The sequence below is a fragment of the Anabrus simplex genome, chromosome 3 (assembly GCF_040414725.1).
Source record: "Anabrus simplex isolate iqAnaSimp1 chromosome 3, ASM4041472v1, whole genome shotgun sequence".
NCBI classification, from domain to species: Eukaryota; Metazoa; Arthropoda; class Insecta; order Orthoptera; family Tettigoniidae; genus Anabrus; species Anabrus simplex.
Genome location: NC_090267.1, coordinates 77,326,237 through 77,902,952, shown reverse-complemented (window position 1 = coordinate 77,902,952; position 576,716 = coordinate 77,326,237). Strand labels below are relative to the sequence as shown.

Here is a 576,716-nt window from a genome sequence, read left to right as displayed (position 1 = left end):
GTCATATTCAAACCTTGGAATCTCCCAACCGTTCTTACCGCCTACACATCCTTTAAAAACCAGCAAGATGTGCCCTATTATTCTGTCTCTTCTTCTAGAGAAATTTAGTCAAATCTATCTCCTGTCAGCAATTCGATTTGGTATCTCTTCATTCGTGATTCGATCTATCCACCTTACCTTCAGCATTCTTATGTACGACCACATTTCAAAAGCTTATAATCTCTTACTTTCTGCGATAGTTATTGTTGTAAACAAGATAAGGTTTACAAGAACACAACTTATTTATTTGCTTCACACAGAATTCTACAGTATGTACAGGAATAAAACATAAAATTGTCTTGAAGCAAAGTAGATGATTAATCTTGAGAGAGTTTCTGTTTCTATACACTATGTACACTCTGAATGTATTTACACTCACTGCTATCTTGAAAAGATAGTTCTTGGGAAAGATATAGTTCGTGATAGTTGAAAACTATCATTTGCACTAGCATAGATTAGCTAAGAGAGTTCCTTCTAACTTGAAGTGTCTGAGTTCATAAGCTTGTACTAAATGAAAGCTATGTTCACAATTAGAGAATCTAATGTGTGTGTCGGAGCTTGGGTGAGCTTGGGGATGTGTGGCATACAACATCGGGGCTCGACATGAATGAAGGAACGGGAAAGTGGAGTAGTGACCTGAGGTGAAACCTCATACTACCAGAATTCCGTCCACCTGGTCGAGACACATTTTTAAGAGGAGTAGCCTCCGTGTTCGACGTTCAGTGTATTCTGGAGCAGGACACTGGGGAGAATCCTCATGAGTGACAGACAGTAGCGCTGTGAAGAGGAGGCGGACCTCCTGTTGATTGAATCGGATAATACGATTACAGCGCTCCTCCGGAGACCTCCGGTAGTCCTCCGATTGAATTCACTGGCGGAAAATTCAAATGCTTAGATGTGGGCAATGTTGCAACGGTGATCTTAGGAGGAATTACAATTTAGATTTTAGTACTAATTCCACAGATGCATGTGTTCCCCTACGTTTGTCATTCAAATGATGTAGTCGTTTCAAGATCGCCGCATTATTTGTTACGTTATGAATAACAGATTTTGATCTGCTGACGTTCAGTTTGCAATAGGTGCAGGTGGATAGAATACTGTAGATTGAATATTGGCATATATTTTACTGTTGCAAATGCGTTAACAATATTATTAATACTGGTAGTAAAATAGTTTAAGTGGTAATTATATTCCATTGCATGTAAACATGTATTATATACGATGTTCTTACATTAATTATACTCGTAGCTCATTTATTACGGAACAGTACATCCGGCTCCATGGCTAAATGGTTAGCGTGCTGGCCTTTGGTCACTGGGGTCCCGGGTTCGATTCCCGGCAGGTTCGGGAATTTTGACCTTAATTGGCTAATTTCGCTGGCGCTGGAACTGGGTGTATGTGTCGTCTTCATCATCATTTCATCCACATCACAACGCGCAGATCGCCTAAAGACGTCAAATCAAAGGACCTGCATCTAGTGAGCCGAACTTGTCCTCAGACACTCTCGGCACTAAAAGTCATACGCCATTTCAGTTTTTACTGAAGAGTACGAACTGATTGAAACTGGTTATATGCTGTACCGGGCTGAGTAGTTCAGACGGTAAAGCGCTGGCCTTCTGAGCTCAAGCTTGCGGTTTCAATTCCGACTTTGCTCGGCGGTACCTGAAGGTGGTCAGGTGTACCGGCAGTAGCGGCGATTGGGAATTAGAAGTAGGGGGGAAAAATGTAAAGACAACAAAGTACCCCAGTTTGTGGGATATAGCGGGGGGGGGGGTATATACGTTATACATTAAAACTGAAAAAAAGCTACTAAATGGAATTTCGACAGAGAGGTAAAGATTCTCAGCCTACCAACTTACCTGTGTTGATAATATTTATTTGAGATTTTGATTCAATACTATACAATAAAACTTTCACGAGAGGAACAAATTTACACATGTATTACAATTAAATAGACGTACGGCGTGATTATATAATTAAAATCATTTAGTATTTGACTACAAACTAAAAAAAAAAAACTAACTGACACTAAATAGACTGCCAGACTAACGAATTCACGCGTACCCTTCCTCACAGCACATACAAAGTCTCCACTACAGTACTCGCTGTGGCGCTATACAAATCGGTTAACCGCATGAACGACTTTGTTGCGTATTTCCGCTAATAATTTCGTTATTAATTACAGCAAATAATTAGCTGATAAGACAACAGGGCTTGTACAAATTGCTTGTTTTAATAATTCCTATAATACCTTGTTTCATCCAGCTAAAATGGAATACAAATGCAAAGTTTTCTCCACAAAGTAGGGGGGGCGACTGTCCCCTCTCGCCCCCCCCTAATTGCCGCTACTGTACCGGCACATGAAAGAACTCCTGTGGGACAAAATGTCGGCACCTTAACGTCACAGAAAACCACAGAAGTGGTTATGGGAGTACAATAATAATAATAATAATAATAATAATAATAATAATAATAATAATAATAATAATCCTTATCCTTCCATCAATTTACCCTCCCGGGTTGGGTGTTCCCTCGGACCTATACCGCCTCAAGGACAGTGTCCTGGAGCGTGAGACTTTGGGTTTTGTTTTATGTCGCACGGACACAGATAAGTCTTATGGCGACGATGGGATAGGGAAGGTTTGGGAGTGGGAACGAAGCGGCCGTGGCCTTCAGTTAGGTACCATCCCGGCATTTTCCTGGAGGGGAAGTGGGAAACCACGGAAAACCATCTTCAAGGCTGCCGACAGTGGGATTCGATCCCACTATCTTCCGGATGAAAATGGGTTCGAACCCCACTGTCGGCAGCTCTGAAGATGGTTTTACGTCGTTTTCCATTTTCACGCCTAGAAATTACTCTCCTTAGCCGTTCCTATCACATCGTCGTCATAAGACGGCATGACGTAAAGCAAATTTTTACAAAAGTAATCGACAAATGAAACACGAACGATAAATGAGAATGTATATATTTCCTATATTCTCCTTCGTCATACTTATAAAGCAGTATTTACTATGTCGCCAGCACATCCGTTGCGCACCACGGATGGAACGGCAAGCGAGGCACACATTCAGTACTGTTGCTCCGTCCTCCGCTCGCCCTCCGCTCGCGTGCCGAAGCACCGATTGGTATCCCAGCAACAGTTTACTACCGGAGAATACCGGAGGGAGCGCTCACTCGCACTACCGATTGCAATCATAGGAGCAACTGCTCCGTTCCCAGCTCTATTCGCAACAGTAGCTCCGAGTGTAAGGACTTAGTGGGCTGTAATTTCAAACTTACGTCCATGAATGTAGGCGCCCTATAAAAATCGTTACCTACATAAACAAAAATTGATCTATATCACCGATATTTCATACAATACCCCTTAACAAAGAACGTATAGTCATTCAGAATAATTAATGCATCCTCTCATTTGTTATCAAGAAAATGCAATTATATCGACATATAATACATACCCCATATACCTGTAGGTATAAACCCTGTAGATACAACAAACAATATATCTTAATAGGTTCAGTTGTTCCTCAGAAAAGTACAGGCCCTACCTGTGCAGAACTTACACAGTGGTTCGTTCATTATTATTATCATTATTATGGAAATATTCCCATTATATTGGCGCTAGAATACAGTAATTTCAAGTTAAATTTGAATTCGTTTTTAATTTCTGGACATATGTAAAACACGTGAAAGACGTGGCAGAAGTAAGGGATGATTATTTACGAGCGGAGGGAGGAGTTCAAGTGGTTCAAATCTGTAAATGCTCCTGTGTAAAACATGGCACAAACGACTCCTAACCATTGGTCTTGCGGTGTAGATGGCAACGCGTCCGCCTGTCACCCGGCTGCCCCGGGTTCGATTCCCGGCCAGGTCAGTTTTTTAATTGTAAATTATTAATATCCCTGGCCTGGGGACTGGGTGTTTGTGTCATCCTTAACGTTCCTTTCCTCGCATTCAACACTTTACCCTACCGCCATTTACATAATACACGCAGGTTTCCTCATATATGGTGCAAATAGGGGCAAAGGATCTTCATAGGTCGACGCCCCGAACAAATAGCATTAAATAAAAGTTAAAGAAGGAGTGTAGTTTCGCGCAAAAACAGCGACGTCATGAATTCCTGTGAAAATGCTCGTTCATTCCTCCCGTATGAAGTTCACACTACGCGCTTGTCATTCAATGTTTTTTTTTTCTTTGCTACTTGTTTTACGTCGCACCGACACAGATAGGTCTTATGCGACGATGGGATAGGAAAGGTCTAGGAAGTGGAAGGAAGCGGCCGTGGCTTTAATTAAGGTACAGTCGCGGCATTTGCCTGGAGTGAAAATGGGAAACCACGGAGAACCATCGTCAGGGCTGCCGACAGTGGGGCTCGAACCCATCATCTCCCGAATACCATCTTCAGGGTTGCCGGCAGTGGGGTTCGAATCCACTATCTCCCGGATGCAATCTCACAGCTGCGCGCCCCTAACCACACGGCCAACTCGCTTGGTCGTACCGACTGTAACAGCCTGCCTGTATATTGGTGGGAAGTAGCTGGGGTGTAAGATAACTTTCTTCTTTAGCATGCCGTTCCTCTGGTTCATACATTTTCTGATATATCTGGTACGTAACACACTGGTTCATCATTGTATTCGAGCTATAAAATCCCTACTCTGAGCCACTGATTGGAATGAGTAGTGTGCATATTTAAAGAAATAATGACAGAGGAGTGGTCACGGCAATCTGCGACCTGGTTATTCCAGTTCTGGAACTTTGGACTCTTAGATCGGCACCGTAGTACTGTTCGTTGAAAGTGAGAAAGTGTGCGATTTTTCATTTGATCGAGTATTTTATATGATAAATTGCTTTCAATCGCTACATTCCTATTGACGTTTTTGTAATGACCTATGTTGAATTCAGTTAGGAAAACCACCAAGTCAGTCTTTCTGAGAATCCCGTAGCGAAGCACGGGTACATCAGCTAGTAATAATAATAATAATAATAATAATAATAATAATAATAATAATAATAATAATAATAAAATAATACTAATAATAATAATAATAATGGCTTTACGTCCCACTAACTACTTATAAGGTTTTCGGAGACGCCGTGATGCCAGAATTTGGTTACGCGGGAGTTCTTTTACGTGTAATTAAATCTACCAACACGAGGCAGACGAATTTGAGCATCTTCAAATATCACCGGACTGAGCCAGAATCGAACCTGCGAAGTTGGGGTCAGAAAGCCAATGCCTCAAACGTCCGAGCCACTCAGCCCGGCATGCAATGATAATAGTATTAATTATTTCATAACGAAGTAATTTACAGTCACGGACAAGGCCTAAATTATAACATGTTTATATTTAAGAAAATACATAATTATGTTTGTACGTAAGAATGCTATGTGTAATATCGATAAATAGTTAAGGTATTAACTGAGGGGCCTAGTTTCGCACAATAGTAGCGGCAAGTTTTAAATTCCTGAGAAAATGCTCTTCCATTTCTCCCGTACCAAGTTCACACTACGCGCTTGTCATTCAATCGGAGGTTCTGTTACATAATTATTATGTCTGTACGTAAGAATGCTAGGCCTATTCGTAATATCGCCAAATAACTGAAGTATTAACGGAGGGGCGTAGTTTTTTACATTAATAGCGACAAGTTATAAATTCCTGTACAAATGCTCGTTCATTGCTCCCGTGCCAAGTTCAAACTACGCGCTTGCAATTCAATCGGAGGTTCTCCGGAGGCAAACGATTGAAAGCGCCCGGAGCCTCCACTCCGTAAACAACCGCTCCGTTAACAGCGCTAACAGACAGGGAGCTCCTTATATACTGCACACGACGTAACAGACACGCGCACTGAAGACTGCGCGTCGAGTCTCGAATGATCCACTCTTGCGTGCGTGCGGCTGGCTGGCTGGCGCTGAGCGAAGAGAGCGGAGGACATACAACAGTTATCGTCCATGTTTCACTTCTATGCAATACCACGAAAGTCTTCAAAAACATCTTTCTAATTCCCATATCAATGTTCGAAGTGAGCAAATTTCTTTTCTCAAGAACGGCCCTTTTTCTTTGTGGTAGTCGTCATTTTATGTCCTTACTTCTGCCATAGTTATTCTGCTACCCAAGTAACAATATTCATCTACTTCCTTTAAGACTCCATTTCCTAATCTAATACTTCCTGAATCATCTGACTTCGTTTGTCTGCACTCCATTACTTTTGTTTTTGACTTATTTATTTTTATCTTGTACTCCTTCTCCAATACTCTGTCCATACCATTCGGCAATTTCTCCAGATCTTCTGCACACTCAAATGAAATAAAAATAACATCGTCAAAACTGGATTTTAATTTCCTCTCCTTGGATTGTTATTCCCTGTCTAAATTCCTCTTTGATTTCCTTTACCGCCTCCAGCCTTGCCTCACTCCTTTCTGGATTGCTTCTTCTTTTTTGAAAGCCCTAGATTCTTATTAATGTAAACAAATATTGCACAATAATAATAATAATAATAATAATAATAATAATAATAATAATAATATTAATAATCACTTCCTCAGGACCTCTTTACCATTTCCTCAATGGACGAGTTACCAAACGAAGTGTACCATGCTGACCTAAGTGTAATCTCTTCACATTGCTACCTAGACGCCGTTTGTCTGGCTATTGCTGCGCATAAAGCGCAACTGCCTGTTGCTCATTCCGATGTCACTCTACAAATACAAGCAACATATCTACATATTCGTCATTCGAATAATGTGGCCTTTGACTAGGGCACAGAGGCACATAGCCTCGCGTCACGTTTCAGCAAAATGGGTTCCCGTTTGGTCTATCGCCCCTACGCACTCGGCAACTGCTCCGACATTACGTTGTTGCGTGTAGCCGTTTCGAATATGACGAACGTTCTACAGCGGACCAGCTACCAGCTAGACATCGCGAAGTACGAATCTGTGCCACCGATACAGTGAGGCGGCCATGAATGGATGTAAAGAAGTTATGGAAGAGATAAAATGATTAGGTTCACTCATGATATTGCAATCACTGAAGAAAGTGAAGAATTACTACAGAAATCCTTCGAGAATATGGGCTTAATCTTGATTATTAATGTTACGGTGTATTGGTGGATCAGCAGAGGTGAAAGAAGGTGCTGGGATTAACAGGTCTCAACTTACGAAATTAAAGTTAACTTAAAATTTAACAAAGGTTATATTTTCGTTTCAAGGTCAAGAAATAACAAGTATAACAGGAACTCATTTGCATATCATCAAGTTAAGAAAGTACAATTACAGTTTATTAATGGATTTTGGGCTTCGATCCCCAGATTCACAATTCTTGAGCAATTAGCCCAACTTTACCCCAAACACAAGGTTTGACAAAGGGGCAGAAAACCCCAATCATGCCCAGGAGCACTTGCTCCCTATTACTCAGTAAAGCCTGCTCGAGGCACACAGAAACCAACTTTAAGAAAGAGCAACCCGCTCTCAAAGTTCAAGCCTATCAAAGGCCACACCAAACTCCACCTTCAAGCTGACCTCCAAGCACATGAAAACAGGGGTAAAAATACCCAACCTACTGAGGCCTATTCCATAAAGAAACAGGACAATTACATGGCCTCCAAAATACCAACTTGAGAGGAGGCGAAACTGCACTCCTAATACATTTCTTTAAAACCTATTTGGCACTAGGCCGTTTATGCAAGTGCTAATCCCATACTACGGAGGTGACACGATTGAAAAATTTTATGACATTACGAGTAGAAGGGAAATTGTTATAAAAACGTAGTCACCTCAAAACAAAATGAATAGGAGCTCGAGAGGGTTAGGCACTCTCTATCCCAATTTGTAGATAAAGAGACAGAATTTATACCAAGTGCCTTTTACATTTTAAATATAGGTTACATGAGGAAAATTTCGAACCCGCCCTGAGGGTTAAACTGCTGAGCTAGCAAGCAAAGAAGTTATAAAAAGGCCATTACCTGATGGATGAACTGCCGCCTGAAGAAAGGGGCGCTTCCCGCCCCCTGCTATATAATCACACTAGGAAAGATGTTACTGAAGTGGCCAGGAGACCAAAAAATCAGCAGTTTATATACCCTCACGGAAAATTCGAGACGTTTCATGAATGATTACAACCCACCCACAAAATTTTATTGGATAACAGCAAAAACTAATACACCAGACGAAGAAGAAACACCTTATTGATGGAAAATTAATTACAGAAATTCCTGATTGGCTACATTCAAAACAGGCGGAAAGAAAGGATTATATTGCCAACTCTCAAACCACAGAACAAAATTTAGCAAAAACAAAACTTATGAATGTTAAATTTCTTCCGGACAGTTCATTCCTTTACACCAGAGAGCGTTATCAGTTTTGGTAGAGACATCTGTTAGAGAATGTTCAAAGTTCTTGCTATGGAGCAGACAAACACGAATCGAAATTGACATAGTTCAGAACACTTCAAAATTTACAGTAGAGACATCTTCTGAGAAACTTTAGAATTAACATGGTTGTTAAAGTTCAGGATTCCTCCAGTAGAGGAGTTTCAACTGGCGCAATGTTTGAATTAGCGGAGCGGAGGTGTACCGCCCGGTACAATTAAATTCAACATGAAGATAATTTCTAAAAAAATTAGTAATGGTGTTCAATCACAAGCTAAATAGAAGTGAAAACTTTTTCACATCAAGAACATCAAATTAATGCATTTGGGGTTCAACTAATATAAAGAATAGAACTGCACAAGCCAAGGTGGAGTCCAACAAGAAAAAATCTAACCACTGGAAACCTACTGAAAAACGTGGAAATAAAATGTATATAATTGTATATCTGAATTTTGCCCTTTATGGCTCGAAAATATGGACGTTGGCACAAATGAAGAGAGAAGGAGGCATAGGAACCGCGGTGTATCAAACGAATGGAAGGAATCCCTTAGCCGGCAAGAATGCGCTTTCCAGGCCTGGAAAAAAAGAAGTTTGGAAGAAGTTATTGAAACGAAGGACGCTAGTACAAGCACAATGCCTTCATGGTGAATGTTTTAGACCAGAGGTGCTCACGCTGGGCATTCCGTCCCGCGGGCGCCCAGCACTGTAAGCAGGCGATGAGCGTACGCTAATGATCCACAGTGACGTGGGTACGTTACAGGCCGTGAAGTTTGGGCGAAGTTCTCCCAGTCAACCTCGATCACTGCGGCGATACCCGAGTTTGAAATGGAGGTGGAAAACAATGAAAGAAAGAGGGCAGAAATCCGCGTCATTGTCAATTTACGTTGTCAGAAATAAGTTGTTTACGTTCATTGCAGTTCATGTATTTTGACCGGATACAATAAAGAATTAGGCCTACAATCTCAAATATTTTTATTATGGACGTAATGAATTGCAATTTTCACTATTACATTTCAAGAGGTGCTTTAGAAATATATATATAAAATAACATGTCCTAACTGACTGATTCATCATCGCCGAGCCGAAACTACTCGACATAAAGAAGTGAAACTTTGGGAATACATTTATATTACAGTGTAGATGCTCATTAAGGGAGTATTTTAGGGTATTCCTTCGCTAAAGGGGTGAAATTTTTACATGAGTATATCTATATTACAACAAATTAACAGTTTACAGACGTGAAAATTGGTATTTGAAATCTCTTTAAAAATAAAGAAACACGTATTTTTTGTTTTCGGAAAATCCCATTAATGGGGGTGAAAGAGGTGAAAAAGGGTTTGAGTACCTTTTATGAGGATACTTATATCTCAGACTGAACATGTTACAGACATGAAAATTGGCATTTGGATTCTCCTTTAAAAATGAAGAAACACGTCTTTTGTTTTGTTTTGTGACAAAGTGGGTGAAATGTTAAAAAAATTATATTTACAGTAGGCCTATATCTCAGAAATGTAACATGTTGCAGGCATGAAAACTGGTCCCCCTGTGGGTGGGAGCGGTAGAATAACACCCACGGTATCCCCTGCCTGTCGTAAGAGGCGACTAAAATGGGCCTCAGGGGCTCAGAACTTTGGAGCGTGGGTTGGCGATCACGGGGCCCTCAGCTGAGTCCTGGTATTGCTTCCATTTACTTGTGCCAGGCTCCTCGCTTTCATCTATTCTATCCGACCTCTCTTGGTCAAATCTTGTTCTTTTCCGACCCCGACGCTATTAGGTTTGCGAGGGCTAGGGAGTCTTTCATTTTCACGCCCTTCGTGGCCCTTGTCTTCCTTTGGCTGATACCTTCATTTTTCGAAGTGTCGGACCCCTTCCATTTTTTCACTCTGATTAGTGTTATATAGAGGATGGTTGCCTAGTTGTACTTCCTCTTAAAACAATAATCACCACCACCACCACCATGAAAACTGGTAATAGGAATCTCCTGCAAAAGTAAAGAAACGCAGATAATTTGTTTTCAAAATTCCACTTAAGGGGAGCTGAAAAAGGAGTTGATGTTTTTTAAATGAGCATATTTACAGTATATCCCAAAACCTTTACATTTACAGAAGTGAAAATTGGTATTTTAAGCTCTTTTAAAAATAAAGAAACATTGTATTTTTTTGTTCGTGGAAAACACTTAAGGGGGGATAAAAAGAACTGAAAGGGGGATTGAATTCTTTTTATTAGGATACTTATATCTCAAACACTTAAGATGTTACAGACGTGAAAATTGGTATTTGGAGTCTCCTTTAAAAATAAAGGAAACGTATGTTTGTGTGTGAAGGAATTGAAAAGTTAGTTGAATTATTTGTATTAGGATACTTATATCTCAAAAACGAAAGATATTACAGGGGTGAAAATTGGTCTTTGAAATCTCCATTAAAAATAAAGATACACGCATTTTGGGAGGGAAAATCAATTTGGGGGGGCGGGGTTGAAAAAAGGAGTTGAATTCATTTTATTAAGATACATACATCTCAAAATCTGAATATGTTACAGTCGTGACAATTTGTATTTGGAATCTCCTTTATAAATAAACACATATTTTTCTGTTTTCGGAAAACTGAGTTGGAGGGGGTGAAAGGAAGTGAAAAAATGGTATTCTTTTTATGGTGTTACTTATATCTCAAAACTGAAGATTACAGTCGTGAAAATTGGTATTTCGAATCCTTTAAAGATAAGGATACACGCATTTTTCGGGGGTGACTGAACTTACAGGCAGAGGGTGAAGAAGAAGTTGAAATTTTTTTATGAGGATATCTCAAAAAATTGAAGATGTTACATTAAAATTTATATTTGGAATCTCCTTTCGAAGTAAAGAAACACGTACTCTTTTGTTTTCGGAAAGTCCACTTAAGGGGGTTGAATGAATTGAAAAATTAGTTGAATTATTTGTATGACGGTACTTATATCTCAAAAACTAAAGATGTTACAGACGTGAAAATTGGTATTTGGAATCTTCTTTAAATAATAAAGAAACACGATTCTATTTTTTCGAAAAATCCACTAAAGTGAGTTAAGGAATTGAAAAAATTAGTTGAATTATTTGTATGAGGATACTTACGTCTAAAAAGAATAAAGATGTTACAGACGTGAAAATTGGTATTTGGTATCTCCTTTAAAAATAAGGAAAGATGTATTTTTTGTTTACGAAAAGTCGACTTAAGGGGGAGGGGTGGGTGAAAATAAGTAAGGAAGCAGTTGAATTCTGTTTATGAGGATACTTACATCTCAAAAACTAAATAAGTTACAGTCGTGAGAGTTGGTGTTTTGAATCTTCTTTAAAAATAAAGAAACACGTATACTTTTCGGAAAATCCACTTAAGTAGGGGAGGAGAATGGAATGAAGTGGAGATGAGGATACTTACATCTCAAAAACTGAAGATGTTACAGACGTGAAAACTGGTATTTGGTATCTCCTTTAAAAATAAAGAAACATGTATTCTTTCGTTTTCGGAAAAGACACTTAACGGGGGGGGGGGGGGGTGAAAAAAGAGTTGAATTATTTTTTAAGAGGGTACTTATATCTCATAAACTGAATATGGTACAGAAGTGGAAATAGGTATTTGGAATCTCCTTTAAAAATAAAGAAACATGTTTTTTTCTCGACTCGAGAGAAGACTGTTTCTCACATGTACAGTTCTATGCCCCAAAAGGCAATACTACAAACGTGGATTACATAGATTTTTCGGGGTAAATGAAACTCAATTTTTCGGTGAGTTTTATACTTTAGTAGGGATTTTCTGATAATGTCTTAGTACAGTACCGAGGAACGATTACTTTTATCAAATTACGAAATCCACGCGAGTGAAGCCGCGGGTAACTGCTAGTTTCTAATACTGTATAATACAGAGTTACGATGGATAAGCTGTGGCTTGTGGTTGTTTGGGTTTAAATTATCTGATAAACTCACCAACAATCCAATCATGCTTACCGGGAATAACATCAGTTAGGTTATTTGAAGGGATAGCCTGCTGTATTATCTGTCTGGTAGATATATTTACATTGTTCTTGTACTTTAATCTTGGATAGTAAATATCGACGTCCTCACTCGTGATGAAACTTCCTCTCCCCATTTGAAGGCTAGCTATAATCATCGGACGTATCCGACTCAATGGCTAAATGGTTAGCGTACTGGCCTTTGGCCACAGGGTCCTGGATTCGATTCCCGGCAGGGTCGGGCATTTTAACAATCATTGATTAATTTCACTGGCACGGAGGCTGGGTGTATGTGTTGTCTTCATCATCATTTCATCCTCATCACGAAGCGCAGGTCGCCTATGGGAGTTAAATCAAAAGACCTTCACCTAGCGAGCCGAACATGTCCTCGGACACTCCCGGCACTAAAAGCCATACGCTATTTCATTTCATCATCGGATGCCTGTTAAATTTTAAGTACAATTTTCAGATATTCAGTGAACAGTGAAAGTCATACAAAACAACAACACTGTACAAAATCAAGCAGTAAACTTGTTGAATTATGTAATTACATTATTTTTTGCTTAATGAAGAACAGGAACTGTACCTTTGTAGATTGTAACAAACAAATTGTAACGTGTCAGTTTTCTTTGAATGAATAAATATAAGAAAATAAAACTGGCCGTTTATATCGAGCGCAGTACAAATCAATCCGGAATATCTTGAAAAGGTTAGGTTTTTCTTTGGTTGCGATTATAGCGCTTTATTTTAAATATTGTATCCCAATCAGCATTTCTCTGAGTAGTGGAGGAGAGCTCCGTAATGGCAAGTGAACGTCAACGTGTCTCTGCAAAGTGTGTCTGCTCTCTCGCTTCACTGTGACGTATGCTTGTTACGTAAGCTGCTCGCATTTACGCACTGGGCTAGCCTCAATGAGTGGCCAGCTGAGCACCTCTATTTTAGAGGGAGAAGTGGTGTGGAAAATATGCAGAGGCAGCCGCCTGTGGCCACGGTCGTTAAGGCATAAATTATATATGGTCTGGGGCTGTGGTTCACCGGTTCGAGCCCCATTAGTGAAAAAATTCACCACCAGAATATTAGCTAGCAGAGTAGGAGAGGTGCTGGTAAGCAATTCTTAAATCACTAGATGGTGTACCAAAAGCCAGGATTCAACTCCAAACCTCTATGCAGTGTTCATATGGAGTGAGGGATATGAATGACGCTGTTGATGGTCTGTCGAAAGGAGACGTTAAGCCTTGAGCGGACCTCTTGGTATTATTCGACAGGAGTAGGCCATGTGCCGACGCCGGGTTTTCCTTCTCCCTGCCTCATTATCATAATCATCATCATCATATGCAGTTTCCAGCTGTTGGCCAGGTCGGCTCGGAACATTAGCCTTTCCATCTTCTCTTGTCATCCCATCACTTCCCAGTCCTCTCCTCTTCTCTGCACACACTCTTCCACTCCTTTTATCCACTCGTCTCTTGGTCTTCCTCTTGGTCTTTTTCCTGTTATCTCCATTTCGTGCATCCTCTTGGTATCCTTTCCTCTGTCATTATCTTCGTGTGTCCATACCATCTAAGTCCAGATGCCTATATCATGTTCTGTAGTCGCTCATCTTGTACTATACCTCTAACACTCTCATTTCTCATGTCATCCATCACTCCTGTCCTGCTTCTCAGAAATGTAATTTCACTTGCCTGTATCCTAGGCACGTTGCCCAAGTTTCTGTTGCATACGATAGAATAGGTATCTAGTACATCCTATTTATCAGTCCTTTGCTTCTCTGGGGGACATCCTTGCTCCAAACCAAGCTTCTGACACTTTTCAGGAACACCTCTGCTTGTCTTCCACGCTCAATTATTTCCTTATAATTCATTTTACTTTCCTCTATGATACTTCCCAGGTACAGTACTTGAAACTCTCTACCTTCCTAAGCTGTTCCCCTCCAAGCATTATCCCTCTCGTAGGTCTCTTCTTCTTCCTAGTTGTGATCACTATCTCACTCTTTTTGGCACTAAATTTCATTCCATATTGTTCCACCTCGTCTTCCCATACATTTAACTCTTCCTTTTCTCTCCCACTTTCAGTTTTCCTTCCCCAAATTTCCTTTCCACTTTTGTCATTAATTCATCCATTACTACAATGAAGAGCAAAGGTGACAGAGCACTTCCTTGTCTTAATCCACTTTTTTGCTCAAACCAATCTGTTCTCTCTCCTCCTACTTTCACACAACTGACATTCCCATGGTACATCTCCCTCACTCTTTCTATCGTCTGCTTCTCGACACCTTTTTTCTGTAAGGCTTCTAATATCTTGTTTCTGTACACACTATCATATCCTTTCTCAAAGTCCAAGTAGGCCATGTGTTGAACTTTACCGCAGTCGTCTATGTGCAAATATAAGGTCTACTGAGGACTAAAAGCCATACGTTAAATAAATAACACGTCAAACTATCGTGGCCTGATAGTTGAAAGGAGGTATTGGAAAAAACTTTTTTTTACAATTGGTTTTACGTCGCACTGACAGAGATACAGTCATGGCCAAATTATTATGGATTACAAGTAAATTTTGTTAATTTCGGTTTCAAAGTTATTCTAATAAAAATCCAGAAGGATTTATTCAAATTTATTGTTAGAAAATGAATGCTTACAATTTGTTTTGCTATGGGCTTTACGTCGCACCGACACAGATAGGTCTTATGGCGACGATGGGATAGGAAAGGCCTAGGAGTTGGAAGGAAGCGGCCGTGGCCTTAATTAACGTACAGCCCCAGCATTTGCCTGGTGTGAAAATGGGAAACCACGGAAAACCATTTTCAGGGCTGCCGATAGTGGGATTCGAACCTACTATCTACCGGATGCAAGCTCACAGCCGCGCGCCTTTACGCGCACGGCCAACTCGCCCGGTAAGCTTACAAATTAGGGGTGTAATAAATGTGTCATGAATATTATCTAATACTTAGTTTGGCCACCTCTGGCTTTCAACAAAGCCTCAACTCTTCTTGGCATGCTTTCAATGAAGTGAAAACAGTGGTCCTGCAACTCCTTATCTTGCTTCCAAATCTCTGTTAGCCTCTCTTTGAGAACTGAAGTGTTTGCAACATCTTTCTCATGTATTTTGTTCTTCAAAATGCCCAAAATGCCCTCAATGGGGTTCATATCGAAACTGTTTCCAGGCCATGGAAGGACGTTCAAACTTTCATGTTCAAAAAATGCCTTAACCACTTTAGCTGTATGGCAAGGGGTATTGTCCTGCTGGAAAAATATATCGCCATTAGGAAACCACTCTGCAATCTGTAGTTTAAGGCATCTTTGAAGGACGTCAATGTATTTCTTCCCATTCATCATGCCGTCTACAATTTCAAGGCGACCCGTTCCAGCAGCCAAAATACAGCTCCATACCATCATTGATTTTGGATGTTTGACAGTTGAGACGATGCATTCCTTCTTGAATTCTTCTCCAGGTCTGAAAACATCACCTGTAGAAATAAACAAAATTTTTGAAAATTTTCGTAAAACTAAAATAACAAGAAATAATGAATAAATTAGCCTGAGAACAATATAGTAAGACAAATGTATCATTTAATATGATAATTTATTATAATCACCTTCTTCCAGTCTTCTGCAGTCCAATCTTTGAATAAGTTCGCCCATTCCAGTCTCTTTTGTAACATATTTGGAGTCAACATGGGTTCTTACGTGGACGTCTTGCTTTCAGGCCTGCTTCAAAGAGGCGTCTCCTTACTGTTCGAGTACTAGCTTTGATTCCAACATATTCCCAATATTGCCGCAATTTGGTTGATGAAGGTTTACTATTTTTTGATGTATTTATTAGTACACGATCTTCTCGTGGCGTTGACTTCTTATTGCGTCCACATATATCAAATCTACATGGTGACAGTGTTATTTTATTATCAAGTTTTTCTTTATTAGGCTCACTGCTTGTGGGGAGACACCCATTTTTTTTTTAGCAATATCGCGTTGTAGTAAGCTAGTGTTGTTTAGTAACAACTCAATTTGACTTTTCCTTGGACTCAAATCTTTAGACTTCCCCATTCGAAATTTAAGGTTAAATTTCAGAGTTGCATAAAATTACAGTAATTCGCTGAGAAAGCACAGTTAATGTACTACAATTCTGATTGAAACACACACTATAAGGATAAGTGAGCACTAAATAATTTATAAATCACTTCTCAATTCACAAAAGCCATAAAACAATTCACTTCAGTTTCAACTTGAGTTTCAGTGTTCATGAGCTAGTGGCCATATTGTCCAGGAAAGCACATTTGAGCCAGCAGTGCCATCTGTTGGTAGCTAAAAGTAACACAGAGTTTGTAAAGATGACAATAGGGCATATTTTACAGCTGAATTTAACTAATATCATTGAATAAATCACAGATAAAGTAAGGCCTTACTTAAGGCACTTTCACATTTGCCTGGTGTGAAAATGGGAAACCACGGAAAACCACCTTCAGGGCTGCCGACAGTGGGGTTCGAACCCACTATCTTCCGGATGCGAGCTCACAGCTGCGCACTCCTAACCACACAGCCAACTCGCCCGGTGGTTGAGTTTTGACCACTCGTGTCGAGGAAGATGGAAACCTGGGAAGTGAATATGGTGAGAGGATCACCTCAACATACACTGACTGACAGTGACAATGCAACACCAAGGAGGAGTGGTTCGAAAGGGATGAAAAATGGGAAAAAAACAGAGACGGCACGGACGAATAATTGATGTTTATTTCAAACCGATATGCAGGTTACACAATGCGCACGGCATCGACTCAGTAGGATGTAGGACCACCGCGAGCGGCGATGCACGCAGAAACACGTCGAGGTACAGAGTCAATAAGAGTGCGGATGGTGTCCTGAGGGATGGTTCTCCATTCTCTGTCAACCATTTGCCACAGTTGGTCGTCCGTACGAGGCTGGGGTAGAGTTTGCAAACGGCGTCCAATGAGATCCCACACGTGTTCGATTGGTGAGAGAACCGGAGAGTACGCTGGCCACGGAAGCATCTGTACACCTCGTAGAGCCTGTTCGGAGATGCGAGCAGTGTGTGGGCGGGCAGTATCCTGCTGAAACAGAGCATTGGGCAGCCCCTGAAGGTACGGGAGTGCCAACGGCCGCAGCACATGCTGCACGTAGCGGTGGGCATTTAACGTGCCTTGAATACGCACTAGAGGTGACGTGGAATCATACGCAATAGCGCCCCAAACCATGATGCCGCGTTGTCTAGCGGTAGGGTGCTCCACAGTTACTGCCGGATTTGACCTTTCTCCACGCCGACGCCACACTCGTCTGCGGTGACTATCACTGACAGAACAGAAGCGTGACTCATCGGAGAACACGACGTTCCGCCATTCCCTCATCTAAGTCGCTCTAGCCCGGCACCATGCCAGGCGTGCACGTCTATGCTGTGGAGTCAATGGTAGTCTTCTGAGCGGACGCCGGGAGTGCAGGCCTCCTTCAACCAATCGACGGGAAATTGTTCTGGTCGATATTGGAACAGACAGCGTGTCTTGCACATGCTGAAGAATGGCGGTTGACGTGGCGTGCGGGGCTGCCACCGCTTGGCGGCGGATGCGCCGATCCTCGCGTGCTGACGTCACTCGGGCTGCGCCTGGACCCCTCGCACGTGCCACATGTCCCAGCGCCAACCATCTTCGCCACAGGCGCTGCACCGTGGACACATCCCTATGGGTATCGGCTGCGATTTGACGAAGCGACCAACCTGCCCTTCTCAGCCCGATCACCATACCCCTCGTAAAGTCGTCTGTCTGCTGGAAATGCCTCCGTTGACGGCGGCCTGGCATTCTTAGCTATACACGTGTCCTGTGGCACACGACAACACGTTCTACAATGACTGTCGGCTGAGAAATCACGGTACGAAGTGGGCCATTCGCCAACGCCGTGTCCCATTTATCGTTCGCTACGTGCGCAGCACAGCGGCGCATTTCACATCATGAGCATACCTCAGTGACGTCAGTCTACCCTGCAATTGGCATAAAGTTCTGACCACTCCTTCTTGGTGTTGCATTTGCTCTGTCAGTCAGTGTACATTCTAAACTAGTTGTCAGAAATCACCCAAAAAATCGTGCAGCTTTCCTTGCCATGTTTTCCAGGTCTCGTATCAAGTAGTCCAGGTGTGCGCCCTATACCCTGGAACAATAATCTAATTGGGGTCTTACCATACCCTTGCATCATTAGGAAACGTTTTTACGAATTTTTCTTGGTCATTTCGTAGCCACAACCCTTCTTTTCTCGTTGTAACAAATTTTTGAACCTAGTATCCTTTCTTGCACAGGCAATAATTACATCCTCTTCAATCGGATTCATGTCTCCAAGTTGTGAACACAGAGGCATTGAACAAAGACCACATGAACACAGCACAGTCCCACATGTGAAGGCAGGCCTTTAAAGGGTAATGTGGCTACGACCCCAGAATCCACACCCCACAAAAAGGACGAGCAAATGACCCATAAAGCTGCATTACTCGGCATACACTCTGCCACGGCAAAAACCCGATGTGCCGTCCGCAGGGTAGAATATTATTTGAACACCTCCGTTCGTTTGCGGGCGGAGCAAATTTTGAGGCATGCCAGGGGCCGCGATACAGGTTTCAGTCTGTCATTGTACGCATGTCTGTTTTGTTAGTTGGTACTCTTACACGGTACACTTTACCTTGTTCCGCGATGGATATCAGTGACCGGAATGTAGCCAATCTCATTTCAGCTTATTAAAGTAGAACGAATAACCACAGTTTTTCCAACAATTCTTCCCTCCTCCAATTTCCTGGTGTTCGAACTGATAGAAGAGTTGTCCTGTGATGGCGAACTTATGAATCACCCAGCCCATTTGAATAGCTTTACATTAAGTACTGATGTCATAAAATGTGTTTCACTTCCCTGTGAAATTGGTATTTTTCAAAGTAAACTGCATTTATCTCCCGAAGTATTATTACTCGTACGTACGAACCTAGCCGGGCTGAGTGGCTCGGACGTGGCTTTCTGAACCAAGTTTGGAAGGTTCGATCCTGGCTTAGTCCGGTGGTATTTGAATGTGCTCAAACATGTCAGCCTCGAGTGGATATATTTACAGGCACGCAAAGTAACTCCTGTGGGGAAAGAACAAACAAACAAACAAACAAACAAACATACATACATACATACATACATACATACATACATACATACATACATACATACATACATACATACATACATACATACTGCCCCCATCATGCCGGGCTCAGCTCGCCGGTGAGCGAGAGTCTCAAAGGTAGACCATTCGCTTATCGGCTGTGCAGAAAATTTTAAATGCAGGAATAGATGAAGGACTAGCGACAAATGAAAAGAAGCTAAAATAGGTTTATACATTTATTAAAAACTATCACTCTTCCAATAAACAATTAAATTTACAAAATCTGGGACTAATTCTTGAAAATCTCTTCTCCTCGTGCTATCGTCTATAAGGAATCTTGATCAAATTAAAGCTCAACGAATGTTCTTGCCTGTAATAATAATAATAATAGGGATCATTAATTTACTGTAAACTGGATTGAAAATCAAAATACTAACTGGTATCACTCTCTCCAATAATGATAATTAAATTGCTTAAATTAAAATATCCCTTCTGGATCTCACTTAATTCTACAAGAAAATGATCATTTTCTTTCCCTTATTAAAATCATTGAAAAATGTTTAATTCAATAAATTGTGGTTAATAAGTCTTCCTTAGACTTTCCCTTCATCAATCAATTCATTTTTATAATTATTAAGTGACTTAACTTCTCATAATTAATTCTTATTTGATCTCATACCAACCTAAACGTTACTCGTTGTCATGCAATAAGTGACTGTACAATAACTAAAATTCAGCCTCGTGACATCAATCCACGGACGTTGCCTTCTCTTATTCAATTTATTTTAGTGAATTAGACCCTAATCTACCTTAAATTATAATAAAATCTTGTAAAGATTCAAAATTCATCAAATCACGGACACGCGAAAATAACGTAAATCGGTCAAAATTTGACGCGCGCAGTGGAGAACATCATCATAAAACCATTCAAGAAAATTCACAAAACACAGAATATAATCAAACCACACATCACACATTCACACATAGGTACATGACAATATTACAATATTATTTACACGAACACTAACCCATTATTATTAAATTTTGGATTTATTCCAAATTAGGGAAATCATTCTCTAGATGACAATATCATGTATGTTCCAGGTATCGATCTAGAACGTGATAGAGTTGAGGTTATTACTTTTATGCAGAAATTAATTATACAACGATGTTCAAGGGAATCCTTTAAACAGAAATCATTCAAAATAAGCAAGTAAAATACCTACAGCACAGGTCAAAATATTAGAATACGCGCTTACGGTACATGAGTTACGGCATTTATTCTTATTCTCCTACTATATCGTGGCTCTCGATTAATCTGCACTCAAGCTCGAAGAAATCATGTCCAGTGACACATTTCTTCCAAAAATGACTCTAATGGATGCATAAATTATCACACGAAATATAATGTCCATCTGCAAGTCATAATCAAATTAATAGCACAGTAAAATATACGTATAATTCATCATTACTCCGTCCGAAGAATGCCATGTTCCAGGCCTACTTTACATAAAGTGAGCACACGATAATTCTCTCCAAGAACAAACCAACATTAAACCCATGACCTTATTCAAATTTTAGCCCGTAATTAGGTTTAATTATTTTTACTCATTATTATTATTATATTTATTGACCGTGCCTAATCACACTTGCAAAGCTATCGTACGAAATTATTCAGATGACTCTAAACGAACTAAAGTCCAAAGAAATGTCGTATAATCGTAGAATGAAATTTGACACTTAGAAAAACACTAGAACACTCTCCTAATCTGTCTCAATTAATTTTCAAACTATTTCAAAATCTTTCAAGATTAACGCGGAGGTCATTTACTTTTATTTCTCCTGCCGTCTTAAATTTTTAGGACAGTTGAGGTCTCTCTCGATGACATTAACTCTTATCTCTAACTAATAGAACCGAATACACAATCATTCCAGAGCACAAACTACCTCCCACCGAGTAAAGAAGAATGAAAAGTCAAACTACTGCTAAACTAATAGAAAATCTAAATGAATAAGGTAAGGCTACGTTTTACAGACATTTTACAGAAAGATAGAAAGATGAATTCTTAAAGAATACTCATGTGGCTGGTGTTAACTGGATTCTGCCTGATGACCTAGTACGTGGTCACATCACCTTCCATCGAACAAAGTCTTGCCCATGTCCGACGCCTTACATAATTAGTGACTCATGGAGGAGATGAAGGTGCACAGGAAACAGTAGGATTCATCTCGAAAAGGAATAGCCATCTTGAAGCGAGCTCGAACCAACGACCTTCCTTCTTCTGAGTTCTCGTAGAAAAGCTGAAACTAATAAAAGTCTTAGCAATAGTCCAGGATACACACGCGATGTTTAATAATTTGGAGATGGACACTTATATTATGACAGTCAAAAATAAATCCTAGAGAAGTTTTTCAAATGCCTGAATTGCAGTTTATTCAGTCCTCAGTGCCTTCTCTAATGCAAAGTCTCCCAGTAAAGCAAACGACGTCCAGTCTCGACCGTAGCTGCATTCAGAGTAACGCTCAAATCAAGTGTTTAGAAGTAAAAACCCTCTATAAAATTTCCTTTGCAATTACCATAAATTCACTGTCTTAAGACGGAGGTGTGCCTCTTGATTATATCTGATTGGTGGATCTGTTGCATTCCTGTGAAGGTTGTCATTTTTATTGGCTGCCCTAGTTTCACGTCACACGACCCTGCAATTATTGATCGATTATAATCACGCTGCCCGCCCGATCACGTGGCACACACACACACATGTGTCTGAATGACACCTAACAGGAATTTCACCCTGCTTCCTCGTTCTCTTGGTAGGTCGGGAAAACCGGTTCGCAGGCGGCTTGTTCACGCTAGCACGGGAGTGTAAAATGTCACCCTCCTGGCGATCGAAATAATGTTTCAACTCACTGATGAAATAAATCATTCTCCCTTAATAAATTATTTCCACTTTTGAAGGGGACAATACATACATACATACTGAACCCATGCCCTAAGGGTTCAATACATACATAAATCGTTATAAAATGTAAACTTTCGGCGTTCAGTCTGTGAGTCTCTGTGAATTAAATTCACGCCTCCACAATCCCCTATTTTCAATTAGCTCCGTGGCCTCGTTCAGTTCCAATACATCATCCGTCTCCATGACTAAATGGTTAGTATGCTGAGTTTCGGTTCAAGGAATCCCTGGTTTGATTCATTGGTTGATTCCGCTGGCTCAGAGGTGAGTGTTTGTGTCGTCTTCAACATTAGAATTCCTCTTAGGTAGGGTACCAACCTCACAGACGTGCTGACCACTTATAGGGTCTCAACTCCACAAAGGCCACATGGCATAAATAAATAAATAAATAAATAAATAAATAAATAAATAAATAAATAAATAAATACATCCCTGTGAAGAACCTCTCTGAAGTGTTTCTTAACCTGTCTTTGCATTATTTTTATTTGTATTTTCAGATGGATTGCTGAGGTATATACTGCATAGTCCGCCTCTGTGGTGTAGTGGTTAGTGTGATTAGCTGTCACCCCGGAAGCCGGGGTTCGATTCCCGGCTCTGCCACGAAATTTGAAAAGTGATACGAAGACTGGAACGGGGTCCACTCAGCATCGGGAGGTCACTGAATAAAGGGGGCTCCATTCCCGACTCAGCCATCGTCGAAGTGGTTTTCCGTGGTTTCCCACTTCTTCTACAGGCAAATGCCGGGATGGTACCTAACTTTAGGCCACGGCCGCTTCCTTCCCTCTTCCTTGCCTGTCCCTTCCATTCCTATCTTCTACAAGGCCCCTGTTCGGCAAAGAGATACTGGTCTTCCTTCCCGGTTGTATCCACGACCAAATGTCTCACGCTACAGGACACTGTCCTTGAAGTGGTAGAGGTGGGATCCCTCGCTGAGTCGAAGGAAAACACCATCTCTGGTGGGTAAACGGATAAAGAAAGAAAGAAAGAAAGAAAGAAAGAAAAAATGAATAATAATAATAATAATAATAATGAAGCAAAGTGATTACCGTACAGGGCATGAAGGTACTGGGAGGGCCACTATCCGTATCCTCAACACGTGGTGAGGTACAGTGTTAAGCTCTACGCACGGCCGTCTTTTTTGGCCCCTGAAAATTAATCTGCTACTCATTTTTACTGTAGGCAGAGTGAACCTCAGGACCAAGTGCACCTCCGGAAGTGGAAATTCTCGCTTCTACATTTTTCGCATTCCTGACGGCGAATCGAACCTACGTCCTTCCGGGTGACTTGTGCACGTATTTACAGCTTCGGCCAAGTAACCAATTAATAATAATAATAATAATAATAATAATAATAATAATAATAATAATAATGTCTACCTCTGTGGTGTAGTGGTTAGTGCGATTAGGTACCACCCCCGGAGGCCCAGTTTCGATTCCCGACTCTGCCACGAAATTTAAAAAATGGCACGAGGGCTGGAACGGGGTCAGCTCAGCCTCCGCAGGTCAACTGAGTAGACGAGGATTCCATTCGCACCTCAGCAATCCTCGAAGTGGTTTTCCGTGGTTTCCCACTTCTCTTCCAGGCAAGTGCCGAAATGGTACCTAATTTTAGGCCACGGCCGCTTCCTTCTCTCTTACTTGCCTATCCCTTCCGATCTTCCCATTTCACTGTTCATAGGAGGTGATGCCACCTGGGCGACGTACTGGTCCTACTCTCCAGTTGTATCCTCCCGCCCAAAGTCTCACGCACCGGGACACTGCCCTTGAGGCGGTAGAGGTGGGATCCCTCGCAGAGTCCGAGGGAAAACCAACCTTGGACGGTAAACGTATTAACGTTAGAACGGTTATCTGTGAGCGGATAGGTTATTTTCGAAGGAGCGATATCTTTTTTTTTTTTTTTGCCAGACAGAGAACTTTTTAAGATACATGGTCTTCACTATTTCTAGTGCAGCTAGGTTATTCTCCGATAGGTGTTCCCAGATAATGTCTAAGGTGTTTGTCATGATAGGATCTGTTTGTACTGCAACCGTCCACCTCCCGAGTCCCAGACTAGCATTAATCTCAGGGGTGTCGGTTCACTATTTAAGTCCACAAATATATAAATATAGAGGCATAATAGAACACGGGAATGAACGGAGCAATTTAAAATTAAAATGGGGAAAGCTCGATTGTAAACTTGAATTTAAGGGCTCCATGATAGGACTAGGAAGTCACTGTTAACTTTAAAGAGGGTATCATCTAACTACAATAAAAAGATTATGAGAATTGTTTCCTTTGAAATAATTGCCAGAAGGAGCAGTTTATTACGCCATCCAACGTACGAAACTTTGATACATTTGGCAATGATAGTTAATTTTCCACACATGTTACATAAATAAATCACTTGCTATACCGCAAGTGGTATCAATATGTTGCTGGGTTGCTTCTGGAAGAATTTACAATTGGAGTATAACTTATGGGTCGATTCCATTTGAATCGAACCGTTGTTCAAGGATATAGCTTCCTTCCATCGGGAGCCCGAGCATAACCCATGTTACGGTCGGCTTCTCGATTTAACTAAGATGACGTACCCCGGCTATATACATTTTTCCGAGACCGGTACTCGGACTGGGTAATGTTTCTCGTGAATTACGAAAAATGGATTACACGGACAGTTCCTATCTTACGATGTCCAGCTGATGCCATACCACTGAATTAGCATTTATATTTTATTTACACATGATCTGAAATGTTACAACGTAGCCTCAGTAGACTACTGCCACAGATGAGATAACGAGAAGCGATGGGAAATACCGTGCCGATGACCTCCCCTCGCATCGCAAGCGAAGTAAACACACACACTAGGTATTACTGTAACTCGTCCCGTGCGGAAACCGTATGATAACGAGGTAACAAATGACTATAATATTTATCATTCTTATTATTCAAACATACGAGTAGAGGGATGTTGTCACCAATTAATTAATTCACTATCGTCAGAATATTCATTTATCCATGAAATTATCGTCCTCGAAATTATTATTATTATTATTATTATTATTATTATTATTATTATTATTATTATTATTATTATTATTATTATTATTATTATTATTATACTCAACGGTTCCTGGCACTGTCACGTTTGATTAATATCGTCATTATTATGCGGGACGCAAACACAAATGGTTATTACTGTTATTATTATTAGTATATCCCTCTTGTGGTTATTATTATTATTAATGAATAGGTGACCCAAGATATTATTAATATTATTATTATTATTATTATTATTATTATTATTATTATTATTATTATTATTATTATTATTATTATTATTAATATTAACGTCACTCAAGATGTTATTATTATTATTAATGCCACTCAAGATTACTATTATTATTAATGAACCGGTCACTTCCGCCAAAAATGCATTAGGATATCGGTCGCAATTACAATTATTTCACTGATCAACCAACGACATCATTACTGTTATTATTATGACAATTATTATTAATCTGACCGCGACGATTTGACATCGTCCTAACATTGTTACTATGATTATCGGTTGCATATTCTCATTTAGATTCCCGTTTAACATCTTTATCAACGCTCAATTAATTAAGGCGGTCCAATCCTTTATCTGCAATATTTATTATTATCATCACGCCATCATGATTGTCATCACTCGTCATTACAATGATTACAATATCCGATCATTTATGTGGAATCTGAACTCTCATTATCCTTAGATCCGTAGTATCTCGACGAATAGCGGTGCAGTCTATTTATTTCGTACATGCTGTCACGGGTTCGAATTCTACCCGCTACGTAACTCAGTATTTCTCTGTGACACTGCCCGTACATTTTACACTCATTTCAATATCCTAAGTGTCTCTCGTACGGAATTTATATCCCTTTCTATCTCAATATTCCTTGATTCATTTATTTCTCACAGAATTATCAACTGACGTATTTATTCCACTTCTGACATCGTACGACCTTTTATTATCTGACTGCAGATCCTTTAACATTTTCTATCTCATTTTGATCTACGCCTTAGTTCGTTCTCCACAAATAATCGTAACATTTTGAAATTATATTTACCAAAATTTGACAATCATGGTTTCGTAATATTAGTCCTACGTGTTCCGACTACTGAATTGCAAATTTAAGACACGACATTTATTCGTAAAAAAATATTGGACCGTAATTTAAACCACACGTTCATTAACATGTACGGATTATTAGCACCGGTCTTAAATTTCAATATTATTAATTTATCAAGTTAAATTACCACACACTTTAATTCCGAATTAAAAACGACATCTCGTCATTAAATGATTCCCGATAAACTCAACACCTGATCACTTAAATTTTATTATTACGCACGGCTCACTAAAATTCCCAATATCTCATGAATTATTATTATTATTATTATTATTATTATTATTATTATTAATATCGCTTCTCACAAATTTAACAACTTCACTTTGAAAATATGAACACACTAATCAACAACAAAACCCCACTGGTATGACAAGGCTGGACTTTCCTTCAATGTCATTACATAGCTCGTTAAAATGACAAACAGAAAAGCACATATCGGGTCTATTTGACTATGATAACAAAATCAAATGTAAAGAAAATTATTCTTGACTACAAAGAAAATATGAATGCATGCATGACTTAACGTACTACCCTATATCTACAAAATTTACACCTACAACAAACTGAATACATAAAAAGACCCGATTATTTACATTGTTATTATTTAATGCTGTCCGTGCTACAAATTTAGGATGGGGTCGTTAAGCGACTCATCTTGTTACAGAAGGTAACCAAGTCTAATCAAATTATTCCCATTTTCCAATCACGCTAACATTTCCCAAATATTATCTACATTTTAGTACTCATCTTAGTTATCGGTAATCCATTGCAGCTTGGCAGATGAGAGGCTCCTTTCGGCCCCTCTCCGCCGTATTACTCCTCCATTCTTGATGGCGTAGTTCCACAAATGATTTCCTGGCACATTACCATTTTTACACTAATACCTTAATTATCACAATACTTCACCATTGACAATGTTAACACTGAAAACTTTACTTTTATAAAACAAATGAATACCCTAGACCCAAAAATTTAATATTTTACACTGTTTTAATCTTCGTCCAATTACCGCACATATGGACATGGACACGTACGACGGTGTGTCGAATTTTACGCCCGTCGCGATTTATGTCGTCCGACGCAATACGCCTGTTTCATACGGCCCTCTTGAAGTGTTCATGATAGCGGTTCGATATTCCAAAGTACAGGCTATTATTCCCTCAAAGTACTGTTCGTCACACAGTATGTTATTTACGTACTTATTGCGGTGCAATTTATATTACTCACTCTTACAATGCAATTAATTGACTTCACTATGATATTTATAACTGGCAAACACTGTCCTAAGTTAACTACTTCCAGTTCATGTTGCTTGAGCGCGATCACATTTTATAAGTACTGGCGGATGATCGCGCCATTAAATGTTGAATTACTGTACGCCCGACGGATTTGAAGTCAGCTGCGAACGACGGTTCAGCTCCAGAGATTCATTTCAAGTGTGGTTTCGAGTATCCCTTGCGCCCGTATATATGGATGAAGCTTTCCCTCGCGGATTCATTGACGTCATACCCATGAAGGAGGGGGTGGATTTTTAATATCGCCACTTGCACTCCGAATTGGACGTTAAAATTTATATCAAATTAATCCGCTCCGCTAGCATATTTGCTGGATTAAATATGAACTCCTAACGATCATAGATTTAGGAGATACGGGTGGATTTAGCTCCTCACATTTCGCGCCTTTGGAAGCGTCCCTTACAACGTGGTTTTCGTCCAGCCAATGACATTAAAGCTGTCTGGTTTCCAAGAAATCCAGCCTTCAATTTATTTAATTTGCCAATAATTATTGATTATTTTTCCATGCGTGACATCTAATAAATTCATTACATTGCTCCGTGTACTCACAATAATTTATTACTGATTACTTTTGAAGTTACGAGAATATCTCATCCATCATCTCTTAAGATGGTATCCCTGAGTCTCCATCTAAATTTTCGTGATTGGCCTGCAATTGGTCACGTGATTTAAGTTTCCACCTGCGATAACCTAGGCTAGCGAATGTCCTCGCAACCACTGTACTTTTCCATGACGTCACGGAAATTTCCGTCCGCCAAAAATATCCCAGCGCACTACTCATGTTGCAAGCTTCCTTTGTGTCAAACTACCCCCTTCTCTTTCTGACCAAGACTTATTTGTGGACTTGTATTTTTCCTGGTCGCCAACTAATGGGATCCCCTGCTGTGAAGTAGCTAAATGTTGTTGTGTCGAGCTAATCCGTCAGGCTCCAGTCTGTCGTGTTCCTCAGCTCATATTTCAACACTACACAGATGAAATATTTTCAACTACACTTCTGTATTTCAATAAATGTACTATTTCCCTTCATAAATCAAATCATGATTGACTTTGGGCCTAAGTCACTCGGGTTCATCACGTAGACTTTTTTCCCTTAGCAGCATGTACTGTAAGTAATTAGTAACGCTCTGCCATCTGTTGAGTATATTTGGATGCTGGGAAAGGTTAAAGAATCAAAGAGTATCTAGTAGAGACTAGTATTATTCCGTGATCAGAGGAAGTGTATACTCTCTGGTTTGACAGGTAGTAATCAAACATGGCTGCATGCAATGACATTACTAAGGATAAAAAAACTCAAACATCTTAATACTAATGAAAGATTTAGTCGCTTAGCAACCTGCTAAGTACAGAATGCATTGCGGGTTAGGGCAAGCCTTTGGTGGTAGTGGTGGTGGTGGTGATTATTGTTTTAAGAGGAAGTACAACTAGGCAACCATCCTCTATTTAACATTAATCAGAGGGAAAATATGGAAGGGGTCCGACACTTCGAAATATGAAGTTATCGGCCAAAGAAAGACAAGGGCCACGAAGGGCGTGAAAATGAAAGACTCCCTAGCCCTCGCAAACCGAATAGCGTCGGGGTCGGAAAAGAACAAGAGTTGACCATGAGAGGTCGGATAGGATAGATGAAAGTGAGGAGCCTGGCACAAGTAAGTGGAAGCAATGCCAGGACTCAGCTAATGGCCCCGTGGTCGCCAACCCACGCTCCAAAGCTCAGAGCCCCTGGGGCCCCTTTTAGTCGCCTCTTACGACAGGCAGGGGATACCGTGGGTGTTATTCTGCCGCCCCCACCCACAGGGGGAGGCAAGCCTTTGCCTGCAATTATTGGAGTGATCATTTCATGATTTAATTTTATGATTACTCAAAGTTGGTTGGACTTAGAGACTTATGAATGTCTCATGATTTACCGGCAGATCCTTCCGGAGAGGATAAAACAAAAATGAATCAAATCGGTCCAGTAGAACGGACGGAAGGATTTGCCAAAACGGTTTTTTAGTAAACTCTTAAGCGATTATTATTATTATTATTATTATTATTATTATTATTATTATTATTATTATTATTATTATTATTATTATTATTATTATTTAATCTGTTTACCCTCCAGGGTTGGTTATTCCCTCAGACTCAGCGAGGGATCCCACCTCTACCACCTCAAGGACAGTGTCCTGGAGAGTGAGAAATTTGGTCAGGGATACAACTGGGATGGAGGACCAGTACCTCGCCCGCTATGCTGAACAGGTGCCTTATGGGGGAATGGGAAGATTGTAAGGGATAGGAAAGGAAGAGAGAAGGAAGTGGCCGTGGACTTGAGTTAGGTACCATCCCGGCATTTGTCTGGAGAAGTGGGAAATCACGGAAAACCACTTCGAGGATGGCTGAGGTGGGAATGGAGCCCGGGCCTCCAGGGGTGGCAGCTAATCACACTAACCACTACACCACAGAGGCGGACAGTGGATACAAGCATATTGAAATAAGAGTTTCTTCTTTTCTAGCCAGAAGCCTGTTACTCCCATCGGTAGCTAGGCCAAAAAACCTCTTCGTGCACTTTGAAAGCACGAACTCTCAGAGAGTTCGCGAACGTGTGCCGTATCGAATGATGGCGGGAATTTCTCAATACCTCCCCTTGAGGACAGGCACCCAGGACATGGGCAAGCGTTTCGTGCTCTCCATGGCAACGGCGATAGTGTTCAGTTCGATCTTCCTCAGATCAATTTGGAGCTACAGAAAAACCCACATTATAATACAACAGTATGGCTATTTATTTTACAAGTGACTTTACGTCGCACCGACAAAAAAAGGTCTTATGGCGACGATGGGATAGGAAAAGCCTAGGAGTTGGAAGGAAGCGGCCGTGGCCTTAGTTAAGGTACAGCCCTAGCATTTGCCTGGTGTGAAAATGGGAAACCGCGGAAAACCATCTTCAGGGCTGCCGACAGTGAGATTCGAACCAATTATCTCCCGGATGCAAGCACACAGCCGCGCGCCCCTAACCGCACGGCCAACTCGCCCGGTAGAGGACACATTGGGCCAACGTTCTTTCACAATCACCAGTCTTTGGGTAAACAGGTGGTGGCGGTTAATATTGTTTTCGTAGGAAGTACAACTAGATAACAGTCTTATCTTCACCCTTCTCAGAAGAGACAACCCTTCAAACAATGAAGGCATCAACATAACAGAGTCCAAAGAGGGAGAGAAAACGTGACTTCTTGTGGCAGCCAGCACGTGCCTGGCACTTGCTCGTGGAGACACAGTGCTTCTAGCTACGCAGTTGCCATGTTCGCAAAAATGAAGTGTCTGCGTTGTGTAATAATAAGGGAAATTTATTTTATTATGTTTTAGTAACTATTTATAATAAGGTGTACAAGTGCCCCATGCTACCCCCTCCCCTACCTCCCTTACCTACGGCACTCTGTTTTACCTCCCACTAACTACTATGTTAGCAGTTTTCAGAGACGCCGAGTTGCCGAAATTTTCTACCACAGTTCCTTTTCGTGTTGGTAAATCTGCCGACATGAGTCTGTCGTATTGGAGCACTTTCAAATTACAAGACCGGACCCGTCAACCTCGGCTCAGAAGACTGGCACTACTGTCTTAGCTAGTCAGCCTGGCTATTAGCACGGATGTGCCATACAAGAAATATTGTATACAGAATGTCATGGACATGGCATAGCATGACAAGTGCTCGATTCGAATCAATCAATCATTGATCTGCATTTACCGAGGGAGCTGGCCGTGCGGTTAAGGGCGCATAGCTGTGAGCTTGCATTCGGGAGATCGTGGGTTCGAACCCCACTGTCGGCAGCTCTGACGATGGTTTTCCGTGGTTTCCCATTCTTCACACGAGGCAAATGCTAGGGCTGTACTTTAATTAAGGCCACATTTGCTTCCTTCCCACTCCTAGCCTTTTCTTATCCCGTCGTCGCCATAAGACCTATCTGTGTCGGTGCGACGTGAATCCAATTCACGGAAGAAAAATTTGCATTTAGGACTGTCGCAGATGTGTCAAATTATTTAGCGAGACCTAGTTTTTTCGTTACATGGCTCTGAATATTTTCCTTGAAATTTCCCTTGATAAATTATTCCAATCCCTAACTCCTCTTCCTATACATGAATGTTTGCCCTAATTTGTCATCTTGAATTCCAACTTTATCTTCACATCATAATCTTTCCAACTTTTTAAAGCATCACCAAACCATTTCGTCTACTAATGTCATTCCACGCCAGCTCTCTGCTGACAGCTCAGAACATACCGCTTAGTCGAGCAGCTCGTCTCCTTACTCCCAAGTCTTCCCAGCTCAAAGTTAGCAACATTTTTGTAACACTGCTCTTTTGTGGAAAATCACCTAGAACAAATCGTACTGCTTTCCTTTGGATCTTTCGCAGTTCTCGTATGAAGTGGTCCTGGTGAGGGTCCCATACACTGGAACCACAAACTAATTAGGGTCTTACCAGAGATTTATACGCCCTCATCTTTACATCCTTACTATAACCCCTTCTCAAGGAAGATCCTTCTTTATATAAACACCTACAGTAAGTACTTTTTTTTTAAAGTTCATTTATTGTCGCGACATTCATAATTATACATAAAATTTTATTACATTGATTACATAGAGTTACAATTGCAAAAATAACAACAGTACATATTGATCAGATAGTGATCACATGTCATTGAATAGATTTGTTTGTCTAAAAAAACTTAATGATGTTTTTACACTGAGTGTCTTTGTTCAAGATGTCACATACACTATTATTCTGGTTTAAATTACACAATTGTCTTTGTTGATCGTATAGATGACATTCTAGTAAAATGTGGTCAACAGTTTTTCTTTTTTGACAGGTGTCACATATTGGTGGAGGTTTCTTAGAGAAGATATGTGCATGAGTCAGTTTGCTATGGCCTATACGTATTCTAGTAATGAGCACTTGTTCTCGACGCTGAAGGAATGAAACATCAAATTTATCTGTAGATCCACGCCTGATATCATGGAGTCTTGTGGGTTGTTCCCGTGTCCACTCAGTTAACCATTGTTTTCGGATCTTTATAGTAAGAAAAGGAACGACATCGGAGTGCGGAATTAGAAAGTTTGGATCATGTACAGGAAGACGAGTTGCTTCTTTAGCTGATATGTCAGCTTGTTCATTGCCTTTTATTCCCTTACTAGCTGACCCGACAGACGTCGTTCTGTCAAAAATAAATGACAATGGAACGAACTCAGATTCAGTCCGTACTGCACGCAAAAATCAGAATAAAGCAAATGACTATATTATCAACATCGAATGAGTTAATTTTCTACTGCTACCAAAAGTTAATAACAAACTACTGGAAAAACGTGTTTCCATTACCTGCAATATTAATATCTTGGTTGTGAATAAGGACATGCTGAAATAGTTCAGCATATCACTACCCAGAAATAACCCTGATAGACTGTAACATAGATGGGAACTGTTCAGCAGGTCTTCAAATCCCTCACAGAGCCATAATTATCTCCCGCTGCAAATCAAGTAATTTGATACGTTGATGGCGTGAAAATAATATGGCAAAACTTACTCCTCTTTCTTCGTAGGAAATAAATATCATAGAAAACACTGATTCCAATCAATACTATGAAGATACACGATTTTCTTGTTTGATTACCTGGCGCGAAAACAAGCAAATTGATGGTTTTCCAACACGGGAACAGGCAACATACGGGTTTTCAAGATTAATGCCACAAACACTCAATGACTGCCCCTGGGATTTATTTATGGTCATAGCAAAAGCGAGTTGCACTGGAAACTGCAGTCGTTTAAATTCAAATGGTATGTCAGTCGGAATCATCGGGATGCGTGGTATCAAAAGTCTTCTTCTTTATACTTCCCCGTTAGAATGATTACTTCGATCACGTTGTTCAGTAATGTTTTCACCGCTAGCTGTGTGCCATTACAAAGACGCGGTTGGTTGATATTTCGCAAACATTATGACCACTGATCAGACCTTTAATTGAAGAATGTGAGGCAGCAATCCTGGCAAATCCAGCGAGTTCAAAATTTCGGATGGATAGTTCTGATTACAATTTTGTGATTAGGCCTATAAGATGGCATGAGATCCAGGGCAGTTCTGAACAATGTAATCAACTAATTGTGTTGATGAAAAAAGTTTGTAATTGTTCTACAATAGACCTCTTCACTGAACTGTTATGAGCACAACGCAGATCAATTTCTTGTATCGAATTGCCCACGAAATAAATTTGCAGTCGCCATCTAACACCGACAACAGTGAACCTGCTCTGTGATATATTTGGCCTTGTATCTGTAAATTAAGAAGGATAAATTTATTATTTTTGTCACAAAAACTATATAGAAAGTAAACAACGCAACATGGGGATAAGTCTGCTTGTTATATGTTATATTGAAAGGTGGCATGAAATTGTCCCGAAGTACATTTGTTGCCCCAAATGAAGTTGTTTGAAAGCAGTTGTTATATTTTTGGATATTTGTAAGGACATGTACGGAATCTATTCCTATTCCTGAAACCAATGGGCACAATGGATCTGGTGGTGGAATCAATGGCACTAATTTCACTTTGCCATTTGCGCAACACACTCCAGCGGCTTCATTTTTGTACTTCAATGCCTTCCAATATTGGCAAACTGAGTTCATAGATCCAATAGCAACGCATTGATAGGCACTGTAGTCAATTGAAACATCGTAACTGAAAGCAGCTCGATTCAAAGTTGCAAGATTATTAGCTGAACAACGCGCTGCACGGGTTTGTGATATCCGAATCCTTTCAGTTTCATTTCGCTCTTCACGTTGTTGTGCAGTTCGATTAGACTGAAAATTAGCTTGGCTTGTAGCATTTCGAGTTCTTCGATCGAAGTTGCTCCACCCGCGTCTTATAGGCGGCATGAGTCTTGAAATGAGTATACTGTGTATGGAAGCACATACAAAATAAATAAATCAACCAAAGAAATCGATGAACTTGTTTGTTGAGAAGCGAAGATTTAAAAACAATCGGGGTAGACAAATGTCTCCAACTATAAGAAAACACGACACTGCATGCGACTGTCTGGAGAGCGTATGTTAGGGAGATCCGTACCGGCAGTCGAGGCAGCGAGACAGCCATCGAGTCACGCGCGGAACCAAAACCCAAGGAGACATTCTTCCTGTCACAAACTGAGAACTAAGCGAGATAGGAACTTGGAGTTTGTTTTAATAACTTCCACATCCGAAGACCATTTGCCTCGCTTTGACCACCCATGCAAATTCAATAGCAAAGAAGTTGGCCAGCGACTGACTTTTTCGTGCCTGCACATAGAAATCTCTGAACATAACTGAAAAGAAACACAAACAGTACATGTTCTTATCATTTTAATTTAAAAACAAACTTATCTACGTCGAGCTGAAATGTTCCTTTACCAGCAATGAAAAAACTACAAATATAGTGAATATAAAATAGGAGTTATGACATGATAAGTTCTATGCAATGAAGATTTTGCGTTTGAGGTAACATTCCATTATATTAACATTTTCACACTCAATTATTTTGTAAACCGTTTTTTTTAACGGCATCAAATGCAGCTTAAAATTTTGTACATAATCCGATATTCACCCATTTTAATCGATAACATTCAGATTTACGGAAATTTGGCAAACGCGCTGGATTAGAGGACAGCGCTAAACGCAAACGTGGGAGAAGGAAAGAGAGACGAACAGTTTGAAAAGAAAAAGAGAAATGGGGCTTTTACGTTTTTCCTGGCATTTTTTTGCAATTTTTCTCTTCGTAAAAACCTTACTCGGACTTCGACGAATATTTGAAAAAAAAGAATTAGCCGAATTGGTCCAGCCGTTCCCGAGTTTTGCGCTTAGCAACACATTTAGCGATTCATTTTTATTTATATAGATGCGAGGGAATCCATATTATGGTAACTTGCTGTCCTTTATTTTTCACAGTATTGTAGGTCTGCAGTACGTCTTGGGCTTATGTATTTGAGCATGATGCATTTTGAATGAGTTTTACTGTTGATAAAAAATCACTGAGGATTAAAAAAAAGGTTCTTTTTGGGGGGGGAACTCATTATTGATTCCGTAGCTTTTAGGATAGCATACAGTTCACATGTGAATATGGAGCATGTAGCTGGTAGTGCATACTTCATTGTGTGATCGAGGTGGACAACAGCACAGCCGCTACCATATTCAGTTTTTGAGCCATCAATGTATATAGGAGTGTGTCTGGACAGACTTTCACACTTTTCAGATAGTATTTGTTTAAATACGGCACTGTCTGTTGTTTCTTTATTGAATTCACTTCAATCTAATGTTATTGGTGGTGGTTCAGCTTTCCATGGAGGGAATATGGTGTCTTTTAAATTCTTGAAGCAATCGGGGGAACTGAAGAATTAATTTCCTGTAAGTATTGCGTAAAACTAATGTGGAAGGGTATATGTCTCTTTTGTTGCGAGGAATAGCGTTGAGGCTGATAGCGTGGGAAAACATAAGCATGTGCTCTGGAGTGAGGAGAGGCTGCTATCTTTACTGCGTAGTTGATAGTTGTTTTCTGCGAGTCCGAAGCGGGGGTTCATTAGCTTCTATTAATAAACTTGAGATCGGGCTAGTTTTGAATGCTCCCAAGGCAATCCTGAGAGACGTGTTTTGAATCGGGTAAAGCATTTTCAGTGAGGATGCTGTAGCTTAATTATATATAATAGAACCATAATCCAGTTTGGTGCGAATTCAGTGGCGTATGCTGGTATCAAGACGTGGGCTACCACTAGACTTAGGCTACCCCTTTTGATAGTTGGTTTAGGGAACATCAAGCCTTAAGCATTATGAGCTGCAGCCAACAGCCAACGGAGTTGCCTGCTATGTTGTCAAGGCTGCTTCACAAGCTACTGCCCTGGCCTCTGCCACCGTCAATACTCAACACCTGGGGCCTGTTCCACGAACGAACTTTGCAACTTTTCAACTTTGCACTTTTCACTTTTCAATTCTTGCAAAGTGCAAAGTCTTTCTGTTCCACCATGAACTAGGCTGTACTTTTCAATTTCTTCGCAAAGTGAAAAGTCTTTGCGAATGAGTGATCCGATCGAGTTTATTCTATGAGCAAACTGTATATGATTTTAATGCTTTACTTTTCGCGGCGAACTTGGCGGTATAATTGTCGTACCGTTTAAGTTTTTATCGTGGGAAAGAAAGGTTATTATAAGAAGCTGGCTGTGCTGGAAGTTGTCAAGGAGAAACGTGACATCCTTTTTTGACAACTTTAAAGATAACCTCTCAAATGATGACACACATCAATTAACGAGAGTACCGTCAACACATATACACACAGAAAGACATTCACCCTTCATTAGAAATCCGTCGCTATATTAAGTGGATTATCAGGCCAACGTACTGTTAGGAAATATTACATTTACTATAATATCTACGACTTTGGTAACAGTTCTGCAAATAATTGATTTTGATGTCCCATGCATTGCTGCTACACCGTGCAGCTGGGCACCATTTACTAACCAATGTAAACATAAGAATTTGTTCTTTTTTGGAAAGGAATTTACTTCTTTATCTTTCAATAAATGACCGATCATTTCAAGAATATAGTCAGCCTCTTGGGATAATACGAAATCACTCGCGATATTACGTCGAAGTGAGGTTATGAAAATTAATCCTGTCTTTGTACGTTCCATTATTGGATTCTTCATCACTGTCCTCACTTGATGCTAACAAAAGCTCACGTCGTGACGTGTTTATATCACTAAACCAAATTCTACGCCGAGAAACTAATGTACATACTTGTTAATTAACATATGAAAAGGGAATCATCTCTTTGCAAGATTTATGAAAACTTTTCACTTCATTTCTTTGCACTTTGCATTTCTGTACCAATAGAGGAACATAACAGGCTTGAAAAGTGAAAAGATTTCTAACTTTTCACTTTTCACTTTTCACTTTGCAAGCTAAATCTGAAAAGCGATGGTGGAACAAAATCTGAACTGAAAAGTGCAAAGTGCAAAGTGAAAAGTTGCAAAGTTCGTTCGTGGAATAGGCCCCTGATCAATCGAGATGGTAGCCTAAGGTTTAGCAAATTGAAATCCAGCTTTGAGGCTAAATAAATAGAATGCTTTGTCTTTGGTCCGACGGCCCCGGTTCAACTTTCAGAATCAACCCCCTCATAGTGTTAATTCCCCTGACTTGGGAACTGGGTGTTTATGACGTCTTCGCCATTCATTTTATCCTTATTAGGTCACCACCAAGTCTATGTACATGCCATGCACCATTATTATTATTATTATTATTATTATTATTATTATTATTATTATTATTATTATTATTATTATTATTATTATTATTATTATTAAATAACAATGTTGAATTTTACAGCGGTCGTACCCATCGTTCAATGGTTAATTATCTTCCTCGGAAGATCAGTGGTGGTGTCCGACCCATGATCACGGGTTCGATTCCAACCAACAAAAGAGAACACTAAACCTGAAAGATTGCGTTTCATTTTAGCAGATCTACCAATAAAAAGAAAACTATAATACTCCTATAACAGAAGCCCTACCGTGTCTTCCTACAAGGATGTAGAAGTAAACGGGAGCGAAATACCAGCACTCCGTCATCTATCTTATTTAAGGCAGAAGGATGAGGTGAGGAAGTATATACGATGAGTAACGCATGGTGATAGCAGTGGCGATCTGACGGACCGAAGCCTAGCACAGCTATCGCCCGGTGATTGGACAAAAAGAATCGCTGTATATAACTGACCGACACACAAGTAATGACAACTAAATGACGACAGTGAAAATAAACATTGGTATAGCTGATGACTGGCGAGTTAATTAGTGACCTCTCGGACTTCGTGGACTGCGATTCCGATGTGTTGGTGACGAATCAAGTGCCTATTTCGCCTCAGACAAAGAATTACCACCGGGGAATGTGACTGTACATAACCAAGCAAGAAAATTATGTTGATGATAATAGTGACTGGGAAGAAAAGGTATGTTGATCAGGACAATCCTGCATAGCCTGGCACTTTTAGACCTCACCTTTACATTTTCGCCTGGCACTAAAAAGGTTAAAGTGTTCAAATCAGTTGCTTCCCTTTCTACCAAGGCATGAAGACTGTCAGCCTCCATATAGATATGGCCTTTTCGTAAAACCTTCAGAGTTATGGTCTGTTGAAATACCAATTCCTAATAATTTAGGTTATGCTTACAACCGTAATAAATATTCACTAATATAAGGACTGTAGAAAACAATAACTCACCTATTACAGCCTTGAAATAATAATGTTACATTCGTGTGAGTTTGGATTCGTTCTTCAAACACCTTCCATACACACTCTGCTGATAAAGACGTTAAATCGCATGATGCGGACTAGGTCGCACATGTGGATATGGCTCTGTTTTATGGCTGGATGCCCTTCTTGACGCAACCCTATACGGAGGGATGTAATCACTATTGCGTGTTTCTGTGGTGGTTGGTAGTGTGTTGTGTTGTGTTGTGTTGTGTGAATATGAAGAGGAGAGTGTTGGGACATACACAAACACCCAGTCCCCGAGTCAAAAGAATTAATCAGAAGCGATTAAAATCCTCGACCCGGCCGGGAATAGAACCCGGGACTCTCTGAACCGAAGGGCAGTACGCTGACCATTCATCCAACGAGTCGGACTCGTTAAATCGCATGTAAAACTGAAAAATACACCAGATTGTACAGAAGTACACTAACTGAGCAAATGTCAAGCGATAGCGGAGCACTGATGCGCAGGTGTGTTGTCTGCGCACCACAAGCCCCCTGTATCAGCGGCAGTTGTATAGGAGACCTTGTGAGCAGTGGCTGTGCACGTGACAGGTGTAACATGGAACGTCGTCGTGAGCTTACACCGTTCGAACGGGTATGGTGATCGGTGCCCGACGGATGGGAAGTGCGATTTCTGAAGTGGTGCTGAAATTCGGCTTCACACGATCGACCGTGTCCAGGGTGTATCGTGAATGGTTGAATGCGGGTGTCACCGTCCACAACAGACGAACGACCGGCCGTCCAGCCACCCTCGATGACCGTGACCGGCGACATCTGAGACGGATTGTCAATAGTGACAGACGGGCAACCGTGCAACAAATCACGGCTCAATTAAACACAGGCCGTGCTAGACACGTCTCCCGGTGGACAATCCGTAGGAACATGGGTTCTATGGGGTATGGAAGCCGGCGCCGCATACGGGTGCCACTGTTAACCCAACGTCATCGGCCACAACGACGCGCATTTGTCGCCAGTCACCAGGGATGGACACTGGAACAATGGCGTAACGTGATATGGTCGGACGAATCACGATTTCAACTGCACCATGACGATGGGAGGCACAGTGTATGGCGCAGACCACATGAAGCGATGGATCCCGCCTGCCTCGAAGGTGTGGTCCAGGGCGCTGGTGTCTCTGTTATGGTCTGGGGTGCATTTTACTGGTATGTAATGGCCCCCCCTAGTTGTTCTGGAAGAGACTTTGAATGGTACGCGGTATGTTGAGCTGCTCGGAGACCATCTCCACCCATTTTTGGCCTTCCAGCGCCCAGACGGTTCTGCAGTGTTTCAAGATTATAACGCGCCGCCACATAGCTCCCACGTCGCCCGGGCATGGTTCCAGGAACATGCAGCGGAGGTCCAACGACTGCCATGGCCACCCAGGAGTCCCGATATGAACTCTATCGAGCATATCTGGGATGTCCTGGAACGCAGGCTCCGTGCCATGGATCCTGCACCCACGAACAGATCAGCATTGGCGGCCGCTCTGCAAACGATTTGGTGACAGCTGCGTCCAGAGGACTACCAGGGACTTGTCGACTCGCTTCCACGGCGTCTCACTGCAGTTAGCAGGGCCAGAGGAGGCCCCACACGCTATTAGGTGACTATCCCATGACATTTGTTAAATCAGTGTATACAACACTATTTTCACATGGTGTTGTATTCCTCTAAGTAAAACTGAATTTGGTGTTTCTTTGAAAGCATGTAATTCCCCCTATACTTGATGTATGACATAGTGGTGTATACCTCTGGGTAGAGGACAAGAAATTCATATTGGTGTGCCAATAATCCCATTTTCGCTAAAAATGAACATAGTGCCCTATATATCCGAGGTACAGTCAATAACTTCTTGGACTGGCGCCTACAGTGCAGGCAACATGGCAACACGGCGTACACTCGTGTACTACAGTCGTGGATTTGCGCTAACAGTTCCAGGACACAGTCGTTTGACCTGCTTTTTCGAGACTCCCATCTAGCTGCGAGGATAGGAATTGTGCCGGCTGCCGAAGCCTGTCGCACTCCTCTGGGGCAATGATAAATGAATGGCAGATGAAATGAAATTATACTGGAGAGTGTTGCTGGAACGAATTATGACAGGGAAAACCGGAGTACCCGGAGAAAAACCTGTCCAGCCTTCGCTTTGTCCAGCGGTGAGAGACTGGCGCGCTGCCGCCTGAGCCACGGAGGCTCCTTATTGTATAGTATTGAATTGTTGTTGAGTCATCAGTCCATAGACTGGTTTGATGCAGCTCTCCATGCCACCCTATCTTGTGCTAACCTTTTCATTTCTACGTAACTACTGCATCCTACATCTGCTTGTCATATTCATACCTTGGTCTACCCCTACCGTTCTTACCACCTACACTTCCTTCAAAAACCAACTGAACGAGTCCTGTGTGTCTTAAGATGTGCCCTATCATTCTATCTCTTCTTCTCGTCAAATTTAGCCAAATCGATCTCCTCTCGCCAATTCGATTCAGTATCTCTTCATTTGTGATTCGATCTATCCATCTCACCTTCAGCAATCCTCTGTAACACCACATTTCAAAAGCTTCTATTCTCTTTCTTTCTGAATTAGTTGTCGTCCATGTTTCACTTCCATACAATGCCACGCTCCACACGAAAGTCTTCAAAAACATTTTTCAAATTCCTATATCAATGTTTGAAGTGAGCAAACTCCTTTTTTTTTTAAAAGAAAGGTCTTCCTTGCTTGTGCTTATCTGCATTTTATGTCCTCCTTACTTCTGCCACCGTTAGTTATTTTACTACCGAAGTAACAATATTCATCTACTTCCTTTAAGACTTCATTTCCTAATTTAATATTTCCTGCATCACCTGCCTTCGTTCGACTGCACTCCATTACTTTTGTTTTGGACTTATTTATTTTCATCTTGTACTCCTTACCCATGACTTCGTCCATACCATTCAGCAACCTCTCGACATCTTCTGCAGTCTCAGATAAAATGACAATACCACCAGCAAATCTCAGGGTTCTGATTTCCTCTCCTTGGATTGTGATTCCCTTTCCAAATTCCTCTTTGATTTCTTTTACTGCCTGTTCTGTGTAACTATTGAAAAGGAGGGGGGACAAACTGCAGCCTTGCCTCACTCCTTTCTGGATTGCTGCTTCTTTTTCAAAGCCCTCGATTCTTATCACTGCAGAATGATTTTTATACAGATTGTAGATAATTCTTCGTTCTCGGTATCTGATCCCAATCACCTTCAGAATCTTAAATAGCTTGGTCTAATCAACATTATCGAATGCCTTTTCTAGATCTACGAATGCCATGTACGTGGGCTTGTCCTTCTTGATTCTTTACCTCTCTGTCGAAATTCGCTCAGAAAGCATCAGAAAACTTACGATTTTGTAAGGTTCGTCGCAGCTAACAGATTTGTATAGTACCACAGCAAGTAGTGGAAACTTTGCACGTACTGTGAGGAAGGGTAGTAGGGGATATTTTAGCCAAGGTCATGGACACAGGTATGATTCCCCCGCTTGCCGCGCGCATTCGTCAGTCTGGCAGTCTCTTTAGTTTCTCTTTAGTGCCACGCTGCTGTATCCCCACAAACCCGGGTACATTTTGTTGTCTATACATAATTTTGCTCCCTCTGTCCGACTCGTTGGCTGAACGGTCAGCGTACTGGCCTTCGGTTCAGAGGGTCCCGGGTTCGATTCCCGGCCGGATCGGAGATTTTAACCTTAATTGGTTAATTCCAATGGCACGGGAGCTGGGTGTATGTGTTGTCTTCATCATCATTTCATCCTCATCACGACGAGCAGGTCACCTACAGGAGTCAAATAGAAAGACCTGCACCTGGCGAGTCGAACCCGTCCTGGGATATCCCGGCACTAAAAGCCATACGACATTATATTACATTTTGCCCCCCCCCCCAAAACACACACACACACACACACTTCTAATTCCCAAACTTGCTACTGGTTAAGACCACAATTATTGAAAGTCTGGGCTTATTGCGTCATTTATTAATGTTGTACTGAAGGATAGGATACGCGAGTAATTAAGTTCCTGTTCTGAGATTTCCCCATGTCACTTGTCTCTTATCTCCGCACAGTAGCCTAACCGACCGTTCTGCTATATATTTCCAGACAATAGGAAACTGCAAACCTTGACATTACAGAGTTCATTCAGACAACAACACCTGCGAAGAAAAATATTGGCTCACAATGTTTGTGTCACGTCAGCGGAGTTTCTTTTTGTGTCAACTTTCTTCAATGGAGTTTCAATGTCAACAATATGAGCTGACGCCGACTATTTGCTCTGACGCGCTGATGTTTGCACTGCATCGCTCAGCAGAGAGAACGAGGTTTAACTCTCTGTCCATGCACTTTTAACATACAACCAAGGATAACGAGACGTAGAAAAATAAAATATTTAAAAAGAATTTCGCCCTGAATGTGATCGCATATCGATATCCTGTCAAAAATCTGCATATGTACACATGTAAATTCAAAACGTGTTTGGAATTGCATTATTACACAGATAATTACTACATCGATTTGCTGTTGCTGTTTGAGTCATCAGTCCATAGACTGGTTTGATGCAGCTCCATGCCACCCTATCCTGTGCTAACCTTTTCATTTCCACGTAACTATTTCATCCTATATCTGCTCTGATCTGCTTATCATATTCATACCTTGGTCTACCCCTACCGTTCTTACCGCCTACACTTCCTTCAGAAACCAACTGAACAAGTCCTGGGTGTCGTAAGACGTTTCTTATCATTCTATCACTTCTTCTAGTCAAATTTACCTCTCACTAATTCGATTCAGTATCTCTTCATTCGTGACTCAATCTATCCATCTCACCTTCAGCATTCTCCTGTAACACCACATTTCAAAAGCTTCTATTCTCTTTCTTCCTTTCTGAGCTAGTTATCGTCCATGTTTCACTTCCATACAATGGAAACATCTTTCTAATTCCTATATCAATGTTTGAAGTGAGCAAATTTCTTTTCTTAAGAAAGCTCTTCCTTCCTTGTGCTAGTCTGCATTTTATGTCCTCCTTATTTCCGCCATCGTTCGTTATTTTACTACCCAAGTAACAATATTCATTTACTTCCTTTAAGACTTAATTTCTAATCTAATATTAGGGTACCTGCATCACCTGCCTTCGTTCGACTGCACTCCATTACTTTTGTTTTGGACTTATTTATTTTCATCTTGTACTCCTTACCCAAGACTTCGCCGATACCATTCAGCAACTTCTTCAGATCTTCTGCAGTCTCATATAAAATAACAATATCATCGGCAAATCTCAGGGTTTTGGATTGTGATTTCCTTTCTATGTAAACACTGCAAAGCAGGGTGGACAGATACATCGATTTACAAAATATTTTCTTCAAGGCTCCTTGGACAGTACCTTATTTGTACCATATGTTTGGGAACATTCCTCGAAACCATTCAGATTTCTTATCACTAACCCAGTACTTAATTTCGGCTGGAACGGCGTTCCGGCACCTCCCAAGGTTTTTTCAGTGTTTTTAAGGTGATTTCTCAATAAAACGTTACTGGAACATATTATGAAAACCTGAATTTCAGAAAAGTATTTTGTAAAAACTGATTTTTCTTTGTAAAGTTTTATCACAAGTTTTCAAATATCGAAATTTGTGACATTTATGGGAGGAGGGGGAGCGGAATGTGTGGGTATGTGTTACGGCACCTAACAGTTTGATATATCACTCCCCCCTCGCCCCCCAGCCAAAAGGGGGCTGAAATTGAACTTGGAAAAATTCCAGAGTATCACTATTCATCTCAGTGAATCCGAAAACGATGGATTCGACACTATTTTCGTATATGTTTATATGTGACCCCCCTCGCCCCCACCCAAAAGGGGGCTAAATTTGGACTTGAAAACATTCCGGTGTATCACTATTCATCGCAGGGAATCCGAAAACGATGGATTCGAAACCATTTTCATATATTTTATATGTGACCCCTCTCGCCCCCTGCCCATATTAGTGCATGGGGTGTCTTACCCCCACACATTTTGTCAAAAGTAATCCGGAGTGTCACTATTCATCCCAGCGACCCTGAAAAGGATGGATTCGATATGATTTCCTATTACTTTGATATATCACTTCCCCCTGGCCCCCACCCAAAAGGGGGCTGAATTTGGACTTGGAAAAATTCCAGAGTATCACTATTCATCTCAGCGAATCCGAAAACGATGGATTCGACACTATTTTCGTATATTTTTATATGTGACCCTCCCTCGCCCCCCGCCTCTAAGGGTACTTGGGGTGTCTTACCCGCACGCGGTTTGTCTCCTGATACTAAGTCGTAAGTGTACCAAGTTTGGTGTAAATCGCTCCAGTGGTTTAGGAGGAGATGTAATACATACATACATACATACATACATACATACATACATACATACATACATACATACATACATACATACATACATACATACATACATACATACATATCCATTAGACAAGCCTGCATGGTGGCCATGATTGTTAAGGCGCCGTGAAGTCTACAGGGTGGTCAGAAACAACGTGAATCGGGCATATAAACGTTAGAGGGTTGGTCATACTGATATATAATTTGAAAAAAAATCGTTATCACGCGCCGTTGTCATTTTATCAGCTGCTGAAATTAGCCAATCAGATCGCTTCGCAGGCGAGTTGAAATGGACTTTGCAGGGCGGTAAAAAACGAAATGTCGTATGGCTTTTAGTGCCGGGAGGTCCGAGGACAAGTTCGGCTCACCAGGTGCAGGTATTTTTATTTGACTCCCGTAGGCGACCTGCTCGTCGTGATGAGGATGAAATCATTATGAAGACGACACATACACCCAGCCCCCGAGTCAGTGAAAGTAACCAATGATGGTTAAAATTCCGACCTTGTCGGGAATCGAACCCGGGAGCCCTGTGACCAAAGGCCAGCGCGCTAACCATTTAGCCATACAGCCGGACTTTGCAAGGCGGTGTTGTTGCTAGATGTGCACGTAATTTCGCCAGGAAAGAGATTTGAACATGGACCACCGAGATTGAAGGATCGCGCCATAGCAAGTACGCTACGGTGACAGTGAATGAAATCTATGGTGAGTTTGTGTTTGTTGCTTATTTGTTCGTCGGATGGTGACGTTAAGCCTGAGCAGACCCCTTGCTCTCATTCGACAGGAGTGTCGACACTGGGTTTCACCTTCTCTCTACCTCATCGTCATCGTCATCATCATCATCCCATATCCAGACGCAGTTCGCGCATGGGTGTCAATTAGAAAGAACATGTTCTCGGACACTCCCGGCACTAAAAGCCATATGATACATAAATTATAGATTTTTGTGCCTTTCAGTGTACCGCGATCACTGCGAGCTTTCAATCGAGAGACAGTAGGTTCGAAAACCCACTGTCTCAAGTCCTGAATATGTTTTTGTTTTTTTTGTCTTTTGCTAGGGGCTTTACGTCGCACCGACACAGATAGGTCTTATGGCGACGATGGGATAGGATAGGCATAGGAGTTGGAAGGAAGCGGCCGTAGCCTTAATTAAGGTACAGCCCCAGCATTTGCCTGGTGTGAGAATGGGAAACCACAGAAAACCATCTTCAGGGCTGCTGACAGTGGGATTCGAACCCACTATCTCCCGGATGCAAGCCCACAGCCGCGTGCTCTACGCGCACTGCCAACTCGCCCGGTGAATATGGTTTCAAGTGGTCTGTATTCTCCCAAATCAGAGCTGCCATGATCTCGTTCCATCATTCTGTCGCCGAAAACTTTCGATGTATTTGTGCGACTTAACCTTTCAGCGTTCAATCTGCAAGCCCCTGTGAATTAACTAAAACGCCTCCACAATCTTCTAATTGCAACTACCTCTGCGACCTGGTTTAGTTCTCCACTTGTCATAATTAAATCATTAAAAACCCGCGTGTAACCATTGTGGCCATGGACTCCCTCTACTTTTCTTACCCTCCATGGTTGAGTCCATTATTCTCTTAGGTAACCTATTCTCCTCCATTCACCTTACATGACCCTACCTCCGAAGTCGGTTTATACATTGAGTTTATTCCTAGCTTAGCCTTTATCTCATCATTCGATGTATCCTTCAGCCATTGCTCCCACTTGTTTGTACTACCAATCATTCTCGCTACTTTCATGTCTGTTATTTCCAACTTATGAACATCCTAAGTCCATCCTCCCTTCAATGCGCGACAGCAGAGTGCTGTGGAAAGGTATGGTGGTGGTGATGATTATTGTTTTATGAGAAAGTACAACTAGGCAACCATCCTCTATATAACACTAATCAGAGAGAAAAATTGAAGGGATTCGACATTTTGAAAAATGAAGGTATCGGCCAAAGGAAGACAAGGGACACGAAGGGCGTGAAAATTAAAGACTTCCTAGCCCTCGCAAACCTAGTAGCGTTGGGATCAGAAAACAAGAGTTGACCAAGGATGGTTGGATAGAATTGATGAATAAGGAGCCTGGCACAAGTAAGTGGAAGCAATGTCGGGACTCAGCTAAGGGCCTCGTGGTTGCCAACCCTCGCTCCAACGTTCAGAGCCCCTGGGGCCCCATTTAAAAAAATGCTATTTGCTCGTGGCGTCAACCTCTAAAGATCTTTTGCCACTACTTGCACCATATGTGATGAACCTGCGTGTAATTGTAATGCAGAAGTGTAGAGTGTTGAATGTGAGGAAAGGAACGTTAAGGACGACACAAACACCCAATCCCCAGGCCAGGGATATTAATAATTTACAATTAAAAACCCCTGACCCTACTGGGAATCGAACCCGGGGCTGCCGGGTGATAGGCAGACGCGTTGCCTCCTACACCATGGGGCTGGACTGGGGCCCTTTTTAGTCACCTCTTATGACAGGCAGGGGATACCATGGGTGTTATTCTACCACCCCCACCCACAGGGGGATGCTCTGAAAACAGACCGATGCAAAGATAATTTCGTCCATCTTACTGCGCCTTGATTCCATCTCACTTACTATACTACCTTTCCGGGAGAACACGCATCCTAAATAGTAATTCCAGTTCTGTATTCCCTGTCTGGCATTCAGTTCTCTTACTTACTGATAGAACTTTAGTCTTGAAAATGCAAATATGTGTATCACACTTGCTCCAAAAACATGCCAGGACTGTGTAACGAATGATGACATCAGAATGGAATTGGGAATGGACTCGATATAAAAGACTTCAAGACTAACAAGTTATGGACATGTAAAGCAAAAGCCCGGCACAAGAACACCATGTGCATGCTTAGTAAGAAGGGTTGAAAGAAGATGACCAGTGGGAAGACCTATGAAGAGATGGCTACACCGGATAAGGCCATTCGCGGATGATGTTATACTGTATAGAGTAGTAAAGGAGTTGTAGGATTGTGAGTGATTGCAGGGGGACCTACACAATTTTGTGAGATAGACAGCAGACAATGGTATGAATGTAAATGGGATGAAAAGTCAAGTTGTAAGTTTCACCAAAAGGAAAAGTCCTCTCAGTTTCAGTTATTGTCTTGATGGGGTAAATTTTCCTCATGGGGAACACTGCAAGTACCTAGGTGTTAATGTAAGGAATGATCTTCATAAGGGTAATGATATTGACGAGGTTGTTATGGAAGGTTACAGGTCTCTTCAAATGGTTATGAAAGTATTTCGGGGATGTAATAAGGATGTAAACGAGAGAGCGTATAAGTCTCTGGTAAGCTCCCAGTCAGAGTATGGTTCCATTGTATGGGACCCTCATCAGGACTACTTGATATGAGAACCAAAAAAATTAAAAGGAAAGCAGCATGATTTGTTCTGGGTGATTTCCAACAAAGGAGCAGAGCAGTGTTGCAAAAATGTAGCAAATTTGGGCTGGAAGACTTGGGAGTAAGGAGACAAGATGATTGACTATGTAGTATGTTCCATGCTGTCAATGAAGAGATGGCGAGGAATGACATTAGTAGACGAATAAGCTTGAGTGGAGCTTTTAAAAGTAGGAAAGATCATAATATGAAGATAAAGTAGGAATTCAAGAGGAAAAATTGGGACAGGTATTCATTTATAGGATGAGGAGTAAGGAATTGGAGTAAATTATCAGTGGAAATGATCAATAAATTTCCAAGTTCTTTGAAAATGTTTAAGGAAAAGCTAGGTAAACGACTGCCAACTGGGCGATGGCCCTAAATGCAGAACATTGATTGATTGATTGATTGATTGATTCATTGATTGATTGATTGATTGATTGATTGATTGATTGATTGATTGATTGATTGATTGATTGATTGATTGATTGATTGATTGATTGATTGATTGATTGATTGATTGAAGAGAATACGAGGGAATTGGGAGTCAGTGGTCAGAGAGGAGGCATTTCTGGACAGACAATGATGGTGAAGACTCGTTCAACACAATCCTGCCCAGCCTGCTGGAAGGGTTCTATAATGATGACTCACTATACCTATTTTTAAGCTCCAGGGTGTTAGACTGGAGCCTTTCAGAACATTCTGCCATTCAGCGTCACTGTTATTCAGCTTGAAACTCATGTCGCTTTCACTGTCTGAAAGGAAGAGTTGTTTCCTGGCCTTTTTTGCTTTAATTTTTCTAACTTTATTTCCTTTTCAGTTCTTTTATTAAAAGATATGCTTGTAGCTACAGTTGGAGTACCACAGAAGCTCTTGTGCCTACCATCAAGACCAATGTCATTTATCTCATCTTCATGAGGAATGGGTAGAATGTTGTGAGGTAGAACACATATTGTCATGTGAGGTATCTTTACTGACAGAGTTGACGTGGAAGGTGCCCCAATTTGATGCTCATTTCCTGGCACTTTTTCTTTTGGCAGCTGGGAAGTAATCCTTTGGAAAACCCTTTTCAAATGGTTATATACCAGTCTTCTTGAAGCCAGAAATTGCGTTCTGCAGCGTGGCTTCCTCTGAGTGTGCATCCCCAAAAAGAGCTACAACCTCGTGAATTGTGACTAGTTTGTCGGGGTGCTCTCTCAGCCTGCTCATAGTATGCTGAGAGTGTTGCATGAAGGCAACATCAAGTGAAGTAGTCGATGTGTGCTGTGTGGAAGCAACACCAAAATATCTACATGAATTTTTTCTGCCAACAGCATCACTTCTAGTTTGCTGATGTGTGTAGCATTTCCATCAAAACACACTTTGAAGAAATTAAGAAATGTTTTAACCATTCTACAAAAATATCAGACTGCATCCATTCGGATGGATGTGCAAAAACCTTTGTGTTTGGAGGAATGTCCTTTTCAAGCACTGGATTCATATGGACCCTAGAAAAATAAATGCTGGAACTAGCTTTTTCTTAAACTTGGGAATTTATTAACATTTCCCTTGATAATGTATTCCAATCACATACTCCCCATCCTATAAATGAATATTTGGCCCAATTTGTCCTCTTTAATTCCAACTTTAACTTCATATCATGATCTTTCCTCGTCCGGCCCCGTGGTGTAGGGGGCAACACGTCCGCCTGTCGCCCAGTGGCCCCAGGTTTGATTCTTGGCTAGGTCAGGGGTTTTTAATTGTAAATGATTAATATCCCTGGCCTGGGGACTGGGTGTTTGTGTCGTCCCTAACGTTCCTTTCCTCACATTCAACACTTTCCACTTCCGCAATTTCCAAATATACGCAGGTTCCTAACATATGGTGCAATTAGGGGCAAAAGATCTTTCTAGGTCGACACCCTGAACAAATAGCATTTTAAAAAAATATCTTTCCTACTTTTAAAGACTTAAAAACTTACAACTTGACTTTTCATCCCATTTATCATCATACCATTATCTGCTATCCATCTCACAACATTGTCTAGGTACTCTGCAATCACTCACAATCCTGCAACTCCTTTACTACTCTATGCAGTATAACATCACCCACAAATAGCCTTATCTGTGAGTCCAGTGTTTTACTTTACTTTATTGAACAAATGAGGGATTTAGTTTCATTCAGCATTTTGAAAAATGAAATACTTGGGATCTGATATTGTCAGACAAAAGAGTAGTGATTCCATTTCACATTGATACTCAACCAGGTCATTTTCCTGAATACTGGCTGAAATCACCCCAAACCTTTTACTGTACCTTCTTCCACAGGCCTCTTCCGTCTTCAAAATAACATTGCAACCAGAATGTTGTATTGCCTTGGAGCTGCATTTATTCCTGTCCCTAACCATTTTTTACCTGAAATCAAATAGCAATAAACATAAAGCATTGTTAATTGCAGGCAAAGTGGAATGCTATTTCAAATTGTCTGCTGTAGCAAATTTCACTTTGCATGCTGTGATGAGACAGGAACCAGTAGTGTACACAGTAGCTTCCACTATATACAGTAGCCATGCGTCTTGGTAGGTGTGCTAGTTACCAACACTGGCAACCAAGAATGAGTTAGCTGGAAAATTTATAATGTCCAATAAGAGACCATTCATTAGGAACCAATGAGACGTAATTATTTCCAACAAGATGAGAATGGGATGTTAATCAGACAATAACTGGTTCGATAGAAGGCAATTCGGTTTTAGGAAAGGTTATTCCACTGAAGCTCAACTTGTAGGATTCCAGCAAGATATAGCAGATATCTTGGATTCTGGAGGTCAAATGGACTGTATCGCGATTGACCTGTGTAAAGCATTTCATAGGGTGGATCATGGGAGACTACTGGCAAAAATGAGTGCAATTGAACTAGACAAAAGAGTGACTGAATGGGTTGCTATATTTCTAGAAAATAGATCTCAGAGAGTTAGAGTAGGTGAAGCTTTGTCTGACCCTGTAATAGTTGAGAGGGGAGTTCCTCAGGGCAGTGTTATCGGACCTTTATGTTTTCTTATATATATAAATGATATGAGTAAAGGAGTGGAATCGGAGGTAAGGCTTTTTGCGGATGATGTTATTCTCTATAGAGTGATAAATAAGTTACAAGATTGTGAGCAACTGCAACGTGACCTCGAAAATATTGTGAGATGGACAGCAGGCAATGGTATGTTAATAAACGGGGCTAAAAGTCAGGTTGTGAGTTTTACAAATAGGAAAAGTCCTCTCAGTTTTAATTACTGCGTTGATGGGGTGAAAGTTCCTTTTGGGGATCATTGTATCTAGGTGTTAATATAAGGAAAGATCTTCACTGGGGTAATCACATAAATGGGATTGTAAATAAAGGGTACCGATCTCTGCACATGGTTATGAGGGTGTTTAGGGGTTGTAGTAAGGATGTAAAGGAGAGTGCATATAAGTCTCTGGTAAGACCCCAACTAGAGTATGGTTCCAGTGTATGGGACCCTCACCAGGATTACCTGATTCAAGAACTGGAAAAAATCCAAAGAAAAGCAGCTCGATTTGTTCTGGGTGATTTCCGACAAAAGAGTAGCGTTACAAAAATGTTGCAATGTTTGGGTTGGGAAGAATTGAGAGAAAGAAGAAGAGCTGCTCGACTAAGTGGTATGTTCCGAGCTGTCAGCGGAGAGATGGCGTGGAATGACATTAGTAGACGAATAGGTTTGAATGGCGTCTATAAAAGTAGGAAAGATCACAATATGAAGATAAAGTTGGAATTCAAGGGGACAAACTGGGGCAAATATTCATTTATAGGAAGGGGAGTTAGGGATTGGAATAACTTACCAAGGGAGATGTTCAATAAATTTCCAATTTCTTTGAAATCATTTCGGAAAAGGCTAGGAAAGCAACAGATAGGGAATCTGCCACCTGGGCGACTGCCCTAAATGCAGATCAGTATTGATTGATTGATTGATTGATTGATTGATTGATTGATTGATTGATTGATTGATTGATTGATTGATTGATTGATTGATTGATTGATTGATTGATTGATTGATTGATTGATTGATATATTCTCAAGAACTTATTTCATTATAACCCAAACAGAAAAGCAAGAAAATGTTTAACAATATAATGAGAGGGATTGCAGAAACAATCATTCTGTGGTTAAGTGTAAGAGAGGGTCATGAGCCCTAACTTCATCACATACAAAGGCACAAAATAAATAAATAAATAAATAAATAAATAAATAAATAAATAAATAAATAAATAAATAAATAAATAAATAAATAAATAAATAAATAAATAAATAAATAAATAAATAAAACACTGAAAGCTGAAGAGTAACTCAATAGGTTGAAGCCAAGCAGCCGAACTGTTACCCAGGAGTGCCAATTGTATAACAATATGAATACCTGCCCACATATGGAATGCCCGCCAAATCAGAGATAAATTGGGGAGCAGGGGGAGGGTGAAGGATCATAGGGCTTAACTACAAGTGTTTATTTCAGACAGTACCCAGAGGGTAGGGGGGAGTATATAATTCCCCTGTAAGTAAATTTCTGCTCCCCAAGAAAAATGTAAATTTTAAATCTCTTTATTTGAATTTTGTTGTTATAACAAGAATGATAACAATTCAAAGATATTCCTTAGTTTTAGATGGACTTGCATAGTGAAACATGAAAAATAGACTGCTTGTGCAGAGTTGCCATAGCTATGTAACTTTATTGCTCAAGGTCTCGCAGTCATTCTATTATTTCTATATTATGTGTATTATTACTGATGTTTCTATAAAAATATGCACAGTTTAAAACATTAATTTCTGTAATATATGTGTTCTAGATTTTTCTCATTATTTTATAATGAAAGAATTCTCCCCCTCCCCCCGGGGGCAATTTTAGTGGGGAAGAGCCTTTGAGATAAAATCATAGGTGGGGGGATAAAACCATAGGTGGGTGTGATCCCTCCACACACACACACACACACACACACACACACACACACACACACACACACACACACACACACACACACACACACACACACACACACACACACACACACACACACACACACACACACACACACACACGTACGTGATTTTACATCCTCCGCCAAACAACAAATCTTTTAAATCGAAATTTAAGTTTGGCTGTCTATTCCACTTTGCCCACCCCTGGGCAAAATATAAATAAATATTCTTGTGACATTTGTCCAAAACAGCATTCCAGATGGATTTTCATTTGCTGCTTTCCACTCTTCACACTACAGTAGATAGTCTGCTGTTACGGCTGACTTTGATGTACCGGTATTCAAAAAGAAACTTCACTTTAAGTAATTTCTCATCATCAGCACAGGACAAAGCATTTGTGGACAGTAGGATGTCAAGACGATTGATGACTGAAACGCTCTATTTTCTATTGTCAAACTAAAGTTGACCTCCTGGAACTTTGCCTTCCATATGTCAAGTCTTGTCTGCATCTCATCTCCTGTTTCTTCTCATATCAAGAGATTATCAGCAAATGAAACTGTGTTGAGTTCACATGATGTTTGCTTAATGCTCTTTATTGTATCATTCACAACCAGGGAATGGATTTCTATGTAAATACATAGCTTTTTATATAGCAATTGAGGCTTTCACGGCCGGCGCTACAAATCATGTCATTGTTTTCCGGGCTTGTAGGCCATGGTCCAGGAGAATTTAATGGTCTCGATGTTACACTGAAGACTGCGTTCGGCATTATCAAGGGTTCCAACTGACTTCAATAACAGTGAAGCTCTCAGTGGCACTAAGTGGTGTTGTAATTTCACCTCATTATATAATACAGGCTACGGTATGCTGCTCGCCTATTGATCCACCATGCTGGGGGGCGGTCGCTGATTGGCTGTTCTTCAGCCAATGGTTGAAGCAGTAAGGAGCATGGGTAAACAAAGCCTAGTTTCTAGTCCTGAAAGCCCTAAATCCTGAAGGACATGAAGGCCGAGGCAGAACAGATAAAGCAACGGGTGATCAGTGGCCTGTCTCCGCCAAGGCAGGTCAATGTACAACGGGCTCTTTAATGCTTCAACCATTGGCTGAAGATCAGCCAATCAGTGACAACCCCCAGCTTGGCAGACTAATAGACGAGCAGCGTACCATAGCTTGCACTAAATAATGAGGTGGAATTACAGCACCACTTCATTCCACTGTAAGTTTCGCTGCTATCGAAGTCAGTCGGAACCCTTGACAATGTCAAACGCATTCTTCGGTGAAACATCGGGACCATCACATGCTCCTGGACCAAGGCTTACAAACCCAGAAAACAATGGCATGATTCATATCATTTAAGGAAATTAAAATCAACTATATTTTGTATTATTTTTACGAATCATGACGTGTGCAGTAAAAAAATGCTGTGTTTATTTTTCATATTTTTTCATATTTTGTAGTTTATCACATATGTTCCATATTCTTAGTATATAATTAAAAATCAATATAGACCACATTTCCTCTAAAAATATTAAATTATATTAAATTAACAGTCCTCTAACTCCGCCATTGTCCGGTCCCAAGTCCGGAATGAGAAAGGAGGAGGGTTTGCTGGTCTGGCACCCAGCTGTAAAATTGCCAACGCCGAGTGTTGGGCGGCGGGAAATAACCTGACTCCCTAAGGGGGCCAACGGCTTCGGGCGAATGAGCCCCTTTGGGTGGGGTGATGGTCCCCACAGTGGAGGAAATGCCACTGGAATCCATTATGCAGCGTCTGTTCTCCAGGTTAGGGGCGGCTGCACAAGGCGTCTGTACTCCAGAGGAGCGGCCTCATTATCACCTCACTGGATCACATCCAGAGTTGTAATTCGGGACCTAGTCCCACACAGGTGACACCTTGACAGTCAACCATGGAAGGTCTTTTAAGGAATACTCCACCGGCTGAACCAAGAGTTCAGAGAAGGCAGCATTCGGATACGGTGGGCTGCCACCTGAAAGATACCGTGAAGTCGGAGGCACGGAAATACCCCAGTACTACATACACGAATGAGACAAAATCAAGAATCAAACCAAAGCAGATAACATACTTCTCTACACACAACATAAACTCACTCATGCAAACCGGTAAACTAAAAGTGATCACCGACATAATGGACCAACACAAAATTCTTATCATGGGATTACAGGAAATTAGAAACACTGACCAGGATGCCTTGGAATCTCAAGGGTACAGACTTTATAAAGGTATACCCGGGAAGAGAGTGATGAAGAATGTCCCACAATTTGGAACAGGATTTTTGGTCAGCCTTAAAATAATAAACTCAGTTCAAGAATTCAGATCACAGTCTCCACGACTCTCAACGCTCACCTTAAAGGCATCTAATAAAATCTATACTATAATAAATGCCCATGCTCCCACTAATGATAAAAACAACTCCTCAAAAGACCAGGAGGAAACAGGAGAATTTTGGGACCTATTGGACCAGACCATAGATAACATCCCCAAACACCATATAAAATTATTAATAGGCGACTTCAACGCTCAACTAGGCAGAGAAAGAAAATACCGTGACATCATCGGAAAATGGCCAGCACACAAGAAAACAAATAAAAATGGAGAGAGACTAGTTGACCTGTGTAGAAACCATAATTTAATCTCAAAATCTACATGTTTTAAGAGGAAACCTCAAAAACTTAAAACATGGAAACACCCTGACTACACTAAAGGAGAATGGCAACTGGACCACGTCTGCATGGACAAATACCACCACAAAGAGATCTATAACGTCAAAGTCCTCCGAGGAATAGACACAGGTTCAGATCACTACGTAGTTAAAATTAAAATTAAACTCACTCCCCAGAGGAGACAACAAAAGCAAGCCCTTAAAACTAAAAGAAAAATAGATCCTACCCAGCTAATCAACAACAAAAATTACCAGAAAGCAACTGAAAAAATAAAAATCACAGACAAACTTGAAGACTTAGTACACAACCTTAAACAAATTGCAGAAGACCTAGCTCCAATTAAACCACGTAAAAAACACCAATGGTGGAACAGTGAATGTGATGAAACAGTGGAGAAAAGACATCAGGCATGGCTATTACATCAGTCCCAAAAGACAGAAATATCCTATCAAAAGCTAGTAAAACAGAGAAAAGAAACTACCCAAGTCTTAAGAAGAATAAAAAGACAACATCATAAGGACACCCTGCAGTTAATTGAAGAACAGTTCAGTAAAACTAAATCAAGGGACTACTACAAAACCTTCAGAAAGCAGCTCCAAAAATATGAACCCCCGACCCTACTGATGAAGGATGAAGATGGTAAGCTGGCCCATAACAATAAAGACAATGCAGAAATTCTGGCTAAACATTTCAACAAGCTTTTAAATTGTGAGGAACCTACAGAACTCCTTCATTTGGACACCAACACCCCGATAAAAACATCACCAGAAAACATCAATCCCCCCACAATAAAGGAAGTCTACCAGGCTCTGAATAAATTAAAAAACTACAAAGCGCCAGGAGAAGATCAGACCTTTGCGGAAATCTGGAAATATGCAGGAAACTCAGCAAAAGTTGCCCTCCATCAACAACTTGTCTCTATCTGGATTAAAGAAGAACTACCAGAACACTGGACAACAGCCCTCATTCATCCTCTGCACAAAAAAGGGGACAAAACCGACCCTAATAACTACAGGGGAATCTCTCTCCTAGATATAACATACAAAATATTTTCAATAATCATCCTTAATAGGATAAGTTTACAACTTGAGAAAGAACTAGGAGAATATCAAGGAGGTTTCAGACCCTGGAGGAGCTGTCCTGATCAGATCATGAGTCTTAAGTTGATAATGGACTATAACAGGAGAAGAAACAGAGATATGGTGATAACATTTGTAGATTTCAAGAAAGCTTATGATTGCATCCATAGAGAATCTCTGTTTAAAATTTTAAGACACCTTGGACTACACCCCAAATTAATAAACATGATAAAATTGACTCTCACCAATACCAAGTCAAAAGTGAAGTTTAGGGGTGAAACATCAGAGACATTTGAAATTAAAACTGGACTACGGCAGGGAGATGGGCTCTCACCACTATTATTTAACTGTGCTCTAGAAATGGTAATGAGGGAATGGTTTAGAAAATGTCCCCCCAAAATAAAGATTGGCCGAAAAATCAAAACAAATTGCCTGGGTTTTGCTGACGATTTAGCATTACTAGCAGTGGACATAAAAGAAGCAAAAACCCAGATATCAGAACTTCAAAACATTGCAAATAAAATTGGCCTCAAAATATCATTTGAAAAAACAGAAATTATGCCCCAAAAACCAACACAGCTAAAAGAAGTCACCATAAATGGTAATAAAATCAAAATAGTAACTCAGTTTAAATATCTTGGAGAAGTAATAACACATAACTTAAATGAAAAAATCTCAATCCAAGTAAGAACAAATAGATTAGCTAAAGCACAAAAATTAACATGGGATATCTACAAAAAGAAATGTCTATCAATAAATACAAAAATAAAACACTACAACACAGTTATAAAACCGGAAGCTACATATGCAGCAGAAACACTCTTTTACCTGAATAAACAATCAAAGACTGACAGACTTCAGAAAATTGAAAGGAGGATTGGAAGAACCTGTATCAACAAAAAATATCAGAAAGATGGACAGTGGCGGTTAATACCTAACAAAGTCGTGTACAAAGAGCTAGAACCCATTACAGATACTATGCGTAAGAGGAGACTGGGATTCTTTGGACATATCATGAGGATGCAGGACTCGAGACTTCTGAAACAACTAGTACAACACAATCTCGTCTCAAAAAATACCACAACAGGATGTAAATGGATCAGAGAAGTAAGAGAGGATCTGAAGGAAATAGGCCTTACAACAGAAGACACCAAAAATAAGATAAAATTGAATACAAAACTCAAGAATACAAACCTCCGCTTTACCCTTACACAAAACAAACCAACAACACGCACATTTTCAACTGAGGAAAGGGCACGAAGATCGGAGCGTCTGAAGAAGTACTGGAAGGACCGCAAAGCCCGAACAATCCCTTCAAAGAGACCTGAACGACGGACTGACTAAAGTGATCCTATGTGGTCATAAAAGAAGAAGAAGAAGAAGAAGAAGAACAGTCCTCTCAATTTATTTAAAAAAATGCTGTGTTTATTTTTCATATTTTTTCATATTTTGTAGTTTATCACATATGTTCCATATTCTTAGTATATAATTAAAAATCAATATAGACCATATTTCCTCTAAAAATATTAAATTATATTAAATTAACAGTCCTCTCAATTTATTTATTTATTTTACATTTTATGGCCTTCATTGTTCCACTTTAGTCAATCATACAATAGATTATTCAATTTTCTCTCAGCCGAGTACTTCATTCTCTCGGATCTTGACTTTCTCTCCACGTCTGAAATCACTCTTCCCATGGTTTGTCTGTTGATTTTGGTGCAGTCTGGTGTCTATGTTTTTGAGTGTCTTGATCCTGTGTGTCTTATTTTTTAAATCCTCTACTGTGATTTGTAGTTCCTTCATATCTTCTTTGATTTCTGTAATCCACTTAATATTACTCTTACTGTTTCTATTATTATCCTGTGCTGATTCTATTTTCAGGTGCTCTAATTAGGTGACCAAAGAATGAGATTCTTTTTTTTCTGATAGTGCTCATCACCAGTTCTATTTCTTTGTAGACTGTTTTGTTAGAAACTAGTCTCCAGTGTCCATTTTCTTGGTATTTTTTGTTTAAACATGTTCTGATTATTCTTCTTTTTATTTTGAGTATTCTGTCTATTGCTGCAGTATTAGTTGTTTTGGAAATGGTTTCACTTCATAAGTTACGAATTTCATTATGGTCCGTATTGACAATTGGTACCATATGGTATTGAAGAGGTGGACTCTTCCTACCTTTTTATAGTGATAATGGTTTCACTAGCTTATGTTATTTCTGGTTGTATGACTGTTTTATAATTCTTTAATTTTGTGGCTATTGAGTGGCCTTTTTTGTTGTACGTGTCCTTGGTGACATATTGAATTTTGGTTAATTTGTTTGTTCTGTTATGCCATGTTTGCTTTTCGTTAAGGTTGTATGCTATAATTTTACCTAAGTATTTAAATTTATGTACGATTTTGACTTCCTGTTCTCCTACTTCGATTTTCTTTGCGAGTGGTGGGTCAGTTAACATGATTTCTGTTTTATTTACTTCTTTTTCCCGGTTGAACCACTTGAATCACTTTAACTTTTTAATCTTTAAAGCAATCGCTGCTGCCTGGGAGACTGATCAACTCAGATAGGATAGAAGTATTTCAGTAGCCTTGACAAAGAATACTGCAACGTATTCGGAATGTCGGCAAACTGTGCGGTTTGTACAGAAGACAACAGCAAGGTTCAACCCGTAAAAAGAACTAAATAGTTCTACACACCGTGGAAGCTTCAATTCTAAGATGTGATTTCTGTTTACTCAGAGGATATTTTGAGGCCTATTTTTTGTGCTATTTCCTGTAGTGATTTAATTTGTTGTCAAGTTTCCCGAACATTGTTAGATAGGAGAGCAAGGTCGTCAGCAAATCCCAGATAATTTAAGGTTACGTTGTCTTTTGCTCTTCCAACTTTGATGTATTTTGGTTTATCCCCATACCACTCATTATATATTCCAAAGCACAGTTGAATAGCAGTGGTGACAAACAATCTCCCTCTCTTAAATCAGTTTTTATGAGGAATGGCTTAGAAAATTTCCCTCTGAACTTGGTTTTTGATTGTGTGTTGGTTAAGGTGAGTTCAATCAGTATGATTAGTTTTGGGTGCAGTCCAAACTTTTTCAGTGACGGTAAAACAATATTGAAGGTCTATGAATACAGTCATATGCCTCATTAAAGTACACAAACATTATTGCAAGAGGTTTGTTTTGTTTTCTGTAATATGCCATAACTAATTTCAATGTGATGTTTTGTTTTGCACAGCTTCTCCAAGGTCTGAAGCCTCTTTGGTATTCACCTAATTCCCGCTCTAATTGTTCTTTAATTCTGCCATACATGATTCTAGCAAATATTTTGTACGTACAGTCCGAGATAAACCTCTGTACTTATCTGGATTCCTCTTATCTCCTTTTATGTGAAGCGGATGCATGATAGCTGTTGTCCAATGTTCAGGAAAATGTTCTGTTGTCCATATTTTCGATAGATTTGGGGAGATTCAAACTGTGTCACTGCTATATTTCCGCATTTCTGCAAAAACTTGATCTTCTCCACATGCCTTGCATTTTTTCATCTCTTCGACTGCTGTTTCCACCTCTTAGAATGTTGTGGGGTTTAGGTATTCAGGTTTGGTTTTACTGTGGTGTCTGTCTTAATTTTTAAAAGTTCTTTGGGCTCTTCACAGTTCAAAAGTTTATTGAATGCTTTTGCCATAATTTTGGCGTTTTCCTCATTACTATGTGCCATTTTTCCAGCTTCACTTTTAAACATTAACCCTCGACTGGCATTGTGGGGTCTTTAAAGATACCAGTGAATATGTACAACCCTGGCGCTCCCTCCGTATTCCGTTCTCGCTATCGCCGTTCAGTGTAGCTGTTACTTAGTGCAAGGTTAACAGCTATCTAGAGTTGTTACATTTAGGAAATATTGGTTTTCTCAGGAACTTGATTTAAATATTGTGTGCCGTTTACGACCCCACAACGGCGTTTGTGTTACGAACTTTGTCGTGACTTAAAATTTTGTAAGTGTTCATATTTCATTCAAAGTGCGTGTTTGATATTTTTTCTTAGTGTAAGCCTTGCTATGGCTTCCACATCTCGCCCTGGCATGTCAGTGTGTGATCCTAGGATCGTAGGGTTTTAGAGGAAGATGGCAAAGGAAGTGACGACAACGATCTCTCAGATGAAAATGATCCATTACAATTCCGAGCACGACACGGATTCGGAACAAAAAGAAGGTGAGGAAGACGAAGAGGGAAGTTTCACGGACAACCTAGGTGTCCATAACCAGCCGTCATCTTTCTCTGGTAGGAACAGATAGAAGTGGTCAGCTACTGAACCCGACAGGCAAGTGAGACGTCAAAGTCAGAACATTATTGTCAAACTTCCAACCCTTAAGTAGTTGTGAAAATTATGTAAATGACTGTGTAATTCAAAAGTTTTATGAGTTTTGTATATTATAATATTTAAATGTACCTTTGAATTTGCTTTGGAGCAATGAAAATTTAAAATTTGTCTTCATGTAAGTACTCCCATGAGAGTGCGATTTTCTTTTGAAATCAGTGACGGTAAAACAATTGTGCATTATCTAACAATCTGTAATCAGTAAAGATATTAATTTGTTGTAGGTAATGCAAAAGGTATAAGGAAATATAATTGACATTTATTTCTGTTTGAAACTTAGTTAAAGGGCGTTTGAGGTCATCCATTCTACAGTATCATTTTCGACCCCTCAACGCCATTTACGAACCAAAGTTTTCACAATGAGAGTCGGGGGTTAATGAGGGGGTGGGGAGATTTCTTTAATTGTCTACCAAAGATTTTATAGTAATCCCTAGAATTGGTTTTTTGGTTTTATGGTAGTTTTCTTCTATTGGGGTGATTAGGCCTATATCTTCCTGAAATTGTTTCTTAATTTTTCTAATAGTTTGGGTGAATTTTTTTCCTAATATTTTTGAGGTTGGTGACATTTTCTTCTGTTTTGTGAGTTTGAAATTTTAATCATGCCTGGCATCATTCTTCATGACATTTGTTACATTCTGGTGTCCACCAAGCATGTCTTTTCCGTGGATTGAAGGGGGCTAAATTTTCAGCCTGTTGTTTCAGAATTGGTATAAGTTTTTCTAAACCATCTGTTAATGGTCCATGTGACTTCTTGATATTTGTCATTTCTGATTAATTGGTGTGGATCGTATATCCCCTTTCCTTTTTTAAAAAAATTTCTTCTTTAATGGTGTGAATTTAATTTTGATTTTGACTGTGTAGTGGTCTGAACCATTGTCTATTCCTCTCAGCACTTAAACATTGTAAATTTCTCTGTGACAGGATTTGTCCATACACACATGATCCAGCTGCCATTCCCCTTTTCTCCAGTCAGGGTGTTTCCAAGTTTTAAATTTGTTTGGTCTCCTTTTGAAGAACACAAGAACCTCATTTATCCAGATTAAGTGGGGCTGGAACTGATCCGGTTTGTCGAAAATCTGGATAATCTGGAAAAACTAAAAAACAAATAACAGTACATGTTATAAGTTGTACAGTAATACCTTTTTTCAATTATACAAAAATATAAGATGACTCTGTTTTTATGCACTAAAATAATGTGTGAGCTTTTTCTGTTTTACATTTGTATAGCATTTATATGCAGCACAATCACAAAGACGTTTTACTAATATCAGTTCTGCCAGTGTGGTTACAGCCTGGGATTATGAATGGGCCATCAGTTTGTCCAGCTGCATTGTTGCATCTCCATGAATCATTGTTTCTTGTGATGGAGTGCCAATTTATTTATCGAATTCACCATCATTACCTGCTGCGGAACAAGAGGCAATAATGTATCCACTGTCGTTATGCCGTAGCCTGAATTACAGTAATTTTTCAACCAGTCATTTACGTCATTCACATCTACGGCTGAGCATCTGGGAATGCGTGCGAATGTATCAAGGAACTCAGAAGAGTCCATGGTTTCCCATTCCCAATTCCACGCGACTGCCGGCTGATAGACCGCGACCGACTGACTTCCAATTCCTGTCTTTAACTATCCTTAGCGGAAAAGACATTCAAGAAGAATCGACCCCGTAAAAGAAATATACTGTACAAGTAAAAATAAATTTTTATTACTTTGATCCGGATAAACCGGAGGTGTGGATTAGTGAGGGTCGGATAAATGAGGTTCTTGTGTATGTGGATTTGGAAATGAGGTTATGTTCTCTGCATAATTCAACAAGTCTTTCACCATTCTTATTTGTAAATTTGAGTGGAGCCCATTATCCAGTTGGTACTGTTTTTCCTTTCCCAGTTGGGCATTGAAATCCCCTAATAGAATCTGAATATTGTCTTTATTTATTTGATTTATTGTCTGTTCTAGGAGATGGATTGTTGCATCTCCATGAGCCATTGTTTCTTGTGATGGAGCGCCGGTTTATTTTTCAAATTCACCATCACTCTCGTCATTACCTGCCGAGGAACAAGAGACAATAATTATTTGTTGTTTTTAAAGTTAAAATTGCAATTCTTGGTGAGATGGCTTGAAATGATATGGTAATAAATGGGAGAGATCTAAATTTGCCTGAAGTTGAATGGAATGGAGCTGCAAGTGAAGCCCATGAACAGAAACTGGCAAATAAGTTAATTTGGGAGGGAGGATTTACACAAGTAGTACAAGAACCGACTCGTCTCAATAACTTACTAGATGTATTCTTGGTTAAACCATGGGAAATTGTTGATAAAACTGAGGTAATTGAAGGAATAGGTGACCATAAGGTTGTAATAATGGATGTAGGACTCGTACCAAAAAGGCTTAATAAGAGGGTTACACAAGACAAGAAATTGTACAGAAAACTAAAGTTGATGAATTTGGAACTTACCTTAAATCACAATTCAGTTGTTGGATAAGTGAAGGGAGTAATGTGGATACACTTTGGGCTAAATTTAAAGGAATCATTAGGGAAGGAGAGAAGAGATTTGTACCTGTTAAGAAGGGTAAAATGACCTCAGACCCTGTTTATTATACAAGGGAAATAAGAAAATTAAACAAAAAATATAGAATAGTAAACAGGAAAATCCAAGAGGGTAGGGAGAGAAGAGAAACTAGAAAACAGCTAATGAGGAAACTGAATAGAGTGAAAAAAGCAAAAGAGAATTATATGAATGGCATACTTCAAGAGGGTAATGACCACAAAGGGAAATGGAAAAATCTGTATTCATATATCAGGAATCAAAAAGGAAAAGGAATCCAAATTCCTACAATGGTGAGAGAAGGGGGTGAACAGTATTTAACAGATACTGAAAAAGCAAACCTATTTAGTAGGGAATTCAGAGATTCAGTAGATGATTGTCAGGAGTTGGAAACCAAAACAGAAGATAGAGAGGGAGAGACACAGAGGGAAACAAGAAGCTTCTCATTCACAAATGAAGATATTTTCAGAGAAATCCAACTGCTTCAGCAAGGAAAAGCAGCAGGAAGTAATCAAATTACTGGGGAGGTGATAAAGACAATGGGGTGGTATATAGTGCCTTATTTAAAATTTCTCTTTGACTATGTCATAAATAATAGTGTAATACCAAAGGAATGGAAGGAATCTATAATAATACCAATTTATAAAGGAAAGGGTGATAAAAGGAAACCAGAGAACTACAGACCAATCAGCCTGACCAGTATAGTTTGTAAAATACTGGAGAGTTTAATATCAAAGTACATCAGAGGGATATGTGATGATAAAAATTGGTTCATGAGGAGCCAGTATGGATTTAGAAAGAAATATTCTTGTGAGGCACAACTGGTAGGATTTCAGCAGGACATATCAGATCAATTGGATTCAGGAGGTCAGTTAGATTGCATAGCCATGCATCTTTCCAAAGCTTTTGATAGAGTGGAACATGGAATATTATTAAAGAAATTGGAGGGAATAGCATTGGACGTAAGGGTTACACGTTGGATAAAATCATTTCTAAATTCAAGGGTTCAGAAAGTCAAAGTAGGAAATAATGTATCGCAGGAAGAGAAAGTTTGGAAGGGAATTGCACAGGGTAGTATAATCGGTCCGTTACTTTTCTTAATATACGCAAATGATTTAGGGAACAATATAACATCAAAAATAAGATTGTATGCAGATGACATAATTGTTTATAGGGAAATAAATAACATTGAGGATTGTTCAGAATTACAAAGAGACCTTGAAAGTATCCAACAATGGGTTGAAGAAAGTAATATGAAGGTTAATGGAGGCAAATCAACTGTTACTACTTTTACAAACAGGAGTTTTAAAACAGAATTTGAATATACTTTGGATGAGGTAGTTATCCCAAAAGATGGCAAGTGCAAATACTTAGGTGTGAGATTTGAAAGTAATTTGCATTGGAAGGATCATGTTGATGACATTGTTGGGAAAGCATACAGATTGTTACATGTCATAATGAGGCAACTTAAAGGATGCAATAAAGAATTAAAAGAAAAACGTTACTTAAGTATGGTTCGTCCATTATTGGAATATGCAAACAGTGTTTGGGATCCTCACCAAGAATACCTAATAAAAGAAATAGATAGTGTGCAGAGGAAAGCAGCAAGATTTGTAACAGGGGATTTCAGGAGAAAGAGTAGTGTATCAGAAATGTTAAAGGAACTTGGGTGGGAAACTTTAAGTAAGAGAAGGGAGAAAACTAGACTTATAGGATTATATACTGCCTATACAAGAGAAGAAGCATGGGGAGATATCCGTGAGAGGCTTCAGTTGGAAAATAATTATATCGGCAGGACAGACCACAAATATAAAATTAGAAGGAATTTTAGCAGAAGCAATTGGGGTAAATTTTCATTCATTGGGAAGGGTGTGAAGGAGTGGAACAGTTTACCAGGGGTAGTGTTTGATCCTTTTCCAAAATCTGTACAGATATTCAAAAAGAGAATAAACAGCAGCAGAGAAAAAAATGAAGTGTTAGAGGGCATTTGACCAGTGCAGGTAATTGTAAATAAAAAATGTGTGTGAATAAATTAATTCCATCCCCTGGTCTAAGGAGTTGGACAGCCAAAGTAGGGGACTGCCTGTAGGGGTGAAGTACAGTGGGGACTTCGAGGGCCCTGGGACCGCTACGGTAGCTGTGAAGGCCCTTCAGGAACTCTGACGCAGCAGGTCGTCATGCTACTTAGGTTCCAGAATGGGTAAAAGAAAAAAAAAGTAAATTAATGCAATGTAAAGTTTAATCTTATACCAGTTGTACAGTATAATTTGTAGTAATTCCACATACTGTATATCAGTTGACTATATTTGTAAGTAGTACAGGAGACATTGTAAGTAGAATTTTTTAAACAATATAAATTTATTAAGGAAGAGCTGTGTGTTTAATAGAAAAAATTGTTAGCGTAAATTGTATAATGTTGTATTATAGGAAAATGTTCTCTTGTTAATTTAATATTTAGTGCTTGACAATAATGTATTTTAGTGTACCATTTGCCACCGAGGTAGACACCTCATTTGCAAATAAAGAAATTTTGTTTTTTTGAAGTCCATGATAGGGTCTATGATGTTAATATTTACTATAAACCCTGTTCCAAATTGTAGGCATTGTTATATAGTCTTTTATCCAGGCTTCCTGTTGTAAATTCTGTATCCTTGAGATTTGAAGAGTTCTTATATTGTGTTTCGCATCAGTTCACACTCATTTAATTTCCTAACAGAATGCAGACACTGAAAGTTCCCAAACTATTTAAACAAACAGATGTGGAGCTTCTTCCAATGGCAACAATGTCTTCTCATTGTCTTTATAAAAAGTCAATGTGTGAATACTCCACCATTCTTCACCATAGTGCTTTCCCCGAAGAGCATTGACATCACGTTTCTTTTCCATACTTAGACTGTTGGATTTCCAAATTCCTGGTGTATTCATTTTGACAACAGCCTTAGGTGGTTTCAATACGGAAGAATATCCCTGTAGTCGTAAAGTGTAACAGCTCTCGCCCTGTACTACAGCTGTTGTGCTACGCTTTTTGACAAAGTTGCATTTACTTGCCTGCACACAAAATTGCCATTTATTTGGAGGCTTTGTAAAGAGGTCCTTTTCACTTTTCCAGTCACAATTTTGACAGTCTTCTTCTCCAAGTGTTACCACTGTTGCATAATTTCCTATCATACATGTGTATTCCTGTGGACTAAACAGTTTTTCATGCTTGCATGCCTCCTTTTTAATATTACCACAGACATGGTCAGGGGTGGGGGGTGAAACTGTGTCCAATAACATGGAATACTAGTTGGACGTCTTTGATATTTTTGGGGAGAAATTTACAAGCCAGTAGCTGACCATGGATACTACAATGGCGTTCTTGTTCTGTCCCCCACAACTGCCACACAATAAACAGCATTTGTTAAGGGTTCTGACAATTCGGTATTGCATAAGGCATGAAATAAACATGACTACACTTCGTTTGCCCGTTTTCTGAACTCATTGTCAAGCCAAATATAAGATGTAACATTTTCTCTGGTCAATACGCTTTTGGAGTGACATTTTATAACTGTAAAACTGTACAAATAGATCTGTCTGCTCTAGTACGTTGATTGGGCAGGTAATTTTGCAAGGGTTAAGTTTCTTTGACAATCAAAACTTAATACAGTATTAGAAGGTTTGGATGATCTTTTTCTTGAAGAAGTCTATAGAACACCTCAGATCTTCTCTTATGGATGGTTTTCTCAGCCATCAATGTATGCTTTGTCCAGGATCGGAAACCATTTTTATTTTTGCAGTTAACTGTAAACAAGCTGAGCATACATCCACTTGTGGAGTTCCAAACCCAAGATTGTATTTCTTGTTGAAAATTTCTCTTAAAAAACACTGATTCACTTTTAGACGGTGTGCAGAACAGTTGTTGTACATCTGCCACAATTTCTTGATATTGAGCTTGGATGAGAGGTAACACCTTCCTGAACACCCAGAACAGTAATGCATCTCTGAACGTGTCAACAAATTCAGAAACTTCATAACATTATTCCTTCTTGCTGTATACTTAAAACTTATGCGGTCAACTTTTTGACTTTTTTAGCCAAGCAGCCAGTATCTCTAACATGTTTTTAACATTGTGTTAATACAAAATCTGTCCGGCTCCATGGCTAAATGGTTTTGGTCTCAGGGGTCCTGGGATCGATTCCCGGCAGGGTCGGGAATTTTAAGTACCATTGGTTAATTTCTCTGGCACGGGGACTGGGTGTATGTGTTGTCTTCACCATCATTTCATCCTCATCATGACGTGCAGGTCGCCTAATTCCGTCAAATCAAAAGGCCTGCACCTTACATGTAACTAATCTCATGATTAGACCCGTATTGAACTATGCTATGATATACTAACAATTTGTTGGTTGTTTTGATCCACCTTTTCAATACAAATTAGTTTGTGTTGCTAGGTCGTAATGTTACAACACTAATTTACCGGGACATGTTTCGCTTTATTCACAAGCATCATCAGCCTATACAATTGTCTCAAGGTTTGTCATATTTGGATTGTTGTTACAAATTTCATTACATTGAATGTAAATCTAATTTCAGTGATAACAATATTTAAAACATAGGAATAATATACACATTAAAAATTATGACAATATGATTTGCAATGTTAAAATGGAGTAACTCTTAATTCTAAAACACATTGACATCCAAAACACAATTTTTACAATTTGAAAATTTGGCTAAAAATTGTTTGCAATGTTAAAATAAAATTGATTCAACTATAATTTGGCATTAAAATTTGAGTCATAAATATAAATATTGGATGTTAATATATAGGAGTCATAGTTTCTAAAGTGTGTTGGTTTCTAGAATACAGTAACATTTCAGTATTGAGAATTTTAGTTAAGAATTGTGCTCTCTAAAGAATGTTATTTAAAAAGACTGTAATTTTGCATCATGCGTGATTAGAGTCATGATGATAATCTAGAATTGAAGTCTTGGGTACGTTGGAGGATGGCTTCTAGAATTGATGAGGCTTGCTGCTGCAGTTTGGCAGTTTGATTAGAGGAAGTATTGACATATTTAATTCTTGTTTGTAGCGACCAGACTCTCCGTTGGAAGTTGATTGTTTTAATGTAAGTTATGGTTAAAAGGGGCTGCAATCCAAATTATGAGTATCTGATTTTGTTTCTTTCAAAATATAGAATGGAAGAAGCATCCCTTTGCCTGCTGCTACAGAATCTTGTGGACCTTATTGCGTTACTGTGACTGTTGTCTGTTGTGGTTCTACTCCTTGTATAGGCTGATGATGCTTGTGAATAAAGCGAAACATGTCCCGGTAAATTAGTGTTGTAAGATTACGACCTAGCAACACAAACAAATTTGTATCGAAAAAGTGGATCAAAACAACCAACAAATTGTTAGTATATCAAGGCCTGCACCTGGCGAGCCGAACATGTCCTTGGACACTCCTGGCACTAAAAGCCATACGCCATTTCATTTCAATACAAATTCTTAAAATGTTTATCACATCCATAAAAAGGCTCTCTGTCTGTGATTGCATTGTGGCAACTTTGGTAACCTCTTTGAAGAATATCTGGAAGGAAACAAATTCAAAACATGTAAACACAGAAACTTGGAATAGTGAAACGTCCTCTTCATAGTCCACCTCCAGACTAAGAATGTGCACATCCAACTTACCTCATTTGTTTAGCCTTGTTTCTTTTACAGTTAGATGGATTTCTACTCCTCTTCTGACCTCTTTCCTCTGGAGAACATCATTTCATACTTTCTTCCATTTATAACACTTATTTTGGGGAACTATTTATCTTAATCCAACAACTGACGTGCTGCTGAAGCCTTTACCTAACAATATGACATAACCTGTAATCTAATGTACACATGGGACACCCACAATGCACCTGGAAACAAGTGTAGCAACATGATTGGGGGAACTGGAGAGTGTGACATTTGCTTCGTGCTGGGAAGTGGATAATGTGAGTTTTGCAACTAAACCTAAATTTCAGAATGATTTTATACAGGTAAATGTTAGTATTGCTACAAGAGTTTCATTCAAAATGATGCCCATGCCTTCACACATAACTCAATATGGAAAAAAAGTGGAGAATGTGAGTTTTGGTTCTACACCTGTCACATATTCTATGTCAAAAATACAAGTATTGTTATGAACAGAATATATGTGTAACAAGGTTTGTTCTGACGTATAAAGGTGGTGATGAAAGCGACTTGAACAAATGGAGGCCTATTACTATCACTCCTGCTATATCTAAAACCTTTGATTCAATCATGAATTTCATTAACAGGCCTTATAGGGATGTTCCACCTGATCAACACTGTAAAAATTATGTTGGTTTTTCTTTTTTTTGCTAGTTGTTTTACGTCGCACCGACACAGATAGGTCTTATGGCGACGATGGGACAGGAAAGGGCTAGGAGTGGGAAGGAAGTGACTGTGGCCTTAATTAAGGTACAGCCTGGTGTGAAAATGGGAAACAACGGAAAACCATTTTCAGGGCTGCCGACAGTGGGGTTCGAACCCACTATCTCTCGAATACTGGATACTGGCCGCACTTAAGCGACTGCAGCTATCGAGCTCGGTAAAATTATGTTCAAACTCCTATTTTATTATATTAGCAGATAAGACAACAGGGCGTGTACAATTTGCTGTTTTTAATTCCTAGTTTCATGTGGCTAAAATGGAAAAATTTGTACAGCGTTGATTAGGTGGAACATCCCTGTAAGGTCTGTTATTGAAATTAGGAAATCAAATCAAATCAAATCAAATCAAAATCTCTTTATTTGCAAATGAGGTGTTTACCTCGGTGGCAAATGGTACACTAAAATACATTATTGTCAAGCACTAAATATTAAATTAACAAGAGAATAAAATTTTCCTATAATACAATATTACATAATTTACGCTAACGATTTTTTCTATTAAACACACAGCTCATCCTTAATAAATTTACATTGTTTACAAAATTCTACTTATAATATCTCCTGTACTACACACAAATATAGTCATCTGATATACAGTATGTGGAATTACTTCAAATGATACTGTACAACTGGTATAAGATTAAAATTTACATTGCATTTATTTACCTTTTCTTTTCTTTACCCATTCTGGAACCTAAGTAGCATAACGACCTGCTGCGTCTTAACCAGAGCCCCTTTTACCACCACTTTTCAGAGTTCCTGAAGGGCCTTCACAGCTACCGTAGCGGTCCCAGGGCCCTCGAAGTCCCCACTGTACTTCACCCCTACAGGCAGTCCCCTACTTTGGCTGTCCAAACTCCTTAGACCAGGGGATGGAATTAATTTATTTACACACATTTTTAATTTACAATAACCTGCACTGGTCGAATGCCCTCTAACACTTCATTTATTTTCTCTGTTGCTGTTTATTCTCTTTTTGAATATCTGTACAGATTTTGGAAAAGGATCAAACACTACCCCTGGTAAACTGTTCCACTCCTTCACACCCTTCCCAATGAATGAAAATTTACCCCAATTGCTTCTGCTAAAATTCCTTCTAATTTTATATTTGTGGTCAGTCCTGCCGATATAATTATTTTCCAACTGAAGCCTCTCACGGATATCTCCCCATGCTGCTTCTCCTGTATAGGCTCTATATAAACCTACAAGTCTAGTTTTCTCCCTTCTCTTACTTAAAGTTTCCCACCCTAGTTTCTTTAACATTTCTGATACACTACTCTTTCTCCTGAAATCCCCTGTTACAAATCTTGCTGCTTTCCTCTGCACACTATCTATTTCTTTTATTAGGTATTCTTGGTGAGGATCCCAAACACTGTTTGCATATTCCAATAATGGATGAACCATACTTAAGTAACTTTTCTCTTTTAATTCTTTGTTGCATCCTTTAAGTAGCCTCATTATGACATGTAACGATCTGTATGCTTTCCCAACAATGTCATCCACATGACCCTTCCAATGCAAATTACTTTCAAATCTTACACCTAAGTATTTGCACTTGCCATCTTTTGGGATAACTACCCCATCCAAAGTATATTCAAATTCTGTTTTAAAACTCCTGTTTGTAAATGTTGTAACAGTTGACTTGCCTCCATTAACTTTCATGTTATTCTCTTTAACCCATTGTTGGATACTCCCAAGGTCCCTTTGTAATTCTGAACAATCCTCAATGGTATTTATTTCCCTGTAAACAATTATGTCATCTGCATACAATCTTATTTTTGATGTTATATTGTTCCCTAAATCATTTACGTATATTAAGAAAAGTAACGGACCGATTAGACTACCCTGTGCAATTCCCTTCCAAACTTTCTCTTCCTGCGATACGTTAATTCCTACTTTGACTTTCTGAACCCTTGAATTTAGAAATGTTTTTACCCAACGTGTAACCCTTACGTCCAATCCTATTCCCTCCAATTTCTTTAATAATATTCCATGTTCCACTCTATCAAAGGCTTTGGAAAGATCTATGGCTATGCAATCTAACTGGCCTCCTGAATCCAATTGAACTGATATGTCCTGCTGAAATCCCACCAGTTGTGCCTCACAAGAATATTTCTTTCTAAATCCATACTGGCTCCTCATGAACCAATTTTTATCATCACATATCCCTCTGATGTACTTTGATATTAAACTCTCCAGTATTTTACAAACTATACTGGTCAGGCTGATTGGTCTGTAGTTCTCTGGTTTCCTTTTATCACCCTTTCCTTTATAAATTGGTATTATTATAGATTCCTTCCATTCATTTGGTATTACACTATTATTTATGACATAGTCAAAGAGGAATTTTAAATAAGGCACTATGTACCACCCCATTGTCTTTATCACCTCCCCAGTAATTTGATCACTTCCTGCTGTTTTTCCTTGCTGAAGCAGTTGGATTTCTCTGAAAATATCTTCATTTGTGAACGAGAAGCTTCTTGTTTCCCTCTGTGTCTGTCCCTCTGTAATTTCTGTTTCGGTGTCCAACTCCTGACAATCATCAACTGAATCTCTAAATTCCCTACTAAAGAGGTTTGCTTTCTCAGTATCTGTTAAATAGTGTTCACCCCCTTCTCCCACCATTATAGGTATTTGGATTCCACTTCCTTTTTGATTCCTGATATATGAATACAGATTTTTCCATTTCCCTTTGTGGTCATTACGCTCTTGAAGAATGCCATTCATATAATTCTCTTTTGCTTCCTTTTTTACTCTATTCAGTTCCCTCATTAGCTGTTTTCTACTTTCTCTACTCTCCCTACCTTCTTTGATTTTCCTGTTTACTATTCTACATTTTCTTTTTAATTTTCTTATTTCCCTTGTATAATAAACAGGGTCTGAGGTCATTTTACCCTTCTTAACAGGTACAAATCTCTTCTCTCCTTCCCAAACGATTCCTTTGAATTTAGCCCAAAGTGTATCCACATTACTCCCTTCACTTATCCAACAACTGAACTGTGATTTAAGGTAAGTCCCAAATTCATCAACTTTAGTTTTTCTGTACAATTTCTTGTCTTGTGTAACCCTCTTATTAAGCCTTTTTGGTACCAGTCCTACATCCATTATTACAGCCTTATGGTCACCTATTCCTTCAATTACCTCAGTTTTATCAACAATTTCCCGTGGTTTAACCAAGAATACATCTAGTAAGTTATTGAGACGAGTTGGTTCTTGTACTACTTGTGTAAATCCTCCCTCCCAAATTAACTTATTTGCCAGTTTCTGTTCATGGGCTTCACTTGCAGCTCCATTCCATTCAACCTCAGGCAAGTTTAGATCTCCCCCAATTATTACCACATCATTATTATTGTTTTTATGAGTATAATCTATTATTTTCTCAAATATTTCCATGTCTCTTTCCTCTCTTCCTGGCCTGTATGTTCCTATAATTCCCACCTCCTTCATATTGTAACAGGAACGCCCGTACTTCAGTTTATCGGAGAGCATGAGGAACGACAAGGCGTGTACGGCCCATGCTAAGAGAGTAAGAGAGAAGGGTAGTGAAAGAAAAATTCATGATTAAGTGGATCCTTCAGTTTATTCAATAAATAGGCAAATAATTATGTCACCTTTTATAGCTGAATTGTAGATTTGTCCCTGAGGGCGTGAAGAGGACGTTGTCCCGCGGCGGCTGCGTCGTCTTGCGGTCGGCGTCGGCGTCGTCTTCCGTCGTTGGTGTTTGTATTAGTGTTGATGACTCGAACCAGAGGCAGGAACGGGGAAATGTGGAGCTTCCACATTTGACGTCATGGGGTACTGGTGTGACACTTCCCTATGGCGAAGCACGCCGAAATAGTTCCCACAGCAGCAAGGATAAAGTTAGAGTCACAGTTCGTATTTGGAATAATACGCAAATGAAACAATCTAGAACCTTCCGAGGTGCGGTGATCAAGCACTTCATAAAGAAAATTAAATTTATCGAGTACAGTCTCTGCACTGTACTCCACCAGCATAATACATTTGTTGAAATAAATGACAGTCCAAGTTCTAGTACGTCGTGATTTTCAGATTATCACTGGCACTTAAGATCATAATGCAACACAGTTCAACGGATAGACACAGTCTTTAAATGAAATTGAGGCTGGCTAGAAATACTACCGCTGCTTTCACACAGTCTTTGAACGAAATCAATGCTGGCACAGTTAATGCAAGAACACAGTCTTTAAATGAAATAGAGCTGACACAATTAATGCGAGAACACAGTTTTTAAACGAATTCAAAGCTGGCACCGTTTATGTGAGAACACAGTCTTTAAATGAATTCAAGCTGGCGAGAACACTGTCTTTAAACGAATTCAAAGCTGACATAATTAATGCAAGAACACAGTCTTTAAACGAATTCAAAGCTGGCACAGTTTATGTGAGAACACAGTCTTTAAATGAATTCAAGCTGGCGAGAACACAGTCTTTAAACGAATTCAAAGCTGACACAATTAATGCAAGAACACAGTCTTTAAACGAATTCAAAGCTGGCATCGTTTATGTGAGAACACAGTCTTTAAATGAATTCAAGCTGGCGAGAACACAGTCTTTAAACGAATTCAAAGCTGACACAATTAATGCGAGAACACAGTCTTTAAACGAATTCAAAGCTGGCACAGTTTATGTGAGAACACAGTCTTTAAATGAATTCAAGCTGGCGAGAACACAGTCTTTAAACGAATTCAAAGCTGAATGCAAGAACACAGTCTTTAAACGAATTCAAAGCTGGCACAGTTTATGTGAGAACACAGTCTTTAAATGAATTCAAGCTGGCGAGAACACAGTCTTTAAACGAATTCAAAGCTGAATGCAAGAACACAGTCTTTAAACGAATTCAAAGCTGGCACAGTTTATGTGAGAACACAGTCTTTAAATGAATTCAAGCTGGCGAGAACACAGTCTTTAAACGAATTCAAAGCTGGCACAATTAATGCAAGAACACAGTCTTTAAACGAATTCAAATATACAGCCGGACCGAGAGACGAATTATGTCGCGACGTGCTTACTTGCACACACTCGCTGACTCACGGCTTACTGCCGACTCACTCCACTCTCTGCCTTCAGCACACTGCCGTCGCATACCGCACACTCTCTCTGCTTTACTGCAGGCTCTCTGCTTACATTCTGCCTTACCCCAGGCTGGCGACTCGCTTATATTTCGTTCATGCAGCAATGGAACACGAAGGAACCTTCTGCGTGACGTCGCTTGTCCTTGGCCGGTGTTCTGGAACGTCGCGAACTTGCTCGCAGTTCCCATTATGCCTGTGCGCTCGGCGCAAGTTTTAAAGGCTTACGGCCGGGTGTTAGCGAGCTTCTCTTAATAAAAAAATGAAACGTGAATGCTCGTAGGGTGTTACCGTTTCATCTCCCCCCCTGCTCGGGAAAAAGAAAATTGCTGGGCGATTTTCTTTTCGCTCATCTCCTAGTAAAGTATTTCTTGAGATTGGCCGAGTTGAAGATTCCCTCAACGTCGCTATCTGCCCTTCCTACTTCGTAGGCACCATTATCTAGTGCGGTAAGTATCCTGAAGGGTCCTATGAACAAGGGACAAAATTTGGCGTAAATTCCCTGGTCAGGGTGCGAAACTGCAGGCTTGCGTATTAATACTAGGTCATCCACTTGTAAGGGTTGTCGAAACTTGTGATGTCGTAACTTCTTTTCTCGGATTTGAGCAGCATGTCGTAATTGCCGAAGTGCCTTGGTAATGCGAGCTTGTTGGCTCACTGCTGCGTCAGGTTGATCAGGCAAAACTCGATCCCAAGGTCTGTCAGGGGTGAGGCCTTTATGTACACTCAAAGGGATGTCCTGAATAGACTCATGCATGGTGGTATTGACGATCCTTTGCATAATGGGCAGAACTTCAACCCACTTCCAATGCTGTTGTCCACAATACAATCTACAGAATCTGGCAATTTCGCGCATAACCCGTTCGGCTGGGTTGGCTTCCGGGTGTCGGATGGAGTTCATGATATGCCTTATCCCAAGTTCTTCCAGTGCAACTTGGAATTCCATGGAGGTAAACTGACTTCCATGGTCTGTTAAGAGAAATTCCGGCTTGCCCATCTCGGGAATTATGTTTCGACGAATCCTGCGGAGAATGTTCCCGGTATTTGCCTTCTGAATTGGAAGCAACATAGTGTATTTAGAAAATGCATCTATGGTGACAATGTATCTGTTGGCACGTAACGCCTTGGGCAAAGGTCCATATAGGTCCATTGCGAAGATCTGGCCAGGTTTTTCAGGTATTAAAGGTCGTGGATATTCCCGGAGGAGCCTGTTATTGGGCTTGATCCTTTGACAAATATCACAAGTCCTAATGGTGTTACGGATGTCACGGCGTAAGTATTCCCACGTAAACCTTTCTCTAATCAGGTTTAGGACCTTGTCCGTACCGGCGTGTCCAGAAATGGAATGGCAATGCCATATAATAGCAGTCCTTATTCGAGGAGGGGCATAAATACGATCTGTTGTTCTAGCGAGGTCGACGTACTTGTGAAGTAGGCCATCATGGTAGCAAAAATTTTGAGCTATCCTAGATATACGAGGATACTCGTCGTCGTCTTGAGGGATAAATCCTTTTAAAAAACGAATCAGCTTATGGCTTAGAGGATCTCTTCCTTGAGCTTGCGCTAGATACTTTTGTCGTCGCAAGAACTCTTCGTCTTCCTCATTCATGACTTCAATCGCATGGATCGAAACCTCATCTGTCGGATTCCGACTTAATGCGTCGGCTAGGATATTTTTCCTTCCGGGCCTGTGAACAACAGTGATATCAAATTGCTGTACAAACAGCGCCCATCGGGTTATCCGTTCGCTTGTAATGTCTGACTTGAGAATGAACGTCAGTGCTTGATGATCTGTGCAAATGATCACCGGATATCCAGTAAACGAGAGAATGTACTACGGCAAGGGCTTCTAACTCTGTTATCGTATAAGTCTTTTCATGGGGTCTCAACTTGCGGCTCATGAACGAGAGAAAGATGCGAACTTCAGGTTCCCTTGGATCAATTTGGAAAAGAGCTGCACCGATCCCTACGTGGCTGGCGTCACATTCAATATAAAAGGGTAGCTCGTAATTAGGATAGGCGAGTTGAACATTGTCTTTCAACATCTGTTTTGTCGCCACAAATGCTTTATCGCAGACATCAGTCCACTTCCACCTGTTGTTCTTCCTCAACAACTGCTGCAGGGGTGCTACCGTTTCAGTAAAATTAGGGCAATGCTGCGCGAAGAACTGGCAGAGGCCTAAGAATTGCCTGATGTGTTTCATTCTTGTGGGTTTAGGAAATTCTAGAATACATTGAATCTTAGCCGGATTGGGCTTGATCCCATTCCCTCCAATAAGATGGCCTAAAAACAAAACTTCAGTTTTGAAAAACTGGCTTTTCTTGGCGTTAATTTTAAAGTTCTTGGTCTGTAATTCCTCCAACACCTTATGAACATCTCGTACATGTTGTTCCAGGGACTCGGACGCGATGATGATATCGTCCACATAAATGGTGGTGATTGCCTTTACTTCATCGGAGAGTTGTTCCTCTAAGGCTCTGATAAGAACTGCACCAGAGTTCTTAATGCCAAAAGGGAGTCTGTTAAAGGCATAAGTGACATTATCAAAGATGAATCCGGTAAATTTCCGACTATCTTCATCCAATGAAATGTGAAAATATGAAGAAGCCATGTCCATAGCAGAAAATACTTTCATGTTATGAAATCTCCTAATTACATCCCGGAGTAGGGGAGGGTGGTCATATTCTAGCACAAGCCTATCGTTCAAAGCCCTCGCATCGAGGCATATGCGCAGATTACCATTTGGTTTTCTTACTATAGCCAGAGGATTAATGTAAGGTGTGACGCATTTTGATATGATTCCATCATTCTCCATCTGTTTAATGATGACCCGTGCTTCTTCCAAGTACTTCATGGGTATCGGATAAGGCCGTTTCTTATAAGGTGATGTGTCAGTAACATCTAAGTGGTGCTTGAAACCCTTAATGACTCCAGGTTTCTCAGAAAATACATCTGGAAACTTCTTAAAAAGCTCTTGGATTGCCTTTATTACTTTATCATCATCGTAATCTGGGCTTTCAGCTACATTGGCGTAAAGCGTGAAGTTGTAGTGGTCCTCGTTAAACTCATCATCGATAATGGACGCCATCTGGTCCTCTACGGGTCCCACTTCCTCGGGTCGCCCCTCTTCGTGGACGCTTTCTTCGACAGGCGGAGCCTCGCTCATCTTGCCTTCTACTATGCCCACCGGGGTCTCACATTCCGGATTCTTCACGTCATTATAAGTAACCAACTGTAGCCCTACAGATTCGACGTGGAAAAATTTAATCACATTAGCGGGATAATCAATGATTCCCCCATGTTGAATGAGAAAGTCTGATCCAAGAATTAAGTCAAATTTCATTTGCGTCAAAATCAAAAACAGATGTTGGAACTTAACACCACCAATTTCTAACTCAAGAAACGCTTGGAATTTGCATTTAATAGCTTTGTCAGGAACTATGCCTTTAACCTTAACTTGAGCAACCGGCAAGATGGAGATGTAGGTCGTCTCCTGCGCCACATCTATTAATTTCTGCGAAATTAGTGAGGCTTGCGATCCCGAGTCTACTAGAGAGTGGACAATCATATTGCCTAACTTAATGATAATGATCGGTAAGCCGCGTTGTATCTGAGGCTGTCGCGGTGTTGAATCCTCATCTAGTAAATCTGCATCCTCTAAATACCAATGGTTAATGAGTGCGCTACATGCTACTTCTCCTCCCTCCGGGTTTTCAGGCAGTCTCTTTATTGCTTCGACAAAGTTTTTTTTTTGTACCCGTAGCTCTCGGATCCATTTCCGTTCTCTCATTTCTTCTCTGTATCTCTGCCTGGTATTCCAAAGAAGCTGCTCCAGGTAAACCCTCTTCCCTGTTCTTATTCCTTACATATTCCGTAGTCTCTCTCCAACGTTTCTCTAATTCTTCCCGCTGGGAGTTCCTATTATCATTGGGTTGATTAGCTGCCTGCCTCCATGAAGGTCCAGGTTGAAACTTAGCCCTCCCTTCGTAGGGGCGATTCCTAGATCTTCTATACCGAAACGGAATATCTCGGCGAGTTTCTCTTTCTTCTCGCGGTTCTGGATTTACTTGAACTGGAGTTTTCATTTCCGTAAAGTTGGTTGTAGTTTCTTTGGTTCGACCTGCTTTTGCTGCGCTCTGAGTGTGCGCAGTATCGAGTTTCCTCAGGACATCATCGAGCTGCTCCAAGTCCTGGACGTTTGCTGCCACCAATATTTCCTGAACATTTGGTGGAAATTGCAGCGTTATGACCTGAATAAGTTCTTGCTCCGGTAAAGGAGGGTCGAAAAACTGCATCTTTTTAAGCTGAGATATGAGATAATCTGAATATCGCGAGGAATTGACGGACGTGTTATACTTTCTAGAGTATAATTGAAGTTTTATCAGGTGCTGAGCCTCAGCACTCCAAAATCGTCTAAGTAAGGCTTCCTTAAATTCTTCGTAAGTGTTAATACTGAATTTAAAAGCGGTAAACCACATTAACGCCTTGCCTTCTAACAATCGAGATGCTATTCGTAAACGACGGTCAGTCTTAACGTGATTTTCTTGAAAGAATTCTTCGAGGTTGAGGAGAAACTCCTTAGCAGTATACTCCTCCTTCCCCGAAAATTTGGCTGGTTTTTCCTCAGTTATTTTAAAAACTGTGGAAACATTCATGGATTCTCCACTAGTGTTGTGAAGGCTAGATGATGAAACATCCTGTTCGATTTGCGATACTTTGCTGTTGAGAGCTTCTATATCTCCTTGGAGTTCAAGTTTTAGGGTTTTAATTTTCCCCTGTACGGAATTCTCAATTTCCTTGACCTCCTTCTCTATGTCGGTCTTGACTTCTGCTACATCGCGACAGATACGAGTAATCTGCGTGTGAGCATTATCTAACTGAGTCTTGACACGTTTATCGGCCTCCTCTTGCTGACTTTTCAGAAGAGTAATTTCGTTTCCCAACTTCATGAAATTATTTTTAACAGATTCATGAAGTTTGTCTTGAATAGACGCGATTTTAGTTTGCGCAAGAGATAATTGAGCATGGGACTCTTGAAATTCTTCCTTTAAGCTTTCTACTTCTTTAAGGACTTCCTGAGAAGAAGACGGGAAAGCAAGTTTTAAGTCCTCCGCCACTTGTGATTTTATGTCTTGCTTAATGGTTTCTAAGTCACGTGTTAATCTTTCATTTATTTCCGTAAACTTAGAATCCATTCTTTTGTTAGATTCTTTAAATCGTTTTTCAATTTCGGCACCTGCACTATTGAGCCTACGTTCCAAATTACTATTAACTTCTGCAAACTTTTGATCAACAGATTCTGTCAATTTTACAATGTTGGCATCATTAGCCTCCCTAAGTTGACCTATACTAGCCTTAGTGTCTTCCATACGACTTTCCAAGGCCGCGTTAGATTCAGCAATCCTACGCCCTAGATTAGTGTTACTTTCCGTAATCCTGTCATTTAGACTGATTTTTAAAGCCTCAATGGCAGCTAGTATATTTTCCATATTAATGTAGTTATTTTCACAAAATGCAGAAAATACAATCATTCACCTCATACGTAAAATCACCATTATTGTCCAATGGTAAAGTTCAAAATTTCACCAACACAAAATATCAAACACTTGTGCATAAAATTAAATATCACCATTATTGTCCAATGGTAAAGTTCAAAATTTCACCAACATAAATATCAAAATTTATATAAGCCTGTGCATGAATATTATGCCTGAAATGTTTTACATAGCAAGAGAAAGAGAAAAATAATCACTTGTGCCATAAACTTGATCAGAGTTCTGTGCCAAAAGTTTAAAATTTCGTCAAAGTCATTGAATTGAACTTCGTAAAATTTTAACACATTCACTGAACTGGAATTAACGTACGTACTATGCACTTTTATTTGAATTGGTAAGTTAAGATATCACTGATTTCAAAGTTAATTTTTATCACTTTACTCTCTTTAATCTGGCCCCAACGTCACGGGTGCCACTATTCACTACCTTCTCTCTGTAACAGGAACGCCCGTACTTCAGTTTATCGGAGAGCATGAGGAACGACAAGGCGTGTACGGCCCATGCTAAGAGAGTAAGAGAGAAGGGTAGTGAAAGAAAAATTCATGATTAAGTGGATCCTTCAGTTTATTCAATAAATAGGCAAATAATTATGTCACCTTTTATAGCTGAATTGTAGATTTGTCCCTGAGGGCGTGAAGAGGACGTTGTCCCGCGGCGGCTGCGTCGTCTTGCGGTCGGCGTCGGCGTCGTCTTCCGTCGTTGGTGTTTGTATTAGTGTTGATGACTCGAACCAGAGGCAGGAACGGGGAAATGTGGAGCTTCCACATTTGACGTCATGGGGTACTGGTGTGACACTTCCCTATGGCGAAGCACGCCGAAATAGTTCCCACAGCAGCAAGGATAAAGTTAGAGTCACAGTTCGTATTTGGAATAATACGCAAATGAAACAATCTAGAACCTTCCGAGGTGCGGTGATCAAGCACTTCATAAAGAAAATTAAATTTATCGAGTACAGTCTCTGCACTGTACTCCACCAGCATAATACATTTGTTGAAATAAATGACAGTCCAAGTTCTAGTACGTCGTGATTTTCAGATTATCACTGGCACTTAAGATCATAATGCAACACAGTTCAACGGATAGACACAGTCTTTAAATGAAATTGAGGCTGGCTAGAAATACTACCGCTGCTTTCACACAGTCTTTGAACGAAATCAATGCTGGCACAGTTAATGCAAGAACACAGTCTTTAAATGAAATAGAGCTGACACAATTAATGCGAGAACACAGTTTTTAAACGAATTCAAAGCTGGCACCGTTTATGTGAGAACACAGTCTTTAAATGAATTCAAGCTGGCGAGAACACTGTCTTTAAATGAATTCAAAGCTGACATAATTAATGCAAGAACACAGTCTTTAAACGAATTCAAAGCTGGCACAGTTTATGTGAGAACACAGTCTTTAAATGAATTCAAGCTGGCGAGAACACAGTCTTTAAACGAATTCAAAGCTGACACAATTAATGCAAGAACACAGTCTTTAAACGAATTCAAAGCTGGCATCGTTTATGTGAGAACACAGTCTTTAAATGAATTCAAGCTGGCGAGAACACAGTCTTTAAACGAATTCAAAGCTGACACAATTAATGCGAGAACACAGTCTTTAAACGAATTCAAAGCTGGCACAGTTTATGTGAGAACACAGTCTTTAAATGAATTCAAGCTGGCGAGAACACAGTCTTTAAACGAATTCAAAGCTGAATGCAAGAACACAGTCTTTAAACGAATTCAAAGCTGGCACAGTTTATGTGAGAACACAGTCTTTAAATGAATTCAAGCTGGCGAGAACACAGTCTTTAAACGAATTCAAAGCTGAATGCAAGAACACAGTCTTTAAACGAATTCAAAGCTGGCACAGTTTATGTGAGAACACAGTCTTTAAATGAATTCAAGCTGGCGAGAACACAGTCTTTAAACGAATTCAAAGCTGGCACAATTAATGCAAGAACACAGTCTTTAAACGAATTCAAATATACAGCCGGACCGAGAGACGAATTATGTCGCGACGTGCTTACTTGCACACACTCGCTGACTCACGGCTTACTGCCGACTCACTCCACTCTCTGCCTTCAGCACACTGCCGTCGCATACCGCACACTCTCTCTGCTTTACTGCAGGCTCTCTGCTTACATTCTGCCTTACCCCAGGCTGGCGACTCGCTTATATTTCGTTCATGCAGCAATGGAACACGAAGGAACCTTCTGCGTGACGTCGCTTGTCCTTGGCCGGTGTTCTGGAACGTCGCGAACTTGCTCGCAGTTCCCATTATGCCTGTGCGCTCGGCGCAAGTTTTAAAGGCTTACGGCCGGGTGTTAGCGAGCTTCTCTTAATAAAAAAATGAAACGTGAATGCTCGTAGGGTGTTACCGTTTCAATATTATCACAAATTAATTTTATCCCTAATATTTCATCCCTTTCATCGGTAAACCATTCATGTGAACAATATGTTTCCTTCACCAGAATAAACAGCCCCCCTCCCTTTTTATCTCCTTGGTCTCTACGATAGACTGTGTACCCTTCTGGAACTACTTCTCTATTACCCACCCCTTCTCTCAACCACGATCATCAACACAGAACTTGAAGATTATAAATTACGATCAATCATTATAGATGTTATTGACTTGAAAACGATTCAGAGAGGATTCATCATGAACCAGAGGTGTTTCTGAATATAAACATAATTGACGGTATAGCTGCCTCTGTGGATCAGCGGTAGAGTGTCGGCCTCCGGATCCCAAGATAGCGGGTTCAAACCCGGCAGAGGTAGTCGGATTTTTGAAGGGCAGAAAAAAGTCCATTCGACACTCCATGTCGTACGATGTCAGCATGTAAAAGATCTCTGGTGACACATTTGGTGTTTACCCGACAAAATTCATTAAAAATCTCAGCCATAGACGCCCAAGAGAGTTTCGGTTTACTCGGTCTGCCATCTAGTGGTGGCCTAGAGTAAAACGGAACGTCGAAATTGACGAGCAGACAGCCAGATGGCGTCAAATTGAAATGTCTGCACACGGTAGCTGAGGCCATACGATTATTATTATTATTATTATTGACGGTATGAAGCTCACTGCTTCTATTCATGAGAGTTCATCTTGTCTTGTACTCTTAGACATCAGTAAGGCTTTTGAGAGCGTGGATCATGATCCATCTATCTGTGTCTATTGAACATTATCAACTGATTTTCAAAGTTAAATTTTTATTAATCAAACTCCTGAGAAATAATGTAACAAAAATTCAAACAAGAGGTAAACTCACCAGGAACTTTGAAATTAAATGAGGTGTTTCACCTCCCGTATTCAATCTGAGTTCATTCAGGTGCATCAGCCGTGTGGCTGGTTTGCTCCTCCAATAACAGATCTCCAGTTTTCACGGCACTGGGCCTTCTCTTTTATTGCCCAAAAGTGCAAACTCCTACTTCTTGTTTGATAAACAATTTATTTTGTTCAGTATCTAAGGATTTATTAATTAAGAGCTGCTTCTTTTCCTCAAAGGCTTTCTTACACAGGGAAATTCTTCTTTTTATTTCCACAGTGCATCTCTTGTCATCAGTAATAACTGATCCTAAGTAGCAGAACTTGTGCACCTGTTTATTACAATATTTCCAATTCTGAGATGTGCCTCTAAAAAGCAATTTGTACAAGCCCTGTTGCCTTATCAGCTAATTCTTTCCCTTATTTTCCTTAATTATTAATAAAATTATTAGCAGAAATACGCACAAAATGTCGTTCGTCACAGCTAACAAATTTGTATAGCACAACAGCAAGTAGTGTAGACTTTGCATGAGCTGTGAGGAAGGGTAGTAGGGTATATTTTTATGCCAAGGTCATGGACACTCAGGTATGTTTCACATGCTTGCTTCACGCATTCGTCAGTCTGGCAGTCTCTTTAGTGTCTGTTAGTTTCTTAGTGTGTAGTCAAATCCTAAATGATTTTTAATTGTATGATCATGCCACACTTCTATTTAATTGTAATACATGCATAATATTGTTCCTTTGGTGAAAGTATTCTTGTATTGCATTGTATTGTATTGTATTGTATTGTATTGTATTGTATTGTATTGTATTGCATCAAAATTTCAAAAAGCTATTATTACCACATTCAGGTGGTAAACTGTCAACCTTTACCTCTCTGTCAAAATTCACTCACCTTACCATTTTGTAGTTTTTTTTAAAATGTATATAACACCCCACCTGCTATATCCCACAAACCCGAATACGTTTGTTATCTGTACATTGCTTTTTTACTGTGGGGCATGCAGTGAGCCATGAAGTGAACTGTTGTGGAACAAGGCTGCACTACAAGAGGCCTGTTGGAGAGCAGGAATTTGACATGGCTGTTTTGAGAGAGAGAGAGAGAGAAAGAGAGAGAGAGATTTAATTTACAACAAAATGTCTGAAAGTTGGGATGATGGTGATGACCATGCTTCGTCAACATGGGGTTATGAAAAGTGAGAATTAGGTTCCATTTACAAACAATGCTTGGTTAATCATATGCTTCATTGACTTCAAGAAGGCATTCGGCAGAGTTCGGTATGAAATCATGATGACTATACTGAAGGAGACAGGCGTAGATGACAAAGATAGCCACATAATTAAAAACCTATATTGGAAACAGAAGGCCAGTGTTCGAGTGGGACACCAACTCGTGAATGAAGTCACATTCAAACGAGGTGTGAGGCAAGGCTGTATTCTCTCCCTGCTCCTGTTCATCCTATACTCAGAGACCTGCTTCAAGTAGGCTTTGTATGATACAAAGACATCAAAATGAATGGACTGATGATTAACAACATCAGATATGCTGATGATACTGTCTTTATGGCCAACAGCACAGACAACCAGCAGCAGATCTTGTCTAAAGTGGTGGAGACATGCAAAAACCTTGGTTTAAACTTGAACTTAAAGAAGATCAAATATGTGAATGTGAGCAAGGGCCCTGATGTAGATCCTAGTCTGTGGGTCAATGAAGTTCCGATACAGATGGTCCAGAAAATTATGTACCTAGGCAGAGTCATCAACGAGCACTGGGACCATTCCCTGAGAAGGTCAGGGCAGCATTTACAAGCCTCCATGAATTGCTCTGTGACAGAGAACTACCATTACAGTTTCAGGTTAGGACAGCATTGTGCTATGTGTTCTCCATTATGGTGTACGGTGTCGAGTCCTGACTATGACTAAAGCCACTATGAGAAGTTTAGAAGCATTTAAAATGTGCGTCTTCCGTCACAGGTGGTGGTGGTGGTGGTGGTGGTGGTGGTGGTGGTGGTGGTGGTGGTGGTGGTGGTGGTGGTGGTGATGATTACTGTTTTAAGAGGAAGTACAACTAGGCAATCATCCTCTATTAACAGAGAGAAGGGATCCAACACTTTGCAAACTGAAGGTATCGGCCAAAGAAAGAAAAAGGTCACATAGGGCGTAAAAATTAAAGACTCCTTATGCCTCATTACCTAATACTGTCGGGGTCAGAAAAGAACAAGAGTTGACCGAAAAAGGTCGGATAGGATAGATGAAAGTGAGAAGCCTCGCACAAGTAAGTGGAAACATTGCCAGAATTATGCTAAAGGCTCCGTGGCGGCCAACCCAGACTCCCAAGTTAAGAGCCCCTGGGGCCCCTTATAGCTGCCTCTTATGGCAGACAGGTGATGCCGCGGATGTTATTCTACTGCACGCACTCATTGAGGGAATCTATCGTCACATCTTCGTATCAGTTGGGTAGAGAAAATAAGAATTCTGTATGCAATGAGAAGGTATTGAGCAAGATATATAAATAAAAGGAACTGCGTATGGCTGTTAAGATCAAGATCTCCTACTTTAGCCATATCATAAGGTACCCATGAAGTTACACCCTCCTCCAAATAATTATATGAGGGAAGATTGAGGGGAAAAGAGATCCTGGGAGACCCCACACATCTTGGCTGGGGAACCTGAGACAGTGGTTCGGACAAACAAACATTTTGCTATTCTGTGCAGTCACTAACAAAACTACCATAGCTAAAATGAATGCCAACGTCCGATGACAGATGTGGCACTTGAAGAAGAAGAAGAGAGAAGAAAAAAATTTTTTCCTTAATTAAAATGACCTTGTTAATCTTGTTCCAGTGAATTTCAGAATGAAACATTGTGTGTGTTCACTGCCCATTTCATCACAGAGTATGGAAAATAACCTGGTATTTAACAGTCAACATACATACATTACATTATCATTATGGACTGTTATGCCTTTCAGCGTTCAGTCTGCAAGCCTCTGTGAATTTACTAAACGTTGCCACAATCCTCTATTTGCAACTAGTGCTGTGGCCTCATTTAATTCTATACCTCTTAACTTTAAATCGTCAGAAACTGAGTTTAACCATCGCCGTCTTGGTCTTCCTCTACTTCTCTTACCCTCCATAGCAGAGTCCATTATTTTCCTAGGTAACCTATCCTCCTCCATTCGCCTCACATGACCTCACCACCAAAGCCACTTTATGCGTACAGCTTCATACATTGAGTTCATTCCTAAATTAGCCTTTATTTCGTCATTCCAAGTACCCTCCTGCCATTTTTCAGCAATCATTCTCGCTACTTTCATGTCTTGAGTCCACCCAGCTTTCGCTCCCGTAAAGCAAAGTTGGTCTGAAAACAGACCGATGTAAAGATAGTTTGGTCTGGGAGCTGACTTCCTACTTACAGAATATTGTTGATCGCAACTGCGAGCTCACTGCATTAGCTTTACTACACCTTGATTCAATCTCACTTACTATATTACCATCCTGGGAGAACACAAAACCTAAATACTTGAAATTATCAACCTGACATTCAATTCTGTTGAATTTCTTACCTACTGACATCAATTTAGTCTTCGAAAGGCTAATTTCCATACCATACTCATTGCACCTATTTTCAAGTTCCAAGATATTACAATGCAGGCTTTCGGCACAATCTGCCATTAAGACCAAGTCGTCAGCATAGGCCAGACAGCTTACTACATTTCCACCTAACTGAATCCCTCTCTGCCAATTTATACCTTTCAGCAGATGATCCATGTAAACTACAAACAGCAAAGGTGAAAGATTACAGCCTTGTCTAACCCCTGTAAGTACCCTGAACCAAGAACTCATCCTACCACCAATTCTCACTGAAGCCCAATTGTCAACATAAATGCCTTTGATTATTTTTAATAATCTACCTTTAATTCCATAGCCCCCAGTATGGCGACCATCTTTTCCTTTGGTACCCTGTCATATGCTTTCTCTAGATCTACGAAACATAAACACAACTGCCTATTCCTCTCGTAGCATTTTTCAATTACCTGGCGCATACTGAAAATCTGATCCTGACAGCCTCTCTGTGGTCTGAAACCACACTGGTCTTCATCCAACTTCCTCTCAACTACTGATCGCACCCTCCCTTCCAAGATGCCAGTGAATACTTTGCCTGGTATACTAATCAATGGGATACCTCGATAGTTGTTGCAATCCTTCCTGTTCCCTTGCTTATAGATAGGTGCAATTACTGCTTTTGTCCAATCTGGAGGTACCTTACCAACACTCCACGCTAATCTTACTACTCTATGAAGCCATTTCATCCGCGCCTTACCAGTATACTTCACAATTTCAGGTCTAATTTCATCTATTCCTGCTACTTTATGACAATGGAGTTTATTTACCATCCTTTACACTTCCTCGAGTGTAATTTCACCAACATCATTTTCGTCCTCCTCATGAGCTTGGCTGTTCGCAACATGACCAGGAAGATTTGCTTTTACGTTGAGATGATGTTCAAAATATTCCCTCTACCTCTCCAGGGATTCCCTTGGATCTATTATGAGTTCACCTGAATTACTCAGAACACTGTTCATTTCCTTTTTCCCTCCCTTCCTAAGATTCTTTATTACTGTCCAGAAAGGTTTCCCTGCTGCTTGACCTAGCCTTTCTAAGTTATAACCAAAATCTTCCCACAAATTCCTTTTGGATTCAACAACTATTTGTTTTCACTCTGTTTCTTTCATCTACGTACAATTCCCTGTCTGCCTCGGCCCTTGTTTGGAGCCATTTCTGATAAGCCCACCCATTCTCTTTCTATATCCTGAACCTGCTTACTGTCTACTGTTTGAAACTTCTCACTAATCATATCCATGTACTTCTGTCTAATTTCCTTGTCATGGAGATTTTCTACCCTTATTCGTTTGCAGGCAGATTTACTTTCTCTATCCTAAGCCTAGAGATACTTAGTTCACTACAGATCAGATAGTGGTCTGTATCATCGAAAAATCCCTAGAAAGCGTACATTCCTAACAGATTTCCTGAATTCGAAGTCGGTTAAGATACAGTCTATTATGGAACTGGTACCCCTAGCCTCCCATGTGTAGCGGTGAATAGCCTTATGCTTGAAGAATGTATTTGTAACAGCTAAACCCATACTAGCACAGAAGTCCAGCAAACGTTTCCCATTCCCATTAGCTTCCATATCTTCCCCACATTTACCAATCACCCTTTCGAATCCTTCAGTTCTATTTCCAACTCTCGCATTGAAATCGCCCATTAGCACTATCCTATCCTTGCTGTTGACCCTGACCACGATGTTACTAAATGCTTCATAAAACTTGTCAACTTCATCCTCATCTGCACCCTCACATGGTGAATACACGGAGACAATTCTCGTCCTAATTCCTCCAACTGACAAATCTACCCACACCATTCGCTCATTTACGTGCCTAACAGAAACTATGTTGCGTGCAATGGTATTCCTGGTAAAGAGCCCTTCCCCACACTCTGCCCTTCCCTTTCTAACACCCGTCAAGTACACTTTATAATCTCCTATCTCTTCCTCGTTATCTCCCCTTACCCGGATATCACTTACTCCTAGCACATCCAAATGCATCCTCTTTGCTGACTCAGCTAGTTCTACTTTCTTTCTTCCATAAGCCCCATTAATATTGATAGCTCCCCATTGAATTCCATTTCGTTCGCCAAGTTGTTTCCAAGGAGTCCCTCGCCTGTCAAATGGGAGTGGGACTCCGTTACTCCCATAGGTCTGAGGCTTGCTTAAAGTGTTCTGAGCTCGGTAGATTCATGAAGCAGGATGCTACCTTACTTACACATAGTCCAAGTGAGGATCTCTCCTCTAACGGGTTATGGACCACTGACGGATTGTATAGTCCTAGCCGCCTGAGCACAAGGAGGGCAATGACTCAGAATATGTACGAGATGCCCACTCCTATTCCATAGTAACTGGTAACCTGACTCTCAGGACCACTTACTAGGCCACTCAGCCATTGCCCATGGTTCACGAACTAGGACGTGACTACAGTAATCCACACCATGAACAGTCAAGCCTCAGTAAAATTAACTAGCTTCACAACATTGTGAAGCACAGGTTTAAAGTTTGCAGCATTCCTTTGGACACCGGTGCTTCTGTATTATGTATGAAACAATGTATTACTCGCACACTTCTTAGTGATAGATGGGCACCCTAGTGCTGAATCGGTTGACCTCGACAATCTGCGAGATTCGTATTGGCAACCTTTGAAACACAAACTATGAATTGCTTATGCATCACTGTGCACCACCTGGCGTACACTTTACATACTAGTACTGTTGTTGTTTACACAGCAAAGCCAAACTATAGAATTCATGCTAGGAACAAGATTTGCATTGAGAAATATTATATAATGTTATCTAATGTCTGTGTAGTACAGTTGTTGGCTTAAGATAATAAAGGTTTAGAAAATTCATATCGATCATATTATTGATTCAATTCAGATTTCATTTCCATACAGTTGGCAGTATTACCAGAACTGGGAGAGCTCCCTCCTTACTCCTCACCCCCGTACTCAAATCTATCACTAAAAAGTGTGTGAGTAATACCCAATTTATATCTGGAGCTACTTCTGTGACCTTAGAAACAATCCCAACATGCTTGCCTTAAGGGTGCAAGCCCCACTGTGGATAAGAGTAGAATACATCCATGGTATCCCCTGACCGTCATAAGAGGCAACTCCAAGGGCTCTCAACATGGGAACTTAGGTTGGCGAGCGTTGGGTCCCTTAGCGAATCTAACATTTACTCCTCACTTTCATACACTAACGTTTATGAAAACTGCAGCACCAAGAAGGAAATATGTGACTGAAATGAAGTTGATACCACAGACTATGTACATGACAATACACAAATGATTAAGATGATAGATCTGTACATGGCTTTTGAACTTGAGTATTTAGTATTTCGTGTAGCCTCCAATTTGACCCTCTACACATCATGGCATGGTATCAAAGAGGTTCTGGATTTATTCCTGGGGAATTTACTTCCATGCAGTTTGTATCTTCTTCTTCTTCTTCTGTGAATCTGTCTTGAAACTGGTATCAACTAGACAGCCTCTATGATTCTCTGTCCTGAGCATCTTGCTTCTATAGTTCATAGCTTCTCCCTTGTTTGACATCTGTTAACATTCCAAACCTTCTTTTTCCTCTTCTTCCATCTATTTTTCTCTCCATCACCCTCTGTTGAAGACAATTTCTATGTAGTATTTGACACAACCAGGATATTTTCCTCTTCCTTATCATTTTCACCAGGTGTCTCTTCTCTCCTACTTTTCTTAGCACTTCATCATTTCTCACTTTATCTGTCCACTTCACTTTTTCCATTCTTCTCCACAACCATAATTCAAAACTTTCCAAATACTTTGTATTTTTCTCAATGCCCATGTTTCAGCTCCATATGACACTACACTCCAAACAAAACACTTTGCGAACCTCTTTCTTAACCCGCCAGTGCACGGGTCACAAAAAGTTACATGAGTAAACGGGTTGGGTCTCACAGACCCATCATCATATTTCTTTTTTATAGTATGCTAATATATTTTTATTTTCAGTATTCATTTCCTCCTATTCCGATAACATTATAAACACATTGCTGTCACAAAACCGTTGATGATTAACACTTACTTAACATTTTACAAAGCAATTCTCTAACCACTGCAAATTTACACACAATATTTTACTTGATCACAAAATTCAGAACTTATCAAGTCAAAATTTAGGAAATCGTCATAACCTAATCTTCACGATCCAGAATGTTCACTGGAACATTCACATTTCAGATTTACATTCACTGCACACAAATACGGAGAGTTCAAGATACATTAACTTTCTGTACAAACAGCATGAGTAGCGGGTCTTTTCTGACTCTACAGTATGCACGATGTCCTCTTTTATTTTCTGTATTTTCACGTCCTGCTTCTGCCGTCAACCCACATATCGTTCTTGCAGTATCACGAATGCTCTTAGGAAGATATCTTGAGACAGCTCTTTCTCTTATTTGTTCTTCAGTTAGAAGAAACAAGAGTTTCTTCAAAAAAATTATTCTGTTCCTTGCATCTTGAGCCGAAGTAGGGAAAAATTTTCTTGCCATTAGTGGGCGACTACCTTTTTCCTGAATCGAACGCTTAGTCCCGCGGCGTCTTTCTCCTTTCGAGCTCTACGAGTGGGTAACAATTTTTTTTTCTTGCACTGTTCTTATGGGTGACTATTTATCTAGAGCCGTGCTACAGTGCCTATACCACCTTTCGGTCCTACTCAGCAATCAAGAAAATTCAATGTTCGAACAATATCTCAGGGAATAAGTTACATCAGCATTCTTTTTTTTTTACCGTGAATCCGACTGGGATTACCCTCTCTACCTTTCATCATATGCGAACATCGATTGGAATATTTGGTCATGAAGACTCGGTTTCAAACTCAATTACCATCATCAGGTAAGATATTACCTTAAATTAATCTTATAATCTATAAATAATATAAAATCACTTAAATTCTAAATTATTAATATTTATTCAAAATTATATCATATTTTCAGATGAGCTAAATGTTTTTTAAATATTTTGTATGTACATTGGTATTTCATCCAAACAAAAAAAAAATCTTGAACTAGTCCTTGAAGTCCATGATAATTAATCAAAAAAAATGCCTCATTATTGCCTATGGTCTCATCCTAGCAAATAATTCTTCTCCTAAAATTTTTCATGGATTACGATTGTTTGATGAATTCATCCTGACTTTTCATGAATTACAATCTATCTTCATATTCTCATTCTCTTATTGAAAAAAAATTATAATTGTATAGTTCTTTATATTGACATTTAGAAATTAATTAGATTAATGAATTAGCTTGAAATTGTGTAAATGACACAACAAGAGTAAAATAAAAGTGGAACTTTCATGAATAAAGTCAAATTCTCGTGAAATATAAGATTCTACTGTTAAGCTCCAGCAGAATGTCGAGTTCTGCCATACATCCACTTTCGGTTATTGATATTTTACAAAGTTTCAAACTTAAGAATCCGAGAATATTTTTTTCCTGGTTTTTTTTTAACTTTTGGTAAGTAAGCTTAATTATCTGTCTGGGCTCTTCAACTAACTTTATCTTTCAGAAAACACACGCAGAATAAGAAATGTTTCATGATTGTAGCTCGTAATAGCTACCTACGTTAATATATATATATATATATATATATATATATATATATATATATATATATATATATATATATATATATATAAACACACATATATATATATATATATATATATATATATATATATATATATATATATATATATATATCATTATTCATGACTAGATGTGATCAAAATATTCCTATGAAACCTGTAAAGTCTTCAAGATAGACTCAACACATTTGCATTCAGGTTATAATATGTCGCACCGCTTAATAAATTCAATTATATGTTTGCAATAAGTCAAGGAATACCTTAGATGACAGTTCCTAAGCCATTAATAGTGATTAGCTAACATTACGATGACACTAATTTCATACCTGCCGACACTAATCTAGTGTTTCAGCTTAAATCAACTTAAATATCAAATAGGATGTGGAAATTTTCTTTGAGGTTGCCATAATAGCCTGAGTTGTAGGTTAATTGAGATTAATTTCCGATGACCATACTTCATTAACATCCTGTAAACCCATCTTCAATTTGCCAATACGTCACATATAGATTATTCGAGGTTACGTCGCTTTAAGCATTAAATAAAACCTTAATTCTACACTACGTTACATACACTCTCATTAATTACTTATACGTGAGATTCTTTCCTCAAACGACCTTCCATTTATTATCATTCCCCAAACAAATATTCAAGGATATCTATTATTTATTATTCGCACTCCCTATCTCATATTTCCATCATATCCTTACATCACGGCATACATAAACTTCATTTGATCTATTCAATGTAACGCTCGATTTGAATAATTCCATATCCCAATGAAATTACAATATTATGGATGGACAACATCTATTTCTGACAATATGCACTTGATTTGTCAAAAAAAATATATATATATATATATATATATATATATATATATATATATATATATATATATAACCCATATTTATTCACGTTTGGCAATAAGTTGGTATTAATGATGATCTAGGTAACCTACGATTCGATCTGCATTACCGGTATTTACTTACTCCAAGTACATTTGAACGGCTTGATTATGGCATAACTCTTTGAAAATCGACTGAAAAGACGTTATTATAGAGCATCATTGGCGAATGCGACATTTCCTACATATGGAAGTTCTTATCTGCTTTTGAAGATTACCAAACACCTTCATCTGAACAGCATTATCAATACGTTCGCGATGAAACTATCTTTATAAGTCATCTCTCGAAGATACATCGATCCATTCCTTACATCAACACAACCAACAAATTACTACATGATACTACACAAATATCTACTTTTGAAAAGAAAAAAAAATACAGTTTTTAAACTTATCTTATTCTGCCTGTGTTTTGGGCTGGGACTGCTGTAATTTCGTCCTCTTATGTGGCGATCATCTCTGGTTTATATCTGCGGCATCTCCGAGTCTTGATCGCTGGACTTGTGTTGTCGGGCAGGGCCGGTTCGGTTCCCGTCTGTCGCCAATCCCATCTCCATTTAGCAGGCCATCACAGCGTTTTCACGTACATGCATGAAAAACATAGATAAATATAACATTAATTCCACGGTCTCCATAGTTATAAAGCCTTCTTATATTCTTTAGGATCTTATGAGGAGAATATGATGACGTAAATTCAACTATTGCAGTTTTAACAACACGAATTGCAGTGTAATTTGCCTATGACCCTATATCTTTACGAGAAATATAACATTTGGACTTCGTATTTTTGTTAATTCTTCCGGTAATGTTAGTATCTTCTCTCTAAAATCTGCTATTTCTTTATACAGTAGCTTCTTGAAATCTTCTGTGTATATTCTTCCTTTTTACGATCTTCGAATGTTCCTACTGTTGTAGTGATGGGTAGTTCGCGAACGAACTAGTTCTCGTGAACTACTTCACTCCCACGAACTGTGAAGTGTTTACTCGTCTCTCGAGAACCACTTCTCGAACTGTAGAACTTCACGAGTGTGAAGGGAATGGGAAAGAACTTGTTCGCGGACGAACTACTTCAGCGGTTGCAGATTACTCTAGCGGGAAAGTTAAACATTTTGAAGTAGTTGGTGAAGTAGTTCATGAAGTAGTTCTTTCTTGGGAGCGAGAGTAAATGAACTAGTTCCCATAGGTGAACTGCTCCTTCCCATTACTATACTGTTGGTTTATAGTGAACTTTTCTTATATCACGGTTACCTGGATTCCGTTTGCCTGTATATTTTCCCTTATGTTAGCGGCCACATGGATTCCATTAGTCTGTATTTCATTACTTCGAACTTTCTGCCGCACGATTTACGGAACTTTACCGCTATTCTCGGCAAATGACGATTTCAATGTCGCGATTCTAAATGACCAGGGCAATGAAATGGTACAATCTGGAGAGTTAGGGTTGTTGGCTCTGAATATTAAGTTTGCATTAAAGCCTGTAATATTCAGCAACGCATAGAAGACCACCATTGTCCAACGTCTGGTGTTCTGAGCCGTCCTTTCGTCTACACAGCCTACACCACCCTTAGCTGAATTATAGAATGTGCCTATTACAGGCTTCCTCTTTCCTCCTTTACTTTCCTCAGATTTATCATCGCTGTGCATCGATGAGAGGAAAACCACAGTCAATTTCATCATCTGATAATGGATCCTCCAATAATGCGGCAACTCGTACCATATCACGTGGATTGCTGACATCAAAACACTCCTTTTTCTTAGACCTACGAAGAAACAAACTCATCAGCCCAGTTCAACCCATTTTCAGTCTCACTTGTGTTCTTAAAACCCAAGGAACTAAGGTGAAAGACGGCCAGGCTAGCCAAACCACGGATTTGGTAAGATATAATCACCCTATAATCTTCTTTATATACACGGTTAAAATTGAAAGACAAAAATGCTTATGATAAAAACCTTACACGACTGCACGGGTTGGGTCTCACAGGCCCACAGAGCACTTTAACTTACCACTGCTCACGTACTAAAGCAATCACTTCCATGTTCGTCTGCAGGAATACTACACTGGTGATAAAAGGAAGGTAGCAGAAGCCGGAAGTATGCAGCTATCACTGTCTATCAGAAAATGTTGGAAATACCAGCGCATGGGTCTCACAGACCCAACCCGTGCATTGGCGGGTTAAATCAATAGGGATTGCCTTAGATGTCAAAAGCCCTCTCACCTTTCCTAAAGTTTCTTTTACCATAGATATTCTGCTGTTTATTTCTTCTGTACAGCTTCCATTCCATGTCCATTTCCAAATATCTGAATAACTTTACTTGTTCCAATTTCTTTCCCTCTAGTGTTATATTAACAGCAATCTCCCCCTTTTCTATTCTCATAACCTTTTTTTATTTTTTGTTTTACAAGGTGCTTTACGTCACACCGACACAGATAGGTCTTACGGTGATGATGGGATAAGAAGGGCTAGGAGTGGGAAGGAAGTGGCCATGGCCTTAATTAAGGTACAGCCCCAGCATTTGCGTGGTGTGAAAATGGGAAACCACAGAAAACCATCTTCAGGACTGCCGACAGTGGAATTTGAACCCATTATCTCCCGAATACTGGATACTGGCTGCACTTAAGCGACTGCAGCTATCGAGCTCGGTTCTCATAACCTTAGTCGTCCCAATGTTTATCCTCATTCCAAACTCTTTGCCCACTCTCTCAGTATTTTCCAACATGACTTGCAGAGGTTTTTCTGATTCCACTAATACTGCCACATCATCTGCATGTTTCATGGTCTTTATTGGTTCTCCTCCTACTACAACGCCTCTTGCTTTTTCCAGGGCCTTCTGTAACAGTTTTTCGGCATATATATTGAACAGAGCCGGTGACGTGCGACATCCCTGTCTCACTCCTCTTCCGATACCCACTTCTTCTGTTTCATATTCATCTACTCTAACCATCACCTTTGTATGCGAGTCCAAAAACCATCGACACTGGTTACCGGAGGACCGTGACGAACAAGTTGCCGACCAACCATGTCCCAGACATGTTCGATGGGTGACATATCAGACGAATGTGCAGAGCAGGGAAACAATGGTACTCGTCATTCTTCAAAGTAGGTTTGCACATTCCTCGCCACGTGTGGCCAGGCACTGTTCTATTGAAATGTGGCATGTGGAGTTGCCTGAAGGGGAGGGAGTACCTCAGGCTCTAAAACCTTCCTCATGTACTGGTTGCTGTTCAGATTGCCCTCAATACATAGGAAGTGAGATCGGTTATTTCCAAACTATCGCACTAGCTGTTTGTCCATCATGTCACGCAATAAAATAACGCAGGCTGCCAGATAGGGGTCACCACAGCAGCGTCAAACACATATGTGGCCATCACTGTTGACAGGTTGAAGCGGAACTCATCTGAAAACACTACATTTTGCAACTCAGCACACCAGTGATGGCGATCACGTGCCCATTGTAGTCTTTTGTGGTCTCTGAACAATGGAAGCCGAAGTAATGGCATGTAAGCAACCAGTCCAAATTGCAGCAGACATCATCGAACCATTGTTGCAGACAAGTTCACACCTGTTGCATTGCTCCAGCATCGAGCCAAAACTGTTGATGAAGCAGTACATTATGGCCATGCGGACAAGATGGCGGTCATCCTGTGCTGTGGTCATGTACCCATTTGTCACTGCATACAACCTTCTTCTATCCATAGCTTCCACACATGCTTCACTGTCATAGCAGCATGCCCTGTAGGAACTGAAAGGTCACGGTACGACAAACCAGCTTCCTGGAGACGGATCATTTTGCCCCGTTCAAACTCGCTCACATGCTGATATTGCATCCTTTGATGTCGATGAGGCATATTGGCACTTTTATGTTTCCTCCTTGTTTGACAGCTCTTCACAGACTACACTCACTGCAACACTGACCCTGTCAATCACACACTGTTATTTCTAGTCAAATCATCACCAATATTGTAAAACTATGTTAAGTATTTTAAACCTTATTCCTTGTAAAATTGAGATTTTATTATATACTGGAAAAATTATTTTCTTTCTCATCAGTTTTATTCATATGTATGTATTGTTTTTTATGTGTAAATTCTATCTCCTGCATCATAAGCTGAAGTTGACCTTAATATAGGTCGAAACATGTCCCTTAGACAACATGTTTGTACAAGCCATTTTAATTTAAGTGATGTATATTTTACTGTATTGAATAGGTGGACAAATATATGTAAGAATTTTTAACTATATTTAAGCTGATACAGAATCAAAGATGAAATTTATGACATGTGTATTTTTTATCTGACCTCCCCAAGTCAATTCTTTTCTGACCCGGACGGTATTAGATTTGCAAGGCTTAGAGGACCTTTAATTTCCAACCTTGTCTTTCTTTTTCACTTTACTCACTTTTTGGAGGGTTGAATTTCTTCCTTTTAATGTTAATATCAGACAAAGTGGGGGTCCCCATTCTGTGAAAAACGTAAAATTAAGCAATTTCTTCAATTGTGCTAAAAGTTGAAAGGCTAAAGGGCTCAGGAATGTTTCAAATTGTGAGTCTTGATTAGCTCTATCAAACTAAGAAAACAAATTTCAAAAATCACTTCTGACCTAAGTACAGTTCCAGAAAAACAGCCTAAAACTGCTTGTTTCTTTACTGGTTTTCTTTTTTATACAAATCCTAGCCAAATTAACTTATTTACATAATTCTTTCTGTGACCTGTTCCTTGCTTCAATACCCTTAGGTGTTTTTTTATTTTTTGAAAAATTACCACACCGATTGTAGTGAAACTCTACATTGACTCACATTAGCGCTCGTAGTGGTGCTTAAGTGAAACAATGCATTGACTCACATTAGCATTTGTAGTGGTAGAAAAAGCAAACTGCTAATCTAATCGACCGGATAACAATGATTAAGAAAAGGATTGTAATTTTTAGGAGTAAATAAAGAACATATTCTCATACTTTTATTATATTTTATTTACCCAAAATTTGTAGCTTATGTCCCTAGGATGTTTTTAACAATGAGTTGCTTGCTTGAAGGGCTAGTCCTGTGGATTCTTCCTCTGCTTTGTGATAAGAGAGGATGATTGTCCAGCTGTACATCCTCTTGAAACAGTAATCAAGCCCACACACGTAAGGATGCAAGCTCTATCCAAACAGAAGCCCACACCAGTGGCGGTTTCTGGTATAGTGCAATGGAGCAATGAACCTCCAGTTTATATCAAATTGTACTCAACTACATAATTTTCACAACTCCCTTGTCCATCTCGAAGCTCTTGCTAAGTCCATCTGTCCATAATACATTTAAAGTTAAAAACTTCATGATCGTTCCGTATTGAATAGAGAAATAAGAAGATGTACAATATTAGAAGGATCCACCTTTCAATACTCCGTTGTAAGTTGAACTAAAAGGAAGTCACAACTTGTTTATTGGGACCGGTTTCGACACATTACAAGATCTTAAAACAACTAAGATCTTTATATCTTGCCCTATTACCGGGCGAGTTGGCCGTGCGTGTAGAGGCGCGCGGCTGTGAGCTTGCATCCGGGAGATAGTAGGTTCGAATCCCACTATCGGCGGCCCTGAAAATGGTTTTCCGTGGTTTCCCATTTTCACACCAGGCAAATGCTGGGGCTGTACCTTAATTAAGGCCACGGCCGCTTCCTTCCAACTCCTAGGCCTTTCCTATCCCATCGTCGCCATAAGACCTATCTGTGTCGGTGCAACGTAAAGCCCCTAGCAAAAAAAAAAAAAATCTTGCCCTATTTTACTAGTTGGCTGATGATGACACTTGTAATGTGTCAAAACCGGTCCCAATAAACAAGTTGTGACTTCTTTTTAGTTCAACCTACAACGGAGTATTGAAAGGTGGATCCTTCTAATATTGTACATCTTCTTATTGTCCATAATACACTCGTACTGGCTTTCAATTCATGTGAGCTGCGCAAGATCCGTGGCTGGATACTCGTCTGGAATGAACCCCCTTGCAAGGCGATCTCTCCATCCGTACATAGGCGAAGAGGCAAGCGAGGTGTGGTGGGATGTCAGCCAGCACTAAAGCAAGACCAGGATGTTGCAGAAACAGATATCTGTGCTTTACGCATGCACAATATGCCACTCTCTCAAGTCTCTCGCAAGTCGTGTTGTTGGGGTATGTGCCTGCCATCTGTTGCCCTTAAGGGAATTTAACTATGCAGCAGAGAATAGTGCACGTAACTAGTGCTAGTGTTGAAAAACATCATTACTACCAAAAGTCACATTAAACTGCCAAATTCCAATTGACATCTTGTCCCAAATATATCAATACCTACTAAACATCTATTCATTTGCCTTCTTTGGAATAATTACATTTTAGAGAGAAAAAAGTAATTGAGGCAAAGAATAGCGGCAAGGTAATACCAAAGAAAACGTTTAAATATAGTTATTACTATTCCCATGACGACATCGGAAGCAGAAAGGTGCTTCTCAACCCTGAAGAGAATAAAGACTTTCTTGCACAGCACAATGACCGACGGTAGACTTAATGCTCTTGCTATGTTGTCAATTGAAAGGGACTTGGTTCAAAACTCTGTGGACTTCAATGATGCAGTTATAGATAAGTTTGCGTCCTTCAAGGAGCGCAGAATGGATTTTTTGTATAAGCTGTCTGCATAGGGTACGTTGATTGTGAAACATTTCTTATTTTGCATGTGGTAAATTCTGGCATGTATTGTCTGTTTCCCTCATATTTGATCACATTTCAAAAACTTCCGTCATCATATTTTAGAAGGTTACGGCCCACAATGGAAGATGTGGTGGGGGAAAGGAGAGGTTGGGGAGGGGCAACTTTCTTTTTTTCTTCTGTTGAACCCCAGTGATGAAAGTCACGCGCCACCACTGGCCCACACATTTACCCCAGTAGATCCCTTTGTCTCTTATATACATGAACAGTGAGAAATATTTCTTCTCCATTTCTTCAGGCTGGTTAAGTTCTAGAGAAGAGACTATTGTCATGAATGTTATTGTGTGCATATCTAGCATAGTAAATTTTGAATTCACAAATGGATACTGAATATACTTTTTATTTTATCCATTATTCTTACCTGGACTCGGCTAAACTTCCATTAAATAGTTCACTTCGTGACAACACAATATGTAAAACAAATTGCCTTAAATACTTAGGAGAGTGAATAACGAATGACACAAAAGAAAAAACAGCTAGAGAAACTAGAGTGCACAAAATGGAATGGATGTTTCACATAACAAAAAATGTACACTACTGTTTGTAGAAAGTGAAACACCAAGACTGAGCGCTGTGATCACAATGCAATTTATTCCACATATTAGGGACATGAAAAGATGCAAATAATTAAAAATGACCGTGGAAATTCAGTACAGTGTAGCGCCACCACGCACTGCAATCAGAGACACTAAACGTCGTGGCATGGAATCAAAGAGCGCCTGAATATGCTGCTGGGGAATACTCTGCCATGCGGTTTGTAGGCGCGTCTATAAATCATCAACAGTGGCTGCAGGAGGACCTGAACGAACAAGGTGCCGACCGACCATATCGCAGACATGTTCAATTGGTGACATATCCGGCGAACGGGCAGGCCAGGGAAGCAGTGGTATCAATTGTTCTTCGAAGAAGGCTTGCACATTCCTTGCCACATGCGGCCGGGCATTGTCCTGCTGGAATATGGCATCTGGAACAGCCTGCAGGAGGGGCAGTGCCTCGGGCTGTAAAACAACCTCCCTGATGTAGCGGTAGCTGTTCAAATTACCCTCAAGACGTAGGAGGCGAGATTGCATGTTATAGGCAATTGCGCCCCAAACTATCACACTTGGCATTTGTCCTCTATGCCACTCAACAATACAGTCTTCCCGATGGCGTTAACCACGGCGGTGTCTAACGCGTATGCGGCCATCACTGTAGGACAAGTTGAAGCGGGACTCATCCAAAAACACTACATTTTGCCACTCAACACACCAGTCTTGGTGTTCACGTGCCCATTGCAATCTACGGCGTTGGTGGGTGCTGGTCCATGGAAGCCGGCGCAATGGCATGCCTGCCACCAGTCCGGCCCTCAGAAGACGGCATCGAACCATCGATGCAGATATCCCACACCCGTTACAGTGCTCCAACATTGAGCCAACACTGTGGACGACGCTGCTCTGTCCGTTATGGCCAAGCGGACAAGATGGTGGTCATCTCGCGCTGTGGTCACATTGTGTCGTCCAGTACCCTGTCGGCGCTGTGTACGGCCCTCTTCTGTCCATTGGTTCCACATATGCCTCACTGTTGAAGCAGCGTACCCTATACGAGCCACAATGTCACAGAACGACAGACCCATCTCCCGGAGCCCTATCATTCTGCCCCGTTCGAATGCATTCAAATGCTGATATTCCCTCCTGTGATGTTGGCGAGGCATAGTGGCACTGAGGTACACGTTTCCACTTCATATGATGGTTCTGCACTGACTGAGTGTTCCATAACACTGCCCTGGCCGGTCACACACATAAGGGCACTGCTGGACCTACGTGTATGGCATCTCTCTGCAATTTAAATCACTTATTATGGTTCCATTGTTCTACACGTCCTCTGATTTTGGCGTGTTTCAGACCATTGCTTCTGAGTGTCTCACTTTCTACAAACAGCAGTGTATATAACAAAAAATCCTTATCCTGGAACACAAAATTGAGACCAAACAGTAGTCAGACCTGAAAATTTATATGCGGCAGAAACACTTAAACTAACAAGAACTGGAGATCTCGAGAAACTAGAGAAGGTTGAAAGAAGAATTTTGAGAAAAATACTGGGAGCTAAATGAAATAATAATGCAGAATATAGGTTAAAACCAAACAGAGAGCTATATTTGAAAAATGAAAAACTAACTGACGTAATGAGGAAAAGAAGACTACAATTTTTTGGACACGTTTACAGAATGAATGACAACAGACTAACCAAGTGCATCTTCAACCTTCTGAATAGTTACGAATCTAAACCCACATGGTTCATTGAAATTGAAAAAGACATGAAAAATGCTGGAATTAAAACAGATACAATCAAAAACAGAACATTTTTTTGAGAAGCAGTTCAAAAGGCAGCATTTCAAGAGCGGAAGAAACCAACAACTAGAAGAAAGTGGACTCAAGAAGAGGGAACGACACTCTCGAAGGAAATTTGGAAGCAAAGAAAATCGAAAACAATGAAAAGTAACCAAAGTTGATTCATCGTACCCTCAAAATGCTCGAAAGAAGAAGAAGAATGAAGCTAAACTAGGTAAGTCCTGGTGATATCTACACCTTAACCACTCACATGATTTTTGCCCTCCTCACAATCCCTAGATCATGAGATATGTCTTCTATTAACAGTGCCCTTCTAACGTCTCCCAGGACAGACAGCATTACACACTCAGTTTAAAATATTCAGTTTTGAACTTTTGTCTCAAAATATGCACAGTATTAATGCTGTTCCCATATTTGAATAATAGCATTGAAAATGTACATATTTATAGGATATGAAACTCTGTATGATGAAATCAAAAATCTCGCCTAACCTTCAAGCATATTAACTATTTCTTTCCTTCAAGCATATTAACTATTTCTTTCCTGATCTATTTCCAGTTACTTAAATGTCATTGTTTGATATGTATTTGCCTCAGTTTTGGACTCAGATGCCCTTCCTGACATTAACCTTACGTGGAGAGATGTATCCCTGAGATGGCTGATAGTATGGAGTGTTGTTGTATGTATACGAAAAGGAGTGAATTATGACAAACATCAACACCTAGTTCCCAAGCCAGAGATGGTTAAAATCCTCAGACCAAACAGGATTTAACCAGAACCATATGAATCAAAAGCCCCAATGCTGACTATTCAGCCTAGGAGTTGAACAATTTCAAGGACTTCAACCAACACTTAAAATTCCTACCTCGATTAATCTACTACTCAATTGTAAATATACAGTAGGCCCTATTTTTGTTTTCTAAAAAAATCTTCTATTTTCTTTTGTTTCTACTTTTCCCATAGTTAGCTAGTCACTATGTCATGCCACCGCTTCACTGGCAGAAATAACATAACAATAATAATGTTTCTTTAATTTGTTTTTGTAATTCAACAAAAAAAAAATCATATCCTCTGAGATACCGTAACAGAGGTTCTACTGTACTTCAAAATTTTAATAATACTGGTATTATCAATGTTCTGCTCCAGGGGCTTTTACAACTTAGGAGCATGGGTTGGCGACCACAGAGCCATTAGCTGAGTCCTGACATTGCTTCTACTTACCGTCCCCATCAATTTTGAGCCTAATGAGTGTTTAATTATGTGCCCGCAATAACAAGCATCATTTATTCATTGTGAGTGCGATGTAAAGCTTTTTTCGGTCATTCAATCAGCTGTTTGACAGGTTTTGGGAAGTGCAGAGTATTGATTTTTCCGTCTCGCCTCATCGATCGATTTTTTCAAGGTTAGACCCACTTGCCTACTTCCTTGTGTGTCTGCTCACTTGAGTAACTTCCAGAACGATCTAAACCAATTACAGAATGTATTTACAAACCAACAATAATTAGAGAAGGAGTGACACAACTCCAAGTGAGAGGCTATATAACATCAGGATTTCCATTAATCAAACCCTTATTGCTTCAGTTCTACAAGAGTCCACAACACAAGATAAGTTTCGTCTGCACTTAAATGATTCAGAATGGTTTATCACGGACGTGAACTAAAATCTTTTGTATCAGTTTCAGCCTACTCTAACTTGAAAAAAGAAGAGGACCACAACTAATGCCAAACCTACATCTACTTCAGGATGTCAACCCTGCTGTCAAGAGGAGCAATTCATCCAACTATGGATTTGGACTCTGCTGTCACCATGTGCTGCTAAAATGTAGGCATCTCTAGCAGCAGAAGGAGAATGTGTCATGACAAACTTCAACATAGGGACATAACAGACTGTCCCATGAATTGAGTTCCATCATAAAATATGAGTACACTTTTATGATATTTTTCTGTCCATCTGTGTAGAAAATTAAATGATCTTCTTCATTCTAGTTGAGATTTCTATTAGATTTATGTAACTTAACAATATTTTTCAACTTTCATCTCACCTGGTTAAGGTAGTTTTGGAAATGAATGAATGTGAGTTGTGATCTATTAGTTTAGATTAGTTGTAGCTTGTCTTCCGAGAACATCTGAATCTTTATGCAATTATTTAAAATGATATTTAATAATAACTGACCCCTTGGATAAATGAGAACATAAATAATGATTTAAGATTTGAAGGGTCCTTGGGAAGAACATGCTAAGTCCATTTTTTCAATTTTTTGTTTGATGTTACTACCATTTTGTGGCTCTAAGAATGTAGTTTCAGTCCTCTGTCCAATAAAGGGAAGAAACCTGTTCAGTTTGTGCATATGAGCGATTTTAAAAACCATACAGAGGGAAAGAACAGGGTGTTTTAAAGTTTTAATAATGCTCTCCTGTAAAATTATTAAACTGTGACTTAGTATTTTCTTCCCCTGGACCCTTCATTTGTGAAACAATGTGGGACAAGATTTGGGTTATGTCTCACATAGTAAATTTTTATATTGTTTCATCTAATGCATTACCCTACTATTATGCAGGATTGTGTCATCTAATTTACAGATAAATTCGGAGACAGATGGTAGATTTAAAAATTACTAATAATAATAATAAAAAAATTTATAATAATTTAATAGAGCACACAATTTGTGTATATAAAGCGATTACATGTCATTTTAAGCATAAGCCTATCATAGGCCTATTTCGCTTAGAGCATTCCGCAACATGATAATGAGGACAAGTCAAATCACACAGTGCACACACACAACTATCGTCAGGTTCATGAAAGATCTTAATTTTGCAGAGTTTATAGTGGTATCCCTGAATTGCCATAGAACTGACAAAATGTTGGAGATCCTGGTTTGTATTGGTCCAAGTTCTATTCGTCATTGCTTCAGTCGAATAGAATTTAGTACAAATATCATTCCTTTTGGCCAATCTTTCATCCAAGAGTTTCTTCCAGTGGTCGGTATAAGGTAAAGCGAGCTTGAATCTCAAATCTTCAGTTTAAAAAGGCTCCTTTGCAAGTTCATAAACCAGTCTTGATCTAGTAAATCTGGATACACAGAGGGTTGTCTTTAAGAATCGGGCTTTGATTTTTTCTAGAGTGTGTAGGTCATTCTTTGTTAGCTTATCCCAAATGATTTCCAGTCCATATGTTAAAATAGGAATTATTTTTGTATCAAACAAGATCATGGCCATCTTAAGAGATTATCTATTTAAATTATTGATGTAAAATATTGCTTTCATAGCTGCTGCAGCACGTAGCCTAATATGAAGCCTAAAGGAGTTTACTGTCGTCTGCATCGTCAAGCCCAGTAATTTAAAACTGTCTACGTTGTTTAATGTTTCCATTTTATAAGTCACTTTGTCACTTGAGGGTATTTGTCCTCCCTTCCTGAAAATCATGTAGTCAGTCTTTTCAATGTTCACTTGCAATTCATTTGTATCTGTCCAATTCTCCAGTGCATCCAGTGCTTTTTGTAGCTCTTTAACATCGTGTGATCTTAGAACCATATCATCAGCATACAAATACATGGTTACTTCGTTTGACACCTCTTTTATCTCTTGAACCACATCATAGATAGCTACATTAAACAATAAAGGGCTGAGAAGGTCGCCCTGTAGAATGCCATTTGCCTGCGTTAAATAAGAATTTAATGGTCATGAGTGATAAATGATATTAGATTGTTTCTTGTGGAATATTAATGTGTGCTCTATTATTGCATAATTTGCCAGGAATATGGTAGTCCTGTGGGATATTTGTTGAATTTTGGGAGCACGTGTTGCTTACCGTGCCTTCGGAGAGAAAATGTGGAGCACGTACTGAGTTATATTTCATGTATTTTAGGGATAATAATAATTATCGGTGCTCAAAGACCACATGTTCGATGACAGTAATTCTAACCCATGTGATGTGCATGATTATTAATATTCTGCCAAATCTTCTGAATAAAATCTGGAAATTTTAAAATACATCGTTGTTGCAATGCCTACATAATGTTCGTTAAAGTGGCCGTTCCAATTCAGTCACAAGCCACATAACTTGTTAAAGATATTTGACTTAAGGAAGGTTCATCTGTTTAATCCATTCGATCACATTTTATGATAATAATCATGAAATAAAAAGAAAAACCCTAGGATCCAGTTTTTAAATCTTGTAAATAATATCTGTGTATCATATGTGTGTGTGCATGAGTGGTGTGTGTGACATAGTTTTGATGATTTTGAAGTGTTATATATTGAATTTGTGTTTTAATATGACCGCTTGTTCGTCACGGTGGGTCAGGTTATCCCAGTGTCGTCTGTGTTTGGCTCATTTCTTTGACTGTTATTTGATAATATTTCTTGCAAACTTAAGGATAGATTCAATGCTATAATGACACGATTTTGAAAGTAAATAAGATTGTATAATTTCGAAGTAAACATACACATGTTTAAAATTTAAGAAAATTTTGTAACGTTAATTAATCTACAACATGAATAATCACATTTCAGTTATTTAATAATTTTCAAGAGAAGAATTATTGTTCTAAAGACCAATATTAATTATAAAGTCATACCACAACAGAATTAATGTTAATGAAATTAATTCATAATTTTCAGTAGTATTAATTATTCAAATAATCAGTTTAATAATATTAGCGTGTTATTAAAGATATTATCCGCACGTGAAAAAATGAGACTAATGTGGATTTGGTAGATATTGTGCAGTAATAACTCAGAAAGGAAACCATGGTTATCCGTCACTTAATCTAGTGGAAATTCAGCATTTCAGTTTATTTAAAGTAAGACAAGTGACGTTAAGCTTTCAATTACATTTGAAATCAAGAATGATTTAGGATGAGGTTCATCCTCTAATTTTAAACTGTAAAGTCAATGGAAGGCTAATATTGATTTATTTTTATTCTTTCAGGATAACCCTTTGTCAATGAGATTCAAGAGTTGAATAACTTAATTTTTGTAAACATAGTCTACAATCTTAGCTCCGTGAGGACCACAATAAACAGAAGCAATAGATGTTTGTTATTATTATTATCACAATAAATGTCAAGCCTATGTTTGAAATTGTTCTTTTCTTTATTGTCGTCAAACCTTATCCTTTAAATACCTCAAAAAATTAGGTCAGCCCACTAACGAACGGTCGGCTTCTGGACCTCTCATGTGCTGGCTGAGCTTAGCCGGGAAATTAGGGGGCATTACTTGTGGCAGGCTCTTCACTTTCATCTATCCCTTCCGACTTCCCTTGGTCAACTCTTGTTCTTTTTTGACCCTGACAGTATCAGAGCACGATATAGATGTTGATTCCCACAGGGAACCTGAAATATCCATCTCGAATGAGTAATTTAGCATTTGAGATCTCGGGAGTCTTTCATTTTTATGCCCTTTGTCACTCCTGCCTTTCATGTCTTTCTTTGGCTAATACCTTCATTTTTTGAAGTGTTGGACCCCTGTGAACTTTTCCTTCTCATTGGTATTAATAAAGGATGGTTATGTTCTTGATGTTAGACAAATCTGATGAACGATAACATAATTATTGCTGAGGCAGGATAACAGAGAAGGTGACAAGAAAATAAAAACATTGAGCCGCTTTAGATAAACCTGTATATATAATAATAATATAACTTTGTATAATTTTGCATGAAACTTAATACAGAACAAATACAAAACGCAATGTTGTACAATTTACATCAAGGACAAAGAAATACAAACTGAGCATCACACATATAAGGAGGGGTTTAATTTGGCAAGACATACACAGTTGCTAGACAAGACTCTCTCCACCTATAATATCGTACAACATTGCATAAAAATGTACAAGAATTTGTGGAGACTTGGAAGAAGGAACACAAATCATCTTCACAATAAAACACATCTAAAGTGTTTCACAAATTTTTGGTGCTTCCATGTTGCATTATCTAGAAGTGTTTGAATGACGATGGTACAATCAAGGCGGTCAACACTCCACATGTGTTCTCTTTGTCATGCCAAAGGAAAGATGAACTACACAACATCTGAACTGCCAATAAACACTCATTCTTCAACAAGTTCTCACCACCAAGCATTCCAGTCTGACAATACACAATGAAAAGATAAATGCAAGAAAACTGTGGACTACAAACAATAGATTATATAACAAGAAGCTTAGATTAAATGTTAACCATCTGAATTTCAATGAAAGTATTCAAATTTTAGTAACCTCTCAGAGCAGCAAATCATACAACTCTCCCTAATATTAAAAAATAAAAAATAAAAAATAAAATCAGAGGAAGGCTGTGGTCCTTTCATGAACATAAAGCTCCATGGTTCTACCTTAAAGTGGGGAATATTGTATTGACTCATGTACTGACCCCGTCTCTGTATTACACTGATTGAATGTGACCATTATCTCAATGGTTCATGTAAAACATAAACAATGTATGGATTCTCATTGTAATCAAAGAAGTACTGCGATGTTACTGTCATTAAATTTGAATGTGGTGGTTCACAATAGCTAGGGTTTGGATTTCTGTGAGCTCATTCTGTGGCAATATGCATGCACTTATGCCTTAAAAATATCAAAATATGACACTTGGAAATATGACACAAAAGAAATTAAATATTGTCCAAAATTTGCTTAGGAGTCCAGCAGCAAACTGGTACATTCCTAACTTTCTTTTGTCCTTTCTATTTTGACCCAGAAGGACGTAGGTTCGAATCTCCGTCAGGAAGTCATAAAATTTAAGAAACAAGATTTCCACTTCTGGAGGTGCATATGGCCCTGAGGTTCACTTAGCCTACACTAAAAATGAGTACCAGGTTAATTCCTGGGGGCAAAGGCGGCCGGGCGTAGAGCTAACCACCCTACTACTTCACGTGCTGAGGTTAACAATGGTGGAAGCCTTTACCTTCCACTCCTCCAAGGGCCTTCATGGACTGTACGGCGGTGACTTTGCTTTGCTATTTCGACAAAATATTGCTTGCAGAACTTGTTTTAATCACAAAATATTTCTAAGGAATAGAAATCCAATACAGCAAAAGAATTACATGGTATTATGGGCACAAAATCTGCCTCTGTGGATCAATCGTAGAGTGTCGGCCTCCGGATTCCAAGATAGCGGGTTCAAACCCGGCAGAGGTACTCGGATTTTTAAAGGGCAGAAAAAAGTCCATTCGACACTCCATGTCGTACAATGTCAGCATGTAAAAGATCTCTGGTGACACATTTGGTGTTTACCCGACAAAATTCATTAAATCTCAGCCACAGACGCCCAAGAGAGTTTCGGTATACTCTGTCTGCTATCTAGCAGGCCTAGAGTAAAACAGAACGTCGAAATTGACGAGCAGACAGTCAGTTGGCATCAAATCTAAATGTCTGCATACGGTAGCTGAGGCCAAACGATTATTGTTGTTGTTATTATTATTATTATTATTATTATTATTATTATTATTATTATTATTATTATTATTATTATTATCATCATCGACACAAAACGTGTGAATAATGCTTGGAGAAAACTATGAAAAATATGCCCGAAAGTATGTTTTTATGCCATTTGGGGGAGGGGCAATACCGGTATATGACTTGATGGATGTCAATATAACATCTCCTTATAGAGACATTCAGTAGCGTGGGAGGAACTTGTTGCATGCTCTACACAAGGGGCCAGACAAATGCTGGTGGAGAAGGGGAACGCTGACTGTGAGGCACTCTACCGGAGGAAACTCTCCGCTGACACTCGTGATAATCAGGGGGAATGTGGAGCTCGTCAAAGCACTACTAGAAACAAGAAAGGCAAACCCCAACCAACAGCTGACGTCAAAAGTTGCAGTGCCATTAGGTGTACTGATGACTCAGTCAGGCACGGACAAGCTACCACCAAACGACGTCATGGAAATGGTTTAACATTGGAACATCGTGTCTGAAGAAGGAGGGTGGAATGACAGAACAAAGTGGAGAGGAATCATATTTGCTCCCACCCGGAGTCAGCTGGAAATGGGAAAATGAGGATGATGATGATGACGAGTTCGAGTTCCATACTGTGTATGAGTGGAAAATTCCTTTTACTCGATAATTTTGGCCAGAAGGATTTTAGTAGTGTTTTAGATTCATTTTTACCCTTCTTTGAAGAGGAGGTTATAAATATAGTAGAGGAGGTGAGCAAATATGGAGAGCATTGCTTCCAGGCTAGTGTCTGGAAGTTAAGGTCACCTGTTAGAAACTGGAAGCCCATGATAGGAGACGAAATGTATGTGGTGCTTGAAATATGTTGTTGGGTATAGCGCAGAACACCACTCTGAAAAGTTATTTCAGCAGAGATACACTTCTGGAATCCCCATCTTTCTGGAAACTATGAAACAGGACTGGTTTGACTCATAATGTGATTCCTGCATTTCTTTAATGGAACTGCTCCAAAATTACTCAAGATCCAAAAGATTCTCCTAGTAATGAACCCAAAATTTCAGTCTGCCTATCCTCCATCACAAAACATTGCAATCAACTTTGTGTAAAGGTCAGTTAGGTCTAAAGCAGTATACACCCTCTGAAGGCTGCAAAGTTTGGAATAAAAATGTATGAACTTTGCCTATCATCTTCAGGTGTCCATTATTCATACCTAAGGACATTCACTATTGGTAAGTCACCCTGAAAACTTTATGTTAAAAGCCCTGAAATATGCAGCATTTTGTGAAGTGCTATAAAATCTCACCCTACTCGTCAATTTAAATACTGCCTAGAATACAGAGTCTAGGCCACTTAAATGCCCGCCTGAGAGGTTAACAGCTGCAGAAGATGTGAGATCAATTTAAGAGTAAATGCCATATTTTTTCCTAATAATAAGGCTAATATCAAAGTTCACTTGTTTTTTTTATTTTTTTTATTGCAGTAAGACAGGAAGGAGAGGAAGGAAATTTAAAGAATAGAGTACATACTGAGAAAAAATTACAAATTACTTTTGGCAAGAAAGAGAGGATATCGACTCTTGTTCTTCCAAACTGAATGCTTGAAAAGTAATTTAGAAGTTTGGGAGGTTTAAAGGTATAAGTTCAATTAAAAAACAGAAAATATACAATCAGTATCTACAATCCAAAATGACTACAGTCTTCCTGGAAGAGTAAGGTAAATTCACAGGTATCAGGTGTAATTGGGAGTATATGGCAGTCATCAATCGCACCTTCTTTGCAGTCACTTTATGACTAACTGCAACTGAAAGTTCTACATCAAAGAAGTGCCCTGAAAATGTAGTAATATCATGTCTGATAAATCAAGATCAAAACATCCAACTGAAATAAAAGTTTGGGTGCACATACAAGGCAACTTACTCATTCAATCACAGAGTTAAAATTTGTTAAATCAGTAAATTAATGCATATAAACTTGTTAATGCATTATTTAGTTCCAGTCACAAAAACTTGTGAGCTTGACTGTACCATCTCATTTCACCTCAGTGCCAGCACCTACAAGTACCAGCCAAATGATCAGCTCCTGCAGCTGATCACATATGAACAAAACATTTCAAAAAAAGTTTCTTATATATTATATAAATTGGAATGGTCTCCATTCTTACCGAAGCCAAATGTTGGTCTTTGCACTTCAAGTAAATATCAACACTCTAAATCATTAATATCAACAATCTTTCATTTTTAATATATACATTAATATTATATAAGTATATATATTTATTTATATTCATATGATCTTTAAATCAATGTCTTGTCAACCACTAATTACAAGCACATAAAATAAATTGCAGGAAAAAAAATTAATAACAAAAATACTGATTCCGTTTTGTCAGTTCACAATGCTAATTGATTTGATCCCGTGCGTGCCATGTGGTCCCGCGGCCACCCAGTTGAGGTTACTATCGACACACAGTTTCCTTGGCCACTTCAACTTTAGAATGCGTGTAGGGTTGATCTTTCATCTGATTGGTAACAAAACAGGGTCTATTTCTTTAACACATGTGAGGTAGATTTCACTGTTAAGATTGCACTTTCACCATAAAACTTTCTCATTAATGGGTGCAAACTCAGCATGTGTGTATGAGAAAAGACTACACACTACCAACTACTGTCAAAGAAAATATCTGTCATCAAAAATAGATTACAAAACAAGATGCCGATCACACCCATTAACGATCTTCCTATTACTGACACTTATTTATAAAAACATCCATACAATCTCTCAAGAAAATATATGTGTTCATATCCCCACCAGCAGTGACTTGTATTTCAAAATGTGGCACCACTGTACAATTGTTATACACTGTTTGGTTGACGTGCAAACCCCTAATCCTAATCGAAGCTTCATAGGGCATCAACAAAATTACATGAAAACAAATATAATCAGTTGAAGTTACCCTTAAAGGCCTGTCATTAAAGGATCTGTACAGAAAATGTCACCAGCTGTAACAAATACCTTCATGTGCAGAAGTTTAAAAATAATCCATACTGGCCACTCTATTTCACATTGGTGTCTGAAGTCCAAGTACTTACCACTGCACTAAGAACCTTAAAAATGCTCAGTTCTCAAGTAATACAAGTTCTTTCAGCAGCAACAAACAAATACAATTGCTCCTGACAGACCAGTGACAATGCTTCCTTGCTCTATGAATATATAAACGGTGCCCAACATCAATCAAAAATGTGGAGTATATTAGCAAGTGTGGTACCTCTTACCGAGTTGGTAATAAGAAGAAACATTCTGGATTCCAGGATTCATAGAAATTCTATATGCAGAGGCAAGTCTTCAATCCTACGATCTTATTAAACAAAGAATAATTTAATAATGCTGGTTGCTGGATGAATTACACTTAGAGTGTGAAAAAACTCGTATAAAATTCTACAAATGTTTCACAACTGAACTGCCACATACTCAGCCCGATGAACAGTTCTCTGACTGACAAGTTACAAGGAGCAGCAAGTTTGCGTAAAGAGTCCTGATAACATGAACTCTGAGATCCCACTCTCCTAACTTTATAGCCATTACTTGTGTAAGTTGTGTGAACTGAGAAAGAAAATGTTTTCTTGTGGGCTAGAAAACTTAGCTATTTTTTGTAAATTAATAATTTATAAGATTGTTTTACCAACAAGTCTCTTCATTATTTCATACAAGTTCAAGAATTTTGTTTAATAAGGAAGAAAAACTAACAGAAATTTGTCCTCAGAAATCTCGGTCACTGCGCCATGTTGTTTTTTCCATTACTTCCTAATGAAATTATGAAAATCAGGACAAACACACAGATCCTTTGAATGTGAAAAATGAGAAGCCTTCTCATTTTTAAATCAATGATTTGAACATAGAGTAGAATGATTTGTCACAACCCCATTTTCATCACTCTTGAGACAAAAGAATAACAAAGCTAAAGACTAGATGAGAGCCTGAATGTGTTACAGAAAATGGGAGTCCAACTGCCAAAAAACGTCATACAGCATCGGCTTTTCATGGTGTTACATTTAACCATGTCTAGAGCTAATGCAACCTAACTGTCAAAACAGCAGCATGGCATTCCAAAGACTGAAGATGAATTTCCAGTGAGCAATATGATGACATTAAAACAAGATGACTTAAGTAGACACAAATTTTTTCACATTCATGAACATTCTGCCCTGATTGTAAAACAATTGAGTGATTCATTAGGATAGCCAATCACTCTATGAGGATTGTAGAGCCATAAAATAGGTTATTTTTAAGTTTTTCCAAGTGTTGCTGCTTTGTAATCTGCCCAATCCAAAAACAGTTCATCTGAACAGACAGTCAACATTTGCAACCTATGTCCTTGTATTTGCTGCAGTCATTTCACAACCAATACAGTTTAATATAGTTAAATCTCTCTTCACACTTTTTTTATTTTTTTTATTTAGTTCTATAACTTGATAGATCTAATAAAATGATATGCTTGGAAATATTCACAACCTGGCTACTGAACTACAAGCTCTTAAGACATCCATTATTTCACCCCATTTTCCCTTTTGTATTAACTAGCATCTGCAGATAACCTGCAAACCCATATTATAAAAACCAGTTGTACAATTTTTAAAAATTCATTGAAAATAATTATATTTCTTCACATTTTGTTTCTCTACAACTTTCTGTGTATAATTCTAAGCACATTAATCATGAAATTACTAAGGTTATTCTGAAACTGAGCTAGAAAAACTCTAATGTTCCAATGGTCAAGCAAACACCTTGGAAGTGTCCTTATTTTTTATGCTCCTTTTATTTTCCCTTGGGTTATTTATTTTTTGCCAGCTTTTTTCTCTAGTATCACTTCCAATTTATAAACACTCAAAAGGAGTGCAATCCTCTCCCTGCTGCTTGGCCTTTAAGGGTATCTTCACTGCTAAACAAGACGGGAACTGACAGAAAGCACTAACCATGGACATCAATATCATCATTAGAAACTTCCCACTTTATTTAAATGGTGTGATCTTGTGGTGTGTTTCATTAGTCAGGAAAATGATATGTATTTTACAGATTAAGCTGTTGTCTTTAACTTTCTACAGCTTAGAAATACATAATATCCTGCAAATTAGAGTGATAAAAGGAAACACATGCCTGCCATGACTGAGAGTTTCAGCTCTCTCAGTTTGTCTTCACATTAATGTTCAATAGTGGCAGCAATTCTGGAAAACCTGCTTCAAGGATTCCAACAAAAATTTTAATGAAATTAATTTTGAACAACACATAATCCAGGATATTCATTGAAAAGAATTATATTTCTTCACATTTTGTTTCTCTACAACTTTCTGTGTGTATTCTAAGCACATTAATCATGAAATTACTAAGGTTATTTTGAAACTGAGCATATGGATACCATTTTTCAGAATGTAATTCCTTATTCCTAGAGAGCAAGGAAATCTATTTACTCAGACACTTGATCTTTGAAAAGACCTGTTTGCTCATCTTTCTGCATACATTGTCTTTATACAACTTCTTAATTTACAAAAATATATTTTTTCTGTAATAAGTGACAAAGACTTCTTCCTTTATGAATGGTAAGTTATTTGAAACTAAATTCTTCTTCTGAACCTCTCTAAACTTTCAACACTTGGTTAATAATACTCTAAAGATATTTACAACTTACTTTTAAGTTCACACATTACTGCATCTCCTCCTGGTACCTGAGCACTGAACAAAACACAAAGCTGAAAAAAGTATTTAAACCAAAAATGGCTAATTATAAAGAATATTTGTACGTTTTTAGGGGCTGCCTGGCCGAGGCGGTAAAGGCGTGCTCGGTTCGCCCGGAAGAACGTGGGTTCGAATCCCCGTCAGGAAGTCGTAAAAATTTAAGAAATGAGATTTCCACTTCCGGAGGTGCATATGGCCCTGAGGTTCAGTCAGCCTACACAAAAAAAGAGTACCAGGTTAATTCCTGGGGGCAAAGACGGCCGGGCGTAGAGCTAACCACTCTACCCCATCTAGTGCCGAGGTTACGGATAGTGAAAGCCTTTACCTTCTACCCCTCCAAGGGCCTTCATGGCCTGTATGGAGATGACTTTGCTTTTTTTGTAAGTTAAGCAACAAGTTAAAAAATTATGTGTGCTAGACAGGTTTTCTCAACTGCTCTCCAAGATCAAGGACGTTTCTCTTCATAAGAAAGTTAAATATACTCTTCTATTAGGAAATCACTTCAAAATTGTAATATTTGTGTCCTTGGCTCACACCAAATGATTTAGTATAACTCTTTATTTTAAAGTTTTCCCCACTTTGTAAATTAAAAATCCAGTTATTTTCACCAGAAATATCTTATTGCATTTCAGTGAGAATATGCAAAGCTATAATGGAAGTGATGACCATTTGCAACACTGTAAGGACAGAACAGCATGACAGTGAATGAGACGGTAATGAAAAAAATACTGTATTTACCTGTGTAATTTTTCCACCCTTAATACTCAAATAGAAATTTTGGGGAAATTTTAAATTCACATAATATTTCCACTATGATGATATAGAAGTTTTACATCATCAATGTGTTTTATATTTTTGTGAAATATGCAGTCGTGAAAACATTAAGGCTGCACCTAAACAGGCGTTTATAAACATAACATTTACCTGTTGAATAACACAAGAAATGTTCATATGGTGATGACCAAACACTACAGAAGTTATCGACATACAAAGTTGCTCTCAAGGTCACAATACAGACAAATGTGTTGCAGCCCAGAATCTGCATGTCAAGGACACAACCTTTTTGAAGCTACACGTACAGTGTAATATAGTTTCTTACAAAATTGTACAAAAACTATTTTAATCCTCCTAGTCAATATAAGAAGTTCAACCATCAATACGGATTCGACAATAAGATTCATAGTCTGTAAGAGTGTAATATAGTGTATGAGCGACCAGGCCTATCAGTAATTATTTGATCTGTCCCCCACTTTCTGTGCTATTTCTATTCACGACATCATCTGACAATTGATAATAAAATAATCTCTTTTCATGTTATGCTTCATTCTGTTAAGACTTTTCAAAAGACTTTCTTTGATAATGCACAATGATCTACAACGAGGCCCTACAATGGAGGCAACTACATTACAAATACACTGTATAGCCGGTGCATTCCAAAACCTGCATTATTTAATGCATAGATAACTGTGTTACTTAACATGTGGTCTAGCTGGGGTGAACGGAATAAAAGGTTACAACAGTGATAACTTGCAAGATTATGTCAGTTGACAGTACCATCATTCCCTTGCATGAGCTCTGAACAAACACATTACTGGTCTGTTGCTGGAAATTTTTCAGTGTAAAGTTTACCTGTATTAACTCAAATTCAAATACTTTTCCAGATAAAACTGCTGACTTGAAGTAAATACATGACAATTATGTAAGTCATTTTCAGAAGAGTGTTATATTACTGATTGCTTTTTCCATAATAACTGACAATGTTTAAGCTGAACTAGTGACAAGGAACCAGGTGTAAAGTTAAAGTTCCAGTAAATATCCTGACAATGATCAAGTGCCAGTGGAAACCTTCAATCTTGGGATCTGCTGTAGAATGTAACCCAGACTAACTTCACAGTCAATGACCAACATTAGATAAATTTACTTGATAATTCAAATACTGCCAGCTGTTTGGAGCTGCCTTGAGTTATGTTATATCATTTTATTCTGTGTCACATTGCTAAGATAATCTACTGTAGTTTTAGCCTTCTCTAGCTATTTTTATAAATTTGTTAATACGGTAATAGACATTGTTTCTAAGACCCTTAAGGCAAACTTCATAAGCTCTTTTATTCGTTTAACACCATGCTGATATTTATTTTGTCCAGAACACAAAATTCTAAAATATTTCAAAATTTACCTCAGATGTTAATGCACAGAGGAAGAGGAAGAAAAAGAAGTTAAAGCTAAACCTACTTGTACACATGCCTTTGTATTCAAATATAGATACAGTCTTTTGACTACATTGACTTTGTTGATGGTGAACAAATGATTTGAAGTATCTGGAAGCTCTTAGTGTATGTGGTGATGTAACTTTTAGATTTGGGGGAGGGGGGTGTAACAGTAAAAACTACTGTCCTTTACGGAAAATAGAAAACAAAGTACAATGGCTGCATCAGACTATAAAAAGATCCCCTAGGGAAATAAAGAAGGAAAACACACAAGAAGAAGACCGTCCTAGAGTGGAATCACAGCAGCCACTTAAAAAAAATATTCTAATTGCTGATGTCATCTCTAAAGGGTTCACTTTAAGTGCCCTATATGCAAGAGGAAACACAGGATACATTTAACAGAATTTTTTAACAATTAAAGTGTTAAAGAAGTAAGATTATCAGAAATTGTAAGACATATACCTTATGCTGCATATTTTATGATACTTTTCAACATCATGTTACTACATATTCACTCACTTTTTTCTGCATGCCTGGAATATTTTCAATTTACTTCAAACACAGGCTCAGGTGAATGCATGTTCCAGCATCCTTAGATGTTCACCAACTTCAAAATATTTTGTACAAAACACTTAGGAAGGAGAGGTTCTAGGTTCTTCCTCCTCCTCTCTGATTTTATCTCATTTTTATTTTTATTAGACGCCATCTTTAACTATGCATGATGCTTGTTCTGGAAAGGAGGCAACCATTAAATAAAGCATTGGTTTGTAAATCTGCATTATTGGCCCTAATCACAAGTCCATGTCTGACAGAGATAGCGTAAATATCTTTGGCTGACGTTTGAATATTAAGATATCCATTACAACTCTACTTATATCATAAATATCAACAAAAGGGCTTGGAATCCACCATAGGAATAACGCCTGCCTGTATTTAGGGACAATGAGTTCGTCTACAACTCAAGTCTTCAGAAGGGCTGACAAGAAATTGTTTCCTTTTATCACAAGAACAAGCTCGACTCCTCCAAATGACAAGCACACATCCAAGCATTAACTCAACTGGAGGTGAACTTAAGAACCACAACTTATCACTGTTACTGCCAACACAATATAACTTTTAAAACTAAGAGATCAATGAATGGCAATCGAACCAATTGCTAGATAAAATCCTGATCTGTTGCTGGCCACAAGACGCAGATCATGAATTGAAGATGCAATCGTAACAGAGAGCTTGTGTCAACAAGTAACAAACACTGGAATGTTCTGATGGACTGGCTCGTTAAACTTTGTTGTATTACAAATAACCAATAGTGATTTAATAACACAATATCAACAGATGCTGCCAGGCCTCATCTACTTAAACAAAACAAAATTCCAACAGATTTTTATTCCTTTGTCTTTCAACATTCTAACTGCAAAAAGTGTTCCAACTCTCTGTTTTATACCAAAGATTTGATGTAAAAATTAGTTCATACCTAATCACTTTATCACTCGCTACATCTGTCATCTTGCTGTTGGTAACTATACTACAGGGCCAGACCCTGTTTATCGACTATCACTCTTATTGAAGAATATCCTGAAGATTAAATGATGAAGCCGAGTCCAAGGAATTGAGCAATTCCTGTGCAGCTGCCGAAAAGTGACTCGAGTCTCCCGAAGGTAAGTGTTCCAAAAATTCGAGACTGAAGTCGGGAGTAGCCTGCGAGGCGACGGTTGAGGCCGGGGCCTGTTGTGACGCGTGAGGGGGACCAGGGTTGCCTCCTCCCGCACCGCCAGGGCTGCCACTGTAGCCCGTCTGCTGCTGCTGTTGCATGTGGCTGTGATGTGGATGGTGATGAGGCGATCCTCCACCTGCCCCACTGTTTACAGACATGGACTGCGACATCTGCAGACTCAGCGGCATCTACACAAAGAACAGATCAAGATAAAACATCACTACTTAAGTAACACACACTATGTAATACAAGGAAATGAAATCATTAAGTAGAGGAATTTTGATACCTCTGCAATAAATCAACCAAGGTCACATTCTGAGACATGCAGGCCTTGTTGATTTAGCACTGGAGGGAGGTGTATGGGATAAAGATGGCCAAGATAGCAAAGGATCAGTATGACAAACAGATTAGGATTGATATAGGATGTGATAGTCATGTCATGTGTCCAACTCGTTGGCTGAATGGTCAGCGTACTGGCCTTCGGTTCAGAGGGTCCCGGGGTCAATTCCCGGCCAGGTCGGGGATTTTAATCGCTTCTAATTAAGTCTTCCGGCTTGGGGACTGGGTGTTTGTGTCCGTCCCAACACTCTCCTTTTCATATTCACACAACACACTACCAACCACCACAGAAACACACAATAGTGATTACATCCCTCCACATTGTGTTGGCGTCAGGAAGGGCATCGGGCCGTAAAACAGGGCTAAATCCCCATTTGCGACACAGTTCGCACCCACGACCCGACAGGTGTGGAAAAATCGGTAGGCAAAGAAGAGAAGAAGGGGTGATAGTCATGTCATGTAACAATGAAGAGATTGGTCCAGGTTAGAATGGTGTGGCGATCGGCATCACACCAGGCCAACCCAGCACAATAATTAAAAGTTCACAGAATCTCCTCAGGAGGTCAAGGAGTGAGATACCGTATTTACGCGAGTAATCCCCGCATATTTTTTTAAAATTTTGAGGCACGAAATTGGGGTGTGGTTTTTATTTGTGTCAAGGTTGCCAACACGCTCCTGCCTCATCTAGTTTTTGATGCTGAGTGTACAGTATTGCTTTGTGCAACCGTATATGGAAGAAAACTGTCCCCATATGTTAAATTTAAATGGAAAACAATTCAGACTTTTAATTCTACACTGACTTTACATTTTTTTAATAGTACCGTATTTTACAGAGTAATTTAAATTCAAAACTTCTCCGCGTCATGATAGAATGCGATAGAACGTGCAGGGGTAGCTCTCTGCATTTTCACTCACTTCGGTGTATCTATAGTGTGTTTCACAGTTGAAAATAGAGTGAAATCGTAATTCTTTTGTATTCAGCGTTTTAAGGAACGCCACAATATCACGTAGCACGCAGTACGCAGAAAAGCAGAATCCGCAAAAACTGGCAAGGGTTGGCATTTCTGAATTACAAGATGGCTGTTAATTCGGAAATCATGTAATTGGAAGTATTTCTGTATTACAAAGACTTCGAATTAACGAGGTTTTACTGTATTGCAAAACTAACATCAGATTTCGCCAGTGTGTCTATTTCAAGTGTTTACATTGCACGAAAAAAATTATCCATCACCGTTCGTGTTACTGTCCAGTAAAAAGAGACCACGTGTGAGAAGTGTTTTAGACGTGGAGTGTGACAAACTTGTAAGTAATTTAGGAGAGGATTCTAGTGATGCAAGAGACAAGGAATCCTCCCATCTACAGGGAATCAAGCCTGTTGCAAGTTCAGTCACATAAGTAGGCCTACTTGCTCATTTTCATGGAAAATATATTTCATAGCAGTGATAATGTATTTTTAACATCTCAGGCAAAGCAGCTATATCCGTAAATTTACGTGTTCATATTTGCGTAAAGACAACGTGGACCTCGCGGAGTGATACAAAATGTTTATTTATGCCTATGTTACTCTTTCGATGGAAGGAATTTTAGTTCATTTCATTTTCTTTTCCAAATTGGGCTTTCCTAAAATGAGGGTGCGGGCATTATTCAACGGCGGGGATTATTCGGGTAAATATGGTATATGGGAGTCTACCTAAGGCACAGCAAGGTGATATGTATGATGATCTAGGTCAGCATGGAGTACTGCAGTATATAGATTAACTGGAAGACTGGAGTGGATAGAGTAAGGTGAGATGGATCAGAGAATTGTTTCAGACCAGCCCAAGGACCAGAAGAAGGGAAGAAACAAACTGAAGTGTTGTGACAAGGCTCCCTACTGGAGGTGGGGGCAGGCAGGCAGGCAGTGTCACCAACTTCTCAGCAAAGTGTTTTGGTGGTACTTCTGTACCCAGTGGGGATACGTAGGAAAGAGAAAAAACATATGAAAATGATATGCAGCAATATCTTAAGCAGCAGAAAGGGGAGATGCTTCCTTTATACTTTTCAGGGACTGATAAGAAGTAGTTTTACTTATACAGAAGAATTAAAACCGAGACTGTGTAACTCCTCTGAATGCAACCATTTGCAGTGTACTTATTGGCCGGCAAGGGTCACAAATGAACCATTTGCTAGATAATGAAGAACGCTGTACATATGAACCAATGACGTGATTAAATACGGAACCTAAAAATGAAATTTTTGACACTAGGTTATGTAAACTTGGTAGTCAGAAAGTGGGTTACAGTGTGGCAAAAGATTTTCAATGTAATGATGTCATGAAAGTTATCTTTTTTAATTTAAAAAAATCATAAGAAGTATCATAAAACCATTAAATTCCAAAATATAGTTTTAAGAAATGTACCTGGCCACCAGGACCAGAAGGCTGCATGCCAAGCGACTGCTGCTGGGACATCATCTGCATCTGGTTCACAGGGGAGTTCCGTACCATCGGCAACCCTCCTTGGGGAAATGAGCCTGAAAACATAATACAGGCTTACAAAGTATCTTAAAATGATTTGGTACAACACCGAGAAAAATAACAGATCAGAATACAATAACATAAAACAACAATCAATATCATCAGTACGGCATCTAAGTGTATTCACTTTAGGCCACTCTACCCATTACCGCTGCGCAGTCCTGCTTTCTGAAGAATTTGTACCACCCCAAATTGCTGCCTGTTTCTGAATACCAGACTAATATTCTTGTTCTGATGTATCTTTTAAAGAAAAAGTTGTATGAAAAATGCTAACATAATTTTCACAGAAATTATCCAGAGGCCGCTTGGCCATCGAAAAGTACTGTGGTACAGTGGTTTATGAAGTGGTGAGAAACAGGATACATTTCTAATGAGATGTCCAAAAAGAGCTCTGGCTAATGAGATGCTTAAAAACATTCAAGTCAGAATGGAAATTAGTCCGAAAAAATCGACTCGGTGGCTTGCACAAGAACGCCGCTTTTCTCAATGTTCTGTTGCGAGAGGTCTTAAAACACTCAAGTTTCGTTCATATAATGTGCTAGCGGCTAATAAAATTAATTCCCACTAATCTGAATGCACACTAATTTCTGTAGGTAGATTTTACAATCCGTATGCAAAGGAATTGTGAATCGAACACTTCTTTCAATGAGCGAAGAAGGTTGGTTTCATCTTGGGGATCCCAGAATGCATACAGTAGTTATAATTGGACCAGTGAAAATCCACATGCAATTCGCAAAGTCCTATTATATGAGAAAATACTGGGGTATGGTACGTGATTATTGCAAGATGGATAATTAAATTCTTCCTATATCTTTTAAATGACACAGTGAATTCAGAGCACTATGTGAGTTATATTTTGCAAACCATTCACTGAAATGCTAATGGAAGAAGAACAACAAAGATCAAAACTTTCAATATCATAAATACCCGTAGTCAGTTAAATATATTTCTCCAACGCATCACTTTACAGTTCTGCTCGGTGAGGCCACCTATGCTGTCAGTCAAACAGGACCTGCTCCAGTGATGCTTAAAAACATTCAAGTTAGAATGGAAATGAATCAGAAAAAATCGACTCGGTGACTTGCACAAGAACGCCGCTTTTCTCAATGTTCTGTTGTGAGAGGTCTTAAAAAACTCAAGCTTCATTCATTTAGTGTGCTAGCGGCTAATAAAATTAATTCCTACTAATCCGAATGCACACTAATTTTTGTAGGTAGATTTTACAATCCGTATGCAAGGGAATTGTGAATTGGACACTTCTTTTAATGAGCGAAGAAGGTTGGTTTCATCTTGAGGGTCCCAGAATGCACAGTTATAATTGGACTAGTGAAAATCCACATGCAATTCGCAAAGTCCAATTATATGAGAAAATATTGGCGTATGGTACGTGATCATTGTATTAGGTTTATCTCCCCTGTAATTTCAGTGTAAGATTTTAATATCCAATAAGCTTACAGATACTACATTTAGCATTATTTCAGCACTGAACCTGAGGCAGAACCACTACCAATACATTATTTGCAGAAAGGTGGTTGTAAGTGCAAAATAAGTGAAGATTTAACAATTACAATTCAGGCATTGTTTTGGAAATAATAAATTCCAATGATTACACAGCTGAATACTGTTGATGACCTACAACGGCAGTCCATGATGCAGTTTGAGATACATTTTGCAATCTGCTCCCTCAACAGGGCAGCTTGTTTACCAAGTAGTGTACATCAACATATCTTGTTCTGAGAAAAATGGAATTTCACCTTGACTGCCAAGAGGTGCAAGTCATGATATACAATTTTGAGAAAAAACATTTCTTATTTCTTATAGTTCAACACTGTATGAACCATGTCTACTAATGAGATTAAAATATTAAGTAAAATAATGAAGAGCAATATGATGTTCTGAATAATTTCTCACACATTTAGAACTCTTCATAGTCGTTGAGGTGTCTTCTGTTCACATCATTTACAAATAATCTCACTAATATACGTGAAGCCTGACTGTCAATTATGCATCAGTAAAACAGAACTGATAATCTATAGTACTTCACCAGGCACAGAACATGCAGTAGAAAACGATTTCATACTAAAAAGTTAGAAAAGCAGACTTATGTACTGCAGATTTACTTCACTTGTCATATCAATATGTTATGGTGTGAAGAATATTATGCCTGTGTTCCCAAACTTTTCAGTCCGCAGACACATTAAAAATTAAAATTGCATGGACTTCCTGTGTAACATACTTACTGTTCTGTTTCAAAATTCAAACTCTTGTATTTTAATTCAAATGGTATTAAACACAGCTTAATGTGAATAATGAACCTGCTTTTGTAAAATTAGCGCTGCAATATTTGGTTTAATGTCTGATATTTTTTAACATTAAGTCACACTCAACTTGAAGTTTATTTCTTAACTTTGATTTCAAGTACATGAGGTGGGAGAATGCAGTTTCACACAAATAAATAGTTGGCTATACAGTTCAACATATAACCAAAAATCAGCTTGTTGTAACTGTGAAAACTGTCATTTTAATGTACTTTCGACTGAAAGTTCTGCCAAAGAATTTTCTTCTTGTAATGTAAGAGAGACGGGTTGGTTGATTGCCCATCAGCAAATGAATTTCATATCCGCATGTCCCTTTCACCCGACGTCAGAACACAGCTTAATGTGAATAATGAAGTCACCTTTGTACAATTAACTCTGCAATATTGGGTTTAATTTAATTAGCTGGAAGTGCAGTGGTTCCAAATGTGACCTAGTAACATCAAAGATCTTCTTTGGAACATTTTCTCCGGGCATCTGGATGAAATCTCTCATGAAAGGGAATTGCTCAAAGATTCAGTCTAATCTCTAAATTCACATCTTCAGTTTACTATTCCTACAGTTTTTATCTCTAACATTAAAAAACTGAGAAACAGATGATTTACTCTATCTTTCTTAAGTGCCTGCAGACCCCATTATGGGAACTTCTGTTCAGTGCTATGCCACTAAAGTAAATTTGATAATGTGACAATCAAGCAATGCAACTAGTAACTGCAGTACTGACACTTACCTTGAGGGAAAGTAGGTCGGTTGAAGACTGCACTCTGTTGCTGGGACATGAGCAAATGGCGCCACTCGGCACCTCCTCTGCCCCCAATGTTGAGTCCCTCGGGTCCGATGCTGACGTTAGGAGAGCGCTGCTGCGGAGTTCGTACCCCGCCCGTACCGTAGGAGCCCGTAGGGTTCACCATGCGGTGCTGCGCCGTCAGATGGTGCTGGTGAGGCTGTACTGGGCCCATGTACATGCTGCCTCCTCCACCATGCAGAGCTGCCTGCTGTTGTTGCTGCTGCTGTGGTCGCATCATCGGCCCTACAATATTGAACCATACTCAATGAAAATCCACAAAACAGCAAAGTAGTACAATGCAGATATTGGAGTGGATCAAAAAGTAATGCACATATTTTGTGCAATATTTAATGTTTTAACAAAAAACTAGGCCTACAGGTTTTATCTATTTCTCAACATATGAACCAAATATCTCGAGACATGTCTCTTACTGTGACACTTCATTTGTGGAATCCATACCTTGGGAGCATACCCACTTGCACATGACCAACTTCATTTCTTCACATGAACCAAAACATTGATCCATCAGGAATTTCTTCAGTGGTCTAAAGAGGTGAAATTCATGCAGGGGGAGGTCTGGACTGTATGGTGGTTGATGGAGTACTGCACAGTCATACTTCCCAATTTTTGCATGAACAGAAGCTGAAAGGTTGGAACGAGCATTGTCACCTTTTTTTTTTTTTGTCAATTGGGTGGCCTTGAATTTCTACAGAGAGTCTAAATATTTCCAGATCATACTGTCTGCTTTGTTTCAGGCATGAAGTGGTATGCCAATCGCCACACTTTTCAGAAAGTCATGACTTATATCAGCGGTTTGGGCACCCAGTGTGCAGTGACTATACAAAATCCCAATCTGTCATGCCGTATAAATTGTTGAATTGTTGTACCAAGGTTCACAAAAACACTCACTGATCATTTCGAATTGCTACCTCAAAGCCTCTGACAGTCTGTGCTGGTAAAACAATCACAAGTCAGTCAGAGCAAGATTCATTAGCAAGGTTTATTTGATCCTATTTCAAAAAATCAGTGGCGCTTTCGTACCCGACGGGCATACTTTGGAAAAAGATTGCATAAATATTATGTAGTAGAAAGGAGAGATCCTCCTTTTATGATTGCTAGTGACCTGCCAACCTGCCCCTAGAAGTATCCTTACTTGCATAGAAGAATTAAAACTGAGACTGTGTAAATCAGCTGAAACCATTTGCTGTGTTCCTATAGGCCGACCAAGTTTCGTGCTGTGTTCCTATTCACCAGCCAAGTTTCGTAGTGTCACCGATAGAGCTCACATCGTGTCCAGGTATAGGCCTGCTGTATTTGGTAAAAGTAAGAGGACCACCATTTTGGAAATTGTTATGGTATGTACCGGATGCCACGAACCTACTACGCTGGCATAGCAGGGGAAGAGGTGATACACCCACATGGCACATCCCAGGTGGCAGATAGGGCGGTCCTAACTGGCTTGCCGGCGGACTTGAGAGAAATAAAATAGCTCTCGCAGACCAAACACACAATCCCTGTGGGTGGGGAAGGCGGACAAAGAATTCACCCACGGCATCCCCTGGCTGTCGTAAAAAGCGACTAAAATGAACGACCAAGGGATGATCTAATTAGGACCATGAGACTACTTGTAATTAGTACCACCATGCAAGGAACACCATAGGTCGCCTTTATTTGCAAGTCACAATGTTAAAAAGAGAGTTAAGAGGTTCCACCTATTCAAAACACTGATATACAGTTGCACAAACTTATGTTACAATATGTTTCATTCGGAGCCAGTTTTGACACATATTTGGTGCTATCATCAACCGATTGAAAAAGCAGGGCGAAAGGTATACAATTATCAACACACATAACTCAAATATATGACAATGTTCACACTCTAAAGGATATACTATATGTAAAAATGTAACACTTTCATGAAGATAAAATAATCAATTGAAGTTTTTTTTGTTGCAATTTGCTTTACGTCGCACCGACACAGATAGGTCTTATGGCAACGATGAGACAGGAAGGGGCTAGGAGTGGGAAGGAAGCGGCCGTGGCCTTAATTAAGGTACAGCCCCAGCATTTACCTGGTGTGAAAATGGGAAACCACAGAAAACCATCTTCAGGGCTGCCGACAGTGGGGTTCGAACCTACTATCTCCCGAATACTCAACTGAAGTTCATAAGCAATGTGACAGTCTTGTACACTCCTGCTGTGAGTGTTGAAATCACATATAATGATGTTGAATTAATGGATAGGAACTAAAGGATACATGTAAAAATGTAACATTTTTCACGAAGATAAAATTTTTAATTGAAGTTCATAAGCAATGTGACCGTCTTGTACACTACACTTGCGAGTAGTAGCACTATGTTAGGTACATAATAGGTTTGTGATTAGTAGCGGCAGAGTGTGAATCAGGATGGGTTTTACAGTACCCGTGATTAGTACCGCTACATGCGGAACACCACGGGCTTATGTTGCCTGTAATTAGTAACACTATATGAGTGACACAGTGGGACAGCGTTGCCTATGATTAGAACCCACTATGTGAGGAACACCAAGGGATAGTATGAGTCCCTGTGATTAGTACACCTATGTGCCTTTAAGTTTTGCCGCAATGTGAGAAACACCATAGGTCTGCGTTACATGTGCGTATTACATTACTCTTGAGTGGTACCATAATGTGTGGAATACCACGAGTCTACGCTACTTTTGATTAGTACCGCAACATGACAAATGCCATGGTTCTACTTTAGTGGTGATAAGTACCATTATGAGGGGTCGATGACCTGGATTTTGGACCCCTTTAGACAACAAGCATCATCGATTCAGGATTGTGCTTTAGAAGCAGTCCCTTGGTCAGTAATACCATTGTTTTACGCTAATTTCTGGGAATGTAGGACATTGCGGGTCGGATCCACTGATTGTTTTACATTCATTTTCATCATCACATTTTGAATTCTGGTCAGTGGATGATTTTGGATTTTTAAATTGTCATTACATTTCATCTCACTTCGTACCATTAGGGGCCGATCACCTAGATGTTGGGCCCCTTTAAACAACAAGCATCATCATCATCATTATCATCATCATGTACTGGATGCAAGTGCTCTACCCAATGGTTTTACCACTAGCCGGACTTAACCAGTGGTCTTGACACTATCCAGACCTCACCAATGGTCTTGTCACTCCCTAGACCTAACAGTCCAGAAGTCGGCAAGCCTGCTGAGTGTTATGTGATGTTGTCCGAGCTGCACCATGTTGGATCTCTAACCTAACTTTCACCCGCCAGGTACGGAAGTTTTACTAAAGAATCTGCGCCAACTGAAGATGTTGCTATGCTACAGACAATCAGCACCATACACGTCCAAAATTTCTCTGTGAATTTCGTTTAGTTTTTTTCCTACTGCTCACAAAAACTGCACTATCATCTCACTGGTCCTCACAACTGGAAAATGCTAACACATGCGCCCTCACTAGTTACCGCTCGCTCTGCCAGGGCAGCACCTGATTGAGCCACTGCTGTCTGTAGCATAAGATTCAAACTTCCTATGTGCCACCTTTGGACCTCCACATCCAAACAGTTTCTCGTAAAAAACATAGTTGTCCATTAATTTTCGATCTACTCTCATACACTGACCAAAGAGCACTTTAATAACCTCAGAGGGCTAACACAAGAAAGACAGACTGACTGCTACCATCAATCCTGGAAGAAGATACCTGACTTATACCAGAACAGGCGGCTTCATCATCGTGAATTCCTTCCAGCAAGCCCACTAGGATGTTTTAGAACGATGTGTCTCCATTTGTTACAGTCTTGGTACCCTATGCTGCTTCTCTCTCTAGAGCACCTCATGTTTCTCCTCTCTTCTCTAAGTCTTCTCTTACCACCTTTTTTCTAGGGTGTCCAATCAGTCTTCGTCTTGGAACAATCTACTCAAAATACCTCCTTTGAATTTGAGTCGGCTGCATCCGCTTAACATGTCCTGGTCACTTCAACCTAGCAACACTCGGCCTTTCTTCCATGGTCACACTGCCCTGCAGGTCGCTTAGTATCTGATCATTCCTAATTCTGTCTTTCCTTGTTTTCTGTACAGCTGATCTAAGGAACTTCATTTCTCAAGCTTGCAGTTGACTTTCTTATTTTTTATGTATGACACATCTCTTCAGACAATATGTCATGATGGGTAGGCAGCTTATCTCTCTAAAATATCTCGTATTGTGAACATTTGAAAAACTTTTGAATTTGCTCTTAGCTTTTGTCGCATCAGAAATGATATTTACATTATAATGGAAGTAAGAATTTTTAGACAAAAGTATTTAGTATTTATCTCAGCAGACACAACCAGCAAGCAGGTCAACTTAAAAGCCATTTGTACCTTATTTTCATAGAGGATGGTTGCCTAGTTGTACTTCCTCTTAAAACAATAATCACTACCACCTTATTTTCATATACACAACATTGTTGAAATGTGTACTTCAAAGAGATATAGGAAACATTTAGTCAGGAAATAAATAATTTTTTGACTAAATTGGAATGAGAAAGGGAAGAGAGAGAGTGGGAGATATTTAAAATGCAATCGGAGAGTTAACATATGTATACTGTACAAGGTATCGGGGAAGAACAAAGAATATAATAAGTTATTTTCTTTTTTTAGATACATTACAGACAGACTGAAATTAGAGTAGCAAATAAGATGAAAAAAAGCTTTAGAAAAGCTACATGGTGACCAAAATCAAGAATGTGTTTGAAATGTCTTAACCCATTCTGCTACAGTGAAGGGTACAACCGTCACAGTGTACTCAAGTTGGAAATACGTCTGTCTGACCATTGATTTCTTTCGATTGTGATGTACTTTAGAATTACGTTCCTAGATAGTGCTGTCATGTCATGCTATCACATGCCAATGTTAGTATCCGAAGGCCTTTCTGTCAATCTACATTTTTTTCTAAAGTTGATTATCTTGTTCATGAAATGAATGCTACTGAGCAAGATGTTGTGTAAACATCGTGAGGAGGAAGAAGAAAGAATTTCTTCTTGATAGTGGTGATGGAGGTAACTCAGAATTATCTGATAGTAGTTTTAGCAGTGATAGTGTGTCTGAGAATTGTGACTCCGCTCATGAAAACGATAGTGAGGAGGAAAATAACTCCGTACATAACCTCACCAGATCGAACAATTAGAACTGGAATTTGGCCAGTAATGTTCCGAAAGGCAATGTAGGTATGTAAAAGGGTACAAAAAATTGTACTTTTACTTGCTGGATGTGACACTGTAGATTTCTAGCTACATACATCAAGGAGATATAAAGTCTGTTTCCAGCATGAATCAGGAAGGAATCGTGCTTCGAGTGCAACAAATGTAAAGTTTCCCTCCACGTGAATGGATATTTCAGGTGTAGCATACCTTAAAAGACTTCAATTAATTGTAGGAAGTTAAACTGTAACCCAAAATGTTGTCCGTTTGATGCAGTATGCTTTTGTAAACACTTTAACATCCGTAACTTAAAATGTAAAAAAATAATTGCATTCTAAGGTACATTTTTCAAGAAAAATAATTGCATGGGAATGGGTTAATTACAATTAGGAAGCACTATAACAGAAAACAAGTAGTAATAAAACAGAGTTTTATGTGACATGCAAGTCCAAAATTACTGGTATTATTTAAAAACAAATAAAGAAATATCAATAACAAATACATATGAAATGATTCTGTGTATGAACAGAAATAAGCTGGACAAACAAAGTGTATTATTTACTCTGAGGAACATATTTTGTCAGGTATGGAGAAAATTCCAATTAATAACCATATCCGAAGACCACCAGTCTGCCAGGTCCAGGCCATTAATGGGCTGTATAGATGATGAAATGAATTGTCGTATGGCTTTTAGTGCCGGGAAATCCCAGGACGGGTTCGACTCGCCAGGTGCAGGTCTTTCTATTTGACACCTGTAGGTGACCTGCGCGTCGTGATCAGGATGAAATGATGGTGAAGACTACACATACACCCAGCCACTGGAATTAACCAATTAAGGTTAAAATCTCCGACCCAGCCGGGAATAGAACCCGGGACCCTCTGAACCGAACGCCAGTACGCTGACCGTTCAGCCAACGAGTCAGACTTGTATAGATGATGTTATGATGGGTCTCTGTGTTTAATACATGGGATAGCAAACCACAGAGAAATAACAAGCGATACATTTCCAAAAGCAGGGAGAGACATAGAGGTGGGGTCGTGAACAACATTGTTTCGTGGCAGCCCTTAATTAGCGCCTTTCGGTACTTCCTGGAAGGGGTTTGTGGATCAGATGACCGGGGATCTCCCAGCTGAGCTGCATGATGAGGCTGGCCTTTCCGTGTATTGTTCTCGTTGGCTGGTTTACCTGTGAGTTTCTGGGAAATGCAATGAGAATATTCCGTCTCTAGCCACAATGTTAATATTCTGATACATGTCATCCGAGCTATAAAAAGGGAGGCTAGCCACGGAGAGTCAGTCGGTATTGGACTCCGCGGTGGAGTGAGTGCTAGAGTTACTGTGAGACTCGGTGTTGGAGTCAGACTGAGACTCAGTGTGTTGCGACTTGGTGGCTGGGCAGAGGGCAATTGAATTTTTGGCTGTCACCGGTGTCCCACCGAGGTTTGAACGAGGAGTTGTTGTTGCGTCTGAATGTGGAGTGAGTAGTTGGACTGAAGACAGAAGACTGTGTACTGCCCTAAAAGTTCGGTGTGCGTGTGTGTATTTCTGTGGACTGAGGATCGCCATGAGCCAGTGACTACAGCAGCCATCATGAGTGTAATTGGAACAGTGTTAATACTCATTTTGTGAGGAGTGCTGCCCTGCTGTTTAGCATTGTTGAACTGTTGCTGTTCAGGTTTTCACTGCATGTGAGTGTGTAAATCATTAGAATCGAGTACCTACCTGCCATTGTTCCCACTTGTTTATACTAGTAATCATTCTCACTACTTTCATGTCTATTATTCCCAACTTATGAAATAGATATCAGAGGACCACCTAGCTTTCACTCCTACACAGCAAAGTCGGTCTGAAAACAGAATGAAGATAGTTTTGTCTGAGAGCTGACTGCTTTCTTACACAATACTACTGATTGCAACTGTTAGCTCACTGCATTAGCTATGCAGCACATTCATTCAATTTTGCTTAGTATACAACCATCCTGGAAGAATACACTTACCGGAAATGATCTACCTGTTCCAGTTTCATACTCCTTATCTGGCATTCAGTTCTCTTACGTTTCTTTGCTACTGACATCACTTAAGTCTTTTCTCTTAAAGCAGGATTATTTCCCTTGTGTAGTACAGTTAATTTGAAAGGCTTTTATTACATTCCCATCTGACTTCTTGGCTGATTGGTTATGTGTTCATCTTAACACATATCTCTTCATCTGCACACAATACAACACGCTACCAACCAACACAGAAACACGCAATACTGAATACATCCCTCCACATAAGGTAGTTGTCAGAAAGGGCATCTGGCTGTAAAACTGAGCCAAACCCGTATCAAATGCTGATCCCAATAAAGTTGAAAAAGGGCCAAATATAAGAAAAAGGTGTATAATATTTGCAACAGTTCCCAGCTCTCCATAGTAAAATCCTCGTACATGAAGTTTGTTGTTTTGTTTGATAAACAACAATAATAACTATAATAATAATAATAATAATAATAATAACGCCATTAGCTTTATGCCCCACTAACTACTTTTTCGGTTTTCGGACGCCGAGGTGCCGGAATTTTGTCCCGTAGCAGTTCTTTTACGTGCCAGTAAATCTACCAACACAAGGCTGATGTGTCTCAGAATCGAACCTGCCAAGTTGAGGTCAGAAGCCCAGCGCCTCAACCATCTGAGCCACTCAATCTGGCTAATAATAATAAAAAACACAATATAGTATTAAAGGAAGGCTCAACCTCACATGTGGATGGCAGAAAATATATGCTTTCATTCTAGCCAATTATTCTATTACAGAAGAGATGCAAAGAAATGGAAGTTCAACATGAGGTACAACAACCTGAATGTTACATGTTAAACCAGCTTGAAGGCCACAATTAGCATGCTGCCAATACACAACAGTACCATCCTCACACATAAACAGATGGATGGCTATACTCCAGGACGCCATTCGCGCCTTATACGCGTTGATGTCATCACGCATGTAACAAGTTATCAGTGCCCATGGAGGACCAAGTGCTTACTAGGCAACAGGACACATGCTGAATCTAGGTGACTGAAATGCTTATCATTTCTTCAGAACATACTAATGCACATGTCCTGTGAATATGAACTTCCTATCTCTAATCTTTCAAGGTGTTCTGGTTTTTATGAACATGGGTGTGACAGAAAGAAAAATTCACAAAGAGAGACTATTAGTATCAAAAGTATGGTAAAGAGACAATTATGAGACCCACCTGAGGGAGGCATAGGTTGCTGGCCAACACGGCGCATGTTGGCTCCTGGGAAGCGCTGTTGAGGACCCATCATACCGGGTAACAGCTGTGGGTTTGCCTTGTACTCAGGTGGAGGAGGTCTGGGGCCCAACCCAGCCATATGCTGCTGTTGTTGCTGCTGCTGCTGTTGCTGTTGTTGCTGTTGCTGCATACGCAGAATCTGCTGTTGTAGCAACTTTTGGTCCATAGCTTGTCGCCCACCCGTCGTGTCGACCATTGCCCTCGGACCTGGCCTTTGCCTGAGGCTCTGCTGTGTGAAGTTGATGGTCTGCGACTGAGAAACAGAGTAGCTCTCGCTGGAGGGCACTGTCTGTGAGCCCGCCTGAGGTTGACTGAAGTACATCCCTTGCTGAGCTGCCACCGAAACGCCCGGCTTCAGGTCCCCACTCATCTGGAGATGCTGACCAGCTGTAACCTAGAACAGTCAATATGATTATGATAAATGGTGACACGCAGATAATCCAAGCAAATCTAGTTTCTAGACCACATTTTCGTATCACATATACCACAATTTACCCCCAACATCCAACTCCTTCTGAAAGCCTTAACCCAGGGCACACTGTAACATTTGAGTGGAATCCCTGGGTATTCATGTAATCGTTTCAGTTTATCAAGCATCGTAGGATGAGCACAAGATCTGACAGCCGCTCACCAAGTGAATTACAATTAATTAATGCTGCTTGCTTTACGTCTCACTACTACTCTTTTACAGTTTTCGGAGACGCCGAGGTGCCGGAATTTAGTCCCGCGGGAGTTCTTTTACGTGCCAGTAAATCTACCGACACGAGGCTGACGTATTTGAGCACCTTCAAATACCACCGGACTGAGCCAGGATCGAACCTGCCAAGTTGGGGTCAGAAGGCCAGCGCCTCAACCGTCTGTGCCACTCAGCCCGGCAGTGAATTACAGCAACAACACTGTCTATCATTCACAGTTTTGATATGCTACCCATCCATACTGCTCCGAAGGAACCTTATAACGTTATGTATGTTCTAGGGATCAAGTACCATCTGGAACCATCTCATGGTGTCCTCGTATTTTAGGAGATGCAACATTATATAAGAATGTATTGTATTTTAGACTTTATTACGAACTACCATGTTGGAAAAGAGTCGTCAATCTCCACAAGCCCTGAAACCCAATCATGAATTATACCTGAAAATGATACCTGTTTCTTTTTTTCCAGGTATAGTTCTGTTATTAAATCCTTTATTTTTCAGGTAGTTTCAAAATTGCATTTATTCATGAATTCGTTTCAACAGATTGAAGAACCTAACAGTTTTACTTTTTTTTTTAAATTACTTTAGTATATCATGAGAGCACTTGATAACAGAGTTGGTGGTATCTTGATCAGTGGAAGAAAAATTCACAACCCTCTCTTTACTGATGACACTATTGCTAGCACTGATGATGACTCACAAGAATAAAACAGACTGGAGATACATAGGAGGAAGATCAGACTTATGATAATTGAGAAGAACTCAAATTCAACTCAAAGTTAATTTAAGGGAACTAGAGGAGGTTAATGATTTTTATTTCAGCCAACAGTGACAACAGAAACGACAGGAAAGAGATAAAGAGGTATACTACAATGTTACTTAAGACCACAGAGAACAGCAAAAAACTAAAACTGCAAGATTTGTTGGATTGGAGCAGTCGTATTCTCCAAAGCTGTGGAACCTGGACCATCAAGGCTAACAACGATGCCTTTGAAATCTGGTGCTGGCGCAGAATTGTACGTGTAGATTGTACTGGAAAAAAGAAAAGAATCTGTCCATCATTGAAGTACTCAATATAGTGAACCGTCTTTCTTCCTATGTCATGGAAAGAATCTTTCCTTTCCTTGGGCACATTTTAAGCAGGAATGGGCAAAATTTAGAGAAATCTACCATCATATAAGGGAAGGAAGAACAGCAAGTACTGTTAATGTAGGCCTACAAATTAGCCTACCAAGTCATGGAATTCCTGTACTGCAACAAAGCGCATTTTGAAAGGCTTGTTAACGCATGTATTAAACAATGTGAACAAACAGAAAATGATGTCAGGTCCAAAGATTTTTGTCTGAGTTACGTGAATTGATCTGTGCAGGCTCGTGTATCTGTAGCTTGAAACATTTAAGAAGACATACATCGTGGCTTACGAGAAAAGTCTAATTCAAAAAGTTCTTTTTTTAAAACTAGGAACCCACGGAAGACTACAGTACTCCGAGGAACTGAACTCGGTCCACTTTCGGAATCGATAAATAATGTACACTGCGACCGGCATTTAAAAACAATTACCTATTTTGGTCGACAATAGTGTTACCCAGTGAACTATATATAAACATACCGTACTGAGCATATTGGTATTTAAAAATAAAAAAATAAAAAACAGAAACTTGCGAGATGAAAATATTTCCGCATACTTCCGCGTGAGTTGCTGGTCATTCTTCAGGGGGTGAACCTGCCGGATAAAGAGGAATGCGTCATCATTAGAGTATCCATCATGGGAAGAAGCAACATGCTAAAGTGCAGAAACCATGTTGAATGTGGTGGTACGCAATGGCGTGATGCAAACAGAGAAAGCGGCGAATGAGCCCTGAGGCGCTCGGCCGGCTTCCATTGCGACCTTGCTGCCGCTGCGAGCAAGCTCCCACACAATCGATTGACGAGCAGTCCTCAGCAGACCTGCGTGAAAACTGAGGGCACGTGGCGGTGTTGCAGGAAAAACACTAATAACGTCTAACCAGCCAGTTCTTGGTAATCTTCTGAAAGTTCACTGATTGGTAGAAATCATGAAAAGAAAACACCAGAAAATGAAATAGCATACCTATGTTTTAGTGTTCCCCTAACCGGAGCAAATTTAGAGACGATGGACTGCCAGAATAAAAATGCACTTTTTAACTCATTGGCACCAACTTACGAAACCGTCCCGTGCAAGCTGTCGTGGACCAGAATTTGTACGTACGGTATTGCCTACTTTTAAAAGCTCCATTCAAGTTTATTCGTCTACTAACGTCATTCCCCGCAGGTCGGAACATACCACTTGATCGAGCAGCTCATCTCATTACTCTTAAGTGTTCCCAGTCCAAAGTTTGCAACATTTTCGTAACTACCCTTTTGTCGGAAATCACAAAGAAATCGTGTTGCTTTCCTTTGGACCTTTTTTAGTTCTCGAATAAAGTAATCTTGGTGAGGGTCCCATACACTGAAACAGTACTCTAACTGGGCTCTTGCAGGAGACTTGTACGCCTTCTCCTTCACGTCCTTACTATAACCCCGAAATACACTCATAACTACAGTCTATGAAGAGACCTGGAACCTTAATTTTTTAATAATGGCTTTACGTCCCACTAAACTACCTTTCCGGTTTTCGATGACGCCGAGGTGCCGGAATTTTGTCATGCAAGAGTTCTTTTACGTGCCAGTAAATCTATCGACACGAGGCTGACGAGCACCTTCAAATACCACCGGACTGAACCTGTCAAGTTTAGGTCAGAAGGCCAGCGCTTCAACCGACTGAGCCACTCAGCCCGGCAAGCTTTATTTAGAACCCCGTTAATGTGATTACCCCAATGAAGATCTTTCCTTATGCTAACACTTAGATACTCACAGTGATCTGCATGAGACACTTCCACCCCATCAACACAGTAATTAAGCCGAGACAATTTCCCTTTTGGTGAAACTTACAATCTGACTTTCACCCCATTTACCATTATACCATCGTCTGCTGTCTATCTCACAACATTGTCGAGGATATTTTGCAGTCGCTCACAATCCTGTAATTTATTTATTGCTCTGCTCAGTACAATACCATCCGCAAAATGCCTTATTTTTACTCATATACTTTATATATACCAGAAAACATAAAGGTCTAATATTATACTGCCTTGCGGATCAGATAATGAATGCTTCACCCATTCTAATTCTCTAAGATCTATTTTCTAGAAATTTAGCCACCCATTCAATCACTCTTTTGTCAGTGGTCTCCCATGATCTATCCAATCAAAAGCTTTGGATAAGTCAGTAGCGATACAGTCCATTTGACATCCTGTATCAAAAATATCTGCTTTATCTTGCTGGAATCCTACAAGCTGAGCCTCACTGGAATAACCTTTCCCAAACCCGAATCGGCTTTTATGTGTTTCGCAAACGTGTCTAATAAATAATCAGAAAGAATTCACGCCTACTGGCCTGTAATTACCTGCTTTGTATCCATCACCCTTTCCTTTGTACACAGGGGCTACTATAGCAACTCCCCATTCATTCCGTATAGCTCCTTCATGCAAGGAGTAATCATATACGGTACTACTATATCTAGAGTTGAGAAGTAATCGAGTAAAAGTAATCGAATGACTTGTAACGGATATCTTTTTCGTATTTTTTACTTGTAATGGTTTTATATTTTTAACAAAATGTAATTTCTAACGTCCGAGAGCAACAGCCGAAAAGGCCTTGAATAGAAACGGCATTCCAGTGGCAGAGACATCCAACCGTAGGGAGTACTCTCTAAGGATCAGAAGAGCCGACCCTGAGTGACACTTGGGGAGTGTTCATTGTGGGCACACATACAGCCAGGAAAGAAGAAGAAGGAGAAGAAGAAGAAATTTCTACTCGTAATTTACTTCTTGAAATAAAAATGCAATCGTTGCATGGAAGCAATTAATTGATGATGAAGGTCTGCTACAGCAAAATCAATAACTCTCACCAGTGCTAGATGAGATACTTGCTGATCTCTCCAGTACTTCCAAAAACATCAAACTTACCCTACAATATCCATCACTGCTAAGGAGTTCTTAAAATCAGACACAGGTATTAATTGAAATGAAATTAAATGAAATACCGTGTGGCCTCCGAAGAGGTCTGGTGCAGGTCTTTTTATTTGACTCCCGTGGGCGACCTGCGCGTCGTGATGGGGGTGAAATGGTGATGAAGTCCCCGTATCAGAGGAATTATGGTTTAAATTCCCAACCCTGTCGGGAATCGAACCTGGGACCCCTCTGACCAAGGGCTAGCACGCTAACCACTTAGCCACGGAGCCGGACAGGTATTAATTGAAGTACCCCTGTAAATCGTCTTTTCAGCAAGTGCAAAGATGTACTTTTTCCCAAAAGGTCGAGGCTAAGCCATGGAAATTTTAAGAACCAATTTGTTACTCAAAGAAAATGGCAACTTATCTGAAATGCTACAAGTCACTAACTAAAATAAAAATTATGGAAAAACAATCTTGAAGTTCGAAGTTAACGTGTTTAGTCTCGCTTAGTGATGACACCAACTTAATGCTGTCATGCGAAAAGAAGCCGCACAAAAATAATACATTTTTCCTTGCAAACTTTGGTGTCATTCCAGCCCCCCTGTGAAAAAAGTGATTTCCTTAAGACTGACGCTCTGTAAAGTAATAGTAATTTTAGTGATTACTTCTTGAAAAAGTAATTTGTAATTGTAACTGAGTAAAATATTTCTCAGGTAAACGCAATTCTGTCCATTTATCTTTTGCTTGTACTTTTCCCATCACTGACTCTATCCCAACCCACTGCCTTTAGTATATCCCCAGAAATCTTATCAATTCCAGCTGCTTTTCCAGTTTTCATCTTGTGTATCTATTTGTAAATATCTTTGTTATAACAGGAAAATTCCCCAGTATTAGCCACCGCCTCTACCTATACATTATCCGTACATCGAACAATCTTTACATACTACTGACTACATACTTCTGCCTTCTGTAAATCCTCACATGTACATTTCCCTTGTTCATTTATGATTGCTGGAATGTCCTTCCTGGGACCTGTTTGTACCTTAAAGTACATACACATACCCTTCCATTTCAAATTAAAATTCATATGTCCGCCAATTATGCTTGCCATCATGCTATCATTAGCTGACTTCTACGCAAAATTCAGTTTCCTTGTACTGTAAGATCCTTCAATTTCTCCTTATTTTCACAACCATTACTCATTTAATCTTTCTCTGTTATAATATAGTGGGTCTTTACCATTCATTACCACCCTTTCAGATACATATCTATTTTCACACTCCTCAATAGTTACTTTAAACCCATTCCATAGACTGTTTACATTTTTGTTTACCATTTTCAATCATACATAATTACGTTTTTTTTGTTTTTGTTTTTTCTCCGTCATGTCTTTCTACTGAACCACGTGATATTGCTCTACAGTTTTACTCTTTCAACCTTCCTTTCTATCCTTTTTTTTTTTTTTCAAGTTGTTTTACGTCGCACCGACACTTATAGGTCGTATGGCGACGATGGGACAGGAGAGGGACAGGAGTTTGAAGGAAGCGTCCGCGGCCTTAATTAAGGTACAGCCCCAGCATTTGCTTGGTGTGAAAATGGGAAACCACAGAAAACCATCTTCAGGGCTGCCGACAGTGGGGTTCGAACCCACTATTTCCCGAATACTGGATACTGGCCGCACTTAAGCGACTGCAGCTATCGAGCTCGGTCACATTTATTTTTAACTACGGCTAAAACAGCTTCATGATCACTCATAACATTTATCAGTTTCTCTATAAAGCTCATTTGGTTTCCACAACACTACGTCTAGAATATTCTTCCTCTAGTTAGTCCCGTCCACTTTCTGATTTAGCTGTCCTTCCCAGATTAACTGATTTACCATTTGTTAGTCATTCTGTCTGTTATTCCCATTACCTTCCCCGTTAACATTTGATAAGCTGAGATCACTCACTACAATCACATTCCTTTCCGTATCGTTTCCCACATAACTGATCATCTTGCCAAATAATTCCGAATCAGCGTCTGCGACACCCGGTTCAGTCCGGTGGTATTCAAAGTGCTCAAATATGTCAGCTTCATGTCGGCAGATTTATCGGCAACTAAAATAACTCCCACCGAGCGAGTTGGCCGTGCGGTTAGGGTCGCGCAGCTCTGGGTTTGCATTCGAGAGGTAGAGGATTCGAACACCACTGTTGGGAGCCCTAAAGATGGTTTTCCATATTTACACCAGGCAAATTCTGGGGCTGTAGCTTAATTAAGGCCACAGTCGCTTCCTTCCCACTCCTAACCCTGTCCTATCCCATCGTCGCCATAAAATCTCTCTGTCTCGGTGCGACTTAAAGCAACATTGTAAAAATTAAAACTTCTGTGGAACAACGTTCTGGCACCTCGCTGTCTCCAAAAATTAACCCTTTAATTGGCAGTCACCTACATTTTAAATAAAACAATTACAAAGGACATTTCTTACACCAAATTGACACTCTGAATGTCTTGATGTACTGTATCGACAAACATTTATTTACATCCTGTACAGAAATTAGGGAATGTTGCTTGAGAGTAGCACTGCCGAAAAGTAACAGTAATTTGCTTTAGAGCAACACTGTCTAGAGCAGCACTGCCTATTAAAGGGTTTTAAAACCGGGCGAGTTGGACGTGCGCGTAGAGACGCGCGGCTGTGAGCTTGCATCCGGAAGATAGTGGGTTCGAATCCCACTGTCGGCAGCCCTGAAGATGGTTTTACGTGGTTTCCCATTTCCACACCAGGCAAATGCGTACCTAATTTGGGCCACGGCCGCTTCCTTCCAACTCCTAGGCCTTTCCTATCCCATCGTCGCCATAAGACCTATCTGTGTCGGTGCGACGTAAAGCCCCTAGCAAAAAATGGGTTTTAAAAGTAGTTTAGTGATAAGTAATAACAATTATAATAATGATTTTATAGTGAAGACTGAGAGCCTCCGTGGCTCAGGCGGCAGCGCGCCGGCCTCTCACCGCTGGGTTCCGTGGTTCAAATCCCGGTCACTCCATGTGAGATTTGTGCTGGACAAAGCGGAGCGGGGACAGGTTTTTCTCCGGGTACTCTGGTTTTCCCTGTCATCTTTCATTCCAGCAACACTCTCCACTATCATTTCATTATATCTGTCTTTCATTAATCATTGCCCCAGAGGAGTGCGACAGGCTTCGGCAGCCGGCACAATTCCTATCCTCGCCGCTAGATGGGGGCTTCATTCATTCCATTCCTGACCCGGTCGAATGACTGGAAACAGGCTCTGGATTTTCATTTCATTTTATAGTGAAGACTGAAAGAGTTTGATTACATTATGAGAATGGAATCTATAACAACGCCCACGGCTGACTTTGAGAGAAAGATTACAGGAAAACGACCCCGAGGCAGATCTAGAGATGGCTGGACGAAGCAGGCAGAGAAAGATCTCAGATCTCATCAAGAGGAGCCCAAAATGAGAGAAGATACCGGAAGAGATATAATGATAAGATAAAAGTTTATGGAGGAGACTTGCTCATTCCCTCCCCGGCCTACTGGTGGGCTGGGCTGAGTGACTCAGACGGTTGAGGAGCTGGTCTTCTGATGCCAACTTGGAAGGTTCGATCCTGGCTCAGTCCGGTGGTATTTGAAGGTCAGCCTCGTGTCGGGAGATTTACTGGCAAGTAAAGGAACTCCCGCGGGACAAAATTCCGGCATCTCGGCTTCTCCGAAAACCTTTAGAAGTAGTTAGGTGGTGGTGGTGATTATTGTTTTAAGATGAAGTACACATAGGAAACCATCCTCTATATAACACTAATCAGAGAGAGAAAATGGAAGGGATCCGGCATTTCAAAAAATGAGGGTATCGGTCAAAGGAAAACAAGGGCCACGAAGGGCGTGAAAATGAAAGACTCCCCAGCCCTCGAGTGCTCTCATACCGTCGGGGTCGGAAAAGAACAAGAGTATGACTTTTAGTGCCGGGAGTGTCCAAGGACATGTTCGGCTGACAAGGTGCAGGTATTTTGATTTGACACCCGTAGGCGACCTGCCCGTCGTGATGAGGATGAAATTATAAAGAAGACGACACATGCACGCATCCCCCATGCCAGCGAAATTAATCAATGATGGTTAAAATTCCTGACCCTGCCGGGAATCGAACCCGGGACCCCTGTGACCAAAAGCCAGCACGCTAACCATTTAGCCATGCAGCCGGACATCCACAGGGGTATTAGACGTAGGTAGTGGGACATAAAAACAATAACATTATTATTATTATTATTATTATTATTATTATTATTATTATTATTATTATTATTATTATTATTATTATTATTATACAGTGAAGCTGCATGAACATTAGTTCTTGTTGGCTTGCTTTTACATTGTGATCTACAGTGTTTACTTGCTGTGTTGAACGTGGGGAAATGTTATTAGGACCTTCCAGACATTTAACTCTCAGAGTTGCCAGCACTGACTACACGCCGCTCAGTTGTCAAATTTCTTGGGATTCGCCGTTGCGGTGATGGAACGCCCAGCAACGTTTTACTGGTGTGTTACTCAGATCGAGGGATGGGAGTTACCATCGCAGCATTTTATGAGCTAAAAGACACGCTCATGATGGCTTGGCTTTTGTAGCTCACCGTCCTAAGTTTTACTCGGGGTATAATTGTCCCAAACAGTAAGACAGAACATCTCAGAGTACCTCACAACTCGTTTGAAATGTGAGGGCACTGTGACACACTTCTAGAGCGCGAAAGGTCATAATGAGCCTAACTTGCACAACGACACAAAAACAGCTGCCACTGCACATCCGGCCGCACAAGTCTATAAATAGCTCAAGCAACAGGTTCACCTGTCTCTCTCCGCCGCAGAAGAATCCACCCACACAATACCTGGCGAGCATTTAACAGTGGCGTAACAAACACTTGGCCACTGCAAGGTCGTGTTGTCCTCTGACCTGTATTACTACAATGTTAGCAGTTTACACGGTCTTAGTTCGTTGTTGTTCAGTCTTCAGCCTGAAGACTGGGCTGGGTACATCCTCAACAGCTCCGCCATAAGCTGTCATAGATAGCCTAGGCATCACTGAAGAGGCGTACTAGGGAAATGAGGAGTGAGGTAGTTTCCCGTTGCTTTCCTCACTAAGCCAGAAGTTGCTATTACATATCAGCCTGCCATGCCCATTGAAATGCATGCACCAACCGACCCTATGAGCAACATTTTCACACCATTCATAGCAGGGACTGGCTGCAGAAGGAATGCCATTACTAGCATCGCTCACACCTCAGTCACTTTCATATTGTCAAAGCCAAGTATAAGACAGAGAGAGATCAATGAAAGTAACAAAATTGCTCTAGCCCATACCAGAAGACATAGTGCACTGTAAACACTAGGTCCTGCCAGCAAAGGCAACTCGGTCTTAGAGATATATTTCAGATTGAAAGCGTGGAAAAATTTCGTTAAGGTAACACAGTCATAGCAAACGGTGATCCGGTGAGACCTCCGAATTAAGATACATCAGGCGTGTTCCGCACTTGCATGGGTAAACCGGGTGCTGTTGGCTGGAGGAAGTGCAGAAAGAACTAGCCACATTCCCTGTTACGTGATTGGTGCCCTCTGCCCTACTGAGAACACCGTTTAGGTACGGATAAGGCAATCTTCTATAGCAATATAACAAGAGCTCTAGAATGTATCTAGAGACAATCTGGAGCTCCCGTTACATTGATTGTGACCGAATAACTTCTTCATCTTCTTCTTCTTCTGCTTAATCTGTTTACCCTCCAGGGTTGGTTTTTCCCTCGGACTCAGCGAAAGATCCCACCTCCACCGCCTCAAGGGCAGTGTCCTGGAGCGTGAGACATTGGGTCGGGGATACAACTGGGGAGAATGACCAGTACCTCGCCAAGGCGGCCTCACCTGCTATGCTGAACAGGGGCCTTGTGGGGGGATGGGAAGACTGGAAGGGATAGACAAGGAAGAGGGAAGGAAGCGGCCGTGGCCTTAAGTTAGGTACCATCCCGGCAACTGCCTGGAGGAGAAGTGGGAAACCACGGAAAACCACTTCCAGCATGGCTGAGGTGGGAATCGAACCCACCTCTACTCATTTGACCTCCCGAGGCTGAGTAACCCCGTTCCAGCCCTCGTATCACTTTTCAAATTTCGTGGCAGAGCCGGGAATCGAACCCGGGCCTCCGGGGGTGGCAGCTGATCACACTAACCACTACACCACAGAGGCGGACTTAACCGAATAACTACAAAATTAAATAAGTAGTGATGATTAAAGTGCATGGATATAAAACATATGCAAATGACTTTACGTCGCACCGACACTGACAGGTCTTATGACGACGATGGTATAGGAAAGGGCTAGGAGTGGAAAGGAAGCGGTTGTGGCCTTAATTGAGGTACAGGTCCAGCATTTGCCTGGTGTGAAAATGGAAAACCACGGAAAACAATCAGGGCTGCAGGTAGTGGGGTTCGAACCCACTATCTCCCGAATGCAAGCTCACAGCTGCGCGCCCTTAACCGCACGGCCAACTCGCTCGGTGAATATAAAACAAATCAAATTCATGGGTATTCATAAATAACCTCTACACAGAATAAAATTTTGAGGACGGAAATATTCCGTTTTATTTTTGCATTTAAACGCTTTGGGCTGCAGTCTCCCAGTGTGTAGGCTGTCGGCTTCATCAGAATTGATTGCGAGATCTGTAATCTAATGTATTACTGAAAATGTTTTAGTGCGCTATTTGTTCTGGTCTTTGGTCTTGGGGTTCCCGGGTTGTTCGATTCCCGGCCGGACCGGGGATTTTAACCCTAATGGATTAATTCGTCCGGCTCGGTGTGTGTGTGTGTGTGTGTGTGTGTGTGTGTCTGTGTCTGTGTGTGTGTGTGTGTGTGTGTGTGTGTGTGTGTGTGTGTGTGTGTGTGTGTGTGTGTGTGTGTGTGTCTCTCTCGTCTTCATCATTAGAGATCATCTGAGGAAGGGCCCCATCCTCAGAGACATGCAGGTCGCCTACAGACAGTCTACTAGGAAAAGACCTGCACCAGGCTTCTCCGGAGGCCATACCCCATTATTTGTGCGCTATTCCGTCTGGCTCCATGGCTAAATGGTTAGCACAGGAGTCCTGGGTTCGATCCCCGGCGGGGTCGGAAATTTTAACCTTAACCCTAAAGCGGGCGCGCCTATAAATGTTCAATTGCCGGGCGCGTGGTGAATTTCGTTCACCATTCATTTTTCTTAGTCTTAGCAACTGGTTAACAAGTTCTAACTCTTACACGACTGATATTGTTACTCCTTATGTGCTTTATAATCCTTAGACATAATAATTACAACACTAGCAGCGCCACGGCTGTAGCTCTTAGGAACTAAAAACTAAAGATGAAATACGAAGGTTGGTGAACGAAATTCACCAGCGCGCCCGGTTTAGAGTTAATTGGTTAATTTCGCTGACACGGGGGCTGGGTGTATGTGTCGTCTTCATCATCAATTCATCCTCATCACGACGCGCAGGTCGCCTACGGGAGTCAAATCAAAACGACCTGCATCTGGCGAGCCGAACTTGTCCTCGGACACTCCCGGCACTAAAAGCCATACGCCAATATATTTCATTTCAGTGCGCTAGTGCGATTAATTTATAAATAAACAAGTGTGCGTAGCTACGAAAAATTAACACGAAAATGATACAATTTATGGAGATAGTTGTTGACTGGCGCCTACCTGATGGCTATGATCATTAAGGTGTGAAGTCGATGTGGCCTGACGCCGTGGTTAAACGGTTCGAATCCCGTTCGTGGAAAAAATAACTACCATCAGAATGTTGACCACCACGGCAGGAGAGGTGGTGGTATACAAATTCTAATCACTAGATCGCGTGCCAAACCTCTCCGCAGTGTTCATGTGGAGTGAGGGCATTTGACACTGTAGATGGCGATCCGTATGTCGGATGGAGACGTTAAGCCCTGAGCATTCCCTGGTGATATTCGACAGGAGTAGGCTAAGTATCGGCACCAGATTTCACCCTCTCCCTACCTCGTTATCATTGTCATCCCACACGCCCACGCGCAGGTCGCTCATGGCGTCAAATAGAAATACCTTCACAAGGCGAACGAACATGTCCTCGGACATTCCCGGCACTAAAAGTTATACGCTAAATAAATGACTTGGTTGAAGTTCTTGATATTCTTGTAGCGGATAGGACACTGGGGTCGTTAGCTGAACAGTCCAACGAACACAGGGAAAATTTGGGCTCGGATTTCAGACATTTTATTATCCGGGCCTCTTTCCACAAACTTACGTTATATTTAGCATATTTCTAGCTTTTGAGACTATATTAACAAAGTTTTTATGCATATTCATTTGTATAAGAGCTGACTTTTGATCTATTATAATTATTTTAGCCACTCCCCAAGTATTATTCACATGTTCTGTGTCGATATTGCCAAGTGATTTTGTTTGTGTTGATTATTTGCGGTTAAATGAATTTTGAAGGTAACGGTTTTCGTAACTTGTCAAAATAGAAAAGACAAACGAATGTTACGAATATGGCCAGTTTGCTGCTAGTCAGCCTCACCTACACCCCCTTCAACCCTCCCAAACATTCTCGGTTAAGAAATGACAACCTCGATGTTGCCCGGTACTCATTCAGAGCCCCTATGGGTGGGGGACGCAGACGAATAATACACCCACGGTATCCTCTGCCTGTCGTAACAGGCGACTAAAAGGGGCGACTAAGGGATGATTGAATTAAAACCATAAAACTACTTGTGATTAGTACCATCACGCGGGGAAAGCCGTGGATCGCCTTCACTTGCGCGTAGTACCACTATGTTAGGTACATGATAGGTTTGTGATTAGTAGCAGCAGAGAGCGGTTCACTGTGAGTTTCCAGTACCTCTGATTAGTACCATTATATGCGGAACATCGCGGGCTTACGTTGCCTGTGATTTGTACCATTATGTGAGAAACACCACGGATCTGGGCGTTACCTGTGATTAGTACCACTATATGAGCGACACTGTTGGTCTGCGTTGCCTGTGATTTGTACCTACTTTGTGAGGAACATCACGGGATCGTACAAGTCCTTGTGGTTAGTACACCTGTGTGAGATGCACCATGAGTTTGCGTTGTCTATGAGTGGCGCCATCATATGGGAAACACCATAGATCTGCGTTACCTCTACGACGTACAATACTTGTTAGTACCATAATGTCTGGAACACTGTGAGTTTACACTACCTTTGATTAGTACCGCAACTTGAGAAATATAGGCTCTACTTTACTAGCGATAAGTGCCATTTTGAGGGACCATTGACCTGGATATTGATCTCCTTTAGACAACAAGCATCACCGATTCGGGATTGTGCTTTGGAAGCAGTCCCTTGGTCTGTCATATAGTTCATGGGAAGGTGAGGCATTCGCGTCGGATCCAATGATTGTTTTAAATTCATATTCATCCATTCATTCTTCATCATGTTTTGAATTCTGGTCAGTGGATGTCATTGCATTTCGTCTCATTTCGTATCATTAGGGACCGATGACCTAGATGTTAGGCCCCTTTAACCAACAAACACCATCATCATCACTAATTCAGAGCAGTCAGTGATGATATGAAAGCATTAGTTGCGCAGAGCTCAGGCGTTGGATATACCGTATTTCTCTTTCTTTCTCAGAACAGTTTCGTCTTCTCTACAGTGAAGTGTGAATTCAATTAAATGCATTTGTTTTCGCAGGAAATTTAATTCAGTTTATCTTTTTTTATCGGTCACTCCATGTGAAATTTGTGCTGGACAAAGTGGAGGCGGGGCAGGTTTTTCTACGGGTACTCCGGTTTTCCCCTGTCATCTTTCATTCCAGAAAAGTCTCCAATATCATTTCATTTCATCTGTCATCCATTAGCCTAATCATTGTGGCCCAGAGGAGTGCGGCAGGCTTTGGCAGCCGCCACAGTCCCTACCCTCACCGCTAGATGGGGTATCCATTCATTCCATTCCTGACCCGATTGAAATGGAAACATGCTATAGATTTTCATTTTTTACTCCTATTTTTATATAGGGCGAACAGTCTGCTGTATCCAATAACAAGAAGTTAATATTCACCTCTTCTTGTAGAATGGTGAATAAAAATGATCTTCTAAGTTATTTTTGCACATCTTGCGTCATATTTCCTAGTTTTATGCCATATTTTGGCATTGTAAGCGCAGAAGTGTATGCATATTTCCAGAGTTTCTAGGTCACAGGAATTCGAGCCTTAGTCATTCATAACCATGGTCAGTGTTAGGCGCTCGAGCAATAGAAGATGCCAGCAAATAAACCTTGGGAACTCCGGAACGTGAGACTCTCTGGCACAAGCGTGACCTCATACTGTTACAGAGCGGAGAAAGGACGGGGGTCACTCTCTTACTTACTATTGTCCGGACCCCTCGGTTAAGGGACAACGCGTTCACCTGTCATCCGGCGGCCCCGTGTTCGATTCCCTGCCGGGTCAGGGGTTTTTAATTGTAAATGATTAATACCCCTGGCCAGGGGACTGGGTGTTTACGTTCCTTTCCTCACATTCAACACTCTATACTTCCGCAATTACAATTACACGCAGATTCATATCATATGGTGCAAGTAGTGGCAACAGATCTACAGAGGTCGACGCCACGAACAAATATCCAGGGACTGCGTGTGGCACTAGACCATAAGTCATTGTGGACTTCACCATGGAATAACTGAACATAATAACTGTACAGTAGGATGCTAGGCAGACAGATGCTCCTCGGAGAGGCTTGGCAACAATCCAATGGGTTGGCCGCTATCTCCAGAAGCCGTGAATCATGGCCCCCGTCACTCCGTCACCAGACACGGCCAACTGGAACGCTTTGAGTGCTCAATAGCACTCTTAATCGGTTGTGCATGCGTATATCCAAAACAACAACAAATGAATTCTCCATCTTATTAACCTGATAATCAATTATCGGTTCCTTTTTTTTTAGGTTTTCCATAATTTCCTTGTGTTCAGCGATATTTCTTCTTAAACTGCATCATCAACCTCGTAAATCGCTCTAACATCTACAAATTGTTATTACAGACTAGCAGTTTTAAAAATGCTCGGCGCAACGCCTTTGGATGAACACACGTCGCGGCGAATGAAAATGAAAGAAATACCGTACATATGTTTAGCCAACGGTCGGATGATAAGGGAAGGCGATGGAAGAATGATTTATTTACTGTTTCGGAGAACTCAATGCCAAGGAACACGTCATGGTATGAAGTTAGGAAACCTCTGATACAGGCGGTAAATAATTTACATGCATCCGGGAGATAGTAGGTTCGAATCCCACTATCGGCAGCCCTGAAGATGGTTTTCCGTGGTTTCCCATTTTCACACCAGGCAAATGCTGGGGCTGTACCTTAATTAAGGCCACGGCCGCTTCCTTCCAACTCCTAGGCCTTTCCCGTCCCATCGTCGCCATAAGACCTATCTGTGTCGGTGCGACGTAAAGCCTCTAGCAAAAAAAAAAAAAATAATAATTTACAATTAACTATTTGCTTTACGTCGCTCCGACACAGACAGGTCTTATTGGCGTCGATGGGATAGGAACGGACTAAGAGTGACAAAGCGTGCCCTTAATGAAGGTACAGTCTCAGCATTTGCCTGGCGTGAAAATGGGGAAAATAGTTAACAGCGATCCCTTTGATGGTCCCCGAAAAGACAAAATAGAGGCAAGGTTCGGTTGAGGTGAAGGCGATTGTTTGACTCCCAACTCTGCTTATATAATTTTACAAGATTCGAACTCTTAAATCATGAAATACTCGGGGATCACACCTGGGACAGCAACTCAAGCCGCATTACTTGAGTCGCGAAATATTTCTGACTTGGTAATTTCCTTCTGCTCGGACTGCTATAAGGTATTATTAATGTAAAACTACAGTTAGGTAGGTATAAAATAAAGATTACTAAGGATTATATGCTTTATCCCGTTCAAAAATGCTTTCACTTTTCAATGGCACTTAGCGCAATACCTATTTCAATTCTGCAGTTAAACAACAAACACGTAAAATTTGTTTTCTTCTTCCGCTTTTTCCACATCTGTGGGGTCGCGCATGTGAACCGCGTAGCATATGTGGATTTGGCACTGTTTTACAGCCGGATGCCCTTCCTGACGCCAACCATATATGGAGGGATGCAGGTACACAGGATGAACCGAAATTCGCGCACTCGGGCGTCCCAGCGCTACTCCTCACATGCCAGCAATAAAAAGAAAAGTCTCACAAAAGTTCGTCCCGCGACAATATCCGGCAGAAAAAGGACGTTGAAGAGTGGCAATCTGGCAACAGTGTAACCACATGTAGGGTAACTACCTCTGTCAGCACATACCAGTCGTGCTGCATAGTTGGTGCAGTGTATAGAGTTTTGGGTTACCATGCAGGAGGTCGAGGGGTCGATCTTGGGTTGAGGCGTATGTTTTTTATTTCGTAAGTGTAGTCCAGGTGGTATGGTATCTGGCATCGTAATCATCAACAGCGAATAAATTCACGCCCACGACGTGGAGAGGGCATCTTTCAAAGCTGACCAATGAAAACGATTGTTCGTCCATTTCTAGGATCGTAGTATGTAAGTGCAAATGGTTTCTAGAGGACCCGCTGCAATCGCTGTTCACGATTAAGATGCCAGATACCACACCACCTGGACTACACTTCTTTCTTTCTTTCTTTCTTTCTTTCTTTCTTTCTTTCTTAATCTGCTTACCCTCCAGGGTTGGTTTTTCCCTCGGACTCAGCGAGGGATCCCACCTCTATCGCCTCAAGGGCAGTGTCCTGAAGCGTGGAACATTGGGGCGGGAGATACAACTGGGGAGAATGACCAGTACCTCGCCAAGGCGGCTCACCTGCTATTCTGAACAGGGGTCTTGGTGGGGGGTGGGAAGATCGGAAGGGATAGACAAGGAAGAGGGAAAGAAGCGGCCGTGGCCTTAAGTTAGGTACTATCGCGGCATTTGCCTGGAGAAGTGGGAAACCACGGAAAACCAATTCCAGGATGGCTGAGGTGGGAATCGAACCCACCTCTACTCAGTTGACCTCCCGAGGCTGAGTGGACCCCGTTCCAGCCCTCGTACCACTTTTCAAATTTCGTGGCAGAGCCGGGAATCGAACCCGGGCCTCCGGGGGAGGCAGCTAATCACACTAATCACTACATCACAGAGGAGGACTGGACTACATTTACGAAATAAAAAACGTAGGCTCAACCGAGGATCGACCCCTCGAGCTCCTGCATGCTAACCCAAAACTCTATCCACTGCACCAACTGTACAGCACGACTAATACGTGCTGACAGAGGTAGTTACCCTACATGTGGTTACAGTGTTGCCAGATTGCCACTCCTCAACGTCCTTTTTCTGCCGGATATACTCGCAGGACGAACTTTTGTGAGATACATTTTTTATTGCTGGCATGTGAGGAGTCGCGCTGCAACGCCCGAGTACACGAATTTCGGTTCACCCTGTATATGGTGGTTGGTGGCTTAGTGTGTTGTCTGAATATGAAGAAGAAAGTGTTGGGACAAACATAAACACCCAGTCCCCGGGTCAGAAGAATTAATCTGACATGATTAAAATCCCCGACCCGGCCGCATATCGAATCCGGGACCCTCTGAACCGAAGGCCTCAACGCTGACCATTCAGCCAATGAGTCAAACTGGTTGACTATACGTTCGAATTACTCTCGTGGTTTCTTGAAATAGTGGCTTCAGCTTAGAGACAGAAGGTTGTTCTGGTGTTCTGTACAATTTGGGTCAGCCATCAGCGTCGTTTTCAATTCCTATATGGAATCAAATAAAATTCATCAAATCATCATTTTTGGAGAATACTTTTCTCTCATATTTACAACTGGATATAAAATAGAGAATTTTTTCTTTCATATTTACATCATCATCATCATCATCATCTGTTTACCCTCCAGGTTCGGCTTTTCCCTCGGACTCAGCGAGGGATCCCACCTCTACCGCCTCAAGGGCAGTGTCCTGGAGCTTCAGACTCTTGGTCGGGGGATACAACTGGGGAGTATGACCAGTACCTCGCCCAGGCGGCCTCGCCTGCTATGGTGAACAGGGGCCTTGTAGGGGGATGGGAAGATTGGAAGGGATAGGCAAGGATGAGGGAAGGAAGCGGCCGTGGCCTTAAGTTAGGTACCATCCCGGCATTCGCCTGGAGGTGAAGTGGGAAACCACGGAAAACCACTTCGAGGATGGCTGAGGTGGGAATCGAACCCACCTCTACTCAGTTGACCTCCCGAGGCTGAGTGTACCCCGTTCCAGCCCTCGTACCACTTTTCAAATTTCGTGGCAGAGCCGGGAATCGAACCCGGACCTCCGGGGGTGGCAGCTAATCACGCTAACCACTACACCACAGAGGCGGCTCATATTTACAAACTGGATTATATTTACACATAATGAGTGTCCGAAAGCAGAAATGGTACCTACCGTACGTGAACCAGAAAAAACATTACGTTAAGAGCAATCGTTGCTTCTTCACACGAAGGCCTGTTTAAGTCCAGTATTCCGAGCTGTGAAAGTATGAACCACACTGGTACAATTATGTTCGTCGTCAATATGCCATACGGAATATATATTCGTATTACGTGCAAAATAAAACAGAAAGACGAATATTAAGGCGCTCGGATTCAAGGAGCATGGGCCAGAATAATGCTCATTGCCGGGCTGAGTGGCTCAGACGGTTAAGGCGCTGGCCTTCTAACCCCAACTTGGCAGGTTCGATCCTGGCTCAGTCCGGTGGTATTTGAAGGTGCTCAAATACGACAGCCCCGTGTCGGTAGATTTACTGGCACGTAAAAGAACTCCTGCGGGACTAAATTCCGGCACCTCGGCGTCTCCGAAGACCTTAAAGAGTAGTTAGTGGGACGTAAAACAAATAACATTGTTATTATTATTATAATAATGCTCATTTGTATATCAGAGGAAAGGTGACGGATATTAATTTTAATCAGCGAGGTAAAGCAGCCAGAAAAAAGAAAGTCCGCGTTATAAGTGGCAACTACTGTATGGTGAGGAAGATCTCGATAGCAGAATATTCATGACGAGAATGATGGATGTATCCGGGGTTCGACTCCATACGCTCCCACGCTGTCATTGACCGCGTGCAGCCGGTGGCGCCCCAGCGGCCGTCCTACAAACTGAATGTACCCACAACGAGAGAGCAGAATCGTGTGTTATAGAAAGTAGACAAGAGGCATGCGACCAATTAATTGAGACACTTTCTGGCGAAACTCGGGAAGAACAACAATGAACAAGAACTCGATTCACTTCTCAGTCTAGACAGGAGGAAAATATTTAATTCACACACAGAGTATTCGATAATCGAGGGAGACGTGCGTCTCCCATTGCCTCTACTTACTTGCGCCAGACTCCTCACTTTCATCTTTCCTATCTGACCTCTCTTGGTCAACTTCAGCTCTCTTCCGATCCGGACGGCATTAGGTTAGCGAGTTTGAGGAAATCTCTCATTTTCACGTCCTTCATTCTTCGAAGGGTCGGACATCATCTGTTATATGCGCCTTCCCCCATATCGAGATGGGGCGGTAGAACACATCTACGGTATATCCTGCCTGTTGTAAGAGGCCACTAGGAGGGGAATTCCCTGGGACTCTCGTCTCGAAAACGGGGGTTGGCGACCGTGGGACTGGTTAGTGACTTTCTTGTGTCAGACTCCTCGCTTTCATAGTTCCTATCCGACCTCCCTTGGTCAACACTCGTTGTCTTCCGACCCCGACTGTATTAGGTTTTTCGAAGCTTAGGGGAGTTTTTCATGAGTAGGTAGTATTCACGCTCTTCGTTCCCTTTCTTTTGCCGATATCTTCCTGCTCCGATGGTTACCTCCCCCCTCCCCCCCCCCCCTCTGATTAGAGTAAAGAGATTAGTGTTGCCAAGTTGTTTTACTTACTCTTAAAACAATAATCACCACCACCAGTTTCTCAAAACAGGCCTGGGAAGTTCCCGTGGAGATTGAGTTCGATTGTTAGCATGCATCTCCTCTCGTTTGCTATTACGGAAGTTCCTGTTTTTGTTTGTTGGGCAGAAATGACCAAGAGCTTCTTCATCTTTAGATTCCTGCAAAATGGAACGAATCCAGGCAGAATTAGCTTCATCCGTTGTTACACAGAAGAAAAAGTGTACTAAACAAACAATGCGCAGTTTGACAACAAAGACCAACGTTAACAGTCGCACCGGGTCCGCGAGACGCTGAACAGCCTGTACGCGCAGTTTCCAAAGCAACTTTAGTTTCGTGTGGCTATTTCTAGCAGAGTGCAGCCCTTGTAAGGCAGACCCTCCGATGAGGGTGGGCGGCATCTGCCATGTGTAGGTAACTGCGTGTTGTTGTGGTGGAGGATAGTGTTGTGTGTGGTGTGTGAGTTGCAGGGATGTTGGGGACAGCACAAACACCCAGCTCCCGGGCCATTGGAATTAACCAATGATGGTTAAAATCCCCGACCTGGCCGGGAATCGAACCTGGGACCCTCTGAACCGAAGGCCAGTACGCTGACCATTCAGCCAACGAGTCGGACTCAAAGGCAACTGAGAGCGGGCTACTGTGTTCGGTTGAAGGTCGGGAGCCAAGAAGCTACCAGAGATGGGGAAGCTCTCGGTGCATTCCAACAACAGGAACACCAATAAGTATGTCCGCCCGGGTCTCGTAGACCCATCGCACGGAGACAAAAACAGAGTATAAACTTCTAGCGCATCTGCTGAAAGATCATTCAATTAGCTCTAGGGGCATGTGATTTTAGTTTCAAAACGAGAAGCGCTTGCGGACTATTCTTTGTTTTAAGTCAAGCACAATAACAATATTACCTCATTGAAGACAATACACAGCACAAGATCTAGAATACTATCACAGAATAGATTAAATCCTATGTTAAATCTAATGACATATGTAAAACCCTTCAAAAATTCCAGGATTAGCACTACAAAGGTAGGGAATTAAACCACTTCACCGCAGGTCACTGTCACTGTCCTCAAGCTGTTAACGGTTAGCACATTGAGAATAAGGTTAGGTGAGATTCATTAAAAGTATAGATTATTAGGTTATTTCTGAAAAAGAAATACGTATAATGTGAAACAAATTAATTAGAATGGCATTTGCAAAAATTTGGAATATATAAAACCGAGTTACTCTCTCCCTCTTTCCTAGCATTTTCCCACCACATAGGTTCCGCTGATAAAAGCAAGTTACTAAGCAATGAAAATATTTATCAGAGCACAAACGTATGAAGCCACAATGTCCATGAGCCTATGAGTCTGACCCTTCGGAAAATCGGGGTAAATACTATCTTCAGCGTATCACAGGCAAATCATCTGGGGTCGCTGGAGACCACCTCGCTCGTTTTGTGTTTTGCACAGATGCCCTTCTTGACGCCTCTACTCTAGGAACGGCAGGATTCTTGGACGCCTGGGTAGAAAACCAACAGCGAAGTCAGTGCGCTTATCAAGCCCATTCTGAATATACGTATCGGCTAAAACAAGGGAAGGCCTATGGAAGAAGAAGCTTCACAAAACTAATTCGTCGAGGTCGGAAAAGAACACAAGTTGATATGGGAAAGCCGAATATCAAAGATAAAAATGAGATATCTGATATACGAATGTGGAAGCAATGCAGGGCTCAGGTAAGATCCCTGGGGGAGGCGAAAGAGTCAACAGTTCATTAATGTATACGCTCAACGTGTAGCATTGCCTCATACATTCTCCTAGGGCTGTGAAGCAGTCGACTCAATCTCTGAACTGATGTGCTTATACCGTATTAGCATTTTCAAGAGTACTCTCACAGAGCTCTCTACATCCCTCCGAGCAGGCCATCACACTGCAATCGATAACGTTTACAAACCGCCACACACGGTAAAATTGTTCAAAGGACAGCTTGAATACTTATACGTTGAGTGGTGGTAGTGATTGTTGTCGTAAGATGAAGTACAACTGGGCAACCATCCTCTCTTAACACTAAAAGAAGGAAAAATAGTTTTGATCTTTCGAAGAATGATGTCGGCAAAAGGAAAAGGATCATGAAGTCTGAGAAAACGAGATACTCGCTAGGCTTCTCCACCCTAATACCGCCGGGGTAGAAAGAGAACAAGCACTGACCAAGTGAGGTCGGACAGAACGTGGCAGCAATTCTAGATTGAGCTAGAGGCTCTATGGTCACCAGACTACACTACCTAGATAACAGACCCTGGGGTAGCCCTTTCAGTCGCCTCTTAAGACAGGCAGGAGATACCCTGGATGTATTCTACTGTCCCCACCCGCAAGATGGTTAGTTTGTAATAATAATAATAATAATAATAATAATAATAATAATAATAATAATAATAATAATAATAATAATAATAATAATAATAATGTTATTTTGCATTACGTACCACTAGCTACTTTTACAGTTTTTGGAGACGCCGAGGTGCCGGAATTTAGTCCATCAAGAGTTCTTTTACGTGCCAGTAAATCTACCGACACGAGGCTGACGTATTTCAGCTCCTTCAAATACCACCGGACAGAGCCAGGATCGAACCTGCCAAGTTGGGGTCAGAATGCCAGCACCTTAACCGTCTGAGTCACTCAGCCTGGCAATAATAATAATAATAATAATAATAATAATAATAATAATAATAATAATATCTTCTTTCTGTCCCATTTGCTAATTTATTGCGGTTAATATATGATGTGAATTTGGTCCAGTTTTACGACCGGATGTCCTCACTGACGCCAATCTTAAATGGAGCGTTGCATTCACTACTGTGTATTCCTGTGGTGGTTTAGTAGTGCGATGTGTGTGATATGTAAATGAAGATGTGTATACAGACGAACACAAACACCCAGCCCCGAGCCAAAGGAATTAATCATACGCAGTTAAAATCCGCGGTCCGACCGGACATAAAACTTTTGAACCGAAGGCTGGTACATGGTGTGTCTCATTTCACGGATGTTACTGAACGTCAACAGAGAAATCTGCATGCTCTACTCATCCCACTGCACGACTGAGGATGGAGAAAATAAGAACCAAGCCTGTACTTGTTCGCGTTTATTGATATCGTGATTATAGCCACGTGACTTCCAGTTCTACGTGGAACCCGAAACAATGGGACGTGACTTTTCATTTTCTAAAAACTCAAGTGCAGGGGCCGCGATTCGAACTGAGACTACTTTGGTGAGAAACCAATAACACTGGCGCTCAGTTCTCACGCCTCCGCAACTTAAGTCTGCCACAGGATGTCTTGATAGAGACCTCTGGGCGGTCGTCAACGTCCACCTTCGGATAAGTTACTTCTTTAAAACCAAGCTTACCACTCTATATCTATTACCCTAATTATAATCAGGAGTGAAAAAGGAACAGGCCCGATGCTTAAAAGAATTACAGTATCGGAAATAAAAAGGGAAGACCTAATTGGTTACAGTCTGGTTGTTCGTGCATTGTACGGTGAAACTTCTCCAGAAGACCACCCCTTTAAGCCAACCACCCCTATTCCCGGCCACTTTTACCAGGCATGGATGATATTCTCACAACACCAATTATTTTGAACCTCTTCAAGACGAGACCCCTTTACCCAACTGATGATCACTACTTTTAAACTTTAGTTGCAAATCATTTGCACAGCAAAAATTCTGTTTTCTCAGAAATACGGTGAATTGCCTGAACAAGTACACGATAGACACAATGGTTTTTTGTGCACCACCCTGCGATTCCATCCATTCAACCTAACGGTACTGTAGTTTCACCCCCTCGTCTGCCGTATACAGATTCAGGGGCGCTAGAAAACCTCTACTGCCATTGAACACTGACTATAGGTAACGTGCTCTTCTCTTGTAAGAGTGTGGGATAACCTACTGTATTTAGTGTCAACATCTTACGAAAAGCGCTATAGTGATTTTTTTAAATATATATATAATTTGCTTTACGTCGCACTGACACAGATAGGTCTTATGCCGACGATGGGATAGGAAAGGTCTAGGAGTGGAAAGGAAGTGGACGTGGCATTAATTAAGGTACAGCCCCAGCATCTGCCTGAGTTTGAAAATGGGGAAACCACGGGAAACCATCTTCAGGGCTGCCGACAGTGGGGTTCGAACCTACTATCTCCCGGATGCAAGCTCACAGCTGCGCGCCCGGTGCTATAATGATTGTTCTGCCTTCAAAGTGAAGGCAAGTCGTTATGCCAAAGAGAAAAAAAGCATGTTCTTACCCTAGAAGAAAGAACTTCCGTGATTTAAGAGAGAGAAAAGGACAAATGCAACGTGATTTAACGAATCGATGTAATTATGGGAAAAGCCAAATACAAAATATAGTTTCAAGTCATGATCGTTATTTGAAGGAGTTGGAGAAAAACCCAAATACAGACACAAAGAAAAGCCGTCACCAACCACATGACGATGTGTTCGGGTGGTTTAACTGCACTCGTGCCAAGACATTTTAATAATGGAATACGCGAGGAAGGAGATTTCTTGAACTACTGCTCCTGTACATGTACTGTAGATTACATCTGATATAATTAGTAAATAAAGTTTATTGCACCGTACTGTTCATTTAAGTACTGTATAGCAACCTAATGTAGTTTTAAATATTCGCAATGCTCGTAATTAAACACAGTATATTGTTATGCGCATTGTACTGTAGTAGTAGTTCGACATTTCCCTCTAAATGACCAATTTTGTGGATATTTTTCTTCTAGTCTCCTTAACGGGATTCCATTGTTTCTCACAATGCAATCTGCATAATAATGGATATTCTCAATTCCCTCTTGACTTTAAAAACTAAACTAAACTTTTAATTTTAGTTTGATCGTTTTATATTAATATGAATTCCTCCGAGAAGAGTTGACTACACAGTTTGAGTCACATAGCTGTTAGCTTTCGTCGGGAGATAGTTGGATCGAACTCGACTGTCAGCAGCGCTGAAGGTAGTTTTCGGGGATTTCCCCATTTAAAACCACACAAATGCTGAGGCGATATCTTAATTAAGGCCAGTTCCTTCCCAGCCCCAGCCCTTTCTTATCCCATTGTCGTCATTAGACCTGCCTGTGTCGGCACGACGTAAAACTAAGAGAAAGATTAAATATCGAAGAAGCTTAATTTCATACAATTTCAATAGGTGCAATCGTTTTTGGTACAACTTTCAAGTTAACCAAGGATTAAATACAATGTAGCACAAGATATGTGTTAATGTTTCCAGAAGATAAGTTTCGATCTCGACATCGCGTGAGGTTACAGCTGCAAACAAATGGATGCGGTTGACAGCGATATCTTCTGGAGGGTTCCGCTGAGGATCTGCCTTACAATAGCTAAACTGGGATAACGCGGATTTCTCTGAAGGACTGCTTAAAATTTTCACAATTTCACCTATAGTTCCACTCTGATGGCAATTTTGGTATTATATATTAAGTACATATTTTGAGGTGTTTCGTCACATACTCATCAATCAATGAATCAAGCAATCAAACAATCACCTCTGATCTGAATTTAGTGCAGTAGCCCAGGTGGCAGATTGCCTATCCAATCTATACCTAGTCTTTTAAATAATTCCACAGAATTTGGAAAGTTATTGAACATCTCCCTTGGTAAATTACTCCAATCCCTAACTCCTCTTCCTATACACGAATATTTGCCCCAATTTGTCCTCTTGAATTCCAACTTCATCTTCATATTGTGATCTTTCCTACTTTAAGAGACACCACTCAAACTTATTCGTCTACTAATGTCATTCCACGCCATCTCTCCACAGACAGCTCGGATCATACCACTCTTCGTCCCCTCACTGCCACATCTTCCCAGGCCAAACTGCATGTTCGTAACGCTACTCTTTAGTCGGAAATCATCCAGAACAAATCAAGCTGCTTTTCTTTGGATTGTTTTTTCCAGTTCTCGAATCAAGTAAACCTGGTGAGGATTCCATACACTCGAACCATACTGTAATTGGGGGCTTACCAGATATTTATATCCCCCTCCTTTACATCCTTACTACAACCCCTAAATACCCTCATAACCATGTGCAGAGATCTGTAGCCTTTATTCACAATCCCGTTTATATGATTACCCCAATTAACACTTACGTACTAACAATGATCCCCTACGAAAAATTCATCCCATCAACGCTGTAATTAAACGTGAGGGGACCTTTCCTATTAGTGAAACTCACAACCTGACTTTTAACCCCTTTTATCATATCACTGCCTGCTGTCCATCTCACAACTTAAAAGTAGTCTGTAGATTTCCAGAATATTACACATAAGTCCAGACTCTAGTAATGACATCCAGAGCTCAACTAATGCCTCACGATGGTATTAAATGCGCTTCTCTTGGGGCCATTCGTGCTGTAATAATGATAATTTCTGGCCGTGCAGAAAGCAATGGCAAACTACCTCACCCCTCATCTTGGCCAGTAGGTCTAATTAACGTGCCGCTATCGGTTTTTGCTGTTTTCTTAAAACTACATAATCTTTGGTGGTGCTATTTGAGGAGCTAACCAGCCCCTGGGTCATAATACACAATACAAATTCGTGTGTCCCCATCCCAACTCGTTGCCTTGGGGATGCGAGAGATGCTTCCTTTCCCATGAAAAAGAATCCGCAATCGCTGGCAGCATTTTGATGTCCTAATGCCATTGCATCATTTATAATATTCTGCTATGCTTGGCTGTGGAGGTCGGTGTCCTGTCCAGTTATTGATTCTGCTGCTGTGGATGTCGTGGTGTATACAAGAAAACAAAGAGTACTCTCTCAAGTCTGAAACTTGGGCTAACATGCAATGAATGCGCGTATCGATTCGACGGCACAGAAATACGCTCGCACGAACCTGTCTTCGAGCCTGTTACCACCACCAAGGAGGGACACTTGAAAAACGAGAGAAATTATGTATTTTAATTGGCTTTACACTTCTTTTCGTGTTTGGTCACTGTGGACAGTGTAATAAACATTCTCTTCAAAACATTTAGATTTGTCAATATGATTTGCTTCGTTGATTGTAGTAAATCTGTGCTGCATAACAACAGGCGTGACGAAGTTACAATAAGAAAGACAACATGCCAAGTCTCAATACGCTTTACAGTCGCGACTGCTCTGTTGTGCAACTGTAATAAATAAAAATCGGCGTTTAATTTGACAGTGTTGTTATAATTACCACTGAATTTACAGTAGTGGCACTTTTCTGAACTATGCTCTAAAGGCAAGGCCAAAAATCTGTATCCGTATCTTTCTCTCTAGCCTCTCTTCAGTGTTTCAACATACTTTGGTGCCCAAGTCTTCTTCTTCTTCTTCTTCTTATTATTATTATTATTATTATTATTATTATTATTATTAATGATGGGGAAATAAGATAATAAAGTGCAACACACGAATATTCGCCTGATGAAGCTGCACACCCGCTGTACAGCCGAGGTAGAGAAGTTATCGAGAATACCACAACCAAGGGTACAGCTATTCGTTCGGCTGCACAGCGGTTGTGCAGCATGAACCAACTTCTTTCCCACCCAAATACCTGCATTAGGTCTCCCCAGAGAACATAGTTATCATCATCACCATCATTGCCACCGAACGGAGTACGGCTGTGGAGATGAGTGGGTTCGAACCCCACAGTCGGCTGTCCTGTGGCTTTCTAGGGTCAGTTCCTATTCACAGGCCACAGCCGATTCCTTCCACCTACTTACCCAATTTCGTTCACCATCATTCATTTCATCTTCTTTGGCTCCTCAAGCGGATGGTGTCAGGAACGGCAACCTGTCGTTAAAACATTTTATTTTTCCATATTTTGGGGTAATTTACATATGTTTTATTTCATACTATGACGTAATTGCCTTCGGAAAATGACACTGTAATTCCTTCCCGCACTGCTTTATTACAAATCGTCTCTGGTTGGTTGAACATGATGTAATCACGGATAGTCAGAGAGATCAGGAATCGGCGAACACCAAACTTAACCTTGTTGATTTGTTTATCCGCACAATTGCAGCACTGTGGTTCCGTACCCCTCTACCCCATAAATGGAGTCTCTGCATAACCATCTCAAGTGAACTACCGCCATCACTATGTTCACTAATTAATAGGTTAAACAATTTCCGACAGATAAATATTGCATATATCACAGTATATCTTAAAAGTTCGTCGTATAACCTTCGTATTACCTTCATTAATTCAGGACCGAAGGAACATGTTTACGACTCTGGTAGCTTAGTGGACTGTTCACTGCTTCAAATAACATTAATTTTGATGTTTTATTACCACGTAACTCCATGAACTCACTTCTAATATTTTTCATAGCAACACAACAAAACAAAAGTCACTGCATGAGTGAAACATGGATAACTAGCGTGGCGCCGCCCCACCATCTCACTCGTACCATCAAATATCACTTTCTGTGGTTGATGCGTAAATAGGAAAACTCGCATATATTTACATAATTTAACATTTTAAGTATGATCCTTAGTTATATTTGTCAGAATATCGTTTAAAATGTAATTTTGCATCATTATCGTTATTATTACCAACTTAAGAGACAATTTCTTTTTTTTAACACCGCACCGACATTGATAGCTCCTACGGTGACGATGGGATAAGAAAGGGTTAAAAGTAGAAAGGAAGCGGCCGTGACCTTAATTAACACTTCCCTGGGGTGAAAACGAGAAACCACGGAAAACCATCTCCAGGGCTGCCGACAGTGAAATTCGAACCCACTATCAATCACTACTGATCTGCATTTAGGGCAGTAGCCCAGGTGGCAAATTCCCTACATGTTATTTTCCTAGCCTTTTCTTAAATGACTGCAAAGAAATTGGAAATGTATTGAACATCCCCCGTGGTAAGTTATTCCAATCCCTAACTCCCCTTCCTATAAACGAATATTTACCCCAATTTGTCCCTTGAATTCCAACTTTATTTTCATATTATGATCTTTCCTACTTTTAAAACACCACTGAAAATTATTCGTCTACTAATGTCATTCCACACCATCTCTCCTCTGACAGCTCGGAACATATCACTTAGTTGAGCAGCTCGTCTTCTTTCTCCCAAGTTTTCCCAGCCCAAACTTTGCAAAACATTTGTAACGCTACTCTTTTGTCGTAAATCGTCCAGAACAAGTCGAGCTGCTTTTCTGTGAGGGGTTTTCCAGTTCCTGAACCAAGTAATCCTGGAATCATACTCTACTTGGGGTCTTACCAGAGACTTATATGCCCTCTCCTTTACATCCTTACTACAACCCCTAAATACCCCCATAACTATGTGCAGAAGTCTGAACCCTTTATTTACAATCATATTTATGTGATGAACCCAATAAAGATCTTTCCTTATATTAACACCCAGGTGCTTACAATGATCGCCAAAAGGAACATTCATCCCATCAACGCAATAATTAAAATTGAGAGGACTTTTCCTATTTGTGAAACTCACAACCTGACTTTTAACCCCGTTTATCATCATACCATTGCACACCGTCCATCTCACAACACTATCGAGGTCATTTTGCAGTTTCTCACAATCTTGGAACTTATTTATTACTCTATACAGAATAACATCATCCGCAAAAAGCCTTATCTCTGATTCCACTTCTTTACTCATATCATATATATAAATTAACATGTCCTGACAGACTGACTGACTCATCACCGCCGAGCCAAAACCACTGAACACAAAGAAATGAAATTTTGAGGATACATTTATATTACAGTGTAGGTGCTCACTAAGAGAGGATTTTTGGATATTCCGTCGCTAAGGGGGTGGAAAGGGGGGCGAAGTTTTAAAATTAGTATTTCTATATATAAAAAACTTAACAGTTTATAGACGTGAAAATTGGTATTACGAGTCTCCTTCAAAATATAAAGAAACACGTATATATTTGTTTTCGAAAAATCCACTTATGGGGGGTAAAAAAAAGTGAAAAAGGCGTTGAAAATTTTTTAAGAAGATACTTTTATCTCAAATGCTGAAGAAGTAACTGGTACATGGAATCTCCTTTTAAAATAAAGAAACGCGTATTTTTTGTTTTCGAAAAATCCACTAAAGGGGGAGTGAAAAGAAGTGAAAAACGGGGTGAATTTTTGAAACGAGTATACCTCAAAAAACTTAACATGGTACAGAGGTGATACAATTGATATTTGGAATCTCCTTTAAAAATACAGAAACACGTCTATATTTTTTTCGAAAAATCTACTTAACGAGGGGAGGGGGTGAAAAGACTGGAAGAGGGATTGAATCTTTTAATGGGGATACATACGTCTCAAAAAATGAATGTTACATATGTGAAAACTGGTATCTGGAACCTCCTTTAAAAATAAAGGAACAAGTATTTGTTTGTTTTCGGAAAATTCATTAAGCGGGGGGGGGGGGTGCATAAAAAGACGGAGAAGGTGGTTGAATTCTTTTTACGAGAATACTTACATCTCAAAAACTTAACATGCAGGCTACCAGATGTGAAAATTGGTATCTGGAATATCCTTTAAACATAAAGAAACCTGTATTTTTGTTTTCGGAAAATCCCCTTAAGGGGGTAGGGGATAAAAGTAGTGAAGAAGGAATTGAACTCTTTTCATGAAGATACTTATCTCAAAAGCTGAACATGTTACAGACGTGAAGATTGGTATCTGATTTTTTAAAACCAAAGAAACAAGTACTTTAGTTTTCGGAGAGTCCATTTAATTGGGGAGGTGATGGAAAAGAAATGAAGGTGTTTATTTTTATGAAGATACGAATATCTCAAAACTGAATAAGTTACAGACGCGAAAATTGGTACTTCGGATCTCCTTTAAAAATAAAGAAACTTTTTTTTTGAAAATCCGCGTAAGGGTGTGAAAATAATTGGAAAATGAGTACCTACAGTATATCTAAAAAAACTTGTTACAGACGTGAAAATTGGTATTTGGAATTTCCTTTAACAATTAAAAACACTTTTTTGTGGACCGGAAAATCCACTTAAGGGAGTGCACAGAACTGAAAAAGCGGGTGAATTTTTAAAATAAGTATATCTACAGTATATGTCAAAAACTTAACACCGCCGGGCTGAGTGGCTCAGACGGTTAAGGTGCTGGCCTTCTAACCCCAACTTGGCAGGTTCGATCCTGGCTCAGTCCGGTGGTATTTGAAGGTGCTCAAATACGACAGCCCCGTGTCGGTAGATTTACTGGCACGTAAAAGAACTTCTGCGGGACTAAATTCCGGCACCTCGGCGTCTCCGAAGACCTTAAAAAGTAGTTAGTGGGACGTAGAGCACATAACATTATTATTATTATTATTATTATTATTATTATTATTAAAAACTTAACATGTTACAGACGTGAAACTGGTATTTGAAAATTCCTTTAAAAATACAGGAATATGTATTTTTTGTTTTCGGAAAAGCCACTTAACAGGGGTGAAAAGAAGTGAAAAAGGAGCTGAATTCTTTTCATGAGGATACTTATATCTCAAGATGTTACAGACGTAAAAAATGGTACTTGAAATCTCTTTCAAAAATAAAGAAAAACGTGTATATTTTCTTTAGGAAATCCACTTAGAAGGGGGAGAGGGGGTGGAAGGACTGACATAGGGGTTGAATTTTTTATGGGGGTACTTATATCTCAAAAAACGAAGATGTTACAGACGTGGAAATAGGTATTTGGAGTCTACTTTAAAAATAAAGAAACACACTTTTTTTTCGACTTGAGAGAGGACTGTTTCTCACATATTATCTGCGCACGTTTTAGCGATAGATTTACACCCTAGTGCTGAATCGGTCGACCTCGGCAATCTTCGAGATTCGTACTGGCGACCTTTGAAACACAAACTATGAATCGCTTATGCATCGCTGTGCGACATCTGGCGTACACTTTACGTACTAGTACTGTTGTTATCACGGCCGACTTGATGCGTCGCTCTAGCTAGCGCAGCGAGGGATCCAGTCGGCCGTGGTTGTTATTTACACAGCAAAGCCAAACTATAGAATTCACTCTAGGAATCGAGAAATGGTATATAATGTGTGTGTGACACAGTTGTTGGCTTAAGATAACAAAGGTTTAGAAAATTCTTATCGATTGATCATATTATCGATTCAATTCAGGTTTAATTTCCATTCAGTTGGTAGTACTAACGGAACCGTGAGAGCTCCCTTTACTCCTCAAACCCGTACACAAATCTATCGCTGAAAAGTGCGCAGATAATACAGATTTCTACAGTACGTCGCATTGTCATCTTAGCCCCAAAAGGCGTGTTTTACAAATAGATTCTGGGGTAAATGAAGACGAATTGTTTTGTGAGTTTTTATAATTTCTGGTTATTCAGATATATGTCTAAGAAAACATAAAGGTCCAATAATACTGCCTTGAGGAATTCCCCACTGAATTATTACAGGGTCAGATAAAAATTCGCCTCCTCTAATTGCATGAAATCTATTTTCTAGAAATAAAGCAACCCATTCAGTCAATCTCTTGTCTAGTCCATTTGCACTCACTATCTTCCGAATGCAAGCTGACAGTTAAGTAACCCAAATCGCTCCGTTAACAGAAAACTAGGCGTAAATTACTGATAACTGAGCGGGTTTCGTTCACACTTCCTTCAGAGATATTAAGAGTTTGCTCTGTAGACACCGTCTGTCAAACGACCGAACAAGTTGGTCGCAACACTACTGTAGACATGGTTGGTTGCTCGTGTTCACAGTAACGTGGATCAGTGGTACAGTGTCGGCCTCTGGATCCCAAGATCGCGGGTTCAAACCCGGAAAAGATAATCGGATTTTTGAAGGACGAAATGAATGTCCATTCGGCATTCCATGGTATACGATAAAAATGAAATGGCGTATGGCTTTTAGCGCCGGGAGTGTCCGAGGGTATGTTCGGCTCGCCAGGTGCAGGTCTTTTGATTTGACTCCCGTAGGCGACCTGCGTGTCGTGATGAGGATGAGATGATAATGAAGACGACACATACACCCAGCCCCCTTGCCAGCAGAATTCCCGACCCTGCCGGGAATCGAACCCGGGACCCTGTGACCAAAGGCCTGCACGTTAACCATTTAGTCATGGAGCCGGACATGCCATACGATGCCGGCATGTAAAAGATCTCTGGTGATACATTTGGTGTTTATCGAAAAAAATAAGTAAAAACTCAACCACAGATCGCTCAGCAGAGATCCGATTTTCTCCGGTGTTAAACCGAGTCCGCCTCTGTGGTGTAGTGGTTAGTGTGACTAGCTGCCACCCCCGGAGGCGCGGGTTCAATTCCCGGCTCTGTCACGAAATCTGAAAAGTGGTACGAGGGCTGGAACGGGGTCCACTCAGCCTCGGGAGGTCAACTGAGTAGAGGTGGGTTCGATTCCCACTCAGCCATCCCGGAAGTGGTTTTCCGTGCTTTCCCACTTCTCCTCCAGGCAAATGCCGGGATGGTACTTAACTTAAGGCCACGGACGCTCCTTCCCTCTTCCTTGTCTATCCCTCCCAATCTTTCCATCCTCCCGCACGGCCCCGGTTCAGCATAGCAGATGAGGCCGCCTGGGCGAGGTACTGGTCATCCTCCCCACATGTATCCCACGAACAAGCGTCTGAAGCTCCAGCACACTGCCCTTGAGGCGGTAGAGGTGGGATCCCTCGCTGAGTCCGAAGAAGAAATAACCGTGGAGGGTAAACAAGAAGAAGAAGAAGTTAAACGGAACGGAGGAACTGACATGCAGGCAGCCTAGATAGCATTAAACAAAAATAGCCTGCAAAACAAAGCTGAGGTCACACGAGTAGTAACGTACAATGAGGAGTGAAAAAGTAGACAAGTACGATGAATGTTGTAGAAACACAAACAAACAAATGTTTACTCGTACAGTCAATATAATATGCATATGTCTCCCAGAAACGTGAAGCTTTTTTAAAAAGAAGGAAACTCACAATGGTACAAAGGAGTAAGTGAGGAAGGAAACTAAGTTATTGTTCTGGTTGCTGCCTTTTGCAATCCACGTGTGAGTACGCAAAAGAATGCACACATTGGTGAAAGAAAGCTTTTCTTCTGAACGGTGCGAACCGTAGTTTCAAGACACAATATTGCTTGTATACGTTCTGTCGACAGTGAACGCAAATGCCTTACGTGAGACGAATGCATTGCAATCTACCCAACATATTACTTCAATGCATTGTACTTTTAACATATACCAGACGACATAAAGTGGTAAGGGGAGCTGTTGCTATGATAATGTTTTATCATGCATGGTTTGATACGTTTGTATGACTTGGCTTATTCTTCATTTCCTGAGGATCTAACGCGACGGAGGTCCTGTATTCTCATCACAGCCGACGATGGGGTTCGAACCCACTCGTCTCCCGAATGCAAAGCTTGGCTTCATAGCCGTAGCGCGTTAAATAAGCGCGACAACTCCGCTCGAAGGTAATAATAATAATAATAATAATAATAATAATAATAATAATAATAATGATAATAATAATAATAATAATAATAATAATAATAATAATAATAATAATAATGATGTCCGTGTGGGGATTTACCGGTTACCTCCATCGGGCGCGTCCCATTGGAATTGGGGAAGCTCGCTGGCTCAAGGCCAACTAGATATACAGGCCATAAGACTCCCCCTCCACTTCGGGCGCTACGTCACACGAGCCGCCAGCCGCTTCACTTCTCGCCAGTGACTTGTAGGCTGATCTGAACCTCGTAGCAGTGAGGCTATCGATGGTGTTGAATGATTTAAACGCGTGTGAACATTGTGAATTAAGGCCACGTCGTATTGTACACCTGGTTGTAGAATCAACTACAGTTCAAAACAGCCTAATATTTCAGTGTTTAAATTTCCTACTGGCTTGTTTCGGAAACAAAAGTGGATCATAGCCATCCATCGAACAGAATTCATCCCTTCATCAAGCTCAGTTGTGTGCATAAAACACTTCGACGAAGTTTCGTAATTAGGGACGATTCTGTTAAAAGATCTGATGAGTCTCTTTTAACTGTAAAACCTAACCATTTAAAACTCTCAAACGATGCTATATTCCCAAGTTTGAAAATGTGCCTGCCTATCTGTCTAAAAATCTTCCAACACCGAGCAAAAATCCTATTCAAAGACAAGAAGAAATTGAAAAACGGGAAGAGGAAGGAAAGAAAGAAAGCTGAGGAAAAATATGACCGGATCAAGGACTTCGATGACGTTCAGGGTAATTTCAGTATTAAACGCAAATTAGATTTGGACAAAGTTTCCGTCAACTTTGATGATAATGATGATGCTTGTTGTTTTAAGGGGCCTAACATCGAAGGTCATCGGCCCCTCCGTCAACTTTAACAGCCGAAGTCTGTATTTTCAAAATGTATATGACTGAGGAAAATATTCCGAAAATTGGTACTTCCTTAACATTAAACGAGGCTCTTGATTTTAAATCCATTAAACATGATATTTTCATGAGTGATAACCCTGATATACGTGCATTAGGTGACGGGGGCAAGATATTAAAATGGTCAAATTAGAAAAGTATTTGTAACTTCCTGTTTAGACCTGCTTGTAACTCAAAAGTTACTGTCCACGACAAAGTAGAATCTGTACACAAAATAATCGATGAAATTGAAAGTGAAGTTGATGAGTGTATCATTACTGATAAATTATAATTTTGTAAGGAACAGTTAAATATAGCCTTTGCAAAGAAAGTATTTTACTCCTGTATTCTAATAACATGGTTCACTTCAATATTTTTCGCATTTCCTGGGGCGTAAAAGAAGATAAGACAGTCAACGTTTCTTACAATGCCTCACCCGGTTATTCACAGTCTTTTACTGCAAAACTAGGCACGGGAAATTCGGGTATTGATGATTCACATTGGAATTACTTGAAAAAGAAACTAAAATTGTTAAAGGAGCATGAAATATTTTGTAACTTGTTGGATGGAATCTACATAAAACGTGAGCTGAACTATAAAGGACGAAAGGTTTTATTTTTGTTTTTGCTAGTGGCTTTACGTCGCACCGACACAGATGTCTTATGGCGACGATGGGATAGGAGAGGCCTAACAGCTGGAAGGAAGCGGCCGTGGCCTTAATTAAGGTACAGCCTCAGCATTTGCCTGGTGTGAAAATGGGAAACTACGGAAAACCATCTTCAGGGCTGCCGACAGTGGAATTCGAACCCACTATCTCCCGATGCACGTTCACAGCCGCACGCCCCTAACCGCACGGCCAGATCGCCCGCTAGGAGGAAAGGTAGAGATAGTTGCTTTTAGTAGTTAAAGCGGAGAAAATAACACTACATTAGCTACAACTGCACAAACTTTTATGTTGTCATCCAGTTTAAAAAAAGTAAAGACGTTGTTGATTTGTTTCCATGTAAGAACCTAACGTGACATTTCTTAGAAGAACTAACTTTGCAAGTCTTTAAAGTATTAACAGATAGGCCTATAGCTTATAAGGTAGCATGCATAATTTCTAATAATAACAGTGTTAGTAGGAAAATGTTTGAAAAGCTGCGCAAAAGCAATTTACAAACCACTTTTCAAAATCCATTTGACGAAACACACACACAAAAAGTTGTTTGATACTGGTCATTTATTTAATAAATAACTGGCTTAATCAAGCTGACAACTTATCCTGACTTTGACAACTCTGAGTCAGACAAAAAAATGTCTATCTGAGTCTATCTAGTGCGGCCTTGGCTTGCTGCTGCCCTGGACCAAAAGGTGTTGTACCAGACACTTTTAGAGCTACAAAATGTAAACCTGTACACTAATGTTTTTACATGAGGATTCTCAGAGAAAAATTCTGATTTCGCTTGTCAACAATGTTCTGGAAAACGAAAACATGTTTAAACATGCAGTGATTAAATAAATAATTTTAAACATTTCGTTGACAAATGTATATAAATCTTTTGTAATATATTATTGAATAACAATAGAAAAGTTACCGTAGACAAACTCATGGCTGAGAAGAAGAAATCCTCAGGAAAATAAAAATGTATAAACTTAAACCTTAGGAATTGTTAGGTAAGTTTTAAATTGCAGCTTAATTTCTAAGAAAGGTTTCAGACTATTGTTGTGAATTGCCATCATGCATTTTCCTAGTAAGATTAAAACTTTTTGTATACGTATTACGCGTTCTGATCTTTTACAAGATACCGTGTTGAGTTACAAGTGACAGATGTCAGCATAATTTTACGCAAAGAAATGTACATATACTGCCCTGCCAGTTTTCTCCCCGCATAAAACTCGTGTAGTATACAAGCCTAAGTAAAGCCACAATTGAAGGAATGTTCAATTTTATCATTAAGGTTGAATACATGAACAATATCATGGTGAAAGTGAGAGCGGGCCCTACACTGCCATGCTGAACGCCAGCCACTGGCGTGACGTCACGGTCCGAGCCTTGTGGCCTGTCTATCTAGTGCGGCCTTGGCTGGCTCTGCCGCCAGCAGAGTCAGAGGGTAGTAGGGAAATAAAATACCACCGTGAAAAAAAAAACTGGTCCCTTGCCAGGGTTACGGCGAAGACTGGTAAATGACCAGAAGCCAGAAAACATCTTGAGGCAACCTCTAGAGCTAACAACCCTAGTTGTAAAAGGATGGGTACCCGTCCAATGCAAAGTCAAGTCAACAAGCATGATGGCACAACGTTTCAAGAAATATACCCCAGGGGGTAAATCTTCGGATAAATCCCTCGTCGTGAACGCCACGGCGCACGAGTCTCGTTCGGATTCTGGGGGAGACTCGACATCATGCAAGAGACGAGTCGGAGCGTCTCGGTGTACCCCGAAGAGTCAAAAACTCAGGCCAAAATCTAAAACCTTTCTAGCAACTTTCAACATAAATTCACTTACACAAACTGGCAAGCTGAAAACCCTCACCAAAGCTCTTCACGAAAATCAGATATCCATAATGGCCCTACAGGAAACAAGGTACCCAGATGAAGAGATTTTCGAATCCGAAGGCTACCGATTTTTCAAGAGCAAAGCGCAAAGAGGAATCCTCAATGGAGCTGTGATGCTTGGAACCGCGTTTGCTGTTAGAACCAAGATCCTTAAATCGGTTGCAAATTTCGAACCTGTGAATGACAGATTGTCTGTACTCACAATTAAATGCGCGAACAAAACCTACGCCCTAGTTAACGCACATGCTCCTACAAACGATAAGAACAAGTCTGATCCAGACGAAGTTGATAATTTCTGGGACCTACTGGATGAAAAATTAAACAAAATCCCCAAACACCATGTCAAGCTTCTTTTGAGTGACTTCAATGCCCAACTAGGTCGCGAACAGAAGTACAAGAGAGTTATAGGAAATTACCCTGCTCACAAAAGAACCAATCCCAACGGCAAAAGACTGGTGTCCATTTGCGAAAATCACAACCTGCAGGTCATGTCGACCCACTTTCGCCATCTACCCAGAAAGCAAATGACTTGGCGTTCTCCCGTCCAAGCTCTCGGAGAGTTCCAAATTGATCATGTTGCAATCTCCAGGAGAAACAGCCCTGAGATTATGAATGTCAAGGTAAAGAAAGGCATCAATGTGGCCTCAGATCATTATATGTCTCTTATCAAATTCAAACCAATTCCCGCAAACACAAGGAAGACAACCAAACAGATCACACGCTTCGACAATGATAAACTTCGGCAAAGGGTCGAGGAGTTCCAGGATAAGGCTAGACCAAATGATACTGACTTTAACAACGCCAAAAGTCTCCTTGTTGAGGCCGCCAAAGACGTTGCAGAAATCAAGAGAGGCAAAAAGCATGCCTGGTGGAATGGTACCTGCGAATCAGTCCTCCAAGAAAGACTCAATGCGTGGAAACAGTACTACTCTACGAAATCAGAAAATGATTGGGAAACCTACAAAACCCAACGTGCCCAAGCAGCTAGGGTGTTCAGAACTGAGAAACGTAAATACGAAAAATCTCTCATTGAAAAGATAGAACAAAACTTTAGGAAGAATGAAAGCAGACAGTACTACAGAGCCTTCAAACGCAAACTCACTGGCTATAAACCACCATCTCTATGCTTTGAACGAACGGACGGCACACTGGCGACATCAAATGAAGAAAATTGCAGCATTCTGGCAGATTAGTTCAAGAATTTACTTAATTGCTCTAAACCTCAAAGCGCCATTGAGACCAAGGAACCCTTACTCAGGTACCCAGATTCCAGACCACCCGACAGAGATGAAATCAAGCGCCACATTGCCCGTCTCAAAAATAACAAAGCGCCGGGGGAAGACTCAGTAGTAGCAGAACTATGGAAATATGCCCCAGAGGAATCACTTGATATCTTGCAAAAGCAAATAGAAGAAATTTGGAACAAGGAGACCCTACCCGAAGATTGGAAAATAGCTTTGATCCATCCATTACACAAAAAAGGCAGCATGAAGAACATCAACAACTACAGAGGAATATCTTTGCTACCCGTGACTTACAAAATTCTATCACTTGCCATCCTGGAGCGTTTGGAAGCACAAGTCGAACATCAAATAGGTGAATACCAAGCAGGGTTCAGAAAAGGTCGCTCAACTGCTGAACAGATCCAAAATTTCAAAACGATCATCAGATATTGTACACTAAGGTCCAAGCAGTATGTGTCTGTCTTTGTAGACTTTAAGAAAGCGTACGACTCCATTGACCGGGAAGTCCTGCTAAACATCTTAAATGAATTTGGAGTTGATTTGAAACTGCTGGCATTAATTAGAGCTACCCTGACCGATACAAAATCCAAGGTGAAGTTCCACGGATGTCTCTCGCATTCCTTTGACATCAAAACAGGAGTCCGATAAGGTGATGGGCTATCCCCGATACTCTTCAACTGTGTTCTTGAAAAGATCATCAGAACCTGGCGGGTGAGATTACAGGAAACCAACTACAGTCCATTGAGAATAGGAACCAAATCCAAGGGAATCGCAACAGACTGCTTAGCATTTCCCGATGATATTGCTGTTCTCTCAAACGACATAGAAACCGCTAGAGCTCAAGTTGAAATTTTAAAGGAAATTGCCGAACAAACTGGTTTGCAGATATCGTTTGAGAAAACAGAAGTAATGACTAACATCAAAGAGGCTCCACCAAAACTCCATACAAAATACGGGGACATCACCCGAGTAGACAAATTCAAATACCTGGGTGAGATCATCATGAAATATGGACTGGACAAAGAAGCACTTCAGGAGCGAGTACGCAAACTGGAAATAGCCTACCAAACATCCTGCACAATCTACAACAAAAAATGCCTTTCCCAAAACACCAAGATACGTCACTATGAAACAGTTCTGAAGCCAGTAGTTCTATATGTAGCCGAAACCCTGTCTCTAAATGCCAACAAAGGACTTCTTGAGTAACTGGAGAAAAGAGAACGCAAAATTGTGAGAGGAATCTTGGGATCAAAGTACAGAAATGGAATTCATCAAAAGAGATCCAACAAGGAAGTCTACAGCAAAATAGAGAAAATTACCGACACGATCAGAAAAAGACGGGCACGATTTTACGGTCATCTGAAAAGAATGGACGGAAGAAAGTTAACTAAAGAAATCTTTCACTTTTTTTATTCAAACTCCAAAACCACAATTCCCTGGTTTAGAAATACCAAAGAAGACCTGCAAATGCTACATATCTCAGCTGAAGACGCCCTTAACAGAGATCTCTTCCGCAAGAAAATATTGACGAACGGGCTAAACCGAGACGAGCAGCCGAAGAGAAGACATGGTGCCTCTTGGACAGTGGAGCGTAAGCAGGCCCACTCGCAAAGAATGGGGGAAATTTGGGCTCTAAAGAAGGCCAAGTTCAGTGTCAAATGCAACAAGACTTAACGTGGTCCTTGATGGCCCCAGCGAATTATATATATATATAATAATGTATGACCTCAGGAGGTCTCACGGAATCAGATATTTCAGTATAGCTACACCATTGTCTCCGGAATTTATAAACAATCTCTAATATTTCTGAAAGCAAGCAGAGTTGAAAAAAATATGTTTTCACTTGGGACCCTCACTAGGACCAGGATTACTTGATTTAAGAACTGGAAAACATCCAAAGTAAAGCAGCTCGATTTGTTCTGGGTGATTTCCGACAAAAAAGTAGCGTTACAAAAATGTTTGGGCTGGGAAAACTTGGGAGAAAGAAGACGAGCTGCTTCTTTGTTCCGAGCTGTCAGCGGAGAGATGGCGTGGAATGACATTAGTAGACGAATAATTTTGCGTGGTGTCTTTAAAAGTAGGAAAGATCACAATATGAAGATAAAGTTCGAATTCAAGAGGACAAATTGGGGCAAATATTTATTTATAGGAAGGGGAGTTAGGGACTGGAATAACTTACCAAGGGAGATGTTCAATAAATTTCCAATTTCTTTGAAATCATTTAAGAAAAGGGTAGGAAAACTACAGATAGGGAATCTGCCACCTGGGCGACTGCGCTAAATGCAGATCAGTATTGATTGATTGATTGATTAATAATAGTATTGGCTTTTCGTCCCACTAACTACTACTATTATTGTTTTTGGAGACGCCGAGGTGCTAGAATTTAGTCCCGCAGGAGTTCTTTTACATGCCAGTAAATCTACCGACATGAGGCTGGCGTATTGCGTACCTTCAAATACCACCAGACAGAGCCAGGATCGTACCTGCCAAGATGGGTTCAGAAGCCAGCACTTCAACCGTCTGAGCCACTCAGCCCTGCAGCTAACGAGAAAACAAACATGTATTTACATAGTAGGCTAATCCCAGTCCCGATAATCAAGATCACTACCGCACTCTCTGTTGAAGAAGTTATATTGGCAATGAGTATTACACGATATGAATATTGCAGAGAAAATTATATGAAAGAAGTGTTAACGCTTTATGATCAAAATTTTACTTCTAGCACCTATGTCAAGAAATTTCATCCGTACATAAACGTAATAGGGGCTGCCTGGCCAAGGCGGTAAAGGCGTGATCGGTTCGCCCGGAAGGACATGGGTTCTATTCCCAGTCAGGGAGTCGTAAAATTTAAGAAACGAGATTTCCACTTCCGGAGGTGCACATGGCCCTGAGGTTCACTCAGCCTACACCAAAAATGAGTACCAGGTTAATTCCTGGGGGAAAAGGCAGCCGAGCGTAGAACTAAGCACTCCACCCCATCAAGTGCCGAGGTTACGGATAGTGGAAGCCTTTACTTTCCACTCCTCCAAGGGCCTTCATGGCCTGTACGGAAATGACGTTGCTTTTACATAAACGCAATAGTTCTATGCGACTGTTGATAACGTGACCATCAATTTTACATAAAATCCGAACCTTAGGGATGTTACTTTTCATTTTTTTTAAACTGATCATCCATTGGCTTGGATTCGAACGACGGCCACGTTGGTGCGAAACCAGGTGTATCACTAAGATACTCCGCCCTTTCTTTGATGGACCCTTTAATGAAAAAGGTGCTGACAGCACGAAGACTGACAATAACGTAAAACAAATACGAAGGGCTATGAAAGATGGGAAACTGAGAAATCCTTGGGCCTCACAATCCTAATACAACTGAGGAGTGATAGACGCGCCCATCATTTAAGTCCGTTGATGTTAATTCGAAAATACCACAAAACAAGAATCTACGCGATGAATTATGCTATTCGCGATTATTTCTGTATGGTTTGTACTTAACCGAGCCCATCCTTCGCGCCGTTGTCAAACGTGCATGTCAGTACTGTGCAAGTATCACTCAGGAGTTCTATATTCGAGTTCTAATTCCCTCACCTCGACGCTGGAGTGTTCTTTTGCTCTCCAGAGATACCCATGCTGATTTGGCTTCGCAGTTGTCTGAGAGAGTAACCTCACAGGTCTTCTTCAATTCTAATCCTTCCTCTCATTCTAAGAATATTTCATTTAACTAGCTGGTGTTGTACCTTCGTTGACGAACTAGTTTTTGCACACCTGCAGAAGTAATACCATCTAGCAGAAATGAGAGGTACCAGGAGAAACAGAGCACACTTCAATATTAACAACAGGAAATGTATTTATTTTATTTACAAGACTCCCCAAGTACTGAGGCTACCCTGATGGAAGAAATATACCAAAAACACTGGTACCGGTACATAAATTAAAATTCCGTTTCAAAAAATAATTATACCTACAGCCTTATTACAAATGAACATCCTTATTAAAATATACTGTATATCAAATTGATGATACATGATAGCTGAATTATTCATGAACACGTGTCACAATCGAAACAAGAGGATGGTTATGGAACCCTTCATAGTGCTGTCACCAACGTCCTTTATTAGGCTCTTATCTAGGCCAAACTGTCGGCAGAACTAGACAAAATGATGGGTGATGGTTCCCCTAGATCCTACCATGAGGCCAATTACCAAGATATATGGCAGCTGGTACTTGTCTTTGTAGTGGGAAATTGTAGCGTTGTAGATGCTACACTCATCGTTGTGGTCTTCAGACGGTTGTTCTGTGTGGATCTCGATTCTTACTGTAGGGTCGATTATCCATCCCATGCTGTTGTTTCGGAAGGCTATCATATCTATTCTCCAAGAGCTGCAATCTTCGGAGATACCGTGAACCTCTTCATACCCGGAATAGTTCCTCCGCAGGGCTTCTGTAATTAGCGATGTCTGGCGTTGCATAGGGTTTCGTGCGGACAAGCCGCGAAGAAGTGATCAAGGGTTTCTTTTTCGTTGACAAAGGTGGTGGTTGCGATTATTGTTTTAAGAGGAAGTACAACTAGGCAACTATTCTCTATTAAGACTGATCAGAGGAAAAAATGAAAGAAATCCGACACTTCGAAAAATGAAGGTATCGGGAAAAGAAAGACAAGGGCCACGAAGTGCGCGAAAATGAACGACTCCCTAGGCCTCGATACCTAATACCGTCGGAGTCGGAAATGAACAAGAATTGACCAAGGAAGGTCGGATAGGATCGATGAAAGTGAGGAGCCTGGCACAAGTAAGTGGAAGTAATGCCAGAACTCAGCTAAGGGCCCCGTGGTCGCCAACCCACGCTCCCAAGTTAAGAGCATCTCACTGAGACAGTGTCTGCAGAGAGTACGACACTGAGATCTGCCCGGAACAGTTCTTAAGGCGCTTACATATTCTGACGTCTAGATATGTTACTGTTGCTTTATCCTGCCATATATTTCCTGTCGGCCTCGCTCAATCAAAATTTGACTTCTTCCGGTTCGACAATCTTAGGGCATCACTCATTTCAATCTTCGATTTAATGTTCTTTCATGTTTTGTTTTGTTTTCTAATTTAGACAATGATCTTCATTATCTAGCAATCAATATGTGCTGATGTTCACACGTTTTTCACCTTGTATAACGGTCATGGCAACATCACCATTTAATTCGTAGCCATGACGCCAGAACATAGATAAAATAGTTATATTCGTCTGACTATATATATAGCTAACATGGGCCCAGAATAGCTACAAAATTATTACAATTTTTAATAAAAATCTGATATAATAACGGCAAATCAATTCCAAACATGTGAAACATTCTCTACTAGTTAAAAATATGGAAGATGTTGCTAAATGTTCAGAAAATCCCTTACCACAAGATGGTATTACTCAGGAGGGTTGCAGAGAAATCCAGAATATACAACCTAGTGAACAACTCCATTATCTCTGAACTTAAATCTGAATTTCGCAAAATTCTGCTAAGTTATTTTCCCGGGATATATCAAATAGATTGACGAAAATTGAACTAAACCCACTTCCGACCGCTGTTTAGCTAATCGCAGATAAGAACCAAATACAGTGGACGCTACTTTAATCGGACATCCGATTAACCGGCCGATCCGATGAACAATTAATTTGAATTATTATCAAAATATAATTCACCTCCCGTGTAGATACCCACAACAAACAGAAGTATACCTGTGAGGAACTTGTACAATACAATCAGCGACTGAAAGATGTTACCAGGCAATTGAACTCATTCATGCTTACAGACAACTGTTGGAACGCGATGGAACTCGACTATAGACGAAAAATCAAAGAAACAGAAACGCTCCAGTGAATAGGTAAATGGATAAGAGTGTAGGGGTCGAGTTCAATACATACAAATATCTTGAAAACTAAGATCTAATAAAAGTGTTCGATGTCATATTCATGTTCCTTGGCCCCTATTTACTTGAAATTGACTATTTTTGTAAAGGTAACAGACAACTTTTATTTCTTTGTTGACCAGTGTAATCTAATGGTGAGAAGGATGCATAAAGGCCAGTTATTTCGAAATATTCCCACTAACTCAAAAAACAAGAGGATTTTTTTAAGAATTGGCTTTACGTCGCGCCGACACGGATAGGTCTCATGGCGACTATGGGATAGGAAAGGGTTAGGAGTGGGAAGCAAGCAGCCGTGGCCTTAATTAAGGTACAGCACTTGCCTGGTGTGAAAATGGAAAACCACAGAAAACCATCTTAAGGGCAACCGGCAGTGGGGTTCGAATACACTATCTCCCGAATGCAAGCTCACAGCTGCACGACCCTAACCGCACAGCCAACTCACTCGGATAACCAAAAGAGTACAGTTAGTGTTCTAAATAAATTGCATATTTTAAGTGATATATAAATTGCATGTGAATACCGATGTAAAAGTTTGTTTATTCTTTTCTCCTTTAAATCAATCTGTGAGACATTCCTATTCGCCGGACTCTTTTTTACCACCGTCCAGCCTCTTCTTCTCTCCCAGCCCTTCGCGCCTTTCATGGCCCTTACCTTTATACTTGGAGGGGCCAGATCCCTTCCTCTTTCCTCAATGATTGGTGCTTGAAAAGGCTGGTAATTCGTTTGCCCCCTTACAAGTAACAATCATTACTTCCTGTACCAGGTCAAGTGTGTGTTCATCACCCCGTGTTATTGCGTGTAACAGAAACCCTGGAACTTTGAACTAGGTACTTGTGTTAAGTGAGGATAGCCCCGCTACAGTCGGCTGTGTCGCAAATAAAATAAAGAAATGCCAGGAGAGGGAAGTGACAGCAGAGCTCAATCAGGTCCAATAGCGCGGGTCAGCCGGGTTTCGGGTGATTACTGCCAACCAAATAATGAGACGCATGATCGAATTACCAGTACACGTCCGGAGGAGCGCATGCGCGGAACGGGGCGATGACCGGGGACGTGAGCTTCCGACTGAGGACAACAGGTGGAGCGCACGACGACGTTTCGCACCGAACAAAGAGAATCAAACGTTCTTGTCAATAGATGGTGGTATGCTGGCGTACGTTCATTGTTGTGCCGCAAATATAGAAAATACGTCCAAATGTTCTCCACAAACTGGAAATCGACAACACGGTTATTAAGTAACTATTTTTGGATTGTCTTATTTGCATAAAGTTATTTTTTTAATTAAGTAAACCCCTGTATTTCAGCTGTGTTGAGCTTATTTCCAATACACCTTTTAAAATAGGGTACGGCTCGGTCGGGGGAGGAGGGGGGGAGGGGGAATGCGGGTATCAGGCCTTTAACTTAGACTACTACTTTCGTCCCGACAATGGCTGCAAAAATCAGTGTTGAAACACCTCCACCGTCCAATTTAGAGATTCGGATACCTGTATGTCTGTGAGGATGGGGCTCTACCTAATATTATTTCTAATGCTAAAGATATCACTAACACCCATTCCCCGAGCCAGATGAATTAACCAATTTAAGTTAAAATCTCAGAGTCACCCAGGAATCGAACTCGGGAACCCCTAAGCCAAAGGCGAGCGGTCATAACTGAGGTGATATGAGATCCATATGCAACGCAATTCTGTCAGCGATTTGGACAAGATTGAACTTAAACATGAAGTATAACACCAACCTAGCGAGAGAGATCTCGTGTAGTATTCTTACAGAACACATCGATGTGTCAACCTGAACAATCCCAAGCTCTAAAACGGAATTTGAAAATATCAACATGAAAATGTGCAAGTAAACTTTTACCTTTACATAACTACCGACAGCTGGGTAGAGAGAATACTGAAACAATGTTCAATTATGTGTGTTGAGAGTCCGTGGAATCCTACTTGACAGAGGCTGAAAGTCAGTGCAAGCAAACAACTGGTCACCTAGTAACAGTTTGGAGTGAAGACTTCCTCCACATTTTGCAGGAGGTGTACCGAAAAGGCCCTTCGAAGAATGAGAGTGGAAACCATTTAATAATTAACATATATGTTGCAAGGGCGTCAGTGAGCTTTTGTACATGTGTTGAAATGTTTACTTCGGCATTTCGAAACGATTACGTGAAATACTTTGCACCCGTGTAACGTACAATATATTATTTTTACTTATTTACTTTATAACTTCCCTAATTTTAGGGTTACCGCTGGGACTAAGTATACTTCACTTGCCAATACACAACTTACCATCACTGTTTAACAGGTAATAAAAAATACTATTTAATAAATCATATCAGCATGGAATATGAAAAATATATATTTTACATACAATACAAAAAGGAACTAAGAAGCAAAGAGTTCGCAACACATGACACTGTCGAATGTATAAATTTCTCAAAATTAATATTGAACTGTGGGTGGCAGCTATCAGTACGTTTGTCAACAGATGTTTTTCTATGCCTAAAGAAATCCAAGACTGGGATACGTATTTAGGAAATATCCTTCGGGCACCCACCATTAACCCTGTGACTGATAATAACGATAAATGCGACATGAAAACTTTTTGAGATACCTTAACGAAACGTATGACTCAGGTTAAGAAAACTCTAATTTGACTTTTGCACATTAAAGTGATAAGGCCATTTTAAGGCGAAATTTATTTTGCGAGAAGTGTGAAACTTCACCGGAATTCATAGAAAGTAACGAGCCTGAAACGGTATTCAAAAACTACGTGTGTCACGGAAGAGAAAACAAGAATTTCTATGTTTGACAGAACTACAGATCTAGGGAACATTTTATATGTACATGGGGGCTCACCTCTTTGTCTAGACCTTGCATATTTCTGAACAGAAGTGTGGTAAAAATTTTTTAAAAAATTAATAGATGTTCAATTTAACATTCTAAGAAATCTCTTAATTCCATGACCATATAGGGTGAAAGGATTAGGATGGGGTCCTTTCTAAGTAACGCAGACACATTGCCCATTGTATGCCCTTGCCCTCTAGCCAAGTAAAGTGTTTGGAATGTTGTACCTGTCATAAATTTCATGTGTCACTTCACCCCAAAAATGTTTAAATTCTCGGAAATCCATAATGACATCTATTACCAGATGTACTTCTGTCTTTTGATATTGTTCCACTGATTGTGTATACGAAAGATTAGTGGATTTATTACGTCATTCTGGTTCAGGTAAAATAAATAGTGACCATATAATAATAATAATAATAATAATAATAATAATAATAATAATAATAATAATAATAATAATAATAATAATAATGTTTGCTTTACGTCCCACTGACTACTTTTTTCGGTTTTCGGAGACACCGAGGTGTCGGAATTTTGTCCCGCAGGAGCCACTGAGCCCGGCGACCATAGAATCAAAGTGAAGAATGAATACGAAGGCGTAGTCGTTATCACGTAATTTATTATGTACCTCATGCTAATTATTATTATTATAAAGGAATAATTATTATCAATATTGTTGGTATTTATATATCTACCTTTCATATAAGTAATTCACAAATCACACTAATGAAGCAAAATTTTTGAAAATTAGTAAAGCGAAATTGAAACGACTGTGCAAGTTATATTTCGCGAATTAGAGGGAAAATATGTATTCTTTTCGCGAAATCGTACATAAATTAATGCAAATATATCATGTTTGTACACAGTTCAGGGCCACCATTCAAGTCCACGTTATCCATGAAAGAATCGATATCATTGAATAATCAGTCGAAACAGGTATTGATCGCCCATATGACGCAGTATAGCCATCTGGTAAGTATCTTAGTAACCGTTTTACATACACCAAACAAAGGTTTCTGATGGTACCGTATGTTTTCTGTTACCGGTAAGCAATTACTTTTTACTTTTCACATTTTGAAGGGCGTAAACATATAAAGTATGACAAAAGATAGTAGACTACGAAATAACATGATTTACCGATCGGATTGTCCCGAAATACCTAGAGTCGCGGTGACCAACACGTGGAACGCACCCACCTCGCCAGGAAAACACAGTAGATGGTCAATGCAAAACGACGATGTACTCATTCATAACCTAAAATGTGAGGTTTAAAACGCTGTTATAAAACATCCTACAGCTGCTAGCTACACGAGAAAAATGTTAAAACGACAGAAGAATGTAAAAGAGTAATGTTCATGTTTGAACACGAGTTGAGGAAGTTCCGCTCCAGAGCCACACACGTACATTGATACTGATCCTTACGTAAGAGCAGCACACACGGTGTAGCAGTTAACCAGCTGGTCGCTACGTGGCGCTCGCCGCTCCAACCTGTTGCCGTTGGTTCGCCTCCCGCGGCGCGCGACTCCACTCAACAAGTACCGCTATTTCAAATCCTCCGTGGCCTCCAAATTCACTTAGGATGTCATCAATGTAGACCTCTTTATATCGCAGCACACGCCCCTGTGCTCGTGATGCCTACCAAATATCTGACCAATATCCACAGACACATTCGTCCAGGAAGTGCTTTCCCCTCTGCGTTTGATAGCACCACCATGCTAGCTCGTGACACCGAGCAGAGTCAGTAGCCTTATAGCTCTGCGTTCGGGAGGTGGAGGGGCTTCTCCACACCGTGGATTGCCCTGAGAATGGGTTTCCGTGGTTTTCCATTCTCCTGTACAAGGCAAATGCCGGGACAGATCCTTTTATAGGCCACGGCCGTCACCCCCTCACATTCTGCGTACCTACAATTATTCAAATCTCCTCGGCCTGAGAGAGGGCGTAAACCTCTAGGAGGTCCGCCGCACCCCTTCAGGGAAGTAGTAAAAAAAAAGTAAACTCATGCCCTCATTCTGAGGTGGCGCAGCTCCTTTCACGTACAACCCCAATGGAGGTGAGCAGCATGTACCACTTTAACTACATACCAGTCCTCCTGTCATTCTTAAATCTCCGTCAGTACCGGGAATCGAACCCAGACCCCCGAGGACAGCAACTAACAGCGCTAACCGTTACACTACAAAGACGGACATTTCGTAGTAGCTCGTCAGAGTTCACCAGCCTGGGGTAGACACTTCCTGTCTGACTTCTTCTACTTATCCTAACTGAACTTCAGTTAGAATTAACCGATTAGTGTTACGATTCAGATCTAACAATGGTGAATCGTAAATGTAGACTGGAAGTTACTAAAGGAGTGACCAAATCAGGAACGAGTCGAGATAATAACAATTGCTATGAGAAAGAGACTAGCTTCCTATGAACACATCAAGAGAATGAACCCGGAAGGCTGGTTTTCGAGATACTCGCCCTGCAAGTAAAGGGTACGTCTCAAAACTCACGAGTTTTAAAATTCATGGGCTAAAATTAGTTTCAAATAGTTTCAAAATTCACGACTACAAACTGGTTGCTAAAGTAAACATTCTAATGAGTCTCAAAATTCATGACTCCGGACAGCAGGTGCTTGCGATGACCGCATGAAGGATGAGGTGCCCGGTGACTCACGCTTCTCTTACGACAGGCTGGGGATACTGTGGATGTCATTCTGCCACCCCAACCCACAGGGGAAGAATAATGACTGGTGAATGAAAGAGACCGAGGCGCATTATTATTATTATTATTATTATTATTATTATTATTATTATTATTATTATTATTATTATTAATGGTTCATGTTTGTGGGTTACTGTAGTCACGTCCTAGTTCGTGAACCATGGGAAACGGCTGAGTGGCCTAGTAAGTGGTCCTGAGAGTCGGGATACCAGTTGCTATGGAATGGGAGTGGGCATCTCGGACATATTCTGAGTCGTGGCCCTCCTTGTGCTCAGGCGGCTAGGACTACACAATTCACCGGTGGTCCATAACCCGTTAGAGGAGAGATCCTCACTTGGACTATGTGCAAGTAGGGCAGCATCCTGCTTCATGAATTTACCGAGCTCAGAACACTTTAAGCAAGCCTCGGACCTATGGGAGTAATGGAGTCCCACTCCCATTTGACAGGCGAGGGACTCCTTGGAAACAACTTGGCGAACGAAATGGAATTCGATGGGGAGCTATCAATATTAATGGGGCTTATGGAAGAAAGAAGGTAGAACTTGCTGAGTCAGCAAAGAGGATGCATCTGGATGTGCTAGGAGTAAGTGATATTCGGGTAAGGGGAGATAACGAGGAAGAGATAGGAGATTATAAAGTGTACTTGACGGGTGTTAGAAAGGGAAGGGCAGAGTCTGGGGTAGGGCTCTTTATCAGGAATACCATTGCACGCAACATAGTTTCTGTTAGGCACGTAAGTGAGCGAATGATGTGGGTAGATTTGTCAGTGGGAGGAATTAGGACAAGAATTGTGTCCGTGTATTCACCATGTGAGGGTGCAGATGAGGATGAAGTTGACAAGTTTTATGAAGCATTGAGTGACATCGTGGTCAGGGTCAACAGCAAGGATAGAATAGTGCTAATGGGCGATTTCAATGCGAGAATTGGGAATAGAACTGAAGGATACGAAAGGGTGATTGGTAAATGTGGGGAAGATATGGAAGCTAATGGGAATGGGAAGCGTTTGCTGGACTTCTGTGCTAGTATGGGTTTAGCTGTTACGAATACATTCTTCAAGCATAAGGCTATTCACCGCTACACATGGGAGGCTAGGGGTACCAGATCCATAATAGACTATATCTTAACAGACTTTGAATTCAGGAAATCTGTTAGGAATGTACGAGTTTTTCGCGGATTTTTCGATGATACAGACCATTATCTGATCTGTAGTGAACTAAGTATCTCTAGGCCTAGGGTAGAGAAAGTGAAATCTGTCTGCAAACGAATAAGGGTAGAAAATCTCTAGGACGAGGAAATTAGACAGAAGTACATGGATATGATTAGTGAGAAGTTTCGAACAGTAGACAGTAAGCAGGTTCAGGATATAGAAACTGAATGGGTGGCATACAGGATGCTGTAGTAGAAACAGCAAGGGAATGCCTAGGAACAACTGTGTGTAAAGATGGGAAAAGGCGAACATCTTGGTGGAATGATGAAGTGAGAGCAGCCTGTAAACGTAAAAAGAAGGCTTATCAGAAATGGCTCCAAACAAGGGCCGAGGCAGACAGGGATTTGTATGTAGATGAAAGAAACAGAGCGAAACAAATAGTTGTTGAATCCAAAAAGAAGTCATGGGAAGATTTTGGTTATAACCTGGAAAGGCTAGGTCAAGCAGCAGGGAAACCTTTCTGGACAGTAATAAAGAATCTTAGGAAGGGAGGGAAAAAGGAAATGAACAGTGTTTTGAGTAATTCAGGTGAACTCATAACAGATCCCAGGGAATCACTGGAGAGGTGGAGGGAATATTTTGAACATCTTCTCAATGTAAAAGGAAATCATCATGGTGGTGTTGCAAACAGTCAAGCTCATGGGGAGGAGGAAAATGATGTTGGTGAAATTATGCTTGAGGAAGTGGAAAGGATAGTAAATAAACTCCATTGTCATAAGGCAGCAGGAATAGATGAAATTAGACCTGAAATGGTGAAGTATAGTGGGAAGGCAGGGATGAAATGGCTTCATAGAGTAGTCAAATTAGCGTGGAGTGTTGGTAAGGTACCTTCAGATTGGACAAAAGCAGTAATTGCACCTATCTATAAGCAAGGGAACAGGAAGGATTGCAACAACTATCGAGGTATCTCATTGATTAGTATACCAGGCAAAGTATTTACAGGCATCTTGGAAGGGAGGGTGCGATCAGTCGTTGAGAGGAAGTTGGATGAAAACCAGTGTGGTTTCAGACCACAGAGAGGCTGTCAGGATCAGATTTTCAGTATGCGCCAGGTAATTGAAAAATGCTACGAGAGGAATAGGCAGTTGTGTTTATGTTTCGTAGATCTAGAGAAAGCATATGACAGGGTACCGAGGGAAAAGATGTTCGCTATACTGGGGGACTATGGAATTAAAGGTAGATTATTAAAATCAATCAAAGGCATTTATGTTGACAATTGGGCTTCAGTGAGAATTGATGGTAGAATGAGTTCTTGGTTCAGGGTACTTACAGGAGTTAGACAAGGCTGTAATCTTTCACCTTTGCTGTTTGTAGTTTACATGGATCATATGCTGAAAGGTATAAAATGGCAGGGAGGGATTCAGTTAGGTGGAAATGTAGTAAGCAGCCTGGCCTATGCTGACGACTTGGTCTTAATGGCAGACTGTGCTGAAAGCCTGCAGTCTAACATCTTGGAACTTGAAAATAGGTGCAATGAGTATGGTACGAAAATTAGCCTCTCGAAGACTAAATTGATGTCAGTAGGTAAGAAATCCAACAGAATTGAATGTCAGATTGGTGATACAAAGCTAGAACAGGTCGATAATTTCAAGTATTTAGGTTGTGTGTTTTCCCAGGATGGTAATATAGTAAGTGAGATTGAATCAAGGTGTAGTAAAGCTAATGCAGTGACCTCGCAGTTGCGATCAGCAGTATTCTGTAAGAAGGAAGTCAGCTCCCAGACGAAACTATCTTTACATCGGTCTGTTTTCAGACCAACTTTGCTTTATGGGAGCGAAAGCTGGGTGGACTCAGGATATCTTATTCATAAGTTAGAAGTAACAGACATGAAAGTAGCAAGAATGATTGCTGGTACAAACAGGTGGGAACAATTGCAGGAGGGAACTCGGAATGAGGAGATAAAGGCTAATTTAGGAATGAACTCGATGGATGAAGCTGTACGCATAAACCGGCTTCGGTGGTGGGGTCATGTGAGGCGAATGGAGAAGGATAGGTTACCTAGGAGAATAATGGACTCTGTTATGGAGGGTAAGAGAAGTAGAGGGAGACCAAGACGACGATGGTTAGACTCGGTTTCTAACGATTTAAAGATAAGAGGTATAGAACTAAATGAGGCCACAACACTAGTTGCAAATCGAGGATTGTGGCGACGTTTAGTAAATTCTCAGAGGCTTGCAGACTGAACGCTGAAAGGCATAACAGTCTATAATGATAATGTATGTATGTATGTATGTATGTATGTATGTATGTATGTATGTATGTATGTATGTATGTATGTATGTTATTATTATTATTATTATTATTATTATTATTATTATTATTTGCTAGGGGTTTTACGTCGCACCGACACAGATAGGTCTTTTGGCGACGATGGGATAGGAATGGCCTAGGAGTTGGAAGGAAGCGGCCGTGGCCTTAATTAAGGTACAGCCCGGGAGGCCTGGTGTGAAAATGGGAAACCACGGAAAACCATCTTCAGGGCTGCCGATAGTGGGATTCGAACCTACTATCTCCCGGATGCAAGCTCACAGCCGCGCGCCTCTACGCGCACGGCCAACTCGCCCGGTATTATTATTATTATTATTATTATTATTAAAATATTTTGCTGTTGTCTTAAAGCTAATATAATGTACTTTTTACCTTTCACATGAATTTATAATAATGACCTATGGCCTCCCGGGAGGTCTGGTGTAGGTCTTTAGAGTAGACGCCGTATAGGTGACCTGCACGTCTATGAGGATGGAGCCCTACCTAAGATGAAGTTTAATGCTGAAGGCGGCACGAACACCCAGTCCCCGAGCCATAGGAACTAACTGATGAACGTTTAAATCTCTGACCCGACCGGAAATCGAACCCGGGCCCCCTGGACTCCATGGATCAAAGGCCAGCATGCTAACCATTTATGCATGCAGCTGGACGACATAAAATTAAAGTAGGTATATTCCCCGCTGCTAGTTAAAAGAAACTGTCAGTTGGTAGTACTGCGACTTAGTTCCATTTTATGCGGCCAGAAGGCGGCATTTACTTGAATAAGGAATTTCATTTAGAGAAATTTAAGATCAAGACAGTTAATTCACTCGTTTAGTTTCAATACTTGGAGATTCATTTGGAAAAAAAAAAGCGTATTTCTATTTCTCGTAAGAGTTCATCTATTCACTTATTTCTACAGATCATCTACCCGAGACACTTACCCAAACCGAAAAATATTCATGTCGCATCCGATTATTCTGTGCGATATAACTGAATGATATTTGAAACTCATTCGATTATTTAAATTGATTATTCATTCGATTATAATCGTATGGAAATTTTTCGATTATTAAAAGTATTCCGTTATCCCATCACTAATAGGGTGGACATTTATCCATTCAAAGAAGAACTGGCCTTGCTCGTGAGTTTTGAGACTGGCCCAGGTAGAAAAACTTGTTCTTACTAATCCTCTTCCTGGAATTTGTGAGTTTTGAGACGACACGCAAGTGAAACAGAAAACCCCACTTCTGCGGCTGAGGAAGACACAGAAAAATTTAGAAGAAGTGGATCACGAAAAGGGAGGTATACCGCGAAGATCAGTTATTAGGAAGAAAATTGTGGGAAAGAAGGTCAGTTATTAGGAAGAAAATTGTGGGAAAGAGGGGTACACTCCGAAAGCAAAACCTCGGCGGGGGAGCAAGAAAGGAGAAGTCAAAAAGATTTAAGAACCTTTAGCGGGAGTGCAAAGAATACGATATAGACCAACCTCTGAGAGATATGTAAAACGACAGGTGGCTTGTGTAAACGTGGACCATTAATGGCCATAATGAATGAATGAATAAATGAATGAATGAATTAATTAATTAATTAATTAAGGTTTGCACCGTCATTACTAATTAATTCATTACTACTACTACTACTAATAATAATAATAATAATAATGGTTTTACGTTCCACTTTTTTACTAATTTGGAAGGTGCCGACAGGTCGGAATTTTGTCCCGCAAGAATTCGTCTACGTGCGGGTAAATATATCGACAGAAGGCTGACGTATCTCAGCTCCTTCAAATATCCGTGGACTGTAGTGGGATCGAACCCGCCAATTTGGAATCGAAAGACCAATCAGCCCGGCCAACAGTAAGTATGCACGGCCGAAATTCAACGCCGCTCCCGAAGGAAAATGTTTACAACCTGCTTTACCTCGTACCGACACAGATATGCGTTATGACGACGACCCAAGGCAAACAACAGCACACAATTTTCATGACTGAGTTCAGAAATAAAGGATCAGTCATGGTTGGACTGGAGTTTCTCTTCTTCTTACAGTCAAGCATCCAGAACGCTTTGAACTCTGCTTCGTAACCTCTCCGCCGACGATAAACAGGTCTACTGATATCCCTTTTCGGAGGTTCCCAGCCGAGACGGTAGAAACATTGATTCGATAAACTTGACGAAATCGAGAAATTTAGACATAAAGCTTCCTTCTACTTCCGGAGAGAGAGAGAGACATAACCCCATCTGCATCAGAAATGAGTATCAAGCAAAGGGTGCCCGGGTGCAGGGCTAACCACTCTGTCCCATTTAGCGCTGACGTTATTGTTACAAGTGGAGGCCTATATGTTGCCCTCCTCCAAGGGCCGTTTGGCGTGTACAGGGATGCCATTTCTAAGAGTTGGACCTCCTTTTCATAAAATAAGCTAGTGTCTTGTGACAACAATGGCTTTTCCACAAAGGAAGGTGCTTTTGAGTCTGGCTTCCCACCTATTTCATCGTTTAATAATAATAATAATAATAATAATAATAATAATAATAATAATAATAATAATGAAATGGCGTAAGGCTTTTAGTGCCGGGATGTGTCCGAGGACTTCAGCTCACCAGGTGCAGGTCTTTTGATTTGACACCCGTAGGCGACCTGCGCGTCGTGATGAGCACGAAATGACGATGACGACGCATACACCCAGTCCCCGCACCAGGGGAATTAACCAGTTATGGTTAAAATTCCCGACCCTGCCAGGAATCGAACCCGGGACCCCTGTGACCAAAGGCCAGCACGCTAACTATTTAGCCATGGAGCCGGAAATAATAATAATAATAATAATAATAATAATAATAATAATAATAATAATAATAATAATAATAATAATAATAGCGTGTGGCTAATACATCTCGATGTGGCCTTATCTAAGGCAGACCTTCCGATGAAAGTGGGTGGTGTCTGCCATGTACGCGAAACAGCGTGCTACTGTGGTGGAGGTAGTGTAGAGTGAGGCGTGTGTGTTGCAGGAATGTCCCTTAATGAAAGGAAATTAACCGTTTACGATTAAAATTCAACGACCTGCCAAATTTCGAACCCGAGACCAAAACGAGGTAGTTTCCCGTTGCTTTTCACACTGAGTCAGAAGTTGCTATTACATATCAGTCTGACAAGCCCACTTAAATGCATTCACCAACCGACCCTATGAGCAATATTTTCACACCATTCATAATAGGGACTGGCTGCATAAAGAATGGTATTACTAGCATGGCTCATACCTCGGTCACTTTCATATTGCCAAAGCCAAGGATGAGACTGAGACAGGTCAATGAAAGTAACAAATTTATTTTAGCCCATACTAGAAGACATAGTACACTGTAAACACTACATCTCCCATGCTGTTACATTACTGTATATCAAAGTAAACAGGTTCCAGGCATGCGACTCCGCCGTAAAGTACAGTAAAATCTCATATGAAGCTTAATGTATACCGATCAAAAAACTTCGTGACATACAACAATCAAGCTTCCTCCATACAATAACAGCAGACTCACTGAATGTATCTACTCTTCTTTTCGTGGAGGTGTGAGACGTGTTCATTTGCTTACGAATGTCGTGTGTGTGGTCCTAGATTAAAATTTCCCACTTCAACGAGCCTGTCGCAAATCTTTATGTCATGCAGGGAACAACCAAACACCACGTTGTAACGCGTTGCACCAGTCTATGAGATAAATGGACATAAAGAAGAAACCGTCCGGCTCCATGGCTAAATGGTTAGCGTGTTGGCCTTTGGGCACAGGGGTCCCGGGTTCAATTCCCGGCAGGGCCGGGAATATTAACCATAATTACTTAATTTTGCTGACACGGGGATTCGGTGTATGTGTCGTCTTCACCATCATTTCATTCTCATCACGACGCGCAGGTCGCCTACGGGTATCAAATCGGAAGACCTGCATCTGGCGAGCCGAACCTGTCCTCGGACACTCCCGGCACTAAAAGCCATACACCATTTCATTATATTTTCAAAGAAGAAACCTTGTGAGTATACACGAAACAATGGTGAAGCAGAGGGTGTAATTTTGATTATTTAACTGAAATACAATTTAAAGGAATTTTTCTACCAAACCAGACAGCTGTGAATCTGTCAGACGATACTGATTATGTTCGGTATGATTCAGTGTCCACACATATCGACTCAAAAACTAGCGCGGTGTAATTTATCCTGCAAAACGCCAACCTCTCAGCATATAGTTCTTTACACCGTGAATGCATAAATATCAGGTAATGAACAGAATACGATGGCGAGAGTGTCAAGGCAAGTGTTGTAATTAACTAGTGGGCTCGTACAAGCGGTGTCAAACTACGCGTTCTCATTAAGAAGACCAAACCAAACCCCATGGCACAACAGCCCCGAAGGGTCATGGCCTACCGCTGTTCAGCCCGAAGACCTGCAGATTACGAGGTGTCATGTGGTCAGCACGCCGGATCCTATCGGCCGTTATTCTTGGCTTTCTAGACCGGAGCCGCCATCTCAACGTTAGATAGGCAGGCATGCTACCCCTACACGGCGGGGGCGGCTAATTAAGCATTTGCCTGGTGTAAAAATGGGCAACCGCTGAAAACCATTTTCAGGGCTGCGGGCAGTGGTGTACGAAACCACTGTCTCCCAGATGCAAGCTCACAGCTGCGCGCCCCTAACCGCACGGCCAACTCACCCTCATTAAGAAGAGCATGGACAAATTCACTGAATCCCAAAATATAAGAGCGATTACAAGAGTTTCAGGTTGACTGAACAGAACTACTACTAAAAAATTTTTCATTCCTCCCCTGAAGGGGGAGCAGAGCCTCTTAAACGGTGACGCCGTCTCTCAGGTCCAGAGATTGGTTACAGTGAAGGCGATGCTCAGAGAAAAAGTGTGGGTTGAAGAACATCTAACAGCTATATTATGACGAATATTTTTCTCCCTTCACTCACTTAAAAGAATGACAAATTAACTTTCTTTCAAGATCAGAAAGCTGTTGGTTCGCGTCTGACTACTGCGACGCCGTGTATAGCAGACTAAGCGGCGCCTTCTCAAACAGACTTCAAATAGCTCAAAATGCTTGTGTCCGCTTTATAATGTGAAATGAAACTCCACAGCGTGTTTCCAGCTTCAACCAGGTCAGGAATGGAATGAATGAAGCCCCCATCTAGCGGCGAGTATAGGTACTGTATCGGCTGCCGAAGCCTGAATATCCCAAAATTAACCTCTGCATTCCAGGAGTCAAGCAGACCCTCTTATCGAACAGGTTACTTCTAGTTGCTCTCGACTAATTCATACAATCCCGATTAGAGCTGCAGCTAACCTAACGCTCAAAATACCAAATCACAGATCCATCCTCTACAATAATTATTTTGTTGTTAGTACAACTCGAACATGGATTTCGTTGCCCAGTGATCTACGGCACACCACATCTGAACTGGTATTTAAAAAGATATGTTGGCAGCGGTACTTGGACGGTTTAAGTTGAGTGTCTTCGTTTTCCTTGCGTTATTCCCACATTGTGGCGAGGTCCGCTTGAGTGTATTCTGTTTTCCTGTTTTGTTATTTAATTCCGTGCGTTACTAACTTCTTCATCAGTTTATCCTCCAGGGTCGGTTTTTCCCTCGGACTCAGCGAGGGATCCCACCTCTACCGCCTCAATGGCAGTGTCCTGGAACTTCAGACTCTGGGTCGGGGGATACAACTGGGGAGGATGACCAGTACCTCGCCCAGACGGCTCCATCTGCTATGCTAAACAGGGGCCTTGTGGGGGGATGGGAAGATTGGAAGGGATAGACAAGGAAGAGGGAAGGAAGCGGCCGTGGCCTTGAGTTAGGTACCATCCCGGTATTTGCCTGGAGGAAAAGTGGAAAACCATGGAAAACTACTTCCACGATGGCTGAGGTGGGAATCGAACCCACCTCTACTCAACTGACCTCCCGAGGCTGGGTGGACCCCGTTCCAGCACTCGTACCACTTTTTTTTTTCAAATTTCGTGGCAGAGCCGAGAATTGAACCCGGGCCTCCTGGGGAGGCAGCTAATCACACTAACCACTACACCACAGAGGCGGCCGTGTTAGCAACTTTCGTGCTAAATTAATTTTTACTTAGGAGTAGAAAGGAAGAGGCTGTGGCCTTAATTAAGGTACAGCCCCAGCATTTGCCTGGTGTGAAAATGAGAAACCACGTAAAACCATCTTCAGGGCTGGCGACAGTAGTGTTCGAACCCACTACCTCCCGGAAGCAAGCTCACAGCTGCACGGAAAACTCGTCCGGTAATATCAGAGGGAAGGCGATGGTACAAATCAAACCGAGAACTCTACAAACACCAATAAACCCTCACAGATGTCAGAAGAAAATAGCTGGCTTTCTACGGACACCTGTATAGAATGGATTCCCACACTCAGTCCTATAAAATCTTTAAAGTAGCCCGCAAGGGTAAAGCCACCGGATCGCTGTGGATCCAGCAGATAGAGAAGGATCTGGCAGAACTTAATAATGCCATCATAATAAACGGAACCATTTACCGTTCAATTATCAAAACGAGACTCTTCCTAACATTCATTACAGAAGCTAACCACAATGAGACGAGGAAATGGTCCGAGGAACGAAAAATAGAGTTCACCAAGAAAATGAAGGAATGGGAATACTGGGCCAACAGAAAAGGTCAAAGTACCAAGAAGAAAGCAGTAGCCAAACCTACCATTAAGAACACCAGAAGCGGCAACAATCAAACTACAACAACACAGCTAAAGCACAAGCACCTTTGTCCTCAGGCGGCCCAAACGAACTCATTTTTTAAAAAATCAAGAACAGTTTCCACACCACTTGACGTATATCGAGGACTGTTTTAAGATAAGGGCAAATCCGGTACAGGCAGCGTTATAGTTTCGGAACCGAACTTGAGTCGGTGACCCGTTAGAAAAACATGAAAGTTTTAAAAACAAAATAATTTCTGTCTGAACTAGGACCACGGTATCTAGTAACAAAAGTCCGATTCGGTATGACGTTATCGAGTAATGCAATAGTGCTGCTATACTGAGGTACTGAAATCACTGTGCCGCGCCGCCAACAATTAATGCAGCCCTGGACTCCGGCGTGGTAGCACGTCGTTTCTGATGTCTTTGGTCTTTTTTTTTTTTTTTTTTTTTTTTACTACCTGCTTTACGTAGCACCGACACAGATAGATCTTATGGCGACGATGGGATAGGAAGGGCTAGGAGTGTGAAGGAATCGACCGTGGCCTTAATTAAGGAACAGCCCCAGCATTTAACTGGTGTGAGAATGGGAAACCACGGGAAACCATCTTCAGGGCTGCAGACAGTGGGGCTCGAACCCACAATTTCCCGGATGCAAGCTCATAGCCGCGCGCCTCTAACTCGTCCGGTCTTTGGATTTGTCTCAGATGATTCTATAATTATACAGCAAAAACAATTCAAGTAGTGAACATGTGAGAAAATAGTGGAGCAAAGAATTGCGAATATGTTCCTTCTTTCGTGAACATGCCACGACGTATGGAATTATCGAAAACCTATTCGAGATAATAGAGCGGCTCGTAGAATTCCAAGAAAGTCCACAATTATTTTGTGAAAATGTTAAGAGGAAAAACCTTAAAATAACCTTGTAAACCTTAATTAATTTTGTCAAATATCGCTTTCAAATTCCGGTTAAAGAAAGACCCGTATTAAACTTCGATTTATTGCTGTGCTAAGCTTTGAGTTACCCGCTTTCATGGAATTAATATTAACGTGATTTGGTACAACCTACGTCGACAGTCACAGGCTTCTCAACAACACATTGTTGATAATGCGTATGTGGAAAATGTTATGTGCGCCAAAGATGACAAAATGCAAATCGAGACACGGAAAATATACCAGCAAAATATTACACATAAATGAAGAGAAACTTTTTAAAATATCGAACAACTTTCATACACACATCGAATTCTGCAACAACGAATGAATCTTCGAACACTTCCCTTGATATATTTTCCAATCCCCATACATGAATATTTGCCCCAACTTGTCCTCCTGAATTCCAACTTTATCTTCATATTAGATTTCCCACATTTAAAGAATTCATTCAAGCTCATTCTTCTACTAATGCAATTCTACGCCATCTCCCCGCAGACAGCTCGAAATATACTCTATAGTAGTCGAGCAGCTTGTCTCCTTACTGCCAAGTCTTCACAGCCCAAGTTTGCAACAATTTCGAAACACTACTCTTTTGTCGGAAATCACCCAGAACAAATCAAGCTGCTTTCCTTTGGATCTTGTCCAGTTATCTTCCTTCTCGCGCGCCTGCGCACAGCTGTTGAGAAGTCACTTCATAATGTTAGCTTTCCTCTGGGGAAGCGTGTGAATGGGAGGGAGTCCACAGCTGTTTTTCTTTTTTTTTTAATTTCACTTTACATCCACCAATGGGATTACTTGGGACTTGAAAATCGGTGATTATTATTTCTGAACACTGCCTGTTAAGTCTTCAGCCCGGAGGCTGATTGGATTCTCAAACAACACCAACAGCAAACAGCACCAGCACTTTTAATTTTGACGGTTATGGGGAAACCACGAAAACCAATGACAGTGCCATAATGAGGTGTACTAGGCAGGATGAGGAGTGAGGTAGCTGGTCACTGCTTTCCTCACAGGGCCAGAAAGTGCTATTGCAGCACGACTGGTCCTATGAGGATGTCTCTCATAACATCCAGCAGCGGCTTGCACTCTGTCACAACCATGAATGAGACTGACACTTCAGTGGAAGCTACATTTTGCTTTGGCCCGTGTCAAGAGACAGATACAAAAATACTACATACATCAAGAAATAGCAACAGGCTGACAGTGAAGATACGAAATGTATCCTTTCCCATCGAGGGCCCGTTGATTTGGCCCTCTGTATATCTATAATCTTGCTGGCCATGGATACATTGTTGAGGCACTTCAATCTTCAAATGATTTAACACAAAAAGGAAAGGTTTTTCCTTAATTGGTAAATTCTTATTCTATAAAAGAGAATATGTTTTAATTCTAACTTCTTCCGATTTCTTCCGATTATCCTAGTTATTTCTGTGGTTGCTGGAACCACCTGATTCATTTTTTATTCTGGCCAGGGGTTTAAGGTCCGTTGCCCTTCATGCCAAAACATGATTATTCATGTGAAAATTGCAACCCAGGAAATCGAACTTCGATCGTCCATGTAGAACGCCAGCAGCTAAGCAAGGAGTAAGTGAATGAATGGGTGAGTAACTAAACTGTCGGTAGAGAGAATGAATGAGCGGGAAAAAATTAAGTATACATGTACAGTATACCTTGCAAAGTACTATTTAAGTATTTTGTAAACCATGTTAAGATAAATCTAGGGAACATTTTGTATGTACATGGGTGGATCACTCTTTTTTCTCTAGACCTTCCATATTTCTGCTCAGAATTGTGGTAAATAAATAATACTAAGCCACAGAACCTCTGTGGCTTAGGCGACACAGCGCGCCGGCCTCTCGCCGATGGGTTCCGTGATTCAAATCCCAGTCACTCGATGTGAGATTTGTACCGGACAAACCGGAGGCGGGACAGGATTTTCTCCGGATACTCCTATTTTCTCCCATATTTAATTGCAACAACATTCTCGAATATAATTTCATTTCATCTTTCAGTCATTAATCATTGCCACAGAGCAGTGCGACTGGCTTCGGCAGCCGGCACAGTTCCTACCCTCGCCGCTTTATTACTCCATGCCTGACCGGGTCGAATGACTGGAAACAGGCTGTGGATTTTCATTTCACTAAGCCACAACGCTTTGTATGTCTCCATTTTGACAGATGAATCTGCCTTCTAATATTTAGCGGACATGATACGTTATTGGTTTATGTGAAGCTCTTGGGGGTATTTTTATTTTTGCATGGCATACCGTGCAGAGAAAATGCCTGTAGGTCTTCAATTAACGGATTGAGCAATAAAGGCCCGCGGGATTCCCTTATTCCCTGAAGCTCTCATATTCCCTAATGTCGGACGCACGTACATGGCCCCAAATGTCCAGATGATTTACAGCAATACTGTTACAGGCACGTGGAGGTTCCGTCTTGAGATAAGACAAGACGATCGATTGGCTAGTGGCTCCCACCAGCAGTAGTCACAGCGAGATACCATCATCTTCAACACCCACCGCGCACAACACACAATTAACTACACGCACCCCAACTTCCGACCGACCGATATTGATTTCAACAAATCCCAGACATCCTCCGTACAACAGTAAAACTCAAGTCAAATGTTTGGCTGACCTTGCCTAGATGAGTCCATAGCGATTGAACGGCTATGGCATACATAGCCCGACGCAATTCTCAAACAGAGTTACGGCAAGTTCAAATTAATGCCTCAAGAACGCACTGTCCGGAAGCGTGAGAGTTCAGGACAGAAGACGTAACAAAGGCAGGTTCAACGAGTAGAGACTACGCAGAGCAGTGCAGCAGGTACGGTTTATATTGAGGACCACATGGCTTTGTCAGAATGTACAACGTCACTCTCTTCGAAATGTTTTTAATAAATGCAATCATAGAATAACGGGATAAAGTACAAAAGCTAGTACTGACTTAGCATAATATATTTAAATAATAATAATAATAATAATAATAATAATAATAATAATAATAATAATAATAATAATAATAATAATAATAATAACCCCCATGACGCTTCAGCTCTGATGGGCTATGGCTTACCACGTGGCCACTACTGAGCTCGAAGGCTTGCAGACTACGAGGTGATGCGCGGTCAGCGTAACGAATCCTCTCGGCAGGTATTCTTGGCTTCTAGGCCAGGTAATTGTCCGAACGTAAGTGAGTTGACCTGAATCCAGACTTCAAATCCATATAAAAATGCTTGACCTGCCCGGGAATCGAACCCGGAGCCTCCAGAAAAGAGGCAGTCTTGCTAACCGTAAATTGCTTGACCAGCTAATAATCACATTAATATTTTCTCTTCAAAGTGTGAAACCTAAAACATAAATAAATACTGAGATATAGCCATTATTTTCGCAAAGTAAACCTCTACTCACTAGCATCTTACAACTGGCGTGGCGAGAGGACTGGCCTTCGAGCTCTGAGCACAGGCTTGTGGCAAAACGAGGGTGAAAGTTACCATTCGTTCTTAACAAGGCTCAAAAGTCCGGATCCTTGACTAAATGGGCAGTGTACTGGCATTTGGCTCAGGGGGTCAGAGGTTCGATTGCCGACCGCTTCCTTCCAAGTCCTAGACCTTTCCCATCCTTGCATCGCCGAAAACCTTCGATGTGTTAGTACGACGTTAAACCACTAGCGTACAACTGACATACGTCCTCTATATACAATTGCTGAGAATGCAAGATTGAAGAATTTGTAGGGATAATTAAAATGAATAGCAGCAGAAACCAAAATTATGGAGTGATATCCTTTTGTGCATATCACTATTCGGTATTTCCTGTTACTCACAAGGTACTTTTTACACAGTATTACAAGGTAAAAACTAGCCATTCTCTAGACAGGTGCCTTACAGAGCAAGGTGTATCAAACAAAATAAAAGCCGGGCTGAGTGGCTCAGACGGTTGAGGCGCTGGCCTTCTGACCCCAACTTGGCAGGTGCTCAAATACGTCAGCGTCGTGTCGGTAGATTTAATCGCACGAAAAAGAACTCCCGCGGGACAAAATTCCAGCACCTCGGCGTCTCCGAAAACTAGCAAAAGAATTTAGCGGGGCGTAAAAAACTAATAACATTAGGATTAAACAAACTAAAACGAAAAACACAATACAGTAATAATAATTTCGTGTGGCTATTTCTAGCCGAGTGCAGCCCTTGTAAGGCAGACCCTCCGACGAGGGTGGGCGGCATCTGCCATTTGTAGGTAACTGCGTGTTATTGTGGTGGAGGATAGTGTTATGTGTGGTGTGTGAGTTGCAGGGATGTTGGGGACAGCACAAACACCCAGCCCCCGGGCCATTGGAATTAACCAATTAAGGTTAAAATCCCCGACCCGGCCGGGAATCGAACCCGGGACCCTCTGAACCGAAGGCCAGTACGCTGACCATTCAGCCAACGAGTCGGACCACAATACAGTGACACTTGCAAACGTATCAAGAATCAAGAAGGAGCAAGGCTGGCTATTTACATCTTAACTCCTCCTTTTTTATATGACAGAGGACTGCCTCGGGACATTGATTACTCTGTGTTGTGACAGGTATATTCAAATCTAGTTTAAGAAGGGTTATGGCTAATATTGTTTAGAGAGATATAAACAAGAAGGGACTCGAAGTGATCTCCATACATATAGACGTACGTACATACGAACATACATCTTCACGCCCCTTGCGTTCAGTCTGCAAGCCTCTGTGAATTAACTAGGCGCCTCAACAATCCTCTACTACCAACTCGGTTTACTTCCACACCTCTTATCATTAAATAATTAAAAACCGAGCTCGATAGCTGCAGTCGCTTAAGTTTCGGGAGATAGTGGGTTCGAACCCCACTGTCGGCAGCCCTGAAGATGGTTTTCCGTGGTTTCCCATTTTTACACCAGGCAAATACTGGGGCTGTAACTTAATTACGGCCACGGCTGCTTCCTTCCCACTCCTAGCCATTTCCTGTCTCATCGTCGCCATACGACCTATCTGTGTCGGTGCGATGTAAAGCTATTTGTGTGTGAATAATATTAAAAGCTAATGTGACCATCGTTACCTTGGTCTTCCTGTTTTTCTCTTACCCTCCACTGCCGAGTCCATTATTGTCATAGATAGCCTATCCTCCTCCATTCGCCTCATACGATCCCACCACTTAAGCCGATTTATACCTACAGCTTAGACTACCCTCCTGCCCAACCTCACTGTATTAGCAATCATACTTCGAATGTATGAATATGATATTTTGAGTCGACCCAGTTTGACTCCCATACAACAAAGTATGCCTGAAAACGGACCGATGTAAAGATACAGTGGTTTCGTCCGAGAACCGTCTTCTTTCTTACAGACCGCTGATCACAACTGCAAGCTCACTGCATTAGCTTTATTACATTTTGATTTATTTATTTATTTATTTATTTATTTATTTATTTATTTATTTATTTATTTTTTGCTAGTGGCTTTACATCGCACCGACACAGCTAGGTCTTATGTCTTATGGCGACGATGGGATAGGAAAGGACTAGGAGTTCGAAGGATGCAGCCGTGGCCTTAATTACGGTACAGCCCCAGCAATTGCCTGGCATGAAAATGGGAAACCACGGAAAACCATCTTCGGGGCTGCCGACAGTGGGATTCGAACCCACTATCTCCCGGATGCAAGTTCACAGCTGCGCGCCCCTAACCGCACGGCTAACTCGCCCGGTGATTCAATTTCACTTACTACACTACCATCCTAGGAGAATATACAACCTAAATACTCGAAATGATCATCTGTTACAAATTCGTATTCCCGACTTTACATTAAATCCTCTTAGGTTTCTTCACTACCGATATCACTTTCGTTTCAGAAATGCTAAACTAACTGCACCCCAATTAGAATAAAATATTGTTGGTTTTCTGCTGTGTAAGCGGAGCTGTTCTACAGTCTCAATGTGTAAATATGTTTATTGATTTAAACGGGATGCAATCAGTCCAATTTGCCAGTGCCTTAAGGATTTCATGTAGATAGGTGATGCCATCTGGGCGCCATACGGCATTATAGGACCTCTCACCCCGGGAGAGTGCACTCAGTCCATTGCACCGCGGAGGGTGACTAAACAGTTGAGCATCGCACCGCGCGCACACAATCGATATGCGCAGTCGGGCGGGGGAGCAGCCGCAATCCCAGGCAGCTCCACGGTCCCCAACACCAGGTGATCATGTGTACTTGACTACAAACCAGCAGGGAAAAGATGCACTACAATGATCACGCGGCAACGTTTAGAAAGTAATGAACCTAAAAGTTCCGTGATTATTATGGAAATGCACTTCCACGATGTTTTCACACTTATTTCTGATCCTGCTGAAAGACGTTCAGACTTAATCTACTAACGTACCATGAAGGGCACTTGGACGCAAAACCTGCATGTTGCAAAGCCCATTTTGCCGGATCAGATCTAAGAAAATATTTGTTAATCAAACTTTGCTCATCTTTTAACACCAAATGGGTACCAAAACACCTGTATGCATAATAATATCAGCTATAATTATATCCCAAGTTCCATGAAGGAAACCATAATCAAATATCATCGACTGGGAATATTAAAGTATTCTAGCTCTTCAGGCTTTTTCAATTGTGAAATTACTGGTTTACTTACATCCGTTTAAGCGATTTCAAATTTATTGAATAAAATGATGTCCTAACGTTCGCAGATACGGTATTTCAAGCGGCGACCTTCTTCCTTGTGCGTGTCATATTGAAGGACGATGTCCTGAATGGTGGTGTGCAGGCGAAGCCACTTCTTCGGTTTCTTACATTTCCAACACCCCGTCCCCACTTACACTTTTATAATATTCATATCAATCCATCACCAGCATCTCTCCCCATTCGGTTCCTGGTATGACTTTCAGTCCCGCCAACATTGTAAGAGTTGAAGTCCAAGTTTTTCTGGTAAGAATGAATGTGAGGAAACATCTTATACAGACGTGATGCCGTGTCAAGAAAGCAGAGTGAAATTCCTTACGTTCCGCAGAGAAGAATATCTCGACTGTTCACACAGAAAACGTAATGCCTACGGGCCGTGAAAGCTTCAATCTAAATCTTCAAGAGGTACGTTTTTTTTTTGTGGGGGGGGGGGGAAGTTTCTTTTTAATTTTGGATCTTGGAAACTGAGAATATTGTTGGGCTTCGAAAATATGGTTTTGAAAACAGCGCACTTGGAAATAAGACCATTCAGAACCTCCGCATTTCGGAAATTAGACCGTTAGGAAAACGGAATTCAGAAATCACTGAGGATTTATTGGATTGGCTTGTAAGTGCAATAGACTGTGGTGGCTCCAAAATCAGTTACATTCCTGCTTTCCAGCGCGAAAAAAAAAGTGGGGTTCATAGGGCGCCGGCTTCGATTCCCGGTCGGACGGGGATTTTAACCTTAAAATGGTTATTTCTACTCGCTCGGGGACTGGGTGTTTGTACTGTCCCAACATTCTTGCAACTCACACATAACTATCTTCCACTACAAAAACACGCAGTTTACATACACAGCAGATGCCGCCCTCCCACAGCACTTCTCCATTCAATCACATTTTCTAGAAAAAAACTTTCTATAAGACAATTTATTTTTGACACTAGGTTTTTATTTTATTGTATCTACTACCTGGACACCATGTTCAATAAAATCAGTCCAATACCAAGTTTTACAACAAAATATAGTTATGTGATGGAGATTCGCTGTTTCTGAAACAGACGGCAATAATTAGAAAAACAACTATTTCGAGAATAAGACCGCTAGGAAAACGGAAATCGGAAATACGTTCGAGAACCGTTACAATCACTGAGAATTTATTGGCTTGGCTTGTACCTATTAAAAAAAAAAAATTAATATACGGTATTGTCTATTGAGCATCTTTTTAAAATACAGAACACGTTACCTGCAGACAAGAAACTAGAGTTTACTACGTGTCTAGTACATCATAAATTTCCACAAATGTCATTAATTCGTGAATAAACAACAACATAAAATGTTAGACTCTTATTTATCTGTATGAAGTTTTCTTGCATCACCACGAAGTTACCTTAGCATATGTCACCAATAGTTCAATATAAAAGTAATGCTATTCTGATGGAATGGAAGATTTCGATTTCTATGTCAGCTAACTTCAGTTCATTTAATACCACATAACCTCGTGAATAAGCAGGAATGCTGGGCAACACCGGAGGCTTATTTGTAAAAACAAACACTTTAAAATTATGAATAATTAGTCCATCTACATTATTATTTACTATAACACGATCATCTTCATATAGAAACTCCACAAGGTCATTTACATTAACAGATACAACACTTGTCTGTCAGTCTGTCTGTCTGGTGCAGAAAAACCACCTCTCCTGGAGAAGTATTGCTCCTGCATAAAACTGAAATATTGGGTCAAGTCTGCAGTCCGACTCATCGACTGAATGGTCAGCGTTGAGGCTTTCGGTTCAGAGGGTCCCGGGTTCGATTCCCGGCCGGATCGGGGATTTTAATCGCGCTTGATTAATTCTCCTGGCTCGGTGACTGGGTGTTTGTTTGTCCCAACACTTTCCTATTCATATTCAGACAACGCACTACACTATCAACCAGCACAGAAACATGCAATAGTGATTACATCCCTCCATAAAGGGTTGGCGTTAGGAAGGGCATCCGGCCGTAAAATAGGGCCAAATCCATATGTGCTCTGTAGTTCGCCATAGGTGTGGGAAAATCGGGAGTAAAAGAAGAAGAAGAAGATTGGATCGAGTCTACAAGTCATAGATACACTAGTTATTTGCGCAGAAAAATATCATCTTTGTGTGTGAAATCAAGAAATTTAAGTAATTCATATACCGTCAAAAAATGAAGAAGAGCTGTTTCAGAAAAATTATTCACTTGTAATTTTGTTCGTATTCGTTATTCGACCATGAACTTTGTTTCGAAGGGCTTTTCGATATTAAACCCAAAATCAGCTCATTGTGAATGAGACGAGTTCTCAACTCTGATCAAAGTCAACCGCATCAAACCAGTGCTATCCTCCGTAAACGGAACATTCCTTGCTGTATCTTAACGACGCATGGCAGACGAGGTTGGTTGGAGCCCCGACTCACCGTCTCGCTACACGAAGACGAACGTCGACGTGTGGATTTCAGACTCGATGTGCAGCAGGAAGTATCGATCTTTTTAAAGTTCGGTCGATGGCAGGCTTGCGGGCAGTCGTGCCGGCCTTAAAACAACAGCGACTCGCCGGCCGCACCATCCAGATAAGACATGTCACCCGTGAGTAATTTGAGGCCATTATCACATTTCCCAGCCACATTAATGAGATTAACTAGTGCGGGGCTGCCCACACTTCAAGGGCTCTTCTAAATATTCGTCCAGAAATCTGTGTGGGCGGTGTCTTCAAGTACAGTACCGGCCTCCGTATTAAAGACAAAATCTATTTCTGTATTTTTACACATGTTTCCTGTAAAATAACGACTCAGAATGGTTTGATGTTAGAAATTGATAAAAGTACAAGTAACTGCTTTGGTGGATCAGTGGCAAAGGATATAACCCTTAATCCCAAGTTCGTGGGTTCGATTGCGGCCGAGGTAGTCGATTTTTAAATGGTGGTAAAAAATCTCAACACTCCATGTCATTGTTATTGGCGTGTTTAAGTCCTATGGTGGCGCACTCAGTGTCGCTCAACAAAATTAAATTCATTCAGCCCACCGCCGTCTCAATCTCTATATATATGTAGGATTGAGACGGCGGTGATTCAGCCATAGACACGGTCCACGATATGGTGGTAATGATTATTGTTTTAAGAGGAAGTAGAACTAGGCAACCATCCTTTATATAACACCAATCAGAGAGAAAAAATGCAAGGGATCCGATACTTCGGAAAATGAAGGGATCGGCCAACGAAAGACAAGGGCCACGAAGGGCGTTATGATGAAAGATTTCCTAGGCCTCGCGAACTTAATAGCCCACGGTCCGGGTAGGAAAAGAACGAAAGTGACCAAGGGAGTTCGGATACGATAGATGAAAGTGAGGAGTCTGACACAAGTAAGTGGAAGCAACGCCAGGACTCAGCTAAGGGCCCCGTAGTCGCCAACACACGTCCATGAGAATTCCGAAACTGAGAGGCAGGCTGCCTAGATGGCACCAATTCAGAATATCTATAACTCGGTAGCTGAAGCCATATTATTATTATTATTATTATTATTATTATTATTATTATTATTATTATTATTATTATTATTATTATTATTATTATTTTCAAAGTTCTGATTTGAGGCACTTATAACGAATACAACACTTTAAAAATGTAGCAACCGAGTTCGATAGCTACAGTCACTTACGTGTGCCCAGTATCCAGTATGCGGAAGATACTGGGTTCGAACCCCACTGTCGGCAGCCCTGAAGATGGTTTTCCGTGGTGTCCCATTTTCACACCAGGTGAATGCTAGGACTGTACCTTAATTAAGGCCATGACCGCTTCCTTCCCACTCCTAGCCCTTTCCTGCCCCATCGTCGCCATAAAACCTATCTGAGTCGGTGCGACGTAAACCAACTTGTAAAAAAAAAAGGAAAAAAAGTAGCATGAGTTTAGGTTCGAGCACAGGCAGCATAGGCGAGCAAATCAAATAATTTCATCGATGTCCAGTACAGTGCTCAAAAGACGTTGAAGTTCTGGTGAAATGCCACTCCGTTTGTATGTATACCTCTCGATTAGATAAGCCATACGGCTTGTAATTTATTTACTTCATTGAAACCACGGCCTATATTTTACTCCAAACAAATCAGATGTGTATAAAACACCACGAAAAGCATATGGGAGTCCGGAAGAATGACAAAGGCGGAGTAAGATGAAAGGGTCGACAAGAGATAAGTGACAAAAAGTCAAGGGTAGGTGGAATTGTTACGAATCTGTTCTCTCGAATTCCAACTTTATCTTCGTAATATGCTCTTTCTACCTTTAAATGCTTCACAAGGTAATTAATACGCTTTTTACGTCAAAACTGGCGGCCGTGACCCCGATACTAGTGTCTCGCCATATTTTGGTCACCTGCCCCATTATGTAATGACAATGAGCCCCATTTGTGTGGGTCTACGCATCTCCGGATCACAGTTACCGTCACCGCTCACAATGGTTCCTATATACTGTATATGGTCCCATATCTGCTCAACATGTCGACATTTGACCGATTCAGGTTTTCGCGGTCCCCAATCGTTATCTTGCTCCGGCTCCTTGGCTAAATGGTCAGCGTGCTGGATTTTAGTCCAAGAGGTCCCACGGTCGATTCCCGGCCGGGCCTGGAATTTTAAGCTTTATTGGTTAATTCGATGGTTCTGGGGCCGCCTTCGCCGTTATATTTCATCACAGGCAGTACCCCATTCACACAGACGCAAGTCACCTATCACGCGTCAACCAGGCCTCTCCTGGTTTTACTACATTGATACGTAAACCGTATTCAGCATAGAATCCTCCGGCTCGCATATCAGTTCAAATCCTTCGCTGGATGCGATCACAGCGGAGGTTCGAGATCTTAATTCCACTGATGGACACACCTCCATCCCACTCATCTAAGATGCCTCGCATAATGTATTCACTATAAATATTGAATAACAGTGGCGACAGGATGTATCCTTTCTAATGCGGCATTTGTAGGACAGGACGTTGTCTATCTTTACGACTGAGTGGCATGAGTCATACAGACTCTTCAACAGGTGGATAAGGTGAGGCGGTGTCCCCATCTCGTCCAGGATTTCCCATAGCTTACGCCATCGAAAATTATCAAACACTTTTTTTCATAATCTACAAAGTACTCTCTTGCCTTTTCTATAAACCATAGAAGATTGAATATCTGTTCCCAGGTAAGCTATCTCTGCCAATATACAGTGAGTGTAAAAAGTATTCGTACGACCCCACATATTTTACAAAAGAATGAATTTTTCATGCGTGTAGGTACGTTTATGGATTGAAAAAAGTATTTCACGTAGTATTCAAATACCTTTATTCATTCCATAAACAATATGAAAACAAACCATTGTCATAAACTTGTAAAAGAATAACAGAAAATAAATTTTCGTTTGAGGACCCGCAAAAAGTATTCGTACGACCCCCGTTTTCGCGAGTAAAATCAGCCCCCCACTCCCTGCTAATGACGTTGTGCATGCTGCTGTGGCTCGGACGTATCCCAGCGAACGAAAAGTTCACAACAAGAAATGGTCGCTCAAAAGGATCGCTAAAGCAGTTGGGAGTCCTAAGTCCACCATGCAGTCAATCATCGACCGATTTTCCGAGACAAAAAGCTACAATAACAAACCTAGAACAGGACGCTCCCGGGTCCTGACTCAGGCAGTCGGGTGCTTCACTGTCCGAGAAGTGAAGAAAAATCCGCGATGCAGTGCCCCGAAAATTGCTTCTGAGCTGGAACGGCGAGTTGCTAGTGTGAGTGGGTCGACAGTGCGCAACACCCTTCGTCAAATGGACTTCCACAGGCGTCGGGGGAGTAAGAAGTTCTATGAGAGCAAGGTTAATCGTCTGAAACAGCTACGCTTTGCCACGAAGCACCGAAACACAGGTCTGGAGGCCTTCAACAGGACCGTCTGCATTGATGAGAGCAAGTACAAGAACTTGGCTCAGACGGGAGCCGCCAAGTGTGGCGGCAACCGAACACCGAGCTACAGCAGCGGAACCTGATTCCTACTGCGAAACATGCGGGTGGTTCAGTGATGGTGTGAGGGTGTATGCTCGCTAAGGTAGTGGGAAATATTCATTTCATTGAAGGCAAGATGGACCATCGAATGTACATCAATACAGTATTTCGAAACAAAACTTACCTGCCAGTGTTGATAAAATGGGACTGGGAAGTGATTATGTTTTTCAACAGGACAATGATCCGAAACAACAAACCTAGAGATACCCAGCTCTGGTTGTTGTACAATACTCCCAAACGCTTGGAAACTCCTCCCCATTCCCCTGAACTAAACCCAATTGAACATTTATGGCACTACCTTGCAACAAAAATTAGGTCTAGACGCATTTCAAACAAGAGAGATTTACAAAATGCTCTCAAGGCGGACTGGGGGAAAATACCCCCTTCCTACTGTGCTAATTTAGTAAAATCAATGCCCATTCGCATCCAAGCTGCCATAGTCGCCAAAGGCAATCCTAAAAAAATATTGATTTCCACGGACTTACGGACTTACAGGGGTCGTACGAATACTTTTTGTTGGTCCCAAAAGATATTTTGTTTCTTACATTTTTACAAGTTCATGACAATGTTTTGTTTTCATATTGTTTATAGAATGAATAAAGGAATACTACATGAATGATTTTTCAATCCATAAACCTACCTAAACGCATGAAAAATTCATTATTTTCTAAAATATGAGGGATCGTACGAATACTTTTTACTCATTGTATTATACATTCAATACTGAACTAACACGTATATCATATGAAAACAGCAAAACTGTAGGATTTTAATAGTTTTAAAAATGGAAGCCAAAATACCGAGCGAGTTGGCTGTGCTGTTAGGGGCGCGCAGCTGTGAACTTGCATTCGGGAGATAGTGGATTTGAACCCCTCTGTCGGCAGCCCTGAAGATGGTTCTCCTTGGTTTCCCATTTCGACATGAGGCAAATGCTGGAACTGTACCGTAAGCCACGACCACTTGCTTCCCACTCCTAGCCCTTCCCTATCCCATCGTCGCCAGATGAACTATCTGTGCCAGTGCAACGTAAGGCAGATTGATTTTTTAAAGTTAAAATATGTCGTACGAAATCTTGATCATCCATATATAAACGTGCACGCTATAAATTTAATCTGACGGAACTATCTGATTACTGTTCACAATCACTCAATCTATTATGCTGTCGGCAGCCTTTGTACCAACGGCAGGCGTGCTCTGATGTTCTGATGTCTTAATTGTCATAGCAGGCCTATTAAGTTTATATGCAATCGATGCCTTCGATATAAAATGTTCAGTTAAATTTTTTAACAAATAACAGTTTTATAAGTTTCTAAATAATATTTTATAGCAGAATGAATATTACCATTAACTTAATTGATCATCCTTCGAAGTGTGATTGTAATCGGTCTGGTCCAACAAATAGTTCCTCTGTGAGTACTTATTCCAGTCGTTTGATGCTAGTATCTTTAGTTGAATACGATTAAGAGGGAACACCTCCGGATCCCAGCGACAGCCATCGAGATGAATGAGAGAGAAATAGTTGGGGCATGAAGCCCGAGAGAGCCCACCACGTGCGCAGGCAGCACCACGTGCGGTCGGCGCTACCCCAGCAGAATCAATACGGCGGGCACTCCCTTCACAGCAAGGGCGCTATATCCCACTTGAACACAGTGACCTGCAGCACACCTGTTGTGTTCTACAATTACAACTGATGTTCTGGGCACAGGGCAAGAAAACCATTAGTTTACATCACAGCAACCTTATCAGGATAAGGATATGGATTACGTTAGGCCAGAAAATGACAGCTAGGAAGTGCTCCGACTGGAAATAAGAACGGACTTTGAGAACCAACGGAGATACACTCAACTCTCGATTTACCGTAATCGGATCAACCGCGTTGCGGCTTAACCGCGATATCAAGAACACTAAACATGCATGAGTGTTAGGAGTTACAGTAATACAGAATTACAAAGGGTCGGGATAATATTGCCAGGAAGATGCTCTCACCACCGAAAAACTTGAGAAGAAAAATGTCCGCCTCTGTGGTGTAGTGGTTAGTGTGATTAGCTGCCACCCCTGGAGGCCCGCGTTCGATTCCCGGCTCTGCCACGAAATTTGAAAAGTGGTACGACGGCTGGAACGGGGTCCACTCAGCCTCGGGAAGTCAACTGAGTAGAGGTGGGTTCGATTCCCACCTCAGCCATCCTGGAAGTGGTTTTCTGTGGTTTCCCACTTCTCCTCCAGGCAAATGCCGGGACAAGGGCGCCCATACCCGGGGGCAAGGTGAGGCCACCCCCCCCCCCACCTAGCTCTCAGGGAAAGGCAAAAATCTGGTCTAGTCGGGTGTTTTCCTTTCAATAAAATGATGTAAAAGTCAGTATTACGTAGAAGCAGTAGTACATCGTGGGTTATTCTACACAGAGTACAAGTCGCCATTTATCTTCCAAAATATTAAAAATACTACATACCCGCAGGTCTGGGCACCCTCCCCCTCCCCCCCACACACACACACAAACTGTCATATGGGCGCTGATGTGCCGGGATGGTACCTGACTTAAGGTCCCATCCAATCAGCCCATCCCCCACCAAGGCCCCTGTTGAACATAAGAGATGAGGCCGCCCGGGCGAGGTACTGGTAATCCTCCCCAGTTGTATCCCCCTGACCTTGAGTCGGTACAGGTGGGATCCCTCGCTGAGTCCGAGGGAAAAACCAACCCTGGAGGGTAAGCAGATTAAGAAAGAAAGAAAGAAAGAAAGAAAGAAAGAAAGAAAGAAAGAAAGAAGAGAAGCAAAATAAAGAAAAAAGTGTTTCTCGGTACAAAAGCAGAAAACCATACTGATTATTTTCGGAAACAGCAAAGTTAGGTAGTCTGAATATTTTTTTGCCTTATTAGTTTCAACGAAAAGTGCTGTTTATTTTTCCATTTATTAATTATGCTAAGTGCTACTTTTATTGCAACATATCGTCTGGCTCCATGGCTAAACGGTTAGCAGAAGTCCCGGGTTCGATTCCCGGCAGGGTCGGGAATTTTAACCATCACTGGTTAATTTCTCTGACATGGTGGCTGGGTGTATGTGTCGTCTTTATCATAATTTCATCCTGAATATGACGCGCAAGTCGCCTATGGGAGTCAAATAAAAATACCTGCATCTGGCGAGCCGAACATGTTCTCGGACATTCCCGGCACTAAAAGCCAGACGCCATTTGATTTCATTACTGCAACATATTGGGTAAGTTAATAAAAAACATACAGTAGTATCATTTATTATCATTTTAACTGTACTTTTAGTACGCCTGTTCTGTTTTGAACTTTTTGTGTGTTAAGGGCGATTCTACCTATCCTGGAAACCGTAACCCTACATTATCCCGGTTAACCGAGAGTTGAGTGTGGTGGCGATCAGTGAACAAAACAGCTTTCTCTGTTAACAATGGAACGAGCTCGATAGCTGCAGTCGCTTAAGTGCGGCCAGTATCCAGTAGTCGGGAGATAGTGGGTTCGAGCCCCACTGTCGGCAGCCCTGAAGATGGATTTCCGTGCTTTCCCATTCCATTCCTCACCCGGTCGAATGACTGGAAACAGGCAGTGGATTTTCATTTTCACATTATTATTACATGCAGTTAGTTGATCATAATATTTGGCGATATTGGTCACGCAGCTGTGAGCTTGCATTCGGGAGATAGTGGGTTCGAACCCCACTGTCAGCAGCCCTGAAGATGGTTTTCCGTGGGTTCCCATTTTCACACCAGGCGAATTCTGAGGATGTACCTTAATTAAGGCCACGGCCGCTTCCTTCCCATTCCTAGCCCTTTCCTATCCTATTGTCGCTGTATCGCTGCGACGTAAAACCAACTGTGGACAGAAAAAAAGAACTTAGTTTAAGTCTAAAGAATACCTCAAAAGTCTAAGTGACAGAGGGTAATAATACCTCCTAACGCACTGGCTGTTAAACCATCAGCCAGGAGCAGCTTGGATCCTCAAAAAGCGCTTCCTTCTGTGGGTGGGGGCGATAGAATAACACCCACGGTACCCCTTGCCTCTCGTAAGAGATGACTGAAAGAGGCCCCAGGGGCACTCAACTTGCGAGGGTGGGTTGGCAACCACGGGGCTCTTACCTGAGTGCTGGCATTGCTTCCACTTAGCTGTGCCAGGCTGCTCACTTTCATCTATATTCTATCCTATTCGACCTCTCTTGGTAAACTCTTGTTATTTTCTGACCCGGACGGTCAGCCGACACGTCCCTCCGTGGCCCTTGCCTTTCTTTAGCCGATACCTTAATGTTTCAAGGTGTCGGACCCCTTCCATTTTTTCCCTTTGAATAATGTTGATAGAGGCTGGTTGCCCACTGTACTTCCTCTTAAGACAATAACCACCACTACCACCACCACCACCACCACCACCACCACCACCACCACCACCACCACCACAAATAGCGCCATCAAAGGTTATAGGGAAATTGCAAAAACCCATGGCGGCGCCATAATGATGCGTATAAGGCGTGAGAAGGAAAGAAGTAGTTTGCTATTGTTTTCCTCACTGGACCAGGAAGTCTTATTGCAGCACTACAGTCCTATGAGTAGCAGCTTTCATAAAACACACACACACACGCACACACACACATTAGTCGTCCTCCGAATGCCATTATTCAGCACCACCCGTATCTCAGCAGCTTCCATACTGTCGCAGCAATAAATGGAGTGAGATTTCGGTGGAAGCTACATTCTTTCCTAGCCTTTGCCAGGAAGAAAAAGTCAAGAAAGAGCAACACACCAATCTTTACTATTAGCTACATGTATCCCCTATATGTTCACCTTCCTTTCTCACATTCCGCTCACAATATTACATAGTTTTGCTGTTTTCCAAAGTTTCTTAAATTTTCTTTTTAATAACTTACTGTAGCAAGAGCGTAAAGTTTAAGTTCATTTTTCAAATTTACGTTCCTATTTCTTCTCATCCATATATTTTTCTCTGTTTTTCTTGTTTCCTTGCTGTTGTGGCCACAATTATCATTATACATAAAATGCACTGACTTTTCCTAATTTGCTTGTCTAATGGCTTCATTCTTATATAATCTCATCGAGCATCAAATTATCCCTCCCATTTACCCTTTAGTTAACATCTCGGCTCGTATTATCATATTTTCACTTACTAGTGTGTCTTGCTGTTAAGTTTTGAGTTCGCCTTTCAATGTCTTTTACACCTTGGACCATCTTTTCACACAACTTCCTTTCATGCCTTGATAAATTTATTTTCCAACAGTACCTCTGGTTTTACGTATTGTTGATATTGTGATCGGGACCTCTAGTTTTACGTATTGTTGATATCATGATCACAACCAAGGGATGTCATATTCATTCGAACCGTAACTACTCTGGTACGAGCCAGAGACAATGTCACTCGTCCGGTGTAATTTGAGGGTGTTCAGTTACCTCAGTCTCGTGTCACTACTTTTATCGGGACGTAAATGATCCCCTGTGGGACAAAATTCTGGCATCTTGACGTCTCTGAAAACCGTAAAAGGAGCTAGCGAGACGTTAAATAGATACACATAATATTACAATATTTTTTCACAGGTGAAATACACGTTAAATGTGTGTCTGTATGAACCACAGTCCGTCCAGAGTTACAAACAGTAAAGACATTCCTGAACTCCTCCTGACACCGCCAGAGGCCATGATCGTGAAACACTACATCATGGCCTCCCGCTCCATTCGCGGATAACGGGTCGCGACTTTGCAGCGTTGTGTATGGCGTGCCACTTCCTCAAATGTAGTATTATAATCATCTCCAAAACACATCTGAAGACTCTCCGAGGAAGATTTAACTTACACTGTAACGTACTGTATGTCTTCTGAACAAGGGACGGTAGGTTGAATGGTCATCGTATGGTAGAGTGTATCAAGAGTGGAGCTCTGGTCTCTTTTTTTTAAAATTAAATTTAACACGTTTCTACTTTCTGCTAACACAACAATATCTGTCATATAAATGCATATTTTACTGTATGTAATCATTATATTTGACCCACAAGCATTGGCATACAAGCTTATTTCGGGTCACATACATGTTTCAGCCCTTCTCAAAGTATTCTTCACATGTTTTGTACCGATAAGTCAAGTGATTTTGTTTGTGTTTGGTTATTTTGGATTTACTTCCCTTAGAAATGAATAAAGCTTGAAGGTAACTAGTTTTGCGAGCAGCAAGTTATCAAAATAAACAGGATAAAAGCAAGTTAGGGATGTGACAAGTTTGCTGCTGGTAAGTCTCACCTACACCTTTTTCATCCCTCCCAAACATTCTATGGCAAGTGCTTCCAACCCAGCTGTTGCCAGCACAACTATGAAAATATTAGTTATACAAAGGACAGGGAGTAAGCTTATTTTCAGCAAGACGGTGTTACGGTCCACATTGCACGTAATTCTATGGCTGCAATTAGATATGTGTTCGTATAATCAGTAAAGGATTACGGCCAGCACGTTCTCCAGATCTCAGTATGTGTGACTTTTATTTCTTGGGAAATTTGAAACATGAAGTCTATCGAAACAATCGACGTACAGCTGAGGCCCTTAGAAAAGGAATCGGGAGAATGATCAGTGAAATAACAGAAGACGAACTGCGTGTCATAGAATTTCCTTCGAAGATGCCAGGTCTACATAAATGAAAATGAAAATGGAAATTATTTTTTTGCGACTGTTATGACACGAAGGTAAGAAAAGGAAAATCATTACCTGCTTTTCATTTCTTTTCCGGTTTCTAATGATAATTCGACTGTTTCCTGATTCCTTCTTGTAGAAGAGAACAGTAATGGTCTCCAGCGGGAAGGATCGGCAGGGTTCTGGGGGAATACAGCCTATCCTTTCCGCGCGCTTCGCTTGGTGTGGTCACTGTATTATGATCTTTTGCCACTCTTATGGAGGTGACCACGACATTCCCCTCGAGTTTGACATTTATTTTAAATTTGTGGGGCCCGGGGAGAATGTTAGGTACTTCACTTTCTTTGTGCGACATTTTCGTTCTTCAAATGTTCAGAACTCTTCATCCCTCGCTTAAACTTGCAATAGACTAATAATATTCGAAGGCTTAGTATAGAAGTAACATAACATCAAGAAACTGAAAGTTTTAGGCTTTTTACACCAATAGAGATCGAATTCATTTTTCTACTTGGTGACAAAAAGATTTCCGAACAACCTTGTATACAATTCGTAACCCAGTGATCGGCTAGAAACGCTAGTTTTGGCGCCTTCAAGTGAGGTCTCAGAACAACATATAGTGGTAGAATAAGGTACTTAAGATGGCTTTGGGTTTTATGAAGCGAGCAGAAAGCAAGAAAAAATGTCGCATGGCTTTTAGTGCCAGGAGTGTCCGAGGACACTGACACCCGTAGGCGACCTGCGCGTCGTGATAAGGATGAAATAATGATGAAGACGACACATACACCCAGCCCCCGAGTCAGCGAAATTAACCAATGATGGTTAAAATGCCGACCCTGTCGGGAATCGAACGCGGGACCCCTGTGACCAAAGGCCTGCACGCTAACCATTTAGCCACGGAGCCGGATAGAAGGCAAGAAAGTACCAAACACAGTCGCTATTGTTAACAAGAAACCAACAACAGACCAGGACCAGCGAGGGAAGTCGCTTACTCAAGGTTCGCTTCTGTCAGTCTGAGAGGCGCTATTCTCGAGGTTAGGGCGGACTGAGATAAAACCAAGTCTCTACTTTAATACTGTCAAGTTTCAAGAAAAAGTGGTGAGCAGTTTTTGCGCTGATTCTGTCCAAACGGAATGAGAGAAAATTTTCAAATGTGATGGATAACATCTCAGCATCGTGTATACTATCAACGCTCCCGAAATTGCGACCAAAGCATGAAGGAACGGACAGTATTTGAAATTTGATTTGATACCTCGTCTATCGAAGTACAATACTATTTATTTTTGTGTTATTATTATTATTATTATTATTATTATTATTATTATTATTATTATTAACTTCGATTTTAAACGAGTGAGGCCTGCTACTATTTTAGAAAATGGCTGATAAATAATCTCTCGAAATTAAGATACTGTGTGTCATTCAACTTTGTTTTACGTCGCACCGACACAGACCTGTCTTATGACGACGATGAGAGAGAAAAGAGCTAGGACTGGGAAGGAAGCGACCACAGCCTTAATTGCGCCAGCATTTGCCTGGTGTGAAACCCACTATCTCCCGAATGCAAGCTGGCAGCTACGTGACCCTAACCACGCGGCCAACTCACCCAGTTTGAAATTAACAGAATGTGGCACTAAATCAATAGAACCATGTAGACTTCCAAAACGATTAAAGCACTTAACACTCACACCAGTGAAAGTATAAAAGTCAAGCAAGTCGATCATTTCATCCTCATTAGTTCCTCAACTGAAGTTGGCGTCACGAAGGGCATCCGGTCGTTAAAACATGGCATATATATTCATCTCACCTCATCCTGGACCCTGTACCAAGAAACAGGACTAAGTGGTAGACATAAATTCTGAGTATTTGCGTACCTTGTGGAGACCCGTATCTCCGACCTCACAAGTGAGAGAGGTCAGTATCTGTTAAATTCTATCAGACGTCAACATTTTGGAGCCGAGTAAACGTCTGCAGCACACAGATCTCTGCTTTCTTCATGATACTCTTAAGTGCACACCTTTGATACCTATTTTCCGTTACAAGTTCATCCACGTAGAATCCGAATTGCCCCTCGTGTGCGCCTAACACTCCAGCAACGTTTCATACTCGTACTTCCAACAGCAGTAAATGCCTTGCATAAAATTGACGTCTTCATCCCCATCACCTCTTCAAAACCAAATTGCAATGTATAATAGAGGAATCTAGCCTCCGTGGCTCAGACGGCAGCGCGTCGGCCTCTCACCGCTGGATACCGTGGTTCAAATCCCGGTCACTCCATGTGAGATTTGTGCTGGACAAAGCGGAGGCGGGACAGCTTTTTCCCCGGGTACTCCGGTTTTCCCTGTCATCTTTCATTCCAGCAACACTCTCCATTCTCATTTCATAGCATCTATCATTCATTAATAAATCACTTTGGGAGTGGCGACCCCATCGTACTAACAGCCTATATCTGTTTCATTCATTACATCCCTGACCCGGCCAATGACTGGAAAACAGGTTGTAGGTTTTCTTTTTTGCAATAAAGGAATCTGTGTTGACAATCTGGCCAGAACGTTACAAGTGACACGAACATGATTATGTATGTTTCTTTCTTGCAATTTCAGTTATGAAGAACTTGTTGACATCAAGTCTCCTCCTCGTTTATTTATTTATTTATTTATTTATTTATTTATTTATTTATTTATTTATTTATTTATTTATTGACTGATTAATTTTTTATTCTGATAACAGTCTCCTTTGTCACGACACCACTGGACATCATTTAGGTGGGCACGTGCCTCTAGGAACATTTTTCTGCGGAAGAGAAGATAGCCATTAAGGAAGAGTCTACTATATTCATTGCCGACAATGTTCGTCATAATGTCAGGCGAAACGTAAAGCCACACTTATAATCTCCAATGTGTAAAGGAAGTCTTCATTTTATGTCACAGAGTTTTTGAAGATGTGAAGTGTTGGAGCTAGCAGCTTGGCGCAGGTAATATCGCCCGCCCCGCCTTCAACACTTGAGTGTTAACATCCCGTTATATTGAACCTCCACCCCCGCTTACAGATGGATATTACCACCATCTCAGTGACTGTCTTCAAAAGAGGAAAGTAATAAAGGGTGGCACTTTGATGCCAGCGTGACCGGCATTCACACTGGAGCTGATATAACGCGCTTCAGATACAAATTTGCAATATCGACGCTGTTTATCGCTCCACCAAATGGGCTGGCCTCAAACTCTTCCTTCACGGCTCAAGGAGAGAGGATATACATCAATATAGCAGAATCAAAACCAACTGAATCCTGTCTCAGCTTTCTAGATGTAACCAGAAATGAGACGAAGCGTTGCTACTGAATTAAACTCCCAATTTATTGGGATCGTATTCGATGTGGATTTGGTCGCTTTTTACGACCGGATGCCCATCCTGTCGCCAACCGCATAAGCCCATGTGGAGAAGTGTATTCTCTACCGACTGTTTTCGTGGTGGATAGTAATGTGATGGTTTTTATATATTATATTGTTGTTTGAGTCATCAGTCCATAGACTGGTTTGATGCAGCTCTCCATGCCACTCTATCCTGCGCTAACCTTTTCATTTCTACGTAACTATTGCATCCTACATCTGCTTGCTCTAATCTGCTTGTCATATTCATATCTTGGTCTACCCCTAACGTTCTTACCACCTACACTTCCTTCAAAAACCATCTGAACAAGTCCTGGGAGTCTTAAGATGTGTCCTATCATTCTATCTCTTTTCGTCAAATTTAGCCAAATCGATCTCCTCTCACCAATTCGATTCAGTATCTCTTCATTCGTGATTCGATCTATCCATCTCACCTTCAGCATTCTTCTGTAATACCACATTTCAAAAGCTTCTATTCTCTTTCTTTCTGAGCTAGTTATCGTCCATGTTTCACTTCCATACAATGCCACGCTCCACACGAAAGTCTTCAAGAACATCTTTCTAATTCCGAAATCAATGTTTGAAGTGAGCAAATTTCTTTTCTTAAGAAAGCTCTTCCTTGCTTGTGCTAGTCTGCATTTTATGTCCTCCTTACTTCTGCCATCGTTAGTTATTTTACTACCCAAGTAACAATATTCATCTACTTCCTTTAAGACTTCATTTCCTAATCTAATATTTCCTACATCACCTGCCTTCGTTCGACTCCACTCCATTACTTTTGTTTTGGACTTATTTATTTTCATCTTGTACTCCTTACCCAAGACTTCATCCATACCATTCAGCAACTTCTCGAGATCTTCTGCAGTCTCAGCCACGATAATTCAACATACGCAGTTAAAATTTCCGGCCTGGCTGGGAATTGAAACCGAGGCCCTCTCAACTGAAGGACGGAACGTTGACCATTCTGCGAAGGAGTTAAGACTAACCTCAGAGTACTATTATCATTATAATTGCATTTCCTAAAAATTAACAATAGATTTTAAGCGTGACAGCTGAAATACAAAGAAAGCCTTAACTATACATTACTAGCACGGGAGCAGTTACGAATTTAAGGCGATAGGCTACTTTTAACTGAGGGCTTGTAGTGTAAGATTTACTTGTATACGACACTAGATGATTTTCCTCAGTTGAATGAACAATTTATTTTGATGAGGATTAACTGATTATATTAAGAGTTGTTTTTAATTTTGACATATTTTTTACTGCAAACTATAAAATAAAGACAGTTACAGTGGGCTCCATGTTAAACAAAAGATAGAGATAAATATGCTGTCGCGGACTTTTGTTTCTGTACAACTTATTATGCTGAACAATTCTTACCCTCATAGCATAGATCTTTAACGGTTTAGCCAGCGTAAGCTAAACAGGCATACGGACGGCCGATTTTTCTTCGACCTGATTCACTGAAATCGTTACTACTCGGCTTTCTTTAATCAGAAATTGATGTTTCTATACATAAACCTTTCTCGAGAAAAGGGTGAAAACCGCAGCAAAATCCATGAGTAGCTTCCGAGATAAGCTGACAGACAGACAGACAGACAGACAGACAGACAGACAGACAGACAGACAGACAGACAGACAGACAGACAGACAGACAGACAGACAGACAGACAGACAGACAGACAGACAGACAGACAGACAGACAGACAGACAGACAGACAGACAGACAGTATCGAGCACTTCATTTTGTACTGTGTAGAGAAGAGAAGGGATGTGGCCGGTCCTACCTGATTATTATTATTATTATTATTATTATTATTATTATTATTATTATTATTATTATTATTATTATTATTATTATTATTATTATTATTATTATTATTATTATTATTATTATTATTATTATTTGACAACGTGATTATGGACACTGGGTATAAGTTAGACTGGGTCACTTGACGTTCGTCTGGCTCCTTCTGTGGATCAGTGGCAGAGTACCGGTCTCCGAAATCCAACATCGTAGGTCAAGCCGGGCAGAGGTAGTCGGATTTTTGAAGGGCGGAAGGAAAAAGTCCATTCGGCACACCATGTCGTACAATATCGCCATGTAAAAGATCTTTGGTAAAACATCTAATGTTTACCCGATAAAATTAACTAAAACTCAGTCAGAGATAGCCCAACAGACATCAGTTTCTCCACCATTTGGTAGAGTATAACGGAACGTCAAAATTGTCACGCAGGCAGGCTCAATAGCGCCAAATCAAAATTCCAGCAAAGGGTAGCCGAGGCAATATTATTATTATTATTATTATTATTATTATTATTATTATTATTTGAGGCTGCCTGGCCAAGGCGGTAAAGGCGTGCTCGGTTCACCCGGAAGGACGTGGGTTCGATTCCATGTCAGGAAATCGAAAAATTAAAAAGCGAGATTTCCACTTCCGGATGTGCATATGGTCCTGAGGTTCACTCAGCCTACAGCAAAAAAGGGGCAAAGGCGGCCGGGCGTAGAGGTAACCACTGCACCCCACCAAGTGCCGAGGTTACGGATAGTGGAAGCCTTTACCTTCCACGCCTGGCACGGCCTTCATGGTCTGTTCGGAGATGACCATATTATTATTATTATTATTATTATTAGTATTAGTATTAGTATTATTATTATTATTATTATTATTATTATTATTATTATTATTATTATTATTATTATTATTGTACCGGGGGGTACACCTCCGCTCCGCTAATTCAAACATTGCGCCAGTTGAAATTCCTCTACTGGAGGAAGCCTGAACTTTAACTACAGTGTTAATTCTCTAGTTTCTCAGAAGATGTCCCTACTTGTAAATTTTGAAGTGTTCTGAACTGTGTCGTTTTCGATGTATTTTTGTTTTGCCTGTAGTAAGAAGTGTGAACATTCTCTTCTAGATGGCACTACTGAAGGACTACAATTATGCACCCTAGTGCGAAGTGAAAGAACTGTGTTTTTGGAGAAATTTTGTGTTCATAAGTTTGTTCTTTGTTAAATTTCTTTCAGTCATTGTTTAGGTTGGCTGTATAACCCTTCACTGTCCGCCAGTTTTGAATTCGACCAATGAGTAATTTTTGTAATTAATTTCCCACCAATCCTGGTTTTCTTCTTCAGTTTTGACATGTAATCTTTTGGCCGTCCAATAAAATGATTGTGGGCGGGTGTTATCATTCCTGAAAGGTCTCGAATGTTCCGCGAGGGTATATAAACTGCTGATTTTCGGGTCTCTGCGCCACTTCAGTAACATCTATCAGTGTGTAAATTATGTAACAGGGGGCGGGTAGCGCCTCTTTCTTCGGGCAGCGGTTCATCAATAAGGTAATGGCCTTTTAATAACTTCTTTCTTGCTAGCTCAGCAGTTTAACTCTCGGGGCGGGTTCGAAACCTTTTACTATGTAACCTTCCTCTAAAATGTAAAAGACTCTTGATCTAAATTCTGCCTCTGTTACTACATATGGGGATAGAGAATGCTTAACCCTCTCCAGCTCCCATTCATATTGCTTTGAGGTGAACTTATTTTCACAACCGTTTCTTCCCTTCTAATGTAAAGTAAATCGTTTCCTTATATAAGTCACCTCCTTAGTATGGGATTAGCCCTTGCATAAGCGGCCTAGGGCCAAATTAGGTTTTAATAAAGTATATTCGGAGTGCAAGTTTCGCCTCCACTCAAGTTTGTATTTTGGGGCCTTGTAATTTTCCTGTTTATTTACTAAATCGGCCTCAGTAGGTTGGGTATTTTTACCCCTGTGTTTATGTCCTTAGAGGACAACTTGAAAGTAGAGTTTGGTGTGGCCTTTGATAGGCTTGAACTTTGAGAGCGGGTTGCTCTTTCTTAAATTTGGTTTCTGTGTGCCTCGAGCAGGCTTTACTGTGTAATTGGGACCAAGAGCTCCTGGGCATGATTGGGGTTTTCTGCCCCTTTGTTGAATTTTGTATATGGGTTAAGTTGGGCTTATAGCTCAAGAATTGTGTGTCTGGCTCTCGGAGCCCAAATCCTGTAACCACTGTAATTGTACATTCTCGATTTGTTGCTAGGCTACTAAGTACCTGTTATATTTGTTATTTCTTGATCTTGAAAAGGAAATATAACCTTGTCAAATTTTAAATTAACTTTAATTTCGTAGATTGAGACCTATTCATCCTAGCACCTTCTTTCACCTCTAACTACCACGGATAACTCCGTAACAAGTGAACCACGCTCTGCATTTCAGTGGGCTTGCAGACTGATATGTAATAGCAACTTCTGGCTCGGCGAGGAAAGCAACGGGAAACTACCTCACTCCCCGTTTCCCTACTACGCCTCTTCAGTGATGCCTCGGCCATCTATGACATGTGATGGCAGAGCTGTTGAGGATCCAACCAGCCTTCGGGATGAGGACATAACATACATTATTATTATTATTATTATTATTATTATTATTATTATTATTATTATTATTATTATTATTATTACAGTTTAACGTTGTACTAACACATCTCAGGTTTTCGGCGACGCAAGGATAGGAAAGGGCTAGGTTTGGAAAGTATCAGCCGTGGCCTTAATTAAGGCACAGTCTGAGCATTTGCGTGGTGTGAAAATGGGAAACCAGGGAAAACCATCTTCAAGCCTGCCCACAGTGCGGTTTGAACCCACCATCTCCCGAATGCAAGCTCGCAAATATGTGATTCTAACCGCATGGTATAGGTCTTATGGCGACGATGGGACAGGAAAGGGCTAGGAGTGGGAAGGAAGCGGCCGTGGCCTTAATTAAGGTACAGCCGCAGCATTTGCCTGGTGTGAAAATGAGAAACCACGGAAAACCATCTTCAGGGCTGCCGACAGTGGGGTTCGAACCCACGATCTCCCGAATACTGGATACTTTCGGTATTATTATTATTATTATTATTATTATTATTATTATTATTATTATTATTATTATTATTATTATTATTATGTCAACGGCCGTAGCCGTGTTGAAACACCGGATCCCGTGGGATCTCAAAGTTAAGCAAGATTGGGCGGGGTCAAGATTTGGATGGGTTGCCACGCGCTGTTGGTGGCAATGGGGGAGCTGAAAGGAACTGGCCACCCTACCGTACGTAAACTCCGGGTCAGACACACCTTTGCGGAGGTTCGGACCTGCCTTCGGGCAGAATAACCCCTTATTATTATTATTATTATTATTATTATTATTATTATTATTATTATTATTATTATTATTATTATTATTATTATTATTATTATTATTATTCACTGCATGGCTGCGAATATTGGCCGACTACGACTGAGGCAACGCGTCGACTAGGCGTCATGGAGACGAAGACGCTGAGATGGACAGCTGGCGTCACTAAACTGGATCGCATCTCGATTGAAACCATCAGGGAAAGATTTTGAGTTCGCGTATTCATGATAAAATGCGCGAGATTCGTCGACGATGGCTTGGATATGTACTAAAGACAGGAGCCGATACTATCACGAAGACAGGTTACACATTAGAAGTCGTCGGTAGGAAGCTAAAAGGACGACCTGAACAGCGACTGGTCGATACTCTTCACAAAAATCTGAAGAGCGTCAATCTCCAGCCTGACATGGCGTAGGTTAGAACTAAATAGAGACAACGAATCCGTGTAGCGGATCCCACCACCAGGAGTGACAAGCGCTGAAGCAAAAGAAGAAAATTATTAAAAACATTGGTCTCCTTTACCATTTCTCCCCCATTATTACTGAAGCTAGTGAGTTGTACTTAATTTCCCACTCTTGGGTTATATTCCCGTAGAGTGAGGAGTCCCTACCTGACGATATATCTTGCCAGTTATCTTTTAACTTTCATTTTGGGAGCATTTGTTGTGATTTGTAAGTAGCTGAACTATTGCCAATATTAGATTAGATTCCTTTTTCTGGCACGTTGGGCACTCTCTTCTTTCTGACCAGATGATGAGATTTAATGTACAGCACATATCTTGCCAGTTATCTTTTAACTTTCATTTTGGGAGCATTTGTTGTGATTTGTAAGTAGCTGAACTATTGCCAATATTAGATTAGATTCCTTTTTCTGGCACGATTGGGCCCCCTCTTCTTTCTGACCAGATGATGAGATTTAATGTACAACACATACAATAATACATACAATAATAATCAGAAATTACTAACAATTATTAACGTAATGGAAATCATATTGTTTTATTGTGAAGGTCATTACTGATACTTTTTGGAGTGGAAGTGATATACATATATACACCTTTAGGATTGTAAAACTATTACGGTAACAGGTAAGCAAAATACTAGCTGGTACAAGTAAGTATTTAACAATAAAATTGGTTTAGGATTACACCTTCAGGTTTAGGAATAATATACTAAAGCAGAGGAGGCATGGAAGAGGTCAACTTGTGTGTTCGTTACGGTAAAATAGATGATGATAATAATAATAATAATAATAATAATAATAATAATAATAATAATAATAATAATAATAATAATGACTTACGTCCCACTAACCACTTCTACGGTTTTCGGAGACGCCGAAGTGCCAGAATTTAGTCCCGCAAGAGTTCTTTTACGTGCCAGGATATCTACCGAGAAGAGGCTGACGTATTTGAACCAGGATCGAACCTGGCAAGTCGGGGTCAGAAGGCCAGCACCTCAACCATCTGAGCCACTCAACCCGGGGTAAAACAGAAAGTCTACGGCAGATCTACCATGATTTTGTCGTAAAATAATTTAATAATTAATTGCTGAAAAAAACTCAGCGGTTCGGAACAGTTAGCTCATGATAACATAGAATGCACTGTAGAAAAATACCGATGGTTTTCTTTTAAAGTAACATAAAACACCTTACATAGAAAATTAAATTTTTACAACACAAGCAGTCCGCCTTTGTGATGTAGTGGTTAGTGTGATTAGCTGCCACCCCCAGAGGCGTTCGATTTTCGGCTCTGCCACGAAATTTGAAAAAAAAAAAAAAGTGGTACGAGGGCTGGAACGGGGTCTACTCAGCCTCGGAAGGTCAACTGAGTAAAGGGGGGTTCGATTCCCTCCTCAGCCATCCTCGAAGTGGTTTTCCGTGGTTTCCCACTTCTCCTCCAGGTAAATGCCAGGATGGTACCTAACTTAAGGCCACGGCCGCTTCCTTCCCTCTTCCTTGTCTGTCCCTTCCAAACTTCCCATCCCCCCACAAGGCCCCTGTTCAGCATAGCAGATGAGGCCGCCTGGGCGAGGTACTGGTCATCCTCCCCAGTTGTATCCCCTACCCAGTCTGAAGCTCCAGGACACTGCCCTTGAGGTGGTAGAGGTGGGATCCCACGCTGAGTCCGAGGGAAAATCCTACCCTGGAGGGTAAACAGATTACGAAGGAACAAACAAGCAGAATTTCACGCCCTACAAACCAATCATATTAGCATATGACTGTAATACATGAATATATCAAAATATTAGGGTTTTATTATTCCTGCATCGTTCACAATATTATGTAGCACGGAATCTTGGTCACTGCACATAAACGCGTTGCTATTAATATAACATTTTATTATCACAAACGCCGGCCCCGTAGTGTAGGGAAGCCCCGGGTCCGATTCTTGGCCAGGTCATGGGATCTGAGGGCTGGTTCGAGGTCTGCTTAGCCTACGTGATTACCATTGAGGAGCTATCTGACGCTGAGATAGCGGCTCCGGTCTAGAAAGCCAAGAATAACAGCCGAGAGGATACGTCGTGCTGACCACAAGACACCTCGTAATCTGCAGGCTTCGGGCTGAGCAGTGGTTGCTTAGTACGCCATGCCCCTTCGGGGCTGTCGCGCCATGGGGTTTGGTTTTATTATCACAAACAAGGAAATCACAATTTGCTTTACGTCGCACCGATCCGGATTGGTCTTATTGCAACGATGGGATGGGAAAGGGCTATGAGAGGGGACGAAGCGACCGTGACTAAGAGCCCTGCGCTAATATACAAAATATTATCCACATCCTTACTTCCTTAATCTGCATCCGCTGTTATTGTAAATACTGAACTATATTACACCGAAGGCATTGAAATGAACAGATCCCTTAACGTACTATAATACAATAGGCCTTGTACCGGGCACCAGACGCCTACAGGTTTATTAGGAACTGAACATGTTAGTATTGAACATTTGTAGAGCATTGAACATTACAGGCTTTTCGCCCAAATACATGTTCGCAATACCAATTCAAAACAGAAAGAACCACTACAAACAACGACACTGAACAATTATAAACGGAATTAAAATCACATAAAGTAATTCTACTAAGCGGCCTCTTACATGGGCGGAAAACCAAGCCACATGTAAGGGCCACCCCTACAACCTTATAATAACTCTATAATCCTAAAATTAACCAGGTGACCCCTTACACGGGCGGAAAAACCAGCCCACATGCAAAGCGCCCCCTGTTAGGAATTGCCTCTCGCGACTACCGACGTATTGAGCTGTTCTCTTTCAGAACCTTTGTTCCTTCCACTAACTGCGGGCAGGAGCCAGTTAGGATTAGGTCAGATTTACAGCTTTATGGTCTCAAGGCTCTTTATATATCACTATCCTTCTATACGAAAGGTAAGGGTCGCCTATCCACAGGTTGAAATAAAAGGATACCCGAGTGAAAATCAATAAACTTCGTTATTTATAAACTGTCAGCAAAATTATCCTCACTGTTATACAGTTTGTATCCGCCAAGACACTAACTTTGCGGATAACCGCGGATGTTGTAAAAATGGGAAACCACGAAAAACCATCTTCAGGGTTGCTGACAGTGGGGTTCGAACCCACTATCTCCCGGATGCAAGCTGACAGCTGCGCGCCCCTAACCACACGGCCAACTCGCTCGGGTAAACAAGGAAACTTCTGGATTCTTGTTCGGGATCAGTCATACTGTCGATAGCCTAAGTAACAATGACAGGCGTGCAGCGATGTCCCGATGTTTTAATTGATCGTCCTATCAAGTTTCGTTGCAAATGCCTTCGATATACCGCTTTCAATTTAAAACTGCAACAACACATCACTTTTTAAATATGCACACGAACTTGCATAATAATTGGCTGGCAAAGAAATGGGCTAATTAATATTACACATTCTCGAAAAGCGAGGATATTCGGCGGCCAAAGAGATTATACTCGGAATCATGCCACCTGCACAATATGTTCATCCTATTTCAAACATGAGGATTTTGAAAGAAAGTCTAGTATCCATACGTTTGAAAACTGTCATTGGATAGTCTCCACTGCATATAGAAATTTGCCTGTGGCATTTCTTTGCAGAGCTCAATGTAGGAGCAATATCTTCTCAAGACCTATCGCTCCTTAAAGAAGGCAGGTCACGTGACACAGCACACTAATCTGAATAATGCAAAATGAACATCAAAGTAAGAGCAGCCCAAGTGGGTCGGCGAGCAATTTGGAGATTACAGTTCCCAGGGGACGCGGCATCGACCCCTCACGCTGCCGCACGAAAGGAGTTGGAGATGCCACATTCTAACACGACGAACGCCCACTTCCATGAAGAGCAAGAAGGATTACGTCAATTCTATGAAGCACTTCAATTTTCCATTGCCATCTCTGGTCCCCAACACTCTGTGAGATTTTCTTCTTTTCACCGCCTTCTTAGAGTACTAGTCAAAGAAGCAGCAGTGATCTACAAGGGTTGTAAATAAAGAAGTGGCAAGATTGACAGAACGTAATATTTAATGAACTAACAAGCACAATTACCGGGCAAGTTGGCTGTGCGGTTGTGAGCTTGCATCCGGGAGATAGTGGGTTAGAATCCCACTGTCAGCAACCCTGAAGATGGTTTTCCATGGTTTCCCATTTTCACGCCAGGCAAACGCTGAGGCTGTATCTGAATTAAGGCCACAGTCGCTTCCTTCCAACTCCTAGACCTCTCCAATCCCATCGTCGCCATAAGACCTATCTGTGTCGGTGCAACGTAAAGCCACTAGCAAAAAAATGTACAATTGCACTACATTCGTTCAATGTAGTCACCCACAAAGTCTGTTACCTTTTGCCAAATGTCGGGAAGCCGTTAGGGGACCATTGTCAAGGCGTTCTCCGTTGACGATAGCGGGGAGTACAGATGCCACGTCAGGAAATCGGCGGCCTCAGAAGGGTTCCTTCAACTTCGGAAACAGCTCGAAGTCACAAAGACTTATGTCTGGCGAGTACGGAGGGTGTTCCAAGACCTACTTCCGAACCGCACGAAACACCTTGACCCATCGTGCAACTGTCCTATACGGTAATGCATTCTCGCCACAGGATTCACGTAATCCTCTATAACATTCTAATGCATTTTGCCACGGGCAAAGTTGATTTTAATCCAGGAACGCTGATCGCCTTTTGAAAACATGCTTTAGGGCGGTAAAATCGACACTCTTCACTTCAACGCCACACAGCTACAACACCTCTAACTGGATGCCCGTCACACTACACACCGACAACAGTGCCAGATGACCGCTCCACATCATATTTGCGCATGCCCGATCTCCAGCGAGTGTCTGGACTAGTTTCGTATGTCTTTCAACCTTTCCCTGGACCAATTAGAGCCGAGAAATATGTATCTATTTAAATGGACCAGCAATGAACTGGTTTATCCTGCATTAACCGCCCCACCAAGCAACTACCCGCCAAGAAAATTCAACTCCTCATCTCACGTTACAAGCCCTAATCAGCACACCCCTCCATCTCAGTATTCGCCCCGCTAACTCTAACCCCTTCATTACCCCAACCTACCTCGTTCTGAGCACGGTAACATTTACAAAAGCGTCGTGATAGTTAAGTAACATCGGGCGTTGTCACCAACTGGATGGGTGACCCTTCGCCTACAACCGCTTTGCTCTTCACCACTTCAAGACAACGTTGGATTCTGTCATCGGAGATTCAAGGTATTCGCCAGCTGCTCTTTAAAGGGCACAGGTCACACCCTGACCAGTCCAGAATGAATAACCAACATCGGCCATCAAAAGAAAACATCCTGTCGTGGAAAGAAGACCTACGTACTATGAAATAGCACTCAAAGCTCAATAGAGGCTGACGGGCTAAAATTCTGGTAACGGTGCGCTTTGTGCCCTACTGATTTCCCTGTAAGCCCACGTGGTGTGTTAGGCCACTGTTGAAGATCACACACCCTTGAAGTGATATTCAGATTCGTATTATTCGTCTTGAGCGTGTTATCTCAGTAGCGTCCTGTTGTAACAGTCACGCATCGTCTCTTTGGTTGAGAAGTGCAACGTTAGTACAGTGTACGTTCAATTTAACACAGTCCCTTTAGCGCAACAAGTGTTAGATGCGAGTTTGTAGTCTTGCACGTTCAAGTAGACACCATTTCATTAATATGGGTCTACACTGCGGACATACTGCGGTAGTCTAATTAGCGCGAATGGTAAATAACGTGTGTTGATAGAAGCACTCAGTTACGCGAGTCGCTATCATGGAATTGCAATACGTTAGTCAACAAACGTCAAAGTATTATATATTCCTGTATTCAAATAACATCTTGTGCAAATCTCTCTATATATAAAATAAGAGTTTTGTCTGTACATTGCTGTCTGTCTGTATGTCTGTCTGTATGTCTGTCTGTCTGTCTGTACACGATCACGCGAAAACGGCTTAAGATAATTTAATGAAAATCGGTATGATAAGTCGGGGGATGAGCCACTACAATCTAGGCTATAAATCATTTTACTCACGGTGAGTAAAATGGTAGTTTAGGGGAAGGCCTAAAATTGAATTCTCAAATATTTATATTATTAATGGTCCTATCGATAAATACTATATAACTAAAGTTACATAGAATTAAATTTCCGATCATTTATGTAATACATTGTTACCGTAGGGCTTTCATTCAATTTTACCGTACCGACTGTGCTAAGAGCGGTATTTCAAAGTCAGAAGAAAACTAAATATGAAGGCCTACAATATTGAAAGCGCATACCATTAATCAACAATAACATTACATTGACCATTGTTTGTGGTGATGTTCTTTGTCTCTTATGCTGCCGCTCAACTCCGATAGATGGGATTACTGCTGCGAACCGAGTGTAACAGCCTGACTGAATATTGGCGGAAAATAGCTGGGGAGTTAGAAAACTTTCTTCTTTAGCATGTCATTCCTCTGGTTCATACATTTTCTGATACCGTACTGCTTGTACGTAACTCTCTGGTTCATGATAGTATTCCAGCTGTTCGATCCCTACTCTGACGCGCTGTTTTGAATGAGCAGTGTGCACTCCTAAGGCAGAGGCTCACTTAATAGTAGTAGTAGTAGTAGTAGCACCAGTAGTAGTAGTAGTATGACCTCGTCTAGAATTACAATTTAGGCATATTCCAAATAATAGCACCACAATTCACTAAATAACTCAAAATTCAACCCTAAAAGAGCCGTTTCTCAAATCGAGCTTCTTCCTCTTCAGTTTTATTAAGTTCTACATTCATTTTATTCCAAATTAGCAGTAAACAGAGGGTTTCTCCTCTGGCTTAAAGGAAAAATTTGCCTCCAAGTTAGATAGATTTTTCCGCCGCCAGTGCAGTGAATTGAGATTTTCCAACTTATCGGGTACTCCTAGGGAAATAGATCAGTAAAAGGGCATAGTTTTTGCCCTGGTGCTCTCCACTATTCGACCTCCCCCCCTCCGATAAAGGACTAAGAGTGTTCACGGATCACGGCTGTCTGCGGCCCGGTCATTCCAGCTCTGGAACTTTGGACTGTCAGATCGGCAGCGTTCGTTAAAAGTGAGAAAATGTGTGGTTTTTCATTTGATCGAGTATTTCATGTGAAATCATTGCTTTTACTCGCGCCATTCCTACTGACGTCATTGTAATGATCATCAGATTCCATCAAGTCATACTCAATATTTGGAAATATTTATGTTTATTTCTAATTTTGTGTTATTTTTATTCCGTGTTTAATAGTGTGGGATTTAATGTTGTAAACATTCCTTACCAAAGTAGTGGTCCCCGTACAACGAACAACGTAAAATTAAACAATTTCCTTAATTGTGACGAAAGTTGAAGGGCTACAGGGTCCAGAAAGGTTTCAAATTGTGATTCCTGGACAGCTCTGCCAAAGTAAAACGAACACATTTCGAAAATCACTTCCGGCCTAAATGCAGTTCTGGAAAAACAGCCTAAAATCGCTTGTTTCTTTATTCGTTTTCTTTCTTTATTCGAATACTAGCCAAATTAACTTATTTACATAATTCTTTCTGTAATAATAATAGTATTGCAACCAAATGGTCATGATATATACAAAACAGAGTTAGTTCTGGAATACTTAACTGAAGTAGGACTAACATTAGTGAATGACCGGAAAACACAAACATACATCTGCCACAACGGAGGAAGCGCAATAGATCTAGTCCTAGTAAAGGGCATAGAGGTGCAGTCCCAAACTCTTCTCACAACTACTGATGGCGCACTAATAAGAAAGCACATTCCAGTGATCACAAACGTGTACTGCAGTCCAGCTATAGAGACAAGACATAGTAATGAAAAGAAACTAAAGAGATGTCTAAATGTATCTCTACTACAGGAAAACTCAAATGAAACTGAGCATATGCTCCAAGAAATCAGAGCAGGAAAGATCGATGAAGCGGCACTTCTCATAGAGGACTACATAAAAGAAGCGACCGAATCGTGGAATGGTAATCGCAAAGCCAAAGAATGGTTCGACAGTGAGTGCTTCCAAGTAAGACAGGCAACTTTGAAGAAAATGCGAGTAGCCAGACAAAGTATGGACGCCGTCCACTTAGCAGAATATCAAGCCGCTAGAAAGACATATAAAACTCTTTTAAAGGATAAGAAAGCCAGTTACATAGAAGCTCAATATCAGGCGCTAATGAAGGAAATCAAGGAAAACCCGTACAAAGCAGTGCGCCCGCGCCAACCAAGATTCCCAACAGACATACCAATGAAGATCTGGGAGGTATACATGGAAAATATACTATGTAAACGGGGCTTAACACCTACAATGGAAGGAGAAGTTAAACCATGCAGTCCTTTCACTCAGGAAGAAGTAAGGAAAGTGATCTCAAGTGCAAAATCTAACAAGGCGGCAGGCTCAGATGGCCTCTACAACGAATTTCTGAAGACATCTCTCCCTTACCTAGAAACAGTATGGCTAGAGCTGATGAACAAGTGTCTGGAAACAGGAAACATTCCAAATGTATGGAGAAAATCAGTCGTTAAGATGCTATACAAAGGGAAAGGAGAAGTAAACAAACCGGAATCATATCGCGGAGTGGCTCTTGAATCAGCAGCTTTCAAGATTCTAACCAAACTGATAACCCAGAGAATCAATAGAATAGCAGACCCGCTTCTCCCTGACGAACAGTTCGGATTTAGAGCCGGGAGATCGACTCTGATGGCAGTGGAATGCCTCCTCCAAGATATTCACGAAACAACCAGAGAAAAGCAAGGCAAAATGTTCGTAATATTTATTGACTACTCCAAGGCTTTTGATACAGTAGATAGACAGAAACTTGTTAGAAAACTAGAGGAAATCATCGGTCGTACCTGGCTCACTAGACTAGTTGCCAACATACTTGCGGAGAACTATATCCAAATAAGCGACAATCTCTGCACATCAAGATGGATTCGGCAGACAAATGGGGTATTACAGGGGGACCCACTAAGCCCTCTGCTGTTTAACATCTTCACACAGGATGCAATAAAAGAAATTAAGAAGCAAACACGAAAGGTTAACGCGTACATATATGCGGACGACATGGCTATTGCGTCTGAGAGTAAAGAGGAACTACAAGTTGCCATGGACTTAATTTTGAAATGGGCAGAAGATAATAAAATGGACCTTAATGCAAACAAAACAGAATTGGTTGTTTTTAGGAGGGGAGGAAAATTATCTAGAGGCGATTACATCCTGTGCAAAGGACAAAAATTACGAATTAGTAACCAGTACAAATATCTAGGGATCACAATACAGGTAACAGGAACAACATTCACAATACACCTAAAGGAGAGAATCATCGCAGCTATACGAAGCATTAGTGATATTAAACATCTTCCACAGCTATCTTTGGAGACAGCCATGGCTCTGTTTAATACGAAAGTTGTTCCAACAGCCATATATGGTCTAGAGCTAATATGGGAACACCTCTCAAAAAGACAACTGCAAGAGCTGGAAAGTTTGAAGGCTAGATTCTTGAAGAGAGTTTTATGCGTTTCTAAATATACATTATCAAGGCTAGTATACGTTCTGGCAAAGGAGACGTACTTCATTGAAGACATAAGACTTAGATTGTTACTCTCAGCGACAAGGAGTTACAGAGAGCTGCTACAAGAACTGCAAGCAAAGAGGGCTATGATATGGGACGAGTTTTACTCAACTGATGCGATGTTAAACAGGGACTGGACACGTGGTGGATATGACCTGAGGCATACAGTGACCAGGTTTGCCGTACACGGGTTCCACCATAAGGTATGCAGAACCATGGAATTTCACAAGTCAGGACCGGGTTGCGTATGTGTCTTCTGTGACCAACGATGCGGCATATACCATGCTATCGAATGTGTCCATAGAAAAGGAAGCTTGACACAACTGTGTAAATAACTGATCATGTTTTGCAAGCATTGACTGCATATTATCACTATTAGTGATATACATCTAAGTGTATATATCATGACCATTTGGTTGCAATACTATTATTATAATTCTTTCTGTAATGTGTTCCTTGGTTCAATACCATCAGGCATTTTTTGATTTTTGAAAACTATCCACACCGAATTAAGGGCTTAAGTGAACTACTGCATTGACTCACATTAGCGTTCGTAGTGGTGCTTAAGTGAACTAATGCATTGACTCACATTAGCGCTCGCAGTGGTGCTTAAGTGAACTACTGCATTGACTCAAATTAGCGTTCGTAGTGGTGCTTAAATGAACCAATGCATTGACTCACATTAGCGCTCGCAGTGGTGCTTAAGTGAACTACTGCATTGACTCAAATTAGCGTTCGTAGTGGTGCTTAAATGAACCAATGCATTGACTCACATTAGCGCTCGCAGTGGTGCTTAAGTGAACTACTGCATTGACTCAAATTAGCGCTCGCAGTGGTGCTTAAGTGAACTACTGCATTGACTCAAATTAGCGTTCGTAGTGCTGTTTAAGTGAACCAATGCATGGACTCACATTAGCGCTCGCAGTGGTGCTTAAGTGAACTAATCCAATTGACTCGCAACAGCGCTCGTGGTGGTAGAAAAAGGCAAACCGCTAATCTAATCGACCGGATAACGATCACTAAGAAAAGGATTGTATTTTTTAAGTATAAACAAAGAATATATTCTCATAATTTATTATATTTTATTTACCTAACATTCGAAGCTCATATCCCTAGGATGTTTCCAACATTGAGTTGCTTGACTGAAGAGCTAGAAGTGTGGATTTTCTTTTTTCGCAGGTATGTTATAGTGCCATATTTTTACTGAACTTGTGTGTTCTATAGACTGAAGAGCCTTTACGTTACATTTAACTGAGTCGACACTGGCTTCCTTCTTAACAAATTATGGAGTCTGCACAAACCTTGTCCCAACAAAGTTGCAAGTGTGTTGTCTGTCGAGCCTTTTTTAATCTTTATCCGTCACTATGTAGCAATGCAGATAGTAATGTTTTTAGTGTCCCCTTTTAGGTCCTTATTTTGTACTGTAAATCTTTAAGATGTATTTTAATGTTTTCATCATTTTTGTATTGTAAAACTTTTTCTAGTCCGCCTCTGTGGTGTAGTGGTTAGTGTGATTAGCTGCCACTCCCGGAAGCCCGGGTTCGATTCCAGGCTCTGCCACGAAATTTGAAAAGTGGTACGAGGGCTGGAACGGGGTTCACTCAGCCTCGAGATGTCAACTGAGTAGAGGTGGGTTCGATTCCCACCTCAGCCATCCTCGAAGTGGTTTTCCGTGCCTTTGCCACTTCTCCTCCAGGCGAATGCCGGTATGGTACCTAACGTAAGGCCAAGGCCGCTTCCTTCCCCCCTTCCTTGTCTATCCCTTCCAATATTCCCATTCCCCACATGGCCCCTGTTCAGCATAGCAGGTGAGGCCCCCTGGGCGAGGTACTGGGCCTCAACCCCAGTTGTATCCCCGACCCAAAATCTCATGCTCCATAACACTGCCCTGTGGGCGGTAGAGGTGGGATCCCTCGCTGAGTCTGAGGGAAAAACCAACTCTGGAGGGTAAACAGATTAAGAAAGAAAGAAAGAAAAAAAGAAAGAAAGAAAGAAAGAAAGAAAGAAAGAAAGAAAGAAAGAAAGAAAGAAATACCTTTTCTACATTAGTTATTTTCTAAAATAGTAATTTATATAACCACAGGCCAAAGACATGCTCTTTTACGAGTGGGAAGTTCAATGCACGAGCCGTAGGCGTTTGGGTCATCTATGACAACGATGGCGGAGCAGCTGAGGATCCAACAATTCTTCGGGCTGACAACCTGACATACATTTCATGCGTAACAAGTGTGAGTAATATTTCAGATCGTGGTGATAAAAAAATACATTACATTTCATGCTGTGGACTGCCAGTGTTGACGCCTTCTGTTCAGAGGGTCGCGGGTTCGATTCCCCGGCGGGTCGGGGATTTTAATCGCGTGTGATTACTTCTTCATATTCAGACAATACACCACACTACCAACCACCACAGGACCGCGCATTAGTTAGTTCATCCCTCCACATATGGTTGGCGTCAGGAAGGGCATCCAGCGGTAAAACAGACCAAATCCACATGTGCGACGCAGTTCACGCTCGGGACCCCATTAGTTGTGGAAAGAGCGGTATAAGAAGAAGAACAAGAGAAGAAGAAGAAAATTGACATAATATAAGTGATTAGATAATGGCATTATACTTCATGCAGCGGGTCATCCTAATGGTGCTCAACCTGCTTACGACATTCCTATATGTTTCCATACTTCCCGCAGGTCGTGGGTCAAGATCCACCGCGCAAAAAGTTTGGCGGGAACCGCTGCCTTAAATAAAAGTGCGCGACCTTATAAACAGGTACGTGCTCCCTGGCAACAGGTCTGCTTGTACAATGTTTTCTCGACGTCGTCTTCATGAATTGTAAATGTGTCGTCGCTTCCTGTGTTAAATCGTCCATTGTTTGTGCTGCACGTGGCTGTTCTGACGTCACATGCGCTGTGCACTATGGAACAGGTGGTGCCGTCCAACTGACATGGTCCTGCCAACCTTTCGCATCACGATTACGTTTCTAACGGTAGAAATCTGCTACACGCCAGATTCAATGCTATAATTATCTTAAAGGCAGATACATTTTTAAAAAATTACTTAAAAGGGACACACCATTGAAAATCAGAGCATTTTGTAAATGCTTTTCCTTCAATCCTACAAACCCTATCACAATGAAAGTCAGTGTGTTTTATAACTGAAACTTGCTTTTCAATTTATAGAAAGGTTCCAACCCCAATGTCGGCAGCCCTGAAGATGGTTTTCCGTGGTTTCCCATTTTCACACCAGGCAAATGCTGGCGATGTACCTTAATTAAGGTCACGGCCACTTCCCACTCCTAGCTCTTTCCTGCCCCATCGTCGCCGTAGGACCTATCTGTGTCGGTGCGACGTAGAGCAAATTGTAAAAATAAAAATAAAAACAGAAAAAGTATATCTTATTTTTGACGTTTTAATTGTTAGATTTTCAAAATTCTCACTGTAAAATTTGCAATAAGCCATCATTTTCCCAACATTTTAAACGTTTGGAAGTGAATTTTTTGTTTTGTTTTACAGTTAATAGTTACACTAACCACTTGCCAATATTCGTACAGTAGGTAAGAGGAAGAAAAATTGTTTTAGAACTTTGAAATTATGACCTTTTTCCAGAATTTATTTTATAAGAAACTTTCTTTTAAAGATGGGCCAAGGTTGAGGTTCAGGTTATAGACAGCATTAGGAAGCACAGTCATGTCACACTTCATATAGAATTATTTACACGTTTTCAGCGATGCGTGTGGGCGTGGTAGGCTGGAGTTGGTTAAAATGTTTTCCAACTATGATCACATGGGAGTACATTTTAATTCATAACTCGGTCAATGTTGCATATATCTGGAAAAAAAAAAATCACACATATGAAGGTGAAAGTCAATTTCAGTTTGATATGGTAAAATTACCCTGGGACGGAAATGTTCTCCCATAAATCTCAGAGAAGACTAACAAAATGCTAATATCCTCAACTGTGAAAAACACAATACAATCAAATAATTTCTATGGAAAAAATATTCCGTTATAATCATACTTCGAGAAGTTTTTATGAATGTTCTTTCTTAGCCTTTTTTCCAGTTATATGGCGTCGACAAAAACGTTGATTAAGCCTCGTTTTACGGCCACATGCACTTCCTGATACCGACCCTGTATTCACTATTGCGTTTTTGTGGTGGTTGATAGTGTAATATGTTGTGTGTAAATGAAGATGATATGTATTAAGGTACAGGAACTAACCAAACGTGGTTAAAATCTTCGGACCGGCATGAAATCGAACCCGGGACACGTACCTTTCAGCCAAAGAGTTAGAAGGGCAATATTTATGACGACACAATAATATTTTTTAGAAGTGTGACTTCAATGTGGAAAAGGAAGGTAGAATAGTTGGTTAATTTTTTTGGACTGAAACTATCAATCCCACGTATTTGCATCAATAAGGTTAAATAAAGTTCAGGCCTTGCGGTTTCACTCCTCATCGCGCGTAAACCATAACCGAAAACTGCGGCGCAAACAGTATACACGAGGCATCCGGGACCGATTTTGGAATTCTCTGAGGTCAGCAGTGCAAGCGTGTTGATCACCTGCAACGAAAATTGCAATGAAATACCAGTGACACTGCTGGACCGGAACCTCAGTCTTCAAGTCCTACCCGTAAGATGTCAAAAATATAATGAAGCCCAGTTTTCTCCCGGAGACATGACATCATAACGTCACTTACATGCCTCAGAAATTACGATAGTGTAGGTTATAGTACCCGCAACGAAATGCAATTTACGAAATAGGGTTGTACGGCACGCAATATGGGCCTTTGTTTAGCTAAAGTTAAAGAACCGTTTCGTAGAATTCCGTAAGAGAATGCAACAGTTAATTTTATCACTAATGTTTAGAAGTCCCAGATAAAATAACATTAGATATACAACAAGTGTGAAAGTTTTGATTGTTTGCGTGTAATATTATTGAGATGAAAATTGTATTTTCTAGGAAGAAAATTTGTGTTTTACATCTTAAATTAATGGGCCTGAAAGGATTAAATAGTATTTAAAAACACTACGCACCACCAGGCGTTTACAGTCGAGTCGTCGTGGGTAGTTGAAAGCATTTTTTTCATAAGTCTCTAGGAAAATAAATGTTACTTCAAGAAGGTGCTGAAGTTGGAAGAGGTCTCAAACGGAGTTTCCAAGGGAAACATTACGAATTTACGAGTTGTAGAATATAAGAGAAAGTTTTCCAGAGTTATAACTATTGTTATTCACTCTGAGGAACAACAATGAAATGTATGGATGGCGTTTCCTTGACCAACTCTCAACACCACGCGCCCACTCTCCCGCCTGCGAGCTCAGTGAACACAGCGCACAATGCACACGAAATAGGGTAGATGCCTACCGTGCAGGGGCCAGGTAGACCCGCAATGCAAGATGCCGGCACGCAGCGTCAGAGCAAGCACGTCCATATAAGAATTCGGGGAAAGATGCTGAGCAGTTCCATCCTGACTACGATGAATGTCATTTAAATGTATTTAAATATACACAATTATCGTTTCAATAAATAATTTCCAGGTATTGTATTCTGCACGTAAGCTATACACTAGAATGCAAATTTCGCCTCCCTGGTGTCTTTTTTTGAATGGCACATCACTGCTGCCAACATGACTAGTTATATACTGAAATCACTGGATATAATCAACAAGAAACTAACCTCAATGTAAGTACCATATCAATAAAGGAGGTTAGTTTCCTTACCTAAGTAAATGATTAATCAATATATGCAGAACTAAGTCGGTTTTCAAGCTCAATGAGGAATTAAGGAACTAAACACTCTCTCTCGCGCTCACTCATGTAATGCTATATGAACCGCTAACTGCAGAAAGGCAACAAGTCCACAAAATTCACAAATTCACTTTTTAGCAGAAATCAATTCTAAATGGGTAGACACACCGTTTTCTGCTAAAAGGGAATTGCTGCCGTCATTTTTACAGGTATGGCAACAGTCTGAATTTTCCTTTTACTGCAGATAGGGAACATGTCCGGAACTTGTTCCTTTTCTGGTGTAAACAATAGTTCTAAAGCACTGTGACTTTGGAATTATGAGGAGAAAACTAAGTAGAGAGGTATTATGAAACTGATAAAAATTGATCTGATTATGGCTTCCTTAAAAATTCCTGGAAAGTTTACAGTGAAAAAATTGTCATTTGAAGATTTCATTGACTATGGGGCTTGGTGGCCTAAGTTTTACAAGAGAACATGCTTAAGCAATGACTCTTATGGAAAAAATGTAGTAAAACCTAACAAAATAACATTTTCAATTTCAAAATACCGCGAGATGTCAGTTTCTTCTGAGATGCCGGGGGAGATTGAATGCAGTATACATATTTCTGGATTGACAAGTGATACTTTTGACTTACGAAACACTATAAAGGGCTTGGAACTGCCAAATAATAAAGCCTATTCAACTGTATTACACATCAACCACTCAAAAATTGAGGATATAAAGAAAACTTTAGTGTATACTGCGAATGAAAAGCTCCGATTTTGGAATGAAATAACGTGATGGCCTGTAACTACTGTGTCCATTCAAGAAGATCAACCAGCTGAATAAATGGATAAATGTGCATCAGTTATTATGATATTAAAACAACAAAATAGATTTATGACAATAGTGTTGCATAAATAAAACATTTTTTAAGATTTTAGAAGTGTTTTCATTTTTAAACCTCATTTACTACAAAAAGGGGTCATGTCCATGTTTTAAAAACAATATATACACTTACAAATTATGTATATATCCTTTAGAACCATACTAACTGTTGAATTACTATTAAAAAATTGAATTACATGAGTTTGAAAATAAAGTGTCAAAACAGTTTTTTGTCATTCCTGTAAAATCAGGATTTGTGGACTTATTGCATTTCTGCAGTTAGCGATTCATATATTTCTGCATTTATTTTGATATAAAGCATTACTTAACCGTATTCTTCGGTGTTTGCCTTCTTGTACAAATAATTCAGCTACCTTCTTAAACTATGCTATTATTTGTCGGACTGAACTGAAACCACGCTGTAATAATACACATGAACAAATACATTATAAGTACATATGCGGCGCAAGTCAGTAAGAATACACAAAGTCTGCAAACCGTACTAAAGTCGTGACAAGACAAGGTTAGGTTAGGTTAGGTTAGGTTAGGTTGATAACGAAATTTCCTTCCTTTCCAACTGAATTGATATTTACAGAGGAGGTAATGTTGCTTCCCTTTTCAGAGGAGTTTTTGCATATTTTTCTTGCTTCTTATCCTTCATATCTGAATTCTATACATACCAATTCGACGAAATGAGACTACTAATAAAACGGATAACTGAAAGAAAATTTAGCCTAAATAGTCCATGTACAGACACACAGTCGTTACGATTTTATTTATATATAAGATAAGGAATCTGCTCCGTGTACAACACCTTTTGGGCTATGTCCACTGGACTTAGCCTGTAAAACTGTCCGTCAATGATATCTCCCTTTTTAATCATCCTATCGAAAAAGTGCACATAAGGAGCAAGTTTTAGAAATGGATTTCCATTAAGGCTGGTTGATTCTCATCCAGGTTAGTCTGGTATATTTTGTGGGAGAGTAAAATCACTGTCTCTGTTCCCTATAAACCCCCAGTCCACTCTGGGTATTTGAAATGTTATGGATCTTAAAAGCTACCTTTGGACAGCGGGATGGTACATATGAAATTTGGTTAAAATATTTCCAGTAGTTTTGCAGTTATAGGAATTAAGGCTTTACACGCGTCCGTTTTTAGGCCGAGTCCGCTCGAACTTAGAGCGGTAAACGGTCCGTTAATGATATCTCCCTTATTAATCCTCGTATCGTAATGATGTACATGAGAAAAAGTTCCAGAAATTGATTTCCATTAAGGCAGGTAGATTTCCACTAAGTTTTGTTGTGTATATGGTATTTTGTGGGAGTGAAAAATCAATTTTACGGTTCCGTATAAACTCCCAGTTACTTCAGGGATTTAGGAACAATATTGGTCCTAAAACCTACCCAAGGACAGGTGAATTCTAAATATCAAAATTAGTAAAAAATATATCCAGTAGTTTCCAAGTAATCAGAACTTGACAAACAAATAGAAAATCAAACAAGACATCAAATTTAAAACAATATGTAGATGGTCATTATTACACCTGAAACGGATAACTGAATGAAAATTTCGCCAAAATAGTAAATGTACGCACACACGGTCGTTACGAATTTATTAATATAAATAAGGAATCTGCTCACGTACAACACCATTTGGGCTTTGTTCACAGGATTTAGCCTGTAAAACCATCCGTTAATGAAATCTCCCTTATTAAAAGCTGGTTGTTTCCCACCCAGGCGAAAGAGCAGAATCACAGTTTCAGTTTCCTATAAACCCCCAGTCCACTCCAGGTATATGATATGCTATGGACCTTAAAAGCTAGCTTTGGACAGGGGGATGCTAAATATGAAGTTTGTGTTAAAATATTTTCAATAGTTTTTCAGTTATAAGAAATATGCATCACACACACCCGCTTTTAGGCTCGAACTAAGAGCGGAAAACGGACGGTTAATGGTTATCTCCCTTATTAATCCTCGAATCGAGATGATGCACATCAGAAGAAAAGTTTAAGAAATTTATTTCCATTAAGACAGGTAGATTTCCATTTAGTTTGGTTGTGCATATTTTGTGGGAGTGCAAAATCAAGGTTTCGGTTTCGTATAAACGCCCAGTCAATTCAGGGATTTAGAAACAATAATGGCCCTAGTATCTACACAAGGACAGGTGGATTCTAAATATGAAGTTTGGTAGAAATATATTCAGTAGTTTTCAAGTTATAAGAACTCAAACAGACACCAAAGCTAAAAAATACAGGCTACAATGGTCATTATTACACCTGAAACTGGTAACCGAATTAAAATTTCGCCAAAATAATCAATGTACAGACACAGGGTCGTTACGATTTTATTTATGTAATTACTCAAAGTTGGCTAAACTTAGAGACCTATCAATGTCTCATGATTCACCGACAGGTAATTCCGGAGAGAATAGAACAAAAATAAAGCAAATAGGTCCAGCAGAACGGACGGACTCTTTTAATATATACATTAATTTCTCTTCAAACGTAAGACAAATGTATGTATACAGATTTTCGTATATGACTGTTACGAATATAATTTTATAGTAGGCCTAGCTGAAGCGTCCGTGGCTCAGGCGGCAGCGCGTCGGCCTCTCACCACTGGGTTCCGTGGTTCAAATCCCGGTCACTCCATGTGAATTTTGTGCTGGACAAAGCGGAGGCGGGACAGGTTTTCCTCCGGGTACTCCGGTTTTCCCTGTCATCTCTCATTCCAGCAACACTCTCCACTATCATTTCATTTCATCTGTCAGTCATTAATCATTGCCCCAGAAGTGTGCAACAGGCCTCGGCAGCCGGCACAATTCCTATCCTCGCCGCTAGATGGGGCTTCATTCATTCCATCCCTGACGCGGTCACTGACTGGAAAACAGGTTGTAGGTTTTCATTTTCGAATCTCTACACTAATAAACAAGTCACATTACCCGCAGTCGTAAAAATAACAAATATCTCAGAAAAAATGAAATGGCGTATGGCTTTTAGTGGCAGGAGTGTCCGAGGACTGGTTCGGCTCGCCAGGTGCACGTCTTTTTGATCTGACTCCCGTAGGCGACCTGCGCGTCGTGATGAGGATGAAATGATGATGAAGACAACACACACACCCAGCCCGTGCCTGCAAAAATAATCAATGATGGTTAAAATTCCCGTCCCTCTCGGGAATCGAACCCGGGACCTCTGTGACCAAAGGCCAAGACGCTAACAATTTAGACATGAAGCCGGGCAACATCTCAGAATTTGAAGCATATTAAAACTACCTACAGTATAAGAAATGATCACTGCGTGGCAGTGGTCACAGGGCACTGGCTATGGACAAAGTCTGACAGAGGACACGCTGCCAGAAATGTGAATAATATTACCCCGGAGTCCTCTATATCTCATACTCAATGTGACACAAATAACAAATAATAAACAAACAAATAAATAAATAATAAATAATAATGTGACACAATATGTGATACACAGATGATTTTCTTTTACAATTGGATTTACGTCGCACCGACACAGGCAGGTCTTTCGGCGACGATGGTGCAGGAAAGGAAGCGTCCATTGCCTTAATTAAGGTACAGCCCCTGCATTTGCCTGGTCCGAAAATGTGAAACCACGGAAAACTATCTTCAGGGTTCCCGACAATGGGGTCCGAACCCATTATCTTCCACTATCTATCTCACAACTGAGCGACCCTAAAATTAGTTTGTGTTCGATATCCTTCACAGGAAGCATCACAGGCACTGTAGTGTGTGTTGTGTGTACTGTACAGTATTAACACTGGAAACTACAACAAAGCATTCCCAAACTTTCCGACATTTTCACCTTTGAACGATCACGCTGAGCTACCGTGCCTGTCTGTCTCCTTATTTTGTCACAGCCTTCATTGAACAATAAAAGTGATCAACTTTTTCTCGGTGTCACTGATGGAGAACAAGCATTTGAAATTACAATGTATGTAAAGTAGAGCTGACGGCCAGAGCGCGTCTCAGACAGTTCTTGGGGGCAAGGGTCAGTCAAAACAACGGTAACGTCGCCATAGTGTTTGTTCGGAACTCTATACAGACCATCAAATACATTTGTATTTTATAAAAACGAACGGAAAGTTTCTTCAAAGAACGCAATGAATTACGTAAGCCTTTATCAATGACTTTAGCACGCCATTAGGTCAACCATCCCTTACTAGATCTGCGCATTATTCTCCTAGGTAAACTAACTTTCTCACTGCTCATCCAACTTGTTAACTTGTTCGTTCACAACTTAGTCCTTAGTCGCTAAATTATTATTATTATTATTATTATTATTATTATTATTATTATTATTATTATTTCGTCGTTATGTCCATTCAAAAGCGCGTTTGAATTTGTTCGTTGGCCTGATGGTTTTCGCCGTCTTATCCTCCCAGAATCTCTTCATGAATGCACTATGATACATCCTGTGTTCTGTGGACCACGTCCTACCATTTTCTTTTTAGGTTTCTCCACAACTTTGTGCTTGGCTACAATTTTACTAAAGGCTCCACAATCTTGTATGATGTCGTCCGTGATAACTATGACCTGGAGGTTAATCTTAGTTTCTTCTAGCCTTCTTTGAGTTGTTTACTTTAAATACTCCTTTGGTGAGTCGGTCGCTGTCCATTCTATAGATATGGCCATAGAATTTCAGGCGTCTCTTGCGAACCTGTCAGTTAATGATTGGAGGTCCGCTGTTTTCCTCTTAATCCACATTCCATTTTCTCTCGTGGGACTAAACATTTCCGGGGAATTTTCTTTTCTTGTAGTTCATATTTTATAATTTTAGAGTTCCCTCCAATGGATATGGTTTCTGGGGCGTATAAAGCTTCCTGCAAAACAACTGTTTTGTAGTGTCGTAATTTTCCTCACGCGAGGTGACTCTTGCTGTAGTAATTCCACGTCAGTCTGTACGCCTTATGAAGCATAATAATCTATGGTGAAGATGTACAGGTATGTATGATCTAATAATAATAATAATAATAATAATAATAATAATAATAATAATAATAATAATGACATTTCTTGAACAGTCTAACAATTGCTACAGTCGCCGGGGTATCAGAATTTGGTCCAGCAGTGGGTCTTTAAGGTGCCGTATATTTATCGCATTTAAAGATTCTCAAATGTGACTTTAGCTGGAATCGAACCCACCACCTTGAGAACAATGAGATGGTCTGTACAAGTTAAGTTAGATCGCCTTACTAGACCATAAACGTTCCGCTTTGTTTTTCGCCGCTGGTCTGTGAGTAGCTTTAAATGCCTGGAATATTCCATGAACTGATGGTCCATAAAAGTAATCTGAGGCCATTTTCGTCTAGGCCTCGCAGAGGAGATTCACGTTGCCAAAAACAACTCAGTCAAGGCTCACTCATCTCCACACACATCTCTAAGGCTTCCCTTCATAGTACACAATATAAAAAAATCACATCGATCAGTTAGTTGTTTGACTGATTCAATTTTAACAGCCGTTAAAATTGAATAATAATAGTAATAATAATAATAATAATAATAATAATACGCCGAGGTGCCGGAATTTAGTCCCGTAGGAGTTATCTTACGTGCCAGTACATCTACCGAGAGGAGGCTGACGTATTTGAGCACCGGACAGAGCCAGGATCGAACCTGCCAAGTAGGGGTCAGAAGGGCAACGCCTCAACCACTCAGCCACTCAGCCACTCAGCCCGGTTAAAAGAAAACTATACAGGGTGTAACAGTAAGGCAAGATAAATTTTCATGACAAATTCTTCACATGTAGAAGAAAATATATTAAATGGACATGAGCCCGGAAACGTTTACTTCCATGTTAGAACTCATTTTCTATCGCTCTACATAGTACATGGGAAACACTCAGGAACAGAACATACCACATAAAACATTTTCTTACATAAAATGTATTAAAACATTTTCAAAATGACCTCCATTAACACCGTCGCGTAAATCGCGGATGCGGAAGTGTATCCTTGGAGTATCTATGCTAATGGATGGCATTTTGAGTATTTCATGTATTTTTTTACATATATAAATTACAAACAGATGATAATAAACTAATAAAAATAATAACATACATCGTTATACACCGTCCGACTCGTTGGCTGAACGGTCAGCGTACTGGCCTTCGTTTCAGAGGGTCCCGGGTTCAATTCCCGGCGGGGTCGAGGATTTTAACCTTAATAGGTTAATTCCAATTGCACGGGGGCTGGGTATATGTGTTGTCTTCATCATCATTTCATCCTCATCACGACGCGCAAGTCGCCTAAGGGAGTCAAATAAAAAACCAACACCTGGCGAGCCGAACCCTTCCTGGGATATCCCGGCAATAAAAGCCATACGACATTTATTTATTTTTATCGTTATACACCGTTACGCCTTTCAGCGTTCAGTCTGCGAGCCTCTGTGAATTTACTACAATCCTCTATGTGCAGCTAGTGATGAGGCTCCATTTAGTTCTATACCTCGTATCTTTAAATCATTAGAAAGTGAGTCTAACCATCGTCGTCTTGGTCTCCCTCTATTTTTCTCACCCGCCATAACAGAATGCGTACAGTTTCATCCATCGAGTTCATTCCTAGCTTAGCCTTTATCTCCTCATTCTGAATACCCTCCTGCCATTATTCCCACCTGTCTGTACCAGCAATCATTCTCGCTAGTTTTATGTCCGTCACTTCTAACTTATGAATAAGATATCCTGAGTCCACCCAGCTTTCGCTCCCGTAAAACAAAGTTGGTCTGAAAACAGACCGATGTAAGGATAGTTTCGTCTGGGAGCTGACTTCCTTCTTACAGAATACTGTTGATCACAACTGCGAGCTCACTGCGTTAGCTTTACTGCACCTTGATTCAATCTCACTATATTACCATTCTGGGAGAACACACAACCTAAATAAATGAAATTATCTACCTGTTCCAGCTTTGTATCACCAATCCGACATTCAATTCTGTTGAATTTCTTACTTACTGACATCAATTTAGTCTTCGAAAGGCTAATTTGCTCACCATACTAATTGCACCTATTTTCAGGTTCCTAAATATTAGACTGCAGGCTTTCGGCACAATCTGCCATTAAGACCAAGTCGTCAGCATAGGGCAAACTGCTTACTACATTTCCACCTAACTGAACCCCTCCCTGTCACTCTATACCTTTCAGCAGATGATCCATGTAAACTACGAACAGCAAAGGTGAAAGATTACAGCCTTGTCTAACCCCTGTAAGTACCCTGAATCAGGAACTCATTCTACCATCAATTCTCACAAGCCCAATTATCAACATAAATGCCTGTGATTGATTTTAATAATCTACTTTTAATTCCATAGTTCCCCAGTATGGCGAACATCTTTCCCTCGGTACCCTGTCATATGCTTTCTCTAGATCTACGAAACATAAACACAACTGTCTATTCCTCTCGCAGCATTTTTCAATTAGCATGCGCATACTGAAATCTGACCCCTCTTTGGTGTGAAACCACACTGGTTGTATTTTTTATTGTTTTATTTTTAATTTTACAATACGATTTACGTCGCACCGACACAGGTAGGTCTTATGACGACGATAGGATAGGAAAGGGCTAGGAGTGGGAAGGAAGAGCCCATGCCTTTAAATACGGGGTTAAAATGGGAAACCACAGAAAAAAAACTACATGGCTGCCAAGAGTGAAGTTCGAAGCCACTATCTCGCGAATGCAAGTTGAAAGCTACATGAACCAAACCATGCGCCCACATGTTCGGTCATTTCATGTAAGAAAGAGTTCCATGTGGTATGCTAGTACATTCTGTTCCTGTGTGTTTCCCCATGATTAATATACCATGTAAATACAGCATTTCCGGATCCCATGCCCATATAACATAATATTTTCCTCTTCTACGTGTAAGGAATGTGTATAGTAATTAAGGACCAAAAGCGTTCGTGCCCAACGGGTTCCGAACTCGGCCCCATAAAATGTGTTTCGCGCACCTTAGCACTCAGTTGTCGTAAGACACAAGCCTAGCGTTTCGTAATAGCTACTTAACTCGATACAATTTTCAATAATCGTGTATAACTCTAAACCGGGCGGTTATTGAAGCGCTAAACATCACTTTAAACCATTAGATGTGTGCTTTCATCTCTACAAAGCGTAATAAACTGGTGATTTACAGAGCGGTGCCTCCTTGTCAGCGTGGGTGGTGCGCTGTTATGACCGCTACCACTTCCTAACAGGTCTCAGTCTGCAGTTCAGTACGGGACCAGTGCGGTGGGTCGTTGTGGACGACGTGTATAAGACCTAATTCCTACCAGACTGGGAAACACTTGCCATCCCCCGGCAAGCAGGACTACTGTACTATATGAAACTCTCATTAAGTTTAAACTCCCACTGCGTACAAGTTTAACAGTTATTCGCGTGTTGTAATGCATAAACAAACACGCTAAACCATAACTAAATATTTATCTGAGGCTAATACAACAGAATGATGTACTCAGCTTCTGCAATAATCACACTATCTGATACAGTCGCTCAATTATCAGCACAGACACCAACTGCGTGACACACAGTGAATGATCACGTCATGATTGCATATCATCTTATAGAAATCTGGGTGTGCCGAAGGGGTAGGTGCCTGCCTCTCTAACGGAAGCCCGGGGTTCGATTTTCTTCTCGCCTACGGAATTTAATTCTGGACAGAAATTGTTCACTCAGCCTCGTGAAACGAACTAAGAAGCTGTTTCATACGAGAGAGTGACTTCGGCAAGTGGTTGTGATGGTAGTGGTGTTTTTTGTTTTGTTTTAAGATTAAGAACAGCTTGTCGCGGGTAAATGGAAGATAGAGGAGATTACCCTTTGAAGAACCAGAATATCGGCAAAGGAAAGATGACAGTGAAGAATCTGACACAAGTACGTGTAGGCAGTGCCAGGATGAGATAGGGGTGATTATTGTTTAAAGAGGAAGTGTAGCTCTATTAACACTAATCGGAAGGGGAAATGGAAGAAGTCCGACACTCCGAAGACTGAAGGAATCACCGAAAGAAAGAGAAGGGCCAGCCGGGCTGAAAGGCTCAGACGGTTGAGGTGCTGGCCTTCTGACCCCAATTTGGCAGGTTCAGTCCGGAGGTGTTTGAAGGAGCTCAAATACGTCAGCCTCGTGTCGGTAGATTTACTGGCATGAAAAAGAACTCCTGCAAGACTAAATTCCGGCACCTCGGCTCTCCGAAAACCGTAAAAAAGTAGTTAGTGGGACGTAAAGCAAATAACATTATTATTAAGAGAAGGGCCATGAAGGACTTGAAAATGAAAGACTCTCTAGGCCTCGGGAACGTAATACCACTGTGGATGGAAGAGAACAAGAGTTAGACAGGAGAGGGAATTCAAAAGTGAGGAGATTGGCACAGCCACAGAATTGGAAGCAATGCCGGACTCAACTAGGGGGCGGCGGGAGTCTACACACGCTCCCACACTGAGCTCCCATGATCGCCCATTAAGCTCTAACAACAGGCTGGGGATAGCGTGGACGTACCACCCACAGGGGCAGCCAGAATTACATAATACGAATAATAATAAAATAGTAATAATAATAATAATAATAATAATGGTTTTACGTCCCACTAACTACTTTTTCGGCTTTCAGAGACATCCAGGTGCCGAAATGCTATCCCGCAGGAGTTTTTTACGTGCCAGTAAATCTATAGACAGGAGGCTGGCGTATTTGAGCACCTTCAAATACCACAGGACTGAGTCAGGATCGAGCCTACAAACTTGGGTTTATAAGCCAGCTATCTACCGTCTAAGCTACTCAGCCCTTGCCAGGATTAATTAGTGGACTTGTGGTCGTCCAAGTGAGAGCCCCTTCCGAATATCGTGGCTCCCATTCACAAGGCAAGAAGGCGAAGCAATACGGTCGTGGAGGTGGTTACACTGACCACGTGAATCTCCAGTATCAGGGCGGCAAAGCTCTTGGTGAGCTGTATGAGTCATGGCATTTTTCTTTGTACTGCCAATATACTCACAAATATAGCAGAACGTTACACGGATCAGCAGCAGAATATAAACAGGCCTCTCGGGCGAATGAAACTGACTGACAGGAGGAGTCCTAGGATCACCAAGCGAGTCAGCTTGCATTCGAGAGAGAGAGTCGTTTCGAACCCCACTGTTGGCAACCCTGAAGATGGTGTTCCATGGTTTCCCATTGTCACACCAGACAAATGCTGTGACTGTACCTTAGTTGAAGCCACGGCCACTTTTCTGCCACTCCTAACCCTTTCCTATTTCATCGTCGCCGCAGGAGCTATCTGTATCGGTGCGAAGTAAGGCAAATTGTAAAGTCCTACGATCATGGATAGTGCCAACCAAAAACAAATGTCATTATGAAATGTAAAGCCTAAACAGCTGCTTCCATATTCCACGGTGACTACAGCACTCTCTCCCGAATGCAAGCTGACAGCTATATGGCACAAACCACGCAGCCACTAGCTCGGTGATTGTAGGACTCCTTCCGTCCGTCAGTTGCATTTAACGAACACAGAAGTTCTAGAACAACGGTTGCTGCATCTTCGGTATCAAATCAAAATCCCAGGGGCTGATAAAGCAGTTCCTAGCAGCATCGAGCCCGTTAAATAGCCACCTGAAAAATGATGGAAGGCGTCTGCAGAAAGTGTCGTCGTTTCTTGCGCAACGTTCTTCGCAGGTGATGCTCCAAAAATGAACAAGAATATTGCGCATTCACGGTCTGTCCTTGGGGTTACGTATGCGTTAAGATAACGGCATCACAGTCGTAAACCACAATCGCCACTACCTTCATATTGCTGGGTTCTGATGCACTTTTGACTTTCGTGGGAAATAACCATTCGGGGGCTCTCTCACATACGACGCTATTCTTCGCGGCACAGTGCATGCGCCGAGCGTTGGATGGGTAAGTCCATGTAGTGTGGTGTATAGTTCTCTCCATTTCCTCATTAACGACCAGTACTCAAACGTTAAGCAGTGCTGCCTACAGTCGCCGGACCTGAAACCGACTCGCTTGTTAGGTTTCCAGTTTTGCACAGCTCCATGCAGTTCTATCCAGTTTCGCTGCTCGCTCTCAGAGGCTAAGTACTTAAAATGGAGATTTGACAAGGCTGTATCTCGAGTTGGGAAAATCCTGGCAACTCGCGGTCAAGGAATGTAACATAGCCGGACAGCTAGGCCTCAAAAGCGTGCCAGTCGTTAACCAGGAACTATAGGTTGGATACCACCCTAAATGCGTATAGGCCAACGCGAGAAGCACTGGTTCCGTATCCTGGTGTACACACAACAGTGTTGGCACTAATAAAGAAATAGACCTAGCATATATTTTGGAGGAAAAAATCCAATAGAAATCAAATAAAAAACACAATACAGTTATTGAACTTACGCCGTGAGAAAGCAAAGAAAAGGGGAAAGATATACCTATTTATAGCGTAGTTTAAGTCTCGGATTGCGTGTCATCAAAGAGATTTCTTCTCACGATCATTGACCTTCATTGTGCGAATTCTGTGACCGAGATAAACGTTAACTTTTACGCCAACAAATGCGTAACATGAGCTCAAAAAGTAGCGGTTCACTATTGCCTTTATTTTTAACGTGTCACTATAACAGAACGAAGGTTAGCAAGCGACAACTCACACGAACTCTTCCTGCAATACAGGTTCACATGCGTAGCACGAAAACGACTGGAACAATTGAGTTTCATCAAATATTTTGAAAAGGGAATTCAAGCCCTTACTAGTTGAATAAGTTTGGCGGGTTACATCTCTACTCGAATCCACTTTTTTCATTGGTTTGTTTGTATCGCTTGATGCTTATGAGAATAAAAGGTTTCTATATTGATTTCAAATTGAAATCGTTATCTATGTTACTACACACGGTACAGTCCTAAAGATGAAGGTCCTGGAATGATTTGCAAACAAATTGCAGACCAAAAGACATTCCGCTATAAGACTGGAACATGGTCGACAAAATGTTGTGGGATACAAGCTGAGCTGCCGCCATGAAAGATGAAATGAACGAGTAAGGCTTTGGGCCAGGAATACGTCCATACATATTGAGATATGCTAACGAGGTCGCCGTCCGGCCAGCGGAAGTGGCGCGGTCGACACGAGGTCACGCTGACATATGGTAGCCGTCACTCACCAGGGGTGGGGACATCATCCCTTCATCCCGTTACTGCCCAAAGTAGAAATCGTTTGAAGACGATCTACGATGAAGTCTCTATTAAACGTCTTTGGTTTCAGCCCCTGGGAAAACTGTTCGCGCCAGTGCAATGAGTAAGATTTTAAGTATGCTTTTCATATTTACCGATTACACCTGCCTGTTACTGTCCTGTGAGTGAAAGATAATGCTATAAAGTGGAAACAAAGCTTACTACTAATATTGTTTCATAAACTTGTATTCTGAAATGATGCAACCAAAATTACAGCTAAGGAAAACCGTACTATCGTCAAAACGTTTCTTAGTAAACATAGTGTGGAAGAGAGGAAAGCCTCCTTCCTAATTGCCCGAGCTTTAAATCTCGAGGCAAATAACAAAGTCAGTCCGTTGATAACACTTACTTGTATTACCATAAACAACATAAAAAGTCAGGCGTAGTTAGGAATATAATGCCATTTCTCGGTATGTAAGCAATTTTCACGGCAACATTCAGAACCACGGCCTTGTTAACCATCACTGAAAACAATACAACGGAACTGAGTTGTAAATTGCTCAGATAATGAAGGCTGGAAAGTGAAAAAAAATCAAATAATATCTGATAATCAAACAAAACTATTTAAAGTGTGGCAACATCTGCCAAGAATACAACTGCTATAGGCACTAACATACCTTAAAATGATTTTTTATTTTCTAACAGAGTGAAACATTTCACTGAAACGCACGTGAAATAAGTACCACAAGGATACTCTTATAAATTATGACATGAGAATTCTCTGACCGTAATTCACAAGAAAGTGTAATCGCTCAATATTAAGTTAAGGGGACCCAGTCGTGAAACTTTACTAAAATAGGCATACATTTGTCAGCCACTTTATTGAAAAGTATAAATTTGATACACTCATTGCACCGTATATTTATAACCACCGTTTTAAATATCACTGACTTACAGTAAATTCTGAACTCGTTATAACAAGAAATGCCAACGCACTTTTGAACATTTTCGGTTCACGGAAGCAACTTAAGGTACAATTTGCTCGCAAAGTATTGCATGAAATTGTTCCAAACATCAGAGTTTGCACTATCATCTGAACATAATTTCGTCTTGCCTGGTTTTAGCTGCCTACATCCATAAATTATGGAAAATTTATTTTCCGATCTTCATACTAAATATTAATGGATTTGTTCTGCAAGAAATGTTTCTTATTGAAATCTTTGCTGATAAATTGATTTAATTTTAGACATAAGACATAGAGTATGTCTGTGCCAACCTTCCTGAAAAATGGCATGGCTCTATCACAAATACCTTGGGTGGTAAATGTACCTAAGCTGGCAAAATATCAATTTTACAGGCAAGCCCATTCAAAATTGATCAAAGAATTCACTCATCACTTATCACAGAACAGACACCTAGTAACGCTGTTTATTATGCTTGTCAGATAATTAAAATCTACAACAATATAATTACTATTTAAGCTACCACTATTCTCACTGTTTACACTCTTAGGCCTATTTACACTAATATCAAAACTCTCAATGGCATGCGTTTCGAAGCATTTGAGGGTGGGCTAACCTCATCCATAACAAGCAGTTCACCAATGTTGTTTTCAATTGTCTGTCTCCATGGATAAATTATAAGTGTGCTGGCCTTTGGTGACAGAGGTCCTGGGTTCGATTCCCGGTAGGGTCGGGAATTTTGTCATTGGTTAATTCCGTTGGCACGGGGGCTGGGTGTATGTGTCGTCTTCATCATCATTTCATGTCGCCTACAGGAGTCAAATCAAAAGATCTGCACCTGGCAGCCGAACATGCCCTCGGACACACCCGGCAGTAAAAACCATACGCAATTTCATTTTCAATTACATTTCCTTGCTGCGATACTATATGTTTATTACCATGGAACTTTCGCTGTGAATTGATTTCTTTACAAGCGTCATTTTAAACAAACAATAGGAGGCACTATAGAGATTAATATTATAACTCAGCAACAGCAAACCACACGTACACAAAATGTAAACAAACATCACAGAACGCGGGAAACAAATGAAAACCAACATCCGAGACTGGATCAAAGTATTCACGCGGCCAGCATGGGTCAAGGAGTAAACAGAAAAGAGAAATTCCTCGCTTACAACGGAGAAATAAGCAATCCAGAGTCTGACACATTGGAAAGGGGGCGTGGCAAGATGAGACGTATAAACTATATATATTTTGGTTCAGGAAGGTTTCCTCTACTCATTTATGATAAAATTGCGAAGTGACATTTTTGGCCATTTCGTGATGGCCGAATCCCCCTTAAGGTTCTGCCACCGAAAGCCACAGTAGTATAAATGTGAGGAGATGAGGCAGAGACCTGCATCGTACGAGTATAGATACTGACTACTAATAAAATGGTTTCATTCCGTACTGGCGGCCCTCCTAGAGGGTTAGGCCCTCTCTCAGGTCAAGGAGATTTGAAGTGGCGATTTGATGCGCCGTGAAGGTGAGGGGGTAGGGGCCGTGGCCTATAAAAGGATCTGTCCGCTTATGAATTGTGCGAAAATGAATGGCATTCTAGACCTCGTAAATATACTACTACTAATACTAATAATAATAATGATAATAATAATAATAATAATAATAATAATAATAATAATAATAATAATGATAATGATAATAATGCTTCGGCTGCAATAGGTTAGAATGCAAACTTACTAAAGCAAATAAGTTTTCTCTAACCGGACAATGAGATTTGCATAAGCAGCAGCAGAGCCCCTAAACTTATGTTACTCTCGCTACACTACGGTGAGCGGGTAACGACTGTTCCTACCAGGTAAGTTGGTTTGCATTCTAACCTATTGCTGCCTAAGCATCCGGACACACTATTATGCGCCGCCCTTGTAGTGTAGAGGAGGTTCGCTTTCTGGCCAGTTTAAGGATTTTTATTCTGGACTGAGAAGCAGAACGGGGTTAACGTGATACGAGATTTTCTGAAGCCCTCAGTTACAGGAAGAAAGCTCAAACTGAGATGACGCTACTGACCAACTACACATTCTGGTTGCCAGAGTAACAAAGGTTTCGAAAAACTGATGACGCTAGATAGACCTCCCCCACCCCCTAGCCAAAAATATATCCATGTTATTGCTTCAAAATTATAGAAAAAACACGTCCGAAAGGAGAAAGCGGCTTGTCCGACTTTCAAAAAGTCCAAAATTACTCATGCCGAACGTCAAAATGCTTACCGGGAGCGTCTCAAATTTAAGGTGGCCGAGCGTGGTGAGAAGAGTCCTGTCCAAACTGGAGCCTCAGCCGAACACATCTACTCCCCCATTTATCCATTCCAACTAGATACTTTATTTCCAGAGAACCTACCACATGGAATTAATTCTACAACAAAACTTGGGGCCGTGACCAGACACAGCTCTCCCTGTCTGTGGGGGCAGTAAAATAATACACACGGTATCCCCTGCCTATCGTAAGAGGCGAATAAAAGGAGATGCATGGGCGCTTAACTTGGGAGCGTGAGCTGGCGACCACGGGGCCCTTTAGCTGAATCCTGGCATTGCTTCCACTTATTTGTGCCAGGCTCCTCACTTTCATATTCCCTATCCGCCCTCCCTTGGGCAACACTTGTTCTTTTCCGACCCCAACCCTAGGGAGTCTTTCATTTTCACGCTCTTCGTGGCACTTGTAATTTTTGGCCGATATCTTCATTTTTCGAAGAGTCGGATCCCTTCCTCCCTTCCATTATTTCCTTCTGATTAGTGTAATTTAGAGAATGGTTGCCCAATTGTACTTCCTCTTAAAACAATAATCACCACCAACACCACCACTCTGAGACAGCCCCGTCTGGTTTTTTTTTATGGTTCAACGTCTCACTAACTGGAATCAGTTTTCGGACCCGATGGGATGGGGAAGAAGTAGGACTGGTCTTAATTAAGGTGCAACCTCTGGATTTGCAAACTATCCTGAGGGCTGCCGACAGACGGGATCGAACACGCCATCACCCGAAAGTAAGCTCACAGCCATGCCATTCGAACCATGTCTCGCTCGCTTACATGTTTGATTGATTGTTTGTTTTTTGTTTACAATTTTGCAGTATGTCGCACCGACGCAGATAGGTCTTATGGCAACGATGGGATAGGAAAGGGCTAGGAGTGGGAAGGAAGCGGCCGTGGCCTTAATTAAACAGCATTTGCCTGATCTGAAAACGGTAAACTGCGGAAAACCATCGGCTGCCGACAGTGGTGTTCGAACCCACTATCTCCCGAATGCATGATCACAGCTGCGCGGCCCTAACCGCACGACCAAGTCACTCGGTTGTTTAAGATTGTCCTGTTTAGTATAAAGCTCCGGTCTAGAAAACCAAGAATAACGGCCGAGAGGATTCGTCGCAATGACCATACGTCACTTCATAATCTGCAGACCTTCGGGCTGAGCAGCGGTCGCTTGGTAGGCCAAGGCCCGTTAGGGCTGTAGTGCCATGAGGTTTGTTTTGTTTGTTTAGACTTAAGTACATGCAATCAGTATATGTCTCAGAATCAGCAACACCGAACAAGAGGCTGTGCGGTTTGGGTCATGTAGCTATTAGCTAGCATGCGGGAGATAGTAGGTTCGAGCCTCACTGTCGGCAGCCCTAAAGATGGTTTTCCGTGGTTTCCCATTTTCACGCCAGGCAAATGCAGGGGCTGTACCTTAATTAAGGCCACGGTCGCTTCCTTCCCACTCCTAGCCCTTTCGTATCCCATCGTCGCCGTAAAACCTATCTGGGCAACGGCCATACCATGTTGAATACACCGGTTCTCGTCGATCACTGCAGTTAAGCAACATTGGTCTTGGTCAATAGTTGGACGGTTGACCGCTTGGGAACATCACGTACCGTTGGCTCAATTCCCTTTTATTCGGCCCCGCGGTGTAGGGGGCAACGCGACCGCCTGTTACCAGGCGGCCCCGGGTTCGAATTGTAAAATATTAATATCCCTGGCCTGGGGACTGGGTGTTTGTGTCGTCCTTAACATTCCCTTCCTCACATTCAACACTTTACACTTCCGCAATTACAATTTCACGCAGGTTCATATCACATGCTGCAAGTAGTAGCAAAAGATCTACAAAGGTCGACGCCACTAACAAATATCATTAAAAAAATACCTCTCTGTGTCCGTGCGACGAAAAGCAGATTATAAACTAAACAAAACCGAGCTCGATAGCTGCAGTTGCGTAAGTGCGGCCAGTATCCAGTATTCGGGAGATAGTAGGTTCGAACCCCACTGTCGGCAGCCCTGAAAATGGTTTTCCGTGGTTTCCCATTTTCACACCAGACAAATGCTGGGGCTGTACCTTAATTAAGGCCACGGCCGCTTCCTTCCCACTCCCAGCCCTTCCCTGTCCCACCGTCGCCATAAGACCTATCTGTGTACCAGCACTACACTCATTGTCCCTCTGTGCAGCCATCTATCGCTTCGTTTCAAACTACGTAGTGTTTGCTGGCTGCCTACAAAGCGATTTGGGGCTTGCTCATACATACTGTCGATATACAGGGTCCATTTTGTAGCTCTGGGACTACCCTGCGTTGGCTTGAAGAAGGAGGGTAGGTCGACAACCTTCAGCTCTGTACGCACCCAAGAGACAGAATGCAATGCAAACAGCTCACACAGAATACACGATCATCACATATAGGGGGTAGCGTTATATGTTAAGTCACCTCTGAGGGGGGGGGGGGATAGGCTTCGTTAATCCGGACATCCGGATTGATAATAACAGTAGATTATGCAAGCATTTAAATCTAAATAAACACGTAACACCTTATAATTGATCCATTATAAAACTACTCCGTTAACATGAGACGTACTGTACGAAGTGTTTGCCGTGAGAACAAACACAAGGCGGAAATAAAATAGGTCGTATTCGTAGCAGCTGAACACCTGGCACCAGTAAGTGGCATGCGAAACGACCACAATATAAATTACTACTTGATGTGTGAAGGTTTTAAATGTGAAAATATACTGTAAGTCGCACCTGTAATTACTGTTCTAGATTCTATTTCCACACTTAATCTCCGGACTATCTAGTTTCGTTCATTTGAATCACTTCCGGTTCCAGCTAGTCCACGAAAAGAAGATAGTGGATTCGAAAAAAAAAAAAAAAAAAAGACAGGAAGTTAGCATCACTTCTTTCCTATAATGCCAAGCTGAGAGGTTTAGACGGTAGAAGCGCTGCCCTTCTGAACACAGCATGGTCTGATGTTTCTTCAAAATGCTCAAATACCCCGGCCTAAAGTCGGTAATTTATTTGTAGAACAAAATTCCGTCACGTCGGCGTTTCCGAAAACCGTTAAAACAGTTGATGGGACGTATAGTCTGGCTCCGTGGCTAAATAGTTAGCGTTTTGGCCTTTGGTCACAGGTGTTCCGGGTTCGATCCCCGGCAGGGTCGGAAATTTTAACCATCATTGGTTAATTTTGCTGGCAGGGGGCTGGGTGTATGTGTGGTCTTCATCATTATTTCATCCTCATTACGACGCGCAGGTCGCCTGCGGGAGTCAAATCGAAAGACGAGCCGAACATATACTCGGACACTCCCGGCACTAAAATCCATACGCCATTTTTTTCATGGGACGTACATTCTGTAACATAAATATATTTCCTGTAACGGCTATCATCAGTGTGTCAGTGGTATAACATCGGCCTTTTGATATGAAAATAGCGGGTTCAAACCCGATAGAGAGTCGGAATTTTTTAAAAGAGCGGAAAAAAGTTCATTCGACACTCCATGTCGTAGGATGTCGGCATGTAAAAGATTTCTGTTGACACATTTGGTAATTACTCGACAAAATTAATTGAAACTCAGCCACAGATATCCGTATTACTCTGTCATCTGGTGGAATAGAAGGGAACGTCGAAATTGACATGTAACAGCCAAGGCAGCGTCAAATTTAAAATGCCTGCACATTGTAGGGAGCGTGCGCGGTACTGGTAACAGAGCACTCTGGCGGAGTTCTCAGCATTACTGCGGGGAGAGCGCGTCCCGCTGAGGTGAAAACTTCCGGTACGCCACAGTTACGACAGAAAATATCCTTGCATCGTGTCATCAAGTTATTAACTAGTGATCTGGAAGTTGTAATAAAATACGATTTCGAGTACATCCACTACCAAAATAGTCGCAAGCCAACAGTACATAAAGTATAGAAACTAGTTGAGAGTGGCTATGTGGTGGAAATCTAGATTCTAAATTTCGCAAACTAACTTTGAACCGTTCTCTCTCTTTGAAAACATCCAGAGCCTGTTTCCAGTTTCAACCGGGTCAGCAATGGAGTGAACGACGCCCTCATCTAGCGGCGAGGGTAGGAACTGTGCCGGCTGCCCAAGCCTGCTGCACTCCTCTGGGGCAATGATTAACCCTACATGACCAACTAACGATGTATTGTAAATGGCCATACTTTTTAAAAAGACCGACTGACGATATACCGCTACTGACTGCACTAAAACGACCAACTGATCAATGGAATAAACTTAAACGTGTTTTGAAATATTCCTATTAATTTTTATGTTAATTTCCTGGGAAAATGAGACAAGTTTTCTCAACATTCTGGAAGAAAATCATATCAATATTTTAGTTACGATCTATCTGATGGATGGATAATGGAGGATTTTAAAATAGGTCTTGGTATTTTTTTATCACATTGTCTGTTAACGTTTGGTCCTTTTAGGCACACTCTTTTTAAATATACCCGGTCTTAAAAGGGTTAATGACAGGGAAAACGGGAGGCCCCGGAGAAAAACTTGTCCCGCCTCCACTCTGTCCAGCACACATCTCACATGGTATAACCGAGATCTGAACCACCGAACCCAGCGGTGAGAGGCCGCCACCCGGCCGCTGAGCAGCGGAGGCACCGTTCTCTCTCTTTATATTTCACAGTATCTTTCCACATGGCCGGCTGGGGAAAGTAGGTGTCACCTAAGCTCATTGTGAGATGGAATGCCGACGTACTCCGCAGTCATTCAAGAGTAGTTAAATGCTAAACACCGTTTCAACACTCTTTTAACAATCCCTTTCTCAAAGCAAAACTCCAGCACCGCGTTGATTCTTACGAGCTATAGCAGTGGAAGGAACGTTAAAAGTATAGAATTATTACTGGTGTAACAACATCTTCATGGCAGACATCGCATGTAAACTCAACTTTTACACATTCATATGCGAAACTCATATCGTCGTTACGCCTACAAACAGTGTTATTTTTAGGATAATATGCATTTCAGTTTAGAACTCAGACCAGAAAGGTTCTGACAACTAAGGTTCAGTATTGCATGAACAATATCAACGAATTTTCGTTCTGTGATACATGTGCTGCGGGTCAGTATCTCTTTGTACATTGCCACATAACGGAATATCGAGGCGCAACGACGATATGTTGATCTTCGCGTGCCATGCGATCTCGATACCGGCGTACTGATAAATTCTTCTAGAACCAGTTCCTCATTTAAGCTATAAAGTTCTTCGTCGGTCAGGTCCCCAACGTCCTTCTAGTCTAATCTTCCCTCGGACTCGTATTGGGTCCAAAGTCTTTTCGTTATTTAATTTAATATCATCCTTCACTTTACCGAAACAGATGCAAACATTAAACGACATTGGAACGCAAGTAATAATCAGTGCAAGAAACAACTAAATACGCGGTAAGAGAACAGAAATTGAGCATATACGGTGGAAATTTGCATTCATCAAAGATGTTATGCTGGGGATCAAAGGTTGTAGCCCCGGGCTGAGTGCCTCAGACGGTTCAGGCGCTGGCATTCTGACACCAACTTGGCAGGTTCGATCCTGGCTCAGTCCAGTGGTATTTGAAGATGCTCAAATACGTCAGCCTTGAACCGATAGATTTAGTGACACATAAAAGAACTCCTGCGGGACTAAATTCCGGCACCTCGCGCCTCCGAAAACCGTAAAATTAGGGACGTAAAGTAAATACAGTTATTATTATTATTATTATTATTATTATTATTATTATTATTATTATTATTATTATTATTATTATTATTATTATTATTATAAAGGTTGTAGACAATAATGTCAGCATCACGAACTATTTCAACACAAGGTGACGAACGCACAATTTGTTTACGGAGAAATATTACAGTTATAAACCAAACCCCATGACGTAACATCCCCGAAGGGCCATGGCCTACCAAGCGACCGGTGCTTAGCCCAAAGGCTCGCATTTATGAAAAGCATTTTCATTCGTAAAATCCGCCATGATCAGTACTGCCTCTGTTTTGCAGCAATAATAATAATAATAATAATAATAATAATAATAATAATAATAATAATAATAATAATTGTACCGGAGGTAAACCTCAACGCCGCACATACAAAATAAGCGCCTTAATGAACTCCTCTGTTGGTCAAAAGGTGAAAATGATACCACATGAAGTTCAAACTTTAATGAGAAGATGTCACTACTAAAATATTGAGGAATTGTATTATTGTGAAGTTTTCTAAACTGAATTTCTCCTTGTTTTGTTCGCTATATATCAAGAAGTTTTGACATTTTCCACAGATGTCACTACAAAAAAATGATCATGCACTCTAGTGTAAGGTGGAAGAACTTATAACTTAAAGAAGTTTAATATTCCTAGGTTTTCAATAACTGAATGTATGTTCATTTATTTTTGGGGTTGGCAACACATCCTTTTCCTTCCGGCAGTTTTGAATCTAGCCAATCAAACATTTCTGTAATTAATTGACAAGAAAACATGAAAGCCGCAGTTTATATACCATCGGAGAAGGTTCGAGAGGATTCTGGGCTCATCAGTACACACCCTCTCAATTTTATTGGTTAAGTTCAAAACTTACACTCAAAATCGAACAATTGAGAGGGTGTGTACTGATGAGCCCAGAATCCTCTCGAACCTTCTCCGATGGTATATAAACTGCGGCTTTCATGTTTCCTTGTCAATTGATCATCGTCTTTCTGTGTGTGTGTTAAGACAGGAGGCGGGGCCGCCTCTTTCTTCGTTCAATAGCAATCTATAAGGTAATGGCTTGAAGCCCAGAATCTGTAAAAATCACTAATCTTGGATCTTTCTATTATTGTTTCAAGATTGCTTATTGTACCTGTTATGTTGTTACCTGTTGATTTTTGAAATTCTAAAGAAATTTGACCTTTGCTAAAGTTTTAAATTAATTTTGATACTGTAGATAGACCCATTCACCCCGGCACCTTCTTTAACCTCTTTCTGCTCCACGGGTATCCCCGTAATAATAATAATAATAATAATAATAATAATAATAATAATAATAATAATAATAATAATAATAATAACACTCATCTTCTAGCGCTTTTTCCACACGGGTGTGAACTGTGGAGCACATGTGGATTTGTCCCTGTTTTACGGCCGGGTGCCCTTCCTGACACCAACCCTATGTGGAGCGATGTAATCACTACTGCCTGTTCCTGTGGTGATTGGTAGTGCGATGTAATATCTGAATATGAAGAGGAAAGTGTTGGCACAAACACAAACTACCAGTCCCCGAGAAAGAAGAATTAATAACACACGATTAAAATCCCCGATCCGGCCGGGAACCGAATCCGGGACCCTCTGAACCGAAGGCCTCAACGCTGACCATTCAGCCAAAGAGTCGGGAAATAATAATAATAATAATTAATGAGGCTATTTTTAACCTTGTGCTGGTGCAGCCCTTTTAAGGCAGACACTCCGACGAAGGTGGACGGCATCTGTCGTGTATGGAAAACTGTGTGTCATAGTGGTGGAGGATGATGATATGTAAGTGTCAGGGATGTTTGGGGCAGAACAAACACCTGGCCGGAGATCGAACCCGGAGCCCTCCGAATGGAGCCCCATTATGCTGCCCATTTAGCCCAAGGAGTCGGACGTAGTATTTGTAAGAAATACATAGAAATCAGTAAAAATTCGTAGCACTGGCATCTTTACATTATCTTAATCAGGTATCCTGATTGCCATATTGTGCCAGTACAGCATGTGTGTTACAGGTCCCATTCACAATTGGGAATGGCCTTGACACCACGTGAACTCCGCCAGACCTTATGACATACATGCAAATAGTTAACCTACCCAACACTGTGTTGGTTCCGCTCGCTTATCTCCCGTTAGAAAGCTCACCAGCTTTCGCCGCCTATCACAGCAGCATCAGGCTTATACGGTCACTCTATTCCCGTTGCTTCATTTATGTGAATGCTGTTGGGTTACAGGGTATTAACATGCAAAATAGAAAAATCCGTACCCAGAGCGAACTGGCTGCGTGATACGTACCGCGTAACTGTCAGCTGGTGGTTTCGAGCTCCACTGCCGACAGCCCCGAACATGGTTCTCCGTGGCTTCAAATTTCACATCAACCAAACGCAGGGACTATACCAAAAATATACGGCAATTAAGGCCACGACTATTTTCTTCCCATTCCTAGCCCCTTCCTGTCCCACCGACAACGAAAATTTACTCAGTGCGACGTTAAACTGCTAGGAAAATGAGAAAATTGCCAACCTTAAGTCACAACAGAAAAGAAAGACCATGAAAGAATGAGAATCGAACAACAGAAGAGCTGGTCAAGCAACATCTATCAGGCAATGTAAAGGAGAGGAGTCTGGCTCAAGCAACTGGAAGTAACACATACAGCGTGATTCAAAAATACTTTTGCACACTTTGGGGACAGGTTCCTTATACCAACAGAAGAAAACATATAAACATATGTCCCCAAATCCTTCGTTTTCGATTAATTAAAATTCAAAATGTAATTAATGAAATTACATACTAAAGTGAGGCAATAATCTGTTTTTGACATTGACACTGTCAGCTTGTTAGGAAGTGTTCAACACATAAGATCGAAATCCCATGTACGACTCCTTGGCTAAATGGTTAGCATGCTGGCCTTTGGTCACAGTGGTCCTGGGTTCAATTCCCGGCAGGGTCGGGAATTTTAACCATCATTGGTTAATTTCGCTGACACGGGGGCTGGGTGTGTGTGTCGTCTTCATCATCATTTCATCCTTATCACGACGCGCAGGTCACTTACGGGAGTCAAATCAAAAGACCTGCACCTGGCAAGCTGAACATGTCTTCGGACACTCCCGGCACTAAAAGCCATACGCCATTTCATTTCATCGAAATGTCCTCCTCTTGAGTCTAGACACGCATGCACTCGTCGAATCACGGACTGTCAAATACTTCCTGACGGTGTTGAATGGTTTCGCAGGCTTCCATCAGACGTCGGAGAAGAGTTTCTTCATCCAGTTTGTCTGCTGAATAAACCAATTGTTTAACGTGCCCCACAGATAAAAATCCAAAGGATTGAGGTCGGAAAAACGTGGAGGCCATGGAACTGGTCCTCCTCTACTTACTTGCCATGGTAGATACCAGTCAATGCATCTCGAGCAATGAGACTAAAATGTTCTGGAGCCCCACCATGCACATACCACATGATTCCTCTTATTTGCAGGGGCACACCTTATAGTAAGTCTGGAAGAGTGTTCTGAATAAAATCCCTGTAGACAGCACCTGTAAGACGTGCTGGGAGAAATGACATTGTTGGTTTGGACCTGGAAAGGCACTGAACGTAAACGTTAAGTTTAATAAATAAATAAACAAATTAATTAATTAATTAATAACGCGAAAGCGAAACGAAGGATTTGGTACATGTGTTTATATGACCTTTTCTTCTTGTTTTAGTGTAAGGAATCCGTCCTCAAAGTTTGTAAAAGTATTTTAGAATCACCCTGTATATGGCCCGGATTCTTATGTATAGTACTCGACACGTAAGGTCATACACTAAAAAGCAAATATATCTGCCTCATTATATTTATTAAGGGCTCATCACTGCTGCCAACTTGACTATAGATCGTTCCATGTTAAGAAAACAGTATTGCTCTTATGACAACCGGGTTTGCCATATCAAACGGCTGTGCTCAATGCCATCACGGGGAAACAGAAGCACATAAATTTGTGAAATTCAGTATTTAACTTCCAGACAAAAAGCGGAAGAAAAGCGATTCATTTTGTGAACCAAAGGGGTTGGGGGATTTACAGGGGCTATTTTTGGTTTTTACGGAATTAGATGTAAACTATGGCACATAAAATACTTCAGTATTGAAGTGTAGGGCAAATTGGGGGAGAAAATAGATAAATAATTTTTATGTGTTCGAGAGGTGAGGGATGTATTTAATTGCATTTAATAAATTTTTCCAGGCAATAAAGGCAAGAAAACAGACGCAACAAATAAATGCCGTAGGTGACTTCACTACAGAAATGAGCTGCTGGCGGTTCACAGAATGAGGGACTACACGAGGCTTGTACCAGAGCAACACAGAAGAGGAAAATGAAGGAAAGCAACGAAGCGACGGCTCTTCCCGCCTATTGTTGTGTATGTTGGGTATTCAGCCCGAAGGCTGGTTTGATCCTCTGCAGCTCCGCCAACAGCTGTCATAAATAGCGTAGGCGTCACTGTAGAGGGGCACTAGGGAAATCCCCCCCATTAATGTATTTTATGAAAAAGAAAAGTTATGGAATTATTTGAATAACTCGCGGGCAAAAATGCCCCATCCTTTTTATATGTCTTTCATAATACATTACAAAGTACAGTATAATATCCCTTAATCGCTAGGAACTATGGGTGTCTCAAAGGACGCGTGTTCACTCCTTGTAGGTCCATAAGAGCAATACTGTGTTCTTAACGTGGAAGGAGCTATAGTTACATATTGAAATCACGAGACATAACGCATCAACAAACTAACCTCAATGTATCAATAATGGAAGTTCCCTATCAATTCAGATATTCATAATTAAGTAGGTTTTCAAGCTCAATGACGAATTAAAGAAATATACACACTCTGTCTCTCACCTCCACTTAATGTAATGTTATATATTTCTGCCTTTATTTTGATATACTCATTACTATAACCGTATTCTTCGGCGTTTGCCTGACGTAAATAATTAAGCCCCCTTCTTGAAATTTGCTATTCCTTGTCGGGTACACGCGAGATTACCCTGTAACAATGCACAAAAGCAAATATATTACATATTCCGTAAGTCTATAAACCGTACCAAAGTCGCGACAAGACAAGGTTAGGTTAGGTTCGGTTGACAACGAAATTTCCTTCCATTCCAACCGAACTGGTCTTTACAGAGGAGATAGTGTTTTCCTTGTCGGAGGAGTTCTTGCAGATTTTTCTTCCTTCTTTCTTTCTTAATCTGTTTACCTTCCAGGGTTGGTCTTTCCTTCTTTCCTCGAACTCAACCTCTACTATCTCAAGGGCAGTGTCCTGGAGCGTGAGACCTCGGGTCAGGGGGATACAACTGGAAAGGAGGACCAGTACCTCGCCAAGGGCCTCACCTGCTATGCTGAACAGGGGCCTTGTGGGGGGATGGGAAGATCGGAAGGGACAAACAAGGAAGAGGGAAGGAAGCTGCCGTGGCTTTGAGTTAGATACAATCACAGCATTTGCCTGTATGGGAAGTGGGAAACCACGGAAAACTACTTCGAGGATGGCTGAGGTGGGAATCGAACCCCCTGTACTCAGCTGACCTCCCGAGGCTGAGTGGACCCCGTTCCAGCCCTTGTACCACTTTTCAAATTTCGTGGTAGAGCAGGGAATCGAACCCGCGCCTCCGGAGGTGGGAGCTAATCACACTAACCACTACACCACAGCGGCGGCCATTTTAGTGACGTAAGGTCATATTTTATTTTATTTTGAGAATTTTAGTTTAAACTGAGACGTTGTTTTTATCAAGTTACGGTACATGTTATCTGTGTCGGTTTTTAATACACAGAGTTTCAAAATAGTATTCAAAACAGTATTCAAATAGTGTTCAAAATAGCATTATTCATGTATTCTTCTTTCTCTTCCCGAAATAGGTAGGTAGCAGGTTTAGAAAACATGATTCCGAGATGCTGTACGAACGTACGCTGACAGATACCAAAAAGCATGCTGATATTTCATTTTTGGTCTTTTTAGTAAAACAGAGTGAGAACTGCGTCTCGAGGCTATGATACTGAATGAATGTATAAAGTGTTAATTTACCTACTGTAGCTCTGTCAGTTCCGCATCATTTAAAGTGTCTCCTGTATTATCACCAAATACAGTAGAGACAATACACGACACTTACGGATTTCGCCTAGCTAAAATGGGAGACAATTCGACGGTGGCGCTCCTAGTGACTTGACCTGAACAAATCGCGCTAAATTCAAATATCAATGGAAATGTATATACGGAAATGGATAAATAAATTACGTCTAGAAAGACAGTGGTATTGAGATATTAACTTCGAAGTTGCTAAAGCAATTCTGGATAAATGAATGAAGAATTATTTAAAAGGTTATTATTCAAAGACTGAAATTAGACATATAAACAAGGTGTGAAATGGACTGCTGTGAAATGGCTTGATCTTTCATTTATGCATTACTTTTTTAGCTTTAGCATACCTGCCTGAAATCTTACGATTGGATTTGTCTTTTTTCCTCATTTAAAAACAATGTATCATCACATTAAGACACTTGTCAATACAAACATCGGCACATTCCTTACACATATGATGCAATGAATTAACATTTAATAGCTGGACAATTTTCCTCTTAACATGAAGCCTACTAACAGAAAGAAAATCTATAAAATCCCGGCCTTAATCTGAGAAGAGGGATAAAAGAAAGAAAAGTTTGAATATGTTGTCGATAGTGATGCTTTGAGGAATATTTACGTACAATTAGAGTAAAAATGTAACATACCCTTGGCTGTATAGTCGAGGATTTTTAAAGTCGCTGGCCTGGAAATGATCTGAACAGATCTTATAATTCTTATACAAGCGTAACGTCCCTTCTTTCTTGTACACTTTATCCAAAGCGCTTCTGTGACATTTCAAAACCCACAGATCACACCTACAACAACACATCGGTATTGAAGGTTAACTGCTGCACTATACAATAAAATATGCGTATTATATTTTAAGCCCGTTAAAACATGGGTCGAGCAGGTCAGAAGATTATGAAGTACTATAAAAATCTCTGTCACTGGAAGAATATATATGCAAACACAATATTACTTACATGTTCTTGTCACGAGGGAACCTGAAGAACGAGCGCACATTTTTCTCTACTTCGTAATTACTGCAGCCAAACACAGCACATACCTTTCCCCTCATGTTGAGAGGAGATATCAAGGAATGACACACGCTACTATTTAATTATGTCAACTCACTAAAAACGCATAAATAACACCAAAAACTTCACACAAAAATACACGTGCTCTTATGACAGAATCAGTACCGTTCAGGTCTATCCGCTAGAGTGAGCTCCAATAGCTGTCCCTCGATATCTCGCTCAGTGTCGTGTATTGTCTCTACTGTATTTGTTATCACTTCTAACTTTTTGACACGTTCAATGTTAGTAATACTTGCTACCTTATCCCCAAAAATGCATGTCATATTTTACCTTTGTTTAGGTCATGAAAAAAATGAAAACCTACAACCTGTTTTCCAGTCATTGACCGGCTCAGGGATGGAATGTTGGAGCAGATATAGGCTATTAGTACGATGGGGTCGCCACTCCCAAAGTGATTTATTAATGACTGATAGATGCTATGAAATGAGAATTGAGAGTGTTGCTGGAATGAAAGATGACAGGGAAAACCGGAGTACCTGGACAAAAACCTGTCCTTTGTCCAGCACAAATCCCACATGGAGTGACCACGGTATCCAGCAGTGAGAGGCCACGGAGGCTTGTTTAGGTCATATTTAGCTAATTTTTAGGGCATGTTTCCTTGCATATTTTGTACTCCTTTAAGTCATAAACTTCCGAACCCTAGCAATGAACGTAAACCAGACAGGTGAATTTGCTGTTGCAGTTTGTAATCACAACAGTATTCGAGGCCTCACCATGACATGCATAAATCGTTCCTTGTTACACGTACGGTATCTTACAGTTTCATACTACTCTTCCATTGCGCATGCTTATCGATGTGTAGAGGTTGGAGCCGAGCTAACCAGACTGTGATCTGTCATCGCGCTCTTTCCTAGAAGCTCGGTGTCGGGACGGCACGGAACTTCTCCAGAGTGGGGCTACCGCAGGGGTCGTTGCCGGGGACGTAGAAACTGTGCATTACAAGCCCCAGTAAAGGACTCTGTGATCCTTCTGAGGCTCCACTAGCGATCTATAGCGCGCACCAACTATGCATTGAGCAGAAGCATGTGCACGAAGGAAGAAATAAGCTTGTAGTGTGTTCTTTCTTTCAATTTGCTTTACGTCGCACAGACACAGATAAGGCTTACAGCGACAATGGGACAGGAAAGGGCTAGGAGTGGAAAGGAAGCGGCCGTGGTCTTAATTTACAGCCGGACTGAGTGGCTCAGACGGTTGAGGCGCTGGCCTTCTGACCCCAACTTGGCAGGTTCGATCCTGGCTCAGCACGGTAGTATCTGAAGGTGCTCAAATACGTCAGCCTCGAGTGAGGTAAATTTACTGGCATGTAAAAGAACTCCTACGGGACGAAATTCTGCCACCTCAGCGTCTCCGAAAATCGCAAAAGGAGTTAGTGGGACGAAAAGCCAATATTATTAAGTTACACCCCTAGAATTTGCCTGGTGTAAAAATGCAAAACCACGGAAAAACATCTTTAGGTCTGCCGACAGTGGGGCTCAAACCCACTACTTCCCGAATGCAAGCTGACAGTTAAGCGACCATAACCGCACGGCCAACTTGTTCGGTAGTTTGTAGTTTTACGCGACTATTGATATCAAAATTATAGCTACGGGACTTCAAGTATTACGTAGGATCCGAACCACAGGAACATGACACCCACCGCGGCCGCTTTGGAGAGAAGCCAGAGTACGTATATCGGCTGTCCGACCCCGACCGGGTCATGGGTTTGTGTCGTCCTTAACGTTTCATTCCTCACATTCAACACTCTACACTTCCGCAATTCCACTTACACGCAGGTTCCTATCATATGCTGAAAATAGTAGCAAAAGGTCTACAGAGGTTGACGCCACGAACAAATATCATTAAAAAAAGTATATCGGCTACCATGCTCCGTCTGTAATTCCAGGCTTGACGCTGTCATCTATCCTAACCAACCTTGCTTGGTCAAGTCTTGTTCTTTTCCGACCCCAACGGTAGGAGGTTTTGCAAGGCTCAGGGAGCCTGTCATTTTCAAGTACTTCGTGGCCTTCTCTTTCTTTTACAGTTAAGGCGCTGGGTTTCTGAGCTCAAGTTGACAGGTTCGATCCTCACTCAATCCGGTGGTATTTGAAGGCGTTCAAATATGTCAACCAGTGTCGGTAGATTTACTACCTCGTAAAAGAGCTCTTGTAGGACAAAATTTCGGCATCTCGGCGTTTCCGGAAACCGTAAACCAATATTATTGTTATTATTATTATTATTATTATTATTATTATTATTATTATTAATTTATTCGTTTACGACCATTTGATACAACGTTAAGCAACAATCACACATCACTAGAAACCTTCTTTGCAGCCCAAAATCTTCACAATCTTTCTCTAGCAGCCTATCTTATTTCCTCTGTCCATTCCCTATTCATTTTCTGTTCGTCATGGAAGCCTCTGAAGCTGTCAAACACTGTTCTATAATTTGTTCGGTTTACGATGTCTTCCCGATTAAATCCAGACTTCTCAGGATCCTTTATTACATCCCTGAACCATCTGTCGGAAACTTTAGGTCTGCTGTTAAGTTTTAAAAATCTGTTTTGGCAGCCTCTTTTCGTCCATTCTAAACAATGTTCATAAAATTTGAGTCTTCTTTCCTTCATTGACTCAATCAATCACTTTCTTGGTATATTTCTCCCCTTCTTCGTAAGCTATACTGGCCACCCGATTTTTGCATCCAAATTCAAAATATTAAATATTAAAATCAGAGAAGAGCTAAATATAGAACCGTTAGTACAGAATATACAGAAATCAAGACTGAGATGGTTCGGATATGTAGAAAGAAGATGGTTTTCCTCTCGTACAGAGCATGTGTCGTACGAAAAGCAGGGGCCATCTTCTCTAGCCTGGTGTAGTTCGCTTCTCTCTCGCTAGTTTTCAGCTTTACGATTTCTCCGAGGTACTTGAAGCTGTCACCTCCTCCTATATTACCATGCTCTGTCTTCAAGTGATTATTATTTATTGACTGATTCTCCTTCCTCGAAAGGTCAGACGTCTTCCTGTTTCTCTTATGATTAGTGTCAACCCTGTTACATCTGAGTTTTTCTCCATACTTGTAAAAATCTGTTAACATTTCATTACGGCCTCCTGGAGGGACATAAACTTATTATATATATTTTTTTTTTTTTGCTAGGGGCTTTACGTCGCACCGACACAGATAGGTCTTATGGCGACGATGGGATAGGAAAGGCCTAGGAGTTGGAAGGAAACGGCCGTGGCCTTAATTAAGGTACAGCCCCAGCATTTGCCTGGTGTGAAAATGGGAAACCACGGAAAACCATCTTCAGGGCTGCCGATAGTGGGATTCGAACCTACTATCTCCCGGATGCAAGCTCACAGCCGCGCGCCTCTACGCGCACGGCCAACTCGCCCGGTAACTTATTATATTACCATAAGGTGTTATTGCCTACTGTCGTACTCTTACGATCGTATGTTATACAACCGCCTCTGTGGTGTAGTGGTTAGCGTGATTAGCTGCCACCTCCGGAGGCCCGGGTTCGATTCCCGGCTCTGCCACGAAATTTGAAAAGTGGTACGAGGGCTGGAACGGGGTCCACTCAGCCTCGGGAGGTCAACTGAGTAGAGGTGGGTTTTCCGTGGTTTCCCACTTCTCCTCCAGGCGAATGCCGGGATGGTTCCTAACTTAAGGCCACGGCCGCTTCCTTCCCTCTTCCTTGCCTATCCCTTCCAATCTTCCCATCCCTTCACAAGGCCCCTGTTCAGCATAGCAGGTGAGGCCGCCTGGGCGAGGTACTGGTCATACTCCCCAGTTGTATCCCCCGACCAAGAGTCTGAAGCTCCAGGACACTGCCCTTGAGGCGGTAGAGGTGGGATCCCTCGCTAAGTCCGAGGGAAAAACCGAACCTGGAGGGTAAACAGATGATGATGATGATGATGATGATGATGATGATGATGATGATGATGATGTTATACAAACGGTGAGATACAACCACTACAAAATCTACTAAATAATAGATGAAATGAGAAATAGGAATAGATGAGATCTGAATTGCTTCAACTGGTAAATGTTCAGCAGTGTTGCCAGCCGTGGCGAAATTGTGCTACGCATAGCGGAACTTGAACTCCCGGGAGACATGGTGGCGATAAAGAAAAAAAATCGACAGTTTTAGCCCCTTCAGCAAGCAACTCAATGTTGAAAACATACTGGGGATATGAGCTACGAATTTTATGTAAATAAAATATATTAAAGTATGCGAATATATTATTCATTTATTCCTAAGTAATTGCAATCCTTTAGTTAATCATCGTTATCCGGTCGAATAGATTAGCAGTTGCCTTTTTCTACCACTACCACCGCTAACTGGAGTCAACGCAGAGTTTCACTTAAGCCCTCATAACTACATTCGGTGTAGACATTTTTCAAAAAATAAAAAATAACGCCTGAGGAACCAAGGAACACAATACAGAAATAATTATACAGGGTGAAGCGAAATTCGCGCACTCGGGCGTCGCAGCGCGACTCCTCACATGCCAGCATTAAAAAAATCTCTCTCACAAAAGTTCGTCCTGCGAGTATATCCGGCAGAAAAAGAACGTTGAAGAGTGGCAATCTGGCAACACTGTAACCACATGTAGGGTAACTACCTCTGTCAGCACATATTAGTCGTGCTGTACAGTTGGTGCAGTGGATAGAGTTTTGGGTTAGCATGCAGAAGGTCGAGGGTTCGATCCTGGGTTGAGGCGCACTGTTTTATTTGCTAATTTCCATCGGACACTACATATTGTAATACAGTAAGACAACGTTTCTTAGGTCACATCCATCCTACATTTACAAAATTTAGTAAAGCTGAACACGTAACGCATCTAGTAGATGAAGAGGTGCGAACAAATTCACGCCCACGACGTGAAAAGGGCGTCTTTCAAAGCTGACCAATGAAAACGAATGTTCGTCCATTTCTAGGATCGTAGTATGTAAGTGCAAATGGTTTCTAGAGGACGCGCTGCAATCGCTGTAGACGATTAAGATGCCAGATACCAGACCACCTGGACTACATTTACGAAATAAAAAACATACGCCTCAAACCAGGATCGACCCCCCCCCCCCTCGAACTCCTGCATGTTAACCCAGAATTCTATCCACTGCACCAACTGTACATCACGACTAATATGTGCTGACAGAGGTAGTTACCCTACATGTGGTTACACCTGGGAGAGGTGCTGATCCTCCCCCTCAGTTGTATCCCCCGACACAAAGTCTCGTGTCCAGGACACTGCCCTTGAGGCGGTAGATGTGGAATCCCTAGCTCAGTCCGAAGGAAGAAAAACCAACCCTGGAGTGTAAACGGATTAAGAAAGAAAGTATATGCATAAAGTCAAAAATAATGCAAAACTATTGCGGTTCGAAACCGTTTTATTTGATCTTAAATATATTTAACCCTGTGCGGTCGCGGGTGTGAACTGTGACACACACACACACGCGCGCGCGCGCGCGCGCGCGTTGGATTTGGCCCTGTTTTACGGCCAGCTGACCTTCCTGACGCCAGCCCTGTATGGAAGAATGTAATTACTACTGCGTCTTTCTGTTGTGGTTGAACTAGTAGTGTAGTGTGTTGTCTGAATATGATGAGCCGGGCTGAGCGGCTCAAACGGCTGAGGCGCTGGCCTTCTGACCCCAACTTGGTAGGTTCGATCCTAGCTCAGTCCGGTGGTGATATTTGAAGGACCTAAAATACGTCAGTCCCCGTGTCGGTAGCTTTACTAGTACGTTAAAAAACTCCTGCGGGACTAAATTCCGGCACATCGGCGTCTCAAAAACCGAATATCATTATTATTAAAGTGTTGATACAAACACCCAGTCGACGAGCCAGAAGAATAAATCAGACGCGCTTACAATCCCCGACCAGGCCCGGAATCGAACGCGGTACGTTCTGAACCAAAGACTTCAATGCTGACCATTCAACCAATAAGTCGGACATTTTAAATCTATTTAATTACAGGATTATAATGAATTAATTAGCCTCATTGCTGTGCGGTTGGCGAGACATTAATGTCAACAATCCATTAAATGAGGCGAGAGTAAAATTAGTTCTACCAGAAGGTACCGACGGATATTTGCCTTCTTCGGGACTGTAGTACGTGACACGTGGTCGACTTAAACCCCATAGCTATAATTGGCATCACAAGGATTAACGAACCATACATTACGGTACATTCCTAACCATACTGCAGCCGAGGCCACAGAGTCAGGTGTAAAAGTATAGCACAAAGACAATTTACACATTCTATGACACGAAGAGGACTGCCTGGCGAAAGAATAGCCGCACATAAGAGGTCGTGATGTTGCGTTCTGCTGAAACTCGTATCCGTCAATATACCACGAGAGTTTGTTGAGAAACCACGCCCTATGATTGGATGTAATCAAACCTCGAACCTGGGACCTCGGCAGACTTTCTCTAATAACAATGTGATTGTTCTCTCAGCACAGCGTGACGCAATTACGAGAAGTGAACTTCAGCCTTCACAGAAACACTAAACAGGTGATGTTTATTATTATTATTATTATTATTATTATTATTATTATTATTTAATAATTTGCGAACTGATCCCTAGGATCATGATACAATTTCATTTTTCTATGTCTGAAGTTTCCTCTTCCCCCAGTACTAATTCATATGAGCCCTATGCTGTTTCTTCTGTCCATCCGTCCATGCTCCTACCGTCTTTCCAGTTCTTTCGACTTGAAATCCTTCCAAATTTTGAATCATGGTCCGAAATGTTTTCCTGTCTAACATCTGAAATTCCTGAATGGTGGACTTCTCTAGATCTTTACGAACTTCCTTAATCCATGCCGTCGCAGTCTTCTTGTTCTACAGGAAGTCGAATCACTTTTTTTGTTTTGTTTTTTAATGCTGTTTGTTCGGGGCGTCGATCCATATGGATCTTTTGCCCCTACTGGCACCATATTGTATGAACCTGAGTGTAACTGAAATGGCGGTAGTGTGGAATGTTGTGTGTGAGGAAAGGAAGATTAAGGACGTCACAAACACCCAGTCCCCAGGCCAGGGATATTAATCGTTACAATTAAAAAGCCCTGACCCGGCCGGGAATCGAACACGGGGCCACCGGGTGACAGGCGGACGCGTTCCCCCTACACGGCGGGGCCGGACAACTTTTTTTTTGTTAGTCTGGTTTTGTCCATTCTGTACAAATGTCCGAGAAAGCATAACCTCATCTTTTTCATGGTCTCTGAAATTTTCTCCACATTTTTGTAGACTCCGTTGTTGCTCCGAAGTTTTCAACCGGTTTCAGTCTGGATGGGGCCCAAGATTTTCCGTAGTATTCTTCTTTCTAGAATCTCCAGTTCTCCAACCTGTAATTCATCGAGAGGCATTCGCTGGTATGCAGGCATCATCATTATTACTACGCCCTTATGTCCTTCACGTTATGTAGCTGATTTGCCTGATTTCTTCTTTTGCCAGACTTTCTTCATTACTCTTCTTCTTCTTCTTAATCTGTTTTCCCTCCAGGGTCGGTTTTTCCCTCGGACTTAACGAGGGATCCCACCTCTACCGCCTCAAGGGCAGGGTCCTGGAGCTTCAGACTCTGGGTCGGGGGATACAACTGGGGAGGATGACCAGTACCTCGCCCAGGCGGCCTCACCTGCTATGCTGAACAGGGGCCTTGTGGAGGGATGGGAAGATTGGATGGGACAGGCAAGGAAGGGGGAAGGAAGCGGCCGTGGCCTTAAGTTAGGTACCATCCCGGCATTTGCCTGGTGGAGAAGTGGGAAACCACGGAAAACCACTTCCAGAATGGCTGAGGTGGGAATCGAACCCACCTCTACTCAGTTGACCTCCCGAGGCTGAGAGGACCCCGTTCCAGCCCTCGTACCACTTTTCAAATTTCGTGGCAGAGCCGGGAATCGAACCCGGACCTCCGCGGGTGGCAGCTAATCACGCTAACCACTACACCACAGAGGCGGACTCTTCATTACTCACTGAATGTTTTTGGGTGTATTTCAGTTGAAGTTTCGTTGGCTGTAATTTCCGGTTTATCTGCAAATTGGAGATTGTCGACTAATGTTCTGAAAGTAGATCTGTCCTACACAGTTTCGCCTGTGATGTCGACTTCCCAGAGGTCTCTTCCAACTTCAGTTAGCCAAATTCTTCTTGACTTTCAGTGATAGGACAAGGTTGAGAATTATTTTGGTCAGTCTATCATTGATCATTTTGAGAATGTGATCCTATAATTTCAGTCGCCTTTTCCTGAAAACGTCTGTTTTTTAGAGTGCCGATATAGCTTATTATTATTATTATTATTATTATTATTATTATTATTATTATTATTATTATTATTATTATTATTATTATTATTATTATTATTATTATTATTATTATTAAAGCATGTCGCAGCGTTTTGTATTCTGTATTTTTCAAGTATGCCTGTTTGCACGTCCAGCTCCATGGCTAAATGGTTAGCGTGCTGGCCTTTGGTCACAGGGGTCCCGGGTTCGATTCCCGGCAGGGTCGTGAATTTTAACCATCACTGGTTAACTTCTCTGACACGGGAGCTCGGTGTATGTCTCGTCTTCATCATCATTTCATCCTCATCATGACGCGCAGGTCGCCTAAAGGCGCCAAATCGAAAGACCTGCAACTGGCGAGCCGAACATGTCCTCGGACACTTCCGGCACTAAAAGCCATACGCCATTTCATTTTCAATGCCTGTTTGTACCAGCAATAATTCCCACAACTTGCCCTCTGTTCTAACTTGTGAAATAAGATACCCTGAGTCGATTCATCTTTCACTCCCGTACAGCAAAGTATGTGTGAAAATACACCGATGTAAAGATAGTTTCGTCCGGGAGCTGAAGTCTTTCTTACAGAATATTGCTGATCACAACTGCTTCGTGAAATTTCAGACTGTCACTTACTGATACACAATGTCCCAAAATTCGTCAGCTGGACATGAATCGTGCATGAAAATAAAGATGACGCCGTAGGAGACAAAGTATTGGCGCAGTAAGGAAGCATAGGGTTGGCTAAACTATTTTAGAGGGTCTCACCTTCAACAATCAGTGACCATCAACACTTCACTCACTCAACGCAAACCCTTTCAAATATTTTCAAGGTGCAGCAAACTCAGTTTTCATTCGCTGTTTTTTCGCGGATGATGTTATACCCCACATTGTCACTCAGCAGAGTCACTTTCAAATTGCATCTACATCTATAGTCTGAGTCAAATGGCAAGCGCTTTGGCTTCGAAATTTTACTAAGAACTGTCCAACTAAGCATCTGCTACTGTATGCTGTCGCCTTATCCCACCCACTCAAAACCTTCCATTTTGCTCCACGGAAAATTTGTTAAGACAGAAGCCATTATTTTTCCGTGTCGACTCAGTTAATATAAGTTCTTCAGTCTGTACAAACATGAAATACAACACTTAGAACACTATAATATACCTCTAAAAAGCACACTTATAATAAACTACCTGATGCACCCGTGCTTCGCTGCGGGATTCTCAGAAAGACTGTGGTTTTCCTAACCGAAGTCAACATAGGTCATTACAAAAACGTCAACAGGAATGTAGCGATTAAAAGCAGTGTTATCATAGAAAATATACTCGATCAAATGAAAAACTGCACATTTTTTCACTTTTAACGAACAGTACCACGGTGCCGATCTAACAATCCAAAGTTCCAGAGCTGGAATGACCAGGCCGCAGACAGCCGTGAATACTCCTCTGCCTTCATTCTGTTAAATATGCACACTGCTCATTCCAATCAGTGCCTCAGAGTAGGGATTGAATAGCTCGAATGCTATGATGAACCAGTGTGTTACATACCAGTAGTATCAGAAAATGTATGAACCAGAGGAATGGCATGCTAAAGAAGAAAGTTATCTAACTCCCCAGCTACTTCCCGCCAATATTCAGGCAGGCTGTTACACTCTGTACGACTGGGCGAGCTGGCCGTGTGGTTAGGGGCGCGCAGCTGTGTGCTTGCATCCGGGAGATAGTGGATTCGAACCCCACTGTCGGCAGCCCTGAAGATGGTATTCCGTGGTTTCCAAATTTCACGCCAGGAAAATGCTGGGACTGTGCCTTAAATAAGGCCAAGGCCGCTTCCTTCACACTCCTAGTCCTTTCCTGTCTCATCGTCACCATAAGACCTATCTGTTTCGGTGCGACGTAAAACAAATTTTTAAAAAAATACTCGGTACGCAGCAGTAATCCTATCTATCGGAGATGAGTGGCAACAGCAGTCACAAAGCACATCACAACAAACAATGGTCATTGTAATGTTCTATTGTTGATCAATTTTATGACATTTCTATATTGTAGTCCTTCACATTTAGTTTTCTTTCGACTATGCGATATTAGGGCGTCTTATAAAATCATTTATAGCGTAGACTGTAGTTCCTTATTCCCCAACTATACATACCGATTTTCTCGTGACTCAGCGCTGATATGGATTTATTAACAAAAATCCAAATTCATGAATATCTCTGTATCTCTGTGATCATAGCCGGTACGGTAACAATGTATAAGACATAAATGATAGGAAATTTATACTATATAACTTTAGTTATGTAGTATTTATCGATACGACCACTAATAACACAGATATTTGAGAATTAAATTGTAGGCCTCCCCGCCTCCCACAAACGACATTTTCACTCAGTGTGAATAACATTATTTATAGCCTACATTACAACGACTTATTCCCCGGCTTTGCACGCCGATTTTTATTAAGATAGGATCACTAATAACATAAATATTTGAGAATTTAATTTTAGGCCTGTCCCTAAACTACAATTTTTCTCAGCGTCAATACAATTATTTATGGCCAAGATTATAGCGACTTATTCCCCGACTTTGCATACCGATTTTTATTAAGATACGACCACTAATAACATAAATATTTGAGAATTAAATGTTAGGACTTCCCCTAAACTACCATTTCACTCATCGTGAATAAAATTATTTAAGGCCTAGATTGCAGCGACTTATTCTCCGACTTTGCATACCGATTTTTATTAAATTCTCTTCAGCCGTTTTCTCATGACGCGTGTACATACATGCATACATACATACATACATACATACATACATACATACATACATACATACAGCCAGACAGACAGACAGACAGACAGAAATTACGGAAAATTAAAAGGTAGTGCATTTCCTTGTTATTGTGGACACGACTGATACAGAAATGCCATTTTTAAATTCTGAGGAATGTACAAACAAAGCTCTTATTTTATATGCACAGACTAGCTGACAGGACAATCGCCTCAATAGAAGGGTCCAGAACTGTACTCCTGATCTTAAAGAGTAATCACCACCACCATCCTCCTTGTGATATTTCCTCAACACTTCTCTTCTTTTTTTTCCCTGCCTTTCATCCTTTTACAGGCCATGAACAGATCTTTCAGCTCCTGCGACGCGCTGTGTGTCAATTTTTGTCAGGATATCTTGTGTGGATGCACCTGCTGCGAACCCCATTCTCTTCAGATTATCATCCTCATTAAACAAAATGACTGCGCCACAAGTTGCCATTTTAACAACACACGTTGTGGGCGTGGCGTGGCTATCTGCTTTATATTCTAGAACTACAGAAAATGTATCCAAGCACATGTGCAGTCAGGCCGCGAACAAGTGTTATGGTTCTAAGATCACCAAACTCTCGTCAGATGCATCATAGAAGGTATATAAAACCAAGGAGTACACATCACAGCCTTCTAGATGTACCCTGCACTTGTTTTACTGACGGAAAAGCAAAAGAACTCGGCTCGGTAAACTGCTGTGAACGAGCTGCCATTAAAAAGGAGCGTGGCGTGATGACATTCAAAGAAGTCTAATTATTTCTAAAGCACTTAGAATACAATCATGCCAGTGAAACTTTAAGAAATGATAGTTTAAGAGTTGCTGTGCTAAATACAAAATTAACTGAAAAATCAATTTTTTTTCTCGATCTCACGCACGTTCTACATAGACCCAGTTCGCTGGAGTATCGATCAAGGCCACGCCGGATGTATTACTTAGATCAGACGAGGGTAAAGCAATTCACCGAAAAGAAACCCGCGGTTCGATACCACCCTCTACCGTACAATCCATTTCATCACCTAACAGCTGAAAGTCCAATTTAAAGCTAGTGTGGTCGTGAAAATTCCTTAAATTGTGAAGATGTTTGCTTGAAGCAAAAGAAACATTTCTTCTCCTAATTAATTTATTCATTTTAAATAAAATCCCAGACATTGACAAGCTAGGGAGTAGTCTGTCAAGTGCATCAAGGCCGCCAACTGTTAGTTCTTAGATAACTGAAGGAACCAATTCGAAAACCACCTCTCCTGCAATGTTGGCGAATATAAATTGTCAGCTCCTTGTAGTAGAGTCTGGTGCCCATTTCTTTTCTGACCTTCTCGCTCTTCCCTGCGACCTCTGTTATCGGACTCGTGCCTTTATGGCTGTTGTTCAAAATACTGTATCTGACCCGCGATGAATAAGTGAATGAAGAGAGTGTAGTAATGATCACTTATCCCGTCACGTCCTCTTGAAGACTCAAGAGGCAACCACTTCACACTTGGTACAGCAAGTGTTTATCTCTTACCTGAGTGCAAATAAAACACTCCCCCCTGACTTTCCGACACTTCTTATTGTCGTCCCTCTGTTGGACTAGTTTCTGTTGCTTACCTATGCACCTAAGGTACTGTAGGCTAGAAAGTTCCAAACTTTCACTATTCTTGCGTCCTGTAAAATATTCTCGCGAAGTATACAGAGTTAGTCAGCTAAGATATCCACTTCAAATAACTGATAAAACGTCAAATACATCGAAAATCTGTATTCAGTTTTTGTAATGATGCCAAGGGCCTCACAATCAAACTGTGAGTCAATAACGATACTTTGTTTTCATTTTACAAATCAAACAACACTGTTTTCTATATCTAGTGTTATTAATGGACATTATTTTCAAAATCAGACAAGCAGTATGCGAGAAATATGCTGGTAATCGCCAAACGAGGGCTGCTCTATTCGAATGAATCACTAATCAGGCGGCCAATACACGCTCTACGTATGAATCCTGAGTTTGTTGATATAAAGTGATCCTTCACCCTCTTCTGACAGCAAGGTATTCTCTCAAACATGCTTATTTCTTTCTTAATCTGTTTAATCAAAAGGTATAAATTTAATGATGATTGGTCCGTATTGAACTGTGATCACAATAATAGCAACAAAAAAAAAGCAGTCACCTCCGTACAGGCCATGAAGGCCCTTGGAGGAGTGGAAGGTAAAGGCTTCCATCATTGTTAACCTCGGCACGTGATGGGGTAGAATGGTTAGCTCTACGCCCGGCCGCCTTTGCCCCCAAGAATTAACCTGGTACTCATTTTTGGTGTAGGCTGAGTGAACCTCGGGGCCATATGCACCTCCGGAAGTGGAAATCAAGTTTCTTAAATTTTACGACTTCCTGACGGGGATTCGAACCCACGTCCTTCCAGGCGAACCGAGCACGCCTTTACCGCCTCGGCCAGGCAGCCCTACAATAATAGGATTTTTTTTTTTTTTTTAAGGTCCACCTTTTCAATACAAACTATGCAATGTTTACATTACATCTCCGTTCAGGGACTAGTTTCGACCTAACTATAGGTCAACATCAGCCATGCTCGACTCGTTGGCTGAATGGTCAGCGTACTGGCCTTCGGTTCATAGGGTCCCGGGTTCGATTCCCGGCCGGGTCGGGGATTTTAACCTTAATTGGTTAATTCCAATGGCGCGGGGGCTGGGTGTTTTTGCTATCCCCGACAACCCTGCAACTCACACACCACACATAACACGCAGTTACCTACAAATGGCAGATGCTGCCCATCCTCAACGGAGGGTGTGCCTTACAAGGGCTGCACCTGGCTAGAAACAACCACACGAAATTAAAATCATCAGCCATAAAGCAAATCACACAAATACACTGAACAAAATAAACAGTGTGCAGACGCGATGGCCTTAAAATAAAACGGTATACACAACCCAGAGAATTCAAGTTAGAACTGGTTACATAAATACATTCTGTTAAAAGTTCAATGGATTTGAGACACAGTGCAGTGTCAATGACATTAAAATAATATGTACATACCATGTATGCATCAAAGTAAGGCTCAAGAAATGCGTTGCATTATGTTAAAAAGTTGTTTTTGATAGAGATTCATACAATGCTGGTTAAGGTTGACGCATAGGAATTCGATTAATGCATTCAATGCAACATATTGAATTATATATTATTATATTAGTATCAATGCATTCAATGTTTTCTTGATTGTTCATTGTCAATTGTTTTCTTCTTCTTTATCTGTTTACCCTCCAGTGTTGGTTTTTCCCCTCGGACTCAGCGAGAGATCACACCTCTACCGCCTCAAGGGCAGTGTCCTGGAGCGTGATACTTTGGGTCGGGGGTACAGCTGAGGAGGAGGACCAGTACCTCACCCAGGTGGCCTAACCTGCTATGCTGAACAGGGGCCTTGTAGGGGGATGGAAAGACTGGAAGGGATAGACAAGGAAGAGGTACCATCCCGGCTTTTGCCTGGAGGAGAAGTGGGAAAGCGACGGAAAATCACTTCGAGGATGGCAGAGGTGGGAATCGAAACCTCTCCACTCAGTTGAACTTCCGAGGCTGAGTGGACCCTATTGCAGCCCTCGTGCCACTTTTCAAACTTCGTGGCAGAGCCGGGAATCGAACCCGGGCTGCCGGGGGTGTCAGCTAATCACACTAATCACTACACCACAGAGGCGGACTTCAATATCCACGTATGATTCAAAAACGGTTTTTTTTTTTTTTTTGTAAATAACGAGTAAATGAAACACTGTAGATACTATGTAACGACTTCTAAGCAACAACATTCTTATCTTGACATGTAATGTTAACCACTGTCTATACATTTAGCCTTTTTTTCTTGTTATGCACGTTTTATTACATGCCTTTGCTGGCAGGACCTAGTGTTTACAGTGCACTATGTCTTCTGGTATAGACTAGAGCAATTTTGTTACTTTCATAGATCTGTCTCTGTCTTATCCTTGGCTTTGACAATATGAAAGTGACTGAAGTATGAGCGATGCTAGTAACGCCATTCCTTCTGCAGCCAGTCCCTGCTATGAATGGTGTGAAAATGTTGCTCATAGGGTCGGTTGGTGCATGCATTTCAGTGGGCTTGGCAGACTGATATGTAATAGCAACTCTAGCTCGGTGAGGTAAGCAACGGGAAACTACCTCATTCCTCATTTCCCTAGTACGCCTCTTCAGTGATGCCTAGGCCATGTATCACAGCTGATGGCAGAGCTGTTGAAGATCCCACCAGCGGCATCGCTGACGGACTGAACATACATACGTTTTATTACAGAATAAATACAACTTTGGTTTCATTTCAAATTCTGAGTGGCATTGGTTTTTAAGTCACGGACAAGATTCGATCTCGCAACTTAAGAGTGCAGAAGGCGAGCGCCTAGAAGTAGGTGGTTTGTGTTAAAAGCGAAACATTTATATTTCATGTCACCTGAAATTATTACGCATAATTTTTACTTTAATTATTAATTTGGAAACGCACTCTTTAAGTGGAATACTAATCTGTATTCTTTAATGTCTGCACATATATCGTCAAGAACTATTCAAAAGCTCTCATCTGAGGAGAGATGATCGTTTAATTACACCATTTACCTTGGTCTATTTGACAGCTTTATGAACTTTGAACTATCTGCAGACACAAGCATTTGGAGTATGGGCACTACTGATGTCGTCAAGGATGCCACAAACACCAATGACGCGTGTTTTCTGCTGCAACAGCTGCACAAGCAGTCACTTAATAGCCACATAAAGAGGAAGACTATAACACCTGATATGTTGTGCAACGTCCACAAACAATACCCGAGACAAGCCAACTGAACTGAAGGCTACCCACGCAGCCTCCTTTCCTGGTTGTCCGTTCATTAAGGCAGCAATCGGAAAAAAAGCAAACCAAAACAAGCAAACTCAGTCAACACACAATATACTGTATATGTCCAGTTTACTGGATCTACACTTAATCATCTCATTCATGATAGTTTTTTCTTTTCCGTTTGGTGACAAAAAGCACTCCTACTGATGTGGTTTACCATAATGGAATATTCAAACGACTTTTAGTGAATACTATTCTAAATTTTTAGGTAGCCTCCGTGGCTCCGGCAGCAGGGCGCCGGCTTCTCACCGTTGGGTTCCGTGGTTCAAGTCCCGGTCACTCCATGTGAGGTTTGTGCTGGACAAAGAGGAAGCGGGCCAGTTTTTTCTCCGGGTACTCCGGATTTCCCTGCCATCTTTCATTCCAGCAACACTCCCCAATATAATTTCATTTCATCTCTCACGTCTGTCAGTCATTAATCATTGCTCCAGATGAGTGCGACAGGCTTCGGCAGCCGGCACAATTCCTATCTTCACCGCTGGATGGCGCTTTATTCATTCCATTCCTGACCCGATCGAATGACTGGAAGCAGGCTGTGGATTTTCATTTTCACTATTCTAAATTTGTACCATTCAAAGAACGATCATTACTGCCCATGGGTACGTATTGCAAAGGGCAAGACTTGCAATACCAAAGGTCTGTAAAGACCTTGCGGTTGACGCCAGAGGTACTACTGATGATGGAGAGAGCCCACAGAAAATAAACAGTGATTGTTACGCGTGGATGTCGACAAGGTGAAAGGAGTACCTTCGGATGTTGGGCTGATATGTAAAGAAATATTTTTTTTTTAAAGCAAGGTATACGTGTTGGATTGACTGTGAAGCTGAATAGATGATGGGGAAAATGTACTAGTGATTTAAAAAAATAATAAAAATGAACGAGAAACCGAACGACCTCATATGAAGTCCTCCGGCACGAGATGGTTAAGGCGGCCTGCAGCTTTGCAGACCAAGGTGATACGAACTCTGCTACAAGACACTTCCCAGTCAGTTTTAATAATAATGAGCTCGTCAAGTGTGGCGATGTACTGGTATTTAAACAGGGTTACTATACGTTCACTCCCAAGACATGTCCTACATTGTAACGTTCTGTCCATAGGGCCTTCGGTTCGAGGGCCCCGGGTTCGGTTCCCGGCCGGGTCGGAGATTTTAACTTCGTCTGGTTAATTTATCTGGCTCTGGGGTTGGGTATTCGAGTTCGTCTTAAATTTGTAAGTTCAGTCCATCAAGTAAAACCATAATTGATAATAAGAAAAATACAAAATTGTAGCTGGCTGCATGGTTGATAACACCGAAAGCCAAAACAAGGATGTTTTTTAACATTCTGTCCGGAGGAATTTTCAATAATTCCAAAAATGTCTTCCATTTCTGATAACAGCAGTAATTTTAGCGCCGCCTCTATGGTGTAGTGATTAGTGTGATTACCTGCCGCGCCGCCCCCTCCCCCGGAGGCCCGGGTTCGATTCCCGGCTCTGCCACGAAATTTGACAAGTGTTACGAGGTCTGCAACGATGTCCACTCTGCCTCGGGAGGTCAACTGAGTAGAGGGGGTTCGATTCCCACCTCAACCATCCTCGAAGTGGTTTTCCATGGTTTCTCACTTCTCTTCCAGGCAAATGCCGGGATGATACCTAACTGAACACCACGCGCGCTGCCTTCCCTCTTCCTTGTCTATCCCCTCCAACACCCATGGTTTCTCACTTCTCTTCCAGGCAAATGCCGGGATGATACCTAACTGAACACCACGGGCGCTGCCTTCCCTCTTCCCCAGTTTTATCTCCCGACCCAAAGTCTCACGCTCCAGGACACTGCCCTTGAAGCGGTAGAGGTGGGATCCTTGGTGTATCCGGGGCATAAACCAACAATGGAAGATAAACGGATTAAGAAAGAAAGAAAGAAAGAAAGAAAGAAAGAAAGAAACTAATTTCAGCTGTCTATTTTATCGACTTGCTTTCAAAGCGATTTGTATTTGGAATTTCCACTACGAAATGGCATGTCAGAAGTTCTACAAGTATATTCTAAGTCAACACAGTGTTCTAAAGAGATACGTTCATCAGAAAAATACATTTAAGCACGTAATGGCTACGCTCACTAAATCACTTCTTAACAACTTATAAAAGGGCATGTTTAATGAAATGTAACACATCACTACATGAAATATTATATGAAAGAAATCAATTTTCAATAATTCAATAATATCCTGCATTTTTCTTGAATGTTCTACATTTTGTGGCACCATGTCCTCTTTTCCTTTTATGACATTTGTAGCCCTGCATGTAAAGAACTGCGGGTAGGGAATAAAGTGTTGGCTATATCCGTATAATGTTAATAACAATGTTATTGGTTTTACGTTCCACTAACTACTTTAACTTTTTTGTAGACGCCGAGGTGCCTGAATTTTGTCCCACAGGAGTTCCATAACGTGCCAGTAAATCTACCGACACGAGGCTGGCGTATCTGAGCACCTTATCCGTGTAATGTAATTAAAGTATTGATTAAATCCGTATTCATTGGTCTTCCATCTCGGTTTCACTGTAATCTTTAATATTGCAAAAAGTAATGTTTTTGAACAGAGTTATTTGTCTAACCCCTAAGTCCTTTTTCTTGATACGGGGTTGGGAATAAGAGCGAAATGAATGCATATGTCATGCTTTTACGGCCGGATGCGTTTCCTGACACTAATCTCAGCTAATGAAGATAGAGGATGATGAATTAAACTGTGTAAGGAGGGGGGAATGAACTGCTGTGACATATGAACTGGAATTGTCCCGGCATTGCCTGGAAGTGAAATGGGAAACCATAAAAAAAATCTCAGTATAGCCGACGGTGGGTTTCGAACGCGTGCCCACTCTGCTCAGCATGAAAGAATGTCATGAAGAGATCGAATATAGGGAACACAGCACTATTGGAATACAAGAGACTCGTGTCCGGCAGTGGAAGTAGGAAGATTTCAAGGTCATCTGCAAGCGAAATCCCTGTAATATACGAACTTGGAACGTCAGATCAATGAAGAAACTTAGGAGAGATGTAAAATTAGGTCGTGCCGAGCTGCGTGGCTCAGACGGTTAAGGCGCTGGCCTTCTGACCCCAACTTGGCAGGTTCGATCCTGGCTCAGTCCGGTGGTATTTGAAGGTGCTGAAATACGTCAGCCTCGTGTCGGTAGATTTACTGGCACGTAAAAGAACTCCTGCGGGACTAAATTCCGGCACCTCGGCGTCTCCGAAAACCGTAACAGATTAGTTAGTAGGACGTAAAACAAATAACATTATTATTATTAAATTAGGTCGTATGAAATGTGGAGCTGAGGACGGATACAATGGCATGAACTAAGAGAGTAAGAAATGAAGATGTTCTTTTGAGTATAGATAATAATAATAATAATAATAATAATAATAATAATAATAATAATAATAATAATAATAATAATAATAATAATAATAATTTCGTGTGGCTATTTCTAGCCGAGTGCAGTCCTTGTAAGGCAGACCCTCCGATGAGGGTGAGCGGCATCTGCCATGTGTAGGTAACTGCGTGTTACTGTGGTAGAGGATAGTGTTATGTGTAGTGTGTGAGTTCTAGGGATGTTGGGGATAGCACAAACACCCAGCCCCCGAGCCATTGGAATTAACCAATGAAGGTTAAAATCCCCGACCCGGCCGGGAATCGAATCCGGGAGCCTCTGAACCGAAGGCGAGTACGCTGACCATTCAGCCAACGAGTCGGACTGAGTATAGGTGAAAAACGAAGTTTCCAGCAATCTACAGAGAGGAGCAGTCACTATGGTAGCACATGTAACCAGTAAGGGCCGGATTCTTATGTACAGTGGAACCTCGATATAGAGAATACAGTTTTTGAGCATGTATAGCACATAATTGAATCACCTGTACTTACGGGCTTATACTGAATACATTATTTTTTAAAGCATTTTAAAATAATCAAACTCTATTTTAGGGCATCACTTTAAAATTATAACCCTTACAACAGTAACTTTTTAGAAGACAGAATACGATAGTGAAACAAGAAACATACCTCGGTTAACACCTTTGGAAAAACATCCGTTAGTCTATTCTGTTTGCTACGGTTAACCTTTCCCCCTTTCACGTTGAAACTTCAATACCACGTAGCCGAGATTCGTAAAATGGAGCTTGTCATCCGCGACTTTGGGGGTTGCTTTCGTACGTAACCGGTAATTAATTCACACCCGAGAAACAGCGAGGCTCCACCGATTTTCCGATCACTAGACTTTTTTTAGTTTTTCGGTTCCAGTCATATTAGCTCCCAACATCACTGTAAACCTTTCCTTACTTGTTAACTGTTCCTCACAAACCACAAATGCCGTACTGCACAGTTAATGTTGCACAAAATTCGAGTTACAGAGTATTTTTTGCTTCAAGGGAGGAAATGTCTGCTTCGAGAAATCGAGAAATGCGTGTAACCGAATTTCGAGTAATAGAGAAAGAAATACACATAAAGAATAGGACAAACGGGCGGGAAATTTAAGTTACTTCGAGATACTGAAAATTCGAGTAATGGAGGTTCGAGATATCGAGATTCGACTGTACAAGACCGACTACAATATATCAGACCTTTTGTTACTATCGATTGGGAGGAAAATGGTGACTTCGTGGGCGAGCTTTTGAGACATGTGGTTGGTTCATATCTGTGTTTACATTCTGTTAAAGAGTGTTTTTTTGATCGAGTTATTGAAGTATAAAGTATATGTTTGGTAAAATAGTAATCTATAACGGTTTATCAGTATGGTGTTTTGTTAGAAGTTTGTTTGATGGTATTTTTAATGTATAATAGTGTTTATATTGCCGTGCTGTAACATAGCACAAAATGGGTCGTTCCTGCTGTGTTCGTGGTTGTAGATCTAATTATACCATTGCTGAAGCTTTTAAATTCCCTGAAGATAGATCTCTGCAGAAGAAATGGATAAGGAATATTCACCGGGAAAATTTGGAAGTCAAAGACCAAACTATCGTAGGCTATGTGTGTAACCAAAATTTGTGGTTAGGGAAGATCTCTTTCCAACCGATAATGGTGAGCCTATTCGTTTTTGTTTTCTTATTCAGTCGGAGTAATTTCATGTAAGTTGACGATAAGTATTAGTTTCTATGTAGAATATAAGTGTGTGAGTGTATTTATATGGGTCAGTGGTCACTAAGATCTGTAATTATACGCAGTCATGTGAGAATATGTTTGTTTTGATCGTGTTGTGAACCGGATTTAAATCGAACTATGGCAATGCCTCTCATACATCTATTCTTAAGTTCGCTATGGAATGAAACATTAAGAGAGAAGTGGATCAGGAACATATATCGTGAATATTTCTACAAAACAGTAGTGTGCATATGTCATCTGACAGTAAGTCTGAGATTAAAAAAAAATTTAGATAGTGATAACTGATATGGGGTCTATGTGCTTTAAAGTGTCGTGTGATTTAGATGCAATTGTATTTTGAAAGAATCTGTGCTTGCCTGCGGGAACATTTGGCTAGATCTTGGTGTATAACAAAACTTATAGTGTGACAGATGGAGCAATCTGTACACTGTTACACAGAAGAAATATTGACTTGCAGGGATGGTGGTGGTGGTGATTATTGTTTTAAGAGGAAGTACAACTAGGCAACCATCCTCTATATAACACTAATCACAAAGAAAGAATGGAAGGGGTCCGACACTTCGAAAAATGAAGGTATCGGCCGAAGGAAGACAAGGGGCACGAAGGGCATGAAAATGAAAGACTCCCTAGGAATCCATACGTAATACCGTTGGGGTCTGAAAAGAACAAGTGTTGACCAAGGGAGGTCGGATAGGATAGATGAAAGTGAGGAGCCTGGCACAAGTAAGTGGAAGCAATGCCAGGACTCAGCTGAGGGCCCCGTGGTCGCCAACCCACGCTCCAAAGTTCAGAAAATCCTATTATATTTTTAGTGTTTGAACGCTTCATTTCTAAGTTTACCACCATGGTTGGAAGTGCTACTATATCATATGTCAACATACGATTTAAGAGTTTCCAGTAAGGAAGGTTTAACATCACCGGGGCTGTTCATTGGGCTGGCATAATCATTTCGGGTGTACTTCATTTTCATCGAGTGCTGAACATTAGAAATTGTCCACCACTTCGAAACTAAGGCAACACGTTATGTTTCATAGTTCTTATGAGAGTGAATAAATTGAGGAATTTCGAACCTTAAATTATTTTTTAAACATTCCAAATGATGTTATAAATATTATTTTAACAGTTTTATAATGTATTTCCATCTATCCAGCGAAGTGTAATCTAAGAGAAAACGTTATTCGACTAAGTGAAATTTCGAAATAATCAGCTTGTTGTTCTCTTTTGCTGTGGGGCTGTCCATCTATTCTAGCACAATATGTGTGATTCTAGTTGTTTATATGTGATGAGTACTTGTTCGCGAAGCGTTTTCACAGGTGCAACAGTGATTTTCCCTATGATGTTACATTTATCATGTTAAATTACCTACCACCGTTTGCAAAATATGTACGTGATCTTTTCGTAATTTCTGGCTGATTGAACCAGATATTGTGTAGCTCTTTCAGTGGTATCAACACAATAATTTAATGTGACGCCGGGCTGAGTGGCTCAGACGGTTGAAGCTCTGGCCTTCTGACCCCATCTTGGCGGGTTTGATTCCGGCTCAGTCCGGAAGTATTTGAAGGTGCTCAAATACGTCAGCCTCGTGTCGGTAAATTTACTGGCAGGTAAAACAACTCCTGCGGCACTAAATTCCGACATCTCCGAAAATCGTTAGTTGGTTTATCGTCGAAATGAAGTTATTGCGTGCTACCCTAACCTTCATCAGTCGGCACCTACTGCGCCCACGACGTCCACCATCTTGGTTTTGATATTACGGTCTGATATATTGTAGTCGGTCTTGGACTGCAATTACATATTCGATTCGTTTACTTTAGACAACTAAAATGAACAATGTCAGCGGATTGTGGTTCTGAAATGTTTGTACCTGTGTTTTATACATATGTTTACATATTCTTAGTAATATTAAATACTTTTACATATTATGTGAAGAATAATTTTTTTTGTACACATCTATGTAATTATTTAAAAAATGTAAAAATTGTGTCAGCTCGTTTAATTTTCAGACTACCGGGCAAGTTGGCCGTGCGCGTAGAGGCGCGCGGCTGAGAGCTTGCATCCGGGAGATAGTAGGTTCGAATCCCACTATCGGCAGCCCTGAAAATGGTTTTCCGTGGTTTCCCATTTTCACACCAGGCAAATGCTGGGGCTGTACCTTAATTAAAGCCACGGCCGCTTCCTTCCAACTCCTAAGCCTTTCCTATCCCATCGTCGCCATAAGACCTATCTGTGTCGGTGCGACGTAAAGACCCTAGCAAAAAAAAAAAAAAAAAAAAAATCAGACTATAGTAAACTAATTGGCAAATTTTATCAGACTTCCTGTGAGGAGAACGGTCCTTCTCAGCCTACAAAGTATTTGTATCGCATAGCGTCGAAACATCACAATGGAAAACATGGAGAAGTACTTTGCTGACTCATTGCACATCACGATAAAATAGTTACTGTACTATTTGTGCTACTTAATAGGAGTTTAAAGACAAGTTCTCTATTAACTTTATTTAGTAACATTTTTTTCATTTTCAGTGCATGAGGGCAACAGGAAATTCGCTACGTAGGCAAGTCAATAAGTATGTGCAATTTTGCTCTAATTGTCTTTAGGTTGACTCTATGGTGTTGAGTGCTCACCAGCCGCTAGATGGCACCGTTGTCTACGTCTGTGGTAGGTTTCAGCGTTATCAGATCAGTACAGCGTGCGCTGTTGCAAGTGTTTACCAGTGGATTGAACAGTTCAAAAGGGGTCGCACGAGCGTGAAGAATGAGGAAAGATCCGCGCGTCCATCTCCAGCCGTAACGGATGCTAATATTGAACAAGTGCGTGATATGGTCCTGAATAACAGACAAATGACTTTTGATGACGTGGCAAACCATATACACATTAGCCATGGTTCTGTATATGAAATCATGGATAACAGGCTTAATTTTCACAAAGTCTGTTCGAGATGAGTTCCAAAACAACTCAATGAAGAGCAGAAGCTCAATCGTGTGAGAATCTGCCTGCACCTGCTAACGAAGGTAAAACGTTTCTGAAACGGATCATCACTGGACATGAAACATTGGTTCACCACTTCAAACCAGAGAGCAAACGTCAGAGCTTGGAATGGAAGCATCCGCTGTGGCAAAACATTGTCCCCGTATTGTGATGAAAGTCGCCTATGAATTTCCGCTCCTGGTACACCCTCAGAAAAAAAAAACGGATTACGGAACGCTGTTCTTCCGTGGTGCAAACAGAGTGGCGCGGCCATCTTTACGTCACAACAGCACAACTTGTCAGGGGGGTGACACTTCATAGGGAGCGTCCGAAGCAGTTCTGAGATGGGCCAATCGATCTCCGCCAACTAATGAAAACTAAAATTCTCTTTTAGAGGGTTAATTTAGAAGGCAGAGGTTGGCATTACACATTCAGTTGCGTGGTACAGCAAATTCAAAACACAACACCGTTATCGTTGCGCGCGAATGGACCTTGGTCGTACGGTATGTAATAGTGCTTGTTAGACGAAAATTTGTTGAGATTCTTTCGCATTGAACGAGATTTTTGATCCAGTTTTTTGAGAGTATGGTGTGAAATTATAATTTGCGCGTTCTTAGTGTGAAGAAATAGTATTATGATCATGAACGTACTTCACATTGAACTACCTAGCTGTTGCGAGTAAACGTCTGTGTGATTGTGCTTCTTACCTGTTGTTTGGAATAAATAAATTCAAAATATAAACTGTGTGCATTAAGCTGTATTTTACATTCATCCTTTCCTTCTCGTGTTTTCCATTCCCATACATAAAAGTCGTGGGAAGGGTTCAACGAACGAACGAACGAAAGAATGAGGTTATGTTAGATCGTGATTTAGGCAAGTATGGGCGTTCTGGGGTTTTATATGAATTGCATTAACATTTTCAGTAATCAATGTTGCATTTATCACTTAATAGATGTAAATTTACATTAAAATGCGAACGGTGAAACAACGATACAAGCTAGCGTTATAACAGTATTGCCAACATACAAACACGGTAATTTCAATTTACTTTTCAAGTAAAAGACATGAGAGAAGCTTTAGATACAACTTTCCTACCGAAATACAATCATTATCTCTATCACAATTAAAATTTTAACAAAGTAACAACTATCATCATCGTGTTTACTACGAGGTACTATCGTGGGATTTATTTCCTTATGTTGGCAGAGAGAAAGTGGCCACTATAGCTTCCATGACCTGTTTTCTCAGCCAACTTTATTATACAGGAGTGACGGATCTATTTCTCTTATATGATCCTTGCAACTTGTAATGATCTGATAACGCTGAAACCTACCACAGACGTAGACAACAGTGCCATCTAGCGGATGGCGAGCACACACCGCCATAGAGCCAACCTAAAGACAATTAGTGCAAGATGGCAGATACTTATTCACTCGCCCTGGTACAACAATACATTGTGTAATATACTGCCCGATTTACACGGCATAACATTATTTGTAAATATTTGAAGTAGTCTGATTATGCCCTTAAATCGATTATTTAATATTTTCAACATTAGAAAACTTTTTTTTGCTAGTTGCTTTACGTCGCACCGACACAGATAGGTCTTATGGCGACGATGGGACAGGAAAGGGCTAGGAGTGGTAAGGAAGCGGCCGTGGCCTTAATTAAGGTACAGCCCCAGCATTTGCCTGGTGTAAAAATGGGAAACCACGGAAAACGATTTTCAGGGCTGCCGACAGTGGGGTTCGAACCTACTATCTCCCGAATACTGGATACTGGCCGCACTTAAGCGACTTCAGCTATCGAGCTCGGTACATTAGAAAACAATGGACTATACAAAGCAACCATGATGACTTTGTCATAAAATATGGGGATATTCAAAACAATTTAATTTTACTGTCTCATGCCATAACCATGCCATAATAAAAGGAATACACGACATGTTTTCGTAAATTAATCGTCTTACTAATAAAAAGTCCTTATACAGTTGTTTAACACTTGTATAGTTATACAGTGAATAAACCCTGTATAAGCATTGTATTACTATACAGTACGTATACACTCGTTCCAAGTCGTAGGAATCTCTTCCTGCAGTTCACTGACGTTTTTTGCACGTTCACCGCCTTCATGATCGCTTCTGCTGGTTATCTACGAGCAAAACTTTCCGGAAAGAAGCGCAGTAGCACGGCATATCAAAAAGGCAGTGGCAACACAAAGTGACACAACTGGAAATTGGCTTACATTGATATCAACATTTCTTCAGCTTGCTTGTGTAATGAACGCCACGAAAGAAATGGAAAAGGGTACACATACCAAAATCCTTACTTTTCGGGAGAAAGGAAAAACTGTTTTGTTGCTAAAAGAAAGGTTATCTGCGTATTCAACTACAAAGCATGGAAATCATATTACGTACGGTTTTCAAGTTATACCATTTTTTATGTCAAGGAATTTGTACCTTTTTATACTCAAATTTGAGAAAGATTTTTGTAGAGGCAGGTAATGTATAATAAACTCGCAATTTCAAAAGTCTGTTACACAAAAATACGCCCAACCATCATTTCTTTTATAGTTATTAACTGTCATTCCGTTTCTTTAAAGTGTTTTACTTTACGAAGATGTCTAGCCTCCATAACCTCTGAATGATGTATGTCTTCTATGTTTAATCGTGAAGATCGTCAACATTATCGTTCATTCTTTCAATATGTGTTCAATGTTAAATGGATAGGTCGAATATTTCACCACGATTATATTACTGTAGACAGTACATACCACGAAAATAAACTGCTCACTCGTTTGTTATTCCGCTACTCGCTGCTATACAGCGCTTATACAAAGGTCCTGGTCTGTATAAGCAATTCAATGAATAACTATAACAGATGTATACACAGGAGGCTTATACACGGTTTATTAGTAACGAATTTCATATAAATGGTGTATAAACCTTGTATAAAAGTTATACAACGTTTACTAGTAAGACGGTTAGTGCATTAATAATACTATTACATATTTTATTAATATTACATATTGATATGCCTTTGCTGGCAAGATGCAGTGTTTACAGTACACTATCCGTCTTACTAGTAAACGTTGTATAACTTTTATACAAGGTTTATGCACCGTTTATGTGAAATTCGTTACTAATAAACCGTGTATAAGCCTCCTGTGTATATATCTGTTATAGTTATTCATTGAATTGCTTATACAGACCAGGACCCTTGTATAAGCGTTGTATAGCAGCGAGTAGCGGACAGAGAAACGAGTGAGCAGTTTATTTTCGTGGTATTTATTGTCTACAGTAATATAATCGTGATGAAATATTCGACTTATCCATTTCGACTTATCCATTTAACATTGAACACACATTGAAAGAATGGACGATAACGTTGATGATCTTCACGATATTTTAAACATAGAAGACATACACCATTCAGAGGTTATGGAGGTTAGACATCTTCGTAAAGTAAAACACTTTAAAGAGCGGAATGACAATGAATAACTATAAAAGAAATGATGGTTGGGCGTATTTTTGTGTAATAATGTGTTACTGCTTAAAAGACTTTTGATATTGCGAGTTTATTATACATTATCTGTCCCTACAAAGATCTTTCCCAAATTTGAGTACCTATAAAATGGGACATATTCCTCGAGATAAAAAAAATGTTACAACTTGAAAACCGTACGTAATTTGATTTCCATACTTTGTAGTTGAATACGCAGAAATATGATGTATAAATGCCTAATAGAAACGTTTTTGATCAAACCTTTCGTTTAGCTACAAAACAGGTTTTCCTTTCTCCTGAAAAGTAAGGATTTTGGAATGTGTACCCTTTTCAACTCGCCGATTCAATTACAATTGCTTACGTTTTCCGTACTACCCCAGTTAGGAGCTACTGATCTTTTCTTAAGCCTTTCCATTTATTTTTTTTCGTTCATTACACAAGCAAGCTGAAGAAATGTTGATATCAGTATAAGCCAATTTCCAGCTGTCTCACTTAGTGTTGCCACTACCTTTTCGATATGCCGTGCTACTGTGCGACTTTCCGGAAAGTTTTGCTTGTAGATAACCAGCAGAAGCGATCATAAAGGCGGTGAACGTGCGAAATACGTCAGTGAACTGCAGGAAGAGATTCCTACCCCTTGGAACGAGTGTATACGTGCTGTATAGTAATACAATGCGTCTACCTCGTTTATTAGTAAGAAAAATGTAAAACGCTTATACAGGGTTTATTCACTGTATAACTAAACAAGAGTTAAACAACTGTATAAGGACTTTTTATTAGTAAGACAGTATGTCTTCTGGTATGGGCTATATCAAATTTACTTTCATTGACCTGTCCCTGTCTCACCCTTTGCTTTGACAATATGAAAGTGACTGAGGTATGAGTGATGCTAGTAATACCATTGCTTATGCAGCCAGCCCCTGTCATGAATGGTGTGAAAATATCGCTCATAGGGTCGGTTGGTGCATGCATTTCAGTGGGCTTGGCAGACTGATATTTAATAGCAACGGCTGGCTCAGTGAGGAAAGCAACGGGAAACTACCTCACTCGTCATTTCCCTAGTACGCCTCTTCAGTGACGCCTAGGCTATTTATGACAGCTATTGGCGGAGCTGCAGAGGATCAAAGTAGCCTTCGGGCTGAATACCCAACATACACAACATTTCACTGATATTTACTACATTTTTATGTACGTATTTCCCCGCATTCGGGCCCCGGTAATAATACACTCTAAGTCGTTGCTCACACTCACAGAAGGCAACATAGAAGGCCAACGAGGAAACGGAAGACCCAGAATATCACAAGAGGGTGCCCTTAATCTGTTGTCAAGGGAATTGCCAACAAGAGAGAACTGCCTACGAGAATGCTACTTGGGTTGAGTATAGAAGCTTGCTGCGCTGTCAGCACTGTTTAGACAGAGATAACCCTGTGCAACAAAGAGTCAGAGAACAATACTGCTCCAGAGGGAAGAGGAGCACTTCGTACAACGGGTCCGCTAACCTACCTCTCCCCACAGTGGGTGACACTGTACAATACCTGAGACAGCAAAGTTCAGAGTGCTGCATAACACTTAAATGGTCCCGTTTTCATTCTCTAGTAGGCCTATTTTCTTTACGGCTAAACAGGAGCAATTAGAGATGAATCAACAGGTGGGGCATTACCGTGCCAACTGGAAGACTAGTATTTTTTTTTCCTCTGTAGTGAAACGGGCTTAACCTGTAGTAGCCCCGTAGTCATCACAACAAGCTAACGAACTGAGCACCAGATGAGTTTCCTTCACCGCGGAATTCCTTCAAAAGGTAAAGACTAACCGACCCACTGCTGAACACACTGCATCTCCGGTGCTCATGGCCGTTCAGTGTTCAGTCTGCCAGCCGCTGCTGAACTAAACGCATCCACGATCCTGTATTTGCAACTAGCTCTGTAGCGTCGTTTACTTCCACACCTAATTTTTTACAAACAGAATCTAACCATCAACACATTGGTGCCCTTCTGACTCTCTTACCCTCCACTGTCGGGTGCATTGTTCTCCTACGTAACCGATCCTCCACCATTCGCCTACACGGCTCCACTGCCGAAACCGATTTATACGTACAGCTTCATCCATCGAGTTCATTAACAACTTTGCATTTAACGGCTCATTCCGAGTACCTTCCCGCCATTATTCCCACCTGTTTGTACCAGAAAACACTCTCAGGTAAGTGGCGTATCTTTAGTCTTGGAGAACTTCGTGCTAAACGCGTTATATTTCTTTTGAAGCTCTAAGACAGGGTCTCTTGGGGCGCATGCACCGGTGCATTGCGCGGCGGAAGGTGCAAAACACAACTTTGCTAGGTTGACCAGAGTGCAGACCCCCACTCCTCGATTTTGATCAATAGCGCTCTCTCTCTCTCTCTTCCCCTATGCCTGTCTCGCTCGCTCCGCCTGTCTCTCCCTTCCTCACTTGCTCTGCAGCGCTCCAGCATCCAAGCCGAGTTGAGCCGAATCGCCCCCAGACAAAACGCTGGCCCGAGCCCAGTCAGACCGATGCACGGTGCACAGAACCTCTGCACATCGGTTTGCACGGGTGAGATTTTAGGTGTTTGAGAGGCCCTGCTCTAAGATAACAGATTGCAAGTTTTCAACATAGTCTTGCCTTTCCACACAATTTCTCCCTGAAATTTTGCACTTTTCAGTGAATAATCCATGTATAGCCTACTGTGAATAACAAAGGACTAATGGTGACAGATTACAACCTAACCAAGATATTTTCTTACTGTGGCCTGTTGTCAACATAAGCGTCCTTGACTGCTAGTTATGACCTACACTTAATCTAAAAATCCCAAAATCCCCCAGTATGGCTTATAGGTCACAGGAATTTTAGTCAATTGTAAACGATTTTCCTCGCAATACTCTTCTTCTACGACTAACGACAAGATAAATCTCGGCCTGACAAATGTTGAGCTGTTGTCAGAATACTATTAAGAATATACGTTGAAAGAGTTTGTAAAATGTGAGAACATCTCCACCACTTTCGTTTACAGTATTAAAAACATATAACAAGACTGCCAAGACGTGGCAATAGCGTGAATGTTCTTAGCTCAAGAAGTACCAGAATCTGGGACATTTTTACTTCTCACTCAAAATTACCTTCATTACCCTGTAAATAAAGAACATTTTATTCAAGCAAGTCGATAGTCTCCAATGATCACTAAAAATGGTGTCGAATTTCCCTTTGGGAAAAGCAGATGATCGTTAGTCTTATGTCTCTCAGTCATAGTCATTCATTAACTGTTGCTAGATAACGTGACATCACAGATTTTGTATCGCTAATTTCAGATGAGCTCCAGCCATAAGACATAGCCTGCACGGTTGCTAGGTAACATTACGTGGCCATCCATCGATACTTTACATCACAGCTTACATGGTTGCTAGGTTACACTTCCGTTACACATTTTGTAACGGTAATTTTTCAGATGACCCCAAGTCATTACGACATATTTATGTCAAAATAACATATAACGCTAAAACAAGAGACAGAAACGCTACGGTTGAAAGAACCAGATCCCATGTTACAAGTAAACATACGCGTGGAAGTCATGCCTCTCCGCAGTTCGTGATATGTGTGCTATCTACCAGAACAAGGACAAGATCATGAACTGATGTGCACTCGTCTCGCTGCGAGAAGAAGTCATGGCCCCTATGGACACGTCAAGTTCATGGTTGTAACGGTTATTTTGGAGGTGACTCTGAGGTAAGGTCGAATGTCATGTGTTACACAAATACTCCACTGGGAACCCATTAACAACAGATCGGCACGAGAGACTTAGAAGTATTGGCGCCGCACAGATTACATGAGAGAGATTTAGGAAAATACCACCCTCCCCCAACAAAGTATTTTCTTGCCTCCACATTTTATCAGGTTTTCGTTAAATCTAGCTTTTTTGAATTAGACTAAATTTATTCAAAAAACATTCTCCTCTCCGCGTCTTCTTCATAAAATGTTAAGTCCAATCTAGCATTTCAAGAGTTTTTAAAGAATATTTGTTACATAGTAAGATATCGTTCGGCCCCTTGATGGAACGGTCAGAGAAGAGGCCTTCGGTTGAGAGAGGCCTGGGTTCCCGGTCGGGTCGAGGATTTTAGGCGCAACTCGCTCGAGGAATGGGTTTGTTTTAATACACACCTGTTGAATAAACACAGCTTAAGAAGAGCGGCAGAATATTTCATGCCAAACTGACATCCCATTCAAGTATTTTCTTGGAAATAACACCCATTTAAGTGTATGGATGGACAGACAATACTTTCGTGTTCCCGTTCCGTAAAAGAAACGCTGACCCGGAGAGAATATTTATTGTCGCAAGGTTCCAAAGTTTTTAGAAGAAACAACTCTGTCGGAAATGAAGTGGTGATATAGTTTTACTGTTCAAAGAAGTGGTAACAGCAATATTTCGTAATCGCTCCGTGCGCCTGGAGACAGAAACATTTACGTAACGACTTTTATCTCACCAAGAGCAGCAAAGGACACAACACTATTTGAGCAGCTGATAGTCAGTGTTGACATTCTCGTCATCTTCTGTACAGCACGGTCAACACCCATTGCGTGAATTGTAAAAAACGTCACCTGGAAAGAGAGGGTTCGAGGCAGAAGCCCAATGCAATCGAAATCCCCCCCCCCCAAAAAAAAAATCACACAAACTACACCCTCCCTCCAGTACGTATTTTTATTTTACCAAACAACAATATTTTATAAACCAATTTTATTAAAAAATAACCATTATCAACTGAGGACCGTTTTTGCAAAACTCAACAACTACAAAAAGCAATATTTTCAGGAAACACATTTTATTGACCATCTTCCAAAAGAAAAATAATATACTAAACCGAAAACTCACTTATAATAGAGCATTAAGACAAAAGTTATTACTATAACGCACTTTTCAAAATAATGATTAAGAACAATAGAAAAAAGTGTGTTTTCTGCAAAACCCAACATCTACAGGAACTAAAGTTTACAAAATTATTTCAAAGGTCATATTTCACATATTATGTAGAACTACACATTGAAAATTAGTAGTTTGGCCTGTCTGGATACTCAGCATCATTATTGTAATGAGCAACCTTGTAACACTGCAGAAGAGAACAGAACAGATTTGCCTCCTCGGAAGATGAATCGAAATATTTCATAAATTTCTGAACAATCTCACTTTTCTTAACATATACGTGATTTGATGATTTGATAGGCAATGTCTTGTGTAATGAACGCCACGGAAGAAATGGAAAAGCTTAAAAAAAGCTGAGGCGATACGAATTTATTGTGATGGTGATTGTTGTTTTAAGAGGAAATACAACTAGGTAACCATCATCCATGAATTTATAATATAAAATTTTCTCCACCTTGTCTCAGTTATGTCTGGGGTCACTAGAGCCACCCAAGCTCATTTGCTTCTGGCTGGAGATTTAAGGCCGGACATGCCAGGGACGCCCACCCAGATGCCAGGTGGTTTTTGAGATGAAAATCTCGACCCAGGTTCGGGTGAGATTCGAACCTCAGCCTTCTTTGTGGAAAACCTGCAGCTAAGCCACTGAACTAAAAACGCCCCGTTCGTATTTATTACATATATAATGCGTTTTGCCCTCTAAGCACGTAGAACCATTATCTAGCACTGGACTTTTTGTTCTTATCTTCCCAAAACTTCCTCATCCTTTTACTATGGACTTGTCTTCTCTCTTGTGTCCAAGCATTTTTGAGTTTCAAGTTCCTGGCTGTTGGGTTCTTGGATGTGAACTTATGTGAACTGATTTTCTGTCTGAATGTGGTCCGTGTATTAATTTCTGCAAGGTCGCTGTGAGTGTCTATCAACCAGCCTAATTTGGTTTGTCGGCTTCCGTTAATGATGAAATTTTGGTCAGTCGAGAGTCGTCCATTCATGTTGTCTCCGTAAAATTTCATGCGCCTCTTCCGTGCAACTGAGGAGAATCGCTCGGTCATAGGATACAGTTCTTCTGAGCTTTTATGTACACTACCACTCATTAATTTCAATACACCCAATAACTGACATCTAGTTCTCTGTAGATAAGCTCTAATACTGTGGATACGGTTGACGAAGCGAAGGAATAGCACAACAGTTACACACATGTCATGATTTTTGTTTGTAGCATCGAGATAAAATAGTATCCAACAAAGAATGTTGTGTACATAAACGTTATGTACCTATCGGATATGTTTATTTACGTATTTGCCGACGGACGCCGCATTTGGTGCACCTGTGTTGTTCCCTGTAGTGATGTGATATCTGCAGCGAACGGCAAGCATTGCTACGATACATAACATGTGGTTCCTGTACGTCAGTTCCTTCGTGACAGTTGAAGTGTGCACATCGCTAGTATGGCTCGAAGAGTGGAGATATCCATAGAAAAACGTGCTGCAATTGTAGCAGTTAGCTAAGCAGGCTTATCTATTCGCCAAATTGCGAAACAGTGTAGTGTGTCTAAAGGGGGAGTGCAATACACCCTTCACCGCAGAAGACAACAGGTAGCAACAAGGACATACCACGACCAGGACGACCTCGTAAAACAACTAAAAGTGATCATAAATATATCAGAATTACCAGTAAGAGAAAAAGATTCAAAACAGCGCCCCAAATTCGTGCAGAATTGGTAGAAATGAACACGACAACAATATCTGTTGCAACAGTAAGAAGAAGACTGACTGAAGCCGGCTTGAAAGGATGGTGTCACAGCAAGAAAATCCCTTCTAAGGCCCATAAATAAACAGAAGAGACTTGAATGGGCTAGAAAACATCGTAATTGGACATAGGAATAGTGGACGAAGGTGTTATTCACCGATGAATCGAAGTTCGAGGTTTTTGGAACCAGAAGGAGAATATTTGTTCGCCGATTTTTAGGGTAAAGGGTAGCCCAGCAGTGTGCTCTACCTACAGTTAAATACGGTGGAGGTTCTATTATGGTTTGGGGATGCTTTGCCGGAGATAGAGTTGGCGACATTGTGAAAATAGAAGGATCAGAAGCAGTACCACCGCAGATATGGTATGGCCGTCCCAAAGCCCCGATTGTAATCCCAATGAAATGGTCTGGGATGAAGTGGACAGACGTATCAGAGAAGTTCATATATCTAGCAAGGAACATCTCTGGAATATTGTTAAGGATGTGTGGAATAATATAGATCCACGATACCTACAAAACTGATTGACCGCATGCCTCTAGTTTGTGAGGGAGTCATTAAATCCAAAGGAGGGTACTTTGATGAAAGTAAAATATAATGACTGTAAGTTAATATAATTATCTTTTGTGCGAAATAACGTTTGATTTGTGTTGTAAATCTGAAATGCCAGGGTGTATTGAAATTAATGAGCGCTAGTGTATTCAAATACTGTCTTGAATCTTGGATCCAAATATCTTCCTGAGTATCTGCCGTTCTATTTTCTCTATGTCCTTGATGTTGATGGTTAAGTATGTCGTCTCAATTGCGTATAGTGCTTCTGGGAGGACATCTGTGTGGCAGTGTCGGAGTTTGGCTTTAGTGGAAAGCGATTTCTTATTGTATAATATACTGCGGGTGATTGTTTGGTCCGCCCTGTCAACATATTATCACTTACTTATTTTATACAATGTGTCACTCGTACATGTTTCGGGAGCCCCAACTCCCTTCATCAGCGATTTCTACAACATACATTAATATTCCCCACATTATTCTGTTTTACATGATACATCGTCAATATACAGGCCTAACATAATTTTTATACACAAACAGTGATCATTTCTTGATCATGTTTGTTGTAATGGAACACTTTAAAACACTCATAAAAAGAACCACTTTTTGAAGTGTTCCAATACAACAAACATTATCAAGAGATAGTCATTGTGTGTGTATGTGTTAAAATTGTTATATATTGACGTTGTTTTATGTAAAACAGAATAATGACCGCAAGTTTGGACAACAATCAATACAGGATGTGCCCACCACGAGCTGCAATACATTGATGAATTCATCGAGGCATGGAGTCAATAAGGCCCTGGATCGCTTCCTGAGGAATTGTGGCCCATGCTTGCTGCACTGCACGGGTCAGTTGTTTCAGAGTTGTTGGTGGCTGAGGACGGTTGGCCAGTAGTCGACCCATCATGTCCCACACATGCTCTGTAGGACTGAGGTCCGGGGATCTGGCGGGCCATTCTAAGGTTGTGATGACGTGGAGAGCTTCTCTGGAGATATGTGCAGTGTGAACCCGGGCCTGTCCTGCTGAAACATTCCATTAGCAATGTTCGCCATCATAGGGACAACCACTGGATTGAGTACCCTATCAACGTACTGTCGAGCAGTCATAGTGCCCTCAACAAGCACTAATTGTGATTTCACATTCAAGCCAATAGCTCCCCATACCATAATGCTTGGTGTTGGCCCTGTGTGCCTCTCGACAATAAGATCTGGGCGGCCCCTCTCCCCGGTACGTCGCCGCACACGATTCCGGCGATCACTGGGGGCAAGACAGAAGCACGATTCATCACTAAAGACGACCCTATGCCATTCGTCGACCCACGCCGATCTCTCTCGACACCAGGCCAGCCTTACAAGTCGCGGTTGTGGGGTCAAGGGAACACCTTCTGCAGGGACACGGGCTCGTAAGCCAGCTGCACGCAGGCGATTACCAACTGTTCGTTGTGTAACGTGGGGTGCCACAGCTGCTCGAATTTGCGCTGCTGTTGCATGGGGTTCCATCCGGGCCATCCGAATGATGCGGCGATCCTCTCTCACAGTTGTCTGTCACGCTGGGCCTGTGCCAGGTCTACGAGTGTGGGTACCTTGATTTAACCACTGCTGCCATACACGTTGTACCGTAGATGCCTGTCGACCAACACGTGCAGCGACAGTCCTTAGCGATAATCCAGCCTCACACAGCCCAATTATTGGAGCCCTCTCACACGGCGACAGTTGTTGATAGCGTGCTCTTCTCTGTTGTAGAGGCATGTTTGACGGGGAACACTTCACTGCACAGACTGCAAGTCAACTACACCAAAGTCCGTATACTGGAGTTGATTCCTCCGCGAACAATCACGTGGGGAGACCTGTAGCAACAATCCAATGGGTCTGAAACTTTGATCGTTTACATATCTACATGGCATCGTTTCACATCTTGAAAATCAACACAAAGGACCAATGTCTTCATTGTGTTGCAATTTCCATTTTCTTAAGTGTACAGTATATTAGCTATCTTTTAACTTCCAGTGTTCCCGACGAAATGAAATGAAATGGCGTATGGCTTTTAGTGCCGGGAGTGTCCGAGGACAAGTTCGGCTCACCAGATGCAGGTCTTTTGATTTGACGCCCGTAGGCGACCTGTGCGTCGTGATGAGGATGAAATGATGATGAAGACGACACATACACCCAGTCCCCGTGCCAGCGGAATTAACCAATTATGGTTAAAATTCCCGACCCCGTCGGGAATCGAACCCGGGACCCTTGTGGCCAAAGGCCAGCACGCTACCCATTTAGCCATGGAGTCGGACAGTGTTCCCGATAATTTCACCTAAGTACTTTAAGTGCTTAACTTGTGTGATGTTGCCATATTTGGTTGTAGGTGTGGTTCTTGTAGCCCATGCATTGTGTTTTCTCGTAAGAGATTTGGAGGCGGTTTTGATGGCGATTTCATGACGTTTCTCGATGGCATGTCTGGCTTTCTCAGGAGTCCGGGTATTTATTGCTAGGTCGTCAGCAAAGACAAAGCACTTTTATGTTGATTCTCTTATCTTTGGTCCCCATACTTAATCCAGGTACTTCCCTCTCCCAGGGTTTGATGATCTTATCCCGTACCAAATTAAACAAGAGTGGGGACAACCCATCACCCTGTCTTACTTCTATTCTGATTTGAAAAGGTTGAAAATGTACTTTCAGTCCGGTGTACAGTATGTACAATTTACGGGAAGCAAACTATATTCTTGTACAGAAATGTTGGAGACATGCTGTGGACCCTCTACAGTAGTTGGCTGAGCTGTTCGTATTGTTCGTCAGCCCCGCCATCTAGGAGCAGCGAGTCTGCCTATCATCGGGAAGCCCTTGGTCCGATTCCCGGTCAGATCAGTGTATTTTTCCTCGATCTGAGGGTTGGTTCGAGGTCCATTAAGCCTAAGTGAAAACAAATGACGGTGAGAGAGCGGTCCCGGTCTAGAAGGGTGAGAATAATAACCGAGAGAATTCGTTACGCTGACCACGCATCACTTCGTAATCTGCAGGCGTCCGGGCTAAGCAGCGGTCGCCCACCAGGGCTGTAGCGTAGTGGGGTTTGTTCTAGTTTGCACAATATTTTACAACGTCGGCTGCAACCCCGTCTAACAGAATATGGTGCTCAAGCTAAACACATCGGCTGAGGTTTAGTAATGGCAAATATTGGCACGAAAAGGCTTATGTATGTTCTTTGTAGCATAGCAACAAGCAACTGCGTGCAGCCCTCCCAGTCCTATTTGGAAAGGCCACCGTTAACTATTTATCTTTGCATTAGTCATTTGTAAACGTGCTCTGCATATTGCCCCATGTCATCTAATCGAGACCTTAACAAAGGGACTGTCGAAGTCGGTCATCGCGTCACTTAGTCTGACAATGTCTTGGGCGGGAACCAAACACAAATAATGTAACAAATTAATTCCCCGCACTGTGCGCGGTATTTATCGCCACTCTAGGCATCAATCCCTCGAACTGTTAAGAAGCATCGCGGAGAAAGCACAAGCCAGACACGCAATTAATTGAGCACAATGCAAGCATCAGCCAGATCATCGCCGCCAAGGCCCATCACTGAGTCATCCGAGATGACAGACATCCAAGTACTGCAGCTTCAAACACTCAGTACTGATCGCTGAGAACTACAAACGTCTATAATAAAAATGCTTATACGTGCCGTATGCAAACTGACTACCCAGTTTTCAATGAAATATTTCAACACTAAATTAAGCGACTACATTCCGATTTGTATGTTCATTTGTTTCCAGAACGCAAGATCATTAGCTTCTGTGGAGACTCAGAAATTCCTTTCCTTGGACCAGGAGATCATTCGTCATTTTCTCAGTCAAGGTTGATTCTATTTGAAAAGTTGTACTGATATAACATTTCTACCATAAATTTAAAGTTTTGCTTGTTTGTTTATTTGTTTGTTTGTTTGTTTGCAACTCTTCCAAATACAATCGACTGTCTTCTAAAATTAATAATAATTTACTTCTGTCTCCCTCTTAGGCCTTCCTTCTTCTTTTGAATTATGCAATGTCAATTAGCCCCGTGTCTAAGTCAATACTCTGAATTTCATAAAAATGTGCCCTGCGGTTTTTACGTAATACTTTAACAAACTGAAGCGGTGACCGTCCAAATAATTTTCAATGACCATTTTGATACTGAAAATGAAAATCCGCAGTCATTCGACCGGGCCAGGAATGGAATGAATGAAGCCCTATCTAGTAGCGAAGATAGAAATTGTGCCGGTTGTCGAAGCCTATCGCACTCCTCTGGGGCAAAGATTAAGCCTGACAGATTAAATGAAATGATATTGGCGAGTGTGGCTGAATGAATGATGACAGGAAAATTGGTGTACTCGAAAAAAAAAAAAAAATCCTGTACCGCCTCCACCTTGTCCAGCACAAATCTCACATGGAGTGACCGAGATTTGAACCACGGAACTCACCGGTAAAAGGCTGGCGCGCTGCAACCTGAGCCATGGGAGCTCTACCATGTTGATGTTATACACATACAAAATTAATTTCATGTGTTTAAATTTACCTGGGACCACCATACGTCCTCGTTTATCCGGGAATGCAACACGATTTTACACCGTTCCTAAGAGACCGGGTGCAGACGAAAATATTCGTCACGTATCCTCAATTTTCCTTGTGAAATTATACTTCAAACTTCTGTTTATACATTTTGTAGCAATTTGCAAACCGAGGGTATTTCTAAGTGAAACGTGTGAACTGTGTTCTATAGTATTAGTATTTCATATATTCATGGGCGCCCATATGAGAGTTTCTAGAGGGGGGGTCAAGACCTGGGGGTACGTAGTCATTTTAATATTTTGGAAGATAAATGGCGATTTCTATTCTGCGGTAGAATAACCCACGGTATCCCCTGCTTACCGCCTCTGTGGTGTGGTGGTTAGCGTGATTAGCTGCCACCCCCGGAGGTCCGGGTTCGATTCCCGGCTCTGCCACGAAATTTGAAAAGTGGTACGAGGGCTGGAACGGGGTCCACTCAGCCTCGGGAGGTCAACTGAGTAGAGGTGAGTTCGATTCCCACCTCAGCCATCCTCGAAGTGGTTTTCCGTGGTTTCCCACTTCACCTCCAGGCGAATGCCGGGATAGTACCTAACAGAAGGCCACGGCCGCTTCCTTCCCTCATCCTTGCCTATCCCTTCCAATCTTCCCATCCCCCTACTAGGCCCCTGTTCATCATAGCAGGTGAGGCCGCCTGGGCGAGGTACTGGTCATACTCCCCCGTTGTATCCCCCGACCAAGAGTCTGAAGCTCCAGGACACTGCCCTTGAGGCGGTAGAGGTGGGATCCCTCGCTGAGTCCGAGGGAAAAGCCGAACCTGGAGGATAAACAGACGATGATGATGATGATGATGATGATGATGATGATGATGATGATGATGATGATGATCCCCTGCTTGTTGGTCGGTGACGGTCCAACCGCTTTTACGTAATATTGACTTTTAAGTCATTTTCTTGAAAGGAAAACACGTGACTACACTAGATTTTTGACTTTCCGTGAGAACTAGAGGGGGGCCCCGGCCCCACCTTGCCCCCGGGTATGGGCGCCTTTGCACATATTCAGCCAGGAAACAGTTAATTTTAATTTAAAAACCGATATAGACTTGTTCGATAAAGTGTCTTCTGGGAATGCCGTAAGATTCTCTTTAAAAATCTGATACATTGAATGAATTTAAATTCTTGGAATTGTCACAGAAATGGTTCAGAATTTTCAGTTTCGTCAAAAGATGCTCCATATCTTCTCAAAACATGATGTCGAAAAGTGTGAAATCTTTACTAAAAGTTAAAATGTAATTGTAACTACAACTGCAGTGACTTTTATGAACTACACATCCGCAGTTCTAGCCCATTAGGCAAGCCACTCAATGTTGAAAACATCCCTAGGAATATGAGCTATGAATTTTAGGTGAATCAAATATAATAAAGTATGAGAATATATGTGTGCCTGCCTCTTACCCGGAGGAGCCGCGTTCGATTCCCGGCCAGGTCAGGAATTTTTACCTGTATCTGTCGACTGGTTTGAGGTCCACTCAGCCTACTTGATTACAGTTGAGGAGTTATCTGACGATGAGATGGCGGCCCCGGTCTAGAAAGCCAAGAGGATTCGTCGTGCTGACCACACGACACCTCGTAGTCTGCAGACTTCGGGTTGAGAAGCGGTCGCTTGGTAGACCATGGCCCTTCGGGGCTGTTGCGCCGTGGAGTTTGGTTTTTTAGTACGAAAATATATTCTTTATTTATTCCTAAAAATGACAATCCTACTCGGAATGAGGAGATCAAGGCTAATTTAGGAATGAACTCGATGGATGAAGCTGTACGCATAAACCGGCTTCGGTGGTGGGGTCAGGTGAGGCGAATGGAGGAGGTTACGTTACCTAGGAGAATAATGGACTCTGTTATGGAGGGTAAGAGAAGTAGAGGTAGACCAAGGCGACGATGGTTAGACTCGGTTTCTAACGATTTAAATAGAACAGGTTTAGAACTAAATGAGGCCACAACACTAGTTGCAAATCGAGGATTGTGGCGACGTTTAGTAAATTCACAGAGGCTTGCAGACTGAACGCTGAAAGGCATAACAGTCTATAATGATAACGTATGTATATACGTATGTATGTATGTATGTATGTATGTATGTATGTATGTATGCATGAAATTACAATCCTTTTCTCAATCATCGCTATCCGCTCGATTAGATTAGCAATTTGCCTTTTTCTAACACTACGAGCGCTAATGAGAGCCAATGCATTGTTTCACTTAAGCACCACTACGAACGCTAATGTCAGTCAATGCAGAGTTTCACTGAAACCCTTATAACTACATTCAGTGTGAACATTTTTCAAAGAAATCAGAAAAACTCTGAGGGTGTTGTACCAAGGAACACATTACAGAAAGACTCATGTAAATAATTTAATTTGACTAGCATTTGAATAAAGGGGCTGCCTGGCCGAGGCGGTAAAGTCGTGCTCGGTTCGCCCAGAAGGACGTCGTGAAATTTAAGAAACGAGATTTCCACTTCCGGAGGTGCATATGGCCCTGAGGTTCACTCAGCCTACACCAAAAATGAGTACCAGGTTAATTCCTGGGGGCAAAGGCGGCCGGGCGTAGAGCTAACCACTCTACCCCATCACGTGTCGCGGTTAGCAATGGTGGAAGCCTTTACCTTCCACTCCTCCAAGGGCGATCATGGCCTGTACGGAGGTGTCTTTGTCTAGCATTTGAATAAAAAGGAAAACGAGTAAAGAAACAAGCTATTTTAGGCTTTTTTTCTGGAACTGCATTTAGGCCAGAAGTGATTTCCGAAATTTGTTTTTTTAAGTTTGATAGAACTTTCCAAGACTCACTTTAGCCCTTCAACGCTAAGGAAATTGTTTAATATTTAATATTTAATTGTTCCGTACTTTGTCTTCTAAGAATATTTTCAACATTAGAAAGGAATAATATCATATGAAAAAAATGCATCCTCAGAAAATAACACATGGCACAATCCTATTTGGGCCTAAAATTACGGCAAGGTGCACATTTCTGCAATTTTGGGTGACGTCAAATTTAGGAAAATTTAAGGATTTTCAAATTTTGATTGGATTAAATGTGGTTGATTAAAATTACTAACAGTTTTGAAATTACCTGAAATTTCAAAATTTTTGGATGGAGGCTTAATTCATCGCCTAGCGAGTCACATTTCTAAGGTAAGGTTATATTTTACTAAAATATCAATGCCATCCTCGTTTTTATTCTTCAGAAATATGGTAGCCCTATTTTAACCACCCTGACTTACTAGAAGTAGTAATCAAGGAAGAACGCTGCTATGTTAAGCATGCGCCTTTCTAAAAAATAAAACAGAAAGTACACTAACTGTATTCTAGATGCTATACCGACACTTTACCGGTCGTGTTGGTAGTCATTTCCCACAGTAATTCTCCCAGTTTATTGCTTATGATATCACTGGACGATTGCGCACCTGTTCAGCACCTGTCATAGTGACCGTGGCCTCCTTCAACTACAAGTTAAAGGGCAGGCTCTGGTAGCGGATATTTAATATAAAGCTGGCCGGGAACCGGTTCATAGTCGCTGTGCTCCGGAAGTGCAATCGCAACGGTTCGCGCGCCCGCCCGTCGGTTTCCGCTCGAGTTCGTGACGCCATTGCTGGCTGCTCAACGGTACCAGCCTTGCGCCTACGTACTCGTGCAGGAAGTGACGGAACTGCCGCACCTCTCCAGGTTTAACACGAATAGCTGCGAATGTAAATATCATTTGGAACTTCATTCCCTATTTTATTCTTTCAGTTTGCAAGCCTCAGTGGATTAACTAAGCGCTACCATAACCCTCTATTTTTGGGACGTATACGCCCCGTATTTTGCCCGATCATTCCTCACTTTGAGGACGTGTCCCGGTGAGCTGATAATTTTCTTCGGGACGCAGAATAGTCTCGTATTTTGTAGATTAATTTTGAACCGGAATATTCTTAACAATCACCGGGCGAGTTGGCTGTGCTTTAGGGGCGCGCAGCTGTGAGCTTGCATTCGGGAGATAATGGGTTCGAACCCCACTGTCGGCAGCCCTGAAGGTGGTTTTCCGTGGTTTCCCATTGTTACACCAGGCAAATGCTGGGCCTGTACCTTAATTAAGGCCACGGCCGCTTCCTTCACACTACTAAGCCGTTCCTATCGCATCGTCGCCTAAGATCTATCTGTGTCGGTACGACGAAAAGTAAATTGTAAGGAAAAAACTTAATAATCAACATATGGTATAGCCTAAAAATCACAAATAGATGTCACGTTCGTAAAATGTCTTATTAGTTGACAATACTGTCATTTTTCGAGAATAGTGTCAATAGCGCTTAGTGATTTTCTTAACAAATTCAGAAATAAATCTCACTTGGGAAAATGTGACGAAAATTGTAACTAATGAAGTGGTCTAGCCAAATACAAGAAGCAGTGAAACTGAAATATGGTATGAAATGATGCTAAAAGAGGCAATTATTGAAAAAAAAAATGTACAGGAGAAATTTGTTTGAATTGTTCAGCAAAGCTGGAGTGGATGAATATTTAAACTTAAGAAAGGTTGTTGAATTCTGCTGCTGCTTTCCTGGCAGAAATACCAGGAGAGAATGGCTCCTCCTTATGGATAAACGAAAAATATCGGGTTATCTGTCCGGCTCCATGGCTAAATGGTTAATGTACTGGCCTTTGGTCACAAGGGTCCCGCGTTCGAACCCGGCAGGGTCGGGAATTTTAACCATCATTGGTTAATTTCGCTGGCGCGGGGACTGGGTGTATGTGTCGTCTTCATCACTTCATCCTCACCACGACGCGCAGGTCGCCTACGGGAAACAAATCAAAAGACCTGCTTCTGGCGAGCCGAACATGTCCTCGGACACTCCCGGCACTAAAAGCCATACGCCATTTCATCGGGTTATCTGTATACGCTGTGAAAGCTATGCTGATTATTAAAATCCTTTTCAATGCCCGGCTCCATGGTAAAGTGGTTAGCGTGCTGGCCTTTGGTCCAGAGAGTTCCCGGTTCGATCCGCGACCGGGTCGGGGATTTTAACCTTAACTGGTGAATTCCGATGGCTCGGGGACTAGGTGTGTGTGTGTGCCGTCTTTATCATTAGAATTCATCATACGTAGGGCCCCATCCTCATAGACACGCAGGTCGCCTATAGGGAGTCAACTAGAAAGAACTGCACCCGGCCTCTTCGGAGGCCACACGCCATTATTATTATTATTTTTTTTTTTTTGCTAGGGGCTTTACGTCGCACCGACACGGATAGATCTTATGGCGACGATGGGATAGGAAAGGCCTAGGTGTTGGAAGGAAGCGACCGTGGCCTTAATTAACGTACAGCCCCAGCATTTGCCTGGTGTGAAAATGGGAAACCACGGAAAACCATCTTCAGGGCTGCCGATAGTGGGATTCAAACCTACTATCTCCCGGATGCAAGCTCACAGCCGCGCGCCTCTACGCGCACGGCCAACTCGCCCGGTCTAAGCTGGTTTGAAAACAGACCGATGTAAAGACAGTTTCTTCCGGGAGCTGACTTCCTGACAGTTGTTCGCAACTGCGAGCTCACTGTGTTAGCTTTGCTGCACTTAGGGCGACTATACTGTCAAAAGACATAGAAAATACTTGAAATGATCTACCTGTCCAGTTTAGAATTTCCGATCTGACATTCAGTCCTTTCCCTACTGGTCTCAGAAATGATCATTTTCGTATCATACACTCTGCACCTTTCCACCAAGATATTAGACCGCAGCCTGCCATTTAGATCAAGTCTTCGACATAAACCAAACTCCTAACCACACTTCAACCCAAATGAATCCCTCCCTGCCATTTTATACCTCTCAGTAAAGGATCTATGCGGAGTTGCCAGATATTCCGATTTAGGCGGGATTCTCGCGATGTTCCGAGTGAAAACCCGACAAAACTCTGTCCGACTCCTTGGCTAAATGGCAGCGTTGGGGCCTTCGATTAAGAGGGTCCCAGATTCTATTCCCGGCCGGGTGGGAGATTTTAATCGCGGCTTATTAATTTTTCTGGCACGGGGACTGGGGTTGTGTCAATGCATATCTCTCCATATAAATACAACACATCACACTACCATCCACCACAAAAACGCGCAATAGTGAATACATCCTTACACACCAGTTCGGTGTCAGGAACAGCATTCGACCGTAAAACTAGGCTTACTTCACATTAGTTTTGACCCCACATGACTGGGAAAAATGTCAAGAAAAAAGAAGAATGTCTTATTTCATATGGGTACCGTAGTATCGATTTTTTGCTGTCTCAGCAGTGTAGGGGTAGCATGCCAGACTCTTACCCGGACGTCCCGCGTTCGATTACCGGCCTGGTCAGGAAATTTTACCTGGATCTGAGGACTGGTTCGAGGTCCACTCAGCCTACGTGATTACGATTGAGGAGCTATCTGACGGAGAGATAGCGGCCCCGGTCTAGAAAGCCAAGAATAACGGCCAAGAGGATTCGCCATGCTGATCACATGACATCTCGTAATCTGCAGGCATTCCGGCTGAGCAGTGGTCGCTTGGTGGGCCATGGCACTTCGGGTCTGTTGCGCTATGGGTTTTGGGTTTGGTTTTGTATCTAGGTTTCGAGAAGTCAATTTCGTTCAGAAAAATCTGGCAACCCTGAATCCATGCAAACTATGAACAATAACGGTGAAAGATGTTGTAAATTAGACTCGTAAAATATTCCTAGAGATCTGGGGCTCAAGTTCCACAGCGCATTCATTTGACATGATAAACCATTTAGAAGTGGTTTTCATGTCCACGGTTGCTGCACGTGCAAGGTAGCCGCAAACAGAACCCCAGCAGCTTACTGTGGAATGAATGCGGGTATTGTGCGACATGTGGCTAGACTTCAGCTGTAGGATTCACTCGCTCTCGGCCTCGAGACTGTTGCACGCGGCTTATCACTTGTCAACATTTTAATCTCTTCGCTGACATTGCCCAATAATACTTCCTCCTTGAAACAGACGCCACGTCCTCTCCTATAGGTGCTCGCTCTGTAATATTACCAAATGCACTAAATTCTGTCAACTGCATGTGGGATTTGGAATCGAAAAGAGAATTCTAATGATTTAAAGATAAGAGGTATAGAATCCGAGTTTAACCATTTAGAGTTGGCTAGTGTGCGTATGCTTCGAAAGAATGAGTCGGCGCAATCAGCTGTCTCGATGCCTGGACCAAACAACGCTTCACTGTTTCGAGGCAGTGAGATTGCTTCGTGTCTCGTGAATAGAAACTCCAGTCGTTCCGTACAAGTCAGCTATATCGATACTTCGAAACAGTAAAGCTTTGAGACAGCGACGATGCTTCATTTATCCTCTCGCCTCATTAGAAGCACTCCGCGTTGTTAACCATCATAGGCCTACTATACTTTCGTAACTAGTTTAGGTTGTTTGTGTACGTAAAAATCCGATTTCCAATTCTTCTTAGATTTCATAACTCATTTTATAATTATTCAAATTAGTTCATTTACTCAGACTACTACTATTATACTACTGTAACTGGACTAGGTTAAGTCTGTTATTGTACATAGAATACATATTTTGAACTCTTCTTACATTTCATTAAGCATGTTTTAATTATTCAAATGAATTACTGTTTTAGTGTGCATTTAACTGTAAAACTCACCCCTTTTAGTATCATGAAGAAACAAACGCAGTTTATTTATTGGTACATTTGCTTTACGTCGCACCGACAATGATTGGTCTTACGGCGATGATGGGACAGGAAAGGCTAGGAGTGGGAAGGAATCGGCCCTAGTTAATTAAGGTACAGTCCCAGCATTTACCTGGTGTGAAAATGGGAAACCACGGAAAACCATCTTCAGGGCTGCCGACAGTGGGGTTCGAATCCACTATACCCTGAATACTGAATACTGGCCACACTTAAGCGACTGCAGCTATCGAGCTCGGTATATAATGGTACTATTATACTGTACATCGTCCATTTATCATACTATACTGTGTACATTTGCTCATTAGATATTTCAGGAACGTTATATTTTATCGTTATGAGAACGTCGAACAGTTTATTCAGTGAAATGAACTTAGCTATGAAGCGTGGTTCATACGTTTCATCACGCCGTCGCGAAACACTGTCAAGGTTCTGCGCGATTCTCTTGCAGTCCGAGAATTCGCTGTGCCGTATCGAATGTTTCGAATCGGTCAGCAGTGTCACTTCGCCCACCTCTATAAGCATCGTCGTCTTGGTCTCTCTCAACTCCGCTTACCTTCAAAGACCGAGTCCATTATTCTCCTAGTTAACATATCCTCCTCCATTCACCTCGCATGACCCCACCACCGAAGCTGGTTTATGCGTACAACTTCATCAATCGAGTTCATTCTTAATTTCACAGTTATCTCCTCATTCTGAGTACCCTCCTGCCATTGTTCGCATCTGTTTATACCAGCGATCACTCTCGCGACTTTCATGTCTGTTACTTCTAGCTTATGAATAAGATATCCTGAGTCTATCCAACTTTCTCTCCTGTACTGCAAAGTTGGTCTGAAAACAGATCGCTGTAAAGAGAGTTTCGTCCGGGAGTTGACTCCTTTCTTACAGAATACTGCTTATCGCAAGTGCGAGCTCACTAGATTAGCTTTGCTGCACCGTGATTTAATTTCACTTACTATACTACTACCCTGGGTGAATATATACATCCTAAATACTTGCTCCAGTTTTGTAATCCCAATCTGACACTCAGCTGTCTTAGTTTTTTCCCCTACTTAGAACTTAAAAATTTCCTCTTCGTTTCATTTGATTCATTCTAATTTTTTCATTTGCAATGTACTGAACAATGGCGAATGACGTGAAAAATCATGATCTGCAATGTCGTTTCTAAAGGCGAATCACAATAACCACTACCGCAGTTGATTTTGCTGCCTGGGAGACCGGATTACCTCGGATCAAGTACGGGTATTTCAGTCGCCTTGATAAAGAACACTGCAGTGTGGTCGAAACGTCGGTAAACTGTACGGAAGACACAGAAAACAACAACACGGAAGAAGGAAGAAGAAATAACCCAATAGACCGTGGAAGCTTCGCAACAGTGTCGTTTGTTTTTACAAGTAATCCCGCTTCCATAGCCTCATTTGTTCTGAAGATCCTTCGTTGATTCTATTTTCCTCCTCCATACGTTTCCCATAGACTTTTAATATTTTATTGTTTTTGTAAAGCATCCCAAAATTCACCAATTTTCAGTTACTAAACCGTCAATATATATATCGAGTTGCCATAAAGCCATAAAGAGGCTGAACTGGCAACACTGCTGGCTTTCGATCGCCAAAAATATCGTCTTTGCGCCTAGAAAATCCGCTACGTGATAATTTTTTCAGCTTAGAACTCTAACCAGAAATGTTTCATGTGAGGTTCAGTATGACACGAACTTCATCAACGAATTTTCGATCTGTTTATATGTGCTGCGGGCCAGTATTTTCCCCCTCAACATTGTCACATAACGGCATTTCGAGGCGCAACGACGATATACGTTAACTGGGTGGCCATCTTGGGATGACGTCATACGAATTACGTCAGATGCTGCGGTCACGCCTTGTGTATTCGTATTTCTACCTTAAAATATATTATAAACTATTCGTGTGTATGCATGACTTTTTGACTTATAGTCACATTTTGCGATACAAGAAAAGTGTCACATCGATTCTTCACCGGAGACCGCTGAACCTAATTTGCACGATGATTCGCGTCAAAAATGTCATTTCTGTTGTACGATTTCCACTAAACGGGACACTTATACCTTCCACCACTGAAAATTATTCCTCCAATCCCTTACCGTAAGTGAGCCGTACACTTATGAGCAATTGAAGTAGAGATAGATACCCAGGGGCGTAACCTTAGGGCCTGCAGGACCTGCAATGCAGACGGGCCCTGCAGACTGCTCGCAAAAAGTCAAGGCGTTTTTGTAAAATCAATGGAAATAATTCTTTTTTATAATATTTTCGTAGAGGAATTTCCACTGGGTTGCATCTAAAAAAAGCAAAGTCACCTCCGTACAGGCCATGAAGGCCCTTGGAGGAGTGGAAGGTAAAGGCTTCCGTTGTTAACCTCGGCACGTGATGGGGTAGAGTGGTTAGCTTTAGGCCCAGCCGCCTTTGCCTGGTACTCATTTTTGGTGTAGGTTGAGTGAACCTCAGGGCCATATGTACCTCCGGAAGTGGAAATCTCGTTTCTTAAATTTTACGACTTCCTTACGGGAATTCGAACCCACGTCCTTCCGGGCGAACCGAGCACGCCTTTACCGCCCCGGCCAGGCTGCCCCTTGGGTTGCATCTAGCAGCAGTTATCATACAGTCGAACCTCGATAACTCGAATTTTCAATATCTCGAAGTAACTTTAATTTCCCGGCCGTTTGTCCTATTCTTCACGTGTATTTATTTCTCTGTTACCCGAAATTCGATTTCACGAATTTCTCGATTTCTCGAAGCAAATTTTTTCCTCCACTGAAGCAAAAAATACTCTGTAACTCGAATTTTGTACAACGCTGACTGTGTAACACAGCATTTTGTGAGGAACAGTAGAAGAAAGGGTTACAGTGATACTGGGAGCTAATATGACGGGAACCGAATATCAAACTTGTGATCGGAAAATCGGCGAAGCCTCGCTGCTTTCCTGGTGTGAATTCATTACCGGTCACGTACGAAAGCAACCCCGAAAGAAGTGGATGCCAAGCTCCATTTACGAATCTTGGCTTCGTGGTTTCGAACCTACACACATAGAGTCAGTGGAACATAAATGATGGTGTTTCTCACAGCAATAAATGTTGTTGAAAAGTATGTGGAAGAAACGGAGGTTTACAGTAAAAAAACAGGAGAGACTAACGGATTGTTTCAAAAGGTGTTAACGGAGGTATGTTTCATGTTTCACTGCTGTATGTACTGTATTCTATCTTCTGAAGTGTAACTTTAATAAGGGTCATAATTAAACCGATGCAGTAAAATACGAGTTTGTTAGTATAATTTTAAATAAATAAAATAATTTTAAATTACTGTATTCAGTATAAACCCTTATGCCTGTTGCTCACGGTAAAATTTTCCGTCAAATTTATTGTACAATAATTTAATTTTATAAAATTTCTGTTGCTCACGGTCAAATTCAAGTTTTATAAAACATTTGATAAAACTTTTCATAAAATAGAACATGTTCTATTCCGTAAAATTAATTTTACGAAACGAACCAATCAGCGAAGCTGACATCACGATGATGTTGGCGCTACGTCGTGAGAAGACTGTGAAGCTCGATTGTAAACAAACACTTCTTTCTAAAATGGCAGGATCCGGGTGGACTAAGGAAGCTGTTAGTGTTTTACTGACGAATACCAGAAATATCCTTGTTTGTACGAAGTTAAAACACCACTTTACCACAACAGAAATGCCAGAAGAGAGGCAGAAAAAACAATCGCCGAATCCCTATATGAATGTTGGTCTTCTAACCTCAAGTAAATTTCGACCAAGGACAGCAATCCTTTACCTTCTTCTCTTCTTTCGATCCAATCCCGAGTCCAGCATTTCCTGGCATTTCTTTTCTTCCTTTTTACCACTGTACAACATGTTGTTGTTTGAGTCATCAGTCCATAGACTGGTTTGATGCAGCCCTCCATGCCAACCTATCCTGTGCTAACCTTTTCATTTCTACGTAACTATTGCATCCTACATCTGCTCTAATCTGCTTGTCATATTCATACCTTGGTCTACCCCTACCGTTCTTACCACCTACACTTCCTTCAAAAACCAACTGAACAAGTCCTGGGTGTCTTAAGATGTGTCCTATCATTCTATCTCTTCTTCTCGTCAAGTTTAGCCAAATCGATCTCCTCTCACCAATTCGATTCAGTATCTCTTCATTCGTGATTCGATCTATCCATCTCACCATCAGCATTCTTCTGTAACACCACATTTCAAAAGCTTCTATTCTCTTTCTTTCTGAGCTAGTTATCGTCCATGTTTCACTTCCATACAATGCCACGCTCCACACGAAAGTCTTTAAAAACATCTTTCTAATTCCGATATCAATGTTTGAAGTGAGCAAATTTCTTTTCTTAAGAAAGCTCTTCCTTGCTTGTGCTAGTCTGCATTTTATGTCCTCCTTACTTCTGCCATCACCTGCCTTCGTTCGACTGCACTCCATTACTTTTGTTTTGGACTTATTTATTTTCATCTTGTACTCCTTACCCAAGACTTCATCCATACCATTCAGCAGCTTCTCGATATCTTCTGCAGTCTCAGATAAAATAACAATATCATCGGCAAATCTCAAGGTTTTGATTTCCTCTCCTTGGACTGTGATTCCCTTTCCAAATTTCTCTTTGATTTCCTTTACTGCCTGTTCTATGTAAACATTGAAAAGTGCAGCCAAAGCAGCAAGTTTCGCTTTGTTTGTTGGAGCCATACCCTCAAAAGCAATGTAAGTTAACAGCTGATTCTTGATTTAAAATTGTATCGATAGATGGCAGCACATGCACGTCTTAGTTCAGAAGTGAGTTCATAGATGGCCATCCTGATGCTTCCACGGATTTTATAAAATAATTTTACCATGAGCAACACAATTTGTTTTCACCAATTTTTTTATAAAATTAATTGTACAACAAATTTTACGAAACATTTTACCGTGAGCAATAGGCATTAGACACATATGATTCAATTATGCGCTATATATGCTCAAAAACGGTATTCTCTATATCTCGAAATTTCGGTTCCGAAATAAAATTAGCTCCCGAGGTGATTCGAGATATCCAGGTTCCACTGTAATTGTGTTCATTGTAACACAGCATAGCTGTAAACAATGCTTGTCCTTGCCGTCTCTCACAACAAGGCGGCACGCTCCTCACGAAAGATCTGAACCAAATTATTTTCAAATGATTATAACAATGAAAATTGATACCAAAATACCACATTTTAGTTAGAAAATGATACTTTCTTGTAGTGTGTCTGAGGTCGTATTATGCACAGAATTTGCTGATCATTCAACGTCTGTTACACATTTATTCGACAACAATGCCAATACAAAGTTGGTAAAGTAACAATCAATAAATCCAGCTCAAATGAGCTCTTTTTGCACGAAGATTAGGCTTCTTAGTTGTGCGATTTTATATTTTTCAAACTATTATCTGAACACCTTTTGTACATGATTTTGATCGTTTTTTTGTGTGTGTGCTGTAATCGAATAAATTATTATAACCGAGACTTTCGTATCGGATACAGAGTATAGCTAAACAATTACTGAAAAACGACATCAATTAAAGTACGAACAACTAAGCGGTTCACGGTTGGCAGTTCAGAAGCTTAGCCGTTAAACCACGGAGGCAATCAAATAAAACCTATTAAACATAGTTTTTAACATCTTAAAATAATTAATAATCCCTATGTTTGTATAACTTGACAAAATATTGCATCACTTCTACCTACTGTAATTAAATATATTTATAGATTTTACATTTAATTTCAGGGGGCCCGAATTTTTATTTTGGCAGGCGGGCCCGTAAGAGAATTTTTAGGCCCCTGTAACCGCCGCAATGGGGATATGGCGCTGTGCTCGGCCAGCGATTGTAACAGGAGGGTGCAGCATGTAACAGAGAGGACGTAAGACCGAAAGGCATGTTCGGTAGGAGTAGCAGTTGGCTACATGATGGGCGAGACACGACACCTCAACACATTTGTTCGGGGCCAGACTATCGGCACCAGACGTATTAGCCACGCCACCTCTGAGTTTTTCATTCGGGCAAAACCACCTCCGCAGGGTCAACTGTCGTAGTGAACGACATGTTTTGTTAAATTTAAATCAAAATACCTGGACGAGTCCGCCTCTGTGGTGTAGTGGTTAGCGTGATTAGCTGCCACCCCCGGAGGCCCAGGTTCGATTCCCGGCTCTGCCAGAAATTTGAAAAGTGGTACGAGGGCTGGAACGGGGTCCACTCAGCCTCGGGAGGTCAACTGAGTAGAGGTGGATTCCACATTCTCCCCAGTTGTATCCCCCGACCAAGAGTCTGAAGCTCCAGGACACTGCCCTTGAGGCGGTAGAGGTGGGATCCCTCGCTGAGTCCGAGGGAAAAACCGAACCTGGAGGGTAAACAGATGATGATGATGATGATACCTGGACGATGTTGAGTTTTAGTATACTGTGTTTTGTGACTAGGTGAAAATCTAGCAGTAGCCTACATTTGTAAATACATTATTTCTCTCTCTGAAGGTGAAAGCTCATTTCAATTTAACAATGGTAAACACGAAAAAAAATATTTCTTTTACCCCAAAAGGTGTATGTCGCCCGTACGCACTAAACTCTTCCTGTCCCCTACGTTCACAAAGGTATGATAGTATATACAACATTATCTGGCGACCATGAGCCTCGAGCTGGTTATGGCATTAATTCTACTAGCACTAGAGCATTACTCTTTCAATTACCACGATCCCTCCCCTTCACATGCTAGATTGTCGTGTTTCAAAGCACCATACTTTCTTCTCAAGCAACAAGTGAATTACATTTTGCCAGTGCAGTGAACAGGCACTTCATGCAGTGGTCCAATGGCTTGACTCGACTAGACCATATCAGGGACGATGTTGTGCGGAGGAAATTCAAGATTGCCCCAATCACAGAGAAAATGCGTGACTTACGTCTGCGATGGTATGAGCATGTACTCCGTAGCAGTGAAACCTCAGCTGCAACTGAACGTGGAGGGTCGCCGACCTCAAGGGCGACCTCAAACACGCTGGCTGGATAGGGTGAGAGATGATATGGGGCTCATCAAACTTAACCCACGGGACGCTATGGATTGACTGAAGCGGAGGAAACATTGCAAGAAAAGGCAGATCCCACAAAAATGAGAAAATGCAAACGTAGACCTACTGAGCGCTCCTTTCACACTAGATTCCGGGATCTGAGTCTCTGTGTGACACGGAGGGTGTCGCGGAAGGCAAGCGACAACCTTCGCGACCCCTCAGACTACTTGCATCGTTTACGTTTATCCTGGGCTGAGAAAAAGTTGCTTTAGAAAAATAATAAGAATTGTTTTGGGATGGTTAAAAATTTTAACTTGAGTATTTTACACTACGAATAGATGTATGTATGGTGGGTATTCAGCCCAAAGGCTGGTTTGATCCTCCACAGTTCCACCAACAGCTGTCATAGATAGCCTAGGCGTCTCTGAAGAGGCATACTAGGGAAATGAGGAGTGAGGTAGTTTCCCGTTGCTTTCCTCACCGAGCCAGAAGTTGCTATTACATATCAGTCTGCCAAGCCCACTGAAATGCATGCACCAACTGACCCTATGAGCGATATTTTCGCACCATTCATAACACGGACTAGCTGCATAAAGAATGATATGGCTATAAAATATAAAAATTCCATTGCCATCAGACACGTACTTTTTCATGTATACATTTTTAAGTGAGCGGTTACTAGAGGAGAAGCCAGAAAGCCGGACAATATTTACTACAACCATAAATAAAAACTAATTCATGAACTTCAAACAATTTGTCTTAAAACGGAAATCCACAGCCTGTTTCCAGTCATTTGACCGCGTCAGGAATGGGATGAATGAAGACCCCATCTAGCGGCGAGGGTAGGAATTGTGCCGGCTGCCGAAGCCTCTCGCACTCCTCTGGGGCAATGATTAATGGCTGACAGACGAAATGAAATGATACTGGAGAGTGTTGCTGGAATGAAAGATGGCGGGGAAAACAGCAGTTCCCGGAGAAAAACCTGTCTCGCCTCCGCTTTGTCCAGCACAAATCTCATATGGAGTGACCGGGATTTGAACTACGGAACCCAGCGATGAGAGCCCGGCGCGCTGCCGCCTGAGCCACGGAGGCTTCTATATCAATTTATCTTCTACACCCTAATGTAGAATTCAACAAGGAAGATATTGATATAACTCATTTCGCAATACACCTATCGGTTGGTTTGTAATTAAAGCCTAAACTGGAGTGTCCATAATAAAAAATCTGACAGTAGGCTTCCTGTGACAGGGAGGCGGGGTATGTGGCTTAGAGGCAAACACGTGCCGTTTACGACTCTCCGCTCTTTGCAACTCCAAAGTCTCGAGTAAGGAGTTAGTAGTCCGGCACCGCGGTGTAGGGGGCAACGCGTCCGCCTGTCATCTGGTGGCCCCAGGTTCGATTCCCGGGCGGGACAGGGGTTTTTAATTCTAAATTATTAATATCCCTGGCCTGGGGACAGGGTGTTTGTGTCGTCCTCACATTCAACATTTTACACTTCCGCCATTTCCAAATACACGCAGGTTCACAACATATGGTGCAAAGCAGGGGTAAAAGATCTTCTTAGGTCGACGCCCCGAATAAATAGCATTTAGAAAAAGAGTTAGTATCCTTTGGGCATTGACATTAGTCGCCTGGACCCTCACTACGATAACGAAAGTAATGCGTATTTTGGGTGTTGAGGCGCTAATTAACGCTGTCAGAGATCGTCTTATGTCGTGGGACACGTATTAATACGAATACAGTGATGATAAGTAAACTTAGAGAACCCACTTCCGTTTCCTTTCTTCTTCTCTGCAAGAAGTGTAGTAAGCAGAAACATCGCGCCAAATTCCTGAGGTTCCACCACTGTAATCCCTTTGAAAGTACGGTAATCCAAGATCGAATAACTTTTATGTTTGAAAAAAAAAAGAGAAGTCACTAGTTAAGGGTGGTACTCCCGAGGCTCAGGCGGAAGCGCACCGGCCACTCACCGCTGGGTTCCGTGGTTCAAATCCCGGTCACTCCAAGTGAGATTTGTGCCGGATAAAGCGGAGGCGGGACAGGTTTTTCTCCGGATACTCCGGTTTTCCCTGTCATATTTCATTCCAGCAACACCATCCGATATAATTTCATTTCATCTGTGAGTAATTAATCATTGCCCCAGAGGAGTGCGACAGGCTTCGGCAGCCGGCACAATTCCTATCCTCGCCGCTAGATGGGAGCTTCATTCATTCCATTCCAGACCTGGTCGAATGACTGGAAACAGGCTGCAGGTTTTCATTTACGACTTGCCAGCCCTGTGGTGCCTGCCTCTTACCCGGACGCCCCGGGTTTAATTCACAGTAATGTCAAGTATTTTTACTTGGACCTGAGGGTTGATTCGAGGTGCACTCAGCCCTACTTGATTACAATTGAGAAGCTATCTGATGGTGAGATGGCGGAAATGGTCCAGAAAGCCAAGAATAACGGCCGAGAGTTTTCGTTGGGCTGACCATCCGTCACCACACAATCTGCAGACCTCAGGGCTGAATAGTGGTAAGATTCAAGAATTTAAAGCGCTGAAGACTAATCTTCGAATTATTTATCAGACCTTGCTCTCTTTCGGCTGAATATATTCCCCGTTATTTCCAGGTTAAACTGACATTTCTTGAGCGCAAAATAAGGCTCAAGGATACATCTCTACAATCCAGAAATTTGTACGATTCTTACAGAATAATTTTCAACAGCAAACCGGAAAGCTGGTAAAGTTCTTTCAATGTTCGTATCCATCTTTGCATGCCAGAGCTTTTCTTTTCTGTTATGAAAACGTCCAAGTGCTGGCAGCATACGGGATTAACGGTCGTCGATCTGTGCAACTCCGTGAGACTGACTGTGTCGAGGACAAACACAAACACATACTGTACAGTACAAATGTAAATATACTAACACGCGTCCCATCTCAGGTCACAGTGTTCTGTGTTTTGTTGCAAAAAGCAAACACATATGAATTTATGAGAAGTATTGTTATTGTAAAATACATAACATGTTGTACACCATCAAATTTTTCATTCAATTCAATACTTCAACAAGACAAAAACTGTCAAATCTCGTCAAAGATTGTTCAACATTATTGAAGGTTTGACAAGATTTGAAAAGATTTGGCAAGGTTTAGGCATTTTGTTTTAAAAGGGAGGAAAGGCAAGCAGTAGTTTTAGTTCTTGGACCAACAGTGGGATATATTCTTAAAAAGAAGAGAAACGCGAAATATAGCATGGGAAAAAGATTAACGAGGTTATCTTCAACAAAAAAAATGAAATGGCGTATGGCTTTTTAGTGCCGGGAGATCCCAGGACGGCTTCGGCTCGCCAGGTGCAGGTCTTTTGATTTGAAACCCACAGGCGACCTGCGCGACGTGATGCGGATGAAATGATGATGAATACAACACATTCACCCAGCCCCCGTGCTAGAGAAATTAACCAATGATGGTTAAAAGGGGCCCCTGTGACCAAAGGCCAGCACGCTAATCATTTAGCCATGGAGCTGGACATCTTCAACAGAATTTTTGCATCATTTGCAGATTTTACGTTATATTGCTCACATGAACTTAATAAAAATGAAATGAAATGTCGTATGGCTTTTAGTGCCAGGATATCCGAGGACGGGTTCGGCTCGCCAGGTGCAGGTCTTTCTATTTGATGCCCGCTGTCGACCTGCTCGTCGTGATGAGGACGAAATGATGATGAAGACAACACATACACCCAGCCGCCGTGCCGTTGGAATTAACCAATTAAGGTTAACCCGGCCGGGAATCGAACCAGGGACCCTCTGAACCGAAGGCCAGTACGCTGACCGTTCAGCCAACGAGTCGGACTTAATAAAAATTATAGCAATGCAACAGAAATTCATATTTTAGAACATGAAAACATATTAGGAATTCCACAGTAATAATAGTACAAATAATATGCTAAGATCATTATAAACCGCATATTTCTGACAGAGTTTCCTTATAGTTAGGGACCTGCGTTTTTCGAGTTTGCGATAACACCGACTTTTAAACTATATTCCCTAAAATGCCTGGGAGACAGTTACTTATACATAACGTTGTAAACAATTCGAAAATTGGACAGATTTATTTCGCGAAATAATACGAAATGAGACAATAACGCGAATATGTCAACTTAATAAATTTTATATGCAAAAGTGTTTAGTCTAGTATTCATCACTGACAGAAATGTCGATTCAGCACTAGTGGAAAAAGTGAAGTCTATTCCATTCTTTAAAAATGAGAATGATTCAGTGATCACAAAAGGGTACAGTAAACTTCAAGAACAAACCAATCGAATTGCGAGATGGAAAAATAAATATTGTGAACGTTCTGATTAGTTTGCTTGACGGTCATCCTGAGTTTAGTGGCAGAACTCTGCAATCAGTGTGGTAACCATGTGCTAATGTTGACTGTGAACGTTTCTCTTCTTGCTACTCAGGAGTTTTTGAGCGACTTGCGTTGCAACAGGAAAGTGACAATATTCTCCTTTGACAGAACAAAAATATGTATTTTTCTTTCATATTATGCCTTCGTCAGTGATAATTGAATGATAGAAATGTGTGTCTTTAAATAAAACTACATATTATTCTTCAATAATTTATTTACATGAAAAAGTACCTTTAAAGTCCAAATTATGATAATAACATGATTTAAAATAACGCGAAATTCTAAGAAACGCCAAATGCTTAAAAAATAACCCCGATTTCCACCAAAATATAAAACGAAAAACATTGGTTACCGTACGATAATAAACAAAAAACTTGTCCACTTCCTTGAGATAATTCTCTTGTAATCTTCTTGTATGCTGCCGTTTTTCTAAATTTTATTTTGCTACCGTATGGGGACCAAAGAGCCTCCGTGGCTCAGGCGGCAGCGCGCCGGCCTCTCACCGCTGTGTTCCGTGGTTCGAATCCCGGTCGCTCCATGTGAGATTTGTGCTGGACAAAGCAGAGGCGGGACAGGTTTTTCTCCGGGTACTCCGGTTTTCCCTGTCATATTTTATTCCAGCAACACTTCCCAGTATCATTTCATTTCGTCATTCATTAATCATTACCCCAGAGGAGTGCGACAGGCTTCGGTAGCCGGCACAATTCCTATCCTCGCCGCTAGGTAGAGGCTGCATTCATTCCATCCTGACCCGGTCGAATGACTGGAAACAGGCTGTGGATTTTCATGGGGCCCAAGTCATAGAGACAGGGATGTGTCTCATACTCAGCAATGAACACACGCACAACATCCCACGGCCATGAAGACGAACCAATTTTTGTTGTTTTTATGTGCAGCAATCCCAGCATGCCTAGCATCCTAGCGTGCATCATTACTGCTCGAACTGCATTGGTCAATTCTGTCAAAGACTTGACAAATCTGTGATCGATTACAACATGTTCTAATTCACTATCGAGACTTTTGAAGACTTCTCACGACTTCTCAAGTACTGCAAGCGATTTGACAAGTAAATGTGCAAATATTGAAAATTCTTGTGAAGTCTTGAATTTGACGATAAAACTGATGGTGTAAAACAGATTTTAGACTAGTTCTATCACCATATTATGTTTGATTACGAAGACTGTCAAGGGAGATTTTGCTTTCAGGAGTCCGATTTCACCACAAAACACCTGCTTACCCTCACCAGCCACAACTGTCAGCATATACTCGTCTTTATCAGCGAATATTTCAGTGATAGTGTATAGCCGAAGCGCTGACCAGACGTGGTCACCCTGTTCCAGCATTAGGACTACAATGTTCCCCGATTCTCGGCCGGGGCGGGGATTTTAACCTTAATTGGTTGTTTCCACTGGCTCGGGGACTGGCTATGTGTGTCGTCCTCAAATAGAAAATAATAAGAAAACAAGAGAAAAATAAGAAAATATAAGTAAATTAAAGTCTATATATTTATATTTAAAAAGTGCTAGTTAGTTGACGAGGTGATGCAGGAAGAAGGGGAAAAGAACTTTCGCAGAATTTAACCACAGTAATAGCTCCTTAGGAAATCAGGGGTACGAACCCACTCATCATTCTAACTTCAAAGGTTCGATCCTGGCCGAGGTATCAGATTTTTAAAAGAGGAAAATGTTGCCTCTCGGTGGCACAAATACAGCATTTTAAAGATTGATATCGCACTCAGCGTACATTAGAGTGAAGCAGTGATCTGCTTGGCTGTCATTCTGGCAACAGCAAACGGAACTCTAATCCTAGCTAAGGAAACCAAGAGCAATATAATTTTATAGGAAGTTTTTATTTATTGAAGTTGTCATGCCTATGCAGTGGCGGTCTCTATTTCCTTTCGCACCAGCACTTAGGTACCTCACAAATTATTGTTTTGATCCAAATTATTTACAGAAGTAATAGGGCCTAGTGCGAGCAAACTGGTATCAGGTGAAGAATAACTACTCTACCGGCAAGCACTGGTAGACGTCGAGGTCAATAATTGTAAACAATGAATGTACTGAGACATTATGAAGGTGCGCAATGAAGTGCACAGAAAGAGGCTTTATCTACAATCTGTACGAAAATCAGGCCTCGAGTGATAAGAGTCGAGGAAGGAAGTATGACGCTGGATTGGAGCTTATCTCCCCTTCTTTCTAATGTGTAAATAGAACAGGTTGTAAAGAATACACAGTCATCATGCTAGCCAAGAAAGTTTTCAACAAGTAGTCTACAAATTAACAAGAAGACGTTTGAATAAAGAAATGACTTGCTCAGGTATACAGACTGTACCATCACTATACCGACAAAGAAGTCCGGGATGCTCCTTGTGTTATGTTAAGAATGGTGGTGCGATGGGATTGGCGGAGAAAATGTTTCTTATCGAGAAAATGAGATTGCTTTTTTTACTTCTGGGCGAGCGATTAAAATTGACGAACATGCCGTATTTGCGATGCCAGAAAAGTAGCCGCTGCCTGTTGCTGAGCATCAGAGGAGGGAAAGTCCGGCTCCGTGGCTAAATGGTTAGCGTGCTGTCTTTGGTCACAGGGGTCTTCATCATCATTTCATCCTCATCACGAGGCCCAGGTCACCTATGGGAGTCAAATCAAAAGAGCTGCATCTGGCAAGCCGAACTTGTCCTCGGACACTCCCGGCACTAAAAGCCATACGCCATTTCCATTTCAGCGGAGGGAAGAGAAGGGAGGAGAAGTGGGAAGTGGGAGACAAAAGTAATGCGTAATGCGCAATACAACCTGAACAGAGCCCAATTTCACTGCTACACGGTTGTGAACTGTACATCGAAGTAGGAGGGGGGCATTGTGATCATCTACTATAATCAAACCGCTGGACGTATTGTTTCCTTCGTTCAGTATTTCATTCCATTTACAATGTTGTGAGTGAAGGAATACACAATCGTGGGGCGGCAGCCTTGTTTCTTCGTGCATGTCAAATAATAAAGAACGTTACTCTGACCAACAGACGAGAGGAGAAACGATCTGGTGCACTCCTTGGCTGACAAGTGTGCCTTAATTACTGTGTGTGCAGTTACGGCTGTTTAATAAACGAACTGTGGATATTGTCTGTAAGAAACAAGGGCAATCCTGTGCGAGTTGAACGAGGAAACTTGTGCATAGTCCTACGAGTCTCCAACATACACCTCACTTTCCCTCCCTCCCCTTCTCTTCCCTGAAACACGGCAGCGACTTGTGCTCTGACATACCCGCGAGTTCGTCAATTTGAATCGCGCGCCCAGAACGAAAAAAAATTATTTCTCCGCCAATCCGATTGTGCCATCATTCTTAACTTAACACGAAGAGCACCCCTGATTTTTCTGTCGGTATATTTCTGATACACCCTGTATGTTAGGGGCGCAGTGTACGGCAGCGAGAGTTGGAAAACTAGAAGCAGCAAAAATAAGTAAAATGAGATGGAAAGACAACAATGAAGACATAGTTTCATGGATTTCCTGAACATGCGGCTTACCTGTATCTGCTGACCAGGCTGGTTGATCTGCATCTGCTGCGCCTGGTTGATCTGCAAGGAGGCGGCGCCGGGGCAAGAGGGTGGCCTAGGAGGTGTGTTGCTGCCGAAGGGGCCTCCTGGAGCCGGCCCTCTTGGTAGGTACTGAGGACTGCCGTGGTTAGGACTGCCGTACGGGGAGTATTGCTGTTTGGGTGTACTGTAGTTCCCGAGCTTTCCCTGGGCGCTCTGCTGCTGGCCGGGCTGGGGGGTTTGCTGCTGCATCACTGGCCTCTGTTTCTGAATGTCCATCCCCCCACCGGTCCCGAAAGCCGCGCTCTGCGTGGCGCTGAACATCACCTCCTGTTTAATCATCTCCGCTTGAGTCCCTGTGTTCACTCCTGTCTGTTTGTTTAGGTAAGAAGGGGCACCACCACCACCTGTCCCCACAGACCCCGGGCTACCCAGGTAATCAGTCCCCGTGGCTGGAAATTGAAACTCTCCGTACGGCGAACGCACATTACGGACCCCGCCCGTAGGGTTGAAGCCCATTCCTAACTGAGTCTTGTGCTGATGCTGCTCGGCCATCTGCTTAAGCGTTTGCGCTGCAGGACTAAGTTCCGCTTTGCTGAAGTCCAGCCCTGAGTAGGGGGCCATGCGCGACTTGGACAGTGACTGGTCGTACACGGACTGAGGCGAGAACTGGGGGTTCCCCGCCAGCAAGGGGCTCGGGCTGTTGTTGTTATTGTTACTGTGCGGCGCCTTGCCCACTACGTCCATTAAGTTCTGATGCTGATGATGCACGTCTTTGTCGTCCTCAGCCTTCAACTGGCCACCACCTACACCACACGAGTTAGCGCTACTACTATTGTTATTCGTGAAACCGTCCACACTTTTATCTTCAAAATCAAGATCCTTCAACAAACCAAAGTCTGAGATTTCGGAAATGAGATCCTTAAAGGCGTCCGAGGTGATAATCTCGTCGTTGGTGTCGTCGCCGATGAGATCAGAGAGGCCGGGGAAGCCCGTGCCGTTAGCTGCAGCGTCCTTCTCGAGCGCCGCGGCGCACTGTTCCAGGTCCACAAACTCACTGTCTGGCTCCTGCTTACACTCCACCAGATTGCCGATGTCGAGGTTCTGGGGGCGCGAGGCAGGGGTGCCAGGTCCGGATTTGGGCGAGGACACATCGCTCTTCACCGAGGTATTGGTGAGCGCTTTCACCGTCACGTTGGTGGAGATCTGCTGCGGCTGGGAGTTGGCCGCCGACGTCGTGAACTCCAACTGTTGTACGATCTCCACCGAGAACTTGGTGAGATTCTCCGAAGAGGTTGGTGGCGGCTGACTCTGGCCCGCCGGCGGTGGGGGCGCTTGGCCCGGGGCTCCGCCAGGGCCAGTGCACTGGATCTTCGGAGGCGGCTCATAAGCGTCAGCAGATCCACCAGGAGGTTCCAGCTCTTCGGCCGTACGTTTCAGAAATTTTTGCTGCTGCAAACAAAGGAGAGAAAAGTCTATTTTAGTAATTCCATTAGCATCTGAGACCCGAGCATTATAAGGAATAAGGATCATAGGGAAATAAGAACAGCAGGTGAGGGAACAGAGAATGTCAGGCAGTGCACATGTTAAAAATTGATGTCCAAGTACCGCAAGTAGGCAAATATAAAAATAATCAAGTAGTGGAAAATCAAGAAATGAATATAAATACAAAAAGGAAAAATGTATGTCACCTGCAGCATCCCACAAAATTGCACATACATATAGGGTGGGTGCGATGTAGCTCCCTAGTTCTAAATGTCCATTCAGTTTTTGTTAAAAAATATTTTCACACGGAACAAGTTGTGGTCGGTTTTCAGGGCCATGGGAATTCCACATATGCTCCTGCGTTGTCGACCAAACAACGTAAACATATAGAAATGTCATCAATTGACTTTTGCAGGAAAATCTGAGGTACATTACCGAAGACAACTCTGATTCCCTCCTCTAATTCGTCCAGAGTGGATGGTTTTGTTCGGTCCACTTCTTGTTTGGCCCAACCGCACAAAAATAAGTCACACTGTTAAGAAAGACGGAACATACCTTTTTGCCTTATTCGTTCATGACTGACTGGATGAACACTTTCCAGCACGTTGGCCAGGACGGCGAGGACCAGACGAACAGTCTGCTAGAAGTCCCGACCTCACTGCTTGAGACTTCTTTTCGTGGGGGTGGGCCAAAGAAGAAGTGTACCGAACAAAGCCACGCACTCTGAACGAATTAGAAGAGAGATTCAGAGTTGTCCCATGAAATGTACCTCCGAATATACGGCAGAAGTTAATTGATGACATTCCTCTACGTTTACGTCGTTTGGTCGACAACGCAGGAGTATATGTGGAATTTTAATGTGGTGCACACATTCTCATGGTCCTGAGAACCGACCACTACTTGTTCTGTGTGAATATATTCGTTAACAAAATACTTATGGACATTTAAAGCTAGGGAGTTACATCGCACCCACTCTATATACCAAAATAACATACATTTCGACTGCTCCAAGTATTGATATCGTAAGTCCAAGAATGGTCAAAATGAGCTGATCATCACCAAAACAGTTCTGTATTTTTGTCATGAATAAAAATCGTTGGTCTTTTCCTGCGCCCCAAACGTAGCAGGAATAATAGATCTTAACATCGTCGCCTGTGAGAATGATAGCACAATTAAAACTGTTACTCTAGTTCTGATGTTTGTACAGGGGAAAGTTACGATATTGAAATGAAAATATCACAAGAATCATGATCACCCGTGTTAGGTACACAAAACAAACGTTCCCACTCTAGTGAAAGGGTGAATGTTCACACTTCGCTGGAGATAAGCTACACTCCATTGTTAGAAAAAGTGCAGACACGAATAACTAACAGTTTGCTGTCCGTTCGAATTTAAAGACATGCTTCACGAAACGTAGCCATAAGAAATCTTTGAAAATGTATCCGAGAAATATCCACTTATATTACTAGAACCAATGCAAATTTGGTTGAAAAAGAAAAACCAAAGACAAACGAGAATTAACAAGAAGATCTGTCAGAATTGTAAGATACCTGGTATGTGGACAGTAAGTGAAATTGCTCTCCGACTAACCTTTGTTGCGTGCGCGTAGTTCATTTCTATTCATGAGCACATTTTTCGTTTCTCGCGAATTCTTCGCCAAGTCAGCTCCCAGAGCCTAAAAAACGTGCCTACAGCAGTCGCAACCGACATCAGTACATAGCTGGCAAGTTAATACAATTCTGCTCCAAACGTACCGGGTTCGAACCCAGCGAGGTCAGCGGCATTCGAAAGTGTTTGAATGCAGTAACTCAGTGTCGTTGGTTTTCAGCTTGTTGAAAGACTTCAGCGGGACAAAACCTCTAACTATTGAACAATTATTATTATTATTATTATTATTATTATTATTATTATTATTATTATTATTATTATTATTATTAATTTTTCCCCTCTGTAGCGTAACGGTTAGTGTTATTAGCTGCCGCCCTCAGAGGCCTGGGTTCGATTCCCGGTACTGCCAGAAATTTAAGAATGGCAGGAGGGCTGGTATGTGGTTTAAATGGTACGTGCAGCTCACCTCCATAGGGGGTGTGCCTGAAAAGAGCTGCACCACCTCGGGATGAGGACACGAATTTGCATTTGCATTATTAATTAGCTTTCTTCGTCGTTGACGAGTTAGTTTTTGTAACTGGAGCAGTAGTGCCATTATCATGATCTTTTTAAATCAATAGGGACCTCGCAGCTTTGGACCACCATCGCCAGTTAGTTCGTCATTATGACGACTGAACAATATCTCTACCTCACCAACGCTCGTGGTTGATGGACATAGGAACAGAAATTTAAATTCACGAATATCTGCATTATGATAGCTCGAACAGTACAAATGTCTCAGATATGAAGGGTTGGAAATCGAACTTCTCATATTTTGGTACATCTTTTAGATATGGTGTGCGTGGGTTATGAGGGTATTTAGGGGTTGCAGTAGGGTTTCAGTGTATGGGACCTTCAAGACGATTTCTTAATGCGAGAACTGGAAAAGATACAAAGGACAGAAGCACGATTTGTTCTGGATAATTTCCGACAAAGCACTAGTGTTAGGAACATGTTGCAAACTTTAGACTGGGGATAAGGCGACGAACAGCTCGACTAAGCGGTGTGTTCCGAGCTTTCGATGGAGAGATAGCTTAAAATGATGTACACGAGCAAGCTTGAGTGGCACACATTTAAAAGATCCTCGTACATGCTCAATGCGCACTTTGTCATGCAGAGGGACGCCCATCTACCATCGCAACATTCGCATCCCTGTGACCTGTCTTGTCCAACATTCGGAGACATACAGTACATGAGGGTAGCCCGGATAGTGGTTTTGCACACTTCGCTCTTCAATGTGAGAGGCATCCGCTTATCACACAGAACACCAGTTAAGAGATCGCTATTTCGTCCAAATAACACTGATGCGGTGCTCGACATCTACGTCGATATTACCATCAGCTGTGATGACTTATCCAAAATATCTGAACTTGTCGGTCTTCATCAATGGATCTCCAGCAAGGAAGACAGTTGTTGGGGGAGGGGGGCTGCTTTCGCGGGCTGAGGGAAGTTAGTCTTCTTGGGACTTATTCTTAATCTATCTTCTTCTAGCATAGCTCGCCATCGTTCCACGACCGCCTCGACCTCCTGATATCACTCACGAATGGAGATGTTGAAAAATTTCCACCTAAGTGCAGCTAAACACCTTGAAGCTTTGTAAATGATAACTCCCAAACAAATTTGCATTTCACGCGCATGTTCTCACTATGCTGAGGCCCAGTTAATTCAAAATGTTCATTCAAATAGGGGAATCGAAATTTCTTAACTGCTTCTACATCACATGTTTACTCCGGTGCCATTATCGACAACACAAAGTTGTAGTACACGATTTTCTAAATCTCAACCAGTAGTGACAACAAGCTGCGAGTAAATGAAGGCGTTCGCTGCTGCTACTAAACGTTTTAACCCTTTACTGCATGAATTATTTTTTGTTTTCGTTTGGTGAAGAAAATTTCAAGCTTTAATGTTCAACATACGTTCAGTGTATTAGATGTACCGGCAATTCTTAACTGGGGCTAATAGCTTAACACTCATATGTGATGTGGATTGCCATAGTTGAAGATAGTAAGACCGTCAATCAGACCAGGGAAATGTGATACGGTGAAGGAGATGTTCGGAAAAGGTTAGGGGGTTGGCGGCCGTGGCCTATACTAGGAATTGCCCCAGCATTCGCCTTAGTGCAGGAGAATGGAAATATATATACGAATTTTCACGATTTTACGCTAAGCTTTTAACATTCAAAGACCGAACATTACTACCTACTGGCCATGGGTACGTACTGCAAGGCGCAAGTACAGCTTGCAGAACCGTAGGTCGGTAATGTCTTTGAGGTTGAGCCAGAGGTACTCCTGAAGCCTGTGGTAATGTGATGGGGAGGGCCCACGTAAAATAAACGGTGGTTGGTTCGCGTGGATGTTGACGGGGTGGCAGGAGTACCTTTGGTTGTAGGGCTGTTTTGTCTTATGTTATGTAAAAAAAAAACAAGGCATCACTGGGATATGTGTTTAATTGATTGTACAGTTGAAGGTGTGCCGTAAAACTACCTCTGTCTACAATATTTGTCCATTTATACAGGTGAAAAGTTGTATGTTGCCTGAGGGCAACAGTATGCAGTAAAGGGTTAATTCCGTGTCTGAAGGGGGCGGAGGGCGTCCTAGACGGTAAGACCGTCAATCAGGCCAGGGAAATGTGATACGGTGAAGGAGATGTTCGGAAAAGGTTAGGGGGTTGGCGGCCGTGGCCTATACTAGGAATTGCCCCAGCATTCGCCTTAGTGCAGGAGAACGGAACACCACGGGAAACCATTCTCAGGACAGCCGACGGTGGGGACCAGCCTCTCTCCGTCTCCCGAATGCAGAGGCGTAGAGCCACGGTAGAGCCGCGCCATCCATCCTCTGCTCGGCTGATCGGTCGGAGTGCAGAGCTGTCGGACCAAGGACCAGCCGTGGCCACTTTGTAGGCCGAAGCCTACACTATCGGATCATACCTTTGGCTTTACACCTTAGCGTGACGCCTCGCGATGCAGGGCGTCCAGTGTTGCGAAACTCTCGATATGATGTACACAAGCACCTCGTTTATCCGAACCACATTAATCCAGATCTCCGGTTTATCCGGATCGAAAATAATAAACATTTATTTTTACTTGTATAGTATTTCTTTTACGTGGTCGATTCTTCTTGAAAGTATTTTCCGCGAAGGACAGTTAAGGACAACAATTGGAAGTAAGTCGGCCACGGTTTATCAAAGGTACCGTCCCTGGAATTGAGAATTGGAAACCGTGGACTCTTCCGCGTTCCTTGACACATTTGCACGCATTCCCGGATGCTAGGACGTAGACGTGAACGACGTAAACGACTGGTTGAAAAATTACTGTAATTCGGGCTACGGCATAACGGCAGATGAATAAATTATTGCCTCTTGTTCCTCAGCAGGTGATGACGAGAGTGATGGTGAATTCGAAGATGAAAGCGGCGCTCCATCAGAAGAGACAATGACTCATTGAGATTCAACAATGCAGCTGGACAAACGGATGGCCTATTTAGAATCCCAGACTGAAACCACACCGGGAGAACCGATGTTAGTAAAACGTCTTCGTGATCGTGCTGCGCGCAAACGCTATACTTTGTACAAATGTAAAAAACAGAAAAGGCTTACACATTATTCTAGTGCATAAAACAGAGCCGTAAATGTAAGAAAAGTGCTCTTATATTTTTTTGTACAATTGAAGAAAGGTATTACTGTACAAATCATGTTAATATATAACGTGTACTGTATTTGTTTTTTTAGTTTTCCGGATTATCCAGATTTCCGATAATCCAGATCAGTTCCGGTGCCACTTAATCCGGATAAACGAGGTTCTAGTGTATATCAATTACAGTTTGTGATATCGGTTGCCCATTGCCTATCGATTACAAGTAAAATTACTTTTAAAAAGTGTTCGTTACAAGTAATATGATTACTTTTACTCCATTACCTCCCAAATTTGGGAAAGAGGTGATATATAAGTAAATGCACTACTGTATTCTCACAACAGGAGGTTCACTACATCTCTACGGATGACTAATCGGAGAGCTATCAACAGAAAGGACAGTAAAGCAATGGTGTTAGATCCCCCATTTGCTTTGAAAGAGACTCGAATCAGGCTCGTGCTTGTCTTATCTGTCAGCAAAGTACAAAATACCTATCGATCGGTGGATTGTAAGGGGCCTGCTATTGCGAGCAAGAGGCACCCTACCTACTCCGACATCGATCGACTTTACTTCAAAATGCGCAAGTTCCATTCAACGGAATAGAAAAAAGTAGTAATACAGATTCTGAGTGACTCTACAAATCGTCCATCCCCATCTATATTTAGGAACGTGATTAACATTCCTCGCCCATCGCCTGGAAAAAAAAGACAACAACAGCATTACCAATTATAAATTTCCACTTTTTGATGTTTTAAAATTATATTGAAACTGTAACCTTGAGTGTATTCCGATCCGAATGGTTACCCTCATTAGAGGACGGACGATTAATTCTTTCTTTAATATATCTCTCTCCCTAATCTCTGCAGTGAGTGTAACAACTATGCACGCTTTACAAAACATAAGTGATACAACTGAACGTAATCTTTGACTACGAGGCTCATTGAAGCTCGCCGAACGTGAAAATATTTGAAAACAGACCAGACGACGTCCTTGAGCAAATGAAAGGAATGTGACAGCAATTAGTCAAGAGAGGGACGTTCTGGCTTGCAAGGCCGCTTGCACCTGCACTAAGAGACACTTTCCCTCACAAATATTACTATGTATCTAGAGCACGCACTACTGCCAGTTATGTTCCTGTTCTTCCTACAACATGTAACTACTGTACTCCGGCCACTCACTGCAGCTGTGCCTGAAAACTACTACACAAAGTTCCTAGGAATGAACAAAATTGTAAAAATAAGTTTTCCTCGAAATGATATGGGATTGTTGGCTGAACTTCCTGCACCAGGACAGGGATGGGCACAGTAAGCAAACGAATGACGAGGAAAGCAAGCGCGCTGCGATAGATTAATAGAGCGTTAGGTTTGTAATTGAAGTCACGGACCATCAGTTGTACGTGGAATCCAAATCACGGGAACATTAATTTATATTTCGAGAAGTTCACATTCATTGGCCGAATTGGAACGGCAGATGACTTGGTGAAGCCTGTCAAAGACTTCATAAATGAATGCAAAATACCATATACATAGACGCATGATTTTTTCATATTAATGATAAACGCGAGAAAAAATATTCTGAAGCGATTTTGAAATATCTTAACGAATCATATGGTTCGGTTTAGTGATTTTTCTTCGCGAATTACGGCGAATTAAAGCGACAAGGCCAGTTTACAGCGGAATTTACTTATTTTGCGATAAGCGCGAAAATGCAGCGAAATTCGTGGAAAATAACGATCATGAAATTGTAACACAATATCACGTGAGTGAAGAGAAACAGAAGACAGGATAAGATTTCTCATTTCGACGGAAGTATCTCTTCGTATTGTTATTCTATAAAATCCCTTAATGGTATGACCATACAGGCTGAAAGCTATGGCCATGTAGGGCGAAAGGGTACTTTGTTACGTTTGATTAGGGCTAATAGTTCTAATCGACATTACATAAGGAATAAGGAATGATTATCAATATTGCTTCTTTTTATCTATTTTTCACATAAATAATTCACAAAGCTCACGAAGTAAACTTTTTATGAATAACTTTAGGGAAGGATTAAAGCGAAATCGAAGTGATGGGGTCAGCTCTTTTTCGCGAAATAACGCGAAAAATTGTTTCCTTTCCGCGAAATCGAACATAAATTAATGCGAAAAAATCATACCTCTAAATATACAGTATGCTCCGCTTATATCATGCGTACCATACAGAGTATATTACCTCTGCCTTTCGCAAATGTCATCGGCAGAGCAGACTCAAGAAAAACGCAGCCTAAGCACATTCGTACAGCGGTACTTACTTTTGCGAAAACATTCGCTATCACACCCTACACTGCACTACACAACAATAGACTGCACATTACAAGATTAGTTCGAAAAATTAAACCCAGCAGAAACATACCATTTAACACTACCTTTTATTACCGGTAGTTTCGCAGAGACTCCAATAACGCACAATCAAAGAAACTGATCAGTCGTGACTGAGCTTCGGCTCAACAGCGGCTAGTTTTGCCAGCCATACAGCTCTCTATTCGGGAGGCGGACGGGTTGGTTCCCACCGTCGGCTGTCCTCAGAAAAGTTTTCCATTCTCCTGCACTACGGCAAATGTCGGTACAGATGCTTTTATAGGCCACGGCCGTTACCTCCTTACCTACTGCGCACCTAAAATGAATATTGGTCTGAGAGAAGGCGTAACCCTCCAGGTTGTAACGTTCCAGACGTTACAGTGTAATTATGTTAATTTTATTATGTGTAATTAATTAAGGAATTTAACGTCATGATATTTATCTTGATATGTAAGTGTATTATAATTCATGTTTAATCATTTGCTCACTATCATTTCATTACTTTGTAACTACGACTTGTAAACGAGGGCTGAATATCCTCATATTCACTTAGATTCTTGCGACAGTCGGTTAAAATTAACTTGCAGTAGATTTCCTCTATCTTGCCACATCACCGAGGAGGAAGGAAGGACAAATTTAGACATCAAGTTCTGAGAAAAGCGAGCACGTGTTCAAGCGTGGTAACGTAAGCTAGCGTATTTCGACCAGAATTATTCAAACTGTTCACCGCCTATATTTTCAAAGGAGCGTCATGTTGCCATGGATACTGAGTGAAAGGACGAATAGAAGAACAGTTGATATCTTGGTTATGGCCCGTCAACTCTAATATCTGGAGTGGGGAGAGACGTGTCATCTGATTGGACCACGTGTAGCGACCTGTAATTAGCGCGAGAGAAGGTTATAAAAGGGCGTGTTGGAGCTCGTGGCTTCATCTTATGATCTTATGATCTCTCTTCTGATCTTCTACGTATTCATTCGCTACTTGATCTTCTACGTGATTTTCTTATTGATCTTCTACTTGATTCTTCGTCTCGATACTTAGAAATTCTGAATGAGGGGTGTAGAGCCACTCTCATCAGGAAGTACGTACAGCACGGCTACAAGACCGGTTTGAACCAGTCTAAGTCGATAGATAGTTTTAATCTAGATAGAAATGAAACTTCAGAGAACATTTTCAGTAAAGTTGGAAGGATTCTTAATTGAGTATCCTCTCCATATAACCCAAGGTGGTTCTTCTAACTATGACATAGGGCTTATCTCCAATATATGGGATAGAGCATAATAGGGAGTGTTAGTTTTGAAGTCATTTTCCAATGCAGATGAAGAGATCTCAAAGACGACCGATGATGTTCCCGCTACAAGGATGGAAGCTTTCCAAGGATCAGCAGAACAAGACTACATGGTGAGCAAGCGAGTTAAAGATATTGCAAGTTTTCGCGAAGTAGAGTCATTCAATTTTTTGTTAAATTCATTTTCTATTTTTAATTCAGTTCTCGTTAAACCGTCGTCATTTATATTAAATATAATAAATAGTATTTTTCTAGTTCACTTTAATCAATCTGCCTTAATTAGCCTTTTAATTTTTAATTCTCCTACTTAATGATTAGTGCACTATCACCCCACCCCTGTGATAAGAGTCCGTCCAAGCTTGATTATAAATTTTTATCTTTAAGTCCTCAACTTAAAGATTGGCGCCCTTTGCTTGCTTGGTTGCATTTCTCGTTTGATGATTGTTCTCCGAGAGGGGAAGTCACATAAATGCCGCTCCAACGTGTGGCGAGAAAATCATTAAGTACGGAGCAGTTAATGACAGTAACAATATCAGAATTCGTATTATGGGCAAAATTTGGATATCCACGTTTCATTAAGAGTGTTTGATTGTGGGAAGGGTCATGGCTGATCAGACGAAAGAGGAGAGGATGTTGCGCAGTGGACGGGCGATAAAAGGCAATAACGTATTGAGTTCAGAGGAAGAGTTGTGTAGTCTAGTAGAGGAAATTGAAGATAGAAGTGTAAGTAGTATGGAGAGTGAAGGCAAGCAGAAAGAAGTCAGTATGGAGTCAGATGATAGTAGGATGGGGGGCGAAGCGGAAGTAAACACAAACAATGAAAGTAATAATAATGATCAATTAATGGGAATGATGCAGTTAATGTTAAGTAAGATAGAGGACAGTAAAACTGAAATAAAAAGTGAATTGGAACAAATTAAAACAGATGTAGAACAAACTAAATCTGAGCTTAAAGGTGAATTAGAACAAACTAAATCTGAACTGAAAGAACAGTTAGAACAAACTAAAGCTGAATTAAGCAGGGATATGAGGGAAAATAAGGAGGAAGCGAATCGGAGAATGGACGAACACAGTAGGCAGTTACGCGATCTGGTGGTAAAAAATGAACATTTTAATAAGCGATTAGAGGACCAGGAAAGTGAATATGTACGGCAAGGGAAAAAGGTAGAAGAAAAGTTTGCGGAACAGAGAAGTGAATTCCTGGAATTAATGGGGAAGGAAAACAACTCTACTAGGGAGGAAGTAATGAGGCAGGTCACTAGTATTGATAAGAGAGTTGAGACTCAAAGAGGGGAAATACGGATATTTAAAGACCACGTACAACAAGAGATTGATACGGTAAAGCTTAGAATAGAAGATGAGACCCGGGCAAGTGAAGAAAGGTTTGCGATAGCTGAAGAGAATAAGATTGAAATTAGGACATTGAAAGAGAAGCAGGTTAATTTGGAGAGAGAAATTGATAGGAGAGACAGAGATGTAGAATGCCGGATGGAGAAAGCAGAAAATAAGTTAAAACAGGTGGCAAAGGATAAACAGGTTTTCACGGGAAGGCAATGTCTAGGAAATAGCTACATTAGGGAAATTGAACTACCTAAATTTAATGGAAACAAACGAACCCGCTAGATTTCCTTAAGATGATAGAAAAACGGTTTGAAAAGCGTCTAGAGGAAGGGTCTATGGACTGGGAAGACGTTATGGAAAATATTGACCATGCTTTTGTAGGAGAAACTCGGTCTTGGTTCATGGTATATAGGCAGACGATGACGAACCTGAAAGAATTCAGAAATAAGTTTAGAGAGAAATTCTGGAATGAAGCGATACAAGCTCGGGAGAGAGAAAGGGTGGTATTTGGGAGGTACAAACAGCATGAAGGAGTCACTATGACCGAGTACTTTCTGGCACATGTCATGATTTGTCAGAACTTAGATGGTATAACCGAAGGGTCTGATGTAGTAAGACTACTTTTGAGACATTTTCCGGACAGGGTGAGAGAAGCGGCCTGCATGCAAAAAGTTGGAACTATTCAGGAGATGGAGAACCTACTAGGCAGTTTTGATGCTTTAGGTAACCTTAGGAGTAGAACGGAGAATATTCAGAACTTTAGTCATCACAACGGAATGAGACATAACGGTAGTACACAGAATCACGAAGCTCGCAATCAGTTCAGAACTCAGCAGAACAGCAGGAGCGGAGTACCGGAATATAGGACAGGAAATTCCCAACGGAGGCCAGAGCAATGTACTAATGAGTCCAACGTCAATACACAAAGGGAACCTTTAAACTAACTAGAGGCTGTAATGTTAGGTCAGAATTCCAGCCTAGTACGAAGGTAGCGAAGTGTCTTGCCATGAAAGTGTTACCATATGACCTAGATGTTAGAAACGATTTGTTGTATGAACCCGAGCAGAATAATGGAGATTCAAGTAATAAAGTAGTCAATCCCGTTGTTAAATTGAAAGTCTGGGGGGCGTGGGTTAAAGTTTTGATTGATTCTGGTAGCCAAATATCATGTATTAGTTCTCAGTGGTATGAGTCATTAGTGAAACAGGGTATTCAGTTGGAGGAAATGCCTGTTAAGTCTACTTTCATCATTACGGCTGTTGGAAAGAGGTCTAAGCAAATTTGTAAACAAGTAGTTGTCCCGATCTGTATTAATAATTTTATTAGCGTTCAGATATGTTTGGTAATTCCGCATTTGATATTTGATCTTATCTTGGGATCTGACTGGTTAACGTTAAAATTGGCTCAGTTAAATTACAATGATCTAGTGCTAAATTTGAGGTGGAATAATGAGGATATCAAGGTCAAGTTTGAGGAGGAAATTCAGAGGAAAACGGAAGTTAGTACAGTGTGGAGAATGAGAGAGGTTTCTAAAGTAAATGAAGAGGCTAGTGAGGGCCTGAAGTTGTGCCAGTTGTGGATTCATGAGGATAAAATATGTGGCTTGAAAGAAGCCGTAAGTAGAAATGAGTTAAATGAAATCCAGAAGGACAAGTTATTTGAAGTGTTATGTGAACACGTGGAGATTTTCTCCGAGAAACCTGGTGTTACCCATCTGTATGAACATTCTTTTTCTGTGCTGGATAAGACTCCATTCAGCGGACCGCGGTATCCGATACCACACAAATATGCAAAAGCCGTAGAGGATCAAATTCAAGCTATGTTAGCAGACGATGTGATTGAATTATCAAACAGTCAATATGTTAATCCCTTAATTGTCGTGCCTAAGTTTGATGGATCAATACGTTTGTGTATTGATGGCAGGGAGATGAACAGACGTATTGGTGCTGATCAGTTGAGATCACAAACCATTGAAGAGTTGATACAGAATTTTCAGGGTAAGAGTTGGTTTTCTACGTTAGATCTTAGGAGTAGTTTTTGGCAGATACCTTTGAGATCAGAAGACAGGCCTCTTACTGCTTTCAGCTATAAGCATAGTTTGTACCAATTTAGGCGTGTTCCTTTTGGGACCCGTACGAGTTCGGCAGCTCTTATTCGCGCACTTAGTATTGCCTTGGGAGATGATACTGGAGATTATGCTACTATTTATATCGATGATTTGGTTATAGGATCTAGTACCTTTGAAGAGCACTTGGACCACTTGGAGAGGGTTTTTCTAAATTAGAGTATGCTGGTTTTACTCTGAAACTTGACAAATGTGTTTTCAGTAGACGAGAGGTGACTTTTTTGGGGCACCGTGTATCGGCAATGGGAGTGACGCCTGAGAGCACAAGAATTGAAAAAATATTGAATACTACGACACCTAGAAATATTAAGGAGCTCAGATCGTATATTGGTGTATGTAATTTTTTCAGACGATTTGTAGTGAGATTTGGTAACTTACTAGAGCCATTTAGAGAACTATTGAAAGCTGGCAGTAAGTGGGAATGGACACAAGATCATGATAGAGCTTTCCTAAAATTAAAAGAAGGATTCAGGCAGGCGGTTGTTTTGAGATACCCCATGCCCGATAGGAAGTATGTGTTGCTGACGGACGCATCTCACTGTGGTATCGCTGGTGCATTATGTCAAGTAGATGATGATGGTAATTTAGGGATTGTGTCTTTAGCTTCCAGAGGATTAAGTGCTGCTGAAAAGCGTTATACTATAACGGAACTTGAATTCCTAGCTATCGTATACTCCCTCAGTAAATTTAGGATGTATGTTTTAGGTACCGAATTTGAAATTAGGACGGATCATCATGCTCTTTCTTTTGTATCCAAGTGTAAATTATCATCTAACAGAGTTAGTAGATGGATACTCGCCCTACAAGAGTATGATTTTAAGGTAACTCACATTAAGGGAAAGAATAATGTCCTTGCTGATTTATTGTCACGTGATCCGAAGTTGTGCGAAGAAGGTAGCCTTCTAGAGCCACGTGAGGGCATTATTATATGTACATGTCTGTCTAAGGAAAATGAAACTGCTCTAAATAGACTACGTAACCTATTGGTTGAACAGTCGGTAGACGAAGAATGTCGGGAACCTTTGTCTGTACTTCAGGGAGGAGAGCAGCTCACTGTGTCGCATGGTAGGCACACGTACAAACTGGTTAACGGGTTTCTAGCCAGGAAATGTGGCGAGGATCTCTGGGGGATTTGTGTACCCAAAGCGCTACGTGTGGAATTGATTTGGTTTATCCACAAGGAATTAGGACATTTTGGAGCTAATAAAGTTCTGTATGAGATCCGACAGAATTTTATATGGTACAAGATGGGAAGAGATATAAGAAAAATTCTTTCCACTTGCGATCTGTGTCAGCGTAGCAAAGTTCCTAACCGCTATTTAGAAGGACCTCGTCAGGCAGTAATCTCAGAAAGACCTGGTGACTTGGTGTGTACTGATTTATTTGGACCTGTGGTTAAGGGACAGTTCGGCTTCCAATATATTTTAGTCATTATTGATGCCTTCTCGAAATTGGTCAGATTATACGGTATGAGAAAAGCCACTGGAAAATCTTGTAGTCGTATAATCAAAGAGAAGTATATCCCTGAATTAGGTACTCCTCTTAGAATATTATCAGACAGTGGACCGCAGTTTATTTCGAGAAAATGGAAGTCCATAATTAGAGAGCTAGGTATTACACAGGTTCATTCATCCATTAGATACCCTCAGGGTAATATGTGTGAGCGCGTTATGAAAGAGTTATCTCGCATGTTTAGATGCTTAGTGTTCGATAAGCATACAGCCTGGGTGGCTCATTTATCCCGCATAGAGACATGGATCAATGCAGTTCAACATGAAAGCACGAGATTGACGCCGTCACAAGTTCATTTTGGTTATAAGCCTCAGAATGAACTAGTGAGAGTGTTAGGTTTGCCTGAGGAACCACCTCGTAATGCTGAATTTTACGTCCGACTGGCACGGGAGAACCTGATTAAATCTGGAGATAAACGTAGAAGGCAACAGAAACGTAAGGTACTTGATAACTTTGAAGTAGGTGATATGGTTTTGGTGAGAGTTCCCATGTTGTCAAATAGTGAGGATAAGGTAACAAAGAAATTTTTTCTTTTATATCAAGGCCCTTATAAAGTACATAGAAAACTAGGACCCTGTGCTTACAAGTTAGCGGATGGCGAGAGCGTAATGAATGGTTCATATAACATTAGTAGTTTACGGAGATACCTGTCGTGTGAGGTGGCTGAACCGGATTGTGAGATATAGGTCAGTAACGCGGGGAAGTTGCTACCTGTTATGTCAGACTACGAGCGGTATGTGTTTACGTCTCAATTGTAGTGGTATTTCCTAGTTGTGTTTGTAAACAAGGGAGATGTTTTGTGTGTGGCGGTAGATTTACGCTCGTTCATTGAAGATAGATCATCTGTTTTCCGTATGTGAGGCCATGAAATTTTATATATATATTTGTTTTCTGAGATGTTACAGAAGGCTAATTAAAGCTGACGACGGCAAATAATTAATTTTCCCGTATGTGCATTTCTAACTTGCAATAATTTTACCGTGAGCTTAAATTACGTGTGTATTTGTGTGAAGTGTATTACATCCTGCTTCAAGGTAAGGTTGAAACATTCGAAAGAGTGATAAAAGTGTAAATTGTTTGTATCATTTGTTTTCCATTTTTTTAATGTAAAAGATTGGAAGAGAACGTGTTACTGCTATATAGCAAAGAATGTCGGAAAGATGGGGAGTAAAAGGACAAATAGACACTCGGCAGAGTTTGTAATCTGAATTGTATATATTATGTTATATTCTCTAGGGTAATCTTGTTTTTTTACAAAAATGGAAAGTTGCTTATGTTGGGCATAATTTAGTGTCTAAACCTCAAGATGAACTGAAATAACAGACATTCGCAATGGTAAGCAGTCTAAGCGAGATATGGAAACAGAGAGATATAATTAATTGTATGAAAATAATGTCGCTCGTTATGGGCAGGTAATAGAGGTATTTCAAGTCAATGTGGGAGTACGTGTGTGAGTTCTCAACTCATGTGATATTTGTTAAGAACTCATGGGGGCGTATGTAACGTTCCAGACGTTACAGTGTAATTATGTTAATTTTATTATGTGTAATTAATTAAGGAATTTAACGTCATGATATTTATCTTGATATGTAAGTGTATTATAATTCATGTTTAATCATTTGCTCACTATCATTTCATTACTTTGTAACTACGACTTGTAAACGAGGGCTGAATATCCTCATATTCACTTAGATTCTTGCGACAGTCGGTTAAAATTAACTTGCAGTAGATTTCCTCTATCTTGCCACATCACCGAGGAGGAAGGAAGGACAAATTTAGACATCAAGTTCTGAGAAAAGCGAGCACGTGTTCAAGCGTGGTAACGTAAGCTAGCGTATTTCGACCAGAATTATTCAAACTGTTCACCGCCTATATTTTCAAAGGAGCGTCATGTTGCCATGGATACTGAGTGAAAGGACGAATAGAAGAACAGTTGATATCTTGGTTATGGCCCGTCAACTCTAATATCTGGAGTGGGGAGAGACGTGTCATCTGATTGGACCACGTGTAGCGACCTGTAATTAGCGCGAGAGAAGGTTATAAAAGGGCGTGTTGGAGCTCGTGGCTTCATCTTATGATCTTATGATCTCTCTTCTGATCTTCTACGTATTCATTCGCTACTTGATCTTCTACGTGATTTTCTTATTGATCTTCTACTTGATTCTTCGTCTCGATACTTAGAAATTCTGAATGAGGGGTGTAGAGCCACTCTCATCAGGAAGTACGTACAGCACGGCTACAAGACCGGTTTGAACCAGTCTAAGTCGATAGATAGTTCTAATCTAGATAGAAATGAAACTTCAGAGAACATTTTCAGTAAAGTTGGAAGGATTCTTAATTGAGTATCCTCTCCATATAACCCAAGGTGGTTCTTCTAACTATGACATAGGGCTTATCTCCAATATATGGGATAGAGCATAATAGGGAGTGTTAGTTTTGAAGTCATTTTCCAATTAGTGGGAGGTGCAATTGGCAAGGCAGGAATGGTACTTAGCTGCAGATGAAGAGATCTCAAAGACGACCGATGATGTTCCCGCTACAAGGATGAAAGCTTTCCAAGGATCAGCAGAACAAGACTACATGGTGAGCAAGCGAGTTAAAGATATTGCAAGTTTTCGCGAAGTAGAGTCATTCAATTTTTTGTTAAATTCATTTTCTATTTTTAATTCAGTTCTCGTTAAACCGTCGTCATTTATATTAAATATAATAAATAGTATTTTTCTAGTTCACTTTAATCAATCTGCCTTAATTAGCCTTTTAATTTTTAATTCTCCTACTTAATGATTAGTGCACTATCACCCCACCCCTGTGATAAGAGTCCGTCCAAGCTTGATTATAAATTTTTATCTTTAAGTCCTCAACTTAAAGATTGGGGCCCTTTGCTTGCTTGGTTGCATTTCTCGTTTGATGATTGTTCTCCGAGAGGGGAAGTCACAAGGTGAACCCTTCATAGTACGGAATGAATTTTTTACGGTTTCCGGAGACGCCGAGGTGCCGGAATTTAGCCCCACAGGAGACCTTTTACCCGCCAGTAAATCTACCGACACGAGGCTGACGTATCTGAGCACCTTCAAATACCACAGGGCTAAGCCACGATCGAACCTGCCAAGTTGCGGTCAACTCTCTGAGCCACTCAGCTCGACCTCCTTTGTTGGAGAACACCGTTGATCACTCCATTAACTTTCCTTCTCTTTAATTCAACTTCATTTAGTATCCCGGGAGACCAGGCGCTTATTTGCACAGTAAACATTTCTCTCTCTTCTGGAACAGCATACACTAACTGGCAAAATTAATGGATCACTTAATTTTCAAAGGAAAAAACATGTTAAATTGTGAAATATATATGTTATTATTTATATGGATCAGTTTCATAAAAACATATCTAAGCAATGTTATCGGTCTGTTATTGCTACCATTAGTTACTTAGATAATTTCTTCATGAAAATAATCCCCGTAAATAATAAAACAAATGTTTCACAATTTAACATGCGTTTTTCTTTGAAGATTCAAGTGATCTATTAATTTTGCCTCTTTTTTCCTGAATCATTTAATTAACGTTTATCAACTTGACCTTAATTAGACGTTCAATATCTGAGAGTCGTGCTCTGTGTATACTTTAGCCTCAGATCAGATTTCACGTCGTTGCCGGATAAACAATGTTTTGACTGTAGCAATGCTCCTCCCTGGCGATGCCATTCTGGTTGCCGGATAAACAATGTTTTGACTGTAGCAATGCTCCTCCCTGGCGATGGCATTCTGAACTCCGTTGCAAGTCGACATATTGCTGCAGGCAAGTGCGTGACGTCATCCACCTTCGTGCTTTTCGGAGCCTCCGCCACAGCAATCCAGCCGGTCACCGTGCAGTATGCGAAGTGCGTGATACTTGACAAGATTGCTTCTGCATCACAATATTCCCCATCAAGCTTACGAAGGCTCAAAACAGAAGAGGCCTAAACACTGAAGACCTGCGTAAGCGTAAAATACACTAGTACGTTTACTACTTCTATGATATGCTCCTTTATATTAGGGTTAGAAAAACTTCAAATACAACCATACATTACATCACAGCCTGCACAGTTGCTAGGTAACACTAGGACATACATCCATACTTTACATCTCAGTCTGCACAGTTGCTAGGTAACACTAGGACATACATCCATACTTTACATCTCAGTTGCTAGGTAACACTAGGACATACATCCATACTTTATATCTCAGTTACTAGGTAACACTAGGACATACATACATCCATACTTTACATCTCACCCTGCACAGTTGCTAGGTAACACTAGGACATACATCCATACTTTATATCTCAGTTGCTAGGTAACACTAGGACATACATACATCCATACTTTACATCTCACCCTGCACAGTTGCTAGGTAACACTAGGACATACATCCATACTTTACATCTCAGTTGCTAGGTAACACTAGGACATACATCCATACTTTACATCTCAGTTGCTAGGTAACACTAGGACATACATCCATACTTTACATCTCAGTTGCTAGGTAACACTAGGACATACATCCATACTTTATATCTCAGTTGCTAGGTAACACTAGGACATACATACATCCATACTTTACATCTCACCCTGCACAGTTGCTAGGTAACACTAGGACATACATCCATACTTTACATCTCAGTTGCTAGGTAACACTAGGACATACATCCATACTTTACATCTCAGTTGCTAGGTAACACTAGGACATACATCCATACTTTACATCTCAGTCTGCACAGTTGCTAGGTAACACTAGGACATACATCCATACTTTACATCTCAGTCTGCACAGTTGCTAGGTAACACTAGGACATACATCCATACTTTACATCTCAGTCTGCACAGTTGCTAGGTAACACTAGGACATACATCCATACTTTACATCTCAGCCTGCACAGTTGCTAGGTAACACTAGGACATACATCCATACTTTACATCTCAGCCTGCACAGTTGCTAGGTAACACTAGGACATACATCCATACTTTACATCTCAACCTGCACAGTTGCTAGGTAACACTAGGGCATACATCCATACTTTACATCTCACCCTGCACAGTTGCTAGGTAACATTGGGATATCCACCCATACCTTACATCACAGGCTATCGAGCTCGATAGCTGCAGTCGCTTAAGTGCGGCCGGTATCCAGTATTCGGGAGATAGTGGGTTCGAGCCCCACTGTCGGCAGCCCTGAAGATGGTTTTCCGTGGTTTCCCATTTTCACACCAGGCAAATGCCGGGGCTGTACCTTAATTAAGGCCACGGCCGCTTCCTTCAATTTCCTAGGCCTTTCCTATCCCATCGTCGCCAACCTGCACAGCTGCTAGGTAACACTGGGACATCCATCCATACCTTACATCTCAGCCTGCAGAGTTGCTAGGTAACACTTGCCGGCCATCCATCCATTGTACCTTTAATTGAATATTGAAATGTTTAATATCCTGCACAAGGTTATCCACGAAAAGGAACTTCTAATAATATTCGCTTCACGTCCCACTAATTTTTACGGTTTTCGGAGACGCTGAGGGGCCGAAATTTAGTCCCGCAGGAGTTCTTTTACTTGAACTTCTAGTGATAATAATGTTGTTGATTTTAAGACCCACTAACTTCTGACGGTTCTCGGAGACGCTGATGTGCCGGAATGTTATCCCACAAGTGTTCTTTAGTGTCAGTAAATCTATCGACACGAGGCTGACGTATCTCAGCACCTTCAAATACCATCGGGCTGAGCCTAATCATGCGTCATTGATCACTTAATCAGTAGTGACTTACGGTAAACTCGCGTCCTCACCCGAGGTGCTGCAGCGTTTTTTTGTTTTTTTTTTTCAGGCACATCCCCCCAATGGAGGTGAACTGCATGTACAATTTTAATCACCTACCAGCCCGCCTGCCATTCTTAAATTTCTGACAGTACCGGAAATTGAACCCCAGTTTCCGAGGACGGCAGGTAATAGTGCTAACCGTTACGCTGCGGTGGCGGGCAGTAGTGAAGTGATTGTATCGAATCATGCTGCGTAGGACACGCAAAAAGTCACAATAAAAACATAACTTAAAGCTTCCGAAGAACTGTTTTGAAATTACGCGGCGCGGTAGGTACTGTACGACACACCTGTTCAGGGCCTTGACGACAACGAAAATGAGGCGAGTTTCATGGCCATCTTAACAGTAGCTGTCGTGCGACTGCTCCAGACCCCGCCACGGCACAAGTCGTCAAGTTACGAGGACTCCACACAGCTCATCTGCTTCTCAGACATAGACGGTAAATATCCTTGTGGGACAAATGCTTCGGTATAAAGTACAAGAAAAGATGAAAAACTATATTTAAAAATTAAATCGATTAATATAAGTACGTTAACTAATAATAATAATAATAATAATAATAATAATAATAATAATAATAATAATAATAATAATAATAATAATAATAATAATAATAATAATAATAATAATGTTTCTGTTTTTTATAACCGGGAAGAAATTGTTAATGATTTTACGATCCAATAATTACTTTTACGGGTTTTGGAGACGCCAGGGTGCCAAAATGTTGTTCCTCAGGAGTTTTTTTTTACTTGGTAATAAATATACTGGCATGAAGCTAGTCTACAAGCATCTTCAAATACCACCGGACTGAGACGGGATCGAAACCACGAACTTACGCTCAGAAGGCCAGAGCTCATACAGTTTGAACCACTGAGTCCGGATATTAAGTTGACTGTGCTATGTTTGGGGATGTCGTACATACATACATACATACATACATACATACATACATACATGCACTGTACACTCGAGTAAACAAAAACTGGCCGACAGCGAAAGGTGAGGCATTTGTAAACAGTAGGTAGCTGAAGATGAGTATAGAAAATTAAATCAATCAATCAATCAATCAATCAATCAATTAATCAATCAATCAATCAATCAATCAATCAATCAGCCACCACTCGTGTGCATTTAGGGCAGTCGCTCACGTGTCAGATTCCCTATTCGTTGTTTACTTAGTTTTTTTTAATTAATTGCAAAGAATTTGAAAATTTATTGAATATCTCCCTTGGTAAATTAGGCCATTTCAATCCCTGAATCCTCTTCCTATAAACGAATATTTGCCCCAATTTGTCCTCTTGAATTCTAACTTTATCTTAACACTGTGATCTTCACTACTTTTAAAAACACCACTCAAATTTATTCGTCTACTAATGTCATTCCACGCCATCTTTCCACTCACAGTTCGGAACATTTTTGTATCGCTACTATTTTGTCGGAAACCATCCAGAACAAATCGTGATGCTTTTCTTTTGATTTCTTCCAGTTCTCGAACCAAGTAATCCTGGTATAGTTGGGGTCCTTCTAGAGACTTATATGCCCTTTCCTTTACATCCTTACTACAGCCCTAAATACCCTCATAGCCATGTGCAGAGATAAGTACCCTTTACTTACAATCGCGTTTATGTGATTACTTCAATGAAGATCTTTCCATATATCCTTATACTAACACCTAGGTACTTACGGAACTTTCACCCCATCCACGCAGTAATTAAAATTGAGAGGCCTTTTCTTATTAATGAAACTCACAACGCTGTTTATTATTATTATTAAGGCCGTGCGGTTAGGGGCACGCGGCTGTGAACTTGCATCCGGGAGATAGTGGATTCAAATCACACTGTGGGCAGCCCTGAAGATGGTTTTCCGTGATTTCCCATTTTCAAACCACGCAAATGCTAGGGCTGTACCTTCATTAAGGCCACATCCGCTTCCTTCCAACTCCTAGGCATTTCCTATCCCATCGTTCCCATAAGACCTATCTGTGTCGGTGCGACGTAAAGCCACTAGCAAAAAAAAAAAAAATGAAATGTGCATATTAATTAGTATTTACTGTAGACGTACTAACAAATTTACTGAAATTTAGCTGGAGTGTACAGTTGTAGTCTAATATTCAAGGTCCGAAGAGATGTGGTCATCGGTCGAGTAATTCAAGTTGGATTTGGACTTCACAAGTTGTGCAGGCCTGTTCTAGATGGCGAACCACCAAGAGATTAAAGTGTACATTTATATACATTTTAGAATAAATGAGAATTTAATTTTTGGAAGTATATAATATTTTGGTTGCTTATCGCGTTCAGGTTTTTAATTAAATTAGACCAATCTGGTTCATTCTAGAGAATAGCTTCATCTGAAATAATTCTGAAAAAAATAAGCGGATCTAATAAATTATGAAACGACTATAAAATGACTGTGAATCTTTGTTTATTCATTGCCCATGAGACTAACTCAAACAATACCTCTTCAATAAAATGCAAATATCTAAAATGGCAATGGGAGTTTGTGGGTGAAAACTGGTACAAAAACGAAGGAAGATGCGTTCTCTCAGAAGAATCAAAGAGCAGGCTGTCACTGACGCTAGCCTATGTCAGTGTGCTGTACGCACGGATGTCTCTATAAACAAAATAATCACTTTGAAATGAGAGGTCTTACGCTGAAATCATGTTGTATATAAAATTAAAAATAGAATAATAATAATATTGTAGGTTTCACGTCCCACTAACTACTTTTTCGGTTTTCGGAGACGCCGAGGTGCCGGAATTTACCTTTGCGCGCCAGTTAATCTACCCACACGAGGCTGACGTATTTGAGCACCTTCAAATACCTCAGCACTGAGCGACGATCGAGCCTGCCAACTTGAGCTCAAAAGGTCTATATGAAGGGATGCATTTACCATTGCGTAATTCTGTAGTGCTTCGTGGTGTGCTGTGTTTGAAGATGTGTACTGAGACAACTACAAATACCTAGCCCACGAGCTAGAGGAATTAACCAGATGAAATTAAAATCCCCAGCACGACCAGGAATCGAACCCGCGCCCCTTTAAACAGAAGGCCAGTCCGCTGACCATGCAGAAAAAGCGCCAGATTATAATGATGATACATTAATAATTATTATTTTATTTAATGTACATTTGCAACACATTTCGCAATAGTTTTCTTAATACGAAATCAATTACAAATTGCCGTCATTAATCACAAATAAAACAAGATTATTCAGAATTAGATAACATGTATAAATACAAGGTAATAAACAGACAAAAACCAACACGAGACAATAGTGATTTTGTTTCCATTATTCTAACTCCACTAGTATCTTAATATCTGGGTTTATACGGATTTAAATGCTGCTATCACACATTCAACCTTCTTGTTCCATCGTTCACTGCATAGTGCAAGCTGTCTGTCATCCAGCCACGGTAGAACAGGTCTGCCCACGGCTATGGACAATGTTACCCACTTATGGCTGTTTGCCACGCCTGCTGAAAGGAATCAAAGAGTGAAGATTGTTTGTGTATAAATCCCCTTCAACTGATCTATGACTATTAATCGTGAAGAGATCAACATATGACGCATAACATCTTGGGGCGTAATATGAAAATCGCGGTGTAGAACCGCCGGCATTCAAACCTAGCGCGGGTGACGGCAGCCGGTTACATCGCCGGTACAACTAGCTCTTCGCCCACAATGTACAATGAATGGAATGTGCTATATATAATCAGGTTAACTTTTTGTGTAACAGGAAGGAGTTTTTCGGTAAGGAAGTGAATTGGTAAGTTGGCAGACCTGAATACTAAAGAGCCTGTAGGATACTCGTTTGACAAGTACTGTGAAGGCGGGGACAGCGGGAAACTTGCTCTGCGCACAACAGCTGTTCTGTTCTGTGTTGTTGCTCATTTCGGTCACGGCTTCAGAGGGCTGTGACTGCAGCGCCGCTCTCTCGTCAACAATGTGACGTCATGCACAGATTACTTCCACTCCGAATGCGCATGTTAGAGGTCATTTTCTTCTTCCGTGCTAATATGCAGGGAGTGCCTGGAAGGTAGTAAAGGACTCGGAAGGACGCTTCGATTCCCCATCACGAGCCGAAGAATTTCACCGTACAACACCAACGTTCGTAATTTTTACATTGTTGCGCGAAAAAATGCGGGAAGGACCTTCCTTGCTTGAATGATGTGTTTATGACTTTCAAGAAGAAACTCCACGCCCTGCTTACAAAACACTTGCTGCGTTTCTCAAGGTCATCATTTTCACGAACGTTTGCGATCTCGTTACATCTAACAAGGTCAATAATGCTTAGGATATGGGCTTATAATTACTTTTATTTTGTGGATAGTCCACGTTCACAACACCAGCTGCGAAAAAAAGAATGTCCTAAAGAGCAAACACTTCCTAATTCGACTGAGTGACGAGCTACTCTCGCCACGGACGCAAAGCAAATTAAAGATTCCAAGACTACCAAATGATCTGCGCTTCACTATACAGACAGTCCTTAGAATCAAACCCCATAGTGAGGAAAATACTGGAACATTATCTGCTCCGAGGAGAACTATCTGCCACATATGGCCATTAAAAAGTAGAATGACAAAAACGTTTTGTACTGTTTGTTGTAAAGCAGCGAGTGCAAGTATGCATTAAGTGTTCGAAATAAATGTTCTCATTCCTGTCAAAACTACTTGTTCTGTGCATTTAGACACTGCCTTGCATTGTTTCTTAGTGATAATATCTAATGAAAAGTGTTGCCAATTTTTCCTTACTTTCGTCATGTCGTAAAAATAATGAACGTTTGTGAAATAAGATAATTGAAGAAAGTTTGTGTTCCAGGGTTAAGAAAGGAGATTTCAACTTCCGGAGGTGTTCATGGCCGGGAGGTTTACTCAGCATATACCAGAGCCTTCATGGCCTGAACAGAGATGACTTGGCTTTTATCCCGGCTTTCGATAAAATGTCACGACAAACTTCGCGAGTTTTTCAAAATTACTGGTTTGAATTTCCTATCTAAGTGAGAGGCCTGGTTAAGTCCATTTAGCGCCCGTGGACTTCGATGTGCGATAATGACAATAAGGTAGGAAGAGGGTGAAACCCGCTGTCGGCACATAGCCTACACCTGCCGAATAACATCAATGTGTCTGCTCAAGGCTTAACCATGACATTCAAACAAAATTACTATCAACAGCGCCATTCAACCTCACCCTCATATGAACAATCCGGAGATGTTTGTAACCAACGGGACTCAACAGGATAACCAGTGTCAAACCAAACAGACTTGACGCGCGATCATGGTCACTAGGCGGGCTGAGACTCATAACGTAAACATGGAACAATTAACATATCGATCGCTCCTGGCAATTTTAGCGTGAGGCGGGAGGAACAACCTTCATAATAGATGGAATGTCGCAACAATGAATCACACTTCTCGCGTAGTGTCCGGACATTTCGTGCCACGGACATTCCGTACACTTGATTTTTAGGACATTCCGTACCACCCACGTCATTATCTACCTGCGAACTGTTTTCCCGCAATCCCCAAATATTTATGCCAGGACAATCCGTACCACATGTCAAATTAGAATTCCATTTCCAAGCCAGCGGGCGTAATGAGCCTAACAGACACTAACAAGGGGGCATTCCCTACTCGTCACCACCGATTTCGCTCAAATTTACAGAACATGCAGGGCTTGGCTAGAGATGAAAGTACAAGTGGGAACTCCAGATGGCCAAGCGTATAGAAAATTAAAATAAAAATAAAAATATTGACGCGGCTCTCGCAGCGTATAAGCCACTTACGTTAGCCTGCACGCAGAGCAGTAGTGGGCGAAGTGGTAAGAGCTTGGACTAGTAATTCGATGGTCGTGGGTTCGTGGATTTTTTCAATTGTTTTATTTTTCATTTATTTATTTATTTATTTATTTATTTATTTCATCATCATCATCATATGTTTACCCTTCAGGGTCGGCTTTTTCCCTCGGACACAGCGAGGGATCCCACCTCTACCGCCTCAAGGGCAGTGTCCCGGAGCTTCAGACTCTTGGTCGGGGATACAACTGGGGAGAATGACCAGTACCTCGCCCAGGCGGCCTCACCTGCTATGCTGAACAGGGGCCTTGTGGAGGAATGGGAAGATTGGAAGGGATAGGCAAGGAAGAGGGAAGGAAGCAGCCGTGGCCTTATGTTAGGAACCATCCCGGCATTCGCCTGGAGGAGAAGTGGAAAACCACGGAAAACCACTTCCACCTCTACTCAGTTGACCTCCCGAGGCTGAGTGGACCCCGTTCCAGCCCTCATACCACTTTTCAAATTTCGTGGCAGAGCCGGGAATCGAACCCGGGCCTCCGGGGGTGGCAGCTAATCACGCTAACCACTACACCACAGAGGCGGACGTATTTATTTATTTATTTATTTATTTATTTATTTATTTATTTATTTATTTATTTATTTATTTATCTATTTATATGCAACAGGTATATAGGACGTCATTTTTTAATGAGCTCACAATTGTAGAAAATTAGGAGATGCGAAATTTCCCAACTTGTTCAAACATATTTTTTCTTTTTTCTCCTTTATTGGCTATCTCCCCTCCTTGGGGAATGTGCCATAAACATGAATAGTCGTTTCGCTGTAAGATTCATTTTCACCTGACAAGTGGATGTTGCTCTTGGCGACTGTACACAAACAATAGATTGTTGGCGCAGCTAGAAAAAAGTCTGACAATGAAATCCTATTTTTTTACCTTTTCTATGCCTTTTGTGTATTATAAACAAATAAATACAATGAGTTATTCACCTCATTGTTTAATTGGAAAATGAATAATATAAAAGTTGACAGAAAAACCAGTCTCCACACGGAGAGTCGAACACACGACCATCGAATTACCAGTCCGAGCTCTTACCGCAAAGCCAACAGCTGCGCCGCGTGCGCACTAACGTAAGTGCCTTATACGGTGCGAGAGCCGTGTCAACATTTTTATTTTTATTTTCTATAATCTATAATCTTAATCTTCTATAATCTTAATCTTCTATAATCTGGAGTTCCCACTTCGGGTACTTTCATTTCTAGCCAAGCCTTGTATGTTCTATAAATTTGAGCGAAATCGGTGCTGACGAATAGGGAATGCCGCCTTGTAAGAAACAAAAATAATTTACAAAATTTGCTGAAGAAAACTTCTATATTATTTTTAATAATTCTCCTTTTAAACTATACTTATCATAAGAAAGTCGATTTTTGAAGTACAAGTACTGAAACAAAGCAATACTGTGCATTAGAAATATGCAACGTGTTCGGACGCAATATGCCTGACGAGCACAAGGATGGATGATATTATTATTATTATTATTATTATTATTATTATTATTATTATTATTATTATTATTATTATTATTATTATTGTGAATATTTATAAACTACTGCATTATTTCAGTATCAAGTAAGTAAAATAAAATATTCTGATGAACTGGCCAATATGGGCTTGAAGGTCACGCGGAAACAGGAAACTACTGAAAGGTGGAAGTAGTTAGGTCGCCGCGAATGACGAATCTTCTTTTTCTTCTACCGCTTTTTCCCAAAACTTGTGGGGTCGCGGGTGCGAACTGTGTAGCACATGTGGATTCGGCCCTGTTTTACGACCTGATACCCTTTCTGACACCAACCCTATGTGGGGGGATGTAGTCACTATTGCGTATTTCTGTGGTGTTTGGTAGTGTAGTGTGTTGTCTGATTATGATGAGGAGAATGTTGGGACAAACACAAACAACCTGTCCCTGAACCAGAAGAATTAATCGAATCGAACCTGGGATCTCTGAACCGAAGCCTCAACGCTGACCATTCAGCTAGGAGTCGGACCCGAGAATGACGAATACGGGATAAGAATTAACACATGTGGCAATCAGATCAGTTGCGCCCGACGGAAGGTTAACATCACTAGTACCGAGCTCGATAGCTGCAGTTACTGTACTGCGGCCAGTATCCAGTATTCGGGGGATAGTGGGTTCGAACCCCACTGTCGGCAGCCCTGGTTTTCCGTGGTTTCCCATTTTCACACCAGGCAAATGCTGGGGCTGTACCTTAATTAAGGCCACGGCCGCTTCCTTCCCAATCCTAGGCCTTTCCTATCCCATCGTCGCCATAAGACATATCTGTGTCGGTGCGAAGTAAAACAAATAGCAAAAAAATGTACGAAATGTCCTAGAACCTTGTTGAATACCAACCGTAATACGCGACAATGTGCAGATAAAATTAGAAACTGGGGCAAAAATTCGTTTACAGGAAGAGGAATTAATTATTGGAATAATTTATCAAGGGAAATGTTCGATATATTTCAAAGCTCTTTGAAATCGTTTAAGAAAAGACTAGGTAAACCGAGCAAGATGGCCGTGCGGTTAGTGGCGCAAAGCAATGAGCTTGCATTAGGGAGATAGTGGATTCGAATCCAACCGTCGGCAGCCCTGAAGATCGTTTTCCGCGGTTTCCCATTTTCACACCAGGCAAATGGTGGGACTGTAGCTTAATTAAGGCCATAACCACCCCCTTCCCAATCCTTCCGTCATCGAAAACATTCGATGTGTCAGTGCGACGTTAAACAAGGAAAAAACCCTTATGTAAACAACTGTTTTCATGAGCTCACTCATGTAAAGTTAGCATTTTGCAGCCTTTATTCGCTTAGAATTTAGCCTTCAATAGTGTTTTGAACAAAAACATAGAATTTGAGTTATTTCCGATTAATAGTTGATGCATTTTGATAAAATGAATGAGAAATTCAAACATCTGTACAGAGATAATAGTAAAACAACAATGCATACTGCACATTTGTTTTAAACTGATACAGGCTATGTATGCAAAATCACCACACCTACTTAGTGTATTTGGCTTAACTGGCGAGATGTAATGTTTACAGAGCGCTATGTTCTCTGGTACGATTAAGCACTTTTTTAAAAGCCTTCATCGATATGTGTCAGTCTCATCCTTGACTTTGACAATAAGAAAGTTTTTTTTTTTTTTTTTGCTTTACGTCGCACCGACACAGATATGTCATACGGCAACGATGAGATAGGAAAGGCCTAGGAATTGGAAGGAAGCGGCCGTGGCCTGGTGTGAAAATGGGAAACCACGGAAAACCATCTTCAGGGTTGCCGACAGTGAGGCTCGAACCCACGATCTCCCGATTACTGGATACTGGCCGCACTTAAGCGACTGCAGCTATCGAGCTCCGTAAGAAAGTAATTGAGGTATGAACATTGCTAGCAATGCTCTTCCTTATACAGACAGTCCTTGTTATGAATGGTGTAAAAATATTGGTCATGGGGTCGGTTATTGCGTGCATTTCAGTGGGCTTGGCAGACTGATATGTAATAGCAGCTTCTTGCTCGGTAAGGAAAGCAACGGGAAACTACCTCACTCCTCATTTTCCTTCTTCCCCTATTCAATGATGCCTATGGCGAAGCTGTTGCGGTTCCAACCAGCTTTCGCCCTGAATACTCTATACACCATTACCTACACCACCAGCTATTCTTGACTGAATGGGAACTTATAACGGATTACTTGCAATTATAAACACTAGATGAATTTGAATCTTCTTTTCTACCCCTTTTCCCATAAATGTGGGGCCGTATTGGGCACGTGTGTATTTCGCCCTGTTTTACAGCCGGATGCCCTTCCTGACACCAACCTACACGAAAATGAAAATCCACAGCCTGTTTCCAGTCATTCGACCGGGCCAGAAATGAAATGAATGAAGCCCTATCTAGCGGCGAGGACAGGAATTGTGCCGGCTGACGAAGCTTATCGCACTCCTCTGGAGCAATGATTAATGTCTGACAGATGAAATGAAATGATACTGGAGAGTGTTGCTGGTTGCTGGAATGAATGAGGAAGGGAAAATCGGAGATAAACCAGTCTCGCCTTCGCTTAGCCCAGCACAAATCTTACATGGAGTGACCGGGATTTGAACCACGGAACTCAGCGGTGAGGGGCCGGCGCGCTGCTGCCTGAACCACGTAGGTCCAAGCTACCATACACGGAGGGATGTACTCACTATTGCGTGTTTCTGTGGGGGTTCGTAGTGTGGCGTGTTGTCTGAATATGAAGAGGGGAATGCTGGGACAGACACAAATACCCAGTCCCCAAGCCAGAAGATTTAACTGGAAGCGATTAAAATTCCCGACCCGATCGGGAATCAAACACGGGACTCTCAGAAGGGAAGGCCAACATGGTGACCATTCATCCCAAGGACTAAGACAACTAGACGACTTCTGTTTTTTTTTCTTACAATCTGCTTTACGTCGCACCGACATAGATAGGTCTTACGGTGACTATGGGAGAGGAAAGGTCTATAAGGGCCCTTTACACGCTCAGACATTTACACAGATCTGTCTGTACAGACCGTGTTTGTGCAGACAAGTCGTTGCGTGTAAATGAATCACCGACCGTAATTTTGGTCTGTACTGCGGTCTGTGTTCGGCCTGTGCAAAGTCTGGCGGAGTTTGAATTAACACAGACCACGCGCAGACAAGTCTGAGCGTGTAAAGCTTGCGCAGACAACGCTGCAGACAGATAGCACAGTCCTTCTTCTGGGAGCGTGTATGTAGTGTTGTACTGTAGCCTAGTGTTTGCTCTCAATACAGGAACAGCTATGAGTGAGTTTACTCAAGATTCGCATAATTGTACCCGTACATTTATGATTGAATTCATAGAACTCTATAAATCATTGCCTAGTGTTTGGAAGATCAAGAACAATGAATACAGTGTCCGGAATGAAAAAACCGCGGCATATGATGTATTAGTTTCTAAACTACTGTAACATTTCCTTATCACAACTTGTCCATCTATCACGACATTAACATTAAAATTAAGCCTACTAACTGTTTACACCCAATCTTTTAATTGTATTTTAATTAATTAATTAATTGATTCATTCATTCATTTTGTCCTAGATGTTAACAGTGTTATATGATCTGGGACAACATGCAGGCCTATTTTAACACTTTGTGAGTTCAATTAGTGCTTCATGTCACAATTCTGTACCTGATCCAGTTATACTACAATTACAACACACATTGTGAATGACTGCATGAATAGATAAATGAATGAATATTTGCATGATTGAATTGTATCCATGCATATTTGCATGACCCAATAAATACCGCTACACTTCTCTCCCTGTCACGGATAACCACCAGCTGAAAAGAGAGCCATTGATGGATGAATGAATGAATGAATGAATGAATGAATGAATGAATGAATGAATGAATGAATGAATGAATGCACTCAACTTATAGGTACAGAACTCCAGCACTGAGGAAGGAACACGCAATCTATTTTACCTAAGCAAAATAATGCCTCTGAATTCTCACCTTTAAATATTTCTCTCTTAGTACTTCATATATAGCACGGCATGTTTCCGGAATGATGTGGCTTAACGATGAAGGAGAAACTATAGCAGAAAATTTAAGATCCGCATAGTTTCTTCCCGTTGCCAGAAACCTCAATGTTACTACAAGTCTTTCTAAAGTGCTTATCGATTCTCTCATTACAGTGTCACCTCTCCTTATATACGGTGTGACATATTGCAACAGCACTAAGAATGTCTCTTCGTCCATTCTCAACTAGTTAAACCAGTCATCTTTTTCCAGTTTTAACTCCTTCAAAAGATCAACGTGCGAAAGCGAAACGCCTTTAGAAGCGTCTTTTGTCCACCTTCTACGTTGTGATTTCTTCCTCTTTTTAATTTCCGAAATAACAACACTAGACAGAAGTACCACTTTGTAAGTTAATTGACTTAATGAGGCCATGGTCAGGAAATACTACCTGCGCTCGTCTCGATTAGAAATACAGGACTGTGCGAAAGCTGTACAAATGGTCGGAACGTGTAAACGCAGCGTGAACAGTGCAGACGGTCGTTGCAAACGTGGTCCGTGCAGACAAGCCCTTAAAGGGCCCTTTACACGCTCAAACATTTACACAGATCTGTCTGTACAGACCGTGTTTGTGCAGACAAGTCCTTGCGTGTAAATGAATCGCCGACCGTAATTTTGGTCTGTACTGCGGTGTGTGTTCGGCCTGTGCAAAGTCTGGCGGAGTTAACACAGACCACGCGCAGACAAGTCTGAGCGTGTAAAGCTTACGCAGACAACGCTGGAGACAGATAGCACAGTCCTTCGTCTGGGAGCGTGTATGTAGTGTTGTAATGTAGCGTAGTGTTTGCTCTCAATACAGGAACAGCTATGAGTGAGTTTACTCGAGATTCGCGTAATTGTACCCGTACATTTATGACTGAATTCATAGAACTCTATAAATCATTGCCATGTGTTTGGAAGATCAAGAGCAAAGAATACAGTGTCCGGAATGAAAAAAACGCGGCATATGATGTATTAGTTTCTAAACTAACATTTCCTTATCACAACTTGTCCATCTGTCACGACATAAAACATTAAAATTAAGCCTACTAACTATTTACACCCAATCTTGAAAATGTATTTTAATTAATTAATCGATTCATTCATTCATTTTGTCCTAGATGTTAACAGTGTTATATGATCTAGGACAACATGCAGGTCTATCTTAACACTTCGTGAGTTCAATTAGTGCTTCATGTCACAATTCTGTACCTGATCCAGTTATACTACAATTACAACACACATTGTGAATGACTGCATGAATAGATAAATGAATGAATGATTGCATGATTGAATTGTATCCATGCATATTTGCATGACCCAATAAATACCGCTACTGTTCTCTCCCTGTCACGGATAACTACCAGATGAAAAAAGAGCCCTTATTATTGATGGATGGATGAATGAATGAATGCACTCAACTTACAGGTACAGAACTCCAGCACTGAGGAAGGAACACGCAATCTATTTTACCTAAGCAAAATAATGCCTCTGAATTCTCACCTTTAAATATTCCTCTCTTAGAACTTCATATATAGCACGGCATGTTTCCGGAATGATGTGGCTTAAAGATGAAGGAGACACTACAGCAGAAAATTTAAGGTCCGCATAGCTTTTTCCCGTTGCCAGAAACCTCAATGTTACTACAAGTCTTTCTAAAGTGCTTATCGATTCTCTCATTACACTGTCTTCTCTCCTTATATACGGTGTGACATACTACAACAGCACTAAGAATTTCTCTTCGTCCATTCTCAAGTAGTTAAACTAGTCATTATTTTCCAATTTTAACTCCTTCAAAACAACGTGAGAAAGAGAAACGTGTTGTAGAAGCCAGTCTTTTGTCCACTTCTACGTTGTGATTTCTTCCTCTTTTTAACTTCCGAAATAACAACACTAGACAGAAGTACCACTTTGTAAGTTAATTGACTTAATGTGGCCATGGTCAGGAAATACTACCTGCGCTCGTCTCGATTAGAAACACAAGACTGTGCGAAAGCTGTACAAATGGTCGGAACGTGTAAACGCAGCGTGGACAGTGCAGACCAGGGGCCTGTTCCACGAACGAACTTTGCAACTTTTCAACTTTGCACTTTTCACTTTTCAATTCTTGCAAAGTGCAAAGTCTTTCTGTTCTACCATGAACTAGGCTGTACTTTTCAATTTCTTCGCAAAGTGAAAAGTCTTTGCGAATGAGTGATCCGATCGAGTTTATTCTATGAGCAAACTGTATAGGCCTAATACTCTATGATTTTAATGCTTTACTTTTCGCGGCGAACTTGGCGGTATAATTGTCGTACCGTTTAAGTTTTTATCGTGGGAAAGAAAGATTATTATAAGAAGCTGGCTGTGCTGGAAGTTATCAAGGAGAAACGTGACATCCTTTTTTGACAACTTTAAAGATAACCTCTCAAATGATGACACACATCAATTAACGAGAGTACCGTCAACACATATACACACAGAAAGACATTCACCCTTCATTAGAAATCCGTCGCTATATTAAGTGGATTATCAGGCCAACGTACTGTTAGGAAATATAACATTTACTATAATATCTACGACTTTGGTAACAGTTCTGCAAATAATTGATTTTGATGTCCCATGCATTGCTGTTACACAGAACAGCTGGGCACCATTTACTAAAAAATGTAAACATAAGAATTTGTTCTTTTTTGGAAAGGAATTTACTTCTTTATCTTTCAATAAATGACCGATCATTTCAAGAATATAGTCAGCCTCTTGGGATAATACGAAATCACTCGCGATATTACGTCGAAGTGAGGTTATGAAAATTAATCCTGTCTTTGTACGTTCCATTATTGGATTCTTCATCACTGTCCTCACTTGATGCTAACAAAAGCTCACGTCGTAACGTGTTTATATCACTAAACCAAATTCTACGCCGAGAAACTAATGTACATACTTGTTAATTAACATATGAAAAGGGAATCATCTCTGCAAGATTTATGAAAACTTTTCACTTCATTTCTTTGCACTTTGCATTTCTGTACCAATAGAGGAACATAACAGGCTTGAAAAGTGAAAAGATTTCTAACTTTTCACTTTTCACTTTGCAAGCTAAATCTGAAAAGCGATGGTGGAACAAAATCTGAACTGAAAAGTGCAAAGTGCAAAGTGAAAAGTTGCAAAGTTCGTTCGTGGAATAGGCCCCAGATGTACAGACGGTCGTTGCAAACGTGGTCTGTGCAGACAAGTCTGAACGTGTAAAGGGCCCTTAAGGATGGGAAGGAAGCGACCGTGACCTTAATTAAGGCAAACATTTGGCTGGTGTGAAAAATGGGAAATCACGGAAAACCATTTTCAGGGTTGCCGAGAGTGGGATTCGAACCCAGTATCTCCCGAATGCAAGCTGATAGCTAGGTGATTCAAACCGCCCGGAAACTTGCTCGGTACTAAATAACTTCAAATACATACAGAATTCTCACAAAATCTTATGATTTAAATTAATGAAATAGAAAGGTCCTTTTTACACTATGTGTGTTTGAGTTTTGATCTTATTAGCCACTTTCCATGGATCGATGATCTGAACCTCCGCATTCCACCCAGCGTGAACTGTCTTCACAGCCCTGTCGCCGGATCTACTTGGCTACCTTCGATCCACGTTCCGCGCCATGGCTTAACACGAAAATGGAATGTACAGAACTGGCATTTCAAATCACCGAAAATGTGCACGAAGATAAATCCTCCCAGTATAGTGTCCCACTGTCTTAAAAAACGCTCCACTAATATGGTCGAAAGTCAACAGCCAAGTAATCACATACAGTATATCATTCATGTACTTCGTACCCTTGATTACATCATGCAGATTCTGTCAGAATTGGAGGAATGCTGAATGAACAGCACGAAAAGCTGTGAGTTGTGAAAATTTATCTCCCTTATCTCCCATAGGAATGAAGGTGATCGGGATCATATTCCGAGAACGAAAAAATAATCTACAATCTGTATAAAAAAAACCAGTCTGCAGTGTAAGAATCGAGGGATCTGAAAAAGATGCAGCAATCCCGAAAGGATTGAGAAAATACTGCAATTTGTCCCCCTCCTATTCAATGTTTATATAGAACAGGCGGTAAGGAAAATCAAAGAGAGGAATTTGGAAAGGGAATCACAATCCAAGGAGAGGAAATCAAAACTCAGATTTGACGATGATATTGTTATTTTATCTGAGACTACAGAAGGTCTAGACTCTAGAGAAACTGCTGAATGGTATGGATGGATCCTTGAGTAATGAGTACAGTACAAGATGAAAATAGATAAATCTAAAAATACAAATAATGGAGTGCAGTCAAACGAAGTTAGGTGATGCAAAACTTGAATGTTCCCTTTCCGGCCGAGTCCCGCAGATTCTAGTATAGTTCTCTCAATTTCCTTTCTTGCTAGGGGCTTTACGTCGCACCGACACAGATAGGTCTTATGGCGACGATGGGATTGGAAAGGCCTAGGAGTTGGAATGAAGCGGCCGTGGCCTTAATTAAGGTACAGCCCCAGCATTTGCCTGGTGTGAAATTGGGAAACCACGGAAAACCATCTTCAGGGCTGCCGATAGTGGGATTCGAACCTACTGTCTCCCGGATGCAAGCTCACAGCCGCGCGCCTCTACGCGCACGGCCAACTCGCCCGGTCTCAATTTCCTTGTTGAAGGTCAGCGACTCAAACGTAAAGCAATACCACTACTCGAAGTAGATGAATATTGTAACTTGAGTAGTAAAATAACTAACGATGGCAGAAGTAAGGACGACATAAAATGTAGACTAGCACAAGCAAGAAAAGAAATCTGCTCACTTCGAACATTGATACAGTAATCAGAAAAACGTTTTTGAAGACTTTCGTCTGGAGCGTAGCATTGTATGGAAGTGAAACATGAACGGTAACTAGCTCGAGATAAAGAGAATAGAAGCTTTTGAAATGTGGTGTTACAGAAGAATGTTGAAGGTGAGATGGATAGATCGATTCACGAATGAAGAGATACTGGATCAAATCCGTGAGATTAGATCGATTTGGCTAAATCTGGTGAGTAGAAGAGATAGAATGATAAGACACATCTTAAGACACCCAGGACTTGTTCAGTTGGTTTTTGAAGGAAGTGTAGGCGGTAAGAACCGTAGGGGTATGAATATAGCAAGCAGATTAAAGCAGATGTAGGATGCAGCAGTTAAATTATGTAAAAATGAAAAGGTTAGGACTGGATAGAGTGTCATGGAGTGCTGCATCAAACCAGTCTATGGCCTGAGGACTCAAACAACCAGAACAACAACAAAAACAACAACAGGAGTTCCAAACACCGGGCGAGTTGGCCGTGCGCGTAGAGGCGCGCGGCTGTGAGCTTGCATCCGGGAGATAGTAGGTTCGAATCCCACTATCGGCAGCCCTGAAAATGGTTTTCCGTGGTTTCCCATGTTCACACCAGGCAAATGCTGGGGCTGTACCTTAATTAAGGCCACGGCCGCTTCCTTCCAACTCCTAGGCCTTTCCTATCCCATCGTCGACATAAGACCTATCTGTGTCGGTGCGACGTAAAGCCCCTAGCAAAAAAAAGGAGTTCCAAACGAACTCACATATTCGCTAATTGTAGTGGGTGAGTTTTTTTTTTTTGGCCTTAATCGGATGAGAAGGCTGAATGGCCAGCGTACTGAGCTTCAGTTTCGAAGGATCCGGTTTCTATTTCCAGCCGGGCCGGAGATTCTAATTACGTACGGTTATTTTTTATGGTTCGGAGACTGGGTGTTTGTGCTAGTGTTAATAACGGCACGTGCTCGTGCGACTGTGAGCCCTCTGGCAGCCACCTTCGGTGTATTTCCCGGAAGGGATGCGTGAGTCAGGCCGGTGACGTAACAGCCGGCCTGAGGGCATGTACCAGCCTCTCCTTGTATTATCCTTTCGTCTGGTGTCTGCGTTGACTTTCTGGAAGGCAAAACTTGAATGTTCCCTTTCCGACCGAATCCCGAAGATTCTAGTATAGTTCTCTCAATTTCCTTGTTAAAGGCCAGCGACTCAAACGTTAAGCAGTACCACTACTCGAAGGAAACAAGATTTATGACTGTCTACACTCACCTCTGCTGACCAATAGCAGATGGCTGTTGACCAATAGCATGCTTGGTTTGACAGTGGCAGCCCACGTGGTGTACTTGAATAGCGTACCAGTCCTGAAGCCGGCTCGCTTGTAAGGTCTCCAATGTTGCACCGCTGTACGCAGTTCTGTCCAGTCTCGCTGCTCGCTCTCAGTGGCTATATAGTTATAATGGAGAGCTGACAACGCTGTGTCTCGAGTTGGGGAAGTCCTGGCACTCCGCGGACAAGGAATGTAAACGCAGCCGACAGGCTAGGCTTCAAAAGCGTGCCGGTCGTTAACGAGGAAATTGTAAGAACTTTACTCTATTGCTAGGGGTATAAAAAGGCTAGCTGCGGACCACTGAATACCTTACATTCTCCGCTCCTGGCCTAAGAGAGGCCCACTGTATCCTTTCAGGGTATGGAATTAAAAATCTTGTAGTTAGTTAGTTAGTTAGTTAGTTAGTTAGTTAGTTACAACAGTGAGACAGTGTTAGAACGTTGAGAGAATGTCGTCGTAGTGGACTGCTGGGGAGAGCTGACGTCCTTGAGTGTAATGAAGTAGTGTGTCGGAGAATAATGTTATGTTATCGTCAAATGATACGTGTTTACTAGCTCAGTGTGTGAAGCAGTCCGTTGATTGTCAGTTAACTGTGCTGAGTTGAAGGGCCTGACTCGCATATCCTTTCTAACAAAAGGTCCAACACCGGAGTTACTGGATTTGTCTGAAGTCGAACAGAGTGTACAGTCGTGATGCGTGACAGAGACTTGCGCGGACATCCAAAATAATATCCGCATCCGCTCTGCACCCGCAACCGCACCCGCAAATGGTTATCCGCATCCGCACAATGGTTATCCGCGGATAATTTAAATATTTAACTACAGTATATTACACCCAAGATATTGAAACGGATAGATCTGTTAACATAATACAATAGGCTTGCCACATGGCAACAGAACCCCTACAGTCGCAGGTTTATGAGGGATTTTCTCCTGCGACATCTACCGACGTATTGACCTCTGTTCCTTCCTTTCATTAATTGCGTGCAGAAGCCAGTTAGGCTTAGGCCAGATTTACGGCTTTATAGTGTCAAGGCTCTTTATATATCACTATTCTCCCATACCAATGTCAAGGGTCGCTTAACCACAAGCAAAAATAAGAGTATACCTGAGTGAAAATCAATAAACGTCATTATTTAGAAATTATCAGCAAAATTATCCGCACTGCCATACAATTTGTATCCGCCAAGACACTAACTTCGCGGATATCCGCGGATAAATCCGTAGAGTGCTAACCTGAAGAATAGCTGTGAGAACGAGAGACTGTGTAAACAGCCACTAATTGGGTCATCGTAAATTAAATTAGATCAAGAAAATACACAGTGAATGGGAACTTAAGGGATATTTTGCAATTACAGGTACTAGTTGACTTCAAATGAATGGATGATTCACAGGAAAGCTTATTATTTCACTTCATTTTTACACTATTTGTAACAATACATTTCTCATCATCTGCATACAACACAACGTACCACAGTGCCAACCAGCACAGAAACACCGATACCCAGTGAAGTGGCCTCGTATGTTAATGGAGCCAAGCTCTCCATTCGGGAGACCAGTCAGTGGGTTCGAAACCTACCGTCGGCTGTTCTGAGATTTTTTTTTTTTTCCCCATTTTCACTTCCAGGCATATGCCGGGACAGTTGCTATTCACAGGCCGCAATCGATTCTTCCCATCTCATTAGCCAGTTCCATTCCCCATCATTCATTTCATCTCCATTATACCCGTAGTCTAATATTAAAAGAAGCGCTTTGACAGATAGGGCTGGACGGAGGAGCATTGCACATGCCACTGCACGGTGCTGCCACATTCCTCCATTCCTTTCTCCTTCCCTTCACTTTCGGCTCACTTGTTCGTTCAGACCGCTGTGTCCTGTTGTACGTAACTTACAAGTGAGAGGTTTGGCAACTCCAAGCAAGACGAGCCGACCAGCAGGCTTATCTCCATGACAACCGCAGTGGGTCCGCCCTCGTTTCCACGACAACCAAATCCCATACTCCCTTCTCCCCACTCAGACAGTAAACGGACCTCCCTCTAAGAACTGATCTTTCAATATTGCGACTATAGTTCCTCAACTGAAGTTGGTGTCAGGAAGGGCATCCGGCGGTTAAAAATATCATGCAGTTTCATCTCACCTCATCCCCGACCCCGTATCATTAAATGGCTGTGGTGTTTCGTTTCCGCCCTACAATGTAACCATTGCTCCTTATTTGCTATGAGGACATCTGACAACCCTAAAAATTTGGAAAAATCCGATTAAGTAATTCCCCCCCCCCCCCCCCCGATGTTCAAACCAAGAGAATTGAAAAAAAAAAGACACAAATTGAACTGAATCGATCTTCTTCTTCTTCTACAGCTTTTCCCACACCTTGAGGGGGCGCGGGTGCGAACTGTATCGCATGTGTGGCTTGGCTCTGTTTTACAGCCGGATGCCCTTCCAACGGCAACCCTATGGAGGGAAATAATCCACGATTGCGTGTTTCTGTGGTGGTTAGTAGTCTGGTGCGTTGTCTGAATAATGAAGAGGAGAGTGTTGGGACAAACACAAACAAGCAGTCAAAACCAGTCCCCGAGCCAGAAGAATTAATCACACGCGTTTAAAATCTCCGACCAGACCGGGAATCGAACCCGGGACCCTCTGAACCGGAAGCCTCAACGATGACCATTCAGCCAACGAGTAATGCACTTGTGTGTATCTAATATGACATATTAAAGAAGCAGGGCTATGAGACAATTATTTGAAGCGTATAGCTTTATCTATGTAGATTAACACTGGCCGTAGTGTATTAAGTGGGGTTAGGAAGTTACACCTCGTAGCTGATCGTAGTCTTGACCATGTGAGGACAGAGCTCAACAGCAACACCTGTTATGTAACAGCACGATATAGCACGTTCCTGTGTTGGCAGCATTGCCCCCACCCCTCCACCCGCCCGCCGACTAACGGACCGAGCGCGCTACCTGCAGACAAGTTTCACTCATTCCACGCCAAAGAGTATCGTGAACGGCCTCCGCGAGGTCACGTGTGACACTTGTGGGGAGAAGCCAGTGATCAAGAATGAGAAATTCCAGAGATTTGTAGAGCGCCAGTTTGGTTATCCCTGACTTTACCCCATTATTTTTCCTCCTCCTCACGTCTGGTGGAAGCGAACGTATTTCTGTCATCTTGCTGGTCACGGTCTTCCTAGTCCTTGCCCTCTGAGGTTCCACAACAAACCTCTTAAGCCCGGTTTCAACAACAGGGGTTCCTGAATCTCGTATTACACAATTTTAACTTTGAATATGACTATTAATTCTGATTCATCAAGGAGAGTTACTTTTAACTCGAGGTTAAGGTTGGGGAATACGTTGGATGCAGAGTTGCTCTATTTAGTTATGTAGAATGATGATCCTAACATGAATAGGCCTATAAGGAGGAAAGATTTTTAAACTCTATCTGAGGAGCAATTTCTGAAGAATGAGTCCTCAGAGAGGTCGTTGATGAAATTCGCGAGAGGTTAAAATACACAGCAAGCAGAAACAAGCATCTCCCTCCTACACTGCAAGTATTGATTTCATAAAGATTTTACTCCACAAGGTCCTTTCATACAATGGTCATTAATATTTTTATAGACTTTTTTCTTAGATGTGATTTACATCGCACCGACACAGATAGGTCTTATGGCGACGATGGGATAGAAAAGGCCTAGGAGCGGGAAGGAAGCGGCTGTGGCCTTAATTAAGGTAATTGCCTGGTGTGAAAATGGGAAACCACGGAAACCCATTTTCAGGGCTGCCGACAGTAGGATAGAATGCTTGCTAGTTCGCATTGGCACATGGACAATGGTACTAAATACCCCTGTAATTGTTCCCATGTTTCTTCCTTTCCTTTTAATTTCACACCACTGGTCTTCCTACATTCTATTACGCTTTGATAGTGACTAAATAGGTGAGTAACATTTATTTTGTCCACAGTAGAAAATATGTACGTCTCTGTTTCTCTTCTGAATCTCTTCCAATTTTTCGATGACAACTAATAGGCCTTTCCACTTCCGGAGGTGCATATGGCAGGGGCTTAACGGATCTGATACGGACCCGCGTGCCAAAATAAAAATTCGGGTCCCCTCAAATAAAATGTAAAACCTACAAATACATTTTAATTACAGCAGGTAATGAAATTAAATGCCGTGTGGCCTCCGGAGAGGCGTGGTCCAGGTCTTTAGATTTGACTCCCGTAGGCGACCTGCGCGTCGTGATGAGGATGTAATGGTGATGAAGACGGCACATACACCCAGTCCCCGTGCTAGGAGAATCAACAAATTATGGTTAAAATTCTCGACTCTGCCGGGAATCGAACCTGGGACCCCTGTGACAATATTTTGTCAAATTATACAAACGAAGGGATTATTCATTATTTTAAGATCGTTAGAAACAATGTTTAACAGGTTTTATTTGACTGCCTCTTAGGTTTAACGGCTAAGCTTCTGAACTGCCACCCGTGTAGCACTTAGGTGTTCGTACTTAATTGGTTACGTTTCTCAGTAACTATACAACTATACTCTGTAGCCGATACCGAAGTCTCAGTTATTCGATGACAGCACAGAAAAAAGTGTACGAACAAAATCATATACAAAACAGTTTAAATAGAGTTTGAAAACAATATAAAACCGCAGAACTAAGAAGCCTAATCTTCGTGCAAAGAGAGCTCGTTCGAACTGGGTTGACTGACTGTTACTACACCAACTTTATGTTGACATTGTTGTCGAATGAATGAGTGACAGAAGTTGAATGTTCAGCAAACTCTGTGCATAATACGATCTTAGATACCCTACCCATCAAGAAAGTATCATGTCCTAACTAAAATGTGGTATTTTGATATCAATTTTAATTGCTATATTTATCTGAAAATAATTTGATGGAGATCTTTTGTGAGGAGCGTATTGCGAAACAGCAAGGACAAGCATTGTTTACAGCTGTGCTGTGTTGCACTCAACACAATTATACACTGACTGAGCAAATGTCATGGAACAGCGGAGCACTGATGCGCAGGTGTGCTGTCTGCGCACCACACGCCCACTGTGCCAGCGGCAGTTGTATAGGAGACCTTGTGAGCAGTGGCTGTACATGTGACAGGTGTAACATGGAACGTCGTCGTGAGCTGACACCGTTCGAACGGGGTATGGTGGTCGGTGCCCGACGGATGGGAAGTGCGATTTCGGAAGTGATGCGGGAATTCGGCTTCACACGATCAACCGTGTCCAGGGTGTATCGTGAATGGTTGAATGCGGGTGTCACCGTCCACAACAGACGAACGACCAGCCGTCCAGCCACCCTCGATGACCGTGACCGGCGACATCTGAGACGGATTGTCAATAGTGACAGACGGGCAACCGTGCAACAAATCACGGCTCAATTCAACACAGGCCGTGCCAGTGGGCAATCTGTAGGAACATGGGTTCTATGGGGTATGGGAGCCGGCGCCGCACACGGGTGCCACTGTTAACCCAACATCATCGGGCACAACGACGCGCATTTGTCGCCAGTCACCAGGGATGGACACTGGAACAATGGCGTAACGTGATATGGTCGGACGAATCACGATTTCAACTGCACCATGCCGATGGGAAGCACCGTGTATAGCGCAGACCACATGAAGCGATGGATCCCGCCTGCCTCGAAGGTGTAGTCCAGGGCGCTGGGGTCTCTGTTATGGTCTGGGGTGCATTTTCCTGGTATGGAATGGGCCCCCTAGTTGTTCTCGAAGAGACTTTGAATGGCACGTGGTATGTTACGAAAAAATAATACAGGCTACTACAGAATAGCAGAAGAAAACAAAAGGAGTTCGTTCACAAACCTCTAATTTTGAGTCACGGCCTCCTTGATTGATACGGTAGCTGTTTCTAGCGAGGATTAATATGGTGCCTTTACCCCTTTGCCGAATTAGCTTGGTGAAACACGTGACTCGCAAGAAGAACGATTTAAAATATTAAAGCAAAGTTAACAAACCAAGGGTTAGAGTATTTCTCCACCACCCCTCCGCCCAACCCCAATCATGAAACTAGACATTAATGTTTCTTTAGCGACAAGCGTGACGTCACATTATTTCAACGACAAAGAGAGTTACTTCCGTTATTCCTAGAACTCAAGTTTAAAAATATATGTTTTCCGAAAAATTCTCCGTGTTAAATACTCAACATTTCGTTAGGATAAAAGAAGGCACTTTCTTAATTTACAGCATTGTATACATTAAGTGTATCTCTTATATAATAAAAATACCGTTAATACAGACGTAGAAACATAGCCTATAGAAAATCCATCAATGCATAGATTTAAAAAATGACGGACACCAAAGAACGAACCCTGACAAACTCACAAAATAAATCGCCGTTGCGCCTGTGAAAACTACTATATGAAATATTTCAGCTTATAACTTTGCCTGGTAAGGATCTGTCATCTAAGATTCAATACTGTGCGAGGAGTCTCAAAGTATTCTGGCTCACCATGAGATATGTATTGCGGGTCAGTATTTCTGCAACATCGTCACAACAGCGGTTTTCGCCGGCGCAACGACGAAATACAGAACTAGAATTATATGAAAGCAGCAGTAGAGCCAAAACGGACACTACAAAATGGATCGAGAAAAATAAAACGACCTTAAATAGCCATGAATCATACAAAAAAGACATCCAGAACGGGAGATGAACGTAAAACAAGAGGAAAAACCGAAAAAAAAAAAATCGACCGACAAAACTTGGGCTAAAGAGGGAAAATATAACAGCAAAAAAATTAAAGAAGTATGGGATTAAGGGAAGGCAAACAAAATACCTTTAAGTACTTTGCGTAGTCCTAAATGGAGTCACGGATCCGATGCGTTTTACCGCCGGATGCCCTTAATGCTGCCAAGGTTATGTGGAAGGATGTGTTCACTAGTATGTTTTTCTTTGGTGGTTGGTACTGTAGTGTGTAGTGTGTAGATAATGAAGTGTGTATTAAGAAGAACACAAACACCTAGTCCCCGGGCCATTGGAATTGACCATTGAAGATTAAAATTTCCGACCAGGCTCAAACCCGTGACCCTTTTCGCCAAAGGCCAGCACGCTAAACCATTCAGCCATGGAGCCGGAAATAATAATAATAATAATAATAATAATAATAATAATAATAATAATAATAATAATAATAATAATAATAAACTGATAAGAAATTCAACAGAACTGAATGTCAGATTGGTGATACAAAGCTGCACCAGGTCGATAATTTCAAGTATTTAGGTTGTGTGTTCTCCCAGGATGGTAATATAGTATGTGAGATTGAATCAAGTTGTAGTAAACCTAACCCAGTGAGCTCGCAGTTACGATCAATTGTAGTCTGTAACAAGGAAGTCAGCTCCCAGACGAAACTATCTTTACATCGGTCTGTTTTCAGACCAACTTTGCTTTACGGGAGCGAAAGCTCGGTGGACCCAGGATATTTTATTCGTAAGTTAGAAGTAACAGACATGAAAGTAGCGAGAACGATTGCTGGTACACAGGAGGGAATAATGGCAGGATGGTAGTCGGAATGAGGAGATAAAGGCTAATTTAGGAATGACCTCGATGGATGAAGCTGTACGCATAAACAGGCTTCGGTGGTGAGGTCATGTGAGGCGAATGGAGGAGGACAGGTTACCTAGGAGAATAATGGACTCTGTTATGGAGGGTAAGAGAAGTAGAGGGAGACCAAGACGACGATGGTTAGACCCAATTTCTAACGATTTAAAGATAAGAGGTATAGAACCAAGTGAGGTCACAACACTAGTTGCAAACAGAGGATTGTGGCGACGTTTAGTAAATTCACAGAAGCTTGCAGACTGAACGCTGAAAGGCATAACGGTCTATAATGATAATGTATGTATGTATATATGTATGCCTACAAACATGCAAACAGGAAGCACTGCAACAACGTCCGAAGTATTTCATAGATGAGTGTACCCGGGAAGATGTTCTCAGGTATTTTAGAAATGAAGGTGCAAGGATGGAGAGTTACCTGTATGAAAAAAGTACAATTTCAGACCGCAGTACTGCTTTTCATTATTATTATTATTATTATTATTATTATATTACGGTATTAGTCTTACGTCTCACTAACTACTTCTGTGGTTTTCGGAGATGTAAAGGTACCAGGATTTTGTCCCACGGGAGTTCTCTTACGCGCTGGTAAATATTCCAACACGAAGCTGGCGCATTTGAGCACTTTCAAATACCACCGGCTGAGCCGGGAGGAACGCGCTAACTCGGGCTCAGAAGGCGAGCGCTCTAATTCAGCTCGGCCAGGATCAGATTTTCAGAATGCGTCAAGTAACTGAAACACGCTACGAGAGAGCTACAGCAGACAGTTATGTTTCGAAGATCATGAAAAGGCATATGACAGAGTGTATACGTGCGTATCCCTTAGCCCCGTTTACTGATACTGGGTCGGGTATATGACAAAGTACCGAAGGAAATCATGTTAGTCGTACGGAGAGATTGTCGTACTAGGTGGAGGTTATTACAGGCAATCAAAGGCATTTATGTTCACAACCGGGACGCAGAGAATAATTGACAGAATGAGTTCTTGATTCAAAGCAGTTAAAGAGGATGGGCAGGGCTGTAATCTTTCACATTTTTTGTTCACAATTTCCACTGAACATTTTGCCAGTCCCGCGGTCTAGGGGAGTGGTCGGCAAATTTTTTATATCGTGCACCTCCCCCCCTTTGGAACATAACATTTCTTGCGCCCCCTTTATTCTTCCTTCCTTCCTTCTTTCCTTCCTTCCTTCCTTCCTTGGTAGTAGTGGCACTTTTCACAACAGCAAAAAACGGCACACAGGATCTTCTTTTCCGACCTATATTTCTTTTTTTCTTAATCCTCCAGGGGTTTTTTTCTCTTGGAATCAGCGGGGGATCCTATCTCTACCGCCTCAATGGCAGTGTCTTGGAGCGTGAGACTTTGGGTAACTGGTGAGGAGGACCAGTGCCTCACCTGCTATGCTGAACAGGGGCCTTATGGGGAAATGGGAAGATCGACAAGGAAGGATAGACAAGGAAGAGGAAAGGAAGCGGCCGTGGCCTTAAGTTAGGTACCATCCCGGCATTTGCCTGGAGAAGTTAGGAAACCACGGAAAACCAATTCGACGGTGGCTGAGGAGGGAATCGAACCCCCGTCTACTCAGCTGACCTCCCGAGGCTGAGTGGACCCCGTTCCAGTCCTCGTACCAGTTTTCAAATTTCGTAGCAGAACCGGGAATCGAACCCGAGTCTCCCCCAGGGTGGCAGCTAATCACACTAACCACTACACCACAGAGACGGCGGACAACGATCTAATAATTTTTTTTGCTAGTGGTTTTACGATGCATCGACACAGATAGGTCTTATGATGACGATGGGATAGGAAAGGCCTAGGAGTTGGAAGGAAGCGACCGTGGCCTTAATTAAGGTACAGCCCCAGCATTTTCCTGGTGTGAAAATGGAAACCACGAAAAACCATCTTCAGGGCTGCCGACAGTGGGATTCGAACCCACTATATCCCGGATTCAAGCTCACAGCCGCGCGCCCCTAACTGCACGGCCAACTCGTCCGGTGATATTATTATTATTATTATTATTATTATTATTATTATTATTATTATTTAACGAACCGGGGGCGGCAGCTAATAACACTAACGTAGGAGGGAGCAATAATAATAATGTTCGATTCCGGGTACTGTCAAAAATTTAAGAATGGGGGTACGCCTGAAAAAGCTGCACCACCACAGGATGAGGACACGAGTGTACTTTGTATATTATTATTATTATTATTATTATTATTATTAGTATTATTATTATTATTATTATTATTATGAGGTTAAGCGCAAGAGAGGGCCAGGAGTCCTAACTTCGCCACGAACAATAAAGGCATGTACTCGTCTAACTACTGTAGCTGCACATTTAGCCCCTCTGGCACGTAATTCAATACGCATGGTTCGGCCTGACCCGGCCGCTGGTATCGTTTGGACACACTCACTGCTGTACTGGTAGAGCACATTCCACAAGCAAGCCTCGTGTATTTAAATAACGAGGCCTTTTACGGGCCTGCTAACCGTACATGTGACAGTCCGCAGTCGCCATCTAGCGGGAGAGGGGACTCAAAATATGTAGAAAAAAAAGGGTCAAGGTATAAGAAGAGTAGTGAAGTTGGCAACAGTGCAGCCGGCCGCATCCTGGATGTAAGCCAAGTGCGGCCTGGCTCTCTCTCTCTGTCATCGTTCACAGAGCTGGAGTTACGGAAACAATACAGGAGTTAACAGGTAAAACTCTACGTACGAAACGAGCGACAACGTAGATATTCCGCCAGCAAAACTATCTTAACGTGTTCGTAACATCAGTTCTGAGTTCTGATGTCGACTACTTTTGAACAGGACAGTCATCCCTGGAAGTCCCGTGAATAGTGTAAGGCAGGTCAGACGTCAGACCAACTTGTTTTATGGTGTGATCTACCTTTTGCCGTCAAGACCACCCGCGAGTTACCTACTACATCCATTTACCGCTTTGTCATTTCCAAGAACATATCAAATAGATTCGTTCATTCATGTTTAACTAATGCAACATATCGAGTTCTACAAATAAAAAAATTGTTTACAGAAGGTACTTATTGCATTACCATGTTAATGACGGGTGCCTAACCGAGGCGGTAATGGCGTAGTAGGTTCACCCGGAAAGACATGGGCTCGATTCCCTGTCCGGAAGTGGAAAATTTAAGAAACATGATTTCTACTTTTGGCGCGGCATACGACCCTGCGGTTCACTCAGCTTGTACCAAAAATAAGTACCAGGCTAATTCCTGAGGAAGGAGGAAGCGAGCATAGTACAGTGAAACCTACACGCAACGGAATCTCATGCTACTACGTTTCTTTTCCGCTAAGCTCAGGTTTCCGTTGAGAACAGGCAAACGTGATGTAAGGTACATTGCACTCACGTCTTGTGTACTGGAGGTTCTGCACAGTAGCCCGAGATGTTTTCTAGTCACTTTACCATGCTACTGTACGTTTTAACACTGTACTTTATTGACCGTTACACAAGAGAGACCCTACAATCAATTTCCTCTTCATTGTAGTTCATGTACTGTCCGGCTCCATGGTTAAATGGTTAGCGTGCTGGCCTTTGGTCCAGAGAGTTCCCGGTTCGATTCGCGGCCGGGTCGGGGATTTTAAACTTTATTGGTTAATTCCGATGGCTTGGGGGCTGACTGTGTATGCAGTTTTCATCATTAGAATTCATCATAGGTACGCAGCTCGAAAGACCTGCACCAGGCCTCTTCGAAGGCCACACATTATTATTATTATTATTATTATTATTATTATTATTATTATTATTATTATTATTATTATTATTATTATTATTATTTACTCACTCAAGGAAGTTAAATTTCTCGTAACACTTGCAAGTTTGTTAAATATACAAGAATTGATCTCTCGACATAATTTGTAGGATTGTGAACATTAAATTCATAGAAATGAAAAAATAACGCTAGGCTGAGTAGCTCAAAGGGTAAAGCCCTGGCCTTCTGACTCCAAGTTGGCAGGTTTGATCCTGGCTCAGTCCGATGATATTTGAAAGTGCTCAAATACCTCCTCGTCTCAGTAGATTTACCGCCATTTAAAAGAAGCCCAGCGGGACAAAATACCGGCCCCTCGGTGTGTACGAAAACCGTAAAAGTACATGATTAGTGGGACGTATAACCAATAATATTATTATAAATTCAAAAACTTGTAAACAATTCAGCTCTCATCATGAATTAAAAATTACACAGATAAAATTGTATATTATCCGCTATATACTGAAGAACTGTTTCAGTTTCCAAATTGGGTAGATTCCACCAAGTATAGTACGCGCACCTTTTCTTGAGCCCGGATCTCCATAGTAACGAATGGGAACCAGGGCTCAAGAAAAGGTGCGCGTACTATACAGGTACTTGTGTACATATTTTAGTTTTAATCTCATGGGGCCATGGAATATTTCCCTTTATACCAGGTTTCCGCTGCAAACAGGTTTCACTTTTCTTTATCTCCGTAAATGCCGAGGTTGTTCGCCTCTGTGGTGTAGTGGTTAGTGTGATTAGCTGCCACCCCCGGAGGCCCGGGTTCGATTCCCGGCTCTGCCACGAAATTTGAAAAGTTGTACGAGGGCTGGAACGGGGTCCACTCAGCCTCGGGAGGTCAACTGAATAGAGGTGGGTTCGATTCCCACCTCAGCCATCCTTGAAGTGGTTTTCCGTGGTTTCCCACTTCTCCTCTAGGCAAATGCACGGATGGTACCTAAATTAAGGCCACGGCCACTTCCTTGTCTATCCCTTCCAATCTTCCCATCCCCCACAAGGCCCCTGTTCAGCACAGCAGGTGAGGCTGCCTGGGCGAGGTACTGGTCATCCTCCCCAGTTGTATCCCCCGACCCTTGAGGCGGTTGAGGTGGGATCCCTGGCTGAGTCCGAGGGAAAAACCGACCCTGAAGGGTAAACAGATTAAGAAGAAGAAATATCGAGGTTACTGTTAGTGGAAGCCTTTACCTTCCACTCTTCCAAGGCCCTCCATGACCTGCACAGAGATGATTTTGCTTTGCTACCAAGTTAAATGGTTCCATGTATCTACGAGCCTTCCAAAATCAGGTGAATACTGGTACAAGATCAGATAAATTAACTTTCCAAACTTTAAAGTGGAGCGATATTTTTTGTCTTCGCCAGTTTCAAGTATGGAAATTCAAGATTCACGCAAACATGTCAGTCCAAAGCAAGAATGCAGTAACAGTGCATTTTCTAATATTGTTGTATTCCTCTCGCAAAATGTATTTCAAAAATTCTTCTTGTGATGGCCCGACCTTCAAAACAGATCACACCGATGAGTTATTTATATCATTCACCAAGATCATACTTACGTGTTCAACTTGTGATTTGTAATCTTCCGTTACAGTTAGGGTCGCGCTGCTGCGAGTTTGCATACGGGGGATTCTTCTTCTTCCTCTTCTACAGATTTTTCCCCTCACATTTGGGGTCGCGGGTGCGAACTGTGTCGCACATGAGGATCTGGCCGGATGCCCTTCCTAACGTAAAGCCTATATCAGGGCCTCTCAAACGCCCAAAATCTCACGCGTGTAAATCGAGGCGCAAGAGCTCCGTGCACTGTGCAACGGTCCCGCTTGGTTCAGCTCGGACAAGACCAACTACAATATATCAGACCTTAATGCAGCTATCGATATTAGCTAAAATGGCGGCCCTATCGGTTTGTTCAAATATAAACATGAGCATGTGCGAAGCATCTGTTTAGTTCTTTCTGTTGGTTTGGGTTGATTAGGAAACGTTGGTGTAGTCATGTTTTTATTGAAATTTGGTTTAAAAACTATTTTGATATATTAGGACGTGTCGATCGCATTGTATGCCTGGATTTAATTCATATTACAGGAGATGCACTCACATTCAGATCAAGTGTATTAATGCATCGTGACAATTTCGTAGTTACAAGTAATTTATTACGGTGTATTAAAACATTCGAGGATAAATTTGTCAATATAGAGGATGTGTTCCGTGTACTTGATGAACTGTTCTTTCCAGATAAGGCCAAAACTCTGTGTTGGTGCCAATCCTAGTATATTCCTCAATTACTATACCTTTTGAGGATTTTAAAAGTGAGGTTTACCTCGTAAATCTAATGCCGCCTGCGGCTGAAGAAAACAAGAGTTGATCAAGAGAGATCAGATACTAAAGATGAAAGTGAAGAATCCAGCTCAAGTATATGAAAAGAATGCCAGATTCAGCTAGAGCCTTCGTCGTCACTAACTCACGAGACCCCCTGAGGGTTGCTCTTTCAGTCGCCTCTTACAACAGGTATGAAATACCGTGGATGTATTCTACCTCCCCACCCATGCGAGGTGACGCTACCAACCAAACAAAAAACAACAACGCAACAGTGATAATATGCATACAGAGAAGGTTGGCGTTAGGAAGTGCACCTGGCCGTAAAACAGGTTCCATACAATTCTCGCACCCTACCCCAACGGTGTGGGAAAATCAGCGTAGTAATAACATTTATTTATTTATTTATTTATTTATTATTTATTTATTTATTTATTTGTCTCTTTGAAAGTACACAAGTAGTAGGCCCATAATGACAATATGTTAAGTAAAAATAATAAATTTGCATCCGGGAGATAGTGGGTTCGAATCCCACTGTCGGCAGCCCTGAAGATGGTTTTCCGTGATTTCCCATTTTCACACCAAGTAAATGCTGGGACTGAGCCTTAATTAAGGCCACAGCCGCTTCCTTCCAACTCCTAGGCCTTTCCTATCCCATCGTCGCCATAAGACCTATCTGTGTTGGTGCGACGTAAAGCCACTAGCAAAAATAAATAAATAAATAAATAAATAAATAAATAAATAAATAAATAAATAAATAAATAAATAAATAAATAAATAAATAAATAAATATTACAAAGATAAGTTATGCTTAAAGTGCTGCAGGTCTGCATCCTTTGACATTTAGACAGTGGACCCTAGATGTGTTCAACGTTAGATAAAAGGAGAAAGCGACATAAATTGGAATAAGGAAGATGCCATGGCTCGTTAGAGAACAAAAGGAAACTGAACTGTCTCCAGTCGTCCTGTTTTATTAGAGAAAAAACAGAAACACGAACGACAGTCCTTCGGATAAGTACGATACTGTACGATAGGGAAAGAACGAAGCGTTTCATTTTCAGTGTCAACAAGAAGGTATTCGGTCTTCTATCTCAAGACCTTAACATGTGTTTGAGATATTACATGACGTGTGCGAAAGCCCATATTTAATTGCAATAAGCCTGAGTGTAGTAGCCTCATGTTGAATTTCGACTACCGGACCAAGCTGACAGAATAAGGCTTCATTTTTGCATTTGGAAGACTACGGTTCGAACCCCACTGTCGGCAGCCCTGAAGATATGATCCGTGGATTCTCATTTTCACATCAGGCAAATGCTGCGATCACGGCCGCTACCTTCCCAACCATAGCCCTTTCCAATTCTTGCGTCGCCGAAAACATTTTATGTGCTCGTGACACGTTAAACCACTAGCAAAAAACTCACTTCTTCGCAGAGAGACCAGTGATGTGTTGGCTCTATGCGAACTCATTTTTGAAAACTTTCTGATGATGAGACCAATTAAAAGCACGTAAGACTTCAGAAGTTAGGAGGACAAGGAAATGGAAGCTGCATCGAAAATGTATAGTGTCTTGTCAAATTCTTGCCTCTTCTACTATTTTTTGCAACAACTGCTGCAGTTACGATCAGAGATAAAGAGTGGAACTGTTTACATTGTACAAGAAAAAGTCAACCTAGGACGACAGTAAGCGTGTGCGTTATGATGACAGTTTGTATTTAATCTGCACATTTCCTACCAGTAAGTTAGAATGAACAAAGAAATAAACGGATTATTTATACTTTCAGCTCTACAGTATATTATGATGTTAGAAGGATTCTCTAATACATCATTACATTACATTACCTCTGTATCTCATTATTAGTTTCATCGTAGTTGAATTATTGTTTTCGATATTCTGAAACCAAATTTTGAGTACAATTTATTATCAGACAATGTTGTAAATATATTACTGTAATGTTTATCTTATTGTAATGTTTATATTATTGTATACCTTACTTTCAAGGCAGCCTGGTTTAAAAAAAATGCTATTTGCTCGAGACGTCGACCTGTAGAGACCTTTTGCCCCTACTTGCACCATGTGATTTGAACCTGCGTGTAATTGGAATGGAGGAAGTGTAAAGTGTTAAATGTGAGTAAAGGAACGTTAAGGACGACACAAACACCCAGTCTGCAGGCCAGGGATATTCATCATTTACAATTAAAAACCCCTGACCCAGCCGGGAAGCGAACCCGGGGCCGCCGAGTGACAGGCGGACGCGTTGCCCTCTACACCGCGGGATGGCAGCCTGTTAGTATTGTGTGTTTGTAGTTATTGTTTCTCATTTTTTCTTTCTTAATCTGTTTACGGTCCAGGGTTGTTTTTTCCTCGGGCTCAGCGATGGATTCCACCTCTACCGCCTCAACGACAGTGTCCTAGAGCGTGAGACATTGGGTCGGGGATACAAGTGGGGAGCAGGACCAGTACGTCACCAAGACGGCCTCATCTGCTATGCTGAACAGGGGCCTTGTGGGGGGGATGGGAAGATTGGAAGGGATAGACAAGGAAGAGGGAAGGAAACGGCCGTGGCCTTAAGTTAGGTACCATCCTGGGATTTGCCTGGAGAAGAAGTGGAAAACCACTTCCGAGGAAGACTGAGATGGGAAACGAACCCCCCTCTATTCAGTTGACATCCCAAGGCTGAGTGATCCCGTTCCAGTCCTCGTACCACTTTCCAAATTTCGTGGCAGAGCCGAAAATCGAACCCGGGCCTCCGGGGCTGACAGCTAATCGCACAAATCACTAAACCACTGAGAAGGACCTTGTTGTGTATTGGTTAGTGATTTTGTCAATTTCTTAGTAGAGTCTACAGTAATTGTATTATGTCTCTGTTGTGAACTATATTAATTAATAACACGTAAATAAAGTATAAGAAAAGAGGAGAAGAAAATTGTAAAGACATAGTGGTACAACGCTTCTAACCTGAGAGGCCCGCGTGTTAGACCAGTGTTACAGATGCTCATATTCAAATTGTCCGGCTCCGTGGCTGAGTAGTTTCCGTGCTGATCCTTGGACGACGGGGTCCCGGGTTATATTTCCGGTCGGGTCGGAGAATTTAACCTTTTTTAGTTAATCGAAATCGACTTTCAACCTATTAGGTCGTTTTACGTGCATTTAGTACGTGTTGAAGAGATGTTACGTACAAAACAACCTGTTGGCTACGTAAATCTACCGACATGAGACTGACGTACTTAGAGAACTCAATCTTGCATCCACCTGGGGTGGCGATGACAGAATAACGTCAACGGTATCCCCTGTCTGCCGTAAGAGGAGGCGATTAAAAGGGGAACCAAGGCCTCTCAACTTGGGAGTGTGGGTTTGCGACCACGGTTCCCCTACCTGAGTCTGGCGCTTCTTCCACTTACTGCGTCAGGTTCCTCGCTCTTACCTTCCCTGTCTCACCCCCTTGGTCAACTCTTCTTCTTTTCCGACCCCGACGCTATTAGATTTGCGAGGCCTGGGGAGTCTTTCAGTTTCACGCTCTCGTGGTCCTTCCTTTTCTTTGGCCGATACCTTCATTTTTCGAAGTATCGGGCCTCTTCCATTTTCCTTCTGATTAGTGTTATCAAGAGGATGGTTAGCAAGTTGTTCTTCCTCTTAAAACAATAATCATCACCAGCACTAACTTTACCTGGCAAGCACGGGAGCTAAGGACTTTCTCGACCATTTAGCTTGTGGACCTTTCAGTAAAGATTTGTGTAATATGAAAATATCGTTTATGTAAATGTTATTTTTTATTTATTAAATGACATTTTTTTCTTTATTATTAATACAGTACATTGGAAGGATATATTTTTTTCTTTCAGTTGATTCAATTTTCTTTCTTTCTTTCTTTCTTTCCTTCTTTCTCTGTTTACCCACCAGGGTTGGTTCTTCCCTCGGACTCAGCGAGGGGATCCCACCTCTACCGCTTCAAGGGCAGTGTCCTGCAGCGTGAGACTTTTTGCCTGGGATACAACTGGGGAGGAGGACCAATGCATCGCCCAGGTGACCTCACCTGCTATGCTGAACAGGGGCCTTGTGGGGGGGGGGGGATGGGAAGATTGGATGGGATAGGCAAGGAAGAGGGAAGGAAGCGGCCGTGGCCTTAAGTTAGGTACCATCCCGGCATTTGCCTGGAGAAGAATGGGAAACCACTTCGAGGCTAGCTGAGGTGGGAATCGAACCCTCTTCTACTCAGCTGACCTCCAGAGGCTGAGTGGAGCCCATTAATCAATCAATCAATACTGATCTGCCTCGCCCAGGTGGCAGATTCCCTACCTGTTGTTTTCCTAGCCTTTTCCTAAATGATTTCAAAGAAATTGGAAATTTATTGAACATCTTCCCTGGTAAGTTATTCCAATCCCTAACTCCCCTTCCTATAAATGAATATTTGCCCCAGTTTGTCCTCTTGAATTCCAACCCTCATACCACTTTTCAAATTTCGTGGCAGAGTCGGGAATCGAACCCGGGTCTCTGGGGGTGGCAGCTAATCACGCTAACCACTACAGCACAGAGGCGGACTATTTTGAGACTCATTAGCTTGTTTACTTCGGCTATATATTTCTTCCAGATATTTTGATGCTATTTTTGTCAATTTCATGTTGGGAAATTTTGAGACTGCACCAAGCCGAACGAAATCGCTGAAAGAGGAAAACAAGATTAAAATTCGACAGGCACTCTTTATTTTGCTAGTGGTTTAACGTCGCAATAACACACTGAACGTTTTCGGCGACGCAAGAATGGGGAAAGGTAGCGGCCGTGGCCTTAATTAAAGTATGAAAATGGAAAACCACGGAAAACCTTCTTCAGTGTTGCCAGCGGTGGGTTTCGAACCCATCACCTCCCGAATGCAAGCTCGCAGCTACGCGACCCTAACCACACGGCCAACTCACTCGGGCACAAGCAAAGTAATGAATGATTTAAACCCTGCATTTACTGGAATAGAATCCGAATAAAATTACAATACACTACATTATTAATCACATTCAGCTAATAGAAGTCAACCTTTTAAAAAATGGAATGCCAAATACTGTAAGCAATTTTGTATTGTGTTCTGTACTGAGCTTACGAAACACGTCTTTTGCATAAAAACGTCATTACTGTATTTTTTGATGCACTGTTTAAAAATGCTGTCTTTTTCTCTCGATTTAACCAACTTCTACATTTGAATGAAAACACCGTGACTTCTACTCAACCAGAAAAACCCGTGATCATCTTTTGGCGGAAAGAACTAAACGTCCTACGTTGGCATATGGCTGCCGATACCGCAGCTTTAACTGTACAATGCACTCTGTTATATATATAGTCTTCTTCTTCTTCTTCCTCCGCTTTTTCCACATCTGTGGGGTCACGGGTGCGAACTGTGTCGCACATGTAGATCTGGCTATGTTTTACGGCCGGGTGTCCTTCCTGACGCCATCCCTTTATGGAGGGATGTAATTACTATTGGGTGTTTCTGTGGTGGCTGGTAGTGTAGTGTGTTGTCTGAATATGAAGAGGGAAGTATTGGGAGAAACACAAACATCCAGTCCTCGAGCCAGAGGAATTAATCAGACGTGATTAAAATCCCCGACTCGGCCGGGAATCGAACCCGAGACCCTCTGAACCGAAGGCCTCAACGCTGACCATTCAGCCAATGAGTCGGACACTCCGTAATAACAGCATTACATTCATTTTTTCGGATAATGCGAACAGACCGCAGACCCAATTAGTTCGGATTACCGAGGTTCTACTGTATTCGTTTGAAAATTGGGCGGGTGAAAATTCCAATGAGTTTTCTGCAGTACTATGTCTTTTTTTAAACATCTCGCATTCAGAAGATAATGGGCTTCATAACGTACGAGGAGACAGGTGGTTGGTGGTCACTGTTTTAAGAGGAAGTACAACAGGGTAGCCATAATATTACAGAGCGTCTCTACCATACACTGCAGTAGGAATTTAATGGGCATCCAGTTTCTCTTTTCAACACACGGATTGTACCATTATCATTGTCCCTTGTCTTTTCGCGAGCTACTGACATATATTCATAAAAACTAAATATCGAAATATAACCCCTCCCCCCCCCCATGGCACTACAGCCCTGAAGGACCTTGGCCTACCAAGCGACCCCTGCTCAGCCCGAAGGCCTGCAGATTACGAGGTGCCGTGTCGTCAGCACGACGAATCCTCTCGGCTGTTATTCTCGGCTTTCTAGACCGGGTCCGCTATCTCAACGTCAATAGCTTCTCAGTTCTAATCACGCAGGCTGAGTGGACCGCGAACCAGCCCTCAGATCCAGGTAAAAATCCCCGATCTGGCCGGGAATCGAACCCGGAGCCTCCGTGTAAGAGGCAGACACGCTACCCCTACACCACGGGGCCGGCATATCGAAATATAGGTGAATAATATTACATCATAGCACATCAAAAGCCGCTTCTGATGAAACCATTTTTAAGTTCCAAAGACCGAGCGAGTTGGCCCTGCAGTTAGGGGCACGCAGATGTCAGCTTCTATTCGTGAAAAAGTGGGATCGAACCCCACTGTCAGCAGCCCTGGGCGAAAATCTGAATTATTCATCACATACATGCTTTTGCGTTGGTGTTTTCTCATGAAAGTTACTTTCAATTACGAAAATGGATGTACTTGACAAACACGGTGAAGAGTTACAGTGTATAAATAATGTTCTACCGAGCTCGATAGCCTGCAGTCGCTTAAGTGCGGCCAGTATTCGGGAGATAATAGGTTCGAACCCCACTGTCGGCAGCCCTGAAAATGGTTTTCCGTGGTTTCCCATTTTCACACCAGGCAAATGCTGGGGCTGTACCTTAATTAAGGCCACGGGCGCTTCCTTCCCACTCTTAGCCCTTCCCTGTCCCATCGTCGCCATAAGACCTATCTGTGTCGGTGCGACGTAAAGCAACTAGCAATAATAATAATAATAATAATAATAATAATAATAATAATAATAATAATAATAATAACAATGTTCTAAACAAATCAGGTTCAGTGCAAATGCAACGAACTTTTGATCACGATTTTATACACAATATTTTGATCGTTACATTTTATTCTCTTTCTCTTGGAACTGTCGTGACCCTAAATTTAACGCAATTCAATATCATTTCGAATTATTGTATTTTGAAAAAAAAATATATCAAGAAATATTGATATATGCCGGAATGAAATGAAATGTCGATAATTTAGTATATCGAAACGCCCCTACCTGAGGTACGTCAGCACGGAGGAAATCCTGTAAGATGTGAAGCAATCAACAACAAAGCCTTGGCAGGTTTTGAAACAGTTTACCTCAATTACCGTCCAGGATTCACACCATATGATCAGCAGTGAACTGGGAATTACTGCACCGAAGATACATAAAGTAGGGTCTGCCCGTAGAGAGATGGCGGTGGAAAAACTCGGGTAAGAAAACTCGGTAGACAGAACAGCCATTAAGCACGGCAAGGATATTAAAGGGAATCGATGACATGATAGAAGGTAAAGAAGGAATGAGAAATCATTCATCACAATAGCTGATGAAGTCAGGACAGTGTGGAAATGTAAAAAGGACATAAGATGAAGAATGTCACAGAAATAATTGTCGAACCCACAGGAAACCATACGAAGACTTTGTAAACAACACTGAAATGCTAGTTCAGGAGCCAGGATGATCTGGTGTGTAATAATTTTAGTAAAGTACCGGTATGTCAGTGTAGCGTTAAACAACGGCAGATCAATATTGTAGGAAGCAGTGGACAGATGGAAGGAATATTTTGAAGATCTCGAATCTCGCAATTCATTGGGAGTAAGAACTACAAAGGTAATATGATCATGTTTAAGAAAATGGAGAGTATGATAAATTAACTGCTATAGAATTAGTCGTGAAAGAAAATGAAATTCGACCAGAAATGGTGAAGTACATCTACAATGGCCAGGCAGGGATTGACTGGCTTCACGGTGTTACGGGATTTGCATTAGATTTGGGTAAGGTACAGTTCAACTGCAGCAAAACAATGTCTGTTCTAATCTATGAGCAAAGAAAATAGAATGATTTCAACAACCATTCAGGTATTTAAATCATCACTGTACCGAGCTAAAAATGTACAGGCATTTACGGAAAGGGAGTACGATCCATTGGGGGGAATAAGATGGATGTTGGTCAGAGCACTTTCAAACTACACAGAGGTTTTCAGCGCCAGACTGCGCCATTAACAGAGATGTTACGAGAAGAACGAACGAACAGTTATAGCAATTTCCTGAGACTATTACCGGCATGATGCAGCTCTTGTAGGGTAGACTTTTTGACGAGTGTAAGCGGCTGCCTCCAAGTGTTTGACACTGTGTGTTAGTGTGTTGTGTGTTTTATATGAGTTGCAAGAAAGTTGCGGATATCACAAACATTCAGTCCCCAAGCCAGTATTTATGATTAATATTCCATGACCTGGCCGGGAATCGAACTCGGAATCTCAAGGCCCAAAAGCTCCAACACAGATAATAATCAATTGTGGTTATGTTTAGTAAAATTATTATGTAATTGGTTTTCTCTCCCACTAAGTACCTTTACTGATTTGCAGGCGCTTAGATGCTCGCTTCTAACATGGATATGGATATTAGAAAGATGTTTTTAAAGACTAGTGTGCAGCGTAGCACCGTAGGGAAGTAAAGGATGGACAATAACTAGCGCAGAAAGGAAGAGAATAGAAACTTTTCAAATGTGGAATTACAAAAGAATGCTAAAGGTGGAATCCGATTACAAATTAAGAGATACTCAATCGAATTAAGGGAAAAACGATTTGACGAAATTTGACCAGAAGGGGTAGATTGATGAGATACCCATGGACTTCTTCAGTTAGATTTTGAAGTAAATGTAGCTGGTAAGAACAGTGAAGTGTGGACCAAGGTATGAATGTGACAGGTAGATTTAGGGAACAGTAGTTGCGTAGACATGGGAGCTTTAGCACATGCATAAGTAGCATGGAGACGAGCATGAAAATCACTCTATGGACTGATGACCCAAATTAATTTATAATAATAATGCTATTTGCTTTACGTCTCACCAACTACTTTTACGGTTTTCGGAGACGCCGAGGTGCCGGAATTTCGTCCCGCAGCAGTTCTTTTACGTGCCAGTAAATCTACCGACACGAGGCTGACGTATTTGAGTACCTTCAAATACCACCGGACTGAGCCAGGACCGAACCTGCCAAGTTGGGGTCGGAAGGCCAGCGCCTCAACCGTCTCAGCCCGGCCCAAATTAATTAACCGACAGACTGTGTCGAAAACATGTAATCTAATTACTGCAAACTTGAGAAGTAATGAGTAAAATATAATACTTTGGATTTGCAAGACAAAATGATATAGGTTGGGAAGACTGAATCCCAGGTAGTAAATGTATATAGAGGGAAGAGATCACAAGTTAACGCTAACCCGGCAACTGGCCTCCTGGAGAGACGTGGTGTTCCGGCGAGCAGTTTAGTGGCACATAAGGTCACAGTCTGCAACATCCTCTTAACACACCCAGTGAGACCCGTCTTCCTGTCATTGCTCAGAAAGTGGGCAAACCACATTTACTACAAGCCAGTATTGCTATCACAGGGGTTTCAAATTACTCGCCTAATTACTACATCTCATCAATGGCTACTTTTCCGAACAAACGTTTTCGAGTTTTGAATAATACATCAATCATTTAGAAAAAGAAGAAAAGCCGTTCATACCACTCCATACAGAAGTCTTGAACCAACAGTACTAGATTTTTTATTCAATTTTTGTAGCCCGTCTAGATGCAGAGGAAATGCACTTGACTAGAAATACTTGTGCTCTGAGTGTTCGAATTGTCGGGAAACTGAAATAAAAGTTATAACCGAGCACGATAGCTACAGTCGCTTAAATGCGGACAGTATCCATCATTTGGGAAATAATGGGTTCGAACCCCACTGTCGACAACCCTGAAGATAGTTTTCTGTGGTTTCCTATTTTCACATCAGGCAAATGCTGGGGCTGTACCTTACTTAAGGCCACGACCGCTTCCTTCCCACTCCTAGCCCCTTCCTGTCCCATCGTCGCTATAAGACCTATCTGTGTCGGTGCAACGTAAAGCAACTTGTAAAAAGAATAATGATTTATAGGATGTAATTATTAAATGACTTCATAATTGTTGATTCAGATATTACTGCTCATTGTAAAACCCTTCTTTATATCTAACCAGGCCGATTAGAATTAATATTGAAGGGCCAAAGTAGAAGTTACCGGGTGGTACAACCATACATTGTCCTTAAAATAAGTACATGAACAAGGATAAGGATGCCACTTCGAATAGCATGATGAAACAAGGGTGGTCTTGAAACTGTATCAAAAGGACTACAAACCTTTTCGAACTGTATGTAGTGACTAGAGCAGTCAGAATGACCACTCCTATTCAGATCCATGCTCCTCCGGTTCTTAGTTCCTAGGAACCTGATATCCTAACGCACACATTCCCCCCACCTCAGCTTTGGCCTACCAACGTTTCGAAATCCTCCCAGCAACGGATTAAGAAACTTCTTCATTATTCTGTTATCATTGGCCCATTCTACCCTCTTTATCTCAACCACTTTACAAGATCTGCTTCACCAAACAGCCTATTAAACTCCAAATTATCCTTGGTGTATCAACCTATTTAAAATTTGCACATTTCAATACAAGAAGTGTCCAGAAACACTACACCAACTGAATGAGACGACAAAGCTCTGTAGAAGATTTCATAGCCGTGGCTCATTCCACAGGGCTACGGTCACCTATCAACCTACAGACTGCACCCTCAGAACTCAAGTCGTCAATGGCAGCAAATTCCTTACACTATCAAAATGATATAACTGAATACTTTTGCACATTTTCATTTCCCTCAATTCAACGTAAACAAAAGGAAACAAGTATTCCGCGCACCCCATTAAGGGTCTGCCGATACTGGAGTGCTCAGATTAATGACTCCTCAGGTGTACTGCTTGACGTGTAACACTGAGTTCTCTAAACAGGGGCATTTGGGCTTGGGGGGGGGGGGGGAGATCGGAAAGGATAGACAAGGAAGAGAGAAGGAAGCAGCCGTGGCCTAATTTAGGTAACATCCCGGAATATTTGCTTGGAGAAGTGGGAAACCACGGAAAACCACTTCGAAGATGACTGAGGTGGGAATCGAACCCCCCTCTACTCAGTTGACCTCCCGAGGCTGAGTGGACCCGTTCCAGCCCTCGTATCACTTTTCAAATTTCGTGACAGAGCCGGGAATCGAACCCGAGTCTCCGGGGGTGGCAATCTAACCACTACACCATTTGAATGGAAAACAGCAAAACCTTTCCAAAAAAACATAAAACACAGAATGTATGGAATATGATACAACAGGTCACCACAAGTTACGGTTATTGTCTGAGCCAGAAAAAAAAGTAAAACACGTCATGTATCATTTATGAAACATGGAGTCACTACAGGGATAGGTGCATAGCTTGATGGCGAAGTGTAATGTTCCGTTACAACCGCTACTATAGCTAATAATCCGTCCCATTTTGTAGTTCACTACAGGACTAAGGGCGGTGCACCGCTATGAACAAGGCCTGCTGTAAATCGTTGTCAATGGCAGAATGTGAGCTGATGCCGCCCACAACTCAAAACGGTTTTAAACAATACTTATTCCTTAAAACGTCATCCATCACTCCTGAGTATTTCCAATGAACTAGGTTACTCTGTAGCTTTGATGAAATTTGGATTTTTTAAAAATGCCACGTGGTCTCCGGAAATGCCCTGTGCAGGTCTTCCGAGTTGAGGTTGTATAGGTGACCTGCGGGTCTGTGAGGATGGAGTCCTACCTAGGATGATTTCTAATGCTTAAGACAACACACACAACCAGCTCCAAAGCCATTGGAATTAACCAATGCAGGTTAACCCTAGAATGGTAACATGGAAATTTAACGTTTACTGGTAACTATACGCTTCCAAGGCGTACACGGCGCAAAACAACGTCTGTACTGTCTCCTATCTTTCTTTTCTCCAACGTTCTTCATGTTAACTACATCACTAAATATAGAGGTGAATTCAATTATATTTTCTTTCTGAAACTTGAATTAATTATTCTATTTCTAACACAAGATACACAAGGCACAAGTGGTACATATAAATAAACACCAGTAAAAAAAAAAAAAAAAAGATTCTCAAGACAGCCTTACTAGCTTGTTGAAAGTAAATTTTTGTTCCAGAAGTAACTCAAGTAAAAGAAAATAACCTACAACAAATTTGATAAAAACTCATATGAAATAAACTAGAATCACAGCACTTGATGGTAACTATGCGCCTCTCAGGCGCACTACATTACGTAAGAGGGATTATTACTCACCGAACGTGGACAGGAACACGGCTGGGACGTGACTGACACACGCAGGGGGCGGGGGGCTGTTTGAAGCATAGCTGGAGGGTAGGGATGCCCTGTCAAGGTCACTCGCTTTGGCGGGCATTTACATTTGCGTGTACGTCTATGAGGCGTATTGTTACCATTCTAGGGTTAATATCCCCGACCCTGCCGGGAATCAAACCCGGGATCGCCTAGATCAAAGGCCAGCATGCTAACCATTTACTGTAGCCATGGAGCCAGACATAATTTGGATAAATGTCAACAAAACTTCAAATGTTGGGCAACTACACGAGGATCGAACAATCTAAAAAACTAGTCATAATAATGTGCCACTCAAGGTCGCGAGAACGCAACCAATTTGTGCAGCGATCATTAATCTAGAGACGAACCAGTCGCATTTGAACGCTTCCAAAATGACACCGAAATGAGCAACATACGACCCATGGCCACCGATGTCTATTAGCCAAGCTAAATAATTGATTCCTTGATTCCTCAGAGCACGAGAACACACCTCACGAGTCGCAGACACCTGTTTCAAGCATATAAAACAGCCCTGACCACCTGGTGCCCCATTAGGATCGCGCTAGGTGTTGGAAGACCAATCTCTTGAGTGGACGGCTCGGGTACTTACATCTGGGGGATTCCCCTGACAACAAGGAGCATACACAAACATACAAACCAGGGATGTACGAACACTACAGTACGGGTCCTTTCTGAATGCTCGGTGTCTAGGCCTTCGATTCAGATGATATCGGTTCGCTTGGCGGCCGGGCCGAGGATTTTTATAATAATAATAATAATAATAATAATAATAATAATAATAATAATAATAATAATAATAATAATAATAATAATAATAATAATAATAATAATAATAAAATAATAATAATAATAATAATAATAATAATAATAATAGTAATAATAATAATTTCCGCCGCTCACGCAGCAGAGCGCCAGTCTTTCGCTGTTGGGTTTCATGGTTCAAATCCCGCTCACTCCATGTGAGATTTATGCACGACAAAGCGGAGGCGGGACAGGATTTTCTCTGGGTACTCCGGCTTTTGCTGGCAACTTTCATTCCAGAAACACTCTCCGATATCATTTCATTTCTCAGTCATTCTCCATTGCCCCACAGGAGCGCGACAGACTTCGGTAGCCGGCACAGTTCCTATCCTCATCACTAGATGGGGCTTCATTCATCCCATTCTTGACCCGGTTAAGACTGGAAACAGGCTGTGGGTTTGTTATTATTATTATTATTATTATTATTATTATTATTATTATTATTATTATACTCGGACATCAGATAGAAACTACTGTTTATGGAGATAAGAATTACATGTTCTAATCCCTAACAAGAATCAAAATAGTACACCTACTTTCAATACTGTTGTCAACGGATGCAGAGTGGGTCTCGGCCCACAAGTGGCCACGGCTGGTTCGTGGCCCGACAGCTCTGCATTCCGACCGACCAACCGAGCAGTGGAGGGGTGGCCACGGCCCTACCGTGGCTCTACGCCTCTGTATTAGGGAATGGGTTTTCCGTGGTTCCGTGGCCTTTCATTCTTCTGCACCAAGGCGAATGCCGGGACATTTCCTAGTATAGGCCACGGCCGCCAACCCTCTCACCTTCACAGAAACAAATATCCTGGCCTGAGAGGCGTCACCAGCTAGGAGGCCCGCCTGCCACTTCAGGGGAGGAATGAAAATAGTAGTAGTAGTAGTAGTAGTAGGCAATAATAATTTTGACGATCATAATTATCAATATAGCGGGAATACCTACAACAAATGAGGAACTGATCCAAAACCCGAGTCTGGGCGAAGTCTTCCCTTAGAGATGAAATTACTTAATTGTTATTTTGTAATATTCTATTATTTTACACGAATGAAATGTTAACTTCTGTAGGCCCTATATCTTCTGACTCGTGTAAAATAACAATAATAATGATAATGATAATAATAATAATAATAATAATAATAATAATAATAACATAATCGTATGGTCCAATCTACCGTGGGCAGGTATTATGATCTGAGGCACCGGGCGAGTTAGGCGTGTGGTTAGGGGCGCGCGGCTGTGAGCTTGCATTCGGGAGATAGTGGGTTCGAATCCCACTGTCGGCAGCCCTGAAGATAGTTTTCCGTGGTTTCCCATTTTCACACCAGGCAAATGCTGGGGCTGTACCTTAATTAAGGCCACGGCCACTTCCAACTCCTAGGCCTTTCTTATCCCATCGTCGCCATAAGACCTATCTTTGTCGATGCGACGTAAAGCCACTAGCAAAAATTGATCTGAGGCCATCTTGGCTACCTGCATGTCAATTTCGACGTTCCGTTGTATTCTATCAGATGGCAGAGTAAACCGGACCCATGCTGGGCGATTATAGTTAATTTTATCAGGCCGATACCCGATGTGTCACCGGAGATCTTTCACATACCGTACCAATATCGTACGACATGGAGTACTGAATGGACATTTTATCCGCTCATCAAAAATCTCACTACCTCTGCTGAATTTGAACCCGTGATCTTAGGATCCGCAGGCCGTCACTCCACCACTGATCCACAGGAGGCTGATTCACATATGCAAACAAATATAGGGCAGATTTTGCAGCGATAAACCTCGTATGTCAAAATCAGCGTTGTCTTGATTTTCGATGCAGAAATGAAATGGCGTATGGCCTTTTTTTTTTTTTTTTTTTTTTTTTTTTTGTAGTTGCTTTACGTCGCACCGACACAGATAGGTCTTATGGCGACGATAGGACAGGGAAGGGCTAGGAGTGGGGAGGAAGCGGCCGTGGCCTTAATTAAGGTACAGCCCCAGCATTTGCCGGGTATGAAAACGGGAAACCACGGAAAACCATTTTCAGGGCTGTCGACAGTGGGGTTCGAACCTACTATCTCCCGAATACTGGATACTGGCCGCACTTAAGCGACTGCAGCTATCGAGCTGGGTAAGTATGGCTTTTAGTGAAGGGAGTGTCCGAGGACAAGTTCGGGTTACCAGATGCAGGTCTTTTGACTTGCGCCGTTATGAGAATGAAATGATGATGAAGACGGCACATACAACCAGCCCCCAGCCCAGCGGAATTAACCAATTAAGCCTATGTTTAAATTTCCCGACCCTGTCCGGAATCGACCCCAGGACCCCTGTGATCGACGGCCAGCACGCTAACCATTTAGCCATGGAGCCGGACTTTCAATGCAGAAAAACAACATTTCTCGCACGTATTCTTAAAAATGTAATGTAATTTGAATATTTTGTGATCTCTGTGTTAACCCCTACCACATGAGCAAACAAATATACAGTTTAAATAATCATAATGTAAAGTCGCAGTTCGGTTTGAGGGAGGTATGGCTCCCTGCATCATCGTGAAAAACTGCTACTTTCCAGACCTGTGAATAGAGACCCTCCTTCGAACTGCGCAAGGAGTTCACACTTCTTCATATGCTCTGAAGGTGAGTTTCTCTTCCAGATACAGCTGAACTAGGGAGCAACTTTTACCAAGGATGAAGATGTGAAATCTAACATAATTAAGTAACATTTATCCGTAAAATTTACTGGAAAGAAACATACCTAACAAAAGGGTGTTTTATAAGATTTAAATTCCACACAAAAATGAATATTTAACAAAAGCAAAAACGGAGGAAAGGTGTTCAAAGTAGGGCCCGGACTTTTATGTGAAGTCAAAGAGCGAAATATGTACACAAAAGTGTGGCAAGTATAAGTGAAATGTTCATAAAATATGTAACATAATTAATGCACTAAATCAACAAGAATGTTCGTATATTCCTTTTATTATACCTTATGGTTATGATATGAGACAGTAACATACCTCCAATTTTATGACCAAATCATCGTTTTTTCTTTAGATAAGTTAATTTATTTAATATTGTGCTTTCTAATTTTCACAGTATAAAATAATCAAATGAAAGGCATAAACTGTCGTTCTCATGGCCTGAAAATGAAACAAATAAACGCTACTAAATAAAGTTAATAAAGAATCTGCCTTTAAACTCCCTATTAAGTAACACAAGTAGTACAGTAACTTTTTTTTTAAATCGTGATGCGCAGTGTGTCACGAAGTACTTCTCCAAGTGTTCCATCGTGATGTTTTGGCGCCCGCCGATCCGATACAATTCTCTTGTAGGCCAAGAAGGATCGTTCAACATCGCAGGAAGTCACCGGTGCATATTCTAAAAACTAAAACTAACTGGGTGAAATATCTTCCAGGTGTTCTTCTTGTTCGCCACTAATGATCTTGAAAACAGGCGGAGAGCTTGAATAACCTAGATTTCGTTTCAAGATTCTATGGAGTTTGTTAGAAACTCTGACCAATGAAAGACACCTAGCCATCCCAGATTCCGAGAAAGGAACAGTCCTGTTGTATGCAGTTGAAGCACTCGCACCTACTGTATTTCGCAGGGGGAAAAAAGGGTTAGAAATATTAATTTTTAAAGGAATTTTAAAACCAACTTTAGCTATTGAAATATATTCTATATGAGACGAAATTAACCAATTATTTTACTGTAGCCTGAAAATTAAACGAGCTGACACAATGTTTATTTTTTAAATAATTAGCTAGATGTGTAGAGAAATGTTACATACTTCGCATAACATGTAAAATTGTGTAAACACATGTATGACCATATCAGAACCACAATTCACCGATATTTTTCGTATTTAGTCGTCTACAAGTAAAGGAACGGAATATGTACAGTATACCTGTAATATTGAAAGAAGCGTTTTGACAGATAGGGCTGGAGGGAGGAGCACTGCTCGTGCCAATGGACGGTGTTGCCACATTACTGCATTCCTTTCTCCCTCCCCTCAGTTTCGGCTCACTTGTTCGTTCGTTCTGACTGCTGTGTTGTGTTGTAGACAAGAAGTGAGAGCCGGCCAGCAGGCTTATCTCCATGGCAACCGCAGTGGACCCGCCCACATTTCCATGGCAACCATACCCTCTGATCCCTTATTCCCACCCAGGCAGGCAGTAAACGGACCACCCTCTAAGAAATGTCAGAACGCTTCTTTCAGTATTACGACCGTAATTACATAAGAATCCGCGCCATAGTTATAAGTGTATCATTAACACTTTGAGTATGGTATTGATGAAATCTTCATTACTGAAAATACACTATCTGAAATAGTAGGCTAAATGTCTCTCTTAGCGTTCCTTCAATTCTGAGGATCGTGATCTCCGTGGAGGCTACCTGTCAGTGGTATCCATCTCTTGGTTAATTCCAATGGCACGGGGGCTGGGTGTATGTGTTGTCTTCATCATTATTTCATCCTCATCACGACGCGCAGGCCGCCTACGGGTGTCAAATAGAAAGACCTGCACCTGGCGAGCCGAACCCGTCCTGGGATATCCTGGCACTAAAAGCCATACGACATTTCATCTCTTGCGGTCCTCGGCCAGACGTGCTCCACCAAAATGTTCAACCGAATTATACTCGACCATCGAATGGGAACTCGTCCACGATCTCTCTTGCCGGGAACATTTCCAAGAATGATCAGTTATTCTAGGCTGTCATTCCCATGTCGCATAGTGTGCCCAAATAATTGTTAAACTCATGTATTTACATATTGATGATAATCTGATTCTGAGGCTGAGCTGGTTTATAATGGAATTATTGATGCGAAATGCTGTCCAAGGTATGCGTAACATTCTTCGCCAGTACCACATTTCAAAATAATTGATTTTCTTCAAGTCTGTGGTACAAAGAGTACACGTCTCGGCTCCACAGAGGAAAACTGAAAATACTCTCATTTTCAGTGGTAATGAGATAGATAAATAGGACAAATTCGTCATTACAATTTTGGCCTTAGCTGTTCTCAGGAGGCGTGGACTACAATAGGATGATTTCTGAAATACAAGTTGAAACATTGTCACTTGTTGGTGTGAATTCTTTGTACTTCTTCTCCGGTGCGTGTTTAACGCTCGTCGGTCTGCTGTCTGGAAAGAGTGAGCCTCTGTCTTATCAAAAGGCCCCGGGTTCGATTTCTAGCCAGGTCAGGTTTTTTTTGCCTGGATCTGAGGTCTGGTTCGAGGTCTATTCAGCGTACGTGAGAGCAATTGAGGAGCTATGTGACGGTGAGATTGCAGCCCCATTTTAGAAAGCCAAGATCAACGGTTGAGACGATCGTCTCGCTGACCTCGCGTCATCACGTAATCTGCAGGCCTTCGGGAAGAGCAGCGGTCACTTGGCAGGCCAAGGCTCCTGAAAGTTGAAGCGGTGTGTGTGGTTTTTCTTAACGCTCTCCCACAAAAAGCTATGTGGTACCACAAGGGGTTCTACAGCTTCCATCTTAAAATCATCAGCCCGTATCATTATTTCTTTTACAATCTACTTTACTTCGCTTTATGGCGACGATGGGATACGAAAGGGCTAGAAGTGCGAAGAAGGCGGCCGTGGCCTTAATTAAGATACAGACAGCCCCGGCATATGCCTGGCTTGAAAATAGGAAACAACGAAAAACCATCTTGAGGGCAGCCGACAGTGCGACTTAGAATCCACTCTCTCCCGAATGGAAGTTGACAGCTACGTGATTCAAACTGCGCGGCCACTGGCTCGGCCAGCCCCTAGCCTTGTCTACTGTACAGCAAAGCACTGTTACCTAAATCACACCATGTGCAACATAACAGGTAGAGATAATTCTACTACTAATTTCTGACCTCCTACACCTCGCCTGCGAAGGAAACGTACTGTAGTTAAGGAGTATGGGAAGATAGCAACCAATCTAATCTACTTATGCGTGAGAATACTGCAGGCACTGAAGTAAACAAGACATCCTCCAATCAGGACAGTTAAGAACCTGGCAGACAGTAACTTCCACATCAATCTGGTCTGGAAGCGAGACTGCAGCTGCGTAGTTTTCTCATAGGCAGTGTTACAACCAGGGTTGTAGTCGAGGGTATACGCCGTATGCCCTCAGTTTAACTGCACTCATTAGAGTATGCCTTCTGATTTTTTTGCGAATACCTTCTACTTTGGATTCTTTCCTTTTTAATTTCGCCATTCTGTCAGCGAGTTTTATCCCTCCAGCTACTCTCGTAATCGGGATCATAGAAAGTTCAGCTTGATTAATAACATTATCAGCCATCACTTATTTAAGGTCATCACTGTTTGTTGCTTACGTCCCCAGGCTTATGTTTATATATTCAAATTACTCACCAATTAAACGATTTAAGCCTCAGAAATACAAGAAGACGCGGCTGCAAAACCACCGTACTGCAACATACACAAATCCCAGAGATTGTTCCATTAAAGAGTGTGATCACAAATCAAGAGAGGCATCTTGGATTGTTTTTTAATAACTAGCCGGAAGTACTATAGGTCCAGTAGAAAACTGTTGTGTAAGCAAATTAAGATTTCCAAGCAAGTGCATTCAAATTTGGATTTCTTTCTTGCCATAATAACATGTCCACTATATGCCTTATGTATGCCGAGCTGAGGGAAGTTTGTTGCAACTAGCTGTAAACACCTAATTTTAAACGTCAGGGTTGTCTAACATCCGGGGTAAGTCATGTACTGACTTAAGAGTATACGCTGTGAGAATTTTGGGACTACAGCCCTGGTTACAACCGAGACTCTGAATTTGTATCGCGCATAACGTGCTCCACAGTGAATAGGATCAGAGCAAATCATTGTAGATATGCTGCAGAACCGAGGATTTGACACATACCTGGACGGAATGATGCTTTTCAGCCACTTACCCTCACTTCAGTTTTGAATTTGAGCCTTTCTATAAGAGATAACGACTCTCGCAGAAACATTTTATTTTGTTACGTTTGCTGTATGAAGTTAGATAGCTCAACATCCCATCCCACATAATCAATCCAGAGTGCGGACTGGCAGCCCTTCTTCATCTAGCACTTTTCCCAACGCTGTGGAGTCGCGGGTGCGAACTGTGTCGCACGTGGTGTGTTGTTGGAATATGAGGAGGGGAGTGTTGGGAACACAAATACCCACTCACAGAGCCAGAAGAATTAATCACACACGATTAAAATCCGGCGGGAATCGGACCGGGACCCTCTGAACCGAGGGCCTCAACGCTAACTATTCAGCCAATGGGACTGGTAGCCACATATTGTACAATAAATCATGTTAATGCAGTTATTCCGGAGCAATCAGAAAGATTCTAGTAACATTTTATTTTACATTTCTGTCGCATTAGATAAAACAAACAGTCAGCTGTTTTTGTCATATATGACTAAGTCTGCAGGCCGAAGTTGACTAAACTTCATTCAACACTACAAATTTTGCGGGGATGTTCTGCAACATCTTTAGCTTCATCTCTTTTACAAGACGAGCGAAGTTTTTAATTTATGACGTCCTCACGCATCCTGGTTATGGTCATTCATGTATTTTATTATTTATTTCCATTTAATATTACTTTTGCCGGATACTTCACATTTGTACACCACCACCTAACACAGCTATACACGTAACCGCTGTGTTCTGTTGTAATTCAGAACTGAGAGGTTTAGCAACTTCAAGCAACACGAGCCGGTCAGCAGGCTCATCTCCATGGCAACTGCAGTGGGTCCGTCCTCGTTTCCATGGCAACCATACTGCTCCCTTCTCCCCACCCAGGTAGGCAGTAAATGGAACGCATCTTTCAGTATAACGACCATAAATGTACAGACTACTCTAAATTTTTCACTATCTCTAATCGTTAAGTCTTGTCCACGACTGCTGTCACCCCTAACGACCTCCATGACTACACTAACCACCAGTTCACCAGTTATCTTCTGCTACCTGTGTATGATAATGATGATGATGATGATGATTATGATAATAATAATAATAATAATAATAATAATAATAATAATAATAATACTTTACATCCCAATAACTATTTTTACGGTTTTCGGAGACGCCGAGGTGCCAGAATTTAGTTCAGCAGGAGTTCTTCAACGTGCCAGTAAATCTACTGACACGAGACTGACGTATTTGAACACCTTCAAATACCACCGGACTGGGCCAGCATCGAATCTGCCAAGGTGGGGTCAGAAGGCCAGAAGACTTGCACGTCTACAAAACACAGAGGCATACCGACTTAGCCCTTTAAGGACTAATTTCCTACATCTGTAACTCGCCCTTCGTCTGAGATAGTTTCCACCGTTTGTGAAACTCATTTCTGTATGCCCCGAACATCTTGCAATACATATGATCACAATATCTGTATTTTACAAAAAAATACGAAATTAAATTTCAAGTGTCAATCTCTGAAATTTCACAACTGTTTGCTAATGAAGAGTCATTCTCTAACATACCACTATCATTTTTATCCATATCTGACTCGGGACTAAAAATAACTCGTAATATTTCTTATTCATTCAGCGAACAACTTGACCCCGCCATTATTGTTAAGAAAACACGATACTTGAGATAAGTCACAGACATTAGCATAGATATATATACAGTATATATACACATACTGCTCAATCTGTATCGATGAGTAATATCAACTCGGGGCGTAATTAAAAGCAGAAAGACAGATATCACAAGATGTATTGTAGAAGATATAGTAACTGTACGTGGATAGCAACTGAGGCAAAATATTGAAATTTATTTCCAATTAAAGAAATGTGTTGATGAAATTAAAGCTGCTAACTTTTTATTTTAATGGTTTAATTCCATTAACATTTCTCAATGTATATAGTTTAAATATTACATTTTCATTGTATAAATAATATCCAATTATATTTATAAATACCTAAAAGTCAATTAACTTCCCCAACATCTTCAGTGTCGTGCTCTATATAAACTATCTAAGTATAAAATCAACGTGATCAACATAATCATTCATAAAAACAAAACTAATTAAAAAAAATTAAATACTGTTATCTCCGAGACGTACCAGTCCAGAGGCGGTAGAGTACGTGCGTAGTAATTAAAAGGGTAAGTATTCTACTTGTCCACCTCTGTGGTGTAGTGGTTAGTGGTATTAGCTGCCATCCGCGGGTTCGATACCCGGCTCGCCACAAATTTTGGGAAGTGGTACGAGGACTGGAACAGGGTTCACTCAACTTCGTGAGGTCAACTGAGTAGAGGGAGTTTCGATTCCCACCTCAGTCATTCTCGAAGTGGTTTTCCGTAGCTTCCCACTTCTCCTCCAGGCAAATGCCTCGATGGTACCTAACTTAAGGCTACGCCCGCTTCATTTCCTCTTCCTTGTCTATCCTTTCCGATCTGCCCATCCTCCCACGAGGCCCCCGTTCAGCATGGCAGGTTAAGCCGCCCGGGCGTGGTACTGTCCTCCCCCAGTTGTATCCCCCCGACCGAAAGTCTCACGCTCCAGGACACTACCCTTGAGGCGGTAGAGGTGGGATCCCTAGCTGAGTCCGAGGGAAAAACCAACCCTGGAGGGTAAACAGATTAAGAAAGGAGAAGAAGAAGTATGCCACTTAATTTTAAAAAAGGTTGTCCAGTTAAACAGAAGTGACTCAAAACTATTCTGTTCTCATAATTTTCGTTATCACTACGCGAGTAGCTGTGCGGTTTGGTTCAAGTAGCTATTAGTTTGCATTCGGGTGATAGTGGGTTCGAAATGCACTGTCGGCACCCCTGAAGATGGTTTTCCGTGGTTTCCCATTTTCACACCTAGCAAGTGCTGCGATTGTACCTTAAATCAAGGCTACGGACGCTTCATTCCTACCCCTAGCCCTTTCCTATCCCGTCGTCGCCGTAAGATCTATGTGTGTCGTTGCAACGTATAGCAAATTGTAAAATTTTCGTTATCAGTTGGCCGATCTCGAGTAAACAAACTTGAGGCGCCGATGTGCTGACCTGTTGTTCAAGCGGGGAAAATCTTTAATTCAAACAAACAAATGCAGATTCCCCAGACAAACCATCAAGCATATTGTTAAGTAATGTCTCCTGTCTTCCCACTCTGGAAATTTTCTGAATTCCTAGCATGCTATTCCAGAGGATCCACAACTGATAAAGGATTTGGATATACTGTTCTTTTTAAACTTGCTTTAAGTCATATCGACACAGATAGGTCTTATGGCGACGATGGGATAGGAAAGGGCTAGGAGTGGTAAGGAAGCGACCGTGGCTTTAATTAAGATACAGCCCAAGCATTTGCCTTGTGGGAAAATGGGAAACCACTGAAAGGCCTGCCGAAAGTGGGGTTCGAACCTACTATCTCCCGAATGCAAGCTGATAGCTACGTGACCTAAACCGCACAGCCACTTGTTCGGTGATTTCGATATTCATTTCTAACTTTCTACTTTTTGTTTATTTCCGGGTGCTGTATGTTAGTAATGTTTTGTACTGCCACACGCTAAATAAATTAATATAAATAACGCTTCTGCGAGAACTATCGATGTTAAGAGATGCCGGGATGCACGATCCTTCTCTTCATAAAGAGCTCTTTAAACTTGTCGACGAGCTCTAACATTCAGGAGATCCTAAATGGCAAACCACTGCGCTGAGATTCGATCGCATAGAGCGATCTGCTTCATTTCAGAGGTCAGGGGCATCACAGTCAACAATCCAGTAGCGGTTAGGAGCTAACCGTGACCTTCATGAAATGATCAGCTTTCCACATACACATGCAAAGTCGTAATGTGAAACCTGGAAAATCTTTTTTAAGGCTGGCCATGGAATTCGAACCAACTGTGCCCCGACTCCTTGTGAACTCCTACGGCTGAGGTACAGTACATGAATCTTTGAGTAATAATGAGAATAATCTTTTGGACTTTACTGGACGTGTCACGGTAGTGAGGAAGTAAGTAATCGTATGTTGAAGACTAAGAGGGGGAAGCCAACCTCACACCACCGGCATATCCCAATTCTAGAGCCTGTGCTGGTTTAGCGGTGAACGCGGAAATATTAAATGTTTGAAACGGCCTTCACTCATCATCACAAAGACAGTCCTGGTCTAGTTAGCATTTTCTTCAGCTTACCCCACATAACTAGAGATCGCAGTAGGGGGTTGAGGCTGGGTGCTCTTCCAGACGCCATGTAATTTCTCTCACGAAAACTCCAACCGGGGATCGACCAGGATTCGAACCACATCCTTCCGGGTGGAAAGCCAGCAGCTAAGCCATTGCGTTAATCACGCTCCGCGGGCCTGGTCCACATCTGGCCCAATGGAAGGTCAGCCATCACTGCAGAGTACATTTTGGCCTACAAGTGGTCACGCCTGATCCGTGGTCCGACAGCTCTGCACTGCGACCGACCAAACGAGCAGTGGAGCCGGGACAGCTCTCAGCAAAGGCACTGGTCGCCAATCCTTTCACATTCACCGCACATCTCTCCGATACAAATCTCCTGGTCTGAGAGATGGCGTCACAGTCTAGGAGGCCCGCCTCCCCCTTCATGAGTGGAATGAAAACATTTAGTAGTAGTAGTAGTCACTCTATGGGCCGAGAAGTCACATGGTTTTTTAGTCCACGAGGTCTTCTCTACAATAAATATTGTACTTCAGGTTGGTATAAACGGAGGTGCCTAGTCCTGGAATGGTTCTGCCCTTTTCTAACAAGAAAACTGTCTGGAATGAACTTGACAGATTTCCATGAAGCCTCCGTCAATGATCAACATACCTTAAACTTAAGAACAATCATCATTTTGCCCTAAAATCAACGGTAATGTAATACATTATAATATTAAACTTATTGAAGCGAGTAACAAGTATCGTGTATCCTGCATAACGGTTAAGGTATGAGGTTTCCATAAACATTAGGGGTTAGGCCAATCAGCACCCTAGAATTTATTTCACTCTCACCACGTTACAAAAGAATGGCCTAGATGACACTGCCTTATAACGAAATTAGTTTGCATTCTAACCTATTACTGCATAAAAATCCCGGACTCCATTAATTAATTGCTGAAAAATAGCTGAGCGGCTCTGGATGACGTAGGAAAAAAGATCATCCTACCAAATTTCACTGCAATCGATGCCTTCGCCAGACCACGTTTCATTTATTACTGGGGCATCACGGTGTTGTCTTTTTCCTAGTGGTTTAAAGGGTCGGGAGATGCAGAGTGGGTCTCGGCCCATAAGGGGCCACGGCTTGACCGTGGTCCAACACCTCTGCACTCTGACCGGCCAATAGAGCAGAGGAGGGATGGCTACGGCTCTCCCGTGGCTCTACGCCTCTGCATTCGGGAGACGGGACAGGGTTGGATCTCACGGCTGGCCCCAGCCGTCGGCTGTCCTGAGAATGGTTTTCCGTGGTTTTCCATCACCCTGCACTGAGGCGAATGCCGGGACAGTTCCTAGTATAGGCCACGGCCGCAAAACCCCTCACCTTCTCCGAGCATCTCCTTCACCGTCACAAATCTCCCAGCCTGAGAGACGGCGTCACCGTCTAAGAGGCCCGCCTCCCCTTTCAGGGGAGGAATGAAAACATTTTTGTAGTAGTAGTAGTTTAATGTCGCACTAACACATCGAAGATTTACAGCCACGCAAGGGTGAGAAAGGACTAGGATTGAGAAGGTAGTAGCGGTGACTTTAATTAAGGAACAGCCCCAGAAATGGCGAAACATGGGAAACCATGGAAATCTTCAGGGCTGCCGACGGTTGTATTCGAACCCACTATCTACCGAATGCAAGCTCACAGCTAGACGACCATAACTGCACGGCTAACTCGCTCGGTGACACCCCAGATCCGCTACAAGGACTAACATATGTGTGCATCTTGAAAATAAAGGAAGAATCACATGAAATGTTTTACATGACTGCACAGGTTGGGTTTGACAGGCCCACAGAGCACTAAAATATCCCACTGAACACGAGCGATAGCAAACACTTCCTCACAAGTCTGTCGTATAACTAAACACGTTTGGACAGGAAGGAAGCGGGACTACAACGAACAAACTACAGTACTTCAATCTCTGTGAACATCAAGGAAACAGACCCAGCCCGTGTGCTGTCGGGTGTATTGCTATCGATGCCTTCGATACGCCACGTCCCAGTTTAAACTGCAGCGACAACTTATACTTTAAAGATGTACATTTTAAAGGCATAATGACTATTATGACTATAATGACTATGACTATTAATGGTGTCTTTCGAGCGAGTTGGCCGTGCGGTTAGGGGCGCGTAGCAGCGAGCTTGCACTCGGGAGTGGGTTCGAACCCCACTGTCGGCAGCCCTGAAGATGATTTTCCGTGGTTTCCCATTCTCATACTGGCTGTACCTTAATTGAGGCCACGGCCGTTTCCTTCCAACACCTATCCCTTGCCTATTCCATCGTCGCCATAAGACCTATCTGCGTCGATGTGACGTAAAGCCAATTGTAAAAAAAAATAATGTGTTAAGTGACCATCCTATCAAGTCTGCAATCGGTCTCGTCCAACGAAAATAATTCCTTTGTAACGGTAACGGACAACTGTACTGTTGCTGCATGCATCTCTGATGGTGACCTCGCCTCACCAGCGCGTTTTCTAGCAGGAACATTGCCTAAGCCCCGGAAGAACCTCCGACTTCCGCTCTGACCCCCTACGGTAACCGGCTTAGGTTCAGCTACTGTTGAATGTCGTGCAATATATAAAGACTGAGCTTCGCAGATAACCTGGTCTGCACTGAAGAGTCACGTGAATTTTACTGACTCCCAGCACACTTTTCACGGGATATGGACTGGCTAAATACAATATCCATTGCTATTGGCTTCGTCAATTACTTTGAGCTCAAATTAAGCTCTCCATCATTAATATTTACTTGTTTTGTTTTACTCTCATAAGTCAACGCTTAAGATCATTAACTTTATAGCAACCCTTCAAACTTCTTGAAGATGATAAATTGTTTTCAAGTAAGTGACAGTATCACCTCTTTCTTTATTTTTAAGCATTCTTTCCAGTCTGTCATTTAGAGTCGTGTTAGCAATCTTTCTTCCTGTATCTTCTTTGTTGAGCTGGACCCCATCAGTGCACGGTGTCCGGACATTTCGTGCCACGGACATTCCGTACCACTTGATTTTTGAGGACATTTCGTACCACCTAGGTCGTTATCTACCTGCGAACCGTTTTCCCGTAATCCCCAAATATTTACGCTAGGACAATCCGTACCACTTGATGTCAAATTGGAACTCCATTTCCACGCCAGCGGGCGTAATGACCCTGACAGACACGCTTTAGACATCAGAAACAACAATGATTTACAACATTTGCTGAAGAAAACTTATACATTATTTTAATAATTGTCCTTTAAACTGTACTTATCACTTATGTTTACGTAGATATCAAAAGAAAGTCGATTTTTTGAAGTATAAAGCCTGAAACAAAACAATACAATAGAAATATACATCGTGTTCGGGTGCAATGTGCCTGACGAGCACAAGGATGGATAATATTACTATAAACTACTGCATTATTTCATTATCAAGTAAATATAATAAAGGAGTCTGATGAACTGACCGATATGGGCTTGAAGGTGACGCGGAAACAGGAAATTGCTGAAAGATGGAAGTAGCTAAGTCCCCGCGAATGGTGAATGCGAGATAAAAATTAACACGTGCACCAATCAGTTCAGTTGCGCCCGACGGAAGGTTAACATTAGTAGTGGGCACATCGTGCGGAGGCTTCTGCGCCAACAGTGGACAATGGATAGTCTATACAAATGGATACATCCATTAAGGAATCGTTTTTACTTCGCAGTACTTCCATTCTCTTTCAAGCAGTACGGAATGTCCTCTCCTAAATATTTAACTGGCACTTCGCAGGTAATCAGCCGGTCAAGTGGTACCAAATATCCGGTGGTACGAAATGTCCTAGAATCTCAGTGCACATGCTGTGCTCTCTGCTTCTTTATTTAAACAGTTGATAAGTTCCATGACTCGATGATTCGATCTTCTAAGTTCGGTATGCATGTTATTGTACCATCATTCGACTGAGTTAGTGGTTCGATAATATCTGTTGTAGCAACACCAAAGCTCCACTGGAACTTCTTCGTTTTCCATCCATCTCTCCACGAAACGGTCGAAAAATCCAGAAAGTGTTTCACTGTCAGGTCCTCTGGAACATCCTCAGGCTAAAGAAACGCCAAAACAGCACACCTTCGGATGATCATTCTCATTTTTCCGTTCTTCCTATTCTCAGAAGCAAGCCCCAAATCTTGAACTTTTCTCCAGATGCACTTTTTCATGTGGAAGTAGCAACCTTTTACCTCTACTGCGGGTAATACAATTTTAAGGGCAGAAATTGCTGCGGATTCAAAATTGACTGTCACTATAACTATAACCGGAACACTCACTCACTCACTCACTCACTCACTCACTCACTCACTCACTCACTCACTCAATCAATCAATCAATCAATCAATCAATCAATCAATCAATCAATCAATCAATCACCGGGCGAGTTGGCCGTGCGCGTAGAGGCGCGCGGCTGTGAGCTTGCATCCGGGAGATAGTAGGTTCGAATCCCACTATCGGCAGCCCTGAAAATGGTTTTCCGTGGTTTCCCATTTTCACACCAGGCAAATGCTGGGACTGTACCTTAATTAAGGCCACAGCCGCTTCCTTCCAACTCCTTGTCCTTTCCTCCCATCGTCGCCATAAGACCTATCTGTGTCGGTGCGACGTAAAGCCCCTAGTAAAAACAAATCAATCAATCAATCCATTTAGGGATGTCGCCCAGATGGAAGATTCCCTTTCAACTGATTACCTAAATCATCCTTAAATACTGTATATTCGAATAATTTAGAAATTTATCGAACATTTCTCTTGATAATTTATTCCAATCCCTTATTCCTCGCCCTATAAATGAATATTTGCTCCAATCTGTCCTCTTGAATTCCTAATTTTAAAAGCTCCACTCAAGCTTATTCTTCTACTTATGTAATTCCACGCCAACACTCCCATGACAGCTCGGAACATACCACATAGTTGAGCATCTCATCTCCTTACTCCCAAGTCTCCCCAGGTCAAAGTTTACAATATTTTCGTAACACTACTCCTTTGTCGCAAATCACCGAGAACAAATTGCGCTGCTTTTCTGTGATTTTTTTCCAATTCTTGTACCAAGTAGCCCTGGTAAGGGCCCCATACTCTAACTAATACTCTAGCATACTCAGAGCAACAATGGGAGAAAGCGCGGCTTGCCGACAGAAGGGATGGTCCTGTGGAATTTCCCGTTACTATTCCAGCGGTCATTGCCTCGAGGGAGGAAGACGAGGACAGTGGGTAGCGATTGTGGCTCGTGGCGAATGACATGTATTCGTTTCAGACCTCATTCTACGTAGGGCCGTATCCTGAAGACGCACAGGACGTCCATGGTCGTTGACTCGAAAAACCTGCACCAGGTCTCTACGGAGGTCACGCGCCATTATCGTTATTATCGGTAAAAGAAAGGGAAGGGACACGAAGAGAGTGAAAATGAAAGACTCCCCAGGTCTCGCAAACCTAATACTGTAGGGTTCAGAAGAGAACGAGAATAGATCAATGGAGGCCGGATAGCAAAGGTGAAGTTTCAGGAGACTGCCAAAAGTAAGTGGAAGGAAGGAAAGTCTCAGGTATGGGCCCCATGGTCGCCAACCCCAGCTGAGAGGCCCTGAGTTTCCCCTTTTTTGTTCATATGACAGACGGGAGATACAGTGAATATGATCTATCACCTATTTCCACGTCAAATGGGACAATTCATAAGCAACTTGGCAATTGCGCAAAATCATAGAACTACATTAAAAAAGAACGTGATATGAAAGCAGGGCTATAATGCTCAACAGATTCGGGTTCCACAATCAGTATAAGCTTCACCCGACTGGCTTCCTGTCGAAATTCCTGTGTATGTGGCGAAACTGGGTGATGCCATTCACTGGATTGACGCTTTGATTCAGGCTTGTAGGCTCGTGCTTGCGTCTCATCAATAGCGACAATACGCAGCAGAAATGCTCCTTCTTCGTTGCGCTATCTGTCCATGTGGATGTAAGCCAGTGCATACCGGTGCCATTCCTATACGTCGGTGAGTTGATGTGGAACCCAACGAGACGCAATTTTCCTCATGTTAAGACATTTCGTAAGTATGTGCCACAGAGTTTGATGACTGAGACCAACCTTTACAGATAATTCCCTGACAGTCCTTCGATGGTCTACGGAAAGGAGACCACCCACGATGTCAATCTGATCTTCAGGAATGGACGACCGACCTGTGCGGTACAAATCCGCAGTCTCATCCCGATCTGCACGAAACGCAGTGACGCATCGTGCAACTGTCCTATACAGTAATACATTCTCGCCACAGGCTTCACGTAGTGCTCGATAACATTCTAATGCGCATCTGCCACGGGTAGCCTTGATTTTAAACCAAGAAAGCTGATCCCCTCTTGAAAATATGCTTTACAGCGGTGAAATCGACACTCTTCACTTCAACGCCACACAGCAACAATACTTCCAAATAGATGCCCGTAAAATGCACATTACACATCGACAATAACACCACCTGACCACTCCCATATCCTATTTGCGCCTGTCCGATCCTTGCGAGTGTCCGGACTACGTTGCCACAACTACAGTATATTTACAGCGCTCGAATACACAGTGTGATTTATATAAACCGTGCGGTTTTGAAAACCCCACCAACAGAGATTGGAACTTCACATGAGCAGACGCCAGTTCCAGCGGAGGGGCACTTTTCAAACTAACCTGAATTTTAAATAACTTTCTTCGGCTTATCGCAGGAATTTGGACTCATTTCTGAGGTCGCTGAAGACACCCAGGCTCATCTTGGTTTTGATACGAAATTTAAGACAGGATATATGACTCTATGTGATTTCATTTCATTATCCGTTTACCGTACCAGGGTTGGCTTTTCCCTCGGGCACAGCGAGGGATCTCACCTCTACCGCCTCAAGGGCAGTGTCCTGGAGCGTGAAATATTTGGTCCGTGATACAGCCGGGAAGGAGGACCAGTACCACGCCCAAGCGGCCTTACCTCCTATGCTGAACGGCGGTCTTGTAGGGGATGAGAAGACTGGAAGGGATAATCAAGGAAGAGAGAAGGAAACGGCCATGGATTTAAGTTACGTACCATCCTGGCATTTGCCTAGAAGAGAAGTGGAAAAGCAATCAATCAATCAATCAATCAATCAATCAATCAATCAATCAATCAATCAATCAATACTGAGCTGCATTTAAAGCAGTCGCCCAGGTGACAGATTCCCTATCTGTTGTTTTCCTAGACTTTTGTTAAACGACTGCAAAGAAATTGGAAATACATTGAACATCCCCCTTGGTAAGTTATTCCAATCCCTAACCCCCTTCCTATAAACGAATATTTGCCCCAGTTTGTCCTCTTGAATTCCAACTTCATCTTCATATTATGATCTTTCCTACTTTTGAAGACACCACTCAAACTTATTCGTCTACTAATGTCATTCCATACCATCTCTCCATTAACAGCTCGGAACATACCACCTAGTCGAGCAGCTCGTTCTCCCTTCTCCCAAGTCTTCCCAGCCCAAACTTTGCAACATTTTTGTAACGCAACTCTTTTGTCGGAAATCACCCAGAACAGCTCGTCTTTGGAATTTTTCCAGTTCTTAAATCACGTAAGGGTCCCATACACTGGAACCATACTCTAGTTGGTGTCTTACCAGATACTTATATCCCCTCTCCTTTACATCCTTACTACAACCCGTGAATACCCTCATAAACATGTGCATATATCTGTACCCTTTATTTACAATCCCGTTTATGTGAATACCCCAATGAAGATCTTTTCACCGGGCGAGTTGGCCGTGCGGTTAGGGGCGCGCTGCTGCGAGCTTGCATCCGGGAGATAGTGGGTTCGAATCCCACTGTCGGCAGCCCTGAAGATGGTTTTCTGTGGTTTCCCATTTTCACACCAGGCAAATGCTGAGGCTGTACCTTAATTAAGGCTGCCACGGCCGCTTCCTTCCAACTCATAGGCCTTTCCTAACCCATCGTCGCCATAAGACCTATCTGTATCGGTGCGATCTAAAGCCACTAGCAAATTTAAAAAAAACAAAGAAGATCTTTCCTTATATTAACACCTAGGTACTTACAATGATCCCCAACAGGAACTTTCACCCCATCAACTCATCAACCACGGAATAAACACTTCGAGGATGGCTAAGGCGGGAATCGAACCACCCTCTACTCAGTTGAACTTCGGAGGCACCTCTACTCAGTTGACCTCCCGAGGCTGAGTGGACCCCGTTCCAGCCTTCGTACCACTTTTCAAATCGGGAATAGAACCCGGGCCCGGGGGTGACAGCTAATCACACTAACCACTACACCACAGAGGCGGACTGATAAGTGATTTAAGGCTGGATATCTGACTCCACGTGATTTTTCAGGTGAAAATTCCAACACAGGATCGACTGGGTTTCGAGCCTCAGCCATCCGGATGGAAAGCCAGCAGCTAAGCCACTGAGCTAACCACGCCCCCTCTCACTTGAACTAAATGTTAGGATCTTCCTGTGGCCCTATCAATACTGAGGACCAAATGCTGTAATAACAGAGTGTACATACGTGTAGCGCACTTCACATTCCTCAAGTACTCGTAACACCTCTTCAAGTGAGAGTGGAGGGAGAGCGGTCCGCCAGTGCACACAGGAACTGTAAACACTCTGCCTGATGGCGCATGGAGCGATCAGCTCCTGGATTGTTATTTATGGGGATCGGTAAATTTCCTTCAATGTCATTCCCCTTTAAGAGCCTTCTACTTGGGAGCTACGAGTGACTAACATGGGCTTCCCACGTGCAGTAATCGCCACTCGTCTTACGAGGGCGAATCGAACAGTAATGCAAAACAGTTTTACGAAATATATCATGAGTATGAAAAAGAAACAGTCCACCTCTGTGATGTAGTGAAGGCCTGAGTTCGATTCCCGGCTTTGCCACGAAATTTGAAAAGTGGTACGAGGGCTGGAACGTGGTTCACTCAGCCTCAGGAGGCCAAATGAGTAGAGGAGTGGGAGTGGGGGTTCGATTACCTCCTCAGCCATCCTCGAAGTGGTTTTCCGTGGTTTCCCAATTCTTCTCCAGGCAAATGCCGGGATAGTACCTAACTTAAGGCCACAACCGCTTCCTTCCCTCTTCCTTGCCCACCCCTTCCAATCTTTCCATCCCCCATAAGGCCCCCGTTCAGCATAGCAGGTGAGGCAGCCTGGGCGAGGTACTGGTCCTGCACCCCAGTTGTATGCCCAATTAAATGTCTTATGCTCCATGGCACTAATACACTATGCAAAATAATCGCAAGTGCCACCTATCTTTCAGCATCTGAACCTAATCTCCCGCGACATGTTTGTCACCGTGACAACAATAATAATAATAATAATAATAATAATAATAATAATAATAATAATAATAATAATAATAATAATAATAATGGCGTGTGGCCTCCAAAGAGACCCGTGGAGGTCTTACGAGTTGACTCCGTATAGGCGACGTACGCGTTTGCGAGAATGGGGCCCTACTTACGGTTAATGCTAATGATGAATACAGCACCACACACCCATTCCCCGAGCCATTGCATTTAACCAATGAAGGTAAAAAGTCCCGACCATGACGGGAATCGAACCCGTAGCCCCTGGGCTAAAGGTCAGCACGCTAACCCTCAGCCATGGAACCGTGATGGCAAGCTGAAGTCCACCTTCGTAGTAGCGCTATTAGCCTAGCTCCCGTCCTCGGAGGCCCGGACTGGATTCTCGGTATTACCAAAAACTTAACATTGATAGAAAAAAGTTAAACCTCCATTGGGGGTGAACCTGGAACCTGCTGCACCACCTCCGGAGGAGGAAAAGAATTTAAATTTTACCAAGTTGAACGAAAAGCCTCGTTCACAGAACTCCATTTCCCGAAAGTATAAGCCACCTGCGCACGATCTATTTCACTTCTTCCTCCATGGCTAAATGGTTAGTTTGCTGGCCTCTGTTCCAAGGGGTTCCAGGTTCGATTCCCAGCTGGGTCAGAGAATTTAATTGTATTTGGTTAAGGATTTCGATAGTTCAGCTCTCGTGTGCAGGCATTTTTTAATTTGACGCCATCTAAGTTGCCTTTTTATTCCGATTTATTCTATCAGGTGGTAGAGTAAACATGATCTCTCTTACGTGATCTATCGCTGTGTTTTAATTACACTTGTCGGTAAACACCAAAAGTGTTACCAGAGAATTTTTAGATGTCGACAATGTACGATATGGGGTGTCGAATGGACTTCTTTTTCCACTCTTCCAAAATCCGATTACCTCTGCTGGGTTTGAACCTGCGATCTTGGGATCACGTGGTCGACACTCTATCACTGAGTGATTCAAGAAGATGAAAGTCAGCCTGTGCCAAGTTCTGGACTGTATTGTGGACCGCAGCGTACCTCACCGCCATACTTCTCCATGTTTGCAAGAAGGCGCAAAGTGGAGGCGAGTGCTGTCGCCTCTTCGGACCCCTGAAAAAATTCCCAAGGAGGTCAACGGTTCGGTTCAGAGGAAGAAGTGAAATCGGTCGTGTGCAAGTGGCTCATACTCACGGGAACAGAGTTCTATGGACGACGCATATTCTACTACTTGGTATCACGATGAGAGAAATGTCTCGAGAGGTTTGATTCATATATTTACAAATATGTAAAACTTGTAGTTCTTGTACATAATATTTTGTTTTTTCTTTTCTTTCTTAATCCGTCCACCTTCCAGAGTTGGTTTTCCCCTCGGATTCGGCGAGGTATCCCACCTCTACCACCTCAAGGGCAGTATCCTGGAGGGTGAGACTTCGGGTCGGGAGCTTTCAGTTGGGAAGGAGGACCAGTACCTCGCCCAGGCGGTCTCACCTGCTATGCCTTGTGGGCGATGGGAAGATTGAAGGGTTAGACAAGGAAGAGCGAGGGAAGCGGCCATGGCCTTAAGTTATGTAGGTACCATCCTGGCATTTGTCTGGAGAAGAAGTGAGAAATCACGAAAAACCACTTCGAGGATGGCTGGGGTGGGCATCGAAACCCCGCCCCTCTCTACTCATTTGACCTCCCGAGGCTGAGTGGAACCCTTTCCAGTCCTCGTACCACTTTTCAAATTTCGAGCCAGAGACGGGAATCGAACCCGAGCCTCCAGGGGTGTCAACTAATCACACTAACCACTACACCACAGAGGCGGACTTATGTTTATCCTACTCATTAAATGTTTTGTAAAATACGCGCGTTACCTTTCGAGTCATCTTTCCTACCTCACCTCACTTGTTGAACTCTTATTCCCATCCGTACCCGACGATATTAGGTTTGAGTGGAGGTAATCTCCGAATGTCAAGCCTTTCATAGGACTTCGTTTCTTTTACCAATCCCTTCAATATCCCTTCCAATTTTACGTAATTCTCATTTACCATCATCAGACTTAGAAAGCGCTGAAAGCTGGTCTTCTGCGAGACAAGGTTCTGTAATGGTGTTCGCATTAAATGAAACGAGGGCATATCCAGTATCCTAGGAAATATAAAAAAGGTATAGCCCAAGTGCAATAATAATACATGTATGCTATGAAATAGCTGTGGTGATTTTCGTCAGAAAGAAATATTGTGCGAGAGCATTTTACACTATCTATGACCACCTGTTGCTGCTTTCTTGATGGTGCAGTAACGTTGAATGTGCTCCTTGGCACAGACCAGAACAAAACGTAACTTCCACAAGTCTGTTCCATTTATGGCTATGACAGTATGGAAGTTGGTGAGGCACGAGTGGTAATGACATTCGGAACACATCTACCGTGTACTGGATGCTCTGTTAGGTGCTACACGTAATAAGTTCAGTTGCACTGGAGAGCACTTTCTGTCTCAGCGAGGAAAACAATGACAAACTACCTCGCTTTCATTTTCCTTCGCTATCCATGAAGCTGATGGTGGACCTGCTGACGTTCAACATACACCTACTCTAACACATGTGCGATCCTAACCAACTCAAGATGGTACTGCATCTTCTTTCTGTCTGATCTCTCAACATCGTTCTTTTCTGAGAGAGCTCGTGGCACGACAGTCGCTTGTAAAACAGTCACCCGAGGCGTTAGAAGAAAAGCTTAAGGCCGGTTCAGAGGGTAAGAGAAATGAGGGGAGTACTTGGAAGAATTATTTCTTAATCCGTTCACCCTCCATGGTTGGCGTTTCCCTCGGACTCAGCGAGGTTGTCCACCTCTACGGCCTCAAGGGCAGTGTCCTGGAGCGTGAGATTTTGGGTCGGTGGTATACAACTGGGGAGGAGGATCAGTACCTTGTCCAGATGGCCTCACCTGCTATACTGAACAGGAGCCTTGAGGGGGGGGGGGTGAAAAGATTGGAAGGAAAAGACAAGGAAGAGGGAAGGAAGCGGCCGTGGCCCTAAGTTAGGTACCATCCCGGCATGTGCCTGGAGAAGTGGGAAACCACTTCGAGGATGGCTGAGGAGGGAATTGAATCCCCCTCCACTCATTGACCTCCTGAGGCTGAGTGGATCCCGTTCCAGTCCTCGTACCACTTTTCAAATTTCGTGGTAGAGCCTGGAATCGAACTCGGTCCTCCGGGGGTGGCAGCTAATCACACGAACCACCGGACTGGTAGAATTCTACTTGTACAAAACTCGCAAAACATTCAGCAGAGTGTTGCAGAGTAAATGGTAGATGGCAGAGTAGCATCACTAGCGACATGTGGCAAAGTAACTCAACGTGTCCGGTTCAGCAGAGTAGGTACTGTGTGGAGATGAGAAGAATGCAAGCATGAGGAATGTGGCCTGCAAGCACGAACTTCCTGTTCTGCCCAGACAGATCGGCTCTTATCTGCTACAAGAAAACATTTACTCACACTTTGCAGTTTGCTGGATTACAACTGACAAGAGCGAATAGCAGCCAGTAGAAAATAATATGAAGTCGCCTGGGTAGTAGTGGAGTTGCTATGGTAACCATTGCGTCACTGGCTCTCCTGGTGAAAATCCCTTCGCCCCGTGCCTCACCAGGCATGTGCATGTAGTAGAGCGACGGCGTAATGGCGATAGTTACGTTGTGTCGTGTGTTTGTTGCCTCTTGGTTTTAAGCGTGAAAAAGAATTTCGTGGAAGACGAAACTTAACAAGTTGCAGAGCTACATAGCGAGTACGAGTATTTATGGAATTTAGGTAGAATAAACTATCGAGAAAGAAACAAGGCAGGCCGCCAAGGCTGAAATCGTGGGGAAAGCAAAAGGCAAAAAGAAGGCTTCGAAGTGAACTAGTTTAAGCAAAATACAGTATTAATAATCTGAGATGCACATATAATAAAATGTGTCTGTAAATTTAGAAATAAAAAGTAATCGGCTTCAAGTTCAATAAATTAAAACGTTGCCAGTGTGAAATGGTTCACTGTTATGAATAAACTTTATTTTGCTTACAGAACTCATTTTCACCAAACTCCACACTACTGTTTGTAAACGGTGCCTGAGCTGACAGCGAAGAGTGGACGGTGGAGGCGCACTCTACCCGCAACTATCCTCGTGTTGACAATCATTAAGCTCCTCTGAAGGATGGGTCCGACAGAGAAACGAACAAGCTATCGAAGGAGGTGGGGGGGGGGGAGACCCTAAATGACACAAACGTAACATCAGAGACAGAAGAAAACAATAATATTAATACTCAAGAAAGGTGCTTACCAAAAGTGGGACCGAGTGGATGAGTCTTTTATTATGATATAGCCTTCTCTACTCCAACACCTTCAAGAAGCTGGTTTCCGGATATCTTGAGTGTGTGCCGCTCACCAAGAGTGGGGTTCCTGAACAGGTTACATACCTTAACGAATCCACAAAAACGCACACGAGATGCTGTCAGTTGGTACAATTATTTTATTCACATCTATTTACAAATTAAACACAAACATAACCTTAATCACTGTTGTCACAAACAAAACACTCACATCGCAAGCCGCCATTTAAAAAAAACAACCGACTGTCACTTCAATATGGAGATTGCAACTATTGCATGCCACGAGGTCACAAGTATTGTCTTGCTACACCATAACTCTACTAAACAACAACTCGTCGTAACCAATAACTCTCCGTTACCATCAAGACCACCTCCTTATATAATGTGCCTGGCCAGGCTTCCAGAAAAATACATTACAAAAATCTATCTTCCTGAAAATTCTAGAGTGCCTAATATATAAATTATAATGTACAGAATATTCTCAATCGTTCTAGTGCCTATTACCTTTCTGTAAGTTACAGTGTGTTTCACAATGATTGATTACAAATTATATATACTGGTAAGAATTAACTGTCCGCCTCTGTGGTGTAGTGGTTAGCGTGATTAGCTGCCACCGCCGGAGGTCCGGGTTCGATTCCCGGCTCTGCCACGAAATTTGAAAAGTGGTACGAGGGCTGGAACGGGGTCCACTCAGCCTCGGGAGGTCAACTGAGTAGAGGTGGGTTCGATTCCCACCTCAGCCATCCTGGAAGTGGTTTTCCGTGGTTTCCCACTTCTCCTCCAGGCAAATGCCGGGATGGTACCTAACTTAAGGCCACGGCCGCTTCCTTCCCTCTTCCTTGCCTGTCCCATCCAATCGCCCCATCCCTCCACAAGGCCCCTGTTCAGCATAGCAGGTGAGGCTGCCTGGGCGAGGTACTGGTCATTCTCCCCAGTTGTATCCACCGACCCAAAGTCTGAAACTCCAGGACACTGCCCTTGAGGCTGTAGAGGTGGGATCCCTCGCTTAGTCCGAGGGAAAAACCGACACTGGAGGATAAACAGATTAAGAAGAAGAACTGATATAAATGTCTATGTGCAGCACATGTTCCATGACATAATCTCACACACAATACGATCATTCGACTACGTAAATAATAATAATAATAATAATAATAATAATGGATGTACATCACTTCATAGCCACATATACAAATAATAATAATAATAATAATAATAATAATAATAATAATAATAATAATAATAATAATAATTCGAGCTCGACATTTGCATTAGTTACCCATGGGTGAGAGAATACTGTTTTCAAGTTATATCTGTTTATCGCACTTGCGTCAATCTCTGGGACCTATGGTGCCTCCTTCTTTTTCAAACACCAATATGGAAAGCCTCACAGTTCGTCCACTCAAAACATCAAATCCTTACGTAGAATTGCAAGTAATAACGCATGTATTTTAACATGTACATTACCCACGATACATCTCCAATGTAAAAACTAGCTCTGCTAATGATTATGATCACCAAAGATTTGCAACTGACAAGGGAACTGTTTCGTTGGGATCTTGAGATATTTCAATTGATTTTGAGGCAATGATTGGCACATGCCGCTCTTCATGGTGTCTTTCCCGTCGGAAGGCGACATTCAGCCTTGAGCAGAACACCTTGATGTTACTCGACAGGAGTAGGCTATGTGCCGACAGCGGGTTTCATCCTCTCCCTACATCATCTCACATTCAGACACGCACGTCACCCAAGGGAGTCAAATAGAAAGACCTGCACCGAACATATCCTCGGACACTCCCGGAACTAAAGGTCGTAAGATAAACAAATATAGACTGTTATGCCTTTCAGCGTTCAGTCTGCAAGCTTCTGCGAATTAATAACGCCTCCAAAAGCCTCTGTTTTCAACGAGCTCTGTAGCCTCATTTAGGTCTGCACCTCTCTCAATAAATCGTTAAGAAAATGAGTCTAACCATCGCCACTTTGGTATTTCTCTGCGTTTCTTACCCTAACCTCCCTCCCCCCGCGCATTATTCTCCTAGGTAACCCATCCTCCTCCATTCGCCTCACATGACCCCCATCACCGAAGTCGACTTCTGAGTACAATCAGTCAATCGCAACTATGAGTTCACTGAATTACCTCTCCTGCACCTTGATTAAATTTCACTTAGTATACTACCTTGCTAGGGGAATACACATCCTAAATACCACGTATATTAGACATGTTTGCCAAATTAATAGCAATTTCGATAGAAGGCAGTTCGGGTTTAGGAAAGGTTATTCCACTGTAGCTCAACCTGTAGGATTCCAGCAAGATATAACGGTATCTTGGATTCAGGAGATCAAATATACTGTATCGGGACTGACCTACCTAAGGAGACAGGGTACCGGAAGATCATGGAGACTACTGGGAAAATTAAGTGCAATTGGACTAGACAAAAAAGTGACTGACTGGGTGGCTATATTTCTAGAAAACAGAACTCAGAGAACTCAAGTAAGTGAAGCATTACCAAGTAAGTGAAGCATTACCTGATCCTGTAATCATTAAGGGGCGAATTCCTCACGATTGTATTATTGGATCTTTTCTTATATAAACAATTATATGAGTAAAGAAGTAGAATCAGAGATAAGGTTTTTTGAGGATGTTGATATACCGTATAGAGCAATAAATAAATTACAAGATTATGTGCAACTGCAAAAAGACTTCGACAATGTTGTGAGATGGACAGCAGGCAATAGCATGATGATAAACGGGGTTAAAAGTCAAGTTGTGAGTATGTTATTTGCTTTACGTCCCACTAACAATTTTTACTGTTTTCGGAGACGCCGAGATGCCGGAATTTAGTCCCTCAGGAGTTCTTTTACGTGCCAGTAAACCTACCGACACGAGGCTGACGTATTTGAGCACCTTAAAATACCACCGGACTGAGCCAGGATCGAATCTGCCAAGTTGGTGTCAGAAGGCCAGCGCCTCAACCACCTGAGCCACTCAGGCCGGGTCACTAATGGGAAAGGTCCTCTCGGTTTTAATTACTGCGCTGATGGGGTGAAAGTTCCTTACGCGGTTCACTGTAAGTACCTAGGAGTTAATATAAGGAAAGGTCTGCATTGGGGTAATCGCATAAACGGGCTTGTAAATAAAAGGTACAGATCACTGCATATGGTTATGGGGGTATTTACGGGATGTAGTAGGGATGTAAAGATGAGGGCATATTCGTCTCTGGTAAGAACCCAACTAGGGTATGGTTCCAGTGTATGCGAGCCTCACCAGGATTACTTGATTCGGGAAATGAAAAATCCAAAGGAAAGCAGCTCAATTTGTTCTGGGTGATTTCCGACAAAAGAGTAGGCTTACGAAAATGTTGCAAGGTTTGTTGTTTAAAGAGGCCTAAGATCTAAGGTCAGCAGTCGTTGCAAACTTTGGACTGGGAAGACTTCAGAGAAAGGAGACTAAGTGGTATGCTCCGAGCTGTCAGGGAAGAGATGGCGTGTAATGACGTTAGTAGACGGATAAGTTTGAGTGGTATTTTCAAAAGTAGGAAATTGGGGCCAATATTCTTTTATAGGAAGAGGAGTCAGGGATTAGAATAATTTCCCACTGGAGATGTTCAATAAATTTCCAAACTTAACAAAATTCCTGCATGGCCACGATCGTTAAGGCGATGACGTGTAAACGGTCTGACAACGCGGTAAGCCTGTTCGAGTCCCGTTGGTCGAAAAAAATTCACCATCAGAAAGTTCGCCGGCAGCGTAGGCCAGGTCGTTGCTTTGCAATTTCCAATCACTAGATTCCGAGCCAAAAGCTTGGATTAAATTCCAAACCTCTCCGCAGTGCTCATATGGAGTGAGGGCACATGACGTTGTTGATGGCGATTCGTCCGTCGGATAGAGACATTAAGCCTAAGTGCTTTTCGACAGGGGTAGGCTCTGTGCCGGCGCCGGGTTTCACCCTACTCCTACACCCACTCCATTCCTACCATAATATATCACGTCAGTCATTTCACCTCATTAACTGCTCTAATGAGGTTGACGTCAGGAAGGGCATCCGGTCACAAAGACCTGCACGACAGATTCATCTCACCTCATACCTGACCCCGTATAGAAACTGGACAAGGGCTGGAGAAACACTAGATAAACAATAGATAGAGAATCTGCCACCTGGGTGACTGGCCTAAATGAAGATCAATGGTAATTGATTGAAACGAGCCCCCTTTTCCACTTTGATATTCTCGATCGGCTCTCAATCCTTATAGGTTTCTTTCCTACTGACATCACTTTGGACTAGGAAATGCTAATTATCATATTATACACGCTCCATCTCGTTTTTTATTTAGTTTCAAATAACTAGAATAAGAAATAAAAAGAACTTCACTGCCAAACAAATCATTGGCAGCTCCGAAGCTGTTTGTAAGAGGACATAACAAGAGGTTACGAGAGAAGAGGCTACAAGCAGCTGCTGTACGCCACTTTATCTTGACACTGATAACATTCCCGCATAAAAACATGCTAATTTTATAACTGCAGGCGTTAGGAAATGATCCTTCCAAACAAGCAAATGTAGCACAGCAGCTCCCAGCTGAATGGCACCACACACAACAATGTTCGCCATCAGTACACCGGAATACGTCGTAATTTCAGTCCAGTGCTGAAATTTACCGTAATTCCAAGGGCTGTATAAACCAAGGAGATGTTCCCTTTACGGTGCATGTAACTGTAGCAGCTAGAACCAGCGAATCTTTCGTACTCTACTAGAAGCAGTGGCGTACGCAGGATTCCGTCATCGTGGGAAAGGTTTCACTTCTAAAACTGTTTACCCAGAAGCAATTAACCGGTATATTTATTTACTACTACTACTTGCATCCAGGAGATATTGGGTTCGAACCCCACTGTCGGTAGCCCTGAAGCTGGTTTTCCATTTTCACCAAGCAAATGCTGGGGCTATACCCTAATTAAGCCTACGGCCGCTCCCTTCCCACACCTAGCAGCCCTTTCCTATCCCATCGTCGCCATAAAACTATGTCTGAAGCCCTTGAAGGAGTATATTAAAAACTTTTTGTTTTGTTAGCGGTTTAACGTCGAACCAACTGAACACATGGAAAGTTTTCGGCGACGCAAGCGTGTGAAAAGGCTAGGACTGGGAAGGAAGGGCCGTGGCCTTACATTAACATACAAAGTGAAAATGCGAAACTACGGAAAACCATCTTCTGGGCTGCCGACGGCGGGAGAGTTGCGGGAGCGGAGGAGGGTTCAAACCCATCATCTCCCGAATGCTGAAGTATACTATTATTATTATTATTATTATTATTATTATTATTATTATTATTATTATTTATTGCTGCCACTAACATCATTAGGTTATAATTAATAATGTTATTTGCTTTACGTCCCACTAACTACTTTTACAGTTTGCGGAGATGCTGAGATGCCGGAATTTAGTCCCGCATAAGTTCTTAATTCTGGTCGCAGGTGTAACATGAATGTAGGGAACTTAACCAAGAGATTGAATTAATCACATTATATAGGCTATTGTTTTAGTCTGCCTCTGTGGTGTGGTGGTTTGTGTAATTAGCTGCCAACCCCAGAGGTACGCGTTCGATTACCGGCTCTGCTACGAAATTTCAAAAGTGGTACAAGGACTGGAACAGGGTCCATTCAGCCTCGGGAGGTCAATTGAGTAGAGCGGGTTCGATTCCCGCTTCTTCTACAGGCAAATACCGGGATAGTACCTAACTTAAGGCCATGGTCGCTTCCCTGTATGTTCCTTGCCTATCCCTTCCGATCTTCCCATCACCCCCACAAGGCAGTCTGGGAGAGGTACTGGTCCTCTTCCCCGGTTGTATCTCCGACCAAATGTCTCACGCTTCAGAACACTACCCTTGAGGCGACTGAGGTGGGATTCCTCGCCGAGTCCGAGGAGTAAACCATCCCTGGACGGTAACCGATTAAATAATAATAATAATAATAATAATAATAATAATAATAATAATAATAATAATAATAATAATAAATTGGTTTAAGTTTTAAAAATGTGCGATTCAAATGTCCATCGAGGGACGGGGACGGTCTAAACTCTGTAAAGCCCTTCCTCCTCTTGCGCACACTAATCCCAGCAAGTATGGCACATCATGAACACTACGAGTCTACGACCATTGTTGCCACCTGTTTGTACAGCAATCAACCCTGCTACTTCCATGTTTGTTACTCCTAATTTACAAACACGATATCAATCCCTCCTAATTTACAAACACGATATCAATCCAGCTTTCACTCCTGTACAAAAAATTAGAGAAGAAAATAAAATAAATATACAGAAAACAAAATTATCGAAACGAGATCGCTAATATCTTGTAATATCGTGACACTTTTAGCGTCTGTTTAGCGACCATTTTCTTTTTTCGTTTTTCAGTTTTTTTTTTTTTTACTATTTGCTTTACGTCGCTCCGACACAGATAGGTCTTATGGCGACGATGGGATAGGAAAGGCCTACAAGTACGAAGGAAGTGGCCATGGCCTTAATTAAGGAGCAGCCCCAGCATTTGCCTGGTGTGAAAATGGGAAACCACGGAAAACCATCTTCAGGGCTGGCGACAGTGGGGCTCGATCCTACTATCTCCCGGATGCAAGATCACAGTTGCGCGCCCCTAATCGCACGACCAACTCGCCCGGTGAGACCATTTTAATGCCGGGAGTGTCCGATGTCAAGTTCTGCTCGCCAGATGCAGGTCTTTTTCGACGCCCGTAGATGACCAGCCCCCATGCCAACGGAATTAACCAATTATGGTTAAAATTCCCGACCTTACCAGGAATTGAACTCGCGACCTCTGTCACTAAAGGCAAGCACCCCAACCATTTAACCATGGGGCCGGACAACTGTTTGATATTTGAAAATCACCCGAGTGAGTTGGCTATGCTACAGGTCGTAAAGCTGTGAGATAATCCCAGCGTTGGCAGATCTCTGATAATTTCCCATGGTTTCCCATTTTCAGTCCAAGAAAATGCTAACATGAGGTTGTACCTTAATATTACGCGTTTCCTATCCCTCCGAAAGCCTATAGGGTCCCTTAGTATGATGTTACACCACTAATGCAAAATAAATGACTTCGCGAGATGCAGAAGAAACCATCAGTGAAACAGATGTAAAAATTGATGATATTCCCTGTTTCAATCAATTTTGTCATTTAATACAATTTTTGAAGGAAGGAAGGAAGGAAGGAAGGAAGGAAGGAAGGAAGGAAGGAAGATGAATCACCAAGACAAGATTGGTGTAAATAGCCTGCCTCAATGATTCACCCAAGTGTTTTATGACACTCAAAGTGGTGATCTGTCCCCCTCCCCCACCATTCTTAGCTACACTGTAAATGCTAAACGTGTCTTTTTTGATAAATGTGCAGTGCATTAATTTTAGAAACCAGTAAACCCCAAACCCCATGGCATTACTTTCTGAAGGGCCTTGGCCTACCAAGCGACCGCTGCTTTGCCCGAAGGCCTGCAGATTACGAAGTGATGCATGGTCAGTGCAGCGAATCCTCTCGGCCGTTATTCTTGGTTTTTCTTAATCGGGGATAGAAACAAGTCCAGTATCGAAAATATGAACAGTGTAATGTGTGTTCAGTACATAATTTTGCGTTCAGTTTGACGAGCTTCTGCTCAGCTCCGTGGCCGAGTGGTCAGAATAGTAGCCTTCGGTTCAGAGAGGCCTGGGTTCGATTCTCGGTCGGGTGGGGAATTCTAACCAAGTCTCATTAATTCCTCTAGCTCGCGGGCTACGTCTTTTGTGTTCATCTTCACATCATCAATTACATACAACACATCACACTAAGAAACATCCAGTAGTGAATACATACCCCCATGTAGGCAATAGGAAAGGCAACCGGCCGTAAAACTAGACCAAATCCATACCAAGTGCCGACCACAGGCCAGAAAGAAGCAAAAGTTTTACGAGTTACTCTTAGAAAACAAAAGGACTTCAGAAAGGAAATGCTTCTTCTGGCAGATATTCGTGGTTCAGTATAAACACAGAAAAATCATCAACTTCTTCTTCTTGACCCTCTGCCCATTTCTGCGGGATGGAACCGGTATCTGAACTCGGCCCAGTTTCACAGCCGGATGCCCTTCCTGACGCGAGGGTTTTTCTGCGGTGGCTAGTATCACATTCCGGCTGTATGTGTTTTTATGTGTGAATGAAGAGAAGTATATTAAGACGAATACAAACACTCAGTCCCCGAGCCAGATGAATTAACTATACGCAGTTAAAATTTCCGACCCCACCGAGAATCGAACTCGAAGCCCTTTGAAACGAAAACCTACACAATGAACATTCAACCACCAAGCCGGATAAAAAGATGATGCTCAAATGCTTCCTGAGGATAGACTAACTGTGAAACCGACTTAAAACACTGAAACATGACGGATTTCTATACGTCATATTTAACAACTTCAGTTAAATTACGTATGTACATTTCTAGCTTTAGTGAACACATTAATATAACACTGATTTTACAGTCATATAAATACATAGGCCTACTTTACTACACAGTATTTTATCACTAAGCCGAAAAATTGTACAAAAACATTTTTTTGTCATATTATAACAATTTTAGTCATTATTCAAGAATTATTCATCTGTCGATAGTGTCCAGTGATTTTGTTTGTATTTTGGATTTCTTTTTCGCAGAAATGATTTGTTGTTACATGAAGTTTCAAAGTAATGCGTTTCGCGACGAGAAGTTACTCGTCAAAATAAAAAACGGCAAACCCGTGCAGTTAGGTTCACGTAACTGTGGGATTGCATTCGGGAGACAGTGGTTCGAATCCCACTGTCGGCAGCCTTGAAAATGGTTTTCCGTGGTTTCCCATTATTATTATTTTTGCTAGTTGCTTTACGTCGCACCGACACAGGTCTTACGGCGACGATGAGACAGGGAAAGACTGGGAGTGGGAAGGAAGCGGCCGAGGCCTTGAGTAAGGCACAGCCCCAGCATTTGCCTGGTGTGAAAATGGGAAACCACGGAAAACCATCTTCAGGGCTGCCAATAGTGGGGTTCGAACCTATTATCTCCCGAATACTAGATACTGGCCGCACTTAAGCGACTGCAGCTATCGAGCTGGATGGTTTCCCATTATTTACACCAGACAAATGCTGGGGCTAATCCTTTCCTATCCCATCGTCGCCATAAGACCTATCTATGTCGGTGCGACGTAAAGCCAATTGTAATAAACAAAAACGAAACGTCAAAAGAATATTGGGAAAGTGGCCAGTTTGCTGCTGGCCTTCTACGCAAAATTTGGACAATATTTTATTTCTTGTGCGTCATATTTCCCAGTTTTTAAGTCATATTTCCAGAATTATCATCATGTGGTTTTCAAGTACGTTGTCAGAAAAGCATGATGAGTTGGCCATGAACTGTTGTCTCATTACGGCTAGTAAATATCATGCTACTTTCGTCCATAGAAAATGCATTTTCTCACGCTGCTCATTTGGTACCGGTACGTAACCCTTCGCGATCCACACAGCGTAAGAAACCCTTGAGTAACATGGTTATCAGTCAATGCACACAGCTGACGACTAAACATGTTGCAAGCTCCCAAAATATTTTAAAATTGCATTTTCAAATATATCTGGAGCATTCCGAAGCACGCGAACTCTAAATACGAATTAATAACAAATCAAAAATTCGAGGAACGTGACTGGACCGCTCACACGACTATCAGCAGTGTGTGCAATATTTTAAAATATTACATAGCTTGTACGTGACATTTCTGCTTCAGACAGTTGAAGAAATCAACTAAACTGAAATACAATATAGGTAATTTATATTCTTAAGAGAGCGAAATTTCTTAGTTCTAATGCTACAGGTCTGAAAATTATCGGTACAGGTGATGAGATGAACGATATTCTAATTATATTAGACCCTTTAACTTATAAAATTTATCATTATAAATACAGTGAAAATAAAAATTCAGTTTCTTATTAGAAATATCCTAAACCTATAGTTCTCACACAAGTTCCAATATTATATATTATTTTAAAAGCCTTCCTGAAGATAACACACATATGTTTAAAGTACTCGAGGAAATCAGATTGATACTGCCAACAGTACATTAATCGAATGCATGTGTAAACAGTATTTTCAAAATTCAGGACATGTTTTTTCAGGCTAAATACCCGCTGTTGTGTTTTGCCTTTTAAATTCCGCGATGCTCGCTACACTGGCACATGCAAGACAACGTACAGTATCCAGGTCACTCCTGATGTCAGCAAGGTGACTCAATACCCGCGGAGTATCAACACGCTCACAGCAGGCCTTGTAATTGGAACATTCGGATCATCAGTGTGTCCAACGTATTTCAAAAGTAGCTGAATTGCATATTTCAAGGTCAGAGCGATAAAGTGCGCCTCGTCTCCGTGAACTATGCCTTTCAAACAATCCTACATAAGTCACATTCAACGAACCTTTTCTTACTAAATGATTTTGAAGCAAACTTCTCAAACTAACGTCGTCTATCACACAAGTTCCCAGTGTGTTACCATAGCGACGTAACAATTGAAGCCAAGCGGTTCACACACGGAACAATATCGCACAGATTTCCCGACATGATAAGATACACTACTAAACAACATGAAGAGGAATGCCATACATAACATACCATCATGACAGGGTGGTCGTGGGTTCACGCCCCTCCCCTGGCCGCACTCCTCGCCACCAGCATGTCTGACACTCCTGACACTAGCACAATCACCATCACTCGGAACACTCGCACACACGAACAAGTGAAGACACTATGTGCGTTCGTTTGCCTGCTCACTGGTACTTCGTGGTGGGCGCACGCCACTTTGCGACGTTGTCAGATCGACGTTCCTCCACTCTCACAGCCAGTCATGGCCCCCTCCCCACTCCACCGCTCCCGCCGCGTGTGTATGTGTGTGTGTCTCTGGGAGATGCAGACGGGTGTCCAGCGCGCGCGAGACTCTGCTCAAGGGGTGGCGGGAGGCGGGGTCCCACGGAAAACAAGAGGGCGGAGTAAAAGCGCAATGTTGCCTCTATTTTTTTCCGTCTGAGCCGCCGTGACTGGCTAGGCTGCGCTCGCTGGAATAATTGAGGCAGCAGCACCCCGCAAGGTTTATCAGGTCGGATCATTGATCCGCGCGCGCTCTCCCGGCGGCCGCAGACCACGACCCCCACCCCCACCCCCTCACCCTGGACAACACGTACACACCTAGAGCCTGCCTATGTCACAGTAGGCACATCGTTATCGCACCCGATACTGACCTTATTTATTAAGGGTTATTTTCAACTCAGGGGTAAACAAAACTCCACAGTTAGGGTGAGAGTAGAGAGGGGGTCGACAGCAATGAAGACAACGGACATAGTAGAGAAAATCCGAGTGATCGAAACTCAAATCGAGAATTCTGCGCAAATGAGCTCCAGTTCTGGAGATCTGTTGCATAATACTGTCATTGTGGTGATTTCGTATAAATCACCAAAACAAGTAAGACGACGCCACAGAAAAATTTCCCTGGTTGAGAAACGAGTTCTCAGAAAAAAGCACCGTAGACCCAAGATCACTGATAAGGTTAGGAATGAACTGAGTCATGGGCGCCCGCAGGATCTTTTCCAAGGGGGGGCACATTAACAATTTTCTTGAATATAAATACCAATATAACGTCAGCAACATTAAATTGTTTACAGAAATTTGCGAATATAACAGATGCTAGATGACTGTCAGTAAGTTCAGTTTATGAAATAATCTGGTATGATATTAAACAATTGAACATCATTGAACTTTTTAGAATTCCAGGGGGGGGGCAAGCGCCCCCCCTTGCCCCCCCTTGCGGGCGCCCATGAACTGAGTGACTAACACGGAGATCTGTATTTCAAAGTGACTTCCATTCATTTATCCTGATACGTGAAGAAGGACTCAGTTCAACAATTCGATCTGCGACTACAAGGTGAAGTGTTGGGATTGTATGTTTGCTTGTTTATATGCTTGATAGTTTGTCGAGTGCTCAGCCGGAAGGCTGGTTGGACCTCAGCAGCTCCACAATCCGCTGCCACAGGCGAGTTAGGCGTCAATGAAGAAGCGTATAAGGGAAATAAGAAGTGGGATAGTTTCCCGTTGCTTTCTTCATTGAGTCAGACCTACCCTAGTCTCGTCCCACATGATAACCAATAAGCTTCGACAATCTGTAAGATTAACTGATAGCCCATTTGAAAAACAATTTTAAATACATTTTCCACAACGGATTGTTTGGAAAAAAGTGAATTTCTGACTTTTGAATTTCTGACCGCCTGGACCCCCGTTTCGTTAAGGGCCTGGATACGGTATACAACCTACCAACATTTCGCGAACTTTCCCCATCTTTGTAACAAAACAAATAGTATTTTAATGCGAATATAGCAATGACATAAAAATACAGTCCGGCCCCATGGCTAAATGGTTAGCATGCTGGCCTTTGGTCCAGGGGGTCTCGTGTTCGATTCCCGACTGGGCCGAGGATTATAAACTTAGATAGTAAATTTCTCTGGTTCGTGGGCCGGGTACTTGTGCCTTCTTCAACATTAGAATTCATCTCAGGTAGAGCCTAATCCACACAGACGTGCAGGCTGACTATACACTAAGAAAATTAAAGTACAGTAGCTTGAAGTAAAGCCTCCGTGGTTCAGGCGGCAGCGCGTCAGCCTCTCACCGCTGGATTCCGTGGTTCAAATCCCGGTCACTCCATGTGCGCGGAGGCGGGACAGGGTTTTCTCCGTGTACTCCGGTTTTTTCCTGTCATATTTCATTCCAACAGCACTCTCCAATATAATTTCATTTCATCCGTCAGCGATTTATCATTGCCCCAGAGGAGTGCGACAGGCTTCGGCAGCCGGCACAATTCCTATCCTCGCCCATTCCATCCTTAATCCGGCCAATGACTAGAAAACAGGTTGTAGGTTTTCATTCATTTCAATAGCTTGAAGTCTGGCCTTCGATACAGAAGGCCCTGGGTTAGATTCCCGACCGGGCTGGGGATTTTTAACCGCATATGATTAATTGATCTGGCTTGGAGGCTGGATGTTAACGTTCGTCTCAATACACGTCCTCATTTACGTACAACATGCCACACTGCCTACCACAACAGAAACAGGATATAGTGAATACATACTTCCACATAGGGACAGCAATCCGACCGTTAAATTGGACTGAATCCGTATGTAATGCCAACCCCAAATAATTGGGAAAAGGCCAGGATGAAAGTGACTGGAACATTTTGAGCGGGAAGACTCCTTGCGGTTGTTCGTGACTTCCGGGTCACTACATTCAGAAGTTATTTTAACTCCTACAAGAACAAAAGGCACAAACAATGTCCCCTGGCAAATGCCCCATTTACGCTCAATGATTTGGCACGACAGTTAATTTTCTCCTCTATACGCTCGTCACCTCGTGCTGGCTGTCTCCCGTTGCTCACGATCATGGCTGGGATGTAAACTCGCCTCCCACTGCGAATCTGTGGAAGTAGGGGATAATACAGGACTGGGGAAGAACAAATGATCAATATGAAAGTACGTGCTGATATTCTGATATTTCGAACAATGCATTCTTTAATTCTGTTAAAGTAAACTCGTAACCTCATCCCGAGATGGTGCAGCTCTTTCCAGGCACACCCTCAATGGAGGTAAGATGCATGCACTATTTTAACTACATACCAGCCATTCTTAAATCTCTAAAAGTACCGTGAATCGAACCAGGGCCTTCGAGGACGACAGCTAATAGTGTTAACCGTTACGCTATGGAGGCAGACATTACTTTAGTTAAAGTACGCGTGACCACGTGTCAGCAACTATCGTAGGTCGGCCACGTGGGTAATCCAGGTAAACAGAGAAATCAAATGAAAGGCGGCGCAGATTTTCAATTTTCACGAACAGTACGACCCTGGCGATCTACGAATGCCAAGTCCCAGTGCTAGAATGATCTGGCCACAGACAGCGGTGAAAACTACTCTGCTGTGCTCCACTCCTATCAGCGCCTCCATAGCAAGGACAGAATAGCTCGAAATCTATAATGGACCAATGTGTCAGTACCAGTAGTTCTCAGAATACGTACAAAATGTTACACAGATATCCGCCTCTGCGGTGTAGTGGTTAGTGTGATTAGCTGCCACCACCGGAGGCCCGGGTTCGATTCCCGGCTCTGCCACGAATTTTGAAAAGTGGTACGAAGGCTGGAACGGGGTCCACTCAGCGAGGGATCCTACCTCAAGGGCAGTGACCTGGAGATTCAGAGTCTGGTTCGGGATACAATTGGGGAGGATGACCAGTACCTCGCCCAGGCGGCCTCACCTGCTATGATGAACAGGGTCCTTGCGGGGGGATGGGAAGATTGGAAGGGATAGACAAGGAAGAGGGAAGGAAGCGGCCTTGGCCTGAAGTTAGGTACCATCCCGGCATTTGCCTGGAGGAGAAGTGGGAAACCACGGAAAACCACTTCCAGGATGGCTGAGATGGGAATCGAACCCACCTCTACTCAGGTGACCTCCCGTCAATATTCTGACAAGCTGTTCCATTCGGAGGGGTAACTCCCCGAGATCGCACGTCATGCAGACGTCCGCTCATGGCCCGCTTTGGGACAGAAAATGCATTCAAGTATCGGAATGGGTAACATTTCGACTAGGATAAAAATATGTAGTGGGGTGGATTGTAAGAATGAACTATTCCTCCCGTCTTTGTTACAAAGGATTCTTCGGTAAGATTATTATTAACACTGGTAGGACGCAGAAAATAAATGAAAATATAAAATAGTTAATACTACAGTTAATCTTCGTTGTAGAATAAGATAGGGAATGCTATTTTCTAGGATAGGACGGCTGTTGACGGAGATATTTGAGAATCAATTGCAGACATTCTCCTGAACTACTATTTCATCCAGCTTGATATTTTTATTGCCTTCTTCCCTGATATCAAGAACCAATTTTCGTTCAATTCTGTTCTGTCGTTTTCTCATGACGCACGAGCATGCATACATACATACGTACATACATACATACATACATACATACTGTGCTTACATACATACAGGCAAGCAGTCAGTCATGACAGACATGTTAAAAAATTCCGTAAGGTATGCCCTTAAGAGTTCTTAATGCGGCATGTCAATAGATCAGCTTCCTCAAAACTGCATTTTTAGGTTATATATTCGAAGTATTCCATCAAATATGCATCAAATTTTGTCTACAGTAAATGATATCTCACATGTATACGAGACTTTAAACCAAAAATAAACCTCCTGAGCAAAATTTCTGATATATTTTCTTACCCCAGTACAAAGAAAATATTATTTTTCGCTAAAAAATAAAGAAATAAAAAATGCAGAATGAAAATAAAATAAGTCATGTATAACATTAAAAATTATTGCGCGAATTTCTGAAGTTATCGGAAATATATCTCCGTAAACTGCCGAGTATACTCTGGGCTACTTTATACAAATTATACGTTTCCAAATATTAATTCTGATGTGGGTGGGAGGTTTTGATTAAGAGGTATTTTTAATAACCTGACTGATAAAAAAGGGCACCTTCTTTTTTTCCTGTCACTTTTTCAATCATCTGTGTTCGTCACTTTGTGAATTATGCCCAGTAGTACAGCCGGATGGACTTCCTGACGCCAACCGTTTGTGGAAGGATGTAGGCCTATACACTACTGGTGTGTTTCTGTGATGGTTTGTCGTAGGATGTCCCTGCCTGTCGTATGAGGCGACTAAAAGGGGCCAGAGGGGCTCTTAACTTGGGAGCGTAACCTGGCGACGACAGGGATCTTAGCTGAGTCGTAGCATTGCTTCCATGCCGGGCTGAGTGGCTCAGACCGGTGGTATTTGAAGGTGCTCAAATACGTCAACCTCGTGTCGGTAGATTTACCGGCACGTAAAAGAACTCCTGCGGGACTAAATTCCGGCACCTCGGCGTCTCCGAAAACCGTAAAAGAGTAGTTAGTGGGACGTAAAGCAAATAGAATTATTATTATTATTATTATTATTATTATTATTATTATTATTATTATTATTATTATTATTATTATTATTATTATTGTACCGGGTGGTACACCTCCACGCCGCTAGTTCAAATATTGCGCCAATTTAATCTACTCTACAGGAGAAATCCCGAACTCTGAAAAACTGTATTAATTCTACTGTTTCTCCGTAGATGGCTCTATGTGAGTTTCGAGGTGTTTTTGTTTGCTCTGTAGCAGTGGCGGTTTCTGGTATAGCGCAATGGAGCAATGAACCTCCAGTTTATATCAAATTGTACTCAACTACGTAATTTTCATAACTCCGTTGTCAATCTCGAAGCTCTTGCTAAGTCCCTCTATGCGTAATATACTCGTACTGGCTTTCAATTCATATGAGCTGCGCAAGGTCTGTGGCTGGATACTTGTCTGGAATGAACCCCCTTGCAAAGGCGATCTCTCCGTCCGTACATAGGCGAAGGGAGCGGCGAGGTGCGGGGGGACGAAAGCCAGCACTAAGGCAAGACCAGGATATCGCAGAAACGGATCTCTGTTCTTTACGCATGCGCAATAGGCCACTGTCTCAAGACTAGCTAGTCGTGTTGTTGGGGTTGGGGTATGTGCCTGCCATCTGTTGGCCTTACGGGAATTTGACTAGGCAACAGAGAATAGTGCACGTAACTAGCGCTAGTGTTGAAAAGCATCGTTACTACCAAAAGTCACATTAAACTGTCAAATTCCAATTAATATCTTGTCCCAAATACATCATTACTTACTAAACATCTATTCATTTGCCTTCTTTGGAATAATTACCTTTTGGAGAGAAACTTAACTCAAAAATCATTGAGGCAAAGAATAGAGCGGCAAGGTATGAAAACTTTTAAATATAGTTGTTACTATTCCCATGACATCGGAACCAGAAAGGTGTTTCTCTACCCTGAAGAGAATAAAGACTTTCTAGTGCAGCACAATGACCGAGGATAGACTTATTGCTCTTGCTATGTTGTCAATTGAAAGGAACTTTGTTCGAGACTCTGCGGACTTCAATGAAGCAGTTATTTCTTATTTTGCATGTGGTAAAACTCGGCATGTAGGCCTACCGTATTTTCTACTCCTCTCGTATTTGATCACATTTCTAGAACTTATGTCATCTTAGTTTAGGAGGTTACGGCCCACGATGGAAGAGAAGCTGGCTGAGAGGGGGAGAGGAGAGGTCGGGGGGGGGGGGGGTGGAGGTAACTTTTTCTTCTTTTGAACCCCCAGTGATGAAAGTCACGCGCCGCCACTGCTCTGTAGCAAGAAGTGTGGACATTCTCTTCTAGATGCCACTACATAAAAACTATACCTGTGCACTCTGGTGCTATGGAATGAACCTTCTTGAAGAAATATTGTATTCCTAAGTTTTATTTTTACTAAATTTTGTTCTGTGGTTTGGGGGGTTGGCAATATAAATCAGTTCTTTCCGCCCGTTTTGAATGTAACCAATCATGAATTTTCTAAATTAATTTTCCACCAATCCTAGTTTTCTTCTTCAGTTTTGACATGTAATCTTTGGCTGACCAATAAATGCTTGTGGGCGGGTGTTATCATTCATGAAAGGTCTCGAATGTTCCACGAGGATATATAAACTGCTGAATTTCTGGGGTCGGGGCCACTTCAGTAACATCTTTCTTTGTGTATGGATATGTAGCAGGGGGCGGGAAGCGCCTCTTCCTTCAAGCAGCAGTTCTTCTACAAGGTAATGGCCTGTTAACATCTTCATTTCTAGCTAGCTCCGCAGTTTAACTCTCGGGGAAGGTTCGAAACCTTTAATATGTAACCTACCTTTTAAAATGTAAATTCTTTTCTGTCTATCTATAAAGTACAAATCTGTAAAGCGGGGATAGAGAGTGCTTCTCCCTCTCGAACTCCCCTTCATTTTTGTAAAAATGAGGTGACTACGTTTTCATAACCGTTCTTCTCTTCTTTTATGTGGTAAAATTTTCTCATACGTGTCACCTAGTACGGGATTAGCCCCATGTATAACTGGCCGAGTGCCACCTAGGTTTTAGGCAATTTCATGTAGGAGTGCAAGCTACGCCTCCAGTCAATTTGGTTTTCTGGGCCATTTAATTAACCCGACATTTTGTTTTCCTCATGTAAAGGCCCTGTAGGTTGGGTATTAAATACCCCTGTTTTTTGGTGTGCCTTGAAGGCAGTCTTAAGTGAAGGTTGTCGTAGCCTTTGATAGGCTTGTAATATTGAGAGCGGTTCTGCTCTTTTCTTTAACATTGTAATTAGGAGCAAGTGCTCCTTGTACTTAGGGATTTTCTGCCCTGTAGCTCTGCGATTGTGAGCTGAGAGCTCGAGAGTTAATGAATTCGGGCCGTAGCCCAGTAAATTGTGTACCTGATGTAACTTGTTGTTATTTGCTGTCAAAATTCTATACTACCATTGTTAAGTTTTGAAAATATAACCTTGTTAAAATTTTAATTCATCTTTCATGCTTCGGTAGTTGAGACCTATTCCAGCCAGCACCTTCTTTCTCCTCTGCAAATCCACAAAACTCCGTAACAATTATTATTATTATTATTATTATTATTATTATTATTATTATTATTATTATTAACATTGCTTCCTACCGAGCTCGATAGCTGCAGTCGCTTAAGTGCGGCCAGTATCCAGTATTCGGGGGATAGAGGGTTCGAACTCCACTGTCGGCAGCTCTGAACATGGTTTTCCGTGGTTTCCCATTTTCACACCAGGCAAATGCTGAGGCTGTACCTTAGTTAAGGCCACGGCGACTTCCTTCCCACTCCTAGCCCTTTCCTGTCCCATCGTCGTCATAAGACCTATCTGTGTCGGTGCGACGTAAAGCAATTTGTATGAAAAAAAATGCTTCCACTTACTTGTGCCAGACTCCTCCACTTTCATCTACCCCATCCGACGTCCCTTAACGTTGTCAATTCTTGTTCTTTCCGACCTAGAGAGTTTCATTTCCACGTCCTTCGTGGCCCTCGTGTTTCTTTGGCCGATATCTCGATTTTTCGAAATGTCGAACCCCTTCCATTTTCCCCCTCAGATTAGTATTAATTGAGGATGGTTGCGTAGTTGCATTTCCTCGTAAAAAAAAATAATCATCACAACAATTATTTTGCAGTGGGGTGTGTTGTGTGTAAATAAATATGTAAGTTCAGACGAACACAGACACCCAGCCCCCGAGCTTGAGGAATTAACCAAATGCGACTAAAATTCACGCCCGAGAATCGAACCCGGGACTCTATGAACCGAATGCCACTAAGCTGACCATTCAGCCAATGAGGCGAACATTAACAAAAACAAACTATACCTGAAAAACAATTATTGATATTATATTGAATTTAGTATACACACCATTCTCAAAGCATTTCTGTTCAGAAATTTGAAAGTTTCATTCTTAAAAGCTAACAGATTGTGCTAGCATTCCATTCCGCGATCTTGAGCACAAAAGGTGAACACCCACGCAGCCGATCAAGATATTTCAACAAGTTTCACATTCAAACAATGTCTACCCCTGTGAAGTCGGCCCATGCGCCACCTGCATTCCGCTTGTGGTGGTTGCTTCATGCTCAACTTCTACCTGTAACGGTTTTGAGCAATACTTTCGCAGCGCTGGAATTCACACACTTAGTTTTCTTGTTCTAACGGAAAGCTTGCAGCGTGTTTCTAAACGTGAGCATCTATCGGGCTAACAAGGGAATTGTTAGGACTGGACCAGATCGATTGCAACGACACTTGGTAAGACGATCAATCAGAACATCGCTGCCGCCAGGGGTGTACGCAGAGGGGTGATTAGGAGCGATAAATCCCCCCCCCCACTCCACCCGAAATTTTTAAGTTTAGAACTTGTGATTAATAGTGGCAACCATGTAAATGAAAATTTTAGGTACCGTAAACCGGGGTTTCTTTGCAGCTTAGGGGGTAAGTTGGCACCATTTTTGGAAAACTGTTTTCGGCGCTCCAGTGGCGTTTGAGGGACTAAAATCCCGAGGGGGGTAAAAAAAGGTGGTATTCACTGTTTAATAGTCCATATTTTCAGACAAATTTGACTTGCAGGTACAAATTTTGGCACTGAGAGAGAGTAACAACCGCCAATAGCTTCTGAACAACACCGATGGCACCGAACAGCAGATCGAATTACAGCTGTCCGTGTAACAACAGCACATGGCACTATGAAGTGAATGGCTTGAGCACATGGTTCATGAGGAAGAGGACTTCGCAGGAAAATTTGTGTGGGCTGACAAGGCGCAATTCAAACTTAACGGTACAGTCCACGACAATTGTGTCTACTGGTCTCCAGTAAATCCTCACGGCCATGCGGAGAAATCAATATTAATACAAACATGTCTTAATTAAATAATTGTGTTATTTTGAAAGTTTTAATGGAGTGTTTCTATTTTCACAATATGCACCCAACATTATTTTATACTGGGCGAGTTGGCCGTGCGGTTAGGAGTGCGCAGCTGCGAGCTTGCATCCGGGAGATAGTGGGTTCGAGCCCCACTGTCGGCAGCCCTGAATATGATTTTCCGTGGTTTTCCATTTTCACACCAGGCAAATGCTGGGGCTGTTCTTTAATTAAGGCCACGGCCGATTCCTTCCCACTCCTAGGCTTTTCCTATCCGATCGGTATAAAATATATTTTATAGAAGTCCCTAAATTTTAATATTTAATATCCCCCCCCCCCCAGAAAATAACGTCTGTGTACGCCGCTGCTGCTCGCCTGCCGTTACTTACCGTAGGATGTCCATAGCATGACGAAATGAGTGAATCTCAACAAGAATCTGGGAGTTTCTTCGTATGCAGGTGGTGGTGATGGTGGTAGTGATTATTGTTATAAGAGGAAGTACAACTAGGCAACCTTCCTCTATATTAGTGGCGTCGACTTTTATGAGGGGGGGGGGGCAAGACGTTTCCTGCCCATCCCCTAAACTGATCTTGGAGGAGTAGAGTTCAATTTCCCCTTCCCCCCCCAAAAAAAAAACGTGGAGTTTGATACTCTTCGGAGGCTGCTAAGGCGATTCTGGAGAAGGTGGTAGTTGGTTTTATATCACGAAATGAGATTAGAAAGCGGGCATTCCTTCACAGAACTGCATTTCCCAATGGAGACTGTTCAGGTGGTACATCTGGTGGTAGAGCTTTTCGCATTTCATATCATGAAATGCATAAAATACAGTAAGTAATAGTATATTTATTTAGCAAGGTATTTATGAAGCAAGGTCTAATTTTTTTACTTGTTACTTTTTTATAGCTCCGTACGAAGAACATTCCTTAAAAATATTTATTTATGAATCAAGTCCTATTTTTCTGTTTACTTGTGAATATTATTAAAAACTCCGAACATAAGATTCGTTCAAAAATGTATTTGATAAACAGGCTCTATTATTTTTCTGTTCTTTCTGTCTGTTTGTTTGTTTGTTTGTTTGTGAATATTGTTATTGTACAGGCTTGTTTGAATTAATAGTTATTCCTCATTTCACATGCCTGTGTTCATGTTAATCATTACCCCCACCGAGCTCGATAGCTGTAGTCGCTTAAGTGCGGCCAGTATCCAGTATTCGGGAGATAGTAGGTTCGAACCCCACTGTCGGCAGCCCTGAAAATGGTTTTCCGTGGTTTCCCATTTTCACACCAGGCAAATGCTGGGGCTGTACCTTAATTAAGGCCACGGCCGCTTCCTTCCCACTCCTAGCCCTTTCCTGTCCCATCGTCGCTATAAGACCTATCTGTGTCGGTGCGACGTAAAGCACCCCCAATAATTACCCGAATTACCCTGCTCTATAAACACTAATGAGAGGAAAAATGGAAGGGATCCGACACTTCGAAAAATGAATGTATCGGCCAAAGAAAGGTAAGGGCCAACAAGGGCGTAAAAATTAAAGACTCCCTAGGCCTCGAATTCTCTGATACCGCCGGGATCTAAAAGAACGATAGGTGACCAAGGGAGGTCGGATAGGATGGTTGAAAGTTCGCAGCATTGCACAAGTAAGTGAAAGCAATGTCAGGACTCAGCTAAGCGCCCCGTGGTCGCCAACCCAGTTCCCAAGTTAAGAGCCTCTGGGGCTCCTTTTAGTCACCTCTAACGACAGGGAGGGGATGCCGTGGGTGGTCTTCTATCGCCCACACCCACAGGGGGATTCCTCGTATACATTAATTTAAGATTATACTAACAGCATGCCCGTTCATGTATAGATGACCAAGGTTTCAAAGTACATAATATTTTAGTTTTCATTATAAATGGTATGTATTAAAAACCCTAACAGAGCCTCCGTGGTTCAGACGGGAGCGCATCAGCCTCTCACTACTGGATTCCGTGGTTCAAATCCCGGTCACTCATGTGAGATTTGTGCTGGACAAAGAGGAGGCGGGACAGGCCGTTCTCTTGGTACTCCGGTTTTCCCTGTCTTCTTTCAATCCAGCAACACTCTTCAATATCATTTCATTTGCCAGTCATCAAACATTGCCCCAGAGGAGTGCGACAGGCTTCGGCAGCCGGCACAATTCCTATCCTCGCCGCTAGCTGGAGGCCTTCATTCAATCAATTCCTCACCCGGTCGAATGACTGGAAACAGGCTGTGGATTTTCATTTCAAGTATTAAACCCCTATTATTTTGATATATTTCCTACACTGTACGAATTAGTAAAATAAGTTTGTAGAGAGTAATGTTCTAATCATGCTGTAAAAAGAAAATCATCATTTGCGATATACTATGCTTCATGCACATTTGAAAGAGAACTGTCGATATAAGCTCATTCATAGTCATTATGAGCCCAGCTATTTTTCAGCAATTAATTATAACATTACCGATGATTTTACCATTAAGTGTAAGATGTCTTTATTGATCATCCTATGAAGTTCCACTGAAATCTGTCTGCTCGAATCCAATAAGTTCCCTCGTGAGTGAGTACATGTCCACACGATGCAACTCTGTTGAGAGAGTTACCGTCCGCACGTCTCGGATATTGTGCAGCAGTTGACGACCTAGTGCGGGCGCAGTTCGAGCCCCGGCGCTCGGTGGTCATTGACCTCGCCTTGCTGTTTCCGTAGTCTAACCCGCGGCCGGATGCCAGTCGCTGATTGGCGTGGCTGCTCGCACAGTATGGGCCAGCAGCCTCAGTGACAATGCACAGGTCAGAAGACGGTATTGCACTCCAGCGGCATCTGGCGTTAGCTCTACTTACTTCACGTCTGACCTTCTTTGGCCTGTTTGCGAGGCCTAGAGAGTCTTAAGCCCTAACCATGTTTGTGTGACAGTGGCAGAAAAATAAACCCATTCCTTTCCTCACGTATCCCTCTCAGGGTTCGCTCGTTTATAATACCCTCCTGGTTTAATCACCTTGCTGCCGTTAACATCAATGTGCCCGTGATAGTAAGCAGTTGTGTTTGGTGGCGGTCCGAGTGATCGCAAGCCCATGGTTCAGAGTTGTTATTATTATTACGTCCCACTAACTACTTTTGACGCTTTTCGGAGACACCGAGGTGCAGGAACCTTGTTCCGCTGGAGTTCTTTTACGTGCGAGTAAATCTGCCGAAAAGAGGTTGACGTATTTGAGCAAATGCCACCGGACTAAGCCAAGATCGAACCTGCCAAGTTGGACTCAGAAGGCCAGCGCCTTAACCGTCTGAAAAGAGCCACATGTCGATCCTATATTAGCCTACCTATATCAGATAACCTTGATTTGATTGAGAACTCTTAGTAATGTTATTCCACATACACAAAAGCAACAACAGACGATCGACTTTAATAGTCGTGTTAGAATGATAAAATGCAGCTATTTCTTTCAAAGCTGTCAATTTGAACACGCCTGTTTGTAGTGATTAGAATTTACAAGCAACCTCCATTAATTTCTTATTATTATTCTTCTTCTTAATATGTTTACCCTCCAAGATTGGTTTTTCCTCGGACACAGCGAGGGATCCCACCTCTACCGCCTCAAGGGCAGTGTCCCGGAGCGTGAGACATTGGGTCGGGGATACAACTGGGGAGAATGACAAAAACCTCGCCCAGGCGGCCTCACCTGCTTATGCTGAAGAGGCGCCTTGCGGGGAGATGGGAAGATTGGAAGGGATAGACAAGGAAGAGGGAAGAAAGCGGCCGTGGCCTGAAGTTAGGTACCATCCCGGCATTTGCCTGGAAGAGAAGTGAAAAACCACTTCGAGGATGGGTGAGGTGGGAATCGAACCCACCTCTAGTCATCTGACCTCCCGAGGCTGAGTGGACCCCGTTCCAGCCATCATACCACTTTTCAAAAATTTCGTGGCAGAGCCGGGAATCGATCCCAGGCCTCCGAGGGTGGCAGCTAATTTTATTTATTCCTAAAAATTGCAATCCTTTTCTTAATCTACCACGATAGATTTACACTCTACCACGACGAGCGCAAATGTGAGTCAATGCAGTGTTTCACTTAAGCACTTATAACTACATTCAGTGTGGACATTTTTCAAAAAATCCCGCCCCCAAAAAAAGCCTGATGGTACTGAACCAAGGAACACATTACAGAAATAATTATGTAAATAAGTGAAGTTAATTTGGCTAGTATTTGAATCGAAAAGAAAACGAATAATGAAACAAGTGATTTTAGGCTGTTGTACCGGAAGTGATTTCCGTTTTTTAAAATATTTTTTAAAAGTTTGATAGAGCTATTCAAGACTCGGAATTTGAAACCTTTCCGGGCCCTTCAGCCCTTCAACTTTCGGCACAATTGAGCAAATTGCTTAATTTTATGTTTTTCGTAGCATGGAGACCCCTAACTTTGTCTGCTGAGAAATGTTTTCAACTTTTAAAACATACTTTAAAATATTTGAGTAAACTGAATTCTGGTGAATGCGTAACAATGATTATACAGTACAAGTAATATTTTCCTGTTCAGTTCACTTCACAGCCCTTGATTTTATTTAAATACTCCTAAGTTAATGAGAGCTGTATATAAACATGGGCATAATGATTTGGTGGTCCGGCCCCGCGGTGTAGAGGGTAACGCGTCCGCCTGTCACCCGGCGGCCCTGGGTTCGATTCCCGGCCAGGTTAGGGGTTTTAAATTGTAAATGATTAATATCCCTGGCCTGGGGACTGGGTGTTTGTGTCGTCCTTAACGTTCCGTTCCTCACATTCAACACGTTACACTTCTGCAATTTCCAAATATACGCAGGTTCATAACGTAGGGGCAAAAGATCTTTTTAGGTCGACGCCCCGAATAAATAGAATTTTTAAAGAATCTCAGGATTGAGAATTAAGAAGAAGACCTGCTCGCACTCGTTACAGCTTTCACATGCTTTCCTCGTTTCATGTGCTACTGTACATCAAATTTCCTTTCTGTATTCACTTTAACACTGCACAATTTGCAAAATAAAACATGTCCATATGTTGCAAACACGTATTTTCCAAAATTCATTCGCTACCTGAATTAATGGTTTCATAGTTAATGTCATGGAAGGAATGATTCAAGGTAAAAGAGGCAGAGAAAGACCTAGATTGCAATATTCAAGACAGATCAGAGATGACGTAGGAACAGTCTCATATGTGGAAATGAAGAGATTAGCGGATTCTAGAGATGAATGGAGAAGACGAATTGCTGCCAACCAATGTTAGGATTGAGAATTAAGGAGAAGAAGAAGACCTGAATTAAAAGTACACTTTGCGGTGGTCTCACTTTTGGCAATTTCTTGCATAGAACTTATTGGGAGAATAATACAGCACTGAAGCGGAAAGTTATACAATAACTGTTGTTTCCAGTCCCTTCACGTTTCCATCTGTTTGGCCTTGAAGTACGCGAGGGTGAATGACTGGCTGTAGGGGTGCCTGCGAAGGCTGCTGCATTCCTTGTGTCGTGACACGTTAAGAAATACTTTCTCCTAATTATCAGTTCTGTATTGTGTTCCTGTACACAGACCGTCTTACTAATAAACGGTGTATAACTTTTATACAAGGTTTCTACACCGTCTATGTGAAATTCGTTACTAATAAACCGTGTATAAGCCTCCTGTGTATACATCTGTTATAGTTATTCACTGAATTGCTTATACAGACCAGGACCCTTGTATAAGCGTTGTATAACAGTGAGTAGCGGAAAAAGAAACGAGTGAGCAGTTTATTTCCGTGGTATTTATTGTCTACAGTAATATAATCATGGTGAAATATTCGACTTATCCATTTAACATTGAACACACATTGAAAGAATGGACGATAACGTTGATGATCTTCGCGATATTTGAAACATAGAAGACATACACCATTCAGAGGTTATGGAGGCTAGACATCTTCGTAAGCTAAAACACTTTATAGAGACGCAATGACACTGAATAACTATAAAAGAAATGATGGTTGGGCGTATTTTTGTGTAATAATGTGTTACTGCTTAATAGACTTTGAGTACCTATAAAATGGGACATATTCCTCGAGATAAAAAATGGCATAACTTGAAAACCATACGTAATATGATTTCCATACTTTGTAGTTGAATACGCAGAAATATGATGTATAAATGCCTAATAGAAACTTTTTTGATCAAACCTTTCTTTTAAGCTACAAAACAGTTTTTCCTTTCTCCTGAAAAGTAAGGATTTTGGAATGTGTACACTTTTCAACTCGCCGATTCAATTACAATTGCTTACGTTTTCCGTACTACCCCAGTTACGAGCTTTTGATCTTTTCTTAGCTTTTCTATTTCTTTTTTTGGCGTTCATTACACAAGCAAGCTGAAGAAATGTTGATATCAATATAAGTCAATCTCCAGCTCTCACGGAATGACACTGAATAACTATAAAAGAAATGATGGTTGGGCGTATGTTTATGTAGTAATGTGTTACTGCTTAATAAACTTTTGAAATTGCGAGTTTATTATACATTATCTGCCTCTACAAAGATCTTAGATCTTTCTCGAATTCGAGTATAAAAAGGGACATATTCCTTGACATAAAAAATGGTATAACTTGAAAACCGTACGTAATATGATTTCCATACTTTGTAGTTGAATACGCAGAAATATGATGTATAAATGCCTAATAGGAACTTTTTTTATCAAACCTTTCGTTTAGCTACAAAACAGGTTTTCCTTTCTCCTGAAAAGTAAGGATTTTTGAATGTGTACCCTTTTCAACTCGCCGATTCAATTACAATTGCTTACGTTTTCCGTACTACCCCAGTTAGGAGCTATTGATCTTTTCTTAAGCTTTTCCATTTTTATTTTTTTATTTTTTTTTTATTTTTTTTTTTGCGTTCATTACACAAGCAAGCTGAAGGAAAGTTGATATCAGTATAAGCCAATTTCCAGCTGTGTCACTCAGTGTTGCCACTGCATTTTCGATATGCCGAGCTACTGTGCGACTTTCCGGAAAGTTTTGCTCGTAGATAACCAGCAGAAGCGATCATAAAGGCGATGAACGTGCGAAATACGTCAGCGAACTGCAGGAAGAGATTCCTACGCCTTGGAACGAGTGTATACGTGCTGTATAGTAATACAATGCGTATACCTCGTTTATTAGTAAAAAAAATGAAAAACGCTTATACAGGGTTTATTCACTGTATAACTAAACAAGAGTTAAACAACTGTAGGCTATAAGGACTTTTTATTCGTAAGACGGAGAGTATTTTGTAAATACAAGACTGCTGGTCAGTTTTTTGGTCATGAAAGATGTTCAGCTAATTTAACCCATTGTAGGCCGGCTCCATGGCTAAATGGTTAGCGTGTTGGCCTTTGGTCACAGGAGTCCCAGGTTCGATTCCCGGCAGAGTCGCGAATTTTAACCATCATTGGTTAATTTCACTGGCACGAGGGTTGGTGTATGTGTCGTCTTCATCATAATTTCATCTTCATCACGACGCGCAGATCGCCTACGGCCGTCAAATCAAAAGACCTGCACCTGGCGAGCCGAACATGTCCTCGGACACTCCCGGCATTAAAAGACATTTTTTTAATGTTTTCATAATACCCTTATGTTGTTATTTCTGGACTTTTAACTTTTGACAATAAAGAATGCGTGCATAAATATAACAAATAAATAAAAGATTTTAAAATTTTAAAGTGCTACATACTGACCTAAAACCTTCTTGAGAGTTGAAATAATGACTGATCATTCCAAACTGGCAAAAAATACAAAAGACTGCAAAATAAAAACGTGTTGTTTTCGTTTGTTATATCGCAGAATGAATTTCTTTACTACTGAGCAACGTCCTAATGCAATGGAGAAAAAAATGACTAGACCTCGGATTTTAGGCAAAACCCTATTTTGTTCTAGAGATAGCTTAAAATGAAGTTGTATTTACACGTTCCATGTATTTAAAAGGTTAAAGACAGTGGTCCCATAGTGCCTAAAATGTCTACATTGAAGTCAGAACCTGTATTTGCCAACATACACATAATTCTCATTGTTTAATCCCTAAATCGATCAAACATGCTTTTAATTTATTCCGAACAACTAAAAGTCCTCCTCTGTGGTGTAGTGGTTAGTATGATTACCTGCCAGCCCCGGAAGTCTGGGTTCGATTCCCGGCACTGCCACGAAGTTTGAAAAGCAGTACAAGGGCTGGAAAGGGGTCTACTCAGTCTCTGGAGGTCAAGTGTGTATAGGGAGGTTCGATTCCCACCTCAGCTATCCTCAAAGTGGTTTCCCGTGGTTTCCCACTTCTCCTACAGGCAAATGTCAGGATGGTACCTAACTTACGGCCACTTCTTTCCCTCTTCCTTGTCTACCCCTTCCGATCTTCCCATCTCCCCAAGGCCCCTGTCCAGCATATAAGGTAAGGTAAGGACGATATAGTGGTCCCTAACCCCGGTTGTATTTCCCCGACCCAAAGTCTGACGCTTCACGACACTGCCCTTCAGGCGGTAGAGGTGCGATTCCTCGCTGAGTCTGAGGGAAAAACCAACTCTGGAACGTAAATGGATTAACAAAGAAAGACAGATAAAGGAAAGAAACTAATGTTAAATATTTTCGGATTCGTTTTAAGTATCTTGAACAGTATATTGTTGAGAAATATCTTTCAAACAAAATCTTAAAATCGGGAACCACAATCCCGGAAGTCCTTAGGGACTTCTCGCAGTTCTCGGTGTCCATTGACCCGCTGGAAACTAGAAAGTGTCAGCTTCCAAGTCCTCTTTAATTAAAAGGTTAAAGGAGTTTCCCCACTTCACATCGGATGGCAAAATTATATTCTGTGACTTTTGTAACAAAGAGGTGAGTGAAATTTGTTAAAAGAATTATTTAGTTTGTTTTCCGGGTTGAACCGTGCTGTTGTTTTCTGTACATTACGTACAGTTTGCCGACGTTTTGAATACATCCTGGGAGACTGGTTACCTCTGATCGAGTAGGGGTATTTCAGTCGCCTTGACAAAGAATACTGCAGTGTACTGGAAACGTCGGCAAACTGTGCGTAATGTACAGAAAACAACAACACGGTTCATCCCGAAAAAAAAAAAAAAAACTAAATTTTTCTAGACACCGTGGAAGCTTCAGCTCTTATTAAAAGAGTTATCTTAGGGTCCATGTAGTGGAGTTGTGCCGCACGCTATCTGAAGACTTGTGTCGAAGAGCGTTGACGAAAGTAAGGGTTCGTTTGCAAGAGGCTGTGAGGCAAAACGGCGATCGACATTAGGGAAAAAAAATCCAGATTCTTATGATTAATTCTGTATAACTTGTCCACAACTTCGACATAAAATAAATGGCATTTTTGTGCAACTATCTATAATAGTTATTTCAGCACAAAAAAAAAAATTTTTTTGGTCAGAGGTTTCTAATAAAAAATTGGTTGCTTTGGACTTACTTTGAGTAGGTTGTTGTGTTCGATGCAATTACTATTAATTACGTTATTTATACAAAAATTTGTAGCGAGAGAAAAGTATCAAGATTATGTTGAAAAATGTGCGAGTCCGAAAATTCTGATATCTGCTTCTTCTTCTTAATCTGTTTACCCTCCAGGGTCGGTTTTTCTCACGGACTCAGCGTGGGATCCTACCTCTACCGCCTCAAGGGCAGCGTCCTGGAGCTTCAGACTTTGGGTCGGGGGATACAACTGGGGAGAATGACCAGTACCTCGCCCAGGCGGCCTCACCTGCTATGCTGAACAGGGGCCTTGTGGAGGGATGGGAAGATTGGATGGGACAGGCAAGGAAGAGGGAAGAAAGCGGCCGTGGCCTTAAGTTAGGTACCATCCCGGCATTTGCCTGGAGAAGAAGTGGGAAACCACGGAAAACCACTTCCAGTATGGCTGAGTTGACCTCCCGAGGCTGAGTGGACCCCGTTCCAGCCCTCGTTCCACTTTTCAAATTTCGTAGCAGAGCCTGGAATCGAACCCGGACCTCCGGGGGTGGGAGCTAATCACGCTAACCACTACACCACAGAGGCGGTCAAATTCTGATATACAAAATATATTTTGAATATTTCCAATCATAAGCAAGAGAGCACCAAGTAGTGCGAAAAAGGATTCAGCAATCTAGAAATAAGATAATAATAATAATAATAATAATAATAATAATAATAATAATAATAATAATAATAATAATAATAATAATAACGTCAAGTTGAGTAGCTCAGACGATCTTAGCCCAACATGGCAGGTCCGATTCTGGCTCAGTCCGGTGACTCAAATATGTCAGCCTCGTGTACATAGATTTACTAACACGAAAAAGAACTCATGCGGGATAATCTTCCGGCACTTCAGCGTTTCCGAAAACCATAAAATTGGAGTTAATGGGATGTAAAATAATAAAAATTATTTTATTATTATTCTTTCTTTCTTTCTTTCTTTCTTAATCTGTTTACCCTCCCTCGGCGAGGGATCCCACCTCTACCGCCTCAAGTGCAGTGTCCTGGAGCGTGAGACATTGGGTTGGGGAATAAAACTGGGAAGGAGGACCAGTACCTCGCCCAGGCGGCCTCACCTGCTATGCTGAACAGGGGCCTTGTGAGGGGATGGGGATGTTGGAAGGGACAGACAAGGACGTGGGAAGGAAGCTTCCGTGGCCTTAAGTTAGGTACCATCCTGGAATTTGCGTGGAGAAGTGGGAAACCACGGAAAACCACTTCCAGAATGGCTGAGGTGGGAATCGAACCCACCTCTACTCAGTTGACTTCCCGAGGCTGAGTGGACCCCGTTTCAGCCCTCGTACCAATTTTCAAATTTCGTGGCAGAGCCGGGAATCGAACCCGGGCCCCCGGGGGAGGCAGCTAATCACACTAACCACTACACCACAGAGCCAGACTTTTCTTTCAATACTTATTAAAATACGTAAAATTGAAGCTGCATAATGTGTAGTTTTAGGGCTTTTTTTATTTTTACAGCCTATTTTAGGCACCTAAAATCAGAACTGATAAATGTTTATTAAAGTACGTAATACTGAAGCTGCCAAAAATACTTTTAGGAACTATTTTTCATACCTGAAAGCCTATTTTAGGCACCTAAAAAAATTTAACACCCATAAATCCGAGGTCTTCTCATAAGCTACCGTCCCTTCCACACAACAGCGACCATTTCCCAAACGAGAAGGTTGCACGCCAGGCCGGATGTTCGCTCCTACTTCCTAGAAATACATTTCTGTCAGCCGGCTTTGCATTGCTTCGGAGAATGTACTGCAGGCTTCTAGATTATTGGCTACTTGGAATTTGTCTGTTCCGCCATCGCGCTGCGCAGGGCTTTCCAAATACTCACGAATAATGTATCACAGAACAGGGCATGGAAATTGAATAATAATCGGCGATTGAGTGCCGCGAGTGATTCTGGAGCAGAGAGCAGACGATGTGATGTACATCATGGAGAACCAAACCTCCCCATTTCATGCATTAGATGACGTTCTGACAGACTTACAGGAAGTGACCACGAATGCTGTGGACTGGTAATAATAATAATAATAATAATAATAATAATAATAATAATAATAATAATAATAGTAATAATAATAATAATTGGCTGTATGTGTTTGTCTCAACATATTCAGACAACACACCACACAATCAACCACCACAGAAACAAGCAATAGTGATTACATCCATCCACGGAGTTGGCGTCACATGTGCGACACACTACAATACAGTAATCAAAACAGGGTGTCTGACAGAAATGTCGGGCCAAAGAGAAGCCAAAAGATCCTCCGCAAGATAATGAGTCCAAAAATCGTGGATGGCCAGTATAGTTTACGAGGAAGGAGAGAAATATCCCAAGAAAGACTGATTGAGTCAATGAAGGAAAGAAGACTCAAATGTTATGGACATCGTTTAGAATGGACGAAAAGAGGCTGACAACACAGATTTTTAAAACACTTGACAGTAGACCTAAAGTTTTCGACAAATGATTCGGGGAGGTAAGAAAGGATCTTGAGCAGTATGGATTAAATCGGGAAGACATAAAACGAACAAAGTACAGATCAGTGATCGACATCTTCAGAGGCTTCGATGACCAACTAAAAATGAATAGGGGCTGGACAGAGGAAAGAAGACAGTGTCACATGTGCGACACAGTTGTCATCCGCGATCCCACACGTGTGAGAAAAAGCGATATAATAATAATAATAATGTACAGATTAACGTGGAGTTACAAGAGAGTCATATCGCGTAATGCAAAATTACGACATTTCAAGACAGCTGCTTTTCAGGAAAATTTATATGCCTCAGAAAGCATATCCCTTGGAGGTCACTCTAAAAATATAGGAACTGAAAAGCAAGAAAGGAAAATTCTCCGGAAAATTTACTGTTCCACGAGAGAAAATCGAATGTGGGTTTAGAGGAGAATAGCGAACCTCTCCTCATTAACTGTCAGGTTCACTGATGCCGTACGCAAGAGACGCCTGAAATTCTATGGTCATATCTATATAGAATGAACAGCGACCGACTCACCAAAGATTATTTACATCAACTCAAAGAAGGTCAAAATAAACTGGCTAGAAGAAACTACGGCCGACTTCCAAGAAAGAAATATCACGGAGCCTGTAGCACAAGCACAAATTCGTGGAGAAACCTAATTTAAAAAACAAAACAAATAAAACTGGTAGGAAGTGGTCCACAGAACGCAAAACACAACACAGTGTATTCACGAAGAGATTTTGGGAGGATTAGAAGGCGAAAACCATTAGGCCAACGAACAAGTTCAAACGCGCTCTTTGAATGGGCACAACGAAGAAATAATAATAATAATAATAATAATAATAATAATAATAATAATAATAATAATCGGAGAAAATATAGTACCTCTGAATGGAATGGCGTATGGCTTTTAGTGCCGGGAGTGTCCGAGGACATGTTCGGCTCGCCAGGTGCAGGTCTTTTGATTTGATTCCCCTAGGCGACCTGCGCATCGTGATGAGGATGGAATGATGATGAAGACGACACATACACCCAGCCCCCGTGCCAGCGAAATTAACCAATTATGGTTAAAATTTCCGACCTGCCGGGAATTGAACGCAGGACCCCTGTCACCAAAGGCCAGTACGCTAACTACTTAGCCGTGGAGCCGGACAGAGTACCTCTTAATTCCCGTCATGAGGACAGCAGTGACTCAAACCTTGGCGTATTAGTGATCTGTTCTGAGCGCAGAGAGGCTACTTGTTGCAGTCTGCTGATCCAAGGCCGCACCGCACAGAGCAGCTTGCAAGGCGGTCACAGTGGCGGGTCGAAGCGCTGCTTGGAATTTTATGGCGGGCTGAACTCTATGGCTCGTCACACGTCTCGAGCGGGGGAGTGAAGAGAGCCGAAAATAGACGGCATGTCGCTCCTACTTGATCATAACGGCGCATTTAACCCGCCAGTGAACGGATCACAACATGTTACGAGAGTGCACGGGATGGGGCTCGCACACCCATTCTGTTCATTTAAAATTACTTTATTCTCATCACTTTTATGCTACTATTAATGCAACATATTACAATCACAAAACCACGCCATTTAATCACCGTTATATTATTTTACAGTGCATTTTTTCTTAGCAATGATGTTTACACATTCATATTACATTTCACGTAAAACTCACAATGTTTGAAAATTATATCAGTTAAATCCAACAGCATCCCTACAGTCATTGCACACACAGTCGAGCCTCGATATCTCGAACCGCCATTACTCGAATTTTCAGTATCTCGAAGTAACTTAAATTTCCCGGCCGTCTGTAATATTCGTCATGTGTACGTATTTCTCTATTATTCGAAATTCGGTTACACAAATTTCTCGATTTCTCGAAGTAATCATTTCCTCCCTTGAAGCAAAACATTATCTATAAATCGAATTTTGTACATTAACTGTGCAATACGGCATTTCTGGTTTGTGAGGAACAGTTAACAAGCAAAGAAAGTGTGATGCTGGGAGCTAATGTGACGGGAACCAAAAAAGTAAAAGTTCTGGTGATCGAAAAATTGGCTAAGCCTTGTTGTTTCTCGGATGTGAATTATCGGGCACGTAAGAAAGCACCTGCCGAAGTTGCGGATGACAAGCTCCATTTACGAATTTCCGTTGCGTGATACTGACGAGAAGTTTCGACGTAAAGGGAGGGAAGGTTAACAGTAACAAACAGAAGAGACTAACGCATTTTATCCCAAGGTGTTAACGCAGGTATGTTTCTTGTTTCACTACTGTATGTACTGTATTCTGTCATCTAAAAAGTTACTATAATAAAAGATATACACTGACTGACAGAGCAAATGCAACACCAAGAACGAGTGGTCAGAACTTTATGCCAATTGCAGGGTAGACTGACGTCACTGAGGTATGCTCATGATGTGAAATGCGCCGCTGTGCTGCGCACGTAGCGAACGATAAATGGGACACGGCGTTGGCGAATGGCCCACTTCGTACCGTGATTTCTCAGCCGACAGTCATTGTAGAACGTGTTGTCGTGTGCCACAGGACACGTGTATAGCTAAGAATGCCAGGCCGCCGTCAACGGAGGCATTTCCAGCAGACAGACGACTTTAAGAGGGGTATGGTGATCGGGCTGAGAAGGGCAGGTTGGTCGCTTCGTCAAATCGCAGCCGATACCCATAGGGATGTGTCCACGGTGCAGCCCGAGAGACGTCAGCACGCGAGGATCGGCGCATCCACCGCCAAGCGGTGGCAGCCCCGCACGCCACGTCAACCGCCATTCTTCAGCATGTGCAAGACACCCTGGCTGTTCCAATATCGACCAGTACAATTTCCCGTCGATTGGTTGAAGGAGGCCTGCACTCCCGGCGTCCGCTCAGAAGACTACCATTGACTCCACAGCATAGACGTGCACGCCTGGCATGGTGCCGGGCTAGAGCGACTTGGATGAGGGAATGGCGGAACGTCGTGTTCTCCGATGAGTCACGCTTCTGTTCTGTCAGTGATAGTCACCGCAGACGAGTGTGGCGTCGGCGTGGAGAAAGGTCAAATCCGCCAGTAACTGTGGAGCGCCCTACCGCTAGACAACGCGGCATCATGGTTTGGGGCGCTATTGCGTATGATTCCACGTCACCTCTAGTGCGTATTCAAGGCACGTTAAATGCCCACCGCTACGTGCAGCATGTGCTGCGGCCGGTGGCACTCCCGTACCTTCAGGGGCTGCCCAATGCTCTGTTTCAGCAGGATAATGCCCGCCCACACACTGTTCGCATCTCCCAACAGGCTCTACGAGGTGTACAGATGCTTCCGTGGCCAGCGTACTCTCCGGATCTCTCACCAATCGAACACGTGTGGGATCTCATTGGACGCCGTTTGCAAACTCTGCCCCAGCCTCGTACGGACGACCAACTGTGGCAAATGGTTGACAGAGAATGGAGAACCATCCCTCAGGACACCATCCGCACTCTTATTGACTCTGTACCTCGACGTGTTTCTGCGTGCATCGCCGCTCGCGGTGGTCCTACATCCTACTGAGTCGATGCCGTGCGCATTGTGTAACCTGCATATCGGTTTGAAATAAACATCAATTATTCTTCCGTGCCGACTCTGTTTTTTTCCCCAACTTTCATCCCTTTCGAACCACTCTTCCTTGGTGTTGCATTTGCTCTGTCAGTCAGTGTAATTAAAGTGATGCCGTAAAATAGTTTGTTTTTATATGTTTAAATACTGTTATAAATACTCTATTCAGTATCAGGCCGTAGTTACACATGATGCGCTATACATGCTCAAATTTGGAAATTTTGATAACTCGAAATAAAATGTAGCTCCCGAGGTGATTCGAGATATCGATGTTCCACTGTAATAATCTAATTATTAACCAGCCCTGTAATGTAGACGTAACGTACACCTCTTTTATTTTAAGGAAGCATTTCGTCGTTGCCGGGACAAAACCTCCTATGTGATAATATTTTTGGAGATATACTGACCCGCAGCACATACATTATGAAGAGCGAGAATGCCTTAACCACATTCACACAATATTGCACCTTAGATGACAGAACCTTACCGGCCAAAGTTCTAAGCTAAAATATTTCACATTTTCATATTTCATATTTTGCCCCGGCAGCGACGATTTCTTCTATATTCACGTGCTCGAATCCTCTTACTGTTATATTCCTATGGTGTTCACAACGACACAGAAAATGTCAAGAACCACAACATGACCCTGACAAACTGACGATAAAGATAACATGTGAGCTTCAACCTCTGGATCGATATACAGTATTTTCTGTATGCACAAATACATGAAACGTGAGTTTTGATACAACGTAATATAATTGCAACTACAATCACTGGCATACCAACAGTTATTCTCGCCGTGATTTCAGCATGAATGTTAGCTGAATTAGCAACAGGAAACCAAGACTATTGTCATGATATTAAATGTGAAAAGGCCGCAGTTATTAAAATAATGTGGACGGTGTTAGGCTTTACATACACTTTGGTACTAATGCAGTGTCCATGACGTATCGCAGTTGGAGATGTCTTATGAACACAACGAAACATGAATTCACATACGAACTCCGCCCCCCCCCCCCATGGCACTACAGCCCTTGGCCTACCAAGCGACCGCTGCTCAGCCCGAAGGCCTGCAGATTACGAGGTGTCGTGTGATCAGCACGACGAATCCTCTCGGCCGTTATTCTTGGCTTTCTAGACCGGGGCCGCTATCTCACCGTCAGATAGCTCCTCAATTCTAATCACGTAGGCTGAGTGGACCTCGAACCAGCCCTCAGGTCCAGGTAAAAATCCCTGACCTGGCCGGGAATCGAACCCGGGGCCTCCGGGTAAGAAGCAGGCACGCTACCCCTGAACCACGGGGCCGGCACATACGAACTTCGATTACTTCTTCTTATTATTAGAAAAGTCTTGCTCTCGTCACTTAATTCCTTGAATCCGTTTTACATTCAAGATTCAATGAAATAATAATAATTGAAATTTGTTTATCTGCTCCCATAAGAATGTTTGCTTGTCAGTTCTGTAGGTTTACATTAGCAAAACTAAACGAATCCTTCATCCCCAATTCGCAACCTGCCATTAACATGCATCATACAATGTCTAAATTTTCATTCATATTCATAATTAACAGGTATAATAATAATAATAATAATAATAATAATAATAATAATAATAATAATAATAATAATAATAATAATAGGCCTAATAATAATAATAATTTCGTGTGGCTATTTATAGCCCTTGTAAGGCAGACCCTCCAATGAGGGTGGGCGGCATCTGCCATGTGTAGGTAACTGCGTGTTATTGTGGTGGAGGATAGTGTTATGTGTGGTGTGTGAGTTGCAGGGATGTTGGGAACAGCACAAACACCCAGCCCCCGGGCCATTGCAATTAACCAATGAACGTTAAAATCCCCGACCCGGCCGGGAATCGAACCGGGACCCTCTGAACCGAAGGCCAGTACGCTGACCATTCAATCAACGAGTCGGACACAGGTATAATTTATATATAACACTTATGCATTTTAATATTATACTGAATTTATTTACGTATTTATCATAGGCCTAATGCTTTTAATGCCGGGAGTGTCCAAGGACATGTTCTGCTCTCCTGGTGCAGGTATTTCTATATGACAACCGTTGGTGACCTGCACGCCTGGATTTGGAATGGGGATGATACATACATTTTTTTACAAGTTTCTTTACGTGTCAGCGACAGAGATTGGTCTTATGGCGACGATAGGATAGGCAAGGGCTAGGAGTGTGAAGGAAATGGCCATAGCCTTAGGTAAGGTAAAGTGAAAATGGAAAACCATCTTCAGGACTGCCGACAGTGGGGTTCGAACCCACTATCTCGTGGATGCAAGCTCACAGCTATGTGTCCCAAACCGTGCGGCCACTTGCTCAGTGATGATAATAATGAGAGAGGGCTAGGATGAAACCCGGTGTCGGCACGTAGCTTACCCCAGTCGAATCACCATCAACAGCCTTCACTCCATATGAGCACTGCGGAGAGGTTTGGAATTTAATCCAGGCTTTTGACGCGCAATCTAGTGATTAGAAGTTGTATACCATCACCTCTCCTAATCTGCCGGCCAATATCTGAGGGTAAAATATTTTTCGATCAACGGGACTCAAACCAACCATGATGTCAGACCATATAGACTTCAACGCGTTAACGACCATGGCCACCAGGCGGGCTATTATATCGAATATATTGCAGTGATAGCTCTCGGATGAAACTACTTTTACACCGATTTGTTTTCCCATCGACTTCGCTATACGAAAGTGGCAGTTGGGTGGACTCAGGATATCTTATAAGCTGGAAGTAACAGGCATGAAAGTGGCGAGAATTGTTGCTGATACGAAGACCTAAGTCCGCCTGTGTGGTATAGTGGTTAGTATGATTAGCTGCCACCCCCAGGGGCCCGGGTTCGATTCCCGGCTCTGCGACGAAATTTGAAAAGTGGTACGTGGGCTGGAACGGAGTCCACTCAGCCTCGAAAGGTCAACTGAGTAGAGGTGGGTTCGATTCTCAACTCAGCCGTCCTGGAAGTGGTTTTCCGTGGTTTCCCACTTATCCTCCAGGCAAATGCCGGGATGGTACCTAATTTAAGGCCACGGCCGCCTCCTTCCCTCTTCCTTGTCTATCCCTTCCAATCTTCCCATCCCCCCGCAAGGCCCCTGTACAGCATAGCAGGTGAGGCCGCCTGGGCGAGGTTCTGGTCATCCTCCCCAGTTGTATCCCCCGACCCAGAGTCTGAAGCTCTAGGACACTGCCGTTAAGTGGTGGAGGTGGGATCCCTCGCTGAGTCCGAGGAATAAACCAACCCTGGAGGGTAAACAGATTAAGAATAAGAATACGAAGATATATATATATATATTTTTTTTTTGCTATTTGCTTTACGTCACACCGACACAGATATGTCTTATGGCGACGATGGGATGGGAAAGGCCTAGGAAGTGGAAGGAAGCGGCCGTGGCCTTAATTAAGGTACAGCCCCAGCATTTGCCTGGTGTGAAAATGGGAAACCACGGAAAACCACCTTCAGGGCTGCCGACAGTGGGGCTCGAACCCACGATCTCCCGATTACTGGATACTGGCCGCAATTAAGCGACTGCAGCTATCGAGCTCGGTAAGAATACGAAGAGGTAAGCTCAATGGCAGAAGGGCACTCGCAATAAAGACATAACGGCAAACTTAGAAATAAACTGGACTGATGAAGCTGACGTGAGATCATGTGAGATGAAGCAGAGAGAAGTAGAGGGAGGCCTAGACGACGATGGTTATGCTCGGTTTTTAATAATTTAATGGTTTAATTAATTTCGTGCGGCTATTTGTAGCCGCGTGACACCCTTGTAAGGCAGACCCTCCGAGGAGGGTGGGCGGCTTCTGCCATGAGTAGGTAACTGTGTGTTATTGTGGTGGAGGATAGTGTTGTGTGTGGTGTATGAGTTGCAGGATGTCGGGGACAGTACAAACACCCAGTCCCCGAGCCAAGGTTAAAATATCTGACCCGGTCGGGAATCGAACCCGGGGCGCTCTGAACCGAAGAACACCGCGCTGACCATTCAGCCAAGGAGCCGAACAATTTAATGGTAAGAGGAGTGGAAATGAACGAGGCTACACAGCTAGTTGCAAATCGAGGATTATGGAGGCATTTACTTATTTCTCAGTAGTTTGCAGACTGAACGCTGAAAAGCGTGGCAGTCTGCTATGAAGGTGTATGTATGTATGTATGTATGTATGTATGTGTGTATGTATGTATGTATGTATGTATGTATGTATGTATGTATGTATGTATGTATGTATGTATGTACAGTGTGTAACTATGCATCTTCTTCTACCGCGTTTCCCACCTGTGGGTTTGCGGGTGTGACAGTGGCCACCATGCGTATTTGGCCCTGTTTTACGGTCGGATTCACTTCCTGACGCCCACCCTATATGGAGGGATGTAATCAGAGTAATCACTATTGCGTGTTTCTGTCGTTATTGGTAGTGTGGTGCGTTGTGTGTAGATGAAGAGGAGAGTTTTGGAACAAACACAAACACACAGATGCTATTAAAATTCCCGACCCAGCCGGGAATCTAACCCCGGACCCTCTGAATCGAAGGCCTAACGCTGACCATTCAGCCAAGGAGTAGGGCTGTATGTATGTATGTACAGCATTTTATGTATTTCTTGATAGTGATGTTCAGTACTGTGGAGTGTTGCGAAGGACAAGGACAGGAAGTGTTGAATAAAGGTATTCCCTTTTGTCAATAGCCTGCTAGTGTTGGAAATAACGATTGAATATTAGTGGAATATGTAAACACCTCTCTTCTGAGTTCATGGAACTGTATTTGGAGCGTGGCTTGGGTTGAAGAAGATTTAGGAGGGGGCCGTGTCCGTTTCGTAATCTGCAGGTCTTCGGGCTGAGAATCAGTCGTTTAAGACTGTAGCAGCATCGGGTTTGGTTTTGGTCTGGTGTCCCTTACAGCTTTATAAGAGTTGGCATGAGGACACTCGTCCCCATACGTCGCCATACTGCTCGCGTGATGGCGTACTAAAGAATTTCGTTGTTACATGACTATAACCTAATTTGTCTTAGCTGGAAAACCCCACGTAGACTAAGTGATTTTCTATAACAGTGTTCCGTAAAGTGGTAAGCGCCCTCTCGGGGGGAGGGGGGTAAAGAGTAATGCAATGGGGGGGGGGGGGCTCAACTATAATCGAGAGTTGAAATATGATCAGTTTTCAGTGTATTATTCAGTTTTTATGTAGGCCTAAGTAAATGTTATGCATTTCCTATTTTTTTACAGAGTGCATCATTTTGTTTTAGGATCAAGCATAAATATAAGCAAAGCAAAGCCATCACCGTACAGCCCACGAATGCACTTGGAGGAGTGGCTTCCACTATCCGTAACCTCAGTACTAAATAAAATAGAGTTGTTAGCTCAATGCCCGACCGCCTTTGCCGCCAGGAATTAACCTGGTACTCATTTTATGTGTAGGCTGTGTGAACCTCCGGCCAATGTGCCACTTGAGAAGTGGAATTTGCGTTTCTTAAAAATTTTGACTTCCTGACGGGGAATCGAACCCACGCCCTTCTGGGTGAATTAATCACGCCTTTACCGCCTCGGCTAGGCAGCCCCTTACGCATGAATATACATTGCCTAAATTATTATTATTATTATTATTATTATTATTATTATTATTATTATTATTATTATTATTATTATTATTATTATTATTATTATTATTATTATTATTATTATTATTATTATAAAGAAATTTTCAACCGTTGTTCACAGGTATTTCTGATGTCAGAATAGCTGTTTGGATTTGACCGCGAATTTAAGGGCCAGTGCCCTGCGATTTTTCACCTGAAAATCCCAACCCCGTGTCAAAGGTATTCGAAATGCGAATAGGAAGTTAGCAACAAAGCCACTACACCAGCATGCGTCCATTATTAAGCTATTATTACAGTTAATTAAAAAAAGTAAACTCTTGACCTCGTGTTCCTCAAGGTATTGTAGCTCTTTTCAGGCACATCCCCCAATGGAGGTGAGCAGTACATACCAGTCATCCCACGATTCTTAAAGCTCTGCCAGTAGCGGACGTTAATCAGTTTATTATACAATTTCGTGTGCTGTGTGACCGTGTTAAAGGTCACACAAGTTTGCGCACTTAAAGAGTTGTACGTGTTTAATCAATGTGTGTGTGTTGGACGCCCGCAAACAACTGCTGTAGATCGTCAAGCTCCAGTTTATAATGAACACGTTGTTCCTGAGTGTTTAACAGTAGCGCCTTGCCGAAGAGTATAGCGGTGGAAACAGGCAGCTTATTTTTCTACATGTGGCCTTCTCTCGTATCACCAGAGTTTCAGGCCAGAATTTTGGCATGAAGGGTGAGACATTCCCCTTGGGAGTGGATCTTTCGACTGCGAATGGAGAGAGAGCTGCAATGAGCACCTTTCAGCTGGTTAAGGACTCTGCTAGGTCATTCTATTGTTAAGAAAACAGTATTGCTCCTACGGACCTACAAGAAGTGAACACCTCCCCCCCCCCCCCCCGGCCACCTCTTGGACACCCATGATTCCTTGTCATTAAGGAATATGCAACTTATATTGTATTATGAAAGAAAGAAAAAGGATGAGGCATTTTTGGCCCATGTGATATTAAAATAACTAGTTAATAATTTCTATTTCATATAGGCCTATACATTCGCAGGGAGGAAGCACAATGGCGGAAACAGCCATTGCTTTGTTGCCTTCGTGTATTTTCCTTTTGACCTGCTCTGGGAAATGGTAGGCCCATAACCTGTAACACGTAATCTATTAGTCTGTGAATAGCCGGCAGCTTTATCACTGTTGAGGAGAAAGTGTGCGACTTCTTTCTTTAATATTGAAATGCCGGGCTGAGTGGCTCACACGGTTGAGGCGCTGGCCTTCTGAACCCAACTTGGCAGGTTCGATCCTGCCTCAGTCCGGTGGTATTTTAAGGTGCTCAAATACGTCAGCCTCGTGTCGGTAGATTTACTGGCACGTAAAAGAACTCCTGTGGGACTAAATTCCGGCACCTCGGCGTCTCCGAAGACCGAAAAAGTAGTTAGTGGGACGTAAAGCAAATAGCATTATTATTATTAATATTGATACAGTGATTAATTTGCTTTGTGGTCGAGGCAGTTGATAAAAATAAGCATGGGCAGGTACTTACAGTAGGAGCCGGCCCCGTGATGTAGGGGTAGCGTGCTTGCCTCTTACCCGGAGGCCCCGGGTTCGATTTTCGGCCAGGTCAGGGATTTTTACCTGGACCCGAGGGCTGATTCGAGGTCCATTCAGCCCACGTGATTAGAATTTAGGAGTTATCTGACGGTGAGATAGCGGCCCCGATCTAGAAAGTCAAGAATAACGACCGAGGGGATTCATCGTGCTGACCACACGACACCTCCTAATCTGCAAGACTTCGGGCATGATAGGCCAAGGCCCTTCAAGGGCTGTAGTGCCATGGGGGGGATTTAGGTTCTTAGGAACAAACAAAATCAAACTGTGCTTCATACACTTAATTATTTTTCTCGCAACAATCCAGATAAAAGTTTCAGGTTACAAGAAACTACTGAAGCAACAGGCTTTTCTGAGAAAATTTTTGTTGCCGTAAAAATCTGAATAAGCCCCCTCTAAATTTCCTGTATGCTAGATTTCATTTTAAAAAACGTAGCTATGAAAACCAAAATGAGGTACTTTAAACCCCCGTTCCCATCAGTCCATAAAAAACAATTTGCAGCTTAGTTTCGTCTGCATTTTATCTTGAACTTAAATATTGAGTTTCACCAATTTATGAGCCTCGTTTTCTCGTTAAGCTGTGAAAAAAAAGAGCCACCATCTAGACGGCAAATCCCCTTGAATTCCTAAAAATAATAATTAACAGCTTAGTTTCTTCCTACTTTTATCTAGAAACTGAATATTTTTACAAATTTACGTACCGCCGTTTTCCCGTGATGTTGTTGAGCAGAGCTGTTCGATGTGGCAATCTTCTTGTCATAAGAGCAATTCTATTTCTTAACATGGAATGACCAAAAGATTTGGAGGATTCCACCTTCCTCGGCACGAATAAGATGCGGCTGTACAAGGAGGAAGTGAGGATTTAACGGTAGTGTTTCTTGTGACTGGGGTGCGGAAGGATACCAAAGTATTTGAGGATACACACTGCGAAACACTGTCCACTCAGGGCGTTCGAATATGGAGTGGAAGCTCTTCACAAAGCGACACCAAACAATCTGGACTGGCTGTCTAAACTGGACATTAATATCTCATTTGTACATTTGATCTACAACTGTCGAGAGATATGACATGAAGATCAATATTTCACATTCACCTCTGAAGCTACAGTTAAAGATTTATGACCAGAATACAGAAAAGTCCCTTCAGCACAAGATAGAGTGGCATGGAGGGCTGCATCAAACTAGTCTACGGACTGATGACCAAACAACAACAACAACAACAACAACAACAACAACAACTAAATAATACCAATAATAATAATAATCATCATCATATCTCATCTCACCAGTCGTTCTGCTCAATCTTGAGCGTCGTGACATCATGTTTCATTTCAGTGTTACATTCTTGACGAGACGTCCAGAACGGTAATCAGTCTTTCTTAGTATAATACGAAGGTTGGAACTTAAATAGTGGAAAATATTTATTTACAACAGATAAAAAAGAGTTGCATGTCAGCAACCTTTACTGTCCTTCAATGTATTCACCAGCGTTGTGTATAACCCGTTGCCAGCGATGTGGAACTCGTAGTACACCTTTAGGAGAGCCTGTTCTGTTGATGGTGCGAATGGAGCGGACTACTGCCTATCAAATCTCTGCAACAGTTCTGCAGCGAATGCCACGAAGTGGTCCCTTCATCTTCGGAATGAAATCGAAGTTACAAGAACTTAAGTCCGGGGAGTATGGTGAATGGTACAGTACTTCCCAGTCCCATCGACCGAACAAATCAGCCACAGCTTGCGCTGTATGCGGCCGAGCATTGTCGTGCAAAATGATGGGTGGATTCTGCAGAAAGTTTTGCCGCTTCTTTCTCCAAGCTGGTCGCAGGCGGTGCTCCAAAAACGAACAGTAATGCTGTGCATTGACGGTCTGCCGTGGAGGAATGTAATGCGTTAAGATAACACCATCACAGTCGTACACGAGGATCACCGTAATTTTCACTCTACTGGGGCTCTGACGAACTTTCTCGACTTTCGTGGTGACCCATAATGACGCCGATTGGCGTTTCAGTTTTGGCTCGTACGATTTGGCCCATGTCTCATCCAGGGTTATGATACGGCGTAAGAAAGTCTCTCCTTCGCACTCATAGCGCTCCAAGTGCGTCTTAGCAGCGTCGTAACGCAACCATTTCTGTATTTCCGTCAAATCACGCGGAACCCGTCGTGATGCAATTTTTCGCATGCCCAGGCGTTCCTTCAGGATGTAAAGCACAGTCGTATAGTCTAATCTGGTTTCTTGGGCGAGCTCACAAATCGTCTGGTTTCCATCACTGTCTAGTAAAGCGGCAAGAGCATGCACTTCTTCTTCACTGACGCTCGTAGGACAACCTTCCCGATGAATGTCCGCCACAGTTTGCCGACCATCGTTGAAGGCTTTTACCCAACGTGCCACTGTTCTGTAAGGCAATGCAGATTCCTCGCCAGCCTCCTGAAGACCTTGAGGACACTGTCGTGCTGTACGACCTCCCGCACATTCAATCTTGATCCAACTCCGTTGTTCCTCTTTGGAAAACACAGTGACAACATTACGTTAGACCGCTAGCTCACAAGTGACTGTGTTTCTCTCGCTTATGCGCACGCAGGTGATGTGGGAAGGGCGAGTCCATTTGCTCTGAGGTAAGGTAGGTATGCAACCAACGTGTGCTATCAGCGACAATATTAGATTCCGTTGCATAGTGTCTCCACAGCAGTGTTGCCACTATTTAAGTTCTAACCCTCCTATCAAGAGGCAGGTCAGTGATCTTCGCTTGATCTAACCATCAATTTGCTGTTCTTCCTCGTGATCTATTGAATTCAACTTTGAAACCGTGGCCAAGGAATTGTGGGTAACAGTCAATTTAAATAGGGCGTTTCTTGATGCTCGGTTCGTCTACAATGGGGGCATTTTTGTTCGTTCCATCTAGGGTATACGCAGAATTCTCCACCAACACCACATTTCTTCACCTTATTATTATTAGTTCGTTACGGTCTCTGTAGGATCACGGGCTGCTTTGTCATTGTGACGTGGGGATTTAAAGATAGTGTTTCCTGTGACGGCGCTGCAGAAGAATACGCATTGTGAAAAACTGCCCACTCAGGGTGTTTGAAGATGGAGTGGAAGTTCTTCCAGAACCACTTCATCTTCTCTCTCCTCCTCTCCAGTTCTTCAGCTGATATTACAGTATCCTCTTCTCTTGTCTCCACCACTGGTGCTTCTCTATCTTATTCCTGTACCTTTCTCTGTTATTGAATGCTGTCATATTGGTTGGTGTATACCGTATTTACGCGAATAATCCCCGCCACCGAATAATCGCAGCACCCTAACTTTAGGTAGGCTTATTTTGAAAAAAATTGCCAACATTGACACAAAAAACCGCATCCCAATTTCGTGCCTCAATTTTTTTTTAAATGTGCGGGTATTATTCGCGTAAATACGTAAATGCCAACATTGACGCAAATAAAACCCGCACCCCAATTTCGTGCCTCAATTTTTTTTTTAAATGTGCGGGTATTATTCGCGTAAATACGGTATTTATTTCTCCAGTTCTCTGTCCCTTCCACCTTAATCCTCATGCCAGTCCAGTCCTTCAGGAGTTGGACAACTCATTTAGTTCCCGTCTTTCCTCTCGTCCTACCCGTTGTCTCCCGTACTCTCCTAGTCATTCTCTCCAAGTCCATCCTGATCACATGCCCAGCAAATCTTGCTCTTTTCTTCGGAGATCGTTCTCAAGTTTCGATACAGTTCGACCCTTGATCTTCTTTCCCATCGTTCACCTCCTCTTTTTGGACCCAGTAGCTTTCTCAGAATGTTTCTTTCTTCTTTCTCCAACTGTTCTGTCCCACGTGTTGTTCACAGCTGGCAGCCACTGTGAATACTGAGCATGCTATTACAGCCAGTATTGCCAACATTGTTCTTGGATCCATCTTCACGTCGTAAAAATTATGCGAAATAAACAGCAATGGAATGAACTCGAACAAAGCATAGTAAGTACAGAATGCAGTAAGATATCAAGCTCATGTTAAATAATTATACTGTATATATTCTTACAAATACCACCGACAACAACAACTATTCACAGCCATCTGTGTATGAAGGATAAGCGTTGGTAACGAACCAGAATAACATACATATTGTGAATTCCCATATTTTTACAGGGCATACATTTTTAATTTGTCAACTCAGTTCACCAGGATATCTAACCAAACTGAGGGAAGCTCCTGACTTCAGAAACAAGCAACAAACCTCGGAACTATTCACCGCTGCGAAAGCCTCTTCACCGACTAGAAGTCTGGCTAACATCAAACGGACCGCCTAGGTCTTGAGTTGACTCTCAGTATAGTGTCATTGTCTCGGATGCGTTCCTCACAGTTGCCTTGTTAGTGTCTGATCTTTGCTTCTGTTGATATGTTTGTTTTATTGCACACTTCTCTGGTCGCATTTATTTCGCCCTCTCTTTCATCCCATCGCTGCTCCTGTCCCTTCTTGTTACATGTTCACCACATTTCAAATGCATCGTTCAATTTTTGTCATTAGTAGAGCCTGAAAGTTAGGCAAAATGTCCTTTGTATCCGGATGGATATATCGAAGTGTCAAATAGAGACAAACATATTTCCGTACGTTTGGGAACGGTGAGAGCAATTATTATTTAGGCTTTTTTGCCTACTTTAGCTTCTGTAGCCTATTTGATACTTTAGTGCCTTATTTTGCCTTTTTTAGTTGTGAATATTTTCTGCTGTTCTTTATATATTAAAATTAATCAGTGGAAAGAAAATATAATTCCAATGTACTGTGTTAATAATACATACTTACATTATAGACCGTTACGCCTTTCAGCGATCAGTCTGCAAGCCTCTGTGAATTGACTAACTGTCGCCACAATTCTCTATCTGCAACTAGTGCTGTGGCCTCATTTAGTTCTATACCACTCATCCTTAAATCGTTAGAAACTGAGTTAACCATTGTCGTCTCTCTCTCTACTTCTCTTACCCGTCATAAGAGTCCATTATCCTCCTAGGTAACCTATCCTCCTCCATTCGCCTCACATGACCCCACCACCGAAGCCGGTTTATGTGTACAGCTTCATCCGTCGATTGCATTCCTAACTTAGCCTTTATCTCCTCATTCTGAGTACCCTCCAGCCATTGTTCCCACCTGTTTGTACCAGCAATCATTCTCGCTACCTTCATGTCTGTTACTTCTAACTTATGAATAAGATATCCTGAGTCCACCCAGCTTTCACTCCCGTAAAGTAAAGTTGGTCTCAAAACAGAACGATGTAAAGATAGTTTCGTCAGGGAGCTGACTTCCTTCTTACAGAATACTGTTGATCGCAACTACGAGCTCACTGCATTAGCTTTAATCATAAGGAAGAAATTTCATTTTAAGTTAATAGACGAAAAAATAACATTTACATAAAAGATATTTTCACATTACACAAATCTCTAGTGAAAACTCCACAAGCCAAATGATTGAGGCTGTTGCCAACAAGCGTCCTTGCTACGTAAAATTAAGTGCTGGTGGTGATTATTGTTTCAAAACGAAGAGCAACTTGGTAGCCATCCTCTATTAGCACTAATCAGAAGGAAACTGAAAGAGGTCCGATACTTTGAAAAAGGTATCGGCAAACGAAAGGGAAGGACTACGAAGAGCGGGGTCGGAAAAGAACAAGAGTTGACCAAGAGAGGTCAGACAGGAAAGATGAGAGTGAGGAACCTGACATAAGAAAGTGGAAGCAACACCAGACTCAGCGATGGTAACCGTGGCCGCCAACCTACATTCCCAAGTTGAGAGCCCTGTTCCCCTTTCAGTCGCCTTTTACGACAGACAGGGGATACCGTTATCTGTCACCCCCACCCACACGGGGAAGTGTAAGATTAAGTACTAAAATATGATGTAGTTATGTGTCACGTAGCTTACATTATGTATTATTTTAGTGCCCATTTTGTCATTCTAAATGCCTATTTTAATTATTTTTATTGGAGCCTCCGTGACTCAGGCGGCAGCGCGCCGGCCTCTCTGCGCTGGATTCCGTGGTTCAAATCCCTGTCACTCCAGGTGAGATTTGTGCTGGACAAAGCGGAGGCGGGTATCCCGGTTTTCCCTGGCATCGTTCATCCCAGCAACACTCTCCAAATATCTTTCATTTCATTAATCATTGCCCCAGAGGAGTGCGACAGTCTTCAGCAGCCGGCACAACTCCTATCCTCGCCGCTAGATGGGGGCTTCATTCATTCCATTCCTGACCCGATCGAATGACTGGAAACAGGCTGTGATTTACATTTTTCATGTCCCTGAATCCGTATGTATGTCTGTCTCCCTCATAGAACCGTTTTCTGATACGGGGTAGGAGATGAAATTATCTGGCATGTGTTTACGACCGGATGCCCTTCCTGACGCCAGCCTCAGCTGATAAGCTAATGAATATGAAATAATTTCGTGTGGCTATTTCTAGCCGAGTGCAGCCCTTTTAAGGCAGACCCTCCGATGAGTGTGGGCGGCATCTGCCATGTGTTATTGTGATGGAGGATAGTGAGGTGAGGTGCAGGGATGTTGGGGACAGGACAAACACCCAGCCCCCGAGCCAATGGAAGTAACCAATGGAGGTTAAAATCTCCGAGCCGGCCGGGAATCGAACCCGGGACCCTCTGAACCGAAGGTCAGTACGCTGTCCATTCAGCCAACCACTCGGACATGAATATCAAATTAATGATGGTGAATGAAACTGGTTGATGAGGTGGGACGAATCGGCTATTATCTATCAACAGAAACTGTCCCGGTATTTCCTGGGGGTGAAAATGGGAAAGCCGGGCTCAGACGGTTGAGGCGCTGGTCTTCTGACCCCAGCTTCGCAGGTTGGATCCTGACTCAGTCCGGTGGTATTTGAAGATGCTCAAATACGACAGCCTCATGTCGGTAGATTTACTGGCACATAAAAGAACTCATGCGGGACTAAATTCCGGTACTTCGACTTGTCCGAAAACTGTTAAAGTAGTTAGCGGGACGTAAAGCAAATAACATTATTATTATTATTATTATTATTATTATTATTATTATTATTATTATTATTATTATTATTATTATTATTATTATTATTATTTTATTATTATAAAATTGGAAACCACAGAAAATCATTCTCGGGACAGCCGACGGTGGAGTTCAAACCCACTCGTCTACCGAATGTAGAGTTTGGCTCTAAAGCCGTAGCGCGTGTTGGTTTCATGTTCCCGAATTCAAAAACTGTAAATTCATTTTCATAGTAAACAATATGCAGAACAATATTTTGTAATACAAAATATACTTGGAGTTAGTGATTTTCCCTGTCCAGTTGGCAACTTCAGTTCCTTGTGCCAGGGAGTATCGCGAGAGAACAAAGAGAAAGTGCGACAAGTAAAAACGTTAAGAAGTTGTTGCAACTCTCAGCTGGAAGTGTGGCGTGCAACAGGTCCGCTATCATCTCGCTGCTGGCCGTTCTGCCCTAGTCTAGGGAAATCGCCTATCTTAATGCGTGCAGCCATCGCGGCCTTTGTGTTGGACGACTATGTTCTCAGTACTGTCGGTAACCAGCAGTATTCCTCACTGATCTTGTCCGAGTTGTAGTGGACAGTTCTCCGTCTTGATCAGTTCGTGCTACAGTATCACACCGGCCAGCCTAAGGAGGTTAAGTTCGGCTTACAGGAGTCCAGAATCAATCATTTGCTAGTCGCCACTTTACGAGGATCCTTGTCTATTTTAAGTCCAGCTCCATGGCTAAATGGTTAGCGTGCTGGTCTTTGGTTGCAGGGGTCCCGGGTTCGATTCCCGGCGGGGTCGGGAATTTTAACTATACTTGGTTAATTTCGCTGGCACGGGGGCTGGGTGTATGTGGAGGAAGACAGGTTACCTAGGAGAATAATGGACTCTGTTATGGAGGATAAAAGGAGTAGAGGGAGACCAAGACGACGATGGTTAGACTCAGTTTCTAACGATTTAAAGAAAAAGAGTTACAGAACTAAATGAGACCACAGCACTGTTTGCAAATAGAGGCTTGTGGCGACGTTTAGTAAATTCACAGAGGCTTGCAGACTGAACGCTGAAAGGCATAACGTTCTAAAATGATGATGTATGTATGTATGTATGTATGTATGTATGTATGTATGTATGCAAATACTGGGGCTGTACCTTAATTAAGGCCACGGCCGCTTCCTTCCCACTCCTAGGCCTTTCCTATTCCATCGTCGCCAAAAGATCTGTGTCGGTGCCACGTAAAACATATTCTAAACATAAAAAATATCTTTCTCCTTGAGATTAATGAACAAATTCGTGTTTTTTTTTCTAAGATGTGTTTTAGGTTCGACAAAATATGTTTGTATCACTAGGTCTCACAAGGTAGTTCACAGTGAACTAGTGTAATAGAGCAATTCTTGACCGAGTCGTTCTTGTGAAGGAAGATGTAAATAGAACCTGTCCAGTCTTTGGCCCATTCTACAATAGCCCACTCCATGTTTTGCTGCAGAGTGAAAGGTGCACTGCAGCAGTCATTAACGCATGAGTGACTTTGCCGATTACAGCAGACCTCATAGTGACAATAATACACCTTTCAGACCTGCTTGATACTCGAGGGAGATGCGTAGAGTCATTCTGTCAGTAAAGATCGAAAATAGAGACCTGCATAAGTACAAATATAATTAATAATTACCAGGTTTGGCCCATTCTACAATAGCCCACTCCATGTTTTGCTGCAGAGTGAAAGGTGCACTGCAGCAGTCATTAACGCATGAGTGACTTTGCCGATTACAGCAGACCTCATAGTGACAATAATACACCTTTCAGACCTGCTTGATACTCGAGGGAGATGCGTAGAGTCATTCTGTCAGTAAAGATCGAAAATAGAGACCTGCATAAGTACAAATATAATTAATAATTACCAGGTGCTAAAGTACCTGTCTGACAAAGTGAGGATGCTATACCTGAACTGCTGTAGCTTTGTTCAGATGGGCAGTGAGCGATCCTAATAATGTCATTTTCTTCACGTCCCACTAACTACTTTTACGGTTTTCGGAGACGCCGAGGTGCCGGAATCTAGTCCCACAGGAACTTTTTTATGTACCCGTAAATCTACCGACACGAGGCTGACGTATATGAGCAGTGAACGATCAAAATTGTTTGAGAGAAAGAGACGTGTCCAACAGAGAAGTGTCCTATCACCACTCTTGTTCATAACAGTAATGGAAAAGATCGTAACGTCTATCAAGAAAATGAACAGCACACCAAATGCTCTGGTATTTACTGAAGATGTGCGGTTATGGAGAGAAACAGAAGCTGAAGTATAGAAAACACTGACTGAACGGAACCATATGCTCAACAGTTTTGAGATGAAGATGAGTACACCAATGACCGTAGAAATTACCATTAACAGGAAAGGTACAAACTCAAACCTCGTTTTGGAAGGAACCAAATTAGAATCAGTTTCTCACTTCGCCTATCTCGAAAGCACAATCTCGAAAGACAACACTGTCAAGCAGGAAATAATCAGCAGGACACAAAACATCAAACGTTTACAATCAAATGAGAAAGCTACTTTAGGACTGCAAAATACCACAAGAGCAAAAACAACCCTGTACCTACTTCGTTCCAGTTATCAGATATGGTTCAGAGGAATGTGCTCTACTAAACAATGACTAGAGCAGAATTCAGGCAACAGAAATGAGATTCACTAGAACCATGAGTCAAACTACTCGAAAGAATAAAGTCATGAATGAAGTGAATTGGTCCCTACTACCAGTGTAATAAAGAAGGGCATGCTTCAGGTGTATGGGCACATGATGAGAATGAACAGCGAAAGACCTGCCAGAAAATACTTTGACCTTACTGACCAAGAAAAAAGACTAAGGGGAAGGCCAAGAAAACGCTGGATAGAGACGGTGAAATCGGATGTGGAGGACAGATGTCTAAGATGGGAAGATGTCCTACAATTTTTTTTTGCTATTTTGTTTTACGTCGCACCGACACAGATATGTCTTATGGCGACGATGGGAGAGGAAAGGCCTAGGAAGTGGAAGGAAGCGGCCGTGGCCTTAATTAAGGTACAGCCCCGGCATTTGCCTGGTGTAAAAATGGGAAACCACGGAAAACCATCTTCAGGGCTGCCGACAGTGGGGCTCGAACCCACTATCTCCCGATTACTGGATACTGGCCGCATTTAAGCGACTGCAGCTATCGAGCTCGGTGATGTCCTACAACAGAAGACGTATGCAGACAGGAAGAGATAAGCGAGCGCTTGTACACACTCGAGAAACTGGAGTCGGGAAATGATAATGATGATGATGATGATGAATCACCAGGTACCTTATGCACTATGGCTTATTTACTCTAATCGAAAATACACCTGCAATCCTTCCTATTCCTCGCTCTTCGCCCCTGAATAAATCCGTTTCATTTTTTCGTGTACTAAGTACTGTACCAGTCCGCCTCTGTGGTGTAGTGGTTAGTGTGATTAGCTGCCACCCCTGTAGGCCCGGGTTCGATTCCCGGCTCTGTCACGAAATTTAAAAAGTGGTACGAGGGCTGAAACGGGGTCCACTCAGCATCGGGAGGTCAACTGAGTAGAGGTGGGTTCGATTCCCACCTCAGCCATCCTAGAGTGGCTTTCCGAGGTCTCCCACTTCTCCTCCAGGCAAATGCCGGGATGGTACCTAACTTAAGGCCACGGCCGCTTCCATCCCCCCGCAAGGCCCCGGTTCAGCATAGCAGGTGAGGCCGCCTGGGCGAGGTACTGGTCATACTCCCCGTTGTATCCCCCGACTCAAAGTCTCACGCTCCAGGACACTGCCCTTGAGGCGGTAGAGGTGGGATTCCTCGCTGAGTCCGAGGAAAAAACTAACCCTGGAGGGTAAACAGATTAAGAAAGAAAGAAAGAAAGAAAGAAAGAAAGAAATACTGTATCATTGAAGGACAAATAAAGTGAAGTGGATCAGTAATGGAATGACGGCCTCTGTATCTCAAAACTACAGAAAAGTGAAGAAGTCCGGCCGTGGCCTTAATTAAGGTACATCACCAGCACTTGCCTGGTGTGAACATGGGAAACCACGGAAAAAGCAGCTTTAATTTGATCAGCACATTTCTTTAATTGGAAATAAGTTTCAATAATATTATTAACAGTAATACATCTCTATTTTGGTTTCAATTAAAGTTAAATAAGGATGTAATCATCTAAGATCAAGTCGAAACTGATTGCAATATATCGCTTCTTATTTAAGGTAGATTGAAAATCAATACTTTTTGCGTGCAAATCAAATATTATAATTAACTACAACCCTAATATGCTCATTATAAAGCACATTGATTTCATTCATCCACGGCTACCGACAGTGCGGTTCGAACCCAGTATCTTCCAGATGCAAGCTCACAGCTGCGCTGCCCTAACCGCACGGCCAACTCGCCCGGTCTGAAGTAACTTATTCAACTAATGATAAGAAAGTGAGCCCGGTTGGTGACCATAATCGTTAAGGTGTCAAGTCCATAAATGCTCCGACACCGAGGTTAGCCGGTTCGAGTCCCATAGGTCGAAAAAATTTAACCATCAGAATGCTAGCAGGCAGGGTAGGAAAGGTGGTTGTATACAAAGCCAAACCTCTCCACAGTGTTCATATGGAGTGAGGGCATATGACGCTGCTGATAGTGATTTGTCCGTCGGATGGAGACGTTAAGCGTTGAGCAGACCTTTTGGTGCTCTTCGACAGGAGTACCGTATGTGCAAGCAGCGGGTCTCTCCCTATCTACATCACGTCATTTGTTTCATCTCATTAACTCCTCTCATGAGGCTGACGTTAGGAAGGGCATCCGATCGTAAAAACTCGCTACGAAGATTCATCTCACTTCATGCGCGGCCTCGTAGAGAAACCGTACAAGGGTTGGGCGTACAACTAATGATAAGATACATATGTAGATAAAACCCTACATCGGGAAAATCTGTTGTTTAATTGCTTTAGTACCTTGATGTTGCAAAGAAACGCAAAGTTATCTGCGTACAGGCTAGGAAGGCCCGAAGGAGTGGGAATCTCGCTTTTTAAATTTTCCGACTTCCACAAGAGGAATCGAACTCACGACCTTCACCTCCTCGGCTAGGCACCCCATACCATGGCATTTCAGGAGTGATAAATACCAAGGCATGCCTGACTAGAAGCTAGCGTGCGCACTACAATCTCTGACCAATGCAACAACCCAGAACTAGGATCACTTCACCATTGTTTCGTATTCGTGGCCGCTAATTGGTACCAAGAGGCAAGCTTTCAATAAACTTCCTCTTTGATGCAAGCGAGCACACAAAGTAAAGTCGAGAAATCTCATTACTCTGTTTCGCTCTATTTGCATGCTGGCCTGGTTCTGCTCCGGCAGCGCCCCATGCGGTAGCGCGCTGTACTTGCCCGGTCCCACCGTGTGCTTGGTGCTAGGCAGACTGAATTTGGTTCAGCCCGGAAATTGCTCCAGAGAGCTCAGTTCCCGTATAATATGCTTGAATCCTACTTCCACTCTTTAGAAGAGCCTATCTCATATTTTAGCTCCAAAACCCGTCGAATACTGTTTCCACTTACAGACCGTAATACGTAACTTTGGTCTCCAAGGGAACAACCTAGTTATTTCTCCCTCATTAGTATTGAATTACTACCGAAGATTATTTTCTAACTGTTGGGTTGCATTCTGCGTCGCCAATTATACAGTGTAAAGATCCTGCTTGTCGATACGTCGTCTTGCAGTTATCTTTCAACTTGCATGTTGGCATTATGTGGTAAAAAAAAAAAAAAAAAGTAAACTCATGTCCTCATCCCGTGGAGGTGCAGCTCTCTGCAGGAACACCCCCAATGGAAGTGAGCTGCATGTACCATTTCAACCAGATGCCAGCCCTCATCCCATTCTTAAATTTCTGCCAGTACCGGGGATCGAACCCGGGCTCCCGAGGACGGCAGCAAATAACACTAATTGTTACGCTACGGACGGCATTATGTGGTAACTTCTTTTGATGACATGCGAGATGTCCGCCTCTTTGGTGTAGTGGTTAATGTGATTAGTTGCCACCCACGGAGGCCTGGGTTCGATTACCGGCTCTGCCACGAAATTTGAAAAGCGGTACGAGGGCTGGAACGGTGTCCACTCAGCCTCGGGAGGTCAACTGAGTAGAGGGGGTTCGATTCCCATCTCGGCCAACTTCGAAGTGGTTTTCCGTGGTTTCCCACTTCTCCTCCCAGAAAATGCCGGGACGGTATCTAACTTATGGCCAAGGCCGCTTCCTTCCCTCTTTTCTGACTACCCTTTCTCAGCTCCCCATCCCCCTTCAAGGTCCCAACAAGGTACTGGCCATTCTTGCGAGCTGTTCGCCCGACCTAAAGTCTCACGCTCCAGAACACTGCCCTTGAGGCGGTAGACGTGGGATCCCTCACTGAGTCGGAAGGAAAAACCAACCCTGTAGGGTAAACGGATTAAGAAAGAAAGAAAGAAAGAGAGAAAGAAAGAAAGAAAGAAAGAAATGCGAGATTATTACGTACTGCCGTACTGTGAAAAACACTACCGGTACATTTGAAAGCGTAATTAATCAATATTTTATTTTTCTGTAGGATTGTAAGCCGGCCCCACGGTGTAGGGGCAATGTGCTTGTCTCTTACTCGGAGGGCCCAGATTCGATTCCTGGCCAGGTCACGGATTTTTACCCGGATATGGAGCTCTGGTTGGAGGTCCAACAAGCCTACGTGATTACAATTATAATAATGTTATTGGTTTAACTTTCGACCACTACTTTTACGGTTTTTGGAGACGCTGAGGTGCTGGAATTTAGCCCCGCAGGAGTTCTTTTACGTGCCAGTAAATCTACCGACACGAGCCTGACGTATTTGAGCACCTTCAAGAACCACCGGAGTGAGCCAGGATCGATGATTACAACTGAAGGAGCTATCTAACGGTAAGATGGCAGACACACCAAGATCACCCACAACTATCTCCTAGAAAAGAAACAACCTCCCACCTGCAGTAAATGTAACTGTTCTCTCACTGTCAAGCATATCATCTCAGAATGTCAACTCCATCACCACTAGCGCCAACACCACAACTTACCTAAGGAAATGGAAGTCCTTCTCCAGCACTGAGCCACCAAGTCATCAACTTCCTCAAGGATACTGGCTTGCACTCCAAAATCTAATTACATTATACTTATTTATAATGTCCTTATAAGTACAATCTTATTATTACTATTAATCTGTAATCATATGTAAGAGTCGCGATAAGACCTTGGAGTTAAAGCGACTATAAACAACCTTAATAAAAACATTGCTTTGGAAGTCGAGTTTCCTCTATTCTGCAGATGTGTCAAATCCAACTTCGTCTTCGATAACCGGTGTCCGACTCGTTGGCTGTACGGTCAGCATACTGGCCTTCGGTTCAAAGGGTCCCGGGTTCGATTCCCGGCCGGGTCGGGGATTTTAACCTTAATTGGTTAATTCCAATGGCACGGGGGCTGGGTGTATATGTTGTCTTCATCATCATTTCATCCTCATCACGACGCGCAGGTCGCCTACGGGAGTCAAATAGAAAGACCTGCACCTGGCGAGCCGAACCCGTCCTGGGATATCCCGGCACTAAAAGCCATACGACATTTCATTTTCATTTCGATAACCGGTTGATTAGAACATCTTTCTAATCTGCGAGTTCCACCAATGGTCTAAAACCGGCCTGCTAAGAATTGTACGTTGCCACGGCATTTGAAATACCTCCAGCTTACACAGCTATCAATATCCACGTTTTAGATCCATACCTCTGAAGGCAACGGTTAGCACTATTATCTGCCATCCTCGGCGACCCGTCTTCGATTCCTGGTACTGCCAGAAATGTAAGAATGGGAGGGTTGGTATGTGGCAAAAGTAAACTCGCGCCCTCTTCCCCAGTCGAGGTGGTGCAAATCTATTCAGGCACACCTCGAATGGAGGCGAGCTGCATGAACCATTGTAACCATATACCAGCCTGCCTTCCATTCTTATATGTGTGGCAGTACCGGGAATCGAACCCGGATTATCGAGGATGGCAACTAATAATCCCAATCGTTACGCTACGCAGGCGGACTCTATGTGGTTAAAATGTTAGTTGCAGCTCACCTCCATGGGGGGTGTGCCTGGAAAGAGCTGCTCCATCTCGGGACGAAGACACATGTTTACTATACTTGAGAACCATACTTACATAAACCCTCATTTTAGTCTTACAGAAGCAGGATTTCAAGCCTGTAAATAACTCTGTTAAGGGCTCAGTTCATTGTGCCTCCACCCTTCCGTTTGCTAGCACAGTAACTTGCTAGTACTGCTCTAGACCAACTTGTATCGTGTATCACGAAAACAAAAATGCGAATCCTAATATTGTCGACAATACTGAAATGATGAACAGGGAAGGATGTAGCTGTTAATGTCCGCATTGCCATGTTCACTGTTGATGTAAAATTAATCAGCTCGGAGTATTAAAAACAACTCCACATTCTGGCTGGCGCTAATCGCCTCTATATGCGGTTAATTTCATACACACAAAGACTGCTATCTGACCGCGCACAAAACGGAACATGGAAAAAAAAAGATTAAAAATTCCACGGTCGGCGAGGATGTATCAGGTGTAGTAGCGCTTGGAGTTTATTGTTTTAACAGCTAAGCGTTTTTAATATTATATATGCGTGTGTGTGTGGGAGAGAGAGTCTAACCAGGAGAAGTAGAGACTTTAATATCATACCTGCGGGGGAATCGGACAGACATGGCAGATCAAAGGAATTAATTGTATAATTAAAAAGCAAGCACGCAGCGCAGTTTCACCTGGGTGTCAGTAGAGGGCAGGCCTGTGTTTGACACGGAGCACAATCGATTAGGCGGGACATTATGTGTGTGGAGAGAGAGAGAGAGAGAGGTGTCTTTGGCGAGCATTACACTGTACACACAGCTCCCCAACAGATTTTACATTGCGCTTTTCTTTCCCTTTATGAATCGGCTGGTTTATCCAGAGTCACAGCATCGCTCACCAGCACGAGGCTTATCGCTGTGACTTCCTTCAAGCTCAATTCTGCGGAATTATTCTGGCCAAGTCGTTTTAACTCCAAGGTCTTATCACGACTCTTGCATATGATTACAGAGTAATAGTAATAATAAGATTGTAATTATAAGGAAAATATAAATAAGTATAATGTAATTAGATTTTGGAGTGCAAGCCAGTGTCCTTGAGGAAGTTGATGACTTGGTGGCTCAGGCCTGAAGAAGGACTTCCATTTCCTTAGGTATGTTGTGGTGTTCGCGTCAGTGGTGATACAGTTGACATCCTGAGATGATATGCTTGACAGTGAGAGAACGGTTACATTTACTGCAGGTGGGAGGTTGTTTCTTTTCTAGGATGGCAAGTAATAATGCCAATCGTTACGTTACGGAGGCGGACTGTATGTGGTTAAAATGTTAGTTGCAGCTCACCTCCATGGGGGGGGGGGGGGGGTGTGTGTGTGTGGCTGGAAAGAGCTGCTCCACCTCGGGACGAAGACACAAGTTTACTATACTGATCTTGGTGTGTCCGCCATCTCACCGTCAGATAGCTCCTTCAGTTGTAATAAAAATATAATATTGATTAATTATGCTCCCAAATGTACCGGTAGTGTTTTTCACAGTACGACAGTACGTAATAATCTCGCATGTCTTTCTTTCTTTCTTAATCCGTTTACCCTCCAGGGTTGGTTTTTCCTTCCGACTCAGTGAGAGGCTCCCACCTCTACCGCCTCAAGGGTAGTGTTCAGGAGCGTGAGACTTTAGGTCGGGCGGACAGCTGGCAAAAATGACCAGTACCTTGTAGGAACCTTGAAGTAGGTATGGGGAGCTTAGAAAGGGCAGTCAGGGAAGAGGGAAGGAAGCGGCCGTGGCCTTAAGTTAGATACCGTTATGACGAAAAGCGTACTTTTGATCTTGTAACACTGTTCTCAATGATAAAGCGCACAAACATATCATCTTCCGAGGTCTTAACATTGTGCATCTATGTTTATCAGTTAAATTTCTTGCAATCTCTTTTACTGCTTCGTAAATCATGAAATAATAAGCTCACCGGACAAAAAATGAATCACCCTAGTGCACAAATGGCGCAGCGCACGCGCACTGCCTCTACGTGAGCATAAGGCGGTAGCGATCAGTGAGACACACGCGGACAGTGTATGTCAACATGGACAGATGTTAGGGTGTGACAGAGTGGCAAAAAGGGCAATCGAGTTTGGCCGTGCGGTGCGTGAAGTGGCAGGTTTTATTGGAGTTTCACAGCGGACTGTTCAGCGTGTCTACAAACAGTGGCCAGGAAACACGACGTCAGAAGTGTGGTCGGGAAAAGATCCTGACTGAGAGGGACCGGAGACGCGTTTCACGGCTTGTGAATCAAGATAACCCAACAGGAATTGCTGCAGTCAGGAATGAAGAAGGTCCATGCAAACTTGTTAGGAAAAGAACTATTGCGACGGGAACTGCATGCAATGAACATTTGGAGTCGGTCACCTCGCAAGAGGTCATTGCTCACACAGGCACATAAAGCTGGGCTAGAAATAATCGAACGTGGACAGTAGCTGACTGGTGATCTGACGAATCACGTTTCTGCCTGCATTCCAATGACGCACGTCGTCCAGTGCACCGAATACCAAATGAAGCATTTCATCCTGCATGTGTGCAAGGTCAGTTTCAAGCAGGAGATGGGTTGGTGATGTTTTGGGGGTGTTTTTCGTATCATGGATTGGGCCCGCTCACTGAGGTGACCACTAACATGAACCAGCATGTTTATTTAAACAATCTGCATGATCAGGTGTTGCCTTTCACTCAATATCTGCATTATGAGTATGCTATTAATATCCCGATGACAACAGCAAAGTTCATTGGGCTGGACGCAAATATGACTAGTTTTATGAACATACCCCAACCTACTGCATCTCGATTGGCCCGCAAAATCACCTGATCTGAACCCCATTGAAAATCTTTGGGCCATGTTGGAACAGCGGGTAAAACACCGACATCAACATCCCCACAATTTGGTGGAATAGCGCGAACAAATCCTCAGCGAGCGGCTTAACCTGGATGTGAAGTGCCTGCACAACCTTGTGGACTCACTTCCTAACCGACTCCAGGCGGTCATCAAGTCCAGAGTCGGAGTTACACGATATCAAATGATGCTTGTAATGATTTCTCCAGGGGTGACTGATTTTTTGTCCGTGAGCTGACTTTTTCACGGTCGCATCTATGAAATGAATCTAATGATGGATTTATTACAAGGGTATTTCAAGGCTCTTCTTAAAGAATGCACCTGCCTGAGTACAGTGATAACCCTTTGAAAAATTAATCAATTAAAATTGAAATGTTTAAATTTTATTTTAGAAAACCACGTTTCTAACACACCATTATCGTCCATTAAAGTTGAAACTCTAAAGTCAAAAGCAATCACAGACATATTTATTATACATACGTCATATGCACACTTGCAACTAGGGTTGTCAGATGTCCCCTATTATACGGGATCACTGAAGTACTGCCCGTTTTAACGGGACGCACTTTTTCCATCTTTAAACAACTTACTTCTGACATGGTTAAAATGGTCTACTTGCAGTAGTATTTACCGATCCTGCAATTCAGATCATTATTCTGCGATTCTGCACTATAATCGAGACGTGTAATAGGCGAGCGAACCGCCGGCGCCGAGCCCATGACACGGGGCCGTCGGGAGCAAGACACAGAGACACCCTGGTTTATATCAACGCAACAATTAATGAAACCCTGCAATTGTTTCATTTTTAAAAAACTTTAAGTAGAAGCTGTTAATGCTTGCAGTTTGTTATGCTGTGTTGGGGTGAGAGTAAGAGAGCCCATACTAGTGTTGTTGAAATGGAAATGGCGTATGTATGGCTTTTACAGCCGGGAGATCCCAGGACGGGTTCGGCTCGCCAGGTGCAGGTCTTTTGATCTGACTCCCGTAGGCGACCTGCGCGTCGTGATGAGGATGAAATGATGATGAAGACAACACATACACCCAGCCCCCGTGCCAAGGAAATTAACCAATAATGGTTAAAATTCCCGACCCTGCTGGGAATCGAACCCGAGACCCCTGTGAACAAAGGTCAGCACGCTAACCATTTAGCCATGGAGCCGGACACTAGCGTTGTTAAAATGTTGTTATAACGTCCCTAAAAATTGTTAATGATTTCAACTATCTTGGTGTAACCTTGCAAACCTCCGGAAGCTCCTTCACGAAACATATACAGTAATAAAGAGGGCGAGACCAGCAGTTACAGCGATGAGCGATATCAAACTGCTACGAAGACTATCAAGTGACAGGGCTATGCATATCTTCTTTAGTAAAATAAGTCCCATCGCCACCTATCGCATACAAATCATTTGGGCCTATCTCACCAACTTAAAATAAATTGAAAAAACAAAAGCAACTTTTCTGAAGAAGATTTTGCGTTTGTCACGATACGCCCCGTTCGGCCTAATTTATGAATTAGCCAAGGAACCCTTTTATATAGAGGATACAAGACTACAGATGCGCCTACTATCCACAGCCGCCTACCGAGACCTGCTAACAGAGCTACAAGCTAAGAAGAAAGGAATATGGTCTGAATTCTATGCAACTGAAGCCATGACATCTTCAGACCGGAAAGCAAGCGCCCTACTATGATCTTCGACATATGGTAACTGGTTTTTCAGTGCACAGATTCCACTTTTGGGTGTGTAAAGCCAAAGCCTTCCACGAGCTAGCTGTGAATTATGTGGACAGAAATGTAAACGATATCACGCTGGGTGGCGTAATAGGAGACAGGGGCCTCTTAAGAACTTCATAGTGAATAACATTTCATTTTCATTATACATGATTTTTGATTAATGGCTATTAGCTGCAATACACCCATTATTATAACGTGCAATTAAAGAAGATTCATCATTATTGTAAAAAAGCTAAACGTGAAGAAAAATACAGGTTTTAATTTTTTTTTTTTTTTGGTAGAATTTGAAACAGCAAAATACTGTAATAAAGTTTGTGCCTGCTATGTAATTATACCTAATACAGGAAATAATATATCAGTGTTTTCTTGAGCAAATGTCGTTATCTAATGTCGACATGGCCTGTCCTTTATTGGCATTTCAAAAACCTGGTTACCCTACTTATAACTCATCGTGCGGAACGTATAAAATGGGGGTCTTGTGGCAATAACCGCTGCTGTACACGGCGCGGTGTAGAGCGGAAGAGACGATGGATGTATTAGTCGAAGTGCACCTACTGTAGTTGGGAGTGGTCTGTAGGGTGCCAGCTGTTTTTCGCATTTAATAGGAGACGTATCCGATGACCACGCGGGCCAACGAAGAAGTGAAACACTGAGGGCATCCAGCATTTGTTGAGCTTTGCCTGCCACGTAATTGTTCTGCTAATAAATACGGGCAGGTCATGAAGATAAATGAAAGAACATGTTTCAACATATAGAAAAGGTAATAGTGGCTGCTCAACGTCCAGCCAATTCGTACTAAGCGTAAAAAGGTCTGTAAAAAAAACACAAACTCCGTACCTAAATGATACCCCACCTTATCTGTAGCCGGTGCACAATCACAGAGGGATGTGATCAACATGGTTTTGTACACAGTAGAGTTACAGACGGATGTGATCAACATGGTTTTGTACACAGTAGAATCACAGACGGGTGTGATCAACATGGTTTTGTACACAGTAGAGTTACAGACGGATGTGATCAACATGGTTTTGTACACAGTAGAGTTACACACGGATGTGATCGACAAGGATTTGTACACAGTAGAGTTACAGACGGATGTGATCGACAAGGTTTTGTACACAGTAGAGTTACAGACGGATGTGATCGATATGGCTTTGTACACAGTAGGGTTACAGACGGATGTGATTAACATGGTTTTGTACACAGTAGAGTCACAGACGGATGTGATCGACAAGGTTTTGTACACAGTAGGGTTACAGACGGATGTGATTAACATGGTTTTGTACACAGTAGAGTCACAGACGGATGTGATCGACAAGGTTTTGTACACAGTAGAGTTACAGACGGATGTGATCGACATGGTTTTGTACGCAGTAGAGTTACAGACGGATGTGATCAACATGGTTTTGTTCACAGTAGAGTCACAGACGGATGTGATCGACAAGGTTTTGTACACAGTAGAGTCACAGACGGATGTGATCGACAAGGTTTTTTAGATAAAGATGAAATTCGACGAGAGAGATGACATGCCATTCACCCCTTCAAGGACGGTGTCTCAGATAGCCTTTCAACCTCAGAAGCTTCTGGTGTGTATGTAAAGATGTACAAAAACCCTGGACAAAAATTCAGGAATGAATTTCTCATAAAGAGGAAGAAAAAAATGATACAACGATATGGGCCAAGAAATGCACAATTGCTAAGTCATGCGTTTCTGTTGAAGGCAAAACGCACCCACATGTCTTATTTGCTGGAATTAAATCCGACTCTTTCCTTAACTGTTACATACGTAACAATGTTGAGTAGAAACTGATGTTGACCTGAATATACCTTTACCACCCACAAGTGATTCCTGTAGCCCCTGTTATAAGAAGCCGTATCTGATAAATCTCCCGGCTCGGTAAATGCGGAGTGGGTCTCGGCCCTCAGGTGGCTACGGCTGGTCCGTGGTCTAACAGCTCTGCACTCTGACCAGCCAACGGAGCAGAGGAAGGGTGGCCACGGCTCAACCGTGGCTCTACGCCTCTGCATTCGGGAGACGGGACAGGACTAGACCTCACGGCTGGCCCCAACCGTCGGCTGTCCTGAGAATGATTTTCCGTGGTTTCCCATTCTCCTGCACTAAGGCGAATGCCGGGACAGTTCCTAGTATAGGCCACGGCCGCCAACCCCCTCACCTTCTCCGAGCATCTCCTCCACCATCACAAATCTCCCGGCCTAAGAGACGGCGTTACTGTCTAAGAGGCCCGCCTCCCCCTTCAGGGGAGAAATGAAAACGTTTTAGTAGTAGTAGTAGTAGTAGTAGTAGTAGTAGTAGTAGTAGGTTGTTCGGTCTTTCTTCTCTACAACACTATTTCATTCTTTTCAATAGGTGCCTACCGGCGATTTCAAGACACGCAAGTAAGTTCGCAATTTTCAAAAGTCTGTGAAGAGTTGCACAACAAAATGTAGGCAATGTATCGTCACTATTAACTGAAGCTAATATTTTATTAAGCGTTTGTATTTCAATTCTTAAAAAAGAAGTCGTGATTTCTTTTTTTACGAATAACGTCTTTTTTAAAAGCTGCCGTATTTTTCACTTAGCTTTGTCGCACGGCAAATGCTCGCCTTTAAAGGTTAAAATCTCTGACCCGGCCGGAAATCGAACCCGTAACCCTCTGGACCAAAGGCCAGCACGCTAAGCATTTAGCCATGGAGCCGGACGTCTGGGAGATGTAACATATATGTATATATATATACACTAGCATGTGCCCGCGGCTTTGCCCACGTTTAGTAATTCAACCGTTAGATGTTTCTAAACTCTTTATTTAAAAGCACATTAAAGCATTATATTTATTAACTCACAACTTTTTGACGTAAGTTGCATGAAATACATTATTTTATTTGTATTATGTTCCGAATATTACGGGCTGGTGGCTCTTCGTGTCGCGGGCCGAAAATGGCTTCCTAGTCAATGGACTTACAGTCCGAGGAATACTACTTCGCCCGCGGCATGCTCAGTCATGATGGTGGCTTCAATAATATTCGTCATCAGTTTCAGAGTCGTGTTCATTGCAGAGGGAAGGATTCATATTCCTGAGAAGGTTAATCGGTGCCACAATCGTCCACCCAAAGATGTTCGAGTGTGCTCCAGGTGACTCCAAATTGTTCAAAATCTCTGTCGTGTAGTTGACAGCCTCATCTGTATGACATGTCGTGTCGAGAGACTTATCAATTTATAGGAAACTGGAAAATTCTTGTGAGTGTTGCTTGTTGATGACGTTGACAGCTTCATGTCTTGGTGCAAGAATTGCTCTCAGACACAGCCATTCGTCTGAGATGAAAACCTATGCCCACCTATGACAAACATTTTAGATCTTTGTTTGCCGTGGATTTGGCTGGGCATCGCACACATGAACACAGACGGATAGAGAGACAAACATCATGGATTGAAGGAAAATGGCTTCCTACTACGAACTTACAATGGCATCCTGCTTGTGTCATATATGTTTCCTCTAAACGTGTAAGTGTCCAATCCTTGTCTCTTTTCTCTACGGGGTTTGGATATGAAGTGAGATGAGTCTTCGTAGCGAAATTTTACGACTGGATGACTTTCATGACGTCAGCCTAATCAGGTGAGTTAATGAGATGAAGTGAATGACATTCGTCACCATTTATATGGAGTTCATGCCATTTAACATGGTTAATTGTAACCTATCACATTTTTTAAACATTAATTTTCTTTATCTTCCCTCAAAATTGTTATTGTGTATTATTCTGTGTCTTATGGCAAATCTAGGTGTCCTGGATCAGACTAAATAAATAAAATAAATAAAATAGTAAGAATGAAGAGGATGAAACCCGGCGCCGGCACATAGCCCACTCCTCTCGAATAGCTCAAGACTTTACGTCCCGATCCGACGGACGAATCACCATCAACAGCGTCGTATGCCCTCACACCATATAAGACCAAAAACGGTTTCCTACGCTCTGGACGTAAAATGGCTCCTTGAATATTGTGTTCTCTACCTACCTTACGTACGTTGCCTAGCGACAGCGACTCTATGCATTTAATCTTGGTGACAGCACGTTGGATTGTCATATCCCAATGCACGTTTTCCGATGGTTTTTCGTTCATAACTCAGCAACGAAAGTGAAAATGAAAATTCCGGCTTCGAGGTGCATTCGGTCCCCTTTCCATCTACCTATGTTCAAAATTTCAGATCTCTGCGTGCTGTAGATTTTGCTGAGCATCGCGCACAGACAGACAGACAGACAGACAGACAGACAGACAGACAGACAGACAGACAGACAGACAGACAGACAGACAGACAGACAGACAGACAGACAGACAGACAGACAGACAGACAGACAGACAGACAGACAGACAGACAGACAGACAGACAGACAGACAGACACTTCCTTTTATAATTATAGAGATGTGGGGAGAATAGGGAAAACTCAAATGATAATACTAATAATGAGCAAAAGCATCATATTATGTTAGGCTTGTTACATTTCTTCCAAGCTATGTAAGTTAAGCAACTTTACTTTTCGTGCAGATGTTCATACAGACAGTGTGTTCCTAAAGCCAAACCTCGCAGTGACTGGTCACTACCGTGTATACTGTCCGATACTGTGTCATGTAGTTCCCGGCTTCTTCATGCAACACGCTTCTCAGTTCGAAAAAATGGGAAACCAAGGAAAACCATCTTCAAAGTTGCCGACAGTGGAGTTCGAGCCCACTATCTCCCGAATGCAAGCTCACAGTTGCGCGCCTCTAACCGCACGGCCAACTCGCCCGGTGATTTAAACTTTTAACAGTTTCATTGTACGTAATGTCTCGTTCTATTCAGTGCATTAGATTATGATGAGAAAACAAAATAAGATTTTTGTATACAACCGCCATGTGTTAAGTAAATATGGGTTACGTAGCGCATACCAATCTACGAAATGTCACTGTAATATTTGTCCCAAATGGAATATAATAATTGTTTTTACGTTTAATTATATGCATTTCATTAGATTATGCATAGGAAACAAAATGATTTTGACAGGTGATAACTAACTACTCCCTGTACTCATAGAAATACTGCAGACCAGCATAAAAGCTTGTTTAGGAATACAGCATAAACAATGAACGACGTATGAACTGTACGTTTGTACTGCGTAAACATAATATACTCAGCCAGGTACATTGCTGTAGCTCTGCTTGTGCTGTCTATGCTGGACTGTTGTCGCTTTGATCTTTAATGTCTTCCTCTTCTGACCAGACCAAGTCATATTTTCTCAAGATCACGATGGTAATAGTTTTGCGAGGTCCAGGGACTATCCCATCGCCCTGCCTTTCAAGGTCATCGAGCTAATATCTCCATTCTTCGAAGGGTAGAATTCTGCTAGTCGTAAGTACGGCTCGGATTTCAAAAGTAGAAAACCGAACTTGGTAGCTGCAGTCGCTTAGTGCGGCCAGTATCCAGTATTAGGGAATAGTCGGTTCGAGCCCTACTCTTGGCAGCCCTGAAGATGGTTTTCCGTGGTTTCCCATTTTCACACCAAGTATTTTAATTAAAGTCACAGTGACTTCCATCTCACTCCTATCCCATCGGCGCGTATCTGTGTCAGTGCGACGTAAAACAACTTTTCAAAAAATGGAAACATGCATTTATGCCCTAAAATACCAAAATATGCATAAAAACTTCGAAATATGACAGATATACCGAGGAAGTATTCTACCACAGAACATGTCTCTTGGTGGTTATTATTACTCGTCGCGGGTGCGAACTGTATCGCACAAGTAAATTTGGCAGTGTTTTACGGCTGGATGCCCTTCATGACGCCAAATCTACGAGGAAGGATGTAATCACTCTTGCGCGGTAGTGTGGTGTGCTGTATGAATATGAAGAAGAGAATGTTGGGACAAATACGAACACGATTTATAAGACGCAATTAAAATCCCCGAGCCGGTCGGGAATCGAACGCGGGACCCTCTGAACCGAAGGCCTCCGCGCCGACCATTCAGACAACGAGCCGGACAAGCATTCTCTCTTAACACTAATTAGAGGAAAACATGGAAGATAATAATAACTTTACTGCTTTTTACGTCCCACTAACTAATTGTTGACGTTTTTCGGAGACACCAAGATGCCCGAATTTTGTTCCTCAACCGTCTGAGCCGCTCAGCCCGGCTAAAAATGGTCGATATGCGACTGTTGGAAGATGGAAGGTTTCGGTATAAGAAAGGGAAGGCCTGCAGAGGGCAAAAGGCTCCCCAGGCCTCCCAACCCCAACACCCCCCAAGTCGGAAGACAACAAGAATCGATCAAGGTAGGTCGTACAGCCTGGCACAAGTAGGTGGAAGCAATGAATCAGCTGTGTAAAACGTAACTTAAAATTTTTCAGTCTGTCAAACATATAAGTTCAATATAATATATGACACTACGATATACCTGTAAAAAAATATAAAAAATGACATGTTTCGTTCCTACAGAACCTCCTCGGCTTCTAAATCACGCGCATGTACTGTATGTACAATATTGTTCACGTTGCGTAAACTTGTCGATGATTCTGAAGGCAACGGACTACATATTAGCAGCTTAGATAAGTACAGAACATTTCAGTAAGTTAATAAGGTGACGGTAGAAAAATCATTATTTGTTAATTTTTTAATCATTATTTGTTAATTTTTTAAAATGATTTATTGCATGTATGCTTCACATCCTTTAACGGAATCCTACAATTACAGCATATATTATAATGAATGAATGAATGAATGAATGAATGAATGAATGCCTTCATGAACTGGTGGTTGCATGATTTCACGACTGTGTTCGTGCAAGAACGAGTGAATAAACACTCTTCTTACCCAGTCCTGGAGAGGCACTAACAGGGGAGAGTAAGGTAAGGGTTTTTCTGCCCGAAGGCAGGTCCGAACCTCCGCAGAGGTGTTCCTGAGCCGGAGTTTACGTGCGGTAGGGTGGCCAGTTCCTTTCCGCTCCTCCATTCCCTTACCCCCCACCAACAGCGCGTGGTAACCCATCCAACTCTTGACCACACCCAATGTTGCTGAACTTCGGAGATCTCACGGGATCCGGTGTTTCAACACGGCTACGGCCGTTGGCCAACAGGGGAGAGAGCATTCATTAATTAATAAGTGGTTGATTGGATGAATGAGTGAACGAATGAAATGAATATGAACGGATGAAAGCATGAATGAATGAACTGAGTTCCTGTACATACATACATCATCATTATAGACCGTTATGTCTTTCAGCGTTCAGTCTGCAAACCTATGTGAATTTACTAAATTCTCTAATTGCAACTAGTGCTGTGGCCTCATTTAGTTCTGTACATCTTATCTTTAAATCGTTAGAAACTGGGTCTAACCATCGTCGTCCTGGCCTCCCTCTACTCCTCTTACCCCCTATAACAGACTCCATTATTCTCCTAGTAACATATCCTCCTCCATTGGTCTCATATGACCCCACCACCGAAGCCGGTTTATGCGTACAGATTCATCCACCGAGTTCATTCCTGACTAAGCCTTTATCGCCTCATTCCGAGTACCCTCCTGCCATTGTTCCCATTTGTTTGTACCAGCAATTATTCTCGCTACTTTCATGTCTGTTACTTCTAACTTATAAGATATCCTGGGTCCACCCAGCCTTCGCTCCCGTAAAGCAAAGTTGGTCTGAAAATAGACCGATGTAAATATACTTTGGTCCGGGAGCTGACTTCCTTCTTACAGAATACTGTTGATCATAACTGAGAGCTCACTGCATTAGCTTTACTACACCTTGATTCAATCTCACTTACTATATTACCATCCTGGGAGAACACACAACCTAAATAATTAAAATTATCTACCTGTTCCAGCTTTGTATCACCAATCTGACATTTAATTTTGACTTTCTTAAATACTGACATCAATTTAGTCTTCGAAAGGCTAATTTTCATACCATACTCAGTGCACCTATTTTCAAGTTCCAAGATCTTACACTGCAGGCTTACGGCACACCCTGCCATTGAGACTGAGTCATCAGCATAGGCCAGTAACTGAATCTCTCCTTGCCATTTTATACCTTTCAGCAGATGATCCATGTAAACTACGAACAACAAAGGTGAAAGTTTACAGCCTTGTCTAACCCCTGTAAGTACCCTGAACCAAGAACTCATTCTACCATCAATTCTCACTGCAGCCCAATTGTCAACATAAATGCCTTTGATTGTTTTGTTTTATTTGCTATCTGTTTTACGTCGCACCGACACAGATGGCGAGGATGGGATCGGAAAGGCCTAGGAACGGGAAGGAAGCGGCCGTGGCCTTAATTAAGACACAGGACCAGCATTTACCTCGTGCGAAAATGGGAAACCACGGAAAACCATCTTCAGGGCTGCCGAGAGTGGGGTTCGAACCCACTATCTCCCGGATGCAAGCTCACAGCTGCGCGCTCCTAACCACATGGCCAACTCGCCCGGTGATTGATTTTAATAATCTACCCTTAATTGCATAGTCCCCCAGTATGGCGAACATATTTTCCCTCGGTACTCTGTCATATGCTTTCTCTAGATCTACGAAACACAACTGTCTATTCCTCTCGTGGAAAAACAAAATAAATATATAAATAAATAAATAAGAAAATTTCTCTCACCCAGTGACGGATAACCACCATCTCGGGAGAGAGTTTAATGAATGAACGAATGGTGTTCTCATTCAACTCACATACGATTCATATAAACAGTATATTGGCAAAGTCATCTTTTTTAATTATTGCGGTGATGGGGTGAAAGTTCCTTTTGGGGATCTTTGTAAGTATCTGGGTGTTAATATAAGGAAAGATCTTCATTGGGGTAATCACATAAATATAATTATAAATAAAGGGTACAGATCTCTGCACATGGTTATGAGAGTATTTTTCATTTTCAGTAAGGATGTAAAGGAGAGGGCATATAAGTCTCTGGTAAGACTCCCAACTAGAGTTTGGTTCCAATGTATGGGTCCTTCACCAGGATTACTTGATTCAAGAACTGGAAAAAATCCAAAGAAAAGCAGCTCGATTTGTTCTGGGTGATTTACGAAAAAAGAGTAGCGTTACAAAAATGTTGCGAAGTTTGGGCTGGGAAGACTTGGGAGAAAGGAGACGAGCTGCTGACTAAGTGGTATGGTCCGAGCTGTCACTAGAGAGATGGCGTGGAATGACATCAGTAGACGAATAAGTTTGAGTGGTGTCATTAAAAGTAGGAGATATCACAATATGAAGATAAAATGCTGATCAGTATTGACTGATTGATTGATTGATTGATTGATTGATTGATTGATTGATTGATTGATTGATTGATTGATTGATTGATTGATTAACTATTGATTGATTAATTGATTAGGGATATACCTATTTCAGCCAAAAAAACCAACCAACCAACCAACGAACCAACCAACCAACCAACCAACCAACCAACCAACCAACCAACCAACCAACCAACCAACCAACCAACCAACCAACCAACCAACCAACCAACCAACCAACCAACCAACCAACCCAACAAACAAACAAACAAACAAACAACCTAATTAGAAAGTAACACATTGCGGAGTACGTATCAATGAACAGACATAGCCCTACTACTAATTAGAAAATATACAATACGTAAGGAACATTGATTAGTTAATACTTGTTCATAACATCACTTAACTCTCAATCATTGACAAGTTAACTGACTCGGCTCTGTCGTGCGTTGGCCGCTCTAAAGCACCCATCCTATTTTCTTTGAATTAGCATCGCTCTAATAAAAGTTACATTATTGCCAGCGGTGACACACAGCAGAATAATGAGTACCAGAGACTGAAGATGTGTCAGTGGCTAACAGTTTGTGAGTCAGTAAACATGAATCACCACGAGGTCTGGACCAGCACAGTTAACGACAAACACCTGGTTAGAAAGGCACCGCTCTGCTCGTGAGGTAGCCTATTCTTTCTGTTTACTTGATTATGAGAGCGCTCGAGGACGGGCCCATCTCCCTGCCTCTAAGACTTAATTGAATGTCACCCCGATGTTCAGCCAGGTCGGCACAGGCGCAGAATTAATCCTTGGTGGCAGAACATTTTATGAAGCAGTCAGAAACCTCACAAGTTCAAGCCACTGAATACAAATTAACTCCGAAACTCCGCTGCTGAATATATACTTCAACATCGCGCAGATCTACGTTCAGCGCTGGTAATGCTACACACAGTAGTCATTGGTTCAGCTTCAAAGAAACTCACTTCGACGTACTTGTAGCTTCCCTCCCACAAACGGAACTCGCTACTGAGTTGCCACGCTAAAATAAATCCCTAACAAAATTAAAATAAATCTCTACTAAGAGTAAGCGTCCTGGTTCGGTTGACACAGCAAAGTTCTGGAATAATAATAATAATAATCATAATAATAATAATAATAATAATAATAATAATAATAAGGAGAAGAAGAAGAAGACCCGAGCTGCTCCCCAGCATTCGTCATAAATAGGTCAGATAACTCGTCTTGATATGCCTGTCGAAGTCATATTGTTTTGCCTGCCCTTTTCAGTGGTTTTATGAACTTTTAATAAGTGCGTCGTCAGAATTCATCCATTCTGACGTCATCGTGCCGTCTGTTTGGTAAAAATCTATCCGTATATTCGCTTTTTTATCCTGCAGTTCTTGATGTAAAGCTTGGTATTGTGTCGTAGAAGGCAATGGTATTTTTAATCGCAGTTCTTCTACATAGAACGGTTGCCTGTGAGCTCATAAGTCTCGAATGAGCGTGTTTAGCCAGCCAGAGAACTTTTTTAAGATACATGGCCTTCACTCTTTCTAGTGTAGCTGGGTTATCCTTCGAGAGGTGTTCCCAGATAATGTTTAAGGCGTATGTCATGATGGAATCTGTTTGCACGTGAACTTTTTTCTCTTAGCAGCATGCAAGTTATTAGGAACGCTCTGCCATCTGTTGAGTATATCTGGAAGCTGGGAAAGGTTAGAGAATCAAAGAGTATCTAGCAGAGAATAGTATTATGCCGTGATCAGAGGAAGTGTATATTCTCTGGCTTGACAGGTAGTAATTAAATATGGCTGCATGCAACGATATTACTGAGAATGAAAATCACATATATCAGAATATTAATTAAGTGTTAGTCGCTTGGCAACCTGCTAAATACATAATGTATTGCGGGTTAGGGTAAGCCTTTACCTGCAATTACTGGAGTGATCATTTAATGATTTTTATGATTTTGCCCGTTGCTCACGGTAAAATTTTCTGTCAAATTTATTGTACAATAATTTAATTTTATGAAATTTCTGTTGCTCACGGTCACATTCAAGTTTTTTTAAAACCTTTAATAAAACTTTACATAAAATAGGACAAGTCCTATTCTGTAAAATTAATTTTACGAAACGAACCAATCAGCGAAACTGACATCACGATGATGCTGGCGCTACGTCGTGAGAAGATTGTGAAGCTCGATTGTAAACAAACACTTCTTTCTAAAATGGCAGGATCCGGGTGGACAAAAGAAGTTGTTAGTGTTTTACTGGACGAATACCAGAAATATCCTTGTTTGTGCTGGGTTAAAACGCCACTTTAACATTACAGAAATGCAAGAAGAGAGGCAGGAAACACAATCGCCGAATTCCTATATGAATGCTGGTCTTCTAACCTCAACTAATTTTCGACCAAGGACAGCAATCCTCTACCTTTTTCTCTTCTTTTGATCCAATTCCGAGTCCAGCATTTTCTGGCATTTCTTTTCTTCCTTTTACCACTGTACAACATAAAATTGCAGCTAATGCAGCAAGTTTTGCTTTGTTGGAGCCGTACTCTCAAACACACTGTAAGTTGTTCTTGGTTTAAAAGTTTATCTATAAATGGCAGCACATACACATCTTAGTTCAAAAGTGATTCATAGATGGCCATCCTGATGCTTCCACGGATTTTATAAAATAATTTTACCGTGAGCAACACAACTTGTTTTCAGCAGATTTTTATAAAATTAATTGTACAACAAATTTTACGAAACATTTTACCGTGAGCAATAGGCATTACTCGAAGTTGGATGAACATAGCGACCTATCAATGTTTCATGATTCTTCTTCTTTCAGTAAATCTGTATTTCGACAGATATCAACTGGGTGTCGTCCATTTCTCTCTGTCCTGAGCATTTTCTTGTAACTTCTTCCTCTCTTCACATCTGTCAGCATTCCAAACTTTCTTCTTCCTCTCCCTCTTTTTCCTTCAACTTTTCCCTCCATGATTCTATGTAGTAGACAATTTCTACGTCATATGTGTCCAATCCAAGATGTTTTCCTCTTCTTTATCATCATTATGTTCCTCTTCTACCCAGCTCAGCACCTCCACTCTATCGGTCCATTTCACTTTCTCCATTCTTCTCTACAACCACATTTCAAAACATTCTAAATAATTTTGTTCTTTCTGTCTGACTGCCCACGTGTCAGAACCATAAGACATCACACAAAACATTTGGCGAACCTCTTCCTAAGTTGAACTGGTATGATTCTAGCTATCAGCAAACCTTTCACTCTCCCAAAAGCCCTTTTTCCCATCGATATTCTGCGTCTCACTTCCTCTGTACAACTTCCGTTGGAAGTCACCCAGCTTCCCATATACTGGAATGATTCAACGGCAGGTAATTCCGGAGAAAATAAAACAAAATGAAGCAAATCTGTCTAGTAGAAGAAACGGACGGATTTGCCAAAGCTGTTTTAGTAAACTCTTTTAATAAATAGGTAATAATAAGAAAGAAGAAGAAATGTCAGGCATCAAAGATAACACGACCCAACTAAACACCAAATATGGAACAATAAACCGTGTGTATAAGTTTAAATACCTTCGTGAGTGGATCCAATCAAACGGACTAAGTATAGTGACCTTAGCGGACAGAGGAAAAAAAAATTGGAGCTAGCTTTCCAAATCATCCGGAACTTATATAACAGAAGATGCTTTTCCGTAAATACCAAAAATTCATCATTACAACAATATCGTCAATTCAGTATCTCTGTGTACATGAGAATGCCTTATTCTCTCTCAGAAATATGCGCTTGCTAAGTAAGACCAAAAAGAGAGAAAGATTCTCCACAACCTACTTGGCCCGAACTACAAAATACGTGATCTACATAAGAAAATCCAGATAAGAAATCTACTTTAAGATAGAGAAGATCACGGAAACAATGCTCAAACGCATGGCTCATTTCTAGAATCACCTACCACGAATTGACGACTCTCGATGGATAAAACGCATTTTTAACAATTTTGACTGAAATCCAAAAACAATTCCCTGGTACGTTGAAGTCAAGAAAGACCCGGAAGAAATGGGCTTACGACCGGATGAAGCGCACGAACGAGATCTTTTCAGAACAAGCAATGTGACTTTTGAGATTTCCCGAGATGAGAAATGTACAGACTGGTGCAAAGTGGTCGGATGAACGCCGTACTTGACATAGCGAACTAATGAAAACTTACTGGATGAAACGAAAACTGAAGAAACGCCAGAATGTATAATAAAACCGTAGTTCCAAGTTGGCCGATTAACGAATGATAAATAAATAAATAAATAAATAAATAAATAAATAAATAAATAAATAAATAAATAAATAAATAAATAAATAAATAAATAAAATAAATAATAAATAAATAATAACGAGTATCGAGCGGAGTATCGACATCGTACAACATGGAGTGCCGAATAGACTTTTTCCCGTCCTTCAACAACAGCCCTCTGCTTGGCTTGAAGCAGCGATCTTTGGATTCTAAGGCTGACACTCTACTACTGACCCACAAAGGGAGTTAACGACAATAATGATAATACTGGAAGAGTTTCCTGCAATGTGATGGTCATTTGAGTCTGACGGCACCAGCTGGTCATCTAATGGCCAATCACGGTATCGAACTGCGGTCACTGTCATGATAGCCTCATCATCATTAGAAACAGATCAGCTCTCGTCACAAAACTCAGGTTCACCATCATGCACTCTGCTCTAGGACTCCCATGTGGTAGCTGCTACGATACAGAACTCTGCAGAGGCAAACCAGTCATCTCCCTGTAGCCTATGAAGACTTCTAGAGCAGTGGAGGTGTTTTATTTTTTATACAGTTGGCTTTACGTCGCACCGACAAAGAGAGGTCTTACGGCGGCGATGGGATGGGAGTGGGAAGGAAGTGGCCGTGGCCTTAAGTAAGGTACAGCCTCAGCATTTGCCTGGTGTGAAAATGGGAAGCCACGGGAAACCATCTTCAGGGCTGCCGACAGTGGAGTTCGAACCCACTATCTCCCGAGTGCAAGCTCACAGCTACGCCCCTCTAACCGCACGCTCAATTCCCTCGGTTAGGAATGGGAAGGTAGCAGTCGTGGCTGTCATTAAGGTACAGCCTGGTATGAAAATGGGAAACAACCGAAAACCATTTTCACGGCTGCCGACGGTGAGATTCGAAACTACTATCTCCCGAATGCAACCTTGTAGCTACGCGACCCTATCCGCATGGTCAACTCGGTCGTCTCAACTATAAGATGGGAGAACGTACCGAGGCGAGTTCTGAGCTACTAGAACCACAGCTTTTATTGCCCCAGTGGTGGAAACATTTCAAGTCCATAATATTAACTAGATATTTTTTTCGCTACAGGCGACAGTCGCGGGACAGAGCAGACGGTACTCAACTTAGACGACACCACAGACCAGGGCCTCTCAGGGTGCAGGTGCGTGCACTGTGCACGGAGCAAAAGACGACATCGCTTGGTTGACCAGAGTGCATCTCATGTTTGTGTATACGGAGGGTTATTCTTGAAGCTTGGGATTTTGCGTGAGTCATGGGTTTATTTTATGACCAAGGCTAGTAAACAGCGACCCGTGCGCGAGGCTTGCAAGCTGGTCAGCTATATCATCGCCACGCCTTCTGGACTTGTCGAGGAAGAAGAGAAGGGGAGTTGATGCTTCGATCGATCGAATCAGATACTTCGTTGTATATGAGTTTTGAGATTGAACTGTTACCAAGAGTGGGGGTGAGCCCGGATATATACTGATTCTCAACACGAGAACGGGGACCTGACAGCCTTACGACCTTACAACCTTACAACCTAACTACGTGTACTCCATCACTAGTACTTCTACTGTGAACATATACTTTGAACGACGTGATTTGATATTTGAAACAGTGTGTGGTCGCTCTGCGACATAGTTATTTTTGTACAATGTGTTATCGCTTCGATACAGTACTTAGGTGCGGTTATGTTATCGGATCTACGAGAAACGAAACAAGCTTATGGCTTGTGTGATATTCAGTAAATATTGTGGACGAAGAACTATGTTTAGTTCAAGTCTACGGAATTTTGGTACAAGTCTGTACCGTATAAATAGTATAGCTCAGTTGGATTGAGATTTCTACTAATATGGAAAAATTCATATCTCTGAATTTTCTCCTCATACGATCAAAGCTGATCAGTTTTTACAAGTATAGGGCCAATGTCTAATTTAAAGGCTAGGCAAGTAGGGAGTGTCTGTCCAGATAGCCCGTACCATATCAGAGAAGGAAGGAAGGATGTCCATGGAGCAAAGTCTACATCGAGAAGAAGAGAACGAGTAACCACGGAAACCGGATGACTTCAACGAAAGCTGCAATTGGTGAGCTTCAATTAGATAAAGCAAGCAATAAGTAAATTCAGTAAATTAAAGTCTAAATCCCTCCACGCTTTAAGGAAACTTTTACGATTCATCTCATTTTTTAAATAATAAATTCATTTGTATTTTATATTGCGTTAATTTTCTTTCTTAAGCGATACTTAATGGTTAATTATTTAAAATCCTACCCCTGTGATCTAAGTATAAGTCTCTATGCTAGTAAATATAAATTTTGGTTTACAGTTTTGTTTAAAACTGTAACCATGGCGCCCAAACATTACATAGAGAAATGGGGAACCATGGAATGTTAATTGTTTCTATCTGCGTGGCAATATGCGGGAGTAGTGGTGTGACGCCGGTTCTGATCCACTTTGGGGTGGGGGGTGGAGTGGGGGGTGGGCGGGGGGCGTGGTCTGTGCTCTGATTGGTTGGGGGGTGGGGGTGTGGGCGTGGCCTGTGCTCTGATTGGTGGGTGGGTGGGGGCGGGGCTTTGCTCTGATTGGTGGGTGGGGGCGGGGCTTTGCTCTGATTGGTGGAGGTGGGGGAGGGTGGGTGTGTTGATCTGTCTCTGTGGGGGGGCGGTGAGCGTGCGTGCGCGCGCGCGTGCAGGGTGGTGGGGGCGGGGTGTGACCTCCACCCCCTTGGCGGAGGGGGGTTACGTTTCCCCCTTTGTGCAGCTGTGTGTGTGTGTGGCAGGTGCGCGCTCCCCTCCCGCTGAGTCAGCCTCGCTCCCCTCCCCTCGCTCCCCCCAGCTGAGTCAGCCTTAACCGCGTTTCCCTTTGTGCAGCTGTGTGTGGCAGGTGCGCTCTCTTCCCGCTGAGTCAGCATGACGCGCAGATGTGCTCCCCTCCCGCTGAGCCAACATCGTTCCCCCTGGCTCCCCCGCTGTGTCAGGCTCGTTTCCCCCCTTCCTCTGTTCTTTTGTGTGTGGCAGGTGCGCTCTCCCGCTAAGTCAGCTTCCCTTATCTCTTATTTTTAAACATGCATGCAGGTGCGCTCTCCCGCTGAGTCAGCATTGTTCCCTTCGCAGGTGCACCCTCTTGCCGAGTCAGCATTTTTCTCTTTGTTATTTTTAAAGAAAATGTGTGCACGTGTGCTCTCCTGCTGAGTCAACATCGTTATCTCTTATTTTTAAATGCATGCGGGTGCAGCAGGAGTGCTTAAGAAAAAAGTAGGTGTTATAAAATTAGGAGCGTTGTTGGCTTGCACGTACGCTTTCAGGGGGAGCGCTCTCCCTCCCTAGCCTAACCACCTACAGTTTCATCACGTGCGCTCCCCTGCTAGTAAATAAGCGTGTAGTGTCTAAGAGTAGGGGTAAGAGATTGAGTATATATGCTGGAGGGTTTTGTAGACTGTATCAGAGATTCGTCTCAGTTATTGAAGGGAATACTTTCCAACACCAAAATGGTACGAGTGAAGCAGACGTTGCCGCGATGCTATAAACCTATGGACTTGAGGTTTAGCCTTCAGCAGCAGCAGCAGCAGCAGCAACAGCATCACCAGCAGGAGGAGAAGAAGGAGATGTTGCCTACACCACCACCGATGCAGAGCATTCCTCAAGTCCAAACACTAGTGGACTTGAGCTGTGGTAGCCTTCAGCAGCGACAGCAACATTACCAGGAGGAGGAGATGTCGTTGGACTTGAGCTGTAACGGTAGCCCGCGACAGCAGGAGTTGCAGACCACACCACCAATTCGTAGTAGAGTTCAACCTCAGCAGCAGCAGCATCAACAACAGCAGTGGGAGGACAAGAAGGAGATGCTGCCTACACCACCACAGATGCAGTGCTTTCCTCAAGTCCAAACACTACTGGGCTTGAGCTGTGGTTGCCTTCAGCAGCGGCAGCAACATTACCAGGAGGCGGAGATGCTGTTGGACTTGAGCTGTAACGACAGCCTGCGACAGCAGGAGTTGCAGACCACACCACCACTTCGTAGTAGAGTTCAACTTCAGCAGCAGCAGCAGCAGCAGCAGCAGCATCAGGAGAAGGAAGAGGAGGAGATGGACTGCAGTTTACAGCAGGAGGAGGAGGAGGAGGAGGAGCTGCACAATAGTTCCATTGTAAAATGGATTGAGGAAGTGGTGGTACTAATAAGAAAAGAAGAGGAAGAAGAGGAACGACAGAAAAAAAATCTTTTCCTCTTTAAGGAGGAGGAAGAGGAAGAAGAAGAAGAAGACCTATATGATGAAGAAGATAGTGATGATGATAATGATGAAAAGACATTCATCAAAGAGATGAAAAAATTTTTCAGTTTTGATTCAGTTGCTCAAAGGGGGCTTGAGGAGCAAGGGTGTTGCGAAGCACCCAATTTGGAAAGAAGTAACAACGGAGAATTTTATAATTGTAAAAATTGTAAATGCATAAATATTTTTTAAATATTGTATTGTATTGTTTTGTTTTGTATTGTATTTTGTATTGTATTTTGTGCACTAGTTTTTTAAATATATAATTATTTTTATATCTTTTTTATTTCTTAAACCTTTATCTGTATCCTTTCATTATTACTAAGAGCAGAAGGAAGGAAAAAGGGAAACAAAAAAAAGCACAACATCTTTTATTTTTTTATTACAATCTATTCCTTACAATACATTAGTTTCTTTAATCCAAGAATTATGAGAATCATCATACCCTAACCATTTTACAAGCACTTTATTTCCTTTCCTTCGAAGTATGCGTTCTACTAGGTAGATGTCTGGATGTTTAGTCTTTTGCAATTCTTCTGTGTAGAAAGCACCAGCTATTAGATGTTGTTGACAGTCTTTTAAGAGGTATGTCACAGGGTTAGTAGGTTGCACCTTATAAATAGTGAAGAGCTCAGTAGTCCAGTTAGGTGTATACCCTTTTTCAAATTGATGTTTTTGCTTGCTGATGCGAACAATATCACCTACTTGAAATTTTCTCTTTCTAGTATCTACTGTTTTAATTGTGTTATACACTGTTGCAAGCAGTCGATTGTCTTTTACATCACAAGGTTTCATTTTAATAGTACGGTGATAGGTGTGATTATAATCATGGATAAGCTTTTGTAACCTATGTATCCATGAATGAGTTCCTTCTTTAGTAAACATTCTCCACATACGTTCACGAAGTGTTCGGTTGAAACGTTCTACAACACAAGCTTTCATATTGCTGTACGTTGAGTAATGATTAATGTTGTGTGATGTGGTCCATCGTTTGAACTCAGCATTGTAGAACTCTTTTCCTCTGTCTGTTTGAATATGTTTAGGAAATCGTTTGCTCTTATTGTATATCTTACGCAGCACTGCAGCAACTTCTTTTCCACTCTTACTTTTTAAAGGTTGTGCCCAAGCATATTTAGAATAAACATCTATAATGGTTAGCATATACTTAAAACCATTATTTTCTCGAGAATAGGGTATCATTTCTACTAAATCCATTTGGTGTAGATCATCTAATCCTTTAGTAATAACCCTCCGCCGCATGTAACATCTGCGAGCGGGGCGGTGTAACTCTCTAGCAATATTAGCTCTGATGTCAACACTCATTCTGATGTGGTGTAAAACGAAGACTGGTTATTTATGCAATAATTCGAGCTTCTCGAAGTTCTTCAATAATAGATAAAATTTCGTTTTCGTGTGCAGTATGACCTGCAGATTTAGAAGCCATTAACAGCTGTAGACGTTGTACAAGCTCATTAGGATTATCCCAGTGTACATAGTCAACAATAGGTTGTTGATGATTATATTTCCACTTCAAACCCATGCCTGTTCGCTTTCTTTTTCTACATGGCGAACTTTCTGTAGAGAAGAGTGGTTTAATAATGTTTGTATATTTATACCCTCGATTAGACATTAACTGTTTATCCGATCGATGCTGAACTCTGTGCGCGTTTGTAGATTCTAATATTTTTACATAATTTGAAAGATCTCTCTTTGTGTATATACTATTATTGGGGAAGGATTTAAAAATTAATTCATAAAGACCTCGCGTGCCTTTATAGCTTTTGTTATTTATGACTATGTCGTTACCGTGGAAACGTATTTCTGAATCACCAAGAAACCATCTAGCTTCTTCTTTTCGTACCCCATAAACTCGATCTAATACTTTGCGTACACTGTGTGGTTGTGTAAATAAATCCAAGTAAGAAGAAGCAATATTCCCTATTATTGGCTTCTGTGCTTTAAAAATGAATGGAACTTCTGCATTGGGTTGCTCTAGAAGAGTTCTTTCTTCGTTTTCTTTTGTTTCTTCTGCTTCTTCTGTTTCTTCTGTTTCTTCTTGTTTGATAGGAGGTGCTGTAGGAGAGTTGAATGAATTAGATTTTTCTGAGACGGTAGCCAGTAGAGATTTTAAGGGTTTGGATATAGGACTAAATGTTTTTTCAAGTTGATTTTCTTGTAAAAGCTCTCCTGATTTAAGCGCATCATATTTATATTTTACATTTTTAATAGCTTGCGCAAGATATTGATTGTCATATATGTCTTTCTTTATGTTAGATTGTACTTGGTTTCTCGAACGGATGCTGCTTTTCAAACGGGTGTTCGCTGAACGGGTGCTGTTTTTCGAACGGGTGTTCGTCGAACGGGTGCTGTTTTTCAAACGGGTGTTTGTCGAACGGGTGCTGTTTTTCAAACGGGAGTTCTTGGAAGGGCTCCTGTTTTTCAAACGAGTGTTTTTCGGACAAGTATTCGTTGAACAATTCATGTTTTTTCAAAGAAGTTCTGTAGATCTTTAGCTTTTGTTCTGTATCTATGAGCAGACAAACCCATAATGGTATTGTAATACGTTTTTCAACGCTTTTTATTCTATCATAGAGAAATCCAGGTTTGTTGTGTAGTCAAACATAATATGTAAAGGTAAAGTAGTCGTTGAATGCTTACCATCGTCTCCAACCAATTTAAATTGCAGTTTGTCTTTTGCGTGAACAGTAATTATAGTTCCTTCTCCGATTGTTATAACATTTTCATTATGTTTACACTGAATCTTGTTAGCTGCAGGAACAATAGACAATACTTCAAGTGTTCCCGAGTGTGGTAACGTGTATGTAAGATGCCCATTATTGAGACGATAAAAGGGACTATCGTACATTGATGGTATGCTTGTTATTTGTAGAAGGAAATGAACAAGCAGCTTATTTTTTAAAGCCTGTACTATAGATAGAACGCGTTCATTTACAATGCTTAATATATTATCTTTTGTTTCAACGATGGATTTTTGGATCCATTCTATGTTCTTTTCGTTTAACAAATTAAGCGTTTTAGTCATGCTAGCTTTGAGTGTAGCGATGTCTTGCTTATAGGTAACCTCTATGTTATCGGTGTGCTGTTTGTTGTACGCATAATCTTCCAGGTGGTGCAGAGTGACAACATCTTGAGCTTCTTTGGGGTTTGAAACACCAGATAGTCGTTTGTCATTTATATCAATAGTCTCTTCGTTAATATGAAAATGAGCAAAGTGATTGCTAACGTTATTTTTAAGTTCGTTGATATCATAGATTACTACATCAGTTATGAAATTTTTAAGATTAGCTATGTCTTGCTTATGGTAGACCTTTATTTTATCAATATCTTGTTTGCCGCATGCATAATTTTCTAGATGCTGTAAAGTGACGACATCTTGAGCTTCTTTGGGGTTTGAAACATCAGATAAACGTTTGCCTTTTATGTTGATAGTATCTTCGCTTATATCAAAGTGCTCAACGTGATTGGTAACGTTATTTTTAAGTTCATCAAGATTATTGACTACTACATCAGTTATGTGAGTTTGAAGATTAGCGATGTCTTGCTTATAATTAGTCTCTATATTATCGGTGTGCTGTTTGTTGTACACATAATCTTCTAGGTGCTGCAAAGTGACAACATCTTGAGCTTCTTTAGGGTTTGAAACCCCAGATAGTCGTTTGTCTTTTATGTTAATGGTTTCTTCGTTTATATCAAACTGAGCAACATGATTGCAAACGTTATTTTTGAGTTCATTGATATCTTTGACCACCACATCTGATATACGGGTTTTAAGGTCAGCAATATCTTGCTTATAGACAATATCTATGTTATCAGTATGTTGTTTGCTGCATGCATAACTTTCTAGATGCTGCAAAGTCACCACATCTTGAGCTTCTTTGGGGTTTGAAACCCCGGATAGACGTTTGCCTTTTATATTGATAGTATCTTCTTTTATATCAAAGTGAGCAACATGATTGGTAACGTTATTGTTAAGTTTATTGATATCATTGGTTACTACATCAGTTATATGAGTGAGATCAGTGATGTCTTGCTTATAGTTAGCCTCTATGCTATCGGTATGCTGTTTGTTGTATGCATAATTTTTTAAGTGGTGTAGAGTAATAGCATCTTGATCATTTTCAGGGTCTGAAACATCAGATAGACGTTTACCTTTTATGTTAATGGTTTCTTCTTTTATATCAAAGTGAGCAACGTTCTGTTTAAGTTCATTAATATCATTTTGATGGTTGGCTATCACACAGTCTGTGTATTGTTTGTTATATGCATAATTCTCAAGATGATGCAACGTAACAACATCTTGAGAATCAATTGGATTAGAAGCTTTAGATATGCGTTTATTGTGTATATTGAGGTTATCAGTGTTTACTTCTATAATGTCATTTTGCTTATTTAAGTTTGATCTGAGTTCGTTTACAGCTTGGTTTATGCTTTCTACAACAGCATTAACATCTTCCTGACTAGATGCATACAGTTCCAAATATTGTTTATTTACCGCATCAAGAGGTTTTCTCGGATCTTCTAAACCGGTTAGTCTTCTTTTCTTAACATCTATATCACTCTCTGTTTGAATATCAAAAATATCAGCGTAAGTGTCAACCTTACGTTTCAATTCATTAAGTTCTTTTACAACTGATTCGTCTAAATACTCTTTAGAATGTGTATAATTATGAAGATGTTCCAAGGTCACTGCATTAGGAGCTGTGTTTTGATTTACTATTCCGGTAACTGTAGTGGATCCTAATTCCAAACTTCCCACTCCAGAATTGTTAACAATTGTTTTCTTGAATTCGTTAAGAGAATCTACAACAAATTTTTTATTACATGCATCATTTTCAAGTATAGGGTCGGCTACACAACGTAGTCGCTTATTATTTAATGAATAATCTCCATCTTCAGTGCGGTATAAGTTATTGGCTACAGCTTCAAACAAAATACCATCCACATAAGCCTTAGTTGGTATATCATCTTCCAGTACTGGGTAAGATACAGCAACCTTAACATTTCCACATACCTCCATGATGTTTACACTCACTACTCAGTAGATCAAATGAACATGATCCATATTATATTCGCAGTATTTATACCTTCCGTGTATCGAAATACTTATCGAATCCATTACGATACCGTCCGTTATGTAATTCACTATCTTTATCGATAACAAGGAAACTATATCGATTTTCATTCCAACACTGAGCGCAGAGTTCCTTAAACTCATCGAAGCTCATATCCGTATTAACATGATCATCGTACACATGCTTTAGGTTTCCAACATCTTGTCTAAATAATATAATAAAATTTGCGTTATCTCGAAGTAAATGTTTGGGTAGACAGGTGTAAGTTTGACATAGATAAAACACATCAACACCAAAATGTCTAGCCATACTAAAATATGTTTTCATAATACTTTGTTTATCGCACGCTACATCATCGAAAATAATCACAGAGTGAGGTTTTGTTTCTTCAGGACGTATAACATCTTCGTTTTCAGAATAGCTGTAATAGGAGATACTTGGAATGGAAGCCAGCACCTTTTCTAAGCGAGCATATTTACTTTGCTGTAACGATTTCGAATAGACGTAGACGTTGGCGAAACGCAAACCATTTGGGTGTTCCAACAGATTAATCATAAGATTAGTTTTTCCACAATTCGATGGACCACATATGATACAACGCAAAGAGTTTGGAAGGAGAACACTGTGGCGTCGCACAGCATTTTGTTCTCCTCCTCCATCACCGTCTTCTATTACACGAACAGGTAGAGAGATGGTTTGTTTTACCGTTTTAACCATAGCGGACTGAATGATATGCATCACCTGCATGCTTATATATATATGCTTACCTTGAGGTGAAAGCTTTCACACGATGTTTGTCACTCGAACGAGTAACAACAACGTTACTAGTACAACAAAGAAGACGAAGAAAACTAAGAAGAAGAAGAAGAAGACTTGTTGTGGACGTGGGTTATTGAATAAAATTATAAACAAAGGTATTGACCACCTCCCATTTGAAGCACACATTCCAGGTTACCAGTATTGTGGACCAGGCACCCGACTCGAAAAACGGTTGAAACGTGGTGATCCAGGCATCAATCCTCTAGATAAAGCGTGCAAAGAGCACGATATTGCGTACCAAGAAACTGATGCAAATCATCGACGTGAAGCCGATCGAGTATTAGCTTCTAAGGCTTGGGCTCGAGTCAAGTCACGGGACGCAAGCGTACGAGAAAGGCTTGCGGCGTTAGCCGTGGCTGGAATTATGAAAGGCAAGGCAAAGCTAGGAGCTGGAAAACAAAGAAGACAAAAAAGAAAAAACCATTTATTGTTAGCTATTCAGAAAGCTCGCTCTGCGCTCGCACGTCTAGGACCAGGTGTCGGCATCAAGCAGGCAGCTTCCGCAGCACTCAGAGCTGCACGCAAAGCTGTAGGAAACAACAACAAGAACAACAACAGTGTAGGAAAAAGAAGAAGAGTTATCCCATTACCACAAAAAAAGTTGGGGGGGATTATTCCACTTATTCCACTATTCGCAGGCCTATCAGCCTTAGGAAGCCTAGCGGGAGGAGCGGCAGGTGTAGTGAACGCTATAAACAAAGCCAAAAAAGCAAGAGAGCAACTGTCCGAGATGCAACGTCACAACCATGTCATGGAAGCAGTAGCTTTACGGGGCGGAAAAGGTCTCTATTTAGCTCCTTACAAAAAAGGATTGGGTCTATACCTCTGAAACTACCATACAAACCGCTCTCTAACATTGAATTACATCAGTATGCCTTACAGTTAGGAATTCCTTATTTTCGTGGTGTTTACATGAGAGACACGTTGCCTAAGTACGCACACAAAAACGAGAGTTGTATTGTAAATCTAGAACCCTCTTCCCTTTCAGGTTCACACTGGGTAGCAATATATAAAAGAGGGAAGCATGCACACTATTTTGACAGTTTTGGTGATTTGAGACCACCTTGTGAAGTATCACGCTATTTGCGTGGTTGTAACCGTATTCTATATAACTACGAACGATACCAATCTTTTGATAGCGTTATTTGTGGACATTTATGTCTACAGTTTCTACTAACTATAAATACTGCTGATAAGTGTTGACAACACATCATTCATCATGAAGAGTAGAAAGGAGTCGGTGTACACGTTGACTGGAAATGGGTCGGAATTGAGCATGGAACTATCTCCAGCGCTTGTTTTAGATGACTATTCGTACGAAGTAGGCATGAAGAGTTTGTATACCTCATACACGATTCCTAACATAACTAAAAATAATAATCTTCTGAGAATTAGGTATGTAGGTAAACATAAAGATATCAATCATGATATAAAGATACCACCAGGAATGTATGAAATTCAGGATCTTATAGATGTTTTAAATAGAAAGTTTGCACGAATAGGAGATACTCCTGATCAAACACATGAATACGAAAAGAATGGTACAAACAGACCCAACAGTAATTTTACTTTAACCTTTGACAAACATACGTTAAAATCAAAACTTTACAGCAAGTATACAATCGATTTCACCGTTGACGATTCTTTGGCACCTATTCTTGGTTTCGGGCGAACTATTTTGAAACCAAACACAACTAATATCTCACCTTCCCCTATCTGCATTTCGAACATTAACGTTATCCGTGTAGAGTGCAATATTGCAAGCGGTGCATTTTTAAACGGAAAACGTACACATTCCATTTACGATTTTTATCCTAACGTTGCTCCAGGGTATAAAATAGTTGAGCAACCCTTACCTATCATTTATTATCCTATTGCCTTACAAAGTGTAAACAACATCACTGTGACTCTCAAAGATCAAACTGAAAATAAGGTTGATTTACTTGACGAAAACCTTTCGGTTACGCTTCACATACGACCTATCGAATGAACACATGGGAATCGTCTACAGAAATACAAGCGATAGAAGTGGTAGTGGAGAACGTAAAGCTTCGAACCACATCTATCTAAAACCATTGACATTAAGCAACAAACGATATCTGGAATCTTTAGGATACAAAGTTCTTTACCCTTATAAAGATATAAAACTAAACAGACACACCTCGTTCTCACCTACAGTCAGCTAAGCCTTTATAGAGTAAACAACATATTCATCATGTCTCAAGCGCCAAAAGAAGAAAAACCGTTTTTCAATCATTCTACTTCGGGTACTGCAGGATACAATGATAAAATACGAATCCCCTATTACGCGAGCAAGGATACTATCTCTTGTAATCCTCACGTTATAAGTTCAGTTACAGGCGGGATCATAAAGTTTTTTACAAACGGACACACGTACACCCAATATGTACAACAGTTACAAACGAAAGTTTTAAGTTTTAGTGCTATCAGTCCTTATAAAGGTAAAACACACTCCGTGTTTTGCTCATAGTGAGCTAAACTTTTGTATGGTAAACAACACCTCCACCATGTTTCGTACGCTAAACATAGAAGAAAAACCTGTTTTCAATCGTTCTATTACTGCTGTTAAGGAGCGAACCTATCGCCCTTACGCAGGTACAACATTCGGCTACAATGATGAAATACGAATCCCAGCACGCAAGCAAGAATACCATCTGTTGCCTTCAAAAAGTTCTCTTCACGTTATAGGTAAAGTTACAAACGGAGCAGGAGCTATATCCACTACTTCTACCCTAGATAGCAATTTCGGTGCTTTTCTCTTCAGCGAATGTCGATATGAACTTAATGGTACAGAAATCGATCGAACAAGGAATTTGGGAATAGCAAGTACTATGAAGACTTTTGCATCAACGAAATCTACAACCAATCTCCAAAATACTGGTTGGTTCCCTGTCAGTCCAGGTTATGCCCTAGCTGACCCTACAACAGGTTACTTTCACATCGTTATACCTCTTTCTAATATTTTAGGTTTTGCTGAAGATTATCAAAAGTGTATCACAGGTTGCTCCCACGAACTAGTATTAATTAGAAGTAGCAACGACAATTGCACCCTCAAATCTACAGAAGATAATGATAACTCTAATATAATTATTGAGGATATTTACTGGAAGGTGCCTTCACTCTCTCTCTCTCCCACCAAGAACAAGCACGCATGCTTAACATTGTAGAAAGAAATGAGAACTTGCAAATCGCATTTCGATCGTGGGAATTGTATGAACTTCCTTCTCTGCCTGCAACCAAACGAATGAATTGGACAATAAAAGCATCTTCACAACTAGAAAAACCACGTTTCATTATCTTTGGATTTCAAACTGACAGAAAGAAAAAAAACACTAACGCTTGTGTGTTTGATCATTGTAATATTTCTAAACTAAAAGTCTTTCTCAATGAGGAATATTATCCAAATGAAGACATACGTGTTAAAATAAGTGCTGGAGACTTTTCCGAACTGTATGATATGTATACAAAATTTCAAGCTGCTTATTACTCATTAGAGGAAAATGAAATCGTTGGACCTATGCTTGGTAGACTAGAGTTTAAAACATTGGCGCCTTTGATTATTATCGATTGTTCTCACCAAAATGACTCTATTCGCTCATCTCCAGTCGACATTCGTGTAGAATTTGAAACCAACACCGACATTCCTGCGAATACATCTCTTTACGCACTTCTTCTTCATGACCGAATTGTGGCTTATAAACCACTTAGCGGAGAAGTTACCATAAAACAGATGTAGACTTGAGAAGAAACACTCACCATGCTTGCATACTTCTCTGTTATTATGGAACATACTATACTAGAACTTAAAAATAGGTATGACTGAAGAATAGGGTGGTGTCGTCATAAATCAATGCTTCCTTCACCGCGCTCGTGTCGCCATCTATAAAGTGTTTATTGATGGAGTTACTATAAAAGAGATGTGGGCTAAGAGGAAACCTTCACTCCATGTGCGTGTACTTCTCTTTCATCATGGAACAGTCTCCACTAGTTCTCATCGATCTGAAACCTTTGGATAATGGGCGAGTTGAATGTGCTTTCTGTGAATACACCAAGGATGCTGACTTTAGTTGTGCAGCTTTAATTAAATTCGACAAACAAGATAAGTTAAAAAAATTTTTAAAAGACTTACAAAACAAATGTTTCGTTGTGGTGAACGGATTGGGTGAAGAGTTTAAAACTGTTTTTTCTAAACCTGTTGCTGATTTGTCAATGTACGGATGTTCGAAAGCAGCCTTGACAGCAGAAGAAACCAGTGATGATGAATACTTTCCGTGTGAACTACATCAAGAAGAAAAACAGAAATGTGCGTTATGGCATAATAAACACATGCATGATTGGCTCTCTAAAGAGAGTAATGTTATGCGTATGGTGAGTGCTTCTATAAACAAATATCGTCATAGTGGACTTAAATCATTCAACACTCTGGACTGGTGTTATATGCCTGATGAGATTCTGATTTCGCTTGCTGATCATCAACTTCCTTTTCTTTGGAACATACTGCCAGATGAATTCAAGGAAAAACATCCTGAATATGAATATTGTTATGAACATTACTTCAACAACGATCCAAACGCTACTACTCAAATAGATGGTACTCCCAGTATGAAGAAGGACTGTCGTATGTGTAAACAAAAAAAGGTGAAGGAGATGTATTATAATAGTCCTTGCTGTCCAAAGGAATAAATAATAAAAAAGATGGTGTAATTATGTTGATATACACATTTTTTGTATATGTGTCTTGATTAAATAAATATCATATAACCTCTTTTGTGTATTATTTATTTCACCACCTTCCTTATTGTTAAAATAAAAACAAGCAATATATATAAATTTATTATTTTTATTTTTACAAACTAGCTCTTTTACATTTAATTACATATATAATCACTTCATTTATACTTTAATAACAATCAAATAGGTACACAAATAATTTATTAGTTCCTGTACATACATTTTAATTAGTACATGAAACATCATACTTCTTATACTTCTTTACTATCACCATCAATGCGGTAATGACCCCACGCTAAAGTTGAAATACCATCTGATTGTATGTATCGTTTATCATCATCTGGTGTTAAAACTACTTTGTTTTGACACACAGTAAACACATGATGAAGATTTGATTGTATAGAATACTGATTTTTCATCATATGCTTATTTTCTCTGAAACACTCCTCATAATCATCTATTGTCAAATTCGCTGTAGATTTTACACCTTTGGCTTTTGTTACAGTTTTCTTTTCTGTTTTTATAGCATACATTTTTGCTCTAAGTCCAATAAATTTACAAAACAACACACCTGACAATTCATCCTTCATGTAGCCTATTTCACGTCTATTCATTCTAGGAATTCTGTAAGGATTATCCTCTGAATAGTCTCCTGTATCAAACCATTCAGCAATATCTTCCTTTATATCTGCGTAAACATCCTTAGTTTTTATATGATAAATAAGGCTATCTGTATCAGTATACACTAATGTAAGGTCTCCCTCCTTTGGATACTTTTGCTTCATGTACGCATAATGAAAATCAACTACCTTTGTTTTAGATAAGTCTAATATCGTCATTCCTACAAACATTGGTTTATCGCTCTTGACTATCACCCTTTCCATTTCAATAGCTGCACACGATTCATCAAAAATGACTCGTTTCTTAAAGGTAGGTTGCGCTATTAAACGCCCAGCACCAAAAGGTCCATCCCAACGTGTTGTCAATTTAACATCCCTAAACTTTCTCACATTCATTAGTGTGCGACCAAAAACGGAATTATTCATTAACTTGAAAAAGTTTTTATCAAGATCGTTTGTGCTTTGCTTACGTTTTTCTGTATTCAATTCAATGTACGGTTTCATCCAAGGAGCTTGATTAAATTGTAGTATTCTGTAAATTTTTAAACATTGCAAACCATACTTTAAACATTGTTTCAAGTTTCGATAATGCAACACATACCGATGTTTATTATGTAGTGTTGTCATAAGTTTAGGAAGAGCCTTTTGTGCAGGAGATTTCCTCATTTCAGGACAAAGTGGAAAATCGTTATGCCAATCATGTATTTCTCTAGGATATAATAAATCCACTTCTAAAATATAACCTATTTCAGATTCATCATCTACATTTAGCACATCAAATTCATCTACATTTTCTACCCAAGAAAAATTGCCTACTGGGAGATACTGCATCATAGCCCACCCATATAGGTTATTTACATCCAAGTACAGTAAATAAGAGTCAGGTATTTCTGGGTTGTAATCGCTCATGTATTTATTGTTAGCTTCAACATACCTATGAGCACAATATACTACTCCTCCTCGAATACCTCTTTCTACAAATTGCATCATATCCACATCGGTGATGAGTTCTATGTGAACTTTTGTTGTCTTTAGAAGCGAACTCCAAGCTAAACCAGGAGCAGTAAAATAATGAGCAGGATCCAACCCATAAGTCTCTCTGCACACCTTCCTAAAGTTTTCAAAAATATCTGCCAAAAGTAGCACATCAGTTTTCAAATACAAATCTGAATAGTCACCCAAAGTAACACAATTAAAAGTTTTCCATACACGTTGTGCTCGTTCATATTCTATCTCAGAAATAGAAGTACCAGTAAGCAAACTACCAAACATATCTTTTGGTGGTAAACTTCTTTCATCTAATACGCTTATTTCCTTTAAATATTCGTAAGGAAAAACACCTTTTTGACACATCAATTCGAAATGAACAGCGTCTGGAAAATATTTCCGCGTGATATGTTTAGCATCATTGTTCATGTACAAAGCACATTTCTCTAATGAACTGCCTAAGAAGTTGAATGAATCAAGAAATCGTAATTGCAACGACCTGAAAGCTTTACTATCAACAACAGGAACAACTTTAGTAAACGACTTATAGCGTTCTGTATTAGTAGGTATTAATGTTACCCTTCCTGGATTAAATACCTCACTCGCATTATCATCATTCTCCTCTACCTCTACAATCTTCTCACACAATTGTTTGATAATAAAATGACTATCGTATCCACTCAAATTATGAAAAAAGACTGGTATGTAATTCGGTAAGGTGTACTGTAGATTACAACACTGGTGACTAGCACCACGAAATTTTCCAGTTAAGTGGTCATGATCTTTAACTTTAACATCTGTTGCGACAAACTCTTTTTCGCAAATATGACAAGTAGTTGCTCCTAAATATTCTTCTTCCTGATCTCTATTAAGTTCCTCTTTCGGAACTACTTGAACATAATAATGTGCTATATCTTGAACAATACTAGATAATTCTCTAACAAACCATTCGCAACAATCGTCTCCGCGATATAAATTAAATCTGCTGTATGTTTCATTGTAAGAACAATGCAAATAGTAAGCGATACTGTGCGCTCTGTGATAATTCAAGGGAGCTGTATAGGAAGTTTCATTGTTTGGCATAGCCGTGTCAATCGGGTTCAAAACGCATTCGATGTCAGCATAAATAGTAAAAGGAACTATTTCTTTATGTTTATAATGAATGAACTTGATTATTTTTTCATTCTCTTTCGGCATTTCTAACTTTACAGGATTAAATTGACTACACGTAACCATGTGGTTATCTAGTCTGGGTTGTGTACCAAAGTATGATAAACAGCGTTCACACACATAGATCTTATGATTATGTTTGTTAACTGTTGACGACACTAACCGAGATAGAGATTTGATCCACGAAAAATGGTATACAACGTTATCTTGTTCCGTTTGGAGCAGCAATAGGTTTACATGCTTCCTTGCAGAACCCTCTAATTTCTTTGTAATGTAAATAGGTACAATTGTAAACGGTTGATTGCTATCTTGCCCTGCATACATCCACCTTCCATTTTCATACATTACTCCATACACATTCACTGATATATCGTTTTGGTTTTCAAATTTAGACAACTTTTGCATTTCCATAGGAAATGAAATTCCTTCTAAGTTTAAAACACTTCTATAGTCTGGATATGATGATCGACGCTCGGTATGCGTTCTTGCTGGGTTAAGAGCAGCTACAATTGACCATGCAAAACAGTCGTCATCGTTGCATTGTACATTAACAACAGCTTTCTTATCCCGTATGGCTTTAGGTAATTTCAAATGGTGACCCGCATGAAATCCTACATATGAATTTATGTTTATTCGCAGTTCCAACAGCGACTTAAGAGCCCACCCAGAATCTCTCTCTGGATAGCGACTCAATTTGGTTAAGGTCTCTTGCACAACATTTTCTTCATACCAGTCTCGTAAATCTGTTGCAATAGTAATAATATGATTTTTGGTGTTGGTGTGAAGTTTAGTTGTCTGATCCGAACTAGGCAATATGTGTTCAGATATCAATGATGTGTTTACTTTAAGCGCACTGCTTTCTAACGCTTTTTGCACATACTTTTTAAACCATATGTAACACCTTTCCAAAAACAATTTAGGATCCTTCAACTCACAACTATTTCTAATTGACCCTGTAAACATACGCGTCCTGTAACTAGTTTCTAGTAATGTCCAAGCCATACAACATTTTTCTACTCTTACAGTTACTTTGCTTAAACAATTGTTTTGTATACAATTCTTTAGACTGTCAACTAGATTTACCCAATATGTATTCAATTCATTTGTATTTTCAATTAACGTGGGTTCATAGATTGAAAGATGAGTTGATGGAATAACGTCTACAGACACATTCAACCCTCTGTCCAAACCACATTGTTCTAACATACTCTCTACGGAGGTGTATGTGTCACTTAAAAATTCTTCAAATTTATGATTGTTTGTTACATTATCCAAAGAAAAGGAAAGTTCTTCTGACAACCTCAAACGTTTTGGTTCCATCATTGTTTACCTAATTTCTCTATTTTTAATAAAAAAAACAGCAATAACAGTTATGTACATCCGCATGAATCCACCATTGCGGAAGGAATGTATAATGCTACTAGAACAAGGAATTAGTTTCAAATCACACTTGTTCTCAAGACTTCATAACAAATGCTAATGATATACATTACTGTACATATCAATAAACATTAATACATTTGACATAATTTCTTTACTTTAAATAGACAGTAATGACAGTTGCTGTACACAGTATGTACATCCGTATTGTAGTTCAATAACTGTTTTTGAATCCACGAATACGGGGAATGTATAACGTCACAAGAACAGTGAATTAGTTCGGAATCACACTCATCTTGAAGACTGCATAACAAATGCTGTTGATATATCTTACTGTACATATCAGTAAACACTATCACATTCGATTCAAACCTTAGAGTTTTGTAGTTATAACCAGATATTATTAAAAAATGAGCATTTTTATCCAACCCTGGAGTCTGTAATATCACACGAAACACACACTCATCAACATTTTTCCTGTGCTCTTGATAGTATTCTTTCGAAGAATCTGATGTGTATACAGTAAACGTTAAGGGTGTAATATTGTTTAACCAACAGTCTTCTTCTTCTTCTTCTGCCTTACAACCCTCAAGACATGAAGAAACTATAACTAACTGTTCGATTCCTTCTCTCTGTCTTACACTTATATGCTTATATTTCATATTTTAGGCACACATATAAACAAAAAACAGCTTAGGCACACATATAAACACAGCTAAAAACTATGGTAGATAAAACATAGGTAGGGAAGATTCTAGCGCCTTCCCCCTATACATGCATGAACAATGTTAAAATATTAAAGCAAACATTTTAAACTTTCTATTTAACAAAATCTACCTCGTTACGTGAATTTATTTTGCCTTTATATATGAGCTTCAATCCCCTTTGATTTAATTCCTCCACGTCGTTATCGGTTAGTTCTTGGTACTGAGCTGGTAAAAATACTGATGTTGCCACCTCTTCGTCACCAGATTTTTCTAAAATATCTGCAACAATTCGCCTCCCGTACCGAGTTTTAACAGCTCGGTACGAGAGTACATTGTAAACTTCATTGACCGCTAATTGATCTAGCGGTCTATACTCGCTTCCTCTTGATTTGGATAAAGTAGAAAGTTTCTTCAACAAGTCCATTACTTGATAGCAAACAGTTAAATCACACTCTGAAACCAAAAAAAAAGAAATCCTAATATTATCCTCTCTATTCAATCAAGTTATAACTTATTACATTGCGTTACAAAGAAACAGAGAGAAAAACTTACCAAAAGATTAGGTGTGAATCAAATCTCTGGTCAATCCCGAACAGCGCGAGCAGCAATCAAGGATATATGAAATAGATCACTGATGTACACAAGCAAGGTTGCAGAACCAGCGAATACGTTTCCACAAACGAATGCTGGCTATATATATACTAAACTCATCGCAGCAGGAGAGCGCACGTGCAAACCAACTCAGCGGGAGGGCGCACGTGCATGCATGTTTAAAAATAGGAGATAAAGGATGCTGGCTCAGCGGGAGAGCGCACGTGCAAACCAACTCAGTGGGAGAGCGCACCTGCCACACACACAAAAGAACAAAGGAAGCGAGGGAAACGAGGCTGACTCAGCTGGGGGAGCGAGGGGGGAACGAGGCTGACTCAGCTGGGGGGAGCGAGGGGAGGGGAGCGAGGCTGACTCAGCGGGAGGGGAGCGCGCACCTGCCACACACACACACAGCTGCACAAAGGGGGAAACGTAACCCCCCTCCGCCAAGGGGGTGGAGGTCACACCCCGCCCCCACCACCCTGCACGCGCGCGCGCACGCACGCTCACCGCCCCCCCACAGAGACAGATCAACACACCCACCCTCCCCCACCTCCACCAATCAGAGCAAAGCCCCGCCCCCACCCACCAATCAGAGCAAAGCCCCGCCCCCACCCACCCACCAATCAGAGCACAGGCCACGCCCACACCCCCACCCCCCAACCAATCAGAGCACAGACCACGCCCCCCGCCCACCCCCCACTCCACCCCCCACCCCAAAGTGGATCAGAACCGGCGTCACACCACTACTTGCGGGCAAGTCACAAATAGTTTATTTGATGTTCATGTGTCCGAAGATAATAACTTTCATCTCCCTAAGTGTTTTGAAGAGGTGGAACAGTTACAAGGGCAATGAGTACCCATTCTAAATGCCCTTAACGAAAGAACGAAAGGGTTTAACATAATTGGCCATGAACAAAAGGCTAGGAGGCGAAACACTTGCACTCCCTTTAGAAAAATTCTTAAAACATTAAGTGGGTTTATGGCCACAGAGGCTAAGCCTATTCTACAGAGGGGTGACTAAACGAGAAATATTAAATGCCAAAAATTTGTTAAAAATGTAGAGGTTTAGAAAATCTTAGTCACCCCATACCACGCTGAATGGGAATCAACAGAGGGCAATCACACTTTGTTCCCTTAGTTTACATGTTTCCCAGTCGGGATTTGAGCAGAGTTCTCAGACTTGCCGAAAATCGACATTTAAACTATTGAATAGAATTTATACATAAAAAGAAGGAGGTTTGAATCCTTCCCCTCAAGCTATCTGCCGGAGTTATCACATATTAAAAAATCTGCCATTACCTTGCTTGCTGGGCCTAATGGCGATCTACGGCCCCTGCCTCCTTAATACACGCCGCACACTATCAACTGGAGCGATGAAGATGGAATACGGCCTTAAAGCGCCCAGCTCTCATAGCATCTCCGAGGGGAAGTTTCCAGAACTCTTTACAGATAAGCTGGATGCCAGAACACACTCCGAATTTTAATTGGCTAGAGGAAATATTCCAAAAATTCCTGATTGGTTAATAACTTAGGAAGAAGGAAGCAGTAGAAGTGTTGACAACTTTGATACATTAAAAAATCCACAAAAACTTAAGGTTTGCCACCAGTCGCAATACAAATTTCTTAATACATTAGAGTTCGACCCGATAGCGAGAGCAACAAAACCGATGATAGAGACATCTAGCGGTAGAAAATACAAATATCTTGCATAACAGTAGCTCAAGTTCCATAACACAGATAGCGTTATAGAAGGCGCACTGTTTAACAGGACGGAGAAGGTGTACCCCCGGTACAATTATTATTATTATTATTATTAGATATTTTATTTCGACAATGCCTCTCCTTGTGGGTGGAGGTGGTAGAATATACACGCACGGTATGTCCTGCCTGTCATAAAATACGACTAAAAGGGGGACGAGGAGCTCTCAGCTTGGGAGCGTGGGTTAGCGACCACAGTTCCCCTAGCTGAGTCTGGTATTCCTCCACTTAATTATGTCAGGCTCCTCGCTTTCATCTTTCCTATACGACTTCCGTTGGACAACTCTTGTTTTCTTCCCATATCGATGATATTACATTTGCGAGGCCCATGGAGTCTTTAATTTTCACGTTCCTTGTATCTCTTGTCTTTCTTTTGCCTATACAGTACATTCATATTTCGAAGTGTCGGACTTCTTCCTTTTCATCTGATTTGACTTAATTGTGGAAGTTGCCAAATTGTACTTCCTCTTAAAACAGACGGTTGAGGTTCTGGCCTTCTAATCCTAACTTGGCAGATTCGATCCTCGCTCAGGCCGGTGATATTTGAAGATGATCAAATGCGTCAGCCTCGTGCCAGTAGATTTACTAGCACGTAAAGAACTTCTGCGGGACTAAATTCCGGCATCTCGGCGTCTCCGAAATCCGTATAGTTAGTGGGACGTAAAGCCAATAACATTATAATTCGTCGCTGTTTGGGCAAAAGGTCATATCTCACAAGGCTCCTCGTCTCCATTATCTTCCTTAAAAACGGTCGCCCCTCCTAGCCACACTTGGATATGCAGTCCATCAGAACAATTTTCGTTGTGTTCTTTCTCGTATGCTACAGTGCAAAGGAAAACGAACCTTAAGTGCATTATACTGAAGGAGTACGTGAATAAGTCATGCAAACATACATTTCTTGAGTGCGGTACGGTAAGATTCATTTTCCTTTACAAATAAGCATAGGAAAATGAACACAACGAAAATTGTTCTTATGGACTGCACATCCATATGTGGCTGGGAGGCGTGACCGCTCTTAAGGAAAATAACGAATAGGAAGAGCGTTGTGAGATATAATAATCAACATTATCAACAATAACATTACACTCACTACTGATAACTAAGGTGTAAGGACTTAAGACCTCTCTGTTGCCATTCATCTCCGCTAGAGAGATTGTAAAAAAACTACGCGTTAACGATCCGTCCGAAATATAGTTCCCAATATTTAGGAGCTTAAAATTATTCTTCAACAGTTTAACAGTTTACATTCAGTAACGCAAAGGAAGTGAGCATGAGACCACAGACTCCGCTCCCTGCTTGATCAACTTCCTGGTTGTGTACCTGTACAAAATCACCTGTCACAGTAGACTGTTTACGACGGAGTGACGACCTTCGCGACTGAATAACATATCACCGAGCAAGTGGCCGTGCGGTTAGGGTCACACAGCTGAGAACTTTCATTCGGGAGATAGTGGGTTCGAACCCCACTGTCGACAGCCCTGAAGATGGTTTTTTTCGTGGTTTCACACGACGAAAATGCTGGGACTGTACCTTAATAAGGCCACAGCCGTTTCCTTCCCACACTTAGTCCTTCTCTATCCCATCGTCGCCATATGACCTATCTGTGTCGGTGTGAAGTAAACCAAATAATACTTTAAAACAATTAATATATCGCTCACCTGCTGGGTAATAAATACCGCATTTAAATAATAATAATAATAATAATAATAATAATAATAATAATAATAATAATAATAATAATAATAATAATCGAAAAACAAGAAAGAAAAATACTCAGGAAAATCTTAGGACCAAAGTGCGAAAATTGAATTTGGATGAAAAAGAAATCACATGAAATCAATCAAGTTACAGAAAATTCACAGATACCATCAAGAAACGGCGATTACAATTTTATGGTCACTTATATAGAATGGATAATAACAGGCTCACAAAGACAATTTTAAACTTAGCCTTATCAATGAAAAATCACAATAACTGGCTAAAAGAAATCAGAGAAGACCTAAATGAAATTGCATTATTGAAGAAACAATTCAAGATAGAATCAAATTCAGAATCTTAAGTCATAAATACACATTTTCTGTAAAGCCCACCCGACTAAATACAGGGCGGACTGAAAAACGTTAAAAGGAACATAGCGAGAGGATGAAGAGATATTGGGAAGATAAGAAGAAAAACCAAAAAAGTGCCAATAAAATCAAACGTGCTCCTTAGCTGGGCATAACGAATCAAATAATAATAATAATAATAATAATAATAATAATAATAATAAAGGTGTGTGATCTCCGAAGAGGCCTGGTGCAGATCTTCCAAGCGGACGCCTAAAGGCGATCTGAGCGCCTGTAAGTATTTGGCCCAATCTATTTTATGATGAATTCTAATGCTGAAGACCGCACAAAGACACCCAGTCCCCGAGCCATGGGACTTAACCAATTAAGGTTAAAATCCCCGAACCCGACCGCAAATCGAACCCGGGACCTTTTTGAACTAATTATTTACCCAGGGAGTCGTACAACAACAACAATAACAACAACAACAACAACAATAATAATAATAATAATAATAATAATAATAATAATAATCCAAACCCCATGGCGCTCCGAAGGGTCGTGGCCTACCAAGCGACCGTTGCTCAGCCGGAAGGCCTGCAGATTACGAGATGTCGTGTGGTCGGCATAACAATAATCCTCTCGGTCGTTATTCTTGGTTTTCTAGATCGGGGCCGCTATTTCACAGTCAGATAACTCTTCACTTGTAATCACGTAGTTTAAGTGGACCTCGAACCAGTCCTCAGATCCAGATAAAAATCACTGACCTGGCCGAGAATCGAATCCGACGTCTGCGGGTAAGAGGCCAGCACAACAACAAAAACAATAATAATAAGAATAATGATGATGATGATGCTTGTTGTTTTAAGGGGCCTAACATCGAAGGTCATCGGCCCCATAATAAGAATAAGAATAAGAATATGGCCTCAGCTACCCCGTGCTGGATTTGAATGTGACACCATCTGGTTGCCTGCTCATCAACTTTGACGTTCCCTTTTACTCTATGCCTAATACATTGCGGAGTAAATTGGAACTTTCTTGCATGTCTATGGCTGAACTGTAATGAATTTAGTCGGGTAAACATCAACTGTGTCACCGAGATTTCTTTTCTCGCCCTTCTAAAATCCGACTACCTCAGCCGGGTTTTAAACCCACAATCTTGGGACCCGGAGGCTGACACTGCACCACTGATCCGCAGAGGGAGCTACAGCATTCAAACAAAAAACGTTAAAACACTAGCCGACTCAGCTCGATGCAGATGATCAATTGCTCCGAATACGCTCGCCTTGTGCGTGAGTCATGCTCATCCGTATCTTCATTATGGAGTAGTTTATACTGGTTTAGGCTGATCTTCTTCTTGGAAGATCAAGAGTTTGATCACGTTTAAACCACTGTCAGAAAATAATTTTACAATCTAGGAATGTGAAGGAAGAGGGCGTGGCCTTAATTAAGGGACACACCGAGCGAGTTGGCTGTGCGGTTAGGAGTGCGCAGCTATGAGCTTGCATTCGGAAGATCGTGGGTTCGCACCCCATTCTCGGCAGCCCTGAATATGCTTTTCCGTGATTTCCCATTTTCACACCAGTAAAATGCTGGGAACGTACCTTAAGGGCGGCTTCCTTCCCATTCTTAGCCCTTTGCCGTCCCACCATCGCCATAAGATCTATCTGTGTCGGTGCGACGTAAAGCAAATTGTAACAAATGAAGGTACAACCCTGTGTCGTGTTAAATAGGGAAATTACGGAAATCTCCCGAATGGCGTAGAAATAATCGTAAGAATAATGTTATTGGCTTTAAGTCCCATTAACTACTTTTACGGTTTTCGGAGACGCCAAGGTGCCGGAATTTAGCCCCGCAGGAGTTCTTTTACGTGCCAGTAAATCTGTCGACACAAGGCTGACGTATTTGAGCACCTTCAAATACCACTGGACTGAATCAGGATCAAGCTTGCCAAGTTGAGGTCAGAAGGGCAGCGTCTCAACCGTGAGTCCGGCAAAAACAATTACCGTCTCTATCAAGAGAAGAAGAATCGGTCGCAGACTTGTACAGTTAAAGTACCGGGTAAAGAAAGCAAAGCACTTATTTTCTCTCCCTGCCTGGCGAAGTGGCTCAGACGGCTAGGACTCCTGACCCCAACTAGGCAGGTCCGACCCTGGCTCAGTCCGGTGGTGTTTGAAGGTGCTTCCATACACATCAGCCTCGTGTCAGTAGATTTACAGGCACGTAAAAGAACTTTTGTGGGACAAAATTCCGGCATTTCAACATCCCCGAAAACCAACAAACGTGGTTAGTGGGACGTAAAACCAATAACATTACATTATTTTCTATCCGTGTCCAGGTGAAGTCTTTCTTTTTTTTTCCTTGTATAAAATTCAGCAGCCGCAATGATCGTTCTTGTCTTTGGTTTCAAAGAGATCTTAAATAGTGCAGGGTTCGCATAGTCTGCTGCAGACAAGGAGATGTGCGAGATTGTGGATGTCACCGTGTTCGCACAGTGCGTTCGATGTCACAAATAGTCCCCAATTCTGAAGGTTGTTTTACATCTCGCGATCCCTACTCTAGGTCGGTTCAGTGACCACCTTAGTGAGTAAGGGAGGTCTTCCCCAGGGGCTAGTGCTTCTTTGATATACAAGTGCACGTGTGTAGCTTTAGCCTTCTATTTCGTGACGGAGCTGGTTTCTTGGGGGCCTTGGAGGGCTTGTGACCTTGAACGGGAACTTCTCGATCTCAGACGATCCGGTGGGTGATAGCCGTGTTGTTTCTTTTCAGCCTCAGTGATCACTTGTATTCTTATCTTAGATGGAGCAATTCGAACCAGTGGAGACAGTTTGTGAGTTGGTGTTGATTTGAGGCACCCACAGATGATACGCGCCGTTTAGTTAAAAGTCCATCGACTTGGTTTTTATGAACTGAAGTCTCCCGTACTGATGCTGCATATTCAGATCGCCTGGTGCGTGAGTCATGCTCATGCGTATCTTCATTACAGAGGTAATTTAAACTGGTTTAGGGTACTTCTCCATGGTTTCCCGCTTGGAAAGGCTACTTCTCCACGGTCTCCCGCTTGGAAGGTCAGAAGTCTGATCACATTTAGACCAATATCGTTTAAATAATTCGTGTCTCTATCAAGGGAAAGACAAGCTCACGTGCAGGGCGTTCTTAGATCTAGAAAAGGCATTCAATAACGTTGAATGGACCTAGCTGTTTGAGAATATGAAAGGTAATCGGTATCAGATGCCGAGAACAAAAAAATATCTACAATCTGTACAAAAATCAGTCTGCAGTGATAAGAATCGACGGCTTTGAAAAAGATGCAGCAATCCACAAAGGAGAGAGGCAAGGTTCCAGTCTGCCCTCCCCCCTCCTTTTCAGTGTTTATAAAGAACAGGCAGTAAAGGAAATCAAAGAGGAATTTGGAAAGGGAATCACAATCCAAGGAGAGGAAAACAAAACCTTGCGATTTGCCGATGATATTGTTATTTTATCTGAGACTGCAGAAGATATCGAGAAGCTGCTGAATGGTATGGACGAAGTCTTGGGTAAGAAGTACAAGATGAAAATAAATCCAAACCAAAAGTAACGGACTGCCGTCGAACGAAGTCAGGTGATGCAGGTAATATCAGATTAGGAAATGAAGTCTTAAAGGAAGTAGATGAATATTGTTACTTGGGTAGTAAAATAACGATGGCAGAAGTAAGGAGGACATAAAATGCAAACTAGCACAAGCAAGAAAGAACTTTCTTAAGAAAAGAAATTTGCTCACTTCAAACATTGATATAGGAATCAGAAAGATGTTTTTGAAGATTTTCGTGTGAAGCATGGCATTGTATGGAAGTGAAACATGGACGATAACTAACTCAGAAAGAAAGAGAATAGAAGTTTTTGAAATGTGGTGTTACAGAAGATTGTTGAAGGTGAGATACACGTAGATAAATCGAATCACGAATGGAGACATACTGAATCGAACTGGCGAGGGGAAATCGATTTGGATAAATTTAACGAGAAGAAGAGATCGAATGATAGGACACGTTTTAAGACACCCAGGACTTATTCAGTTGGTTTTTGAAGGAAGTGTAGGCGGTAAGAACTGTAGGGAGGACCAAAGTATGAATATGACAAGCAAATTATAGAACAGATGTACGATACATTAGTTACAAAGAAACGGAAATAATAGCATAGGATAGGGTAGCATGGAGGGCTGCATCTAACCAGTCTATGGACTTATGACTCAAACAACAACAACAACAACATCAACATAAAGGGAGAAGAAGGAAAAGGTCGGATCCTTGTAAAATGAGGATACCGGGTAAAGAAAGTACACCACTCAAACCCAGAGTAGATGTCCGCAAAGTACCTGGCTGGACTGCACAGGTGTAGCTCGTCAGGAAATGAACGCAGGAAAATGAAATACTCGCTGGGTCTTACTGTACGTTGAGGTAGCAGAAAAGCAAATGTTGACAATGGAAGATCACTCGAGAAATTTGAATGTGAGGAGCCTAGCACAAGAATTTGAGACAATGTCAGGTTCAGCTGGGTAAGTTGCGATCCAACTTCAATCCGATATCTATACTAATATTATAAAGAGGATAAATGTGTATGTTTGTTTGTAACGAATAGACTCAAAAACTACTGAACCGATTTTAAAAATTACTTCACATATAGAAAGCTACATTGCCAGTGAGTAACATGGGCTGTATTTTATTTTCAAAACAATTCGAGGGAGGACGGGGGGGGGATATATAAAAATAATAGGCTAATATATGCAAAATATCGAATTTGTCGTATAAGGACGAGACAAAGCTCAATTTAATTCTTTTGACGCAAAGAACAAAACTCGGTAAGCCCTATGGGCTCGAAAACCATGTTTTAAGGCCCTAAAACCAACCGTTACGGAGATATTGGCACCAAACTACCCCTGCTCTAGGAATCGGATAAAGTAATGAACTGCCGTAACCATGGCAACGTCAGCTCCAGGATTCTACAGCAGCGAAATTATCTACAATAAATCACAAAAAACCTAACATATTACAGACATGAAAATTGATATTAGGAATACCTTTAAAAATAAAAGAAACAAATATTCGTTTTCAGAAAATCCACTTAAGGGGCGAGGGGGCGTGTGAAAAGAAGTGAGGAAGGAGTTGAATTATTTATATGAGGATAAATATATCTCAAAAATGAAGATGTTACAGACTTTAAGATTGGTACTTGGAATCTCCTTTAAAAATGAACACACTCTTTTTTGGAAAATCCACTTAAGGAGGTGAAAAGAATAAAAAAGCGGGTGCATTTTTAAAATGAGTATCTTCTTCTTCTATCGCTTTACCCACACCTGTGGGGTTGCGGGTGCGAACTGTGTTGCACATGTGGATTTGACCCAGTTTTACGGCTGGGTGCCCTTCCTGACGGCAACCGTATGTGTAGGGATGTAATCTATACTTCTATACTAATATTATAAAGAGGAAAATTTTGTATATTTGTTTGTAACGGATAGACTCAAAAACTACTGAACCGATTTTAAAAATTACTTCACCTATAGAAAGCTACATTGCCAGTGAGTAACATGAGCTGTATTTTATTTTCAAAACAATTCGAGGGTGGCGGGGCGACGGGAGGCGATATAAAAATATTAAAATAATAGGCTAATATAGGCGAAATCGAATTTACCGTACAAGGACGAGACAAAGCTCATTTTAAGCCCCTTGACTCAAAGAACAAAACTCGGTAAACCCTTCGGGCCCGAAAACCATGTTTTAAGGCCCTAAAACCAACCTTATGGAGATATTGGAACCACACTACCCCTGCTCTAGGAATCGGATAAAGAAACGAACGGCCGTAACCATGGCAACGTCAGCTCCAGGATTCTACAGCAGCTAGATTATGCATATACGTTTGGGGCATAGCTGCCAACCAAAATTGATACACATATTACTTACTATCTGGAAAAAATGAACTGTTGTGTAAGACGCTCATAGCACTCCTTTGGGCGGGGATGGAAAGGGAGTGAAGTATAAAAATAATAGCCCCGGAGATCTCCGTAGTACAGCGACCAGCGGTTGCCGACGGGCCTCGGTTTTTACGTACTGGCTTAGGTTTTAGCATTTTGCGGAATCTGTTACCTATAGTTTAAAACTATTTTCTATCAAATCATGGAGTAGTAGGATCACTGATGTTATTAGCGCCGATATTTCGGTCCACTTTTACGATCATTGTAACCATGAAAACAACGTATATACTGTTCACAATTGTCAAGATGGTGCGCCCATGACTTGAAAAAATGTCTCAACATTTATACTCAGATTCATTATATGATGTGCGACATGAGTGACAAGCCCTGAGAATTATAATTCTCGATAATTATAGTACTTTATTTTGTGAATCCCGTATTTCCTTCATCATTTTTAATAGTTACGAAATGTCGGATCAAACAAATACATTCAATAATATTTATATTAATGTGGTACTATCTAGCGGAAGTATACTTACACTACACCTGCAGCTTTGTGAAGGGAGCAGGTATAACTAGGTGGGAATGAAGAAAAAACATGGTCGACGCTAATTACGAACTAATATTTAGAGGCCCCCATGAAGAAAAGAAGAAGAAACACTTTAATTCCAAACATGACAAATAATTTCTACGTACTTAAGTAAATACACCAGTGATATAAATATCTAATGAAGTCAGTCACACCGATAGTATGAGTAACTAAAGCCAGTTTCTGATAACCCGTACTTCTGCTAGTAGGCCTACTTCATATATTGGTGCCGGCTCATTCTCTCATCTTCGAAGTTTAAACTTCACTTTTCGTTTCCTGCAAGGTGAGGAAGTCTGTCAACTTCCCCGATTTTCATGTCCTTTCCATTTTCCCAACAGTCGGAACTATTCTTCTCTCTACTCAGTTATGGGCAGATGACCTAGATAGTAACACCCTCCACACCAAGCCATTTATTTCTGCATTTGTTTCACTTTCGGCCCCCGAATACTTTACAATGTAAAGTGCCAAACTCAACGCAGCATACGAACTGTCGCAAAACCATTACAACAAGCAGTGCATTTTGAAGAATGCCAATATATGCCATTACAAAATTACTGTCAGACCCCAATTCTTATATGCTGTGGAGACCTTACTGATGAACAGGAAAGGCATCGTGGACGACCTGGAAAAAGTCGAAAAGACGTATCCTCTGGAAAATTCATAGGCCAAGAGTGCTCTCGGATGGAACCTACGGACTGAAAGCGAACTCTGAACTGTACCGACAGTTGGAAGCGGCTCACACTAGCATGCGATGTAGGCGGTTGAAGTTTTACGGGCGCCTTCTAAGAATGGGCAAGGACAGGCTTACGAAGATGAACTTCTCACTCATCAAAAGTTATAAGACTGGAAGCATGTGGCTCAATGAAGTAAAATCAAAAGGCTTATATTCCGCTGGTATTTCTGATACTGATGTTTCAGACCGCCTCAAATGTTGTAAAATGATAAGCTCGTGGTCTCCTCTACCAAAGATTGTTAAATCTGGTAACACTCTTTCACAGGAAAGGAAGGAAAACTAATAGCAGGGCTCAAGAAGTATTGCGAACAAAAGCAAGCATCCAAAATGAACTAGTCATAAGCGCCCTCCTAGTGTGGGCTTCAATCACTAATAAATAATATTATGTCTCAAGAATCTAAAAAATGTAGCGGACTCCGCCAGCAGGAGGGACAAACGCTGAAAAGAAGAAGAAGAAGAAGAAGAAGAAGAATCTAAAATTGCATTTTACAACATTTCAATTGCATGCTAACCAAGGTAGCAAGTGATTCTGATGATGATGCTTGTTGTTTAATGGGGCCTAACATATAGGTCATCCGCCCCTAGTGGTACGGAATGTAATGGCAATTTTAAAATTCAAAATCATCCAGTGACCAGAATTTAAAAAATGTGATGAAGAATGAATGGACATGAAGTTAAAACAATAAGTGGATCCGACACAGAAACTATCATAAACAATAGTGTTACTGACCAAGGGACCGCTTCTAAAGCACGATCCTGCGGAATCGTGGATGCTTGTTGTCTAACGGAGTCCAAAATCCGGGTCAGCGACCCCTCGTAATGGTACTTATCGCTAGTAAAGTAGAACCGTGGTATTTGCCATGTTGCGATACTAATCAAAAGTACGTAGACTCACGGTGTTCCACACATTATGGTTCTACTCACAAGTATTGTACGTCGTACAGGTAACGCAGACCTATGGTGTTTCTCTCATAATGGCGCCACTCACAGGCAACGCAAACCCAGGGTGTCCCTCACCTAGGTATACTACTCACGGGCGCCGGTATTCCCGTGGTGTTCCTCATATACTGTAGTGGGTACTAATCACAGGCAATGCAGAACCACGGTGTCGCTCATATAGTGGTACCAATCACAGGCAACGCCCACACCCGTGGTGTTTCTCACAATGGTACTAATCACGGGTACTGGAAACGCACACTGAACCACTCTCTGCTGCTACTAATCACAAACCTATTGTGTACCAAACATAGTGGTACTACTCGCAAGTAAAGGCGACCCATGGTGTTCCCCGCATGATGGTATTAATCACAAGTAGTTTCATGGTTCTAACACAATCATACCTTGGTCGCTCCTTTTAGTCGCCTCTTACGACAGGCAGTGGATACCGTGGGTGTAGTCAGCAAGTGAGTCTTTTTCTTCACAAGTTCCGTATATAGAGGCTCATAGCCGGTGCGAGAAAAGCGTAACAGGTTACTTCTGTTCTTACATTTGATGGTAGTGATTACACCGAGTGTGTTCTCAATGGCGATCCAGCTATTTCTGTAAGAACTGGACGCTTGTACATTTTATACTTAATTCAATACAAACGTTTTGTAGTCAGTGGATGTTTTCAATACAAGAAACCCCACTTACATTCCAAAATCAATGGAGCTAGAAAACAAGAGAGGGAGAGAGCGAGTCAGACAGTATCGATATACAGTACCATCGATCTTGGAAACGCAGCGGGAATTGAGTCGTTCATAATCGATCATTTACTATTTCGTTCACACTTCGTAAATCCCACGTACTTCACGAATATCGCCAACTGAACCAACTAATTTCAGTTATTGATGAGCAAAACAGACTTAGGAGTACATTTTAATGATAATGTTTTGTTACTTTTTCAAGGGAAATGTTCGATTAATTTCGAAGTTCTTTAATACCATTTAAGAAAAGGGAGAATTGGCATGGAACCTTCCACGGGGGGACAACCCTAAATGCAGAACAAAGATAATTGACTGATTGATATTCTTCAATTCGCCAGATTAATTTGATCATGCTTTCCAGAGTCATGCATATTTTGGTTGTGATCCGTGATGTCACAACTTCTACAGTTCTTTGCCTCGTGCCTCCAGGGAGCACTGAATAACTACACTTGGCGTCCCTCAGGACAGGGGGGGAAAAAAAATCGCTCTCTTTCCGCGCTTGAATGAGGTAGAATAACCCTTCGTTTTGCAAGTGTGGAGCACAAATAAACCAAGCTGAGAGCTGTTACAAATTTCAAACATCGGATGCCATTTATCTATACATAAAATAAGAATTTAGTCTATATATTGCTCAGAATTAAAAAAGAATGGTATTTCTGTATCGGCCGTGTCCATAGTAACTAGGAAATGCAATTTTTAATTTTCCGTCCTCTTTGCCTGTCTATCTGTCTGTCTGTCTCTGTCTGTCTGTATGTATGTATACACGCAAAGCACGAGAAAATGGCAGAAGGGAATTTAATGAAAATCGGTACGTAAAGTCGGAGAATAAGGCAATACAATCTAGGCTATAAATAATTTTATTCACACTGGGTGAAATGGTAATTTAGGGGAAATCCTAAAATGCAATTCACCGGGCGAGTTGGCCGTGCGGTTAGGGGCGCGCAGCTGCAAGCTTGCATCCGGGAGATAGTGGGTTGGAACTCCACTATAAGACGATTTTCCGTGGTTTCCCATTTTCACACCAGGCAAATGCTGGGGCTGTACCATAATTAAGGCCACGGCTGCTTCCTTCCCATTCCCAGGCCTTTCCTATCCCATAGTCTCCATATGACATATCTGTGTTTGTGTGACGTAAAACAAAATTGTAAAACTAAATTAAATAAATAATGTAATTCTTAAAAATCTAAGTTAATAGTGGTCCTACCGATAAGTAATACACAACTAAAGCTATAGAGAATTACATTTCCGATCATTTAAGTCTTACACATTTTTACCGTACCGGCTACGACACCAAAGATATTCATGAATTTCGGTTTTTGTTGCTAAGTCCGTATTTAAAAATAAAGTCTATTTTAATGTAAATCAAGCATCTTTGCATTGGCAATATAATATGAATGCAGTTCGTTCAAGAATCCGAATTCTCTCACAGTATAAAGACGAATTAAACAGACAAAATAAAAATCCATTTTCTAGCAAACAGCCTTGTTGCGTAGGTTACGACAAGGGCAAAGAACTCGAGCGGGGCACGTGAATTCTAGTAAAGATTGGTTAGGAGGGTCCGGCAATGGCAGAGATAGACGAACAGTAACAGTACACTAATTGCTGATTTTTTTTATCCTGTGAAACCCGCGGCCGGCACGTAGCCTATTCCTGTCGAATAGCCCAAGGCTTAACGTCCCCATCTGACGGGAAAATCACCACCAACAGTGTCATGTGCCCTCACTCCACACGAACACTGCGGAGAGGTTTGGAATTGAATCCAGGCTTTTTGCACGCAATCTAGTGGTTAGAAATTGTATAACAGCGCCTCTCCTACAATGCCGGCCAACATTCTGATGGTGACATTTTATTCGACCAACAGGACTCGTACAGGCTCACCAGGGTGTCAGACCATAGAGACTTAACGCCTTAACGATTAGGGCACCACGCGGGCTTCAATTTCCATCCCAGTATTGTTTTAAAAACGCTTCCCAGTATGACATCACTTTAAGTGGAATTCAGATAATTAATTTATTATCCCAGTTTGGTGCGCGAATAACTAGATGGGTCAAAAAAATTCGCGAAAATCCCATAGTTACCAATTATGACATGCCATATTTTTTAATGTACCAATTTGTACAACTATTGGCATGGAAATATTTCAATAACCTTACGTGGTGATTTACAATACCGCATTTAAAACTTCTTTACGCTCTCTTGAAAAAAGATCAGTTCATCACATCAGCTAATAATAATAATAATAATAATAATAATAATAATAATAATAATAATAATAATAATAATAATAATCTATGGCCTCAGCTACTGTGTGCAGACATTTTTTTAATATGACGCCATCTGGCTGCTCGCTTGTCAATTTCGACGTTCCGTTTCACTCTAGGCCTACTAGATGGTAGAGTAAACCAAACCTCTCTTGGGCGTCTACGGCTGTGTTTTAATGAATTTTGTAGGGTAGACACCAAATGGGTCCGCCTCGGTGTGATTAGCTGCCACCCCCGTAGGCCCGGGTTCGATTCCCGGCTCTTCCACGAAATTTGAAAAGTGGTACGAGGGCTGGAATGGGGTCCACTCAGCCTCGGGAGGTCAAATGAGTAGAGGTGGGTTCGATTCCCACCTCAGCCATCCTGGAAGTGGTTTGCCGTGGTTTCCCACTTCTCCTCCAGGCCATGGCCGCTTCCTCCCCTCTTCCTTGTCTATCCCTTTCAATCTTTCCATCCCTCACCAAGGCCCCTGTTCAGCATAGCAGGTGAGACTGCCTGGACGAGGTACGGGTCATCTTCCTCAGTTGTATCCCCGACCCAGTGTCTCGCGCTCCAGGACACTGCCCTTGAGGCGGTAGACATCGTAAGACATGGAATGGTGAACGGACTTTTATCCGCCCTTGGGATCCGGAGGCCGACACTCTACCACTGATCCACAGCAGCAGCTACTTGTCAGCTTCTTCACCAGAGGCAAATATATATTTTGTTGTTGATTACTACCAGTAACACAGTAGCTATGAAATATATTAATTTATTTTTCATTTATAAAGTTTTAATAAATCCCTATATTTCCTGCCATTTTATGAAATCCATCCTTGCAATTATTATCAAAGAAGGAAGAAAGTCACTATGCGAAAGGATATGCCCCGTCAATTGGCAACACTGGAAAGAATAAATCGATACCATTCAAGATTATTAAACTCAGTTCTCGGCAGACTATTCAAACAGTCGATAGATGTAGTAATTACGGAGGGAAATTCAGATGTGGAAAATGATGTTCCACAAACTCTTATATGACCCGAAGGAAGCAACTGGGAAACTGACTTCTACCAAATCAGAATAATGGCGTAGAAAGTAATATGAACAATTCTGTTCCTCAATAAAAAAAGTAAAACAGTCTAATGAAGATATTACGCCCACATGGCGTTGAGTAGAGATTTCTGACGGTACGGTATATTTTTATGTTGAAAGAAGTTGAATACAGTGACTGCAGTATCAAAAATTCGATTTTTCGCATTATTTTGAAGAATATAAACATGAAACTCGGCGTAACAAGATACGGGAAAGAGATGGCATGAACTGGCTTCGGGAAAGAAAAGCATATTATGCCCTCTCATGTAGGTAAAATGTTATTCTGAAAATTCAACAATCGTTAACACTCAACATCATTTAAGAAATATCAACACAAATCAGAACACTGTGATGATCCGAAGGGACAGTAACAACATGATCATCATCATTTAACCCGTACTAACGTCCTGAATGATTCGAACCATGCGTGCGGTGGGCAGAGCGATCGGAACGAGCTTCTGTGAATGGTGTCAGCTCTCAGTCGACTTCTGCAAAATGTAAGACTATTCTCATATTTTACATAATTTATTCACACAGGTGTGTTGCGATAACGATTAATCGATTGGTATGTCTCACGCAAGCCCGGAAGGCATAAGGCGTAGGTCTTTAATAATGTTACATTCCAGATAAAACTCATGGGTCGAAACACATCCTTCGAACGTTTCATGTTTTATCACTGACAAGCGAGGATTGCATGCTTTTTCTCCTTCACTTTAGATTGTCTAACCAAATTATTCCCTTGTGTCCGGCTCCATGGCTAAATGGTTAACGTGGTGGCCTTTGGTCACAGGGATCCCGGGTTCGATTTCCGGCAGGGTCGGAATTTTAACCATCATTGGTTAATTTCACTGGCACGGGGGCTGTGTGTAGGTGTCGTCTTCATCATAATTTCATCCCCATCACGACGCGCAGGTCGCCTACAGGAGTCAAATCGTAAGACCTCCATCTAGCGAGCCGAACTTGTCCTCGGACACTCCCGGCATTAAAAGCCATACGCCATTTCATTTTTTTTTTTTTTTTGCATTCCTTTGTGAATTGTATTCATTACAATCATTCAATCAATCAATTGATGTGCATTTAGGGCAATCGCCCAGGTGTCAGATTCCCTATCTGTTTTTTACCTAGTGTTTTCTTAAATAATTGAAAAAAAAATGAAATTTATTGAACATCTCCCTTGGTAAATTATTCCAATCCCTAACTCCTGTTCTTATAAACGAATATTTTCCTCAATTTGTCCTCTTGAATTACATTATCTTCATATTTTGATCTTTTCTACTTTTAACAACACCACTCAAACTTATTCGTCTACTAATGTCATTCCACGCCATCTCTCCACTGACAGCTCGGAACATACCAATTATTCGAGGAGATCGTCTCCTTTCTCCCAAGTAATCCCAGCCCAAACTTTGCAACATTTTCGTAACTCTAGTCTTTTGTCGGAAATCACCCCGAACAAATCGAGCTGATTTTCTTTGAATTTTCCCATTTCTCGAATCAAGTAATCCTAGTGAGAGTCTCATACACTGGAAACATAATCTAGTTGGGGTCTTACCAGAGACTTACACGCTCTCTCCTTTACATTCTTTACATCCTTCACATACCACCTATTATGACAATTATTATCTTTCTGAATGTTCTAATAATATACTGCCATCTTATTTTCGATCGACAACATAATTTACTTCTAAAAGTTTAAGAAGTCACTTCTAAATTGGTCTTCACAAAATAAGAAAAAAGAAGAGTGTATAAAGAGCCGCGAACTTCTCGACAGAACATCATGTCAAGATTTCCTGCTACAGTCCCCGAGGCCACACGTGGCGGTGTTAAGCCAGCAGCCAGACAATCGGTCCGATGTGCTGGAAAATAAACACTAGTGTATAACAGGAATAAGGACTCACTGAGTCAAGGTTGGACTTCACTGCAGCAGAGGTTCGGTCCTGCGCGCCGAGCAGACCGCCAGGGTTCCCCAGGGAGCGACCGGCGAAGTCATGTTGCGGCCGTGACCAGCATTTCTGAAACAGAGAACTCATCGTCAGGCAAACAGTTTCATGGCATTAGAACAATAAAACAGAAACTGTCCATCAGCTGAATTCGTACTATACATTTAAAGGAAGTAAAAAACCAACAGAAGTATTTCCCGATGTCTTATATACAATCAAACTCTAGAATATGGTCTTCCAAACATTTTGTCTCTGAGGCCCTTTGAGCATATCGCATGTATAACCAAGGACCTTTTATCCAAGGAACATAATACTGCATTCAATAAACAAATTTAAAAAAACACAGAATTTTGTAATGATGGACAGGTTTGATTTTATTCGTATAATTTTTATTTATTATTTATTGACTTATTTTATATGGCGTGGCTCAGGCTATGAAGCCTGCTGTTATGCCAAACAATCTTATATGTGCTACATTGTACAGAGTGTTAAGATTCCTAATTACGGTACATATAATTAATTATGGAAACCTCCGTGGCTCAGGCGGCAGCGCGCCGGCCTCTCACCGCTGGATACCGTGGTTTCAAATCCCGGTCACTCCATGTGAGATTTGTGCTGGACAAAGCGGAGGCACGACAGGTTTTTCTCCGAATACTCCGGTTTCCCCTGTCATCTTTCATTCCAGCAACACTCTCCATTAACATTTTATTTCATCTGTCGGTCACGTATCATTGCCCCAGAGGAGCGCGACAGGCTTCGGCAGCCGGCACAATTCCTATCCTCGCCGCTAGATGGGGGCTTCATTCATTCCATTACTGACCCGGTCAAATGACTGGAAACAGGTTGTGGATTTTTATAATTAATTATAAAATAATTATAAAAAACTAGTTATAAACAAAAGGTGAATTTCTGAGAGTTACTATAAAGAAAACATTAACTACTAATTTCTTAAGTCTATGTACCATTTATAACATCTTTTTTTAAAAATACATTAATACTATGTATGTCTCTAATTACAGCCGAAAGGAATTCCAGGAGCGTATGGCTGCAGGTATGAATGAGTTTCCGTAACCGGTTGGGCTGTAAATTGGGAAGCTCAGCAGGGAAGAGGTTTCTGACCTTGTAGGTATAATGTTTAGGGGTAATAAGTACCTATTTAAGATTCATTCTCAGATAACTTGGCGTGTCTGTACGGAGGACGTTGTGGACAAGCGAAACAGAGTGAAGGTTTCTTCCCTATACTATATTTACTTTCATTTACATACAGACACTTTATAAAAGCACAGAAATTATAAAACAAAGTGACACTTGGCTAATAGTTACTACAGTCTGGATCTGGAAACTCACTTGAAAAAAATAATAAAGTGTTGCGGTTGTTGGATCAATGGGAAGCATGGTGCTGTATTCCAAAGACCAAGCGTTTTACAAGCGTAGTGACTCGAACCGAAGATCAGTCTCTACATTAGCTTTCTTTCTATACCTCGTTTTAATTTGTGCAAGAGCAGAAAATGTACAATCACACAGGTACGTTGTCTTGAAAGGCATTCAAGGCAGTATATCCTTTCTAGAAATTGTAGGGCATAGGAGATGTCATGGACCTAAACGTCGATCGGAGACGTGGAGTTGTGATACATCCATGGAACATCCTGGAGCTGAACATACCACTCCACTCCACCAAACTTCAATTTACTTTTCCACTTTATCTCTGCCAAGATACTTCGACTTGTTGCTCTTCCTGAAAAAAAAAAAAAAAAAGGAGGGGGGTGCAGTTCAGTTTAAAAGAAGGGATTTCTCATCCACGAGATTTTCTCAACTAGAGGCGGAAAATATGGTCTGAGTGTGGATACCAGCAATTCCAGGTGTCTCACAATTACATCACTTACAATGGCTTGTAACATCCGCTGCTAACTTGTACTGTCTATCGACCACGTCAAGAGTTACATGTACTGTATGTAGGTTATACAACAGTGAAGAGATAGTTCCTAAATTTAGTATAATGATCTATGAATTGCGTGTGTACAATAACATTTCTCTCTTTAAATACTGACAACTCACATTATTAATGCGGACCCCTTGGATTATCATCGCCCCCCCCCCCCCTCCAAGTGTCCGCGGACCACGGTTTGGGAATGGTTGTTCTAAAAGATGATTTTAAAAGTCGCGTATGTATATATACACTGACCGAGCAAATGTCATGGGATAGCTGAGCACTGATGCGCAGGTGTGTTGTCTGCACACATCACGCCCCCTGTGCCTACGGCAGTTGTATAGGAGACCTTGTGAGCAGTGGCTGTGCATGTGACAGGTGTAACATGGAACGTCGTCGTGAGCAGACACCGTTCGAACGGGGTATGGTGGTCGGTGCCCGACGGATGGAAAGTGCGATTTCGGAAGTGGTGCGGAAATCCGGCTTCACACGATCAACCGTGTCCAGGGAGTATCGTGAATGGTTGAATGCGGGTGTCACCGTCCACAACAGACGAACGACCGGCCGTCCAGCCACCCTCGATGACCGTGACCGGCGACATCTGAGACGTATTGTCAATAGTGACAGACGGCTCAATTCAACACAGGCCGTGCTAGACATGTCTCCCAGTGGACAATCTGTAGGAACATGGGTTCTATGGGGTATGGGAGCCGGCGCCGCACACGGGTGCCACTGTTAACCCAACGTCATCGGGCACAACGACGCGCATTTGTCGCTAGTCATCAGGGATGGACACTGGAACAATGGCGTAACGTGATATGGTCGGACGAATCACGATTTCAACTGCACCATGGCGATGGGAGGCACCGTGTATGGCGCAGACCACATGAAGCGATGGATCCCACCTGCCTCGAAGGTGTGGTCCAGGGCGCTGCTCTGTTATGGACTAGGGTGCATTTTCCTGGTATGGAATGGGCCCCCTAGTTGTTCTCGAAAAGACGTTGAATAATACGCGGTATGGTGAGTTGCTCGGAGACCATCTCCACCCATTTTTGGCCTTCCAGCGCCCAGACGGTTCTGCGGTGTTTCAAGATGATAACGCGCCGCCAAATCGCTCCCACGTCACCCGGGAATGGTTCCAGGAACATGCAGCGGAGGTCCAACGACTGCCATGGCCACCCAGGAGCCCCGATATGAACCCTATCGAGCATATCTGGGATATCCTGGAACGCATGCTCCGTGCCATGGATCCTGCACCCACGAACAGACCAGCATTGGCGGCCGCTCTGCAAACGATGTATCAGCTACGTCCAGAGGACTACCGGGGACTTACCGACTCACTTCCACGGTGTCTCACTGCAGTTCGCAGGGCCAGAGGAGGCCTCACACGCTATTAGGTGACTATCCCATGACATTTGCTAAGTCAGTGTATATAAGTATGCATGCACAACCGTATTTAGGCATGGGCCTTATGGGCCCGGGACGGAAGGACGTGATTTCGAATCTCCGTCAAGAAGTCGTAAAACGTAAGAAACGAGATTTACACTTCCGGAGGTGCACATGGCCCTGAGGTTCACTCAGCCTACACCAAAAATGAGTACCAGGTTAAAATCTGGGGGCAAAGGCGGCCGGGCGTAGATATAACCACTCCACGGCAACAAGTGCCGAGGTGTCCGACTCGTTGGCTGAATGGTCAGCGTACTGGCCTTTGGTTCAGAGGGTCCCGGGTTCGATTCCTGGCCGGGTCGGAGATTTTAACCTTCATTGGTTAATTGCAGTGGCTCGGGGGCTGTGTATATGTGCTGTCCCTAAACCCCTGCAACTCACACACTACACATAACACTATCCTCCACCACAATAACACGCAGTTACCTACACATGGCAGATGCCGCCCACCCTCATCGGAGGGTCTGCTGCACCCGGCTAGAAATAGCCACACGAAATCATAGTGCCGAGGTTACGGATAGTGGACGCCTTGACCTTCCACCCCGCCTGTACGGAGATGACTTTGCTTTTGTTTGTTTATGGCTCGGGACCAGGACGGCAAATTTATGGGACGGCAAAAATGAAAAGGTCTAATAGTTTGAAGACGAGGTTTTAGAATGCGCGCACTAACGTGGTATTCAAAAGCAAAAGCTCCCGACATGAATAACGGAATTTTCGTTCCGCTTAAGTGAAAGCTGTACATAATAATATTATAAATGCAACCACAATGTTGAAACACAGCCCCCTTGGTTCCGATTGCAATTTATTCAAGTGGGCGGCGAATCAACTTCACCTAGAGAGAACCGCGTGCTGTTGAGTGAATCGGGAAGACCGCTAGTATGGTAAAATAGCAAGAGTTCCGGAGAAGTCCGTGAAAGTGAAAGTCATTTTATTCGTTTTGTGTGAGTTTTATTAAGTGTTTTTCGTGTTAAGTACACAACATGGATGACCGAAAACTTAGCAGAAGAGCAGGGAAAGTGAATTGTTCTCTCAAACACGAACATTTCTGTATTTCTATACAGATGTACCCAGACAATTAGCGACTTCAGAAACGTGCTGTTTGTCAGAAAGCTTTCAAATGGAGGTATTAATATCTGGTTTATTCCTGCAGCTAACGATCTGTGTTTTTGTGCTCCTTGTAAACTTTTTGCAGGGACATTCCGATTTACAACAACGGGCTTCAATGACTGGAAGCACGGAAATCAGCGGGTAACGGAACATGAGACTTCCCACTCTCATCGTCATTACGTGTCAATGTTTAAGAATAGAATACTCCTATACCATAGTTTCGGATCACTTGGAACTGGGGAGAGAGTAATCGTTTATTACAATTCATATTATTCTCATACATGAATTAAGTGCGGCCAGTATCCAGTAATCGGGAGATAGTGGGTTCGAGCCTCACTGTCGGCAGCTCTGAAGATGGTTTTCTGCGGTTTCCCATTTTCACACCAGGCAAATGCCGGGGCTGTACCATAATTAAGGCCACGGCCGCCTCCTTCCACTTCCTAGGCCTTTCCTATCCCATCGTCGCCATAAGACGTATCTATGTCGGTGCGACGTAAATCAAATAGAAAAAAAAAAGAATTCTTTTCTTATCACATTTACATTTATCTACTATTACCTTAAGCATTACACTTACGCCTAATTACTACTTCCACTTAACCTCTAGATCAGGGCCTCTCAAACGCCCAAAATCTCACGCGTAAGAACAGCGGCGCAGAGTTCCTGTGCACAGTTCATCGGTCCCACTCGGCTCAGCTCGGACCAAAGCTTCGTCTCTGGGCTACTCGTCTAAGCTCGGCTCAAATCGGCTCGGATTTGGAGCGCTACGGAGCAAGTGAGGGAGTGGTTGACAGGGGGAGCGAGCGAGACAGGCGTGGGGAAAGAGAGAGACAGCGCTATTGCTCGAAATCAAGGAGTGGGGGGTCTGCACTCTGGGCAACCAAGCGAAGTCGTCTTTTGCACCGTGCACCAGGCGCATGCACCCTGAGAGACCCTGCTCTATATTGTAGTTTAAAAAAAAAGAAAACTATTTATTTTTGTCCTAGGCATTAACAGTGTTTTATTGTCAAGGACAACATGTATTATTAATTGGTGCGAGTATTTGTTTTGTTACGAGTCATAACAGATTTCTCCTCAGCTTGCAATAGACACCGTGAATTCTCGACCTACAGCTATAGAATTCCAGCAGTTGAGACACATTTCATCTATTGCAAGCTAAGCAGATTCACGTGTAATTTAACACATTAACAGTGAAAACAACAATAAAACCATGATTCTAAACGTTGACTCTGTTCTTGGTTTCTTTTAATACTACTAGTTAGTGCTAATCACTTTTTCATTTTCTTTTGCCACATACTTCTTAAAATATATATAAAAAACCTTTGCTATTCGTCCCGGTGTGATCCATTCTTTGTTAAACAATTTAGCAATGTTATAGAATTCTTTCTCTCTTTCTTTTTTGATTTATATTCACCACCAACATTTTTAATTCTAAGTGCATCAATTCCCCTAGATACTCTCAATAGATGAGCCTCTTCCACTATTTCTCCACAGAGTAAACAATGATTTTTATTATGTTTCTCTCCCAGCCCCTTATTTTCATATATGCCCATTAGCCACCACACTACACCTCATAGTTCTCTATTTGGAAGCCTTCTTTCCTTATTGACATATTTTGGATAATTTCAAAAATTCTAATAATGTTCTTTTAGTCTCACATTCTTCTATAATCACCTGTTTCTAAATGCCCTTCACCCTGATCGTTACTTTCTTGATGAATCTCTTCTCTTTACTGTGCATCTCTTTATCCCAGTATTCTCCCATTCCTATTATGTCTAGAATGCTTTTCACTTTCGTCAGCCAATAATCATCATCTAGATGTTTCATCTGGTGCTGGTATGCCAGGTTCAATATTTCCCTCCCACCTCCCCTTCTTAATCTTAACCAATATTTTACTACTTTCCTAGTTATATCTAATTTGATGCTGATATCTTCGCATAGTCTTCTAGCTCCACATTTGCTGTACATTCTGGTAGACCCATTATTATTTTACAGAATTTACTACTTATTACATCTAATTATTTTTTGTCTACTTCGATACCCCATGTTTCTGCTCCATACAGTGCTCTTGATATCAAAAGCGCATTTAAAATATTTGTGTGCAACTTGTATTCAATATTTGGCATCTTCCTCTCTAAATACCTTGTGCTTGATAAGACGGCCAATCCTTTCACTCTGACACGTCTTATTTGTTCCCTCCACATCCCATTCGATGTTTTTTAATTCCTAAATATTCTAATTTATTGACAAATTCTAAGTCTACACCTTTTAACCACCAGCGCCTTTCGTTTCTCTTTAATTTATTTCCTCTGTTACAAACCATTACTTTTGTTTCTTTGATATTGATTTTCAAATTCCATGTTCTGCAATATTCAGCAATTGTCTTCAGACTGTTTTGCATACCGACTGTTGTTAGTGAGAGCAGAAGGATTGTCGTCCGCGAAAACTAGGCCAAGAATTTCTTTGTTATTTAAGCAGCGGCTTGTCCTATCCTCCTTCCCCTGGCAGCCCATTACATCATTAATAGAATGTAAAAACAATATTGGTGATAATTACATCCCAGCTTAAGTCCAATATTCGAATGTATCCTGCCTACCATTGAATCTTCCTTTACTTTGATCAAACATATCACTTGTGCATGTCTTTAATCATTTTATTGTGTCAATGTTTAAAATACGGGGTAATGAATTGTGCAGTCTTATTATTATTATTATTATTATTATTATTATTATTATTATTATTATTATTATTATTATTATTATTATTATTGTTACCGTGTTTTTGCGGTAGTTAGAGGTGAAAGAAGGTGCGGGTGTGAACGGGTCTCAAGCTACGAAATTAGAGTTCATGTAAAATTAACAAGGTAATATTTTCTTTTCAAAATAAAGAAATAACAAGCATGGCAGGTACAGAGTAGCAAGGCAACAAAATGTAGTTACAATATTTACCGGATTTGGGCTTCGCGCCCCGACTTCACAATTCTTGGGCAATCAGCCCAACCTTACTCCAAAATAAGTTTTAACAGAGGGGCAGAAAACCCCATTCATGCTCAGGAGCACTTGCTCCAAATTACACAGAAAAGCCTCCCCGAGGCATAAAACACTCAATTTTCGAGAAAGAGCCACTCGCTCTCAACATTAAGCCTATTAAAGGCCATACCAAACTCCACCTTCAAGTTGTCCTCTAAGGACATAGATACAGGGGTAAAATACCCAACCTACTGAGGTCTATTAAGTAAGAAAAAAGGTTAATTACATGACCTCTAAAATAACCACTTGAGAGGAGGCGACCTGCACTCCTAATACATTTGTTTAAAACCTACTTGGCACTAGGCCATTAATGCAGGGGCTAATCCCATACTAAAGAGGTGACTTTAGAAAGGAACAATTTACATTACGTTAAAGAAGAATAGGTTGAGAAAAAATAAGTTCACCTCAAAACAATATGAGTGGGAGCTCGAGAGGGTTAAGCACTCTCTATCCCGATATGCAGTTTAAAGATAGAATAGATACCAAGGGTCTTTACATTTTAAGGAAGGTTACATTATGGAAAAACTTCGGACCCGCCCCGAGAGTTAAACTGCTGAGCTAGCAAAGAAAGAAGTTATTAATCGGCCATTACCTTGTTGTTGACCGCTGCCGAAGAAAGAGGCGCTTCCCGCCCCCTGCTATGTACTTTACACACTAAAAGATGGAACAGAAGTGGCGCAGAGACCCAAAAATCAGCAGTTTATATACTCTCGCGGAAAGTTCGAGGCGTTTTTGGAATGAGAACACCCTCCCACCAAAACTTTATTGGTTAGGGATAAGCAACATATTCAAGTTGGGGAAGATACATCAGATTGGTCAGAAATTAATTAAAGAAATTCGGGATTGGCTAAATACAAAACAAGGGGAAAGAAAGGGGTATACAGCCAACTTAAACAATAACAGAAAGAAATTTAACAAGAAACAAACTTTTGAAATAAAAATTTCTCCAAAAAATAGTTCTTTCACATCGCACTAGGGTGCACCATTGTAGTTTTTCAGTAGTGTCCTCTAGAAGAGAAAGTTCACACTTCTTACTACCGGTAAAACAAAAATACATCAAAAGTGGCACAGTTCAAAAACTCCAAACTTTCCAAGTAGTGACATCTTCTGAGAAACTTGAAAATTAATACCGTCGATAAAGTTCAGACTTCCTCCAGCAGAGGAGTTTCAACTGGCGCACATTTTAAATTAGCGGCGTGGAGGTGTACCGCCCGGTACAATTATTATTATTATTATTATTATTATTATTATTATTATTATTATTATTATTATTATTATTATTATTATTATTATTATTATTATTCGCAAACACAGAACAACTACGACAAGCCTGAAAGCAGAAAGAACTCCATGGCTCATATCCTCACTTGTTGACAGACTGAAATCCACTCTCCGGCTAAAACACGGCTACTTCCACGGAGAAACAGAAGGGTTCTTGATAGCAATCCAGAATAAAGATATAAGCACTCGTAACTACCACAAGCGTATCTTAAAGGGATAAGTGAACGATAGGTGCAGGAGATGCGGAGAAACAACTGAGACTGTGCAGCATATTATGGGTGCATGTAAGGACATGGCATTGGCATGATGAGGAAGCGAAAATTGTGCACCAAGAACAGTGGATGAAGTCGCGACTCATAGATGAGAAAACTCCCATATTTTTAGTACAGAGCACCTGATCTGCTCGAAACGAAAGGTCCAAGCTCTAGGGGAATCGATCGCTACAGTCAGACAGGACCATACGATCAAACGGGCCGGATATTGTCCTTAACATCTCATGAAGACTGATCTTCTGGATGTGACGGTCCCAGCTACCAGGAGTGTGAGCAGAAGATTGAATAGTACACTGACCTCGAAGCAGGAGTTCGCGAACAGTGGGAAATGGTCCTAGTAAAACCTCCGCCACAGGATTCATGCACAATAAGCTGCAACAACACCTGCACGATCTGGACTTCACCTATACACTTCCACAAATGCAGAAGGCTGACATTCTGAACACCTGCCGCATGACAAGAACCTCCCTATCACAGTAGTGGAGGTCGGGAGAACTTGGCAACAGTCCGTAGTTCAGTTTTAATGAATTTTGTCGGGTAAGAAACAAATATGTCACCAGAGATATTTTACGTGCCGGCATCGTACGACATGGTGTGTCGAGTGGACTTCCTTTCAGTCCCTCAAAAATACTACCTGCCGGGTTTGTTGGAACCTGTAATCTTACTACTACTAACAGCCCACCTGGTGGCCATGGTCGTTAAAGTCTATATGGCCTGGCACTGTGGTTAGCCGGTTCGAGTCCCATTGGTGGAATAGAAACATTATCAGAATTTTGGAGTACAATTTCTAATCACTAACTAGATTTACTAGCATTTACGTGGTGTGAAAATGGGAGACAACGGAAAACCATCTTCAGGGCTTCCGACAGTGGCGTTCGAACCCACCATCTCCCGGATGCAAACTCACAGGTGCGCGGCCCTAACCGCACGGCCAACTCACCCGGTAATAAGTAATGTAACAAGACCTCTAATGACATAAATTTATTTATTAATTAATCCATTTATTTATTTAGTAAGTTAGTTATAAGTGGCGACATTAGTGCCCTGGGTCCTCTCATACACTTAACCACATTCTTGATTACAGGCTAGATAGACTTTTTTCTTACACACTAATGAGGTGATAATTACAATGATGATGATGGTGAGGAGAAGAGGTTTTAACATTCCATCTGCAGTGCAAAAACAAAGCCAGGTTATGAGCTAACTTAACTCTGAACGTAACTGCTGTAGACAACTGTGGCAATAATGGTGATATTCTCCCTCTCTTATCGTTCCCTCAATTCCGAGGATCGTGATCCCCGAGGAGATCAGTTGTCTCCATCTCCCGTACTCGGCCAGACGTGCTGCACTAAAGATGTTCGACCATCGAGTGGGAACTCGTCCACGATCTCTCTTGCCGGGAACATTTCCAAGAATGATCAGTTTTTGACACATGTATGTGTTATGGCTGAGGGTCATCGAAAATTTGTGTAATGTGACGCCTTTTCTTAAATGATTGCAAAGAAATTGGAAATTTATTGAACATCTCTCTTGGTAAGTTATTCCAGTCCCTAACTACCTTCCTATAAACGAACATTTATCCCTATTTGCCCTCCTGATTTCCAACTTTATCTTCATACAGTGATCTTTCCTACTTTTAAGGACACCACTCAAACTCATTCGTCAACTAATGTCATTCCACGCCGTCTCTCCACGGACAGCTCGGAACATACCACTTAGTCGAGCAGCTCGTTTCCTTTCTCCCAAATCTTCCCAGCCCAAACTTAGCAACATTTTTGTAACCCTAGTCTTTTGTCGGAAATCACCCAGAACAAATCGAGCTGCTTTTCTTACTTCCAGCTCCTAGGCCTTCCCTACCTCTTCGTCGCCTTAAGACTTACCTGTGTCGGTGCGACGTAAAGCAACTTGTAAATAAATACATATAATGGCTTTACGTCGCATCGACAGAGATAGGTCCCATGGCGACGATGGGATAGGAAATGCTTAGGAGTTGGAAGAAGCGGCCGTGGTCTTAATTAAGGTACATCCCCAGCATTTTCCTGGTGTGGAGATGGGAAACCACGGAAAATCATCTTCAGGGCTGCCGACAGTGGGATTCGAACCCACTATCTCCCGCATGCAAGGTCACAGCCGTGCGCCCCTAACCTCACGGCCAACTCGCCCGGTATCTACGACTGATCCACAGGGATATCTATAATTAATAGGCGTGGGGACCGCATGTTTGACACGCAATCTCAAGCGTGTGTCAACAGGGCATTCGAGATTCGGGGATTCCTCATGTGTATTCCCTTAATATTGATACGAGTGTCTTCCTGTGGATATCTTCTGTTGATAAAGGGCGTTCGCTTCCTTCAAAGACAGTCGCGGACTGAAGAAGAAAGAAAAGTTCTGTCTGTCAGAAAACAGTAGGCTATCAAACAGAGAACGGGGAGACACGGGCTTGAAAATATGTACCGTCATATCGACGTTGTCACAGAATAAACGAGAATATATTTAGGTCTGATGGGAAGGAGTCGAGGTGCTGCAGGGATGACCACAGAAAGGAACGTGGCGCTAACTGGTGGCCAGCTGGACACAATAGCGCCAGCAACAGGTGGGACGGCATCGCTATACAACGTTACAGTCCACTGTCGACAAGTGGAACGTAAGCCGCTCTCAAAGAGAATCCATCTTGGACCGCTGACACCCTCTGTGGCTGCAGGGGATCGAGCTTCAAATCTCGATGCTGTCGTTAAACATACATGAGGAAATGTGCTAATGAAGCAAATAAACCACCGACTGCACAGCAAAACACTTCCTAGCGAACAGTTCGGTACTCAAACAAAACCGACCGAGTACAATGGGCTTCGGCTTAACACCCGTAGTTTTGGCCAGTCTTACAGTTCTACATCTGGGAGGCGGAGGGGCTAGCCCCACCATCGGCTGTCGGTCTTCCGACCTCCTGCACTAAGATGAATGCAGGGACATTTTTTTTTCAATTTGCTTTACGTCGCACCGACAAAAATAGGTCTTATGGCGACAATGGGATAGGAAAGGGCTCGATGTGGGAAGTGGCCGTAGGCTTAATTAAGGTACAGCCCCAGAATTTGCCTGGTGTGAAAATAGGAAACCACGGAAAACCACCTTCAGGGCTGCCGACGGTGGGGTTCGAACCCACTATCTTCCTAATGCAAGCTCACAGCTACGCGACCCTAACCGCGCGGCCACTTGTTCGGTTCAATATTCCTCAACTGGTGGCGTGTGATACTCGAAACTGAAGGGAGAATGGTAGCTAATATGTCCAATATATTGTTGCTGTGAGTGGGAGAAGAACCGGTCACGCGGTGTAGGGGTAACGTGCTTGCCTCTTACCCGGTGGTCCCGGCTACGATTCCCGACCAGGTCAGAGATTTTGACCCGATTTTGATGGCTGGTTCGAGGTTCACTCAGCCCTCGTTATTACAATTGAGGAGCTATCTGACGGTGAGATAGCGGCCTCTGGAAAGAAAGCTAGAAATTACGGTCGAGAGGACTCGTCGTGCTGACCACACGACACCTCGTTATCTGCAGGCCTTCGGGCTGAGCAGCAGTCGCTTAGTAGGCCACCAAGGTTCTTCGAGTCTGTTGCGCCATGGGGTTTGGTTTCCCTTTTTTTTTTTTTTGGTAAGTGGGGGAAAGATCAGGAAGGAAGCGGCTGTTAGGTGCAAGCTCAGTTCTCACCTACAGAGTGAGTGAGATCTTTATCCACTTTCACGTAATATCATTTATTATTGACTAGATGCTGTATCCTTCACGGAGGGTATGATTCGTGCTCCTCGGTGACAATAACCTACTTCAGCTGTAGATGATCATTAGTAGTTACTCTCAAATCTGTTGCCATCAAGCGTTCTCTGGCAAGAAATATGTCGATACGGGTCCAATATGTGCAGGCCATCTGGCTGGGCAGCAGTCGTCTTGGCAAGGCAAGACCCGAATGGGCCGCTGCTCCACAGGTGTGTTTTAGTTTGTCCGAAAGTGGTATCATAGTGTTAAATCACCCCACGTCTTCTTATTTCTTCTAAATTAATACTGTACGGTAATTTGAAATAGGGATGTTTCAATAACCGCAAAACCAAAGCTATCGCCCATGGAGGAGTGGAATGTACAGATTTCCATTGATTTCCACTATCCCTAACCTCGGCACTTGGTGGGGGGGGGGGCGTTATAGTGGTTAGCTCTACGCTCGAGCGTTTTTTGCCCTCAGGAATTAACCTGGTACTCATTTTTGGTGCACGCTGAGTGAACCTCAAGGCCATTTGTCGCTCCAGAACTGGAAACCTCATTTCTTAAATATTTCGATTTCCTGACGGGGAATCGAACCTACGTCCTTTCGGGTGAACTGAACACTCCTTTACTGACTCGGCCAGGCATCTCCTTCAATAACAACGTACAACGATAAACCAAATTATCTTCTTCTTCTTCTTCTTCTTCTTCTTCTACTTTATCTGCTTACCCTCCAGGGTCGGTTTTTCCCTTGGGCTCAGCGAGGGATCCCACCTCTACCGCCTCAAGAGCAGTGTCCTGGAGCTTCAGACTTTGGGTCTGGGGATACAACTAGGGAGGATGACCAGTACCTCGCCCAGGCGGCCTCACCTGATATGCTCAACATGGGCCTTGCGGGGGGAGGGAAAGATTTTGGAAGAGATAGACAAGGAAGAGGGAAGGAAGTGGCCGTGGCCTTAAGTTAGGCACCATCCCGGCATTTACCTGGAGGAGAAGTGGGAAACCACGGAAAACCACTTCCAGGATGGCTGAGTTGGGAATCGAACCCCCCTCTACTCAGTTGACCTCCCGAGGCTGAGTGGACCCCGTTCCAGCCCTCATACCACTTTTCAAATTTCGTGGCAGAGTCGGGAATCGAACCCGCGCCTCCGGGGGTGGCAGCTAATCACACTAACCACTACACCACAGAGGCGGACAAACCAAATTCTCTAGTGGTAAAAAAATTTCTTCATCTCTTCACGAAGCTTGTAGGAGTGACCAAGTGCTGAGGTTACGGATAGTGGAAGCCTTTACCTTTCACCCCTCCCAGGGCATTAATGGTCTGTACGGAAATGACTTTGCTTTTTTATTTTTCTATAGTAATTCAAACCCGGCCTCGTGGTGTAGGGGCAGGGTATCTCCCTCTTACCCGGAGGCCCCGGGTTCTATTCCCGGCCAGGTCAGGGACTTTTACCTGGATCTGAAGGCTGGTTCGAGGTCCACTCAGTCTACGTGATTAAATTGAGGAGCTATCTGACGGTGAGATAGCGGCCCCGGTCTAGAAAGCCAAGAATAACGGCCGAGAGGATTCGTCGTGCTGACCACACGACACCTCATAATCTGCAGGCCTTCGGGCTGAACAGCGGTCGCTTGGTAGGCTAAGGCCCTTCGGGGCTGTTGCGCCATGCTAGTTTCCCACATCAAGCTTACTGAACGGACTAATAAAAAAAGGCCACCATTTTAACATTCCATTGTAATTCCCTATGTTCAGTGACAAAAGTATGTACTAGCAGGTAATGTATATGCCTATAGTCTACTGGAACTTACAAACAGCTATATTCTACTCAATAATAGACTGAAGTGGAATGGAACAATATTCGTAGAGTGCGAATTTAACATCATGTTGACTTCATCATCCTGAGTGAATTTCATCGTTTCATTAATATTCTCCTTCATCCATCACCTCACGTCAAACCACCACACAACTCCTGGCCAGAAAAAAGGGCGTCACCCTCTAAGTGTCCACCTCCGTAGTGCAACGCTCAGCCGTCATCGGAGGCCCGGGCTCGATTTCCAGTAATGTCACAAACTGAAGGATGTTAGTAGGGCAGGTCTTACAATGGTACATGCAGCACACCTCCAATAGGGGTGCGCCTGAAAAGTGCTGCACCACCTCGGGATGAGGACACGAGCTTAAATTGTTACCTTCTAAGTGGCCCGCTCTACCCTGTAGGGTAGGAAATGAATGCCATTATTATTATTATTATTATTATTATTATTATTATTATTATTATTATTATTATTATTATCATTATTATTATTATTATTATTAATTCCTTCAGCCTTGCAACCCGTCGATTAATTTCAAGTCTTGCAAAAAGAAAAATGCAAGACCGTAACGGGACACATGGCCCATTAACTGGAAGGAAGATGATGATGATGGTGATGTATTATTATTATTATTATTATTATTATTATTATTATTAGTATTATTATTATTATTATTATTATTATTATTATTAGCAAAGTCGTCTCCGTACAGGCCATGAAGTTTTTGGAGAGTGGAAGGATAAAGCTCCCACTATCTGTAACCTCGGCACTTGTTGCGGTGGAGTGGTCAGCTCTACGCTCGGTCGCCTTTGCTCCCAGGAATTAACCTGGTACTCATTTTTGAAGTAGGCTGAGAGGACCATATGCATCTCCGGAATTGGAAATCTCGTTCCTGGCGAGGAGTCGAACTTACGTCCTTCCGGTTGAGCGGAGCACGCCTTTACCGCCTCGGCCAGGCAACCCCTATTATTATTATTATTATTATTATTATTATTATTATTATTATTATTATTATTATTATTCAATAATACACATGATTTATTTTTAATATTCACTTATGTGTTTCTGACGTGGTGGTGGTGGTGGAAAACAATTTAAAATACCGGTAAATTGTTCTTAAATAACTAGTAGTAAAAGGACGAACTCCTCCACTTGTGATGTTTTGAACATCACAGCATGTATATAAAATTATCGCACTGTGGAATTAATTGGAAAGATGTATATATTTCACTTTTTAATTTTAAAAAAAAAATTCGTTAGGGCCATCTATAGACCACGGTCCTTATGTTTTAGCTTTTTCTTGATGTCATCGTCGGTGTTTGCCACAATTGGTGTTCTTAGCGGTTGGTTTGGCAGCTGTTTTCTTGTTGGTACCTCGAGCTTTTCTGACGGCCCAGTAGTCCTTCATTTTCCGGCTAAATTCAATCTTACGTTCCTCAGACCATTTCCTGGTCTCGTCTTTTGGTCTGTGGGTAACTTCTGTGAGGGATGTTACAAAGGATTTAGTTTTAAGAGTTGCATGATAGTTTCTCCGATCAGCTATGTCATTTTGATTTATATGGAGTTCCGAAAGGTCCTTCTCCCGTTGCTACATCCACACGAATCCAGTAGCTTTGCCCTTGTTAGCAGCCTTGAAGATCGTATGGGATTCTGGATAGGTGTCCGTAAAAAGCCAGTCGCCTTCTGATGGTATCTACGAGATTTTCTTGGTGTTTATATAGCTCACGATTTGGTTGATACCATCGGCTGCCATCTGGTAAAATTCTTGGTCCTACTATCCGTCTCAGGAACTTTCTTTCTTGTACCTCGAGGGCTCTTAGTGGGGTCTTCTTAGTTAAATATAGACTCTCTGCTACATAGAGGACTGAAGGTCTGATTACTGCACTGTGGTGTCTTAGTTTGACATTCATCGACAGATTTTTTGAAGGATATAGTTTTCTACAGGCATGGTAAGCCTTATCTAGTTTGAGTGTCCTGTGTTCAAGAGTCATTGTTTCGCTGAGGTCCTCCGAGAACCATTCCCCAAGGTACTTCACACTTTTGACTCTCTTGATGTAGATATTATTTCATTTATGATAGGCCATTCTACATCATTATGCGTATATCTAGGGTTTTTAGTCATCTATTTCACATTATCATCTCATTTCTTTGTATCACGGCAATAACGAAAAATGAACGAGTTAAATCTTGAGTAAGGTATTACAGCATCACCCGTATTCATAGCTTGCAGTAAATTTCTAGTAGCCCGATGTCAGGCGACCGAACACGTCATGCTAATTTTAGCCCTTTACCAGGAAAAGGACATCATCGAGATTGCAGAATTACCCTGCCCCTGCATATTCTGAAGAGTCAGTTAGAACTTGTTAACTCTTACTTTTCGAACTTCGCTACATGACGCTTACCAAGCGCGAGAACTTTCAACCTACGTAAATGAACGTTACGAAACAAGATGATGGATATACAGCGATGGAAAGAAGACTGGATAGAATATCAGACCTTACTGGACCATGTGATATGATAGATGGGGGAGATTTTGGAGCTTATATACAGCAACGTGGAGCTCGTGGAGGTCTGAATAGCTTAACGTCTTAACGTTGGAAGGTCTTAATATCTTAACGTCTTAATACGAGAACATCTTAACGTCTTAACGTCTCAGCTACTGATCGTCTTGGCGTCTTATGGTCACGATGATAGAGGAAGGTCTTTCTCATCGTTCTTATGATACGAGAGAAGACATGGCAGATAACAAGAGGAGGTTCTCCGTTTAGTTTACAGGTTTACTTCTCATCTGAGTAGAGCACTACTCAAAGTTACTCTCACTGAGAACTGGCTATCTCAATGACGAGAGATAAAGTTAGCGAGAGACCGGATTTTTACTTGTCTGGAACAGGAGATTCACTACCTTTCTCTAAAACGGAAGAATACAAGTGTATTCTCTCCATGAACGCAACCCAAGGTGGTTTTGATATTGAAATTAGGGCTCATTACCACATTATGCCCTGTCTTCTCTCGTATCATAAGAGCGATGAGAAATACCTTCCTCTATTCTCATGACCATAAGACGCCAAGACGTTCAGTAGTTGAGACGTTAAGATGTTAGTGCTAAGGTCAGGAAAGTCGTTGTCTACTTATTGGGCAATGCACACATTGGAAATATGACTGGTACTTACTACGAGAGATGACAGCGACGATACGAGAGGAACATCAAACAACAGCTCCTACATCATCGAACGTGCCCAGATACCAGAATCTACAAACGGTGAGCTAATGGCATAAATTACTGCAAGTCTCCGCGCAACAGTTCATTATATTAAATTTTATTTCCGTAAGTTCAGTTGTCGTTAATACGTTTACCATCCTAATAAATCGTTATTTTAATTGGTACTTTCAAAAATCCTTATTAATGAACCTTAGTTTCGTAGATAGTGTGCACTTAATGGTTAGTGTTCTATCACCCCACCTCTGTGAGTATCACTAGATTCTCATTACTTATTACTATTAATTATCAACTATCGTCTTCAAGCCATAAGTTTGAAGGCTGGCGCCCAAGGGGTATTATTTATGGAGAGGGAAATGAGCGAGTATTTACTCATATTAAAATTAAGGTGATCTGGCACGTCACACAGTGACGAAATTCTGCGTATGCCACTGATCTTCATTTCCATTTACCATTACCATTCAACATTTTCGGAATGGATATTAAATTGAATCAGAGTTTCTCTTGTCCGTTTTAGAACGGGCAATCCAACCCATTATTTTAAGTTAGTTAGTTAGTTGGTTAGTTAGTTAGTTCGTTAGTTAGTTAGTTAGTTAGTTAGTTAGTTAGTTAGTTAGTTAGTTAGTTAGCTGGTTAGTTAGCTGGTTAGTTAACTCAAGTGCGAACCCTCACATGCCGATGATATAAATTTCTCTCTCGGCGACCTTGAACAGGCTCTACTCTCGGTCTCACGACCTGAGGCCCTCAGGGACATCCCATTTCACAGTCTGAGTGCTAATTATCATGCATTTTTCCACTCAACTATTATACTTACACATCATTTTTGTCTGTCTTCGGTACCTTCACAAAACACAAGACTTCCCTAACTTCCAGACAGAAGAAGTCGGCTGATTCATTCTGTGCGCGACTGCGTATAACTTTTTTATTATGATTAAGTCGGGCGAGGACCACTAATATAATACCTTATCGAACTGCTTGTCGAAATGGAGATCACAAGAGAAGAATTGAAAACCGCACAAACTCATCGCTGATGCACTTTATTGCGGCCTCAGGTGTGTCATGACGACTGTTGCTCATCAAAGTAACATGGAGATAACCAACCAACCAACCAACCAACCAACCAACCAACCAACCAACCAACCAACCAACCAACCAACCAACCAACCAATCAATCAATCAATCAATCAATCAATCAATCAATCAATCAATCAATCAATCAATCAATCAATCAATCAATCAATCAATCAACCCAATTGCTTTTACGGTTCACGTCCAAGTCACCCATACTCCCCATCAGTTGATTACGTAGGCTTCTTTAAAAATGGTTTTAAAGAAGATGGACATTAATATCACGGTAAATTATTCCAATCCCCTCATTCCACTTCCCATAAACGAATATTTGCCCCAATTTCTGTTAAGGGCAGGTTCGCTCCTTACACCAAAAAGTTAGTGATGATGAGGCTTGTTGTTTAAAGGGGCCAAACATCTAGGTCATCGGTTCCCAGAGAGCTAGCCTGTTAACCTCACGAGGATAAGTAAACCACGGTTCTACGTTCAGACCACAATAAATTAATATTCTTGTACGAGCCGGGATCCCTGAACCACGCAACTAACAATTGAAGGTTACAGTTTTCAGTCAAGGGGTTAAAAATTAAACTTCCATAACTTTAATTAAATATACATACTACACTAGAGAACATCCAACCTTCATTAGTCGGAAATGAATTATCATGCAACCAGTCGACAGCGAAAAGAAACTTGTCATGGATAAGGAAGAGCATGTGAAATAAAATGTGTGAAGCAGTGTTACCTAGCAACCGTACAGGGTGTGTCTGAAGTATAGATGGATGGCCATGACATACCCCGCTCAGATCTCAAGGTACTGTTGCTAGGTAACATCGCGTCACACATGTTGTTACATGACACTACAGTATTTCGTTACACAAATTTTCGGATGGCCTCCAGCTCCAAGACATATTTATGTCAAAACTACTCCGCAGCTAGCATCCCGCTCAGAATCTGACGATGTCGAAGAGGAACTAGATAATTCAGAGATACTCAACAATGAGCTGGAGGAAACCTTAGGCCAAGCAAAGTCTGTCGAAGATATCGAACGAAATCAAATGAACATAAAACTACTTAAACTTCATCATCATCTTCCACTTTTTTCCACAACCTGGTGGGGTCGTGGGTGCGAACTGTGTCGCACATGTTAATCTGGACCTGTTTTACAACCGGATGCCCTTCCTGAAGCCAATCCTATGTGGAGGGATGGAATCACTATTGCTTGTTTCAGTGGCGTGTTGTCTGAACATGAAACGAGTGTGTTAGGAGAAATACAAACATACAGCCCTCGAGTTAGAGAACTAGACGTGATAAAAATCCCTGATCCGGCCGGGAATCGAACCCAGGATCCGCTGAACCGCAGGTCTGAACGCTGACCATTCAACTAAGGAGCCGGACACAGAACTGCTTAAACTAATTCATATTTATAAAAATACGCACGTTCATTTTCTTGGCTGAATGGTCAGCGTAATGGCCTTCGGTTCGGAGGGCCCCCGGTTTCGATTCCCAGCCGGATAAGGGATTTTAAGTTTGTCTGGTTAATTCCTCTAGCTCGGGGACTGGGTGTCTGTGTTAGTCTTCATACACATCTTCATTGAAGTACAACACAAAACAATACAGAAACACGCAATAGTAAATAAATCCCTCCTCATAGGGTTGGAGTCAGGAAAGGCATCCGGCTGTAAAACTGGGCTAAATCCTTACAATCGTGAAAAAGACGAGAAAGCAGAAGAAAAGAAGAAATTCTACCCTCGTAGCAGTTTCACACAAAAAAAACTTCGTAACAGGTTATATTAGATTAATGTAGACTAATATTTTAAACGGCCTATGCAGAGCAAAGAAAATCAATCAATCAATCAATCAATCAATCAATCAATCACTGATCTGCATTTATGGCTGTCGCTCAGGTGGCAGATTCCCGAACAGTTGTTTACCTAGTCTTCTCCTAAATGATTTTAAAGAAGTTGGAAACTTATCAAACATCTCTCACCTCTACCGCCTCAAGGACAGTGTCCTGGAGCTTCAGACTCTGGGTCGGGGGATACAACTTAGGAGGATGACCAGTACCTCGCCCAGGCGGCCTCACCTGCTATGCTGAACAGGGGCCTTGGTGGGGATGGGAGGATTGTTTAATAATAATAATAATAATAATAATAATAATAATAATAATGTTATAAGCTTTACGTCCCACTAACTACTTTTACGGTTTTTGGAGACGCCGAGGTGCCGGAATTTAGTCCCTCAGGAGTTCTTTAACGTGCCATTAAATCTACCGACACGAGGCTGACGTCTTTGAGCACCTTCAAACACCACCGGACTGAGCCAAGATCGAACCTGCCAAGTTGGGGTCAGAAGGCCAGCACTTTAACCGACTAAGCCACTCAGCCCGGCAGGGAGGATTCGAAGGGATAGACAAGGACGAGAGAAGGAAGCGGCCGTTGCCTTAAGTTAGGTACCATTCCGGCATTTGCCTGGAGGAGAGGTGGGAAACCACGGAAAAACCAGTTCCAGGATGGCTGAGGTGGGAATCGAACCCACCTCTACTCAGTTGACCTCCCGAGGCTGAGTGGACCCCGTTCCAGCCCTCGTACCACTTGTCAAATTTCGTGGCAGAGCCGGGAATCTAACCCGGGCCTCCGGGGGTGGCAGCTAATCACACTAACCACTACACCACAGAGGCGGACATATTATTATTATTATTATTATTATTAATCTACGGCCACAGTTACCGTGTGTAGTAATTTCGATGTTCCGTCTTACTCTACCAGACAGCAACGTAAACCGGACCTCTGTTGCACGACTATGGCTGAGTTTTAATTAATTTTGTCGAATAAACACCAAATGTGTCACCAGAAATCTTCTACATGTCGACATTGTACGACATGGAGTGTCGAGTAGACTTTTTTTTCCGCCCTTCAAAAATCTTATTACCGAGCTCGATAGCTGCAGTCGTTTAAGTGCGGCCAGTATCCAGTAATCGGGAGATAGTGGGTTCGAGCCCCACTGTCGGCAGCCTTGAAGATGGCTTTCCGTGGTTTCCCATTTTCACACTAGGCAAATGCTGGGGCTGTACCTTAATTAAGGCCATGGCCGCTTCCTTCCAACTCCTAGGCCTTTCCTATCCCATCGTCGCCATAAGACCTATCTGTGTCGGTGCGACGTAAAGCAAATAGCAAAAAAACAAAAACAAAAAAAAATTAAAAATATCTTACTAGAGTACTTCTGCCAAGTTTGAACCCGCTCTCTTGTGATTTCGAGGTCGACACTGTACCACTAATCGATCCACAGAGAGAGAGAGAGAGAGAGCTAGTCTCTGTATTACCAACACAATATAGCAAGAGGTGGCGGACGAGGACCCGTTCGGCGAGGACCACCCAACGTTACAGTTAATTTCCGGTCAGGAGCAGCACCCACCAACAGGAACAGCGAGCCGAGGTCAGGCATCGAAGTCAGCAAACACGTACCTGAAGACACGGTGATGTAGAATGAGCGGCAAAACAACCAACAGACGTCACGGCTAACTTGGTGCATGCCTCGTGCTTACCGGTACAACACCACCAAAATACATTAGCACTGAGCAGGGTAGGGTTCAGCTTTACCGTGCATTCAGGAGGCGATGGACTGATCTCGCAGTCGATTGTCCTCAGAATGGTTTTCCGCGTTGTTTTCCTTCATTCTCACTAAGGCGAATGACGGGGCAGTTCATTTTCTCGTCATTCGCTTTATGTGTGAGAATGGATTAATCAAGGGTATGTAAATTTCAAGGGTTCTGTTACACGGGGAATATGTTCCCTTTTGATCCCATCTGTGACCCTTTTTTGGACATTGAAGGCTAAAAGATAACAGTCATAGAAGTAGGAAAAATCTCATTAATTTGCAGTAACATATGCTGGGAATAGAATTTGGTATATCATGAAGTAGCGAAATGTAACTCTGGAAACACAAGCGTGGGATGTAGTGGGAGGAAATGTTTAAGCACTTTTCCTCTGCACGTATACCGTGTTGAAACAATGGGTTAGTTGTCGAGTTTATTTTATGTTTACCTGGAACTAATGCTTCTGTGGAACAAGTATTTTCCTCAATGAATAAGTTGTGGGCTGTTGTATAAACTCACCTCCCACCAAAGACACTCTCAGAGCAATGCCCATAAGTAAAACACATTCTGTAACTCTATAGAGCTTTCTTTGATGTGGAAGAAAAGTCGTTTCTCAGAAGAAATGAAGGCAATGAAAGGAACGTAATTACGTCGGAAGTGTTCCGTATTCTCGTTGCACAAATCTGGTCAGGTTAGCTATATCAATTAACCAAACTAACTCCACAAAGCCATACCAAGAGCTTGTAAACATCAGAAACGGAAAAAAAAGGAGAGAGATAGAGCTGGTATTCTACACCACGTTTGCTGTGATCGAAGAGACCTGGACCAAATGGTGCCAAGAACACAGACATGTGACAAATTGACTGGCCACACACGGTTTTCACCATAAAATCTGTGTAAACACAACATACCATAAACCCGACAAATGCTGTGTCTGTAGGCTGTGCGGGAAGAGTTGTGATATCTATCACATAACAAAGTACAAAAATATACTAAAATCAATAACTGAATATAGCAAGGAATAACTTATTCACAAATGCTCACTTGAGCGCATCTTTCTCTTCTTCTTCTTCTTATTTAGCTGTTTCCCTTCAGGTTCGGTTTGTCCCTCGGACTCAGCGAGGGATCCCACCTCTACCGCCTTAAGGGCAGTGTCCTAGATCTTCAGACTATGGGTCGGGGCTACAACTCGGGAATGACCAGTACCTCGCCCAGGGGACATCACCTGCTATGCTGAACAAGGACCTTGCGGGGAATGGGAAGATTGGAAGGGATAGACAAGGAAGGGAGCGGCCGTGACCTTAAGTTAGGTACCATCCCGGCATTTGTCTGAAGGAGAAGTGGAAAACCACGGAAAACCACTTCCAGGATGGCTGAGGTGGAAATCGAACCCACCTCTACTCAGCTGACCTTCCGAGGCTGAGTGGAACCCGTTCCAGCCCTCGTACCACTTTTCAAATTTCGTGGCAGAGCCGGGAATCGAACCCGGGCCTCCAGGGGTGGCAGCTATCACACTAACCACTACACCAGAGAGGCGGACGCGCTCCTTTCTCATTTATTATAAACTCGTGTCGTCATCCTGAGGTGGTGCAGCTTTTTGAAGCCAACGCTCCTCCCCCTTCAAATGGACGTGAGCTGCATGTACCATTTTAACTACATACCAGTCCTCCTGCCCTTCTCAAATTTTCAGCAGTACCGGGAATCGAACCCAGGCCTCTAAAGAGTGCTAACCGTTACGCTACGGAGGAGGACTGTCAACTAACTAATGCGAAGATATTGGCATGGAGGTGGCATCATTTAGTGCCGCGGGCGACAACCAGTGTCTTTTGTGCACTGAGACATCGGTTTCCGGCGACGCAAGGATTGGGAAGAGAGCGGCCATGGCCTTAAATAAGGAACAACCTCAGCATTTTCCATTTGAGGGCTGCCGACGTTGGGAATCAAACCCAGTATCTCCCGAATGCAAGCTCACACTTCCGCGCCTCGAACCGCTTGGCCAACTCACTCGATTATACTGTAATAACAACAATAAATGTGGCAGATCACATACAAATTCTTCTTCTGGGCCGACGACCTTCGATGTTAGGCCCCTTTAAACAACAAGCAAGCAATTCTTCTTCTTCCGAGCCTTTTCCCATTTTACATGGGGTCGGCGTTTTGTATGGATTTAGCGGATGCCTTTCCTCACGTCAACACTACGTGGAAGGATGTATTCAGTATTACTCCCTGAGGGTTGGGGTGGTAGAACAACATCCACGGTAACCACTGTCTGTCGTAAGAGGAGACTAAAAGGGACCCAGGGGCACGTAACTTGAAAGCGCGGGGTGGCGACCCTTAGCCGAGTCCTGGCATTGCTTCCGCTTAACTTGTGCCAGGCTTCTAACTTTCATCGACCTCCCTTGGTCAACTCTTGTTCTTTTCCGACCCCGACGGTATTAGAGCATTCGAGGCCTAGGGAGTCTTTCATTTTCACGCCCTTCGTGGCCCTTGTCTTTCTCAGGCCGATACCCTCATTCTTCGAAATGTCGATTTAAGGAATACAGAAACTTCACATTTTTTGAGTTCATCATGAGAATAAATTTAAACAGTACAGCCAGCGAAAACTATTTCCCGAAGCAAAAATCGACTATAAACTCTACTCTTGCTTTGATAAAGATAAATGCCGGGCTGAATGGTTCAGACCGTTGAGGCGCTGGCCTTCTGACCCAACGTGGCAGGTTCGATTCTGACTCAGTCCGGTGGTATTTGAAGGTGCTCAAATACGCCAACCTCGTGTCGGTAGATTTACGTAAAAGAACTCCTGCGGGACTAAATTCCGGCACCTCGGCGTCTCCGAAAACCGTAAAAGAGTAGTTAGTGGGACGTAAAGCAAATAGCATTATTATTTATTATAAAGATAAACAAAGGAGAACAATTTCTTTTTCGGAAGTGAGGATAAAGGATTGCTTAGAAAGCATATTTTAAGTACCGTACCTCATGAATAATGGCCTGGAGGACACCTTAATTGTGACTGACAAACTTATTTCTTTGATATTAAGTATTCCAGTAACCACGGTCTCTTGTGAAAGAAGTAGAAATTTACAAGAGAAGAAGTTAGAAGAGAAATGTCTTTCTTTCTTTCTTTCTTTCTTTCTTGGTTTTTCCCTCGGACTCAGCGAAGGATCCCACCTCTACCGCCTTAAGGGCATGTCCTAGAGCGTGAGACTTTTGGGTCGGAGGGATACAACTGTGGATCAGGATCAGTACCTCACTCAGGCGGCCTCACCTGTTATGCTGAACAGGGAACTTGTGGGGATATGTAAAGATTGGAAGGGATGGACAAGGAAGAGGGAAGGAAGCGGCCGTGGCCTTAAGTTATGTACAATCCCGGTATTTGCCTGGGGAAGTGGGAAATCACGGAAAACCACTTCGAGGAGGCTGAGGTGGGAATCGAACCCTCCTCTACTCAGCTGGCCTCCCGAGGCTGAGTGGACACCGTTCCAGCCCACGTACGACTTTTCAAATTTCGTGGCAGAGCCGGAAATCGAACCAGGGTCTCCAAGGATGGCAGCTAATCACACTAATGACAGAGGCGGACAGCAGAGAAATTTACCAATTTCTTTGAAATTATTTAAGAAAGGTAAACAATTCATAGGGAATCTGCCACCTGGACAACAGCCTTAAATGCAGATCAATGATGATTGGCACTTCAATGTTCCCCTTCTGATTAGTATTAATAAAGGATGGTTGCCCAGTTGTACTCACTCTAAAAACAATATCACCACTAGCACCGTATTCGCCGTTCCGTGGCTATGTGGTGGTGTTTAGTGTGATGCTTGTCTGTAAGAGTATTAAGACAAACACAAACACCAGCTTCCCACAGGTAGAGGAATTAACTAAACAAAGTTAAAATTGCCGAGCCGGTCGAAAATCGAACCTGCGACCCAGTGAACCGAAGGCCAGTACGCTAATCATTCAGCCAAGGAGTCGAACAGTGCATTGGCCACTAAAGAGAATATTGGCAACGCTGGACCGTTTCGAGTCCCATGAAGAACAGAGAAATTTTCCCTCAGCAGAATGTGCACTGATAGGTGAAGGACCAGAAGTCGAACTCTCTCTCCCACCCACAGCAGAGAGGTTATGAAAGCACGACAGTGGAATGTCCCCGCCCAGATTTCTCTAGCAGTGCGCGCTCTACAGCGGTCTTCTTCACAAGGTCACTAGGCCGTACCGAGTAAGTCCCAATGAGGCCCGCGCACACTGGACGAATCAACAAGTACTATGACTGCAACTTGAGGAGTTTAATTCATTCATTTCCTAAGGCCAATCAGTGCCTTGTTGATACAAACTCTGCCTTTATCTTGCAGCGCTCTTTTCATCGTCATGTAACTTCTGAATCCCATTTCTTCCCCTGATCTCTTTCCAAGTATTTTAACGTAGACTTACGCTCCTCCACAACGGGTACATGGAAAGTACAATTTTAAGACGCTTTTAGTGTTTGGGTAGAACGCGTATATCGGCGAGAGTATTTAATTTATGATTATATTTAATGTCTCAATTACCGGGCGAGTTGGCCGTGCGGTTAGGGGCGCGCAGCTGTGACCTCGCATCCGGGAGATAGTGGGTTCGAATCCCACTGTCGGCAGACCTGAAGATGGATTTCCGTGGTTTCCCATTTTCACACCAGGCAAATGCTGGGGCTGTACCTTAATTAAGGCCACGGCCGCTTCCTTCCCATTCCTAGGCCTTTCCTGTCCCATCGTCGCCATAAGACCTATCTGTGTCGGTGCGACGTAAAGCAAATAGCAAAAAAAAAAAAAAAAAAGTCTCAATTAACATATAAAAAAGGAAGCGACCTGTTGCAAACACAAGACTGAAAATCGGAAACGCTTTAAAGTAAGTTAAAATTTGTGCTAAATATTTGACGTCACACGCATACTCTGTTATAGATGGCGCTGTGTTGGAGGTTATTCATTTGTTTACTGATGTCTTTATTTGTGGCGAAGTTATACAATAATTATACATGTTCAAACTTTATATGGAGGAGTAATGGGATAGAGTGGTTTAGCTCTACGCCCGGCCGCCTTTGCCCCCAGGAATTAACCTGGTACTCATTTTTGGTGTAGGCTGAGTGAACCTCACGGCCATATGAACCTCCAGAAGTGAAAATCTAGTTTCTTAAATTTTACGACTTCCTGACAGGGATTCGAACCCACGTCCTTCCGGGCGAACCGAACACGCCTTTACCGCCTCGGCCAGGCACCCCTAAACATTATATTCTGTATATAATATAATAATATAACTTAATACAGACTAAAACCGAAAGATCTACATCCTAAGTCTAAAACGAACAAAATAAATTCAATATTAACTACTCATATAATTCATATAATATAACAGTAATTCATGAAAACATTTGGGAACTATTTACTCAAGACATTCACTCACACATTCACACATAACTACATAATATAGCCTACGTATTCGAGAGGAAATCTTTAGACTGACTTTTGAAGATAATTAATGAGGAACAACAACTAATTTCAGCGTTTCATATTCTAGCGCCGACACAAGGAAAGAACTGCTGAAGGCAGATGTATGGTGTGGAGGTATTGCAATTATTGACCCAGATCGCGTGTCGGACATGAAAGGAAGATTGAAAACGTAAATTACTGGAGAAATATACAGGTATATTTTCAATCATGAGTCGATAGATAAGGGTTGGTACATGCTGATTTCTCTGCTGCTCTACTTTTAACCAAGAAAGTTATGCATAAAAAGGGGATACATGTGAGGCAAAGTTCAATGAAAAAATAAATCTAATGCAGGAGTTCAAAGCTCTCTGCAGTTCCTTATTTTGTTGACTGGTAGCATCCAGCAAAACATCACAATAGTTAAAAATTGGATGTATCAATATGTTTGAACCAGTCTTACTTTTAAGTTGAGAGGTAACACGGTCTGGTAAATCTTAAGGGGATGAAGTGATGAACGAACTTTCCTGCATCATACCTGCCAACTTTCGTAAAGAGAAATCCGGAAGATCCTTATGCGGAAAATTTTTAATTTTTAATGCGTAACAGTCTTGAGACATAATGAAAAAGGACGGCAGGGAGGGGAGGGGGCTCGATGCATCGTTCCCGAAACTGTCGTTTTCCCGCGTTCATCGTTGAATTTATTCAGTCCCAAAAATGTTCCATATAAACCAATGTTAAATTTCCCCGCATTTATCGTTTCTCGAACTATCGTTTTATCGCATCGATCGTCGAAAAATTATTTGTCCTCGGACACAATTTTCCCGCATTGATCGATCGTACGTAAGAAAAATATACGCAAAAGTGTTTTTTTTAAATTTAGAGCGACTGCTCAATACTCTTAGCATATAATAGAGGCAACCTGTTAGGTGAGAATGTACGAGCGATTCCGAGTTGCTAGTCCTGAACAAGGATCTTGTAGGCTGGAGTGCTGTGCGCAGGTTATTCACGCGCAAATTCCTGCCAAAACTTCTCCTCGATCCACTAACCGACCCCTAGAAGTATTCTTATTTACTAGAATTAAATCGTAGACAGCGTAAAACTCAAATTTGCCACCATTTTCTGTGCTGGTATAGGATGGCTAAGGCTGCCAACTTCGTTGGAAAAAAAAAAGAGAAAATCGCGCAGTTCGCCAGATACGTTTTAATTACTCACGGGGTGATTAATCGCGCCGTACCTTGTGGAGTGTGTGGGATGTTAGAGGCCAGTTGACCGCTTTGTTGCCCTCTGCCCAATAGCTTTGTTACAAGCCGGACCTACCCAAGCCAGACCAATAATCTTTTCTCATAGCCTAGTCTTGTAACTAGTTCCTAGGTTGGCAGCTTTGGACAAGCCGCTGCGACATCGTTCGAGACGCACCGCGTTGAATTTCTAACTTCTGTGACAACGTCTGAGCTGAGCTGCGGGAGCCGCGCCGTGGTGGGTATCTAACCTTACGTTCGCAAAGGGACTGCGGAATCTTTTCCTAAATACAGGTTATCGCCGTAATATCCACGTATATCTTTAATTTGCAATAAGAGAACTGAACGTACTGGTTTTCAATTATTACGAAATGTGTAAAGAAAAGTGAAACGAAACGGCGTAAAAGTCGCGTTTTTTATTTTCATCCCATAGGCCTATATCATGGTTGCAATATTTTGATACCGGTATGTATAGCATGAGGTAAATGGTTAGCACGTGCTGGTCTTTGGTTCAAAGGGTCTGGATTGGGTCGAGGATTTTAACTTTCCTTGGTTAATTCCAACGGTTCGGGGGCTGTCAGTTTGCAGAATTAAACATTAGAATTCATCTTAGGTAGGGCCGCGTTTTCATATGCGCTTAGATCGTCTATCACACGACAACTCGAAAGACCTGCACCCAGCTCTGGAGACCACGCACCATTATTGTTGTTTTTATAATAATAATAATAATAATAATAATAATAATAATAATAATAATATATTTACATAATGAAAAATGTCCCAATGCAGTACTCGTATTTTATTATTTTGCTCTCCCCCTATTTTTATGTTGCCCGCATTTATAGTTTTCCCGCAACCGTCTCATTTTCCCCTTGACCCCTGAAAAACGATAACTGTGTATGTTATGATCACCCCTGAAATTAAATACACGAAGTTACATCTTGACGAGTGCTCATCAGTTTTCACTTAACACGGAAAACTTTCTGGGATCGTATAAAACAAGCAAAATATGCCTCCCGAAAAGACTGATAATATCGTTTCTTATTTGAACTCATTACGAACACCACTAAAAATACTAAATCGCTCAGAAATTCGTCACACAATTCCACGAGTTACAGAACTACCGCTGATGTTACACACGCACACAAACAAGGCCTTTCAGCTGTTACGAAGCACGGCACAATTACTAAAGTTGTTTTAAATAAATTCACAGCCTGCTACTTTTCACGGATTTCTTTTCTTCAAAATTGCAGCCTGCTACTTGTTTGGGAACATTCACTGAATGAAGTAGCAGTTGAGGTCGAACAGGTGACAAAAGCACGGTGATATTCGATAATGTGATTAGTGATACATTTACCGGTCGAATTTCAAACACTGCATCTCGTATTACCAGCTACTATCGAAAGTCAAACAAATCCGATTTGACCGCAGAAAAGCGAAACCAAGCGCGGATACTCAAAATCCGTACATTTTAGGAAAAAAAAAAAAAAAAAAACCGTAGGCCTAATACTTGGCAGGTATGCTGCATACATTAGTGACACGTTCATCCCAGTTTAAAGTTTAATTTATAGTGACTCCGACCGGGCGAGCTGGCCGTGCGGTTAGGGGCGCGCAGCTGTGAGCTCGCATCCGGGAGATAGTGGGTTCGAGACCCACTGTCGGCAGCCCTGAAGATGGCTTTCCGTGGTTTCCCATTTGCACACCAGGCAAATGCTGGGGATATACCTTAATTAAGGCTACGGCCGCTTCCTTCCCATTCGTAGACCTTTCCTGTCCCATCGTCGCCATAAGACCTATCTGTGTTGGTGCGACGTAAAGCAAAAAAAAAAAAAAAGACTCCAAGGCTTTTTACTGATTTACAGAATAGGATAGCAACGCCATTTAGTTGAATGACTGGAAGTTGTAGACTGGTTTTTTTTTTCTATTTTGCTTTACGTCGCACCGACACAGATAGGTCTCATGGCGACGATGGGACAGGGAAGGCCTAGGAGTGGGAAGGAAGCAGCCGTGGCCTTAATTTAGGTACAGCTCCAGCATTTGCCTGGTGTGAAAATGGGAAACAACGGAAAACCATCTTCAGGAATGCCGACAGTGGGGTTCGAACCCACTATCTCCCGGATGCAAGCTCACAGCTGCGCGACCCTTAACCGCACGGCCAACTCGCCCGATGGAATCTTACATACTCGTATTACTCCCGAACTCTTAAATTATGTCTCTTATTTCTCAAATCGTCCGCCGCTGTGGTGTAGTGGTTAGCGTGATTAGCTGCCACGCCCGGAGGCCCGGGTTCGATTCCCGGCTCTGCCACGAAATTTGAAAAGTGATACAAGGGCTGGAACGGGGTCCACTCAGCCTCGGGAGGTCAAATGAGTAGAGGTGGGTTCGATTCCCACCTCACCCATCCTTTTCACTTCTCCTCCAGGCAAATGTCGGGATGGTACGTAACTTAAAGCCACGGCCGCTTCCTTCCCTCTTCCTTGTCTATTCCTTCCAATCTTCCCATCCCCCCACAAGACCCTGTTCAGCAAAGTAGGTGAGGCCACCTGGGCGAGGCACTGGTCCTCCTTCCCAGTTTCATCCCTCGACCCGACGTCTGACGTTCCAGGACACTGCCCTTGAGGCGGTAGAGGTCGGATCCCTCGCGGAGTCCGAGGAAGAACCAATCCCGGAGGGTAAATAGATTAAAAAGATTTCTCAAATCACAAACCCATACTATGAGTTATTACCCACCTTCCAAGTGTACTACGTTCTACTGAATAAAATGTATTATCCACATAATATTTGTCTTTTATTTCTAATAAGTCTAGGAAACCGTCAAAACCCTACGTCCGTTACATGAGGGACAGCATACCGGCATTGTTTTTCCTAGGCGGCCTCTTATTTTCTTGCCTAGTACCTATATTGTCTTCAAACAAATTGGTGATCGTTAGCGGCGATGGGAATTAGAAGGCGAGGAGGGGAGAAGGGGCACAAACATGTATAGACAACAAAATGTACCCAGGATTGAGGGATATAGTGGCGGTGGTGGGGGAGGGGGCACTGAAAAAATCGACAGAGAGGTTGACAGTCTACCAACTTAAGTGCGGTAATAATAGTTTTTGAGATTTTGATTCAATGCTATAAATAAAACTTTCACCAAGGGAACAATAAGTAGACACATATTACAATTAAATAGAAGTACGGCGGGATTATACAATTAAAAGTCGCTTAGTATTTGACTACACACTAACAAACTAACACACACCTGTCAGAGTGACGAATGCGCGCGGCAAGCGGGTGAATCATACCTCAGTGTCCATGACCTTGGCAAAAATATACCCCTGCTTCCCTTCCTCATAGTATATGCTACACGCCGCTGCGTCAATCTGCACTACTTGCTGTGGCGCTGTACGAACCGGTTAGTCGCGACGAACGATATTTTGTGCCTGTGTAGTGTGATTAGCTGCCACCCCCGGAGACTCGCGTTCATTTCCCGGCTCTGCCACGAAATTTGAAAAGTGGTATGAGGGCTGAAACGGGGTCCACTCGGCCTCGTGAGTCAACTGAGTAGACGGGGATTCGATTTCAACCTCAGCCATTTTTGAAATGGTTTTCCGTGGTTTCCCACTTATCCTCCAGGCAAATGCCGGGATGGTATTTAACTTAAGGCCATGGCCGCTTCCTTCCTTCTTCCTTGGCTATCCCTTCCAATATTCCCATCCCCCCACAAGGCCCCTGTTCGGCATAGCAGGTGAGGCCGCCTTTGCGAGGTACTAGTTATTCTCCCCAGTTGTATCCCCCGACCCAAAGTCTCGCGCTCCAGGAGTCCGAGGGAAAAACCGACCCTGGAGCGTAAGCAGATTAAGAAAGAAAGAAAAATTAAATAAATTAAAGAAAATAAATAGCTGATAAGACAACAGGGTTTCTACAAACTTTCTTTTTTTAAATAATTCCTAATATTCCTAGTTTAAGGCGGCTAAAAAGGAATAAAATGTAAAGTTTGCTCCACAAACTGGAAATGGACAATTCCCCCCACCCCCCGCTAATCGACGCTACTGGTGACACAAAACTTTTGAATCTCATTTTTTCTTTGATCTCTTCCAAGTATTTTGACATCAATATGTCTTATGGCTGAGGCTCATACGAAAATTTGGGTGACGTGACAAAATGTGAAACGGAAGTGAGCTCACAACATGTTCTATCTTTATCAGCGACCTTGAGAGGAGCAAGGGCTGTAGATTTGTATAAATAGGGTGTGCGGAAATAGAAGGCACGGTCGGTAGATGCAGAGTGGGTTGTTGTCCCATATGCTCTGTACTCTGACCGGCCAACCGGGCAGAGGAAAGTTGGCTACGGCTCTACCGTGGCTCTACGCCTCTGCATTCGGGAGACGGGCCTGTGGCACAGTGCCGGACTTCATGCCTGGTCCCACCTGTCGGCTGTCCTGAGAATGATTTTCCGTGGTTTTCCATTCTCCTACACTAAGGCGAATGCCGGGGCAGTTCGTAGTATAGGCCACGGCCACCCACCCCCTCACATTCTCCGCACATCTCCTTCACCGTAACAAATCTCCCGGCCTGAGAGACGGCGTCACCGTCTAAGAGGCCCGCCTCCCCCTTCAGGGGAGGAATGAAAACGTTTAGTAGAAGTAGCAGTAGTAGAAGACACTGGTTTAAGATATGTAGTGTAGTGCCACTGCCAACTTGGCCCAGTTGGCCATGATAGTACTAAACATTCAGATCAATGGCCTACGTCTTACGGTACACACTGTAGAACTCAAATGTAAATCCACAGCCTCCTGTTTAGGCTATATCTTATGGCTGGTGGCCATCTGAAATTAGCAGCACTTAGTAACAGTGACCCTGAGAGGTGTCTAGGCTGTAGATTTGTATAAACAATAACCTCCGAACCCATCTCTGTGAAATGATTCAAATCAATCGTTCATTACCAACATCTGAGTTTAATTTATCGAAAGACATAGTCATGATCATTAGCTTTTCACAAAGGGAAACGTTTACTTTTTTTCCTACTTTTTTTCTTTACTTCCCTAGTATATTGCCTCAGCGAGCAAGTGGCCGTGCGGTTAGGGTCGCGCAGCTGTGAGCTTGCATTCAGCAGACAGTGGATTCGAACCCCACTGTCGGCAGCCCTGAAGATGGTTATCCGTGGTTTCTCATTTTCACACCAGGAGAATGCTGGGACTATTCCTTAATTAAGGCTACGACCGATACCTTCCCAATCCTAGCCCTTTCCTGTCCCATCGTCGCCATAGGACCTATCTGTGTCGGTGCGACTTAAAGCAAACTGTAAAAAATAACTACCGCTATATTGCCTTCAAATATATTGGTACTGATATGTACTGTAAATTAGATTTTCCTTCTTTCCTTTTCATTTAACAGCTTCCTCTCCTTTTTGACTTCTCTTTATACTTCCAAATTTATTTTTCTTCCCGACCAGCTCGTTCTTGTCATTTTCCTCCATAACTACATCTCAATTGCTTCAAGACGAGGCTTTTCCTGTTTTCCCAATGTCCTACTTCCACTTCTATACAGCAGGTGCCGGGCTGAGTGGCTCAGACGGTTGAGGCGCTGGCCTTCCGACCCCAACTTGGCAGGTTCGATCCTGGCTCAGTTCGGTGATATCTGGAAGTTGCTCAAATACGTCAACCTCATGTTGGCAGATTTACTGGCACGCAAAAGAACTCCTGCGGGACAAAATTCCCGCACCAAGGCGTCTCCGAAAACCGTAAAGTAGTTAGTGGGGCGTAAAGCCAATAACATTATCATACAACAGGGTACCCCAAACAAATGATTTTGTAAAATATTTCCTGGAGAGTATTTGGTAACAGTAATAATAATGGCGTTTGGTATCCGGAGAGGCCTGGTGCAGGTCTTTCGAAGTGACGCCATATGGGCGACCTGCGCGATCTATGAGGATGGGGTCCTTCCTATGATGAATTCTAATTATGAAGACGCAACACACGCCTAGTGATGGGATAATCCAATAACTTAGTTTAATAATCGAATAACCTCCATCCGATTATTTATATAACAAAAAATAATCGAATGAGTTTCGAATATTCGAACGGATAATCGAATGAGTTTCGAATATCCGAATATATAATCGAATGAGTTTCGAATATTCGAATAGTTAATGGAATAAAATAATCAAATGAGTTACAAATATAATTCACTTGTATCCCATAGAATAATCGGATACGTCATGAATAAAGTTTTTGGTTGAAGTGTGTCGGATGAATAATTGATTGAAATAAGCGAATTGCTTACGGCTTTCTTTTCTCAAATGAATCTCCAAATGTTATAACTAAATGACTGAATGAACTGTCTTAAGTTTTTATATCTGTAAAATAAAGGTTCTTATTTAAGTGCCGTCTAACAATTTCTTTTAACTAGCAGCAGGCAATAACTTGTATTAGCTTTAAGATCACAGCAAAACATTTTGATGATGATGATGATAATAATAATAATAATAATAATAATAATAATAATAATAATAATAATAATAATAATAGTAGTAGTAAGTGGCAGTATGAGATTCATAAACTGTATTTAAGTTGCTATTCTTTGCCTCTTTAGCAAAGACCTATAACTTGTGTTTCATTTTTTATCTATTATCTGAGCTTTTATTCTTTGCTGTACCAAATCGATTTCCTTTCCTTGTCATTTGTATAATGTAGTTTAAAAATAAAAATAAAAATATATCTTGATTTAAGAAACTGCATCTGGCGACCCCGATTATTATTCACCCCTGTCTCTTTCATTCAACAACCATTATTTTCCCTGCGCGTTGGGGCGATAGAATGACGTCCAAGGTATCCCTTGCCTGTCGTAAGAGGTGACTAAAAGGGCCCTCAGGGACTCTAACATTATTTAAGAAAAACTAGATAAGCAACTGACAGGCAACCTGCAACCTGGGCGAATGCACTAAATGCATATCAGTGATGACAGATTAATTGGTTAAGTGAGCGAGTGTAGGTTGGCGACTACGAGGCTCTTAACTGACTCCAGGCATAGCTTCCATTCACTTGTGGCAGGCTCCGACCCCTACGGTATTAGGTTTCCGAGGCCTAGGATGTCTCATTTTCACGGCCATCGTGGTTCTTGTCTTTCTTTGGCCGATATCCTCATTTTTCGAAGTGTCGGAGACGTTTCATTTTTCCATCTGATTATATTATTAATACAGGATGGTTGCCAAGTTGTACTTCCTCTTAAAACAGTAACCACCACCTTTTCTTTCAATATTTTCAATCCTTCTTGATTTGTATTGACCATTTACACATTTTCCTGGCTGGGGAAAGAACTATTATCACAAAATATCATTATCATCATCATCATCATCAGTGCTGCCAACTCTAGCAATCTGGAGTCGTTCTGAAGTAATTTAGCGACAGAATTTCAGAGATAGCGACTAGCGACGTCGCCATTAAGAGAAAATTCTGGCAAATTTGAATTTATGACTTGATAAAATTTGGTGAGACAAGTACTGTAGGGAGATCAGAAGAATGCACATGCCCGGTGAGGCACGGGGCGAAGGGGTTTTCACTAGCAGACCCAGTGACGCAATGGTTACTATAGCAACTCCGCTACTACGCTCTTCGCTCTTGTCAGTTGTAATCCAGCAAACTGCAAAATGTGAGTCAATGTTTTCCTGTAGCAGATAAGAGCCGATCTGTCTGTGCAGAACAGGAAGTTCGTGCTTGCAGGCCACATTCCTCATTCTTGCATTCTTTTCATCTCTACACAGTAGTCAACACTAGCATTGGGCTTCGCGTAATCGCGTAGGATATTAGTCTATGCATTTTAAGTGATGTAATTTGCGTACATGACTCATTCACACGTGTTGAGCATGAGTTATTATTTTCGGAAGGCTTATCGGAGACCGATCGTCCCATGCACACACGTTATGTGTGGGGATGGAGATAGCTAGTTTTAATTTCCTTGTACTGAGATTGATGATCTGATGACATCTGGATCACCTTTTATTCAATTAAATCTAAAGGATTCACTACTTGACAGCCTCATTCATTCGAACGGAAAAATAATTAAATAGAAGAAAATAATCGAATATTCGAATGAAATGATCGAACAAATGAGTACTTTGTATTTTATTATCCCATCACTATACAAACCAGCTCGCGAGCCATCGGAATTAACCAATGAAGGTTAAAATCCCCAACCCGGCCGGGAATCTGACCTGGGACCTTTTAAATCGGAGGCCGCGACGCTGACCAATCAGCCAAGAAGCCGGAAGATAATAATAATAATAATAATAATAATAATAATAATAATAATAATAATAATAATAATAATAATAATAATAATAATAATGTTATACGTTTTACGTTCCACCAACCACTCTTGTGATTCTGGAGACGCCGATATGCCGGAAATCAGTTACGTATGACTTCTTTTACATGCTAGTAAATCGACCGTCACGAAGCTCGCGAATAGGAGCACCTTCAGGTACCACCGGACTGGGCAGAAGTTAGTGTCCCAACTCAAAAGACTTATCATTGTTTTACCCCCTCTGATGATCAGTGGCAGAGTCATCATGTGGCTCTCATTTTCATATACTCTTCTTCCATACTTGTTGTGTTAATATGTATATATTTTATACTGCTTAGTTACATTATTATTATTATTATTATTATTATTATTATTATTATTATTATTATTATTATTATTAATATTATTACTTTTTTGGCGGTACGTAACGGTACGCAATAGCGGCATCTTTTTCTTTAGAAAAGGACAAAAAATGAATTGGATATTATTCGGAATGTTCCCATTACTTTACCGAACAAGTATGGGCTATAATAATAATAATAATAATAATAATAATAATAATAATAATAATAATAATAATAATAATAATAATAATAATAATAATAATTTCGTGTGGCTATTTCTAGCCGGGTGCAGACCTTGTAAGGCAGACCCTCCGATGAGGGTGGGTGACATTTGCCATGTGTAGGTAACTGCGTGATATTGTGGTGGAGGATATTGTCATGTTAGTGTTAGGCGCCGATCACACTAAGGCGATATAAGATAAGTGATATATAGTAACGCATATATTGCGACGATATATTGCTAGGAAGGTTCATGACACTGGGCGATAAATCGGCGCAATCTGGGCGATAAAAATTTGGTGGGAACACAATTCTCACTACATCAGTTACAAGTTCAAACGTTCTAGTGGCTTATTGGTTTAGGCGTAGGATGAGAAGAAAACAGAAGTACTGGGTACATCCCTAGATTCTTACCAACCTGCACCATAGCTCGGCTATTGTTTCTCGAAAGCTGTCTCAACATGAATCAAATTCATTTAGCAGTTTTAATTTGATAATTTTTGTACTTTTTATTTTTTAATTACAAATTGTACCAATCAGTTCCACTAAATTAATGAAAGGTATTACAGAATTGTCTTCTCTTCTTTCCGCCATGTTCACAGCTCGAAATATCGTACGATACTAATCGCTGATGAGACTAGCAAGCTGCACTTCGAGAGATATGTCACTTGCGATATGTTGTGCAATCGCGCAGCTGTGAACATTTTTTATCGCCTCCCTTTAGTTTTCAAGTATCTGTCTATGCGTGTCGCGTATCGTATATCGCTTACGATATATCACTTATCTTATATCGCTTTAGTGTAAACGCGGCTTTATGTATAGTGTATGAGTTGCAGGGATGTTTGGGACAGCACAAGCACCCAGGCCCGAGCCATTGGAATTAACCAATGCAGGTTGAAATCCCCCACCCGCTGGGAATCGAACCCGGGACCGTCTGAACCGAAGGACAGTACGCTGACCATTCAGCCAACGAGTCGGACAGTATGGGCTTGTTTGTCTGCTTTTATTACGTTTCTGTACATATAATGCGTACGAGGACATGACTGAAGTTT

At 41.7% G+C, this 576,716-nt stretch overlaps 1 protein-coding gene and 1 pseudogene across 2 annotated transcripts; one reads left to right on the top strand and one right to left on the bottom strand.

Moving 5' to 3' along the window:
• Positions 1 to 120,591: 120,591 nt before the first annotated feature.
• Positions 120,592 to 433,726, bottom strand: mam (mastermind). 2 transcript variants are annotated; one of them, XM_067142572.2, is made up of 6 exons: positions 433,597 to 433,726; positions 332,640 to 334,100; positions 135,489 to 135,942; positions 127,019 to 127,318; positions 123,857 to 123,969; positions 120,592 to 121,307 (listed from the first exon to the last, which is right to left on the bottom strand). In XM_067142572.2, the coding sequence occupies exons 1-6, from the start codon at positions 433,600 to 433,602 to the stop codon at positions 120,966 to 120,968; spliced, it is 2,676 nt and encodes an 891-aa protein (XP_066998673.2). In that variant the 5' UTR covers positions 433,603 to 433,726; the 3' UTR covers positions 120,592 to 120,965. The 2 variants fall into 2 exon arrangements, with proteins under 2 accessions (XP_066998673.2, XP_066998674.2); XM_067142573.2 differs by having other exon boundaries at positions 332,640 to 334,097; positions 433,597 to 433,655.
• On the top strand, positions 259,292 to 259,409 carry LOC136867560 (5S ribosomal RNA; annotated as a pseudogene).
• Positions 433,727 to 576,716: the final 142,990 nt, after the last annotated feature.

What these genes read in the sequence shown, in the direction of transcription:
- mam (XM_067142572.2), bottom strand. An exon ending in AGCCTGGTCAGCAGATACAG is followed by an intron (nt 135,943 to 332,639) that starts GTAAGCCGCATG and finishes TGACTGTTCTAG; the next exon opens with GTTACAGCTGGTCAGCATCT. An exon ending in CTTCTGGTCCTGGTGGCCAG is followed by an intron (nt 121,308 to 123,856) that starts GTACATTTCTTA and finishes TTCTTTGTGTAG; the next exon opens with ATGCCGCTGAGTCTGCAGAT.